Source organism: Peromyscus maniculatus, chromosome 3 (genome assembly GCF_049852395.1).
Source record: "Peromyscus maniculatus bairdii isolate BWxNUB_F1_BW_parent chromosome 3, HU_Pman_BW_mat_3.1, whole genome shotgun sequence".
Classification (NCBI taxonomy): Eukaryota; Metazoa; Chordata; class Mammalia; order Rodentia; family Cricetidae; genus Peromyscus; species Peromyscus maniculatus.
This window is the reverse complement of record NC_134854.1, coordinates 135,818,124-136,372,540: the sequence shown is the minus strand read 5'-3', so window position 1 is coordinate 136,372,540 and position 554,417 is coordinate 135,818,124. Positions and strand designations below refer to the sequence as shown.

Genomic DNA, 554,417 nt, shown 5'->3' with positions numbered 1-554,417 from the left:
TCTTTCTCCCCGTGTGTGTGTGTGTGTGTGTGTGTGTGTGTGTGTGTGTGTGTGTGTGTGTGTGTGTGTGTTTATGTGCACCACGGGAATGCAGTTTCAGAAACCCTGGAATTGAATTTACAGGTGGTTATGAACTGGGAGCAGGGATGGTGCTGGGAACTGAACCCGGGTCCTCTGAAACACCAAGCCAAGATTTGGATGGAGGGAAGGGCACCGAGGAAGGGGGCTGTTGTCCTGGTAACAGGTACAGGTGCAGTGAAAGAGTCACCCAGAGAACCACGTGAGTGGGCTGACATGCTGAGTGGGAAAGAGCCATGCAGGTTGGCATTCACATCCTCGTCACCATTCCTGAGCTAGTAATCCAGAAGCAGGCTGACACTAAGAGGAAATGCCGACTTAGATATTGACCACATCAGGTATGTCCTGCCTGTGAGTCATGTGGCAGAAGTAGCTAGGTGTTTCTGGGTGTGTGGATCTGACTTCAGGGTAATAAAAATAGGTGGGCATCATTGGGGCCAAGGTGGGCATGAAGCTGAGCATGTGGTAGGGATAACTAACAAAGAAGGTGTTACATTGGGCACCAAAGGAGCCCCCTTGGGGGATGCCGCAAGAACAATAGCACATATACAAGTCCTTGATAACGTTCAGCGTTGATCCATGTAAACCCATCATAAGCTGAAAATATCTGAGTCCTAGAATTATTTAATATACTGGACAGTCAGCTTAGCCCAGCTACCTTCGGCATTCTCGGGACGAGACTGTCTGACCAAGCCTACTCCAAAGTAAAACAGTGGAGAGCTGGGCAGCTTATGGAATGGTGGTGAAAAACAGTGACGTATGAACACACTTTCACCCCAGTGTGAAAGCTGTGATACCTTCATTTTGTTAAGTGGGGTTTGTGTATACGGGACACGCAGTGAGAGGGCACAGACACCACCACTCATCTCAGCCAAAGGAAGCAGTTGAAATTTTTAAATAAAAATTGTTTTATATTTGTTTTATTTTACGTGTATGAATGTGTGCCTGCGTGTGTCGGTGCACCATGTGTGTGCTTGGTGCCTCCAGAGGCCAGAAGAGGGCATCAGATCTCCTGCAACTGGAGTTACTGATAGTTGTGAGCTGTCACGTGGGTGCTGGGAACCAAACGCAGGCTCTCTGGAAGAGCACACAGTGCTCTCAACTGCTGAGCCATCTCTTCAGCCCCAGCAGTTGGAATCTCGTGCCGCTCACATAGCCAAGCAATCTCTCGGAATCTGTCTTGTCATTTGTGTATGTGTTTGGGAGCAGGGGTGGTCCATTAGCTATTCATTTCCAGTGTTAGGCATTTTAATTCCACAACTAAGTAGTGTTGCCTAAGAATCGGTTAGATGAAATGTAGAATCCGGGATGCCGGAGGAGGCTCCTTCCTAGAACTCCCCAGTGCAGATTCGTCTCTGGTCTGCCCTTGCTCCAATGAGTGTTCTCTGCTGTGACTCCCCTGTCCCCCTCTGCCCCCTCTATATTGATTAGTTCTCCTGGCCGTGGCTCACGAACATGATCTATCATTCCCCCAGTCTCCCTCTGATATGGGTATTTTGAGATGCTGAGAGAGAAGTGACTTCCTTCAACATCTGCATTGCCATCTGTGGTCGGTAGGGAGAGAAATGGATCACACCCATTGTCCTCTGCATCTGTCTTTGGTGACAGAGGGTTGCCAGGCATCCCAGGTACTTACTGCTGTGGACACAGAGCTGAGGGAGGACACTGAATGTGAGCCTGATTTCACCCCTGACATATACATATCCTTAGAGTGGCTTTAAAACTGTAATGTGTTTATGTTAGCCAAGGCCACCCACCTGGATGTGATGGGGTTGGATCTACATCTCTTCCTGTGCTAAGGGAGCAAGCAGGGCAGGGCAGGGATTGGAAAGAGATCCGCGGGCATTCAGATAGATGTTACTGCTGAGCAAGAACACAGAGGCACAGGTGGCTTGCATACTGCGGAGGTTCACAGGAGTCTTGGAAGAAGGTTAGAACTAAGCATGCAGGGCCACCGTTCACTTCCTATTTCCTGAATTTCATTTTTACAACAACAACAACAACAAAAAGTGACCTGGAGGTTGAGAACACTTACCATTCCCCTGAAGCCTGAATGTCGCAGATAATCCATTCATTCAAGAAAAGCATTTGGTGGCTGGGGATAGAGCTCAGTGGCAGAGCAGGTAGAGGAAGGAAGTCCCAGGTTCGATCCCCAGTACCGCAAAAACAGAGGGAGAGAATGAGAGTGGAGGGAAGAAGAGGGGTGAAGAAGTGGAGGGAGGGAGGAGGGGGGAGGCAGGCAGTGCACATGCACCAGTTAATAAGACTGCACAGTGGGCAGGTCTGTGCATCGGGTGCCTTCTGGCTTATAGACAGCCTCATTCAGTCCTAAGAGCAGCAGTGCTTGGGAGCCCAAGGGGTGCAGAAAAGTTTGGCTCCTTGCCCCAAGTCACAACCATCAGTAGTAAGGCTGGGGCTCAAATCCAGTCGGCCATCCCTGTGCTTAGCCCCACTGGCCCCACCTTAGAGTCTAGCACAGAAGCGGAGGCCTGCACAGGAAGATCATAACATGACAGGCCATGATTCCCTTGTCCTAGGAATGGGTTTTACACTCACAACACCTGTGTAAGTATCCCGCCGTAGAGGCCCATGGTGAGCGTTGGCCTCTGTAAGCTGTCGGTGTGGAGCCCAGTCTGGCCTTAGCAACCGATGGCTGGTCTCGGACCCTGCATCAGCCTCTGCTGAATATTCCTGCCTCCTGGACCTTGATCTCTACCCTCTCCACTTTTTTATGGCTGCAGCCTGCCAACCCCTCTCCTCGGCCCTGCTGGCCCTGGTCCTTCCAACTTCACCACAGCTGCCCCTGATCTATGCTTCTTCTCATTTCTGAACCTCCAGGTATAGTCACACTCACTCAGGGACAAGGCCACAGGAAGGCAGCAACACACAAGACCAGCACAATGCCCTCGGAGTTCAGAAGAGCCGTGGGCCATGTATCCCACCTCCCTGCGCTGAGGAGGCTCAGAGGAGACAAAGGGAAAGACACAAATGACCCAGGTGGTGACGCAAGGGGAGAAACCAGCAGAGCACGAAACAGTAGCGCCAGTCTGGAAGTTTCTGGTTCTCCCTACATCTTGCTGATGGTGGTGGGAGGTGGAGTTACCTGCTGACTTGTTAATTGAATGATGGAATCAGGAAACATCTAAAATAAACAGTCACTCTTGGAGGAGGCTAGGGGGCATGATCGGGGGTAGGGGGCTCAGTAGAGCCACACGGGCCTGACAGATCTGACTCTTAGACTTTGGGGCTTCCAACCCTGACTCTTGCTTCTTGCCAGGTGAAGCACCTTGGGGACTACACTCACCTGTGAGCAATTTGCCACAAATCCTTGCAGCAGAGCTGGCCACATTGCCTTTAGGAGAGTAAGGCTGTTTAGTTTATGTCCCAAATGGGCAAACTCCACATTTAGTGGCCAATGTTGACACATGGGGAAGCGTAGGATTGGGTGTGCAAAGTGCTGACTCTCACTGAAATATGGAGGCTGCACTTGGTCTAATGTCTGTATTTTCCCTCTCCACCCATATCACACTTTCAGGAGAAGGACTTCCATTTCCACATGACCCTCTTCTGGTGCACCAACCAGGAGCACAAAGGCAGCACATTTGCTTAACTTCACTGGCAACTCTTACTGAGGAGGACAGCTGTGATGACTGGGGCACATCAGCCAGGGAAAAAGGACTAGAATGGTAGCATCCAAGCCACACATTCAACAACCCCATCAAGCCATGTTCACTACCCGCTGGACACGTTGGCCTGGGCCTACTGTCGCACCCACAGAACTGGCTTCCTCTGACACATATCCTTGCCACCATACCACAACCCCAGTGCCTGGGGACGGTTGTCCTCTATTGAGCCCTCTGTGTGGTTGAACAGCTGGTCTAGGGTCCACTGTGCCTCCATCCGAGCTGCCTCTTGAGAAAACCAGCAAATGCTGAGGGAGCTCCTGGCAGCATCTGCCTGCTGTAGACCCTGTAACCTGTGTGGGTTTTAAACCACACCAATCATTTCGTCTTCCTTTGTCACTAATGGTGAGTGTCCACTATCAAGTGCTCTCTGTAGCATCTCCCATGTACTCTTCTGCCCACCAAACCATCACTCCTTTCTCTCTTGCAAATAGGGAAACTGAGGCTGAAGAGACTGGGCTAACCCTTTGGTCAATGTCGGATAACTTGTGAGTGAGGAACCAGGGATTTGACTTGTCACGTCTGGTCCAGCGCTCAGTCGCTCATCAGCATTTCCTCGGGGGAACGCATCTCCTTGTGATGCTTTTTCAGGGCTTTCCAAGCTGACCCTCCAGCCCAGTGTCACTCTAGACAGGCTAAGGGGGTATCAGCCCGTACTTCCTGCCTGTCAAACATCCCCTGGTACTCCGTAGGAGCTTTCGGGGTGTGTTTGTGCCAGGCCCATGCCCACTATCTTCACCCACTCCCACCAGCTCTACAAAACTCCCTGCTCACAAATCTGGGACCCTGAGATCTGGCTGGAAGTACGGCTCCGTTCCCTAGTTATTTCCGGAGGAGAAATTACACTTCATTGCCTTTAAATGTATTTAATTGAGCATTCGTTCTGGCTGAATCCACCACAGAACTGTGTGAAATAGGAAAATAGGAGAGACCTCTGAGGGCCCCCTGCTCGTCTTGAAAGGAGTGAGCCTGGACACCTGACTGCCCTGCTCACCCACCCTGATGGCTGCCAGTATCTTCCAATTCCTGCTGAGTTGAGGTAGGAGGGAGACAGTGTGATGGAGATGAGGGTGACACAGAGACTCAGAGGCAGCCTGGGTGAGCAAGTTCTGATGGCAGGCACTCCAGGGGTGCTGGGCTCTTCAGGCCTTGCTCATCTTAGGACACATTTCCTTGTTTCCCTTCCAATATTATAACCCTCAGCTGCCCCCCCCCACCACCCAGGATTGCCCAGTCTCTAAGTCCACCCAGGATAGACTACAGAAGCAGCCTGCCCACTGACATCAGCCCTCCCCACATCCCCTGGCCCAGAATGACAAGCAGGGAGCAGGTGCTGTTAGCCCCACTTCCTGGTCTGAACCTTCGCTGGTCCTCTGTGCTCAGTCTCGTTCCTCCCCTGGGGCAAAGCTGCTCCTGGCATTTTGGCCAAGGCTTCCTGCTTCTCTAAGAGCCTTTGTTTCAGGTAGCAAAGTCTAACCCTTCTAGCACCAATGAAGCAGTTAATGTGGTACACATCGGCTCGGGGGCACCCACCCTGCGTTTCTAGCAGATGGGTGAAGCAAGGGCACCCTCTCTGGTGGGTCTATCTGTCTCGCCTGAGCCTTCCATGAGGTTCACACGACCAATTACTGATAAGGATGCCTCATCCGTATCACCTTCCATTTGTCCTCCGGTCCCGTCCCTCTGCTGTCAGAGCTTGAAGTGAAACTCACTATCCTGAGATTTTCAGAAGGGACTGCACCCCCTTGTGATTCTTTCCTGTGGCTGGCCAGCCCTGCTCCCCTTGAAGAGGCCTCTCTGAGGGCCCCCTGGGATGGCTTCTCGGCCCTTGGCTCTAGCCCAGCTCCCCCCAGGGCAATTTCTGGCCAGGCGGGCAATAGATTTCTGTCTCCCTTTTGAGAGCCTTTTGTGTGCCCTCAAACTCAGAGCCAAATGCCCCCCACCTTCTGAAAAATAAAAAAAGCCGTGTTTCTGGCCCCTGCGTGAGGAGACTTGGGGAGCCGGAGACCCTGGGGGCGCGCTGGCCCAGGCTTGCCTCTGGTAACTGCCCACCCTCTTCCCTGCACTGTGTAGCACAAAGCTCGCTTGTGGGGCACCAATGAAGCAGTTAATGTGGTACACATCGGCTCGGGGGCACCCACCCTGCGTTTCCTGGCCTGTGATTTATTAGGTGGGCTGGGCTGGGCTGCCCCCACCCCTGCCTTGTCCAGGAGCCACAGGGCCTGGAATCCTCCCTGGAGGGCCTGAGATTGAGCACTCTGCCTCAGGCTCCCGAGGTTGCGTGAAGCCATGATTGCCACTTTAGCTATAAAGAAATGGAGGCCCATTCAATTGGCAGACCTGGATCCCCTTTATAGAGCATGGGCTGGCAGAAATGGTCTCAGCAGGAGCCAATGTTCCTCATACCTTGATACATCAGAGTCTCCTGGCAGGTGTCTAAAAATACTGATTGCCACTCAAAATCTTCCTGTGTGTGTGTGTGTGTGTGTGTGTGTGTGTGTGTGTGTGTGCGCGCGCCTGCGCGCGCGCCTGCAAGTACATACACATGCATGTGTTATGTGCACATATCTCTATGTGTGCACATGTGTGTATAAGTACATGTGCCTACACATGCATGTGTGGAGGTCAGCAGTCAATGTCTGCTCTAATCCTCAGTCACTCTTTCCCTTACTTTGTGAAGACAGGGTCTCTCACTGAACTAGAGTTTGCTCACTCAATGGCCAGTGAGCCCCGGGTGCCCTCTTGTCTCTGCCCCCCTAGGACTGGGATTGCAGGCATGTGCTCCCATGCCAGTTGTTTGCAATGGGCACTGGTGAGCCAGAATTGGGCCCTCATGCTTGTACAGCAGGCGAGTTACTAACTGAGCCATATCCCCAGCCATATCCCCGATGGCCACTCAAAAGCCTCTGTTCTAGTTGTTGTGAAATGGACACTGCCGCAGTCACTAGGACGTACGTTTACAGTGGACTTGCTGGACACCCTGGTTTGACAAGAGCAAGCTCCCTAAGAATCTCAGAGAACCACATCATTTCATAAACATTCACAGTTCTCATGAGCCAGTGAAAAACACCCAAACTTTAGGAAATGCTTGCAGAGGCACCCACTGAGATACATTTGATTGAGGTTGTGGGGAGGGTCAACCTCAGGAATCCTTCTGAGACCCAAGGAAGACTCGGCCCCACCCTGTGTCATGATGGGGGGAGCATGGCTCCCAGTGGAGTCTGAGAAACTTTTGAATATGAACACGAATGGGACCACGAAGCTTTCTAGACTGAACGTCCCATCTTTTGAATGAGATCAGTGAGGTTCAGAGGGAGATGGGTTCACACTGCAGAGTGATGCAGCCTTTCATGGAGAATGGAAGGAGGGAAGGAGTCGGGAGGTCCTGGGAATCTGGAAAAGGTTAGAGCAGGGGAAGAGTGGTCTCCGGCAACTTGGATGTAGATATGAACTATCTGGAAATGAATGTGTCTGGCTTGTGCTCTTTGTCAGCGTGATGGTTCTGATTGGCCTTTCCCTGCCTGTGGTGAGGTTGGACCTCCTTTTATAGATCTAATGGTCACGTAGACATTGTCACTGAGAAGCACCTGTTCAAGACTATTACCCAGGCACCTGCTGGGCCACCTCTCCTTTTATTGGTGCATAGATGCTCCTTGTATATGATGGACACTCTATTTAAGGTTTTTTTGAAGGCCCCACACTGCCCACTAGGGCATTTCACCTTGAGTACTTTGGGAGCTCTGGACATAAAGGAAGCCCACCACATATGAGCATGTGAGAGACTCAGTCCTCCCAGCCACTGTAACAAGAGTGTGCTTGGCTCCTCTGGCATGGAAAAGATGTAAAAGTTTGTCCCTGGCCCCTCTAGCACTCCGTACATGTCACTTTGTCACTTTTGACTCCCTTCCCTGCCTGGGTTCTATTCTTGAGGTCCTTGCTTGCAGCTGATTTTAAAAAGTCACTTTAAGTTACACATTGCTTATGTGGCTCCATTCCCTGTGGCTTCTGGATAGAGGGGAGTCTTGGGAGAATGAGGTGAGAGCCATCACACCTGTCCTTTTGAATAGGGTTTCCCCAGGAAAGCTGTGGTCCTCCCCAGGGAACTAGTGCCACACTGTTACTGCAGGTGCCAGAGCCCTGAAGGCCAGTCACACCTGTGCCCAGCCCTGAGCAGGTAGGTCCACATCGTCCACTCAAGCATTACACCTCATCTTTGCCTGAGTCCACAGCAACCATGTTTGTTGGCTTTCCAGGGTCACTTTCATCCCATAATATCACCCTTTACATCCTCAAACCTGAGATCACATTTCTGTTTCCAAGGCAGCAGGCCACCTCATTCCTCACGGATCCCTCTTGACACAATGTCATCTTAGCACCCAGGGGGAGGGTGTGGCAGAAGGCTCCAGGAAACAAGTTCAATGGGGGGTTCACAGGCATGGTGACAGTTGACAGAAGATGTTCTTCATCAGGGGTCAAACCAGGGAGTCCAGATGGCTTTTGCTCCGGCCATTGTGGAACACCTCTTCCGAGGCTGGACACATGTGACTCTGCTGTCGAATTGTCCCCAGACTAGGGATAAAAAGATCTCATGGAAGCTATTGCTGTGACATTTTGACTGAGCTATTTTGCCTTCAGGTGGGTGACCCAGAGCATATGTGTGTTGGGCACAGACCAAAAATAACACGCACGGATGTCCGAGTCACAACCCCCAGAGCATTTCCGTTGTGCATCCAAGTTCCGAGACGATGGTTTAAAGGTTAGGTGTCTCCTCCAGGAAAGGCAGCTGGTTGTCTTGCCTGAGCAAAAATGGATGCACTTACAGCTTCCGATGGGCCCTGCCAGCTGGAGCGGAAGGAAGAACTCATGTGCAAAGGTCGAACTTCAAACATGCCTAAACACGGCTGAAAGGAAAGCGAAACACAAGAGGAAAAATCCAAATACAAGAGGATAGCTTGAATACACAGCCTGGATGTTCAGCTTAGCAGTTTGTAGCACATGTGTTAGTAGCAATTTGTAGCACATGTGTTAGTAGCAGTTGGTGGCACATGTGTTTGTAGCAATTTGTAACACATGTTTTCCCACCAGCTGCATCAGTCAGCAAGCTGAGTTGTGCCGAGGTAACAAGCAGCCCCTCCATCTCAATGCCTTGCAACCACACAGATTCTTTTTCACTAGTCTTGTTTGTCTGCTGTATGTGACTTCTCCCAGGCACATTGCTTCATTCTGGGATCCAGGCTACTGAGCAGGCATGTGGAATGTTGCCGCCTAGTGATAAAATGGAAACAGGCCAGCTGAATGGCTCAGCGAGTGAAGGCACTTGCTGCCAAGCCTGACGACCTGAATTTAGTCATAGGGACACACATGGTAGAAGGGGGGAATCAATTCTTAAAAGCCATGCTCTGTGTGCCAAGGCGCATGTGCACCCCATCAACATATACACAGAAATAAATGGACAGTGATTGAGAAGGACACCTAACATCAACTTGTGATCTCCACCAACACCTGTGCACACATACCGATGCATTCATACCCATAAGCACACCTTTGCATTTGTAAACACGCATATATGTGTACCACACACATGTAAAAGAAAGAGATGGTTCTCTGGGCCACTTCCTTGACCTTTCAGGTCAATGCTCATAATTTTAAACAAGCATTAGAGTCATTCAGGGACCATTTTTAAAAATCCGGATTCTCAGGCTAGTAGGCCAATACTTTAGCATTGTTGAAGGTGATGTTAAGATAACAAGCTTATCTGATTGTTCCAACAGGTAGCCAGGTTCGGGGACCACTGGTGGAAGCTGATTAATCTGGGTCTTCTTGCAGGCTTGTTCCTAGATTATAACAGTATTGACTCTCAGGAAAGGGCTGGGGTCGGTTGGTGGCAGCCTTTCCCCACACCTGTCCCCCTGGCAAGATGCCAGCAGAATGCCCAGGACAGTGCTGTTGGGCTGTGGAACATGCCCCCCCCCCAAGTATGGGAGGAGCCAACGTTCTGATGCCAGCAGAAGTGCCATGTGGGTGCTAACACAATGATGCCCTGTCTTTGTGAGGACTGGGGAAGTGCTGGAGGTCGGAGCGCCACCAGGGGTGTGCACTGTGCTTCCGTCAGACTTATCACTTAATGCCAAAATGAAGGGGCCCATTTCTGTGTATGTGGCCTTGGCCTTTATCAAGCTTCTGCGCTTTTGCTTGCTTGCTAACATTAGGGTGTCTGTCATTCTCTTCTGCATCCTTCTGGGACTCTTGAGAAATGGGCTGGTTCTCAGGTTTTTCACACCATGGACTTTTTCCTAAATAGCGTCTAAGACCCCTTTGCCTCCTCAAATGGATTCTCTTTTCCAGATTCACTGTTCTTCAGGCCCTGTGCTCAGATCTGCCATGAGAGCTAAGTACCCCACTTGGCTAAGGCATTCTTCACCCACATCAAGAAAGAGACCAGTGCTGAGTAAAGCCATGGCCCTGGTCTGAAGACACTTTCCACTGACCCCTGCTGTGGCCAGAGATCTCCTTGTCCCATAGCAGAATGCTACATTTGAAATAACTTTGAAATTTTGATGGGTATCTCCACAACATACCCAAATGCCCTGGTAGCCCCTCAGAGCACAGAAGTTCTTAGGAACTGACCCAGACTTTTCTCTTAGGGGTCTTTGATGGAAGACATGGGGAGGGGGCTCCTGACTGGCCCCTTAGGGAAGGAGAGCCTGGTGGCTGTGTCACTGGGTACAACAGCCAGGGTCATAGCTGCACATATTGTCCCCCCTTACCATAGGGTAGAGAATGATCTATAGCTTCATCTGTCCCCCAAAAGCTGGGGCCAGGTTCCCTCACCTTGGCATCCCTGTGACTCACTGTTGAGCAGGCCTGTGGCAGGTACTTAATGTCAGAGTGCAGAGTGCAGCTATGTTCCTGGTCACAGCCGACCCTTGTCACTTCCAGGTTTCAGCTTCCCCTCCTGTCTGCCAGGGTGTGGAAGCAAGGTAGCTTTCAGATTCCCTCAATACCCAAGATGAGGTCAGGGACGTTGGCATGGGCACCGAGTGTCTGCTTTACTGGGGCTACTGAAGAAAGAGAAAATTAAAACCTACCTTTTGGATTACAGAATGGAATTGGTTTCCTTTATGCCTCCTGGTGGGAGAAACATTTCCATTATCTCAATTTAAAAGATGCCATTTTGAGGCCAAGAAGAGATAAGTAAGTAATTTCAGAGGCCCTCAATTTGGGCAGTTTCTAAAATCCCTTGTGTCTAAAATTGCTGTAAACCACTTTTTCCTGTAACCCTTGCCTTTCCGGGGCCCGTTCTTCCTTAGACATGATGGAGCAGCTTGAGGGAGCTATGGCCCAGGGCATAGGCAAGGACAAAGACAGAGAAGGAAGGATGCTGAGTGTGGCAGCAACCTGAAAGACACACACACTCTCTCTCTCTCTCTGAGACTCTAGAGCACCTATGAGGCTGGGCTGCAGACATCATGGTCTAGACCTTCCCTGATGCTATACCAGGTTTTTGCTCAGTTGCTTTAAGGTAACGGGGGCTGCTCAGGAACAATCAGGCAGAACTGGCCCATGCCCCCCCTCCCCATAGTGTCCCCATCAGGATGCGGTTGTAATTGCCTACAGGAGCTCCTCACATGCTGTGATATTTAAGTATAGGTGTCTGCCCAACGGGATTAAGTTAGGATATCCACACAGTTGCTAAAGACATTTCTCGGTGGTCTGTGGAAGTGATTCGTGGGGAGATTTACATATGACTACATACACATTGGGGGAGCATCTCTACTCCAACCAGACAGCACTAATCAATCAGCTAAGGCCCTGAGTGGAAGAGACCATCAGGGAAGTATGTTGAACTCTTTCAGAGCCGAGGCTTGCCTGTTCACGGTAGCTCCGGGTTTTCTGGCCTTTGGACTTCAGTGCTTACACCAGCACCTCGGGTGCTCACTCTACCTTGTACAGAGATGCTGGGGCTCAGGGCTTATGGTGGTTTGCATGCTAGCACCCCAGGCTCTCTGGCATTCAGGCAGCCTCTCAGACTGCTCAGCCTTCATGATCACAAGAACCAATGCCCCCGCCCCAAGCAGCATCCTTTCCTGCCTCTACTTGGGTGCCTGTCCTCTGTGTCTCTGGAGTCCCCTGACCACTACGCTTGTAACATGGTTCATGTGGGCCCATTCTCTTTCTTGGCTTGCTTCCCTCCCTGCTTTGTCCTCAAACCCCTGTTTCAGTCCTTGCTCCTGGGAGGACCTGCGTCCAGCACTGGGTGAGAGCTCTGTGACCTTGGATAGGTGTTTGACCCTGAAAGTCGTAGTTTCTCTGATGTTACTTGGGTCACAGGCCCGATGCTACAGACAGGTAGCCTGGGAACCAAGTGTCGGTAGACGGCATTACCTGGTTCCCAAACAGTCTTTAAGGAATTAGTTAGGGGTTCTGTGTCATGCATCCCGGAGAGGAATGTATAATGTCCATATACGCTTAAGATTGGAGAGTAAATGCCCACATAGCCCTCGCAGCTGAGGTCACCTCTATCTCTCTCTCTCTCTCTCTCTCTCTCTCTCTCTCTCTCTCTCTCTCTCTCTCTCTCTCTCTCTCTCTGGACACCTGTGCTCAGGAATCCTTTGAGGTGATCCACAGGAGGCCCCTGACTGCAAGCCTTGCATGTGATCAGAACTCAGCAGCTCCCCCTGATTGCTGATGTGGATGATTGCTTCTCCCCTGCCCTCCAGGCAGTGGACTCAGCATCTGGGAGGTTGACAGGGAACCACAGTGAGGCCAGGCCCCCTTCGGAGTGGCATAATCAGGACTGGTCCAGGCCCAGCCCTGGGTGTAGGTGGAAGTGGAAGACGGTACCCTGGACCTTAGCTGCAGGGGGCAGGAACTGCCAACCCAGTGGATCCTCAGGGTCCCCACGGTACTCCATTCGTGTTGCTATCCAGCCCAGGACCACCTGCTTCCTACCCAGCTCCCCCTTTGCAGTGAGAGGCAGGGCAGGAACCAGCAAAGGGCAGGTGAGGGAGACCTTCCAGCAGGGACTTCCGGAGGAGGGGGACAAAGGGATGGCCCGGAGTTCCACCCCCTGGGCAGACCCGTCCTCTCCGGGGCGGAGGTGGACCTTGGGCCCATGAATTGTGGCCAGCGGATGAGGCTTTGTTCAACTTGCGCGTCCCCAGCCCAGGGCCCGGCGGAGAGAGGCTCTTTCCTGAGAGGCCGGACTTTCCCACAGGAACAAAGTGTGGCTTGTTTGCCGGGCATGAATCTTGGCGTGGGGCAGCCAGGCCAGGCTTGGCGCTGCCCGGCGGCGGCCCGGCGATATCAGTCAGGCACATTCCGCCTTCCCCACAGCTGGGGCTGACAGCAGGAAGCCGCGGGGAGCCTCAGGACAAAGGCAGAAAAATGGGCCACGTTTATTCATTCACTGACCAGCCTGGGCCTGGTTGGCCCATGGGCCCGTCTCCATGGCAATGGGCGGCCTTGGTGCTCTTGGTTGGCTCCCCTGTGACCACAGCCCCCCGTGGCCACACCCCCAACACAGGCAGAGCATCATGGAGGCAGAAGCTGCCTGAAGCCTTTACCTCATGGCTGGGGAGCCTGGGGGAGATGCTCTGCCAGGGTGGGGTGGGGGGCTAGAGTTGAGTTCCAAAAACCAGAGATGTGGCCACACCTGACGTAGTGAGGTGAAGGCAAGCGGCTCCAGGTCCCCCGTTAGCTGAGCACCTACATACCACGCTTATGGATGCACGTATCATGCCTAGTCAGCTTGTTCACACACGGTTCATTCTCACATAGCTTTCCAAAATGTACTCCTGGGGTGTTTGGTACCCCACAAACCTCACAGCCGGTGGGGAGATCTTTGCAGGCACTAGGTGCAAAACCTCCAGAGACTGACCTCATGGTTTGCTCTTCTTACACATTTAAGCATAGTAAAACTTTGGGAAGGAGTTCCCACGTGACAATTGTCACAAGAAAGCTTATGCATAGCTACATAGAAACTCCCTAGCAAGGTAGCAGAGCGCCTGTGCCCTCTACAATAAGAATGAGTTCTATTGGCTGACGAACAGAGCTCAGGGTAAGGTCCTAGAGGAAGGATCTGTGATAAGGACAGATTCGATTGATGAAGGATGCAAAGCACATGGGGCCTCTTTCATAGAGATGGGTTCTGTTCACTGAGAGACAAAGCTCAGGATTAGGACCCAAACAATGCTCAGGATATTGGGGGGATTGAGGTGGAGGCTGGCTCCTAATAGAAAAGCAAAGGATCACCAGGTTGTTTGACCACTCTCTCTCTCTGGCATTTCCAGGTGACCAGGCGCTAGTTATTCATTTCCTTCCTTTGAAGAGACTAGGCCCAAGTGATTGACATTCCTGGTTTCTCCACCCCTCACTCTGAGCTGTGTTTCCTACACTGGGGTAGGAAGTGTCAGGCAGGCTTCCCAGAGGAGCTGCTGTGGGCACTGTGTCCTGAAGCTCGCCAAGCTGAGCGGAGGCCTGGAAGATGAGGCACCGAAGCCAAGCATCCCCCGAAGGATGTGTGCCCACAGCTGCCTCTCCACAGCTGTCTCTACGCCTCGGAGGGTGGTCCTCTGTGCCTCAACTCCAGGTTCCTCCCACCCTTCAAGACTGACTCTTTAACTCTGGTTCTGCAGTCTGACCTGAGTCCTCCTCACCTGGTTGTGCACCTAGAAAAGAAGAAGAAAATAGAAGGAAGGAGGGAAGGAGGGAGGGAGGGGAGAAAGGATGAGTGAGACTCACAGCAAAGTCCGAGAATGAAACTGGGGGAGGAGGGTCACTAAAGACGCAGCGGCGGCAGCAATAACAACGTAGAACCATTTAGAACAGTGGTCAGTGGTTCTTAACCTGTGGGCCAAGACCCCCTTGGCAAGCCTCTATCTCCAAAAGTATTTATATTACAATTGAAAACAGTAGTAAGGGCACAGTTATGAAAAAGCAACAAAAACAATGTTACGGTTGGGGTCACCACACACGAGGAACTGTATTAAAGGGTCACAGCATTAGGAAGGCTGAGAACCACTGACTTAGAGCATAAATGGCCAATGTACAGTAGGAGGCTCTGTTGAGTCCTGCACCTTCCTGGCCACAGCTAGTTAGCACACTAGCTCCTCTGGCATCAGGGTCCTCCACAGAGATGATGCAGACATCTGCTAGCAGAGCCAACATCCGAGAGGACACTGCACCCCTGGCCTTGACTTCATGCTCTCTCAGAGCCAGCTCTCACCAGAGCCTCGTGTTCACTCCATTGGCCAGGGTGGATGTGACTGTCTTGATTTTAAAGGTGAGGGGCTAGTGCCAAATCCCACCACCGTCAGCCACTCAATACCAGTGAGAAGGAGGCAGAGGGCAGAAGTCCCACTGTGAACGAGGTATTGGCATACGGGCACATTCCTCCTCCTGTTTCCTGTTTTGTTTCTTCCACGACTATCTTCTGCTTCCGGGGTGAAGGAGAGAGCCAGCCCCACTGATGTCCTCTGCAGACATCAAGCCTCACCAAATCCAGCTATCCCCCTCCCCCCGGCCCCCCAACCTCTCCCGTGGCTTCTTGAAGCATGAGTGAATGCTGCTGTCACAAATGCGCCCTGACAGCCGCTGACAGGGAGAGGCCAGTGATGTTCATTCAGCCCTGCTGGGCAGGGGGCACCGCCAGAGAGCCTGGTGAGCACAGTACCAAGAGAGCCACTAGGGCAGCATGGGAGGGGTGCGTGCCCCTCCAGATGACTTTGGGTTCTAGGGCTCAGCTGACCCAGCTTTCTGACCTTGCATTTTCTTTGGCTGCTAAGACATAGGAAGCCTCGTCCTTTGGTGGTGGCGCACACCTTTAATCCCAGCACTCGGGAGGCAGAGGCAGGTGGATCTCTGTGAGTTCGAGGCCAGCCTGGGCTACCAAGTGAGTTCCAGGAAAGGTGCAAAGCTACACAGAGAAACCCTGTCTCGAAAAAACGTAAAAAAAAAAAAAAAAAGACATAGGAAGCCTCATTATCAGACCCAGACCTCTTCTGGGTGCCCCTCTCTCTCTCTTGATCCAAGTCTGGAATCTTCTGTCTTACCTTCACCATCAGTGGGTCCCAACAGTTCACTCCCAACCTGCCTGACTCTACTTCCAGACAGATGTGTTCCTCATACCCATGGACCTTCCTCCCACCTCACTGGCACCCTAAAAAAAAAAAAAACATTAGTAGTGGATTACAGAAACCCCCCCAATACTTGTCAGATCTTACACAGTGGCAGCCGATCCCACCAGCTTTGCTCGCCTTCTTCCCTATCACTCACAGACAGGCACTGGCGAGGTGCATATAGCAGGATCCCTACTTCCTTCCCAGGTACCCAGTTGCTCTCCAGATAGAATGTCAGCCGAGCATTTATCAGTCCAGCTCTGTCCCAGAAAACTCCCCTCTGTGGTGACAAACCCCTGTATTTGACACCGCAGAGTGACAAGAGCTGGCCATGCACCCCAGTGTCTTAGGTGCCCATGACTCTTTTTCATCCAGTGTTAGGCTCCAGCAAGAGGCTCCGACATTATTTCAAAGATTTGGCTCTTAATGTCCTGCCCAATAAACATGCTAATGTCACACAGGAAGTTGTGGCACTTGCTGTTGGTCAGACACTTCCTGGAACTGCAATACCAGCACACGCTCAGGGAACCTCTGTGCATCTCTCCTAAGAGAGGCAGCCTGCCAGTCTGTTACATAGACAAAGACACTGAGCTCAGAAGGTCTGTTTTGCCCCAGGCTAAGTCAGCCATCTAACAAAGCCATGAATTCAATGAGAAAAGTTCAACAATCCATTATTAATGTCTGTGTAGGGCATAGGGATGGGTAGTAAAGGTACGTGTGATATGAATGTTATTTATCTCTACATAGTAGAAAACATAGCGTTTATAGTAAGTTCTTAATTGCATTAAAAAGACAAGCTGGGAAGGAGACCGGCATGTCTAGACGCAACTGAGGAGGTAAGATAGAGGAAGAAGTCTCATGAGGGTCACCTCCCAACCTGGGTCTGAGGCATAATGGGCCAGGGTCAGTTATCCCTATGCTTGATTTGCGCTGTGCTTTGTTTCCCTTCTTGAAAAGGATGAATTCTATCAAATTAAGATTTGGAGGGTCCTGTCTGACCTCATGGTTCCTAAATAGTGTCAGGGTGGAAATTCAGTATCCTCAGCCTCCTGTCACCCTGCAGCCTACCTGCTCGTCACAAGCCCCAGATGCAGCCATTTGAAAGATGGACCCCGAGAGCTCAAATGATCTCTTTTTAAAGTTTTGTTGTTGTTTTTTTTTCTTTTTTTTTTCTTCTTCAATGATGAAAATGGAGCCCAGGGTCTCACATACACTAGGCAACTGTCCTGCTCCTGAGCTTTATCCAGTCCATCAGGGATGTCTCGCCTCTATTTGCTCAGTCTGCAGCCTGTTGCCTGAGCCCACCTCTTCCAGCTCCAGTCATTCTCCCATCAGAAAGTCTATTTACACCTTCTTTTTTTTTTTTTTTTTTTTTTTTTTGGTTTTTCGAGACAGGGTTTCTCTGTGTAGCTTTTGCGCCTTTCCTGGGACTCACTTGGTAGTCCAGGCTGGCCTCGAACTCACAGAGATCTCTGTGTAGCTTTTGCGCCTTTCCTGGGACTCACTTGGTAGTCCAGGCTGGCCTCGAACTCACAGAGATCCACCTGCCTCTGCCTCCCGAGTGCTGGGATTAAAGGCGTGCGCCACCACCGCCCGGCTTATTTACACATTCTTAATCCCAGAAATTCCCAGGAAGGTTCCAAAGCTTCTCAAGTGATTTCTATGGTCAGTCAGGGTTAAGACCATGGGTAAAAAGTAAAATTTACAACTTTGTTCAAGGGAGGAAACTGCCCAGCAGCCACAGTGTTGGCTTAGAGATCCATTATTAATGTCTGTTTAGGGCACAGGAATGAGTAGTGAGAATGTCAATCAAGGCAGGCTGACTATATGACCCTTGCATCTACTGTGCTCTGGGAATCTGTATATATTATCTCATTTCATTTACTTAACCACTTTATTATATTAAAAAACAGAAAATAAAACAAAAACAAAACTTGAGAAGAGAACCAAACTACAAGCATTACATAATCAGACTGAAGTTCCTGAGCTAACCAGACAGCTCGCAACATTTCCTGTCTTGATTAATCTGGTAGCATGGTGTTTGTTAAAACTCATTTGGTAGCTCACTTAAGAGCCATGGCTTTCGTGGAAGGCCAGTTTTACCTTTGAAATAAATACTGACCTGCCAGTGAGAATATGAGGCAGAGCTGCAGAGACAGTTTACCTGGAGGTGCACAGGGAAGCAGGCTGGATGGACAGGGGGAGCAGCAACCATACAGCCATGCTCAGGGTGGGTAGTGTGGCTCTGGGTCCTCATGCGATTCTGCCCCCATGCCTGCAGCCGGAACACGAAACCAAGTGATGTGTGGGTATGTGCTGCCCCCAGGTGGCCAACAATAGCATTGCACTTATGTGACGAGCTCAGATACTACAATCTGGGCTGGGTCTAGAGTGTATCCTGGGATCAGAGGCTTCGGCTGCCCGTTATTCAGGCGTTGGTTGTGCTCAAAATTCTTCCTTCTCTGCGCTAGCTAACACTGTATGGTGTGTGATATCCCTGCATCCCTACAGCTTCCCTGAGATGCAGAAGTGACTAGCATGGATGCACCCCATTGCCGGTTACTCCTCCATGATCATCTAAGTGAGCATGTCACGTGGAGGGTGTGATTCTTGGGTGAGGAAGCAGAAGGATAGGGGCATCCAAGTTACACAGAAAACCAAGGACTCCAGGTTTGCCGTAAAGGACACGATCCTCACTCTGAAATGGAGGCTGGGGACCTTGTGCTTTCTCGGGGTCACTGTATCCCTGAGACACTTTGGGATAACTATTATCACATACTTTACATTCTGCTGGGCATAGCTGTGTGATGGTGAGGAAAGTCACCCCGCATCTGAGCCTTGCCTCCATGTGGCAAAGGGAATAATGGTGCCCTCACCTTTGGGGGGTGCTATTATATACACATGAACAGCTGCCTGAGAACAAAGCACATACAGAGATTACTGCCCTCCAACAAGTGTATGTGTCTCTCTGAAAGCCAAGTGTGTTCAGAGGAGCCCGCTCCCTCAAAGGAGCAAGGCGAGAGAGGACTGTGCAATCTTGAAGTCAGATTCCTGAACTAGACTCCTGTCCCTGCCTCTTCAACCTACGTGACTTTGGACAAGATACCTGACTCCATTTCTCACCTGGAAAATAGGGGTAGGGACCGTCTACACCATGAAGGTGGTGCACACGGCAGACAGAGCATAAATGTGAATTGAGGGGCGGCTGCTGCAGGTGGGTGCCAGGCATCATGCCATTGCTGGTGTTCTGAGCACCAATGAGTTCTTCAGACCGACTCCTCTCAAGATGGCACCAACCACAGATCTTACTTCACGTGTTGGGTTGAACAGATAGTAACCGGTGTGCCCTCCTGGTCCCCGACTGATGCAGGGCCACCAGCACAAGGTAACATGGTCTTACGTGGTGTTGAACCTCCACTGAAGGGAACCTGGCAATGGACCAACTTCCCTAAGCTGACCTTGCAGGCTTACAAGGCAGGGTCTTTCCTCTTGGGCAGATCTGGGAACTGCACAAGGCCAGCTGGGCTGTGGGGAGAGAAAGTGGCATGCATGTGTGTGGTGACTTTAAGGGCACCACAGGCTTTGAGTCTGCAGGTGGCTTCCTGCAGGTGGGTCCACGCATGACTGAAATGCAGGCTTTAACTCTAGAGGGCCAGCTCAAGCCTGGAGTTTCTGAAGCTCCAAGGACCCCTCCCCCCAGTGGCATGGGTTCAAGTATCTAGGTATAGGAGTAGAGGGTTTCAGTGACCCCACAGGTCTGTACCCAGGCCAGGCCATTTGCTGAGGTCAAAGATGAACCCACATTATTTATACATGCACACTCATTCATATTCATGCATGCATAAATGCATGTATGTGCAAATATACACACACATTTGATCATATACATACACAAACACCCATCAAGGCAGAGAATGCTGGTTTGTGACCACCATGTTCCCAAGTAGGCTTTGGCTGGCTTGTGTCTACCCATCAGCCTTCTGTACAGATAATAGTGAGTCTGAGGACCTCCACCTGGGTCACTGAGACCCTTGGGGACTCTGCTGTGGGAACTGACTGCACACCAAGTGTGCCTACATGGCCAGCAGGTATTAAGAACCCTGCTGTGTTCTATTTTGTGCTTCTGGGTCCTGCTATCACAAGTGCGGATTGGGGGTTGCTTAGCGACCGCCTCTGAGGACCCATTGTGGTGCATCCCTGGGCTAGTGCTGTTCACACCTTTGTCTCTTTTCTACAGTAAACCTCGAAGGGAGTGGCCAACAGTTCCCTTCTCCCAGGAGAAGCTTCCTGTGGTGAGGACACTGGTCCGGAGGGCAGTGCTGGTCTGGCCAGCAAGGCTGTGGCTCTGTACCCGTTACAGTGGTATGGGCTGGGGAGATGTAGAAACTGAGGTGTCCCTGCTCTCCCTGAGATCCTAATGAGAAGCAGCGATCTGGGCTTGGGCTTTGGCACTGCAGGACTTAGGTCCCCCACCCCTTCTAATTAACATGCAGCCCAAGAGAAGGCAGGAGGCACCCTGACAGATGATGAGTACACATTGAAGTAGCACTGAAGAAATGAGTGAGGACAGTTAGAGGAGAGGCAGCTGTGGGTGTGAGGCTGGGAGAGGAGGGACCTGGACAAGCCTCATTCCCAGGAACAGCTGGGAATGACGTGTGCAATCTCCAGCGTTGGGAGTCCTAACCAAAGCAAGCCTGTCACCTGCATGGCTGGGTTTTCTCACTTCACTGTGCTGGGGAGTATGGGGGGGTGGTCACTTGATGGCCAGAAGCCACATTCTCATGCCACTTAGAACATCTTTAGGGTAAAACTCAAGCTCTGGTCCTTTAAAAGTCAGGAAAGTATAGCCGGGCGGTGGTGGCGCACGCCTTTAATTCCAGCACTCGGGAGGCAGAGGCAGGCGGATCTCTGTGAGTTTGAGGCCAGCCTGGGCTACCAAGTGAGCTCCAGGAAAGGCGCAAAGCTACGCAGAGAAACCCTGTCTCGAAAAACCAAAAAAAAAAAAAAAAAAAAAGTCAGGAAAGTAGCCCTTAGCTGGCCATGCCGGCAAGCCGAGCTGCCTGGGAACTCTCCAGGGTGCTGAACTTCTCTCTTGGCTTCTCTGTCTCCAGCATCCCCCACCCTGGTCCCAGCCCTATCTTCCCTAGAGCCAACTTCCAAGCAACATCCCCAGAGAGCACCCAGGGAGCACCCAGGGAGTACCCAGGGAGCACCTATGGAGTACTTAGAGAGCACCCAGGGAGCACCTAGGGGTCAGGACAGCTTCACAGATACCTCACCATGGAAAACACCTCAAAATCTATTTCTGGTATGCTTTGAAGCCAGCCAGCTCTCTCTCTCTCGCTCTCTCTCTCTCTCTCTCTCTCTCTCTCTCTCTCTCTCTCTCTCTCTCTCTCTCTCTCTCTCTCTAACACACACACACACACACACACACACACACACCCATGCTGTCAATGACAATGATTTATTGGACAAATGGCTTCAACCACACTTGGAAAGTTTCTTTCCTTCTGTAGCTGTTTTCGTCCTTCAGGCCACGTGTCTCCCTCCTCTCTTATCTTTCTCCTCTCCCTTTCACCTCTCTCATTTTTTCCTTCTTTCTTCTCTATTTTCTCTCCCTCCTCCTCTCTTTCTATCTATCCCTCCTTCCTCCAGGGGATGGAAGTTACGTGTTCTAATTAGTTTTCGGAAGCAATGATTCTCATTGACTGCTTTATTCACATTCTGAATCTGAGCTGGAATACTCCTGCTGTCCTCTAGGGTAGAAAACATCCTCGTCCATAACCTGCCACACTGTTAGCCACTTTTTTTTTCTTGTGTGTTGAAGCAGAAATTTTGACTTGAAGCCTTCCCCCCTCGGTACACATGTGCACTCACATACATAAGCACATATACACACAAACATAAATAAATTGACGTTTGAAAATGAGAGTATTAGTTGCTTTTCTGTTACTGTGATAAAACACCAAAACCAAAAGCAGCTTATATAAGGAAGCATTTATTTGGCCTGACGGTTTCAGAAGGGGGGTCCATTATGGCAGAGGAAAGAGGGAGTAAGAAGCTGAGAGACCGTGTCTCCATCCACATGTGGGAATCAGAGAGAGAACTGGAAGTGAGGTGAAGCCATAAACTCCCCAGCCCCCACCCAGTGCTATACTTCCTCCCACAAAGCTCCGCATCCCAAAGGTCCACAATCTCCCCCCAAACAGCACCACCTACAGGAGACCAAGTGTTCAGATGCATGAGTCAATGGGGGACTTTTCATTCTAACTATGAGAGAGAAGGAGAAGAGGGAGGGTGGGGAAAGGGAGAGAGAGAGAGGAGGGAGAGAGGAGGGAGGGAGAGGGAGAGAGAGAGAGGAGGGAGGGAGAGAGAGGAGGGAGAGAGAGGAGGGAGGGAGAGGGAGACAAAGAGAGAGGGGAGAGGGAGGGAGTGAGGGAGGGAGGGAAGGAGGGAGGAAGGGAGGGAGGGAAGGAAAGAGAGATTGCTTTGGCTCATGGTGGTAGAGAGTCTTGCCTACTATGGGCTATTTTGGCAGGGAGCAGAGAGAAGACAGCAGAGCAAAGCCATGGCCAGCAATCGAAGAGTGATCATGAAGTCTACGGCCCCACTCTCCCCCTTTAAGGGCACATAACCAGTGACCTAAAGACCTCTCCTCAGTCCCTACATCTTTTTTAAATTATGTAATTATTTTATGTTTTTGAGTGTTTGCCTACATGTATGCCTGTGTACCAAATGCATGAAGTGCTCCCGGAGCCTAGAAGGGGGCATCAGTTCTCCTGGGAGTGGAGTTACAAAGGACTGTGAGCTGCCCTGTGTGTACTAAGAATGAAACCTCGGGCCTGTGCTGTTAACCACTAATCTATCTCTCCAGCCCTGGCTCCACCTCCTGTGTGTGTGTTTAACTTACAGCTCTCCCACCTCACCTCTAATCTTGAGGCATGACTTCAGCCTTTAGTGCACAGGCATTGGAGGACACACTCCATATCTCAACTGTAACAACACATCCCATGGGTAAAATGGAAGGGGGTTTGTTGAGATGATCAGTTGTTCAACAAACAGGGTGCTAAGCCCTAGTAATGTATGTTGAGCACACATTTTATTATTGATTTATTGGTTTGGTTATTGGTTGTAGAGAAGGGAGCCAGGGGCTTGTGCATGCCACAGGCTAGCACTCTGCCCCTAGGCTACATCCCCAGCCCTCTTTAACTTTTATTGTGAGGCATGATTTTGCTAAGTTGCCCAGTCTGGGCTCAAACTTACAGTTCTCCCTCTTCAGCCTCCAAAGTAACTGAGATGGCACTGTTACTCACTAAGGGGCTTCTGCTTGGAGGAGCTTGGGAATCCAACTACTCAGCCCAGGTGCAGCTCTCCCCAATTGGAAAATGTTGGGCTGGGAATGTTTTTAGTGTTGGTGAATCTGGGTTCAGGTTGCTCTCCTTAAGTTGAACCTGGCAAAATTTGCCAGGGAGAGAGGTTGTTTATACTCAGATGCTAGTGGCCATGTCAGAGGAGCAGCAGATGACAGTTGACTTCAGAGTGTCAGCCGATCAGGAGGCAAATCCCTGATGGGTGACTCTTGATAGGCAAGGTCCTGAGACCACAAACCACAGAGTGTCTTTTGCTTCTTCTGTACCTTCACATGTTTGCTGCTGCCATCTTTCTCTGCTATCTGTCATGGAGTGAATGGGTGTGGGGAGAGCCCCACTGCCTGTAATGTAGTGTGTTTGTCTCATGGAAACATCCCGTCCTACTGAGCACTTTTACCTTAGGGCTATTATGAAAATGATTTCTTCTTAAGCTGTACTATCTAATTGATAATGATAATGTTAGTTTAAATAGAGTTTTGATGATAAAAAAATAAAACAAGGAAGTGTCACACAGCTAGAACCCATGAGTTTCTATTGAGGAGCCATGTAGACTGTGGCTTAGGTTAATAATTAAGAAAAACAGTTAAGTCCCAGGAGCCCAGCTAGTTTAAATTCTTCTGATCTTAATGTTGGGAGATGTGTTCACAGGGTTCAGAGTGCATCACAGCTGAACAAAGCTTTTAAAATAACTTAAAGTTAGACTAAGATGTTTTTGTCAGATAACTTTGAGGTGAAAAACCCAAGAAGACAATCTAAAGTTTTAGAAAGGCACATAGTTGAGTGAGGAACTCATTAAGGTCAGGGAACAAGAACAAAGCAGCCTAATTATCATTAGCTGACATGCCTTTCTTGCTAGGACTAGTCGATGACCAAAGATGGTGATTAATTCCTTTTACCTATTTCTGCCCTCAATCTCCTGATGTAAAAAAACAATTAATAATTGTGTATGTACCCTAAAGATTTAAAGTAGAGCTGACTGATTCTTTTTTACATATAAAAATTTAGATTTGTAACTCCTTTAAGATTCCTTATAAGATTACCTTTCATGATAAGTAATAAAGTGATTGGTCTTTTCTTTGTAACCACAAAATACAGCCTGCCAGCAAAAGAATATCTTGCTTGCTTACACACTGTTGATCTATAACAAGTTGCTTGGATATGAATGTATGTGGGTCTTGGGATAATTTGGTTTTTTCCATCTATAATATGTAAAATGTTTAATCATGTAAAGGATATGGAAAACATGCTCGTTTTTTACTTGTATTCATGGAAACCATTCACTTGAAAAACAGAATGTAATCACATTGTAATGTTTATATTGCCTGAAAGATTTTGCTGGGGTATATAAGCTATAAGGGAAAGAATAAAGAGAGAGTTAAAATGAGAGTTAGAAAGAAAATATCAAGAATGAGAGAAAAAATGCCAGGAAAATAAAGAATAGAGGATGCAAAAGAGGAATAAAGAAAAGGTCTGAGAGAAACCATCAAGACAGTGTGTGTCTTTTTCCTAACCCCTTAGATAAAAAAGTCATAGTATGAGTGGACTCTGTGGATTCCCTTTGAGCCCTGCGCTGCTGGAGGCTGGTCTCCCAGGCAGCAAAACTTAGATTTTGGTTATTTGAGACAGGGTCTCACTGTGTAGCCCAGGTTAGCTTAAAACTCCTAAGTCAAGTAGTATCTGCAGTGCTGAGATTACAGGGATGTGCTGTCATGCCAAATTGAGCAGTCAGGTGAGTCTCACAGGCTAATCATGTTAGGTGGTCACTGTGGAATCGGCCATTCCATCGCCCTCATCAGGTTAGGTGGTCACTGTGGCCATTCCACCGCCCTCATCAGTTCACAGCAACAGAAACTAATCCTGACAAGGGGAGTGGCTTGATCATGGTGGACCAGGCAGTGGGTCATGGATGGCTAAGTGGGATGACACCAGGGCTGAGTCTGGAAGGGAGGATAGGTGTGAGTGAAGAAGAGGGAACCTAGGAGAGGGAACCCAGAAGAGAAAACCCCAGGAGAGGGAATCCAGGAGATGAAACCCCAGGAGAGGTAACCCAGTAGAGAAAACCTCAGGAGAGGGAACCTAGGAGAGGGAATCCCAGGAGAGGAAACCTAGAAGAGGGAACCCCAGGTAAGGAATGATATGAACTAAGGTGCAGATTCTAGGCTCTTCTGGGAGTGCTGGGTACCCAGGGCTGGGCTGAGGCATGGAGGATGGTGAGGCTGGAGAGGTGAGCAGCCATGTATGCTGAGTAGAGGAATTCAGACATGATCCTGTGAGCTGTGGGAAGCTGGTGAGGAATTTGGAGCCCCTGACCTGAGGCAGCAAAGGCAAAGAGTGTGAGAAAAAAGTAACATAGAAGTGTAAACTGAGGACCCTGGAGCCACACTGAGTGTTCAAATCCTGCCTCAGACACTCTTGGCTGTATGATATCTGGGAAGATGCTTTACCTCTCTGGGTCTTGGTTCCCATCTGTAAATGTGTACCTTCCCCCAAAGGCTATTGCAATGGTAGATGTTCCAAGATCATTGAGAACCTCACTCAGCACATGCTAAGTGCCACGTGTGGGCTCCGCAGCTGTCATGCTGGACCTTGGTGATTGGCCATTGCTACATGGATCTGGGTTGTGCCCTGACTTTAGCCTTTAATCCAAAACTTCTCTTTGGGTGTCTGCACTGTCCATAATGATAGCTTCATAAAGGTGTCTCTGTCGTGTGCACCAGGTACCTCCCATGTACACCATGTACCTCCCATGTACACCATGTACCTCCCATGTCCAAGTTCCTCTCTCTTCCTCCTCCCACTGGGCTCCTTTCTTCTCCAACTACTCCTTCTGCTTTCATGACATATTTGCATGTGGACACACATATAAAAACACATGTGCACACATGTTCACACACATTCATATACACACAAATACATACATATACACATACAGACACACTCATGCAGATACTAATGCATATACTCCCACAAATACATGTGCAGGGATGCACAGACACACATGCATTCACACATATACACACATTCATATATACACACAAATGCACACAGACATGTACACAAATACATACATAGGGATGCAGACACATAGACGCACATACATTCACACATACACATAAATGCATATACAGGGACATACCCAGACACACATATATTCACATATCCACACAAATATATGCATGCACTCACACAAATATACACACAAACGCACGCATGCACTCACACACATACACATATGCACATGTGCACATATTTACATGCATGTCTTTTTCTATCTGCATACTCTAAATCTACAAATGAGAGGGAATGTGCTGTCTGTCCATCTGGCTTATTTTACTCAATAATTTCCACTGGATTAATTTTCTTGGAAAATGGATTCATTCTCTGCCACTGGACAGACTGTCGTGTGCATGTGCCCCATTTGTCTGCTCCTGGGTTGATGGACCCGGCTGATGCTGATTCTGCTGTTTCCACGGGTGCTGCGGTCAGCATGGGCATGCAAGTGACTCCTGAGTGTGGACTTGGGGTCCTCTCGGAGTGCGCAGTAGAGGTCGTATGTGGTTGTATGTTGGGGAGGAGCCTCCCTCTTGACGTCCGTGTTCTCTTGGTGACCGCTGCTCTCAGGTGGGGTCACTCGCGTGGCGGCTGCTGACCTTGACCTTCCCACAGGTTTCTTGGCCCCTTGTTTGTTTCATTATTTGTTGGGCTGGGTCGCTCCTGGCATCTAGAGTTCTTTGTGCGCTCTTTGTGTGTTCTTCATGAGTTCTTCGTGTGTTCCAGTCCCTCTGGCGTGCAGCTGCTGAGGGTCTTTGGTGGACGAGGCTGTCTTTTCTTCAGTGAACGTTTTGGACACTGTTGTCCAACAGTGTTGTTCTCAACCTATGGGTCGTGACCTCTTTGGGGGATCTAATGACCCTTTTACAGGGGTCACATGTCAGATATCCTGCATATCAGTTATTTGCGTTACGATTCATAGCAGTAGCACAATTAGTTATGAAGTAGGAACAAAATCATTTTATGGTTGGGGATCACCACAGCATGAGGAACTGTATTAAAGAGTCACAGCATTAGGAAGATTGAGAACCACTGCTCTAAAATCATGTCTGTGGTTCATTCCTCGGCTTTCCCAGACTCACTTAAGAGCAGGTGCTTGCGGGGTGTGCCTGCAAATGGAAAATCCAGAGGCGGAAGAGGGAAGGCAGTTAGGAGGACAGAGGAAGCCGTGGAACCCTTGTTTGTATAAAGTTTTATTTGAGTAGAGCCACGCCCCCTCATTTACATACTGTCTGTCACCCCACAGCCATAGGAAAGAACAGTTACTACAGAGACCGTTCACTATCCAGGCCTGTGCAGGAAACACTCAACCAGCCCCAAGGACAAGGATGGCCTAGCCTTGGCAGGGGACATGCTCCAGCCACCAAAGGGACATCCTACTCTCTGGAGCCCCAAGACACATTTTCCCACAGGAATCCTCTAGAACACAGGAGTGAGCCCTGTGGCTCCTCCCATTCCAAGCTCTTCTGAGTAGTTGGGGCCTTTATGAGACTTTTGCAAAATAATCCTTAAATCTTCGAATCTGGAAAAGCAAAATTATCGAGAGCAGCCAGTGACCTTTCTGATGGCTCTCAATGTCTCTCCTCTTCGTTTTTAGTTTCCGTTACCCCCAGGACAGTGAGCGCCTAATTATTTCTTGACTAATCGTGTCTCCAGGGTTCTGAGGAAATCTAGGAGCTTGTCCTCCATTACGGCTTCCAAATTAGTTTCTCTTTAGTTGGATGTGCTTTCTTTGTCTTTCCGTCTCAGTTCGGCCAAAAATAGTCTCTCAAACGGAGAGCTAAATTCTCTGAGATTTTGTTCACTCCAATTAACTTTTCTTGGGAGTCTGACTGTGTTAATGAGGTCTCTGCTCCTCGGGATCAGGGTCCTAGATTGCTGGGCTGATGATTTTTATGCCAAGTCACAGCCTCACCTTTTGTCCCCCATCCTGATGGGGGCAGATACAGAAGTCCAGACCCTGTAACTTATAAACTGACATGTTCAGCCTCCATACAAGCTGATTTGTTTGTTGTTTGATTTTGTTTGTTTGTTTGTTTTTGTTTGTTTACTTTGTGTGTGTATACGAATATGTGTGTGCTAGTGCACATGTGTGTACACATGTGGAGGCCAGATGTCAATCTTGGGTTATTCCCCAGGAATGCTGTGCACCTCGTTTTCTGAGATAGCATCTCTCAGTGGCCTAGAACTTGCCAATTAGGCTAGGCTGGCTGCCCAACCCAGCCCAGGGATCTGCCTATCTCCACTTCCCTACACCTGGTGTTACATGAGTGCTAAGGATTGACCTCAGCCAACCCGGCCCAGGGATCTGCCTATCTCCACTTCCCTACACCTGGTGTTACATGAGTGCTAAGGATTGACCTCAGCCCTGGCTTTGCTGACTGAGCTATCCCTGAGCCAAGCACTAGTAGCTTAATGATGGTGACTAGGGGACAGGAATGGCGGTGTGTTCCCCCTTCCCTGCTTCTGAGTTTCCAGGAGAGTCAGCTGTGATCAGAACTGGTCTTTGTTGTCAAGTCCAGCCACAAGGTTGAGCCTTGCTCACCTTAGATCATTGTTCAGAGGTCGTTGGTCCAAGGAACTGTTTTCACCCTCGCGATTGTGTGCACATGCCTCGAATATTTCACATCCCGCTGGAGCCTTGCGAGACATTTGCCTATTTCACAGATGGGAAAACTGAAACCCAGAGAAATTCAGCCACAGGCCTGAGGTCACTGCAAACGTCACTTCTCACTTTAAACAAGAAAGTTCTCGATCCCTGTTGATGGCTTTGTAATAGTCCTATGGCCCAAAAGCCAGGCTTGGCCCAGGCTGAGCCAGAAGGCTAGTTACACGAGCCTCATTGGACTTGAGGCCAGGAGCAAGGCAAGTTCATCTGGCCACCTCCAGGGACTGAGGGAGCACAGTGACTCCACACAGAGAACCAAGGGTCCCTTTGAGCTCCCTTCAAACCTCGGCTATGCCACTTTCTAGCTGGTTGGTGTAGGATGAGTCCCTGTCACCTCCTGTTTCAAGTCAGGGACACGATGTCCACCCACAGGGGTTGCTGAGGGTCCTCGGTCAGGTCCACCATGAGCACCAGCTCCCTCCCCTCTCCTCCCACTCCCCCCCACCTCTCTCTCCCCCCCCCCACTGGCCCCTCCTGCCTCGATCCCGTTTGATCCCGTTCCCTGCAACCCTACAGTCAAGCCTTGGTGCCCGAAGCACTTTTAGATGCACTGTGACTTTCTATGAGAGGAAACTTTAGAAGTTTGGGAGTCAAGCTGAGGACGGGTGCACTGGGCTCCCACTCGCCACGACTTCCAAAGAATTGTTCTCTTGGCCCGCGGTTGAGGGTCTCGGTCTGTGCCAGGCACTCCTGTGGCTTTCAGGCCTCACTTGGGGACTCCAGATGACAAGCATGGGAATGCATAGGACGTTAAATAGTTCACATCGTGATTGGGAAGTAAAAGAGGCAGAGGACTCAGGGTCCCACAGTCCCCTTCACAGGCACATGCTCGATGATCGATGATCGGTTTTACTTCTATCCGCCTGTTAAGGGTTCCATCTCTTTCCAGTAGCCCCATACTGGGAACCGGGCCTTTAATGCACAGGCCTCTAGGGGGCACTGCAGATCCAAACCACAGCAATGGGAAAAGGATGCTGTGAGGGAGCAAGTGGGTAGCAGAGGTTTAAAGATGGTCTCAGAGATGGTTCAGTGGTTAAGAGCACTTGCTGTTCTTGCTGAAGACCTGGGTTCAAACCCAGAACACATGTTCTGGCCTCTGCAGGTACACACACACACACACACACACACATACACACACACACACACACACACACACACACACACACACACAAACACCATTAAAAAAAAAACCTTTAACGATGAGAGTCACAGTGTGAACTAGTCGTGGTGGAGATGAGATCTCTCTCTCTTTAAATACAAAGTTCGTTGTGAAGTGTGACCACAGGGGTGAGAGCATGGGGTTGTCTCCTGGGGTCCTTGCTGACCCTTCTTCCTCAGGACTCTTTCAGAGGCTTTCTGCTGGTTGACAGGGAATGTCCGTGACAGAGCAGCTTGGGAGCTGGGCCCAGGGACTCCTGTCTGCCTGGGACCTAAATGCAGATCCCAGCTCTAACTGATCCAGCTCTGACCCTGGCCCAAGGATGCCACCTCTCTGTGTCACAGAGATGTCATCTGTGAGGTAGGGTGATGGGGGTTCCTAGGTCATGAGGCTGTATGAAGATTTTGTCTCAATCACAGTCACATGGCTCCGTGAAGGTAATGAATACACTTTAAGACATGCATTATGAAAACAACCTGGAATATACATGTGTAAACTAAGACATGTGTGATGTCATTAGGTGGTGACACAGTGTCATGGAGACACTGCCACCTATGTGGTCCCCTATCTATAGAATCATTGTTATGCAAGACATGACCATGTTTATTTTATCATATTTTTATGCTCAGCTATTACTATATTATAAATAACATATATAATACATTAAATGTACTATATTAATAAATATATTAATATATTACACAATATATAATAAATACATAATAAAACATTGAGAAATATATAATTAATATAATAATAAATATATGTGCCAGAATAAACCAGGCATACTTATAATCCAAACATGTGGGAAGCTGAAACAGAAGGACTGTGAGTTTAAGGTCAGCCCAGGCTGTTTACCAAGACCCTACTCAACAACAAAAATGAAACAATAAAAGAAAGAAACTCTTACAAACACACAGTAACCACAAGAATAACACCTGAAAGTCTGGTCTGGCACAGTCCAACTAGTGAAAATGCCACCTGCCTCCAGGGATGGTGGACCGGGTTGAAACGTCTTTCTCATTTAGGATATCCCTGAGCTGATGGACATGCTCTGGGGAGGGAATGGCAGGTAACCCTAGGTCATCACAGAGTCTTCAGTGCATGGCTGTACTCCCAGGCCTGGCACAGCGTGGCAGACACACTGCAGGCTGCTGTGGTGATCCAGGACAGCACTGGGTGGCAGGCTTGTCCTGGTTTTAAGGACACCAAGTCCCTGAATTGTAGAGGAGGCACTTCTGGCTGAGTGCCTCTGTATCTTCCCACACCCTTGGCTGTCTCAGGGTGACCCCAGTTACCTGGAATGCAGACTGGCCACCCACCCTTGTACCAGCCCTTGGAGTCCACGAGAGACAGAGTGCCCAAGGCTTTCCAGCGGGCTCTGCACAGTGTGCAGATGCCTTCCACCCCTTGGGATCCTGCCACAGCTGCTCTTGCCCTGCCCAGCCTGTCCCAGCAGCAGGGCTAAGGCAGCCACCAGGCCCATAAGCCCTAGAGGGGATCATTGAAGACTGCACTTCCTGGCCAGCTCTGTCCACAGTCTCTCAGGGCCCCTCCCCAACTCCAGAAGCTAAGCACTTTCTCCTAGACTTTCCCAAACTCGGCCTAGGACCCTTCATCTCCCTCTAGAGAAGCCGAGGCCTCTTTCAATAGACACCGTGTACTGCCTGACCCTCAAGTCCAGGCTGCCTAGCAGACGCCGTCACCATGAATCATTTACTTCCCCGGATCCTGCTTTCTGCAGTGATTTGGGTCTGAGCTGTCAGCAGATGACTCTTCCGGTGGGTCTGGACTCACACAGACTAGAGTTCCTGCCCCAGACCCCACCCCTATGTGCCTGGAACAAGATAGTCCTCTCCCAGGTAAGTCATCTTGACATAGAAAAATAGCCAGTGGCCCCCTCCTGCAGGGGGCAGGAGGACAGTGCCAGCATTCCTAGCTAGTTAACACTGTCTCTAACATAAAAGGGAGTTTTCATTCATTCATTCATTCATTCATTCATTCATTCATTCATTCATTCATTGTATATTGAACACGTTCTATGGGGACACAGTGGTGGGCAAAGTCCAAGGCTGGACCAGCCTTCCATTTGATATAATCCACGTGTATAGCAAGCATGTTAGAACACTGGCTGATTCACAGTTTTAAAGTCTCATACGAGTGGCCTAGTGTTGGGGTCAGTGGTGGCTGTATCTGGCCACCAGAGATGCCGTATCATGATTTCAGCAGGATACGGGCCTCTGTGTTTGGGGTATGCATCTGGAATGGGGCTGGGAAAGCCAGAAGCTAAGACCATCCCCAAGAAGTTCATAGAGGGAACACTTTCTCAGACTTTGACCTCAGGCCCTGTCCCCTGCAGCCTAGCAGGACAGCCCAGACGCCACTCTGGATCCGCAGAGAGCGTGGAAGTTAGCAGCACTGGTGGCCTGTGGTCACCATGCTTTGACTCCTGGAGTAACTCAGTCTTCGCGGGGGAACCTAGTTAAAGAGGACTGTAGGATTCAGGGGCACCGCGGCCTCTGTCTTGTTGGGATAAAGTTACAAACTGTTGGCACTGTTCTTGCTTGGGGGAAACTGTGTCAGAGTCCTTCCGGACCTGTCAGTATCAGCCGCCCACAACTTTTCAGAGTTGGGAACTGAGCGGTTCAGAGGGGAAAAAAAAATGCCCTAGTTTTCTAATTGGCTCCCATGGTGCCGCTCAACGGTTATTAAAATACGGACGCAAAACCTCCCAGAGAAATCGCTCTGGGCCTCTATTTACCATGTGTGTTGTAAGGCCATCCCGGGGAGGGTCAGCTACCGGATGCTTCAAGGTCAGATAATTAACTGTATCAGAAAGAGTCGAATTTGCCAAGGGGAGAGATGAGGCACTCACTGGATGGAGCCCCCGGCATCGCGCTAGCTTCGGCAAGCGCTGTGCTCGCTCACATCAGAGAAGGTGACTGTCTCTTCTGTCCCCAGAGCCTGCACAGAGGTGACAGGAGGTCAACAAACTCCCAAGACAATAGACTAAGTTCTCTCCGTGCCTGTGCTGTATATTTTTCTAGGCCAGTGTTTTTTGTGACTGTGAGGCCAGCAGCGATACCCTGCCCGAGGAACATTCTAGAAATGCCCATCCTCAGGCCCCACCCCCAGAGACACTGGGGTGCCACCCAGTCCTTTTGTGTTTTTGCGTGCCCTCTGTGGCCAGGTATGGTGCTCATGAAAGCCATGCTCTGTAGGTGACAGCGATAGAGGGTGAAGGTTGGGCGCCACTCCGATGAGGCTCCTGTCACGAAAGGGCTCCCTTTAGGAGCCGTGGAGCTCTAGGTGATGATTGCTGCAGATCTCAGGACCACAGCAACAGCCAGCATGATAGTGCTCAGGAGGGTGAGGAGGAGATGGGAAAGAGGCAGGGTCAGGGGAGTGGTCAGGGCCAGAAAGTGAGCTAACTCATTCCGCAAATATTTGCCAAGCTCCTGTTATGTGACTTGAACGTTGGTCCCTAGATTCACATCTTGGAAGGTCACATATTCATGGTGTTTGGAATGAGGCCTCTGGGAGACTAACGGGTCCTAAGGGCTCAGCCCTCATGGAGTGATAGGCTTGTGGGTCACCCAGGAATGACTCTGTAACGAGAGCGAGCCCTGTTGGGCACACTTGCTGCCCCACCATGCAGTGCTCTGGGGCACCTCTGGATCTTGCAGAAGGCCCTTGTCATTCGCAGTCCCTTTCTTTACCCTGGGCACCCCAGCCTCCAAAACTGCCAGGTAAAGGGGTTTTGTTTGTTCATTTTGTTTGGCTTTTGACAAATGGCCCACTCTTGGGTACTCTGCTCTCTTCTATTTTTTAATTAAATTTAATTTTTATTTATGTGCATATATGTATGCTTGCACATGTGTATGCAGGTGCCCTCTCAGGCCAAAGGACAATGTCAGACTCTCTGATTGTGAGCTACCCAGAGTGGGTGCTGGGAAATTCAGGTCCTCTGCAAGCATCAGCAAGTGCTTTTAACCACGGAGCCATCTCCCCGGCCCAGATTCTGTTCTGGACACTGGGAACAAGGGTGACGGAGTGTCAGAGCCCCTGCCCTCGGGAAGGGTAGGGAGGACGAAGGGGCCTTGCACTGTTGAAGGCAATGAAGGTGGTCACAAGAGGTGAGAAGGCGCTAGCTCAGGAAACGGGAGGGCAGCACGCAAGCCTGGAGGAGGTGGTGTGTACATGGTGTGTGGGAAGTGAGGTGGGAGAGCTAGCTGACTCTACCTCTCCAGGTCAGGCAGAGTCCACCCTGAGATAATGTTCACCACTGTCGCCAGTGGCGGCTCCAGTGTTCTTTGGGGTAATGGGACAATCCCATCCATCCATCAAAACCAAAATCAGTCTGGGCTCTGGAAGGGCAGCTGTGAGACATTATTAGGTCAGGTATTGCCAAAGGAGGTGACATAGGGCAATTGAGCATGAACTAGGGATGGGGCCCTTGGGGGATGAGAGTAGAGGGGTGACCCTCATCCTTAGGATACAACCAGGTCTACAGTTACCAGCTCCATGGCTTAGGGAATCCCTGGCTCCCAAACATAGCTGTCTCCTCTGAAGGGAAATGGGATTGCTGCTCTGGTGTGAATGTCCCTCCCAAATCCATTTGAAAATTCAGTTGCCATAGGGGCAGGATCAAGAGGTAGGGTAGGGTCATTAAAACGCGATGCCCTGAGGGTCCTGCCCCGTGAATGGAGGGACACTGTGCCTGCAGGTGTGATCTCCTGGTAGAAGCCCCTGGTTCCATTGCTTCATCCCCTCACCTGCCTGCTGCCTTCTCCCCTGAGACGATGGCGGTGCAAAGCCCCCCTAGCTGTCTGCACCGTGATCAGGGCCTTCTCGGCCTCCAAACCCAGGAGCCAGATGAACCTCCATGGTTTACAAGTTACTCAGTCTAGGGTGTTCTGTTACAACCAGTGTAGCAGACATGTATGGGGTCTAGCCTCTGGAACAAATTGGGACCTTAGGTGATCAGTGGGAGGCTGGGAATTTGGTGTGGATCACAAGCAGCCATCGACTGAGTGACTGGTCACATTCTTTCCATTCTCTCTTCACCAAGCCTTGGGTTCTTTCTGCCCCTCCCCCATACAATGGGTAGGATAGCCATCCTTGTCTGAGGACAGATGTAAGGGTTAGCGGGGGTGGGGGGCTCTTGTGTGTGTGTGCATATAGAGTGGCAATGTCCGATAGCTTCCTCGGCTGCTTTCCCCCTTTTATTTTGAGACATTTTTATTTTGAGACGGGCCCAGCCATCGAACCAGAGGTTTACTGACATGCTAGAATGAGGGCCAGCAAGCCCTAGGAATCCTTCTCTCTCCCGTTTCCCAGGTCTGGAGTTACAAGCATGTGTCTTCACAGCTGGCTTTTTACATGGTGCTGAGGATTCTAACGCAGGGCCTCATGCTCGCACAGCAAGCCCCTCACCCCCAGAGCCATCGCGCCAGCCCCTGAAATGTGTAGTTCTTACTTAGCTCAGTGTCTGGCAGACGCCAAGCCATCACTAAATGGTTGCTGCTATTATGGTTGTCACCATTGTTATTGACATTTGTGGGCAGGGAGTGATGTCTCAGGACTGCTCGAGGGATGCCCTGAGTGGTGATGCCTGTGTGGTCAGCTGCGGGACCCTTTGATGTGACCTTAAAGAGGTCAGAAGCAGGAGGGACCAACAAGGCACCAGCTCAGAAGAGAGGAACAGAGCTTTGGAAAGTGCTGGCCTGGGGCAGAAAGAAGATGAGTTATGGCCACCTCTTCCCAGAAGCCTTCCTAGGTTTTTATGAAGGCTCCTTGCACTAACTTTAAGGGGTCACAAGTCCTGACCATGGTATGATTGTCTATTCCTCTGTCGCAGTGAATGCCCCTGGATGCTGAAGCCTGGAAATGGTCCATCCTTATACCTTCCGGGTCAATCTTAGGGTGCGTAGTGGGTACTTAAATGGAAAAAAAAAGAGAGAGAAAGAGTGACTGTAACAAAGAGGGAATTCTTTTTTTTTTTTTTTTTTTAAATTCAAGACAGGGTCTCTCTGTGTAGTTTTTGTGCCTGTCCTGGATATCGCTCTGTAGACCAGGCTGGCCTCAAACTCACAGAGATCCACCTGGCTCTGCCTCCTGAGTGCTGGGATTAAAGGTGCGCTGCCAGGCGAGGGAATTATTAAGTGAGTGAGAGTCCAAGAAGAAACAGCTGGGCTTGGAGGCAAGGTACCCCAGACTTTGGAAGCCTCTTGACTGCACCCAAACTGCACCTCCCATCTGGACACAAGGTGGCGCCACCATCACCATAAAGCCCTGCGTGCAGGCACTGAAGAAAAGGAGACCTGGTTCTTCAAGGGCACTTCTCTTGCCTCCAAGTTATCAGAGGGGCTTGCTGGTAGTGGCAGTAGATCACAGCAGCAGTGTGGAGCTGAGCCTTGCTGAGATCTAGAATCCATCCAAGGACCTTTCCTGTGTGGTGATATTGTATTCCCCAATATATCGTGCACCCTAATGAATTTATCTGGGGTCAGAGAACAGAACAGCCACTAAACAACATAGAGGCCAGAAAATGGTGGTACTCACACCTTTAATCCTAGCCTTCTGGAGGCAGAGATCCATCCGGATCTCTGTGAGTTCAAAGCCACACTGGAAACAGCCAGGCACGGTGACTCACGCCTTTAATCCCAGGAAGTAATGGCAGAAAGCAGAAAGGTATATAAAGCATGAAAACCAGAAACTAGAGCAGGTTAAGCTTTTAGGTTTTTGAGCAGCAGTTCAGCTGAGATTCATTCTGGATGAGGCTCAGAGGCTTCCAGTCTGAGGAAACAGGATCAGCTGAGGAACTGGCAAGGTGAGGTGGCTGTGGCTTGTTCTGTTTCTCTGATCTTCCAGCCTTCACCCCAATACCTGGCACCGGGTTTGATTTTATTAATAAGACCTTCTAACAATTCGTGCTACATTCCTGAGATGTGTGTGGCTCACCTTGGGTTGATGAAGCAATGAAATCCTTTCTCCTTAGTGCGAGCAGCCCTCCGGGCCCAAGCTGCCACTGCCTGGAAAGGGGAAGGGCATTTGCTGTCCTCCTCATCCCGCTGCATCAGTAGACAGTAGCTGGGAAGGCTTAGCAAACAAGACCCATCTTCCCCATTTGGAACCATCTCTTTTCTTATGAAGCCTTCCAGATGTGCAGAGGCCACGGATGCTGTACCACTCAAGAACTTAAAATGATGCCTCAGCATCCCCTCCTATCTCTTGTGGGTTTTTTTAAATGAATTGTTCTTTATTTATGTGTAGGGGTGTGTTTTTGTGTGTGTGTGTGTGTGTGTGTGTGTGTGTGTGTGTGTGTGTGTGTGTTTCTCTGTGTGCGCACCACACATGCGTAGGTTCCTGCTGAAGCCAGAGAGGACATCAGATTCCTTTGGAGCTAGAGTTTCAGGCAGTTGTGAGCCACCAGGCATGGGTGCTGGGAACTGAACCTGGTTCCTCTGCAGGAACAGCAAGTGCTCTTCACCTCTGAGCCATCATTCCAGCCTTCATATGTATTTCTTACAAACGCGGGAGTCGAGTGCATCGCATAAGCGCCCAGGCTGGGATGGAATTTTCCAGTCCTCAGAGCATGTGCCTTTTTCAGCGCCTTCCCCAGTGATGTCCTCAGGGCCAGGCAGTCTGTCCTGGTCCACACACTGCACTTACTTCTCATGTCTCAAGAGGAGGTGCAGTCAAAATGTTTCCAAGACAAAGGCAGATCTTCAGCCCACGTTCCTTGGGCCAGCCAATCCATACAAACCTTCATTCTTTTCTACATCCATTCAATTGCTCCTCTATTTTTTCACTCAAGAGTCCTTCACCCTGGAACACCTCCGTTTTCCAAGGAACTGCTCTTCTAAAGACTACAGGTTACACGTGATAGAGAATGTTCTTGAACTGTAGGTTGGCTGCTGTTTCTGCCTCACTAGATTCGGGTTGCTTGCCTTTTCAGAAGGAATATCACAAAAACGAGCCAGGGATGGTAGTGCATACCTGTAGTCCCAACACTTAGGAGGCATATGCAAGAGGATTGTGAGTTCAAAGCCAGCTCAGACTTCATGATGAGATCATACCTGTGGGCTCAGCACAGCTTCTCTTTGTTCTTCTACTGGTAAATATGGGCCTGATTTGGTATCTGGGGAAGCAATGGCCGCTGAGCAGGCTATTCAATGTCCTGTGTGTGGGGAGGTCCTTCCTCTCTGGCTGGTGTGACTATCAACCATGACAGGCTCTGAGGCTGGGGAGCTGGTGCCATCTACCCCTTTCCAGAGGTTCCTCCCTAAGCCTTGGGAAGTTACCTCACATGTTGCACTAACCAGGAGCTGGCTCAGGATTGGAAGGGTGTCTCTAACTCTGGAGTGACTGTCTGGTCCTCTGGTTTTCTGCCAGCCAGCACTATCCTCCTCAAGCCCTGAGATCTCCTTCCTGCCTCCTTGGCTCAGGAGACTGAACCACTGGTCTGCATTTTCTGTGGCCAAGAAACTTCCACCAAAAAGGAAGCTGGACATCAAGAGCTCCCTCAGAATCACTACAGCATGCTCCTGCTGCCTCAGAGCTGAGAACCATTATTTCATGTAGTTTTGTCTTTTCTTTTCAGTAGGTGTGATACTGGTGTTGGTGGTTGGGGTATTGGTGGTGGTGCTGCTGCTGTTTTTGGTGATGGTGTGTTGTTTTTATTGTTGTTGTTGCTCATGGTTATGATGCTGGTTGTGATATTGGTGGTGCTGGCGGGGGTGACAGTGGTGCTGGTGGCATTGGGGGTGGAAATGGTAGTGTTGTTGTTGCTGCTGTTGGCAGCAGCGGTGGTGGTGGTATTGCTGTGTATAATCTGGTTCCTGTCACCAGGAGCAGAAGTCTCTATTATTTGTTAATGAGTACATCAGTAGGGAAATTGGCTTCTTGTGGTTTTAAATTTTTAGTTTGTCCCCACACTACCAAGGTTAAAGTTTTTCTTCAAATATATACAAATAGAGACTCCCCATTGCTGTGATGAGCACCAGCAAGACATAGGAAGAACAATTTCTTTTGGCTGTGGTTTCAGAGGATGGCCTTCCAATTCCACTTTTCTAGGCTTTGGTGAATCAGGACATCATGGTGGCCAGGAAGTAGAGAGCAGGTAGGAGGGGCAGGTACAGCCTTCAAAGTCTCCCCTCCCAGAGATGAGGTAGAAGGGCAGGGACAGCCTTCAAAGTCATACCCCAGAGAGGGGATGGAAGGGCAGGGCAGCCTTCAAAGTCACACCCCAGAGAGTGGGTGGAAGGGCAGGGACAGCCTTCAAAGTCACACCCCATGGATCCCCTTCCCCAGTGAGGTATACCTCTGATGTTTCTACCAACCCTCAAAATAGCATCACCAGCTGTGCCAATCTTATCTTGGCACTTACCATCATGCCACTGAGTCACTAAAGTCCACAAGAACAAAGTGTTTACAGGACAAATCCCTTCTTGTTACTAATTCCCATACTCCCAAAACAGCCTTCCCCAGAGCAGCTCTAAATGCTTGATGAATGCATGGATGGATGGATGGATGGATGGATGGATGGATGGATGGATGGATGGACAGATGAATACGTGTTTGCATAGATAGATGGATGGATGGAGACATAGGTAGATGGATAGGTGGTTGTATGGATGGGTGGGTGGATGGATGGATAGATGGATGGCTGTATAGATGAATGGATGGATGGATGGATGGATGGATGGATGGATGGATGGATGGATGGATGGATGGATGGATGGATGGAAAGATGGATGAATAGGTGATTATACTGCATGGGGACTTGAGGTTCAGACTCCAAACCTATGGCTGAATTTCTTTTTAAATTTTGTAATTCACTTGGGGTGTGTGTTGGCCAGTGCGGGTATTTGATGGGTGCAGGCACACATGTCAAGGTACCCAAGTGGAGGTCAGTGGACAACTTTCAGGAATCTGTTCTCTCCTTCCAGTGTGTATTCCAGGGATGGAATTCAGGCCATCCAGCTTGCATAGCAAGTTCTTCTAGCCACTAAGCTACCCGTTGACCCAATGGCTGAGTTTCTTCACACAGGATCAAAAGTTGCTTTTCTCTGTCAGAATAAAACAAAAATGTGAGTTCTTGAGAAGTGGTGACCAGGGCTTCCCTCTTTCTGCATAGGGATTTCTACCTTGTTTATCTTCTGCTTCTCTTCTCTGAGTTCTGTCAAATCAATGCAATCAATAAAGCACCTTGCAAAAAGTTTTCTGAACTAGAATGAGCAGAATCCCATCTTGTGCATGGGAAACTGAAGAAATCTGCTTGGGGGGGGGCTTCTGCAGGGGTTGCTGGGTTGTCTCCAGCCTCCTCAAGGGAGGCAGCCACATTGCCACCGTTAGTCACTATTGAGCTTGTTAAGTTGGAACAAGCATTTGCTTTTTATGTATGTTTGTGGGAGGATGTATGCATATGTGTGAGGTATGCCCACCCGTGTGTGCATCTGTGGAAGCCAGGCGTCTCCACTGGGTATCCTTCATCCCTCTCCACCTTTGAGATAGTTTCTCATTGGTTGACCTAGAGCCCGCAGATTGGTTACAGTGGCTGGCCAGCAGGCCTGTCTCCACCCCTCTAGGGCTGTGGTGTGGAGCCACCCTAGCTTTTACATGTGTGACGGGGATCTGAACTCTGGTGTTCATGATTATGTGACTAGTACTTTAGCCCTAAGCCACCTCTCCATCCCTAAGCATTCTTGGGGTTCTGTTACATTTATTTTATTTTTATGTGTATGAATATTTTGCCCTAATGTATATCTTTGCACTGTCTGTGTGCCTGGTGCCCACAGAAGTCGGAGAGGGAATCAGATTCCCAGAACTAGAGTCAGGGATGGTTGTGAGCTGTCATGTGGGTTCTGGGAATCGAACCTGGATCCTCTGGAAGAGTAGGCAGTGCTCTTAACTGCTGAGCCACCTCCCCAGTCTTCAGCTCTTGTTTTGTTAGTTTTTAATTTGTTTTTTTTTTCTCTTAAATATAAAGACTGGAGAGAGGGCTTGATGGGTAAATTAATTGTCATGTGAGTGTGAAGGGACCTGAGTTTGGGTCCCCAGGCTGGGCACAGTGACACATGCTAGTAACCTCAGAACTGGCAGTGGCAAATCCAGAGACAAGACAGTGAGCTAATCATGCCAAATCTGGAAGCTCCAGATTCAGTAAGAGAGCCTCAAAAGGTAAGGTGGAGGGCTGTGGAAGACACTCACATTGACCTTTGGCTTCTGTATGCACATACACACATATGCGCACACACACACACACACACACACACACACACACACTGAAGTAATAAAATACGTTCTAAGCTGTGAATATATTGCCTGGAAACTCAGTTACTACCCAGTGTGCGGTTTGAGGGGCGGGGGGGGGGGGGGAGAGCTGTTACTAGAGTTCGCTTTGCAACTATTAAAGATGAAAAATTAATTGCTCTCAAATTTTAGTGCCTTAAAATAGTGACTTTACTCTCTTGTGGTTTTGTGGGTCAGGGACCTCACAGAAGCCTCGGCTACACGATTCTGTGTGGGATCTATCCTATGTGGCCTTTCTGCAGAGACCTGTTTGGAATTTCTCACAGCCTGGCAGCTGGAACACTGACGGCCATGGTGGCCTCTAGGTCTGAAGGAGAGTGTCTGAAGACCTCCCCAGGGGAGACGAAACTGCCTTTTATGGTTTAACCATAGAAGTCAAATAATGTCCCTGCCGCTGGTCTGTGTAGGTGGAAACAGAAAAGCCCTCCTTGTTTCAGGGGAGGAGACATGGACACCGCCTCCCAACGGGAGGAAGATGCAGTCATATTAGAGGGTTAGGGAGATGGATCAGCACATGAAACAGTTCCCTGAAGCAGGCATGAAGACTGGAGTTTGGGGCCCTGGCATCCTCATAAGAGCCAGGTGGGGGCTCAGCAGGTGGGGGCATCTGAGATTCAAACCCAGTTACCTGGATTTGATCCCCAGAACACATGTAAAGATGGAAGGAGAGAACCAACTCCACAACGCTGTCCTTAGATCTCCACACATGTTCCATGGCATGAGAACTGCCCCCTTCAATTATGCACACACCTGATAACATTTTTTTTTAAAGTAAAGCAGACATGGTGGCTTGCCTATAATCTTGGCATTTAGGAGATGAAGACCAGGGATCCTGGGAGAAGCCAAATCAGGAAGCCCTACATTCCGTGAGAGACCCTGCTGTAGTAATGAAGTGGAAAACAATCAGTAAGACACTGGACATTAACCTCTGTCTTCCACATGCATGTGCCAATGTGTACCCACACACTACACATGTACACATATGTGAACACATGTACACGTGACCATATACCATATACATGCCAAACAAAGGAGGCTGTTGGGTGAGGGGCTTTCTTGCATCCATCTTTGCACACTGGCCTGTCACAGCAAACTTGGGGGGCATACTCAGGATGATTTTGAGTATACCAACGGGATCTATAGAGAAATCTGATAAATCGCAACCACAGAGGTATGAGGGGCAGATTGTGGGGGCCGTGCGTGTGGACCAGGCCAGGAGGACTGGGCAGAGGGAAGGTTTGTGGTTCTACAGTAAGTGGATGAAATTTGTTAGTGCTCAGGGAGAGGATGAAGGAAGGAGGACCATTCAGGAAGGCAGCACATCACATGCTCGACTTAGCTTATGAGCATGTGGGGACCCCAGGGTCTTTCTCTTCCACCTATGAGGTCTTTCCCACAGCTATCACTGTGGTATTTTCTGACATCAAATTAATTGAAGTTGATTCTTTTCCATCTTGAAGAATTTTATGTAGTTAAATAAAACAAAACAAAACAAAAACAAGAAATCACGATTGTGATTTCCCAAGGTGGGGATACATGCCAGTGCTCTCCCTTTCTCCCAAGGGTTTGCAAGAGGCCCTGAGGCAAAGTATGTGTACTATGTTACCATTTGGCTGAAACAGTGAGATGTGTGCACAGACCACACTTTTTTCCTGTGAACATATAATTACTTCAAGTAAAAGTTTTCAAAAATCCATGATAATTTCATTTTCTGGAAGTTCTAGTTGGCTATTTTTATCATGTTTTCCCCCATTTCTGCAAGCAGTATTTACACTGTCCCTGATGAACCTGATCCCCCAAGTTTGTGGGTGTGTGTGTGTATGTGTGTGTGTGGTGTGTGGCATGTGTGTGATGTGTGTGTGTGGTGTGTGTGTGTGGCTTGTATGTGGTGTGTGTGTGGTGTGTGTGTGATGTGTATGTGATATGTGTGTATATGTGTGTGTATGTATGTTGTGTGTGTGTGTGTGTGATGTGTGTGTATATGTGTGTGTGATTGTGTGTGTGTGTATTTGCCAACTTGGATGCAGTTCCTCAGGCCCATCACTCATCTTTTGAGACAGTCTATCACTAGTCCAGAGCCCACTGACAGGGCTAAACTGTCTGGCCGGTGAGCCCCAGGATCTGTCCATCTCTACCTACCCAGGTGGGGGTTACAGGTACGGCCACTGCACAGACCTTCTGTGTAGTGCTGAGGATTGAACTCGGCTCTTCATGCTGTGAGCAAGGACTTTATCAACTAGTCCATCTCCCCAGATGACCAATGTTTGTGTGTGTGTGTGTCTCTGTGTGTGTGTGTGTGTGTGTGTACACATATGTGTGTGTATGTTTATGTGTGTGCACACATAGATGTGTGTGTATCTATGTGTTTGTACACATACATGTGTGTATATGTATATATATGTGTGTGTCTCTGTGTCTGTGTCTGTGTCTGGCCTGTTAGTTTTTCTGACTCTTGCCTGTGATAGTTGGTTTCTGTATAGTTTGTGATTTTTACTCTGAAGTGTCTGTTTTCCTTATAACTTTATTTCTGCCCATTCTTTGAAGTCTACAATAAAGCCAGATTCTTCCAGAATAGATCTGTTTGCTTCTGCAGTCTGGTGGAGCGGTGCCAGACCTGGACTTTGTTAATTTAATTTTCCACTTGTGGTTTGGGGACCATGTTAGTCTGAATTCTTAGGGGCTGTCTCATGTCTTGTCATCTGGTAGCAGGGTCAAGATGAGCAGACTTGCCTTCTGTCTGCTTCTATGTGAGCTGTGCTTTTGAGCAGCACATTCCAGGACACTCTGCCTGCACTCTGAGCTGAGGTAAGTGGGGGTGTCAGCTCAGGTCTCGACATGCTTGGTCCAATAATGGACTCTAAACAGCTTCCTACTGAGGGGGGCTTCTATGCTGCTGTCCAGCCTCAGGACCTCTCCCAGCACCACCCGGGGCTCGTCTCCTAGGGTAATGCAGAATCTATCAGCACCATTCCTGTAGGCTCTGCTGAGGATTTAGCCATGCTAAACCAAGAAACCCACTCAGGTCAGAGACAGGCCTCAGATGGCCTCTTGGGGAGCCAGGGCTCCACTGTTACTAAGATCTGGAGAATGCCATCTGCCGCAAAATCAAAGGCCCCATAGAGTGGGGTACAAAGAGTGCAGGATTCCAGGCAGACCCCAGGGCAAGGTCTGGCTGAGCCACTTGTTATCCATGTAACTAGACAGATCACTTCATACATGTCATGCATCTGTCCACCCACCCACCTACCCATGTATACATTCATCTGTCTACCTACTCACCTACCCATCCATACATTCATCCATGTATCTTCCCATCCATCCACTCATCTGTCTTGCTGCACATCTTCCCATCCATCTAGTCACGCATTACCCACCCACTCATCCATCCATTCATTCATTTCCTACCCATCCATCTCTGCATCCATCTGCCCAATCATCCATACACCTACATGAACCTACTCATCCATCTATCCACCCACCTAATTACTCATATCTGCCTATCTGACCACTCACTTATCCATCTATCCATGCACCCATTCATCCATCCATTGATGGACCTACCCACCTACTCATCCAAGTGCACACACACACACACACACACACACACACACACACACACACACCTATCACTCATATAACCATCTGCGATCCATCCTTCCCAGCAGCTGTTTTCTGAGTGCTTTCTCTACCTAGAAGTTAATTAGTGTTGGGTACTTAACAGTAGATAAAGCAGATCCTGGCAAATCAGGGCTCTGTTATACTGCACCATAAATGTGTGTGAAAACTGGGTTTTCAATTAAAACACTTAAGAAATATGTTTAGAAAAGCATTCACTGGTGGGAAGGGCCACATTGTCTCACTAAATTCGCGTGTTGAAAACTGTCTGTGGCCTGGGGGATGTGATCTGGTTGAGCTCATCTTGCTGGGTTGGGAAAGAGCCTAGCTCACCCCCCTTCCTTTTATTTATTTATTTATTTATTTATTTATTTATTTATTTATTTATTTATTTATTTATTTATTTATTTTCCTGAGTCATTGATTCACAAGAAAGGCCCATGGAGGTTATCCATGAGTTGATGAGTCAGTGTGGTCCTAGATCCAAGAGAAGAATGAGGAGAGTCAGGACAGAGTGTGGGGAGGTGGGGAGGGGGCAAAGGTACCAACAAGGACCAAGGGTGGGCATCTGCTGCCCTTGGATGCTCTGGAAAGTCCCCTACAAAGCTGCCCTGCACCTGGAAGCTGAGTGACAGCTCTAAACTGGCCTGTGAACACAGGAGCTTTGCCTAGCTGCTGAAAACGAGCCCTTGGGGCTGGATGTGATGCCTCCAGAAACCCACCCGGGTTCTAGCAGACAGGCCCAGAGCAAGAAACCCAGGCAGCAGTGAGGGCTTTGGGCTGAGTCTGGAACTCTACTTGTGATTCCCAGTTTGGCCCCGCCCCTCTTTGAACTCCGTTACCTGCGTGATGACGTGACGACAGGTTTGATCTTTAGTTTTATGCTTTAAGGTCAGAACCACTGAGACTGACATGGAATAGATGCTTAGTAAACATGGGTTTTTGTTCACGTGGTTTCCTTCCTCCTTCCTGGGGCTGAGAACGGCATAGGGCACAGCTTCTTCATCACGTTCAGTCCCGACGCCCTTCAGAGCCAGCTCTGTCCCAGCGCTCTCTCTAGCTGCTGCCAATTTCCCCGCGTGACTCATCTCTAAGTACACCATCAGTCCACCGCCCATCTCTCATTCCCTCTCCCTGTTTCTCATTCTTCTCCCTGTTTCCATCTTGCCCCCTCTGATCCAGTCCTGCATGGCCAGGAGAGACTTCCCAACATACAGCTCGTATAGCCACCTCCTCCCAAGCATCATCACCCACCCCCTGCCCAGAGCAAAGGGGCAGGAAAAAATGTTAGTGCCACAGCTGATCATGGGTAAGACCTGGGGATTACAGATACCAGGGAGAGAAACCCAAAGGCCACAGCAGCATAGATCAGAGGCAAGAGCAGCCAGTGGGAGCTAAATATTTGCCTGCTATTGCTCTGTGGCTGAGCCCCAGCCTCAAGAAACCTTCAAATGAGACTTATGGTGTCCCCCCAAGGCTGCAGGAGAGCTCTGCAGATGACGGGCTTGAAGGAACATCACAGCCATTGTGCATCCAGAACACTATTATCTATTATAGACATCACCATCCCGAGGGCCATTCCTGGGACACAGCCCACCATCTCAGGACCTTTCTACCACTCCACGTAATGGCCTGCCCTGTGAGACTGGCTGTGTTTCCCATTTTGGCTCTGAGGCGAGCACCAGTCTGGAGTGTGCTTTTTGAGGATGGATGAGTGGACGCCCAGCCACTCTGCAAACTGGCTCTCAGCTCTAAATGATTCATGGGCCGGGTTACAAATAGTACCTTAGGCTCCAGTGCCTTAGGATGCCTGGGGAGGGATACAGTTCCCTTAGCACTCTGGACCACAGTGCTGAGGCAAGATGGGGTCCTGTGTGCTGAAGTTAGGTCTAAGCCACTCCTGGGTAGAACAGGGCTCTTTAGGAGCAGGGCAGAGCTCGCTTCTCTCTTCTCTGGACTCTAAAGCTTTGCTTATCTCTCAGAAAGCAAGCCTGGGGTGGGAGTGAAATGTATCTTTGACTCACAGCATTCTCTCACACGGCTGGTGAACCTCTGTCTTCCCCGTTCCCACTCATAAGACACGGATGAGCGATCTCAAAAGCAAGTGCTGGGCAGGCTCGAAGCTCTGGATTTGCCACTGGACTCTGTAGCCTGAAGAGCCATGACAGGACGCCTGCAGTAGCTTTCAGACTCGATGTGGGCCAAGGTATCTGTCAGCTCCATCACTGACATCTTCGCTTTGCCCCTTAGCACCCTGGGCAGCTCTCAGAAGCTTCTTGTTGAGGACACGGAGGTCACCTCTAGACTAGCACAGACCAGGTCAGCCAGCCAGCCCCACAAGGAGGGTGAACTGGAGAGAAACACACCCCCACCCTATTTTGCCTGGCGGTAGCCACCAGGCTGTGGTCCCATGAAAACAGTGACGAGGGTCTACAGTCTTACTGCGATGACATGTTTAGATGTCAGCTTCTGGGTTGTTTCACCCTAGTTTCCACCTGTCACGAGAAATACACAGAAATCTGTGAGGGGAGCAAAGTCTGTGACGTCTTCATGTTAGAACCCATACCAGATAAAAAGCTCTGGATCTTTCTCTACCATTAGGAATACATGTGTTAACCTGAAGACTGTGAGCCACCAGGGTCCCAAACATAGACTTTTCTCTCTGTTCCCCTAGCATGCCAGACCTGGCTGGACCCAAAAATAACACCCATGATGCCCTGGCTCACCAAGCCTCTGCAGCACAGAGCGTCTTCAAGGGGAAGGCTGACAGCCCTGTCTTTACCTCCTGGCCCTCTCACAGCCTGTCTCCCCCTGCACTATAGGGCATCCATCTGTATCACCGTCATGTCCTTGGCACCCAGGACAGAGTTTGGCAGCTCTAAGTTACACACCGCATCATGATGTTCATATGATGGTCCCGTAAGATTGTAACAGAGCTGAGAGGTCCATTTCCTAGTGACATTGTAGCTGTCATAGCCTCATGACATGTCTTTAGTCATAATGTGCTCATAAATGTGACAGCTCTGTGACAGCAGGGGACGTACAGTGACGTCAGGCACACAGTGCTGAGGGTTACAGGTGACTGTGCTGTGGGTTTAGGTACATTGTGATTTCAGCATTTCCTCCTAATTACCAGAGTTGACTGTAGAGAGCTGCACTCTGCTACCAGCAGCCTCACGTGTCCCGTGTTTGATGCCTGATTTGGATATGTCACTTTTTCTTGTGCTCTATTTAATCTGGGGCTGTTTACTCCATCAGTGCCCTAAGCACAGCTTTAGAGTATGTTCCTGCGTACACACACATGTGCACGTGTGTGCAATGAGATGGACCAACTAGGATTGTGTAAATACACTCTCAATGATGTTTGTATGGTGGGAGAATCACCTGATGATGCATGTGTCAGAAGATGGCCCTGGTGTTTAGTGAGGCGTGACTGCATGTACAGCAGCAGCTCCCTAAGTGCTTGTGGCTTGGTTTACCTTGTGCATTCATTAAGAAGCAGATGTAGCTTAGAAGCCCCATAGCTGTGTATACAAAAGGTGTCTTTCTTGGTTTTTACAAAGACTCTTCTGTTTGGTGGCTTAGGCACTTTCTGAGTCTGTCATCATCACTCAATGGAGGTGGCATGTTGGCTTTTCTCTGCATTAGCTTGGAAAAGACACATACACACACCCTTGGCTCACAGTCTGCAAGCCAGATCTAGTCAGATGACTAACTTCAGACTAGACATGTAGAGGGCTACATATAGCTCCCCGAGAGCTACCCTACCCATTTGATTAGGACTAGACTAGGATACAGACCTGTAGAGTCCACGGGACCCACCAAGCATCCCTATGGACCAGGCAATGCCTGCGGACTTTGCAAGGTCCCCTTATGTGTCTTTCCCTACACTTCAGAGAGGTGGGATGTAAACTCCATAGGCCAGGAAGAAGGTGCAGCCAGTAAGTGTTCACCTCGCAATCATGAGGACCTGAGAACCCACACGACAAGGCCAAGCATGGTGGCGAACTCTCAGAATCCCAACCCTGGGAGGCAGACAGAAGGGTCCATGGAGCTCACTGGCCAGGCAGTCTAGTCTGACTGGGGAGCTACAAGCCACCGAGAGACCCTATTGCAAACGAGGTGGACACTGTTTCTGAGGATGATGCCCAAGACTGTCTTCCCACCGCTACAACACACACACACACACACACACACACACACACACACACACACACACACTTGTGCACTTCCACACACTTGTGCACTTCCACACACTTGTGCACTTTCACACACATTTGTGCACTCTCATACTCTTGTTCACTTTCACACACTTGTGCATCTTCACACACACAAACATGTGCCTGTGCATTAATACGAAAATAAATAATAACTCTAGGGAGCAGGCAAGTAAACTGAGGCTCAGTGTGGATGACCCCTTGCCTACTTTCACGGGGCCAGCAGCAGCAAAGGCAAGCCTGAAGAGAAGGCCTGTTTTCTCTCACCAACAACCCCCTCCCAGAGAGCTCCAGAGAGCTGAAGTTGCTTTTGCCAGGGAAGGGGCGGGGCCTGGCACTGTGCAGAGACTGGAGGGCAGGGACAGAAGGGGGAAAGGGTCACCGGCTGGCAGTGGCCAGAGGAAGCCCTGTGCCTGCCATCTTCAAAGGAAGGGATCCCTGTGCTGGGAGAGACCGCGGCTGAGGTGATCGGAGGGGAAGGGTGCAGACAAATTAGTAATGGGGCCAGATCTGTAGCTCAGCAGAGGAATGTGTGCCTAGAACGTGCCAGGCCCTGGGTTCAGCACCAGCAGTGCAAACACACACATACAAACATCCATACATGTGGTGGTAATCTAATTGTATTGAAATATTATTCTGATTTGTACTGAAATATTAATTTGATTGTATGTTAATAAATAAAGTTGTCTGGGGGTCAGAGCTATTAGAGCCATAGCAAGAGTGTGGCGGTGGTGGCACACGCCTTTAATCCCATAGATATCTGTGTGTTCAGGGTCAGAGCTATTAGAGCCATAGCAAGAGTGTGGCGGTGGCGGCACACGCCTTTAATCCCATAAGATCTCTGTGTGTTCAGGGATACAGCCAGCATTGGAGACATATGCCTTTAAGACCTAGGGGGCTGTACATTCAGACAGTGACGAGGCAGTCATGTGTTTGGGTTTACAACCAATGAGAAGGCAGAACAACATACTTTAAAAATACGAACGGACAGGAAGTAGGGCTCTTTTCGCGAAGCTGGGACAGCAGGAGGAAGGGTGAGATTTTAGCTCTGAGCTCTGACCTCTCGGCTTTCTCTTTTACATTGTTTCTGTGTTTCTTATTTAATAAGACGGTTGGATACATCAACATCTGGCGCCCAACGTGACAAGAATCCATTAAAAACTGCTTGGCTTGGCGGCAGGTCCGCTTTCCCGCAAGGGCGGCAGGCGGCCCGCGGCGGCGGCGGCGGCAGCGGCGGCACACGGCGGCCGGCGGCGATCGGCTTCTTAGTCCGAGCTGCTGGCGTCCTAGTCCGGGTAGCAACTTCTAGCCCGGGCCTAGGTCTGTGAGCAGCTTGCCTAAAGCCGGTGCTACAAACAACTCAGACCTGCCCTGCCGAACAGGGCCCTGCCGGTAAAGCCAACGCACGTGGTCGGAGCTTAAGGAAGCCAGACCCAAGCCTTGACTCGGCACAAGAGGGAACACGTGGCTGCATTTAACCTTTAGCCGGCTACGCTTTCTTGTGCGTTCTCTCTTTCCCCTCTCTCTCTCTCTCTCTCTCTCTCTCTCTGGATTTACACCTGGGACACTAGGTGGCTGCTTTGAAAATCCCCTCGGATTTCTACTGTTCTACGCAGATTTGGTAAGTCATAATATATCAGATATTTTAAAGGAAACTATCTAAAAGAGAATTTTTTTCCACATTAAAAAACAAATGGGTTTTATGTGTACATTGGAAGAAAATTGGTTTTTGTTCGAAATTTTAGGCAGTCTGGCAATGGAACAACTATATAATATTAGTATTGGTGGAATTATGCACCTCATCACTATAATAATCCACATTTTAATATTTAAAAAGATAGTCAATTTAAGTGCCAGGATAACAGCGTTAGAAGAACTTGTTAAACCTGTAAAAATTCAGACAGAAGAAATTAACAGTGAAGTTGTTTCAAGTCGGGATCATAAGGTTGCAGAAAGAAAGCCTGTTTTCACACAGTCACCCTTAATTTATCCTGTAACAGTACAGCAGATGCCTGATCAAATGGCTACACAAAATACTTGGGCTCCAATTGAAATGTTGGATTTAAAAAGGTTTAAGGAGGCAATAGTATCTTATGGCATGCATTCCCCATATGTAAAGCAAATGTTAAACACTTGGTCAACATATAATAGGATAGTACCACAGGACTGGCGGGACCTCGCACAAGGTGTTCTGGAACCCAGCCAGAGACTTCAATTTCTGACTTGGTTTAAGGAGGAGGCTAAAAACATAGAAAAACAATGGAGGGATAAAGGAGTACAAGTTTGCCAGGATCAGCTTATGGGCGAAGGCCAATATGCTTCAGCACAAGCACAATGTTTATATGATGTCCAAACCCTAATTTTATGTCGAACGGCAGCCTTGAATGCATGGGACAAAGTTGAGGAACCAGGAAAAAAATCTGAGTCATTTACAAAGGTGAAGCAAGGCCCAAAAGAGTCTTTTACAGATTTTTTACAAAGACTGGCTTCAGCAGTAAAGAGAACGGTCTCGGATTCAGAAGCTGGTAAGGCAATAATTGAATCTTTGGCCTTTGAGAATGCGAATGCAGCATGCAAAAGAATAATCAGGCCATTAAGGGCAAGATCTGCACCTATGGAAGATTGGATTAGAGAAACAATTAATGTTGAAGCTGATGAGCATGATGATACATGGGTAGGAGAAGTAATTTCAAAAGGTTTGAGGAGTGTTAGATGTTTTGGATGTGGAAAGCAAGGACATTTGAAAAGGGACTGTAGACAGGTCATTTCCAGAAACAATGTTTCTTCAAGGAACAATGGCAACAGAATGCCCCTTCCTTCTGGAGTATGCAGAAGGTGTGGTAAGGGAAAACACTGGACCAACGAATGTAGATCAACAAAGGACAGACAGGGTAATCCTTTGCCTCAGTCTTCGGGAAACTCCCAGAGGGGCCTCAGGCAGGCCCCCAGTGCAAATCCAGTTCAAACCTTTCCGGCAGCCATAGAGGAAATGCCTGCTCTGGAGAGCGATTAAATAACCAACTGCCTATTGGAATAAATCATGCTGGTCAGAATGATGAAACAGAGAGAATAGAAAATTCAGGAGAAAACATAAAGAAAATTTTTTGGCAAACTTCTATTAATGAACAAAGACCAAAATTAACGATAAAAATAAATGGTGTTTTGTTGTCTGGTCTGGTAGACACAGGTGCGGACGTTACCATAATTGCACCAGAATTTTGGCATCCAACTTGGCCTCTTCAGGAGGTAAACGTTCAACTGTTAGGAATTGGGACATTATCTCAGGTGAAACAGAGTGCAAGATGGCTCGAATGTATAGGTCCAGAAGGACAGAGAGGAAAATTAAAACCATATGTGGCTAACATAACTATGAACCTGTGGGGTCGAGACTTGTTGCAACAATGGAATACTCAGATTAACATCCCTCCAATCTCAGAAACAAATCATAAACTAGCACATGTTACTGAGAGAAATATTAGAAGATATTGTTCTAATGAGTGGTCACCAGCCATCCATATTATACAAGAACAGGGCACAATAACTGATGATCTTCCAAAGACACCAACAGCTCTACCTTTAAAATGGTTAACAGACAAGCCTGTATGGGTCCAGCAATGGCCTTTAACAACAGAGAAACTCCAGGCTTTAGAAGAGCTGGTAGAAGAACAGTTAAATGCTCAGCATATTGAAGAATCAACCAGCCCTTGGAATTCTCCTGTATTTGTTATTAAAAAGAAATCTGGTAAATGGAGAATGGTAACAGACCTTAGGGCAATTAACAAAGTAATTCAGCCAATGGGTTCTCTACAATCTGGGATGCCTTTGCCTACTCTGTTACCAAAAGGATGGCCTCTCATAGTTATTGATTTAAAAGACTGTTTCTTTTCAATACCCTTACAAGAAAAAGACAGAGAAAGATTTGCTTTTACAGTGCCTACTTATAATAATTCTCAACCGGTTAAAAGATTTCAATGGAGGGTCCTCCCTCAGGGAATGTTGAATAGCCCAACTCTGTGCCAATATTTTGTACAACAGCCATTGGAAGTGATACGTAAAAAATTTCCTAAATCTATAATTTATCATTATATGGACGATATTTTACTAGCTGACTCAAATGCAGATACTTTAGAAATAATGTTTGAAGAAGTAAAGAAAATTTTGCCTCGCTGGGGATTACAAATTGCTCCTGAAAAGATACAAAGAGGAGATTCTATTAATTATTTAGGATATAAAATAGAGCTACAAAAAATTAGACCCCAAAAGGTGCAAATTCGGAGAGATAGACTACAGACTCTTAATGACTTTCAAAGATTATTTGGAGATATTTCTCATCTACGAACTATTGTTGGGGTAAAAAATGATGAACTGACTAATTTGTTCAAAACCTTAGAAGGTGACAAGGACTTAAATAGTCCAAGAGAATTATCACCTGAAGCTGAGAAAGAATTAGCATTGGTAGAAAAGAAAGTGCATGAAGGACACGTGAATCGTATTGATCCAAAGCTGGATTGCATTTTGGTTATCTTACCTTCTAGGCGTTCTCCTACTGGAATATTAATGCAGAGGGAAGATATTATATTGGAATGGATATTTTTACCAAATAAACCAAATAAAAAATTAAAAACTTATGTGGAAAAAATCTCTGACTTGATTTACAAAGGAAAATTGAGACTTCGTCAATTAGCAGGCATAGACCCAGCAGAAATTGTCGTACCATTAACTAAGGAGGACATTGAAAAATTATGGACAGAAAGTGAACCTTGGCAAAGAGCTTGCAGTAATTTTTTGGGAGAAATTAACAGCAAATATCCCAAAAGCAATAGAATTGATCTTATAAAGAGAGCTGAATGGATCTTGCCTCGAATTGTACGGCAAAAACCCATATCTGGAGTTCGTACATTTTATACAGATGCCAACAAAGAAGGAAAGGCAGGTTACAAATCAGAAAATTTAAGTAAAGTGGTTCAAAGTCCGTATAATTCAGTGCAAAAATCAGAATTGTATGCTATTCTGTTGGTATTAATGGATTTTTCAGAACCTCTCAACATAGTAACTGACTCTCAGTATGCTGAAAGAGTGGTGTTACATATTGAGACTGCAGAATTTATCCCTGATGCTTCAGAATTAACTTCACTATTTATTCAATTACAAGATACAATCAGGAAAAGGAATCATCCTTTATATATAACTCACATTAGATCCCATACTGGTCTGCCAGGCCCTCTAGCACAAGGCAATGAAGAGATTGATAAATTATTGATAGGAAATGTGCTGGAGGCCTCAGAATTTCATAAAAAACATCATGTTAATAGTAAAGGTTTAAAAAAGGATTTTTCTATAACCTGGCAACAAGCCAAAGAAATAATAAAGAAATGTCCTACTTGTTCCTTCTACAATCAGACGCCATTACCAGCAGGATGTAACCCAAAGGGTACTCAGAGAAATGAAATCTGGCAGATGGACGTGTTTCACTTTGCAGAATTTGGAAAATTGAAATATGTACACCACACTATCGATACTTATTCAGGATTTCAATGGGCAACTGCTTTGAGTTCTGAAAAAGCTGATTCTGTAATCACTCATTTGCTAGAAGTTATGGCCATCATGGGTATACCTGCACAAATCAAAACTGACAATGCTCCATCATATGTCTCTGTTAAAATGAAACAGTTTTTTGCTTATTACAATATAAAGCATATTACAGGCATACCACATAATCCTACAGGTCAAGCAGTTATAGAAAGATCAAACAGAACTCTAAAGGATATGCTAAATAAACAGAAATGGGTAACAAAAACCCCCAGAAATAGACTGCATAATGCTCTTCTAACTTTGAATTTTCTGAATGCCAATGAGAAAGGAACAACAGCTGCAGAGAGACATTGGATAATAGAAAAAACTACAGAATTAAATCAGCCTATATACTTTAAGGATGTGCTGACCTCAGAATGGAAACCAGGGTATGTATTACATTGGGGACGTGGTTTTGCTTTTGTTTCTACAGGAGAAGATAAGCTGTGGGTACCATCAAAATTGATAAAGGTTCGATTTGAACAAGAGAGACCTCTTAATTAGAGGAGGTGATAGTTCATCAACCAGCATGAACATCCAATTTAAACTAACTTGTATCAATAAAACATGCCTTTTCATTTCATCAGATAATAACTTGCCAAAAAGGAACATCCCCAAAATTAGTCTTGGGGAAAGGTTTTTGTTTTTGTCTTTTAGGAGAATGAAGGTTAAGGAATCTGAAGAACACTGGACAAATGAGACAACTGAAGAAAAGGGACAAATCATCTATCCCAAGAAACAGAGTGAAACGGTGTATGGGTATATATTATCTAAAAAAATTTTATGTCTTCCTAAATGTTTGTTTCTGCTTTTCTCTAAAGATTTAACACTCTTGGTTTTCTAATAGTCCCAGTTCAATTAAAATTTAAAGCTGACTTTGGAGTTGGAGAATGGCTCTCTCCTTCTTTAAAATCAAGCATGTTGTTAAAAGGAAAATGCAAACTCCCTGTATCATGCCAGAATAAGAGCCATCTTCTGCTATGGTACAGGACAAAAGCAAAATTAATTAAGGGACTATTCTATTACTAATCTCAACTCTTTGATTCTATTCTGATTCTTTAAACTTTTCTCAAAGTATAAATTTTATATCAAAATTTACAAGATTAATATATATATATACATTTTAAACTTTGTTAAGATATGAATGGTCACATAGAGTACTAACTAATTCTAGAAAAAAGGCTAGCTGCATATATATGTTTTTGTGTTCGAGTCTCTTATCAGTTTTCTGCAGGAAATCACGGCCAGGCCTAATATCAACTGAAGTCTCCAGAAAGAAGATGGGGCCCCACAACAACAACAATTCCACGTGGACAATAATAATATCATTAAGCTGACAAACATCATCCACAGATCAGCTTTGAACTACAAGGTGCTCAGAGCAATTTTGAGATGACTAGCTGAGATGATCCAGTCTCAAAGACTACTTGAATAAGGACTTGAGATAAACCCTGAACTTTGGCATTATACACAGACTGGATAGTGAAGGATATAGTTACCTCTCTTAGAATTTGACAATTAACCTAAAATTTTTCTTTCAGGATAAAGAAAACTTCGCCCATACCCAGCAGGAAGCAATTTTAAGAATACGACGCCCACATTCCCAAAGAGGTGGTGTGGGGCAGGTGGTTTTTTGGTCTTTTTAATGGGTTCTGGGTCTGGGATAATTTTCAGTATTTAGGGGGGTTGGTTACAAGTTATTGTCAAGGGTTAGGAAAAAGGCTAAGCAAAGGAGATTAGATTTAAGGTTCTTGTTTAAAAAAAAAAAGAAAGAAAGAAAGAAGGAAAGAAAGAAAGAAAGAAAAAAAAAAAAGAAAAGAGAAAGACAATTACTAGTTTTAAATACTTTACATTGGATTGAATTGTTTTATATTGTACACAAATTTGAAACTGATATTGTTAGAAAATGCTATATGTATATTTCTAATTGTATTTATTCCATCCATTTAACAATGTAATGCAAATTTCTGATCCTTGAATGTTATTATTATCAACTATTAGGATATAAAGAAATGAAAGCTAGTAGTTAGACATTATCATAGAACTTGTAGTCATATTGGATATGTTTTAAAAATTGAGCAGAGATGTTTTAGACAGGTCATCTTCAAACCCTTCAGAGATCTACAGAATATGGCATTTAAAATGTTTTAATAACTTAGAAAATTTTTCTTTTTTGAGACATGTCGGCTCCTGGCAGTACCAATCTACTTTAGAGAAAATATGGGCATTGAAGAAACTGCATATGGAGTCAACTTTCATTCTGGCAAAAGTTAGCCACTGGACAACAAAGTATCCTCGAATCAACAGGACAAAATGGACAGACAGATCACGAAACAAGGGACTACTGATTCTTGCCAAAACAAGTGTGGTTATGGCTTTATCAAAAGGCATCTTCTGAGGCCAGGACAATATGGCCCCATCCCTGAAGTGGCCTTCGCATCCGGAAAAGGTACGGTGCCCTTTTCTTCGAAGGCAGCTTAACAGGCAGAGGGCCGATGGATTCTGTTGTACAATGGAACAGCAGCTGAAAGCTCATGCCTCTCAAAAGTAGACTGGCATTTAATAGAGGGATGTGGAGAAGAAGGGGATGCTGAGATGAAGCCATATATACACAGCCAAGAAGAATGGACAGCTGAATTAAAAAACTGTCAACAATTTCCAGAATTTAAAATCCTGAATCATGACAGGACACTAGTGGAATTCAGGTGTTTCTGGTACGTGGACTGCTCTCACCCAATGTGAGGTTGAACTGTTGACCTTGTGTACATCCTACTTCACAAATGAGTCTGTCAGATACACTAAGCCTATAGGCTGAAGATGATGCCCCAACACTGCGGAGAAACCTCAGGTGACTGCCCAGGCAGCTGGCTGTTTCTGTCAACTCACAAAATTTTTTTGGAAGTTGCTTGCATGCACTTCCTGTTTTTATTTTTGTTAGCTAATATTATTCCCTTCTTGGGTCTCTGAGGGAGTTGAAGATTAGTTAGTTATGGTTGAAGATTAGTTAGTTATAGTTGAAAATTAATTAGGATAGAAAGTACATTAGATACATCTTGGATTTACCAAAATAGGATAGAAAATGGAGTTATTTTCTCTGATTCGTCAAATACCTGTTTAGGTATTTATTACTTGTATATATTGTATATAGTTATTGTACTTTTGTATATAGTTTTTCTTTTGTTAGTCATAACCTTTTGCTTTTTTTCTTTTTATTAAAATAGAAAAGGGGAAATGTGGTGGTAATCTAATTGTATTGAAATATTATTCTGATTTGTACTGAAATATTAATTTGATTGTATGTTAATAAATAAAGTTGTCTGGGGGTCAGAGCTATTAGAGCCATAGCAAGAGTGTGGCGGTGGTGGCACACGCCTTTAATCCCATAGATATCTGTGTGTTCAGGGTCAGAGCTATTAGAGCCATAGCAAGAGTGTGGCGGTGGCGGCACACGCCTTTAATCCCATAAGATCTCTGTGTGTTCAGGGATACAGCCAGCATTGGAGACATATGCCTTTAAGACCTAGGGGGCTGTACATTCAGACAGTGACGAGGCAGTCATGTGTTTGGGTTTACAACCAATGAGAAGGCAGAACAACATACTTTAAAAATACGAACGGACAGGAAGTAGGGCTCTTTTCGCGAAGCTGGGACAGCAGGAGGAAGGGTGAGATTTTAGCTCTGAGCTCTGACCTCTCGGCTTTCTCTTTTACATTGTTTCTGTGTTTCTTATTTAATAAGACGGTTGGATACATCAACACATACATGTACACAAACTACACCCATCCATGCACCACGTGCACACCGTGGCTTGAAGTGTTGACTACTTGCTGCGCGAGCCCCTGGACCCTCCATCAGGTCACTTGGGTTAGCCTCCTCTTGGAGAGATGAGGACTCCCCCAAAACCCACCCCCGAGTTCTCGGGTTATTTTTGAAATGAACATTTTCTCCACCCCGCAGAGAACTCATTATTCAGAGCTCTTTTTTCCCCCCATCATCTTCTTTTTTAGTAGAGTTGAATCCTAGAGGGGATAATAAATACGTACATGCCGTCAGGAGCCCAGCAGAAAGGAGGAAGTAAAAAGCAAACTGTCAACCAACCAGCCCAGCAAATGGAGAAGGACTGGACAGTGGCCCCAGGGGAGCAGCTGCCTTCAGAGGGTCTGTAGGAGAGTTGGCCTAGACAAGGGGTCAAGGAGAGACACCAGGATCTTCTGCCCAGGAGGGCGCTGGCTTCTGTGCAACGCTGCGTGGCTGCAGCCCTGGCCCCTCTTTGCCCTAATTCTGCCCCATTTCCCTCCCTGGGACGATCCACAGGGCACTTGTTTGATCACATTTCCCACTCAGCACATGAAAAGTAGGTCACAGATTTGTCTCGCAGAACCCGGAGCTCTGAGCGTCAAGCCTGCTTGCTGTATCAGGTCGTAGGTGGCAGCCACCTGGGGTGGGGGTGGGGGGGACATGGGAATCCGGAGGACAGCACTTGAGTGCAAGGCCCTGGGTCTGCCTTGCAGAGGGGTGCAGCATTGCCTAAGCTCTCCCAGAAAGACATCCCTGCCCTTCTGATTACTCGGAGCCTGCCCATGGCTTCCTGTCACCTGCATGGTGGACCCAACCACCGTGTGAACTCCAAGGCCTGTGGTGTTCTGGCCTCTATTGCTCATTCAAGCTTCAGAGGCAGAAATGCCTCTGTCCCCTCCACGTCCCCTCCCTTCCCACCTCGCTGCATTGCTCCACCATTACGGCCACCAAGCTCACCTTCCCTCCCATTTCATTCGCCAGGCACACCTGCATGCATACATGCACGCACACATGCATGCACACATGCTCCTCCACACGCAATACTATAGAACTATAGGGCAGATGGTAATGTCCTCAATTCCTTCTTAAAATCCTCACACCCAAGATGAAGGTGGCGAAGGTGGAGCTCTGGGGAGGTGACACGTCACGGGGGAGGAGCCCTCACCGGTGGGATGGGCACCCTTAGGACAGAGGCTCCAGAGGGTCCCTCGCCTCTTCTGCCTTGTGAGAACAAAACAGAGCGTTGATCATGAACCAGGAAGTGGGGCCTCCAGATACTGAACATGCCGGTGTCTTGACCTTAGACCCCCAGCCTCCAGAAGTGTGGGCAGCAAATCTCTGTTGTTTGTAAGCTGCCTGGACTGGACTGTTTTGTTCCAGCAGCCAACATGGACTGAGACACATGAACTCACTTGTGCTTCCTGAAAGTGAGCACACACAAGCACATGTGTGCACATACAAAATACAGGATACCTGTGCACACATATCTGTGTACACATACATACACACAAACACATTCACACGCATGTACACACATGCAAGCACCTGAAAACATGCACTCAGACAATGAACACAAACATGCATGTATATACATACATGCCTGCTTTTACACACACACATGATCACAAACAGACATGTGCATGAACCAACAGAGACACACACATGCAAATGCACTGAAGCACAAAGGAACATACAAGCACACCTACACATGTGCACAAACATCCACCAGCAAACATGAGCACATGTATGCAAATACAGACACACCATAGTACATGTATGCACACATGTACATAAACAGATACATATGTGTACAGTACATGCAAATGTATGGCACATATTCATGTATGTACTCACATGTACTCAAATACACATATATGCACACAATCACCCACATACACACACATACAGCACCATATATATATACATATATATACATATATATATATACATATATATATCACACATGCCCAGACAGTTTCTCAAGGTGATTCTAGAGCCTGCCATGTTGACAGTAGAAACCAACCCAAGGGCAGAGATCAACCCAATCAATACACACGTAAGTAAGCAAAGGTGGGTAAGATCGGAGGTGGCTTTAGAAAAGGCAGGTGGGATGGCTGTTCTGGGATGAGATTTGAGCTAAGCTACTGAGAAAGAGAAGAGGTCAGCCATGTGAAGACCGGGGAAGGGCATTCCATGTAGAGCAAACTTGGCAAGTTAGGGGAACAGAGGGGAGGCCATGGTGCAGGAGCTGGTAGGGCTGGGGATGTAAGCGATAGGAATGGAGACTCTCAGTCATAACTGTGGACGCCCCGAGGACTTGTCCTCACCCCCCAAGAGCTGAGTAGCTTCCGGGAGCTTCTCACTGGCCCTTGGGACCCCTCCGCCATGTTCTGCCCAAACTCCAAGCTTTTGGAACTAGAACTGCTGAGTCACCCCTGCTCTGCCCTGGTCATCAGCACGTCGTGTTATCTCCATGCCTTCCAAAACCTCCGCAGCCCGTTCTTGGCAGTTAGGGGCCCGTCATGAAGTCAGCGCCCCAGTTATCACCTCTCCAGTGGCCTTATCCGCTCCTTAAACTAAAACCTGGCTGCGTCACTCCCGCCTCCTCCGAAACCTTCCCTAGTGCTCTGTAGCCAGTGAGTGCTGTGCCGTCCAGGACAGTAGCCACCAACCACCTGGCTGCTTCAAGGCAGATCCAGTAGCTGAATGAGATCTAACATACAGTTCCTTGGCTACATGAGTCACATCTCAGTAGACACTGGGCCTGAGCTACCCTACTGGACAACAGAGGTATGGGATATTCTTTTGCCACAGAAGTTTCTATGGACAGCTGTGGGGTAAATTTAAAGTCTTTGGCCAGGTATGTAAGGTCTCAAGTGATCTGGGCTCTCCTGGCCTGGCTCATTTACCAGCTGTCCTTCCCTTGTACTATTAGTCCGGCTGCTCTACACGCCTGACAATCCCCAACATGTTTGTCTCACATTCCCTCGTAGTTTCTTATATGAGCGTGTGTACATATGGACATGCTCCTGTGTGTGTGCCTGCATGAATGTGCATCCGTGTGGCATTCCGGCCTTTCTTACAACTGAGCTTTCTTTGGGCAGGGTGGGACTATTACACGATTAGGTTATAGTTACAACTCTAAATACCCTAAAAGCTTTGATTCGCCATTCAAAGTGAGTAACTACTACATTACCGATGTAAGCTGTGTTTCAGTAAATTCATTAACACACAAGGCAGCCAGGGGTGGGCAAACGGCTCAGCTGTTAAAGTTTTTGTCCCACAAGCATGAGGGTTGGAGTTTTGATCCCCAGGAAGCCCTGTAAATGTCAGGTTGGCGTGGCGACCCACCTATGATTCCAGCTTTGGAAGGCAGAGGCAGGCCTCCCCAGAGCAAGTTGGCTAGGAAGGCAAGTCATATGGCAAGATCTGGATTTGACTGAGAGACCCTGCCTCAGTGTTATAAGGTGGAGAGTGGCTGACTTCAACCTCAGGCATACGTGCCCACACGCGTGGGGGAAAAATGCATAAACACACAGGAACAGGTGTGGGGGAGGGGGAAAGGTAGCAGCTGCACACCTGCATGCATGTGCACTGTTTCACCCTCTGCTCTTTCATTTCACAGTCTAGCCTGTTTCACGGTCTAGCCTGCTGCTCTTTTCTAATCACTGCTCCAGAGTCCACTCATTCTCTCCACAGCTCCAGAATATTCCATTATGTGAATTCGCCAGCCTTGATTTACTACTGTGTCCCCCACCACTGATGGACACTCGGAGATGATTCCCAGCCCTCGGGTGTTGCAAACAATAGTATCTTCGCATAGACCTTTCCAGGTGGGGCTGCTGGGTCAGAGTAGTGGTCCTGGGACTTCTAACAGGCGTCCCAAAGCTTGCTCTGTGGGCCATGCTGACTTCCATGCTTCCGCAGCTGCGTGTGGGCGTGGGCTTCCCGGGCCTCACTGGTGTATCCATGTGCCTTTAAATATGCCTCTCTCAGCTGGGCGTGGTGATGCCCACTGTGATCCCAAAAACGTGGGAAGCTGAGACAGGAGGATTGCTGCAAGCTTGAGGCTGTCCTGGGATGCATACCAAGGCCCTTCATCAACAAACCAAAGCAAAGGCAGGATCCAAATATGCCTCTGTCGTAGTGAGGCACAGTAGCTGCCGTGTGGATCTGTATTTGGGGGCCTGCCTGCTCATGTCCTTTGCCACTTTCTGTTAGGTGGCTCATCTTTTCCATCTAGTCTTCTAGAACGGCAACTGTATCTCCAGGGTCAAGCCTTTGTGACCTCACCCCAGTCTGACATTGTCTCAGCTGATTTGTTTATGGTGTTCTCCTTTGTTTGGAGAGCCACACAGAATATTAAGAGGCTTTCTTACATGTACTGAATTCATCTATCCCCCCCCCCCCCACCTTTTTAGATTTCCAGTGAGAAAAAGACCTCACCCAATGCACAGGCTGAAAGGAGATTCCCTGTGCTCTGTGGGTTTTTTGTTTTTGCCTTTAGATTAAAACTGGGATCCATGGGATCCATTCTTTCTCTCAGAGGCTCCCCCTTGTCTCAGTACTGTATATTTGAAAATGATAGACCTATTTATCGTTATTTTATGTGTATGAGTGTTTTGCTAGGATGCATGTATGTATGAGTACCACGTGTGTGCCTGTGTCAGAAGAGGGTGTCAGATGCCCTGGACCTGGAGGTGTGGTGGTGAGCCATCATGTGGGCCCTGTGAACCGAACCTGGATCTTCTGCAAGAGCAGCCGGTGCTCTTAACTGATGAGCCATCTTTCCAGCTCAGTCAGCGCTGTTCGTTAACAATTCCTTTTGGGGCCCACTGATTTGAGGCCTTGCCTTTACCTTACACCCACTTCCTGTGAATTAGAACCTATTTCTGCCTGTTCACCTCTGTGTGCCTGCCTCTTCAGTTTCTGAGACCAGCTGATTTGATTAGTAAGCATTTATAAGTGAAATCTTTCCAGGCGTCCCTAGATGGCTTTCTTCCTTCCCATCGCTCAGTGTCCCAGATGGTTCAGACCTGGAGGTGTCTCTGGAGCGAACTTCAGCATTTTGCCAGTGCTGGGGATACTCTTGAGACCCAGGACCCTCCAGAGCTCTCAGGGGCCACTGCCCCTGTCTCATGGAGGCTAAGCCCATCTAGTTCCACCAGATCTGCTCTGCGGGAAGCAGAGCTGGCGTCGGCTTGCGCTTTGTCCCATCACTGTGACAAGGGCACCTGGCCCTGCTGTGGATGGCCATGCCTCACTGAAGATGCCACAGTGGAAAGGCTCGTCCACCGACCCCAGAGACATCTTAGCAGACTGTGGCTACCATGTCATTTAGACTGCACTGTGCTTCTTGAAGGGCTGCACCACAAGTGTCTGTCCCTCAAGTCTGTCCCCTGAGCAGGTGACACCAAGATGGCTTAGATCTGTCCACCACTGAGTATTTATAAACAAATTTAAAACCCCACGCTGTGGCAGCTCATACCGTGGGGTATCATCTCTGGTCCTTTCTAGACCCCTGTTCTCCCTCTTGTAGAGAGAATAGTGAATGCCCTGTGGCACTCTCCAACAGGGTGACTCTAGCCTGGTGAGTTAACAACACCCACCCTGGCCATTCTCCCAGCCACCACACTGACTCTTAGGAGGTCAAGGTACTCAAGGCTCCAGCGAGGCTGGCCTTGGAGCCCATCCATCAGCATACCTGTTGTCTCCTGCCCCTCCCTCCAACCAGCCCAACCAGTCAACCGGGCCCAGACCAGCATCTTCTCTCCCCTGCATCATTCCACTGTCCCATCTGGTCCCCAGGAAAGCCCATGGGATCTTTTCAACTCTTAGAGGATCCCCACTGCTCTTTTCTTATTATCCCTGCAAGCTTTATTTAGGAAGAACTATAGATTCAAGTACAGTATAGAAGACCTGAGCACTTTCCACCCTGTTCTCCCACTGGCAATGTTGTGCAGCACAGTTCTCTGTTACTTTTGGGATAAAGGTAGAGGATGCTATTGTGGTTCTGACTTGGATCCAGAGATCTGAGTTCAAATCCTGACTGTATATCAAGGATCTTGGCAACTTATATTGCTTTTCAGAGCTCCAGTTTCTTTGAATGTAAAATGTATAATAAAGGCACTACCCATGAAGACTCTTTTGAGGCTTATATGAGATAATACAAAATTCTTAAAAAAGAGACTAACATATAATTGGCACTCAATAAGTAACAATAGCTTGTAATGGTCTAGCCTCCACACTCAACAAATACTAGTGACCTGGATGGTCTGGCCACTGCCTGCTGCTTCCTGTCTACAGTTTTCTTTGCTCTCTGCATCAGTCACACCGACTGTCTTCCATTTTTATCTTGTAATCCTCCCTCACCCCAGGACCTTTGCACATGACGTCTGTCCTCACCCTTTTCCTGGGAGCTTCTTATCCCTGAACCTTGTTACCTCTATTTACTCTTTAGACTTTAGCCCACACATTGTTTTGTCTCCTTTATCAGAGGAGCCTCCGTTGGCCACACACGGACCAACAGAGTTGGTTTCCTCTCATAGTGCTACGTGTGTTTTAGCTTTTTTTTTCATGGAGAATCATTTCAGGATACAAATGTCTAACACAGCAGCTGTATTTTTACTTCCTCCCTCCACTGCGAGTTCATGAAAATCAAAAATGCACTTTCTTTGCCCATCAAAGTGTTCCTAGCACCTAGCAAAGAGCTTGGCCTTGAGATGAAGCCGTTGAGTGTTTGTTAACGGACTCAGTAAACAAATGGCAGAGAAAGAGGTGGAGAAGGGGGACAATGAGGACAGGGGTATTTGATTGGAATTTACTGAGCCCTTATTGAGCGCCACGGGTATGCACCATCTCATTTAACTTGCTGAAGTCCTTCTTCATCCAGCTTTATGCTTTCTCCCCAGCTTTTCATCCCTGACTGATATTACATGCTTATTTTGTGTCTGATTTCCTCGTTCATGTAAATGTAGAGACTTGGAATTCTTATCTTCTCCCCCTCTATCCATTCTAGGGAGGATACCAATGCCTGGAACATCAGCAGTGCTCGGTGGTGGGAGGAACAAATGCATCAATGGATGAATTATCACAAGGCAGATGTGAGGTCTGTGTAGATACTATGTAACTTTAAAAAAAAAAATTTCCACCCTCCCTCTCCCCCTCCAGCTTCTCCCCTTCTCCTACTCTCTCTGAAATCATTGCTCTCTCCTTCAATTATTATGTTACATATATGTATGCATGCATGTGTCTTAGTCAGGGTCACTAGTGCTGTGGGAAAACACAGTGACCGAAAGCAACTTGTGGAAGAAAGGGTTCATTTCACTCACAGTTCCATCTGATGGTTCGTCATCAAAAGCAGTGAGGGCAGGAACTCAAGCAGAGCAGGAACCTGGAGGCTGGAGCTGATGCAGAGTCCATGAAGGAGAGCTGCATACTGGCTTGCTCCCCCGGCTTGCTCAACATGCTTTATGTATATAACTCAGGACCAACTGCCCAGGTATGACACCACCCACAATGGGCTGGGCCCTCTCCCATCAATCACTGATTAAGAAAATGCCCTACAGGCCTGCCTAGAGCCTGATCCTATAGAGACATTTTCTCAATTGAGGCTCCTCTCCAGTTACTCTAGCATGTGTCAACTTGACATAAGCCTAGTATATGTCTTAGTTAGGGTTTCTACTGCTGTGAGGAGACACCCGACCACAACAGCTGTTATAAAGGACATTTATATATAACATTTAATTGTGGTAGCTCGCTTACACTTCAGAGGTTTAGGCCATTATCATCATGGCAGGAAGTAAGGCAGCATGCAGGCAGACATGGTGCTAGAGAAGTTCTTACATCTTGACTCACAAGCAACAAGAAGTGGTCGGTCTCACTGGGCGTGGTTTGAGCATATATGCGACCTCCATGGTGACAGCCTTCCTCCAATGAGGCCACACCTCCTAGTGGTGCCGTTTCCTTTGGGGGCCATTTTCTTTCAAACCACCACAGTAAGTATGCATAAATACAATCTACTGAGTCCATTTAGTGTTCTCATATGTGTACGTGTTTACGGCTGATCACTTGGGACTGGATAACTACCAGGGACTTCATCCCTAAAAAAAAACTGAGTCTCCCTTTCCCAGCAACCTTTAGTTGCCTATAGCTTTTCATCCATGGGTGTGGTCTTGTGTGAATCCCTGCATCCACACTGGTGTACTAGCTGTTGTTGCCATTGTTCAAATCTCCTTTAGGTGACCATATTGTTGACATTCCATGGGAACAGCTTCCCTGTCATATAGTAAAGATAAGATCTTGCAGCAGATGCTCTGGACCTCTGGCTCCCACAGTCTTTCTGCCTACTCTTCCAAGCCATTCCCTGAACCTGGTGTAGTAGTTAGTTGTATTGTGGATGTATCAGTTGGGGTGTAGACCCTGGGGTCATTTGTTCTCTGAATTTTTGACCAGTTGTAGATTTCTGGCATGGTCTCTGTCTTCTGCTCAGTGGAGCTTCCTCTGTGAGGACTGAGAGCTGCCCTTCTCTGCAGTTAGAAGGATTACAATGAGAGATTATGCTGGTTTAGGAAAGTGGCCTTAGTAGGTTCTCCTCTGAGATCCATGACCTCACGAGCCACTGGTGGTTGGCTGGGTTTACAGTCTGATTTCCCTCCTACTGAGAGGGCCTTAAGTCCAATTAGATGATGTTGGTTGCCTCCAAGATGTGAATGCCGTTATTGCACCCTTGGGGCCGTTTTTCTGTGGTGGTCATTGCTGTGGTTTATAGTCTTTACATCTGGGTAGAACTTTTTATTGCTTTTCTCACTTGGCAGCTTGTACAGCTCCTCCAGATACTATGAGAGCCAGTCCTCAGGGAGAAGGCTTCTAGGGCAGTTCCAGCTCGATTCGTCCCAATACTTTTTCTGAAGTGTGCAGCGTCTTAAACAATAGGGCCTTGCCTTCAAGTCCTGGGGGAACAGAGGAGCTGGGGAGCAGAGAAAGAAGAGCTGAGGATTTCATGAGACTTACAAAGGGCTCAAAAGAAAGAGAGGCAATGACTGGCTCCCTGATTGCTTCTTCCCGTCCATGGTATCCTTCTGCTTCCCTAATGGCCTAATTTCGTCCTGAGAGGCTCCACCACATCCCAGTAGCACCACAGCCTAGGACCAAGTCTGTAGTGCATGGGCCTCAGAAACCCTGCAGATACAAGCCATACATCGTCAGAGGAAAGTGAAAGTTGGAGAAACTGAGCCAAGTTTTAAGGATGGACCTGTGTGGTGGTATTGTGTTCCCCAAAATATTGTTCTCTCTAGTAAACTTATGTGGGGTCAGAGAACAGAACAGCCACAACACAATATTAAACATAAAGGTTAGGCAGTGGTAGCACATGTCTTTAATCCTAGCATTCCAGAGGCAGAGATCTGCCTGGATCTCTGTGAGTTCAAGACCACTCTGGAAACAGCCAAGCATGGTGACTCACGCCTTTAATCCCAGAAAGTAACGACAGGAGGCAGAAAGGTATTTAAAGCATCAGGATGAGGAACTATAGTCTGGTTAAGCTTTTAGGCTTTTGAGCAGCACAGTTCAGCTGAGAGGCTTCCAGTCTGAGGAAACAGGATCAGCTGAGGAACTGACAAGGTGAGGTAGCTGTGGCTTGTTCTGTTTCTCTGATCTTCCAGCATTCACCCCAATATCCAGCTCCAGGTTTGATTCTCTTAGTAAGACCTGTTAAGATTCGTGCTACAGACCTGGGCCATGAACCTGAGCCTTCACCCCTAAGCCCAAGCTTTTAACTGAGCCAATTCCCTGGGTTGGATTTTCCCCAGAAAACTGAGAGGAGATGCAATGAGTTTATTTGGTAGGTGATTCCAGGAGATGCCACAGAAGAGGGGGAAATGAGGCAAGGACAGTGGGAACCAGTGGGTAACCCCATCTCAGCATTACCATGGGGGTGGGGGCTGCAGATAGACACACCCGCTCCATAGGTCACCGGGAGGGCCGTTCGTGGGGTACCAACTCTCTGAAGGTCTGCTTTGCCCTGCTCTCAGCATTGTCTGGGGATGACACACTCAGGCAAGAGGCCTCCATCAAAGAACCGTTGAGCTTCTGCCCAGAGGACACAGAGGAACTGTTTTGGGATGCCACACAGTCGCACTCCCAGAAGCGGCTGCATCCTCACCAAGATGACATTTAAAGGTCATATACGTACTAGAGAGAAACCTTTCCCTCTTGGCAGCCCTCCACCTCCACACCCCACCCACCGCCTCACACTCCTTGTGACTTAAGGTTCTTCGAGGCTCAGCTTCAGCCACATGCTAGATCTGGCCTGGCCCAGGCTTGCCGCAGCTCGGTTGCATTTAGTCTTCTCCAAGTGTGAAAGTTTTAAACTGGCTGATGACATTTAAACACCAAAGTGGTCACACAAAACTCCAAATGTCCAGCTTCTCCAACAACGGGAAAAGATTGGCAGCCCGGGCTTCCATCCCTGCTTGGCCACAGCCACAGGGAGCTTCATGGCTACCCTCATTCAACAGGGCCGGTGACACTGCCTCATCCTCTCAACCTTTCCTCCCTCAACTCAGAACTTGGTCCGTCTATCCCCCCCCCCCACACACACACCTTCTCAGCCAGCAGAGCCACTGAGGGCAAAGTCCTGGCAAGGCCATGCTCTTGGGAGCTCCAGGCTGATCCTGGGTGGCCCCTTTCAGCCCTCTCTTGCCCCACAGTCACAACTGGTCCCGCAATGACTTAGACACTGTCTCCTGTCTCCAGCGTTTTTGCAGTCCCTGAAGTGACAGCATTTCCTGCCTACAGCTGCGTCCACGATTCCTACTGCTGGCCTGGTGAACAGAACCGCCGCAGCCCGAGCCCCCAGTGTTCCCTGTCTAGGGCGTGACTCTGAGTGCCGTGAGAGTGCCCCATCTGACGTAGAGGGACCACATCCTCTGAACTACAGTGCAGGATGCTCTCTGACCTTGTTGAACCTTACCTCCATGCACCCAGTCTCTCTCAGGGAAGAGTCTTTGGAGCCTGGAATCATTCTTCCACAGATAGCTAACTCTCCCCATGGACAGCTATGTCGGACGCATGTTCCCCACTTCCCTCTTCCATTCTCTGAGTTCTCTTGTGTGGACTCTTCCTACAATGCCCTGGGCCTGCTTTCCTAAGCATTGGACTTTGGTGCAACCCAGAGCCACGTGGGACTGTCCCCTTCCTTCCCTTTCCTGAGTCCCAGCTTGAGGGAACCACACTGTGCCATGCATCTTTGAGTCCTGTCCACGTGCAAGGGCCCACTCACCATGGAAGGACATGCACACGTGGAAAGTAACCGGATGGGTGCACCCTCAGCCCAGGGTCCCTCAGCTGTGGCCACCTAGCCGCCTTCCTTGCCTCTCCAGAGTCTCCCCTTACACCCTCACCCTCCACACTTTCTCCTCTCTCACGTATTGCCTCTGCTCGATCCACTCCTTGCTCCTGCTACTTTGCCCTCCCATAAAATCCTTTCTGGGGTGACTAACAGTCAGCTGGCCCCCTGTTTAGAGTAGAGACTTTGCCTATAAAACTGCAAAATGAGCCGGGCGGTGGTGGCGCACGCCTTTAATCCCAGCACTCGGGAGGCAGAGCCAGGCGGATCTCTGTGAGTTCGAGGTCAGCCTGGGCTACCAAGTGAGCTCCAGGAAAGGCGCAAAGCTACACAGAGAAACCCTGTCTCGAAAAACCAAAAAAAAAAAAAAAAAAAAAAAAAAAAAACTGCAAAATGGGGGTGAGTGATGACTGGTCCTCTGTCTCTCTAGAAGCCTGGTCTGACTTAGGGACTGTTTTATTGTCATTATTGTAAAAATGAACAAGTTTCACAGTGGCATTTCCATATGTATATATAACAAGTTTTGGTCACACTCTGGCATATGCTCTTGGCCTCTCCAGCCCCTCCCATACCAGCCACCTTCCCAGGCCTGAGGGTTCTTCTAGGCTCAGTTTGCTCCTTTGTTTTCTGCTCCCCACTTCCTCCTCCTCCCTCATCTTCCTCCCTCCCCTACTTCTCATTCTCTGCTTCAACTTCACTTTTACCATTTTAATAAAGGAAACAGGGTTTCACAACTTAGAACGTGACCTCATACAGCCTAAGCTGGCCTTGATCTCACCAGGCATCCCAGGCTAGACTCGAGCTCATGGTGATCCTCCTGCCTCTGCATCCCAAGCGTTGGAATTGCAGGCACTTACCACATGCCAGCCTCTTCTCTATTTCAGTTTTTATTCTCCACAGATGGGAGAAAACATGTGGTTCTGTCTTTCTGTGTCTGTCCTGTTTTCCTGAACATGATGACTTCCATTGCATCCACATGGCTGCACGGGACAGAATATCAATATTCTTTATGACTCAATAAATCATCCCCCTCACGAGCGCGCACGCGCACACACACACATACACACACACACACACACACACACACACACACACACACACACACACATACACAGTATTTTCTGTATCCGTTCATCTGTGGACGTATCATCTGTGTGTGATGCATCTGTGTGTCACGTATGTGGACACGTAGGCTGACCCAGTATCTAAGTGGTTGCAAATCGAACTATAATGAACACGCATGTGCCAATATCTCTTTCGTATGCCAACCTCTTTTCCTTCAGTTATATTCCCAGGAGGGGCTTGGCTGTGTCATACGGTAGTTCTATTTTTAGTTTTTTGAGGAAGGTCCCTACTGATTTCCATGGCAGCTACAGTAATTTATATCTCCATCAATAGCGTGCAAGGGTTCACTTTCTCCATGGAGTCACAGCATTTGTTCCTTGTCTTTTCTCACAGGATTTTCAATGCTATTTTGATTTGCCTTCTCTGGTGGCTTAAGGATACTAAGTTTTTTTTCATGTGTTTTTACCTCTTGGTTTGAGCTGTAGCTGTTCAGCATATCTGCCTACTTACTGACTGGATTATTACAAGAATCGTGTTAAGTCTTTGAGTTCTTTCTATATTGTGGCTACTAATCCCCTGTTAGATGAATAACTGGTGAAGACTTTATCCCTTTTTTTCTGTTCCCTCTTGTATGTGAAGTTTATGGGGGGAGTACTCTCTAGTGAAACCCTTTAGGAGAGGAGCTTTTGAGGGGGTAGAAACTGGTGTAGTCTGACACCTTGGTATGCACTGGCTGTGGAGTACACTCCAATTTATTGCCACCTACTGGTTCCCATGAGCTAAAGCCAAGGTCCTCTGGAGAGGGTGTAGATGAAAGAAGCCAGTGCCCTGGAGCCAGGTCTGGGGGAGCTGCCCAGTGGATAGAAGACAGGTGGACCCTGCCTTGTAGAATTGCTGAGTAAATGAGATCAGCCTATGCATTTAAACACTAAGGGGAGGGCCAGAGTATAGCTTGGTTATATAGTGCATGCCTACCATGTTCAAGGCCCTGGAATTTTGGAGAAAAAAAACACTGAGGGTGGTGTAGTGGTTTGAATGAGAAATGTCCCCCATCGTCTCACTCAGGTATTTGAACACTTGTCCCTAGTTGGTGGTGCTGTTGGAGGAGGCCTAGGAGGTGCAGCCTTGTTGGAGAGAGTGTGTCCCTTGGGCTGGGCTCTAGTAGTTACAGGTCTCTTTCTCTGCTTCCTGCTCTTGGTTCAAGAGCCGAGCTTTCAGCTTCCAGTCGCTACCACCGTGGCTCCGCTCCGCCATCATGGACCCTTACCCTCCTGGAACCATAGGCTGACAACCCGTTTCTTCTGTCATTTGTGCTGGTCTCAGTGTTTTATCACAGCAACAGAAAAGTAGCTGACGCAGGTGGTCACTGAAATGTTGCGAGTCTTTCTTGGACACCCAGCCAGCAGCCCACCTGACATCTTCTTCAGTGGCATTAATCGGTCTTCAGAATTCATTGGCTTCCTCATTACTGGGTGTGTGTTGTTGTTTTCCATGTGTGTTCTACATACACACAAGTGAACTGAGCAAACACCATCCCCATAAAAGATTCTCCCAGCTCTGAAACGTACGTGGGAATGTCCCTCTCTCTGTTCCTTCTTTGCTAGTGGCATTTGGTACTGTGAATGTGTCATTCTGCCTTATATTTGTGTGACTTTTTTTTCTGCCCTCAGAATCCTTTAAAGGGCAGGACCTGCTTTGTAAATTCTCTTTCCCCGACTCAAGAAATGCCCACTTAGCCCACAAGGCAGACTGCCTCGGGTACTGCAGGACAGGGCAAGGTGTGGGATGTGCTTTCTAGTCTCCTCCTCCCAGGGAGTCCCAGTGGGGAGCCCAGCCATGGGTCTAGGACTCTCTTTACCAGTGTGTCCTGGTGGCAAGTTCTCCAGGTAAGTGACATGAAAACACACATTGGAACACGCTGTGAAAGGTGAGCTCCATCCACTGAGTATCTGACACCCATTCATTAGGGTACCTCTGCTTTTTGCTTAATAGGATAATTTGTGAGTGTGTGTGCATGTGTATGTGTGCATATCTGTTTATATGTGCATGTTCGTGTGTGTGCATGTTTGTGTATGTGTGTGTGTGCATATGCACACGTGTGGGAATCAGAACAATTTCAGTGTCTTTCTTTACTTTCCACCTTGCTGAAAGTCTCTCTCTCTCTCTCCCTCCCTCCCTCCCTTCCTCTCTCTCTCATTGTTATATGCCACTGCATATGCCAGGCTAGCTGGCATCTGAGATTCCCTCTGGGAGTACAGATGTATGCTACTGCACCTGGCTTTAAACAGGTTTTAAGGATTTGAACTCAGGTCCTTGTGATTGCGTGGCAAGTGCTTTCCCTACCGAGCTTTCTCCCCCGGCCCCTAGTAGGATTATTAATTTGTGCTGATGCCGTTACTAATTTCATATGACTAAAACAGTAACACGTGGTCATTGAGGCGGCTCGGGAACCTTTAAAGGCAGCTTTAATTCTGGCATAACAAGGGAGAGCTTTCCAGCTGCGAGCATATTTCTCTCCAGCACACAAGTACAGGGACCATCGTCCTCTCCTCCTTAGGAAGTCAGGGATGCTGGACACCCTGGCTCACCTGAGCACACTTTCTCCTCTCCTTCTCCTAGTTCTGCAGACAGGAACAACCATTTCCCTCCTTGCCTTCCAGTTACATTTCCCAAGAAGTCTCCAACTTTGAGGAGTCTGTCAGGGCCCTATTTTTAGTGGAGTGAGACTTCTGCGGGGTGTCCAGATTGGCGCACTTCCTCTTTACCAGATGGGCTGAGGCAACTGCGGAGCCTCCTTCGTCCTCAGTTCCCACTGTGGTCACCTCACGTAACCTTTGACAGCTCTGCAGCCTCACCCTGCCCAACACCAGCCCAGTCCCCGATGGGGAAACTGAGGCTCAGTGAGGGCCATTGACTACTTGCACTCTAGTTCCACAGGCAGTGAGGAAGGAAGCAGGCCTGCCCACCTGAGTCTCAGCTGGTTGCCGTCTATGAAGGGACTGAGATGTCTCCTTTCTGCCACTCACATGATCCTCTGTGCCTCTGAAATGGGCAGGACCACAGCCTACCAGAGAGGAGAGAGGGCATGTGTCTACTACGTTAGTACCCAGCATTGATCTGCCTCTTCATCAGGGCTACAAGCTGCCAGCCCGGTGGCCCAACACTTACCACAGCTGTGCTGTTTGGTGTCCTTAGAGTTCTACATTTTAAAAATGTGTTGATGACATTTAAAGATCAAGAATGCTCATATATATAAAAAAAAACAAAACATCCTGCTTCTCTTGTAAACAGAATGCTCACTGTCTAGGTTCCTACCCGTGCTTGGCCTCGGTCAAGTGGAGCTGTGTGGTGCCCATCCCCAGATGCCACAGTCGTCAGTGTGCCTGATGGCCTCCCTGCAGCCAGCATCTGCTGCTGTTTGTCACCTTGCAGGCAGCAGAGTCCAGAACAGAGAGCCTGAAACCCCAGTGCGCTCACCCCACTGAGCATCACCTGCTCCTCACAGACATTTGAGGCTGCTCTCCCTGGTTCCATTGGAACTACCAGATCATCTTGGAAAATTCCAGCACTTTAATACACAGTTGGCACTCAGGAGAAGCTGTGGCTAAATGTTCCTCAGATAAGGCCACGGAATGTGTCGTTAGCTTAACAGTTGAACCAGTGGGTTGAGGCTGAGGTCTCACCCAGGTCATACAGAACTACAAGTCACCCTGCTGCCTCTTGCTTCCTGACTTTAGTTTCCCCAAGACTGAGTCTTGCTATGTAGCCCAGGCTAGCATGAAACTTTGTAGCCTGGGCTGGCTTCCAACTCATAGCAATCCTTCTGCCTCAGCTTCCCAAGTGCTGGGATTACAGGTGTGAGTTCACTCTTGGCCTCTTTCCAACTTGTCTGCTGGTTCCTGAAGACTGTACGAGAGACCGTTGCTAAGCCCACACTTTGACATTCTGCCTGGGGAGAGACTGCTCAGGAGAGGAAAAGTCATTTTCATAGAAGGACAGCATGGCACAGAACTGGATGTGAAGAGGGCCATTGAGACCTAACAGAAGGGAGCGGGAGCATGTCAAATGGAGACCTGAGGCTGGAGGGCTTCAAGGCTGTCTTCATTAGGGTTACTGTGAATAAACACCATGACCAAAAGCAACTTGAGGAGGAAAGGGTTTATTTGGATTATACATCCATTTCACTGTTCATCATCGAAAGAAGTCAGGACAGGAACTCGAACAGGGCAGGAACCTGGAGGCAGGAGCTGATGAAGAGGCCACGGAGGGGTGCTGCTTACTGGCTTGTTCCCCATGACTTGCTCAGCCTGCTTTCTTATAGAACCCAGGACCACCATCCCAGGGATGGCCCCACCCATATGAGCTGGGCCCTCCCACATCATTCACTAAGAAAATGCTCTACAGGCTTGCCTACAGCCCGATCTTATAGAGGCATTTTCTCAATTGAGGATCCCTCCTCTCTTATGACTCTAGCTTGTGTCAAGTTGACATAAAACTATTCAGCACATGGGGGTACTCGGGCATTATGCAAGGCTTTGGAGCAGGACTAACCTGATCAATGCCTGGCTTCAATTAACAGCAGAAGTCAAAGCCATTGTGAGGCCCTGCAAGAGCTAAGAACAGATTCAGAGGACTCTCCAGAGGGCTCGGCTGACAGGTGAGTGGGACCACTTGGGGTTGCTCAGAAGCAGGGATGGGGGAGGCCCGGAGAGACAGGTATGTATGTGGCAGTAGTGAAGGGATGTCCTCTGGGTGCCTGGGGATGGTGCAGAAGATACAGGTGTCACCTGCCAAGCCGAGTGTGGATCAGTGAGAACCCATTCCTGAGCCAAGCCCAGCCTGGGGACACCTCCTGTCACACCTAAGGGCTCTCTACCTGGTGGCTGGCTCCCAGCCCCCTCTGCTTTCCCTCCCAGCTTCAGCCCTGCACAGAAGTAACTGGTGCTTCTCCCCAGGGCTGCAGAGCTCAGGCCTGGGGAATTTGGGCCCACAGATGGTGTCAAGGTCTAGCGTGTCCCCTGGAAGCAGGTGTCCAGACATAACTGCAGGGTCTCCTTCCAGTGATCCTCCCTCACCCAGGGAGGCCAGCCAGGGGGAAGTCAGTTACCCTTGTGGGTCCAGCGGGTAGTGGCCCATCTTCTCTTTGCCTGCCTCCTGTGAGGAGTGCATTTGGCTTTTTATAAAACCGATAAATAAGTAAACAAGTGGGCATGATTAATTGATGGCATGGCGCAAACCCAGGCGCTGGGAGTCGGAGGCCTGGCTTCTGCAGGAATTCTGCTTTTCTGCGACTTGGGGCCTGTGCCAAGGAGGGGAAGCTTAACTGAGGAGGTTGTTTCCCGGGGTGCCTGGGGTTTTCAACTTGCTTCCCAGGCAGGGCCCCTTGTCCTGGACTCTTCCAGGCCCTAATGGGGCCACTACAGAGGCTCAGGGCCAACCATTGTCCTTTCTAGGAGTGTCAGAGAGCCCAGGACTAAAACCCCCAAGGCTGACCCAGACAATCTCCTCCAAAGCTAGCCTCCTCACAGACCTGTTCCACCCTCTCACCGACGTCACCCACGGATTTCCTTAGGGGGCTCTCTGACCCTGGGGGGGAAAGAGGGGAAAGGGGAGTGTTTAGGGGCTCTCTGTGGGGTGTCTGGGGAAGGGGCTGTGGGCAGCAGACAGAGATGGAACTGGTACCTCGGGAGGGAGAGCATCTTCATGGCCCACCCGCGTGAGTGGCCCGGTGCGCGGGGAGGGGGGGCGGAGGGGGGAGCGCTGTCCGAGTCGAGTTCGGGGAGGGCCAGAGGGGAGCGGAGGAGGAGGGAGCGGGAGGAGGGAGCGGCGGGCGGAGCGCAGTGCAGCGGCGGCGGCGGGAGCTCGGGCGGGCGCGGGGCGCAGAGGCGGCGGCGGCGGCGGGGACGCAGGGCCGGGCCGGGCCGGGCGCGCAGCAGGGGCGGCGGCAGCGGCAGCGGCAGCGGCGGCGGCGGCATCGTCGCCCCGGAGCGGGCGCAGGTGAGGGTCGGCGGGACCGGGCCAGGGCCTCTCCTCCCCGCTGCCCGCACGGGCTCTGCCTCCTTTCCCGCGGCTTCTTCCCTGTCGCCTGGGGGACCCCGCGGCCTCGGCTGCAGCCGGAGCTCGGCCGGGGGTTGGGGGGGGGGCGGGTGTCCGCGGTGTCAGCCGTGACCTTGAGCGGGCACCCGGCGGCGGGCGCGGCGCGGGGAGGGGGCGCGCAAACTTTCCGGAGCTGGGGGCGTCCAGAGCGCGGGGACCCCCATCAGCACACTCCAGATATTCCCGGACTCCTGCACCTGGTTTCCCTTCAGTATCGGGGGGCTGTGCGCCCGCAGCCCGGTGTCCTCGTACCGGGGATGCTTTCTGGGCTGTGGACCGGAGCTGGGGGTTTCTCTCCCCAAAAGTGGCTTCCCGGTGTGCGGGAGGGCTCTCTGCCTTGTGTTCTGTGCATCTTGGGCCTCACCTTTTCTGGGCGTCCTCCATCTGCCCACAGCTCTTCCCCAAGCTCGCATGGGTCCCCCACCTGGTGACAGGAGAGCTCCAAAGCTCGGAAGCCCCAGGCGTTCGTTCGTCACTAGAGCTGCAGTTTGGGTTTTCAGCCCCACGGCACAAGCTGTAAATGAAAGTGGCCTTGTGCAGGTTTGCCTCGGGCCCTCACGGTGGACCACAGTGTTTCTGGACACCTGGGTTCACCCCGGGCCTGGTCACCCTAGAGGGCCTGGTCACTCCAGAGGAAAGGATATTTTGGCCATAGGGGGTGCCCTTGCGCTAGAAACACAGCCTCCTAAATCATTACCCTTGGAAAGGAGACATGAGGCCCAGAGAGGGTGAGCTAGTCTCAAGGTCACACAGCGAAGAGAAGATGGAGAACTAGGCTTTCTTTTCAGGATTTTATTTGGTTCCTATGAAAAAAGGTTCTGGATCTAGGATGCCCTGCTTCTTACTAGCCCTGGGACTCTGACAAATCTCTCTCTCTCTCTCTCTCTCTCTCTCTCTCTCTCTCTCTCTCTCTCTCAGTTTCTTTATATGTAAAATGGTAACAGCTACCTCATTGGGGCTATTTGACAGCTAACTGAGCCAATATTCTTCAGTTTTTTGCCACAATGCTTAGATCATGGTCTGTGACCAACCAACCCACCCTTGGTATGGCTCTGTTCTGTGTCTTAACTGGGAATAAAAAAACCTGTCAGCCCAGTTCCCTCCTTTCACTTCTGGCAGAGGTGGGATCCCCCTCGTGTCACTGTGGGCTACTGGGGACAGCGCCTGCTGGACTTGTGTCTTTATGTATCCTCTTCAGTAAAAAATGAAAACCCAGCATCCTCGGGAGCCTCTGTACCCACTGGGCAGCTTAACAGTGCTGTGGTTTCCTGCAGCCCCCAAGGAGAAATCAATACTGAGTCCCACCTGGGACAGGCAGTTGGGTACAGCTCTGACAGGAGAAACAGACCCCTGCTCCCCTCTAGTGAGCCCGGGATCACCCCTCCACCTGTCCTACTCTTTCCTCACCTCGGTTAGAGGCTATGCCTCCCTCCCTAGTGGTACTGGCAGGAAGGGCTGGGAGGGCAGGAACTGGGGCTCACACTCCCATGCATGTAAACAGCCTTGGTTCCTGCCTAAGCCATAGCTGAAGTCGCTCACAGCTTCCAGCAAGGCAATCCCTGCCAGATGCCAAGCACCTCTCAGACCTGGAGACACATTCATTCATTTGACTTTATTAACTACGTGCTAAGCACTCCTTAGTGTGTGTGGGGGGGGGGGACGGACATTGGTGAATGAAATAGACCTGGTCCCAGACTGGGTATATAGCTTCTCACCTACACTGAGACACTGGAGAGTAAGCCATAATAGCACCAGAGCCAGGCATAAACCAACAAGGCCCAGCCACACTGGGATATGGGCTATCCAGCCTGTGGTGTGTCTGGAGAGAGCTGTTAATATTCTTCTCAGCATTTGCCTTTTGCTGGGCTCCGGGCTAAAGACTTTGGGTCATCATCTGATTTATCCCTCATAAAGCCACAAGGTTGGTATTAGCATATATACGAAGCTAGTTAGAAGTGGAATTGAGACCCTTTTAATCTTTAACTGCTCTGTTCTGCTATCCGCCAGAGATGGAGGATATCAGAGCCTGGGGTGCTCACATCCATCAGTTGGCTGCCAGCCAATGGCACAAAGGGTGTGGTGGATATAAAGTAAAAAAGCAAGCTGGCCTGGGCTGGGGCGGGGGGTGGGGGGGAAGATGAGGTGTGGTATGTTGCTTCTGCCTAGAGAAATCAGAGGCAGTTTCTTGGAGGAGGGGGCCTTTGAACAGGACCTTGATATGTGAGTTAGGAGCTTGACAGACTGTGGAAGCTGGTGGGGAGTTGCAGAGGAGGCGTTTCAGACCCAGATTGCTAAGCTGAAACTGTAGAGGGTATGCAGACTATTTAGAGACATCACTCCCAAAGTAGGCCCAGGACAAGTATCAGGTCTGGAATAGCAGAGGCTATCAGAGGTTCCGTCTCAGCATGGTGTGCAATGGCTTGTAACACGTTCTGAATTTCAAAAGAACTTGCAAAGGCCCATTATTGCTGTATTTGGGAAACAAAGAGAGGTGGGGGTGGAGAAGACGCTGTATTGGGGGAGCGGAGAGAGAAGATCAGTTCAACGGGGTTTCCATCCAGCAAGGCTTTTCTTTCTCCAGATCCATACCATGGCCTGCCTGCAAGGTCGCGCAGAACCTCTGCAGATGAAAAGGGCCTGTATCAGTAGCAGCGCAGAGGCCTCCCCCAAGCACACTGACCGCCAAGAAGAGAAATACTAACCTAGCAGAGGCCCAGGGCTTTTAGCAGTATACTTCAAAAATAAGAAATCTGAGCACTATAAATTGTCTTGCCCATTTGTTAAATCCCATCCAAACCACTTTAACTCCCCAGCTTGGTGTTACCCTCAGTTGCCATATGACTCTGAGACTAATGAAATGCATTTAATAATAACTTATTTCATGGACTCTTCAAGAATTCTGGTTTGCCTCTGTCCCCCACTCTCCAGCTAAGTGAATACAGTCATCAAGAACCAAGCAGAGGGTTGGGGTTCACTGGGGACTTAGGGTTAGAAAATCAGAATAAAAGATGTTGGAGGCAAGGGAGAATCTGATATAGAGGAAGGTAGGGGCAGGTAGGGGTGTGTGTGGGGGTGGGACTGTGTGGTGTGGTGTGTGTGTGTGTGTGTGTGTGTGTGTGTGTGTGTGTGTGTGTGTGACCTGATAAGCCATCTCAGCCAGTCCTACAATTCTTATCAACTGCAGAGGCCCACCGTTTTGTTTTGAATTGGATCCAAAAATTATGTAGCTGATCCTGGACAGGAGTTTGGGATAAATGGGAGGTAGAAAGAGAGGGAAAGACAGATAAGAGAAAGAAAAACAAAGGAATGTTTTTAAAGCCTTGTTAGAACAGAGGGGGAAGCCCAGAGGTAGACCATGTCCTCGGCATATCTGAGGCTCTGGGCTCCCGCACCCACACACACACACCCCCACACACAAATCAAATGTAAGGTTCAATGAAAGCCCCTGCCAGGTGCCCACAGCTGTGTGTGTGAGACGGTTCCTCCTGTTTATCTGTTATATCTTCCCAGTGACACCATGAAGCAGGTGACACTGTTCCTGGTTGAACTCTATCCAGGTGTGGTAAACCAACAGGTAAGGAGAAGGCTGTGAGTAGAGTTTCTAGCTCAAGGTCCTGAGAGGTGGGAACTCTGTGCCAGGCAGGACCACCCAGAGAAGGATCACTGGCCAGGAAGTAGAGCATGTCAGTGGGGGATGGGCCAGAGCTTTGCCGTGGCCTGCCTGCGAAGGCAAGATGGGCTTAGGATTGTCCAGTTAGGCCATTTCAGTAGGCATAAGCGCTGTTACTAAGTTCTCTGGCACCTGGCCCTGGGCTGACTAGGGTAAGAGAGTCCTGGCCCAGAGAGCAGAGTTCCATGAAGGAGGTGGCTGGGCATCCAGGCTCTGAACTGGCTCGTTTGCTGTCTCTAGGAATTGACCACCCCTGGCAGGGACTGTCTCTCCAGGCTCAACAAGGCCCAAAGAGGTCAGGAGCATAAAATACAGAAATCAAAAACCAGCTACTAGAATCTGTAAAGACAGATATGGAAACGGAGCCTCGGAGACTTGAGTAACTGCTTGGATCCCTCCAAAGGCTGTGCAGGGTGAAAGGCTGGCTGGGCCCTCATAAATATCATCTTTCTTCCCCACTCTTACAACAGTTTGAGGAATGAGAGAAGACAGAAATAGAGCCCCCACCCCACCCCCAACTCCATGCTCCAGATCTCCAGGTTAACATTTCTGGCTTCAACCAGCCTCAGATGAGAAATGTTCAGGAAAAAAAAAAATACATCTGTACCGAAGTTGCACAGGCTTTTCTCCTTGTCATTATTCCCTAGACAATACAGAGTGACAACTATTTACATATTATTTGCATACCAGGAGGTATTACAGGTGGAGAAATGTGAGGGGAACAGGAGGGGGTGTGGGGTGGGGGTGGGGGTGTCTGTGCAGATACTACACAGTATTACATAAGGGCCTTGGGCATCGGCAGATTTCCACGTGGTGAACTGTCCCGGATACCAAAGGACAACTGTGCAATTTTTCTTCCTGATGGCTTAGAAAGTGGAGTTAGAGGGCAGGGCTGGGACAGGCAGAGGGGCGTCCAGGATGAGCTTTCTGAGACAGACTCCTGAGACTAGGAAGGATGTCAGCCTCCTTCTCAAGGACCAATAAGGGAAGACTCCGCCTCCATAGGGCGGGTCTAGGAAAGGGGTTGGAAAGGTCAGAGGGAGCTGCTGCAGAGTTCCTTTACAAATAAGGGTCCCTTGGGGAGTGACCAAAGGGCAGGTATGTTTGTGCTCACCTGTGAACCCTTTCTTTAGCTCAAACACAGTGTCATGCCAGGCCAGGTATCTTGAGAAGTGTAAGGCTAGGGGGCCCATAGCTTTCCTCACAGTCTCAGAGAGCTGTTCACTCAAGAAACAGGAAGCAGAAGGAAGGCATGGTGGTGGGGAGGCACTAAGACATGAGCTTCCCTCCTTGCCCCAACCCAGGCTGCCTATCATCTAGGCAGGGTTCAAGAGACTGACCCACATCCTTATTCAAATATCCAAAGTGGAACTGACCGTGCCTGGAGAGGCGGCTCAGTGGTTAAAACGTTTGTAATACAAGTCCAAAGGCCTAAGTTCAGATCCCAGCACCCACATGAATGGCAGCATGGTGCCGCACATCTGTAACTCCAGTGCTGAGGAGCAGGCACAGGTAAACCCCACCACCCACCACCCACGCCATTCACTGGCAGCCAATCTAGTTGAGACAGTGAGCTCAGGGTCAGTGAAGAGACCCTGTCTCAAGCCCTAAAGTGCAGAGCAATAGAAAAAAAAACATGAGATGTTAACTGCTGACTCCCACATGTGCACACATAGCAAAACACACACACACACACACACACACACACACACACACACACAAGAAAAGGGGAAAAATGCACTTAAGAAATGACCATTCCTTACAGCAGGCTCAGCTTGATAAAATGACTGTGGAGGTAGCTGGACATGGCCAAGGCAGAACAGGTCAGGTTAGGGTGTCTCTGCACTGACAGAAGCAGACATTCATGCACATCTATGTCTTTACGTTATGCTGCTGGGAAGTGAGTCAGCTCAGTGAGCAGTGTGCACAGAAGGTGTCCGTGGATAGTTCTTCTGCATGCAAAGTCACAAGAGACGTGGCATCTCTATGACTCTGTCTATATCTCCGTAGCCAGTGTCTTCTGCTCTCTCTTGGGTCCCTCTGCATCATCTTGCAGGCATCTCAGTCTGAGCTCCCCCACCCCAGCCCCGTGTTTTCCCTCCAGATGTTTGGCCTCTGGTTGCCTCGCTGTTTCTGAGTTTACCAAACCAGAGAGTTCTAGGCAGAGAGAGGCAGAGGCATGGGGGTTGGGTATCCCGGCTGGAAAGAGTACAGTAAACCCCAAATCTTGTCTCACGTGACTAGGGAACCATGCCCAAAGAAGGTGGATCCTGGCTGTGATTCTATATGTATTTTTTCCTCTTTTCAAAATAAAAGTAGTTCTCTCTCCCCCTGGCTATAGAGATGTTATGTAAGGATTATGTAAAATTCAAATGGTATCACAAAGTATAAAGAAGAAAGTAAAACCCAGATGAAATGTAGTGTAACAAAGCTCGCTCCTGCTAACATTCTGTCAAATGTCCTTCCAGAAGATTCTCCATGACTGTTAAGCATGTAGATGAATACTATATTTTTGGAGTCTTTCTCTCTCTCTCAGTCATAGAGCTTGAATGTCGATAGATAGATAGATAGATAGATAGATAGATAGATAGATAGATAGATAGATAGATAGATAGATATAGACATTCAATCCTACTTCTATGGTCTATGGATAGAAGAAAATACATCTCTGCCTTGTCTTTATGAGTGGCTCAGCCACGACTTGTTTACTCTCTCTTATAGTGGGCACCTAGGTTGTGCACAGGCTTCGCTATCACAAGTGACACTGTGATGGGAATCTCGTGGACCCCTGGGCACAGGTCCAGGCATCCTAAGGACACATTCACAGAAGTGCAGTCAGCGAATCTTCCAGACATGTTTAGGGCACAAGAAGAGAAGAGCACCACAGGGTGACTAGGTCGAGAAATTACCTCTGGCTTAGGGGCCATTCATGAAGGTCTGTAGGAAGGGGAGATGGAAGGGGATCATGGCTGGGTATAGACCCTGGAGAGTTGGAGGAGCCAGGAACTGGGTTTGGAGCCCCAGTGCTGTTTCAGATGAGACATCCCACAGGCAAAGGTGGGTGTGGTGACAGCTGCACTCTCTGGGCACCCAGGCAGTCACACAAACCTTCTCATATGTGGCCTCCTTTGAGCCTTTCTACCTCTCTGCAGAGAAGGCCTCCTCTATCCCTGTTCTACAGAGGAGTCCCTGAGACAAAGGACAGAAAGCATCGCCTTCTTTTGTCAAATTCTCCCACGCCATCAAGTCAATTCCTCAGACACTGGGTCACATGCCTAAACCAGTCACCACCAAGAGAATGGATCGGCAAGGCCTAAATAGACCAGGCCCAATGTCTGACTCAGTGGCCACAGGGCCACACTCTGAACCATTAGGCCTCTGCCAACCAGAAGGGTCCAGGGGGCAGCTGCTGAGGGGGCAGTGCCCAGAAACTGTCTACTGTGCACTCACTTGGTCAGAAGTGGTGTGCAGAGAAGGACTCTTGTGGTCTTCAAAGACTAGCCCAAAGCCAGGGCCCATGAGTGAACTATGGATGGTGATTGGTTGGTTAGTTAGTTGATTAATTGGTTAAATGAATCAGTACCTATTATTCCTTCGAACTCTGATATTCAGGAGTCTCTGGGCACCAGAGGTATTGATGCTCTGCCAACTGGAGAGAGTAGCTCAGGGCTTGAAGAGACCGTAGACACAGTGTTGACTACTGAGATGTCGCCATACAAGAGTGTCTGAAGGGCGTGGCACAGGGCTTGACTCTAAAGCAGGCAGGGTCTCCTGGGAAGAAGCCACATCCATAGGTGCCAGAGACAATGGCAGTGGCCCACAGGTACAGCAGCAGAGCTGTGTGGTGGACAAGGGCAGCCTAGTCCTCACAGAGAGGCTGTAAGGGTGCCAGAGTCGGGAGGGAGCTCTCATCTCTTGAGGCTTTGCAATGTCCAGGGCACCATCCCAGTTCCACTGCTCTACCCACTTTCCCATGTCTGTGCCGTGGCATCTTCCACTCTCGGGTGGTAGATAAAGACGCTGATGCTGAGTGAGTGAGGTGACTTGCCCATCATCAAGAGCAGGAAGAGGAAAGTTCTAGTTTAGGATATGGCTCTGTTCTGGGAAGTTAGCTGTAGGGAGGGATGAGCATGGTGGGCCCACTCAAGGCCAGTGGGTGGTGGACTGTGAGTGGGCAAAGGGGAGCCTGGAAACTGTCAGGAGGGCCTAGAAAATGCTTGATTTGGTGAAAAAGCCTGATGGGAGAGGCGCGCCTATGGCAGGATTCAAGGTAGGCTTGAGGAGCTGAGGTCATTGGAACTGAACCTCACTTCAAATCCTTGCTGTGCCAACTGGCTGTGTGACCCTAGACTGGACGTGGCCCTTCTCTGTGCCCACTTTCGTCATCTGTAGGAGGATCGTGCCTAAACATGTGCTCAGGGCCCAGCATGTTCTACAGATTTAAGAAATGGAGTAATTGGCCGGGCGGTGGTGGCGCACGCCTTTAATCCCAGCACTCGGGAGGCAGAGCCAGGCGGATCTCTGTGAGTTCGAGGCCAGCCTGGGCTACCAAGTGAGTTCCAGGAAAGGCGCAAAGCTACACAGAGAAACCCTGTCTCGAAAAATCAAAAAAAAAAAAAAAAAAAAGAAATGGAGTAATTGTTATCCTCCTCCAAGACTGCTGTTTTAGAACTTGGTAATGCAAACTCCTTGTGCCAGGGTCCTGGTCTCCCTTTCAGTCTTGGTTATCACCACCTTCACCACCTTGGTTCCATTCCTCCTGGGTTGACTTTCTAGTCTTACCTATAATAGGAGAGTTGGTCTGGGGGTTTGTTTGCCTGTGCCCTCTGCTCTGGAGTCCATGCTGTATCGGCTGGGAAGGAAAGGCCACCATGAGTGAGGAGCTCAGAACAGAATGTGCAGGAAGGTACCTGGGACACCTTTGAGGGAACTAAATGTAAGGGCAGGGATGAGGGTGGACTGGAGAGCAGCCAGAGGACAGAGCAAGCTGAGCTCTGGCTAGGACCAGGCAGTGATGACCAGGCCTGGGAAAACCAGAAGGGTCCAGAGATGATCAACAGAAATCAGAGAGGCTGGAAAGACTTGAGAACAGAGGCACCTGCTGAGAGAGAGGGAGGAGAGAGAGAGAGAGAGAGAGAGAGAGAGAGAGAGAGAGAATGAAAGAATGAAAATCATGGCCCCCTCATAGATGTTTGATGCCTGGTGTGGATAGGACTTTGAAGACCGTGTTCAAAGCCTGAAAGTGAATTTCCCCAAAGTTTTTCAGGAATGGTGGAGGCTATACTGGAGCACATGCCTATGAAATCCCCTTTTGTTCTATTTCTGGGGCCAAGGTTTTATAACCAGAGTCAGAAATCGCGTGGAAGTATGTGGGCGGCTGACCCTGGACAGCTTCCACAGTAGAGAGGAGGGAAGGGTATTTTTATCCGCAAGCACGGAGCCACGGAGGATGAGGCCAGGAGGAGGCTGATTCCCGCCCTGAGTGTCTCACCCACCGTCGAGTTAAGATGCAAACTGTCTTTGACAGAAGTTGCAGGAGCTCTTTTCTCAGAGTGGGTAGCAGGATCAGGGGTGGAAACAGGGAACATGTCTTCAAGTCTAGTATGCCAGAACCCGATCTGCAGATCAGTCCTGAGAGCCTCCCTGAGTGTTCCCTTCTGGCTCTGCACGAGTGACCAGTCATTAACATGCATCAGACCAGTGTGTGTGCCTGCCCATTATTACCTATGAATTTGTAGTCTACAGGTCAGCACACCACCGAGGGCCTTCCTGGTCTTAGATGTCTCTCTCACTGGCTTTTGGTCTGCTGAGGCTGTGAGGACCATTCTGCATAGCCTGGTGATTTCCAGTGTGGTGAGAGTGTGCCGGTTCCAGGCCAGGTTAGGGTGACCTTAGCTGGGACTGCTCATCTCTGTTCCATGCAAGGTTTCATCCCTCAGGAACTAGCCTGAGCTCATTTGTGCAGTGGCAGCAGAGTTAGGAGTGAACACTTCAGGACAGTTGAGTCCTAGGCTCAGAATTAGTGCCACACCAAATCTTAGTGCACCCTCAGCAAGCCATGCCATCTGAACATTCAAGGAATGGGCAAGAGAAGTTGCCCCAAAGCCCCACTGGACAGGGTGTGAATACTGAAGGCCATGGATGCTTTCAGTCCCACAACTGTCAACATTGTCCCTGGCTTCAGGGGATGTTGGTATGGAAGCCACCCCCTTAAAGTCTTGGTTGTGCCCACAGGTCTCTGGCTGTGCAGAGTTCTTCAGAAGAATCTAAAGGGAAGACAGCTTTCCTCATTAGGGTGTTTGGGTTTTGGTGTGTGTGTGTGTGTGTGTGTGTGTGTGTGTGTGTGTGAGAGAGAGAGAGAGAGAGAGAGAGAGAGAGAGAGAGAGAGAGAGAGAGAGAGAGAGAATTAGGCACTGACTGTATACTGTGCTGAGCAGTTTCCACACTAAGGATCATTATGCAGGGACAAATAGGCAATATCTACTTGGATTAACACCAGACGTGAATTAAACAACAGTGGCATGCCTATTTAATAGAATACTAGCCAGTAATGAAAGGAACAGACTGTTGATATGCACTTCAACCTAGGTGAATCTCAAAGAGTATAAAGAGCCCAAACTGTTCCCTACTGCTAGATTTCGTTTGTGTTAGTGCTAGCCAGTTGTCATAAGAATAGATGTGGTGATTGCCAAGGCTGGGAACTGGGCAGAGGGGCATTTGGCTCTAAGGACTGGCAGAAGAGAATCTCAGAAGGGTAGTGTGGTACCTTGATGGTGGTTAGCAAGCTGACATGATAACACTGCACTGAGCTACAGGTACGTGTGCTCTGAGAGACTCAGGGAGCAGGGGCCTGGGCAGCAGTGACATTACCTGTGGCCACATCAGTTTCCCGTTTTGATGCTTCACCCTCAGCGAGATGATAACTTTGGGAGATGCCAGGGGCAGAATGCACGGTCTTCTCTGTTCATTTCCTTGCAGCCCCTATGAATCTATAATTATCGCCAAATAAAAGGTTAAAAATAAATGCACATGTGCCCTGGCCCAGCAGGTGCACCGGGTTGTGTCTGCGGCAGAGAACTGGGCCATCTCGTGCAGGTGACCATTGGGTAGTGCTGAGTTCACAGCCTGAACACGTTCATTCACCTAATGAGCACTTGCTGAGTACCTACTGTGTGCTGGTTGCTGTGCCAGGCTCTGGAGGTGCAGCCGTGGGCAGCGCACAGCAGAGCCCTGGCCTTGTCAAGTTTGTGTCCTAATGACTGCCCCACGAGAAGGAGCTGGTTCTACCCAGCAGCCCCCAGAGAAATCTCACGGGCAGAAAAAGGTGGGGAGCAGTCTGTATCTCACCATTAATAGGGCTTCACCTGGAGGCTGCATTCCCATGGGGAAAGCACGAGAAGCCGAACCTGGCATCTGGGACATCATTTGCTTAAAAATGAACAAAAGGTCAAGGTGAACTAAAGGGAAAGCTAAGCTTTGGCATGTACCTGGCCAGCATTAAGTTGGCTTTCTTCATTAGGATGGAAGTTTCTCAGGGTGAAGAGCTCTGTCCATTCTGTCCCTGTGGTACCCTCACATTGGAGCAAGCCAGGCACATGGGACACAGTCAGATACCCACTAGGGGAGGGTGCACCAACCCAGTTTACACATTGACATGCGGTCCTTTGCAGGGACATCATGGTTTGCTACTGTAAAGGGCTGTGAAATGTCACTTGGATGCTCATGTCCTTAAGGATACCAGATACTTTGACTCCAGGAGCATCTTTTCCATTCCAGATCTGAAAATTTTGTGCTTGGGGCTAGAGAGATGGATTATCATTAAGAATGCCTTACTAAGTTATTAAAGCAGACTGGAGTTCAGTTCCATGCCCAGCCCCTCCTGCAAGTCTGCAGCCACACACTGATAGATATATGGAAGCCTGAGTCTGTTTGGGGTCACAGGGTCACACGAAAGGACCAGTTAGAGGTAGCCACTCAGCCACCCATAGAGAAATCCCCAGGTGCACAAGGAAGCCTTTGGAGGCTGGTAGGTGACTTCACATCTCTCCGCCTCTGCTGGGCCCCTCTTTCCCCACCATATGCCTTGTCCTCGGCTGAGCGTGGCTTCTGCCCCTTTCGGTGGGGTCAAACAGTCTCACCACCGTCACAGCCCAGGACGGATCCTCAGAACCACTGCAGAGTTAACATGAGCAGAAGGGGTTTGGGTTTGGTTGGTTTTTTGGTTTTTATGATGGAAAGTGTTGCCTTCCCAGTCCTAAGAGCACTTGTGCAGCACTTGGCATTTGAGCTACAAGGAGCAAATGTGACCATCGCCATTAAACCACCATGAGTTGATTTTCTTGGCATGGGGTTGGGGTGGTAATAATACTTAAGCAGGATGTTAAGGATCCTCCCAGCTTACTGACTCTCCTTTGAAAGATCCACACCTATGCTTTCCCCTCTTTGTTCTATTCCTCATGTTTGGGGGGTGGGGAAGGCAAAAGAAAAGAAAAAAACTTAGACTTGATAATAATATATTTTCATGTTTATTTGATTATTTATTTTGTGTGTGGTGCACCTGTAGAGGTCAGAGGGTAACTTGTGGGAGTCAGTTCTCTTTCTGCCATGGGGGTTCTAGGAAGGGACTCAAGTCCTCAGATCGCTACCCACTGAGCCTCCTTGCTGGTCCTGTTCTGATAAAGCCAGGGGCTGGATAGATGCCTCAGCAGAGTACCTGGAGCCAATTCCCAGCACCTGCGTGGTGGGTTGTAACCATCTGTAACTGCAGTTCCAAGGGATCCAGTGCCCTCTTCTGGTGTCTCTCTCCACTAGTCATGCATGTGGTGCACAGACATACATGCAGGCAAAACACCCATACCTCTTAAAGTAAATAAATGTTTTAAAAGATTCAACAAAGCTCATTCACTCACTCATTCCTTCATTAATCATGCCTGTGACTGATCCTGAGCACTTGGTGAGCCTGCAGGTGGGTAAGAAGAGCAATTTTCCCAGTGTCGCTGGGGCAGGGGGCAGGAACTTGTATCCCAGGATTCACACAAGCCAGACAAGACAATGGCACTGGAAGATGTTCTGGGGTTTATAAAGAGAATTATTACAGACCTGGGGATCCTCCAGGGAGAGCATGGCCAGTAGCTGTGATCATGACCTTGACATGCCCCATCATGTTTCTCACTGAGTCCTTATGAACACTTTTTAGCCTGCTACAGAAAAAAAAAAAGGCTGCAGGGCCAGATGACTTCCCTGCAGCAGGCGATCTCCTGTGCCCACAGATCAGAAATTAATGAATGATGCTTGGGAAAGAGGCAGGGAATAAGGCAGCACCCAACACGGGCCTCTGCAAGCCAACTCTGCCCACCCTTAGAGTGGAAAGCAGAATCTCGTCGGCTCGGGTTTTGTTTGCTTGCCAACTTGAGGCTTTGTGTCTTATAAAAATATGCATATTTTAATTAATAAAAACCATAGAGATCAATGCCCCCCATCTCTCAAAATAGGATGCATCCAAGCCTTACTCTCGGAGCCAGCTAGTAACATACGGTAAGGTTGTATGAACAGGGCTCCAATCTTGGTCAATCTGCTAGCTAACTATTAACTTGGTCTCTACTCTTCAGCTTTCTCAGCTGTAAAGCAGAGATTGGATGGTAGTAGTTTTATGTTGAGCAGGGATCTGTACAGAGAATGCCCTACTCCTTCAGTTGATGGTAGATTCCTTATTTATAGAGCAAGCAACATGCACACACGCATAGACACACACACACACACACACACACACACACACACACACACACACACACACATGTTCACATGCATCCACACATGCAACACTCCAAAAGACCCTTATTTTTGAGCAGAGTATCCATGCACGGAGGTTCAGGAGTGAGTTACTGTATAACCGGGCGTGGGGGATGCTCCCTACTCTGGCTCACTGGTTTGAGGTGCAAGAGGTTGGAATCACCATCCTCTGACTCAGTCAGTGTCCATGTTTGGAGCCAAGGAATAAAAACAAAACATTCTCTGGTTATCAGTTTCTCCTGGAAGCTCCCCACTACAGGCACGTAGTGACCCTGGGGACTTCTGCAGGCCCTAGATACTGAGCCCAAGTGTGAACTTGGCCCATGTTCAGTGTGGTGTGTGCCTTGAAAGCAGCCATTTTGTCTTCATGGGCAACCTAAGTTTCGCCCCTCCTGGGGTGCTGCAGAAACGGTGGAGCTTGTATTGGGACAGAAGTGTCTCTCCTGGGGCGATAGCAAAGCAGGCTGGGAGGAGACCCTGAGGGTGGAGCTGGTGGCACTGAGGATCACTGCTGCAACAGCTGCAGGACTCAGGCCCTCTCCTAGACACACAGGCATCCTGTTTGCTCCCCAGCCCCAGCTACTGGACCACACAGTCTAGAAACCAGCAAAAGGAGGAGCCTAACATGGTAGTCCTGGGGACCCACTACATGGGACTTGTGACCTGGAATCCTTCTTCTATGGCATGACCATCTGTATGGTCATTGTGACTGTCACTCTGGAAATTAGGGAGGAAGAATTTCCCCCACCCCATATTGCAAATGAGACTCCTGGGGTTCCAGAACACCAAACAACTTCTGGAAGCCACACAACAAGCCAATGGCTAGGTCAGGATTTCCCCCATAGCTTGTGTTAACATTTGTGTTCTAAAAAGATGTATTCCAGCTGGGTACGGTGGTGTGTGCCCACAGAGGCAGAAGGATTGCTACAGTTCCCGGGTCCTAGGGATATAGCCTAGGACCTGGGCTATATACCTAGATTCTATCTGAAAGAGGGGGAAGAGAGGAGGAAGGGAGGGAGAGAGGGGAAGGGAGGGAGGGAGAGAGGGAGGAAGGGATAAAGGGCAGGGCCTTGGGAGATGGCTCAGTGGATAAAGTGTTTGCTGATTAATGTCAAGGCTTGAGTTCACATCCCCAGCACCCACATAAAAGCCAAATGGGTGTGGCAGCTACCTGTGATCCCAGTGGTGATCAGGGGAAGTTGGGGATTTCTGAGGCAGGCTGGCTAGCTAGAGTAGCTGAATTGGCAAGTTCTGGGCTTAGTGAGAGACCCTGCCTCAGTAATAAAGTGGAGACCTAGGAAGGAAAACACCGGACATCAGTCTTGGGCTCCCACATGGCAACTGATGTGTGGGCTTTTCTTTCTTTCCTTCCTTCTTCCTTCCTTCTTCCTTCCTTCCTTTCTTTCTTTTTCTTTTTCTCTTTCTTTCTTCCTTCCTTCATTCTTCCTTTTTTTCTTTTTCTCTTTCTTTCTTCCTTCCTTCGTTCTTTCTTTTTTTCTTTTTCTCTTTCTTCCTTCCTTCCGTTCTTTCTTTCTTTTTTAAAATATAGAAATGGTTGCATAGACTTTATTGATTAATCATCCCTAATCTAAAAACTCAAAATCCAAAATGATCTGAAATCCAAACCTTTTAAACATCATGTTGGTGCCCAAGAACATTTTGGAGTTTGGGGTCTTGAGTTTTGTTTTGTTGTGGGATTTTTGCTTGTTTGTTTGTTTGTTTGTTTGGTTGGTTGGGTTTGTTGTTTGTTCTCATTTTTGTTTTTGTTTTTTTAAATTATATAACCAGGCAACATGTCCTGCCCATAGGTGAGTACTGTTCATCTAGGGGCCAAATTTTATTTCCTTCCTTGTCCTACTGTTCAGCACTTGGTCGGTCATTCAGGCAGGCCCTGAATCCGCCGAAGCCGCTGTCTGTCTCCAGGGACAGGTGGGCACCAACTTCACACCCTTTAATCATCAGAGATCACAGAGCCACTGTAGCTCTTCTGTGAGTGAGTGACTAGGGCAAAGACAAGCAGCCCCAGTTGGCTCTTCTGTGAAATGGTTACTAGTTGTTTTGCAGGCCACGGTGGAGATGTGGAGAGTCATGCCTGCATCTCTTTTTCTCCATCTGCCTCTCACTCAGTCACTCAGGCCCTTCCAGTAGGTGTGCATGCCGAGGAAGCAGCAGCTGGAAGGATACTGTGGGTTGAATACTGTGTTCTTGATCTTAGAGTCCTCCTTTCATCAAGAGACTAGGACTTGCGCCCCTTTGGTGCCTCTTTATGATTGACAGGAACATAGTATTCTTTTGATGTGAATGTTGTTGTTGGGGTATGACTGCCCAACCCCCAGTCTTCAGGCCTGCTCTGCCATTTAGCAACAAAATTTTCTGGGCGTGGGAAGTGGCAGCATTAGTAGCATACCTTTCCTTTCCATTTTGATCTCTGCAAGACCCTCTTGACAGGCTTTGCTTCATCTGGAATGTTCTTCCTCCTCTGACTTGTTCCCTCATTGAACACCTGCTGTGGGTTCTGCCCACAAAGCCCATGGCTGGGAAAGTGTGTGCAGAGGCAAGCAGGGTAGCAGACCAATATCCACAAGGCTCTCCATGTGTCAAAGCATAACATCTTAGCGGTTGCTCAGCAACCAAGCCAAACCAGTGGGACGCTGGCCCATGGCTGGAAAACTGGTCCAAGGCTGGAAGCAGAGGAAGAGTTCCTCCAGGACTGCTGGGGACTGCTCCATGAAGCTGAGATCAAGAGCCCCTTTTCTCCTGTGTCTCCGCCTTCCTGCTCTGCCTGTATTAAAGCGTCCTCCTATGATATTAAAGCTAGAAGCTCCTTTTCTCTTCTTTTAAAAATGCCCCATTTGACAGCATTAGTTTGACTCACCCCGTATTTTCTTCTGTTTTTTTTTGTTGTTTTTTTGTTTTTTGTTTTTTTTTGTTTTGTTTTGTTTTTTTCAATTTAACTGAGCCTGCGCATCTCTAAGTGTTGGGAAAATATTTTGGGAGAATGGTGATTTTATTTAATTTGACCAATGGTTCCACAAGGTAAACATTGTCATTACCACCACACAGCTGAGACAATTGAAGTGCTGAGAGGGTGTCCCCCACCCTTCAAAACTCCACAGAGGCAAAGGTGGGTCTCAAACCTCTTTTCTAACTCAGGTCTAAGTCTTCATCTGCCCTCAGCCTCAGGCTGCTGATAGAGGCTCTGGGTGGACCATACACAATACACCGAGCTGTGTCCCGTCAGCCCAAGGGTTTGTTTCACAGGAAGACACAAGAGCTTTCAGTTGTGTTGAACAAAGCCTCATATGGGGCATGCTGGATCCTCATGGGTCACAACCTGCTCTCCCAGACCCATGGCCAATAGTGTAGTCACCACCCTGTTGGTTCCCACATCAGTGTGGTGAGGAGAAAGGCCACAGTTGCTCTCTTGGCCCTTTCCAACTGCAGGCCACACTGATGCTTTGGGGCAGCGCTCCATTAGGTCTTCACTGTCTGTCCAGCCAGTCTGGGGACATTAACAGTCTCAGTAAGTTGGCAGTTGGGGGCTTTACGAAGTGACTACTGGGATCCGGTGGCCAGAAGTGGCTTGTGAGGGACAGGACACCCTTCGTGGAGGGTTGTTTGTGTTGACAACTCTAATCTGAGAGCGAGTTCTCTGTCTCTGGCATCTGGGTCTTTTGGCATGAACCCACAGAGGCAGACCTATAACTAACATGGATGAAATTATTTCTTTCATGTTTATTTATTTTTTAGATAGAGTTTCAGACCCCTTATGTAGCCAAGGAATGATCTTGAACTCCAATCATCCTGCCTCTGCCTCCCAAGTGTTGGGGTTCTAGGCAGGTGCCACCATGCCCAGTTTACAGGGTCCTGGAGAAATCAACCCCAGAGCTTCATGTGTGCTGGGCAAGCACCCCAGCAACAGAGACACACCCCAGCTCCATTTGCCCTGCTGTTTGAATAGTGGGACTCCGAGATGAAGGGTGATGAGGAAGATGTGCCCTTGATGATGTGTGTAGCTTGAGAGAAGCTGCAGGCACCTTAGGGACCAGACCTCTCCCAGGAATGGCAGTATCTACCCACTTGGGGGCTCTGTTCATGTTTGAGGGGCAAGTCCACATACACTGTCTTCATGCATCATCTTCTGGGTATTCCATGAACCCACTGGGTCAGTAGGCATGGACTTCACAACCAGAAAAAAACTAAGGCTAGAGAAACTGAAAAAGGTGATAAACTGAGGCAAAACCCCAATTCCCTTAGCCACAAAATGGAAATGGCATTTAATACCTCTCAGGGGTCATGGTGAGAATTTAATGAATATATACATATATATACATGAATAAAATGACTCCATATAATATTAATTATTCAATGAACTATTTTAATTTTGTAATGAATATATTAAATATATCAATTAATGTTTAATATATAATGTAATGAATATGTAAGATATTCATTACGATTTAATGTAATATATATAATCAAAACAAGTACTTGGTTTGTGGGATGCATTCACTAATGTTGGCTACTGCCTGTGATTATTCCTGATGTCACCCAAATGATAACTGGAGGCATCTGTAAGCCCCAGTGGCCCTTTTTATTCCTGGTTCATTACCAAATTCCTCCATCCGCTCTCAGCTCCTATGAAGAGTCACTCACTTAACCTTCACAACAACACTTAGGCAAAGGTGTTCCCCTCTTGATGGGGGAAATCTGGGGTACAGAAAGACAAGGCGGTTCCTCACAGCAGCAAGAGGAGGGACCTGTGTCTTTTCATCTCCAGATGAAGGGACTGGGGTCCTCGGCACCAGTTCCGCTTCTCCATACGCATCTTTCGGTCATGGGACACATGTGTCAGGCCCAGACTGCCTTCTTGGTACTCTGTGCATTCAGAAGCCAGCATCCCAGCTCCCTACCCCTGCCTCTCTAACATTCCAAGCTCCTCTGGCCTCAGTATCCTCATTTGTAAAATGGGTGTGTTAGTTGATATACTAAGACAGTTTCTTGTTGCTCTCTCTCTTTCTCTCTCTCTCCTCCCCTATCTATCTGTCTGTCTGTCTGTCTATCTATCTATCTTTCACTCACATACACACAAATAAAAACAAACAAAAAACCTGATAGAATCAACTCTCCTAGTTAGCTTCAGTTATCAACACACTCCACAGGTATTTGGAAGTCTCAATTGGGGCATGGTCTCAGATTGGCCTGTGGGCACGTCTGTGAGACATTTTCTTGATTACTAATTGATGAGGGAGGACCAAGCCCATTGTGGGCGATGCTATCCCTAGGCAGGTGTGCCTGGGCTGCTCAAGAAAGGTAGATGAGGAAGCCAGGGGAAGCAAGCCAGTCATGAGCTTCCTCCATGGTTCCTGCCTCTGTTCCTACTTGAGTTCCTACCCTGACTTCCCTCAATGATGTAACCTGTACGCTGAAATAAATTCATCCAAACCCTTTGGTCATGGGGCTTATCACAGGCACATAGAGCAAAATAAAACACCAACCTAAAGGAAAAATGATTCATTTTGACTCACGGTTTTGGAGGTGTCTGTCACAGCAGGCTGGCTCCATGGCACTGGGTCTGTGGTGAGTCTGAGTGTCATGGAAGAGAGAGGGAAGATGTGAGTGATGAGGCTGCTCACCTCATGACAGCCAGGAAGCAGAGGGTCAGACAGAGGAAGAGGCCAGGGACAAGACACACCTTTCGAGGGCCTGCCCTCCACCAACTCACTGCTCCAATCAGGACCTGCATCACTCAAAGGCCCATTCAACCCTGAGTCCATCAGTAGATGCGCGCAGAGCCTCAGGACATGGTCTCCTCCCAAAGCCCCACCTGACAGCATTGCCCTGGGGACCTAGCCTCAACACAGAAGGATTCTGGGAGTGCTCCTCATAGTAAACCAAGCCGTAATGGGAGGCTCTGTAGCACACCCTCAGCCCAGTATCTCAGAGCTAGTTGTTTGACTGACGTGGACCCCACTTCATGTTTTCTTAGCTGCATTCATCAAGAGGGGTAGAAATACTGGCTATCTCAGTTTACCTGTCTGTGAAATAGAGTTTTGGGGGGATTCACTGGAAGCAGACTCCCCTAGCACAGTGCCCTGAGCAGAGTGATAGGAACCACTCACTTTACGAAACTGAAATGGTGTCATCCTGTAGGGACACTTGTCCTCTATCCTCAAAGGGTGGCCGAGGCACTGTCCCTCCCCCATAAGTTGCCAAGGCCTGCTGTCCCTCTGAGAAGTCTCTACAGAGCTTTCCCTTGGGCACAGGAGAAGCAGGACTCTGCCTTTGATCCAAGAGTCCTTAGCCATCCCAAAGTCCACTCCTCTCTGCCTCTGTTGGGGGCAACCTTGGCCCCAACTATGAGATCAGAATGGAGGGGAGGAAGACAAGGCTGTGGAGAGAAGTGATAGTTCACTAAAAGTCATCCTGCTCCAGGGGAATTCCTGTGACTGAAGGCAGCTCCTCCAGGCGGCATCTTAAAGGCGACTGGATTTTAGAAATGGGGAGCTTCTCCTTGGGGCTTAAAGAAGGGATCAGCGAGGGACTTGAAAATTCTGCTCATCAGAGGTCAGCCTTACAGGTCACCATCTCACTTCCCACTGTGCTTGCACACACATGGGGTCATGTGATATTGGGGGAGGGGATGTGCATGCCTGTCCAAAGCTAGATCATAGGACATTCTGGGGGTACATTAGGACAATACACCCCTCTGGGCAGAAGTGACCCCAATGCACTCTGGGAAGTGGAGAGTGAGCTGGCCCTGCAGGGCTGTGTGCATGTACCCCTCCCCCTCCCCCATACACATGGGGGGCAGGGAGAGGAGAGGAGAGTGAGAGAGAGAGAGAGAGAGAGAGAGAGAGAACACATCCTTCCCTCAGGCTGCAAGCGGAGCTCTGAGCTCTGTCTCCTCACAGTGAGGTAAAGCCGCAGCCTGAGTCCCCACAGGGTGCCAGGAGCATTTACTTTCCAAGAGTCCTTTCTGTAAAACCCACAGCTTCGCTCTGCTTGTTCAGCGCCGTCTTGAAGATAATCTGTTTTGTTCCGGGCCTCTTCACGACCCATCTGCTCCCTGGGAGCTCACTTGTTGCGTTGACTCTGGAGAATGATTTTCCTCCAGTCAGATCCCTGCTTGTGCTAGACAACAAACCTGATCTCCTCCAAGCATCCCGACAGGGAGGTCTTAACATGCCCACTGGGCAAGAGGGTCCCACAGAGCTTCGGGGAGAGGCCTGGCTATGGACTCTGTCACCTGTCACCTGCTGCAGGGTGACTCTGCAGCTCAGGTCAGCTCCTAATGGATTCCCTGGCAAGCATGAGCTGTCTCACAGTTCCAGTGGCAGGGGAGGTAGAGCGGAGAGGCTTCATCCATGGCCATGGGAGTGTGAAGTGGCCACTTGTTCACTGGCACGCAGAGGGAGCAGAGCAGAACCACTGGAGAGTATTAACCTCAGCGTCTGCCTCTTCTCAACACTCCACAGCCAGCAGAGTCACACCACACACTGGAGACCAAGAGTTCAAAACATGAGCCTTCGGAAACCATAGGAAACCATAAAACTGGCTCTCACCAGCTACCTTTCATCATGAGTGCACACAACCAAGGTCCAAATGCTCTCTGATTGGCACTCTGCTCCCAGCATTCCTTTCAAGCATGTTCCTGAAAGCTGGGACCTCCCTGTCTAGAAATGGTCTTCAGAGCCTGGGTCTGCCTCCTTGCCCCAAAGACTCCACCAAATGATAGTCCTGCCTGATACCCTCCACAAGGCAGTCGCTTATCAGGGCCATTCCCACATGGGGCTTGAATGGGTCAGTTATCCAGTCACTGGTAAGTCCTGTAAGGGTCATATTTAATGGAGCACTTTCTGTCCCTGGGACTGGGTCACACACAAAGGAGCTTAAGCAAACATGTCTGTGTTGGCGCACACTAAGCAAAGCCATGGGGCGGGGGGGGGGGGGGGTACATCACCCTGTTCTCTGTATTGACTTTGTCCTTAGACAGCCTTTCCTCTTGCTTCTTAAAACTGGCTCAACTAGCCTGCTAGTCTTCAGTCTTCTCCTCCCTTGTCTGTGAAGTTCGTGGAGGGACTGGGGTTGGTCCAGACCGGTCCATGTGATCTCCTCTTATACCAGTGCTCTCCTCTTTCTCACTGGGGATGGACTGTCATGGCCTCCCAGGTGGGCATCACTTCCCATCTCCAGAGCTAAACACAGGGAGGTGTGATTGACAGCTTTCCCCAAGATAGGAGCTGCTAGTTATCTCCAGGGATGGTGCTCACTGTCAGGGTGGATGAGGCTTCTGGACAGAGCAGGGAGTCTTCAGGACAGTTTGGTAACTGGAGATGGCAGTTCAGTGGGGCTGGAGAGATGGCTCAGTGGTGAAAAGCCTGTGGTGCTCTTGCCAAGGACCTGGGTTCGATTCCCAGCACCTATGTTGGACAGCTCACAATTGTCTGTAACTCCAGATCTGGGAGAGGACGGGGACACACACACACACACACACACACACACACACACACACACACACACACACACACATATACACACATTTTAGAAATTTTAAAGGATTGTAAGTCAAGCAATAAAGATTTGGGTCAAATGAGATGAACAGAACACAAAGACGTATCTTCTCGAGTGCTTTGTCACCGATCCTGCAAATGGGCTTTGCAGTTATGTTTTCAGAGGCACAACCACAGGGAGCGGATAGTGCAGTGGGAAGTGAGAGTCTTGATGGACAGCCACCCATCGTAGATGCTAGAGTGCCATGTATGTGCCAGCCCTCTCTGCAAGAGCTTCTGAGATGATGGCTACAGTGTGTGTGGTCCCTAGCAACAGCTCCGTGGGCCACATGCTGCCCTTCCCTGACCTTCACAACCCTTCCACCCGAAAGGTACTAGTTAGTATTAGTTCCATTTTGCAAACGAAAAGCTGGATTTAAAGACTAAGTGACAGAGCTGGGGATGGAACCCAGGGTCTGTAGGACTGAGGGCTTTGCTTGTGTCCCCGGGCTGGGTGAGGGTAAAGGGCACAGGAAGAAATGGAAGGAAAAATGGACGAATGAGTTAGGATGGAAAAGCTTCCTTCCAAGCAGGAAGGCCTGGACAGTGATGACTAAAAAAGACCTCTGTTGGCTCTGTGTAAGCCATGTCCTCATGTGTATGACAGGGGACAGAGGCAGATGGGACGATCTGAACAGTGTGGTACCACACCTCTTCTGGATGCTCCCATGAGAGGTAGAGCACCTCAAGGCTGGCCCAAACCTGCCATGAGGTGCAGATCAAAGCATTTCAGAGCTGATGGTGGAGAAGATGGAAAGGCTGACCCCGAGAGGCAGATGGGAGCTGTGCCCTTGAGGTTCTCTCCCTCAGCCTGTGACCATTGTGAGGTCTGTGTGGCTTGTTGAGAGGATGGGAAACCAGGATGTGGAGTCCTAGCTTAGGTACCTGTTGATTTGTCTCACAAACTCCTATTCATCTGTCATGGCCCAGTTCCAGTGTTTAATTCTCAAGGGAGCCATCTCGACTGCCTCCGGCATCTCCCATTGCACGTACTGCCTGACATCTATTCATCAACTAGCCCCTTTGGGGTACCACTGTGTGCCTGCACATCATCAATTCTATCTGTCAAACTGCAGGTCCTCATAGCCACAGCCAAGGTGAACAGAATAGTTCCATTTTCAGGCTTTGGGGACAGATGGAGGGGTTGATAAATGGGTCTCATAGTGCAGAGTTCAGGAGTTCCTGGTTGCAATGTGTCAGGCATCCAGCAAGCTTGCCAGGTAGCTTATGCTCAGTACACATCCCTGGTGGTTCCCAGCCTTGCTTTGTATGACTGTACCTCATCTGCAGTGTCTGCATCCATAGGTGTCCTGTGAGTGTTTGTGTGAACAGGTGGTTCCCTGTGTAAACCTCCTCATATCTGCAGTGGGGGCATAATCATCTGCCTCCCAGCTTGCTGTGAGAATTAAGGGACATGCTGTACCTTAGAAACCCGGAGGTGGCCAGCACATTGAGGAAAGATCTAAATCATTTTTTGCCTCTGGTGACAATGGCCTGGGGCCAGCATGGGGCTGTGGGGAATGTGGCCATTCAGGGAGGGTGTGGAAGGTTGGAGGGCGTGGGAATCTGCCAGAGGGACATGCAGCCCACAGGAGGCTAGCTCAGGAGAGAGGACTATGAAAGCAGCCCTATCCATAGACACCCGGGAGCCTGCCACCCTCGACTGTGTGCCTGCCAGTGAGGGAAGACTGAGTACCCTTCTCTCGTCCTCGTATGTGGGTGACATGCAAAGAGACCCAATGCCTCAAGGTCACAGCACCTCTCTGGTGTGTTGAAGATGAGTAACGGTCCTCATTTTTGCCTGAGAGCACAGAGGCATCAGGAGGTAGGTAACCTGCCTCGGGCCGCACCCTGAGATCCGACCTGGCTCTTGCTGCCATGCTCTTTGCAAACTCAGTCCTGTGAGGAAATCCCATAAGGCCCAATAAAGGCCATCATCTGTGACACCCTACGACAATCCTGTGGTCTCACCTGTCCCTGGGGCTTCTAGGATGCTCCAGATCTACAGACTTCCAGCACAGGGAGAAAGATCAGCCTTGCACCCTTACCCCCAAAACACTTTCCAGATGAGAAAGTGGCGCCACTGAGAAGGAGAAGAGTTTCCTCAGGGCCTGGAGCAAGTTGGTGGCCAGGGCTGGGACACCGCAGTGACAAGATCTTTGAGATTTTCTTTTTAGGTGCTGTCAGTATATTTTGATTTTTTTAAGTTTTGTCTTTCCAGAATTTTAAATATGTGTGTGTATAAAATGTGCTTTAATCATATTCCACGCCCCCCACCCCCAGTAGTATTTTCCCTCATCCGACCCCCAGCTTCCACAAACCCCTTTTCCCCATGAAGTACCCCCTACTTACGTTTTTGATTTGTGGTCCAGTACATTTCATTAAGCTTTTTTTGCACAAGCCTGGGAGGGAGGAGGCTATAAATTTGAACAAGGATTACCTACTAGTGCCTACACCACAGAGGGATATGACCTTCCCACCCCCAATAGCATCCATTAGCTGCTGGTCACTCCTCAGAGAGGGCAGGGCCTCTTGGTCCCCTCCTCCACGCGTGATGAAAAGTTGATGGTCTTGCTTTTGCGCAGCTCATGACCAGAAGGCAGGGTTCCCTGAACTCCTCCCCATGTCAGGATTTTGCAGAGGATGACGGAGCCAACACCATTCATTTGAATAATGTTTATTGAGCCAACTCTTTCCTAGGCTTTTTTAAAAAATATGCTAGGGTTCCAGGAATAAGCTAAACAAAGCTCCCATGGGGGTTAATGTGCTGTTAACTTTCTCATATTATGGGCTGGAGATGTGGCTCCCTTGGCAGAATGCTTGTCAGCCTGCGGGAAGTCCTGGGTTCCATGGACAGCATCTTATAAGCTGGTGTGGTGGTGCTGGTCTGTCATCCCAGCACTTAGGAAGTGGAGGCAGGAGGATCAAAAGTTCAGGGTCCTCCTCAACTAGATATAGAATTTTAAGTTTGCCTGGTCTAGAGGAGACCCTGTCTTGAAAAACAAAACAAAAAACAAATAAAAAAAAACAACAACAAAAGGGGGAAATCATTGAATCTTCTTCCTATTCTGTTGCTTCTTACCCACCTGGACATGCTCTTGCCACATGTCAGGTAGTTAAAACTCTCCATACCATGTGTATGCGGATCTTCCTGCACTCACTGCTGTTTGGGGATGCTCTCACACAGCCCTGGGAGGCTCTGGTTGGTTGCACGTGACTGTGGTATGGTACAGACACAGGAGGGTGTGCTCATCCCTTCCACTGCCGCTTAACCATGGCAGAGTCCTGTGGATGAATTTCTAAGCGGTCTTATTTAATAAAGAACACAGAGCCAAATATAGGGGTGAAAGCCTTAGAGATCAGGGAAATAGTGAGAACCACCTACCAACCTTACCTCACCATGCTGCAGCTTCCAAAATGCCACGACTTCCTGTCATCCAGGCTTTTATGGCCTTGCTGTTCTGCCCTCTCATTGGCTCTTAGCCCAGCCACTTCCTTGTCACTGTCTGTCTGTACAGACCTCCAGGTCTCTATGGTTGGTACTGGCAGGTCACCATGCTTGGCTCTGTTCCCTAGTGTGACCTTGAAAACACACACACACACACACACACATACACACACACACACACACACACACACACACACACACACACACACACACACACACACACACAGACCCTGCCTGCCAAGTGATCGGGATTAAGGGCGTGTGCTGCCACTGCCTGACTTATATGTTTACTTAAAAATGACTGGCCTTTTCCCTTGATCTCCAGGCATACTTTATTTATTAACTTACAAATAAAATATCACCACATTTCAGCACAAATAAAATATCACCACAGAGTCCAATGAACATTCCCATCCACATCTGCCATCCACAACCTCAGCAATGTGCCCTTCTCATCCACATCTGTCCACAGCCTCAGAATGTCCCCTCCTGCTCATCCACATCTGTCCACAGCCTCAGAATGTCCCCTTCTGCTTGTCCCCCGAGCCAGAGGTTCTTCATGCCACCACCTCTCTGATCTGTCCCTTCTATAGACATCATGAGGGACTAGTTTTTACACTTTCATGGAAACCCAAGCCCACAGATGTGCAAGCCCCTATATGAAATAGTGCAAGCTTGGCCTGGGACCTGAGCACACCCTTCTCTTCAGTGACCTATGACACCCACCTAATGCCTTGTCAGCACTGGGTCTGCAGCTGGTATACTGCACTGACCAAAAATCAGTGACAGAAACATCTGTACAGCCTGTGAAGGTGAGGGGTACCCCTCCCCAAAAAAATTTCCATCTATGTTTGGTAGAATCTACAGATGCAAGATACATGGATGGGAAAAGCCAGACGTAATTTAAACTTCCTAAGGTCCCAAGTGCTGTTCCATGTCCTGAGACTCTGTTGTCCCTCAGTACATCTGGCAGCCTGTCCCTGCAATGAGAAACTCACATGGGGCCACAGACCCTGAGTTTGTTTTCTGTTTTCCTGAGGTCCTGGTCTCTTTTCTAACCGCCACGAGCCTCAGTTCCCTTATCTGTAAAATGTGTGCATCGTTGGCATCTGCCGTGGAGAGCTGTGGGAAAAATGAGCAGGCTAGGAAGCTTTGGAATGGTTCCTGGCAGTCAGTGACATTGTGGGGATTCTTGATCAGCACCATTTTGATAAAAGGGGGTCATGTTCTATGCAGCCTTTCTTCACAACACATGTATGTCCTTGCCAGTAAGTATCCATCTACAACATGGAAATGTTTATCTCATTAAGTAATTTTTATATCTATTCATATAGTATGTATGTATGTCTGTTTATGCGTATGCACCACAGCATGTGTTTTGAAGCCAGATGACAATGTGTATATGTCTGATCCCTCTTTCTACTATGTGAGATCCCAGGGTTCAGGTCATCGGGCTTGGCAGCAAGCACCTTTACCCGGTGAGCCATCTTGCTGGGTCCTGTCTTATCTTTTTACAGCAGTTTTTAAATTCTCAGAAAAACTTAGAGGAAGGCACAGACAGTGGCCATAGGCACCACCTACCACCCATATTCCCCACCTTCAACATCACCTGCCAGAGGGGCACGTTTGTCACTATGGTTGAAGCCACGCGGATAGGACACTGTCATCTGTAGTCCACAGGTACTAAGTCAGGGCTCACTCTTGGTGCTGCACAGTCTTTGGGTTTGGGTGGCTGTGTCATGATCTCTGTCACCAAAGCAGTGCACAGAACATCGCTGCCTTGAAAGTCTGCACGTTCTGCCAATCATCCCTTCCTCTAATCCCCTAGCAACCACGGATCTTCCTGCTACCATAGTTGTACCTTTCCCAGAATGCCCTATGGCTGGAATCACGCAGAATGCAGCCCCCTTAGCTTTGCTACTTCCGCTTCATAATAAGTACTTAGTTCTTCTGTGTCTCCTCATAGCTTGGCTTAATAGTTTATCCCTTTTTGGTCTGGAGTGATATTCCCTTGTCTATGTGTACCATAGTATATTTATCCACTTGTTTGTTGAAAGGGGTCTCAGTGGTTTTCACATTCTGCCCATTAAGACCAGAGCTTCTGTACATACCCGCAGGCTAAAGTTTGTGTGGATGTAGGTCCTCAGCTCCCTTGTAAAAATGGCCAAGAACTTGATTGCTGGACTGTTTGATGCCTGGATGTTTAATTCTGTAGGAAACAGTCCCACGGTTGTCCTAGGACAGTGTCTTTGCATTGGCAATGCCTATGAGTCTCCGTCACCCACCTCTTCACCAGCGCTTGGTGGGGTCAGAGTTCTGGACTCAACGCCCTCATGTGGATCGTGTTATAGGATCAAAGTCTTTGTTTGGACCGAGGTGAATTTTCATTGTGTTGCTTTTTAGAGTGACTTTAGTGAGAGTGACCCTGTGACAAGACCTCTGTGCATGACCTGCATCCTTGGTTTTGTTTCCCTTTGGACAGCTTTCTAGAAAGAGTGGGGGGCCCAAGAGCTATTGAGCCCACTGGGGATGTCTCTGCATGTCCTCTCAGCACACCACTAGTCTCACTGTTCCAGCTCGGGCCAGAAAGTGCCCCCAGGGTGCCAGTTCTCTCCCCACCTGGAGGGAGTGGGGCTCTGCCCCTCACCTCATACCCCCACCCCACAGGGCCATTTTCTAAACATGCCATGTAATGGATGAGTGAAGGAGACAGGAGCTTTTGGCATACCGATGTCTCACACCAGTCACCTGCCATGGTGTCACTCATGGAAGGGTTCAGGCCACCACTGGGACAGCCACAGGGCCTCTCAGGGCACGTGGCACCTCAGTCCCACAGTGGGAATGGTGATGACCCAAAGCCAGAAAAGACACAGAGACTGGGTCCTGACTCCCGGGACTTTCTCTCCTTTCCCTCTGCTCTCCCCGACCGCTGTCCTTCACTGATCTTAGAACATGGAAGACCCTGTGCCAAGGGTACCTCCTAAGCCTCTGTGCTCCTAAAGCAGGCAGGAGAGATGGACAGACAGAAAATACCTAAACTTCAAATATTGTCGTCGTCGTCGTCGTCGTCGTCGTCGTCGTCGTCGTCGTTGTATGCGTGGTCAGATCACAAAGGGCCAGTCTGTGCCACTGGGTTGCGGGGTGACTCCAGGCTTTGGGGACGGACAGTCTCTTAAAGGAAGCGACACGTGCTGAAGCCTGAAACACGAACAGGAATCCGCTAGGAAGCAGTGAGGGAAGGCTGTCTGGCAGCTAGTGCAGTGTGTATAAAGGCTCTGAGCGTGTGCTCCAGGAGAGAAGCGGTGAATGAAGACAGATGTGGCCTCACTAAGGCCTCTTAGTTTCAGTCAGCAAATGCAGAGGTGGGTGGTTGCCTGGATCCTGCCAGGGTCAAGGTCAGAGCTGATCTGACCTGAGAAACCGCAGCCCGGGGACAAGTCTGGTCACCCTCATGTGTGTTTATGACAGTTCCATTGAAGTTCTCAGCAACTAACCATGTCTCCCACAATGCCACGTGTTTCAGAAGATGGTGCATGTGAGAAAACAATTAGGTAAACCTAGAAAAAGGGTTTGACTCAAATGTCCACACTGTGAGAAGCTGAGAATCGCTCTAGCAAGTGGGTTATGACCGTGCAGGAGGCTGCGTGGGTTCTGAAGTTCAAGTGGGCCCGTGTAAATGGACTAATGTCCCAGGTGACCCATGGATAACAAAGAAGAGGGGGAGAGGGGAAGGGAGGAGGAGGGGAGAGGAGGGGGAGGGGAGGAGGAAAGGGAAGAGGGGAGGGGAGGGGGAGGGGAGAAGAGAAAAGAGGGGAACAGGAGGGGAGAGGAGAGGGGAGTGGAAGAGGACAGAAGAGGAGAGGGGAGGGGAGGGGAGAGGAGGGGAAGAGAGGACCCAATAAGTAAATGTTAGCAACCAGCGACCGTGGCTGAAGGGTGTGTAGTTTATGAGCATCCACTGAACCCCTCTTGGAAACCTACAGGACTGAAATTTTTCATGATAAAAATTCGAGTAATATTCTCTATTTTCAATTAAAAAAAAACACCCATCCTGTTATGACTGTGTGTTTTGTTATATTAGACATTTAATATATATTATGATAATCTTATAAGCTAGTTAAAGTTTTATAAATAATAAAAATCCAATCAAATAATGAAAGTAGCCATTTTATGGGCCAACATATTCGAAACAAGCCAGAAGCAACACACTTCAGGTCAGGCTTGATCTAGGACCAAAATAGGCGACCCATTTTCTCTCCTCTGCTTCCGGGCCCCACTCTTTCTGGTTCATGCTCTTCTTGTGGGCTTTAGATGCTTCTCAGGGCCAACCAGTCAGAGGGAAGAGTCCCCAAAGGAGGGCAAGCAGATGCTGGAAGGTCACCCTGCACCAGGGTGTGACCAACAGGCCCATGGCCTTATTTCCTTGGTGCTGCAGGAACTCTGGACTGTGCAGCCTGTCTAAGGCTTTATGAGGAGGGAAGGACAGCTCTGATGGGATTTGAATCTGGGTTGCTGAGACAGGCTCTTTTTATAGAACTTCTTCTCTTATGAGGACTTCTAGAAGGAAAAAAAATGCTGACCTCCACCAGACACCCTCGTTTTTACATGTTCTTTCTCACCTGCAAAGGTATGTCTCTTCCTCTATTCCTTCCCAGAACATTGAAATTAAATGTTCTTTTGAGGCCCCTCAAGATGCCCTCAGCCACCTGGCTACATCCCATCTGGGAACATCCAAAAGTCCCAGAGATACCTGAGCTTAGACTAACCCTTTCCCATGTGGCAAGCCAGAACTATCCCATAGTTGACACATCCTTGGAGGAAGAAAAGCCCAGCGACAGAATTGGCCGAGAAGTCCCTTGTATTCCAGACACTCCTATCCACACTCACATCTGGACCCTCCCGTGGTCCCCAGGGAAGCCATCCCCAAGCCAGCTTTTAGAGAAGGAAATTGAGGCTCTTGGAGGAGAAAGGGCTCTGAGGTCACCCAGTAGCAGGTGGCCAACACACCCCCACCCCACCCCCACCCCCCGTGCAGACAACAAACAGCTGGGGTCTCGAGGTTCCTGGGAAGCCTGAGGATCCGGGTGCAAATCCCCAGGTTATAAGAACTGCAGTCAAAAGCTGCTCTGTTTGTCAGAGGAAGCCCAGGAACTCTGCTCCAGCCCAAGGACTTCTGTCAAGTGGGAGGACCAGTGCCAATAAAAACAAGTGTCGTTTTACAGCGCTCCCTGTAAATCTGTTAGTGGCCTTTAATAAAAATGTATGACCCTAGTAATCTTGTTCCGCACACCCTGCTCAGATTACCACTCACCAGCCGGTCATCTGCCGGCCTTCGCAGCACAGGGACAGCAGCCTGGGTCCTCGCCAGGGGTGGCTCCCAGGGATGCCAGTGACCTGGTAATGATTAATCCGAACTACCCGCTGTTGCTGAGAGAGGAGCTGGGCCTGGGACGCAGGCTGCTGGTCGGGGATCCTAGCCACAAGCCCAGGGAAGCATCGTTACTTTCATACCTACACAGGCAGTAAAGGGAGCCTGACCCCAGCTGAGCCCTGGGCCAGAGTCAGAGACTCCCAGGCCTGCGGGTATGCCCACCGTTGCCTCTGGGATGGGAACAGGAGGCAAAGAAGCCAGGTGACCTCTGGGTCAGGTCTGGCCCAGGTCTCTTGTGGGAAGAGGAGGCTTCGATTTTAATTTTACGTATTGCGTGTGGTGGGTGGCGGTTCGTGTAAGAATGTGAGAAGCCAGGAGGCAACCTTGAGTGTCGTTCTTCAGGCACCATTTACCTTGGTTCTTTTGAGAGCCTGTCTCTCACTGACCTGGAGCTCACCAAGCAGTCTAGGGCTGGCAGGGCAGAAAGCCGCAGAGATGGTCCTGTTCCCCTCTCCAGCACTGGAATTACAGTGTAGGCCTCACACCTGGGTTCTGGGGGGCAGGGGGGCAGCGTACACTATAGTCTTCATATTTATATGGCAAGCATTTTCTGGACTGAATCATCTCCCTAGCCAGAGCCTGTGATTTTGACCTTCCAAGGAGGCGTGGCGTCTCAGATGATGGTCAGACCTCTCCGGGCCCCTCACTCCTTTTCAGATGCACACTTGGCTGTTAGGCCACAGAACTATTGGTGGGATGTGTCTGGTTACATATCACAGAGTAATGCAGGACCTTCAGCCCGTGATACAGGCTGCCAAGCCCAGGCCCTTCAGCCTTTCGTTACTTGCTATTTGTGGCAAAGTCTAGTCCCAGACTTAGGGAGTCCTCCAAGGCCACCGTAGTCTTTAGGTCTCATTCACTAAGCAATCAAGTGTGCACATGGCCTGGCTGCCAGCCTCTTACTTGAGGAGGACTTTGCACGTCACCAAGACATCTACACCTTGCGGTGGAGGAAGCGGGGACTCTGAGCCATAGGTGGTTCACATGAGAGTCAGCCCAGTCTTTAAGCTCAGGGTGAGCCTCAGGCCAGCATTCTCACAGTCCCATGGGGATTTCCCATCAGGGCAGCACTCGGCTTCTCCCTTGGGTGACCAGCTAATCTGAGGTTGCCCAGGCCAGGGAGGTGGTGCAGGGTTCCAGGGCTAGGGCTTTGGTGCTCAAACTGAACTGAACAGCAGGCCTGAGCCTGTACTTGGGTTCCACAGGATCCTGGAGAATGGTGGGTTCCTGGGAGTTGAAGAAGCTTCTGCCTTGTCTCCCCTCCCTCACTGTGGTTTGGAAACTGAGGTACAGACAAGGCTCTCAACCACAGAGCAGGCCAGCAGCTGGATGGAGACTGTTCTCAGGAGGCTGGCCTCTGCCTTCCTCCTTCACATTCCCATGTAGCTTTCTGAGATAGTCCATGGTTCCCAGAACAGGATCAACCCCGAATTCCTGGGTATCCCTAGGCAGCCTGTTGACCTCGCCGGCTGCCCAGAGAGACCACTGTGCTCACACCAGAAATAACCCGTCCCAGGCTCACCCACCCTGGCACCTTAGCGGGAGGGACCCTTGAGGTCCTTTGATTGGTAGCCCCCCATCTAATGCCAAAAACCCTTTCAGCACCCCCACATCCTGTCCCCCATCTCTGCTTGCAAACCTATAGTGACAGGGAGGTGAAGAGGGTGATGATCACCCCCTCATGGAGTGCTCCGCCTCGTACAATACCGCCTAGATCTGATTTGGCTCTTTTTTCCAGTATCATCATTAGCTCATCTTAACCTGTGAAGCATGCCTCTCGGATTCTGGTCTTTCTCACAGGAATGGCTCTAGGCAAATCCTGCCCCCCCCAACCCCCCAACCCCCCCTGCCCTCCTGCCCCCCGCCACACACACACAAACAGCCCAGTTTATACTTAACTTCCCAAGTCCAGATACTCAACCTTCATCAATCCTTGACTTGACTTTTTCTCTCTGACAGCCAATGGGAGGATTCTGATGGTCACATTTTCACCTCCAGAGCCTTCTCACCCTGCTGGGCTGGCTTCAGTGGTCCCGCTGGGCTTCGTTGAGTACCGGCTGCAAGTCAGGTCCAGAGAGGGGGCAAACCCAGCTTAGTGTGTCCTGTCTCTCGGCATGGGGGGTTGACAGCAGCCTGTGGAGGGAGAGCTCACCCCCAGGCACAGAGGGAAACAGAGACAGAGACAGAGGTCAAGGCCTGAGATCCAGGGAGGCTGTGGAGCACCCACTTAAAATTGTCTCAGGGTTCTTGAAGGGCGCAGGCACCAGAGCCTCCAATTGTCTGACAGTCTGTAGGGCTTGCTTCTGAATGTGAAGCGATGGCTGAAGGGATGAGGGCAGAGCAGGGGGGCCAGTCCCGGCCTCAGGAACCAGGGCTGGGCAGAGGAGACGGGAGGTAGGCAGACCCTGCACCCTCAAAAGAAGGACTTCAGGGCTTGGCCGGGGGCCAGAAGCCTTCACTAGGCTGTGTCCCTGTCCTGCTTTGTTAAGTCTGTAGCCTGTCTTTGCTATACCCACAAGAATAAGGCCTGAGTCCCAGAAAAATATCATCAGTGTCCTTCCTGGGGTCTCAAAGTCAGTCCTCTCTCAGACGAGAAAAGCACCTGGCTGGTAGCTCCCGATTCTAGGCTCTCCATCGAAGGACAGCCAAGCAAAGACTGAAAGGAGGCTCAGGGAGAGATGGGGACATGTTGGGGGGAGCCTCTGGAGAACAGGGAAGCAAGTGCAAAGACCCTGAAGCAGGGCCAGCCTGTAAGTCAGAGGTCAACTGCTTACCATTGGCATCATTACCCTTATTAATATAACTATACTGTTATTCCAAGCAGCGTCCTAGAATTCCAGTTTGGAAGCATGGGGCAGCCAGGGTACAATTCAGGAGCTAATTCAAGCAGGATTCAAACCCTAACATTGTAGTTCTTAAGCTGTGTGGTCACAGCCAAATCACTCAGCCTCTCTGAACCTCCAACAGCAGTAACACTGAGTCTTGTAGCTTGGGTTTATCATGAGGATCGAATGCACTGAAGCATGGAGGTGAGCAGAAGTATAAGAACCGCTGACCTGCTCTAAGCCCCCAGCATGGCTCTCCCATTTAACAGTCTAGAACCCCTCACCCCAACAATGCAGCCCCATGCCCAAGGTCACATGGCCACAAGAGGCCAGAAAATGGGGAGGTCTCCTACCCAGTCCACCTTACCCCAAATATCCCAGGCCAGCAATTTCATTATAAAGAAACCAGGAAGCTCCTCGCCCTCTGGACCTCCCTGCCCTGCCCCAGGGACTCATTCTCCCCACTGAGGATGGTGCTGAGTCTTGAGATGTGTGGGAGGGTCAGAGACTGTGTGTGGACGAAGCTCTGGCCACGGCATGGGCTGAGCATCCCATGGTGCAACACCCTGGTGGGACTCCCTGAGGCAGAATGATCCGAATAGGCATGGCAGAAGGGCCACTCTCAAGCCAGCTGACTTCTACTTATTTGGGGGATATTTACATTCAGAGCACGCGGCTTCAGGGACCCATCTGCCACCCTCCACCCAACAATGTCTGGCATCCTCCGTGGCATCCTGCGGCATCTGAATTCAAGGTGGCCAGACTGAAGGCCCTGCCTGACACTTACCAGCTCCATGGCTATGACTCTGTGTCCCCACCTCGTTTTCCTCATCTGTAAAATGGGGGCAATCTCTGGCCTCAGTGAATGTTCAGAGTTACATTCGCATTTGCTGTGACTGAAATGACAATTTAAGGAAGGAAATTTGATTCGGGTTTATTGTTTTAGACATCTGATTCCATCATGGCGGAAGGCAAGATGGAGCAGAGCAGTTCCATTATGCAGAAAGAGAAAACAGAACTATCTGTGGGTAGTATATCCCAGGACCTACCTCCCATGACACACTTCCTCTAGCTAGGTCCCACCTCCCAAGGTTTCTACAATGTCCCCAAATAGTGTTACCAACCAAGGACTAAGCATTCAAAACATGAGCCCATGGGGGGGGGCAGGCATTTCAAATTTCAACCGTAACAGTAACAATGTCTGGACTGCCCCTAACAGAGTGGTATTGGTAGAGACCATCTCTGAGTTGGTCCTGCCTAGTCCCTTCATTTTCTAGAGGGGGAAACTGAGGCTCAGAAGGGTAATGGATCCATTCACCAACACACAGCGCTGAGAAAGCCTGCTGTGTCTCCTGGGTCTCCTGGGTTCTGAGCCTCTAGAAGCATGGAGAAGCCACTCGACCTTTAAGAAAGATTGATGGAAGTGTCATCATTGCCTGGTAAACGCACACTAGAGGAAGCCCAGAAGCCCGACTTGAAGCTGCTTATGTGGTGGGAGCTTAAAACTCAGAGAGTGGTGTGTGCAAAGCTGGGTTCTTCTGTAAGGAGGAGAGGCCCCTCTTGCCAACCATGGCACAAAGCCTGTGTGTGTGTGCGTGTGCGTGTGCGTGTGTAAGGGATGTTCAACTCACTTTGGGTCCCTTCAGGAAGTGGCATTGAACCTGTGTAATGGACAGAGCAGCAGACAGGGCTGGGAGGCTTGTCAGGAAGTGAAACAGAGGTCTATGGATGACACTGGGGTGCCGGGTAGGGAGCCTGTAGCAGGCACTGGGGTGCTGGGCAGAGTCTAGTGCAGACCTCAGGCTCTCCTCACAGTGGGAGCTGCAGCCCTCTGGCTGCCTTCCCCAGAATCTGTGCTTTTAGAACTGACTAGGGAGGGCGCAGAGTGAGAGGGAGCATCTGAACCCCCACCTCTCGCCCCCCAGCACCGGCTGCAGTCCTCCCCCACATGTGCAGATCTAGCCAAGCTCAGACAGAATAAAATTGAAACAAAAGAGGTCTGTACTGAACATGGATAGGCTTTTCCCTTGCTATTCTTATAGTCCAACGACCTACAGATCCTTTACATAGTACTAGGTAGAAATAAAGTACTTGGTAGGGGCAGGGGTGGGGGTGGGGGTGGGGGGTTGTGCTTAGCTTCCACACAAATACCAGGCCATCAGTATGTGGGGCAACTGTAAATGCCTTTGGAAACCCAGCACCCAAGGACTAAGGGGAGCAGCCAGGACTGCTGTGTCCAGCAGGAAAACTGTAAGCAACTGCCAACTAGACTTGTAAAAACACAAAGCAAATCTTTAAAGTTCTCTGACTCTTGCTTTCTTTCTCTTTGAAATGGGATAGAGGAGACCCTTCAAACAGCTCTGGGTAGTCACGTCCATCCTCAGGAACCCTCTCTGGGTTTCTCTGACAGTGAGGACAGAAGCCCAACCCAGCAGTGGTCAGGGCATTGGGTAGAGTGGACGGGAACCAGATTTAGGGTTTCTCTTTTCACTCTCAACTGCAAAGGGAGGTTTGAGGGACAGGCATAGGAGGTGATGGATTTGTGTTGTTGAAAGATTGGTTGGCAAGCCCAGGAGAGAAGCAGCAGTGGTTGGGTAAGGGGGAGCGGAGACAGCAGGAATCGGGGACAAAGAAGGGGCTGAGGGTGAGGGCAGCTTGGGTGCTGATGATGCAGAGTGGGCAGAGGGACTGCTCGGACATCTCCAGGGTCCTCTTCCCGTCATCTGCGTGCATGTTCGTGCCGCCTCCTGAAATGCGGAAGGGTGGGGAAGGATCAGGAGGTTTGTAGAAGGGAAGAGACCGACTTCTTTCTCACACCACTTGAGGGTGCCTGGTGCTTCCTCCTTCCACAGGGAGCCAGTGCCTCCACGCACGTTTTTCCTGCAGTCTGACTGCCTCTCTGAGAACAAGCTTGATAAAACCCAGCCCTGAGCTCGAGGCTCACATGTGTTTCGGTGACCAGGATTAGCCCTTAAGTTCCAGCAAAGCTGCCGGGGCTGGCAGAGTTCAACCTGCCTACAAGCCAAGTCCCATGATCAAGGAGTCTGGAGACAGAGGTGCTGGGGGACTCCTGGTGTTACTAGAACAGCTGAGCCTGGCCTCTGTGACTAGCTCAGTGGTCCAGACTTGCCCAGGGATGGGGGCTTTGCACTGATGGAAGAGCTGCAGGGGTGCGTCTCTGTGGGGACTTCAGAGCTCCTATGTTGAGGACAAGCTGTGCCCTCCCCATAGGAATGGTGCTGTGATCTCCTCACGGGGAAGAGAGGGTGAAGCCATGCCCCATTCCCGGCCTCGTGCTTGACTCCCTGTCTGTAAAATGTACAGGGGTGTCTGACCCCTGAGGTCCCATGCAAAGGTTCACAACCTGGTGTGAGATACTGTAGGTCTCCCCAAATTCATGGGCTTTGGGGTGAGTTGGCAGCACCCCAAAACAAGTAGAGGCTTGCCCTCATTTTGCCATGGCATTCTATGGTCAGCATAAGAAATGCACCAAGAAGGAGACTGCTCTTCACTCCCCCACTGTGCAGAGCACACATCGGGGGTTCACTAGAGCCTCCATGAGCCCCTACCAAGACTCCTTCCCCAGTGGAGCCCTTGGCTGTCCTGGGCTTGTCCCAAGCCCTCCCCACTTTGCCTAGCCTCCCCTGGTAGAGCTCCCACAGCGGGGGGTCACAACCCAGTGGCCTGGAGGAACTGTAGAAAGTGAGCTCCCCATTTCTAGATACTCTCTAGGGCACCCCACTGGAGGACCCACTGACCTGAGCTGAGCCTTGTACCCAGGGTGGCCGGTCTCAAAAGCCCAGCCCTGTCTACACTGCAGGAGCAGCCCAAGTCATTTCTTACATTATTTCCTCTTCTACTTGAGGAAAACAATCTAAATGTTCCATGTCCAGCCAACCTGGGTGACCTCTGTCCTGTTCCCTTCCCTCCCTCCAGCCACCTAGAGCAGAAGCTCATCCCTGCCCAGGGCCATTGCACTCAGAGTGGATCCTCCACATCCACAGTGCCAGCCTCTTGTCTTTGGGGATCTCAATTGATGCCACGTGTCCTAGAAGTCACACCCAGGACATGGTGCTAATAGATTGTACCTTTTAATCCCGTGTGATAACTCCAGTCCCACATATCCTTTGTTCTCTTGTCCGCCTCATTTTCCTGTCATGTGAGTGACCTGAGGTTTAGAACCTTGTCCCTGTCCCTTCCATCCCAGGTGCCTTGAGCAGTGTCTGGTGACCGCACAAGCTTCTGAACATGACCGTCCTTGACTAGTGCATGTGTGGAGGGATCAGAGACTGGGGAGGAGCGAGGTGGCAGGAGACCTTGAACACCAAGGTCAGGCATTTGGACCTCATCCTCTGAGCAAACAGGAAGCTAACGGGTGAGGTCATCACCTCAGCTTGTCGCAAGGAGGGAAGAGGAAGAGTGAGCAACCATGGCAGTGTGTTCTGCATGGCAAGGGCCATATCAGTGGGCTCTCCATCCTAAATGAGGTGTCATTTCACCCTGGCTGCTCCTGACCACAAAGACTGATGTATGGAAGGGTGGCATGGACCCAGCCTCAGGTCATTCTGGAAGCTCTCTCCCTGTGAACTACACTCCTTCTGTTTGACTGTGTAACCGCACCTAGAATGGGAACCACACCGCAGTTTCTGTGGCCACGTTTCTCTGTCTTCATGGCTTTGTCAGGCCCCTTCCAAGGTGTGAAAATGCAGATTCCCTGGCCCAGCCTTGGGTCTCCAGGGTATGGCAGAGTCTGCTTTTTTAAAAAAAAATGTTTTTTAACCAGCTTCCTGGGGGATTCTAATATGCCATGGGGACTATGGAACCCTGCTGCAAGATTCCTGGCACCCATTTACCACTTTCCTTCTAGAAATTTCTGCCCCAGATGGCATAAGATAAATACACACAGCAGGAAGCAGAGTCCATGGAGTCTCCCCTGAGCTTCTGTCCTCTTGGGAATATCTTCCCAGTTTTCACCCTAGTAACATCCTGCTGAGACCCCCTTTTAGGACCTGCCCCCACAAGCAGCCTCCTGACCATCTCTCCCCTGTGGGGTTTGTCCAGTCTCCTCTGAAGCCTTGTGTTATTCTGCAAGATCCTCAAATGGCATTGCCTCCTCTGCTGAAGTCACTCAGTCATTGAGCAAATATTTACCAAGAGCTCTCTACTGGTTACTTCTATGTTGCTGTAATAAAATATTCTAACAAAAGCAACTTCAGAGAGAATCGGTTTATTGTGGCCCATGGCTCAAGGTTACATACAGTTCACAGTGCTGGGAAAAGTAGCCGCAGCAGGAACATGAGGCAGATGGTCACTTTATATTCACAGTCTGGAAGCAGAGAGAGATGAAAGCCTGCGATCAGCTCACTTTTTCCTTTTTATGCAGTCCAGGACCCCAGCCGAGGGAATGATGCCACCCACAGTGGGCAGGTCTTTCCATCTCAACCTGATCGAGATCATCTCCTATGGGTATACCCAGAGACCTATCTTACAGGCAATTCCAGATCTCAAGTTGACAATTAAGATTAACAGTCACACCTCCTATAGGTGTGGTTCTAATTAGATACTGGGTTATCAGACAGATAGCACACTGTCCCCAGAGATACTCACGCTGAGAGAAAGACTGGCAGATACCAGTATCAAAAACTCCTGGTGGGACTTTGGCAGTTGGCTGCCAGGATCTGAATCCTAAGCCCACCCTCAATGTCTGTGTGACCTTAGGTAGGCTGCTTCTCACCTCTTATAACTAGCCTGTTGTAATGGGTGCTGGGCTGAGAAGTGCTTCATGAGAAAATCCCCTTGAAAAACTTCAAAAGAGCATCCCTGTAAGGTTTTTTGACTTTGATGTTCATTAATTGTGGTCAAATATACAGAACATAAACTGTATCATCTTAACCATTTTAGGTGGTCAGTTCAATGGCATGAAACACATGCACACTGTGTAGCCATCATATCTAAAACACCAAAACTCAGCCACCATCCATTACCGCTGGCCATCTGCCTTTTCCCTTCTATCACTGTGGCGCTGACGCCTCTTGGGACCCATAGAACTGGGATCCTGCAGTGCTTCGCTGTGTCTTCTCCTTAGATCCTCAAGGTTCATCTATGTAGTAGTGTGTCTCAAAACCTTTTTATGGTTGACTAATATTCCATTATATAGATGTACCCCACATTGTGGGGACGTTATACATAAAACCAAGTTGTTCCTGGCTTTGTACTATTATGAATGCAGCTTCTCTGAGAAGGTGTGTATGCCTGAAACATTGGAAAGGATGAGACAGGAGGATCCCAAGTTTGAGGACAAGTCTGGACTAAAATCAAATTTTATTGCTATCTATTTGAGTGCCAGCTTTCTGTCCTTTGGGTATAATAGTCTAGTGGGTCGGGTGACAATTCCATAGATTTTTCCAGGACTTCCTGCTGTCTCCCACAGTGGCTATGTTAGAGACACCGCTTCTCCATGCTTTCAACAGAGCCAAGACTTCCCTGTGCTGGGCCACCGGCAACAGTGTGCATGGTGGTAGAGTGTCCACTCAAAGTTAGAAAGTCACAGCTGTAGTCTGGTTTGCAGAGGCGAGTGGAACCTGTCTTCCCTTTTAGCCATGCCCGGTTTGGGGTTCTGCGGGTGTCTAGGCCCTGAGCTGTTTTCCTGCTGTGGGGATGGGTGAGCAGTGGGTGTCACGGGAGGCAGAAGCATCTCTCCTGGAGAGGAGCACAGCTCAGGCCCTCTGCTAAGGCTCAAAGTCTCCCTCTGTGCAGAATGAGGTCCTTGGCCCACTGAGTCTGGTTCTCCCTGGCTAGACCCTCTCTGGGGACAGAAGACCCTCTTACTTTCATTCAACAAGAAGAATGGACCCATTATGTGAGCCAACATACTCACCCTTCAAGCCTCAGGCTGCCCAGAAGACCGAATCAGAAAGGAGACCTCTGGGTTGACTTACAGAGGAGCCGCCGTCACCCCATTCAGAAACCTTTTTTGCCTGCCTCAGAGGCTGGATGGACACCAGAAGGTGACCTGAATCAAGATGGAGGAATGTGGACCAGCATCAGGCTGAAGGAGTTCCTCACCATAGGCCACAGCTCTGTGACTGAAGATCTGAGAAGAAGCAACAGGGAGAAAAGGCTCATTCTGATACAGTTCAGAGAGACGCAGTCCATCATGGAGGAACGGCATGGCGGCAGGCAGCTCCAGGCAGCCAGAGTGTACACGAACAGCTTCTTCTATCTGGGAGGAACAGGAAGTAGAGAATAGACAGGAAGTGAAGCCATGCCGTAAAACCTCAAGGCCCTTACCAGTGGCTCACATCCTCCAGTGAAGCTCCATTTCCTGAAAGTTCCACAACCTTCCAGCACAGTGTCCACAGCTGGAGACCAAGTGTCCAAGAATGTGAGCCTGAAAGGGACGCTTCACACTCAAACAGACATCATGGAAAATCAGCAGGACACAGCAAGGGGAGGGCACTGAGCTCACTTGTGCCCAGGTCTGGCTGGCACACTGGGGCAGAGAGGCTCATGGAGTCCTGAGGGACTCTGTCTGAGGTGGATTGGGGTCCACTGAATCGGATAGCATCTGAGGGGATGTGTCAATGACAGAACTGGGGTTCAGAGAAAAGTAAAGGTCAGATGGGGAAGACCTTGAGTTACAGCCTGGATGGAAGTCTGGGGAGAGGCTGGGCCCCAGCACCCACTACTTGGATGCTGGTGGAGAAAGGCGAGGCTATTCTGGTGACTGTGTTAGTCCATGTTTCTGTCTTTATGACTGAGAGAGCCAACTTAACAGAAGAAGGACTTATTTTTCCTCATAAGTCCAGAGGCTTCAGCCTGAAGTGACCCAGATCCCTTGTTTCCAGGCCTGAGGTGAAGGGTCATGGTCAAGCAGACTGGCTCACCTCACCTCAAGGCAGCCATTATGACATTTGAATTCTTTATTTCATTTTATGTATAAGGGTGTTTTGCCCGTATGTATGTATAGGCGCCACTTGTGTGCAGTGCGCACGGAGACCAGAAGAGGGCGTCAGATCCCCTGGGACGGGAGTTACGCTCTCCCCTGCCCTCTGGCCCTTACAGCCTCTCTGTCCCTCTTCTGTGTTGTTCATTGAGCCTTGGAGGGGTTGAGCAGACGTCCTTTTTATGGTCACGAACTCAACAGTCATTTACTCTTCTATTTTGACCAGTTAAGTCTCTGTAGTTAACACTCCTGCTGCAAAATGAAGCTTCTCGGCCCCCGGCTGACCTCAGCACCAACGTACAGACATAAATGCAACTCACTCTATGACAGCTTGAGGCACATCGTGTCCATTAAGAAAAACAAAAACAGCAGTATCTTCCCCTCTAAGGGCTATGATCGTCTCAGCCACCAGCTTTCGAGCAGATTCACAGAACCAGACACCACTTCCCTCCTATGGAAGGGATCTCAGGTCCTATCAGAAACCAGCTGGTCACTCTCATGACAGACATGCCAGCACGGTGGGTGCATCTTGCTTGGCCAGTTGATAGCATTGCATACAGCGTTTCACTCGAGTAAGGCTGCTAGTCATCTCTCCCCTCAGCCGGCACAGCACCTTATGGGACCGTGAAGGACGGCCAGCAGGGCCATTTGCTTGCTCCTGCCACCACGTACCCCGGCCACCCCTAACTCCTGAGTTTACTACTTGCCTGTTTAGGCCACAAGAGAAAAGTTACCATTTATTTCTTAATTCAAGTTCTAGAACCACGGGGAAAGAACCTAATCAGTCTATCTTAGTTAAAACACCATGACCAAGGCAGTGAAAGAAAGCATTTAATGTGAGGCTTACAGTTCCAGAAGGTCAGAATCCATGACCATCATGGCAGGGAGCATGGCAGCAGGAAGGCAGATTGGTGCTGCTGGAGCAGCAGCTGAGAGCTCACATCTTGAGACACAACCATGAGACAGATAGAGTTAACTGGGAATAGTGCAAGTCTTCTGAAACCTCAAAGTCCAGCCCACAGTGACACACCTCCTCCAAAAAAGCCATACCTCCTAATCCTTCCCAGACACTTCCACCAACCGGGACCCAAGGATCCAAATATATGAGCCTATGGCAGCCATCCTCATTCAAACCACCACAGTCTAGTTTGTGTCAGATGCTTACCCCCAAACCAGCCAGCTTTCCCCAAGGTGGGGTCATGCTGTGTGCACAGTGGCTCCTCAGTGGTTGTGTGGACCAGCTGATGCATCACAGTCCCCTGGAATGGCTGGGTGCAATGGGCAGACAGAGCCTCTCACAGGGCTTTCAAACACATGTTTAAGAACACACAGGTGGTTGTTTTTTCTGCCTGAAGATGGTGAGAGGGCTGATCTAATCATTAATGGATGAGATCTACAATCACTAAAGAGGCATGCCTGTGGGATTATCTTGATTCTGTTAAATTGAGGTGGAAAGACCTGCCCGTTGTGGGTGTGGCCATTCCCTGGGTTGGGATCCTGGACTGTGTAAAAACAAAAAGGCTGTAGATGCCATGTGACCAGCTGCCTCAGGCTCCCACAGCTGTGACTTCTCCACCATGGTGGATGGTATCCAGATGGACTGAGCCAAAATAAATCCTTTCTGTCTAAAGTTGCTTTGATTAGAGTGTTTTATCACAGCAATAGGGAAAGGTAAGACAGATGAACCAGCCAGCAAGACATAGACCATGAAATGCCCTGCAAGAGTGCCTGCCACATACACCAAAAGCCCTCCCTCAATTGGTCCAGATTTACAGGAAGAAGTATCAGGATACCCTATTCACCCAGATACCAGACTGGCCTCTGAAACTCTGCTGAGTTAACAGTCCTCATGCTGATGTCCTTGCTAGCCAGGCTGCTTTCACCTCTCTCCTTGCAATTTGCATTTCCAGATGCTCCCAAACGCATCATCCCCTCTTCCTCACCCCCATGTTTTCCATGTACACATCTTTCAGGATGCATCACATAGCCAAGTCAGAGCATCCTAAAACAGGAGATGCAGACCAATGCTTGTGAATTTGCCATCTGTCCTTCATCCTAGCACCTGGACAGAGGCTGCCCACCCTCCCTGTGATGGTCAGCTTCCCCTCCCTTCTGCCCATATTTGTCCCCTAGAGTCCTATTTTTCCACCTGCCCACTTCTGTTTAATCCTGATGACTTCCTGTCATCTCCTCTCAGACTACATGAAAAGATGTCACCTTCACTGTCCCTGGCCCATCCTTGCCTTCCCATCTGGCCACTCCACAGGGGGCTTCTATAACCATGCCTGCCCCTTGCTCGTCCTCTGAAACTTTAGTTGAGCCTACATCTCCTCTAGGGACAACCTGGTGCCCTCTTCACATCCAACCTCCCTGCTGCCTCATAGTTGCTGATGTGACATGGCAGAGGAAGGGGCAGTGCCATCCATCCATCCATCCACCCATCCATTCATCCATCCATCCATCCATCCATCCATCCATCCATCCATCCATCCATCCTTTTCTTTCTGGCCTCTGAGACTCAACCTGTGAAAATGGCAAGTTTTGAACATAGGTGATCATAGGCAAAGAGGAAACACAGTGAGAAATCAGAGCTCCTGTTTGCTACCCCACTTGCCAGCCTCACACCTCTGTGTCCTCTTCCACACCCACCTGCCGAAGGCCCTAAGCACACCTGAGTCTATTTCCCCTGCTGCCAAAGCATCTTCCTTGTCTGCCTGGGGTAGCCTTTCTCCGCCCCGCCCCCCCCCCGCCCTGCATCCTGTATCCTTGCTCTCAGAAAGTTAGGTACCACCCTTCCCTTGGGCCAGATATAATTCTACATCCTTTCCCTTCCTGCATCCTTGCTCTCAGAAGGCTCCTTCCGCACCCAGACCCCCACTCTTTGCTGCATCCTGGCATGGAATCATTCTCCTTTGTAGTTAGTGCTTCCCTCACCTGGCAATTAAGCACATCCTGCCGGGCCTCTGATGTTGTGCAGGAGGGTGCTTCGTGCCTGGTGCTATTGTGAAAGGTGCATGTTGTCTCAATGCCGATTAGTTCAGGAGGAGGAGGAGGCAGGGTGCCTCACCAGCCCTGAGCAGGGCTCTGCATACATGAGAAGCTTGATCCTGGAGTGATGATGGATGGGGTGGCTGTTGGTTTTCCTCCAGCTCATCCTTTATTATGCTGTCAGGAAACCTTTCTTCAGATTGTTCTGATTATCTTACTCATCTGGTTCCTTCGATTTAGTCCAAGAGTGCACTGAGTCCTCCAGGTGGGTGGTATCTTGGGGATGCAGAGGGGGCTTGCCCCCTGCAGGGTCCTGCATGCTCAGGAAATGATCAGACACGTGGCGTGCCTGGGATGAAGGATGAAATCTAAGAGCTGGCAAACGTGACAGGGGCCTGTAGAAGTGGGGTGCCTTGTAGCTCCAAGTGTGAAGGCTGACCTTGGATGATGAAAAGACTTCGAGTGGGTCTCCAGGGAGATGGATTTGGGGTGAAATAAGAAGACACAAAGGGGTTTCAGGCAGGGAGCATTTAAGGAGCAAAGCAATTCGGACATCAGGACCATTGTCATCTCCGTGTCTTCTCGTGTCTTTCCAGGACGGAGGGAAAGGTCCAAGCCACCCTGATCTGCAGAAGCCTATTGATCTCGATTGGGTTGTCATTGTCCCTAAGCAGGCAATTTGCCCAGATCCTAAATGTAAACTCTCAGATACCAGCCCCTCTGCTCCCTTCCTGTCACTGAAACCAGAGAGGCAAAGGGACAGAATTCTGTGTTGTCTGTAGAAAAGCTGTCTGCTGAGGATCCTAGTCACCTGTGAAGAAGGTATGTTTGGCATCATTCTGAATCTGCTGGTCCACCCTACTCTACTAGGCAGTGAAATATTTGTATATTGCTTGTATTTTATTTAGTGTGTGTGTGTGTGTGTGTGTGTGTGTGTGTGTGTGTGTGTGTGTGTGTGTGTGTATGACAGCATGTAGGTAAAGGTCAGGGACAACTGGTGGGAATCAGTCTTCTCTTTCCTCCAAGTGGGTCCTGGGAATTGAACTCAGTTCTTCAGGCTTGGTGGCAAGTTCCTTTATCCACTGAGCCATCTTGACAACCCAAGAGAGACTGTTTGAATGGGAGCCATGACCGTTTTCAGCACAAGCAGACTCCCCTCTTGTCATGACTCCCTAAGCGTTACCACCTTTTATAAGGCATTTACCTAGTATATGCAAATTATAAATGGCCCTTCTACTTGTAAAAATTGTAATAAAATCAGAGGTTATTTGAAGTACGTGGCAGGGGGCCAGGGAGATGGCTGGATGTGTGACGTGCTTGCTGCACCAGGGGCATGGGGTCTGGCTCTCCGGCAGTGCCATAGGAGCCAGGTGTGGCAGTGTGCATCCATAACCCTGGCACGTGGGAGGAGGAAACAGGACAATCCTTAGGACTCGCTGTCCAGACCATCGAGCACCAGGTTCATGGAAAGACCCCCATCTCAACAAATAGTGTGGAGAGCAATAAAAGAAGACACTCAACATGGACCTCTGTCCTCCATATGCCTGTGTATGCACTTCCATATGAGCCTACACATACATGTGAACACACACATGGGCATGTACACTCCAATAATAACAACACAACAACAATGTGTCGAACAGGATTGAGTAGACTCTGTTGAAGAACTGCATAGTTTTGTGTAAAGGACTTCAGCATCCTCACGTTTGAAAGCATCAGGAGGTCATGGCAACAGTCCCCCATGAGTACTGAGCAATGCCTGTGTCTTCTGCCAACCTACCAGAGTTCTGTGTTTCATATGGCTGCAGCAGGGTTCCCACCAAGAGTCCCCAGGTCACCCTGGGAAACACATGAACTATGCTGTGAGCACCATGATGCCACAAACAGCAGCAGGAAGATGCTCCAGCCCACCACACCCATTCCCAGTGTGATGCATTTCCATCACACAAGGAGCTTGGGAATGTTCAAGAACAAAAGGGCCCTTGTATGTGGCTGGAGCTAACCAAAGAAACAGAAATGGGGAGCATGGCAGCCCTTTCTTGTATGTTCCTTGGTAAAGCCACGTGGCTGAAGCTACCAAGTTCTTCTGCTTGCTGGAGTGGCATCAGCTTTCTGTTGCTGATGGTTCCCTTCCCTGCTTGTGCTTTCCTTTAATTCCTTCCCACAAATTGGGAGCTTAGCTGGGTGGGGCCTGACCCTAAGGCCACCACTCCTTTTATCTATTTAGCATCAGGCTCTTCTTTAAACTTTTGATTTCCTTGAACACAGGACTTGGCTCCATTTCCCGGTGTTCCTTTTCTAATCAAACTGTACATTTTGCACTTTTCCTTGTCTAGCTTGCTCCTTTTCATTATAGAGCTGCACAAGATTGATTACTGATAACCATGTGACACGGTCAATACTGGGTTATCTCGAAATTTCCCATGCTAGCGCCATTAGCCCAAAATGCTTCAATTTAGCCTCCAACAGATTTTTAGGACAAGGGCAAAAAGAAGCTACATTCTTTGCCAAAATATCACATGAATGGTCTCTAGGCTTCTTACTAATATTTGCCCCCCCCTCAAAAAAAACCCTCATAAGCTGGGCCCATATTGTTCCCAGCACCATTGTCCTCCATGCTCATTAGAAGGCTCATTAGGCCCCGCTTAAAGTGTTCACTGCTTTCCTAATCCAAAGTCCACATTCTGCAAACAACCAGCATGGTCAGACCTGGCATAGCAATATCCCACTCCTGGTACCAACTTCTGTCTTAGTCACTGTTCTGTTGCTGTGGAGAGACACCATGACCAAGGCAACTCTTATAAAAGAAAACATTTTACTGGGGCTGACTTACAGTTTCAGAGGGTTAGTCCATTATTATCACAGTGGGAAGCATGGCAGCAGGCATTGTGCTGGAGAAGTAGTTGAGACCTATATCCTGATTGATTGAGAGAGAGGGGGAGGAGAGAGAGAGCCTGGGCCTGGTGTGAGCTTTGAAACCTCAAAGGTCACCCCCCAGTGACTCACTTCCTCCAACAAGGCCACACTTCCTAATCCTTCTAATCCTTAGTAGAACTAGATGGTTCTACTCCATGGTGACTACGCATTCCAATACAAGAGTCTATGGAGACCATTCTTATTTAAACCACCATACCTGAACTATGATACCTTCCTGTCGCCACCACAGCATTTGACTCTGTGGCATAGTATCCTTTTCTGCCATTTTATTTTTGATATCTATCTATATATCACTTTATATTTGAAGTGCATTTCTTGTACAACACAGATGTACCTTGTACATCTACTATGTCTCTTTGTATTTTAAATAAATTTCTTACATAATATATACCTTGATTATTTACCCAGTCTGATGACCTCTGCCTTTTAATTGGAGTATAAACTAATTACATTTATTGCAATCACTGGTGTAGTTAGCTTTAAATCCCTCTCTAACTCTATCTAGATCTGTCAAATTTTGCTATTTTGTGCCACTATCCTTTCCATTTTCCTCTTTTCCTGTTGGCATTTAGATTAATTAAATATATTTTTATTAGGACTTATTTTTTAAGTGTGTGTGTGTGTGTGTGTGTGTGTGTGTGTGTGTGTGTGTGTGTGATGAGTGCAGTGCGCACAGAGGCCAGAAGATGGCATTGCATCGTCTGAAGCCAGAGTTACAGGAGGTGGTGAACTAGACACTGGTTTGGAAACTGAACTGAGGTCCTTTAGTTCCTCTGCAAGAGCACTGTGTGCTCTTAATGACTGAGACACCTCTCTAGCCCCTAGCTGAGTACCTTTTGTGATTCTGCTTTATTTTGATGGCTTATTGGTGCTAGTTTTTCTTTTTCCTTGCTTGGTTGTGTTTTTAGGATCTGTAGCTCTTACTCACTGTGGTCCATCTTCAGGGGATAGTTCCCCACTTCACGTGCAAGGTGTTCTCTAGCAGTGCATATATATATCTGTTTGTTTCTCTTCCTGACCTTTGAGCCATGATTGTCCTCGTTTAATTTTTCCAGGGTTGTTTTTTTTTTCAGGATTTATTTATTTTTATTTTATGTGTTTGGACGTTTTGCTTGCATGTCTGTGAACTGCATGTGTGCAGTACCCATGGCAGCCAGAAGAGGGCATCAGATCCCCTGTAACTAGAGTTACAATGTTTGTTAATGAGCATGTGGGTGCTAGGAATTGAACCTGGGTCCTCTGGAAGAGTAACAAGTGTTCTTTACCATTGAGCCCTATTTTTTCCATCTATTTTAAATACCACATTGCTTTGTTATCAGTTTTGTTTAAACAGTTATTTTCTTTTAAATATTATTTGCATGTGTATATGATGTATGTGTGTATGCCAACCACAGATTTATTTTTCTTAAGTTCTCATTGTGTCTATGTTTAATTCCTGCTGTGTATTGTTACTATTCCATAAACAATAGAGTAACAGCTATGTACACTGTTTCACTGTGCCATTCATATTCCCACTGCTGTACTAAAATGCCCCAGGTAAACAATTGAATAGTGGAAAGGTTTATTTGGGCCAGAGGCTCCAGTCTGGTCAGATGACTCCTTTGCTTTCAGGCCTGTGTGAAGTAGGAACTTCATGATGGAAGGTATCAGGGAGGAAGAGAGCTGATCACCTCTTGGCAGCTAGAAAACAGAGCATCTAGGGGTACTCTAGCTGTACTGCCCTTCAAAGGCACAGCCACTGATGAGGTTGGTACTCTGGATCCAATCAGCTCTCAACTGTACCACCAGCTGGGAACCAAACCTTCAATACATGAGCCTTATGGGGGCTCTGAATAGCAACACCACAGCAGTCCATCCCTGGCCCCAAAGGCTCCGGGTCATATAATGCAAAGCGCATTTAGTACCACCACAGACACATAAAATCTGAACAGTTCCAGTGCTTCCTAGAAGCCTAAGTCTACATGTCCTCTGAGTTTCATAGCTGACTCTCAGCCATGAGCCTCTCTAATAGTGAAAAATAAGTTGTAAGGGGCTGGAGAGATGGCTAGGCAGTTAGGAACACATACTGCTCTCTCCCTCTTTTTCAATTTTTAAAATTGTTTTTGAGATAAAGCCTCCCTACATAGCTCAGGCTATCCTAGAACTCTTTATGTAGACCAGGCTGGCCTCAAATTCAAAGATGCACATGTCTATACGTTCCAAGTGCTGGAATTAAACTTGTGTACTACAATGCTCAGCTTGACTGCTATTACAGAGGAGCTGGGTTTGGTTTCTAGCATTCACATTCACCATCTGTAACTCCAATTTCAAGGGATCCAGCACTCTCTTCAGACTTCTACGGGCACCAGGCATGTACATGCATGCAGGGAAAACATTCATACACAGAAAATAAAATAAATAAATCTTTAAAATACTTTTAAACATAAATGACATATCTCCAAGATATAGTGCATAGAGTATGTCTGTTCTAGAAGAGAGGACTAGGAATCCTGTAAGAAGACCAAACCAAAGCAAGACTGAAACCCAACAAGTGCCGGGCAGTGGTGGCGCACTCCTTTAATCCCGGCACTCGGGAGGCAGAGTCAAGCAGATATCCATGAGTTCGAGGCCAGCCTGGTCTCCAAAGAGAGTTCCAGGAAAGGGACAAAGCTACACAGAGAAACCCTGTCTTGAAAAAAACCAAAAAAAAAAAAAAAAAAAAAAAAAGACTAACATTAAATCCTGTAGCTCCATGTATGGTCTCAGTGACTCATGTTGTGTGGCATAAACTCCAAAGGGTTGATAATCTTCCCCTCTGCAACCCATGCATCTGCAGCCCATGCAGCCACCCTCCCAGGCTAGCTCTGCTTGTTTTCTGCTGCTTTCCTTGGCAGTTGTTCCAAGTGCCAAGCTCCTCTGCTTCCTGAGTCTCAATGTGTCTTCAACATCCCATTGCAGCTTCATGATTGCCCTCTCAGGAGCTCCCTGTTCACATCCTGACCTTGTCACACACTGCTCAGCCTCTCCAACCTTCTGAAACCTTGGTGGAAGGTCCTGTGACCCTGTAACTCTTGTACTCTGCCTGCCCACAAAGCCAGCATCATGCTGTGACTCCAGGATCCACTGCCAACATGAACAGTAACCAGGCTTCCTGCAGAAGTTGTTGAGTACTTGGTCAGCTGAGAAATGAATTCTGGGGAAATAATGACCTGAACTGTGAGAGTGAGGTGCTGTATGCTTTCATCTCAAAGCAGCTTTTCAGAGGACTTTACTCATTGACTTCCATGAGCCTATGGTGGGTAGAATCTTGTTGGCTTCTGAAATGCTCTCATGGTGTCTTTCCAGTTGTCCTGGTTTTCAGTACTTGGCTTCTTTTCAATGGTTCTAATCTCTCCAGCAGCCACACTTTCCTTGGGCCTAAACTTAAACATTCTTCTTTTCTGGCAAAGACCAGAGTTTTTAATCCTTCTCTGCTCTTTGCTCCTGATTCCCACTATAAATCTGACTAAATTCAGCCAACAACAACCATTCCAAATCCTTGAAATTTCCTACATCAGGTTACTGTGTTGCCTTTAAACTCAGCTTCCTACAAAATCTCAGGACATGGACAAAGAGTGCACAAGTTCCTTTAGAGAATGTAACAGGAGAGGCTTTTAGTCAGATTGACACCTGTTTTCACTGGAAACCTCTTAAGAACTTAACTGAACTCCTGTCAGCATTCTGGTCTTCTGAAATCCCACTCAAACCATCCCTTAAGCCTAAATGACTTTCTAGTCATCTCCTCCATAATTTTCTAAATTCCTTCTGCAAACTGACCCAAGGGCTTCTGGACCACATTGCTGGATAATCATAGTCACAACCCCACTCTTGGTACCAATGTCTCTATTGGGCTTTCCCTGACTGACAAAACAGCTGAGGTAACCGCTTTGAGGAAGGAAGGACATAGTTTGACTCACGGTTTGTGAGGGATCAATCCATGCTCAGTTGGACCTGCTGCTTTGGACTCAAGGTGAGAGGATGAATCGAGCAAAGATTCTCACTTGGTGTCACAGTGAGAGGAGGGGACAGAAGACAAAGTATACCCTTCAAGTGACATTCTTTCTCCAGCTAGGATCTATAGCCCATTTCCTCCAATCTCTCAGCAATGTCATCAGATTATGAGTCCATCGATGGACTAATGAAAGGTGAGGTCAGAGCACCCACGATCCGGTCATTTCCCCCAAATCCATATGTATGCTCTGCACTGGTGACTAAGGGCCAACACGGAAGTGTGAGAGAGAGAATTTCTAGTGTTGCTGACTTGTTTTAACTGTCAGCTCAACACTACCTAGAATCCTTTGGGAAGAATCTTAATGAGAAATAATCTACTACAGCTTGACCTGGGAACATGTCTATAGGAGATTGTCTTGGTTGCTAAGTGATGTAGAAAGACCCAGACCATTATGGGTGGCACCATTCCCTAGATAGGGTGTCATGAACATCATCACAGGGGAGAGAGCTAGCTGAGTCAACCAAAAAGTACTGCATGTATTCATGTCTCTCTGCCCTTGACTGAGGATGTGATATGTGATTAGCTCTTGAGTTCCTGCCTTGACTTCCCCTGCCCACAGTGGACTCTAATCTGGAATCGTAAGCCAAATCAACTCTTTCTCCCCTGGTTTTCTTTTTGTCAGGATATTTTATCACAGCAATGTAAATGAAGCTAGAACCCTGGCCAAATAGAACACTAACAATTAGGTGTTCTAAGTATAGAGGCAATTTGAGGCACAGGAGGAGATTACACAGGATCTCTGAAAATACCTCAAATACCTCAGCATTTTATAAAAGGTGCCTGAGCACCCTTGGCCTCTGTCTTAGTTAGGGTTTCTATTGCTGTGAAGAGATACCATGACCACAGCAACTCTTATAAAGGAAAAACATTTAATTGGAGTGGCTAACATTTTCAGAGGTTTTAGTTCAGTATCATCCTGGTATGACATGGTGGCATGCAGGCAGACATGGTGCTGGAGAAGTAGCTGAGTATCCTACATCTTGACTTACAGGCAACAGAAAGTGGTCTGTGACACTGGGCTTGGCTCAAGCATATATAAGACCTCAAAGCCTACCTCTACAGTGACACACTTCCTCCAGGAAAGCCACACCTACTCCAACAAGGCCACGCCTCCTATTAGTGCCACTCCCTTTGGGGGCCATTTTCTTTCAAACCACCCCATTCCACTCCCTGACCCCCAAAGGCTTATAGCCATATCATAATGCAAAAAAAAAAAATGTTGGGGCTGGAGATATGGCTCAGAGGAGAGCACTGGCTGCTCTTCCAGAGGTCCTGAGTTCAATTCCCAGCACCCACATGCTGGCTCACGATCATCTATAATGAGATCTGATGCCTCTTCTGTCAAAAAGTCAATAGAGCACTCATATACATTAAATAAATAAATAAATAAATCCATTCAGTCCAACTTCAAAAGTCCCCATAGTCTATTACAGTCTCAAATTTATCTAAAAGTCTAAAGTTCAAAGTCTCTTCTGAGATTCATGTAATCGCTTGACTGTAATCCCTGTAAAATCAAAATCATAAAGCAGATCATACACTTCCAACATATAATGGTACAGGATATATACCTGCTAGAGGTGTCTAGAGGGCTAGGTAGTTTTCTCCATCACCGCCACCACCTCTAGTGTTCTATCCTAGACAGGCACTTGTCTTGTCCCTTCTGTTTCCAGTGACCATATTGTTCAATGCCCAGAGTCCTGCGATCTAACTTTCATTTATGTATTTTTCTTATCCTTAGTTTTTTGTGGGTAAAATCTGTTGGGTAGTGTGAAAATTCCATGAGTTGTTGGAGTCAGAAAATCAATGAACCAACTTTATCTTTTTGGGCAATTTTTGTTAATAGATTTTTTTGGACTCATGTGGCCTTCAACATCTGAGCCCCTAGGCTGTAGTGAGCTGAGTCCCCCAGGTTCTGCATGTAGAAGGGTTGTTTAGGCCTGAAGCCAGCCCTTCCCCACTAGTCCTGAGATGAGAAGCTGGATGGCTCCTACTCACTGCCCAGGCTCCCCTGTTGCCATCTCACGTTCCTGCATGTGGGTCCCTGGCTCCCACAGTCAGGAGATCTTGAGTGAGGGGCAAGCTATTTCAAGAGCTAGAAATGAGGCTGAGAGGCAGGTGTGGGCTACAGACATGGACCTAAGGACTAAGATGGGATACCACTGCCAGGCTGATCTCCTCCCTGACCCATGTGTAGTCAGTAGGCAAGATACCCCTGTGGTGGTTTGAATAGGGATGGCCCCATAGACTCATGTGTTTTAATGCTTGGCCTGTAGGGAGTGGCACTATTATTAGGTGTGGCCCTGTTGGAATAGGCATGGCCTTGTTGGAAAAAGTGTGTCACTGTGGAGGTGGGATTTGAGGTCTCATATACTCAAGTTTTGCCTAGTGTGGCACACAGTCTCTTTCTGCTGCCTGCAGACCAAGATTCAAAACTCTCAGCTTCTTCTCCAGCACCATGTCTGCCTGTATGCCGCCATGCTTCTCTCCATAACAATAATGGACTAAACCTCTGAAACTGTAAGCCAGCCCCAATTAAATGTCTTCCTTTATAAGAGTTGCCGTGGTCATGGTGTCTCTTCACAGCAATAGAAACCCTAACTAAGACAATCCCCATCTTCAGATGTGTGTTCCCTGGCTGCTGAGGGACAGAACACATATGTTTGTCACACTGGTGATGCCACAGCTCCCCTGTTCCTTCTCACCCTGTCCCTAAGGCTGAGAAGGAAAGTTTGGGAGCCATGCTTGTGGCTTCATTCCTTCCAACCCTCACTGATAGAATCACTAAGCAGTGCCCAAGATACCCATGATACCTCAGACCTCACAGGAACTTTTGGTGGTCGTTGCCTACCTGGTCATTGTAAATCTGGCAGTATTGATGAACATGACTAATGATGTCATGCTGTGAGGATAGAGGTAGAACTGTGTGAAAGAACATCTGTAGGAATAATGCTGCCTGGGAAGTTCACCAAGGCCAGACCAGACTTGGCAGAGCATCCTAGACCATTCCCTCTGTCTCCTGGGTCCTGGTTCTCAGAGTACCGGGGAGCAGGGTACACAGCAGAGCTTTTAGCTCCAGGCAAGATGGAGCACTTCCCTTCGCCCTGTATTTACCTTTGAGCTAAGCAGTCGTATAACCTGGGTGTCCTTAGGTTGTCCTCAGTGGCGTGGGACAGATTCATATGAGTTCATGCTTGTGTGAATCTTCTGAATACACAGATTCTGAAGTTTATTTGGGAGCCTTCAAGGTTGTTCTTGTGGCAAAATGTTTCATTGTATATGTAGCAGGGGAGTTTCTACCCAAGGTTTAAAACTGGAGCAGGTACCATCCTTTGCTGGTAGGAAGATGCCACACAGTTTCCCACTCTCATGAGAAGTAGAAGCCAGGTCGCCTAAGCTGACCAGGTGCTTACCATGCCCTTACAGTCTCCACTTACCACTCCCCATGACCTCTGCACAGAGATGACTCCAGCCACCTGCCTGACTCCTGCTGCCCTCAAGGTCGCAGGGACATCAACTTTGAGACTCTTGAGTGCTGCAAAATGCTGTGTTCTCTCAGACAGGACCAACCCCCTCTGATTTCCACTGCAGGGCCCAAAACCACATGAAAAGCATGGAACTAACTGTACATGATACCTTACTAATGCACCCACAAAGACTCTGGGTATACATGGGTAGGGTTTCTGTACTGATCTATCCCCCCAATCTCACTTCCCTGACCCCAGAATGTCATCCCAGAATGTCATTGTCAGGAAGACCAGAGAGGCTGGTATGCTAGCAGTGGACAAAGTTATAGGCTGAAAACATGCCGCCCATCAATGAGGTTTTAGGGTCAGGAGGCTCCCAGGGATCCTTCAGGGGAATAAAGCATGCTATCGGGGTGCAGACAGCCTCTGCATTCTCCTCTTCTTCAAAGAAAACAAATCACCACATGGAAGCAGTACTGGGATCCCAGTCTTCTAATGCTGGGGTAAGATCTTCCTCTCCAGTGACCCCCAAGAGCCATGTTCCCATTAGGCTAGGGAAGATCCTGGACCTTGTCTTTGTATTGGGAAGACTGCTCTCCTGAGAGAGTTGTGGATGGCCTGGGGTACCTGTGAGAGGCCTTAGGAGCCATGTTTTGAGGGCAAGAGTTGCATGGCCACCTTTTGGATGACATGTAGGCTGAGGTAGATGGGATCACAGCTATGCTGTGACAGGTGTTGAGATCCTGGGAGTCAATGTCTCCCTGTGCTGCTCCCACCAACCAGTGGTTTGGCTGTAAACTGGTCACGTGGCCACAGTGGCTCTGTGGGTTAGCTTCTTACCACTGTGGCAAGTACTTGAAGGAGCACCTTTTTAAAAAAAGATTTATTTTTATAATTTTTATTTATGCGTCTGTATGTGGTGTGCACACAGGGAGTGCAGGTACCCACAGAGGCCAGAGGTCTTGGATCCTCTGGCATTGGGATTCCAGGCAGTTTCGTGTCACTAGACATGGGTGCTAGGAACCAAACACGGGTCCTTTCCGGGAACAGCAAGTACTGCTAACTGCTGAGCCGTCTCTCCTGCCCTGGGGAGTACCCTTAGAAAAAGGAAAGCTTAGCCGGGCAGTGGTGGCGCACGCCTTTAATCTCAGCACTTGGGAGGCAGAGCCAGGTGGATCTCTGTGAGTTCGAGGCCAGCCTGGGCTACCAAGTGAGTCCCAGAAAAGGCGCAAAACTACACAGAGAAACCCTGTCTCAAAAAACCAAAAAAAAAAAAAGAAAGAAAGAGAGAGAGAGAGAGAGAGAGAGAGAGAGAGAGAGAGAGAAAGAAAGAAAGAAAGAAAGAAAGAAAGAAAGAAAGAAAGAAAGAAAGAAAGAAAGAAAGAAAGAAAGAAAGAAAGAAAGGAAAAAGAAAAAGGAAAGCTTCGTTTTGCCTCCCGTTTCAGAGGTCTCTATCTGTGGTCGGCTGGCTCCATTGCTGTGGGCCTGTGAGGTAGTGCCGCCCAGCAGAAAGGGAGTCATGGAGCACAGTGGCCCTCCTCATGGTGGCCAGAAAGAACACAGAGAGGGGCCCAGGGCAGATAAAGCCCCAACAGTGCACCCCAGGGGCCTGGTCCCTCCAACCAGGCCCCTCCCAACAGGCCTCCTTTCCCAGGAATGCCGTTGGATTGTGGCTCCAGCAATGGCTGGATCTTAATCCACTGATTAGGGCAGAGCCCTCTTGACCTCATCCTTTCTGTAACTGGACCCACCAGCTGGGGTCCAAGTCTTTAACACAAGAGACAGTGGAGAACGTTTCTGATCCAGACCAGGACAGTCGCCTCGTGAGACACTCGGAAACACGTGGCCTACTGTTGCAAAGGTTACACTTGAGCAGAGTGGGAAAGGCAAACTTACCCAGCTTCCTCGAGGCAGAAGCCCTGCAGACTGACGCAGGCCAGGCAAGCGTCTTGGCTACGGGTTTAGAAAGCGGGCACCGTGGAGCAGGGAGGAGAGAAGCGACTACCGGTAACCACAGCTCTGGCTCACTGGAACGGAGACTGGTCCAGGGAGCTCACAGACGCTTGTCGGATGCTGGGGCACACACACTGTCTCGGCTTCCTCACTCAGGGGTGTTATTTTAAAAGCAAGAACAGTAAAGGTTTAGCTAGTCTCCTCTTCTGGGAGACCTGGTTTTTCTTGACCGTACCAGTAATCCCCCAAATGTGCCTTTTCATTAAAGTCCTTATTTCCAGGCCAGATTTGGTGTCACAGACTATGATCTCAGTGACTCAAAAGGCTGAGGAGGAGGAGGATTGTAAGGTCAAAGGTTGCCTGGGCTACAGAGAAAGTTTGAGGCCTGGAAAACTTTAGGGAGACCTTTCAAAATAAAATGTAAGGACCGGGGTGGGGATATTGGTCAGTGATAGAGTGTCGGGATTCATACCCCAGCAATGAAGAAAAAAACAAAAGACAAAAGACAAAAAAAAAATAGCAACAACAAAAACCCTCTTATCATCAAAGAAGACTGTACTTGATTTTGAACAAATTCATAGCACAGTGTTAGTGACTGACAGGTTCCCTTCCTGGCTCGGGTTTATTTACAAGTGAGGGCTCATTCACTTCAAAGAAGGGACTGCTTCTAGCCTAATTCCAGCAGGATGCGGCCTGAGTAGGAGAAATAGATCATGTCTGGGAGTCTGGGGAAGTCTAGCCTGGAGGGATTCGTGTCTGCAGTCCTCAGTGACATCAGCCTGACCTGGAAGCCTCCCAAGAGTGTGATGCCATCAGTGTGCCCATTCCCCTGGTGGTCCTGTGAAGGTGGCTGTGAGCACTTCTGCTTCAGAAATGGGGGAAGAAAAGCTCAGCGAGGTCAAGTCACTCATCCAGTGTCACACAGTGAGGACGTGGCGGAGCAACAATTCCACTGGTCGAGGCTAGCCCCTGCTTGGACATGTTTTTCATCTTCTTCCTTTTGTGACATTTTGCAGCTCTGGCTCTGGTTGTGATCAGGAGTCACACAGAGACCCCGCATGTCATGACCTCAGATAACCCCCAGCCAGTAAGCGCAGAGGGAGAGAGTGCTAGATAGTGGAGATGAGCAGGACACCTCCCAAGCTGTCACAACACAGGGACCCAGTGACATAGGGACCAAGCCAGGCCCTGTCTAGCGTGGCCTTTACAGGGCAGAGTCATCCAGATCACTTGCAGGGTCCCCAGCAAGCTGGTTAGTTCTCTTTCCACATGTAAAAGCTGAGGGAGACCTAGGAGGGACCAGTTGGTGCCCTGCATTCCCCTGTGACAGACAGGACCAGAACCCAAATCCAGGCAGCCTGTCCTCTCATCCTGTGCTGACGTCACTCTCTGAAGCCGTTGGCTTTGCCTTGGAGCATTTCATCAATAGATTGTTGAGCTCACCAAGAGAGTGCCCACCAAGCACACAAGAAAGAAGACAGAGAGAGAGAGAGAGAGAGGCACACCAGCAACTCCAGCAGAGGCAGGAGTGTCGGGAGGTTCAAGGTCAGCAAGTTCGAGGCCAGCTTGGGCTATATGAGACTCACAAAACAGAGTTTAGAAAACAGCCATGTGCTAAGCCTAGGTAAGAAGGTGAACAAGGGCAGGTTGGTCCCTGTCCCAACTGAGCTTCCAAGTAGGGAGAGGAAAATGTGTAAGGACCCTCTCAACACCTCAGAGTAGAGTGATCTACTCCAGTGGCAAATACAGATGTCCCCAGCCCAGGTTGTGAGGAAGGGGTCAGCACTGGGGAGTGGTGGGGACTGTGGGCCCTCTAAGAGAGCAGCCACACTCAGTGCCGGGCTGTAACAGCCTCGCGAAGATGTGAGATCCAAGGGTCACGTGTCCCTGTTTTTAAGAAAATACAGAAATCTGCAATTTTCTGTGAATTGTTTGTTATATATTCAAAACCCTCCAAACTAACAACAACAAAAACATGTGCCCCACCTATTGCCCCGAGGTACAGAGAAGAATTTTCCAGAAGCCACTGTGAAGATAGAGGCTGTGCCAGGCCTGGGACCTGTTGGCTGTCTCCTGGCCCCTTCAGCGCTGGGTGCCCTTCCTTCTTAGGGTATCTCAGGGCATCTCTCCTGGTGTGCTAGCCCCCCGTGACCCTTCGTCTGTCAGAAGGGAAACTGGAAGGGGCTGGAGAGATGGCTCAATGGTTAAGAGCACTGACTGCTCTTCCTTAGCACCTGGGTTTGATTCCCAGCACCCATAGGGCTGCTCACAGTGATCTTTCCAGTTCCAAGGTTTCTAACACACTCTTCTGACCTCTATGGGTAGGCACCAGGCACTCACATGGTACACAAATATACATGTGGGCAAAACATGTATTACATATAAAATATAATAAATATAAAAAAGATTTTTTAAAAAACTGGGATATTAACATTGCAACACTTTGCACACACTGAAGGCCAAAGTCACTCCTGGCTATGTCCCACGTGCAGTTTTAGCTCTTGCTCAAGAGGGTCCCATGAAGAGGGTCCCGTGTCTTCTCCTGCAGCTGGCAGAACATGCCATGCATGGTGCCCCCAGCTCTGATCCACCCAGCTACAGGGCCAGTGCAGGGCCCCCTGGGCAGGGGTCCTCTTGGTGCCCACAGCAGCCCTTCTGAATGCCCATCTTCCTCAAAGCCTGGCTCTCCGGAGGCCTGTCCTGAGTGGCAGGTACTGAGGTGTCCTTGATTAGACAGGTGGCAGGGGAGTGAAGCGCTCTTAGCATTGGGTAGAGCTGGGTGTGAGTCCTGGCTCTCCCCCTTGCCAGCTGTGTAACCTGGGGCAGATCCCTTCACCTCTCTGAGCCTCAAGAGTCCTCATCTGTGAAATGGGCTGATGATAAAAATGTATAGAGTTTGTATCTACCTGCTACTAAGCTGTTTAATATAATATAATATAATATAATATAATATAATATAATATAATATAATATAATATAATATAATATAATATCGTTAATAATAACACAACAGCGTGTAGCTCAGCCAGTTAAGAAACAGGAAGAATGGAATAGCACTAGGTTCTACAAATACCTTGTTCTGTATAATCCCTGCTTTAACTCTTTTAAGATTTGAAGGGACACTAAGCAATGCCCACCAGGAGCCAGCACCCCCACACACACTGACCACCTAGCAGATACAGACTCATTTGATCCCTGCCCCCACCCTGAGCTGGAAAAAGCCGTTTGAGGAAGCTGAGGCACCAAGGTGGTAGGGATGGTGTTCCTTGCCACCATACCAGACATGCAGCTGGCTGAAAATCAAGTTGGGACCTGTCTCGGCTCAGAACCACCTTTGCCCCCCTTTTCTGCTCCATTTACTCTGAAGCATGGGTTCAGTTTGGAACCATGTGCTCAGAGGAAGAGGAGACCAGGGAGGCATAGATTCCAATCGCAGCCGCCTTCCTTCACCTCTGCAGAGGGCTGACCTCTCACCGGCTAATCAACGACAGGAAATGGAGTCCACAAGAAGTGTGGCAGTGCTTTTAAGTACTAAACAAACCGCAATCTTCACAGCAATCATGTCCCCTGAGCTGAGGAAATCAGACCTTGGAAGTTCAGTAGTCAGGATTGAGAAACTGTTGCAGTTAAAGCCCCGAAGTGTTGCCAATGAGTATTCGAGAGTCTGGCTCAAACCGGCACAGGGCAGCGCCCCACATGTAGTTGTGAGAATGTCTGGTTGGTCCCTGGGGTGGGGGCTCTCTGGGCACCTAATGGCATCCAGTGGCATTCCCTCTGGCCTGGCCTGCAGTCTTGGCAGGCAGACGTGGGTGTGTTTACAGAGAGGCGCTGAGCTGAGCACCCTCAGTGCATCCCGCCCCCACCCATGTGGGTTGTAAAAGGATTGCTGCTTGGCAACATTTTGTTTCAATGAATCGAAGCCAGGGATTAATAGAGTTTGGGAGCTGAGCTGCCTGCTTGGTAGGAGGTAGAAAATAAACAGAGCTTGAAGAAAGTTGATGTGTGCAGTAACAGCTTTTAGAACGAGCATGCGCAGGTAAGGCTTAGGGTGTGGCGCCAGAATGCCCAGAAACGTCCTGGGTCCCATCCCTGCTTGACTGCTTCTCAGCTGTAGGGTCCCCAACTCTCTGGCAATAACTCATCAGAGGGTACGGGAAGAGGACATGATGCAGGCAGTGGGGGCAGGGTGTCCTGTGTGTTCAAAGGACATTCACAGAACATCTGTAGCAATCGCAGCAGCCCTGGACTGTATGTGCCCCCACGGACAGTCCACTGTAAAAAAGAGATGCCTGCTAGGACAGTCATCCTGGCCTCACAGAATCCGAATTTGCAAACTCACCCACTTGGTGGGCATGGTTTGTAATCCCAGACCAGTGACCTGGTGCTCTCCTGGCCATTTGTGGTCACAGGCAGAGTGAAAAATGAGTCACCTGACAAGCATGCTCCCACCTGAAGGGAGCAGGGTCACACTCTGCCTTCAAGGGTCAGCTCTCCTGCTGTGAACAAGTATGCTTCTGGTGGTCTCTCAAAGGCCACAGTTTTCTCATTCGGTGCTTCATGGGGATGGTGTGGCTGTTTATGATGGCTCCCACACAAAGTGTTGATCGTGCTGTGTTCTATGGCTCAAGAAAACAGAAAAGGTGTGTAGGAGGCGGGCTGTGTTCGTGCAGAAGTCAGAGTGTTCGCCGCTATGAGTTCAAGGCCAATGAATATATTCCCTATACCTGTAATAAAATTTCTGAGATGGTCCAGAAAGGTTTGGTGGTCTGGATGAAAAAGGCCCCGGGTAGGCTCATGTGTTCAAACACTTGGTTCCTGGTTGGAAGCACATTTTGGAGAGATAACAGAAGTTGTAGGAGGGGAGCCTTGCTGGAAGAAGTATACCATTGGAGGGGGGGTATACTTTGAATTTATAGCCTTGTCCCACTTCCAGTTTGAGCTCTGGGCTTCCTGTGTATGATCCAGATGTGAGTTCTCGGCTTCCTGCTCCTGCCACCATGCCTCACCCACCATCATGGACGTCTAGACCACATGGACTCTCCCTTGAGTTGTTTTGGTCACTGCATTTTATCACAGCAACAGAAACATAACTACCACAAAATGTTTGCTTTAGATTGGAGAGACGGCGCAGCAGTTAAGGGTGTTTACCGCTCTTGCAGAAGCCCCGAGTTTGGCTCCAAGCACCTACCCTGTAGCTCAGAGCCTCCTGTAACTCCAGATCCTGGGGATCTGGCACCCTCTTCTGGTCTCCAAAGGCACTGCATGCATGTGCACAGTGTCCATCCATACATCCACACAAATAAAATTTGAGGGGGCAAAAAAAAAAAAAAAAAAAGAAAAGAAAAGAAACTCACCAAGTTTTGGCTGACTGTGGTGTTACACCCCTCTAATCCCAGCACTGGGGAGGCAGAGGCAGGCAGGGATCTGTTGAGTTCAAGGCCAGCCTGGTCTACATAGTGAGTTCCATGCCAGGCAGGGCTACATAAGGAACCCTGTCTCAAAAAACCAACAAGAGGTTTGCTTTCGCTCACATCTCTCAGTACCTGACTGCTTTATGCCTGTGGTAGCTCAACACTTCATAGTGGAGGGGGCAAGGGACAGAAGAGGGATGCTCACCCCATCGAGGGTAAGCCATCAAAGAGATGGAAAGGACATGTCAGGGACCCCAAATTATCTTCCAGGGCACATCTGCAATGGCCTGGCTTTCCTACACCTGACCCCAGCTCCTAAAGGTCTCACCAGCCCTCAACAGTGCAGGATTTGGGGACCAACTTCAACACCAGTAAATACTGTGCATTTAAACAGCAAACGGTGCGAGATAAAACTATTCAGGGGCATCGAAGGGGCCTAACCCTGTGCTTACCTGAGAACAATGGTCCCAAACTCACAACTTCTGTTCCCAGTGACTTCAGAGGACAGGGCTTCCTTGAATCAGAGAACTCAGAGTACCAGGAGAGTTTCTATGGCCACTGTTTTGTTGTTTGGGTTTGTTTGCTTTTCTTTTGTTTTTGTGACGGGGGTTTCACTCTGTAGCCCTGGCTGGCCTGAAACTCACTATTGTAGACCAGGCTGGCTGCCTACACCACCATGCTGGCCTTAAGTAGTTTCATGTTTCTAAAGGGAGTTAGGCCAGCTGTGTTGATGCCCACCTATAATCCCAGCATGTGGGAGGTGGAAGCAGGAGGATCAGGAGTCCAGGGCCATTCTCTGTTACATAGTGAGTTTGAGGCCAGCCTGGGCTACATAAGACCCTGGTTGGGGGTGTGGAATATCAGAATAGAGTTGGGATTTTCATGTTTTGACAGTTACTTTGAGTACTTTCAGAAAGACAGCGAAGGGAGGGTATAGCCTATGAAGTCTGTGCCCGGCACTGTTAATGCCACTATCTTGTTCATGAATGTCCCCAATCACAGCTGTCACAGTCTAAGAGGTTACAGTGGAACTCTAGGCCTGGGGCTAGGGTGGGTACTAGATGGCTTCCAGGCCTCACTTCTGCATAATAGCCACCTGAATAATAGCCACTTCTGACTGCCGTCCTTCTGTGGCCAACATTATGTCTGTGCCCAGTGGATGGTTACTTCACACTGAATTCCTGTGTCCACTTTCCTCCATGATGCTATAGCCAGCCCCCCTTTTCTACTTTCCTTCCTCTCATAGCCCCCCATCTTTCTCAGGCGCACCCTGTGGGGCCCTGGGTGCAGATCCCTACCCACATCTCTATTCTTGACAAATACCATGTGGCCCCTCATCCTTGACTTTGCATGATCATCACTCAAGCCCACCAGCATACTGTGGCCCATCTGCCACAGGGCCTTTGCACATGACAAGCCTACCCTTGTTCCCGAACCCACTCATCTTGCCACACCTGTGCCTGCTCCGTCTGTCTAACCTTGAGCCCTACTATGTCGCTTCCCTGATGTTACTGCCCCCGAGAAAAAGTGTGCCCTCAGTGTAGCTCCTATCTCACCTCCTCCTCCTCGCATGACCTGTGTCCGGCAACCTTTCTCGTTTATTTGAGTGACTAATAAATAGGCATCCAACCATAAGCTCTGTAAGGCCAGACTCTGGGGCTGCCTAACACCACTGTGTCCCCAGAGCGCACGGTGGGCCTGGCACCCTGGGGGCACTCAGCAGACACTTCACAGGTGAGAAGACACCTGCCCCTGCTGCACCTTGGGGAGAATCCTAATGAGTAATGCCCCAGGCCAGCCATGCAGTTACCAGACAGAACAGATCTCCTGGCCCTGTCACAACCTTGTCTGTTGTCACGGAAGTGACGCCTCGCCTGTTGGAAGCCAGGAGGCTTGCGGGAGCAGTTAGAGCACACAGCCAGCAAGGGCTGAGCCCAAACCAGAGCCCTGACTTGACTGACACAGAGCCTGGGCTCCAGGCTCCTCCCTGCTGCCTCTGGCTCATGCTTTCCTTCTGTCTGTCTGTCAACTGCACACTGCTGTCTGCAGTCGGGGGACGCTGCAGCCAGGGCCTCAGCATCCGGTTTCACCACTCCCCCTGACTCCTTCTCCCTTTATAGGAACTGACTTCAAGCTGGAGCAGGGCTGTCTCCAGGGCCTCTGCATACTTCTACAAAAGGAGCTCTCCACATAGAGCAGCCAGTCTGCTGGCAGGCCCAGCATGACTGCACAGCCTTGGCTTCTCTCAGCCATGCAGCACTGAGGCAGAGAAATGTATTTGACCTATAACCTCCTGTGTTAGACAGGGGGAAACTGAGGTCCATCACTGGGTCAGAGAATTTGCATAAAAAACAAAGGTAAAGCCAAGGCCCTGTCTGCCATGGGATCAGAAATGTCACCACTCATTCTCTCATCTCAGAGAACTTCCTTCTACTTCTGTAAAGAATGGAAACATGTGTGGACAGGTGAAGCGGGGCAGGTGATCCTAAGTGACCAGAGATGTTGTAGTTATCCACTCATCCATCTATCATCTGCCATCTGTCCACCCCCTTCTCTCCCTATCTGTCTATATCTACCATCCATCCTTCTAATCTGATCATCCACCTATCAGCTATCGATCCTCCCATCCACTCATCCATCATCCACTTATCCACCTATCCACTCATCCACCCATCCACTCATCATCTGTTCATCCACCCATCCACTCATTTACTCATCATCTATTCATCCACTCATCCACTCATCCACTCATCATCTGTTCATCCACTCATCATCTATTCATCCACCCATCCACTCATTCACTCATCATCTATTCATCCACCCATCCACTCATCATCTATTCATCCACACATCCACTCATCCATTCATCATCTGTTCATCCACCCATCCACTCATTCACTCATCATCTATTCATCCACCCATCCACTCATCCACCCATCCACTCATCATCTATTCATCCACATATCCACTCATCCACTCATCATCTGTTCATCCACCTATCCACTCATCCACCCATCCACTCATCCACCCAGCCACTCATCCACCCAGCCACTCATTCACTCATCTGTTCATTCACCCATCCACTCATCTACCCATCCACTCATCCACCCATCCACTCATCCACCCATCCACTCATCAACCCATCCACTCATCCACCCAGCCATTCATTCACTCATCTGTTCATCTACCCATCCACTCATCCATCCATCACTCACCCTTCCCTTCTTTCTCCATCCATCTATTCATCTACCCATCTATCTCTTTCTCTATCTGCATCACCCCCCACTCACCTGTCCATCCACCCACCTGCCCTCTTTTCTCTCCATTGTTTATCTGTCTTCTATCCAGGCATCCAGCTGCACCCTTCTGTGGTTGTCACTGAGTTCTGACTCTGTGACTGACTTCCTGGGAGATGAGCAGGCTCATCTGCAGCCTCCTCGGAGCTTGCAGGACCCTGGCGGTGCAGGGCCAGAAGCCTGCATTTCCCCTGAGCTGAGATGGCTGCACTAATGGAGGGGGTCTACTCTTGGCCTCACAAGGGACAACCAAACAGAAGTGTACAGTCACCAGCCCTGAGGGCTTTGTCTCAACTCTTGTGAACTCTGGCTGCTATTCCTATCAAGGATCCTGTATGAGTACCTGTGTGAGCTGTGGCAGATTCCCAGAGCTCAGTCGTTTGCAACCCTCCCTCCATGGCTGCCGATCAGACTGCCTAGGATGAAATTTCTTCCTGGTTTTATTTTTATTTAGATAAGCTTAGTTTGTTGTCATAGTTGTCATTGTTACCAAAATAAACTTATCTTAGAATGAAACTTCAATGCTACCATAAATGAACAAAGCAGCAATCATAAATAGAAAATAACAATTAGGAAATTTGAAGAAGAGCCCATAATCTAGAATTTGGGAGATGGAAGATCAAGAGTCAAAAGTTAGTCTGCTACAAAGTGAGTTTGAGGCCAGCCTGGGCTACATGAGGCCCTGACTCAAAAACAAAATAAACAATTGAAGAAGGCTGGCTGCTAGGGTCCTTAGATTAAGGGTAAACAGCACTTCTGGTCTGTAGGAGGCCACGCTCCCTACTTAGGAATGCTCCCCAAGGAGCTGGCCCACACTGAGCCTACACCTCTCCTTAAGTTCTGTGTACACCACCTGTCACTAGGGGACAATGGAGATGGGTCACCCTGAGAGCCATGGGGCCATTCCCACCATAGACAGAGCCCTGAGTGCTGCCCTGACCACTGTCTTCTGTGGACACTCTTGAACTGGCCGCCCTGAGACCTCCAGGAGGCTGAGGTCAGGAAGTGGAATGGATTCTGTAACCCAACCTGGTGGGTGTACGTCAGGCCCTGACCTCTGAGGGAAACCAATACATAAAGCGGAACCCAAGCCTCGCAGGTGTCAGGTGTAGCCCTCCCTCCCAAAGACCTTGACCCTGGCCATGACACCCCTAGTCCCTAAAGCCCAGACAGTATCAGGCCCCCAGATGTGGCCTTTCTGAATACCTCATACAGCCAAGTTGAAGCAGAGAGAGATGCTTCATTCAGCCCTGCCACTGACCGATGACCCATACAGACCTTCTCCTCCTCTGGTAACATGTGTCTGTGGAACCAGAAGCCCCAGGCCTGGGCTGGGCTCCAGCACCCCTGCATGTCCCATCACCCTCCCCTGGAGCAGCAAAGCTAGTATCAATTGTGTCCCTTATCTGAAAAAAATGCCCCATGATGGACTCCAGTTTCAGAAGGGTATTTAGGATCTGAGAACCGCCACTGGCTCTGTGCACACACAAAGAGGCCCACTTTCTTCTGTGGTCTTGGCTCCTGCCAGGTGCCAGCCACTGGGAGGGTTATCCCTGCCCGGTCCCTGTCCCAATCAGAACAACCCAGTTAAAGAAGGAGGGGTAGATGGGCAAGGGCTAACAGCTGTGGCATGGTACACATCTCAATCTATTCTTCATTGTCCCATCCAGTCATGGCTGGTGTTGGACACACAAGGCTGCGAGAACTCTGGGAGCTGCTTAGAGCTCAACACTCATCAAAGTGTGCTAGTCACATGTTCTAAACATGTTGAAGTCGCGTCCCCCAATTGTTCCTCCTCAGGATCGCATGGCCTGCTGCTGCAGAGAAAATATGCCTGCTAGTGGAATACAGAGATTTGGGAGATGGGGAGAATAAGAGCTGGGAGGGGGGCATCCTCCTGTCTTGGCCAGAAATGAAACAAGAACATTGTGCAGAGGTTACCCGGAGAGGGTGAAATTCCACACCCCAGATTCCTATTGGCAGAGTGGGCAAGGTGCCTGAGACATCAGTAGGGCCGCCTCTCTTCAGAGCGTGTCCTGAGGAATGCTAGGTGACTCCAGAAGAGATCCTGAGATCAAGTAGGGATGGGAAAGGCTGGGTTGAGCCAACCGAAGCTGGTATGCATCAGACAGGGCTTGTGAGAACGCCAAAGTATTCGTTCTCTTGTGGAATCAACAAAAGGGGCCCAACATGAAACAGTCCTTTGGGACTTCCACTGTGGCATCCGATTTAGAGAATGCTAAGGATTGGTGTTTCCCAAAGTTCATTCTGGTGACTTGAATGTAGGCCAAACCCCAACCCCCAAACAGGGACACTCAAGCCAGAGACCGGCTGCCATTTTCCTAGCATCCTACCAGAAACAGAGGCCAATCCTGAGATGACAACCCGAGGTTCCAAGAAACAACTTGTTTGGGGTATATGCATTGGGTCTTGGAACTCACATTAGCTGAAGTACTCCTGGAGGAGGCAGGAATCCTGCTGAAGAACCAGTGAACACGAGTCAGTGCCCCATGACTTTATGGACCAGCCAGCAAAAAGCCAGGTGCATGCTGGAACCTCATTGCCCCCCCATCTGCCCAGAAGGGGAGCTCAGGGCTCCCCAAAGTTAGTCCCTGTGGACTTGCAAAGGGCGATTGCTCTTTCAAGTGTATCTCCAAGAAGCCTCCCAATTGGCACCACACTAACTTCCTACTTCACCTACCCAGGAATCCAAGTGGCTGGCTGCTCTCCAGTGACTTTTGCCTTTACTCTTCCCTACAGGCTTTTCATTAGCCTCGGTGAGCCCCCCTGTGGCTGCCGCAGAGTGGGAAGGGTTAAACCTCATGCCCAAGTCGGCCAGTGCCCCCAGACTCAGCAGTGCCGCCACTGCCCCAGTGCATGGAGGAGAAACCTCTGGCTGTGGAAGGGAGGCCTAGGAAAGAGGGGCCAAGCCCCCAGTCCTGTCCTGTTTTCTCTCCCAGCTCACTTGCAACGTTGGTCCCCTGCATTCTGGCTGATATCACAGGGGCCCTATTTCTCTGCAGCCATAACTCAGCTCTCCTGAGGTCTGGTCACCACAGGCTGGGGTCAAGGCTTGAGATTCACCTGTACACCAAGGCTGCTGCCCCCCTCAGTCAGCTGACTGTAAGGGGATCCAGGTGATAAGGGTTCACCTGCAGTTCAGAAGGGCATGGAGTATGAGCTGATTGACGGTTGTGACAACCTCTGGCTCTCATCCCGACTTCCCCATGCTGGGACCCGACTCTGTTCCTCAGGTCATCCCTTGGGCCACTCCAGAATCTTCCGTGCTAAAAGGTGGGGGAGTGGTTCCCAACAGCAGCTTTTGTTCTCTCCCAGCCTTTGTCATTATTCATGCATAGAAAAAGGCGGTTACAGGTCCATAGCCATGGTCAGCTAGGACAAAACCTTAGCAGAGATGATACCCAAGAACTGCCCTCCTGGGCCGAGGGATGGGGTCTCCTTTCCTCCATAATGAAAAATTCACCAGCCAAGGCAGATGACTCATCAATCTTTCATTCTAGTCCTTGCTGGGGGGATGGGGCGCCACTGTGAGCCAGACCTTGCTGCCTACAGCCTGGGGACACTACCCCTAGCTCCATGAGCTCAGGGTCTTAGGTGGGGAGGAAGCCTTTGTGGCTTCCCAGAAAGGGCACTGGGCAGGACCAGTGGCCAATTCCACGCTTTCTGCTTGCTATAGAAGAGGGTCACAAAAGGAGTATGTGGCTAGAATATTACTCGGCCATAAAAAAGAATGAGATTCCCATCACGGAGCAACAGGAGAACATTAGGTTGATTGAAATAAATCAGGCACAGAGAGACAAATACTGTTTGTTCTTAGCTTAAAAAATTGATCCAGCAGAATAGAGCAAGATAGTAGTAGTTACCAGAGCCTGGGGGAGGTGGGGGAAGGAGACAGGATCTTGATGGGCACAGGGTACCAATGGGTGAGAGGCCAACGTCTTCAGAAAGTTGACTGACAACCACATAGTATGTATTATGATATGACTAGCAGAGAGGATGGTGAGTGTCCTTAACACAGAGATGATGAATGCCTAAGCTGATGGGAACGGCAGTGACCCCATCAGATCAACACACATGATAGTCTTGTATTGAAGTATCACACTGCACCCCACAAATGTCTACAGTTTGCCTGTACAGAGCAAGTGTCCGGAAGCATCACCATAGCCATGTGGTTAGCACTTCTGTGTGTGGATCTCAGTGGGCACCGCATGTGAGGACCCCTGTGCAGTGCAGGACAGGCTTGGCAGCAGCAGCTGCCTACTGGCCATGCTCTGTTGCCCCAGGGCTGACCTGCCCTGTCTGTACGTGTTCCACAGCTTCGCTGGGACTCCCCCTCTGTATTATAAGATCAGCAGTGTTTGCCTAAGGATCAAGAGAGGCTCCGGCTCAGCCTAGGGGTTGAGGGCAGCCTTGCTGGAGGAATGGCTTTGGAACAATGAAAGTCAGTGGCCACGGCCAGTAGGGAAGGGCAGCCTGCAGGCCAACAGACCCCTGGCACAGCCACTTCCTGGCCATCGCAATCCCTGCCCTTGTCCTCAGTTTCCCCAGCTGTGAAAGTCACGTGGCTTTTCTCTGGAATCTGGTTCTGGAGGCCTGGAGGTGGTTCCCGGACATCTGCTCATCTTTTTTTGCCCAGAAAGATCTAAGGAGGATGTTTCAGACTGCCTGCTCTAGCCCATGACTGCCTTCCAGTCAGAGGCCTGATGTTCCCTGTGACTCTGCACCTGGGTCTCTGTAAACTCGGGCCAGAATGCTTTTCCAGGAAAGGGACAGCCCAGCTCTGATCTAAGAGGAACAGGAAAGGGTGCCATGGCAGGGAACAGGTGTGAGGGGGCAGGGCAGATTCAAGGGAGGGACCCTGGGTCTGGGAGGGGTGGCGAACAAAGCCAACAGTGCGGGCTGAGGCCACCAAGCAGAGCCCAGAGTGTCCACGTGCCCAGTGCTGATGTACAGCCACAGGGTAGAACCCAGGGATTGTAGGGTCTGGTTACCCCAGGCTTGGGACTGAAGGGTGTGGAGAGAGTGGGCCCTGTGGGGAGGAACCGGGGTACAGGGGCACAGGGGCATGGGGCCAGATGTTGGGTATTTGCTCCTTGCCCTTCTCAGCCTGGTCATGTGCCCTGGAAGTGTCCTGACGGGCTGCGTCACAGACTCAGGTCCTGTTCTTCTTCCTGCTAGGTCTGGCCAGTAAAGCGCTCTAGAGAGATGGGAGGGAATGTGTGGGTGGAGGGACACTGAAGTCTGCAGTCTGCTCCTTCTCTTGGGATCACCTGGGACCTGTTGTTTGTCCAGCAGCAGCTGTCTTTCCTCACTACCCTTCCTGGGCCTCCGTGCGGACCCCTCCCCCACCCCGTCCAAACCAGGGACACCAGGAGGGGAATCCCCGCCTGCCCGTGCTGCTGAGCAGCCCGGTCCCGGGAGGCTTCCCTGTTCCTGTCTGCACCTGTGCCAACAGCTCCACTACTACTCAGCCCTCCCAAGACGACATGGTGGCCCCAGGACCCTGATTGGCTCAGCCCCCTGGCTCCCAGAGCAGGCTATATGCATCGTGGCACTGGCCCTTTCACCCCTCACCTCCCAAGGGACAGGTCTAGCCCTCTCCATCCCGAAATCTGAGTTGCCAGATGTAGCCAGATCCATCCCTCTGGGATCATATAGTGAAAGGAGAGAAGGACTCCGGTGAGTTGTCGTCTGGCCTGTACTGGTGCGCGGTGGCACGTGTGACCCCACACACGTACGTCACTGTCCTGGCTGCTTAGTTCTCAACTTGACACAAGCCGGAGTCCTCTGGGAACAGGAAGCTCAGTTGAGAAGATGCCTCCATCACATTGGTGTTTTCTTGATTATTGACTGACGTGGGTGGGTCCAGCCCACCGTGGGGGGGGTGCTTCTCCTAGGTGGGTAGGCCAGAGCTGCATTAGAGAGCAGGCTGAGGAAGTCATGAGGAACAAGTCAGTCAGCAGCCCCCCTCTATTGCCTCTGCTTCACTTCCCGCCCTGACTTCCCTGAGTGATAAAGTAAGACCTGAGAGCCGTAAACCGAAATAAACCCTTTGCTTCCCTTTTGGTCGTGAAGTTTTACACAGCAATAGAGACCCTAACTAAGACAACCGTACATACACAACATAAAGAATGCTAGTGTTTTAATTTAAATTAAAATCTTCAGATCTGGACCCCCGGCTGCTAAGCTCCCTAATGTGTGTGTCTGGTTTTGTCTTCCTGCAGGGTTCGCCACCCTCAGAGTGCGGACTGACGACAGCCAAGGGGACAGGTGAGTCAGTGTGGCTTTCGCCTGTGCGCATACGATGCCAGCTCTGACGATGGCCTCGACTGAGAACAGCAAACCCCTACGTGTGTAGCCTGCCACCCAGATACCCATCTCCTCTCCCCACACCCCACACAGAGAGAGGGAACCCGAGAAAGGGGTGGGAACACTACAGTATGGGCTGGTGTTCTGACTCTTTACTTTGGCTGGAGTTCCGGAGCCCCTGGGACACGTCTCTCAGACGAAGAGCAGTATGCTTTTGTGGATATGTGTCCATTTTATCCATCGTTCACACTGTCGTATCTTTTCACTGCATTTCTTAAATGAATCCATTTCAGATTCATTTCCTATTATCATCTCATTGGGGTCGGCACACCGAGGGGCTTTTTAAAAGCGAAGGTGGGGGGGGCTCTGGAATTTGAGAAAGCAAAGCACTGTGCATGAAATATTGTCAGCAAGGACTAGGGAGCCTGCTGAGGAAATTCCCTGAAGCCCGCTGGCTGCTCTGAGCTAGGCATTTTTGGCCTCTGTCCTGGGCAGGATGAGAGCTCTGTGGGCTAGCCTGGGCCTTTCACCCTCTGTGAAAGATATCTGAGGCTCCAAGGTACTTGTTTACAAAGGACTGGAGACCCAGTGCTCTGCCTGGGGGGCGCCTTGGGAGTGGAGCTGGTTCTCCCTCGCCTGGTAGGTGTGTGTGGAGCTGGCTCTCCTCCCAGAGGGTGTTTGGTAGGAGGGCAGCCTTCTCCAGCTACCTGGCTGACCAGTGGGGCTTAAATCAGTCCTCTGTGGCACACTCTGTGGGGAACGGGAAAGAAGCCTAGAAACTTCCATCCCATCACCCGTGGGGTAGCTGTGACAATTCTTAGACATGACCGGAAGGACGCAGATGGCTTCTGTGTACCATGATCCATGTAATCGACTTGCATGAAGCTACTGTTTCTTTCCAGATGTCGTCTGCACCAGTCTAGGAAGCAGACACCATTTGCTGTAGAAATGGTCTGATTAGACTGGCACCTGCAGGGGTCAGGGCTTTGGGAGCCGGGTTCGGTACTGCTGGCAGGTGAGAGCGGAGGAGCTGGCCCCCTGCTCTGATTTGGTAGTCACCTGAGCAGGTCTCTGGATGCTGAAAGGACCTGGTTTGGCACTTAGGCTTAGGTCTGAGGACATGGCGGGCATCTAAGTAAGGGGCTTCTGGTTTTCTGGCTTCTCCCCACAAGGATGTGAAAGGAGTCTCTTTATCAGCTCAACCTGAGGACAAGGTGGGAGGAGACTGAGGCACAAACCTGAGGTCAGGCCACACCAAGAAGGAAGGAGTGGACCCCAGGCCCACACATCACCACCCTTGCTGGAGATGACAGATAGAACATGCCTCCCAGTTTTGCTCATTTCTCTCCAGGAGTATGCTGATGGGTGTTTTGTGTGCCTCCTGCCTTTATCTCTGTGACCGGTCTAGTCAGTGCACCCGCCTCTGGCTGTCACACAGCTGTCCCCACAGTAGTGGAATTAACGTAGCCAGAAGAGTAAATGAGCATGTTGACCATTACAAGTCCCCACCAGGACCCTGGCCCAACCTCCACAGAAAGGGCGGCCCCCATTCTCCAGCCTGGCACACCAGAGCATGCCCTCCCTGTAAGTAAGAGGGCAAAGCAGGTACCGTGATGGCCTTCAGAGCCTCCTAGAGGTGTCCTGCTCAGATCCTGGGGCCAGAGCAGACCCCAGTACACATGGATCCTGCCCTGGGGCATTGTGGGTAACATGTGAGCCCCTGGTCTTTCAAGCCATGCAGAACTGAATACCAGACACTCAGACTGCTCCCTTTCCATCTGTAAAAAGGCTCTCCACTCCACAGTGTCAGAAAAACAGCCAGGCCACCCCTTTCCCTTCTGTCCATTGCCTCCTGTCCTCCCCTGTCCTTTCGCTGGCCTTCTCACTTAAAGGACACCTTCATCTCAGCCAGTGATGGGAGCCACTTTCTTGTGCTGACAGTGACACGAATGACCCAGGTTTCTTCTCCTTTTCTCTTTGGAAATGTTTAAAATTGTGTCACAGACCACAGGAAATAGTTGCACCATCGCCCTGCACAGCACGATAATGACTAGAAAGCTTTAACATTTCCTCTCTCAGAATGTCAGTAATCCCTAACCAGTAATCCCACTTCCAGGAAGCCCGCCCCAGGAAGCTGCCTGAGATGTGTACAAAGATGCATTCAGGAGGCTGTTTATCGGGGCGTGTTTATATTAGTTATAAATAGAAACAAGTGCATGCCCGAGTGGGGCAGATTGCAGCCTCTGCTGAGCCACCTGCAGATATGGAAGATTCTGGAAGGCAGCCATTGAAAACTGCTTGAGAAGAACCTTTACTAATGCAGGGAACACCTTCATATTTCAGAGTTAAGAGAAAAGGCAGCTTGCCAAAATGATGTTTCTGTAAATACATGGAAAAGAACACACAGGGCAGACAGAAGAGCCTAGGAGGGAGGGAGGGAAGGGGAAGGGAAGGGGAGGGAGGGAGAAGGAACTGAAGAAACCCATATACAGCTCTGCAGGGGAATAGGGGCTCGTTCTCCTCCTTGGGCTTCTCAGTGATCCCTTGGTTTCCCATGGTGATTTGTTCACTGTGTACATATTCACAGAACAGTTACAGTTCAGCCGTTGTCCACCCCGCCTACAGGAGTCGGTGGGCATTTTACAATCTGTTGCATAAAATAAATGGTTAGTCTGATGCTCTTCCTTCTAGAGTGTTTCTTTTCTCAACACCTTTTAAAAAGATGTGCTTATTTTTATTTCATGTATATGAGTGTTTTGGCTGCACGTGTGTGTGTGTGTGTGTGTGTGTGTGTGTGTGTGTGTGTGTGTGTGTGTGTGTGTGCAATGCCTGCAGAGGCCAAAAGAGGACAGAGCCCTGGAACTGGAGTTACAGACAATTGTGAGCTGCCATGCAGGTCCTGGGAACAGAGCCCAGGTCCTCTGAGAGAGTAGCTAGTGCCCTTAACCACTGAGCCATCCCTCCAGCCACCCAGCCCGAAGCCAGTACATTCCTGTGGTCTCCATCCCACCCTTGGTCACTGTCTTGGAGAGTGTGAGTGTGCTGGGCTGCATCAGGGAAGATGTGGCTTAAACAGCAGGAGTTTATTTTCTTGTAATTCCAGAGGCTGAGAATTCAAGTTCAAGGTGTGTCAAGTTTAGTTTTGTTCTGAGGATTCTGTACTGCTGCCCTCTCCCAGGGTCTTTCTTGGTGAGGCTGGCATCTTGCTTTTTTCTTGTAAAGACTGCTTGGATGGGGTGAGGGTTCACACTTGCCACCTCATTTTTATTCAGATCCCTCTGTCTCCAAATGAGATTATTTACAATGGGGTTCCATCCTGATAGACTCAGCAACTGATGGAAACGTCGATACTGAGCATTGGCCGGTGTACCTCACCCACTGAGCATCATAGTTCACAGCACAGCATTCCTGCTGCATAGGGTCATGGCTCCCTCGCTGATCACAGAGTACTGTGACTAAGTGACCTGACTAGCATGACCAGAGACTGTGCCACCCTGGAGGTACCTCAGGAACAGGTCCAAGTTCAAAGCCAGAAGCACAGTAAAGAGGAAAATCTAATTTACGTCATCTTAGGTGAGAGACTTCCTGTACACAGGTTCTAGAGAGCAGGGGCTTGGGGCTTCGGCAAGTAAACCAGGGAAACATTCAGTCCACAGCAAAGGTGGCATGTCCTGGTGACAATGGCCATTTATTTGGCAAAGTCACCTGAGTTTGGAGCAGGGATGGGAGGGAGGTGAGTGTAGATGGGGAGGTCATTCATTGTCCTCTCTGAGAAACTGTTTTAGATATGACACAGGCCTCCTGTTGACCCTGCATGTGGCTGACCTAAACTTATCTAGCAAGAGCAGAGACAGCAATGTGACTGACTGTCCCCAACTAAGCCCATCACCAGAGGCAGGCTTCTGAGAGCTACAATAAAAGCACTCATTGTGGATAAATTCATTCTGTTACAAAATTCTGAAGCACTTTGATGTAAGAAGCATTGACATTAAAGACATTAAACACTTACAGTGGGGTCTAAATGTTAAAACTCAGACCTTAAAAAGTCATTGTTTCTCCATGTCAACTCAAAAGTGATATTGATTTATAAAACCAAGGGTACAAAGAACAGGGCAGTTGTATTACTCATTCTCCAAACTCAGGTGGCTTTGCCAAATAAACGGCCATTGTCACCAGGACATGCCACCTTTGCTGTGGACTGAATGCTGTAACAAAATATCTGAGGCTGTATACTTTATAGAGAAAAAGGGCATGTTTGGGTTTCAGTTCAAACCCTCCTCTTAATAGTGAACTTTTGATCCTGCAGTTAGGGTGAATGTGGCCATTCATTTATTCCACCTTGAGTCCCTAAACGAATGTCACAGCAAATATCCTATGTGGTGCACTGCTGCAGCTTTTATGTGTCACCTAATCATAAAACATTCTTTGCTTTAGCACAGACTGCTAGAAACTGCCCAGACCTTCTGTGACTCCTTCCACATCTGTGTGAATAAATCTTTATTAAAAAGTGGTAGGAAAATAAAAGCGTTGTACAGGGTAAGAGGTCTCTCAGGAGTCACCTTTGCTGGAAGTTTCTAGGAAAGGCATTTGTTGGATGGGATGCACAACAAGCCACAAGTGACACACAGGGGTGGTGAGGCAGATGTGTCCCCAGGGAGGTCCCTGTCCTTGGGGAGCAGGTTTTCTATTGGAGGAAGATGGACCCTGAGCAAATGAACCCACATGTGTCAGATGCCAGGACCATCCTGAAGAATGCAGGCAGAGAGAGGAGAGCCGAGGGACAGGGGACTGATGGGATTGGGGAAGAGGCTTTTTTGTGTACAGTGGCCAGATGGGCTTTCTTGCCTTTGGGGCCAAAATGAAGCATCGTGAGGAACCAGAAAAACACTTAGGCTAAAGGAAATAGCGAACCCATGGCAGGCTGAAGCAAGGGATGTCTAGAGACTTCGGGAAGCCAGAATACTGAAGGGGCAGGCTGGGGGGTGGCAGTTGAAAGTGAGACTGGAGGGTTCTGGGTAAGCAAGGATCAGAATGGGCTGCTGGGGCTTGTCAGAAAGACATTCACCCAGGGATGTTTGTTGAGTATATTGTAGGGCTCAGGGTGGAAGCAAGAGACCACAAATGAGGGTTTCTGACAAACCCCTGAGAAAGGATGAGGCAGGACCAGGGCACAGGAGATGGACAGAGCCATGTTTTCAGCCCCGGGAAAGGTTGAGCTGATGACTTGTGCTGTGATACTTGGGTTAAGAGAAGAGGAAAGGGGGAGGACAAGGGTGATTTGAGGTCCTCAGACATGAGCTGAGGTGTGTCTCCTTCTATGATTGCCCACTAGGAGCAAACATAAATCCCCCAAGTTCAAGGTTTATTAAATCCCCAGTGAGACAGGCTCCATTCAGGTGCCTCTCCACAGACTACTGCACTTGGGATGAGTTCAGGGGCGCAAGCTTCTTTTAGCAAGGTACCTTGGTGGGACATCTCACAGAACACAGGGAAGAGCCCTCACACTGTAGTGTAGTTTTCAGCGACAAGTCAGGCCAGTTAGTGCTAACACACATCCAGGGCGAGGTCCACGTGTGTGCTGAAGGCATGGCCCATGCCCATGCAGTCAGGCATCTCTCCACATCCTGGGACATGGGTGTGCTCTGTAGCCAGGACCCTGCTGAGTTCTCCTCTCCTGGGTTTTCAGGAAGGTATCACTGCCAGCTTGATGTCAAACCACCAGCCCTGAGATGCAGCTCCAACACCAGCCTTCCCCGTGAGGCTGGCCAACTCAAGCTCACACCTTCTGCCCACATGTATCTTTCTATACTCAGTTCCCATCGCAAGTCTCCTGTCTCTCAGCATAAACCCACCAGTTATCTATGAGGCTTGTGACAGCAAGGACATTTTCATCACTGGGAAAAATTCAGGACCTTCGTCTTCCCTCCCAGGAACTCAGGACAGAGACAAGTTTGTTTCCTTTCTGTGTGGCAGGGTGGATGCTTGGGACAGATGCCTCAAAAGGGAGGAGCTGAGTCTGGCAGGGGAAAGTGAGGGACAGTCAGAGACATGGGAGCTTCCGGGCTTTGGTGATACATTAGATCCGGGGGTGGTGGGGCAGATATGGGGGTGATGGGGCAGATACAGGGGTGATGGGGCAGATACGGTGGTGGTGGGGCAGATATGGGGGTGATGGGGCAGATACAGAGGTGATGTGGCAGCTACGGGGGTGGTGGGGCAGATATGGGGGTGATGGGGCAGATACAGGGGTGGTGGGGCAGATATAGGGGTGATGGGGCAGATACAGGGGTGATGTGGCAGATACAGGGGTGATGGGGCAGATACAGGGGTGGTGGGGCAGATATGGGGGTGATGGGGCAGATACGGGGGTGATGGGGCAGATACAGGGGTGATGGGGCAGATACGGGGGTGATGGGGCAGATACGGGGGTGATGTGGCAGATACAGGGGTGATGGGGCAGATACGGGGGTGGTGGGGCAGATACGGGGGTGGTGGGGCAGATACGGGGGTGATGGGGCAGATACGGGGGTGATGTGGCAGATACAGGGGTGATGGGGCAGATACGGGGGTGGTGGGGCAGATATGGGGGTGATGGGCAGATACAGGGGTGGTGGGGCAGATATGGGGGTGGTAGGGCAGGTGAATAGATGAGTCAGAGCTCAGGGAACAACTGAGACCAGAGCATACAGAAAGTGTGCCCTGGGTGCCATGCCTCTGGGAGTGATATGGCTGAGGAGAGAGAGGAGCAGGTGGCCATGCTTGGGGTGGCTGGGGGAAAATAGGTAGGTGGAGAGCTCCTCTATCAAGTACTGCATGGGAGGGCCAAGCAGCAGCTCCTGGATGTGGCTCGTTGGGGCCACAGTAACCTTCAGCTGAGCAGCTTTGGAGGAGGGCAAGGGACCAAGGTGATAATGGTTGATGAGACAGGGAACAAGGACCCCAGTGGGACTGTGTCCTCAGGAGGGCTCACACAGGTGCTGTTGCGACCAGTCTGGTGGCTGCAGAGAGTGCCACTAAGGGTACTGGGTGCCCAGTCCTGAGCCACTGGTTACGGTTGTCTTCTGAAAGGATGTCCAGTCAGCTAAGCCAAATACAGACGTGAGGCGTAGCCAGGCTACCAGTTCCCCATGCCAGCCATTTCACAGAGGGGAAAGCAAGGCCCAGGGAAGGAGATCAGCCCAAGGTTCCTCCTAGCAGCCCTTATTTCTTTCCTATACCGTGAAAGCATAGAAGGGTGAACGGAGGGGAGGGGTGTTCGAGTTTGCTTTCTGTTGCTATGATACAACACTCTGACCAAAAGCATCTGAGGGAAGAAAGGTTTTATTTGGCTTACACTCCCAGATCATGGTTTATCATTTGGGGAAGTCAGGGCAGGAACTCAAGTGGGAACATGGAGTTAAAACCATGGAGAAAAAAAAAAAAAAAAACACAAAACAACATAGGAACGATGTTTTCTGGCTTGCTCACTGGCTCCTGCTCGCCTAGCTTTCTTGTATAGCCCAGGACCACCTGCCTAGAGAATGGTACCACCCACAGTGGACTGGGCCCTCCCATGTCAATTAACAATCAGGACAACCCCCCTAAACATACCCATTGGGCAGTCTAGGCAATTTCCCAAATGAGACTCTCCTCTTACGTGACTCTAGGCTCTGTCAAGCTGACAGTTAAAGCTATCTAGGGCAGAGAGGGAGAGAAGAAGGAAGAAAAGTGTTGGAAGAGGGGTGAGACCCAGGACAATGAGGATTTGTGAGGACAGAGGCTAGCCTTTTTTTTTTAGGAAACCTATTAAGAATTCTAGCCCCACAAAACGTTCAGAGTGAGCAAGGCCTGGGGCATTCTCAGTGGGGGGCACATCAGGCCAGTTGCTGAACCTGGAAGTTCCTGGCCAGCCATTTCCCTCTCCTCACACGGTGAGCATGCAGTGCCTCCGTCACAGGTCAGCAGTCAGTCAACGTGGACGAGGAGAAGAATCTAGAAGGACTAGGGCACCGTAGTCTGCCATACCTGCCCACATGCTTTGAGGGTTTCAAAATCTATACTGAGCCTGGCAGTGCCTGTGGGCTGCAGATGGGGAGCTCAGTGCTCAGGGGACATGCACCCCTATTTCCACCCTCACCCAATAGCTGTAGGGGCAGTTCTTCAAAAGCCAGGGCCATGCTGAAAGAAGAAATTAGGTCTGGGTGTCCCGACCACAACATGTCTGCCTCACTTTGGGAATCCCTTGACCTCAAACACTAGAAAGCCCCAAAAGGTCCTGGAAACCCCCCCCCCCGCCCCCAAATGAACCAAGTGAATGCCAGTGTAAGAACTGAATATTGGCCCAGTGAAGGCGTATATGTCCTAGGCTCAGGAAGCATGACTGACAAATGGTGTCCAATGCTGGAATGGGGTGGAGGAAGGAAATGGGTACACACACACACACACACACACACACACACACGTGCACGCACACACATGCACACACACGCACGCACGCGCACACACACACACGCACGCACGCACACACACGCACACATGCACACATATATAGTATGTGTATTTCCATTACTGTATATGCATGAGAGACTCAGGGAAAAGAGGGAAGGGTCAGGAGACTGGTCAGGGTAGTTGACTGAGTCCTCGGGTTTTCAAGAACTGTGGCTAGCCCACTGAGTAACGTTCAGATCATGAGGTGACATCAAAGGTGGTCCATTGTGATGGGGGCTGAAACATCACAGGAGGGGATCCTTTCATGTCAGGTTAAACAGTAAGTCACCTGCAAATCTGTGGAAGCTGCTGCAGCTTCCTCCAAACCTCTTGGAGCCCTGAACTACCCACCAAAAGATGCCAAGGACCTGGCGAGGTGTGCCACCCATGTAAAAGTATGACCCATGTCCTGCTTGGTGGAGGGCCTGCCTTTGGGGGCTGATCCTCTGCCACCATATCCTACCCCTTCTGTGGGCACTTCAGCTGGTGGTGATATGTGTGGTGTCTTTAAGCGCCTTTGCTAGCTTTTTCTTCCCATGCATTTGGAAAGCTCCATGGCAGTCTGGCTATCAGGGAGGCTGCAGGAGGCAGGACCAAGCTGAACTGATGGATGCAGGGAGGGAGGCGAGGCTCCTGGCAGCAGCCACAGCCGCAGTCCCAGGTGGGGGCGGCCGTGGGCTCTGCAGCAGCTCTGAATGCCTCTGCCACCAGCAGCCAGAGCTCACTGCTCTGGGTCCTGCAGACCCCTGGGCTGGAGCCACACAGACAGGGGGTTGACTGGCCTGGCAGAGCTCACCTGGGGCACACTGTGGAGGGTAAGTGAGGGATACGGAGGCCACACCGGCTCTAAGACTTCCAGAGAAACAGCCAATATGGCTGTTGGTGTGAGGGCTCCTGCTGTGTGGGACTGAAGGGGGAAATGGTCTGTTCCTGGTGATTCTGCGAAGCAGCCCAGGACTTGGCTCTATCCAAACACAAGGTGCCCAGAGTTCTGGGGAAGGAAGATTGTTCTTGGCTTGTGCCCAAAGCAAGGCCATTATAGGGCTTCCCTGAAAGTTCTGAGTTCCTTCCCTCATTCTTTGCCAGATGTGTACTGAGGTGCTAAGACATGCCAGGCTTTCTGCAGTGTGTCTGGGGATTCAAGAAAGATGAGCACATGGCCTGGGCCTGGAGCAGCCCTCATCTTCCTGGGAAGATGGCTGCTTAAATAACTGTCGTGCTCTGTGTCAAGTGTGATAGAAGAGGGCCCCTAAGAGGCAAGCTGGGCTGCAGAGTGCTAGAGATTTACAGAGGAGGGGCCACTCGAGTTGAGTCGTGAGGGACGAGTAGGAGTTTGTTAGCGGGGAACAGTAGGAAGCCAAGACATTGTGGATGTGACATAAAAATACTTGGACGTACAGAATGTGACAGTGTTTGGAGGCTGGCTGGGCTACCTAAGCAGGCTGCAGAGTGGCTGGCAGGTCTGCATCACAAAGGGTGTCTGATGCCAGATCTTTGGGCACTAGTGGGCACTCAGAGAAAGATAATACAGCAACTGATTTGTGTGCTTGGCCTGTGGGTCATAGAAACTGCTGTGGAAGGGGATAAAGACAGAGGGAGGAGGCCCCTCCCTAGAGGGAAGCCTGCAAGTCCACCTTCATGAGGGTTTCGGGCAACAGTGTCAGAAAGTGACGAGACGGGCAGCTCTGCCCTGCTTGAGTGAGTGTGATGAGGGTGAGTGGTGAGTGGAAGGGAAGAGTCTGGATAGTCTCTGCGAACAGTGGGTCTCTGGTCGGTTAGGGGCTTCTCCAGAACAGTAGGGGGAAACAGGTTGGGGTGTGGAGGTGGAAAGGCTGGGTATGGCCCCATCAGGGGGGCATGGCCTGTAAATGGCAGCATATTGAAAGTCCCCATGGTGCCTTATCTTCATGGACTCTGTGGCACATCGCTGGGCCAATATAAGGCTGCCATCTGCCTGCTTCCAGAGCGCTCATGTGTCTCCCATGCAGTTGCCAAACAGGCTGTGTCAGCCACCAGCCACAGTAAGATGGCGCCCCACATCACTGCCAGGGCATGAAGAGTAGAGGAGCAGACAAGGGCACTGTGTCCAGGTGGCAGGGATCTCTGAGTGGTGAGCAGGCATGTGGTGGCGGCTGGCAGCAGAGGACCTGTGTGAGGCACCACTCAGTGAGGAAGTCTTCAGGTCCCAACAAGCACCAGAGACCCTGGCAGGGAAGCCGGAGGGCAGGAGACTCACCCAAGGCTGGCTGGTCTAGCATGGGTCAGCCACCTCTGTCCCTTCCCTCATCATGTCAGGGCTTTTCCTGAGCTTTGGGAAAGACTTAGGTTTGTTGGGGTGTTACAGTACTGAGGGCCTGAGATGCTAGCTTTGTGGGGATCCCCAGTGATATGAAGCAAACCAAAATACCCCCCTTTTTGCAGAATTCTGTGGGCTTCTTCTACTAGGCCTATTCAGTGATCCCACAGGCAATCAGAAATGTGAGCCCCCCTCAGCAAAATTAGACAGCCAGGGTCTGACTATGCCAGGTCTCTGCCCAGGAGTCTGGTCTTCTCTCTTCCACACACTACAAAGCCAGGGTGACATGTGGGGGGATGTTGAATAGCAGATATTAAAAATAGTATAACATTATTTATACACGAGTCACGGAATTGTTTGTTAAAACAAAGATGGATGGGAGAGCAGAGGATGCTTGTGAATGTGTGCAAGTATGTACTTAAGGCTCCACAAGTCACCACCACAAAATGTTAAACACAGATTGGTAGTTTCACTGTTATCTTTTCACACAACATTCACTGTAGAAGTAGGTCCATTATCCCCAGTTTTATGGAAGAGGAAATGGAGGCTTGAAAAGCCGAAGAGTGGCAAAAACTGAATTTGAACCCAGGACTCCTCTGTTAGAAACAGCAGTCAGTGCCCATGTTGCTCAAGGTGCCCTGATGTCTAGCTCTTGGAGGCACACTACCAGGCACCATATACAAAGTGCTGGGGACCAACCCCAGGGCTTCATGCATGCTAGACAATCTTTCTACAAATTGAGCCACATCCCAACTCCCTGTCACACTGTTACAGAAGAAAGAAGGTGGGTCCAAGAAAAGGAAGCCGCTGTGGAGGGTCAGGGCAGAGACCCTGGCGGTGCCCAGGGTAGCTCTCTGGAGCATATCTCATGGAGGGCCTCACTGAGGTGGGTCTCCACCCCTTGACCTTGAAATAGGACACAAGGACCTGAGGGGTGCGACAATGAAGACGAGGTCAGAGAGAAGGCAAGCCCTGCAGTCTTTACAGCGGGGGAAGAAGGCAGTGTAGTGGGGTGGTGCCCACTGGGTGTGACCTGGGTGCCCTCCCAGCTTTGCCGCTAGCACCTAGGTGGCATCTTCGCCAGCTCACAGAGGCACCAGTTCCTCCAAGTGCCACAGACTGTTTTATACCATGTCTGAAGACCTACTACACTGGGTCCCAGTTGGTTATTCATGTTTCTATCTTTTGCAGTGTTGAGGGTGAACCCAGGGCCTCGCACATTGTGCTCAAGTGGATTACCACTCAGCCGCACAGCCGGCTCAGCCTGATGTTTGTGTTTTCATCAGTTTTCCATTTTACCTGATTCTAATTTTTTTTTTTGAGACAGGGTTTTTCTGTGTAGCTTTGTGCCTTTCCTGGAACTCACTTGGTAGCCCAGGCTGGCCTCGAACTCACAGAGATCCGCCTGCCTCTGCCTCTGCCTCCCGAGTGCTGGGATTAAAGGCGTGCGCCACCACCACCCGGCTTGATTCTATTTTTTTGAAACTATTGTTTGTTTTTATTTTTTAGTCTTTTGAGGCAGGATCCAGGTTTGAGTTGGCCTCCAACTCTCTCATGGTGATCCCCCAGGCTTGGCTTCCCAAGTGCTAGCATGTATTACCAGGTTCGGCATCTCTTTAGCTCTTCATGATGCTTCTTATCATAAACAGAAGCTACACAACACAACCAAGACTAAGGAAGAAAAGAGAATCCTAGGAGTCAGCTCCACCTGCCACCTGCTCTGCCTCTGGCTTCCAGGGGAGGGCCAGTCAGTGCAGGAGGTTCTGGGGGTACCCATTCCCCAAGCCCCTTCCCCTCCTGGAGTCAGATTCCACATGTGGGTGAGTATCTCAGTAAGACACATACCATGGAGCTAGGAGCTTGTTGGAGGGTTTTAGAAATGCAGTTGCAGAGATAAGAGAGCGCCTCCCGAGGCACCTCTCAGCACACTCCATGCAGGACCAGGCTCCCTAGGAAGCATGCCAGCAGTAGCATCGTAATCCCATCAGAGGATGGAAGGAAGGAGGCTGTGGACTGGATTCTAGAACAGGTCTCCTTCAGGACCCAAGAACTGAGAATGTCTCTGGTGCTGCCCTGGGGGAGAGCAGGAGGCAGACCCAGACCAGCAGAGGTGGTGGGAAAGAACGGGTATCAGAGGAGTCCTTCACTCCTGTACCCATCAGCCTGCCTGCAGGACTTGACCTCAGGTTAGCCCTGGGCACTTTAGGGAGCAGCGCCTGGGCCTGGAATCCCTTTAATCCCATATTAATGAGTTACATGCCCATGAGCAGGCTTAGCTGGGGAGAAATGCAGCAGTTCCCTTCTCTCTGAAAGGAAGGTGTGGCTGGAGGGAGCTCGGGTGGCCCCTCCCACCTAGGCCCTGCTCAAACTCCAGGGTCAGAGGACGAGACAGTCAGGGGCTTCCCCACTGTCCTACGTGAGCTGTGGAGGTAGATATGGTCTGCAGATGTCCCCCTCCGCTGTGAGGGAACTGTCCCAATGGGCTTCGGTGGGCTGTGACCCTAACAGGGCACGAGTGAAGGGGCCAGATTTATTCCTAATGACAAAGTAGACATTTCATTGAGAGGATCTTGAAGACCTTCCGGTTCAATGTCATTCTTAGCCGGGGGCTGCAGTGACCTCTAGTTAGGTCTCACAGCAGGTGTGGGGCAGAGCTCTCAGGCCCCCTTCCCCCATTAGGCCTCCTCTCAGAGTTCTTGTTCAGTGTTCAACCTGAGCATCAGAGCCTGGGCTAGAAAGCAGCCCAGTAGGGAGGGATTCCTGGTCATACCCCGCCCCCCCCACCGCCGCCAATGAACTGTCTGTGCTGGTTCTGACCGCTCCCATGTAAGTCAGCTCTGGCCTTGGCCTCTGGGGACACCAACCCACTATGGTGGTCATTTCCCCTGCCCTTGCAGACTTGGTGCTTGGTCCCCACCACATCAGAGAGTCTTAGAAGTCATCTGTGCAGGTTCCAGTGCCATGCCTGGTGCCCAGTGGGTACATGGCGCCCGCCCACAAGGGGACTTGCACTGACATCTTCTCTGTGGCATTGGTGTCCCCTCCTTCAAGACATCTCCAAGCTTTTGTGGGACTGGGAGTCCGGAGGCATTGCTTGAGTGTAGGGTGGAGATCTGAGAGCCTCTGCTGTAGAGGGGGGGCACCCTGCAGCTCCCTCCTCTCTCCTGGGGCTTCTCAGGCAGGCACACTTCATCTAACCTAACTCTGCTCCCCATGGTCACCCCAGCTCTTTATCCCAGCCCCCACCCTAACCCTGTGCCCTCACACAGAGAGACAGAAGACAGAGTTTCTTCCTATAAACCAGAACTATTGTTGCTAGGGCAGGAGGAAAGGGGCAGCAACAGAGCCATCTGATGGGGAACCCAATCTGCCCTGAACCTGGGAGTTTGTAACCAGAGGCTTGAGAATAAATCCACTGCAAGGCTGTGAAGGGGGCCAATTCCCGCTGTGAAAGGGCCTCTTGTTTTACTCCTGATCTGGAATGCGCGCTTTGATTCCTTTTTAATTGCCTAGAGTGCTGGGGCTGAGCACACCTCCTGGTCCTCTGACTTGAGACTGGGGGACTATGTCAGGCTCCTGCAGAGCATGAGATTGCCCAGAGCCTGGGAAGTTACACCTGGCAGGGGTGGGCTGGGGGGTGGGGATGTTTATTCTGACTCTTCGCTAACCCAGCAGAGACTCTGATGGGTGCTATGCTAGGGAGAGCTTCTCTGCTCAATCCCAAACCGCGCCTCTATGGGCTTCCCACGCCCCGGCCCCTCTGCTGTCTGGGACCAGCCTCTTTGCCAGTCACTTCCTGCTTCCAGGTACAGAACCCAAACACCACTTAGCCAAGCAGAGCAGACAGATCTCAAAACCCAGAGGCCTGTGGGAGGCAATACCACCCTACCCATCTGACTTTGCCCTGGAGTCTGTGCTTTTGAGATACGAAGGGTGAGAAGCCCTTTGAAATCCATCTTGTCGCCTCCCACCCAACACTGTACTGTGCATACTGCTCTAGAATGATCTGTAATTATCTGGATTCTTGCAGACCACCTATCCCCCACGTGCGACATATGTCACTCGAGGACACAGACTCCATCTTCTTTGTGTCTGGCTCAGATCATGTCCCCAGGCATGGTGGGATAAATACTTTTATAGTACCTGGGGACAGAGACTCCACCTAAAATGTGACCTGACTGGAGGTGTGGCTCAGTGGTAGAATGCATGCCCAGAAGGCAGCAAACACCTGAGCTCCACTCTCAACACTAAGGAGAAACAAACTTCACGCCATGCTAATCTGATTTGGGAACTTACCCAGTGTTCAGAGCCTCCCTGAGTGATGCTTGTCTATGCAGTCCCCGAACTGGGTAGTACTGAGGGCATAGGGGTGACAACAGTATGTCAGATGTCCCTGGTCCCCAGGAGAATAGGCATGAAGCCACAGCTCAGTGGGACCCAGCTTCCGTGGGGAACTGAAGGAGTTCAGAGTTGGAGCAGAGCTCCTTAGCATGTAGACATCACTGAGGAGGGTGTGCTCGAGTCTCCCTGGGCGAGAGGAGTGGACGGGAGCTGAGGAAGTCACTGAGGAGCAGCAGGAGCTTGAGAGGAGCCTGGGGACTGGATTGTGGGAGACAGAGCTGGAGAGGAGGACAAGCCCACGCTAAGGAGCTTAAATGACAGACTCAGCTCCCAGACTGTCCCGAGATTGGTGCTCAAAGAGGACAACAGAGAGGGGCTAAGGCAGAGACTAGGCAGGGGTCCCTTTACAAGGAGCCTCACCATCCCTGGGAAGATGTGGGCTTTTATTTTGCTAAGCAGACTGTAGTCCTGGTGACCAACAAGGACTGGTGATCAACAACTCACGTAGGGGCACAGTATACGTTATGTATATATATGCATATATGAGCTCAATGCTTTTCTCCCAAAGAAAAATTCCCCCACACCAGGTCGACAATTCTAAGTATGTTACCTTCACAGAAAGGGACATGGTCTCTTCAAATGTATCTTAGAGACTAGATGTGGTGATGACCTGGGTTTGAGTTTTAGCTCTGAGATGCCTTACCTGTGTGACCTTGGGAGGGTCATCTGTTCCTTGTGAGCCCTTTATTTGCCTGAACCCAAGCCTTTCAAGGTTGGAACAGGACAATGTCACAATGAGGTATTGTGCATACGGACAAGCCATGTGCAGCCATGGCTCCCGTGAGAACTCACCACTGAGGCATGCCCTGCTAATAAGAAATCCATCACATGCAGGGAGGAGAGGCCCAGAGATGATCATCAGGAAGGGGAGGGGAGGAAGGGAGGCAGAGAAGGAAGAAGGAAGAAGATAGTAAAGGAGAGAGGATGAGGGCAGGAGAGAGGCAGGCCGGCTGGGGAGATGACTCACTCAATAAGGCCACATAAGCATGAGGACCTGAGATTGATCCACAGGAGCCACATAAAAATCCACAAACATAATCCCAACACTGGGAAGGGAGAGACGGGAGAGACACGTAGATCCCTCAAGCTCACTGGCAAACCAACCTAGACTACTTGGTGAGCTTCAGATCCCAGTGAGAGACCATGTCTCAAAAAACAAGATGGATATCTCCTGAAGAATGACATCTCTTTAGTTGGCCTCTACACACACACACACACACACACACACACACGCGCGCACGCACGCACGCACGCACGCACGCACACACACACGCACCCCATGTGCCCCCATATGAACATGCATCCACATGTACACACATATATAAAGTAAATAAATAAACAAGTAAAATGGAATCATTCTTTTTTAAAAGAAATTTATTTTATACTTATGGGTGTTTTGCCTATACATGTATACTTTGGGCAGGCACTGCCTGCAGAGGCCAGAAGAGGGCGCTGGATCCCTTGGAACTGGCATTACAGTTGACAGCCACCCTGTGGGTGCTAGGAATTGAACCATTGAACCGGGGTCTATAAGCAGCCAGTGCTCTTAGCCTCTGAGTCATCTCACCATTCTTGAAGAGCCTCAGCGTCTGCTTTAGTAAACCAACACTCTGCCTCTTGGCTTGAGGGTCTCCTGCTTGCCTCTTTTCCCAGAAGGCACCCAGATACTTGGCAATGCCAGGCAGCTAAAGGACCAGGATAAGAAGATGCAAGTTCTTCAGGCTAGGAGAACCCTGCCCAGAGTGCTGAGGTCAGTATCCTGAAGCCAATCACTATATAAGTGGCCTAGAGCTCTCCAGGGTCCTGACCAGCCCAGGTTCTTGGAGCAGAGAGTACAGGAGCCCTGTGGCTCAGTCCTTTGGCTATAGAACTGACTGTGATTGCCACAGCTGGAGGGAGCATGAGTATGTAGAAGGATGGTATTGGAGACAACTCAGACCCAAGTTTAAGATCTGGTCCCCAATGCCTCCATCTACTCACCTCTAAATGGGGGTGGTGATCTCATTTTCCCACTGTGTGGGTTAATAAGCACTGAGGAGCTAATGCAGGCACATGTACATGTTCTTTACATGGCTGGTACTTGTGGACTTCAGGGTCCCTGGTCATGGTTATGAGTCCAACCAGAGAGCTATTCTCAGAAAGGCTGAGGCTCTAGAGTGTGGTAGAAGAAAGACCAGTGATATTTGGTCCTCAGGTTTCTATATTCAGAAGGAAAAGGGATGGAGTCGTGGGCCTTTGGGTGCCTAGAATATTTTACCAGAAGAGCCCAGAATGGAGGAGGGAGCCTCCATGTATGCTAAGGTCAGTATCCTAGGCCAGCCAACTACACCAAAAACAGCATCTCTGCATGTAATGTATATAAAACAGAATGAAATAGCTTATGACCCCTTCTCCTCACGAGCTTCAGATCTGTGTGTGTTTTAGCTCAGGGAGCATCTTGTTCCTGAGTTCTGTGCTCAGCACCAGTGTCTTGGACTGTACAGTTTCAACAGTTTCACCACTGGCATGCGTGTGTGTGTGTGTGTGTGTGTGTGTGTGTGTGTGTGTGTGTGTGCAAGTATACATTCATAAGAAGCCAGAGGACAACCTCAGGTTCCATTCTTCAGTTGATGTTCTGGTTATTTTTTTGACTGGCCTGGAACTTGCCAAGTAAACTAGGCTAGCTGGTCAGTGAGTCCCGAGGATGCACCTGCCCCAGCTTCCCTGATGATGGGATTGCAGCAGCATGTGCCACCATGCCTCATATTTTCCACATGGGTTCTGTAGGTCAGCCTCAGGACCTTGCACTTGCACAGCAAATGCTTCACTGACTGGGTTGTAGTTGAATCTTTTTTACTCTTTTTCTTTGGGGACTCGCCACCCAACTCCCAAATAAACACACAGAGACTTACTCTTACTTGTGAATGCCTGGCCTTAGCTTGGCTTGTTTCTAGCCAGCTTTTCTTAACTTAAATCATCTTCTCTACTTTTTGACTCTGGGATTTTTTCTTTCTCTATTCTATATACCTCTCTTTACTTCTTACTCTGTAGCTGGCTATGTAGCTGGGTGCCTGGCCCCTGGCATCCTCCTTTCCTTCTCCTCTCTCACTCCTCCCTGTTTCTTCTTCTTCTCCTCCTATTTATTCTCTGCCTGCCAGCCCCACCTATCCTTTCTCCTGCCTTACTATTGGCCATTCAGATCTTTATTAGGCCATCAGGTGTTTTGGACAGGCACAGTAACACAGCTTCATAGAGTTAAACAAATGCAACATAAAAGAATGCAGCACATCTTTGCACCATTAGGCAAATATTCCACAGCATAAATGAATGTAACACATTTTAAACTAATATCCCACAGCCAGTACTAAGTCTTCTCCCCAAACCCTCAACATCAACTCTTAAGCATTTCCAAGCACAGTGAGGGATCAACTAGGGGTCACAGTAGGCTGGCCACAGTGTAGGTGCCCAGCTTTTGGATGAGTGGCTGGAAGGCTCCTGTCTTGACACACTCTCACCTCACCTGCTATGCTGAACATTCAGACACTCTCATCCCTCTGCAGGACAGCCTCGATGCCAGAGGTCACTGCTCTCTGGCTTGTGATGTATTGGGACCAGGAGGTCACGGACCCCAGGAGCTAGCTGGTCTTCTGAGACTAAAAGACAGTTGCAGGACACACACTTCAGACTCCCAATGGTATAGATTCAGCCACCTCCATCCCTGAAAGGGCTGTGGTTATACAGCAGAGGTGCTGCAAGCAGAACTCACAAACCTGGGGTGCCACAGCCCTGCTAGCCACTAGGAATTCCCCACATGACGAGGTGCTAAGAGGCCCTAAGAGCTGTTCCACCTTCTCCTTGGCCATGCAGGAAAGCAAGGCCTGCTTCCTGAACAGTCAGTACAGCGGGGGATAATGGGGCTACAGTCCTTAGCCACCAGCCTAGCTCCAGGTTCAGTGAGAGAACTTGTCTCAAAGGAAAAAGGCAGAGACTGGGGTGTTAGGTGAGGTGGGAGGAGGGCCATCAAGCCCCAGAGATCTTTCAGTCTCTGTGCTTCTCAGTGCCAAGGTTACATATGCTCCACCATATCTGGCTTTTTATGTGGGTGCTGGGATCAGAAGTCAGGTCTTCATGCTTGCACAACAACTCTTGTACCCACTGAGCCACCTCTGCCCCTCTTTCTTCTCTATTCTATTCTTTCCTCTCTGTGTCTCCCACTGTTCAATGTCTCCAACTGCCTAGTACCATGCCTGGTATACAGGCAAGCAGCCAATCAACACTGGTGAAGTGAGTCAGTACTATATCACATATAAGCATGCAGATATTTGCAGTGGGCATTTTTGTGTCTTCCTGACATTATTATGATTTGCTTCCCATAGTTATAGGCTTTATTATATGAAAGCAAGATATTAAAAAGAGTTTATTTCATTTTATATGTATGGGTGCTTGCTTGAATGTTTGTGCATGTCTTGTGTGGTGCATGCACCAGAAGAGGGTGTCGGGTCCCCTGGAACTGGAGGTACAGACCATCATGAGCTGCCATGTGTGTACTGGAGACTCAAACACGGGTCCTCAGGAAGAACAGCCAGTGCGCTTAACCATGGAACCAACTCTCCAGCCCCAGTAGCAGGGCATTTAAAAACAGCAGTCTAAGCATAAACAGAGAAGACCAGAAGCTGCATCAGCCAGGGTGCATCCAGGCCCAAACCCTCCAGACCTCACTTATCCACAGATGCAGATGTACCAGTCTGTCAGTCATTGGACTATCGCCAGTCACATGTTCATTGTCTCCAACTGCTGTGCCCAGCATGAGTCCTTACTGAGATATTAGGCTGGAGTAGGTTTCTTGGCTCTGACCAGAACATGTTTGGGACTGGATAGCTCCTCGATATGGGGCAGACCCAGGCATGGTGCTCTAGCTTGCTTTCTATTGCTGTGATGAAACACTGATCTAAAGTGACTTGGGGAAGAAGAGTTTGTTTTGCTTACAGCTCCACGTTACAGTCCATGAAGGGAAATCAAGGCAGGCTCTGAAGGCAGGAACTGAAGCAGAGACCATGGAGGAACACTGCTTCATGCAGTGGTTTCTAACCTGTGTTTAGGAATGTTCTAAACTGGCAATTTAGAAGCAGAGGCTGAAGCAGCTAGAGGGTGGTGGCCATTTGCATAGGTGGAGAGGGAGGAATCAGTGTGGATGGAGTGAGTGCAGTGAGGTAAGGCAGGAAGACAGAGCTCAACAGAGATGTGGGAATGACAATTTGGTGACTCTCAGCTTCTGGCAAATGCCCTGTGTCTAGAGAGTGGCCAGCCTGACTCTGCACAGTGAGATGAAACATACATAGCCTGTCCTTCTCGAGTCCATGCAGGTAGTCCGTGTCATGGTCCTGTGGGTGTTAGGAAGCGCCTAGGGAGATCAGCATGCCCCTCATAGAGTCTCCAAGGGCTTGAGTATCCATTGTACCCATAGAAGTAACAAGAAAGCAATCTAAATTCCAACCTCACAGTCCAGGGGTGACCTGGGCACCATATACCCACGCCTCCCATCAGACAGCAGTGATCACAACCCCTGCCTATCCTCATTCTACCCTCCCAGGTGGCTGGCATCTCTCCCTCAAATCCTTTGCCTTCTCCAGCTCCCTGGGCCTTCTTGGCCCCTTCCAGACTCCACCTGTACAGACCCAGCTTTGCACAGTAGTCCCAGCTGAGAGCTCACTGCCTAGCTAAGTCCTTTGGCGTCACAGCCTCTACCTGTTCACATTACCCCTTGCAGAGGGCAGTAGCTGCACCTGTCTATCTTGCCACAGTGTTCCCAGAGCCCAGCAGGCAGCAGGCACATGGCCAGCAGTGGCAGACTGGCGCATCCTGCAGGGTTGTCTTTGAACAAGGTGGCAGGCACTGTGGTCTCCAGCCTGTGTCTGGCAAGGCCTTGTTGATGATCTGGGTCCCTGCCCTGTACACTGTCCTCTAGTCCCATATAACTATAGTTTTCCCCTCAGGTGGTCCCCTCCCTGACCTGCCCCCAGGCCTTGCTTTCTTCTCTATTAATGGGGCCTCATTTCTTTTCCCATCATGTGGGTGTTAGGAAGCACCTTGAGCGAACCAAAGCACAGACTTAAACTGCCACTGCCAGGAGGGTGTGTTGCTTGGAGTCAGCCACTTGGGATACCAAATTCCAAAGTGGAATGTGGGGTGTAGCTGGAGTACCCCCGATACCATTACTCTCACCATGAATAACTGGTCTGGGCCTGGGGGAAGCAGGGCCTGGGATAGAGGAACACGCTTTGTCTTTCCCATGCATCATTTGAATCTATTGCTAGGAAGGTCAAGGGCTCCCCAGACACCTGGCTGAATGTTATGGAAAGTTCCGAGAGAAACCCTTTATTAGAAACCCTTCTTTGATTATCCCATCTTTAATGCTCAGCCATCAGCCACTGGTACTCTAAGCACAGCCCCAAATGCAACCCTCCCAGCCATGTTGGGGCAAGGACTGAACCTCCTTGCAAGGGCCTCACGTGTCTGTCACACTGTGCGCTCTTTCGCCCAGTGCTCAGCCGACTGGGTTTTGAGAGTGCATGTAAGAGAGCCATGGGGAAGAAGGAAGGTGCGGGAAGCACGTGCTTGGTTTGGGGAGACGTGAGCTTGCTGGGTGCAGCACTGGGAATGAGGACCCTGACTCTGCCCATCCCTGGATCTGTAGTGCCAACTGTGGCCAGTGTCCCCAGATGTCTGTTGGAAGGAGGCACAGCTGCTGGACTTTGTATGCAGTCATTCAACACTTCCTAGCACCTGCTGCAGGCTGAGCGCAGCTCCAGGGCTAGACACCATCCAGCAGTCTGAGGGACACCATTCCCCTATGGATGGTGCCAGCACACCTGTGTCACCTGGTGTCCCCTCTGTTCCCTGTGCCTCTGCCCCAGGCCACCACAAAGGCCACCCAGAACCTCCACATGGGTCTGGCTTGTAGGGTTGTGCCTGTCTCTTTCTCTCACTGCGTCTCAGCCCGGTCCTCTTCTATCACACTGCACCACAGGCCTTTCTAGATGTCACCAGGCTCCGCCTGCTTCCCAGGCTTTGTAATTGCTGTTCCTCCCATCACCAACATGCTCCCCAAATTTGTATGACTGGCTCATGTACCCCATTCCTCCGTCAAATCAGAGACTTCTTCCCCCAAGTCCTCCTCAGCCGGGCAGCCCTCAGACCCACTTGTATTCTTTTCTGCAAAGTGTCTAAAAACTGAGCAGTGATCTCAGAGCAGACAGCTAGCTATTCAACTCCATGTTCATTGTCTCCTTGTGGGGACATGTGCCCTAGGAGCAAAGGCCCTTCCATCATACTCACCCTATGTTCACAGCGCAGAACAGAAACAGATGTCCCTGTGTGGTGGCTGACAGAGGTACCCACTCCCTCCTGAGACCCCTCTGTGAAGAGACTAAGACACAGCCGTGGCTGTCAATCCTGCCTCTGGGTCCATACCTGCTATCTGTCTACTTCCTGGCTCTGGAAGCTCACGGTAGCCTCCTCTGCAACAACTCTGGTCTACACCCTCCAAGTTCAGGTCTCAGGGAAAGCAGTGACCTCAAACTGAGGATTCCTCCCCCTGGACGGCACACTGCTGCCTCAGAATGGAGAAGGTATTTTTAAATGTTCTTGCAAGTGCCAAAGTATGTCTTGTTAAAAATAAGGTCTGTGCGCATTGAGATGCCGCTCAGGTTCGCCTGCCGCCGCAGTGTTTAAATTAACCACATCGTGCGCCCAGCGAATTCCGAGCAACGTGTGAATCATTCGGGGTGAAAAAGTTGGAGCTGATATTTGCTGAGGTCGTTCAGTATTTACCCTGCAAACCCCACCCTAGAACTGCTCCATGCAGACTCTGCAAATATCAAAGCCTTTCCCAGAATGCAACCCTGTGCACCTTCCCCATTTCAGAGCTCGGGAAGTCTAGGGCCAAAGTTCAATGGGTTGGCCGGATTCCGATGGCTAGTGCCCTTAAAGGGAAGTTTTAGTGGCATTTTGGCCACAGCAAAGACCTCAATCAACCCTGCCCACACTTCTGCACATAATGAGGAACATGGGTCCTTTGTGGAAATATTTTGACTCCTGGCGGTGCCAGAGAAGAATCTCCCATGCGTATTCTTATGGGCAGTCTTTTGCGGCCCACAAATGTCACTTTCAGAGTGCCCATCTGTAGTTTCTGGGTCCCCAGTTGTGGGCAACCATCACAGCTGGCTTTCCTGCCCTGCCCCAGTAACCCAGGCACCTGTCATCCCAACTCCCCGGTCCCGCCCACCCAGCTGGATATCTGTCCCTAATGGACTCAGCTCAGATTCCACCTGGTCCAGGAGCCCCATTTCATTTCCTCCCAAGATACCCCTGTGCTGTGGCTTCTGCCAGCTTGCACGACTGTGTTCACCTTGAGTTTGCAGCTGGAGTTGGCTCTGGGCCACAAGGCCTGCTGCTGGCTGCTGGTAGCATGACCTTGGGCAAGCACCAGCACCTTGGAGCCTCAGTGTACACATCCAGGACACGGGCGCAGCAGAACTTGCAGGAGAGCATGCCTATCGGGCTCTCCACAGGCGGGTGGGGGCTCTCAGTCCACGTGGTGTGAGACTGGGGTCAGGAAGCTTTTTCTGCAGATCAGGAAAGTGAGTGCTTTAGACCAACGCTAGATGCAGGAGCACAGAAGCACATCTAAAGAATGCACGCACTGTGACCATGCAGACTTCCTCCAGAAAGGCTGTGGGCAGCTGGCTCTGTAGGCCTTGTGCACCAGGAAAAGCCTGGAGTTTCAGCCTCTTTGAAATGCTAAGAAAGATCAGGAAAGAGAAAGCTCTTGTCTCAGCCTGGCGTGAACATTGCTGCACTGACCCACAACATGGAATAGGGGGCTAGAGGAGGGGACAGGGAGAGAGGACAGAGAGAGAACAGAGGGACAGGGAGGGGACAGAGAGAGGACAGAGGGACAGGGAGGGGACAGAGAGAGAACAGAGAGACAGGGAGGGGACAGAGAGAGAACAGAGAGACAGGGAGGGGACAGAGAGAGAACAGAGAGACAGGGAGGGGACAGAGAGAGAACAGGGAGACAGGGAGGGGACAGAGAGAGAACAGAGAGACAGGGAGGGGACAGAGAGAGAACAGAGAGACAGGGAGGGGACAGAGAGAGAACAGAGAGACAGGGAGGGGACAGAGAGAGAACAGAGTGACAGGGAGGGGACAGAGAGAGAGTAGAAGGATGGGGACAAGAAGACAAGGAAACAGGGGAGGGGGGTCAGGGAGAAGAAGAGAGAGAAGAGAGTGGGGGCAGGAAACCGGCAAAGAGGAGGAGGAGAGAGGCTGAGGAGTAGGTGTAGTTGCAGGGGGAGGGCTGGGGGAGGAGACAGGAGGCAGTGGAGGGCAGCCAGAACACTCTCTAGGGCTGTGTTAGGAGAAGCATCCTTTAGATCACCCAGCTCTTGATGACCCTGAATTCTGAAACACAGTGACGCCCTCTGTGACACTCATTTGCTAAGCAATACAGTGTGCCATGTCCTGCGTGGTGTGCTGGGGTCACAGGAAGGAAGCAGAGATCCCAGTGCCCTAGGGAGCCTGATCAGAAGTGGCGGTGGGGCTGACAGCACCCCAGGCGCCCGTCAGGGAAGCACTCTGTGCTTTTCAACACCTTCGGTGCAAGTCTCAGTGGTGTGGACATGTTTTTCCTCGCTCTTTCTTGGGCTGGCATTCGTGGGCTTTTTGTAGTCCCATATCCTCCTCAGTCTTGGCACAATGGCTCATTTTCAATTTAGCCACTCTGGCAGGTGTTTGATAGTATTCGATTCACAGTGGTGAAAAAAGAAACAAACAAACACAAAAACGGGCTCAGAGAGGCTGTGCCCTTCACCCTAGGTCACACAGCTTTTGATGACAACCTAGGCTCAGACCTAGGAATTCTGGGTCCCGGCACTGTCGTAACCATGGAAGGAGCGGAGATCAGGATACAAGGTGCCTCTGTGAATGTCGTCTGAGCCTAAAGTGGGTGGTTGAAGGTTGGAAGTCATGAGTGGCTCTCAGTTTGGGGCGCCCTCCCCTACGGCTCAGTATCAGAAGGGAGGGTCCAGACCCGCAGGCCCACCCTGCCCTTACCTGCCAGTACATGTCTGTGGGCCTGCAGGAGAGACTATTCTTTCTTGGGCTATCAGAACAGACACTGCACAGCCAGGGTCTTCTCAGAGTGCCCAAACCTGAGGAAGATCCCTAGGGAAACAGCCTGTTCTGAGGTCAGAGGAAGAAGAAGGCACCGGAGTTCTGGGGACACAGGCCTGACTGTGGCCCAGTCTCAGGCTTCCCTAGCCCTCGGTCTTTTAGCTGGGCCCAAAGGATTTAAGCCGGGACAGGAGACACCAGAAATCAGTAACGGGGACCTGTTCTCCACTGTGCCCCAGAGTTACACTAAAGACACTGTCCCACCCCCGACACCCCCACTCCACCCCAAAGCCTGGTCATTACCGATGACCTAGAGAGAAAAAGCAGGCATTGTCTGGGGCCCCTGGGCATCACTTGAGTTTCTGTGGTATGACAGTGGGATTGCCACCCCACCCACTCACCCCATCCTGGCCACCACAATCTGATTCTTGTACGGGTCTATTCTATAAACATCAGCTTGTCTGGAGTCCCGGATTCCAATAGTGCTCCCAGCAGACATGGCTGCAACTGGCCCGTGGTCATCCAGGGGACCCGGGTGGGGCTCAGAGCTCCCGCCCTGTATGAGCAACACCCATGTTTGTATCAGTCTAACCAATGCCTGAAAGAAGCGGAGGAAGAAAAGGTAATGGGTCACTTGGTGCGGTGGCCCGTGCTTGTAATCCCAGCACTTGGGAGGAAGAGACTGGAAGACTAGGAATTCCAGGTCATCCTAGGCTACACGGTGATTTTGAGGCCAACCTCGGCTCCATCCTGTCTCAAAAAAAAATAAACAAATAAAAAAAGAATTGGCAAAGCAGGAAGGGGAGCTGGGGAGATAGCTCATTTGCGCGCATGCCAAGCCCACATTCACACACAAGCGAAGAAGGTATTTTGGGCTCACAGTTATAGCTCAGGGGCTATCACCCCACCAAGGAAGAGGCTACAAGTAGAGGTCACGACCCCAGGGGCAGGATCGGGAGGCATAGCTGGTTCACAAGGCTGCAGGCAGGAAGCAGAGGAAACAAGACTGCCACCAGCAGCGGGTGTGACATCAAAGGCGCACCCCCAGGACCCACTTCCACCAGCCGGGCCCCATCTCCTAAAGGCTCCCCAGCCTTTCGTGCCATGCTCAGCCCAGCAGCTGGGAAGGCAGAACCCAGGGGAAGACTAGACTGAGAAGTTCCCTGCCCCGCCATTTCTCCGTCATCTGACACTAGGAGAGGAACAGAAGGCCCCGGGCCCCTCTGGAGGCCTAGACATGGTCTGCAGACCCCTCAACCTAGTCCAACAGAAAGGCTCCCCTGATTGCCATCAGCAGACTCTGCTAGGACAGTCCCTCTTCCTTCATGTGAAAAAGGCCTCTTTTCCGCTGCCAGTTTTACTGGGGCCTATCCTTATCATGCCCCTGCCTCCACTTCTCCAACGGCTACAGGTGCTCCCTTTGACTTCTGCCTCGCACATATACGGATATATGCTGTTGTTCATTCTGAGCTACCATAACCTGTGTATGCCGTGGGCACCGGCATGTGTCCAGGCTCCAGCTGCCACCAGCGGTACATCCTGTCTGCTACGGGCTCCACGCCTGCCGCTCTTCCCGGGGGTCTTTCCGGCTATTGCTTCATTTGAGTTTCCCTTCACTAGTCTCCATTTCGGTCATGCTAGCCTCAGTGTTGTCTTGTGTGAAATGGGTGGCTTTGCCTGATGCCGGATCCTGAAAGATTCCCCAACCCCATCCTATCCCTTCCTTCCAGGGTCCTCCCAGGGAGAAGCAGTTGTACTGTGATCTCAGGCAGCAAGCCCAGAGCAGGTGACTCCATGGAGGATTTATTCCGGGCTTGTTGCCTGGAGGATTGAGCATAGCCTAACCATGTGCTGATTCTCCCCATCCTATAGCAGCAGAGCCAGGCAAACCTGAGAATCCCACTTCAGCCCCTCTCCTCCTTGAACCACCCCCAAGTCCATCCATTGTGATCCCTGGTGATCCACTGCCCCCTCCACCTGCTGATTCCTGCTGACTTTTAAATGAACCATAAGCTTTGCATTATTCAAAACAGGTAGATTGAGATGGAGAGAGGTCATTATGAGGAAAGCCTTACCTGGTGTGCTCTGGGGTGGGGTGGGGTGGGGAGTGGTCAGGCAGATCCCTAGGAAAGCCCAAAGAAACACCCATGGTCACTGCCAGGGCCACCCAAAGCAAAGCTGCACCCCATCCAGCAGAAGTCTAAGCAGCCTTTGGTGCCAGGATCCTGCAAATTCCAAGCCAGGTGACACACAGGCTTAGCAGAAGCCTGTGCCCTTGTCTGAGGGACGACGTGGGGACCGAAACAGACGAAAAAAGAAGCGAGGAGAAAATAGAGCCCGTGCAAGAGGCAAACTCTAAGTTCTAAATGCCAGGGTAATTAGCTAATATCTCCAAGTGCTGCTCCATCCAGGAAACAGCAGAGCAGTAAGAGGCCCCTTGTGAGTACATGAAGAGCTCTTGGAAAGAAACATTTGAAAGTCACAGAAAGGACCCTTGGTAGGGTTCAGAATTGGAGCTGGCAAACGTGGCTCTTGGTGGTTATTTTGGGGAGGAGTTGCTTTGAGCAAAGAGGGTCAGGCCGAGGCCATGTTTGCTGGGCTGGCGGTGTGCAGAGGAAAGCAATGGATTCGTTTAAGTGATGTGTGCTCTAGAACAGCCCAGAGGAACAGTCTGCCTAGGACTAGAACCCATCCGAGCCATGACACAGTGAACTGAAACCCATGGAGTAGGAGGCATTGGCCTTGGAGTGTGGAGCCAGGCACCTGGGTCTGCCAGGTCAGAGTAGAGACAGGAGCATGTATTCCTGCAAACTCTGGGGAGTTTGACACAAGATAACCTGAGAGACCCTGGCCAAGGGGGAATGCTGCCAGCTGTCAGGAGCAGGGGAATAGACAGCGAGCAGAGGTGGCTTTGAAACCCATGGGATGGTATTCTTACAGAGGCCAGCCAGGGTGGACCATGCAGGTGCAAGGGAATCATTACTAATTTCAAAATTACTCTTCGATATTCAGCAGCAAAATCACAAATTCAGGAAGCAATTAACATAGATGTTCCATCAATTATTCATAGCCTCACTGATGTGCAGCAGTAATCAAATTGGCCTTTTAATATGTATTTTTTTCTTTTAATTAACCCTACCCCAAACTGAAGATTCCATGCAGAAATGTATTTGACTTAACTTTTTAAAAGGAGAAGGACATAGGATGTCAGCTGGGAGCTGATTCCTCATTATCATTGTGTCAGAGACACCCACAGGCAGGACCTACCATGCATATGTGTATATGTGCATGTGTGTGTGTGTGTGTGTGTGTGTGTGTGTGTGTCTGTCTGTCTGTCTGTCTGTCTGTCTCTCCGTGTGTGTGTGTGTGTGTGTGTCTGTGTGTGTGTCTGTGTGTGTGTGTGTGTGTGTCTGTGTGTGTGTGTGTGTGTGTGCGCGCGCGTGCATGGTTGATGTCTTGATCGCATGGCTTGAGATGTGCTCAGAGTCCCCGAAGCCATCTTCATATGCCTCCTGGGGTCTAGCCTCCACCATCTGTGACTGAATGAAATATGGCATCCCTGTCTGTGGTAGAATAGAAAGTACATATGGTCAGGAGGCCAGAGTTCACTCCACTTTTTAAATCAATCACCAGGTTACAGAGTGACCTTAGGTTGCCTCTGAGCCTCAGTTTCCCACAGTGAGGGGACTGAAACTAAACACTGACCAAAGACCTCTAACTCAGACATAATTCTCTTACCACAGTGGCCCTGCCCTTCTGCCCAACAAGTGTGGACAAGCACCCCTTCCTCTGAGAAGTGGGAGACAGCACGGCCCTCCCCTTTACTCATAAACAGCCACTCCTTGTAGGAGAGCATATGAGGTGCCCCCCCACCCACTGCTAGCCACCTGGCCACTGCTGACACTTATCAAGCTCTTTGTGCTAAGTGAACTTTTTTTTTTTTTAATTATGGTTAAAGAAGCATAACTTAAAATTTCACACTTAGGCCATTTCTAAGTATGGAAGCCAGTGTTTGAGTCTGAGGCTTAAGGGAGATACTGAGATAGATTGTCCTTTGCGATAAGGGGTTTGATTAGAAGAGTTATTCATAATACAACCCCCCAAGTGCTAGGATGACAGGCAGGAGTCACCACCACCCCCACGCCCCCACCCCCGCTTCTCCAGCAGCTCTGCTGAAGGGTCTGCAGATGGCTGGGATCGACTGGTCCAGGCTGGCCTCCTTCATCCTCAAGCCTCTGCTTTGGGTCAGCAGGCTCAGTCTGGAGCAGTACTCACGGTGAGGCCCAAGCATAGGGACAGGCAGACTCTGCCCCCACCTGACCATTGGAGGTCTACATTCTAGCTGGTACTCTCATTCCGTTAGGGAAAGCAGATCCCAAAGCAAGGGACAGCACTCTGAAGGGAGCAGCTGTATCACCCAGCAGGTGGACTCTGGGAAGGTACAAGCATGGGCATCAAGGTTACAGTCTTCTAGAACTACTTACCAGGGGTCAGTAATTCCAGCCTCAAAAACTGCTTGAAAGCATTAGCTGAGATGCTGCAAGAAGTCACAAGATGCCACCATGCAGAGAGGATCCCGGCCATGCTGACTTCCCTTGTGAGGACCTATCTGGGATTCATCCTTAGGAAAGACCAAAACTTCCCAGAGCTCCTTCCCACTACAACATGGTACCCACCTTTCCTGCATGGTAGAACTCTCCAGAGCCTCCACTTGGCATTCTTTCAGTGCTGCTGGGGTCCCGGGCCTCTCTGGGTGACTTTCCTGATGGTCTAGGGTTCTTACTAGCCTTCTACCATACACCCTGTCCCTGCCTTTCTCCCACCACCTCTCAGGCATCTGCACCCAGGGCAGGAGACCCTGTTCCAAGACATCTGCCACTGTAGATGCCCCTGGGCTCCACACACTGTACTCACAGACCCCAGCATTCTTTCTGAAGGACCCTTCACTGCCATACCAGGCAAGGACAATCTCCAACTTTTGCCCACCTCGGGGAGCTGGAGACCCAAGTAGTGGCATTGACCTAGAGACGGCACATCCATATTGAAAACAGATGTGGTGAGATGGCCATAGCAGAAGGAAACTTCTAGAACGCCTTCCCCTCCCCAATACCTGAGTCCAGTGTGGGCTCTTAGAATAACAAAAATGGAGTGACTTCTCCCTTTTATTTTCAGACCTTGGAGGTGGGGGGAGCATACGGAGAAGAAAATGGGTTGGGGAGCAGGGCTCCAGGACAAGATTCATCTCTCTGCATGTTGGGGATCAAGGCTGCTCATGCCTGGATCTCAATGGCACAGGAGAGGCTAAGGCTGTGTTTAAGCCATGACAGAAGCCAGAAGCTCCTGACTCCAGGCCAGGGGTCTTGGGTTGGGCTCTAGCAGGGACCTGCCCATTCCAACTCATTGCTCAACACTGCAGGGGAGTTTCCATGACACTCTTTCTGCTAAGAAGTGAGCCATGTGCTTGGGCCATTTCTCCGAAGAAAGCAAGGCGTCTGTGTTCTAGACCCACCCTTAACTGAGGGAAGTCAGTAAAGGTATTCACAGTGACTTCATTGTCTGGGGAGCAACAAATCAATCCTAGGAGGGCCCAGCCCAGCATGCTGTGGGTATGGTTTTTAAAACCAGAGCTAATGAGCCAGGCATTCATTATGGCCATGGGAATGTAGGGTCCTCTCGCTAATACGACTTGGGAGTGCCAGAATATCCCCATTATCACCTTAGCCACCAGATCAGAAAATGTCCAGGCAGGCTCTGACTCTACAATGAGTAGTGGCAGAGTTGAGGTAAGAGTCCAGATGCCTAGATCTTCAGTCCCAATGTGAGGTCCTTTGGGTCCCCATCTGCACTGTGCACCTCTGTCTCCGGGGATTTCCTTACAAACGCACACTTTGCTCCCAAGCCCAGGTATGGCCTGAACCCCTACGTGTGATGGTTTGAATGAGAATGTGTCATGCCCCCATGGTCACAGGCATTTGAACACATGGTTCCTAGTTGGTGGTTCTGTCGGGTACATTTAGGAGGCATGGCCATCCTGGAGGAAGTCCATCACTGGAGTTGGCCTTCAAGGTTTCAGAGCTTCCCACCATCCCCAGTGCATGCTTTGTGCTTGCAGTTCAGGATGTACAACCTCAGCTTCCTGCTCCTGCCACCAGGCCTTGCCTCCACCAGCATGGACCCTAACACTCTGGAACCATAGCCCAAATAAACTAGTCTATAAATCTTCTTGGTCACGGTACAGGAACAGAAAATCAACTAATCCGATCGATGTGTTTGTGATAAGCGTCCCGTCCGTTTTCACTCCAAAACTCGGAGGGACCTGGCTGTCCCCATTTCATCGAGAAGAAAACGGGAGCAAAGGAAACGTGACGGAGGATGTAGACTGCCAGCTCCCAAAGACGTCAGCACTCTAATCCTGGGAACCCATGAGTCTAGGTGCCAAAGGGGATTTCACAGGATGACGAAGGTTGAGGAAGCTGATGTGGGAAAAGAGGCTGACCAAAGCTCCTGCATCTTCAGTGTGGGGAAGCTTCCCCAACTGTGGCTGGGAGCTGGGACCACAGCAAGGGGGTCAGGGAGGTGTGGCTTTGCTAGCTCCGCAGACATGGAGGAGGGCACATGTGCCAGGATGGCAGACAGTGTAGAAAAGGTCAGCAAGTAGGTTCTCTCAGAGCTCCAAGAAATTGTGATCCTTCTGATGGTGCACCTTTGGCCCAGTGAGGCCAGGGCTGCCCTTCCAGAGCTATCAGATGAGGACTGAAGCCTCTTAATTCTGTGGCACACAGTTGACCCAGCAGCTCTCACAGCTGGAGTGGCTCAGGCAAATGTCGGTCCACCCATCCTTATCCTCCTGCCTGATGAGTGAACTTTCTCTGGGTGGAAGCTAAACTCTACTATAAACTGGAGCTGTAAACTGGAACCCTAGAATTATAGAAAAACCCACCAGGCCGTGGAGGAACTCTGAACATGGATTGGGAGTTGAGCTAGGGGTTGTTTACCCAGAGTCAAGGCCTCAGCCTTCATTGTAGAAGGATTCTAGGGGAAATTCTTTATTCAAACTCACTGCCTGGAATCTACAGCTCCTGTGTCCTGTCCCGGGGAGGGAGAGTGTGGGAGCCCGTTCTGGGGTTCCTCGTGGCTTTACCCAGCAGGTCCAAATAGAGGATGATCAGGACCACGGGCCTGAGTGCAGGTGTCTGAGATGGTCTGCACTTGGCTGTGCTGGGGGAGGAGGTCTTTTGCTCCACCCCTTGGCGTCTCTATAAAAACCCTGGACCAGAGACAGTCCGGGCCCGTTGGAATAGGTTCCAGGCCCTCTCGAGGCTATCCTTTATTTTCTATCTGTTTATCTCCGCAACATTCTCCGCTATAAATCCTTCTATCTAATATTTCCTGCTGCTCGCACTCAAGAAAACTCTGGGAAGCTGTGGGGGTGGTGGGTAAACGCCCCACAGAATGGCGCCGTGAACAGGGACTAAAGAAAAAAAGGGACTAAAGAAAAAAAGGGACTAAAGAAAGGGGAAAAAAGGGACTAAAGAAAGGGGGAAAAAAGGGACTAAAGAAAGGGGAAAAAAGGGACTAAAGAAAGGGGAAAAAAGGGACTAAAGAAAAAAAGGACAAAAAAAGGGGGGACTAAAGACAAATGAACAGGGACTTAAGACAAAGTAATAGGGACTAAAGATAAAGGAAAATAATAGTTTTATTACAGAGTTTTTGGTGAAAGTGCTGAGTCAGCCCTGCCAGTGGAAAGGCATGCCGGTGTTATGGAATATATATATTTTTATATATATATATTTTTTGGTGAGGCAGGGGTTTTATCCTCGAGAGAAAAGGAAAGCGGACTGGAAGGATGTCCGATGCTGCAGCGAAATTCTCTTCTGTCAAAATTTTCTATCTTCTATCCCTTTCTCAATTTCTATCTGTGATAAGTATAAGATATAGGGTAGTAATATAGTTTAGGAAAAACTTAGAAGTATAAGATTGTGTAGGAAAAAATAAGTAAGGCAACTAGACAGAAAAACTCAATTTTCTAACTTTGGGGGCTTTGAAAGCAAACTGGGGAAAAAATCTTTCTTTGGGCTTTTCGGGTAGTAAAAAAGCTCTTCTTGGAGCTTATGGGGAAGGAAAAGTTTCCTATGGAAGCTTTTGACCTCTGGACAGCTGAAAAGCCAAATCCAAGCAGCAGGAGAAAGTAATTTCTCCCTGAAGCAAAAATGGGCGTGTAAGAAGTCAAAGTTTAAAGTTGGGAAGTTTTGGGAAAAGTTGGTCTTTCTCCTGGGGGGAAAAATCTTTCTCTTAAACTATAAAGCTTTTCTTGAAAAATTTTTGGGGAAAAATCTCTCTAAAAAGCCTTAATCTTTTTCAAAAGCTCTCTTAAACTTAAAAACTAAAAACTAAATTTGACAAAAATTAGAATCACCTGAAGAGATTAGTATGGGGACCACCTGTGATTAGCTCTAAGGGAAAACAACAAACTTAAGACAGCAAAACCTCTAAGTTCTTTCCAGCTTTAACAATCCTCCCTGCAATGCAGGAGGCAGGAAAAAGTTTCTAAAAACCCCTTCTAAGCTCTGTCTCTTCAACCTACTAAGACAGTGTACCCTGAAGGAAACGCTTGGGAGAGTAAGGGTGAAGAGCTACAGAGAGCCCAAAAGGGCCGGAAACTTCACCTGAGAAAAGCAAAAAGCCAAGCTTTTCAGTTACAGCCGAGCTGAGGCAGCAAAGGTTTTGAGTGAGCATTTCAGAATGAAAAGGTGCTCCTCCTAATTGTCCTATGCAAAGATTCCCTGAAACTGTTAGCATTGTATCCTCACTTCTGAGCAAAAACCCAGAGGCGACTGGCCAGCGTCTCTGAGTTGGAGTGCATTTCGGGGATACTAGGGTTCCTGCAGTGGCAAACTTCCTGGAACACAGAGCTGAGGCAGGAAGGTGCAGGACCCAGGGGAAGATTGCTAATGAACAAAACAAAGCTAAAGCCAGTGGGAACGGCACAGTTGTCCACTCTCCTACAAGTCCCGGGGTTGATAGGTCCACAAATGCAAAAAGAAATCTGAGAAAAAGCTTTCCTATCAGAGAAAGGACCTTTCTGAGAAAACAGTAAAGCTGAACTGTGTCTGAAGCAGTTGTGCTGCCGAGTCAGAACGCTGTCTGGGGAAAGTCCAGCCAGGGAAGAACAGAACTAACCAGGAGTAAAGCTTTCTTTTCTATCAGAGAAAGCATCTCTTTGAGAAAAGCTTTGTTTCAACTGACTCCCGATGAGATGAGGGAGTGTAGCCCTAAGGGGTGATGGCCTCTGGCATAAGCCTTGTCCTTGAGCACCCGGACAAGCAAATGCAACCCACTGGGGGACTGGGCCAGGTGAAGGCCTGATGAGGCAAAGCACCTGTCCTAATGGGAGTTTAGAGATGGCGAAAACCTCCCTTGCTAAGCTTGATTTATGAACACAAACCTCAGACCCCAAAAAATAGAAACGGACAAAAGCCCCTACCTTCAGTAGCAGGGAAAGCCACCACTGTAGTGTCGGAAACTGTTTCTGGGGTAGAGGGGATAAACTGATACCAAACTGGGAACTGTCTGGGAGAAAGACTCTGAAGAAACAGAGAAGGGACATAATCCTCCCCAGAAAATGCATGACCTGAAAAAGCTGCTAGAATTTGAGGCAGATTCAGGGGGAGAAAGAAAGCCCCTACCTCCAAAGGCAGCTAGCAGAGGTACAGAGCCGCAGACAGATACCTGAAGCTCTGCATCTGGGGAAGGAAGGAACAAGCAAAATGAGAAGATCAGTGGGAGAAAATCTCTGAAAGAGCAATGGAAAAGCTGTTGTAAATGATCTTGCTTTTCACTGACTGGCTAAGGCAAACACAAGCCCCGAGGAAAGTTGCTATCAGAAATGCCAGCCTCAATGCCTGCTAACGAGGCAGGTGTGGTTCTGATTCAGGGGCCAGTGTCTGATGAAGTTGAGACACCTGTTGAAGCCAGCAGAGGAGAATAGAAACCTCCCAATGTGCCATAGCTAAAAATGTAAAATGCTTGTTCAAATCTCCCGTTACAAAAACAAAAAACTTTGTTCAAACCTCCCGGGCAAGAATTTGTAAGCAAGTCTGGTAAAAGAGAACCAGTTGACTCTCAGACCCAAAAAGAACTATGGGAAATGATATAAGGGACTGATATAAGGGACTGATGTGGGACTGATATTATTATGGACTGATATAAGGGAAATGCATTCTGGGAAAGGTAGTTTTTCCGCTAAAGATGGCGACATTGCCCTGAAACACTTTTGTCAGCTCAAAAATACATTCATGGTAAACTTAAAATACAGCCTTTAAAAAGAAGGAGGAAAATCATCTAAGAGTTTAAGTGTCAGTTCCAATGAAAAATTGAAAGGATACGGAACTAGGCGCTTCGCGGTTTAGGGCTCCGTTGGTAAAATGCCTTATTTACCCTAATAGCTGTACAAAGTTTTTATGGCAGTTGGATGACAAAAAGCTACCTATAAGAACAAACAAGTCACTTTAAAATCCTTAAAATACCACCTAATAGCTGTGCAGTTTTTGGCGAAGAGCTTTGCAGCAGCTAAATATGATAATTTCACCCTCAGCGTAAAATTTTCAGTAGAACAAACCAAAAGTACTGCTGTGATAGAAACGTTTGAGTTGAAGTTCTTAGGGGAGCTATTATGAATTTGGGTGAAGGGACAGCCTCTAGTTAAAAACCGTTTACTGTTGACAGTGCATCTCTGCTGGTTTGAAAAGGCCCACTCGCAACTTTGGGGTGTGGCTTCGTCCTGAGAATGTTACAATCCCCTAGCAACAAGTATCACAACTCTATAATGACAACACTCACTAAATCCCAGTGCTTTATAACAAAGCTAACTATAAACTGTAAACTTTAGAAATGATGTACGTACTTCCTGTCTAGTTAAGAGAATCTTTCTGATAGAGATGGTGATAATAATTAAGAGTAAGAAGTAGAGAGACGAATATAAGATATGTGAGTTTGTAAAATTCTGTCTTGTTAGATCTGTGTTAAGAAATCTTTAGGTGTTTGCTAAGTTAGATATATGCTGATGGTAGCCTATATAAGTTTGTAAAATAGATCAATAGAGTTCCTTTAAGAATATAAGCTTGTAAGAAGTATATAAGGTAGTCTTAAGACATGTAGTAATAAGCTTGTAAGATGCTAGTTGTAAATGTAAGTTTAAATAAGAAATAAGATAGAATGGATATAAGTATATAAGAATTAATAAGAAATATATTTGCTAAAGTAGTTCTATAGTTTCCTTAAAGTATAAATAAGTAGATGTTAATATGTTGTATATGAGTTTGTAAAAACGTGTAAATGTTGAATATAAGTCTAAATGCTTTGCAAGGCAAAAAATGTTATATGTGAGTTTGCGAAAAAGTGTATGTAAATGTTAAGTGTGAGTCTATTAATGTAAATGGTGAAAACACCTGAGACATAGGAGATAGTGTCCTAGTAGACTGCGAAGTAGGCAGTCTAAATGATTTCAAAAGCTCCAGAAGCCGCTAAGAAGCTAAGAATGGCGGACGCCAGAACCAGCACAAGGCATCTGCAGCTGAGATCCATGGAATATCAACGCAGCACAGAAAAACGTGAGCTAACAGCAAAAACGGTGCGGTTTAAAATATTACTAAACTAAAAAGGTCTGTCTGTGAGAACAAAAGTTGCAGAGACGCTTGTTTGAACAAAAATTATTAACTGCAAAAAGTTTTGGTTGAAAAACGTCTCTTCATATTTGGAAGTGAAAGCCTGATACCAGAATTTATTTCTTGTTTGAACTTTTTGAACTTAAAATGAGATAAAATTACAAAAACATTTTGGTTATGGATTTCTTCAAATTTGGAAGGCTAGTACCAATATTTATCATTTGAATTTTGGTACTTAAATGAAATGAACAATAGAGATTTCATTGCAATGGGACAATTTTGAGCTTACTTATAGTAATGACCTAGGAACAGTTTTCTGGAATTGGGTTAAAAATGAAACTGTTTAAATGAAGAAATGTATTTCTACTTAGAATCGAGATGCAATTTTGTGTATGCATATATGCTTTATTAATTGGAGATTTATGAATTGTTTTGTGGGACTGTTTATTTAAAAATGGGATTACTTATGGAACTGGTTTTGTGTTACAAATGGAACTGTTTAAACAGAAAAGTTTGGGTTTTCTAACTAGGCTTGAGATTTTGCTTAAAAATTATAAAGAAAAGGAGGAGCTATGAGATTGAATTATGTTCTCAGAAACCTACTGATATTAATGCACCCTGGCTTTGTGGAATTGAGGAAATGTTTAAGTTTGAGAATACATCGAAGTTTTTCCTATGTTCTGTTAACAAGAAAATTCAAATGACTGAGTTAAAGTTGTAAGACGGAGAAAATTGTTAACTATATTTAGCACCATATATGCTAATTCTAATGGTTCTGTTAAGAGTTTGCTTTGAGTTGTAAGATTGAGAGAATTGTGACTATGTATAGCAATATTTATGTTAACCTGTTAATGGTAATGATGAAGCTAAGGGATTCTTTAAGTTTGTAGTCCCCTTAAGAGTTTTGGTTTAGAAAGGGCTTGAGGCAGCTAAGACTGCTGTGGTCACCTTGGACCTAATTCAAAAGAGAAATGCCATCTATATCATCCTCTACTCCCATACTGGGAGGTGTAACAGCTATGGAGATTGCTGTAAGCCATTAATAGTTATTTTTTTATATATTAAGAAGGGGGGACCTGTGGGAGCCCGTTCTGGGGTTCCTCGTGGCTTTACCCAGCAGGTCCAAATAGAGGATGATCAGGACCACGGGCCTGAGTGCAGGTGTCTGAGATGGTCTGCACTTGGCTGTGCTGGGGGAGGAGGTCTTTTGCTCCACCCCTTGGCGTCTCTATAAAAACCCTGGACCAGAGACAGTCCGGGCCCGTTGGAATAGGTTCCAGGCCCTCTCGAGGCTATCCTTTATTTTCTATCTGTTTATCTCCGCAACATTCTCCGCTATAAATCCTTCTATCTAATATTTCCTGCTGCTCGCACTCAAGAAAACTCTGGGAAGCTGTGGGGGTGGTGGGTAAACGCCCCACAGGAGAGTCAGGTGCAGTCATTTCAGTCTCCTGAATGGGAAGGTGGACTCTAAGTTACAAGAGAGACAGAGAAAGTTCTGACTCCCCACATCCAGGGTATGGGACAAGTGTCCTGGGCACAATGTGGAAAGCCACATTTAAGCATCCATCCTCTGTCTATGGACACCACTAAAGTGGCCCAGGTGAGGCTTCCAGCTTAGCACCCCACTTCATTCCCTATCTTCCCACTCTTAGAAACTCTGGTGAATCCTCTGGCTGCCCAAGCTGTCCAGGGCTGTGTTTGGGCAGTGGCATCTGCAGGTGCAGGCAGGTGGGACTGAACTACCTTCTGCAGCCCTGTGTTGGTAAGCCTTGGAGCCCTGGGCCCCAGCAGATCACTGCACTTCTGGAGACCCCACCCCTCCACCAGAACCCCAGGGTATTGAACTCAGACCCTTTCTAGTTCCAACACCCCAAAAGGCTCCAGTTACTAAGGCTTTGTGTTCCTCCTGGACCTCCCCTCCCGGAACCCCATCTGCAGCTTTGTCCTAGGGACGGCCTCTGTGAGCTCAAGTTTACATTCCAGTTGTGTAGTGTGTGTGTGTGTGTGTGTGTGTGTGTGTGTGTGTGTGTGTGTTTCATGAAAATACTCTGTAACTACTAAACTACTAAACCTTTCAAAATCTGTTGGGTGCTGGGTGCTCCCAGGAGCACTGGCACCACACTGGGAGGAGGGAGGATAGCTTCACAAACATCCCATTTCTACAAGATGCTCATGGTAGGGCCTGGAGTAAGCACTTTGACGGTGAGGGTTCCAGTTTGTCACCTTCGCAGCCAGAACAATGTGGGTGCTTGCTGCACGGTGGTGCCTGCTTTCCTGGCTGTTTTAGTCACTGCTACCTAGAGTGGGAGGTACCTTGGGGTCACATGAGATGTTGGCACATGGCTCCGATGTCCCTTGTGATGTGTCTCCTCCCTAAGGCTCTGCTTCCTCCTCTATTAGAGAGGGCAGTGCAAGCTTGCTTCTGAGTTAGCAGGAGGCTCGTTGGAGCCACTGAAGGATCTGTAGACAGGTCTGCAGTGGTTCTGTTGAACTGATCAGGTTGTTGTTTTGTTTTGTTTTGTTTCCAGTTGATAGCAATGGGTAGGTTTGAATTTTGCCTACCTCTTGTTCAATGGAAAAATGAGGTTTTGTAATAACCAGAGCAATGGTCCACAAGCTGAGCAGGGGAACCACAGGAGTGGCAAAGCAACAAATCTGGAGAATCGTTTGCACGGTGACGGTGGAGTGACTGGTCTTCTCAGGGAAGTCCCACATTCTTGCCAATCCAAACAAGGCCACAGCCACAGCAGCTTGCTTTCAGAAGGACTCCAAACATCCAGTAATGGACTGAAGGATCCTAGTTAGAACTGAGGTGTGGGATGTGGGGTCCCTCTTTAGCTCCTACCTCTGAGACCCAAGTCCCTTTACGTGTCAGAGACATGGGGTTCTCTGTGGAACCTCCTGGAAAGAGCCTCTTCTGCCCTTGAAGGTCAGGTGTGTGGCTATTCATACCTCGGTGACCCTCCTCTTGAGCCTGCCAGGTGCTAAGGAGAGGGAAACCCTCATGGGTGCCCAGTTGTTGGAAAGAAGGTGAAGATGTCGTTCTGGGAAGAAGGTCATTTGGGCTCATGAGACAGGGTCCAGGGAAGCCGCAGCCTGCCTACTTTGTCCTCACTTCATTAGGTATAGAGACTACTCTGGCCTCAGCCAATAGGACATCCCTCACCCTGCCCCAGCCTCTGTTGTTAGCCCTACAAGGCAGTAAGTCATTCGCTGGTGTTCAGCAGGAACCCAGCAGCCGCCCACCCCTGTCCTGTGCGCCTCCAGGAGGGCGCTGGCACCAGACCAGGGCCATTACATTTCAGCCTCTGAGGGAGTTGTGTCTTCTATGGCTTCCTTTCGTCACACCCAGGTCCTCGAGCCCAGCACCACACCTCCTGTTCCCTAATTATTAATTAACAGACCCAGGAGCCATCTGAGCAGCGGCACTTCTCAGGGTCCCCTCTGCTGCGGCTCCTCCGTGAAGCACTTGTTCCTACGAGCCTATGTGGCTGGCTACCTTGCAATCGCCAACAGTTGGCAGGTGAGAAAACACACTTAGGGAGGTGGTACAGCTTTCCTGAGGCCACACAGCGAATGAGCGGGACCTTCAGGTTCCAGAGACTGAGAGGCAGTCTCCTGTACCTCCTCCAGCCTCTAAGCCTTTCTCCAGTGGTCATGAACCAAAGTCGAAGTTAGCAATGCTGGATTGGTCTGAACACCTCTGACCATTCTTCCTGCCTGGCGTTCTCAGAAATGGAGGCCAGAGAGGTCAGGGGACTCCCCCGAGGTCACTCATAGGACGTTGTGATTTCAGGACTCATGGTCACAAACCTGCCGTCACTTCCCCTAAACTCCAAACATGCCTTTGCTCCTGTGGAGGGTTTTGATTGCTATGACTGTAATGAGGTCCTTGACCCTGTTGGGTTCTGTAGGGAAGGACTAGCTGGTACCAGGAGGGACAACTGTGGGAGAGGGCTCATCTGAACATGGGTGGGGCATCCAGAGTGTCACAGTAGCTAGGGGTTTTAGGATTGCCTGGCATGTCTCAGAGAGGCCCCAAAGTGTCCATGTGGAATACCACCTGCGATGTGGCCATCAGTAAGAACCCCATTTGTATGAAGCTGAGCCCAGAGCCTATGACATCTTAACCCACCGATATATCCTAAGGTTTCCAGGAACGCCACTGTCCAGAGGTCAGTGGAGAGCTATGTTTGGGGCTGTTGAGAGTTTCACTAAATGGCACCATTTTCAAGACTGGGGCCAACAGCATTACCCATGGTACCTGAGATGTCAACACAGCAATCTCACCCATACTGATAACTGCACCATTCCAGGAGACATGTGCATTTCTACAAATATATACGTTCAGTCCTCACTGTAAAATGTCAAGGAAAAAAAAAAGAAAAAGAGGCTGGCAGTCCCGGGAGGAGCCACCATCCGGTTTCCCTCTAATCTCTCCCGTGGCTGTGCTCAGGTCTGACAATGGGGTCACTCACACATGGTGTGTGTGTGTGTGTGTGTGTGTGTGTGTGTGTGTGTGTGTGTGTACCATTCTTTCATTTCACCCAACTGCTGCCCATGCCCCTTCTCCATTCCTGCCTCTGCCACCTTCTCCTCGCCACACCTCACCACATCTCCCATGTGGTGAGCACAAAGAGACCAATCAATACCTAACATCAGCAGGCCAGTCTGATCTCTGTATGGGTTAGGTTATCTGCTGGGGCAATGATGGGTAGAACTGGTCTCCACAGGTGGATGTCAAATTAGCAGGAACTAATTTGCTTCTAAACCTAACTGTGCTGCTTAAGAGCTGTGTGTCCTTGGACAAGTTGCTAAGCCTCTCTGAGGTCCACTTTCCTCTTTTGCAAAGGAGGATGGCCTTGGAGAGGTGTTTGCAGGGGTTCAGGGTCATTATCTAAAAGATGTTTGACACAGGGGCCTGGTTTACTTCGTGTCCTTTTAGGGAAGCCTGAGCTGTGTGATACTGAGACTCAAGAGCAGTAACCCCAGTCCCTCCCTGTCTGGGTCTAGCTGATGGAGGGGTGGGCAGAGCCTAGGTTCTCAGCGTCTGGGGGGTCAGGTACAAGGAGGCCCTGGTTTCTAGACTGTACAAGGCTGACCCCAAGCTGCCCGTGCCTGGTCACGTCACGGATGGAAGCCTGGCAGCAAAGGCTCTTTCCACTCAATGTGACACCAAAAGGAACGGAGCGTGAAATCAGAAGACACTGGGGGACGGGACGATGAGAGTGTGCAGAGTCTCCATCACAGCATGGCCGCTTTCAGTTTGGTTTTGAGTCCCCTAGCTGGCAAAGCAAAGGAGGAAGCCAAAGTAACCAAACACAGGCACAGTTGCAATGGACCTTCTAGTCCTTGTTATCATAGAATATGTGAATGGAGACTGTGTAACTTAATTCCTGCTGGGTGACATTCAGGATGTTTACAACTTAGCAGGTGCTCCGAGGTTGCAATTCAGCGGTGGACTGGATTCAAGGTCTGACTCTGCTTCTTGAAGCTGTGAGGCCTTGAGTAAACCGGTTCACCTCTCTGAGGCTCCGTTTCTCCATCTGTAAAGTGAGAGTCACACCTGTGTGTCAGGACCTGCAGATGAGTGTCAGGCTGCCAGGGAGTCAGGGGCTGTGCTAACCTGATTCTTAGAACATGGCGACACTCTGCCCCCTCTGACAAGGCATTCCTAGACCACCGTTCTCCCTGTCACTGAGTCATTTGAGGGCCTCAGGTATTCGAGATCATACAGCATTAGGCCAGGAGGATATAGCCACACACAGAAAACTCTGCTCCCAGGAGCTCTGGGGCCAGTGTGGAGATGGGAATAAAACTACCATACAGGTATGGGGCTGTTCCAGGTGAAGTTCTGTCAGTAGGGCATGGGGTACTGTGCAAACATCATGGGACAGTTCCCTGAGGGGTCAGTGAAGCAATTACTTATATTGTTCTATTATTAAATAAAACTCGGGAGTCAGATATCGGTGTAAAAACCCGATTAAGCAGAGAAGTGGTGGATAAGCGGCCAGTGGCCTCCTCTCTCTTTCCTTCCTCCATTCTAAAGGCACACAAGTCTTTCTAAACCCCTCCCTACTACTTCCTGTGTCTCTTTACATGTCCCAGGTCCTCCTGTAGTAAGCATTCTTGTTGGGACCACCAGCCCACAAATAATGACACAAAGACTTCTTGTTAATTATGAGAGCTTGGCCTTAGCTTAGGCTTTTTTTCTAACTAGTTCTTATAACTTAATTAACCCATGAATTTAATCTACATTCTGCAACGTGGCTCGGTTACCTCCCCTCTGTATGGCTCGTCTGACTTGCTCTGAGTCTGCTAGTGTCTCTACCTTTCTTCTTCCCAGAGTCCTCTGTGTCCTTGGAAGTACTGCCTAACCTCTTCCCACCTAGCTATTGGCCATTCAGTTCTTTATTAAGCCAGTCACAGCGACACATCTTCACACAGTGTAAAGAAATATTCCACAACATCTTCCAAAACCTCTATGGCTAATTCTGGTCAGCTAGTAGCTAGCTCCCCGCTCTGATTCAAGGTAAACTTTATTAGCAGTCTCAGGGGTGTGATCAAAATATCCCACAACAAGTCAGGGAAGGTCTTCCTGCAGCAGTGACTGGTTAATCAGAGGAAATTACTAGAAAGAAAGAAGGACTGGAGCATTGCAGACAGAAGGAAGTGTACTTACGAAGTTCCTGGGGTAGGAAAGGATTGTGTGCCTGGTGGACTCAGAGGTGGTACGGTGAGGAGGGCAGTACCGACTGCAAGAGACACATGAATTTGGAATGGCATCCTCACTGATGAATAGACACAGGGGACAAAGCTTCAGTGAGGCATCAGGGGACAGATGGAAGGTGCCACCTCCTTCAAGCCGGAGATGGTAGCAGTGATGGAAGAGAGACAGGATTAATGTCAAGTGACTCATCCACAGGACCTGTCGATAAGCATTTGGCAACAGTGTGTGCATGGGGTGATGAGCCGGGGCATGGGACAATGGGCCACAATATGCCCTGGTAGACTACAGCATGGGGGTGAAGGGAGGCACCCAGCAGGCTACAGGCTGTAAGAACCACATTAATGATGAGAAAAGCAAAGAGATACTGACTAGCTAGGGCCAGAGATTCAGCTAGGACCAAGGGATAAAAGAGTGGAAACCCTTAGCATGTTCTTTGGCTTTCCAGTTACATCAGAACTAGAACCACACAGAGCTGACCCAGGTGGCATACATGCCTCTCCTTAACCACCTGCCCAGCTCTGTTCCTCTTACCCCTGAGGCCAGTCCTGTCCTCTTCCCAGGCATCCTGAGAACTTGGGGACATATATTGCCTTTGCAGAGCCCTGGCTCCTGAGGGCTCCGTCGTGATTGGCAGTGACGCCTCATTATTGAAGGTGTCCACTACCCTGTGGTTCTCTGGCTCTCACTGGCTTCTCTGCAGCTCAGTGGCTGCCTTTGAGCCGCTCCCATCTCATTATCCCAGGAGTCTCTACTTCTTTTGTGTGTGTGTGTGAAGACTTAATTGCCTGCTGTATTTGAAAGGGTCTCAGCCAGCTGCTCAGGTTTAGGGAGTTGGAGTTAAACGCACCCTGATCAAAGATTGCGTGAGGCCAGCGTGGTTCTCCTTCACACTGGAGCCACTTGACTCCTCCCAAAATGGAAACCAAATTGCTCAGTGTGGGAACTTGAAAGGAATCTTGTTGAGCAGCTCACAAGTGCGAGCTGCCTGCTGCATGCCTAAGCGGAACTCTATGGGAAGTGAACACCCAGGGTGCAGGCCTAGGTCCCTATGGAGATGTAGCCCCCACTCCTGCATGGACTTCGGGCCCCTTGAATGTTCCTTTATTCTTTTTATTTAAAAGGCCATAGTCAGAGTCTCCAGCCCAAGCTGGCCTCAAATTCTCTTTGACCTTGAATCTGATCCTCCTGCTTCTGCCTAAGTGCTAAGCACACAAGCGTGTGACATCACAATTGGTTTGTGCGGTGCTAGAGATTGAACCCAGGGCTTCGGGAGTGCTAGGCAAGCACTCTACCACTGAGCCACATCTCCAGCCCTGGCTGTTCCTTAGCCATCAAGCCAAGATGAATGGCAAGGCCCCTGTGGGCTCTGCACACCTTCTCCAAGTGCCCCAACCCCTCACAGGGACTTGACGCAAACCCAGCTCCACGGGCTCATCTCCCTGTGCTGCGGCTGTCTCTGCAGATGGATGCTGGAGTCCTCCCCTGTCTCCCGCCACTCGATGTCAGCTGTTTCTGCTGTCTCTAGGAACACATCGCACCCACCCTAGTTAATGTCATTCACCCTAGGATTCGCACCACAAAACTAAGGACGCCAGGGAGCAGGCAGCGCTTCTCAGCGAGGAAGAGTATCTCATCTGGAACATGTTGGGAAACAAATCTGTGTCTGAAGGGCAGAGATTAACAGGTGTGATGTTGTGAGCCCTGGGTTTATAAATAGCAGAGGAGGTGACAGGAGCAACTGGCCTCCCTCCTGCCCTGTGCAGGGCCACCTTCTGCTACTCTCCTCAGTTGGCCACATTCTGTGCTCTCCCCTCCTCCTCTTTCCCCTCCCTTCTTCTAGCTTCCTTCTCTGTTCTTGTAACCTCTCCCCTTAACAACCATCTTTCCCTTCCCCACCCCAGGGGAATTTCTATGCCCATTTCTATTGTTGGCCCAAGAAGGCTCTGAGTTTCTCAAGCCAGGATTCTTTCTGTCCAAGTAATTCAGTCTGGCTTAAACACCAAAGGGAACTGATTGGCTTGAGCAGCTGGACCTTATTGGGATGGACTTCAGGCATGGCTGGATCCAGTGGTGGCACATCATCAACACCTACTCTCTCCCTCTCTCACCTCCTGTGCAGGCACAAAGGTGCCTCCTCCAGCCTCGGGGTTCCCCTGCTGCAACCACACCAGCAGGAAGAGCAAGACAAGGGCTCAGCTCCCTGCGGTTCCAATCAGACTTGAGGCTGATGTGACTCCCAGGCCATGTGCCCAACCACAAACCAGCCGCTGGCTGGGGACTGTAAAGCTCTTTTTAGTCATAGCAAGGGGCTCCGTTTCATCCTAGGAGCCCCAGTTGGGAACAGCCCCCCTGAGCTGTGCAGTCAGAATGTGCTGCCGTGGAGGAGGAGCCAGAGGCTGCCTGCCTGCCCCCCCACCCCCCGCAGGCACCCGTAAGAGCCCCCAGTGCCCCATCTCTTTGATACCTCATTGGGATCTTATCCTGACCTTCCTATTACTATCTCATGTTTAACCAGTTTCTGTCAAGTCACTGCTACGTGCAGCCAAGAGGTGGCTCACCTCTAGTGCTCCAACTAGCTGGTTTCTCCTCCACACTCTCCACCTCCCCCCCAAAATGGCCCACTCACCACATGGGAACAATAAGGATAGCAGAGTTACTCTGCTCTGGGTTCCAGTCCTGACATCCCTTTTCCCAAGATGAACAACCCAACAAGAGTAACATTTCTAGAATGTTCCTCCATGATATATGCCCTTCCCATGAGTCCTGCCAAACCCCCCCCTTTCCTCCTGGGGACACAGCCCTTGCCCCTATGTCCCCGAGCACTACCCCACCAGATACCCAACATAGGAAACTGTATCTCCAGAAGCCCTACTTCAGCCTGGGGGTCCTCCGTGTGCACCACCACCACCACCACCCCGCCCCGTGTTAGCTGTCCCTCCTCCTGGCCTTCTGGGAACCCAGCTCCACCTCTGGCAGCTCAGAGCTTTGAGCTGGCAGGCCATTCAGAGAGTCCCTTTCCCAAGTCTCCGGGAGTCACTAGCTCTGCAGCATTTCTGCCTACCTGCCACACAGGTGACATCTCTGTGCCTCTAAAACTGTGCCTTCCAGAGCCCGCAGTGGCCACCCTGAGCCTAAGTCACACACTTACTCTGCACCTCAGAACACAGATGTAGGCTAAGAGGCTGCCAGAAATAGCCAGGACTGGAGTGACCCAATCCTCCCGGAGGGCCAGCCATGATTCATGATGGGACGACAGGAATCAAGTTGGGCCCATGAGCAACTCCACAGCCTACAGCCCTGGTAGAAAAAGCAAGGCCTAAAACGCCACACGGTCCTTTAAATCTTGCCTCCTCCAGCTGTGTGACCACAGGCAAAGGATTTCTTTGGGCCTCAGATTTGTTCCTCTGCAATGGAGGTGGGGTGGAGCAGTTGAACTCTTCCCTGGAAGGGTCACCGTAAATATACCGAGCCTCCTCTGTGGGAGAAGGTCAGTGAATGAGAAATTCTCGTTAGTAAAATAGGAAAGAGCAAAACTGTAGGGATAACAATACGTATTTTATGAAGTGATGCAAATAACAGGATGACACTTCAGTTCCTTATAGTTTTCTGAGCACCTACTGTGTGTTCCCTGCAGTCTCTTGATCATGCTGAGGCACAGTGCAGCCTGAGAGGTCCACCCTCGCTGCCTCCTCCCCTGAAAACTTCCTCCTTGATCTTGTGGTTTACTCCAGTCTGCCCTGAAAAGCCATGCTCAGAGACACTGCCGCATCCCCTGCCCTAACACAGAGGCCACGCTGGCTGCTCCCACACAGCTCTGTCACCCTGTGTCTGGGTTAGTTTCTTGTCTCATGGCTGCAGGGTCTACTGTGGCTCACAGTTCCAGGCTACGGTCCACCATGGTGGGAAGGCGCGGCGGCAGGAGCATGGGGCGGCAGAAGCGTGGGATGGCTGGTCACATTGCATCTGTAGTCAGGAAGTGGAGAGATAAATGCTGGTGCTCAGCTCACCTCCTCCTCAGCCCGGGTCTTCCATCCGCAGTTAGATCTCTCTGAAAACACCTTCACAGGCTTGCCCAGAGCTGTGTCTCCCACATCATTCTAGATCAGCAGTTCTCAATCTGTGGGTTTCGACCCTTTAGGGGAGCATATCCTATATCCTGATTGTTGAATGTTTACATTATGATCCATAACAGTAGCAGAATACAATTTTACAGAATTTTACAGAAATATTGTTATGAAGTAGCAACAAAATAATTTTATGGTTGGGGGTCCCTACAACACGGAGAACTGTATTAAAGGGTTGCAGCATTAAGAAGGTTAAGAACCACTGCTCTAGATTCTACCAAGTTTAAAGTTAATATTAACCATCACAGATACCTGGAGAAATCTCCTCCTGAGGGTCTTATTCCTATCTGATGTGTAGTCACCCCACATGAATCCCCATACCCTGCACAGCCAGCTTTGGGCTCCCTAGAGGAGATAGACTCGGGTCTGGGCCCTCAGGAATGCCGAGGAGACACCTTTTACAGAAAGAGGGAGGCACAGCAGATCGGGGAGAGGTCCTGCAGCCCCTCAGCAGGCATTTTCCATGCACATTCCACATGGCAAGGCTTTTCTAGGCACAAAGCTCTTGGAAGCAGAGGAAGCTGAGGCAGAAGTCAGCACCTGGCCCAGCTTAGAGAAAGTGAGGACAGAGTTTGTGTATCCAGTGTGTGCTCCCACGCTGTGCTTAATATTCTGCAAGGAAAGCAGGTCCAAGGCCATGACTCCGGGCTGCTTAGTGGTGGAACATAGAAGACCCTCCTGCTTGCCATGCAATGGGCCTCTACCTGTCACAGCCCATGAGAGAAGCCAGATCAGGCCGGGCCTGAAGAGACTGGGTGAGGAAGGATGGACAGAGAAGTAGCCTCCAAGGGCCCCCTCCTTTGCAGGCAGGCAGTCATCTTAGCAGCCTGGTGTGATGTCACCAATCCCAACCTCAACACCAGAGGTCTTTCCCAGTCTGTGTCACTTGCTTTATGGCCTCGAGACAATCAGTTTGTCTCCCAAACTCCTGTTCCTTTAGTTCTAGGAGCTGAGAGATGGTGGTTTACACACTTCTAATCACAGCACATCCATTTCCCATGGTGGCTGAAGGAAATGACCACAGCCAAGTGGCTTGGCCTCAGCGGGTCCAGGCCAGAAGTTATTGTAAGCCACCCTCAGGACAGGGTTGCTTCTGATGAAAACGGGAGAAAAGCCATTTCCAGCTCCAAGGGCCCCTCTACTCCTCCGCACATGCTCACCTACATCTGCCAGTCAAACACCTGGGAGAGAAAGGGACCCTTTTGGACTCATGGTCTCAGATGGTCCAGCTTAACTGAGTTTCCTTGGGGCCTGGTGGTGGGGTGGGGTTTCAGTGCATCCTGTTGGGAGCATGTGGCAGAGAAAAACAACTCAACACCTAGCCAGAAGCAGAGAGAGGAAGAGACCAGGGTTCCGTGGCCCCTTTCAAGGGTGCACCCCATTGACCTAAGGCCTCCCGTACAGCCTCATCTTTTAAATTCTCACCACTCCCCAGTAGTGCCTCCTCCCCAGGGATCAAGTCTCTAACACACAGGCTTGGGCCACTCGAGACCTAACCTGAGCATCCCTTTCCCTGTTTCCCTGTGCAGACTCCATGACCTCATCCATCTGCCTGTCATTAGAAGTCAGCTCCGATTAAGTGGGGTGGGTTCCTGGTTATGGGATTTGTCTATATTGGGACAGCTTCATTTCTGCCTGCCACACCCAGAAGTCAAAAATGTCTTAAGGCCTTGGGCAAGCTGGTCCCTGTAGACCTCAACATCTCCCACTGTGAAGTGAGAAAGTCATGGTGACCATCAATCACCTCTCCTGGCCGCTTTGAAAGTGGTGAGTTGGCATGTGTCCAAAGGGCTTACCAAAGGCCAGGTGCTGGATTTCAGGTGAATTCTTTATCCCCAGGGCACCCCTGTCACCAGTGGCCATGATGCTCACCCTCTTGCTGGCACTCATTATGTACTTTGCTCTGAAAAGCTATGCCCCACCCCCAGAGTACCCCAGGAAGGAGCATGGTTCTGTCAACCAAGCACTCTGCTAAGTTATAATCTCTTGCTTCTTTTCACAGAACCCCAGGGGCCCCTGGGATTTGGGAACTGGGGAATGTCACTCAAGGCTGCTTATTGAGCACCAAACAATGGCCCTTCATGAGGTCAGCTGGCAGCCTAGCAACCGCTCAAGCCCTTAGTAACGGGCCCAGAAGTGTTGATATTTACCCAATGGAAAGTTTCCCTTATCTTGATAAATGCCCAATTCCTTCTCCAGGGCACTTGCAAGAAGCCACACCCACTTAGAGTGGCAGTTCCTCTTTCTGAGCAAGCCTACGCAGAGAAATGAGCCCAAGACTCATCCCAGCTTTGAACGCCTCTCCAGGCCTCAGTTTCACCCACTCAGTGGGTGTTGCACATAAAGAGCACTAAATAGTGTGACTGACTATATGCCCCTTGTTTATCTAGAACCTTAAAAGTGTCCTTACCATTCTCAAGGCTCCCCAGTGAGAGAATCACCCACGCACGAGGCCACTGCCAGCCTTTGGTGCCATTATCCTTCCCTCCATCCTCTTCCTTGGTCCTGAATTAATTTAAAATAACCCCAATATTTTGGGAGCCCTTCTCTAGGTCATACCTGGAGCTAGGCACTGAGGAAACTGAGGCCGGCCAGACCTGGTCCTTTCTTTCTGAAGCTCCAGGTTCTGGGAAGAAAGTACCCAAGCACTCTGCAGACGTCTAGGATGGAATCCAGAACCCTCCCCTGCTCGTCCTCACCAAGCTATTTTAGTCCGTAATAATACTCCTCAGTATGCTGGTGGCATTTTGCAGTCTCTAAAACACTTCCCTTATGTTACCTCATTTAACCCTGACGTCATCTGAGGGTGAGATTCTAATATGTCCCCATTGTACAGACCAGAGCTGAAGGTCACAGGACCTGGAGAGCTGTGGCCTTGGGAGCCAGCTCGACCTCCACTTCCTCCTTCCTTTCCTGCGAGCTTGAATACCGTGCTAATGCCTGCCTCGCAGGACCATCTGCAAAGGAGACAGGAGCACTCAGAACTTCCTTTAAACAATGGCAGCTGTCCAGCACTAGCCCCTCAGCAAAGCTGTGCATGACCCCAGCAACCTCCTGAGTATACACATTCAGACATGTCCCCGGACCCTACAGAGGAGCTTCCTGACCCGTTTTAGAGATCAGGAAACACCTCTGGGCTGAGACCCCAGCTCTGCTGCGTAGCCTTGGAAACCCCCAGCCTCAGCTTCTCCACCTGTGAAGTGGGCTAAGTCTGGATTGTTCTGAGGATGGAGTGAAACAAAACACAAAAGCAGTGTTCTGGACTCAGCTGGACTGGGCTGGGAGAGTGACTTAACTGGACAGTGTTTGCCTAGCTTACTAAAAGCCCTGGGATTGATTCCCAGCACCACATAAATTAGTATGGTGTTCCAAGCCTGACACCTCAGGATTATTTGGGTGGAAGCAGGAAAATCAAAGGTTCAAAGTCGACCTTGACTCTATATGGAATTTGAGGCTAGCCTGGCATACTTGGAACCCTGTCTCAATAGTCTGCACACAGACAGCAGACCTGCCTGGGCAGGAGGCTCTGCAGGATGTTGGTGTTGGGATCTGATTGTGGGAAGGAATGGACAGGCAGCCCCTCAGTCTGAACAGAACCCACTTTAGTGAAAAGCCCAACAAGGCTTCTGTACTGGTTAGTTGGTTTTTGTTGTTGTTGTTTTTCCAACTTGACACAGGTTAGAGTCATCTGGGAAGAAGGAATCTGAATTGAGAAAGTGATTCTATTATATTGGTCTGTAGGCAGCATTTTCTTGATTAATGATTGATGTAGTACCAAACAGTCCATTCTGGGTGGTACCACCCCTGGGCGGATGGTCCTGGTGGCGTTAGAAAGAAGCTGAGCAAACCAAAGGGAACAGACCTGTAAGCATCATCTCTCCATGGTCTCTGCTTCAATTCCTGCCTCGAGACCCTGCCCTGACTTCCCATCATGATGCTGTAAGTTATACAATGAAATGAACTCTTGTTTTTGGTCATGGTGTTGATCACAGCAACAGAGAGCTAACTAGAACAGCCACCTTCCCCAAGCTTGGCATCTAACCACATCCCCTTTGAGGGCCTCAGCTGATGAAGCTGTTTACCGAAGCCCAGATCACTATACAGGGGGATCAGGCCCCCCTCACCCATGCTTTACCAAACTCCACGGGGCAAAGCTGTCAGATACCCTGGTGCCACCTAAGTGGTTTCCCACCCACGCCCGTGCCATGAGCTGAGTCACCCAGCACTGGCACCGAGGCGGACTGTGGGAAGGGTGTTCCTTCCTCTGCTGCAGAGCTACGGCTGCAGGCAAGCTCCCAGAAAGCCAGAAAAGCCAGCCCGTGGCAGGTGCCGGGAGGGGCCTTATGCAACTTCTGACATTGTTCAAAATCATTTCTACAGAAAAGCCAGGACCCAGGCTGCAGTAGGCACAGCTACATTTTCTTATGTAACCTTTACCATTGTTAAAAAGCAATACATGTTAACAACTTCCATTTGCCCAGGGCCTCAGACATCTGGCCCGGCCAGACCTCCTGTTCTCCTCCCAGCAGCTCGGACAGAGGTTAGAGCCAGCTTTGAACGGGTGAGGAAAATAAGGCTTGTTTGGGGTGGCATGACCCTGACAATCGCCCAGGGGCAGCTCTGCACCCAGCTCTCCACTGGCCAGCCCAGGCACTATTGGGAACTGAAAAGAAACAGAACAGGTAAATGTGTTACATTTGATTCTTTTCTTGAATGGAATAGTCATGAGTAGCTCTTGGCTAATGGCAGGTGGGAGGGCTAAACTCTGATGTCTGAAACAGAAAACAGGACTAAGGAGCTGTCTTAGTGGGTAAAGCCATGTGCCACCGAGCCTGATGACCTGAGTTTGATCCCCAGGACCCACATAGTGGGAAGGAAAACTGCCTGCTACAAGTTGTCCTCTGACCTCCCATGTGTGCTCCATGACACACGCACACTGATAATAAAAAGAATTTGTTTTAAAGAACGGGAAGTTGATGTCTAAGTTTATTAGCGTCAAGCAGGAAAGTGTGTTTATCACAAGATCTTTCATTTGGCTGGTCGATTTAGTGCCCATGTGCATTCATGAGGGTGGGGCGTTCACACACCACAGGGTGCATTTGGAGGACAACTTGTGGGGATGGCTTCATCTCCTTCCACATGTATATCCAGGGGATGGAGCTCGGGTCTTCTGGCTTGGCAGCAAGTGCCTTTAGCTGCTGAGCCACCTCCCCGCCCTGGGAAAATGTCTTTACATGAAAGGGAATTGTTCTGCAAGGACATGAAGCCCTGGGCCTCGGGGCCAAGGAGAAAGGGGCTGCGACCGAGGGCCGTCTTCGGGAAGGTTGATGCTGAGCCCGACACCTCTGTCCCTTTCTCCACTGCACCCATCATGTGTGCCAAAGCTGCCACAGGTGTGCACCAACGACTGGCCACACCGGAAACCAAGCTGCCTGCTTGGCCGAGGGTTCTGTCTTTCCCCAACCTCTCACTGCTCCTCAGCAGGTGTCTCATTCAATCAATCCATGGTTCAAGAATCAGGGTCCAGAGCGGCTGCATGCGGGGAACAGCAAAGCTCCACGGTCACTTGGGTGACAGTGTGAAGCACACATGATTAGCAAAGGAGGGTAGAGAGGGGTGGCCTGCACAGCCCTGTCATGACTGAGCAGGCTGTACCCATCAGCCACAGGGACAGTGGACCTGCCATGTCCTACCAACAAGCCAGTCCGCCTGGAGTGTCTGCTGAGGGCGAGGCCTTGCTGACTGAGACTTGCAGCACCTGTGACTCCTAAGCAGCTGTGAATGTCCCCCTGAGATGGCACAGTGACCTCACCGGTGTGGCCTCCTACTATTGAAACTTCTACTACTGGACTCTGTAGATCTGGGAGTGGCACTGCCTCTTTCTGTGACCAGAGGAGCATACAGTGCTAGCAGCCAGGAAGCCTGAAAGGGTCATGCCAAGTCTGAGTGTGGGTTTTGTGAAGTTGGACTTACTTAGAAGCATGCTCTTGTTACATTCCATAGGAATGGAAGAGTGTGCGTTCTGCAAGGGGCAAGTGTTTATCGTCCAAAGATAAGAGACCTTCATGCCCCAGATCACACTGGATCTTTCTCCATAAATTATTGCATGGAGAAAAATGTGCTTTCTGAAAAGGTAAATGGTCTATAAATTTAGGGTCCTGTTTGTTTCTGTGTTAAGTAGAAAAAAATAGAATACGTAACAGTTAGTTTCTCCTCAGGGGACATTGAAAACATATATTCCACAGTAAAGTGAAATATTTTATGTTCTAGCATGGTCTTGACTCCCTGTCAAGGTGTGTACCTACATGTCTGCTGCAGAGCTCAGTGCAGGCTTCAGATGTAAGCGTGTCTTGTGGCCTCCTGTTAGAATGGACATCTTTTGCCATTTATTATTCTCTGGTATCTGGTCTCTCTGTCCACAGTCTTCTGGGCCTCTCTTTCCTGTGACTGGCCAATCATAAGACTCACACAGGCTGGCTTCTCAAGATTTCTCTTTGGGTGTGGGTGATTGTCTTCAAGGTCTGGAGGCTTTTAATACCGTATGACAGACACCCTATCAGGATATTAGAAACACATATGAAATTTGCAGCCTGACCATTTTCTTACTGGGCTACTTGACTCAACTTGGGAAAATCCGGGCTGTGCCTTGAGCTGGAGGCTTCACCTGGTGGGACCATGTGGCTCCCTCTCTCAGTTCCAGATGGTTGAGCAGGATCAGCTGCTGCTGTGGGCCCTTACCACTGAGCTGGAATTGCTTCTCCAGACTGTCTTGTGCTTTTCATTTATCTGTCACTCCCAGGCTCCAAGAGCAGAATCTACATCACTTGTGTATCTTAAGAGCACTGCATAGGACCTAGCAAGAAGGGAAGAAGGGGAGGTGGGGAGGCAAGAAGAGAAAAGGAGAGGGAGCAAACTGAAATAAAAATTATAATCACTCTGCACCCCCACAGTTATTTACCTCTGGCCTAAGTAATATGACATGCCAAACATGACAGCTTTGTCCCTGCTTATCATGTTCTCACATCCAGCTCTGCACTTGCCATGGTGTAAGTCACACAGATTAGACACCATATGCATTTGTGAGTCTGTTTATTGTCCCTAAAGCCTTCTCAGAAAGCACTGCCTGATCCTCCACTTAGGTGACGGTCATGGTCCACAGGAGAAGTCTAGACACACTTTTCTGACCTCCATGGGTATCAGACCTCAAATGCACATAGCCCCATGCAGACACAGACATACAGGCACATAATTAAAAACACAAATAAAACTTTTTAAAAGACTTTGACTGAGTGAGTGAATGAAGACAGAATGGATGGATGGATGGATGGATGGATGGATGGATGGATGGATGGATGGACTGGTTCATATTCCTCCGTGATCATTGCTCCTAAGCCCTCCCATTTGCCCTTAGTTCTTACTTCCTAGCATAAGAATTGGAGCAAAGCCTCCAAGGTGAAGTGGGATTGGAGTCAAGTCCAGCCTTCTGGTCATTAGTCACTTCTGATCTACTACAAGGACAGTCTGAATGCCTCCTTGTCTCAGGCCAGCTTTGGTCTTGTCTTCAGCCTTTTTTTTTTTTTTTTGTGGAAAGCAATCTTGACATTAGGACTTATGAGCAAGGCCAAGGAAGGCTGGAAGAGAATGGGAAGTAAGGCTACAGAGGGACAAATGTGTCACTAAACAGTTCCTAACGACTGCGGCCCACTGGAGCTTGGCACACTGCGGGACTGTGAGAGCTAGTTGTGATGGTTTGAAAGAAAATGGCTTCCAAAGGGAATGGCCCTGGTTGGAGGAACTGTGTCAGTGTGGAGGTGGGCTTTGAGGTCTCATACATGCTCAAGCCACACCCAGTGAGACAGACCACTTCCTGTTGCCAGCACAAGATGTAGAACTCTCAGCTACTTCTCCAGCATCATGTCTGCCTGCATGCTGCCATGTCCCACCATGATGATAATGGCCTAAACCTCTGAACTGTAAGGGAGCCACCACAACTAAATGTTTTCCTTTATAAGAGTTGTTGTGGTCATGGTGTCTCTTCACAGCAATAGAAACCCTAACTGAGACACTAGTATAAGCCCATAGCTCATGGTGTTCCCATCCAAGGCAATGTACCCGTTCCTAACACCACCCACCACTAGTGGAGGGATGAGCTAGGGAGTAGTACCTGCTAGGAAAGATGGAGATGTGGATATGCAGTGGACCCTGCCTGCCGCTCTATGATCACATACATCTCTGGTTTCTGTCACAGCTCCATGCTGCTGCTGCTGCTGCTGCTGGTGGTGGTGGTGGTGGTGGTGGTGGTGTGTGTGTGTGTGTGTGTGTGTGTGTGTGTGTGTATACATATGTATGTAATAGGGAAGCCACATATTGATGTCAGGTGTCTTTCTCAATTATTCTCCATCTTTATTTTTGAGACAGGGTCTCTTGCTGAGTCTGGAACTTGCTGATTTAGGTAGACAGGTCAGCAAGTTCCAGGATTCTCCCGTCCCTGCATCCTCAGCACTAACTTTACAGACAAACACTGCCATACAAGGCTTTTTTAAAATGTGGGTTCTGGGGAACAAACCCTTGTCTTCATGCCTGCATGGCCAGCACCTTGTAGACTGAGCCACCTCCCTAACTGCACAGTCTTGGAGAGCTGTCCTTGGTGTGCAGTAAGCACTTGATGTTTGGTGCCCTGTGGAGTCTTTGCCCAGCACCCCATGTGGGATACAGAATGGGCACCCATGGAACCAGCTCCCTGGAGTTCCCTCACTATCTACAGGGTAGCATGGTCATACAGAGTGTCAGGAACAACCGAGAGCCTAAGGAATGGGATCCTGGGTATCCAGCTTGCATGGTCCCTCCAGGCACATGGAGCAGGGCTGGAGCACTGAGGACAATGGGGGCTGCCTCATTCAACCCCATCACTTTATAGAAAGGAGCCGTTGGTCCCAGGACACGTGGCTGCAGGGTAGCTAGCTCTAGGACCAGCCTCCTTTTAAAGCAGAAGTCAGGCACGTTGAGGACACTAACTTTCCCAGCCTTGCTGCTAAGGTGCTCAGTTCATTTCATCGTGAGGCAAATGCCTCACCTGAATGTGTTTCCTGGGTTGATTCTTTCCCAGCTCTAGCACACGATGGTTTTGCCTTACTGGGGGCTTCAGCTCCCCCTGGGGGGTGTGTGTAAAGTCCATGTCAATGTGAACAAGCATTCAAACGTTCCATGGAACAGTTGATTAGGAGCACAGCTCACATTCCCTCTCTGAGGCTTTCTTACCTGAAAAATGAGGGAAGTATCGGGCCAAGAATGCTTAGGAAGGTCTGAATCTCCAGGTCTCACTGATAATGAAATAGTGTTCTTCTTAGTGTTGGTGGGGCATTGGAAGTGGGGTGACCCCACAACAAGCCAGGTTTTATGACTTCTTTCTTCCCATGAAGTTGTCAAACCCCGAAGTTCCCAGGAATGCTCGGGCAGCTCCTCCACGCCCCCATAACACAGTCATACAATGTGACCTCAGCAGATCTGAAAGGACTCAGAGGCTTCTAAATCTTATGTTAGGGAAAATGAGGTCTTGCCCAAGGTTGGGAAGCTTAGCAGCAGTCATCTCCGGGACCCAAGGCTACGGGTTCCCAACATCTGCTGTTTTCTAACATCTGCTCTGAGAGCTGCGCCCAGGATGCTCAGCCCCCACCACAGAGCCCGGCCTCTCTCCTCTCCCACATGTAGATCAGCCAGCCCCAGCCATGCAGAGTGCTGGGGTGTTCAATCCCCACAGCAGGCACCATTTCCGCCTCTGAGTTGGTGTGCAGCAGATGGCTCAGGGGCTATTTTCAACTCAAGAGAGGACGTTTCCCAAGAGGATAGGGCTCATGGATGGGGGCAGTGGGTCTGGAGCTCGGGCCAGCATGCATTGCCTAGTGTAGGAACCCATAGCCTCAGCTCCCGTCCTGGCTTGGGTCTCTCTGTGCACTGCGGGATATGTGGCCTTCTGGAGGGCCTCCGTCTCCCCACTCATAGACTAGGATGGGCAGGCCGTTAGTAGAACTTTGACATCCTCAGCCTGGGCAAGCGGGCCTCGGGGAGAAGAAGCAGGTGCAGTGGGGGCTTTGAGAGAGCAGCTCTTTCTGAAATGGGAAGGTCTCTGGGCCTGCGGAGTGGAACTGTCCAAGGTATGTAGGTTACTGTGGCCAAGTGGGCCCACCAAGTGGCGAGCCTGGTGGCTGACAGCCACTAGACTGGGGCCTGAGACCCAGCTAGCTCCTTGCTTCCATCTGAGGTCTCAGCCTGAGAGGGGAAGGTGCCAGGGAGCGTGCTCTGGGACAGGATAGGGGAGGGTGCATCCTCCTGCTGGATCCTGAACCTCAGCTCCCAGGCACTTCGTGGTAAATAGGATGTGGGCAAGGAAGAGAGCCCATTCACAGGGCAAGGGCTGCATATCTTGTCTCCCAGCACAAAAGTACTGTGTGCAAGTGAGTTTCCTATATGCTATGTTTACTACAGAATATAGGGAATTAGAGGCAGTATTATATAACCAAATCTTTGCCTTGCCAGTGTTGGCATCCAGAGGGACCCTATTTTTTTAGCACCATTTCTTCTTTCTAAACAATGCACACAATAAGTGTTACAAGTCTTATAAGCTGAAATCCTACTTATTTTTATTTTCTACATTTTTTGCTTGAGTTTCAGATATTTGCCTGGGTTGTTAAATTTATTTGAAAACACTGTGTTTTGATAGATGCATAATAATTTACTCCTATGGCTGATGAATAATTTACTAAACTTCACCCATCTCATTAGGACACCAGTTAGCTTGCCTCTTGTCGTACCTAATTGTCTTTAAGAGCATCATTGCACCCACTGCATGCACATGCTTGTAATCTCAGCAAGTTGAGGTAGGAAGGTGGTGGGTTCAAGGCTAGACTTAGCCACATAGTGAGGCCATGGTTCAGATATCAAACCCAGGGCCAGAGAAATAGCTCAGCAGGTAAAGGTGCCACTCACACAGGCCTGACTGCCTGGGGTTAATGCCCAGAGCATAAGAATCACTAATATGTACCTTTGGTCAGTACCTGGAGTATAAGAGGTGCTGGTGTGTTCCTGTGGTCAATGCCTGAAGTACAAGAAGCGCTGGTGTGTTCCTGTGGTCCCAGCATTCCTATGATGAGGTGGGAGTGAATGAAGATAGGAGAATAGGCTATGGATGCAGTACAACAGCAGAAACAAAGAGACCCTGACTCAAAGACACTATAGAAGATGAGAGCCGACTCCTCAGAAGTTGTCCTCTGACCTCCTCACATGTGTTGTGTTTCTCACAAGCTCGCACTCACTCATCAGACACTCAAACACAAATAAAAACAAGTGAATATTTTTCAAAAACCATTTTCCTAATATAACCACATTCTGAGGTCTTGGTGTTTGTGCTCATCTGCATTTGGGAGGGATATGATTCAGCCCCCTGCCCAGGAGACAGCATCATCAAAGAGAGGCACAGGGAAGGAGCTGAGGCCGCCATGCGCACTGAGCACCTCTTCTCCAAGGGCTTGGGACCAGACATATTCCCAGGTCAGAGCTTTCCTGGCTTCAGAATGCACATAGGTGCTACCTCAATATGAACATCAGAAACTCAAAATCTAAAAAAATTGGGGGGCAGACTTAACAGTTGTTTCCATCTAGAGAACATTTTGGGTTTCAGGTTTTTCAGGTGGACACTGGCTTTAAGGATTTCTTTTTTACTTTTAATTATGTGTGTATTTGTGTATCTTTGTGTGAGTTTATGCACATGAATGTAGTGCCCACAGAGGCCAGAAGAGAGCATTAGATCCCCTAGAGCTGGAGTGACAGGTTACTGTGAGCCACCCATTTGTCTTACCTCTTAATGAATCCTTTTTTAGTATGTGTTAATGAGCACACACCCCATGGGAGTGTGGTATGTGAGCATGTGAGCCCACACACATGTGGAAATCGTTTCTCTCCTTCAACCTCTATGTAGACTCCAAGGGTCAATCCCAGGTCACCAGACTCAGCACCAAGTGTCTTTACCCCCTGAGCCATCTCACCGGATGACTCATCAGTACCCGATGACCCCTTTGCCCATGCTCAGTTTTGTAACATCACACCATTCACTGAGTTGTATACCCCCAAGAGTTCGTACATTTTATCATGTGGTCTCAATTTTAAAAAATCATGCCTGTTGCCTGGCCACTGACCTCCGAAGAAAATCATCTTCAGGGCTGGACAGCCGTCAAGCCCACAGTGGCAGGTGCAAGTTTTCCCAAAGTTTTTCATTTTGGAAGTTCAGATTCTTGTCTTGGATAACACATGCTGCCCATTGCTTTCCTTGGAGAGATGAGCATGCTGGGCACATCGTGAAGAAACTGCCTGCCACACACCCAAGTTAAATAGCCATCTTATCTCCTTTCCTTGCCAGTTATTTGCATTCAAATGGTCTCCCGTGAAATCAGCTGCTACATCAGCCAGCAATGTGAAGCACTAAACATACCATTTCCTCCCTCAGCCTCCAGAGGCAAGTACTCCACGCCACCTACTGTGCTCTCAAATGTGGAAAGTTCATAAAAACAACCATTCTCGCCGCTGTGTCCAGGACACTCACATGTGTGGACTAGCACAGCCACAAGTATGTGACAGTGATAAATACAGTGACCCTAATACACACTGCCCACTCTGGCTTTGTGCTCGACCTCTAGGGCCTTCATTCAACATTGCTGTTCAACTATTGTCTGTGAAAAATGCCACACAGCGTGTTTGTGTCACTGTCCTGGCTGGCTTTATGTGTCAACTTGACACAAGCTGGAGCCATCAGAGAGGACGGAGCCTCAGATGAGGAACTGCCTCCATGAGATCCAACTGTACAGCATTTTCTCAATTAGTGATTGATGGGGAGGGCCCGGCCTGTTGGGGTGGTGCCATCCCTGGGCTGGTGGTCCTGGGTTCTATAAGAAAGCAGCCTGAGCAAGCCATGGACAGCAAGGCAGTAAGCAGCACTCCTCCATGGCCTCTGTATCAGCTCCTGCCTCCAGGTTCCTGCCCTGTTTGAGTTCCTGTCCTGACTTCCTTCAGTGATGAACAGCAATGTGGAAGTGTAAGCCAAATAAACCCTTTCCTCCCCAACTTGCTTTTTAGTCATGGTGTTTCCTTGCAGCAACAGAAACCCTAACTGAGACAGTCAGTCTGGGAATTGTTTTGTCTGAGACCTCCGAAAGGCTTTGGGAGCTCTCCCGGGACATGATAAACACACTTTGAGAATCAGCAGCCATACCAGTTACCTCCCTGTTGCTGTGATGAAATGCGACTGACCAAGGCGACTAAAGAAGGAAGGTTGTGCTTTGGCTCACAGTTTAGAGTCCACTGTGGGGGTCAGGAGCAGAGAGATGGTCGCTGGTGCTCAGCTCACTTTCTCCTTGGTGTTCAGTTTGGGACCCTAGCCATGGGATGGTGCCGTCCACACTCAGGATGGGACTTGCTGTTTCTTCCATTAGACCTTTATGGGAAAGCCCTACAGACAGCCCCAGGGTTCTGTCCCCAGGTAGTTCTAAATCCAGGCAAGCTGGCAGTGGAAGTTAAGCATCACACGGACTTAGGGAAAAATACAGAGGGAACATGGAGCGGATCTTGGGTGCAGAACCCTAGAAATGTGTAGGACTGAAGTCACATGATCTGCATGTGGCCGGTAGGGAACTGCATGGCCTGGGCATGGGGTCTGTTTTCTGTTGGAACTGGTAAAGTGTAAAGAAGGGTTTGTCTAGCTCACAGTTTTAGGCCCAGGGCACAGCACTGGCTGGGCTCCTTCGAGGACTTTCGTAATGAGTGGCCTTACCGTGCAAGATGGGGATGGGAGGCAGCAGCATGTGACTGGAGCCAGACAAGAGAGTCTTGCTCTGCTAACACCTCACTCTGATGAGAACAACAGGTTCCCAGGAGATCTCTCTCTCTGTGTTACTTTGAGGGCAGCATCCCTGTGGCCTGCCCACCTCCCTCTTGCCCCCCCTTAAAGGTCCCACGTCTTCCCAGCAGCACCACTTTGAGGACCCAGAGGCTAGCATGGGAACTGTTGGCAGACAGTGGTGGGTAAAGAGGTGTGGGCACTTCCACCCCTCAGGGCTGTGGAGGGAAGGAAAGCAGGCGCGAGTACCCATGCTGATGGCGCATGCTCAGTGAAGCGGCGGCTGCCAGAGCAGAAAGGCATTGGGAGCATTCACTTCTTGATTCACACCATTTGTGAGATCAGCACTGCCCCATCCCCAGGTTCCCTACAGAGACCTAGCAGGGCTAGGGCTTGAGACCCTGAAAATGATTCCAATATGAGTTTCTAGTATTCACCAAGTCTGCAACTTCGTGGGTTTGCTCCAAGCCACCAAGCATCATGTCAACAACTCTGAATAAAAATGCCTCAGAGGCCCCAGTTTCTCTGACTGAAAGGAAAGCCTTCCTGAGCCAGGTGGAAAGCTGGGGGCCCATGAAGGTGGCAGGCATCCCTGAACGTAAAGTTTGATTAACAGTGTTAAGATGAGCTGGAGTGTAATCTCAGCACTGGAGAGGCTGAGGCAGATGGACTGCCACGAGTTCAAGTCCAACCTCTACTTCATAGAGAATTCTAGGTCAGTCCATGCTAGAGGGAGAAAAACACACAAAAGGAACATGAAGAGAATTCTAGAAACTTTAGGCAAATGGAAGCTGTGTTTAAAGGCTTCTGCTTCCAGGCTGGAGTAGAGTCACTATTCACAATCCTCTTGCTAAGGACGGCAGAAAGGGCCTGTCATTCAGAACAGCTAGAAGACTGCCAGGTAAAGGGGGAGCACATGCTGGCCAGGAGTAAACAAGACCCCAAGATCCCACAGTGGAAGCTCTGGGTCTTTCCATGGCAAAATTCATCCCAGAGTCAGAACTGAAGAAGCTAGAATTGAGGCCTTGGTGATAGCCACCCAACAGCCTGCTCACCCTAGAAAATGCAAAGCTCATGCACATACTCCAGACGCTGGCTACTCTGCCCCCAGCTGATCACCAAGAAATACAGAGTGGGGGATGGGACCTCCACCATCAGTTGCCTGTAATGAGGAAGGCCAAAATCACACACACACACACACACACACACACACACACACACACACACACACACACACACACTCGGGGTGGTGTCAGAAAAGGCAGGGACCAGGACTGTCAGCTCCACGGTTGGGTTGGAAGGAAACAACACAAAACCCCTCTCCAGTTCCCATGGCACCAGAGGAAAGCTCACGGGAGTCTGTAAGGACTCCAAACTTTCCAACTAGAGGGATCCCTAACCCCACTCACCAGCATCAAGGACCTCCCACCAGTAGAGGCTAACTGGGAAAAGTGGATGTGGTCCCCTGTGTAAAATTAGCAAGCGGGCACTCCCCTGCATCTGCTGGAATAGGGCAGAGAAAGCCAGCTGAAATGGAAGGTTTAAATGAGTCTCATGATGTGACAGGTTTCCAGGGAAAATCATTCATATCGGAAGCACCAGGAAGAAGTCTGGCTTGGTGGAAAAGGGCCATCAACAAACGCCAACCTAGATGGCAGAGATACCAGAGTCAGCTGACACGAATTTCACGGTACCCAGTATAAACAGTTCAGGGAACTGCTCTGACCACTGGAATCGAACTTTTAAATTATCAAAAAGAGAATAGAAATCAAATGGAAATTTTAGAACTGAAAAGTACTCCTGAAAAAAAAAAAAAACAAAAAACTCCACCCTCAGTGGATGTGCTTTATAGCAGACTAGAAAGGGTTGGAGAAAGAATCATTAAACTGGAACACAGAATGATGGAAATGACCTGATTTAAATAACAAAAAGAAAATGTCAGGAAAAATGTCAACAGAGCCTTAGGGCCTTGTGAGACAATTAACAAGGCTCCTGCAAAGTATTAGTATTTGAATAAAATAATGACTAAAAATGCCCCTAAATTGGCACAAACACACCTCTGAAGAACCAAGAATCTTAACAAATCTTGAGTAGTGCGACCCCAAAGCAATCTACTTTAAACAGCACATAAACCACTAAAAACTAAAAATTAAATTTAGATGCTACTGAAGCAGTGGGAGAAAAATAGCATCCATGACTGGGTGACGAGGTACTAATGCCTAACACAAACACAGAACTTAATAGTTCAAAAAATCTGGGTCAGCAAGATGACTCCAGCAGGGAAAGGTGTCAACCCTGAGGGACCTGAGTTTGACCTTTAGGATCCAATTGTCTCCCTCAAGTTGCCCTAGGACCTTCACATGGTACTCAACACACAAAATAAATGTAGTATTTTTTTAAAAAAAAAAATCAAACAAGTCAATTAGATACTGAACAAAATGCATGGAGACACTGGAGATGATGTTCAGTCAGCAAAGCGCACATGAGAAGGTGCCCAGCATGGCTGGTCACTAGGCAAATGCATGTGAAAACCTCCGCTGATGGCAGCACCCTCCATCAGAATGGCTGGTGTGGATGATGATGGCACCAGTAGGCACTGATGAGAATGCCTAAAGACCGGGTCCCTCGGACAGCCACTCAGGAATGTGACGTACGACAGCCACTCTGTAGGATTTAGGATTGCATTCAAAACTGCACCTCCACCATTTGATCCACCAATCATACTTCAGAACATTCATCACAGATGAATGGAAATGTGTGTTGACTGGCACACAAAACACCTTCCACAGCTTTTCATAGTAGTGTGTTATTATTATTCAGAACGATTTCTCCAATGTGGAATTAAAACCCAGATAGCATTAATCTATAGTAATATAGTAAATAGTTAAACTGTGGCACATCCATTCACCGTCGACCACGGAGCCATGTAAAGCCTAGACCACCGAGCAAGGGAGAGGCTGGCTCAATGGGAAGAGTACTTATTGTGCAAGCATGAGGACCCAAGTTCAAATCCCCTGTGCCCACACTAAAACCCAAGCCTGGTTCCATGCTTACCTGTAACTCAGCCCTGAGGAAAGTGGAGACAGAACAAGAGCTGGGGCCACCAGCCCAGCTCCAGATTCAGTGAAAGACTCTGTGTCAGGGGATCAAGGCAGAAAGTGAGAGAACCAGACATTCTTCTCCAGCCTCTGCGCACACGCGCACATACACACACACACACACACACACACACACACACACACACACACGCATGCACGCACGCACGCACACACGCACATGCACACGCATGCATGTGCACACACACACACCACATACAAAATGCATACATAACATAAAATCTAAATCAGTCTCCAGTGAATTATCCTGAGTGAAACAGAAAAGGTTAGTAGGAGAAAGTTCACCTCGCGCCTGGCTTTTGTCTCTCACATCACTGATGAGCAGTATTCTCCAGCCAGAGGGCAGGGTAAGGTGGAGAGGGGAGGGGATGGCTGTACAGGCAGAACCAAGGAGGCCCTGTGGTATGGGGCAGTTTCGCGTCTTGACTGTGGTGTTGATGACATGAATTCATACGTAAGTGCACTGTGCAGCTGCTGCCGTGAGAATGGGCTTTAAGAAGTGTCTAAGGTCACTCACCTGGTCTTGATGGCAAGCTGTGGTTATCAAGAGTGTGGCTGGGGGGAAGGAGCACAGGACTTCTCTGTGTATTTCTTTGTAACTTCCTCCTATGTGATGACTACCTCAATGTAAGAAGTGGCAAATAAATGGATATATAGATGATGGATGTGTGGATGGATGGAGAGGCAGAAACTGGTAAAGGTTGTGCTCCTTGTGCAGGGGAGGTCTCTCTCTGTCTCTCTGTCTCTGTCTCTGTCTCTGTGTCTCCTCTCCCCTCTTCTCTGTCCTCTCTCCAGAGCACACACCATAACCATTCCACCACATGCCCTCATAGCCCATGCCAGCCACAGATGAGGGGACATCCCTCAATCACTGCCAACTGGTAGGCTTGCTTCCTAGCAATGAGCTTGGAACCTGGGAAGGGTGAGATCCACAAGGCAGCTTTGAAGAGTAGACGGCCTGGGTGGGTCTGGGCTAGCCAAGGGAGAGGAGAGCAACCTGCTTTCACCTCTATCTCTACCCAGCATTGGTCACCCAGTTCTAACCATGACCATTTCTCCCCCTTTTCAGAGCTGAACTTGGTCACACAGTCCCCAGAGCCAGCAAGACATGGGCCCCATTGTACAATTCCTGACACCCCTGATGTGACCAGAAGACGTGGAGGGGTGAGTTGAAGACTGAGGTCTTTTGGGAGGGGGGGTGGTAATGTGCAGTATGAGAAGAAAGATACTACGTGTGTGCATGTGTGCGTGCATCTGCATCGGTAGAAGGTACTAGTGAAGGGTCCACTAGGCGGGAATGAAGTGTGTTTTGAAACAATCACCTTCCTCTGCTACCCGGTTGGGGACACACGTATCAGTTATCATTCCCAGACTCTCTTTGGCGTTGAATAGGGGTGTAGTAGAGACTGCAGATCAGCTTCATGTCTGTCACCTGACTGATCTGGTCTCAACCCTGGGTCTGTTCTTGCCGTTCCTGATGCTGGTGATCCATGCAGATCCAACACTGCCTCTGCCTTGGGAGGACAGACAGACAGCTGCCCTGGCTCCTTTTCTACCAATTGGGCTGACATGGAGAGTTAGAGTTGAGGCTCCGACAGACTTTCTGTGACAGATGCTGAGAGCTGAGAGGGGACAGGACCATCCAGCCAGGTGGCAATGGCGTGTGTGGGGCCTGAACTCAGGTCTGGATTCAGAGCATTGGTTCAGCCCCTGGGGCTGCCTCTCTGGGTCTCAGTCTCTCCATCTGTAATGTGGGGACAGCAGGGGCTACTCGTGACAGTCAGGAAAACGTGTTCCTGTAAAGTACTGGGTGGAGTGGCTGGGACACAGGACCACATGCCGAGTGTACGGTCATGCCAGGTGCCTAATCTATGCCCATTAGAAAGACAGCCCACTCACTGAGCTCAGGGGGCCACAAGGCAAAGACAGTACAACAGAAGCTCTTTGGGGGTTCCCGGGGTGACCATGCCTCTTCTGTGCTCTGCAAGCCCTCCTTTGGGTCTCTGTTTTCGCTTTACTACGTCCATGGATAATGCATAGACCTTGCGGTTCGTGCATGTACATCAAGAGCTGGTGCTGCTCATCCTCTGGCCTCAGACCCGTCTTCTGCTCCATGCCAGCATCCACTGCTGAGCCCAGTCACCGCCCCTGAACGTCCTGTCAGAGTGGGCATCACTTGTGCCCCTCTCCCCTGTCTTCAGCATCATACTCTTGAAATGTGGTTTCTTGTCCAAGCACTTGGGAACTAACCAGAGTATTTCCAAATATATTCTGTGATTGCTCACATATTTGTTTAATGCCATCTCTTAAATACCAAGCAACTGATAAGTCACAACGGATACATGGGCATCTGAACCCAGCAGTTTCGGGTGTAGACATGGGTGAGGAAAGTGGTCAGATGGCCATCGATGGGCCATCCACAGAGAGATGGCATGGCCCCTGGTGCGTCCCAGGCCTCCCATGCTCACAGCTGGCAGTAGGATCAAGTCTAGGTTTGGAGTGGAGTTGGGAACTATCAGTCTGGCCTAGTCTAAGTCTGCGTCACGACCTTCACCAGTCTTCCCAGCATCCTCACAGTGCCCTGGGCCAGGCATGGGCTAAACACTCAGAATCATGTTTCAGGAGGCTCCAGAGCTCCTTCCTCAGAAGCCCTGGGAGCTGGGGAAGTGGAGAGGGCTGACCCATCCTCCCATGAGCCTCCTCACTGCTCGGGACCAGAGCCAAGGGGCCCCTCCCCCAAAGGCAGGCCCTCCAGCAGCCCCGGAGGGATCCTACACTGGAGCTGCCTGAAAAGAGTGGTGTCCTGTGTCCTCCCATATGGGAGCCACAGATCCCACCCCTACTAAGAGGGACATCCAGAGAGAGAGAGAGAGAGAGTTGGAGAGCTGAAGCATCTCTAAGCCTGTGCAGGAACATTACTGGAATCACCACAGCTGATCACAGGAGAAACCACAGGTGCTTCCTTCCACATAAAAACATTTAATTGACAGATCTTCCACATCCAAACAGTGTATTAAGCTGATCATATGGAACGATTCTCAAAATGCAACATGCCCCAAATTAGCAGAAAAGTAGGAGCAGGAACTAAGGATGCATGCAATGACTCAAAAATTAAAATGACAGCCATGAAAATTCAAAACCAGATTCAAGCACGTATTAGCCAGGTGTGGAGACCCACAGCTGTAATCCTGATATTCAGGAGGCCATCCTGGGCTACCTTGTGTCAAAAATCAAACAGAAAGAATTCAGTTCTCCTTAAGGTATCAACAATGCATCGTCCCTCAGCATCCACGAGGGACCAGTGGATGCTCCGGTCCCTAACCTAATGCGGTGCGGCATTGGCTCATAGCCCAACTGCATCTTCCCACACACTTGAGCCATTTCTCTCTGACTTTCAAAGCCTAGTGTAGCATTGGCACCACGTAATAGCTGTTGCGTAGTTCGGGGAATAACAAGAGGAAAGCCTGTGTCTGTTCAGTGGAGATGCAATTTAAAAAAAAAAAAAATGCTGGGGCCAGCGAGATGGATGGCTCAGCAGGTAAAATGCTTGTGATGCAACCCTGGCAACCTGAGTTCAATACCCAGAACCCACGTGGTACAAGAATCGACGCCACGAAGTTGACCTCTGACCTCCACACACACACAGCTGTGTCTCCCACCCCCTGCAGTCCCCTCCTCCTGCCACCTGTGCACCTGTCTCTGCGTCCAAAGACCCCATCTTATGAGAACGCTCAGTCACATCAGGTCAGGGCTACCTTTTGGCCTCATTTTAACTCCATTAACTCCGTCAAGACCATACTTCCAAATGAGGCCATATCCATAGATCCTGAGGTTTAGGTATCCAACATGGATGGTAGGAAAGACACAATTCAATCCCCAGTTGCATTATAACCGCGTGTAGTTGATCTACAGTGGCCATGAATTAATTCATCTATGACTTTGGGAATCTCAAAGATTCAAAGAACATTTACATCATTTTCTAAGATGACAATGTTACTCTCAAAATTACTGCCCCTTGGCTCCCAGGGACTGTCCCACTAGCTCCTGGCCTCATGGGGTCCACCTGGGTCCCCTGGGTCAAATCCTCCCATGAAGAATAGGAGTTGAGGCTGTTCTTTCTCAGCACAACTGGCCTCTGAACACCGGGATGGCATGACAAGCCAAGGCCCCCACCTCTGGGACAGTCACAGGTAGGAATGTGGGTGGGAAGGCCATGCCACCAAGGTCCTTCCCACTGAATGCCCTGAGACCCTTGAGGGCTCAACCTGCCCCTGGTGTCCATGTACACTGAGCATGCCCACAAGAAGTGGAATGCCCACAAGAAGACCCCGAGCCCACTGCCCAACTGAGCTGGAATGGGTGGGGTAGACCCCTGTGTTCTTGGCAGTTCCTTACTTTTTATCCTCTCCTGGTCTCTCAGGGTCTGGGGGTGGGGGTGAAATGTTATCCCAACACCAGTACTAGTGCCCACCCCCCACCCCCCCCCAGTGCCCCAGCTGAAAACTGTCTGTCTGTATTCCCATCTGACTCCAGTACTGGGAGTCACCGACCCTGTGAACGGGCCATCTGATGCCAGCACCAGGAGTCACTGACCCTGTGAACTGGTCAGGGTGCATTAGGCCAAGATAGAAGCAGTCCAGGATTCTGAATTCAAATCTAATACCAAAAGTCCTGGTGAATCTTGGTACTTCCCCAACCCCAGTTTATCAGTGGCCGAACAGACCTGGTTCCTGTCTCCCAAATGAGGAGTGTCTATAAAGAGCCTTGGGCAGGGCTCAGCACCCTGCAGGCACTCTCCTCTCTCTGGTCCTTAGCTTCCTCCCTGCCAACAAGTAAGAAGATACACAGGTTCAGCCAGCTATACCTGACTCCTGGGGAGTCCACTACCCAAAGAGGCTACAGCAAGGCTGTGCCACGTAAGCTTGCATGTGGTCAGGATACCCGCTCCCCTCATGGCCTGGAAGGAGAGATATCCATAGCCTCTAGCCCAGGGGCCAGGCATACAGACCCCTGTACCTTACCAGGCACCTACAATCCCAGCTCCTCATTCCATTGGTTGCTAGGCTCTGAGACTTCAGGGCCCTTCTGTTTATAAGAACAGCCACAAAGGGAGGAAAGGCTCCCTGCGCCACTAGCTTCTGCTCGCACCCAGAACCCTCTTCCTCTGCCGTTTTTGTCCTAGGCGAGGCCCAACCTCCAGCCCAGAGGGCTGCTGTTCACGCCTTACCAGATCTATTGAATATTCTGAGTCAGGAAGAGGTGGAAACAAGAAAACACACAAAGAGTAGAGTGGGCATGCCAGGTAGCAGAGAAAGCATAAATGGGAAGCTCAAACCTGGCTCTGCTGGGTGGCCCAGACCACTGGGCATTCCCTCTCTGGTTGACTAATGTGTAGATTGACAGCATCACACAGGTGGATGGACAGACCACAGTCCACGTGCCTTCCCCATCCTACTTCTGCTTCTTTCCATGGCGGCACCAGCTCACCATATCACAGGCCTTGCCCCCTCACTCGGGCCCTGGCATCATGCAGGCAGCCTGGCCAGGTAGCCGATCTGAGGACGCCATGGAAAGGGTCACCTGAGCTCTTCCCTCCTGTTCATGTGTCTTTGGTGGGGGCTGGGGGCTGTAGAGAGACATGATGTGGCACAGATACTGACTGTGGCACCCTCTCAGGGCCTCCCTTGACCCCTCTGCAGCCTGGGCACAGCATCTTCTACCTCAGGAGGAGTTGCTGGGTGCTGGGCAGACATCTTATACACAAGGGTGTGCCAGAGGAAACACAGCACTGGCCTTAGGCTAGCAAAAGCCCAAGGGAAGTTTTGTTTGGTCTCCTGATTCCGTAGCACAGCTCATCACGGCGGGGAATTCACGGATGCTGGAGCATAAAGCAGTTGGTCCAGGTGTGTGCAGTCAAGACGCAGAGTGAATGCAGTCAAGATGTAGTGAATGCCGGGCCTCAGCTCGCTTTCTCTCTTCATTCAGTCTAGGCCCTGGGCCCATGGAATGGCGCCATCTCACACTTAGGCTGGGTCTTCCCACCCGGGTAACCCAGTCTCAGAGCTCCCTCACAGGCACACCCACAGGGCTGGCTCTAGGTGAGTCTAGAGCCCGTCAGGTGGACAGTATTGGCCATCACAGCCACATGTTGCTGCTCAGGGACTTCAGGCTCCTCATACCACATCTACCCCCACTGCTGCTCAGCATCAGTAGGAGAACCAAAAGCAGACTTGGAATTTCTCTCCTAGCTGAGAGTCATTCAATTTGTAGGTCTTACCATGAGAAGGAACCAAGGCTCCTCCACAGCCCTGCCCAGTGCTAGAAGCTTCCTAGGTCAGTGGCCATTTTTCAATGTTCTCCAGGTCAACTGCCAGGACAGACTTCCTTTCCAAGGGCAGAGGCGGTTCACAGTTCAGGTGTTTTCTGGTTAAATCACCCCCTCTCTCTGGCTGTCATGACGCCTGCTCTCTGTACCATCCATGCCTTGCTTGGGTTCCACATGCCCTCTTCCCTGGGAACATGCTCCAGATCATTTGCACCCTATGAAAAGCCATCCCTCCATCCTTCTCTGCCCCACAGCTCTCCAGACATCCCTCTGTGACATTTCGCTCAGAGACTTGTCTACAAGTCAACCTAATGGGGCATTTTCTCAATTGAGAGATTCCCTCTTCCTTACCACCACCCCGCCTGCTGTGTCAAGCCAAGTTGACAAAAACCAGCCAGCACACAGGAAATGAACTTAGATCCTCAGGCGTGGTGACGAGCACCCTTCCAGAGGGCTGTAAACTCTCCAAGGAGGCATGGAGGGGCTGGAGGGGCTGGGTGTTAGCCTCAGAGAGGTCTGAGTTGGATTGGCTCACCTCTTTCCTCCTAGCTGCATGGCCCAGAATGAGTCTCACCTCTCTGAGCACAAGCAAAAATGAATTTGGGAGCTGCTGCCTCCCCGAGCACAGGGTCCAGGGCTCACTTGCCTCTGTGATCATAGTCCCTGAGCTACAGCGGGTGCTTGGTACTTGCTGAGGAAAGGGAGCACAAAGAGGCTGTTGAGGGGCTGGTGAAGTGGTTCGGCAGATGAAGGTGATTGCTGCCAAACCTCAGGACCTAAGTTCAATCCCTGTGTGCGGGCTGGTTTTGTCAGTTTGATTTGGCACAGCTAGGGCCATCTGGGAAGAAGGAACCTCCACTGAGAAAAGTCTCGGTCAGATTGACCTGTAGGCAAGTCTGGGGAGGGGGGCATCTTCTTGATTAATGGTTGGTGTGGGAGGCCCCATCCCACAGTGGGTGGTGCTATCCCTCCCTGGGCAGGTGGTGTGGGGTTGTATAAGAAAACAGGCAGAGGAAGCCGCAAGGAACAAGCCAGGAAGCAGCACTCCTCCATAGCCCCTGGTGCAGTTCCTGCCTCCGGGTTGCCTTCTTGAGTTCTAGCCCTGACTTCCCGTTATGATGCTGTAAGTTATACAGTGTGAAATGAACCCTCTCCTCTCCAAGCTGCCTTTGGTCATGGTGTTCATCACAGCAACAGAAAGCTAGCTAGGCCACCTTGGGATCCACATGGTGGACGGAAAGAACCGACTTTTGTAATGTCTTCTGACCTCCATGCTCTCCCTATGGCACACACGCACCCCTAAATAAATAAATGTAACTTTAAAAATTAAGAAGCTGTTGGGTGCATTAAACGATGCAGTTGTGGTACAAAGTGTTTGTTGCTAGACGCCCCACATGGTGCAGCATGTCTTCAGAGCAGCCCAGAGCAGCGGTGGAGATGTGCCCCCCCTCCCCTCCCCCACCGACTCCTTACTTAACTAAAAGCACTCTGGTGGGTCATTGTGTAAAGAAAGCAGGTCACACATGCCCCCAGCACTGCAGAGCCTCCAACCGCCACTGGGGGCGCCATCACTCACAGACCCTAGACTGTCAGCCTTCATCCAGAAAGGGTTCACAAGGTCTCAGCTTCCACCACAATTCTAACAACTAAGGGCTAGGAAATAAAGGAAGATGAAAGATGGAATCATCAGGGGGGAGCTCCCAACACTCAAAATGCTTAAAATGGCATCCATGCAGAGCAGGAGGTGACCGGCACCTAGAAACCTGCTCACGTGGAAAGGGGCTGCTTCCTTGGGATGCTGGAAAGTTGGACAAGACACTCCCTGGGAAACAATGAATGTTTTCTTTTTGTTCTTGATAAACCAGAGTGGCAGGGTGTGTTCTCATGGAACAAGCAAGAAATGTCTGGGCCAAGAGATGGATGGCTGCCAGGATCCGTTACCTTTTTTCCCCTAAGCCCAGAGAGGCTTCCTGGAGGAGGCACATCCCACGCCCTGGCTGCTTGACCCAGGCCCCTCGTGGGCTGACCTCCACTAGCCTCTCACAGTCACGTGGTCACCCATCAGAAGCCTCCTTGGGCAGGGCAGCTGGAGTCCTCTTGGCCAGCCTCCCTCCAGTTCCCAGCGCAGCTCTTCCCCGGCCAGTTGTACAGGCTGTCCTCAAAAGAAAGGAACTTCCAGGTAGCTGGCCTTCAGCCATGCTGCTGCTGATAGGATCAGGGGGCTGTGGAGGAAGCCCAACCATGTCTACCACCCACACTACCTTTGGCAAAGTCCTCAGTTTTGTCAGGGAATGGCAGAGGCCAGTCCTCAACCTCTGGTGCCCAGCCATGCTCCCCGCCCCTTACCAGCCTGGCTTCCCCCTCCTTGCCAGTCCCTAGACCAGAAAGAGAAGCAGCTAGGTATCAGGGGCACCACCTGCCTCGCCTGCTGAGGCTTCCTCGAAGGCTGGGGCCACAAGGCTGCAGACAACTGGATTACCAGCTGATACCCGGAGATCAGAGTGGGAGTTTGTATTGGGAGGCCTGGAACTCAGAAAGGACCCCAAGCAGGATCTCATCATCTCTGGATCAGGTATGAGAGGTTGGGTTCATGTGCTACCAGCACCCCCAGGGAGCCTGGGGAAGGCAGTTGGTCAGGTGGAAATGCCCAGCGTTAAGAGAGACAACTGGGAAGTTGGAGTCTTGGACCAGAGGGAGGCTGGAAGGATGGGTAAGCTCAGTGGATGCTGACAAGGGACTCAGGGGGACAGTCCCTGGCTTCCCACGGCAGGCCCTCCAGAAGGCTGCTAAAGTATGTGTGAATGGGCAGAAAGCCAGACCGCCTCCCGTGCTGACACCCTTGAGTCACTTACGACATTTATTTCGGGTCTCTGTGACTCCATTTCCTGTCCTGTAAACTGGAGAGAGAGAGAGAGAGAGAGAGAGAGAGAGAGAGAGAGAGAGAGAGAGAGAGAGAGAGAGAAGCATAATAGTGGGTACGTAAGTGACGTGACCACGAGGAGACTCAAATGACCAGCAGGTGTGTCCCCTCAGCACAGGTGTGTGCCAGCAAGTCTGCTCCCACTGCACATGTGGCTTCAGCCCCAGGGGCAGCAAGTCCACAGCAGAAGCTGTTCACACCTTTGCAAGGTTTCTTTTGCCTTCATGGGAGGCTACAGAAGAGGCCTCGAGTGCGGTCCCACACCCCAAATCAGGGGGTTTGAATCTTCTAGCTAGCATGTCTCAGATTAGTTCCCAGCCCCGAATCCTGTCCTCCTCGCGTGTGTCTCTAGGGTACTTATACGTATGAAGTGGTTGTGTACATAAAGGGCTGATCCTGTGTGTCAGCGGAGAGCTATTGTTGTCACGGCCACCACCATCACTTTTTGTCACTGTTGACCCTTGCTACCGTTATTAGGAAAGGGAGACTGAGAGAGAGGCAAGGGCTTGCCTGGGATCAAACATCCAGAGAGCAGGCGGGGGCACAGCCCTGCCCCAGGCTCTGTCCTCAGTCCTTGATGGTCTTGTCCCGTCTCTGGTTGCCTGCTTCAGATAGCTGTTTGTCCTGCAAAACACTTAGTGTAACCCTAGCAGGAACTGAACCCTTGGACAGAAATCCCTCACAGCCTCCTTGATCCTGGGTTCCAGTCTAGGGGGGCCATGCAGAGGAAGATGGCACTCCCCCTGGAATCTGGACCTGCAGAGCTCAGGTTGGGGGTTGGCTTTGCCCCCATCCTGGGTTTGACACCAGGTCTGGGGTCTTCCTTAGGGAAGATCAGTGGGTCTGCTCCTAGATAGGTAGGACCTACCTTAGCAAGCTTGTCTCTGTCTCTCCCACACGGGCCTCACCTGGCAGATCGGACAGGGACACAGAGCAGGGGGAGGAAGCAAGGAACTTTAAACATCTGTCCATAACACACCAGTAACAAGAGAATGGTCCCTGGGCTTGAATGCCCCCGGCACCCTGCTAGGAACCTTCTGTGCCTGTCTCAGTTCATTTCAGCCTCAGCTGATCTGATAGAAGGTAGTATGGTGCCCATTTCACAGATGGGTAAACAGAGGAGGCTTGTCTGTGTGCAGTAGGGAGACTCCAGGTGCCAAGCCAGTGACACAGGATAATGCTGGCGACTGGGTGGTGACAATTGGGAGTTGTTCTGGGGATGGCGGCAAACTGGAGATCCAGTCATGGGACTCTTCAGAGCCGTGACACAAATGTATGTGTTTAGTGAGTAGACATGCTCATCTCTGACCAGAACTTACTGTCGATGAAATCAGCATGAGATTCCGCCTGTTTCTGGTAGCTGGTGCCTCCCATCTGAAATATCTTAATTTAATTTTTAAATATTCTGTGCAACTGCCACAGCTATGAGGAGCCTAAGAAGCTGAGGAGACTAAATATAGGGCAGTAGGGAGCCCGGGAGCAGAGCCTGGCATTAGTAGGAAAAAGAAAGCAATTTAGACGGAGTGTGGGATGCCGTGGATATTAACGTATGGACACCGGTTCCGTGTGAGATCTTTGCCTTGCTACTGGGAGACATTGATCACGAGGGGAAGTGGGGGTGGGGCCAGCACCTCCATGTCATCTTCATGGTATCTGGGCAAACTTAACATTGTTCTACAATAACAACAAAGGTGTGTGTAGAAATATGCCCTGCAGGGCCTGACAAGATGACTCAGTGGTTAAGAGCACTTGCTGCTCTTACAGAGGACCAAGCTTAGGTTCCTAGAACCCACATAGCAGCTCACATCGTCCTCTAACTCCAGTTCCAGGGGCTCCAATGGCCTCTTCTGGGCCTCTACCAACCCAACTCACATGCACATGCACATCCCATACACAGACCACCACCCCCAAAACACACACACACAAATATATCTTCTTTAATAGATAAACACGCCCCAAGTCTGATTGAGGCCTTAGGGCTGCCAGTTTGCATCCTCTGCTGATGTAACCTCTTCTTTTTACAGAAGAGAGAAACTGGGGCGCAGGCAGAGGGAGCACTTGCTCAAGACTTCAGGCCAGAAAGCTGGTCCCTGCTGTAGTTTCAGAGGGTAGAATGGGGCAGGGGTCTTCTGAGCCACGGGTGACTCCCATGTTCCCCCTGAAACAAATGGCCAGGCATGCCAGCTTTCCTCTGCCTCGGCCTCCTGGACTCCCCAGGGCAGAGGCTTGGAAAGCAGTTCTCTCACGGGCCCCAGACCCACAAAGCGTGTTCTGGAGCTGTGTGTCACCTTCCACGCCAGCTGTGTTCCCATGCAGTTGCACCCAGGAGCCACTAGTGGTGTCTCTGTGTCACCATGTCCAGTGCAGAGTAGCCAATCACGGACACACTTGAGTGTCGGATGGGTGGATGAGGGAGGGTGCTTGGTGCGTGGCTAAGGGCGCACAGGCACTCCAGGCTGCCAAGAGCACAGTCTCCAGTGCTAGGGATCCCGGCTCCCAGCCTGGCTCTGCATGGACAAGTCACTTCAAAGCTCTCTGTACTTCAGTTTCTTCACCTTCAGATGGGGGTGGTAGTACCTGCACCTTCCCTGGCTGCTGAGAAAGCCATCGAGCATCGATGGGTGTGTGAGGGAGGGGAGAAACACAGCTGAGGAAGGAGGGGGACAAGGGGAGGGTGACAGTTGGGGGTCATGGAGAGGCAAAAACTTGGACAGAGCCACGGGAGTGCCCACCTCAAAGAAGGGGGCCCGGGACACCTCTGTTCTTTGGTGTGACACATATTTGAGGGAGGCAGTCTGCTGGTGTCCGCATCCTAATCCTCCCACTTGCTGATCATGTAACCTTGGCAAGTGAGTTAGCCTTCTGTCCCTTAGTGTCCCCATCAGTGAACCCAGTATGATACCCAGGGCGCTCACGTCACGAGGGCCCAGGAATCACGTGGTGGGTTGGTAGGTGCACACTGCCTAGTTCTGCCTGCTGCTTCTAGAAGAAGCCCTGGCCAGGGTGGATGTTTGTTGTGCAGGTGGGAAGGGGCACCCATGATCAGGAGAGACAGGTCCAAGCAGTGTCAGCTCCCCACATCTCATGTCCAGGTCGCTGCTCTGCCAGGAGTAAGGTTGGAGGGGACCCAGGGTACCAGACGTCCATCTCTGTGGCCTCCTTCTACTCCAGCCAGCTTCCAGGGTGGACAGCCTCGGCATCCTAGAAGAAGCCAGTGCTCTGAATTCCTAGGCACGGTCCTCCAATTTTTCAACACTGGCATTTAATTCAATTTTATTTTAAGCTCCAAGCAAAACAAACAAATGTATTTTAAGCTGCTCTTGCAAATGGGCCATTTGTGGTTTCTACTCCAGCCTGGCCTTGCCAATTCGCTTTCTTTCATTTTAATGCTGTGGCAGAGAGAAAAAGGAAACTGAGGCTCAGAGAGTAATGTCTGCACCTCACTACGTGTGACAGCTCTGGGGAGGCAACGGAAAGTCTCCTTGTCCCCTCTGCCCCATCCTAGGTCACACAAGTTTCCCCCTTATGAAGCCCCCCTGCTGAGAAGGAGAGAGGACAGTGGAATTTTCCCCTTGGCCCTGAGTTCTAAAGTATGATGTCATGGCACCCAGTGAAAGGTGCAACAGGTATGGAGTGCTAGATGGAAAGGACGGACATCCACCCCTTTTAGAATCCTAGCAGAGATTGCAGAGCCCCAGCCCTGGGGTGGCAGGTTAGCAACCAGAATTCCAGGGGGGTCCCTGGATCTTACCATATGCCACAATCAAGGATGGCCAAGGTAGCCTGCCGGGGAAGAACTGTGAAGTTTGGCTAAGGCAACAGAGCGAAGAAGAGGCAGAAGTTGGGGAGCCAGTTAATTGACAAGTGGGTCCTAGGCAACCCGCCAGCTGCTTTTTCCTTTCATTGAAAAACTGCCGTTTGGTTCCCATTTAACCTGCTGGCCATTCCACTTTCTCACCTGTGAAACGGTCACGGAAAGAGTCCTTACTTTGGGAGGAAGATAATGTAACATAACATAGGCAGGGGACAAGATGACGGAACTCAGCCTGTGTGGTCCCCGGCAGTTGCCATTGCACCAGCCCTTTTGAAAATCTCCATGCTGCCCTTTCTACCTACCCCCTTTCATGCATGCTCATAACCTTCACCTTGAAAATTTGGGTTTGTCTTCCATCTGGGGGAACACCTCTCATGTGGAGGGTTCTATTCTAGACCTTTCCACATCGTCCTTGCCTTCAGAGCAAGCCTGGACCCAGTAGCAGCACCTTTACAGATGAAGAGACAGAGGTCTAGAAGGGATAGGATATACCTGAGGTTACCCCACATGTGACTCTGGCCTTGGTCTCTCTGTGGAAGGAAGCCCACGCAGGCTGCTATGTTCTGTGGAGCTGTTAGTGGACCAATAGACAGTGTTGGGATGAGACCTTCTCAGGCTCACTTCTGTTTGGGGTTCAGTGTGTGTTGCAAGCAAGAGCTGTGGAACTAAAGTATTCACATCTTTTTCTTGGATGGTTTCCAGAATGCTCTCCTCCCCAATGCAGTGCTGGCTTCAGCAGGGGCCACCACAAAGCGAGGGCCTTGCAGCATGATGACCGTGAGACAAAAGGGACATTTGCAGACATGACAGTCACAGGGTGGCAGGGTCTCAGGGAGGACCTCGGGCTGGAAACTTAAGGGATACAGGATAAATTTGGGGTCTTTTATGTCCCAGCTGTGTGACCTTGAGCCAACTGCATAACCTCCCTGAGCCTCACGGAGAGGGTTGTTATGACGAGAGGTATAAGCAGTCGGGAAATGAAGCCTGGATGTGCATGGCCTCTGTAAGAACAGGACCAGGTCTGAAGCTGGGCTGTAGACCTGGAGGCGGGCAGGGGCAAGATGGAAGCCTAGGAAGGGACTCTGGGGAGCAGCTCGGCTGAGAAACCCAGGAAGAGAGAACTGGACAGGGAGGCCCACGGAAGATCTGTGCCTGGAACGTGCGTGCGTGGCTGAGGGCAGGCAAGGGCTCTGCATCTGGGAGACCTGGCTCATAGCGGCCACGCAGCCTGCACCCACATTCTCTGTCCTGTCCTCCCCCCCTCCTCCCCCTCATCTGTTACCCTCAGAGACATGTGGGAAACAAGGGGTCTGCTGCCAGCCACACCTTGGTTCAAACCCGGTCAGCCTGCCCTGGCTGGTGTCCTGGGCATGTCTCCTCCTCTCTGGCCCTCAGTTTCTTCTATGAATGGGCTGAACTGCTTCCTGTGGGGATGCTGAGGGAGGCAGAGTGACAGAGGTCTCTGTCACACAGATGCTGCTGTGGCACACAAGGCTGGCTTTCTGGAGCTGATGCTCAGGGTGACTTCGGCCCTCCAGTGACAGAGTGACAGTAGTGCCGGAGGTGGACCACCCTGACACTGGAGTTTACTCTGGAACGCCACTCCTGCGACCAAACGCTTCCCATCGGGTCCCACTTGCCACATTGTGTGGACCCGCCCTCCCCAGGAGCAGGAGCAAGGCATCCCCAAAGCACAGCTTCACCCACCTGGGCTCTGCCCCGTAGGCTCACGCTGGCTAGGGTCCTGGGCAAACCCTCAGCCACTGTTCGGCTAATGTCTACCAACCACACATGCAGTACAGAGCGTGTTCTGGGAGCTTCCTCCCGCAAACCAGAAACAGAGCCTCCCCCCCACCCTGCCCTTTTATTAGCTTGGTGTTAAAGGGAGTGTCCTCAGGCATCTACAAGGTCCTCCCAAGGCTTATCTACCATGGCATAGCCTAAATGCCACCCTCCAGACAACCATGCCATGCTCTGTGACCCAGGAAGGCTACAGACATGTAGCAATTCAATATGAATCAAAACACACACACACACACACACAAAGGCCAGCCAAGAGCCCACAGTTTCCCCAGCTAGGTCATCTCTGCTGAGGACTCGCTTCCCCTGAGTAGCCAGGTTCTTTGGCCTGCATTGCCGGGAAAAACAGGGGTTCTATCTTCAATCCAGCCCACATCCTCCTTTGCCACCTGCTCCTCCATGGCTCCACCACCCAGGCCTCTCCCTCTGGGCCCCCAAGCTAATTACAGCCTTCTCTAAATCATCGCAAGGAAAAGCTAATTAAATCAGGGTCGCCCATCAATTTCCTGGCTAAGGACACACAGCCCACAGCTTGACACCTCTCTTCTTTGTTCTGGGATGCCAAAGAGGCTGGCCTGTAGCTCCCTCTGAGATTGAGGAGAGGGTTTAGCTCCCAGGCCTTAGTTAAAAAGAACAGAAAGACAAGGCAGTGTTCAAATTGCTCTTATGCACTGTGTCAGGGTGCCGGTGTAGACGGGAGCCCTAGACACAGAGCTGCGGCTGGATCTGTGTAGACGGAGGATGCGTGTAAAGAGAGGAAGTGGGTGACAAATGCCAGAGAGGGTGCCCCCACATTCTGCCAGCATAGGATGAGCATAGACCCCTGCATTTCGTACCAGCCTTTTTGTGCCCAAGCAGAATGCTCCAGGCCAGGACCCCTGACTTACACAGAGGCCGCTCTTGGCTGGCATGGAGCAGGTGAGGAGCCCACAGCTGTCAAATGAACAAGTGACTGTACCGTGCCTTCCACAGAGTTACACAGAGCAAAACTCCAGACACTAGCAGGGCAGTGTCCCTCTTGCCGTCCTCTGGAACTGGAAGTGGTCATGAGACAGGCAACTTGAAAGCCTCAACAACCATAGGGGGGTGGGTGTGGAGAGGCGACTAGGTGGCTAAGAGCACTGGCTGCTCTTCCAGAGGACCCGGGTTCAGTTCCCAGCACCCACATAGCAGCACCCACAACCATTTGTAACTAGAGTTTCAGAGAATGTAATGCCCTCTTCTGGGCTCCACAGGCACTGCATGCATGTCGTGCATAGCTCCAGGCAGACACTCACACACACTAAATAAATAAATCTAGCCGGGCGGTGGTGGCACACGCTTTTAATCCCAACACTCGGGAGGCAGAGGCAGGCGGATCTCTGTGAGTTCGAGGCCAGCCTGGTCTACAGGGTGAGTTTCAGGAAAGGCTCCAAAGCTACACAGAGAAACCCTGTCTCAAAATAATAATAATAATAATAATAATAATAATAATAATAATAATAATAAAAGAAGTTTTAAAGAAAAAGAAAAGAAATATTTGGTATGAGAGCAGTCAGAGTGGAGCAAGGAACTAAGCGCCCCCCCTCCCCCCCCACTGTCACTCACCTACAGACACTAGATGATGCCCTTTCCTGGGCCTCTATGTTCTCTTTGTAAAGAGGGTGCCCACGTCCCAGCTGTGACTAACACCTTGCCCTGCTCTGCGCCCACATCAGTCACATCCCTGGGGACTTCCTTAAGGGGTCTGGACATTAGGAGCTAGACCCTCCTCTTTGGGGACAGGGGTGGAGCGGGGATGTCATTGTGACGTTCATCCGTAAAGTGAGAGCTCGTGTGCCCACCAGGCTGAAGCCATGAGTAGCCACCGTCAACCTTTCCCATCCCCACCACTCAGTTATAGATGTAACAGCTCCTAAAGGCAGAAATGAATAAGGGGAGTCCCACTCGGAGGAGGAACTGGTCTGTGTGCCAAGTTCAGCCCAGGACCCAGGGAACTGACTCTGGAGTTAGGTTCAAAACTCATCTGGCTGTGTGACCTCGGGCAAGTGACTTAACCTTTCTGTTCTTCGGTCTCCTCCTTTGCCTGAATGGCCGTTGCAGAGAAAAGACAAGCTTACTTGGGCCACGGTCTTCAAACCAGGCGCCGTGCACAGCTGGTGACCTCAAACCCCAACCGTTCCAATTTGAGGATGGGGGTGCTGCTTGTCCACGTCACACAGTGACATCCCTGCTCTGTTCCTGTCCCCAGAGAGAAGGGTCTCGCAGCACCTTCAGGAGAGAGTGGCTCAGGTCACAGAGGCACGATGGGAAGAGTTCTTTGGTTGGGTGTGAGGGTACACGTCTGGGATGCCAGCACTTGGGAGGGAAAGGCAGGGGGGGCCTGAATTCAGGCTCAGCCTGGGCTACAGGGAAGGACCCTGTCTGAGAGGGGCGGGTTCCAGAGCAGGGTTGGGCCTTCCTCTGAGGCATAAGTGGTATGGGGAGGTGCTATAAATATGAGAGGCGAGGGGCTTTCTAACTAGGCCAAGAATGTGTGTTAGTCATTGAGGTCAGGACGCTGTGGTGGTGCTTGGTTAGAAAAGGCTTATAGGGAGCTGCTATCCTTGGGTGCAGAGATAGCCAAGACCTGAGGCTGGGGAGGGGGACTGTGTCAGGGTGACCCCATACTGCCCTCATGCCCAGAGCCATCCCCTCTAACCCGGCAGCCCTTAGGAGAGCCTCCTGTCCCTTCTGGCCTCTGAAAAATCTCTCCACAGCCCAGATCAGCTCCAGGAAACCCATTCTCCAGCCAGGGTCTCAACCAAGGTTCCCAAGGGACAGACAGGATGTCATCTGATCCGCGAACAGTGTGTCTGTCCTGTTTTAATAACGGTGTGCTTACTGTGCCATGCCAGGGAAGCAAGGCTTATTCTAAAACAGTCATCCCCCGAGATCTGAGAGGGGTGGACCCTGGGGCCCCCAAGGCTGCTGAAGCCATGGTGAAAATTGTGCAAGTGATAGCAGCCTCGTGGAACCTACACACACACTCCCCACAGGCTTCAGATGGATTCTATTATGACTTATAACACCCAAGACATCCATCTGTCATGTAAATAATTCCCAGCGCAGATGCGTTTCTTACGCTATTTCCAATCACATTTGGTATCCAATCACTGAGGTGTGGGGATCCGAGGATCCCGAAGGCCAGCCACACTTAGTTTTGATAAAGGAATTGTTTCAAAGACAAACATTAAATCATACACTGTCACTGTATTAGCTTCCTGTCCCTACAACCAAATACTTCACACAACCGCTTTAGGAGGCAACAAAGTTTGGGGCTCATGGTTTTGGGGGTGTCAACCGGTGTTGGAACGGCCATTCGCTTCAGGCCTGTCCCTGGTGAGATGGCAGATTTCTGCAAGAGCCGGTGATAGCTAAGCAAAATCTTCAGTGCCAGTCCGCCAAAGGAAGTGGGGGGGCACATCCCCTCTAAGGGCGCTCCCTCAAGGACCTCCCACAAGCCCCTACTTCCTGAGTGGTCTGCCACCACCCAGGAGTGGCACCCTGGAAGCCAAGCATTTGGGGCCATGAACTATCACAAGGCTAAATAACCTGTAGGATGCAAAGCCTCACTGCTGGTGTTTGGGGGTGGGGGTTCTGCTGTGGAGTGGTGCCCTCTCTAGGTGTCTTCTGTGAGTACCAACCCCACATCCCTTCCTTCTTCTCGTGGCTGCTGCTGGCCATGCCTTCCCCTCTTCCGGTGTACACTGCCCCATGACATCACCCACCGTGGGGCTTTGTTTAGTTAGTGGATTTGCTCTTGGTTTTTTGATGCTGCAATCAGCAATTGGGGATTGATGCTGGGGATCGAACCCGGGGCCCTGCACATTTCACCAGCACTCTCTCGCTGAGCTGCACGCAGCCTAACCATGATAGTGACCTGCCCCTCTGCCCCCAACCAACTGCCACATTGCGAAGCAAAGACTCGGAGCCCTCTGCATCCTGCCTAGTGGGCCCTACTTGGAGCCAAAAGCAGGCTGGGAGGGGACACCCTGTGTATACTCTGGAACCATGTGGATCAGCATGGGCAGTAATCTCTTCCATACTGGTCTTGAGTTCCCTCCACCTGATGCATTCCAAGCTGTCACCAGTACTCCACAGATAGTGGCTCTGAGTGTCACCTTCATCTGCACCATTGTTGTTATCAGGGTCCAAGGGACATTCATAGTGTAAGCCCCAGGGTTGCAGCCTGGGCTTCTCCCTCACCTTCCTCAACTCCATGGCCGTGACCACAGCCAGGGTGAGGAAAGCCAAGGCTGCCGGCCACGTGAAGCAGGTGGGTGGGAAGTCTGGTTTCACAGAGGAAGATGCAATCCTGGCCCCTGTAGCTGCCTCAAGTAGGTGGAGCAGGCATGCCCTTTGTCAATTGCTATTTTTAGCAAGGCAGGCAAGGAGCAACAGAACCCTACACAGGAACTGACTATAAATGACGTTCCGGTGGTAGTGGTGGTGGTGGTGGTGGTGGTGGTGGTGGTGGTGGTGGTGGTGGTGGTGGTGGTGGTGGTGGTGGTGGTGTTTTTCCCCAAACATCTTAAATCATCTGTAGAATCCAGCCTTGCCCTTCAAAGTAGCCCAGCAGCGCTCTGGAGTGACCTCCATCCCAGGCCCAGCTGTCAGATCTCTCAAGGGGAGATCCGTGAGGTTCTACAAGAATAAGGACTCCTCACCCACATTTCAGATATTACCGTGTATGTATGTATGTATGTACGTACATACGTATGTACGTACGTATGGTGTGTGTGTGTGTGTGTGTGTGTGTGTGTGTGTGTGTGTGTGTGTGTGTGTGTGTAGGCCAAGGACAACTTGCAGGAGTCAGTTCCTTCCATGTGGTTCCCAGGGATTAAACTCACATTCAACATCATGTTTAGCAGCAAGTGCCTTTATCATTCAGCCATCTAGCCAGCCCCTCACCTCCATTTTTTGGATGATGAAACAGGGAAAGACAGTGGTCAGAAGTGAGGCCTGTGTACAGAACTCACAAGAGCCCATGGGTAGCTCCATCTCCCTGTCACACCCCTGCCCCATGGATAGCTCCATCTCCCTGTTACACCCCTGCTCTGAGAGGCAGCCTTCAGCCAGTACCACATAGGAAGGCTCCAGATCAGAACTCATTCCAGGGCCAGCAGGCTTGTGGACCATAGGAAAGGGACCGAGGCAAGGAGAGACCAAGACAGTGACTGTCTCATGTAGTGGGAACACTGGGGAATTTAGAGAAGGGACCCTCAGTGCTCCAGAGGCAGAGAGGGCTGGGGCAGAGGCTTTGGGCCCAGGGGCAAATCAAGGAAAGGAGGGAGAGGAGGGAGAGAGAGGCCTTCCCTGGCCAATGTAGGGTGATCCCTCACTGCTGTTGCCTGGAATCCTTGGACAGAGTGGCAACCATCAGGAAGCAAAGCGGCAGGTCCTCCGACTGCCATCAGAGCCCAAGGCTGGGGCAAATGGAAGGGACCAGTCTAGAAGATGGTCAGACCCAGCGGTCACACACCGCTGGTGCCTGTGTGCAGGCAGCTCTTGGGAAAGTAGACGTCATCCTTGTAGGGTCCGCTCTCACCTGGACAGGGCCTAAGCTGCCAGTGAGGTCACAGGCAGTCACTGCAAGCAAGTCCAGGGCTTTAATGGGCAAGGCTGCCTCCAAGTCATGTCACGCAAGGCACAGGGGTTTGTGCCCCAGAGAAGGGGGTTGTGGGTAATTTCTCAAAGAAAGTTGTGTTTGCCACACCAAACAAGAATGATATTCTAGTCATCATCCTTGTCTCAGTTTACTTCCAGGGTAGACGCTAAGGTGGATTTCCCTGTCACTCAACTGATAAAGAAATAGGGCTCAGGAAGGTAGGATGACGTGCCTCGGGCCACATAGCCAGTGCGTGGCAGAGTTCAGATGGAGCTGGGCTCTGCACACGCCAATGACGATGCTGTAGGTTAGACCTCTTGTCCTCCAGCCAGCACTGTTCTGGGAACTGGGTTGGGCTAGGTGCTCCTTAGGAGCTGATATGTTGGTTCTTCTATGGGGCAGCAGCTGAGTGCTTTCGCCAAGTCACGGAAGAGATGGTTTCCAGCTATGCAGCAGGCTCAACAGTGCTGGGGGTACCCCAGGAGAGGGCAGAGGGAGCTTCTACCCACTCCAGGACAGAGGCACCCCTCAGCACCTCCTCAGATTTCTAGACCCCCTCCCTTCTTTCTTTCTTTGTAATAAGCCATCTATAAGCTCTACTTCCAGATGATAGTCCCTATACCATTAGGTATATAGTAGGTGCTTAATTAATGCTGAAGCACAAAGAAGGACCAACTTCAGATTCTGTCTAATTTGGTTTGAAATCAAAGACCAGCTGCCATACAAATTGAAGATGTCACCTGGTCAGAGTACAGGTGAAGACACTAGCTGGATTTTTTCTGAACACCTATTATATGCCACATGTATGCACATGACTCACTTGTGCCTTCTAGCGCTCCCATAACCTCAGGCATTATTCCCACTTGGCAGATGTAAGAACTGAGATTCAAACTAGCTCAGCAACCATCTCTCAGCCACTCAGACCTAAGAAGCAGAGGTGGGGTTCAGCCCCAATCCCCGTAACCCCTAAACCCCGCTCCTCTGTGTCCCCAAGAAAGGCACAGTGTCTTGAGGCAGCCGTCCCTATTGGAAAGAACCTTCCATGTTCTCCTTGCATTGGATCTTTGCCACAGAGATGCCAGGACTGGGGACTGGGGGATGAAGTCAGAATGCCATAGATGTTCCCAAGTCTGTCCCATTCTGCTGAATGCTGGTCCAGTGTTCTTTCCTGCCTCCTGGGCTGCCTGCTGTGGGCTGGTGGTGACAGTGGCTTGCACTCAGGAAGAATGCCATGGCCTCGCTGGTGCTGATCTCCTCGGAGAGCCACAGCTAGTAAAGATGAGCTCCAGGCAAGGTGCCCTCACAGGGTGATTGGGTTTCTTCATGGGCCAGAAGGGCTGCCCTGGAGTAGACCCTACACCCCATCTCTGGCTTTGTGGTACATTTCTCGAGGCCCCTGCTTGGCCTCAGACTCCCAGGATGTAAAAGGGAAAGACTGGGCTGGGTGGAGGGCAGGGCAGTGTGTCAAGACAGCTCTCACAGGAATACCCAGCAGCCTCTGGGAAGGGTGTGTAAGGCCTGGTAGGGCCAGCATAAAGAACCTGCCAGCTCCATCAGTATCAACCAGAATAGCTCCCAAGGGCAGCCAGTTCTGAGGCCCAGCTCTGACCCTCTCCCTGCCTCTTTCTCGCTCCTCCCTGCTCCCCAAGGCCACCTGCCGAGGCCCCCAGCAAGAACCAAACCTCCCCCAGACCTATAGCAGGGAGACGAGTCAGGAGTCACTCAGCCCACATCCCATCTATGCCTACCAGCTGGGCAGCTCCACGCTAGTGCTCTCTGAGCCTCTGTCTGATCATCTGTAAAATGGGGTGGCACTCACACTGCCTTGAAGGGCCCAGGGAAGCTTTCAATGCATCCTCGTGTGAGAAGGTCCTAGAGTAACCTGGGTGGACAGTGATGCTTCCCACCAGGCCATCTCTCAGTCACACTAAGGAACTGTCCTGGCTTCCCTGAGACTGGTATCAGCAGGACCACCGCAGAGGCCAATCCAGACCCTGTTAGGGGGGACATTGTGCCCTGACTAGTGAGTCCTACTCACAACTCAATTCCTACCACCCGTTCAGGTCTCCCCCAGTCTACCCTCCTTCACACTCTGGGCATGGTCACTGGTGTTTCCAATGTTCTCCACAGACCCCTTTCACTCACTGAGAAGCTAGCAGTGTTGAACATGAGGAGGTTGCCAGGAGAGACAGCAGGTTGCCCATAGCAGTGCAGACCCCAGCCTCACTTTTCTCTGGGAGCCTTCCCAGGATAAGGACAGGCATCTGTAGAGTGGTCACAAGGCTGTCCCATGCCATTCCTCTCCCCTCCAGCCCTCCTTTCCCATTCCTCAGAATTACATGGTGCTCTCCAGCCTCAGGGCCTTTGCACAGGCTGCTCCTGTTGCCTGGTACACCCAGCCCCCAGCTCAGCCTCCAGATCCCGCTTAGTCACAGTCCTGCGGGGAAGCCCCTGAGTCCTTCTGCCCTCACTGAGAGGTCTGATGCTGTGTGAACACTCTATGTCCTGTCTCACCCTCCCATGAGCGCACCCCAAGGCTCTCCAACCTCCTGTGTTCTCCACACCGGGCAAATGTCCAGCATCTGGGAAGCAGATGCTGATGGATCCTGAGTCCATGAGCTGATGGAGAAGTGGGAACTGTGTGGAAGTGTACTTGTCATTTGGAAAGAAACGGGCCAGGTCAGCTCCAGCCCTGTGCTCTAGTGCCCACTTGAGCTCCCTGGTCATCTTAGTGTACCACGGAGGTCTGAGAGACAAATGAGCTCCCTGGAAGTCCCGAGAAGATCTGAATGGCAGGGGAGGGCTGTGGTGGCTGGGGAAGCCCCAGAGTGAGCCTGTGGACCCAGTTATAGGATGGAAGACTCTGGGAAGGGTCTAATTTCTGGTTCTGGAACCCTGGGCTTGGAGTCCCCCACACTCCACCCTGCTTCTCCATCAGTAAAATGAAGCAGTACTCTATACACAGGGGCTGCTGTGTTTGTGTGTATTGTGTGTGCATGTGTGTGCATGCACATGTACACATATGTGTGTAAGCACATGTGTGTACGTATGTCTATGTAAGCATATGTGGAAGCATGCACATTAGCACTCAGGAAAGCACCAGAGAGAGGTCACTATGTAACCATCATCCAACCAGACACCCGAGGGGCTGCCTTTTGCCCTGATTTCTCACCTGTGGGTCCGCAACACTCAGAAGTTGGCTCCTCCCATCTCACCTGTTACCCCTCTGCCGTGTTCTCTCCAGGGAACCCCAGTCCCTCCCAGGTTCCACAGCCTCCACAGTGTGGGAGAGCAGAGAGATCCCAGATGAGGAAGGCAGTGCTGTGTTCTAATCCTCCCCTCTGTGCCACACAGCTGTGTGACTCTGAGCAAGCACACACCCTCCCTGGGCTTGTTCCCTCACCTCCAGCTTGAGGAGTGACAGTACCAAATGCTTCCAGGACGGTGATGAGTAATAAATGACAACTCCTGTGTTGCAAGCCAACCAGGAGGGGCCTGACACACGCCGGCTCCTCTCTTCCTCCTCCTGCCATCCCAGAACTCATCATCTCAACCCTGTCTGTCCCCACCTCCCTGCTCTTCTCCCCTCAGGAGGACTAAAGTCCACACACACTCGAGTAACCAGAGACCCCGGCACAGAGCCTTCCATTCAGTGAGAACTGAAGGCTTGATTGGCTGGACCACCCAGAGAAATGACTTGGTGATCTGTGGCGTGTGGCTGACGGGACTTTCAGGGACAACAGCTCCAGCTTCCTGTCCCAGTTAAGGCATCTCTAGACAGGGGCACTCCAGTGAAGTTGGGGGGTTCCCCTTTATCCCTTCCAAACTCGGCATGCCGAGGGAGGCCCGGTCATCGGCCAGCTTCCTACACTAGAAGCCCCAGTCCAAAGACCATTTCCAGAGCCACCAAGAAAGGCAAACATCAGACCTCTTCCAGGGACTGCATTTAACAAACTTGCACTCCTCGATTCGATCAATATTTGTTGAGGCTTTGTGTCCATTGCCAGGAATGCTACTGGCAAATGAGATCCAGGTTCCCATCCCCAGAAGTTCATCAGCATGATGAACACATGTGCATAGGAAGATCGGCTGATGGGGAAGGAAAATCTGGGAAGGCCTCATGAGGGAGGGACTGCTGGAGAGGACTCTGAGGAATGACTAGGAGTTCTCCAGGCAGGGGGTGGGAAGGATGAGTTTGGGGAGCAGAGAGGCGGGGTGTGGAGTCAGAGGATAAATGGGAGTGTTGGAGCAGGGCTGCAGGGGTGGGCTGGACAGGTAGAGTTTTCAGGAGAGCAGGCAGAGAGCAAGGTCATCAGGGTCACAAGGCAGAGTGAATGGTGGGGAAGTGACTGTGCACTCTGACAAGGTGCCGGCCTGAGGGGAGCATGAAGGAGATTGTTTCTGGCCTGAGACACTTCATCCATGTAATCCTAGGGGTCCTCTAGGCCCAGCTCTGCAGTACTCGCCCCTCTGACCTTGGCTCCATTGCTTTGTGAGCTCCAAGCCCAGGAGGTCTGGGATTCCCCTCTCAGAGGTCAGGCGGGTCACAGGCACACATCTGCCACTGCCACTGACGTGAGAGGCCGGGCTGACAGCTTCTGCCCTGTGACCAGAAGGAAAACCCAGCTTCCTTCCCAGACCCACCTTGGTTGAAGTCCCCTGGCTGGGCTTGCCTGGGCAGTACTCTTTGGGTCCCAGGATCCCCCGTCTCTGTGATTTTCACTCATTGATCTAGCCCACTCTGCCTCAGTTTCCTTGTCTGTAAATTAGAACGACAGGGAGGGCCCGCCTCCCCGGGTTTCCCAGCAAGGGTGCTGTACCGAAGGCCGGGTGGTGAAGAGGTTGTCAACAGCCACGCGTGGCAGTCACTGGGGATCACCAGCAGCGAGACCCACACCTTCCCATGGAGGGGTCTAAAAGCAAAAGTCAGGAACTGGGGTTTGAGGAGGGAGCCCAGCTTCCTCCTGCAGAAGTGTCTTAGAATGTCCTCTGCCGGGAAAGGGGGCTGGAGGAGACCCAGCATGTCACATTTTCATAGGGTATTTTTCAGAGAACTCCAAGCCCTATGTCTTCAGTGTCTACTAACACCTATCATTCTCCCCTTGACTGACACCACTGCCCTGTAGCTAGCGCTACTCTGTCGACAAGCCAGCTGAGACCCAGGAAGGAAGGTTGAGTTGCTTGCCCGAGGTCGCCTCAAAGACAAAAGAGTGAGCTAGTTTTGAAATTCAGGTCTGGAGGACATGAAGCCCAGCTCCAGAGACAGATGGCTGCAGGGGTCTGGGGGCCAGTGATGGGAGTACAGAGTGGGTGTGGGTACCGGTGCACCCGAGGAGATCTTGGAAGAACCAAGCCACCTGGAATCTTGGGATACACACTCAGAGGCATCAACTGCAGAGTGCCTGGCTGTTGACTCAGACTTAAGAGGCCTCTGGTAGGGACACATGTGGGTTCTGGCTTGGCTCCGTTTTCTGCCTCTACTTCTAATATTGGGTCCCCAGATCCCCAGGGCTCCATTTTCTCTTCTGTGAAATGGGAAGGGGCCCATATGTGGCTGTAGAGGTCAGACACCAGCAGGGAGAGGGCTTGGGAAGGAACTTCTCTCCTAGGATACAGACAGATGCTCTTGGTGACAATGGCCATGTGCCTCAAGGGTACCCTCTATCTCTCCATGGAAAGCCAGTGACCCAAGCAGGAGACCACTGACTTCTGACTCCAGCAGACTGATCTTGGCAAAGTGGCTCTCTCCGTTCAGCCCTTGCCCTGGCCCTAGGTCCCTGCCCAGTGTAGCTAACCAAACCCAGGAGTCATCTGCTGTGTTCCTGTCCTTCCTACTCCACACCCCTGCCCTGTCCCTGACCCTCAGACCAGGTCTACCATAAGCCAACTTAGGCTACTGAAAACCTGTTGGTGACACTCCCAGCTGGCCACCTACCTATGTGCCCTATTCCCCGTGGGTGGCCCTGCTCTGTCACGTCCAACCTCTCCAGGGTTGCAACATAAGTGCCTTGTTTGTCTGATTTCCCAATGCCCCAACTTGCCCAGACCCCTGACCCCTAATGCATCCTGGAAGGGCAACACAGTGACCTAGAAGTAGCCACAGCCAGGAGAGGAAGCCCAAGGTCCAGGGCTGGGACAGGCAGATGTCTGTGGCTACCTCCCACCCTCAAGGGCATCATTAGGCAAAGCATTTATAGCTTTTCCCTTGGAGCCTCAGCCTGTGCCACTGTGCTGTGGGAGGTCCGGTTCCCAAGGGTCTTGCTGGGTCTGGTATTTGGTGGGTCAAAATCACACAGCAGTGATTCAGGCAGGCCTTTATTGCATCTATAACATGCTGGCACCTAGCATATGGGGCCCTAGGGAGCCATCTGATGCAGACACAGCCCAGTGAGAGGCACAGACCTGTAGACTGTCACAGCATGGTATGGTCAAAGATGAGACTGAGATGAGCTAACTGAGTATGTGGAAGTAGGTAGGATTGTCTGGCAAAGGGGAAGATGAGTATGGCTTTGCAGGATGAGCCGAAGTTCACCGGCCTAGAAGCCACTGGGATGCAGACCCAGAGACAGAAGGATGCAGGGCCTGGCTTGCCAAGGAGGGGGTCCATTTCTGTTGGAATTCTGGTCTTAGACTCCAAGAAGCAAACTGTAACTGATGGAGAGCTGAAGCTCTTGGTATCTGTGAGTGAAGCCAACATGTCTCCATGGGGGTCACTGGGCAGGCTGGGTGAGTACTGGGGGTCCTGGCAGGCACATCCACTATCTATTACCTGTAAGCAGCCTGGGCTTGAGCCTAAGGACCTCAGTCACAGGGGCAGTTTATCCAGATAGCTGTGGAGCTTCGCCCTGACAGCCACACCCAGCCTTCTCCCCTCAGTGTTCACAGTAGCCCCCAGGGTGCAAGGACCTGTGGTTTCCTGATCTGCAGGTGACTCTGTACCTAACACAGGAAGGGACGTAGTGGGGAAATGGGTGGCACCAGCCCCCACCCTCCAGGTCCTCTGTTTGTTCACCGGGGAAAGTGACTTACCCCAGAGACAGAGAGGCATGATAGCAGACACACACCGTGAGCTGGCAGAGGCTTCTCACCTGCTGCCCCCTGGGCCCACCTCCCTGAGCCAAGACCCAATGTGTTCTCTAGGCCCTGGTGGGGGCAGGGTGGCCTCTAGCCTCCCAGCCTGGCCCTGGGTCCTGGAGTGAGGATACACAGGGACAGTGCTAACTTGGGAGTTTCCCCAAGGTGTGACCAGCAGAATGCCCCCAGGAAGGGTAGGGTTAAGGAGGAAGCAGAGGTGAGGCTGTTTTGAGGGGTCCCAGCCCTGGCCTATTGACATGAGGCAAGAGTCCTTCTGATGGGGCTCCAGGCTGTCCAGTGTGAACCCCAGGAAGGGGTCATCCCTGAGTCACATCCTTGTCCATGGACGGTCACCAGGTCTGGGCAGCCTTAGCATCTGGGCACCCCCACCTCTGTATACACACACACACACACACACACACACACACACACACACACACATACACACACAGATCTCTGCTTGGCCAGGGTAGATAGCACCCTATGATCTGTCTGAGGGCCTGAAGAGCAGTGTGGGGTGACCTTGCTCTGGGGCCCTGCCTTGGGCTCTGCTCTGGCTCGCTCCCTCCTCAGCCCCTCTGTGTGGCGGGTTCTGATTTTGGTGCAGTGCAGACTTTCAGCTTAACGAGACAAATTGATATTCCGTGCCAGCCAGGGATGGAGCAGCAACAGGACTCTCAGGAAGGCGGGCAGCTCCTGGGTGGGCAGAGGTGGGGGTAGGGGGAGGAGGCAGCTTTTGTCTGGAGCTGGCTCTAGGGGCACCCCCTGCCCCTTGTCCTGGCCCTCCTGCACCCATTCAGGTATGTGCTCCAACGCACTGGCCTTGAAGGTCCTTCTATAGGCCATGCCCTCTTCCAAGCAGGATGCCACTCCTGGGGGATGCGGAGGCATGATTATGGGGTGGGGTGGGGAGTGAGGGGGCTACCTCAGCCAGTGGGGAAAGTGACAACTCCTCATCCAATGAGACCCCCCCCCCCCACCTGGCTGCTAAGGCCCCGGTCCCTGGAATTAGAGTCCAGGTTCTGTCTGGAATTAAGAGTCCACAGGTCTGCCTACCCTGTGAGGAGATGAAGCCGGAGGAAGTGAGCAGCTGGATGGGGGAGTCCATCCCTGCAGACTCCAAAATGGAATCACTCTGGAGTCCCTAGAAGTGGTGAGCCTCCAGTGCGGTCACCCCCAACTCATCACGGATACCCTGGCAGGGAGTGGGAAGAATGTACTAACACTCCAGCAGAGAAATGGCCTCTTCAAGAGTTCTCCTGATTGGGCCCATCCCCACCCTGGGGCAGGTGGGCACATCCGGCCAGGGTGTGGGGCTGCAGAGGGGTGTAGGTAGCAGCAGGCAGATGGCTGGGGAGTCCGCTCCACAGACCCGTCACCCTAGGCGCATTTAGATATGCCCCCCTTGGGCAGTCTTTGCCCCCAGGTAGAGAGGCATTCTGTCGGCGCGTCTGGGGAGGCTGGAACCCCCACCCTCTCTAACAAAGTAGGAAGTGACTTGGGGAGGGCTTAGGAAAGCAGTGCCTCCTCCTTTGCTCTCACCACCCCCCCTGCTCGTCCGGGGCTGGGCCCTGACCTCCCCCTCCGCGTGCCCTTGACACGGCCTCCTGCGCGAGGGGTGCGGGCCTCTCCCCGGGGCTCTGCGGGCGGCCGCCGATGCGTCCCACGGGAGCGATGCCCAGCGCCGCGCTCCCGGGCGCGGGGTGGTTCGGTCCGCGCTCGCGCCCCTCCCCCGGCGGCCGCGCCCCCCCAGCCTCGGGCGCGATGGTACAGTCTGCGCAGGGACCGGCGCGCGGGCTGGGCTCCGCGCGGCGCCAGCTGCCGCACCGCGATTACGGGCTGCCCGCCTGGAACCCGAGCCGATCGCTGGCGATTGCCTTAGCCAAGTAAGTAACCGGCATCTCTCCCCTCACCCAAGCATGAGAAAATAAAAAATAAAAGCGCCCGGCTCCGCTCTCCCCTTCCTCCCTCACCTATTTGATTTGATTTGATTGCATTTGCCGTTTTTTTTCCCCCTAGTGCTGATGGTGGCGGCGGGAAGAGGGGGGTGGTAGGAGCTCGGCTTGTTTATCTGGAGGCAGCTGGGGATGCTTGGGATCCCGGGCTGAGGGGCAGTCCAGGGTGAGGGGCTGGGTGGGGACCGAAGACAGGAGCAGGGAGCCCCGCAGAAGGGGATGCAGGGTCTCAGGTGGATGCTGGTGGCCTCCAGACGGCAGATGCCCCCAGGATGTTATGCAAGGGCTAGTGGTGGCAGCCGGTCAGCAGGAACACCAGTCTCCTCTTGATCCTGGTCCCTGGAAGACAGAGAGTACTGGAAGGTGTCCCAGGAAAGAGGCGAGGGGAGGGAGGTCCTTATGGATGGTCCCTTTGATGGTGGGCTGCTGTGTGCAGGGATCCAGTGGATGAGGAGAGCTAGGCATGGGGTGGCAGGGACGTGTCCCAAGCCCCCTGGATGGCAGACAGGGGCAGGAGAGGGTGGGCAGGCCATTTTGCAGCAGTCATGCTAGCTGGAAGGTGGAGTTGGCACTTTGAGCCCAGAAGCCCAGCTCCTCACTAGCCTGCGAGCCTAGGTGGCCCCTCTGAGTACTGAGACACCTGGGGCTCCTCCCTGCCTCCCTAAAGGATCTGGACTTTCTAGGGTGGGCAGATGCTGACAGCCACCCCCTTTAAGCCAAGTAGCGGACCTCTGCTCCACCTACTGAGTGGTGAGGGGACCCTGCAGCTGGCCGACCCCCATCAGGGGAGCCCCCCTTAGAGGCTGAGCCTGGCTCGACCTTCAGAAGGGTAAGTGAGCAGGCCAGCGACCAGCATTGCTGAGGGTAGAGGGTCTCGTTGGGACCCTGAGTCCCAGCAGTGTGGAAGGGGCTCCCCTCCACTGGGCATGGCTCTCCACATCACTAGGAGGAGGCAGAGCTGACGTTTGGGGCATTTCCCAGAGCAGTGGTTGCCATCCGGAGAAATTCTCTTTTGACGTGTGCAGTAGGAGGGGGCTTGGAGCGCAGGCCTCTGAGCTTGGGGCTTCCGCCTGGTAACTTCCTTGAAGGAGCAGTGGCCAGGAGGGGCTGCGGTTTGGGGAGTCCGCAGGAGGAGGGGGGCACGGACATGGGGAGGATGCTGATGGCCTCCCATTTAGCCACCTTCACAACCCAGCCCATTTGCATGGGGGTGCATGCATGTGCACAGATTCACTCCCGTGTGCATGGGCCAATACAGAACCCGTAAGTAGTGCGTCATACATGTTCAGATCATACATGCAAACACACAATGCCTGTACTAACAGATGCACCATAGCCCCTGCGCACACAGCACACATCCCTGGCTTCCTAGGACCCCCGGGCTGAACGCAGTGTGAACACCCCAGTGAGTGTAGCCTGCCCCCACATGCATGAAGCCCTTGCACACACAGGGACCTGCAGCAGCTACCATAATGTACTATGTACCCACGTGAGGGCTGCCCCAGGGGGGTAGGTGACAGATGCACTGTCAACACAGCACCCTGGCATGTGCCCACAGGTGAATACCAGTGACACACGTGCAGACGGCAGCGGACATAGCAGCTGCACCTCTGCAGACCCTGGGCACCCTCTCAGCTTCAAGAAGCAAAGGTGGCCCTATGAGCTCTCCCAGAGGCCCCTGGGGGGACTGACTGTGAGGCCAGAAGGACACTGGATCCTGAGTGGCCACCTAAGCTTCCTGAAGGCCCGAGGGGCGGGTCAGCCCACGTTCCTGGGGAGCTGTGATTGGGCTGAACAAGGCCATCTGTGGTGATTGATGGTCTGCAGAGAAGGCTGCCTGGAGTTGGAAAGGAGACAGAGGAGGGGGTGGGTGCAGCCGCTGCCCGTTGGTCAGACCATCAGCAGCCCAGAAAGTCCACCAGGCCTTTCTGGAACCAGGAAGCCAGCCCGTTGGTATGTGGCCTCTGAGAGCTGGGTCCCAGGGATTCCTTCAGTGGCCTCCAAGTCCTCTCCAGCTGAGGGCACAAAAGCTGCCTATGATTCAGTGTGTGCAGAGTCTAAGACACCCACCCCTCAGAGCCTGCCCCCCACTCCCCTCACTCAGCCTTAATGGGAACCCTAGCAAATGTCACGCCAGCTGGCATCCACAGAGCTCTTTGCCCCATATACATCGCTTTTGCGCAACTCTCCTAGTGTCCCTGTGTCTCAGGTGAGAAACAAGAAGCCACCACCCAAGGTCACGCAGCTGGAACGACTGACACTTCCTTGTGGGCTATCTAGCCCCCCTAGTATGAGGTCAGGCCCAGTTGGAGTACCACAGGACACAACCTGAGAGGTGATAGCCAGGCTGTCCCCAGCATGGGTGGCTTTCTGTCTCTGCTGTGTCAAGAGCCTGGAAGGCTCTGCTGGGAAGCAGCAGTGGCCCATGTGGACCCTGAGTGTCCCCGTGTGTTGCCTCCAGGTCGAAAGGAAGAGTATCTGCTCCTGGCCACCTGTGTGACCTTGGCTCCGCTCCTGCAGCTTTCTGCCCTGAGACTCCTCACCTGTGGCCAGGTTTCCTGCCCCCCCCCATCCTGCAGCTGTGTGAGAGCTAGGGTGCTGTCACAGGCTGTGTGCAAAGAAACAGTTGGCATCAGGATCTGCAGGCAGGATAAGGGCCAAGTCCAAGGTCAGAAGAAGAAAGAAAGGGAGGAAGGAAGAGTAGGGGCTGAAGGGTCTCTTGCCTTGATGGCCAGAGGTAGGGTGGGGGAGGTCCCATGTCTGTCCCCTTTCTTCACGATTCAGGAGGTCTGGGCTACTGTTCCAAGTGCTTCAGAATCTGATCCTTTCACCTGTATCCCAGGAGCTCAAGGGGACCAGGAGAAGGCTTGGGAAGCTAGGTGAGCCTGGACGCCATGCTGAAAATAGGTCTTGGAAAAATGGCCCCTCCTGTCTTAAATCTTGTTTCTCTATAATTGGAGGTGGGGTAGGGGTTAAAGTGAACTATCGGGGATTTTCAACTATGTAGCCAGCCTATAGGGTATATATAGAGTCAAGGTTGAAAATGCAGAATGAAGCTCCTCCCATCGTCCTCAGCTCCCAGCTGAGTGTCACATACACGCATGTCATGGAGATGGTCAGATTCCCCCACCCTTACCTAGAGCACCCAGATCAGTGTGGGAGGCAGGGTGCCTCTCCAGCTTAGAATCTGGGTACCTGGCCCACCCTGCTCTTCCCTGAGAACAGAATCTTAAACCTGCAACAAAAGTTTCTTCTTCTTCTTCTTCTTCTTCTTCTTCTTCTTCTTCTTCTTCTTCTTCTTCTTCTTCTTCTTCTTCTTCTTCTTCTTCATTTCCTCCTCCTCCTCCTTTCTTCTTTCTTCCTATTCCTTCTGGGAGCCTTAGATGAGGGAGTTGTTAAGGACAGAGGCCCCTGGGCAGGGACAAGAAAGGGGAGCCAGCAGGTGCTGCTGGGTTTCAGGTAGGAGGACAGAGCCTCAGGTCCCTAACTGACAACAGAGGAAGGACAGTACCCACTTATCAGGCTCACATGGGGGACACTAAAGGGACACAAGGAGCTGGGTGGGAGCGTGGTACTGCCAAGGCGTCATGAGAATGGATGAAGGTGGAATCACAGAGTGTGGATGGGAGGACCTGCCACCACTGCCACCACTGCTCTGGAGTTGCCTTGGGCCAGCAGCTTTGTGTCAGTGCGAGTTGTGCACACCTGGGCCCTGTCCAGGACTGCTGTGTGATCATAATAAGAACGGATACATGTAACAAGCTGAGGACCTGCCCTGGCGAGAGTGCTGAGGCCACCCCTGGTGGACCGTAGGGAGCCCTGCGATGGCAGAGTTTTAAGGCCTCAAGCGCATCACACATGAGCTGGGAATCTACAGGGCTAGAGAGCTGCAGACATGGCCAAGGACCCTGGTGGGCAGAGTGGGAAGGCAAGATAGCAAGTCCTAAGACGAAGAGGAGGTCTTGGCCTGTGAGTCAGATGAGCTGGAATTCTCTAGCCACTGGGCCCTGTTCCGTGGTGGCAGCGAACTTCAGTGTCTTTCCTTAGGCTGGTGTCTAGTGGTCTCAAGCTGATCCCTTGTGAGAGGCCACCAGGGGATAGGGCCAAGATGTGTCAAGTGGTCTTCGGGATTGATGATGGAGGCCAGGGTGCCTGCCACAACTGTAGCTCTTTCTTAGCGGCTATCACAAACTGCTACAAGCTGTATGGCTTAAACTACAGAAAGGTATTGCTATGGCCTGGAGGGCAGAAGTCTGATGTGAGGTTTGCCCAGTTGGTGCCTCCTGGAGGTGGCCAGGGAGAATCTGTCCCCACTTAATCCCCTAGCTTGGAGGCATGTGGTTGGTCCCTGCCTCTGTCTTCAGGCCCCTTCTCCATGCCTGGTGTCTTCTTCTGTGAAGATGCTTGCCCTGTGTTTAGGTACCAAGAGTTATAACAAACACTATGTAGAGACCCTGTTACGTTCTGAGGGTCCAGCTGGACCTGGGTGTTTATTGAATGTTTACAGCTACTAAGTTTCTCCATCATTCTCAGCCACTTTACAGCTAAAAGAGGCAAAGACGGAGAGGTTAAGATGGTCTCCAAGTCACACAGCAAGTGAGAGAAAAACTGGGGTTTGAACCCACATCTTCTCTTCTACACGTTTCCATAGCTCTGCTGGGCACCATAGCCAGAATTCCAAAGGACAGGGGTTCCTGGGCCCCAGAAAGGGGTGCTGCACACAGAGGGAAGAGGGACCTGCCTTGGCCACAAGAGACCAGCATGTGGCAGTGTGTTGAGAGCCACAGTCCCTTCCTAAGAAGCCCCACCTGGCCCCGTGTCCTCATCCTTGTGGGATCATGGTCATGAACACACACACTGATTGGTTCCCTTGAGAGGAGCTATGCTGTGTACTCAGTATTTGGTAAATGTTTCTTCCATTTGCTGCGTGGGAGGGGATTGCTTCTTGCAAGTCACATCTTAGGGAGTTGGCTGTACTGTTCAGCTGCGTGAAGTGACACTAGTGGCTTGTCCTCAGTTTGCACCTCTGTAAAGTGGGCATGATACTAGTGCTCCTCTTCCTTGTGGCCGGGGTGGCTGTGAGGGGCAAGGGGGCTCAAGTCAAACGCTCGCCGTGGCACGGTCCTGGGGGAGCAACGCATTCCTTGTTGCAGCTGGCCCTCTAGGGACGTGGGTTTCCCCGTCTGTGGATTCACAACAGCAGCCTAAGAAATACTCAGTGGGCTTGGGAGACAGCTCTGTCGGTGAAATGCCTGCTGTGCAAGCATAAGGACCTGGGTTCGTATCTCCACCCCCCTCGTAAAAGCCAGGGATGGGTGCTCGCAGCTGACCCCTGAGTGCCAGGGAAGCAGAGGCAAGCTGATCCTAGGGGCTTGCTGCCTGGCCAGTCTAGCAAACGGGTGACTCGCGTTCAGTGAGCGACCCTGTCTCAAAAGATAAACAGCGTAAGATTCCCAATGTTGACATCCAGCTCCCATGTGCGTGTAGACAAGTGCACACACCTGCACACACGCGTGATGCACATGCACACACCACACCACGTTATATGCACACACGGAAAACATTCAAGAAAAATCTTACATCTGCACTGAATATCCCAGACAGTTTTCTTATGTGTCCTCAGAATAATACAGTTTCAGACCTGTCTGTGAGGGACTGGATATTCTAAGTCCCCTGGAGATGATTTTAAGTTTATGGAAGTGTAAAAACCAGACAGGCGACACGTGCCTGTGATCCCAGCCCTGAGGAGGTGGAGACAAGAGGATTGATTGGGGGTTTAAGGTCATCCTTTGCTGCATACCTTGGACTACATGTGACCCTGTCTCAGCAAACAAATTACAACCACAACCAAAAAAGATCTGTGAGAGGATGCTCCTGAATGATACGCAAATACCGTGGTGCTGTGGGAAGACCTGAGCCTCTGGAGACTGCGGGTTTGCAGGGGCTTCCTGAGGCCCAGAGCCTCAAGTTTTCAAGGTTGCACAGTTCCTCCTTTGTTGTGTGAGGGTGTGGTGAGGTGCTGTAGGGAAGCACTCTGCTGAGTTTCCATGGCACCAGAGAGCTTTAAATATAAACTCCAACCCAGTATTGACTGCTGTGTGGCCTTGGGCCAGGAGCTTGGCTTCTCTGAACTCAGCATTCTGTCCTATGAAAGTGGGATTGATTTCAGATATCAACCAGGAACGTGTCTGAATGGGGTCCTGCTCGTGCCTGGGTACACTGATGGTGACCCCAGAAGGGGAGTCCTAACCCAAGGAGGGGAAAAGCATGCACAGCCCCGCCTCCTGTGCTTGTGGGGAGGTGCAGTGCGGTGGCAGAGCCTGTAGGAGGAACCACAAGTGAATGACCCCATTTTGGGTGAAGCAGCACCAGTCTCTGAAGGAGGAAGCAGGTGCCCCCCACCACCACCCCCGTGCCGCCTTAGGAGGCGGGATTTATAGGAGGGCTTGTCCCCGCCGTTGGTACCACTCTAGGGGCTGTCTAGCTGCCCCACCTGGCTCTCAAGGACACTTTGGGCCAGAACTCAAGGGTGACCTGCATTGCTGAGCTATCGAGCTGTGGAGGGCAGAGGGACCTGCTGGCGATCCTAGGGAGCATCCAGCCTTCCTGGGCCTTCTCAAGCTTTCATCAGGCTAGTAGATGGCACCGTGGTTAGAGGTAAAAGCCAGGCCCAGGCTGCTTGAGGTCAAATCTGGGCTTGGCCACATTGGCTGTGTGGCCTCCATATCTGCTTCTGAGTTCCCACAACTGTGACCTGGGCAATAAAGTGTCCACTGTGCCATGGAGTCATGTTCATACAGACAGATGATCTCTAAGATGTCACTCTGACATTTTGGCACATGGGGTGGGGGCAGCTCACTTAGGCACTTTAGCTTTATTAAACACCTGTACAGCTTTGTCTTGATACAGTTTAAAGCCAACAAAATCCAGGGAACAAGAAGAAAGTCTTAGCAGAGGGCCATTAGGTGTTGGGACTAAGGAGCCTCTATCTGCCACTCCCCCAGGAGCCCCTGCCTCCGCCTAAAGCTCAAGACTGTTCACCCCTCAGAGCTGCTGTTAGAATGCCTTCATGCAGTTGGTGCTTAATAAATGCCAGCTCAAACCAACAAACACCACAGTCGGGGGAGGACTGTAAAGCATGCGCTCTGAGATTCCAATGCCCCCTCTGTCTCCTGTGTGACCTGCTACAAGTTCCGTAACTTCTCTCTGCCTTAGCTCTCCTGTCTTTGAAATAGGGATAACAGAAGTCTTCAGTTCAAAAAATGAGGATTAATCAAATAAAAGTAAAGTAATTAGGTAGAGGTGCCAGCAGCTGTTCCATCATGAGCATCTAGTGAGTTCCTTCTAACCCCATAAATAATAGCGAAAATAAACACTGTTAACTAAGTAACAGCCACCAGGGATCCCTAAGGTCTCAGATGTTGCTTTGCTGGGGTTATGTAGCTGGCTCTCCCTGTCCAGGCACCAGCCAGTGTGGACTCTTTGTGATGTGGGTCTGGGGTTCTGTGAGTCTTACAGAGGAAAGAGTTTGGGGGAAGGGGAGGCACTGTTGGATCCGATTGCACTGGACAAGGAGGGCTCTCGTCAGACAGGGTTCCCCTGCCTGTCCACCACACCAGGGGAAGCAGCAGATCTGGGTTGCACACCCTGCCCCAGGTCAGCAGAGACTGCTGACCACCCTGTCATTTCCCAGCGGGCTCCTGGCCTTGTGGAGGCTGCTAGCAGCTGCTGCAGAGTGACAGAACTCTCTCCTGAAGAGATCAGAAGCCCTGGGGCAGCCTCTCTAGCTGCCAGGCAGAGATGAGCCACCAAGGGGTTGGGGGAAGGGGATGCTACAGGGACCTGGGAATGGAGCGGCCTGGCATTGACGGACACTCCAGGCAATTCTGGACAAGTCCTTATCTAGATATTAGTTTCTCATTTTTGGAACAAAGACTTGGGCTCAGATGACTTCAAAATTCTCAAGTTCAAAGTCGCTCAGATGTTTCTGAGAATCAAGGTCATGGGAAGGGGCAGGTGGGAGGGAAGGAGCTGGCATCTGTGCAGGGAAGGCATGTCCATCACCATGTCCCTCTCATGGGACTTAGCTGTAGACATTACTCAGGAGAAAGGGGCCAAAGGGGGGTATGGGGCAGGGCAGGGCAGCAGCTATGACTGCAACAGCATGTGCCTTTAGCTTGAAACTCAGCCTCATCCTTGGGGGGCTCTGGAACATAGCCTGCACTCCAGCATGTCTCCAGACCCGTGGCCAGTACAGTGGCCCTTGGTGTCCTGTATGGGAACAGTTGTGGCTGTGGCTGCTCTCTGAGCATCAAGATGTAAAGTGTGAGCACCCATTGGAGTGGCTGCTTTGTCCCAGTTCAGGCATCTGTGTGCATAGAAAAGGTAACTGGGACTGCTGTGGTTTGGGGGGCTGCTGCAGAGAAGCCTCAGTGGCTGAAGGGGCCCTGCTGGTGCCCCACACTGCCCACTCTCCCATGTGTATCTGGAGCCCAGGCTGCCTGGTTGCGGTCTCCTCCCAAGTGTCTGAAGGCAGGATATTAAGAGCTCTTTAGGCCACTTCTAAATTTATCAACTTCAGTGACTCACTTCAGATGGAAGTGAGTCCCTTCTCATGCTGCCCCAGCCCTGGCTTCTGAGCTTGGAGCATCTTGGAGAAGGGAGGGACCACAGGGCTAGAAACAAACACTGGCTGAGCACTTGGGTGTGCCAACTCCCTTGCTAGGGACTGGCTGCATCCAGGTGGCCACTGGTAACAGGTGCCCAGATGGGACCCTGGCCCTGAGCACCTTTCAGGACTCAGACTTAGCCTGACTGATTTGTTGGGTCCTCCTAGGCTTCCATTTTGTCATCTGTACAGCAGGCCAGGGTAGTGCAGAGCCTACAGCCTAGACTGCTTCTGTGTTCCTGCACCAGGAATGCTGTGGAATGTGGCTGGCACTGGGTTCTACAGCTGTTTCTGGGCCGTTCTTGTTCCCTGGAGACCTGGTTCTCTGATGGCTTCTGAGGAAGGGGATTCTAAGCTGAGTGAAAATGTTGGCATCCTTGTCCCTAGGGCCCCCCATTCTCTGAAGGGGGACTGCGGGCATGGTCACCTCCACATAATCTGAAGCCTCAGTGGAACCCTATGCCCTAACCATCATGCTTATGCCTTCCAAAAGAGGCCTCAGTGACTGGACCCCATACAGATACACAGGCATTGTCTGGCAGAAGGGGGACATCTGAGCTAGGCTGTCACAGCCAAGAAGAACAGAGTTGGGAACCCAGGCATCCCCCAAGCCAGATCCCTGTTCCTCTCACCCTTCCAGAACAGATCAGAGGGATTCAGGCCCAGAGCAGAGGCTGCAAGTCTGGGCGCTGTCCATGGTACCCAGTCACTAACTCTGAGCCCTAGACAGGCCAGACCAGAGAGACAGGGTAGGATGATTCCTTCTCCAGGACACAGACAAGGTCAGGGTGCCCTTGAAGCTAAATACACCCAAGAACCAAAGGCAGCCCTGATCTTTGTCCTTTCCCCACCAAAGAGCAGAGTCCAGCTTTGGGGATGGAGTCTTTACAGTGTAGGCATCGGTTAGCCACTGTTGAGGAATCCCAGCATCACCACAGACAAGTAGTGTCCCCTGCATGGATGACTGCTCCCTGACTGTGACCACCATGGGGGAGGGGAAGGTCTGAAGGCAAGGAGATGGCTGTGCCTGGCCCTGCCCTGTGCCTCATAGCTATGAGACCTGTCACCACAGCTGGCAGCAGGTGTCCTTGCTTTGCAGAAACCAGGGAGACTGCAGGACTTGCTCCCACTGTGTGGCAGGGAGATGGTAGAGCTTAGGTTGGTGCTGTGCCCTGTAAAGAGCACTGTGGTGTTTCTGGGACTTCAGAGGGCAGCTGGGCACCATCAGAGAGGACTTTCCCTGCCAGTGGAGGTGGGGGATCCAGCACAGGACAAGGATTAAGAGCATCCCTGAGCCCAAGGGTCTAGGCTGGATTCTCCAACATGTCCTTGCTATGTGACCTTGAACAGGTGACTCAGTCTCTCTGTGCCTCAACTTCCTCGCTTGGGAAGGATGGAGGTAAAGGGAAGTGCTGATTTCCTCAGACATGAAACAGCCTAGAACAGAGCCTCACCGAGAGGGCCCTCCACACAGTCGCTGCTGCTATGTTATTAATGGGGGGCCAGAATGCCAGGGAGAGTGAGACCCTAAGTCCCTTCCCAAATCTGTCCCCCAGTCTCCTTGACAACCCCCATGTCACTGGGGTGAGCCTCACTCAATGCCCGTCTGTCCCATCGCTTTGTTTGGTCTTCGTGGCACTCCTCTACCAAGCAGACAGGGGAGACCAGTAGTCTTTCTCGTACCCATGCATTTGAGATTCCACAGCCCCTGCCCACCCTCCTAGCCCCCTCTCCACACCTCACCTTTGCACCCCATCCATCAACTGCTCATCCACCCCAGTCAGGAGTTCAGCCATTAGAATGAGGATGGAGGACAGTGTCCATCCATGCCAACCTTTCCCCTGTCCCCAGCCTTTGCTGTGATTGTGCTCCTCAGTGGGAACCCCTCACCCATCTCCAGCCCCTTGCTGGGCATCTTCCTCAGTCAGCCTCCCGAGGGCAGGCCTGGGGCCTCTGGAACTAGCCTCCGACCCCATGTTCTGGTTGCTTTCTGTTGATTTTTGGAGACTTCACCAGAATACCATTGAATGAGCATCCTGGAAAGGGACAATCCTCCTTTACAGTCCCCTCACCATCCAGACACCTTGTCAGCAATAGAAATCAGGTTCTTGTGCCTCTGCTGCACACCCTACAATTCTCCCATGATGCACAGGCTCCAAACCAGACTCCTCTTCCCAGCCTAGAGTCTCTTCTGGGTTTGGTCCTCACCCCACCCACTCACCACCCTTCCCTCTCTTACTTTCATCCTTTTCTTTCCTCAAACTCACTTGCCTCTTTGCTGCCTCCGGCCCTTTGCACTTGCTGCCTCCCCATGGAAAACCCAGTTTTCCCTTCGATGTATATGATAGGCTTGTTCTCGTGGCGCGAAGTGATGTCCCCTATTAAAGAGCAACTCTCTGGTCTGTGTACAAGAGTGTCCCTCAGCCCTGCTGGTATTCTCTGCCACTGCACCTGTCACTAACACTCGTCACAGTGGACATTTGTTTCTGTTTTTATTCCCTCGCTTGTCATCTGATAGGCAAACATTCGAGGGAAAGAGGCTGTCTGATTCACTCTTGTGTTTGAGGAGGCAGGTCTGTGTAAGCATTTGTGGAATGAATGAATGAATGAATGATGAATGAATGAATGAATGAATGAATGAATGAATGAATGAGCTGTGGATCAGCAGAGGTGGCACCAAATGGCCCCAGGACACTGATGTCTCTTCTCAGAAAATTCTGGACCCATCCCTGAAAATGGGCTCTGAGAGCTGTCCGGGACTGTAGCCTCTGCCAAGTTAAGTTCTGTCTGGGAACACTCCTGTGACTGTGAAAGGAGCGGAGTCCTCAGGGTCGCAATTAAATACACACATCCAAGACAGGAAGTGACAGTCGAAGCCACCTGCCTCCTGTGAAACCCCTGGAAGGGTGGGGGAGAAGGAAGGGCAGAGGGGATGGAAGCTGCAGCCATTGGGGGGGGGGAGGTGAGCTGGGAGGGTGCTACAGAAATAAGCGCATCCGTGGAGTCTAAGTGTGGGGAGGAACTGTTGTGGCTCGGGCCAGGGCAGGTGTCCCCAGGGAAGAGGAGCTCTCTGCATCCTGTTCTTTGGCCAGTTTGTATTTTGTCCCATTGTCTATGGCACCACAGTGGACTTTTGGACTCAAAGGAGCCCTTAATGGTGGGTGTGGGGACCACGCCTTTATTAAGTGACATTCCTGCTGATGAGACCCACACAAAAGAGCCTAGTGTCTGTCACCAGACACTTACCTGCCTCCTCCCTTCTCCGGCCTTCTGTCCCTGCAGACCACACCCCCAAAGCTGTCAGTCACAGTTCAAAACCCATGGGGTGGCCAGCAAATAGCCCACAGAACCATCTGGAAACCCTACTTTCCTTTTTAAAACCACAACCATTTGAATTCCAAAGAGAAAGCTTGTGAAGTGTGGAGGGTGTGGGGGTAACAGCTCTCTACAGATCTCCAGGTCTATGGGAAGCCCTTCCCTCTCAGTAGGATATGGCACCATGGATGCTATTAAAATCCAGCCTCCCAGTGGTGATGTGGCCACAGGCTGCATCCCTTGTCCTTTCACACCCTGACAGACACAGGTTCCAAGGGCTTCTGTTTCTTTTACTTATTATTATTCTATTTTACCATGGTGGTGTGGGTGTATATAAGTATGTGTTTATGTTTGTGTGTGTGCAGGCACACATGTGTGCTCAAGGGGACATGCATATGTGTATGAGGTCAATCCCAGGTGTCATGCCTTAGAAGTTATCCGCATTGCTTTTAGGAGACAGAGTCTCTCAGTTAGGCTAGACTGGCTGGTCACCAAGCCGCAGGGATCTGCCTGTCTCTACCTCCCCAACACAGGGGGTATAAGTGCGTCCCACCACACCCGTCTTTGTGAGTGCTGAGGATGGACTCAGGTCCTTGGGTTGCATTGCAAGCGCTTTTCAGACTGAGCCATCTCCCCACCTTCCTTTGTAACCAGCCTCACTTTATGTGTAGCCATCACTGTTGGTCACTTTATTGTGGGATGTGTGATCCATCCTGGGCTTGGCAGGCTTTGAACCGGAAGCTGTAGAGGATAGCATGAAGGCAGGAAGCTTAAGCCCCTCCCCCATGCTGTTATGCATTGCCCAGAGTGTGCACCCTACTCTTTATCCAGTGACCAGATTAGGAGTGAGGACACATAGAGCCATGATGCCCAGGCTCAGAGCTCACCACCTTGCCATCACTGGGACATGTCACTACCCCCACTACAACCAGTTCTCCGTGACACCCGTCACCGTAGCAGGGAGTCTGAGCTCATCATGCCAAAAGTCAGCTAAAAGCACAAACGGGAGCAGGAGGCAACATCAGAGCACGGCTCAGAGGTCAAAGAAGAAAGCCAAATAGCAGAAAGCAAGGGTGCAAAGACTCTCCCCTCACCCCAAAGCAAACAAGCTGTGCTTTTGAAATACCAACAGGAAAAAAAAAATAGATGGCTCTTAGTAAGAAGGAAGTCACAGAAAGGACAAAGTAATGTGCCACACACACCCCATGGCCCCCGATGGGTGCAAGAGGCCTGGGCAACCATGCACCTGTGGGTTGCAGCCTGTGTGCAATATTGGCTGCTGGATCCCAGCCCTGTTCCTTATGTTCTGTATGTTCCACCAGAGGAAACCGAGGCTTGTTGGTAATCCTGCCCTACTGCTGCCAGCCCAGGTTCCAAGCCATCCACTGGCCCCATCCCAGCTGTAGATAATGTCACCAGATTCCATTTCAGCCTTGTAGGGTGATTCCATGGCCCGCATGTGGATGAATAGGCAAGAGGGAGCTGGAGATCCTCTGTGCAGAAGGGTAGCTAGAGGCTGAGTGCTGGCAGGTCCCTCAAATAGGAGAAGATAGACGGACCATCTGGGCCTCAGGACCACAGAGAGGCCACTCTGGACTTTGGCCATAATCCTGCTGTTTGCTTAGAAGATCTGAACTGTGTGCAGGGTAACGGGCTGGAGGAACCATGCATCCCATCCTGAGAAGGGCTTTCAGCTTGTCATCCAGACACTTCTTTCTAAGGGCCACAGCCAAGGGAATGTGCAGGTCCTTTGTGGAGTGGATGTGACCACCCATAGCTGGAAGGGTGGGAGCATGTATTCATTCCACAGACACTAGTTAAGGTCCTACTGTGTGCCAGGTCTAGGGAACACCAGAATGAGAAGAGGCTGTTTTCTCTTTGCAAGCTTGTGTTTGAGTTGGTGGAGTTAGATGACAGCTGAGATTACAAGCTGGTGACCTGCCCAGGAACCCTAGGGACATGGATAATAAAGCTGAGAAGGAATCAGGGAATGCTTCCCTGAGGAGGTGACATTTTGGGCAGGTACTTAAAGTTGCTGTGTGGCCATCTGGGAATCAGACTCAGCCAGTGTTAAGGCCTTGTCCAGTGGGTCCAAGGAACAGTGAGCAGACTCACTGTGGAGCAGAATAATCAAGGCAGGGCTAAATGAACTCAGAGAGGTTCAGAGGTGGTCAAGATCACACCATGACCTGCACACCACCATGGGGACTCTTTCTTTTCCTAAGAGGAGTGGCTCCAGTGGAAGAGAGACTTGATGTGACTCTGATGTGTGTAGAGAGCTGCCTGGGGGATAGCAGGGACCAGGGATCCTCTGCAGCTGCCTGGTGAGATATGGCAGTGGCATGGATCAGGCTGGACATGGAGGCTGTAAGGTGTACTTGAATTCTGAATGTGCCTGAGAATAATACAGGCATTGATGGATGAGACTGTGGTTATGGAACTGAACCGAGGAGATTATTTAGAAGATGGGAAGTACATGGTAATACTGGGAGAAAGGAAGAATAGGGGTGGAGTAGGATGGATGGACAGATAGATGGATGATAGATGGGTGGTGGATAGGTGGTCAGACAGTTGGACAACTGGGTGGGTGAATGTGTGCTTTGGTGGGTGGTGGATGTATGGATAGATGCATGAGTGGATGGATGGATGGATGGATGGATTGGTAGGTGGTGGATGGATGAGTGGGTAGGAGGATAAATGGATGGGTGGATGAGTGGGTAGATGAATGTATGGGTGAGTGGGCAAATAATGGGTTAATGAATGGGTGCAAAGATGGAAAAACAGGTGGAGTGAGCAAGTTGATGGGTGGGTGGGTGGGTGGGTGGGTGGGTGGGTGGGTGGGTGGGTGGGTGGGTAGAGAAGTAAGTAGATGGGTGAGCAGGTGGAAGGATGAATGGATGGGTAGATTGGTGAATGAGTGGATGGATGGATGGATGGATGGATGGATGGATGGATGGATGGATGGATGGATGGATGGATGGTGAGCAGGTGCATGGATAATTGGGAAGGTGGGTAGATAGACAGATAGATTGAGGGAAAGGAGGCAGAAAGCAAGCATGCTATGGATATCAGACTAAGAAGTCTGAAGTGTTTTCAGAAGCAGTGGGAGCCCTGAATGCTCTTGAGCTGTGGTATGACAGGAGGCGTGCTGCTGTAAGGTGTACTTATAGAAGTACTGGATGGCTTCTGGCATGCATCCCAAGCCACGGTCTCCTGGGGACACGCTGCCAGTCCTCTCTCTTTCCTTCTGCTTGACCACCACCTCATTTATTGATTAGGTTCTGGGGCAGTGCTTAGCCTGAACTGAGGTCTGGGGGCACTGGGGACATGTGTGAATAAACCAGGCACAGTTCCTGCCCACAGAGCACATTCTGCAGCCCCTGGCAGGGCCACAGAACCAGAGACTCCAGGCCCTCTAGGTCTCTCTGCCCTTTTCAGGGAACTTGGTTTCCCACAGCCTCCACAGAGGTGCGGGGTAAGCCAGGAGTTCCTGACAGCTGGCCTTGACCTGAAGATTCCAACATCACCTCTGCCACAGAGTTTACTTATGTGGGTGGGAGAGGAAGCACTTTGTTTACCTGGAGATTTGCGGTATGGTTTTGTGTGTGTGTGTGTGTGTGTGTGTGTGTGTGTGTGTGTGTGTGTGTGTGTGTGTGTCTGTATATGGGGTGGAAGGCGGCTGTGCTGATGTGCACTTCATAACCACTGAATTCTGCACTCTGTGAATGCTTATCTGTGATTTAATAAATAATCTTAAGCTCCTGTTCTGGGTCATCACATTTGTGGCAGTGGGGACACAATGTTGACAAACATAGGAGGTGTCATCAGTAAAAATATAAAATTCCAGTCACTAGTGATTGTTATAAAGACATCTAACGGGGACATTGATGGGTCCTCCCAGGATAGCTCAGGTAGGACAGTCAGGAAGATCCTCACTGAGGAGATGATGGCACTGAAGAGGACGAGGAGGCCCTGACCTTGCCACCCTCTGTGGAACAGCTGTCTCAACAAAGGAGAACAAGCTAGGCATGTTCAACGGCCTGTGTGTAGGAAGGAATGCGGCTTGTGCAAGGCCCTGGGTGGGAACGCGCGAGGCATGTTCAGAGGCCCGTAGGTGGGAAGGAATGGGGCATCTGCAAAGGCCCTGGGGTGGGAACGAGCGAGGCATGTTCAGAGGCCCGTAGGTGGGAAGGAATGGGGTGTCTGCAAAGGCCCTGGGGCAAGAACGAGCGAGGCATATGCAAAGATCCCAGGCCACAGTGGCTGAGGGAAAGGCAGAGGGTGGAGAAGCGGGAGGCAAAAGGCTCAGACCCCGTGGGGTTTTGTAGGTGATAACACGGAACTTACATCTTATCTTGACATTGGAAGATCTTCATTCAGAGGTGTACACACCCCCTGTGACTGTCATGTGGAAAACCTTGTCCCCTTACTCGATCCTCAGGCTAGTGCAGCAGACGGTGACACCTACATTCCACAGACAGGGAGACTGGACCCCATGGCTAGTGAGTAACATAGCAAGATCTGTGCACAGCTTGACCCGTGGCACCTCCGCAGGCTCCCAGCTAGCAAGTGACGTGAGAGTGCAGACGGTGGGTGCAGGGCCATGCCTACACCCCGCCTCTCCTGTTGGCCACCTCTGTATGTGGCCTGTGGCCTCCTGCCCCTCACAGCCACTCAACTTCTGGTTGTGTTCATAGTGCCCCAGCACAGGGTTGGCTCGGGGCCATTGAGAGGTGAATGCAGGGAGCGTGGATCTCACAGAACTGTTCCAGAAACTTCTGCAGAATGTCCCCTTGCCATTGGCACCTCGTATCCTCCTCAGGGTGGCTGCTCCCAGGTAGCCTGTCCTCAAGCCCAGGTTGTAGGGTGTGGTTTGTGCAGAAGTGAACAGGTGGCCTGGGCCAGGCTCCCCACCCAAGATGGGCAGCAGAGATTGGGTTCTACTGCTGAGGTCCCCGTGGCCTGCTGTGCAGCTGTAGGAGGGATGACCCAAAGCAGAGGATATAGATGCAGGAGGGGGGGGGCCTGCCTAGTGTGCCTGGCTAAAGCCGGCCATGCCAAGGTGTGCCCTTACTTGCTTTCAGCCCCCACCAGGGTATGAGTCCAGCCGCTCTCATTCCTTAGAAGCTACCCACCACCTATGCCCTCCTGTTCCCTCACCCAGCCCAGAGCTCAGGGGCAACGAGCCTTCCTTGCCCTCAAGGAACCTCAAGGAGTCTAGTAACCTCACCTCAAGGAGTCTAGTCTCTATAGCTGTGAAATGAGGAGGCCAGGCTTGAAGGGAGGAAGCCTCCAGAACCTTGCTGCCCTAGTAACCATTAACTGTCACCTTGACACAGCTTGGAGTCATCTGAGAGGAAAGCCTCAGCTGAGGAATTGCCTAGATCGGATTGCCCTGTGGGTATGTCTGTGGGAGGTTGTCTTATCATTTGATGCAGGAGGGCCTGGCCCACTTCGGGTGGCGCCAACCCTAGGCAGGTGGTCCTCGCTGTATAAGAAATCTGGTGAAGCATGAGGCTGTGAGTAAGGGAGAGAGAAAGCATCATTCCTCCATGTTTCTGCTTCATGCTTCTGTTTGAGCTCCTGACCCAACATCCCTCCGTGATGGACTTTGACCCGAAAGTGTAAGCCAAATAAACACTTTCCTCCCCAATTGGCTTTTGGTCAGAGTGTTTTATCATAGCAATGGAGATGAAACTAGAATGCCTTCCCTCGGCACCTTGTATATGATATGCACTCGCTTTCGAAGGCAGATGGTAGGCTGGATTTAGTGGTGCAAGCCTGTAATTCCAGCTACTTGAGAGGCTGAGGCAGGAGGATTGCACAGGTGAAGTGTGCTTGGGCAATTTAGTAAGATCATATCTTTAAATAAAAAGAAACTTTTAAGGGTCTGGGTATAGCTCAATGGTAAATGCTCACCTAGCATGTGCAAGGTGCTGGATTCCATGCTCACCTCGCATATGAAAGGCCCTGAATTCTATCCCCAGAACTCAAGAGCAAATGCACTTTTTATGACAGTGATGAAGACGCTGACCAGCCAGCCTCCCCTCCCCTGTTACACCTTCCTGCCTATCCCATGGAAGTGGCAGCGGACTTGAACCTGACCCCTCATCCAACGCCTTTCTGAAAGGGCTAGGGTCAGTTCTCCCATGGTCTGCCCCTGGCTAGGCTTTGTGCCCAGGGAACTCGATCTCAGCCTTTTGGTATCCTAGCCCCACAGTGTGAGGAGGCGGCCTTATGCCCACATCACATCCCAGAGCACAGGAATCTACAGAGTAGAAGAATCCACCTCAGTGCCCAGAGCTCAGCTGCAGATCTGCACAGGGCCACCTCCCTCTGCCTGCAGGGACCATACCTTGGCTGTTGGTTCCTCGGGGCTCTTAGGTGAGCCACATATGGAAGGTACCTTTCCACCAGTGTAGAGAGCTTGAGGGCAGGGGGAAAGCTGATGTGTAGCCCAAGACCCCAGTCTGTCTCCCACATGTTGGGGTGTTGGGCAGTGCATACCTGGGGTCTAGGAGGAAGAACACACTGGCGGAAGCCGGGAGACTGTTAGAATGTGGTAGAATCCAACAGTATGGCCAGCATGAAAGAAGGGAGGATGTGGAGGGTCTCCTCGGGAGCCTCACCATCCACAGACTGTCTCTGTGAGGACCTGGGGGAGTCCCATATCCTCCCAAATCACAGTGAGAGATGACCTGCTCCCCAAGTTGAGACCCTCTGAGTCCCACTAAAGGGTGCATTCATCCCTCCTCCTCTCAGGAGTCTCTGCCCTTCCTTCAAAGTTCCAGTGCCTCAGTTTCCCCACAGTCCTCTTGGCTTTGGGCTCAGGAACTTGGGATACTTAAGGTCAGACAGCACGGCCAACCATATCCCTCCCAGGCAGGAGCTGGGCTCAAGAGGCCCAGGAGCCTTCAAGGGCACAGAGTGAGCCAGAGCGGCAGCACAGACTCCAGGCTGACACCCCCTGGACAGTATCCTTCTTTATTCTTTATCACTTTCTGTGGGGGAGAAGGAGGTCCCCATGCTTAACCCATGACCCTCAGCTGTCAATCTCTGTATGGTATTGGAATGTAGAGAGGAAGGGCTGGTGTCTATATTCGGGCCCTAACCCTCCTGTGGGCGTCTCTGGTGACCAGGCTGCACAGTGGGCTGGCCAGGCAGTTCCATTTTGGATGGTTTTCTTCAGGAAGGCAGCTGGAGGCTGGCCAGCGGGCCTTTTCCACCACCATGGAAATTCCCAACAATGGAATCCTGACAAGCTCACAGGGCCCTTCTTCCACCCACGTTGTTATGAAAAACACCTCCTTGGTGGCCTGGCAGGGGACAGAGCAGCTGAGATCCCACAGTGAAACCTACAGAGAATTCCCTGTGAGCTGCTCCAGGGTACATGGCTAATCAGACCCAGGGGTGTTGGAGGGAGCCTGGCCTACAAGCTGGTGCCTGGCAGAAAGGGAATCAGGGCAGCTACAGGGTCTCCCCTGCTGATGGTGCAGGGGCAGAGTGGGCGCAGCTCAGTCCCACATGTCATCGACGTCATTGATGCTGGAAAATATGTTGGTTAGTTGTCAAGGAAGTAGGTAGATTGCAAGAGGCACTGTAGGGGGCAGGGCACACTGGGAAGAGTGCCTGAAATTGGGGGGGGGGGGGGTACCAGAAGCTCCTCTGCCGTCCAACCTTCTCATCTGAAAAATGGGGACAGTTACACCAAGCACACACCAGGAGCTCTGACAGAAAAAATGTGACTCAGTTGGTAGCGTGCTTGCCTAGCTATACCAGAGCCTGGATTTGATCCCCCAGGACTCCACAAAGTAGGTGTGGTGCCGCAGTGGAAAGAAGCAGGAGAATCGCAAGTTCAAGGGCATCCTCAGCTACATAGTTAGCTTGAGGCCAGCCTGAGCTATATTAAGACCCAGGAAAGAAAAAAGGAAGGAGGGATAGAGAAAGGAAGGGAGGGGGGAGCATGTGGATGCCACACCTTTGGTCACCCCAACATCACCTTTCCAAGGACACGTGGTGTGGCAGAAGTCAAACAGAATCCCCCTCAGAACCCTAGTCTTGCCCTACATGCGCTGTATCGCCTTGGGCGAGGGACCTCACCACCCTGGGTCTCAGTTTCCTCATCCCAAAAATAGGGAGAAGGAAAGTTGTTTCTCTCTCCTTGTGGGCACTTTATCTGACCCCGGGGGGCAGGGCTACCAAGGCCAAGCATGTACAGCAGGCCCAGAGACAGGCCTGGGAGAGCTCAGAGGCCTGTGGGTGACTGACAGAGACAAGAGTAGAGGTGTGGCCGCCACACTCAGAGCACCAACGCTGCATGCACTCTGCCACGCTCTCCCTCAGCTCCAGCTGGCCACAGACAAGGTGCTGCACATCAGTGCCCATGCCCCTTGTGGGGTGCGGTTAGCTGTTGGCTGCTCTTGGCCCATGGGTGACTGTGGGTGATAGGACAAAGACTAGTGGTGTAAGCAGAGATGGCAAGGACAGAGAGGCGTGGCCTGCAAGGCAGCTAGGATCTGGCCCTGGGGTGGGAGAGCTGGTTCTGTCCTGGCCTTTCTGTGAGGTCAGGCAAACTTCATCTCCTTGTAAAATGGGGCATCAAGAGTGCCCCCTTCAGGCTAGTTGTGCGGATGCTGTAGCTCAGGCTAGACTGCCTGGTCAGAGACTTATCCTTAGTCACCTACTCCTCTTTGTACCAGGTACCTGCGATGTGCCAGGCAGCAGTACACAGAGCAGCATGGAAGGATCCACATGCCATATGCCCAGGGCATTCCCACTTACCAAGAAGCCCCTAGTCCCAAACAAACCTGGGCAGTGGGCACCCTAGTACGTTCTCTGCCCTCTTGGTGGGAGACGGGCAAGTAGATGTGTCACCTACACAGGGACTACAGCTGTGCTAAAAACCAAAACACTAGCCAGTGAGTAGAGAGAGAGAAGCCTGCTGCTCACCATGGGGAGGTCAGGACAGACATCTGCAAGGAGGCGACAGATGGACGGGGACCTCGTGAAGTGAGGAGAGGAGACACATAGACATCTAGGCAGAGGGAAAAATACCCACAAAACCAGATGTGGAAAGGCACTGGCCTGCTGGAGGGAGCCACGGAGGCTGTGGTGAGGAGGGCTGCCGAGGGGTGTCTATACCGGTTCCAGACAAGTGAAAGGGAAATAAATGTTGTAGGAGGCCAACTCGGGGGAAATTTGGAGGGGCGTGGCTTCAGGCATGGCTGTACTCCGGCCCCTCTGTTCTTGCTGTCTATGGCTGGTCTTCATTCTCAGGAGCGTCCAGCCTCACCAGGCACAGCTCACACCTGTCTGTAAACAAGCAGAGTTGGTCACTCTGTCCCAAGGTGCAGTTATGGCCGGTGTGACAAACTGGAATCCAGTGTGGTTGAGCAGTGAGTAAGATGAAGCGGTGGGAAGCCAGGTAGAGCCGGGGACCTCCAAAGCCCTGCAGATCCAGCGAGGAGGCCAAGCATAGCTCTGCAAGTGCTGAGAACCACTGGCAGGTTTTGAACTATTTTGTTTAGTTGGTTGGACTGGTTTTTTTACAGCCTTGGAGGTTGAACTTGGAGTCTCATGCATGCTAGGCAAGCACTCTCCCATGGGGCTGCATCCCCAGCTCTGCCGGGAGGGCTTAAGCAGGAAGGTGACACCATTGGTTTATGTCCTCTGGCTGCTGGATGGAAAAGGGCAACAGGGCTGAAAGGACAGCAGGGACATTGGTGAGGAGCTGGTTCCGTTGGTTAGCATGCATTCATGGAGAAAAAGAAAGATGGAATGAAGTAACCAGTGTGTGAGGAACCTAAGGGAACCTGAGTCCAGATAGGGTAGCTAATGAGAGCGCAGCAAGATCTCATCTGGGGCGGGGGGGGAATGGCTGGGAGGGAGCTGTATGCCATGGACATGTTGGGAACCCCTGGAAGCCTCAGGGCCTTTCATTGACTCCTGGTTAGTGGCAGGTTTGTCCTGGGCCTGGAGTCCTGCTGTGGTGACCAGAGGAAGACGGCAGAGTAGAGGGTGCCTCTTGCTTCGTTTCTTCCTCTAGTCCTGGGTCCAGGGCAGGCCCTACTCCCTAAGAGCAGACTCCTGACTGGTCCCAATGCTTCCCAGCATCCAGCCTGGTTTTCAACTAGTTGTCAACTACTGGAGGCAGCCAAAGGAGCTCCCTGTCCCCTGAAAGCCGCCTGTGACATATGCCAGAGCCACCTGCAAGAGAAGAATTTGCCAGGGTCAAGGCATGCTGTAGACAGCAGCAGCCCCACTGCAGGACAGCCCACCCATGACCCGCCAAGCTGCACTAGACAGTTCTGCCCCCTGCTGGAATCCATCAAGCAGAAGGGATGTTTTAGTTTTCTGTAGTTCCTGCTCCAACTGGGAATCGGGCTCCAGGCGTGGCTGGGGCTGGGTGCAGCTGAATTAATGGTTCTGAGACAGACATCTGGAGCATCCCAAAGGTTGCTTTAGAAGAGGCTTGGGTCTCCTTGCTCTGTTTGGGGGTGTGCCTGAGCCCCAGGATAGCAACTAGGGAAAGGAGGCTAAGACACAGGGGCTGAGGGAGAGTCTGGCATTGAAGGGTCTACCTCCACTCAACAACATTGATGGAGAGCCTTTTGGGGGTCAGTATTTTCCCACACACCTTTTCTAACACTGTAACCTTGCAGGCTGGTGGTGTTATTCTTACCTTACTGAGGAGGAAACTGAGGCTGAGAAAGGGCCTGGATGACATTTGTCACATGGTTCCCGAATTCATAGAAAGTCAAGATCACCCCTCCAGCCCCCTCCCTGCGGAGGCCATGTACTAAGCTGTGTACCTTCAGGGGACATGAGTGTGCCTGCTGCAGGAAGGAAATCTGTCTGGCGCTGCGCAGATGTCTTTCCTTCCCTCCATCCTCTCTCCCTTCCTTCTCTCTTGAATTAGTTACTGGGGACCCTCTATGTGCCATGCTAAGGCCCCAGGAGTGATGGTCAGACAAAACACAGGCCTTGTTCTCAGTGGTCTGGAGTCAAACGTTAACTCAGTAGTCACAAGGATACACATAAAATACAACCTTGTGCCTGTGACGATGGGATAGGGACCTCAGTGCCGCCCCCTGCAGGAAGCACGGTTAAGCTGAGAGCAGGAGAATCAGTAGGTGGTGATGGGGAAGGAAGAGCATTCCAGGCAGAGGGAACAGAACAGAGGTCATGCAGAAGGAGGAAGCAATGTGCTGGAACCGAGGGATAAGGAGGAAGGGGTGCTGGGCTCACGGAGGAGCAGTGGTCCCGCAGCAAGTGGAATCTCACTAAGGCGTTGTCTTTAGCCTAAGAGCATGATGAACAGGCGAGGTTGCAGTGCAACCAGGGAGGCCACGAAAGAACTACCATAGTCTTCTGAGCAGAGACAAGAACTCGAACGACACTGGGGGCTGGGAGATCTGACTTGGAGGAAGTGCAGTAAAGAGGTAGAGCTCAGGAGAAAGTGGCAAGGGCCGCTCTTGGTGTCTAAGTAGTGACATAGAGAGATGAAGACTCTGACGTCACAGTAAGCCCCAGGAGCATAAGCTCAGGAGGGAGGGTTGGAGATTACACTTCAGAGGAGCAGACTCGGAATCCTTACCTCACACTACATAGAAAATTAAGCCAAGATGGAAGAAAACATTGGGGGTGCTTCATGACACTGAATTTGACAGCAGTTTCTTAGCTATGACACCAAAGATACAGATAATAAATGAAAATTTTTGTACATCAAAAAATGTTCTCACAAAGTATAGGAGTGAAGCCATAGACAGGAGAAAATGCCCACAAGCCATGTGCCTGAGAAGGGATTTGTATCCACAATATATAAAGAACCACCACTGTTCAATAACAAAAAAGAAAAGCAAGGAGTTCAAACAGACTTGAACAGATGTTTATGTAAAGAAAACACAAAAATGGCCAGTCACACAAGAGAGACTCTCAACACGCTAGTCATCAGAAAAGCAAAGTGAAGCCAAGCCTCGGTGACACCACTGCATACCCAGTGTCAGCTACTATGAAACAGTGTTGACCAGAGTGCGGGGAAGCTTATACCCTGTGCGTTGCTGATGGGAGAATAAAATGGGATGGGGACTGCAGAGAAAGTGTGACAGGTTCTCAAAATAGTAAGAACACAATTACCTCAGGATCTGCAACTCCACCTGTGGGTCCACATACAAAAAAACAAAACAGAAAAACCCTGAAAGCAGAGATTCAAACAGCTATCTGTATGCTTGCTAAGAACATTCAAATTATTCACAGTAGCTAGAAGATGGCAACAGTCTGAATGTCTGTCTGTGGCCAAGGGGATAAACTAAATGTTTGGGATAGACTATTACCCAGCCTTAAAAGGGACATTCTGATTCATGCTACCACGTGGTGAACCCTGTGGACAAGCTAATTAGAATAAATCAGCCATAAAAGGAAAAGGACCATAGAATTTCACTCATATGAGGTTCCTAGGGTGGTCAAGTTCATAGCAATGTGAAGGAGAGCACCGTCAGTGTCGGGATGAGGGATAATACATTAGTGTTGATGGAGACAGATTCGTTTGGGGGAATGCAAAGGTTCTAGAGCGTCTGAAGTCCAGCACCCCATGAACTAAGCACAGGCATGCACACCCGTGATCCCAGTGCTGTGGAGGTAGAGGCAGGAGGATCAGAAGCTTGAGTTCATAGGGAGTTCAAGGCCAGCCTGCTCTACATGTCTCAAAAAAAAAAGAAGACGAAGAAGGCAATGATCACTGTATGGCATTAAGAATGTGCTTACCACCCCTGAGAAGAGCATTAAAAATAGTTAAAATGGTGGGTTTATTTCATGTAAATTTAACCACAGTAAAAAGAAAAATAGATGAAAGTGAATACATCAAAGGGCTCATGGGCCTAACTAGAAAATTACGACTATGAACCTTCTAAAAGAAAATAGCAGAATGTTTTCACCAGCGAGGAAGAGGAGATAATGTCCCAAAAAGACAGAAAATGCCATAAAAGGGGGAAATGGATGCAGCGTGCTTGAAAGCTGTAGGGCGTGTGCTGAGGAGACGTCTGAGCTCCAGCCAGCAGGATTCTGGTGCCGGTCCCTCATGGGAAGACCTGAGCTGAGGGAAGTCTGTGACCAAGTTATGTTTTGAGCTGCAAAGCTGCACTCAGGGTGTTTCTGCTTCTTGTTGCTGTGACGACAAATACCTGAGGAAATCAGCTGAAGGAGGAAATTGTATTTTGGTGCAGGTCCCAGAGGCTCCGGTCCTCAGTGCCCCATTGTGTCTGGCCTGTGTGAGTTTAGGACAGCAGAGCTGCTCATCTCAGAGTGGTCAGGAGGCAGAGGATGGAACATGAAAGATGCAGGGAGGAGGTACACCCAAGGCCACACCCCCAAGAACCTGCTCTGTTCACCCAGGTCCATCTGCTGGACCTCAGTCACCCCCTATTGTTCTATGAAATGAGGATCAGTCACTGGATGGACCCATGAATGATGTCAGCTGGGAGACCAGTGGAGACCACAGACAGCAGAGGACCAGAGTTTGGCTTGTTGCTTGAGAAACCATGCCTGGTCCTAGCTGCCATGCCATTACAGAGGATTACAGCAGTTCACTGTAGGTCTAGAGAAGCTGTAGAGACTCCATCCCTAGGATATTCTCAGTACGGTGCTGGACTCTCTGGGTTAGCCCAGTCTTGAACCCCATTCCCCCACTGTCCCTGCTCCCCCACTGTCTCTGGCTCCTGCTATTCTGTGCCTTTCATGACTGTGGTACTCATGTGAAAGCACTAAGTAGCTGTGTCCCACTAAAGATTTCTTCAGCGCACACAACCTCCCTGGAGGTCCCCTAGCCCTACACAGGCCCATCTTGAGAAGCCTCTTCTGGGGGCCCCTGTGATGGTTCAAGGCAGGTGAGTATGAATAGCTCCATCTTAGAGATGGATAAAATGAGACCCAGATGGAGCATGGCAGCTGCTTGGTCCTGGGAGCCAAGATCAGAGCCCGCGTCAGCGGATCCATTCGTGCTGTGCCCTAAGTTGCAGCGACATGGCAAGTGTTTACTAAATGCGCCGCCTGCCCCCCTCCCTCCCAGGCCCTCCCTGCTAGATAGATTTCTGCCAGCCCCTGCTGGTGGTGACACAGAACAGGGAACAGAAGAGCAGCCAGGGACAGCGAGCTTTGAGTTTTCCCTGGGACAAGACCCTGGACAGCACACTCACTTTCCTACATAATATAGTCTCTGATGTTGAGCTCAGGGCAGTAATGAAGGAGGATGGATTTGATTGCTGGGCTGCTTGCTCTCTCTCTCTCTCTCTCTCTCTCTCTCTCTCTCTCTCTCTCTCTCTCTCTCTCTCTCTCGTTCAGCACACACTTTCAGCACGCCCCACCCCTGGTCCTCTTTGCCACTTCCTACTCTTGACCTTCCCGCTGGCTTGAAACAGAAGACCGTCAGCCTGTATAGACAAAGCAGAAGTGATGTATTTACCTAAGGATTTTAGAGCTTGTTCTGTGTACAGTAGGGAGCCGCTGTGGAAGGTTCCTGAGCAGGGGGAGTCACCTGATGGGGGCTGCCAATGTGAAGTGTGCCTCTTTGTCCTCTCCTTAACCTTCAAGGCCAGGCCTCAGCCCTGAGCCTGTCCCAGCTGTTCAAGCTCTTTCCTGCGATGATCTCACCCTGTCCCAGTCCTGTAAGCCCTGGCCATGAGCTGCTGATGTCCACATTTCTGTCTGTAGCCCGGATTCTCTCCTAAGCTGCCCACTCCACGTCTTCCTGGGTGTCTCCCAAGCCTCTCGGTGTCACGAGGTCCCAAGCCAGACACTTGGCTATTTGACCTGAGCCTCCCCACCCATTCCCTGCTCTTCCAGTTTCCTCTTCTGAGCCCGTCCTGTGGCTCCCCCCTCCTAACACTTGGTCCCCACCTCTTCCGCAGCTGCCACCTTGTTCCCATTCGCCTCTGTGACGCAGGAGCCTCCTCGGTTCCTCTTCTCTCGATCACACCCCTGATAGAGGTGGCAGATCTTAAAAACACAAGGAGTCGTCAGAGGTATCCCTCTGGTTCTCTAGTGTACCCAGGCTCCAGGCATAGCTCTGACGCCACCCATGCCCTGTTTTGCTCCTATGGTTTATTAAAAGCAACTCTGCCCCTCTCCACCCCTGGCTGGCCCTCCTCACCCCTGGCTTGCCCCTCCCCACCCCTGGCTGGCCCCTCCCCACTCTGACTGGCCCCTCCCCACCCCTGTGGCTGGCCCCTCCCCACCCCTGTGGCTGGCCCCTCCCCACCCCTGTGGCTGGCCCCTCCCCACCCCTGTGGCTGGCCCCTCCCCATCCCTGGTTGGCCCCTCCCCACTCTGACTGGTCCCTCCCCACCCCTGTGGCCGGCCCCTCCCCACCCCTGTGGCTGGCCCCTCCCCACCCCTGTGGCTGGCCCCTCCCCACCCCTGTGGCTGGCCCCTCCCCACCCCTGTGGCTGGCCCCTCCCCATCCCTGGTTGGCCCCTCCCCACTCTGACTGGTCCCTCCCCACCCCTGTGGCCGGCCCCTCCCCACCCCTGGCTGGCCCCTCCACCTTGGCACACAGTCTGGCTTGTTGACATCCACTCTGCAGAACTGGTCTAGCCCTTCTCAACAGTGACATCATCTTCCCTCATGGTACTTTTGTGGTCTGTCTGCCTCAAGAGAAGCATACACAGTAGGTGCTCGTTTCGTGAGCATATAATCAATAAGTCGAAGGGGCTAGAAGTAATCAAAAGGACAGAGAATGAGAGCTGGAAGGATAAGGTGAATAGGGGAAAGTGTCTAGCACCAGAACAAACATTTGGAAACCCTAAGAAGCCAAAGAAGGCTCTTGAGCAGAGACATGGACGCGACAGTGTTCATGAAAGAGGAGGGGGCGAGATGCCTGATGACTGAGTGGGCTCTGAAATCGTGTTGCCGCGGGTAGGATCTTTGTTGAGTACTTTCCACCCTACAACATCATCAGGACCTCAGTGTCCTCCTTTGTAATACATGGGGTACTGACGAAGCTCGAACACCTGGCCTCTGAGGCGCTCAGCGGAGCCGCATGCTGGGTTCTTGGGCTGTCCTCAGTGCTCAGCCAACAGTACCACACTTGATGTGAACAGCGTTCGGGAACCTAAACCACCCCCGCCATTGGGAAACCCACAGTTGATGAGGGTGGGGATGGCAGATTGGCCTCTGCAGGGGCTCCCTGGACCAGGACACCCACAGTGCAGAAGGCACAGCCCAGACAACTCACTCGGAGACAGTGGGGGGAGGTTCCCAGAAGCAGAGACATCAGTGAGACGATTCCTTGAGAGAATGTCATCGTCAGCAACCACTGGCCCCTGAACAGGGAGGAGGGGTGTGTTCTGGCTGCGCAGTTCCCAAAATAACCCAGATCTGAGGGCGGACAGCCCAGCAAGCCACAGGAGCCGAGAGCTTCCCAGTGGCTTCTGGTGACCTTGGAACAATCTTTGCCCCGTTTCCCAGGCAGGCGGGGCAGAGGACTGGTGCCAGGGATGGAACTGGCCCAGGGCCCAAGCGTTCAGTACAGAAGGCAGGGTACAGACCCTCTCTCCTCCTGCCACTGCACTTGACCCCCGGGGTGTTGCCCCCTCTACCTGGCCAGCCAAGGCCTTGGCCACCAGGGCTCCCCTGGAGAACCAATCCACCTTGGTCTGAGTCTCTGGTTCCTGTCCCACAGACTGATGTCTCTATCTCTCTATCTCTTTCTATCTCTCTCTGTGTGTCTCTCCCTGTGTATGTCTCTCTTTGTCTCTGTCTCTCTGTCTCTGTCTCTCTCTCTCTCTGTCTCTAGAGCATGTCTGTTTGCCTCCCTCCTTGTCCCACCCAGCCTCTCAACCTCCATCTTACCTTTCTCTCTCCCTCCTCTCCTCTGTCTAGTAATAAAATTCCTAGAAAACTTACACACACGTTCACACAGTCATAACCACAATCCAGCTGAACCCCCTTTAAGACTAGAGCCCAAGCTCCCACCTCCCTGGCTACCAGGACTCAGGGACAAAGGCCAACTGGGTACAGAGGTGGGTGTAGGGAGTGCTGTGCTGGATAAAAGGGTGTTTCTGAACCCATTCTTTCATGGGGGCTGTCGCTGGGCATCTGGGGCAGGTAGGCCAGCCCAACTGGTCATTGGGCCAGCTTAATAGACTTGCAAATAGCAGCGTTTAGCCAGCCTAGGCAAGCAGGCTCCTGCTCTCTACCACTCCAGGCATTCCTCTAGGGTGAAGCCTGTCCCTTGCCTGCATGCCAGTGGGTCCCCAGGTCAGTATCCAATGTACTGTTGCCATGGTAGCAGGGGTGTCCCTGTCTAGCCCAGGCTCAGGTTGCAGGAGGTGAGGGTGAAGGAGAGTGAGGAACAGGTCCAGTTATGGAATCAAGGGTCATCACTTAGGGAGTGCTGGCTCTGTTCAGGGCAGAAGTTTTGGGTCTTTTCCCCCCTGGAGACCTCTCCAGGCTTAGAGAAAATGAGCTGGTATTCCTGAGGCTAGGAGGCTCCCGGGCCTGGCAGCAGGCTCTGCTGGTAGCCTGGGCACAGTGGGCCAGGCTCAAGCCTTCGAGCCAGAGACATGAGTTCAAACCCTACATCCTTGCTTCAGCCAGCTGGTAGGCAGGCCCCTGAGTCCTTGGGGACCTTGATAATGCCTGCAAGTTTCTGTCAGCTTGACCTGGGTTTGGATCTATCTGGCCTTTTATGTTCCGTGACCTTGGGGGAGGGGGGGCGGACCTCACAGAGATGATGCAGCTTTTCAAACCCTCAGTTTCTCCATCTGTGAAATGGTCAAGAGGACACTGTCTGGGCCCTGATATGTTGCTTTACAGGTGAGATGGGCTGCCATAGAGAAGGCATGTAGTCAGCCCCCGAATGGCGTGGTGTTTATCACATTGTAAGCTGCTATTTCTGCTTCAGCCGCCAGGTTGGAGACAGCCTCGTGGTCCTCACTTCACTTTCTGGGTGACTTCAGGTTACTCACTTTTGCTCCTGGGTCTAAGACTCCCCCATCCACACAGTGACCACAGGACCACTGCCCAGGTCTAAGATGTGTGTTAGCATTTCCCCCAAACTGGCTAGGCAGTTGCTATTCTATCACACCCAGGAGCCTGCCTCTGGAAACCCAAGCTGGATGAAGGAGAAGGATGGCCTGCCTGGTTGCCTAGAAACTGAGGTGTGAGCCAGAGAGGCTTGGGTGTCAAGGTGTCCAGTGGTGGCAGCACCCTTCCAGGAGACACAAGGAAGAGACGCCAGGGCCAGTGTCGGAGGGATACTCTTGCCTGTCTCCCGTGGCTGCACAAGACTGCCTGTAGAGGGGTCCTTCACCCTGGGTAGCTTTATAGGTGGAACACATGGCTGGGCTCAGAGAAACTTGAGCCCCCTTCGGCTGCCCGCTGACACAGTGGCTGTCTCCACTACCCACAACGCAAGCTTGCCCCCACACATAAAGGACTTCCTGACCCCCTTTTGAAAGCCTGGTGCTAGCTCCCAGGGTGCTGCACGGAACCGTTCACATCAGCCTCACAGCCTCAGCCTCTCCGCCGGGTCTCTCCCATTCTTATTCCTCTACCAGTGCCCACAGCTCTGTGCGTCATCCAAGTGGCCTTAGCGGGTCACTGACCTTTTTGTTTGTTTGTTTTGTGTTTTGAATTTTGTTTTGTTTTGTTTTGCCTTGGTTTTTTATCTGTCAGTTTGGACAGTGAGAAGGCTGGCCTCATTGCTCTGGGGTGAATCAAAAGGGCTGACTCCTGTGGAGTAGGAAGCACAGAGCTTGGCATATACAAAAATGTTCCCTGGCTCTTCCCTCCCATTCGTCTTACTAAACTGCTACAGTATGTGTGTATGCCCTGTGCTGAGCAGGGAGGGAACCACACCCAGCTGTTTAAGAACAGTTAAATCCTGCCTCAGGGCACAGGCTGCCTGTGGGTAAACTCTGCCCCTGCAAGCGTTTCCCAGATGAGTGGAAATGCGCATTGCCCCTGACATCAGCCATTGCTGCTGGAACTAGGCACCAACCACACTCTCACTAAGTATCATTTATGACTCCAGTATTGCTCTGCTCTCCTGGAGCTGTGTCACCCACAAAGAGACCCCAAGAGTGCTTATAGTCTCTGTAGCCTCTGCTCTCTGCCCTGGGCTGGATAGGGCTAGATCGGGCCCCTGGGTGCTTCGGGCTGACGGAAATAGCCCAGCAGACAGATGGCAGCGGAGCGGGAGCTGGCACCGCAAAGAACCCGAGCGCCAGCAGCGTCTCCTTGCATGTCCCGCCCTTGGCGCCTCAAGGGTCTCCAGGCCTTGCTCTGGTCCAAGCACAGAGCCTGAGTGACCTTGTCAAGCATATCGCTGTCCCTCTTGGACCCTCAGTCTGCTCATCTGTGCAGTGGCTACTTTGCTCCATGCTCCATGGTTACAGACCCAGGAGGTTAAATTGTAGAGTCCCTTCAAGTGACAGCCCTTATTTATAATGAGGTAACGGAGCAGCCATGGAACAGGGCCAGGCTGGTGGCTGAGCCTCCCCAGGGCCTGCCATTCGTCAGCAAATCCATACTGGGTGGCTGCCAGCCCTCCGGCCCAGGGCTGTTTCTAACAGCAGGTGATAGGGCCGGCCTGGCAGCTCCCCTGTTCCCCGCTTGACTTCTTCAAGCACAGTAAGGGGCTGCCATCTGCTTACCACCCCCTCCAACCCAGCCGCAGGTCAGCCAAAGCCCCTCACCCGTTCCTGCTCTAGACCTGGCCTCACACCTGTCCACAGAGTCCAGGAAGAGAATTCCCTCAGGGGTTTCTTAGAGTGCTGGAGCTGGAGTCTTCCATAGCTGCATGCCTCCCCTCTGGTTGGGAGGAGGGAGAAGACAGCCTTGGTCTTTCTTCTTCTTCAGAACTCCATCTTAAATTCCACGGGGCAACTCCATGTGCCCCAAGTTCAAGCCCAGGAGTCCATTGTGCACCAAGGTCAAGGTACAGGCTTGATGCTCAGGCTGCAGCCATCTGAGTGACCTTGACCAGTCGTTCCACCTCAGTGAACCTCAGTTTCTCCATCTTTAAAATAAAGAAGATCAGGGCATCTGTCCAGGGACTTCTGTGTACGTCATCGAGACATGCGCAGAAAAAGGGGAATACAGCAAGAAGTCCTAGGGGTGACAGCACATGGTGGCTCCCGGTCACTTTTAAGTCTGTTACTACTCTCTCAGATGGCATTATTCATCTGGACAGCTCCTTGCCAGAAAGGTGACCCTCCTGACCTCCATGTCCTTCTCAGTTTTGACCCTCCCTGGGGTCAGGGTAAGGCATACAGCAGGTGCTCAGTGCTTACTTTGCCTTTGTGTTTTAACACAAGTGTTGCAGAGTGAGCGTGTCTGAGACTTACAGTGCTTTTCTGTGTGTCCACTTGCAGTGTGCCATGTGGGCCTGTCAGGTCTGTACAGGACACCTGGAGATATATGAGCCCTTAGGGGGCACAAATGCCCAAGTCCCAAGGAGCGTTCAGTTGACTCTGCCTGGAGAATGGAGTTTAGCATATGATTTACTGAGGAAGAGTCTGTTGAGCTGGTCTCTCTAGGAGTGTACGAGGCTAAGAAGCAGAAGCAGTGGGCCAGCATATGCTAATGCATAGTGGATCATCCACAAGGCATCTCTGAGTTGATTTTTGTCATTTTATTAAATGAGTAACTCTCCACACATGGATGTTTGAGCAGCCAGCAGATGTAACTATGACTATTCGGCAGTACACACATGCCCACTGGGGCAAAGAGTAAGATGTGTGAGCCAGGGAGCCTGTTTCTCTATGTGAATGGCCTAATGGGAGTCAGGTGGAGCTATTGGAACCATATAGCCCGACTTCCCTGTGGGAAAGATGGGGAAACTGAGGCCCAAAGAGAGAAGAAGGCGGAGCAGGGACAGCTAACTGTGGGTCTCCCTGCCATGGTCTGCAATGATGGCCATAGAAGTGTGCACTCCATGCATGACCATGATCCTTGAGGTCACACCTGCAGGTGTTGCTGTACGTGGCACTCACCACAAGCCCCTGAATCCTTCTAAACTCGGGTTCCTCACCTGTGAGATGGAAATAACAAGTAAGTCTTCTGAAACTTCAAACTAAAAGCTATCAATGAGCAGCACTCACTTCAAGTGCTGGGTGCTGCTGCATTTTGCTCATGGCAAAATTTAATGGCAGATTTCCCTGGAAACCAGTCTCCCACTGGCATGATTTAGGGCCTTCAGGGTTGAAGACTCCAGGGCCGACCACCTGTGACCATCGCAGAGATGGTGGCAAGGTGTAAGCTGTAGAACAGCCTTCTTTCTTGCCCAGAGCCCTTAAAAATGGCCCTGACCACTACCTACCTGCTTCACACTAGGGAGGCTCTGCTGTCTTTCTTGGCTTAACACACAGTCTAACACACACGTATATACACTCATGTACACCACACTCACATGTGCACACACCTATACATATGTATGCATGTCCACACACACATGTATACACATACATGCATACATATGTGTACACACACAAACACATAAGCACACTTATGTGCATGTACACAAATGCACATACACATATATACATACAGATCCCAGGGTCTTATACACTGTCTTCCCAACTCAGACAAACCTATAGGCAACTATTTGGCCCTGCCTGACGTACCCAGAAACACATTGCTGTGCACATATGAATGTTCATGCACACACAGATTCAATCTGTGCAAGTGCACCTGCTTGCACAACTGTGCGTTTTTTTTTCTGCCTGGCACATTCAGATGCACTACATAGTGGAGAAGTGGTGAAGTCCTGTGCAGTGGTGAGAATACATCAGACACACTAGGAACCTAGATAACAACACAGATGTTTAGGAAAGGGAAGACCCCACTTACCGCAGAGGACTCTGGAACCAGTGTAGCGGCACAGACTGCCATGGAAGCTATGGAGAAGGGGACTTCAGGGCAGGGAGATGGAGCTGAGAAGTAGAGGGAGGTACCTTCGGGTTTGAGGTTTGAATCTATAAGAGGACTCAGGATCTTTAGCTGGTTCTTGGCAGGAAGTGAGGACAATGCATTCTGGCTCCGTTAAGCCTGCCAGGCCAATCTGGGAGGGGCTGGCACTCAAGGAGAATCATGCCCAGGATGAAGGTGGGTGCACCCTTGGAGCATTGGGAAGAAGAAGGAGGTTGGTGGCTCAGGAGGGTGACACCTCTGACGGGCCTTGGGCCTGTGTCCAGCTCCACCCGCAGCTGCTCCATGGCTCTGGGCCAGCACCTTCCACTTCCCTTCTAGAAATCTGTTATTCTTGGTCAATGTGGACTATCAATGACCTCCCAACCCCACTTGGAAGGGAGGGGTAGGTAACCCAGCTGCACCATGGCTACTCAGCAGAGGCGGGGGGGGGGGGGGGCGTTTAACTGAGCCCCATCTGGCACTGAGCAAAGGAACTCTGGTCCTAGTCACTTGCAAGGGAAATGGCCCATGCTTAAGGGATCTACAGGATGACGTGCACCCAGGGCTAGAGAAGCTGTCTGGAAGAGCCGTTACTGGAAACTGTGGGCCTTAGAGAGCAGCAACAGGGTGGGAGGTGGCAGGCAGGCAGGCAGAGAGAGGGAGGATGCTATAGGTGTCATCTCAGAGCTCCATGTGGGCCACTGGGGTGAGGTTGCTGAGGGTCACAGGAGGAAGAGTTCAGAGGAGTAATTTGGTCATGCCTAGCCATCCTGACTGGCTTTTACCTCCGTCTTGGAGCCTGGGCATGACGCCCGTGGATCTGCATAGCTTTAACAAGGCTAGGGTCCTCTGGGCCCATGTTCCCCAGGAGGCTGCATTCGCATCTGTCCCCTCACAGATGGCTGGTGAGAGCATCTAGCAGCCCCCACCCCTACCCGGACCCCCTTCTGTCGTAGGCCTCGGCTGTGCCGGGGAGTGTGGTACAGCATAGTTATTTTTAGAGGTGGCACCATCTGTTCAACGTACCAAGTGGATTCTGCGTGTCTCCGCAGTGGCCGGGGACAGCCGTGCCAAGCCAGGGGAGGGCTGCAGAGTGAACTGGGTCCCCCTCAGTTGCTTCTAGCTAGGATAGTCACTGACCAGCCTACCAGCCCAAAGCCTGCAGGACATGTGATTCTGGGGACCAGAGGGTAGATAGACGATTCAGAGGACAAGCCTAGGGTTGGAGGTATCAGAGGCCTCCACACTCCCTGTACGGCCTGGACATCTCCTTTGTAGATTCTGAGTGTCTTAGCTCTGGTCTCCAGGATTGAGGTGACCAAGGGAGAAGCTAAGGGAGAAGACTGGGGGACAGACTGTATGTACCCCTGCAGGACCTATGGTGACCACGTGGGCCTGATCCCATTGGACTGGAAGGGCTAGGACCCTTCTCCACTTGATTCCCAGCTGTGTGTTCCACCAGGGCAAAAGACTTGAGCCACCACACCCAGCCATACTGGTGATTTGGAGCTGAGTCCTGGACAACTGTCCTCCTGACTTCAGATCCCACCATCAGTGACCCCAGCCAACTTCCTCAGCCTTCCAAGTCTCTGCTCTCTCAGGTAGGAAGTCAGGTCCTGGTAGCTGCTGTGCCACAGGATTGGAACCAGGCTCCCAGAAGCCATACCTGCATGCAGGGCACAGTAACCATCCTTGGTGAGAGGTTGAGCTGTTCCTGTAACAAAGAGCACAGGACTCCCAGAAGGGTGAGAACCTCTTGGGGAGCCGGAGGGCTTGAAGCCCCTCCAGAGGGGGACTCTTGACAACCTAAGGAAGGCCACCAACCTCAGCTGGGAGATGTAGACTTCACCGTGAGACTTTGTCCTGGGTGCCCTCCATCACTAGCACAGACAGCAGTGGTGGAGTCCAGCCTGGCTGAGGACTGTGTTTTCAGAGTTTACAGGGTAGGGTGTGAGCTGGCAAACTCCACCTCAGCGCTGTGGTGTTGAGGCAGGAGCTTATGGAGGTGCTGGCAGCAGGGAGATGTGGGACCTTGCAGTGGAGCAGGGCATGGAGAACTTTACAGAGAAGTTGGCCTTAGGGCTTGTCTTGGAGGTAGAGTTGTGATTAACAGACACCTAGTGCCTGGACCTTCTGGAAGAGGGGACCTGTGCCGAGGTGGGAGGCAGGAGCATGAATTAGATCAGAAATGACAGATGGTGCCATTAGGCCAGAGCCCCGGGGGCTGGTGTAGAGCCAGCTGGACAGGATCCTGAAGGCCAGGCCCTGAATAGGTTTCTTTAAAACAGCCACCAGGGAGCTATTGAAAGCTTTTAGAGTGTATGTGATAGGCGGTAATGTGACTCTGAGTGTGCAGTGTGTGTGGATGCATGGTATATGGGTATGGTGCATATTTATGGTGTGTGAATGTATGTGTGATGTGGTGTGTGTGTGTGTGTGTGTGTGTGATGTATGTTGGGGTGTATGTTGGCGTGTATGTGATATGTGTGTGTGATTGTGTGTGTGTGGTGTGTTAGTATGGGCATGTGGTGTGCATGTATGGTATATTTTGTGTGGTAGGATGTGAGAGGGATGTGTGTGGCGTATGTGATATGGTATGTGGTGTGTGTGTGATATATGTGGTGTGTATGTGTGTGTATATACATATGTATATGTATATGTATATGTATATGTATATGTATATGTATATGTATATGTATATATATATTATGGTGTGGTGTGTTTGTGTGTGGTGTAGGTTTGTGTGTATGTATTTGTTATGGGGTCTGTGTAGTGTGTGGGTGTGGTATGTGGTTCTGGTGGATGTGTATGATGTGTGTGTGTGTGTGTGTGTGTGTGTGTGTGTGTGTGTGTCATATGTGTATGGTGTAGTGTGTGAGTGTGGTATGTGGTTCTGGTGGATGTGTGTATTATATATGTGTGTGATGTGTGTGTGTGTGTCACATGTGTATGGTGTAGTGTGTGGGTGTGGTGTGTGAGTGTAGTGTGGTGTGGTGTATGTGTGTGTGTTATATGTGTATTGTGGGGGTGCTGAGGGTTGTGGTGTGGTGTAATTCATGCACATGAGTGTATTGGTGCTTATTTCCCTATAAGTACATGTGGAAGCCAGAGCAGGAAGCTGAATTTCTTCTGTCTCTCTCCTTATTGCCTTGAGGCAAGGTCTCTAATTCTGGAAGCTCATTGTTTGGCTGGATGACTATCCAGTGAGCTCCCAGGATCCACCTGGCTCTGACCCATGGCACTGTGACTACAAGCAACCATACCCAGGTTCACATGGGTCTGGGGATCAGAATCCAGGCCCTCGTGTTTGTGTAGACAACACTCACTCACTGTGTCATCTTCCCAGCCAGAAGGTGACGCACCATTGGGCACAGTCACATCTCAGCTCTACCCTGGGCAGTGCCACTCGTCAGCTGTATGTTCTTGGGGAAGCTGTTGTTTTACATTTGTAAGCCTCAATTTCTTCATCTGCAAAAGGGGGATCAAATATTCCTCTCTGTGCACTGTTGTAGGATAAGGTTTACAGAACACACTGTATCTCCTGCCTCATAGGGGCCTTTTGTACATGCCTGTTGCCACCAACCTTGCTACAAGGGGAGGAAGGAGGGTGTGGGGGCAGGGAGAGAGCCTAGGAGCCCTAGGGTGTGAGTGAGTTGGCTGGACCAGAGTGCAGGAGGGGAGGAGAAGGGCGCTGTCCAGGTCTGGGCACCTGATTGGCTGTGGAAGAGGGAAGTGTTACTGGGAAGAACTTTAGAATCCACAAGGATCACAGGTCCTACAGAAGGATAAGCACATCTGAGCAAGTCTGAAGGCCCAGGACATCACCACGGGGACACTTGGCAGCCATAGTGAGGTCAGTCATAGATCCTGGGGGAGAAGGCAGATGAAAACACCTATGTTGGGAAGCAAGCTGGTGCCAGGTGGATAGCATTGCCAAGGGGTGTAGAGGTTTTACAAGTGCCAAGGGCAGGACCATAGCAAGCCTCAGAGAATCCAGGACGTGTGTGAATAGGAAAACCCCTAGGAAGCAGGAAGAAGGAGGGTGGGAGGAGACAGCCATCACAGGCACGGATCTAGAGACTGGAAGTCCCTGGAGTTGGCTGCTTTCAACCATTTCCAAAACCACCTGAGGACCTGGCCTACCAGGAAGTGGCATTTAATGAATTAGAAATAGCCAACCAGAACAGTTATGTAGCAAAGAAATACCAATCATGAGATACCAGAGACTTCTTTAAACTACTAGCCTACACCTTCAGACACTTTATCCATCCATAAAGGGTGGGGCTGCACACCTCTGTTATAATCAGCCCCTTAGGGATGCCAACACAAGCAGCCCTCAGCAAATTATAGACGCCATTATAGAATAAAGGAAATGATACTTTTAAGATGGGGAGGGAGCCCAGGTACCAACCATAGCTACTGTGGCTTCCTGGACTTTGATGCCCTTCCTCTAAATCTAATATCAAATTAAAGGTGTCACAGAGATGGCTGGCTGTCCTCCAAGGAGTCTCTTCATGGAGATAACTTGGACTCGGGCATGGCAACACTATGTACACAGCCACCAAGCTAGGGACCCCTCAGCTGAAGCATAGAGGAGAAAGAGCAATGGCTGGCCTATGCTGAAGGATGCCACATGCCACAGGATCACTCTGCTCCTCCACTCTTGTGACCTAAAAGTCCTACTTTGTCTTTTCTATCCCCCACAGTCCCACAGACTTCTGCAAACTCTGGCTACACAGAAGCATTTTCTCTCTGCCTCTTTGGTCTAGATCCCAAGGGACTCATTGAACTATTTTAAAACAATCTCCCAACTTAGGCTTCTCCCTGGTTCCTCTAGATATAGGTGTTCCTCCTCTTCTCCATGGAGGAAATAACTTAGTAAGTTCGGTGAGGGGCTTCCCAAAACCTAACTAAGTATGTGCCTTCAGTCCTGGTAGGAACCAAGGCCCAAGGACTGTGCACAGAAACAATGAATAAACCACTAGTGGTTGCTAGCACTTCTGGAGGTGGGGACAAGTGACAGCAGTGTACTGATGGGTTCTCTACCCATGCACTTAATTAAGTAGCACTGAGTGGTCTTTTGCAGGGTGTTATCTTTCTACCTGGGTGTGTCTGCTTCAACAGCCTCTATTTCCTGAGAAACACCCTTGGAGCATCGCTGTTGAATGTGAATTCATCGCTGTATGAATGAGATAACCTCTCTGTGCCTGCTCAGGAACTCATGAAAAGACTCAGTGTCCTTCCCAGAATCCACACATTGTATCCCAGGTCCAGAAGTTTTAACGCTTACTTCTCAACCCCTCAGCTTGACAGCCAGCATTGCTGTCCTAGGGAGCTTCAGGGGCATTCACAGAACTTTGTCTTATCAGCACCAGAGCCTGTGGACAGCTCTCTGTCAGGCCCTCCTCTAGTCCCTGCTCCCTCCAGATCAGCACCTCGGCCTTGAGGACAGCTCCAAGTGAAGCCTATTGCCCTGGTGTCTTCTTGGGGGTGTAGGACTGCAGGAGGCAGCCTGTTTCAGCACCAGGACCGTGTGGACAGCTCATATGCCAGCATCTGCTGGTTAGCTTGCAGGGGGTGGCAGAGGGCTGATGTTATCATGTTCGCTGACACCCAGTCCGTCCCAGCCCTCCTCCAGTAATTGATCAACACTTCATCCCCAGAGACTACTCCCTGTGTCCCATCCTTCCACAGCCACCTTCCATCAGTCAGATAGAGCCTGTCTGTGATAGTATTCTGTCCACCAAAGCCTTGCTTCACTGGAGCCAGGGCTGTGGAGATTACGTCATAGCAGGGGCCTCAACTCCACGACTGTGGTTAGTCTTCCTTTCTTCAAGGCTGTGCTTGTAGCTTGTAAGGACAGAGCAGGAAACTGGGGATAGCTGAGGGAGCAATGCCAGAGAGGGACAGAGTCACTGTGGGGTCTCAGAGCTTTCAGGACTGCAGAAGTTCCTAACTAATGAAGTTCCATGCTGTGAGTGGACAGGAAATGAATCTGAGAGGTGACTGAGGTGTGTGTCTGGACTCGGAGGATAAGGTCCAAATCACCCAGCCCAACCCAGATACGACACTATCCATAGCCTTCACTACACATCCCTCTCCTGAAACCCAGAATAAATCTCTCAGTTTGCTGCATTGAGCCCTTCTCGTGTCCACCTGTTAGTGACTTGACTATTTTAGCTTGCTCAGGAAACTCATAGATTTCTTCAATGGAAAGGCCTTTAAGCCTGAAACATACACAGCAAGCACCCTGTGAGGCAGACGTTTCTATGCAGAGACATCAATGGGAAGCTGTGGACATCACAGACAGCAGGTGAATTATAACCAGCACATGCGTCTGATTTGGGGCGTTTCTCCTTCCTTCTTCCTCCAGCCAATCAGGACTTGGCCTACACCTGGGATAGTCCTTCCTGCTGAAGACCAGTAGCAATTTTTTTTAAAAGGCCCAGAAAATTGTGTGTTTGTAAGAAACCAGTATTAAGGGGCAGGAGAATTCTTAAGGGTGTCACTAAAATGGCCTTTCAAGTTGAGTGTCTGTCCAACATGTAACCTCACTTTGCAGAAGAAACGGAGGCAGGAGAGAGGTAGCACTGTCAGAGGACATGCTTGTCAAAGGACCGCAGGACACAGATAAACAAGGGCTCGTGGCCATAGCAGACCTGTCTCACTGTTTCAAATTCCACCCTACGACCTTGACCATTGTTGTATCTTGGATACATAGCCTCCTTGCCTGGAAATTAGAAACAAGCATGGAGGGCACATGCTATGCAATCGCTGTTGGCAGTAATGGTCAAGCCATGGTTGCGACTCAGAGGCTATGATGCCCAGGCAAGGGATATTTTAGATATATCCTTAAAAAAAAACTACGCCAAAATTTGTATCATAATTTCCTAACTCAGCCTCCAGATCCTGACCTGCATGTCATGTGAGGGCTGTGTGACATGATGATCAGATCCTATGCAGAGGAAGAAAGATCTGAGTATTTCACTTCCCTCCCTATGAGCCCAGTGTCCTGGATAGGACCTGAGATGTACCTTGTTGGGTGTGTGATTGGGTGGGTGAATGGATGGAGGAATAGATGGCCAGGTCATGGTAAGTAGATGGATGGCTAGGTGGTAGGTGACAGAAGGATAGCTAGGTGATGAGTGATGGGTGGATGGATGGTTAGGTGGTGGGTCATAGTGACTAGATGAATAGTTAGGTGGTGGTTGGTAGGTGGGTGGATGGACGTGTAGATTGATGGGTGGCCAGGTGGTGAGTGATGAGTGGGTGGTTGGGTAGGTGGCTGGATGGGAGGATGGGAGGTAGATAGTGAATGGATGGATGGGGGTAGATGTATGGGTGATTGGGTGGGTGGGGGTTGGTAGGTTGATGAATATTTAGGTGGATGGATAGATAGGTGGTTGGTTAGGTGAGTGGGTGTGTAGATGGCTGGTTAGGTGGTATATGAGTATGAATAGATGGGTGGGTAGGTAGGTTGATAGATAATAGGTGTAGGTGGGTATATAGATGGATAATTAGGTGGATGGGTGAATATACTAGAAGATGCTCAAGTGAGTGGGTAGGTATATGGTTAGGTGGTAGGTGGGTGTATATAGATGGATGATTAGATGGGTAGGTAGGTACATTGACAGATGGTTAAGATAGGTGGATGAATGATAAGCAGTCGGGTAGATAGTTGGATTGATACATGAGTATGTTTATGAGGAACCTGGAGAACCAGAGATGGTTGTTTGTCCCCACCACCTACCATTGGCAGCTCCTCTGGGGATCAGGGACAATGGAGAGAGTTGACACTAAGGGAGACACTATGAAGAAGCCCCAGGTCCTTAACTGCCCACCCTACTTCTGCAACCTGTGTCTGCAAGGCTTTCAAGGCTCTCTCTGTGGGAATTTTTTTTTAGTTTCCTTTTCTGGTTAACAGAATAGGAGTTGCCTAAAAATAGCAGTAACTTTGCTGCTTCTGAGGTATTCATTTTCAGTTCCTCTTTCCCTGTTCTCATTCCTTAGATATGAGGATACAGAGCTGAGGCTGTCAGCACCCACTTTGACGAGCCCTCATGCATACATGCACTGCAGGGCTCAAGCCTTCAGATGGGGGTGGCACAGATCTCTCTGGCTCAATAGTGTTCCCACACTCCTGTGGACATATCCAGTGGCCTGTGTGGCTCCTGTCATCCTTTGGGGTCCCTCACACCAAGCACACATTTGACACACTCTGAGGACCGGACCTCCCCCTCTCTCTCACATCCATGACTTGTCCCATAGACACTAACACACCCCAATAATACACACCTGCTGAGCCAAACTCCATACTCATTTGCGCACCCACACCCATGCTCACCCAAGGCCATCGGCCTCTTTCCTTTTCAACATACATGTGCCGAGAAAATTACCTCTTCCCAAAAGAGATGCCCAAGAAGAATTCTGTCCCTCTATCCCTTCCTGTTGAGCTCGGCTTACTGCTTCTCTGACCCCCTACCCAGCTCTCCTGAACTACCATTCATGTAGGTAGGAGAGGAAAGAAAATGCACTGTCCCAAGGGAGAGAACATTAGTTCATTTAGACCAGAGCAGAGGGGACAACTCCTACGTGCTGAGCTACCTGGATGGCACCCAAGCAGGAATAGGGGTTCTTCAATGGACAACAAAGTCCACTTTGGGTTTTGTTTTAAGGTAGGACTCAGGGGACAGTCCAGCTTAGCCAGTTACAAGTGGAAGATGAGTGAAATGGCCATTCACCAAGCAACAAATACTTCCTTAGAGCTGGGGAATGTGCCATGCTCTATCTCAGTTAACTCTTACAAAACCCTCCGAGGCTACTTGGGTGGTTTCTATGGCGTGGGTGGGGGGGAGACCAAGGCACAGAGATTAAAAGTCCTGCCAGAGACTGGTTGACCAGGAAACTCCACACTGGACTTGTGTCCCCAAATCAGCTCTCGCTGCTGGGGATGATTCAAAGAAAGTGGTGACTTTAAAAATACATATTCAGGTGGCATTTAAATTCAGCACCTCTTAAAACAGAAGGATTTGGCATCCAGAAGTTATTTTTAGCAGACAGTTCATTTGCAACAGTCCCAGCTACCAGGCATGCTTCAGCTCAGAGCTGAAAAGCTGTTGGTGTGAGCTAGGGATTGCTTTTTTTAAATCTTTCCTTTGAAATATAGATTCCTTGTTAAATTAGCTTACATGTATGTAATTTATAAATTTATATATAATATATGAATTAACTCATATGTGCATGTGTGTAAAATGTCCTTCCTCTGCCAGTATCTCTCCTGGGAAGACTTTTTCCGAAGCCCCCTGACCTAGTCTCAACTCATTGAAATCTAACAACACAGACTCATTTAAATGCTTCGATGAAACCAAATTCAAAAATCCAGCGTTGCCACAATGTTCTGGTTTCTGAATGGCTTGAAACTTCAGAGCCTGAAGGGAGCATGGAGAAGGCTAGTCCACTCTCTTCCCTTGCCACATGGGAAACTGAGGCCCAGAGAAGAAAGGGGCTTGATCAAGGTCACACCACAGAAGCTGGGTGTGCAGGGAGGAAATCCCACTGAGCTCTGTGACCTGCTCTGTTACTCAGCCTACCTTCCCCCTCCCTCCCTCCATCCCATCCGCATACCTATCCATCCATCCATGCAGGCACACATCCATCTTTCCTTCCTTCATCCTTCCAATCTATTCATTCATCTACGTACCCACTCATCCATCCTTCTACCCACTACACATCCATCTATCCAACATCCTTCCACGCACCTATTAATATATCCATCCATCTCATAGCCTGAGGACTGACCTGGGGCTTCATTCATTCACTAAACATTTATGGAACACATGTGAATGCCAGTATTATGCTGGCTCCACAAGAGGCATGGCTCCTGTCCATGTGTGGCTCTCCAGCCCTCATGCAAAGGGGACAGACAGTTCACCAGGCCTGAGCAATAAAGTGTGATTTGTGCACCAAGCCAGGGGCACATATTTAGTCTGGATGGCCAAGAGACACTTTTGAGAAGAGGATACTTGAAGCCAAAGAGGACATCAGGAAGGCCAAGGCCTGGGTAGAGACAAGCGCTGCAAATGTGGCTGCTGCAAGGTTCTTGGAACTTGGTGGCTGATAGAGTTGGCACACACCGTTGAATCACTGGTTCCTTCTCTCTGCCTGAGATCACCGGGGTTCTACCAAGTGCTTCTGTGGCTAGGAACCCCATGATTTTTAATTGATCATCTCTCCCAGGCAAAGCAAGTCCCAAAGTAAGCTGTGCAATTTAAAAATAAAAAACAAGGCACCCAGCTTGGGGGTGACCTTGTGCAGGTGCTTGTGAGATGTGGACATAGGGGATAAGCAGCATCAGAAGGAGAAAAGAAGAGTCATCCCAGATTTGCATCCCTCTGTACTTTCTCATACAGCCCCCCAAAGCCTTTACTGACAGCCAGTATGTATTTCTGTTTTTGTTTTTTTTTTTTTTTTCCTGCGGCAGCTTCTTTTTACATGCAAGAAAAGGTATCACCTATTCAGGGTGTCTGCAGCACCCAGGACTCTCCATGGTGGCAAGCACATTGAGTCATGGAAGTCAGCATTTTCACTGTCAGTTCTTAGATGGAAGGGACCAAAGCTTGATTAATCATTGCCTGGTACCAAAAGCATCCCCACAATACTGTCAGTGAAAAGATGGTGGGTGAGTCGAAAGGTAGATGCACAGGTAGTGAATTGATAGGTGGGTAGAAGGAAGATGTGAGGAAGGGAAGGAACGAGGTGGAGGAGGAAGGGAGGGAGGGAGGGAGAGAGGGAGAGGGGGAGAGGGGGTCATGGGTGGATGAATGATGCATGGATGATGAATGGACTGATAGGTGGTAGAAGGATGATGGATAGATGGATGGGTGGGTTGGATGGTGTAAGGGTGGATGGATGGAGGATGGATGGATGGATGGATGGATGGATGGATGGATGGATGGATGGACTGAAGGATGGATGATGGATGGATGGATGGATGGATGGATGGATGGATGGATGGATGGATGGTTGGATGGATGGATGGATGGATGGATGGATGGATGGATGGATGGATAGGTGGGTAGAAAGATGATGCAAAGAGAGATGTGTGGGTGGGTGGGTGGATAATTGAATTGATGGATAGATAAGTGGAGGGAAGCAAAGAAAGATAGTGTGTGAGTGGATAGACAGATGGATGGATGGACTTATGGGTAGGTAGGTAGAGGGAAGAAAGTAAGAAAGATGGTGAATGGGCAGATGGGTGAGTGATCAGGTGGATAGGGTTGAAAGTCAGCTTGTCTTAAGCCATTGTCCTTAATATCAATAGCTGCCCATTAGCTCGTGCCTGCTATTGTGATCACAGAGATAATTGCCGCTAACGCTTCTCCTGGCTTGTGCCGTTCCAGAAGTAATTATCAGTGCCTGTAAGCCATGCCACAGGTACCAAGGGAAGGAGAGAAAACAGCACCTTAGGCTTAAAAGCCCCTTGTGGTTTGCAAGCCACTTTGCTTCCCATATGGTGCTTGGTTTAGGCCTGGTGAGAACTCCATGAGGGAGTATCACAAGGCTAGGTCCTGGATCCCCGGAATAAGCGCGTGTCTCTACCCATGCCTCCCAGGTTCAAATTCTAGGCTGCCAACCCATAGGAGCCTGAGTAGTTTAGTCACCTTCCTCAGCCTCAGTTCCACATAGGATCTGTGGTGATGTCCAGGTAGCTTTGGTCATAAGTGGTCCATACTAACTAATGATCACTTCCTGGTGCTTCCCCGCACCCTGGGCACCTCAGTACGGCATATGCAATAACTCACCAAGGCAGAGGAGTACCCTGAGGGAGATGCTCTTATGTCCCTACCTCTTTTGTAAGATGATAAAACCAAAGTTAGTTTGCTTTCTATTCTGCTGGGATGTGAAAAAGCCAAAGTCTGAGCCAATGCTTGGAAGCTTCCAGAACCACTGCTCTTTAGACTTCATGTTGTCTCTGAGATGATGTCCCTATAACATACTAAGGCACCTAGCACCTAGTGAACGCCCAATAAATGCCTTTCCATGGTGTGGTATCACATGTAAAGTACAGAAGAACTCATCCCATGAGGCTCTTTCTGCCACTAAGCATCAGACAGGCCAGAGGTCACAAAGATGCACTCACCTCTGCCTCTGCCTTCCCCTCCCCACACTGCTGCCTGGGTACTGAGGACCAAGGTCTCTGAGGTTGCAAATACCAAGTGTGTATGTCATCGGGTCACCTCTTATCCTTGAGAAAGCGAAGCCCGCTGTGGAAGGTTTCCAATCACCCTCTCCCTCCAGCAAGAGGTCCACCTACCCCCCCAACTCAGACCACCTTACATCTACAGACACCGGCAAGGGTCCGAAATACACCACCTCATTTATCTTCATCTTACTCACAAATCACGCTGGCTTATTTGGTCATCATCTTCTCCCGCTGTTTGGTTTGGGGTTTTTGTTGCTGTTGTTTTGTTTTGCTCCTATTTTCTTGGACTTCCACAAGACAGCCTGCAGTCAGAAGTGTTCTGCTCAACACACAAGCCCCTGTGTCCTCCCTGTGTTGGGCCCAGGCCTCATCCAGCCTTGTGCCCTGAGAGAGCTCCCCACACCTCCCACAGCTGGGGTATGCTGGGTACAGGATCCTGCTGAGGACCTGCAATCTCTTGTAGCCTTGGAAAGAATAGTAAGCCTGAGGCTCAGATGCCAGCACTTCCCGAAGAGGCTCAGCACCCTAGAGCATGCTCAGCCAGGCCCTTCCTGTGGGGTGGTGGGCCACAGTCCAAACTTTAAAATTCCCTAATGTATCCCCTGCTGTGTGACCTTGAATAAATTTCTTCAGTCCCATGAGGTTCACTCTTTTTGTCAGTACAATGGGCTTAATTATAATATCCACCCCATGGGGTTGTAAAGACCCAATGGGAAGCTGGGCATGGTGGAGCATGCCTGTACTGCCAGCATCTGGGAGATAGAGACTAGAGGATCAGGAGTTCAAGGTCACTGGAGGACAGCCTATAAGAGATACTGTCTCAAAAAGAAAAAAAAAATCCCTCAATGAGACATTCCTTGCTTTTTATTCACTCATTTATCCATAGTTTCCAGGATGGATACTAAGATACCATTCTAGCCCTAATAATGCATGAAATACATTGTCTGCATCCTTGGAACCTAGTTCCTAGCAGATGATACTGTATGAAGAGTGTGTGTGTGTGTGTGTGTGTGTGTGTGTGTGTGTGTGTGTGTGTGTGTGTGTGTGTGTTACTGGGGATGGACCCCAGCATGTGAGGTAAGCACTCTATTGCTGACCTGCATACATGGCCCTCATATGTGATACTATATGTACAGAGACCTCTTAGCATGGCATCTGTTGTTTAAGGGAAAGGCCTTGGGTGGCAGTGCCCACATGTAATCCCAGCACCTTCAAGGTCGAGGTAGGAGGTTCCAGAGTTCAAGGTCAAGGTCATCCTCAGCCGCATAGCAAGTCTGAGTATATTCTGTCTCAAAGGCATGAGGGAGAAGGGATTATTGTTTCTATTCCTGCGCAGAGTTGGCCTCCAGCTCACCTGCTGCTGAGGTGAGTCAGACCTCATGAGCTCTGGGGATGGGGCCATTGCAGGGCCACCTCTACACTGGAGAGAAGCTCCAGACATGCACTGTTTCTCTAGTGTCCAGGTCTCCTCTCGGGGCATCATGTCCACATCATGCTCTATAGGATGCCTGTTGGTCCCAAGGACCATAAGCCATGGTGCACTTCCAATCCCCGTACATAAGAAGTGCCTCCCAGGGGATGTCACAGGATGCCTCAGCCAGGATGCAAGAGAGCACTCTCCACACCCACCTCCTCACCCACACCCCACCCCACCCCACCCCACCCTGTTAACCCTGACATGGGTTTCCTGCCAGTGATTGCCTGCACGGTCCACCCTGCCCAGCACTTCTGAGAGAACTTCCCCAAGGAAGAAGGGGGAAAGACAGCATGCCCTCTGGGATCCTCTACCCTCTTGCTCTCCATGGCTCTGGACAAGCTCCTTCCCCTCTCTTGGGTTCCCCACTGAGAACATGAAACACACCAACCTGATACTCCTGCCTCTAAAATGTGGGGAAGAGGCCCATGAAGGAGAAAGGTTGGACGGGTGGAGCGTGGAATCATGCTGAGGCCCTTCTTCCTCCTTTTGTCCCATGCTCTTCACTGCCCACTCAGGATGGTCAGCTCGCTATGGCTGATGGGAGGGGCTGATCTCCATGCCAGGCTCAACCGAGCTCAGCTGGGGCCCTTTGTCACCCAACGCTTGCTGGGGCCTCGGCTGCTGGTGTTGGGTGTCCTGGCGGATTGGATTCTCTTCCTGGCAGCCCACAGCCACTGCACTCCTGCCCGGGTGGCCTGGACAGCAGGGAGAAGCAACTCCCTCCTCCTTGCTTCTGGGGGGACCTGTGGGCTGCTGGCTGCTGTCCTTGGTGCTGACTGGTGGGGGCTCCAGGTGAGGGCTCTGTAGATCCCAGCTCAAAGCTCTGGGCTCAAGGGCAGCCTCGTGAATATATGTGGTGGCTACTCTGGCACCAGTCTGAGTGCCTGGTGGGCTGTGGTGGGGGACTGTGGGTGGATATGGTGCCTGTGAGAGGGAGTGTTGTAGAGGAGGTGTCAGGAGCTTGTGGGGAGATGAGTTGTGTCCCAGATTGTGTGGGCTAACAGCATCTGTAAATATATAGGGCCAGTCAGAGAAAGGGAAACAGGGTCTGCTGTGTGTCTATGAGGGGACATTCAGTTATGTATGTCTAGAGATGTGACAGCATGTGATAGTATACATGGAAAGTGTCTCCACTGGGGTGACATGAAATGGAGCCCTATGCTGGTATTGTGTGGCCGTGGAATAGGCACAAAGAGACAAGTTGATGTGTTGTATAGCATCTGGACCGTGTTTGTCAAGGACATTTGCACCCCTGGATATGTGCGGGAGGTCAGTGTGTCATGTGGGGTTAAGGTACGTCCTGAAGTATTCCCCAGGCTATACTTTAGGACTGGAATAGCATTGTAACCATTGGACTGGTGGTGTGTGGGTGTATTGAGGGGGTGTTGAGCCAGACATGTGTGGTAGAGTACATGGGTGTGTATTCAGTGATTACTGAGGTGGTGTGTCAACACCTGTTCCTTGACCCGCTTAAGCACCTGTCCCATGGGACCTCAATATCTGATCCTCATCACCCACTCTGTGATTGTCTCCACAGGAGCTTTCCCGACCATGTAGATGCCAGCCCCAGGGAACAGCATGGGCCCCAATGAATGGAGACTCCTGGGTCAACAGCCCTGAGCCTCTCCGGCCCCTGGACCTCACCCCACTCCTGGGGACACTCCTCGGAGCTTACCAGTGCTGTTGCCAGCCCGCCTCAGCCATCACCACCTCCTGGGACTCGGAGTCGGCCGCCTGGAGCTACCACCCTCTCGTGAGGGTGTGCTGAGGACAGCCACACGCAGCCATCACCTAGAAGTCCCTTTTCCAGTGCTGACCCTCGGGCCCAGCCTGAGCAGAGACTTCAGCAAACATGGGTGATATGACCAACAGCGACTTTTACTCCAAAAACCAAAGAAATGAGTCGAGCCATGGAGGCGAGTTCGGGTGCACCATGGAAGAGCTGCGCTCCCTCATGGAGCTGCGGGGAACCGAGGCCGTGGTCAAGATCAAGGAGACATATGGGGACACTGAAGCCATCTGCCGGCGCCTCAAAACCTCGCCTGTTGAAGGTAGGTGCAGGAGGCTTAAACCCAGGCTGCCACGGAGCTGGCGCCAGGGCCTTTGTCCATGAAATCTAAGAGTGGCAATGTCTCCAAAGTAGGCTGAAGCACTAATGTCTTCAGAATCTAGCTGTGTTCTAGCAAGGAGGTTGAATCTCATCACAGGTCACATCTGACCTATGCCACCTGCATTAAGACAGTTGAGTGAAGGCTGTACTCTGGAAAGAAGGTGACAAGCCAGCCTGAAGGGGGAGAGTCACTGCCACCTCTGTGACAGCTGTCTTTGAGGTGGGCCAGTAGGATAACTGGAGGGGATACAGCTAAGAGCCATGTCCTGATCGCCTGTGTCTGGATACAGCGTGGGTTCCACGCTGTGGTTGTACCTCCGAGTCCAACCTCTAGCCCACATCTGCCGACTGTGCCCAGTGCTCTCCAGATGGTTGGCTGAGGCGTGTACCCACAGTACCGCAGACAGGCAGCCAATTCCAGTTGTCACAGCATGCCCCACCTCCAGCTCGCAATCCCAAATCCAGGCTCTGAATAGATCTGAAGATCATGGGGCCTGGGGGAGGGGGGCAGGGGAGTGAGCTGGGGAGCCAATTACAGGCCATGATGGATGTCTTTGTAGGTTCTGTGCTGAAGAGAAAGAGTGGGGCTGTCTTACAAGTTCACAAAGGGAACAGGCCTGGGGCTTCTCGAGAGAAGCACTCTGCTGCTCCTGTCTTTCCGGAGGCAGCCAAAGATGGGGCATTTTCCAAGAGGCAGAGTAGAAAACCCAGCCCTGTTGGGGTTCCATTCCTACTCTGTCTGCTGCTAGTTACCCGCTGCAGCCGTGGGAATCTTTCCCCACACAAAGCCAGAGGAACGGGCAGGTGTCTCTGCCCTGACTCCCCCAGGCCTGTGATCTAGAACAATGGCTGCCCTGAGCCTTGACGTCTTCCTCTGGAATATGAAGCCAGTGCTCCCTGTGCAGAGCTTAATGCAGACTTGGGCATGCAGTAGGCACTCAATAAGTGGAAATATGATTTTTCTAATTAGATAGCTGTTACTACCTCAAGTAAAGAATGCAGTCTGGTTTATGGGTGGCAACTAGGTTTGGAGAAATGTGTCCCCCAAGTCCTATGCCCATAGCTGGACACTACTAGACATCATCCATGGGCCATTGGTGCTGAAGCTGCTTTGGAGAGCTCATGATAGGCTGGTGGTCACATATTAGTACCTTGATGTTTCCCAGTGTCTACTGGGTATCTCTGGTCTTCCCTCCTGGGCCAGAAGGAGGAGCTGAGGAAGGCTGATTCTTCTCATTTTGCCTGTCCTCACTGATACCTTGCACTTCCGCTGAGCCCGAAGTCTGATTCAATTGGGAAGCATCTATTCTGACCCTAGGCTTGAAAACAGCCATGTGGGGCGCTAAGAAGGTTGAGGATTCTGCTTGGGGATACTGCATCCCACCCCCATGTTCCTACCAGTCAATTTCTGGCACAATGGACCATGTTCACCTGCCATCCAGCTGGTACCTGGCCTGCCAGGAGGCAGAGATGCCCGAGTGACTTTTGCCTTTAAATGGGGGACCAGGATGTTGCTTTGAATGTCAGTGGACCCTAGTTCTAAGCAGGAGCTGATGGAAGCTGTGACCCTCTCCCCCAGGCAAAGAGCTGATGTTGAAAACAGATGTGGCTCCCTGCTCCCGGGTCTCCGGCAGGTGTGAACCCCAGATTAACAACCCCACGGCCACTAGTCAGGTTCTCTGCACTCCAGGGCATGGGGCCGTTCTTGCACAAGCTCTGGCACTGACAGAACCATTTCTAAACAGCCCTCTGCTCTGCACGGCTGTGAGGGAAGTGAGCGTGAACCTGAGGAGAGGGACTCGGTCTCCTTTCTCTGTGCACCCAGCACCCAGCCTGGTGCCTGCCACCAAAGAAGGGTAAACAGCTGCCCAATGACACCCTGAGACGTGTCCATTGCATCCCCACCCCACAGGGAGCCCTCTCAACAACTGAGTATCCACCTGACAGATACCTGAGAGTGAGTACAGGGATAGCTAATGGCTCCCAGGAGTGATGAGGCAGAAGGACAGGGAGGACCTGGAAGGCTTCCTGGAGGAGATGTTTGGGTTTGGCTACGGAGGCAAGAGACAGAAACATGTGTAACATGGCACAGAATGCTGCTTCTTGCAAAAGTCCAGACACAGCACGGGGTGAGAAGTTAAACGCTAGGTGTAAATGAGAGACTGTATTCCCCCGTCTGTTGCCCAGCCAGCCCTATGCCTCTGGGCCTTTGCTTCTCTGGACTTGAGATCTCTAGGAAGAAAGAGCTCCGAGGAGAGAACTCCACTGTACTAACCAATCCTGCTGCATTGGTTTCTAGAAAGTTCTTCTAGGGTGGCAGGAGAGATGGAAATATGGGGAGAGACTAAGGGGCAGATGGCTGCAAATCTCTAGATGTGGAGGGTCTGGGATCAAATCCCAGATCTGCCATTCTCCAGCTGTGGGACTCTGGGCACGTTATTCAACCCCTCTGCCTATTTTCTTGTTTCCATGGTGGAGCTAATGATAGCAGTGACCTTCTAGGCTTGTAGTGAGGATAATGTCAAGTAGCTCAGAAGACACTAGACAGTCCAGTCACACTGAATGACACAAACCAATACCTGGTGTCTAGGTACCCAGCAGTGATGGCTTTTGTTGTTCTTGGCATTGTGGAAGAAGTAGTCGCATTCTCCCTACAGGGTGATGTATGATTCTTTGGATCCATACCTAGTACTCTGTGGCGCCCCCATACGTGTGTTCCTGAGGGCAATGAGCCCATTCTGCAGACATGCAGAGGCCACCGCCACCACTCAGATGGGTGCAATATCACACCCAGGGCACCCCCTGGTGGGCCAGGCATAAGTATGAGTGGCTGGACTCCCTAGCACTCTCTCCCTGCTGTCTCAGGTTCAGCATCTGTCCTGCTGTGTTGGAACTTGTGATTTAAAGGCGTGCTTAGCACCCCCAGCCCCAGTCCCTAATTCAGAAGCCACGTGGTCTGGAGACTCACACTGACCATTTGGACACCACCCCCACCCCCACCGCCATTCATCTCCTGTGGATCCCAGAGAGCTGATGCAGGAAACTACTCTGGCCCTGCATACAGCAGTCTCCACTCATCCAGCTAAATGTAGGCAGAAAGCTCTCTGAGTGATAGGTGGGGTCTGAGACCTCCAGTAGTCTGACTCTGCCTACAGCACCACTTTCTGCCCCAAAGGGCATGGGCTCAGCTCCTGTGGCCAGCAGTACTGGGCTGTACAGCCAGAGTTCTGATTTTAGAGACATGCCATGAGGCCAGTGCACCCTCCATCCCTCCATACTCAGTTCCTTTCTGTGTCCACACAGAAATGCCCTCCCATGTTCGCCTGCTGATCCTTCTCATTCCACACTCGTCCAGCCTGGGATGGTAGTGTTTCTATCCTGTGTAGCTTTCTCTTCAAGGGACACTCAGAGAATTCAGTGACGCTCCTGATGCCTGATCTGTGGCTAGGAGTGACAGCAGCACCTGGTGACCATTTGATTCCATGAGCCATTGAGGCAGCCAAGGGCATGCTGGTCACCTTTGCTATCACCATACTGAATGCTTTTAAGACAGCACACATGACTCTGGCCATGTGAAGGAGTTGAGGGAGCAGATAAGACCCCAGAGAAGAATATATACCTCTAAGGAGGTAGGCAGTGGAAGGGACCAATGTTGGAGGCCCAGGCCTGCACTGTTTCCTAGGGTATCTCCGGACCTGGTACGGTGCACAGAGGCTTAAGCAGTATCCACAAAGAAGAGAAGGGGTGAGGGAGAGGCAAGCATGCCCTGGCACCCCTCCCTGCAAGGGATGGAGCTGGGGTGTGGAGAAAGGACATGGAATACTTTGTATCACTTGTAAGACAGGTAGCTCTGATTCTTCATGCCCAGCGTGGCCCTGAGCTACCTGAGGCTCTGTGGCCCTCACCCTTCCCTCCCTGGCCCCACAGGAAGGGTGCCTAGGATAGGTCCCTGTTGGATGTTTAACACTGAGTGTCTCTTGGTGGGGAGAATGAGGGAGACAAAGGGACCGGGCCAGCACTGTGAACTCGACACCATGCTGCTGTTGTAAAGGGGAGCCTGTGCTTAATTTTAGATGACTCCCAAGCCAGCCTACACCATGGGGCAAGGGACAAAGGATGAGGAGCAATTCATGGGAGACGGAGTGTGCCTTGTGCATGGGAACTGGGATGGAAAATGGCTCTTGTGTTTTAGAGCCAGAACATCAGTGGATCTGCCAGAAGGGGTGAGGCAGTGAGTGGAGCCTCTGTCTTTCTGTTCTCATGGGCTGTGTCTCCCTGTGGGACACTGGGCCCCTGCAGGGTCAGCCGGGGAAACCAAGGCAGCCAGAGATGTAGCAGCATCCCAGGCAAGGTGAGACAGGGTATTCTGGGATGCAGATTCCACATAGGGACACCTCCACAGACTGGTGACAGGTGACAAGGCCTCCCTGCTCCCTGGAGGTCTTTCTAGAAGGATTGCTAAGAAAATGTAGGGCTCTTAACCCTGTATGGTATGAGGCTCAGAAGAGAAATTTAGCCACCTTGTCATCAGGACAAGAGGAAAAGACTAGGGGTAGAGGTCAGTCCCCATCTCAGGCCTCCTGCTAAGGGGGCTTGAGACCTTTGTGGATTTGGTTTTCTTCTGTGAAATACTGTTTGTGTCCCCTTCCCTCTGCCTCTGGGAGACAGCAACTCAAAACGTTTTTAGGGCTTTTGTTTGAAAATCAGCTTTTGGGGCTGCGAGTATGACTCAGTTGGTAGAGTGTTCGCCTGACGAGCACGAGGCCTGAGTTGTGTCCCCAGACCCAAATAGACCAGGTGTGGTGGTGCACACCTATATAATCCTGCACTCTGTAGGTGGAGACAGGAGAATCAGAAGTTCAAAGTCATCCTTGGCTGCATAGGAAGTTCAAGGCCAGCCTGGGCTACATGAGACAATGTCTCAGTGAAAAAGCAATAGAATCTCCTTGTATGATTAATTGGTTACTATTGACGGGCAGTCATCTCACATGTCATGTAGGCTTCTGCCGTAGAAGGGATTTCCTGTCTGCACACAGACACGTCAGCCCCAGGCATGGCCGGCTCCAGGGCTTCCAGTGCCATCTGGATAGCTGTCCATGCCTCTGTTCTGCTTGACTTCTGCTGTCCTCATGTTGGCTTTACTTCAGAGGCAGGCACTGGGGACCCCAGAAGACTCAGGCCAAGGTCCTCCCATTACCAGTCTCCCCAGAAGCAAAAGGCATCACTTTCATTGTAACTACACCCTTTTATATCCCAGAAGAGATTCTCGCTGGGCCACCTGTAGTAGTCACATGACCACTCTCAAACGGACCAAATCTGTCTCTCCAAGACCAATAGAGGCCAGAGAGGGACTAGAGACAGAACCACAGCTGCAGGGAGAGGAGACACAGACACTTTACTCCTGAGAAGTGCTCAGCCTGCATAGGAAGAAGATATGGAGGCAGCTAAGGGACGTGGAATGTCCCAGAACACCAGCTACACCTCAACTCAGCCCCTTTTTAATCACACCTGGAGAACCAGGGAAACATCGAAGTAGCCAGCGTGTTCCAGCCTGTGACAAGTGTCACAGCAGTGAGGAGGTGGCAGGAGTCCTGTGTCCAGCTGTGGGTCACTGGTGCAGTAATCTACTTCTCCGGGCCTCAGTTTCCTCATCAGGAATATGGAATGAGACTGTGTAGCTTTCATGGCCTTGTCATAGGAAGTAAAGAAATCTGTACAATGTGATTTGAGCCAGACACAAGGTGGCTGTGACCTCAGCGTTAGGCTGCTGTTATTCTTCTCTGGCGATGACCATGTGACTTAAGGGGGGACATGTTGGGCTTGAATTAGTGGTGAGGGACCAGCACCCAATCCTGGCAGATCAGTGAGCTTGCACAACACACAGGAGTCTGTGGGTTAAAAAAAAAATGCCTGCTGTTTGCTTTTGAGTGCAGACACACCCTCCCTGAAACACCCCCGAGAAAGTCCTTTCAAATCAAGTTGATCAGGAGCAGCTCTCCAGAGTGGCACCCACGGCATCTGAGTCATCGATAGGATAAAGCCAGGAGCCCATCAGCGCATGCTGAGGATTGTCCTGGGTACACTGTTGTACAGAAGGGCCAGGGGAGAGCGGGGGGCAGGTGACCAGAAGGCTCTGGGGTGATCTCAGCAGGATGGGTGGCCCTGACAGTCACTCAGCAATGCTCTGCACAGCCAGGCTTGCAGCACAGTCAGAGAGGGAACATTTTCAGGAGGGGCTTTGCTCTAGGCAGACTCAGAGGGGAAATGCTAAAGCTGAAAGCTGCAGGGCAGCTGTCACTGACTGGACAGATGTGTCCAGGTCACATGCTTTCAGCTCAGGCGCCAAGCAGCCTCAACAGAAAATGGAAGTGTGGAGAGGAAGGGTCACCTTATCCTCATAACAAAGCCATCATCGTTTTACAGAACAGATGTGCTGAACAGTAAGCACCAAACAGTAAGCACCTACTATGTGCTCAAAAAAAGAGGATGAATGAGAAGAACATTGGCTTTGAGTCTTATTGTATGTTGTATATTTACGATGTGCAGGTTTGGACCACACCTCCTCTTCTGTAAAGAGATCTGAGATAGCTTCCAAATGTTCCCTAGGGCACAGAACAATGATTGCATCACATGACAGCACCTGGGATTCTGAGGACCAGACAGCCTTCATGGACACCCACTTCTGGTCCAAGGTCAGGGTAATTGAGCCAGAAACTAGAGTAGGAGTTTGTAGCCAGTCTGTAAGCCACAGGCAGCCAGGACTTCAGTCCAGCCAGTGGGGAGGATGCAGGGGAGGCAGAATCCCTCCCAGACATCCTTCCCCCAACCTTCTAAAGATCCCAAAGGGAGCCACAAGTGGGCTGTAAGCTATGCTTGCCCCATCACTCTAGGAGTTCTCTTCCCAGCAGGGAACTGACCACAGCTGTAACACCATGGACTAGTTAGAGCACCTGCAAGGTGCCAACAAGCTACATGGATCTGTGTCCCACTGTCTTCCCGTCAGCCTTGGGAACCAGGAACTGTTTCCCTCCCAGCTGACAGAGGAGGAAACCGAGGCTTGGAGTCTCTCCATTAACATGCATCTCTGATGCTCCCAGGCTTCTGAATGTGACAGACAGGAATGTTTGCAATGAGAGGGACTGTGCTGGAGGTCAGAAGCACCGATGCTACCTAGGGAGGGTCAGAATCGGGAGAGGCTCCCTCTGAGCTAGGCTCAAAGGACAGGAGGCATTGACTGCCCAACCATAGGAAGGAAGTATCTCAGTGGAGAACAGCAAGAACCCGCGGTAAGGACCAGGGTGAGTGTGAAACACGAAAAGTCCCTAGAGAAGCCCTCAAGAGCAGGGGTCTCCACCCGTGGGTTGTAGATGGCTTTGTAAAGTCTGAGTTTAATTGATGTGGTGGTGAATCTCAATTGTCAACTTGATAAGATCCAGAAGCACCAAGGAGACAGACTTCTGGGCATGCCCATGGGAGGTTATCTTGCTTAATATATGTTTATATATATATAATTTAATATAATAAATATATAATATATGCAATAAACAAGATATATATTAATTAATTAAGACATATATTTATTAAGGAAGACCTGCCCACTGTGGGTGGCACCATTCCCTGGGCTGGGATCCTGGACTGTATAAAAAGGAGAAAGCGAGCTGAGCACAGACTTTCGTTACTCTCTGCTTCTTGACTGGTTACAATGTAACCAGTTTTTCCCACTGTAACTCCCATTCTCCTCCATGATGGCCTGCATCCTCCTCAAACCACAAGCCAACAAACCCTTCCTCCCCTAAGTTGCTTTTGTCTGGATATTTTGTTGCAGCAAGGAAATAGCAGCTAATGCAGTTGGTTTGTTTGTACTGTGTTCAGACCATCACCTGGGGGGGACGTCTTAGGTCTGCCCTGCCTGTGTGAGTATGAAGAGGATCGCAAGCTCCCTGAGGGTGGAGTCCTCCGCAAGCCCATCTGCAGGGGCTGGAGGAGCCAAAGAAATGAGAATTCAGGGAAGTGGTTCTCATACCAGGTTCTCTAGTGCTCCAGGGCTCCCCGGAAGTACCCAGAAAACAGGAGGATAGCAAGTGGCTTGGATTCCAGGCTTCCCATTCCACCCAAGCCCCTGCATCCTTATCTGCTTTGTGTAGTGATATCTCTTGAGTGACATCTTATACAATGTATTTCTAATCGTTCTAGAGGCTAAAAGTCAGGGTCAGGGCCCCACATCTGGAGAGGCTCAGTGTTCTGGGGACGATGGCAGAAGGGATGAGAGCTGGGAAAAGGGACAGAGAGAGGAGGAAAGGGCCCAGCCCATCCTTTTCTCGGAACTCTCCGCTGCACTGACTAGCCCATACCCATGGTTACTATCCCTGTCTGCTGCAGCTAGCCAGAACCACCACAATTCTGTTGCTCTATTCATGATGGCGGAACTCAGGGGACTTTTCAAAGGTCACTGCCATGTGGGATGATGGGTTTCTAACGTGGCACGCATTAAGAATTCAAACCAGAGCATGGCCCTGCCCTAGCTGGTAGTGAGCCAGCACATGTGTGTCCCCTGGCAAGAGTTCCTTGGTTCCTGAAAGTCCAAGGACCTGAGCCCTAATTTTCAATGACTCCCTCCCCCTGGGTCTCAGTTTCCCCATCTGTTAAATGGACTAAGGGACAAGAAATATTGCTTAGCATTTGGGCCAGTTCTAATATTAATGGTATTTCAGCTCTAAGACCAGCCTGGGTCCCATGGGGCCAGGTGTGGCTCAGGACAGCCGAAACTGTCTCCTTCTCCAGGCACCTGTCACCTGAGAAGCCTAAGGAGAGCAGATGAGTTACCCACACAGGCCCCTCACCTCTCAGTGGTTACCTAACTCCACTTAATGCGGTCCTGGCCCCTGCCATGGTTTCAGACAGTTATTTATAGCCCATGGAAATGAGCACCCCAGGCCTGTGGCTCTCTGGTACCCAGATGACATTTGCCTCTGTCTCAAAAAGAGTCCCCTACAAATCCCTGTGGTCTACCCAGGTAGTCCCAAAAGGTTTGATGGGCAGAAAACCTGTCCCTTCCGTGATACAGCTTTGGACACTCCCCATAGGGTTAAGAGGCAAGAGCTGGCATTTCTGGCTGGAGGATCCAGGAGGACTGCATGGAAGAGGCAGTATCTGAACAGTTGCCGTGGAGGTGCTCCAGCACAGACAGAGTCACAGCAATGAGGAAGAAAGGAATACAGAGTGGGTCTGCCTGGGGCTTGGGGCAGGAAAGAGAAGTTGCCATCATTCTGACTGAGCGAGCGAGCGAGCGAGGTGTTCCGTGCAGCCTGGGAGCCTGACAGAGCTCACAGTCTCATTGAATCCTCACAGTAACCCTGCTCAATGAAGTGAAAGCATCCCATTTTTATAAAGAGGGAAACTGAGGCACAAGGAAGTTAAATCACCTACCTAGGGTCACACAGATAATGTACAGAGATGAATGGAGATTCAAGATAGGCTGGAAACTCCAGGGCCAAGGCTGAAAGCCAGAAGAGGGCCAAGATGGCTCAGCGGTAAAGGCTCTTGCTGCCAAGCCTGACGGCCTGAGTTCAATCCCTGGGACCCAAATGGTAGAAGAGAGAACTGATGCCCACAAGGTGTCCTCTGATCTCTATACATATGCTGTGGCACACATGTATTCATACACACACATATGTACACACACACACAAAGTAAAATACACTTTAAATGTTTTAGTAAGAATAGGAAGAGATATTGATGTTGAAACAAAATTAGCTTGGGCTGAAAAGAGGCTGAGGGAATCCCGAGCTCACTGGGCATCTGGCAGACATCCAAATGAGAGCCAGGGTAGCCCCAGGGTCTCAGCTCTTCCCTGCGTGATGTCAGGAGCAGGGGAGGACAGGTGACTCTGAAATGCCAACATAAGGCCTGCAGTGAAAGTCCCTTTCTGCTTCTCCACAAAGCTATTTGGAACATTCTGGAAAACAGTTGTCATGGAGAACATAAAACAACAAAGATGAGCCTTGCAAAACAGCATTTTAAAAGAGGGGAGAGGCTAAGGGCTGGGGAGATAGCTCAGTTGGTAACGTGCTTTTTTGGATCCCCGGCACACCCGTACAGAGCTGTCTGTGAGCAGGATGATTGTTGTCACCGAAACACCAGAGAGGTGGGGACAGGAGGGTCCCTGGGGCTGGCTGGCTAGTCCAGCTGACTCGGTGAAAGACCCGGCTTCAGATATAAGGCAGCCCGTGATACAGGAAGGCTCACATCAACCTCTGGCTTACGAATACACACGGGGGGGGGGGGGGCGCGTTGCCTTGTGCATCCCAACTCCATGCAAATAGGTGCAAGAGGAAAAAGCTGAAAGAAGCATCTAGAAGGTGCCTGGTGTTGGGATAACAGGAATGCTCTTTCTTCTCTTGGCCATGTCATTCCAAGAGCATTGTCAGCTATGGTTGCAGGTTGTGAGCCACAGAAGGAACCTAAGGGCTTTAAATGACAGGGGTGGAGTGGCTGTCGGCTCCTGGAACAGACGCAAACTGGGAACCCAGGCTGAATATTCCACAAGGTTTAAAACTGAGATGTGTACCGTTCGGCAGCAGGTCTGACAGAACAAGTGTCTTTTGGAGAGTTCGGAGGTTGGGGGAGGAGTTTAGGAGCAGTCGGGTCCTCAAATCACGGAGGATTCTGAGCAGAGCTGTTGGGGGGAAGTGTGTATCACTCAGCTCTGCACAGCAGGCGACTCTTGTGCAGTGTGGGTCACTTCCTATGGTATAAATACTACCACTGCTTTACTGTAGGGACAGTAGTGAACAAGGAGTTGGAAAGAGTGGGTGGGCAGCACTGTGCCCTCACCACTCAGACTCCTGCAGGAGAGAGACCTAGGGAGGCATGCTCAAAGAAGTAGGAAATGATGACTTTGGGGTATCCATGTCTTTTAAGTATTTAAAGTATTTTTTGAATGGATGTTCCCCCTGCATGGATGCTTGTGCACCATGTATGTGCAGTGCCCATGGAGGCCAGAAGAGGGCGCCAGATTCCCTGGGACTGGAATTGCAGACAGTTCTAAGTCACCCTGTAGGAGCTGGGAATCAAACCCAGGCCCTCTGGAAGGGCAGCCAGCGCTCTTGACCACTGAACCATCTCCAGTGTCTCAGTCGCCTTTCAAAAGGCAGTTTATACAGTTATGAGTTTATATTTCAGAATTCCAACAACAGCTTAACAAGCAGGTATGAGCCACCCCAGCCAGTAAAGGGCATCTTTGTTCACATGCTCACCCTCAGGCCAGGAAGCTGTTGTATCTTGACTGACAGCTCTCAAAACTCTTCCCTGTGGGGGAGTCCTTGTGTCCTGAAGGAAAGAGAACCTCATCCAAGCCAAACCTAGCATGTGTTTTGTTTGCTTCCTCATCCTTTCTTTAAGATGTATTTTTCCAGTTGTATTTTTTCTTTCCTTCTGTTTTTGCCTTTCGACTTTACTTCCATTTCCTTCTCTCCCTTCCCCTCCTCCTCCTCTCCCTTCTTCCTCTCTCCCATCCCCTTCCTGCCCCTTTCTCTCTCTCTCTCTCTCTCTCTCTCTCTCTCTCTCTCTCTCTCTCTCTCTCTTTTCTTTCTAACTCACAATTGCACAAACTCCCAGGGAATTTTAAAGGATCCAAGACTAAGACGGGCAAGAGGAAGGACCAGTTGGAGAGGGACAGGTCTCTCTGAGTAGCCATGCTAGACCCATCCCAGCCCTGATCTTCTCCAGAGGCAGAAACGACCGAGCTAAGCATCCCCCTCAACACCTGCCCCTGTCTGGATGTCTTCTCCTGGAGACCCCCTAGAGAACAGACACCCAAAGGTGACAAGCATCCTGTAGCAGACCCCATGAGGACAGGTGAGGCGAAGGGACACTGGAGGCCCTTCAGTGGCTGGAGACTGGAATAGTTGTTCTCCAGACTTTCTTCTCTCTCAGCACACAGGCAGGTGGCCATGCTGGGCCCGGTTCATCATGACATATCAAGAGCCCACTGATACACCAGAGTAAGGAGTCCACCTGCAAACATCTGCTGCCTCTTACTTGAGACCATGTTGGTAGACAGAAGGCAGCCACCCCTGAAGAGGAAGGGAACCTGTAGGGAGAAGGCACTGCCCATCCTCCAGGAACAACTGAGTAGACACTGGCCTCTTACCAGCAGCTCATACCTGTAGGGGGAGAAACCATCCCTCACCCACTTTTGGTAGATGAGGAAACTGAGGCCCAGAGAGATTGGCTAACTTGCCCAAGTCACATGGTCGTGGGAAGAAAACCTAGGCCCGGATAAGTGAGAACCCATGGTCTTGATCCTCTGTTGTGGGAGATGAGGGGCATCCACAGGACTCTGCCAAACTTGGAGGTGTGAGGATCTGGCTCAGCAACCTGAGACCTTTCCCTTTCTCCTAAACACGCTGGTGCTCAGGGCCAGATGTGAGCGGGTGGGCAGGGCTGACAGACTTGTGGTCTGCCAATGAGACTGGGGTGCCACTTATCCTATGCCACACCCAGTGCTGGGTGCCTAAAAGAGCTGTCTGTGGATGCTGATGGTGCACACGGCTGTTTTCAGGACCCTGGGTCTACTTCTTGGGTATGCCCATCACTCTATGAGCCCAGTAATCCTGTGGCCTTTGAACAGAGGCTCTGGAGAATAAGCTCTTTAACCTTCTATTGTAGAGAAAAGAAGTGGATTCTCTGGGAGTAACCGCCCAGGGCCAGTGGGTAATCTTGGGCTTTTCTTTGGGTGCCCAGCCCTTGCTGGTCCCCTGGTTTTTCCTCACCACCCTTTTTGCTGGGAGCACCTGAAGAGTGTACAGTAGCCAAAAAGAGGCCTCTTGATGCTGGATCTGAGAGGTATCCAGTATTGTGACCTGTGTGCTGGATGTGGCCTGGGGTGGAGAAAGAAATGTCCCTGCAAAGGTACGCTGCTGAGCACCAAGCACGGTTTTGATGTCCCCAAACTTCCTCTTAGGTTATTAAGGCCTGAGGGTCTGTCTTCCTTCCCCTAGAGAGGGGCAGCTTGAGCATCTCTTGAACAGAGACACAGCCCTGGGTGTGGGGACTCACACCTCTTGAAGGCAAGGGTGAGTTCATTCCCTCTGAAACTCAACACCTAGAAAGCGAGTGTGTGTGTGTGTGTGTGTGTGTGTGTGTGTGTGTGTGTGTGTGTGTGTGTGTGTGTGTTGCCTGCGTGCGCGCCCTGGGAACACCCACAGCCCAGTCCCACTTCCACCGTCTCCACCCCACAGCCTCCTTGCTCACATCCACAAGGGGTCTCCCTATCCCTGATGAGGAAAGTTCTGTCTCTTCGATCCCACTGACCCTCAAGTCCTAGGAGAGATCCCCAAGCCCGGGGCCCTCTGAGCTGGCAGAGATGCACCCCAGCTGCCCCTTGTTAGCCTTGGGCCACAGAGGGAGGCTGAGTGAGATCTGGGCTTGGCTTTGGTAGGAGGCAGAAGGCTTCCTCTTAAAGCAGGGAGGTGAGAACTTTAATTACCCAGGCAGAGGACTGAGCAAGGGAGTGGGTATGGATGCTGCCGGGCCAGGCTGCAAACCTGTCTCTCTCATGTTCCTACGCTGGGTCTGGTGGCTGTTTGACCCTGAACTTGGAGCTTCTCTATTGTCCCACACCCACCCAGGCTTGTCCAAAGCACGCTAACGAGCACCATGACAGCAGCCAGGCTTCTGGTCACTAATGAAGAACATACAGCTGTTTGGGGGCTGATAGAGGCCTCCGCTGGGTGGAGCTAGACAGCGTGGGGAAGGGAGGACCTTTACTCCGGCAGCTGCTTTCTGTATCATCAGCATCTCACTGATAAGGTACTGTGTGCCAGGTCACAAGTGGCAGAAGTCAGGGACCTGAGCCTGCTGGCTCCAACTCTGTTCACTCAGCTCTCCAGTTCATAGGGCTCTTCAAGGCCGCTGGGAAATCATGCCACCTCAGTCCTGAACTTTCCGCCTTGTCCCTGAACTTGCCAGCCATGGTGGCCCTCTGTTAACATGCTTTCCAGTCATGAAAGGTCTAATAACGCGATGAGTGTCTGAAAAAGAATCGCCTCTAGTAGACGCTGGACCCATCAGCATGGGGTGTAAGGGCATTGGCCTGGCTCCTTTGTGGAAAGAAACAAACACAAGATGCAACCAAGGGAGCTGAAGCCCATGGACATCTATTAAGCGCCAGGTGTTCAGAAGCTGACCCTGGTGCCGTAGGCGGTGGCCCTGGTATGCATGTCTACTCTTTGGTTTTTTGAGACAGGGTTTCTCTGTGTAGCTTTGCACCTTTCCTGGAACTCACTTGGTAGCCCAGGCTGGCCTCGAACTCACAGAGATCTACCTGCCTCTGCCTCCCGAGTGCTGGGATTAGAGGTGTGCGCCACCACCGCCCGGCTAGTCCCCCAAAACTTTTAAAGCTCATCCACGTGTTTCTTAAGAACCTATTGTGTGCTAATCACAACTCCAGGCCCAGAGATGTAAACAGTAATTAACAAAATCATCCATGTTTCTGTGTTCACGGGACTTGCATGTGAGCATGGATGACAGGGAAAGGCCACGGAACAGAGCGGTGCGGGAGCTTGCCCAGGGTTCTAGAGGTTCTAGAGGCTCTAGAGGCAGTGAGCGAGAAGCTGCACCGGGAAAGAGCAGAGCAGGATGTCTGAGCCCTGGGAAAGGAAGGCAGTAGGAGCTTGAGGATGGACAGGAGAGGGCGGGCAAAGGCTGAGAGGTAGGCTCCAGGGGATGTGACCAGAGGGCAGTGGACAGGGAGGGAGTGGAGGCTGTGGAGGTCCTCTAAAACGTGGGACAGTTCAGGGAGTGGGGCAGCTGCATACTCTTGCTTAATTTGGGCCCAAAGCCTACAAAGTGGGTGCTAAGCCCTCGGTCACACGGGGAAGGAAGAGCTGGGGCATAAGGACAGTGGCTTACCCAGTGAGGCTGCCACAGGGCCACTATTTTATCAGAGACCTGAGCTAAGCTGCTCACACCGCCCACCCACTGTTGTCTGCCCCGCCTGAGGATGTCCCCGGGTGTAGGCCTCCAGCATCGTGCTCTAAACCTGAGTGTCTGGGTGCTCTCTCCTGTCACCTTTGTCTTCGTGGATGGGCCTCGGGCTGAACAGAACCTGGCAGAGTGTGATTTGAGGATTCGTTCAGAACATCACATCTCCCATACAATTGCAAGTAGCTACATTCTTGGTTGCTAGGCAGCCAGGTGCAACCCAGAGCAGGGGGTTGGAGATGGGGGATGACTCACCCTAGGCACCCGCCCTTCTCTGCCTATGTGCCTCAAGATACAACCCCTCCCAGACAGGCAGGGGAAACTCTGGGGGCAAAATGGATGCAAGTCAAAAAGTCAAACAGTTCAAAACAAACAGAACAGCTTCTGCCCCAGAGGAAACCTGAGCCAAGGGTCTCCTTCAAAAACAATAGGGAAAGTTTTCGTGGCCATCATGATGGCCCATGTCTTTGGTCGGGCACCCAGAGCCATTCCCAGCAGGTTCATATATGTGATGGGTGCATCTTCGCCTCGTAATAGCCCTGTGGGAGTGGTACTGTTCAAATCCCACTTCATAGATGTGAAAAACAAGGCACCATGGTGGTTAATATGCCCAGCCTGTACACAACAGGGCCAGGCATTGTAGCCCTATGCCCAGCATCAGGACCCATGGACACAAGGCAAGTCTGAGGAATGGGCTGAGGACCAGTGAAGAGAAATAAAGACCCCTAGGGGTTCTCCTCAAAACTGGAACTAGATTAATTGATTCACATCTTATTAGCAAAGAGCTGAGGTTGGTGGAAAGGGTCCAGGGGCTAGCAGACCTTATATGGACGGTAACAGGTACCATGAAATAAAGAGAAGAAAGCTGAAAAATGGTGGAGGTGGGTGTCAAGGGGAGGAAACAGACCCAGGCTTGGAAGAGTAGAGAGAAGGTAAGAAGAAATCAAGAACAACTCACCACCAACTCACCATTTGAGATTTAGCGCCTCTAAGCAGTTGGGTGTGACGTGTCTCTGTGCCCCTTGGAGCCAGGACACACCTAACACTCTGGATTCGGCAGCTATGAAAGGTGTACTTGAATATGTGAGCAAAGAAGAACGGAAAGGGGGGGGAGGGGATGGAAGGAAGGAAGGAGTGGGGAAGAGGAAGTGCCGTAGTCCCTTGGGGGCAGCAAGCCCAGACAGTGAATCAGAAGTGGGGCAGGAGGAAGGATCCTCACTGAGGGGCCTTTGCAGAGATAGACAAGAGAGAAAGGTTTAGAGTCTGAATTTGAGTGTGACCTCAAGAGCAAAGGAAGGTCGAATCCACAAACACCAAGGAGGCTGATCTACATGGTCAACCAGAGGAGAAACAGATGTGCAAGGAACAGTGAGTTTGGTTGGCAGACATGTTCGAAACCACAACAAAAGGCACTCCTTTCATGCACTACGTGATTCTGTCTTAGGTACTGAAAAGAAAATGAAAACAGACAGATTGAAAGACATTTCCAGTCCTTCCTTTCTTAACCCCCAGCAGTGACAGACATCACTAATCAATCCCAGTGTCAAGCCCCATCACAGCTCAACACTAATGGCAGGCCAGTATCAGGGAGACTGCTTCTCCTACCCTGGGATCTAGATCCTGCCAATCTCTTGTAAGAGCCTGTAATCTAGGCCTCCTTGCAGCTGGAACCCCAAGCCCTGTCTCTCAACCCAGCAGGACAGACTCTGTCCCTTATCTGCCAAAAGAGGCCACCTCACATCCAACAGGAATGTCACCAAGATGTAACCAGAGGCCTGTGGGCCATTCAGGGCCCTGGTGTTCTAAATGTAGAAGCATCTGTTCTGGTGCTTCAAGAAAGCCAAGCAGTGGACCTTAATGCAGGCAGAGGGACCTATTGCCACATCACACCAGCTACTAAACTACACGAAAAGACTGTGGCCGGTTCCGGTAGAGGCCTTGAGTTTTGGCATTTGTGAGGAGGCAGACTTGGTGGTGATGGGCCCAGCTCCGCCCTGATGCTGTTTCCCCTCAGCCACTGTGGCTGCTGGATTTGCATAGCCCAGGGCTTCACAGAGCCCCTGTGCTGCGCCTCACCCCAGCCCCACAAGGAAGGGAAGCTATTGGATTTCTGCCACACTGGACTGCAGACCCAGGCACCCAAAGTGAAGAGGGCAGTCCTGGGCTGTGGTGAGGGCAACAGGGAGACCTTTGAGGGTCCGTTGGGGAAATGCAATTGACATTTTGGTTGCTAACAGAATCCCCATGATGCCCGAAGAAGCATCATCAGGAATGGCATGCCTTATAAATGCTGACCCATGCCCAAGAGATTCCAACAGCCAGCAATGCAGAGTATTGAGACCATGGAGAACCTGACAGCTAGCTACCTGAGCCTATACAGCTCCCTCTCTGTGGAGTGGTACTACTGTTTACCAAATGCCACTCTATGTGGAGCACTGGGTGCCCCACACTACCTCACACAGCCCTATCCTGGCTCTCTGGAACCTGCAGAACCTCCTCACTTTATGTCCTGAGAGGCCCCGAGAGGGTGAATGACTGTCCCTCACACCACACAGCTGGAAAGCAGAAAGGCCAGTCATTGGATGCTGTGACGTGCCACTCAAAGGCCTGAGGACAACAAAAGGATGTTGCGTTCTACCTGTGCCTGAGCCAACTGCTTCCATAAGACTTCGCCCGTCACGTAGTCACAGCAGTGCCTCGCCAGGCCCCCAAGTGAGTGCAGAAAACCAAGGGAGATGGTCCCCGGTGCTTCTGCTCACGGGCGTGTGACCCCTTACAACAAAACACACAGTCACAACTAGGTGAGTGGGCGAGTGAAGAGGGGTCACAGGGGAGACATTACCCCGCAAGGACATTCTGCACACTCTTTGTTAGTGCCCCAGTCTCAGCTGTACACACAAGAAAACCAATATCCACACTACTGAAACTTGTTGGAAGTTCATACAACTAGAAGTTGGCAGAGCTCAGGTTCTAACTGAGGCCCCTCCGGAGCCTGTAGCAGTGATGAAAAGGGGCATGCAAGGTTCAAAGCCAAAAAGTTGCCTCTTAAAGCAGCTGCATTGGAGATCTGGGGTGTGGCTCAGTTGGCAGAGTATTTGCCTGGAGTACACAAAGCCCTGAGTGCAATCCCCAGTACCAGATAAACAGGGTGTGGGGGTGCATGCTTGTACCCCCAGTACTTCAGAGGTGGAGGCAGGAAGATCAGAAGTTGAAGGACATCCTCAGCTATTTATCAAGTTCAAGGCTAGCCTGGGATACATGAGACCCTGTCTCAAGAAAAACAAAACGAAACAACCAAGGTGTTGGTGTGCTGCTTTGAGCAGTTCAGGCTGCCCATCCAGGCACATCAGTGATTTGCCTTAGTGACTCATCTATCTCTCTTATTTTTGAAGTAGAGTCTTGCTATCTAGTTCATCCTGTCCTTGAACTCACTATGCAGCCCAGGCTGGCTCAAAACTCACTTGGCAATTCTCCTGCTTTGGCCTGCCGAGTGCTGGAATTTGCAGGTGTGAGTCACCATGCCCATCCACTTTCCCCCTTCTTCCGGGCCTCGGTTTCTTCACTCAGAATGTGGAATAATCCCCATTCGTTTGCAGCCTCCTTCATGAAGTTTTATCCATCCAGAAAGGTCTAAACTAGTGTTCATGGGTAAGGGGCATGATCCCGGAGACTAGAGCCTGGACTTTAAATCCAGGCCAAACTAGGTGAAACCCAAAGGAGGGTGTCTTTACAAATCCATGCCTCAGTTTCTCCATCCGTAAAGCAGTTCACAAAATGAGGTCACAGGGAAGCCATGAACAGTAAATGGTGCAGTGCCCACACAGAGTGAACAGTGGCCACACTGTGACCATTGTCCCAGTATTCGGTTCTCTCCTCTACCTGCCTGGCCCACAGTCTCCCTGTGATACTGTGGACCTGGGAGGCCCCTCAGGAGAACTAGGGACAGACCCAGCTTCTACACCACCCTCCACAAGGACTCACTCTCAGCTGGCTGAGCTGAGTTGCCTTCACATCTGGCTCCCTACATCTCCCACTCATTCCCCTAAGGCCCCCAGAATTCTTCAACTGTGAGAGAGCACCCATTTCTACAGCATGCCTCCCAGCCTAGTCCTCAAGCGGCCATTTGTAAGAACAAAAAGGACCCGGTGTCTTGAAGTTTTCCCGAGAGTAACATCAGGATGGAGAGGTCACAGGCATCCAGGTTAAGGCTCAGGCTGCCGATGCGCATGTTCTCACCAAGCCTGCCCCTGGCCTCCATGACCCTGAGGGTGTGCCTGGAGGCTTTCCTGCCCCAACTGTCAGCAAGAATGCCACTGAGACTGAGCTTGGGCAGAGGGGGGATGACCAGAGGAGACCCTGGGTGCCCCCCCAGACTTCAGTCCCTTGCACAAACACCCCTGTCTTAGAGAAGATGTCACTGTTAGGTCAAGCATTGCCCCAAACCTCCGCTCTTCCTAGGCATGTGTGTCTAGGAAAGGCCATGTGCTTACTGAGCATCACTGTAGTTCAGAACAACATATGCCACACTGTCTCTGCCCTCATGGAGCTGACACTTAGCAAGAAAGCCAAGTATAAGAAAAAAAACTTTTTTTTTTTTTTTGGTTTTTTGAGATGCGGTTTCTCTGTGTGGTCCTTGCTGTACCAGAATTCACTCTGTAGATCAGGCTAGCCTCGAGCTCACAGAGATCTGCCTGCCTCTTCTTCTGAGTGCTGGGATTAAAGGCATGCGCCACCACTGCCAAGCTGAAACTTGTGTCATTAATGATGTAGATGGATGGGATTCTTGGGGACTAGAAGAGCATTAGAAATGGAGTCCACCCTCACCAAAAGAGGCTTGGCAGAGGAAACAGCATGTGCAAAGGCCCTGAAGCAAGAAGGGACTGTGTTGATGCTTCAAGAAGGAGGCTGGTGTCCCTGGAGTATAATGGAGGACAAGGGGCAGAGGCAGCAGAGGATGATGGCAGGGACCAGGGCTTGGGGCTTGGGAAGGATTGTGACTTTTAGCTTCATGTGACGTTAGCCACTAGAGTGTAGTAGATAAGGATTTAACACGAACACAATGCACTTTACACTCCGAAAACGCAGACTGAGGGCGAGAGCAGAGAGACCAGTTAGTGAACCACCCAGGGCAGCATTGATGGTGACCTGACTGACTGTGGGAATCAGGCAGGAAAAGTCTGGCCAGAGATGAGTTCTTCGGATGGTTTTGCTAGGTATGTGAACAGGGTTAAGAGACGGAGGGGGCCTGGCATACCCTGGCATAATGGTGGCCCACACTTCTAATCCCAGCACCCAGCAGGCAGATCTCTGAGAGTTCAGGGTCCGCCTGGTCTACATAGTGAAACCCCACCCCCTATACAAACCCCTAAAAAAATAAAAAAAAGAGGTGGGAACGGACCTGAAGGATCACTGTAGACAAATACGGGGGGGGGGGGGGGGGGGGAGATGGCGGGCCTGTCTGTGGAGCAGCTTCTGTGTGTCTGTCTGGCTTGTCAGGCCTTGTTTTCATCTCTGTGACCAGGCTGTGAGCTCAGAACCATCTTGCCCGTGACATGGAAAAGCTGAAATAATCCAGTCAGGGACACACAGTTCACAGATGGAGGCGAAGGTACTAACCCAGAAATATTTATCTCCAGGTCCATTTCCTCTAAAAGTTCTATAGGGGGAAAAAAAACTTCATTTTTTTCAGTGTTGATTTAAAAAAGAAATTAAAGTTTGAATTATTCAGATAAAACATGATCTCCTGATTAAAATTCACATATTTCAGTCAGAGCCGACTACCACAACCAGTCCGCTGCCTCTTCCAAGAGTGAGTGCCACCTTTGTGAGCTTGGGTCCGACCCTTGCACACCTCTCCCCACATGCTTGCATGTGTGCACGCGTCCATAGAAATGGAGCATCCTGTTTTCCACAATCGGAGTCGAACGGCACATACTGTTCCAATGATGCTCTCGCTCACCAGTTCTCCTCCTAGGCTAGTGAACATAAACCGAGCTCGTTTGTTCAGAACTGCCGCGTAGTATATTGTGGGCTACATGAGCTACAGTTTATTTAGCCCACTCAGTTTCCAAAGACAGAAACTCATTTTTCTATAAATGTAGCTTTTAAAGAGCTTGTGGGGATTTTTTTTCCCCCTCGAAATATAAGGCTTTTATTTATGCTAATGGAAGAACCCACATCACACCAACAGCGCAAATATTTAGCAACACCCAGCCTGGTGACTGTGTTTTCCAAATCCCATTCAGGTGCCTTTGAGCCAGTGCTTGTCCACAGCCAAGGCTCTGTGAGGACCGTGAGGCTGTCTCCAGCAAGCAGGAGAGAGGCAGAGCTCTTGCCTTGGACACTGGGTCTTGTCGAAGGCAGCTAGCGGGCCTGGGAAGAGCAGTCACGGAGCCTCTGTGGTCTGGGCTTGAGCTGTGTGTCAGTGCTGTGGAAGGCAGGCTGCCATGCTGCTGATTCTGTGTGGTTAGCATCAGAGCTCAAGGGGAGGAAAGGGCATCCTGTCCAGGTTCTGGACACCCTTGGTGTACCTAAAGCATACCACATTCACCCTCTCTTCTCCCCGACACGTAGAGCTGGGTTGTCCCTGGGCCCTATTTTTAGGGAATGGAGGCTCAGAGAGAGGCCCCCACCTGCCTGCTGTCCAATGAGCAGGGCGCCCCCTCCTGGGACAGTGGGGAAGCGCTGCTTGCGATGCTCTTGTGTGGAAGCACTTCCTGTGGAGGAAGGGTCATATGGGCCGTGAATGCGGCTTTGGGGCCTCTGTTTTTCTATGGGGCAGGGACAAGACACCAAGAAGCAGGCCGAATGAAGTGTCATCTATGAGGTTGACAGAGTCCCTGGTAGTAGTTTCCTGGGAGCTGCCCATTGGGCTAACCTCTGACAAGGGACAGAGCTCACAGACTCCCCCACAGCCACACCACAGGGCTGTCAATGCCCACCCTGAGCCAGATGGTGGTGGTGCACACACCTTTAATCCCAGCACTCGGGAGGCAGAGGCAGGCAGATCTCTGTGAGTTCGAGGCCAGCCTGGTCTACAGAGCAAGATCCAGGGCAGCCACCAAAACTACACAGAGAAACCCTGTCTCGGAAAGAAAAAAAAATGCCCACCCTGCCCACCAGGCCAGTTGTTGGTTGTTTTCGCTGAATCACCTCCAAGGTATAACAGGGCCCTGGCGCAACCACACCATTGAGCACCTGTGCAGGCACCCACAGTCCCCTGCTCATGCTGGGCCCCACAGCTGTCATCCGAAGCCTCTAGTTTGAACCACTGTTGTTCTATTGAATGTAAGTCACGGGGCCCTGAACCTACCTGCATGCTTTCAGTTCCCCATTCACCTGGGGGCTGGAGGCCTAGGCTGCTGTGGACCCGTCACCGGGTGCAGGCACGGTGGGCTCTACGCAGAAGCTTCCCCAGCCTGCCCCTGATCACAACAAGCTGGAGAGAGCCGGGTGGCTGCTGGGCTTGTCTCCCTGGCCTTTGCCATAGCAGGACCCTATGGCCTCAGTGTCCAGGTCTGTACAGCATGGCCCAGGAGCTTGACTGTGTACAAAGCTCTGTCGGCGCTGTGGTTCGGGGATCCTCAAGCACAGTGATCCCGGGGCCACCACCCCTCCCCCACCCAGAGAGTGTAAAAATCTACTCGGGGGTCATACGGCAAGGAAAGATAGGTCCCAGCCAAGTCCCCTGACCCAGGTTGAGGGGTGCTGATACGCTGGTGGGGTTCTGACACCTGAGATAGGTGCACTCAGACTGAAGTATCCAGGGCTGGGGTATGGCTCCATGGTAAATCATTTTTCACAATACATACAAGGTGCTGGGTCCCATCTCTAGTATGGCAAGAAAAAAAAAACTGCCTAACATTCCAGGCACAGGACAGCAGAAAGGGTGGTGGCTGTGGAGACATGGCAGTCAGTGGCAGCGGTGAGTGTGTGGTTGTTTGTGGTTGTAGTGGCCGTGGTAATGTGGCAGTGTATAGCCCCCAGCCGCTACTCACGTGGCTTTGGACAGCTCACATTGGCAACTAGGGGCTGAATTCAGCCCACGGGGATATGAATTTGGCCCCGAAACATCTCCAATGGGGAGATCTTGTGTTAGATTTCAGCCTTCTGATTTATGAAAGCTTGGAAGATTTCTCCACTGGATCCCACATCCCCCTCAAAGGACAGTATGCTCCTTAGTCTCCCCCGCTCCTGATCGCCTCCCTCCTGCCACCTTCACCCACTGGCCCTCAGTTGTGGTCCTCCCTCCGCTGACACAGGGCCCAGGTTCTTAGGGTCTGGCCTATGGGTCCCAGCATCACAGAACCTCACAGCTCTGGCCTGACCCGCCCCCCGGAACTGACTCCCACATTGTCCACCGTTTGTCCTGTAGATGGATGTCAGATCACTAGAAACCCAGAGGGATCCAGGACTCAATCGGGCCCTGGCTTAGCCCTCACCGTACGTGCCCGGTTTCTTTACTTGCATGCCAAGCTGCGGAGAAGGCACGCATGCGGAAAACAGACCCCCAGCACAGCTGCTCGGGAGCCTCAGGACCCTCGGGGAACCCCGTCTTAGGGAAGACCCTCGGTATCTAGATGGGAAAACGGGCTCAGAAAAGGGACTGGACCGCCAGAGGCCCGGCAAATCCCAGCCAGAGCCCCGTCCATCCTCGCAGGTCCCCCACTCTCGATAGCACCCACTCCTAGAAGAAAGCCTGAAGCTCATCCATACTTGGTGTGCATGAGTAAGGAGTGCACCTCCCTCCAGGAGTCCAGAAAACTAGAGATTTGGGTTAAAAGAGCAAAGCCCAGGGCCTCTGAGATGCCAGGCCGCAAGGACGCCGCATGGCCTCTGAAGCCCCCAGGCCACAGTAGGCTGGGTTTGTTTTCTCAGTGTGTGGACATCCCAAGTGGGAAGCCCAGCACAGGACAGTGCTTCCAGATGCTAAACACAGGCTCACAGGACCTCCCGGAAGTCCCCGTCCTCCATCAAGTAAATGGCCCAGCTGACCGTGACTCCTCCTTCTTACTTTATAGATAAGAGCTGGGCCGCCCAGGGCTTCCTTCACCTCCTGGAGAGGCTCTGCAGGACCCTGGGTAGCAAGCAAGCCATGCTCCCTCCCTCTGGGTCTTGATGGTGGTCTTATGACCTTTCTCCCTGCTTCCCCTGAAGCCCAGGCCTGGATTGCAGGCCCCTGAGTGCTTACAGCCGTGAGTCACAAACCTATTGCCTGCACGCCACTCTCTCCAGGTTCCTTAGAGGCTCAAAAACTATGGGCTGAAAGGATGAATGAGTGGACACTCCCACAGAGGACTAAGGCATAACCCAAAAGCCAGGTTATATTACCTTCTAAGAGCCAGCAAGCTGGTCCTGTGGGTAAAGGCTCTTGCTACCAAGCCTGGTAACTAGTTCCGTCTCCCAGAAAATAAAATAGCTGAATCCTCAGTTCCCCTCCCAGCATGCCTTGGGCTTCTGCCTTCCCAGGAGAGTACTAAAGGGCTGAGTTTTTTTGAAAGGTGCACCCCTCCCTGAATCCACCCACCCTAGCCGCCCTGTTAAAACAAGTGAGTCTGGAGGGGCCTGGCCGTTCACGCATGGGTCTCACTACATTCAGACGTGTGAGCTGCAGCCTTGAGTGAGAAGCATCTGAGGCCTCCTGTGCCAGCCTGAGGAACAGCCCCGAGACCAACCTTTGCCCGAGAGCACAAAGCTGGGTGAGGGAGGATCCCATGTACCCATAACCCATAGCGGCCAGGACTGAGCCAGCAATAACAAGGCTGCCTCTTGCCCCTCTGAGACAGTGGGTGTGTTGTGTAGGAGCAAGGAGGCTGCCCTTGGCACAGAAAGAACACAAGCCAGATCCTGGCAAGGTGACTCCAGCGGCCAAGGTGTGTGCCAGGCAAGCCTGACGACCAGAGTCTCAGAATTCACGTAAAGAAGGAAGAAAAGCACTCGCTCCACAGTTTTCCTCTGGTCTCTGAACACATGCTGTGACACACATGTGCCCCCATATATCACACACATCCACACACAAGAATAGTAGTAAGTTAATAAGAAGCACAGGCCAGAACAGGACACTGCTGTGGCCCACGTATCTGCCACACACCTTATCCCCCTACTAGTGCTCATCACCCCAATCTCTGCACACTCACTGAGGGGCTCCCTAGTCCTCCGTCATCTATGTCTTTGCGCAGATAAATCCAGACACACTGAAGAAGGCTATGTGGAGGGCTCAGCATGGGCATGTGGGGACAGAGGGAGTCAGAGGCCAGCCAGGGATGGCCCCAGGTGGTCTGGGATGGAGGCGGAGAGTGAAGGAGGAGACCTCAGCTGTAGCCTAGACGTCAGATGAGAAGCAGTGCAGCAGGATGGAACATGTGACTTCAATCTGGAAATAATGAGAAACTTCCAGTGCTGCAAGGTCAGAGGTCAAGTTCATGATGCTACAGAATTATCTAGACACAGAGAGCGGGTGGGCTGTCAGTGGACCCCACTGCACCAACAGGTGCATGTCAAGGCTGTCTTTGCTGCCCTGGTCTGGGAGCCACAGCCAGAACCACCTGAGTGCCTGCTGCCCTCAAGACGGATCTCACAGTAACGCATATGTGCATCCACGGGAGGTTGGCTGCCGGCTGGTGCTGCGCCGTCCCGTTCCCAGCTCTGCCCCAGGATCTGCTGCAGGGCTGCACACGGCACAGGTGCACAAGAAACTCTTGCTGACTCAAGCAACACACAAGCCTGTGAGTTGGGTGCCCTCCCTGACACCATCGCCACCACAGCAGAAGGGGAAACTGAGGGCCAGGCTGGATTCGAAGCCCAGAGGAGGCTCGTTATGGAAAATGACACCCCAAGCTCTGTCGTGTTTAAGAAGTGGGAACTCAGACCAGGGAAGAAGCAGGCTGCATGGTTGCCCCCGGGCTCACTGGAGCAGGCTGTCCCACACCGGGTGGCCTTGAACCAGGAGCGGCTTCTCTCACATCTCTGAAGCCCCAAGTCCAAAGCCAGAATGTTAGCCAGACTCTGCCCTAGACCCATCAGGAGAGGCCACTGCCAACTTCTTTTGGAAGCTGGTGGCTCTGTGGCGTCCTTGGTTGTAGCCATGTCCCTCCAGTCTCTGTCCATCTTGCACAGCGGTCTTACTTCCGGGGTCAGTGTCACCCATACGGACACAGAGAGACACCCGGGTAATCTAAGATGCTCTGGCCTCAGGCACATCTCCAGAGAGTGTTTTCCAAGGCAGGTCACTGACCCAGGTCCTGGGAGTTAGGCCTGGATATTCAGATTCCTCAGCTTACAACGGTCTGGCTAAGAATTGTTCAGCCTTATGATTGGATGACAGCATCCCCATCCAGCCATTGTGGTGGTCACCTTCCATCCATACTCAACAAATCATAGAAGATGTTCAACACCTTAGTATGAAGGAGGCTTTGTGTGGTATGACTCTGCTGAGCTGTAGTGGATTGGGCTGAGCTGGGCTATGATGTCCAGAGTCAGGTGTGTGAGACATTCTCTGGCATGTATGTTCATGGGGATGAATACTACCATGGGTCTGGAAGCATCCGTGTTTCTAGGTTCCTCCATTCACTTAGCAGCACCCCCCACCCCCACCCTGGACATGAATCGCTTAGGACACTGGGCTCCTAGGCCAAATGCCTGGAAGGTTCCGGCCATGTTTGCCCGCTCCCTCCTTACCTCCCAAAGACAGGTATGCCTCTCCTGACCCCTGCCCAACTCACCTGCCCTCTGTCCACAGGTTTGCCAGGCACTGCTCCAGACCTGGAAAAGAGGAAACAGATTTTTGGGCAAAACTTCATACCTCCAAAGAAGCCAAAAACCTTCCTGCAGCTGGTATGGGAAGCACTGCAGGATGTGACGCTCATCATCCTGGAGATCGCAGCCATCATCTCCCTGGGTCTGTCCTTCTACCACCCGCCCGGAGAGAGCAATGAAGGTAGGGTGCCCTGGGCACTCCTGAAACACGGGCAGGTGGGAACGTTCATGTATGTGCAGTGTCCACAGCTGCACAGAGTGGGGGAGCTTGCTGGGACTCAGGCCACAGAGACCAGTACGTGCCCACGGCCCCAGTCAGCCCACCCGTGGGTGTGAGGCTAGACCAACAGTGGTAATAGCTAAGGTGGACATTTATTAGGCACCTCCAATATGTCCAGCTCTGGGCTTGTGCCCCCTTTAAAGATGCGGAAACTGGGGTCTGGAGAAGGAAGTTGAAGTTTGGTTTTATAGAGACATGTCTCTTGTTCTGGAGACTCCCCAAGCCCATCAGCAAGGCGGTGCATCGGGTGAGGGGCTTGAGCTGCACTACAGCATGGCGGAGGCCGTTGCATGGGAAGGCCAGGCATGCATGCTGCCTCAGCTATGTCCTTGCCCCGGGATGGGCGCACCCTATGACTTCATCTAATCCGTGTTACTTCACCAAGGCCCCGTCCCCAAAGACCGCCTAAATGGGGGCCTGGAAATTAAATGTCCAGCATGGGACCACAGTGCCCACCCAGGAGAGAGGCCTCAGGTTGACTGTGGAGCGTGTTACAGCATGCTGCCAGGCTCCTTCCAAGGCCATTTCTTTCTGTCCCCAGATCTCTCTTTCTGCCATATGGGTTCTGGGGATTGAATTCAGGTCATCAGGCTTGGCAGCCAGCACTCCACCTACTGCGCCATCTAACTGGCCCTGACCTTTTTTTTTTTCTTCAAGTGATTTCTTCCCATAGAGGACAGAAGGGAAGGCAAATGAAAAGTCAGGCAGAAAACGGTGGAAGCCAATAAACCAGTTATTGCTACTGTGACTCCGATTTAAGTTTGACTTGAGCTTCCTAGCAGCCAGGGCAGAAAGGGAAGGTGGATGATTTTCATAGGCCAAGTTATCAACAAGAAAGAAGGTGAGATGTCCTGACAGTGGATCCTGGGATGGACGTTCCCATAGGACAGTGAGAGGGATGCACTGTGGACAGCCTTCCTTAAGGTTTCAGCCAATGTAGAAGACTTCAGATGGTAAGACTGACATATATGTGTCCTACAGTTTCCAGAACTAACCCAAATTGGGAGCTGTTGTGGCAGAAGCCCATTGCCTCCTCAGTTAAGCCACACGGTGATTGTACAGACAGATACTATTCTTGGAGACTATAATTTTACTACATTTCTCCAGTCCTTGACCTCCCTCCAAACCCTCTCAGATCCTCAGCTCTCCAAGTTTCTTTTTTAATCAATTGTTATTGCATGCATATATGTATTAGTATATACATATATGTTCCTAAATATATCCTATTGAGTCCATATAATATGAATTGTGTGCATATTTTCAAGGGTGAGCATTTGGCACTGGACCACCAGTTGGTGTCCTCTTCCCTGGGGAGGGCCACCTCTCCCCCTCCCAGCTTTACTCAGTTATCTGTAGTTCTTTGTGTAAGGTTGAGGGGGTCTCATGGGCTTTTTCCCTGTGCAGTTCGGCACGTTCATTGAGGTCATCCTTGTTCAGCTCACGTTTGGGCACTTGTGTTGATAAAACTTTATGGATATTACTTAGAGACACAATCTCACAGCAAAGTCCCTGATGCTCTGGCTCCTACAATCTTTATGCCCTTTTTCCTAAATGTTCCCCGACCCTTAGATGTAGAAATGTTTATAGATGATTCAGTGGGACTGGGCTCCACAACTCTGCATTTTGATTGGTTGTGTTTTCTATAATGGTCTCCATCTGTGGCAAAGAGATATTCTCATTGGTGAGAGGTTGAAAAGAACACGCATCAGGCTAGACCCAGGAGGAGCTAGATGCTATTCTTATGAGCCCCCGAGCCTGTGGAGGATGTGCCAAGGTCACCTACCAAGGGGCTGAAACTCTGTGGCTCTGGCAAAAACATCCAGCTCCAGGAAGCAGGCTGGGGCTGAGTCACCAGCATCAGTGGCCTCCCGTGGCCTTGCTGAGCAAGGTGAGATGAGGGCAGCTGGCAGAGGCCAAGATAGGACAACAGAGCTCCTGAGATGTGCCAAGAGAGACCCCATGGCTCCAGACAGATGACTGCTGCCGTGCACATCTCTGGGGTACACAAACCCAGGGCCCAGAGATCATGCCTTGGTGGCTGGAGTGTGGCCCAAGATAGCCTGGTTCTTTCTGCCCTGCTGTGCCTCATTGTTGCTGGTCCAGCCACACTTTGAGTGGAAGGCGGTGTCTACACTGTGTCCCTCTAGCAAAGCAGTGGAGGGAGAGAGGGAGGACAGGCTCCTCACAGCCTAGCATAGTTGTTTGTTTGTTTGGTTGGTTGGTTGTTGTTGTTTACTCTTAGGTCTTTAGCTCTTTTGGGGGGCCCACCACGCAGCTCCCAAATAAATCACACAGAGTGTTATTGTTACTTACAAATGCCAGCCTTAGCTTGGCTTGTTTCTAACCAGCTTTTCTTAAATTTTCCCAACTATGTTTTGCCTCTGGGCTTTTTTTTTTTTTTTATCTTTCTCTATTTCTGTATACCTTTCTTTACTTCTTACTCCACAGCTGGCCCCTAGCATCCAGGAGGACTCCTTGTTCTCTTGCTCTCTCTTCTTCTCCTCCCAGATTTCTTCTCCTGTTTATTCTCTCTGCCTGCCAGCCCTGCCTATCCTTTCTCCTACTTGTCCACTGGCCACTCAGCTCTTTATTAGATCAATCAGGTGTTTTAGACAGGCACAGTAACACAGCTTCACAGAGTTAAACAAATGCAACATAAAAGACTGCAACACATCTTTGCACCATTAAACAAATGTTCCAGATTATAAACAAATGTAACACATCTTAAAATAATATTCCACAGCATCCTAGTCCCCGAGGAGAGGTGGAACCCTTTCTACCACCTTGCTAAGCATCTTGTATGCAGCCCCTCATGGGAGTCAGCCTGCTGTGTTACTCACCTGCCCTGATCTTGAGCACCCAAGAGCCAGTGTCTCAGCTGGCAGAGTTCTCATCCGGCTGGTGTGTGGTCTGCATTCTACTGAACAAGCGAAAGTACTCGGCTGGGAGGAGAGGACAGCTGCATAGGATTGGCCTCAGACACATGGGCTGTAGCCCCAAACCAGGCCTTAGGCTGCCTTTGCTGTGGAAAACCAGCCTGTATCAGAGACTCACATCTGGGCCCCATGTCATAGTCAGATGTCACTCAAGTAGAAGACCCAAGGGGGCATGGGCACAAATCCAGTTGTACCAAACTCTGGCAAGGGATGGGCTCCTGCAGCCTTGCCTTCTGATCTGCAGAAGGGACACAGATCCTAGGACATGGAGCAGCAGGGCCCTGAGAAGGATCTATGGGGCACTCGGGAAAAGGGGGAAGAGTACCTGGGCATGTGCGAGGTGCTTGTTGGGAGCTCTGAGAGGCTGAGTCACTTACCTGGGGTTGCATTAGCAGGGCCTGGACTTTGAATCCGGGTCTTTCCAAGTCTAGAATCTCAGTGTGATATACTGACTTGTCTCTAAGTGTCCTAGTATACAATAATGCTCTCCCCCACTACACACACACACACACACACACACACACACACACACACACCAGGCTCTGAGGAAGCATGCGAGGGGAGACAAGCGTCTCCTTTACAGAGCATGTGGCAAGAAGTGGAAACAACCAAAATCCTACAAAATGAAGTATCAGGCTCTGGATTCAAGTCCTCCCTTCCCCACCCTGGTGTCTCAGAGTGTATACAGCCATCCCCTGGGTCCTGCTGGAACCTCCTGTGGACACCTTGGGTATTATTTACTGCCTTCTGTGTACTAGAAGTCCTCTCTGGACGTCTGATGACACCCAGCGTGACAGCTGTGTGAACAGCTGTGACACCATGTTACTTAGGGGGTAATGACGAGCGAGGCCTGGGCATGTTCAGTGCAGTTGCAGGGTCTCCCTGCTTATCATTTCCCATCTGTGCTCGATCAGAGGCTGGGAGACTGAATTCTAGGACACTAAGGGATGACAGCATGAGGATTCCATCTCTAAGGTTCCCTGTTCTTCCCATCCTTGGGGTAGGGGGTTCTATCTCTGTGGGTGTCGTTCACAGTCCCTTAGATTCCTCACCTCAGGTGACTGGATTCCAACTGGTCCCTGCTCTGTGTCATGAGCTCAAGGCTTGAGCCCATGGGGCCCCATGGTGGGTACTTCACAAAGAGGACCCCGTTCACCCTGTGGTCACCTGAGGAGAGGGCCACCCATGGTCATCCCATTCTGCTGATGAGATCATTGAGACACCATGGTGAAATAGCTACATAGCAGTCTGCAGCTGAGATCTGAACTCAGGGGGCCCAGGGCAGTTCTCAGTGGTACCAATGTAATAGCCATTACCATCAAACAGTGGTCTGGTAGAACACTCTTGGTTACTAAGACAATTCAAAACTTCCAAGGGGACAAACAGCCTCAAAAGCCCTTCAGGAGTTCACTGGCCTTCAGGGAGTACTGATTCAGCTGGAGACCTGAAACCTTCCAGCGGTACGTGTTCCCGGCCACAGTGATCCCTTACCTTCCCACACATTCCCTGACCTTCTTGGCTTATTGCTTCTGACCCCTGGGTTTCCAGAAGTTTCTGTTGGGGTCTCTTGAAACTGCTGTTCTCTATTCCTTGGAATCAGACTGGATGCCCAGCTGGTCAGGTGAGTCTTTGCCACCTGCCATGGGCTCAGAGGCTCAGAAGCTCAGGGCAGGACAAGTCTGGGCTCAGATTCCAGACCTGGATTCAAACTCTAGATCTGCTGTGTGACTCCAGCTGAGTCATTGCCCATCTCTGAGTCTCTTTCCTTTCTTTGGCCATCTGGAGGATGAGGGTGGATGCTTGAGGCTTGCCCAGCGCCCTGCCAGCCTAGCCCCTGTGGAAGGTGCCCTCTGAGTTGACCAAGGTAGATGGACAGACACCGCTCCTAGGATATAAACCATGAGTCGAGGACCCAGCTCTTACCCAGGATGTGACCCCTGGCCACTCAGAGCCTCTGGTTCTGCATTCAGAAATGTCAGATGCCTCTTGCTTTTGGGACCCCTGTGGGGAGCAGGGAGGGGTTGGAGAGTCATAGGCTCTTCACAGCCTAGCATTGTGGACCTTTGGTCTGAGCCTCCATGTTGGGCATACTGGTATTTTTCCATTTCTCATCACTCCATGGGCCTGGCCAACCTTGAGAGTTGTAGGCCCACACTGGGGACTCAGTAGTGCCAAGTGTGGGGTACAGGGTCCCTCTGGGTCAGGTAGCAGCCTGTGTCTTGAGTCCCATTGTCCTTGCTGTGACCTGAGTTGGAGAGAACTGGATACATGCTAAGTGTGGCCACGAGTTGCCCTTTTCCCGTCCCCCAAACTCCAAGAGGTGTTGTCAGAAATGCTGCCAACACACACACACACACACACACACACACACACACACACACACACACACACACTTCCATGGTATTACATAAAGGCAGGCATGGTGTAATCCCAGCACTCAGGAGTAGATGCAGGAGGATCATGATTCCAAGATCATCTCAGCTACATGGCCAGTTTGAGGCCAGCCTGGGCTACATGAAATCCTGTCTCATGAGAAAACCTATACTCAGAGGGTCATTTATTTGAGGTCTCACAGCTAGGAAAATTGTAGGGCCAGTATGGTTCAGCTGGTGGCTTTGAAGTCATGCTGCCTGGAATGGTGTTCTCACTTTCCACCAGCCCTTCCTAGTTTGGGAAGTTAGCAGACCTCCCTGAGAAACCTTAGCATCTCCATCAGTGAAAGACATACAGCAGGGGCCCTATAAAGTGACTGGAAGGCACCCTTTGCCCAGAGCACGGCACACAGAAGCACATTGAGGCGGTCGTCTGATGATCAGTGATTACTTGGTATAGCTACGCTATGGGGAAGCTCCTGTCTGGTGGCCTGGGGATCCACTGTTTCCTTGTCTCTCTACAGGATGTGCCACAGCCCAGGGTGGGGCAGAGGATGAAGGTGAGGCAGAAGCAGGCTGGATTGAGGGGGCTGCCATCCTGCTGTCGGTCATCTGCGTGGTCCTGGTCACAGCCTTCAATGACTGGAGTAAGGAGAAACAGTTCCGGGGCCTGCAGAGCCGCATCGAGCAGGAGCAGAAGTTCACCGTAGTCCGGGCTGGCCAAGTGGTCCAGATCCCTGTGGCCGAGATCGTGGTCGGGGATATTGCCCAAATCAAGTATGGTAAGTCTTCCTGGCCATGATTCTAGAGCTGGAGTCTGGGTAGAGGTGGGACAAGACAGGCAGATAAAAAGAGCCTAACCTAGGGAAGGGTTGTGGCAGGATGTATTCTGAGGCCCTGAGGGTCCCAGAGGAGACAGGTCTCCCATATCCAGTTAAATCAGAAATGTCAGATTTGTAGCACGCATACCACTGCACTCCAGCTTCCATCTGTAGCAGACATGACTAATCAATCCCTGTGCATGGTCTGAATACAGCCTCAGAAGGCTTCCCAGCACAGCATCACTAATACTCAGAGTGGGTTTATGAGACAAAATCCATTTCTCATCCCTGAATTGACTTCAGATAGATCTTTCCAGGGTGGTAGAAGTTAGCAAGAGTCAGAGTAGGTAGGTAAGTGTCCCAAGCCAGTCATATCGCTAATGAAAAAGCAGGTAGGCTGACTCCAGAGGGGGTTTGGATAACATATGTCCTGGGTCAACAGACACTGGCTGGGGAGTTTGGAGTGGCCCTCCTCACTCAGTCCTAGTGGCTCACTTGATAGGAGTGTCTTAAGTCTACCCAAATAGCCTGCTCTGTCATGAAAGACCTTCTCTAAGCCGTGAAAAAACGACAGGAAAATGAACCACAGAGCGCCCTGGACCCAGGGACACATCAGGTCAAAGGATGTACATTATGAAGGGCATGCCTGCATGGGTCAGAGTGGCTCTGTGTCAGGCCCCAAGGATGTCACTCTAGCTGTCCATTGGTACCCACAGGTACCATCTTGATTCTGCAGGCTGGGGCCTAATAGGCACCTCCCCCATGGCTGCCCCAGCTTCTCTGGCCACCTGACTCTGCTGACCCCCTGTTCTCCTCCAATCAGGTGACCTCCTCCCTGCCGATGGCCTCTTCATCCAGGGCAATGACCTCAAGATCGACGAAAGCTCGCTCACGGGGGAGTCTGACCAGGTGCGCAAGTCTGTGGATAAGGACCCCATGCTGCTGTCAGGTAAGCTGCGGCTCACAGTGCCCCTGCGGCTGGTCCCACCCACCACGGGGAGGCTGGTGTGAACCCTGGCTCTGGGGTCTATGGCAGGATCAGACCCCTGTGTGCACACCACCCCTTTCCGAAGCAAGCTCACATTCCGTCTGCCACACGGAGCCACAGCCTGGCGCTACTACTGCAAACATCCCAGAGTGTCTTACTTCTGCAACATGGTTTCTAGTGGCGTGGTTTCCTGCAAAGCAACAGTCTTTCTGGACACCCACTATGCACCAGGCCCTGTGACGGGGGCGGGGGGGGGGGGCCGGCATTGGAGGGAGCCAGCCTGGCCATTCCTGGGGAAGAGCTCACAGGGCAGGAAGGAAAAAGATGCAAAAGCCCAGAGGCAGGAACACACTGAGGCAAAGGATAACAGGATATAGATGCTTGAATTCTGAACTGTAGTGAGGAATCAAGACACTGTTCTGAGTAGAATGGGATTGACCAGATGGAGTTGCCTAAAGACACTGGCCATTTATTTGTTTGTTTGTTTGTTTTAGTTTTCTGGCTACCATGGGGCAAGAGACAGGCAGGGGAGGCCGTCTGGGGTGGAACACCTCCATAAAACCCTTCCCTGAAGAGATAACCAAAGGGCCTCATTGCCTAGCCATGCTGTTGGGGTCTCCAGCCCCCCTCAAAGAGCTAACCCCATAGCAGAGGTACAAAATGGTATGTGAAAGCCAGGAGGGGAGCAGAGAGGTCCAAGGAAGGTGTATGGAGCTGGGCTTTAGAGGGTGAATAGGAGTTCGCTTGATCCATTTCCCTGTGGGTGGGTGGGATACCTTGGTGATACAAAAGAAAGATCCACAAGTCTTTCAAGTAATGGAAAGGCTGAAGTATTTATTTATCTAGAATTTATTCACGGCTTGTCTTAGTCAGGGTTACTACTGCTGTGATGTAACACCATGACCAAAAGCCACTTGGAGAGGAAAGGGATTATTTCACTCACAGTTCCATATAATAATTCATCAGCAAAAGCAGTTGGGAACTCAAGCAGGGCAGGAACCTTGAGACAGGAGTCAATGCAGAGGTCATGGAGGGGAGCTGCTTACTGGCTTGCTCCTCGTAGTTTGCTCAGCCTGCTTTCTTTTAGAACCCAGGACCGTGAGCCCAGGGATGGCACCACCCACAACAAAGTCTGGACCCTCCCCCCATTGATTGATAATTAAGAAAATGCCCTACAGGTGGATCTCATGGAGGCATTTTCTCGATTAGTAGTCCCTCCTCTCAGATGACTCTAGCCTGTGTCAAGTTGACATGAAATTAGCCAACACATCCCTATCTCTATTTTGCTTTGTAGACCAGGCTGGCCTCATCCCCTCTATCTATTAAATGCCTACTGTATGCCAGTGGCTAATGGGACAGACAAGGTCTGTGCCATGCTGGAATCTAGAATCTGGTGAGGGTGGCAGTCAAGGAAGAAACACACAAGCAAATAGCAAGGTGATTTCCAGGACAGGAAATCCATCAAAGACACAAGATTGCACTGAGAAGGGGCCCTGAGATCAGGAAGAATCTCAGCAGGCCAGGGAATGCCTGACTCAGGAGGTTACCTTAGAGCTAAAGTCTGAACATTGAGAAATTCATTCATGGCCGAGAAACAGCAAGTGCAAAAGCCCTGGGCTCTGAGTAAGGGATCATGGACGGTCTCTAGTGCCCTTTGGGGACACACAGCCCTTTCTGGACACCCACTATGCACCAGGCCCTGTGAGAGATCAGGAGATGGTCCCAGCCCCATCAGCCCTGGTTCTGGCCTCTGAGCTGCAAGAGTCAGCAGGCTGGTAGCTATCCCGGGGGGAAGTGTGCAATGGTTTCTATGGGAGTCCAGGGTAGATGGCGACAGTCCCCAGAGAGCATGGAGAAAGAGGAGGAGGGAGGAAGCCAGCAGGAACCTGGTGGCGACAGCCTTCAGAGTCCCTGGCTCACAGTGTCACAAACCAAGCAGGGAGGCCTCCAGGACACAGAGAGATTCCAGAATGACAGATGCTCGGGAAGCTTGCTGCCACTGGTTTAGGGTGAGTCATGGGGTCTCAGGTCTCTCACAGAGGCAAGGGGCCCAGAGGGAAACGGGGTGCTGGAAATGAAACCAAGCTGAAGGTGAAGGCAAAGCCAGGAGGCCGTTCCTAGGACGAGGCAGGAGGGGAGCCATGAGAAGACATTTGGGGAACACAGCCAGGACTTCCACAGTTCCTGTCCCTGTCCTCTCTCAGAGAGAAGGGAGGAGCTGGGGACATCTCAAACGCCAGAAGAGAATGGAGGCCTGAGGTCCTTGGAGACGGGATAGGGAACACACCCCAGATGGGCTAGGATGGAGCTGGTGACAGCGAGGACACTCTAGGTCTCATCAGGAGTCAAGTGGGTCCTTGAAGCCTGGGCTGATCATCAGGTCAGGATCAGGGGCACGTGAGGACCAAGACAAGCAAGGGAAATCTACAGAAGCCACCACAGGTCCCCAAGGCTACGTGGAGCCAGAGAAGTGGATTTGCTTTGCCCTCCAGATATCCAGGTCCAAGGAACACCCTTGAAGGCAAGATGTAGAGGATGTCTGGACCAGAGATTTCCTTAGGTTGTGCTGACCTTGCAGGGCTGGTGGGCGGCTCCAGAAAACACACCTCTTGGCCTGCAAGGGTCTGTTCACAGGGAGGGTAGAAAAAGGAGAGTTGGGGTTGAGATCCACGAAGACAGCCCCCAGCACATGATAAGCTAAGTGGATGAGGAAGAAGCCAGCCACACACTGAAGCCCAGCTGGGTGGGGGAGGGGTGGCAGAGCATGGACAGGTGTGGTCAGCAGTAGGGAACAGAACAAGCATGAAGAGTAAACAGATAGTGTGTTCCTGTCGCTGACTGCATGAGCAGAACCTGGACGGATCAGAGCGGCCTGCTGGGAGGGCATTACATCTGATGCCCTCGAGACTCTGAGAGTCACAGTTTCACCTCCCGCCCCCAGGACCTCACTACAGACCCATGGCATTTGTTCTTTCCAGCCACTGAGGACAAGTGGACCCTCCTCCCAATACCCATCTTGCTTCCTCTTTGCCTGTTTAACTGCTACCGTCTGCTCAGGACCCACCTCACCAGGAAGGTCCCCATGATCACCAGTGTCCTCCACAGCTACTCCTGTTAGCACACTGGGTACCACTTGGCAACGTTGATGAGTCTTTCACTGTGCAAACCATCAAAAATAAAAAAAAAGACACACACACAAAAAAAGGCAGGTGGTAGTGGTGGTGCATACCTTTAATCCCAGCACTCAGGAGGCAGAGGGAGGCAGAACTCTGTGAGTTCAAAGCCAGCCTGGTCCACAGAGGGAGTTGCAGGACAATCAGGGCTACACAGAGAAACCCTGTTTCAAAAAAACCAAAGAAAGAAGGAAACAAAGAAAGGAAACAAAGAAAGGAAGGAAGGAAGGAAGGAAGGAAGGAAGGAAGGAAGGAAGGAAGGAAGGAAAGAAGGAAGGAAAGAAGAAAAAAGAACAGAATTGACAATGTCCTTTCCAGACCAAATCTAACTGGTCTCTCATTGAGAGGCCTGTCCACAGCAGACACTGCCCACAGACAGATACTGCCCACAGTAGACACTGCCCACAGACAGACACTGCCCACAGCGGACACTGCCCACAGACAGACACTGCCCACAGACACTGCCCACAGACAGACAATACCCACAGACAGACACTGCCCACAGCGGACACTGCTCACAGACAGACACTGCCCACAGCAGAAACTGCCCACACCAAACACTGCCCACAGGCAGACACTGTCCACAGCGGACACTACCCACAGACAGACAATGCCCACAGCGGACACTGCCCACAGACAGACACTGCCCACAGACAGATACTGCCCACAGACAGACACTGCCCACAGACAGACTTCTGAACCCGTTCTCCAGCCACTCAAGTCTAGACAGGGAGCTCTGAGCTGAGGCCACCGCCATCAGGAGCTGTGCCCAGCTTTAGCCCCAAGCCCAGCAGAGTGGGGAGGGAGAAGCTGGGCAGAATGTGAGAAGAGCATGCAGCAGGGATGAGTGTGGTCTGAGCTCTGGAATGCTCTTACTGTGTGACCTCTGATGTGTTGCTGCCTTCTCCGAGCCTCAGTTTACCTGTGAGACTCATAGAATGTCAATGGTGACACCAAGGGAACAGGGTCAGTAGAATACACTGAGGGCCCTGTGGTCTCCTTCCTTATGGTGGAGACAAGGCTGGATTCCAATCCTCTTTGACTGGGAACCCCAGACAATCTCTACATCTTCTCTATTTGCTGGTGTGTAAAATGGATTGGTTGCCTGAGATCATGGAAGTGTGTGGAAGCAAGGAATTTTCCTTCATCTCCACATCCCACCCCGTCCGTCCCTCCTCTCAGAACTGCCCCTCCTCCACCCAAGCTCCTCTGTGTGGATCTTCTGGTGCTGCTGTCATGACTAGAGGCTTTGAACTCTACCCCTGCCAGGAGGCCTTGCCAGCCTGCCTTCCTGTCTGCTGACCCTGCATGAACCCAGATGCACTAGTTTTAGGGTATCCACGGATCTCCCCCAAATCCCAGTTTCAGAGTCTCCTCCTGGCACATAACAATCTGACGTCAAAGAAGGCAAAGAAGAGTTAAGTTCTGTTTGTCCCAGCCATGCTCAGCTAGGGTCCTAGAAGGACCCTCGGCCCCTAGGAGCTTGTGTCCACATGGAGGGGAGACTGGTAGTGTGTTGTGGGGACCACAAGCCTGCATTCGCTTTTCAAGCACAGCAAAGGTGAGGAAAGACAGGGAAACTGAGTTCAGGCTTAGCATTCCCCAAACCCCAGGTTCATCCCCAGAACTGAGGGGAAGAATCTAGAAAGATCTCCTATTCAGAAGCAGCAGACTAGGTTGTAGGCATCCACACACCTGTCCCCCCAGGATGGATAGGTAGACAGACACCAAACTATGACACACCAGAATGGGCAGAGAAGGCAGCTAAGAAATCCAGAAGCCCAGTTCTGTGGCTGCAGGGGTCCCAGACACCAGAGCAAGGCTGAAGTTGCTCTATCCTCACCTGGGGAGGCACCAACCACAAAGCTCTTCTGGTAATCCCCCTGCAGCAACTGGAATTCTGGGATTTTACAGACCAAACCATCTTCCGATGTTTACACATTGGCCAGAAATTCCAGTATTTCCCAAGTCCCTGAGAGGCGAGTGACATTAGATAGACCCCAGAATATGAACACTGGCCTGGGTCAGTTTGCTTAACCCTAAGGCCATCTCAATCTTCCGGAAAGGCTTCACATGGCCCAGGGTCAGTATGGGCCAGAGGTCACAGGACAAGGAGCAGAGCACAAGAAGACTAGGATCTGATCTGGGGGTTCTGATTGCATTACCGGGACCTCAGGGAGCCAGCCAAGCCCTTGGGACAGTGGTTCTCAACCTATGAGTCTCGACCTCTCTGGGTGTCTAATGACCCTTTCATAGGAGTCACATATCAGATATTTACATTGTAATTCATAACAGTAGCAAAATCACAGGTATGAAGTAGCAACAAAAATAGTTTTGTGGTTGGGGGGTCACCACAACATGAGGAGCTATATTAAAGGGTCGCAGCATTAGGAAGGTTGAGAACCACTGATTTAGGAGGAGTCTGAACTGGGGGGCATCGTCAGACTGCCATGCAGGTCTGTGTTCCCCAAAGTTACTACTTCTATCCAGTGATAGGCCCGAGGACCCCTGGGGTTCCCCAGACCTGGTGAGCTCTTTGTTCTGCCCCCCCTCCTCTGTCCCCTATCTGCCTGCACAGGTTACAGGAGCTGCCAGCCCTGGGTGGTGATGGGTGTGATTAGATTAGAAGGTGATTTGAGGCCTGCTTATCTTGGGTGGAAATTGGCCCCCACATCTTTTTCCATCCTTCCTCTGCTAGGCAGGTGGTGGAAACAGCCTTCCTGTGGCCTCCGGACCCAGGGACCAATACAGTCATCTCCCAGCCAGCCTCCTCTCACCAGGATTTTAGAGCTAGCTGTGGGGGCCTTTCCCTTGTGGGGAAGTGAGCTGTGTCCAAGAACCTAGGCTGTAAAGACAAAGAGTTTAAAGCCTGTCACTGCCCTTCACCTGTGTGGGGCCCGGAGCAGCCTACCTCATCCTTCTGGCCTCAGTTTGCCCTGGTGTGAGAGCTGAGATTACTGTTTGTAGGGTGGGGGTGGGGTGCGGCACGGTGCCAGCACACAGTAGGTGTTCCAAACATTTCCTTTGTATATATAGTAGGCGTTCCAGAGCTCTCCTGGGCCTTCCGTTTCCTCATCTGTCTGGCAGGACAGTCAGTCCTCCGCTCCCAGCACAGGAGCAGAGCTGGTACCCAGAGCGCGGAGCGGCAGGTCAGCTTAACCCATCTGGACAGTCTCCTAGAACAGGAATGGCCTCTGGATATGCCAGAGCAGGCTGAGGGACAGGAGGTAGAGGCCACCCTGCACGTCCCTGTGGATAGACTGGTTGGTGAGCATGGCTTGCTGTCTGCTTCCCAGGCAGCCAGCCGCTGTCAGATTCCATGGCAATTAGCACCATCCTGTTATGCAGACACCATCCGCCTGCAGGGACTTCCCATGTTCCCCAGCCAGCGCTGTCTGATCTCATGAAACTCCAGCTTCTCGGACACCCCCTGGCAGCCCCACTCTACGTTCTGTCCCTGAATTTGGAAGCTCTCGGAACTTAGGGCAGGTGGATTCCAGTTAGCTTAGTGTCGCCAGGGCTCATTCATGTCTCAGCGTGTGTCAGCACCGCCATCTCCCGAAGGTTAGCAGTCCCGTGTGCAAGAGGTAGAGAGGGCACCTTTCCCCACCTTTGCTTTGTCTTGTTTCTTAAGACAGGGTGTCATCGGGCGGTGGCGGCGCACGCCTTTAATCCCAGCACTCGGGAGGCAGAGGCACGTGGATCTCTGTGAGTTCGAGGCCAGCCTGGTCTACAGAGTTTGATTTCCAGGATAGGCTCCAAAGCTACACAGAGAAACCCTGTCTCGAAAAAAAAATTTTAAAAAATAAAAGGACAGGGTGTCATGTAGCCTAGGCTGCCCTCAAACTCACTATGTAGCTAAGGCTGACCTTTAACAGAGGATAACCTTGAACTCCTGATCCTCCTGCCCCTTCTATCTCCCAAGTATGGGGATGACAAACACGTCACCACATCAGACCTTCGCATCTTTCTCACTCTCCCACAAGCTCTCTATGGTGTCTAGGACAGCCCCTCTCTGAGCCTGCGTCGTAGAGGCCTGCCTTCCAAAAAACAAGACTTGCTGATTCAAAAGCCCCAAAGACGGGAGCTGGAGAGATGGCTGAGCAGTCAAGAGCACTTGCTGCTCTTGCAAAGAACCCGGGTTTGGTTCCCAGTACCCACAGGTGGCTCACAACCTCCAGTAACTCTAGTTCCAGGGAATCTGGTGCCCTCTTCTGGTGTCTTTGGGTACTGCACACATGTGGTACAAGATGCATGCAGGCAAAACATGTATATACATGAAACAAAAATAAATAAATGTTTTAAAATAACAAAGATGAATAAACATAGAACTGCCTCACTCAGCAGCTTTTTCCAGACCCCCTAAGAATTCTAGGGCTTTCTGGAACTCATTTTGAGAAACTTCAGATTCTAAGAAATAAGCTGGATGTAGTAACACAGACCTGCAATCACAACTATGCAGGTAGCTGAGGCAGGAGCATCACAGTTCAAGACCTACCTGGACTAGAGTGAGTTCAAGGCCAACCTGGGCAATCTAGTGAGATGATGTCTCAAAATTTAATAATGCAAAAAGGGTAAGATGTAGCTGGGCCGGTAGAGTGTTTGCCTAGCATGCACAGAGCTCTGGGTTCTGTCGTTAGCACCATATAAACAAGGCATGGTGGAGTATGTCTGTAGTCCCAACATTTGGAAGGTAGAGGCGTAAAATCAGTAGTTTAAGATCATCCACAGTGACACAGCAAGTTCAAGGCCAGCCTGGGATACATGAAAACCTGTCTCAGAAATGACTGGGGAAGACATTCTGTGGTAGAGCACTAGCTTCCAGTGCACAAGGCCTAGATTTAATCCCTAGTACCTCAATTCATAACCATGACAGCAACAATAACAGTAGTAGTAACTTTCTAGGGAAAGGGCCTGAAATTTTCTTGTATCACAGATGCCCCAGAGTCTGATCTCACTGTGTACCTACCTCCTCGGCATAAAACATGGAAGGCCATAACGTAAAATGCACAGGATGACTTACAGAAACCAGTGATGTTGAGATAAAGTAGTTTTAAAGTGTGTAGCACAGTAATGTCTGTGTTTCTAAATTAGCACTCTAAACAAGATCCAGCGAGAAGATAAACCACTGGCCCACCATCGGAGGGATGAGTCAACATCCACCACAGCTGTAAATCACATTGAAAAAACCTTGAGTCTTTATAATGTATCTACAACTGTGCATGATGTTATTGGTGAAGGGTACCATTCATTATGTACATTCATAATGGGGGAAACACTGAATTTCACTTTGAGGTTTTTCCATCTCAGTTTATAGACCCCTGAGTTCTCCATTAGGAGGGAAGGTGGCCCAGTTCTCATCAGTCCTCTCTGGGCCTTCATTCCCATTTCTTCCTGGTTTCAGAATGGTCTGATTCTAAATACTATCCATAATAAGAGAATGTTCCCTGCTTGAACTGTAATGGTGGGGAAAGAAATGGGAGATAGAAACAAGCAGGAGGTAAACCTCCAGGCGAGGATAAAAGGTTCTGGGTCTGGCTCTTCTGTGGAACAGAGAACTGAGAGCAATCTTTTATGATACTGTCCCCAAGTTCATCTCAGCTTCCCATGAGGCAGCATCATCAGCAAATGTCCTAGCATGTCCATGATATGGCCCTAACTGAAGGTGCCACCTACATAATCTCTGTGGACAAGGTACTAGAAGCTGATGGACACTTGTACTTCCTGTTCATTTGGGGAGGAGGCTTTGGCCATGTGGCAGTAATGAAGCTTATACCTTCCCCAGGAACCCATGTGATGGAGGGCTCAGGACGGATGGTAGTGACTGCTGTGGGTGTGAACTCTCAGACTGGCATCATATTTACCCTGCTGGGGGCTGGAGGTGAAGAGGAAGAGAAGAAAGACAAAAAAGGTAAGATACGCACACACACCCCAGGAAAGGAGCTTTTAAGGCCACATTTTCCATTTATCTGTTCACTCCACAATATAGAGTGCCTTCTATACCAACAGTCACCTCCTTTGTCCTCAGAGCCTGCTGGATTGGGTAGGTTATGTCTGTTCCATCTGCCTCAGTCTCTGTCTTGTCCAGTCATGTCACAGAGACCTCCCCTCCCCCTCTAGGCCAGCCTCAGGCCAAACTCCAGCAGCTGAGGAGCTGGCTCCCTCTCACCTCAGTATTGAGCAGAAGTCTTCATCCAGAAACGTTCCTTCTGACATCGGTCAATTCTGCCAGCAGAGCTGTCAATCCGTTCAGCATAGACCAGTGCCAGGCATGAGCAAGAGACTCTTGGGAAGGTGATTGAAATCTAGTCCCATGCTTTCTGCTCTGATTCCCCAGGAGCTGACACATTACCAAAGTCCTGGTTCCACTTCCCCTTTCAAAGTAACAGTCCTTGCCACCAGGTGTCCCTCAGTGCATTGAGTAGCCATCTGAAATACAAATACATTTCAGAGCAGAGGAGAGATACTCACACAAAAAGATCTGAACCCCAAACCCAGAACAGCCAGCATCTTACCTGTTATCTTCAGTTTCAGGCACAGCCCCCTTTCAGACCGTCAGTCCTTCATTAATTCCCTAAGCTCTAGAATAGCATCCCCAACATTCAGACCTTTGGGAGCCTGGGGTAGGTTGATAAGTGGGCAGATGGCCCTTCCCAACCAAGTTCAGACAGGCATGCTACTCACAGAGGCCACTGGAGCACAAAACCTGCGTCGGGGCTGAAGGCAGATGGTAACTGAGTGAAGGACTCCTTTCCAGTGTGTCCCCTATGGTCACAGCCATCCCTTCAGCACCCAGCATGAACAGTGAAGCTGAGCTGTTATATGGGAAATCAAGAGACTGGAGAGAGCAAAGTAGGGCTGAGTTCAAAATGGAGCAAAGTCCAGGCTGAGAGTGCCAGCAGGAATCGAGACAGGGTTTCATGTACGAGTGAGGACCTGTAACCTGAATAGACTGAGTGCAGTATGGCAGAGCTAAGAAGTTGGTGGAATACAGTAGTTTGTACCCATGTTCCAGTCTCTGTGGGGCCTAGCTCAGAACAGACACCCGGAAGCTCCTGTAGGCCAGCCCTACATCTGACAATGCCATGAGGAAATTGGGCCTCAGTGACACCACGGGTACCATTCAAGGTCCTTTGCTGGATCTGAACCAGCGTACAGAGAGACAGGAGTTTCAGTTCTGTGTAGGGAGTCAAGTGGAGTATGAAGGGCTTGTGACTGAAGAACCAGAACTGGACCCCTTGGTCTCCCCATCCCATCATGTCAGCACGAGGCACAGCACAGAGTCCAGAATGGTCTTGTGTGCAGGTGTGTGTGTGTGTGTGTGTGTGTGTGTGTGTGTGTGTGTGTGTGTGTGTGTGTGTGTGGTGTGTCTGGTGAGGTGTGGTGTACGCATGAGGCTGTATGTGCTTCTCCTTCATTAACATGTCTCAAAAATCGTCACACAGGTGTGAAGAAGGGGGATGGCCTTCAGCTACCAGGTACAGTAAGACGACCCTCAAGGAAGTCGGGCTTCTAGGAATAGCTGCAGCTGTGGGCCCCTAGGCCTTGCCTCTGTATTAGCAGCACATAGTTGGAGGAGACCCCATGCCTGCTAGACAGTCCTCTGTGATCTTCCGTGTCCCAGTCCAGCAGGACAAGAAACAAACCCACTCTGCCTTCTTGTCCTTATGCCCAAGGCCGAATGGCACCTCCATCGAAGCCACACACACCAGCATTCAGTACCTCTCTTGTCATCACGCCCCCCACCCCCCACCAGCTCAGCTCCTGGCCCCAAGCACACAGAGTGTCCACCCCACTCACCAATGTCCCTTCTTCCTGCTTCCCACATAACTGTATCCCCACCCCAAGAAAGAACTCCATGGGGATGACCTTGGCCATCCCCTCCCATTGTTAATTTCTTAGTTAAGATCTCCCTGATATAAAAGGAGACATCTAGAAGCCCCTCTCTGGTGAGATATCTCACATCAGGGTTATTATAGTACTCTTCAGTGAGCTGGTCAGGGAAGGAGAAGGTAGTGGTGGTCAGTGGTCTGATCCTAAGTCATCACCATTGACAGACAGCAGTTCTTCAGAACCACAACAATGGTGGTCACGGGGAAGGCTTTCTAAGTGTCTAGGGCACACAGCACTACTCACTGAATATTTTGATTTGAGTCTTGGTCATGGGTCCCTGGACAGAACTTCATTATCCCATGGGGTTCCCCCCTGACCAGCTGAGCCAACACAGTCCAGATGTCGCCATAGACATGCCATCACAGCCCAGCCTGTGGAGCACACCTTTAATCCCAGCACTCAGGAGGCAGAGGCAAGCCGATGTCTGTGAGTTCAAGACCAGCTTAGTCTATAGAGCCAGCTCCAGGCCAGCCAGAGATACACAATGAGACCCTGTCTCAAAGTAAAATAAACAGTAAAGTGCCATCCCACCTGAGCACCTGACCCCACTCCATACTGCCCTTCACAGGCCCTCTGTGTCTGAGTCTCAGTACCCACCCCACCCCACCCCACCCCCGGGACATCGCCATAGGAACATTTCACCTCCCTTCCCAACTTGAGTTCCTCACTTTCCAGCAGTTTTGGTTTAGTTTGGTTTGGTTTTAAGAATAAGCCGTGTGATTGTCCCCCAGTAGGTTCATGTCTCCGTCGTCGCCTTCTCCATTGTGACATTGCATTTTCCATCCCTCCCACCCCACAGCAGCCGACGGCGCAGCACCTGCAAACGCTGCAGGTGGCACAAATGCCAGCCTAGTCAATGGTATGTCTCCACGGCGAGCTCTCGGGCTGGGTTGCTGGGTTTCTTCTTCTCTGCCCCCTCTACTCGAGGCTTTCCCTGGCCTGGGTCCCACAGACCTCTGACACACATGGCCACACCAGAACACTCGCCCTCCCATATGGGCCAGGTACTTAAAAGCAGAGCCATGACCCAAGAAGTCAACTCCACATGACCTCGGCTTCAGACCTGGCCCCAGGAGGAAGCAGCAATGCCACCCAGGATGGCCCACCCCGAGCACGCTTCTGGCTCTGGTTTTGGAAAGTGGCTTGGGGTCAAGAACTAAACAGAAGCCAGCATCTGGGTCCCTAGCAAAGACTCCAAGCCTCCTCTAAAACTCCCCAGAGGTGGAGACTCGGGCTGGAGTTCAGCCCTCTAACCCCATCCATAGCACGGCTGAGCCACAGGTAGACATTTCTTCCTCAGTCTTTTTCTCTTCTCTCTTGCAAAGCCAGCAGGTGTCCAGGCTTGTGGGGCTTGGATCTAGTCTATCCCTCTAGTGTGGACTGGTGTGTGGTACCTGGGCTGGAGCATCTATGGGTCTCTACGCTCTTACTTCCCCAGGGTGGCCGATGGGGGTGGCTGCCTGTGTCCCCAGGTCTCCGTCATCTTTTCCTCACACACAGACACGGAGGATTATAACTGCTTGTTCCAGGGGTCTCCACTGTCCATCATCCTCAGATACCACCCTTGTCCCCATTAGGTCCCATGATAGCCACCCAGGCTGCATCTGGATGCTCAGGAGCATTAGGGTTTCGCCGTGAAAATATTGCCAGAGAAGCTGAGGCAGGGGACAGAAGCATCACTGAGTGCCGGACATTCTTATCCATTCTGTAGTTCATGCCCCACCCCTCCCGCAGAATGTGGAGACCCTGTCTCACCCTGTCCTCCCACCCTACACCTCTCGCCAACCCACCTGCCTTCAAAGCACCCAACAGACCCACCTGGAAGATGTCAGGGGCCCCACAAGGCACCTCTGCAAGCAGTTGCTAATTCTAGTGTGGGTCTATTTCAAGCCCAGGAGGAGGAAGGGAGACAGCTGGGGCTGTGGGTGGTGTCAAGCCACAGGGAGGGGTGGCTGAGGGGTGACAGAAAGAGCCAGCATGGGCAAACCCACAGCTGAGGAGAAGGAACTGGGAACCCACTTTCCCTAGGAGACTAGCATTCAGGCATCATCCACATCAGCAGTTCTAGAAGAAATGGGGAGTTCCCCTTGCAGGCTGCAGGCAGAACCCACAGGGAAGATGAGGAGCTTTAGTTTCTGGACCAATGCTGCTACTAGTGTTTCATGTTCTTCACCTCTCATCTTCGTGAAGGCCCTGTGACACCGATTTCACTGTCCAAATATGAAAGATGGAGAGACTGAGACTCAAGGAAATCAAGTCCCAGAGTAGCCCAGTCCCAGCATAGTAGCACACCCTTTAATCCCAGCACTCGGGAGGCAGAGGCAGGTGGATCTCTGTGAGCCCAAGGCCAGCCTGGACTACAGAGTGAGTTCCAGAACAACCAAGGCTACATAGAAAGACCCCGTCTCAAAACAAAACAACAACAACAATAAAAATAGCACTAGCTTTTCACCCACATGGCTGCTCCTCACTGCCTGTAGCTCCAGTCCCAGAGAATCTGACTCCCTCTTCTGACCTCCGCAGGCACCGGGCACTTGCGGTACACAGACATACATGTAGGCTTATATATATAAACACTTACACATATAAAATAAAATTAAAAAAATAAAAATTAAGTAGCAGAACGAAAATGTAAATCCAGAACCCAGACCTGCTTATCTCGGAGGCATGTCTTCCTCCAGGCAATCCAGAACTCCACGATGATGTACATCTTACAGGTTTTCTATTAAAATAAAGAGGTTTTCCCAGGGGGAAAAAAAGAGATCTGGATGTGGTGACATACACCTGTAATCCCAGAACTCAGAAGACTAGGCAGAAGGTTCGTGAATGTGAGGCCAGCCTGGGCTACAGAGTGAAGCCCCGGGTGAAGGATCTCAAAGGCTGAAGACCTAGCTCAGTGGCAGGACTCTTGCTTAGCATAGACAAGGATCTGTGGTATTCTCTGGAAACTGTACTCTGACAAAATGATCGCAGGACCCTGAGTCTAGGTATCACCTGGAAAATTGAAAAGAAAAGGGGGGGTGGGCAAGCCAGCAGACCCCACTCCAGGCCAACAAATGGGAATGTGAGCTGTAGTTCTGTTCAGACTCCAGCAGCAAGCGTGGAGATCTGGTGGCTGCAGCCGGGGCAATGAGAGGGAGCGAGTTATCATCTCACCTCCTTTCTCCGAGCCGAACCTTGGTGATACAGGAAAGAAAACAATAACAATGGTGGCAGTGGCTGCCCCCTAGCTGTGACTCCCCCCAAGTCCACATCTGAAAGGTGGGGTGTCCACTCATCTGGAGGGATCCCCGCCACTGTTTATATCTCATTTTCTTTTACACTCACACACATCTCACTGTCAATCAAGGCAGATGGCGGATCCCCGTGGCTTCCTGGCCTCTTCACAGCCCTCAGCAGGTGCTTTTCCTAAACATCTCTTTGGTTACTGTGAGCCCATTTCACAGAGAAGGGAAGAGAAGTAACCTTTCCAAGGTCTCCTGGCCTGTGACCTGTCCCCACCAAAGCTTCTTTATCATCACCTGTCCAGGGATCTTCCAAGTTCAATATGGGTTCATCTAGAATATACACAGAGCAGAGTCTCTGAGACCCCCACTCGCCCCCTGTCCTGGGTCCCCTCTCTCATCCTTGGGCCCATCTTCCAGGTCCCGTGTGGTGACGGGCTGGCTGCTGCAATACAATGCAGGGCCAGGTGGGCACCAGTTTAATAAGAGGCTCAAATAAGTCCCTTGCTTCTAACAAACCAGGCCATCTGCGGTGAAGCCCAGATACAGCTCCCTCCCCCCAGCATGTACATTGCTGATTATTTGTCTGGTCGTGTAATCGCTATGGCAATAAAAGAGAATTGCTGGGCTTAATGGGTACACGCAGCAGCTAGGACATCTGATAATATGAGGCAAAACAAGCCTTTCCAGCATTCTAAAGGTGCTTCTGGAAGCCGGGTCCTTTGGCACCCCTTAGCCTAGTTAGTGAAATTATTATGAGAAGCAAAAAATAATTGTTACCCATTATTCTTTTCTCTTAAAAAAAAAGTTTTCTCTCCTATTGTTTTTAATCCAAAGGAATACATTTTACAACAGAACAAAAAGGGTCTTTATCTTCAAACCCCAGGGTGGATACTGGCCCTCTGCTGTGAGTTATGGATGACAATTAGTGAGCTGGGATCTGAGCCACCCATCAAGCGTCCACAGTGATGGCAGCAAGCTAATTTCAAAGCTCCAGGGTTATTCTGGAGGTGTTGTGTGAGGATAAGCTGCCTCTGGACATCCCTCGGCCTCAGTTTTCTCGTCTATAAAATGGCAAGGCTGACAGTCCCTCCCACCTGATCTTGCAGGGCCTGACAAGAGATGATACTTGCAGAAATGTCTTCAGTCAGCTGAAGGCTGGCCTGTGGAAGTGGTTGTTAAGAATGTAAGTCCCCAGGTGCTCTCGGGGTTTGGATACATCACCCCACTGTGCTAAAGTAGAAACAGGCTTCGAGAGGCAAAGCCACAGCTGGTCATTGTGAAGACAAGATTCTTAGGAACCCCTCACAGTGCCACCGTGAGCCCCCTGTCCTGGGCTCAGAGGAGTCTTGGCAATGAGAATAGCAGAATGGAAACATTCACACTCCAAGGCAAGCTCTCTGCCTAAGCAGCTACCTCCCTCTTGGAGCCTCAGTTTCTCCTCAGTAGATGGGAATCCAACACAAGCAGCCTTCTCAGAATAAACAGTGACAAGCACTAGATCGGCGTTTCTCGGCCTGTGGGTCGTGACCCCTTTGAGGGTTGCATCAGATATTTACATTATGATCCATAACAGTAGCGAAATTTTGGTTATGAAGTAGCAATGAAAACAATCTTATGGTTGAGGGTCACCACAACATGAGGAACTGTATTATTAATGGGCCGCAGCCTTAGAAAAGTTGAGAACCACTGGTCTAGATGAAAGCATGGAGGCCTTGTGAACTCAGAGCCTGGTGGCCTTGGCAGCAGATGCCATAGCTAGACAGCCTTCTTCCACCCCTCCTGAGGGACCAGAGCTATAGGAACAGTTTCAGTGGGTGGCACAGGCCTAGTGGACAGAAAAGCACAGCTGAAAGCAAGTGTCCCGGGCAAGAACCAGCAGCCTCCACCCCGGCTGCCCACAGTGGCCCAGGCTGTGACAAGGGTCCCCAGGCAGCACTGGTGGCAGGTAAAAAGCCCCACACCCAGCCCTTCCCCCACACCTGGCAGCATCAGGCCCCAGCATAGACGGTAGCACCCGCTGGAGCCTCTGGCTCTTGTTGGGCTGTCCATGAAGCTGGAACGATTCCTTAAAATCTCTTCCAGGGGCTAGCGGCTTCCCCCTAGGACCAAGACGTTTCCCACAGACCTTCAGACACCCGGGGGAACCGTCAGTGGCCATTGCTGGGGACCCTCCTCACCTTCGGTCCTGTAAACACTACGGGACTTTAGGCATGGGTAACCTAGGTGTTCAACATCACATCCTTCCGAGAGATTAGGAGAAAGAATCGTTCTCCCTGCCCAGTCCAAAATAAGGGATGTGTTGACCTACATCCCTCTCCATTCTTCTCCTTTCTACAAGACTGATCATTGATCTCTCTCTTTCTCTCTCTCTCTCTCTCTCTCTCTCTCTCTCTCTCTCTCTCTCTCTCCTTGTTTTTGGGAAAATAAAAGTGATGTAGCTAGAGGGTGAGGCAGGAGGGTTATGAATTTCAGGCCAGCCTAAGACACTTAGCAAGTGTCTCAAAAATAAAACATAAAGGGCTGGGGGTAGATCGCAGTGGTGGAGTACCTGCCAGGTATACACAAAGCCTTAGGTTCAAATCCTCAGAACCACAAAGGGAAGGGAGGGAGGAGAGAAGGAACGGAGGCAGGGAGGAAGGAGTTGAAAATTTCTCTTCTCCTCCTTTCAGCCATGAGCATCCCGCCAGGCTCAGTCTGGAAGTCTGGGAGCCTCCCTCTGCTTCCAGCTTTCACCTCTAAAACACTCAGGGCCAAAGGTGTCCCAACAGAAACACTCCCCCACCCACATCCAGCCCCAAAGACAATCCAGAACCTTCTGGCCCCGCAGCCCCTGTGGCTAACAGGACAGCCAGGCTGGCCTTCGTTCCAGGCCTCCTCAGCATCCCTGGGCAGCTTGGCCCTTCCCGTCTGTGACATGAGTGTCTGTGGCCTGTTGTGTCCCTGTGATGACCTGTGCCGCCTGTTGTCTGTTGACATTCTCTGTTGTGTAGGTAAAATGCAGGATGGCAGTGCCGACAGCAGCCAGAGCAAAGGTAACCGCAGCCATGGGGCGCTTGAGTCACACAGAGACAGGGACTCACTGGGGACAGGGGGCGAACGCACGCACGCACACCCGTGGGGAGCTCTGGCATCTTTGGGGGTGTGGTTGTGATTCTCATGATACTGGGGAAGATAAACAGGTGTGAGAGTGAGGTGATGGGGTGCACCAGGGCCAGGGTCCCCCAAGCCTACCCACCAGCTGGGGTCTGGAAGTTGCCTCTTAGCGACTCTTACAGGTGGCTTGGCTGCGCCTCTGCCCAGAAGAGTTACAGGTCCTTCTGTCCATCCCACACTGAAGAGGATCCCTTGGCTGGACATGAGGGCTTGGCATTTGTACCCAGGACACCTTACTTTGTATTTTAGGCCATGCTCTGTGTCCTTCCAATTCTAGCTCCCTAGCATCCCAACAACGTGGCCTCAAGAACACCCAGGGGGGGAGCCTTTCTCTTTCTGTCTGATTGTGAGAGGGCCAAGGGCCCATTTAGGGTAGGGTCTATGAGCTTGGCTCAGCCCTGTCCTGCTGGGAATCCAGGGTAGAGTCCTGTCCTGTAAAGTCCCAAATATGTCTCTGATCCCAGGTCCCAGGTACTCCCGGGACCCGGAGACTGCAGCTGGAAGGGGCAAGTCCCATCCGAGGCTTCTTTGCCAGCCATGAAGGGCCCAGACGGGGCACTCAGCATCTCTCCTGGGCAGGCAGGGTGGGTGCTAAGGATCCCGGCCTGTAGGCTGACCTGCATGTGTGTGTCTGTGTGCACGTTCGTGCTCTGCCCCTACAGCCAAGCAGCAGGACGGGGCAGCTGCTATGGAGATGCAGCCCCTGAAGAGTGCCGAGGGCGGCGACGCGGATGACAAGAAGAAAGCCAACATGCACAAGAAGGAGAAGTCGGTGCTTCAGGGCAAGCTCACCAAGCTGGCTGTGCAGATCGGCAAGGCGGGTGAGTTCACCGCAGGCGCCTCCTTGCCAAGCCCTACCCCAGCTCTGCCCTCCTTCACCCCACCTGTAAAAGAAGACTCGTGATCCCAGTGGTCCTCGAGGCCTGCCCTGCTCCAGATATAAGAAGCCCTGCTCCATCATCAAACTGCCACAGCCGCGGCTCTGAGGATCTGGGCAGGCAGCTTCCCCCAGCTTTGAGTCCCTGCCTTCTCCTCTGTGAATGGGGATCATTCTTGTCCTCGTATGACAGGATATTTTGAGAACTAAAGGTGACTGTGTAGACAGGGGGCCTAGCCTTGTAACTTACACAGCGTCAGACAGACCCTGTAGGCCCTTGCATTGCAGACAACAAAGACTTTAGCCTGAGGACAGGAAGAGGTAACAGCAAGGGAGAACCAGAATGGGTTTGGGCTTGATAACGACCACCCTAGCCAGAGTGCAGAACTGGACTGAAAGGGTTAACTGCAGAGCCAGGAGTCCATGCAGAAGGACTTGTCTGAGCCCCCAAAGAGCAGCCCAGGTTCTCCAACTGAGATGTTAGCTGCAGGTGATAGCCAGTCTCCTGGCCCCGGGAAGCCAAGCGCAGCTGCAAGGTGAGCGCCAGCCCTGCCGCACAGCCTTGACCTCCCCTTGTGCTGAGGATGTATGAATGGCAAGGCCTCCCACCTGGTTCCTGAGGCCTCTGTGGCTGTCTCCATTTCTAATTATAGACAGCACAGCAGGGGACAGATGCAAATTATAGGCTCAGTGGTCTATATTTAAACCCGGTGACAGCTCTCTTGGCTGCCGGGAGCTTGGCTTCCCGCCCCTGCCGCTGTCAGGCAAGGATAAAGCTGGGCTCTGATGCTCTGCAGCTGGAGCTGGGGTGGGGAGATATGGGCCCAGGGATTTCCTCCTTCCCTGCCATGGCTGTCACAGGCAGGTGACTCCACAGTAGCGTGTGACACTAAGGGACCAAGAAACTAAATGATGACAACCTCCTGGCCTCTGAAGACCTCAGTCTCCACTCACGCCATCCTGCCAGGGATAAAGTTGGCAGCCAAGCATCCTGCGCTCCCAGCCTCCCACCACATCCCTCTAGGGATGAACCCCTGGTGGCCATGGATTTATGGATGGGTTTTCCATGCTGAGTCTGCTGAGTAAGAAAGGCATATCAGAGAGGGTGGAAAGCCAGAGGATCCTGAGATCTGTGCAGAATTCCTAGGCTTTGCTTCACCCATGGGACCCCTAGACCACAAGCTACATGACAGAGCACACCCACCATGCAGAGTTGCCTGAGCTTGAAACCCGTACACCAGCCAGGGGGTCATTGGCATCCGTGTGGGGTAGTTGCACCCACAGGCCCTTACCATCAGCCCTCCTCCATCAGACAAAAGCAAGTAGGCACAGTCCCCACAGCACGTGTGTGGTATCTGCAGCAGGTCAGAGAAAGGCACACTGATCTGATGGGGGGGACCCCAAGGATCAAGTGTATCTCTTCAGCTACAGCATTACCCTAGTCTGTGGCCGTCAGCTAGTCACTTCCCCTATCTGAGCCTCTGTTTGCTCATCTAAACAATGGCCATCTTTTCCCTCCACCTGGACACTCTCCCCAAGACCACCATATCCTGATGTCTCCTGGAATACCACGTCCTCCAAAACACCATCCCTGGTCATGCTGGCTGCAGCAGCCACTCTGTAGCACACCATCCTCTTCAGCCACATCTTCCTGGTATCTTTCTTCACAGCATCAACCCATGTCTATAATGACTTTACTATAGCCAAGCATGGTGGCACTGGCACACACACACACACACACACACACACACACACACACACACACACACACCTATAATCCCGACACTCTTGCTATGTATTTCTCTATTGGTTCCTTGCCTGCCTCTGCCTGGGCAGGGTGTCTGCACTTGTTACTGCCCAGTCTCTGTGTCCTAGAAGAGGAAGCACCGTGCACCTGGCTTACCACAGATGTTCGAAGGCGTCTGTGGAGCGAACGAGGAAGAGTCCAACCTTACCTCATTCTTGTGTGACAGTTGTAGCCAGGTGGCTTTTGTTGGTACACTCATGTGTTCCCTTGACACATGTTCGTAGTGAGGCTGAATGTCATGTGGGCACCAAGCTCGGCACTTTATTTTACCTGCATTTCCACGTGAGCTTTACAAAACTACAGGCAGGAAATCAGCCCCCCGTGCCCCATACCGAAGGGGCAACTGAGGCTCCTTGAGGCTCAAGGACTTGCTCTCGGCCACAAAGCAAGGAATTACGACTAGGAGATGAGCTGAGGTCTGCCCCAGAGGCCTCCAGAAGGGGTTTAGTGCCCACCTCACCCCTCCCCCGGAGCCCTCTGAGCACGTGTCCTCATGTCACAGGCCTGGTGATGTCAGCCATCACAGTAATCATCCTGGTGCTCTACTTCACCGTGGACACCTTCGTGGTCAACAAGAAGCCATGGCTGACAGAGTGCACACCTGTCTACGTCCAGTACTTCGTCAAGTTCTTCATCATCGGGGTGACGGTGCTGGTGGTCGCCGTGCCTGAGGGTCTCCCTCTGGCTGTCACCATCTCGCTGGCCTATTCCGTGAAGGTAAGAAAGGGGAGCAGTGTTGGGTGGCTGAGGCAGACCCAGCTGGGGCTCTGTCAGGGAGCCAGGGAGGGCGCAGCTAGACCTCAAAGAGGAGCTAAGAAGTGTGTGACTGCAACAAGGACTTGGAGAGAGTATGTGGGCAGGTCCCCCAAACTCAGACACCTTCAGAAGCATAATGCAAACCAAGAGTTAGGCAGGCCCCCATTATTCAGGCCCCCACAGGGGCCCCCATTATTCAGCCCAGCCAAGCATGGCTTTTTGGGGATGCAACCCAGGCTGGCCAGACCTTCAGAATTTTCCTCAAAAAAGAAGGCAAAAATCCATACTTAATACAAACTGTCCTGATCCGTATGGACAACCAACTCAGACTTACAACATAAAATGGGGCTGCGATGTGGCTCGGTGACAAATGACTTCACTGGCAAGCCCAAGGCCACAGCACTGCAAACCGTCAAATGCAGCCGTGACTGGGCAAGCCAGAACACGGCCCCTTTCCACCAAACCAAACAGGTCATGCCCTAAGACGTGGAAAAGTCGAGCGAAGTCACACAGGAAGCCCCTACCCCTCAGGCAGGGGTTGCCGGAAACACAGGAGGCTTTACAAGCAGCCAAGCAAGGCATCACCTGGATGTTTGCTGGCCAAGTGGGAGTCTGGGGCTTTCCCTAAGCGCCCATGTACCTGCTGAAGCAGTGGCCACCAGAGAGCCCACGTGCCACAAACCAGGCCCCCAGTGCCACTACCAGATTGTCCCGTCTGCCCGTGCCCCTTCCTTTTCCTTGGGATTTCCCCCATCTTGTTGGGCAGGGACTTGTTGGACTCCCTTTTCCCAGGGTCCCAACACCAAGATGTTGCTGAGAAGGCTTTTGCTCTGAGACATTGGCAGCTCAGCCCGAGGGCAAGGCGAGCGTCAGTTTCCAAGCCGGAATTTGGACGGCGCTCTGCGATGTAATTTCATATAGAGAGCGATCTCCCTGCAAGTGCCAGCGAGTGGCAGCTCCGTGTAAGGGATACAGCCCTTATCAGCTCCCTCTCCTGCAGTTCTCAGAGAAACCCCCTCCCACAAACCAAAGCCCAAACAGGTGACAGCACAGTGCCCCTCAAGGGCCCAGCGCCTGGCAAGGGAAACTGTTGCATGGTTCCCAGTGCCGCACCGCTGAGCTCGGGGACTCTGTGAAGCTTGGTAGAGCTGGTTTGGGGGCATCATGAGCAGACAGTTTTAGGCCTGAGCATCTTCTGAAGTTTTTCTCTCTGGCCTGTGACTGTCAAAACCACATGATGAACAGTGAGGCTACCATCTCCCCCTTTGAGCTTGCCCCTGGGGCCACCATCAAGAGCACAACAGCAAGCTCTTGGGTTAGCACCTCTTGACAGGAGCACCACGCAGTCCAGGCACATCATTTTAAACGTCCCGGTAACTGCCTTTTTAAAGTCAGAGCTGGGGCACTGTCTCGACATGGAAAGTGCTTGCTGTGCCAAGTGTGAAAACCCAAGGTCAGATCCCTGCACCCACATAACAGTCAGGCCTGCTAGCATGAACCTGTGACCCCCAGCCCTGGGGGAACCCACACAGACAGATCTTGAAGGGGCGTGCTGGCCAGCCAACATAGCTGATATGGCCAGCTCCAGGTTCAGTGGGAAATCCTGTCTCACAAAATAAGACAGACAGGATACCCCAGTGTCGATCACTAGCCTCCACATGCACCTGAATAGACAAATATACATATGAAAGGGGTATAAATGTGACTGGGGGGCTGGGCAGTGGTGGCGCAGGCCTTTAATCCCAGCACTCGGGAGGCAGAGCCAGGCGGATCTCCGTGAGTTCGAGGCCAGCCTGGGCTACAGAGTGAGTTCCAGGAAAGGCGCAAAGCTACACAGAGAAACCCTGTCTCGAAAAAGCAGAAAAAAAAAAAGTGACTAGGGATGGAGCTCAGTGATAGAGCACTTGCCTAGCACACATGTGGCTCTGGATTTGATCCCCAGCATCACATAAACCAGGCACAGTAATGTACACCTGTGATCCCAACGATTGCGAAGCGAAGCAGGAGGTTTAGAAGTCCAAGATCAGCCTGAAATACATGAGACCCTGTCTCAAAAAGAAAAAAGAAAAAAAAGCCCAGTAGCATTAACCTTAATAATACAAATTTAAGCCGGGCAGCAGTGGCACACACCTTTAATCCCAGCACTCAGGAGGCAGAGCAAGGCGGATCTCTGAGTTTGAGTCCAGCCTGGTCTAAGGAGTGAGGACAGGCACCAAAACTACACAGAGAAACCCTGTCTCAAAAAACCAAAAAAATAAATAAATAAATAAATAAATAAATAAATAAATAAATAAATAAATAAATAAATAAATAAAAGAAATTTACTCAAACTTATGTCCAAATTATCAACAGTCCAACATGTAATCATCACAAAAGAAATGCTTCCTTTGTACATCTATTTTCATAATGTTTTTAAATCCAGAATATTTTGTATGCTTCGGGCCACATTTCAAGTGTCCTCACCCCTCAGCAGCTACCATGTTGGACAACCTGATGAGAGATTTCTGTGCATTTTGTTTTGGGTTTTGTTTTGTTTGTCATGGGGTTTCACTGTGCAGCCCAGGGTGGCCTTGTACTTACAGCATCGCCCCTGCCTCTGTCTCCCAAGTGCTGGAATGTGCTGCTGTATCTGGCTTCCAACAAGAGATTCTTAAAGCAAAGAGCCAAGGCTCCTTCAGTGAGGACAGGTGCACTGGAATGTGATGGAATGAAGTAGACTGCCAGGTCAGGAGGAGCTGGGAGGTCAGGAAGAGCTGGGGGGTCAGGAGAAGCTGGAAGTGGATTTCCAGCCTCCTCCCAGGTCTCCCAGGAACCTTATAGAACAGCACGAGAAAATAGACTGTAAAGCATGTTACAAACTCAGATTGCCATCGATCAGACACTCACTGTACACTTACTGGTGCTATTATCACAAGTTATAAGAATGGGAAACAGTAGCATTTTGTCCTACCAATATTCATTTTCAGTAAAAGAAATCCCTATTTAAATCATCCAATTTCACTCCTTTTAACCTCATCATGACGAGTTACTGTGGGGAACAGGAATGAATGAAATCAAATCCCTAGGCACAGACTCCACTTGATTTTGCCGCTGGTAACTTCACAAACTCTCCTTGCCACATGGGGTCAGCAGGTCAGCAGGGCCTGCCTGAGAATTATGTCATTTCCATTACTTGTGGGAGAATCTAGGGAGAAGTTAGGGATATAGAACTGGATCAGAAAGAAAGGTCCACAGAGGGAAACAAATATTACTAGGTCCATTTGGGTAGTGCTATAAATTTAAAGAGAAAGGATGTTGATAAATGAACCGTGTTATAGGTAGTAACCTACGTGCATTTTCTTCTGTATACATTGTGTGTGTGTGTGTGTGTGTGTGTGTGTGTTTATTGGGGGCTAGGGAGATGGCACAGTGTGTAAGTGTTTACTGTGTGAGCCTGCAGACCTGAGTTCAGACTCTCAGTACCTGTGTAAAAAGCTGGGTCTGGCTGTGTGTGTCTGTGTCCGCAGGGCTTTGGGCTGGCAGAGACAGGGTGGTGGCTGGGACTGACTGGCCAGTCAGACTCGCCAACATGCAAAGAGCCCCAGGTTCAGTGAGAGACTGTCTCAAGTGGATAAGGCAGAAAGCCACCGTGGAGAACACTAAACATGCTCCTTTGACCGTCTCACACATACACATATGTGTGTGCACACACACATGTAGTTCTTATTATGCATGCTATGATAAATGTCCATTATAGAAAAGGTGATTTATAGACTCGAGGGAGCCAACACTGTTCTACAATTCTATCACCTTGTGATAGTGACATTATTGTTGTTTTTGTTTTCCTAGACAGGGTTTCTCTGTGTAGTTTTGGTGCCTGTCCTGGATCTCACGCTGTAGATCAGGCTGGCCTTGAACTCACAGAGATCTGCCTGCCTCTCCCTCCTGAGTGCTGGGATTAAAGGCATGTGCATAGTGACATTATTGTTTTCCTATTTTTACAGATACTTTACTCTATCTGTAAGCACAAATGCATCCTAAATGTATCCACTTAGGGTGAAATTGATGGGTCTCTCACCAGGCACCAGGAAAGCATTTGAGAAATTCAGAACCAAATGAGGAGCAGTTACTTACATTAATAGGAATAACCAGTGATGCCCCAGCCTTCATTTTTAAAATTTCCTACTCTTTTTTTCTGTAAAGAATGAAGGTGAGGAGGCTGGAGAAGTGGCTTGGAGGTTAAGAGCACTTGTTGCTCTTCCAGAGGACCCGGGTACCCACATGGTAGTTACAACCATCTGTAATTCCAGTCCTAGGGGTTCTGATGCCCTCTTCTGACCTCTGTGGGCATTAGGCACATACATGATGCACATATATTTGTGCAGGCAAACACTCATACACATAAACTAAATAAATCTAAAAGGAAAAAATTTTTAAGACTATAGATGGCCAGGGGGTGGTAGCACACACCTTTAATCCCAGCACTCAGGAAGCAGAGGCAGGTGGATCAAGGGCAGCCTGATCTACAGAGTTCCAGGACAGCCAGAGTTACACAGAGAAACCCTGTCTCAAAAAAAAGAAAGAAAAAACACACACACACACAAAAAAAAAGAATATAGATGAAGCAGGGTGTGGTTGAGCACACCTGTAATCCCAGCCTTGGGAGACAGAGATGGGAAGATCATGAGTTCAAGGTTATCCTTGGCTGGATTGCTAGTTCCAGGCCAGCCTGTGCTGCATGGGACCTTATTCCCAAAGCAGATGTCAGTGACTTCTGTGATAAAAATTAATAAATTCAATTATCAAATTTTAAATAGTCCAAATGATTAATAAAAAGAAGCCTGGAGGTTACTTACGTGTGCAGAAGGTTAAGGGGAGGCTGGGGCCCAGGAAATTCACAGCATCCTCTCTTCCTCAGTTTCCCTTTCTTACCCATTCTCTAGAAAATGATGAAGGACAACAACTTGGTCCGCCACCTGGATGCCTGTGAGACCATGGGCAACGCCACAGCCATCTGCTCAGACAAGACGGGCACGCTGACCACCAACCGCATGACCGTGGTACAGGCCTACGTCGGCGATGTCCACTACAAGGAGATCCCTGATCCCAGCTCCATCAATGCCAAAACCATGGAGCTGCTGGTCAACGCCATCGCCATCAATAGCGCCTACACCACCAAGATCCTGGTAAGCGAGCGTGGGAGCATCCTCCATAGTGGAGCAGCTGATTCAGCTGCTGAGTCTGAGGCTCACAAAATGGGCAGCTCGGCTCTTAACTTTCTACTAACATGGCTGCAATGTTTGTGAAACCAAAAGAAACTATCACTGCTAGTTACGACTGGTGATTGCTGTGATTCAGATATTTATTTTTAATTCCTGCCATTGACCCCCCCCAACACACACACACACACACACACACACACACACACACACACACACACACACATATTTTAAATAAACACTTTTTTTTCAAGACAAGGTTTCACTCTGTAGCTCTAGCCTGGGACTTGGAGATTCACCTGCCTCTGCTTCCTGAGTGCTAGGATTAAAGGCATGTGCCACCACATCGAGCCATAATTGGTTAGCTTTTGCCACACATCCAACTACTCCAAGTCAGAGCTCAGAGCAGCTGTATACAGTAGGCATTCTGTGTGGACACACTCCAGGCCCCCACTGATTCAATCAACACTGGCTCGGAAATACGCAGAAGAGGACTGGGGAACCAGCACAGGTCGAGCGACTGCCTTGCAAACACAAGGACCTGAGTTCAATACTCAGACTCACTTTTAAAAAGCCAGGCATAGGGACCAGTTAGGTGGCTCATTGAGCTGAAGGGGGGCTTGCTGCTAGGTCCAACCAGCAGTGTTCAATCTCCAGGACTCATGGTAAAAGGAGAGAATCGAGTCCCCATGAACAGAGTTGGCCTCTGACCTCCTCATGTGGGTCCTAGCATACCTGGGCTGGGTGTATGTGAGCACGCTCCCAACCCCAGCACTGGAGAACTGGATGTAAGTGGACCTCTGGGGCTCAGTGGCTGGCTAGCCTAGCCTATGAACAAGCAGCAGGCTGGAAGGCTCCGGAGGAAAATGCCTGACGTCCCCCAGCTGTCACCCATATGTGTGTGCACATCTGCACCCATATGTGTGTGCACATCTGCACTCATGTGCTCACGTCCACACACAGAAACCAACGCACAGACACACAAACACGTACATGAGAGCCTGGGCCTTGACAACCTCCCTTACAAGGCACATTTGCATCTTGTCCCCAGTAGTCCAGTTGAAGACAAACAGAGAAAAGCAGCAAACGGGGAGCTTCATTCTGTGCGGTCACATTAGGAAGAACAAAGAGGTCTAGAAACTTCACCCCAAGTCCATCCTCAGGGTCCTGACACGGGGTTTGTTGTGTAGAGGGTATGCATAACCAGACAGTCCAGTACTGAGTTGCATGGACATTGACGATTTGCTGGCTGTGTGCCTTGCCTTACTCCCGGACAATGCAGAAAAATTTTAGCATTTACATTGCGTTGGGTCTAAGCCATCAAGAGATGAATTGAAGTGGGCTATGCATGGATTCTACGGCGCCATTTTATCAGAGAGGGTCTTGAGCATCTGCGGACCTCAGTGGGAGTCCATGACCAGTGCCCTGTGGGTGGATACATTCAAGCTGGGCCCCATCCCACCTCTCCTGGCCTCCCTCCTGCCTCTCAGTCAGGTGGACTGCTGTGCTGATGGGGGAGGGGCAGCACCAGGTCCAGGCTGGTTCGGGTCTGCTCCGCAGGCTGTCGCCTCCTCTGCCAGGCTAGTCTGTCTGGGCGAGTCCACAGGGAGACAAGCGAGTTCTAAGAGAACAGAGGCTGTGCTGGCACTCTGGAGACCTGAGCTAGGAACGGCCACTGTGCCACTTTGTCATGCTGTATCGGTCAATATATACACATCAAGAGATTTGCTCTAGCCGGATGGCCGATGCCCCCTCTCACGGGGAAGTGCTGGGAAGAGCCTGGTTTCAGACTGGGGAATCAGGGTGAACAATGTCACAAGGTGTGTCTCTCGGAGGATGCTGGTAGTACAGAAACGTCCCCCTGAATGAGATGTAACTCCCTTTCTCAGCTAACTGGCCTATGCCCCCTGCTTGGCTGAGAAGCACTGGTGGCCTCTTGATAAATGAACCAGACCTCTCCCGTCCAGATGTTCCCTGCTGCCCAGCTGTTCTATGCAGCTGAGCAACCCTCCACATGTGCAGGAGTCCTGGCCTTCCCTCCTGTCTGCCGTAACCCTCGAACGACGCACCAGCGTGGCTCTATAAGGAGCCTGTGAGTCAGCCACTGTGGGGCCAGGGCTGGGGAGGCGGGGAGGAGGCAGCTTCTGTACCCTCCACCAGCTGAGCGGCAGGCTAAGGGAAGCAAAGTGACTGAAGGGGGAAAGTAGGTCGGAGGACATGTGTGATAGAGCCCTGGGGGCTGTGGGGAGGATGCCAGAAATGACAACAGTCCTGTCTTCTTTACCCCAATTCGGAAGCAAGGGAGATCAGCAGAGCTTTATCCTTCCCAAGCTTCCCGAAAATAACCGAGACACTGTTGATGATTTTGTCCTGCAGATTTGGCAGAGAGGAGCAGGCAGTTCCAGAGCAGGGTGGCGGGGGTGGCCATTCAGGCACAGCCCCACGGGGAGGGCTTGGATTGAGATGCCTATGAGTCCTTTACAGTCAGAGGGAGTTCTTGGGGTCTGTCTAGAGGGCTGCACAGTGGGAAGTCTCCATGGAGCTGCACTTTGGAGGCTGGCAGGAAACTCGGGTGGCGTCTTCAGATGGGCTGAAGCTGTGTCTAGGCGGCATCAAGGTCAGAGGTCAACTGTCTGCCCAAGGTGAGGGTGCAGCTGGGGAGGCTGGGGAGGAGCCATGTTAACTAGAGTTAGGTAGGGTCAGAGCCTGGGCACTGACAGCCTCCTTACAAGCCAGGCTTGGCCAGTCATCCTCGGTAGTCCAGTGAAAGACAAAATTAATAGAGGAAAGCAGGAAAAGGAAGGTTTACCCAATGTAGCCCCGTCAGTAAGAGGAACGAAAAGGTCTAGAGACCTGCTCTTCCCCCAAGTCCTGACATGAGGTCTGTTTAAACAGAAGGCAAGGGGTATTCATAACTAAACCGCCCTGGTCAGGGTGCGGTCCCACCCATCACTGACCCGTCATTGTCTGGGCTCCAGTCTGTCCTGCAAGATGGTCTGACAAGTCAGAACCATGTGAGATCTCCTTCAGGAGACTAGCTCCCCTCTGGCTAGCACCAGTCTTCAGCCTTTTTCCTTCTCACAGTCTAAGATTCCTGGGGAAACTGCCAGGTTCTCGGCACCTGTTACTTCAGGAGTCTGATAAGCCAAAGGGAGGCACACATGTGTCCCTTTAGAATACCTTCATCCTTGCCAGGCCCCAGGACCTGTAACCTGAGTCAGGAGGTCACTCACTTCTCGGGCAACAGATTCCCTTGCTGTGTCTCAAAACTTGCCACCTTAGGGCTCCTGGGCCTGTCTTTCTGGGTCTTTCTGAAAATGCTCTGGCATGCAGCTCTCTTTGCTGTGGATAACATCCCTTAGCCTAGGATCTGGTGGTATAAGGAGGGAAGTTGTTAGATGCCTGTGCTGGCCTGGCTTCGAACCATTCCCTAGCTGTGTGAATGCAAGAAGTCACTCGACCTCTGTATTCTGTTTCTCAGGGGAAAAGATTGGATTGTGGTCGGATGAAGTGAGATTGTGAGTGGCAGGTGCCACCTCAAGGCCTGGTGTGTGGTTGGCATGGGATAGAACTGCTGTTTTCACTCATCAGTGAACCGCCCCGCTGAGAGAACTCTATCAGTAGCCAAACAGAAGCTGGAAAATCATCAGAGAATGGGGCACTGTTCTGGGTAGGAAGGGGGTCTTTTCCAAAGCCTGACAGGCAGCCAGGGGCAAAGCCAGGCAACCAGAGCCCTAAAGATACCTACTCCATCAGAAGGCCCAGATCAGGTTCTGATTTTCAGAACCAACCACCACCACATCCCCCTGTACTGGGCTTGGGAAAGGCCTGGAGTCCAGAGGGTCAGCTTCACACCCAGGCCCATCCAGCCACATAGGGCTAAGGGGATCTTGGGAGTTCCTTTCCTGGTCCAGGTAAAGCCTGAGAAGAAACTGGGGCAGAAGTCCATTGTCTTTGTTGGTTTCTGTTGCTATAATGATACACCATGACCAGAGGCAACCTGGAAAAGAAAGGATTTATTTTGTCTTATACTTCCAGGTAACAGTCCATCACTGAGGGAACTCAGGCCAGGAACCTAGAGGCAGGAGCTGATGCAGAGGCTGTGGAGGGTGCTGCTTACTGGATTACTCACTCATGACTGCTCATCTTGCTTTCTTTTAGCACCGAGAACCACCAGTCCCAATGGTGGCTCCACCCACCATACACTGGGCCTTCTCGCATCAATCATTTAGAAAATGCACTACGTATATGCCTATAGGCCAACCTTATGGAAGCATTTTTTCAATTGAGAGTCCCTTTTCCCAAGCCAGATGTGGTGGCACATGCCTTTAAATCCAGCCCTCATGAGGCAGAGGCAGGTGGATCTCTCTGAGTCCAAGGCTAGCCTGGTCTACAGAGAGAGTTCCAGGACAGCCAGGGCTATACAGAGAAACACTGTCTCTTAAAAAACAAAGACAAGTTTCTCTTCCCAAATGACTATCTGTGCATGTCAAGTAAAGCTAGCCAGTATTTCCATCTACCCTGCAAGCCAAGTTTGGAGCTCCAAACTGAAGGACAGCCTGAAACATGCAAGAGGAAATGGCAGCAAAGATACAGTGTCTTTCCACTGGGGCTGGGACAAGAGCTTGGCCAGGGACCCAGGGCTCTGGACAGGGCATGACTCCTACATGCTGTTCAACCTCCATGTGAGAAACTGTTCTTGTGTTCTTAGTGTCTCCTGAAGCCTGCATGTTCTTTGACAGTGCACAGCAATTAAGTCACCTCTGGTCCACTGGAATAGACTTCTGAGAGATGCTGGATGGAGGTGGGATAGGTGATTTTATAGGTTAGTAGATATATTATCCATGGGATGAAGGAGAGGAAGGAAGGGAAAGAGGGAGAGAGAGTGGTGCTCTGGGTATGTGGATGGATGGAAGGTTGTGAGTGGACAGATAAGGGATGCATGGATTTGGATGGATGAGTGGGGGATGAATGGATGGATATGGTGGGTGGATGGATGAACTGTTGGATAGATGGATGGATGTAGATAGGTAGATAGATAGATAGATAGATAGATAGATAGATAGATAGATAGATAGATAGATAGGTAGACGGATAGACAGGTAGGTGGATGGATGGATGAATGGATGGATGGATGGATGGATGGATGGATGGATGGATGGATGGATGGATGGATGGATGGATGGATGGATAGATATGGGTCACTCTAAGTACATGGGTGGTTGAATGGATGTGAGTGGTTAGGTAGGTAGATGTATGTATGTGGGTAAATGTATGGATAAGCATGGATTGCTATACGGATGCCGGTGGGTGAGTATATGGATGCATGAATGGATATATGGATGAGGATGTGTGAATGTAAATGAATGGATGGATGGATGAACATGGGTGAGTGGATAGATAACTGTAGGTAGATAGATGACTGTAAGTGAATGAGAATGAGTTGGTAGGAGTCTTAGGAACATCCCCATACCTCTTTCTATGGCAACAAGAGGTAGACATTGACTCCGGACCCAGACCATGGCAGCACCAGCGCTCAATTCCTGCCTCCATATTACTGAGCCGGACTCTTCCCAAACCACCCTTGGCAGATACCTCTTGACTTGCTTGTACCTTTTATTCTTTAGAAACCAAACAAACAGAGCTGGGGTATAGCTCATTTGGTAGAATGCTCCCCTAGCACTCACAAAGCTCTGTATTCAATCCTCAGCCCTGTATAAATCACATGTGATGGCTCCCACATATAGTCCCAGAACTCCAAAAGGTAGTAAGACAAGGGTCAGAAGTTTAGGGTGGCTCCTGGCCACAACATAGCAGAGGGCCTCAAAGAATTCCAGATGAGCCCTCAGGGGGCAGAGGGACAGTGACATTCCAGGCAGGTGTAGCCACACGGAGACCCACAAACCTAGAGATACTCGACTCATTCTGGAAACATGGGGATGAGAGATGAAGCTTGGGGACTGAGAGGGTTTAGGCCACAGATGAGCCCCTGATGGCCCCCAGCCCCCAGTCCTCAGGAGACCCACCAAAGCTGGGATGGAGCACCCTACAAGGGCCGAGGTGGCAGACAGGGAGACTGGGGAGAGCCCTGCAGTCCGGCCTCAAACCTAAGCACCATCCCTTCGGAGAACAGGGGCGTTTTTTTCTTTCCACTCCTACCGTGCATGGTTACGAACTAGACTTGACCTCCAAAGCTGTGTGAGTCATCTTTTTTTTTTTTTTCACAAATTGCTTTCCTGCCTCAGACATCCTCCCGCCAGCTCTTTGTACACACGCCTTTGTCTTTGTAGTCTCCAGCTCTTTAAATCTCAAGTCTTCTGGCTTCTTGTCACCCTGCCCTTCTCAGAGAAAAGTGTTCCAATGGAAATGGCTTGCCTCAGAGTCAAACGACTCTCTGCCTTCTTGGGAAGACGTGCTCTTCCGCCCACGTTCATTCTTGCCTAGTGGATGCTCCTGCGCAGACGTGGGTTCTTAAAAGCAGGCAGGCCTGGTACTTAAGATTTGACTGTTAAATGGAGGATGGCTGTGTGTGAGCTGGAGCCATGGGAGAGCCTACAGAGGACGTTTCTGAAAACACGAACTATGGAGAGAGAATGGAACTCCCTGAAGCCAGACCTGGGTCAGAAGGAACAAGGCCCTGACAAGGTAGTTTCTGAACAGATGAGCCCAGTTGTGCCTTGTTAGAAGCCCCAGGGTTCCAGAGAGTCTGTACCCAAGGTGGCCACAGTGCCTCCTGACCAGGGAGCCTGAGGAAAGGATCTACTGATTGTATCCCTGTGACTCATAACCGGGCTGATGACGGGAGGCCAAGGGAGACTCAAATGGTTGTGGGAAGTAGAGATGCCTTGGAATCAGGTCCTGGCTTCAAACCCAGGGTCCAGTCTAGCTGCAGTGAGTCTCAGTGGCTCCTCGTCAGACAGCACCTGTAGCTGGACCCTGGTCAAGAGTGGACAGCCGAGGAATGTGGAGACACCCAGAAGGGGCTTTGCAGGCACAAGGAGAGGGCAGCTTGGTTGGTAAGGTGACCGGACCCACCATGTAACTCAGTGACAATCCTGATTTTCACCTTTTACAATCAGGATCTCTGGTGAAGATGTCTAGAGTAAGGGACCCCAGATGGGGATTCTAGTTCTGGTTGAGCTATTAATAGCAGCATCCCACCCTGTACCCTACACTCCACCTGCACACCCTCACACCAGGACACACCTTACACCAGGACACACCCTCACACCAGGACACACCTTACACCAGGACACACCCTCACACCAGCACACACCCTCACACCAGAACACACCCTCACACCAGCACACACCCTCACACCAGGACACACCCTCACACCAGGACACACTCTCACACCAGGACACAGCCTCACACCAGGACACACCCTCACACCAGAACACACCCTCACACCAGGACACACCTCACACCAACACAGACTCTCACACCAGCACACACCCTTACACCAGGACACACCCTCACACCAGCACACACCCTCACACCAGCACACAACCTCACACCAGCACACACTCTCATACCAGGACACACCTCACACCAACACAGACTCACACCAGCACACACTCTCACACCAGGACACACCCTCACACCAGCACACACTCTCACACCAGGACACACCTCACACTAGCACATACCTCACATCAGTATGAATTCTCACACCAGCACACACTCTCATGCCAACACGCACTACATGTTGCTACACATTACATGTAACATAGGATACCACAGCATGTAATACATATCACATATATACCTTATAGCACAGCACACATAGCAAATACCATACAACACATAACATACTTTTCACACAACCCCTCATAACACATCACAAAGAACAGCATACATAAGATATACTCCATATACCCTATACTGTAAGGTGAATTGCTAAATGGTCTTATTAATTTAAAAAAAAAAAGCCCAGAGCCAGATATTGGGGTGAAAACTGAGATATCAGAGGATTAGGACAAGCAACAGCCAACCTCACCTTACCAACTCCTCAGCCTCCAGAGAGAGATACTTCCTGTATACTCACGCCTATATACCTTTTGGTCCCTGCCCTCTTACTTCTTTTCTCTGCCCAGCTACATCACTTCCTCTTTCTGCCCAGCTCCATCACTTCCTGTCTGTCTGTACAGACTTCCAGACCTCTATGGTTAACTAGTGTTGGAATTTAAGGCATGTACCCCCAAGCCTGGCTCTGTTCCCAGTGTGGCCTTGAACTCACAGAGATCAAGATGGATCTCTGCCTTCCAGAATGCTAGGATTAAAGGCGTGTGCTACCATTGCCTGACTTCTGTCTTTACTGTAGTGGCTGGCTTTGTCCTCTGATCCTCAGATAAGCTTTATTGGGGTACTCAGATAAAATATCACCATACTGTACCCTCATGCCATTCACACTACACATCACAGCACACAGAGCACATGGTACAATGTACTGTATATGCACACGCAGCTTACATACACACCCACCACATACAACATACAACGCACACACACTCCATAACATATACATACTATATACCACAATACATGTATGCTACCCACTTGTAATATATAGCACACCCCTCCCAGCCACTGCATACACCATGCACACATAGCATATGCCATCAAAACACTACATGCTATACACACAAAAGATCTCAGTCCATATAAGCAGTCAATATACAGCATAGAGAGCTTGGGAAGGTCCCCCAAGGATTTTGCTTCCCACGTCACAGGGACTCCTGTGTCCTGGACACCCATCCATCCTCCTGCTCCCCAGCCTCTCAGAAAGCTCTCATGGCTCGCTAGTGTGGCTCACTGATGACTTGGTCACCTTGCTCTCTTCAAGAAACTTAGTTCTTGAGAAGCTCTGGGGAGGCAGACCCTCAGGTGACAATTGTGGGGGACAAATTCTGCCAAAATTCACTCCATCTGGGGTCCTATTGGCAGCAGGCTACGTAGACAGAAGATTTATCCATCAACTGGATCGCCCATTGTTGGCTGTCCCCAGTGCTGGAGGCAGAGATGACCCTGTTATGCAGACCTCCTACTGTGTCACTTTGTGAACTCTGAAGGCTCTACAGTGTTCCTGAGGGAGACAGGAGGCACCAGCAGTTGCTGTGAGTGCAGATCCAAGGACCGGTCGGGCTCAACTGCATCTGAGTAATGCCACCTCTCCTCCTGGGGCCTCAGAGCACACAGCTGTAGTAAAATGGGAACAGCAGCCCCACCTCCAGGGAGCCATGAGGATGCAGCCTGAGGGGCATGTGAGCAAGGGCTTCAGCAGGAAGCAGAGTCAACTCGGAGAGAAATGGTCGTGTCTGGTGACTAATCTAGGCATGTGGGGGGCTTTCATTGCCACTGTCTGTCCTTGAGGATGGTGTTTAGTCTCAGAAAGCCAGTCCTGTGGACAATCACCAAATCGCACTTTATCAGCAGCCTTGTGTCTGTAAGAGATGTCCAAGAGAAACCAGCTTCAAACAAGGGATAGGTCATTTTGGTTGGTTTCAGTCTGTGATCAGTGGCGCAAAGGCTTTGGGGCTATGGTGAGACCAGATATCATGGTGGATGCATGCGGCAGAGAAAGCCAGTCACCATGGTGCCAGGAAGCCAAAGAGGACGAGACTGGAGTCCCAGAGGGACTCTAAGACCCCCCCACTCTGCCTTCCTCTTAAAGACTCTGCCACCTCCTAATGGTGTCAGTCTCTAAGACATTTTGACCCTTAGAAGGTATTTAATACTCAAAGCAGTGGTTACCATGGAGTTTGTTTGGATGTTTTCCTTTATTGTAATAAAACACATGCACCGTGAGGTCTGACCATTTTAGCCATCTTGACCCTTTCAACCGTCTTTAAACAATGGGTTAGTAGGATTATGTGCATTCCATGGCTGCAGCCCATCCATACACTTGTCATCTTGTAGAACTGAACCTCCGGCTACATTAGCACCAACCTCCCACGCCCCTCCCTGGGCTCCTGGCAGCGGCCGCTCAGCTCTCCATCTCTATGAGTTGATACCTCTCGGCTTATTTCTCCTAGCATAATGTCCTCAGCTTCTCCCGTGCAACAGCAGATGTCAGAATGTCTTTCCCCTTTAAGACTCAGTAATATTCCATCGTGTAACAGCAGATGTCAGAATGTCTTTCCCCTTTAAGACTCAGTAATATTCCATCGTGTGTGTAGACCACAGTTTGTGTCTCCCTTCACCCATCAGGTGCTTCCACAGCTTAATTGCCGTGAATGTGAATGCACTAACGTCTCTTTGAGTCCCTATTGGTTGTTGTTTTGAGAAGATACCCGGAAGTACCCTTTATTGTGTGACACAGCTTCTCTCCATTAAGTGTTTCAGGGGCCTCCCGTGTTTTGCAGTATCTGCATCGTCTTACATTCCTCCTAACAGCGTCCAAGTGTTCCGGGTACTCGGCGTTCTTGCAAACATTTGTTATTTCATGAAGCTTTTGTTATTTAATAGCAACATCATCATGGGTGTGCGGTGATGTACGCTGGGAATTTGGTTTTTTTATATTTGTGGGTGTGTGGGTGTGTGGGATGTGTGTGAGTATAGGTCCGCACATGCCGTGGCACACTTGTGGAGGTCAGAGGGCAGCTTTGTGGAGTCAGCTCTCGCCTTCAACCCGTGGCTTCCAGGACTTGAACTCAGGTCTTTGGCTTAGCAGCAGGCGCCTTTACGCACTGAGCCCTTAATCCCATTTTTTTTTTTCTAACTGAATTTATTGTTTATAGCTCTTCAAGTCATGTACTGATTTCACTGCAATCATCCCTCAGCACCAAAAGACAGAGGCATCAATTGGCCCCGCTACGATAGGCCCGTGGCTATACCGGGTCTGTGCTGCTCAGGGTGGTAATAACCAAGTAAGGGTGGGAGCTCTGGGAGGGATTCAGGACACTTGCCGGAGCCCAGGCCTGGCTTCTGCAACTGTGTAGCAAGAGCTGCTTTCTTCTTCCCTTCTCCCGGAGGTGGGGGAGGGGAGCTGGGGCCCCTCCCTCTGAGCAGGCCCAGCCCTAGCCACAGACCAGGAGCCCCACCGAGAAGATGCCTTCTGCAGCTGGAGCACAGGGGCAAAACCTCTGTTTGTCGGGATGCAAAAAGTCAAGAGCGGAGGGGGAAGAGCAACCAGCCGCTTCTTAGTAACGCACGTAGGCGAGTTCAGAGCGCAAGTTCAGAGAAACAAATTGAATTACGGAGGAGGCAGCTCTGCCATTTGCAACACTGGATTGTTTGAAATCCTTTTAGAGGAAAATTAAAATATTTCACGGAGGGTAATAAAATGCCGGGTGCTTGGCAGGCATGACTGCTCAGCTCTCTTGGGCAAATAAGTAATTAGGTATTTTTATTTAAGGCCTCTGTGTCGTCATTTTCTTTCATTAGCGGAGGGGCGGAACGCTGTTGTGGAAAACGCATAAAACTCCGAAACCACCAGAAAGTTAGTTAGAAAATTAGTTGTTTTTTTTTATTTTATTTATTTTATTTTACAATACCATTCAGTTCTACATATCAGCCACGGGTTCCCCTATTCTCCCCCCTCCCACCCCCTCCCCTTAATCCCAGCCCACCCCCCATTCCCACCTCCACCAGGGCAAATCCTCCCCTGAGGACTGCGATCAACCTGGTAGACTCAGTCTAGGCAGGTCCAGTCCCTTCCTCCCAACCTGAGCCAAGCGTCCCTGCGTAAGCTCCAGGAGAAAATTAGTTTTTAAAGTACAACATAGCTACATTTGGTGAGCCAAAGGAAAGCTCTTAGAATTTATTTTCTCAAAAAAAAATTTTTTTATAGGAAGTTATCTGAGAGATGCCAATGTTTCACCTTGACCTGCGTGGGGTGCCCTCCAAGGCACTTGACGCTGAGTCTCAGGTTAGCCAGGCTGAGGGAGCCAGGAGATATTCTGAGCCGCATGCCTGTCCTAGGCACTAGATCACCCACTGAGGAACCTGCCACCCAGTCCCCCTCCACCATCCCTCACCACATCCTACTGATATGGAAACAGGGTTGATGTTTTTCCCTCTGCTCTAATCCCTCCATTCCACAGAAGAGGAAACCTATGGGTGTGTTAGAAATGTTCTTTCCTTCCCGGAATCCGTAGGTCTTGGGGCCACTGCCTGTCAATGTCTATTTCCCCACGTATAGACATCTGTCCCCAGGCCTGAGACAGGGCTTCAAGAGCGGAAAGTAAGCCAGATGATGATGGAGGGCTCACCCCAGCCCTGAGCCTGGTACAGGCTGACGTCTGTTTTTGTAATTAAGTTTTATTGTGTTTTATTTCTGTGCTTGTGTGGGTGGCATGTATATGTGTCTGTGTGGGTGTAGATATACATATGTATGCAGGTGCCTGCAGCAGCCAGAGAGGGGGTCAGCTCCCTTGGAGCTGGTGTTACAGGCATTTGTGAGCTATCCAGGATGGACTCTGGGATCCAAGCTCTGGCCTCATGGTTGAACAGCAAGGGCTTGTAACTGCTGAGCTCATCTCTCCAGCCCCCAAACTGGCATTTTGAATCCGCCTCCTTGCCACAGATGCTCTCTTGGGCAAGATCGAGGAGGATAAGGATGGAGATTCAGATGCCCCCTTTTGCAAGACCGGTCTGAGACCCAGGCAAAGCCACTTCTGAGGTAGAAGAAACACAGACATGACCGTTGCTATTTGTTCCTCTTCAAAATCTCTCCAGGCCTACAGTTATCTCCAGCAACCATTACTGTTCCAGAAGACCCACCACCCAAGTAGCTACACAGTAATTTTCCGTGAGATGAGTGGGTGTGTGTCTGGGGAACGGGGTGCAGGAGGGAGGGTGGACACTTGCAGAGCTGTGTTCCCAGCAGCCGCTTGTGCACCTGTCCCAAGCCCACCCCTACTGCTCATGTGCAAGCATCTTGTACTGACCTAACGTCCTACATCTTTCCCAGCCGGCTAGTTCACCTTGAGCCATCAGCAAATAGTAGGTAAGCACCTACTGTGTGCTGGGTCCGTGATTGCCCTGGGAACTTGGAGGGAATTAGAAGAAAAGAGATGGACCCACGCAGGTGAAATTTGAGTATGTCCTTCAGGAAGAGAAGGACTTTGCCCACCAGCAAAGAGAAAGGGATTCTGCAGGAGCAGCCCATGTTTTTCTAAGCCTCCAGGACAAGAGATGCTGCCAGAGGACCAGCAGGTGGAGAGAAAGAAAAGAGAAGAACCAGGAGAAAGCATGAGTCAATTGTGCTTACTTGTAGCGAGGCGTTTGTTGAGTAGTTTCAAAGAAACACCCTGGAATGGGAAACACAAACCAGCTCCACAAAGGGACTGTGGAGGGGCTGAGTGGCAGCAGAGCTTCAGCCTCCTGATCGAGGCCAGACTATTAACAAGCAAGACAGAGCTACATGCCCACTCAGACATTGGGCTAGGCCTCTTGAAAAAGCTCCTGTTTAGGTGTGTGGGTGTGTATCAGCCAGAGGTCAATATCGGGTATCTCCTCAATCCCTTTCTACTTTGTTTTGTTGTTGTTGTTATATTTTGTTTTGTTTTGCTTTATTGAAATAGCATCTCACTCTATAGCCCAGGCTAGCCTCGAACTCACAGAGATTCACCTGCCTCTGCCTCCTGAGTGCTGGGATTAAAGGTGTGCACCACCATGCCTGGCTCCTCCACCTTATTTTTTGGGACAGTCTCTCACCAATTTTGCTTGGCTCTCTGGCCAGGGAGCTCCAGAGATCTCGCCATCTCTGCCTCCGCAGCACTGGGATTACAAGTACACACCGCCACTCCCAGGTTTTCATGTGGGTCCTGGGAGTCCAGACTCAGGGCTTCATGCTTATCTGGTTAAGCCATCTCTCCAGCCCTGTTTGGCCAATTTTTTTTTTAATGTAACAGAAATAGCTGTTCTGTATGTTCTAACCTAAATCAAAACCAGGAGGATGGTCCACCTACACTGTGGACGTGCTACTAAAAGGCATGAGACATGGGACACCTGGTCTCAAGGGGCTTAGGCTAAGTGAGAAAGCCAGTTGCCACCAATGACATCCTGTATGATTTCGCGTATGTACCATGCTTAACTTGATTGACATGGGCTGGGGATATAGCTCAGTGGTTAAAGCACGTGGCCAAGCACTCAGCATGTACAAGGCTCTGGATTTGATCTCCAGCACAGCACTGAAAGAAAAAGAGAAAGGAGGAAAGCAGAGGGGTGGAAACTGGTGGCCAGAGGCAGAGAGAGGGCAGACTGTGGCCATCCAAGAGTGAAGCAGGGATGCATGATAAAGTGTCGTGTTTAGACATCGTGGTGCTTCCAGGAATCGCTGTCATGCCTTGATAAAGAACCAAATACACATGCATGCACGTGGGGTCTGAATGAGGTTGCGTCGACTGTGTCACATCCCTGCCTTGTTGTGCTCTTGTTGCTATGGTGATGTGGGAGGCTAACACTGGGGGAAGCTGGGAGGAGAGTGTCAAGGACCTCCTGTATTAGTTTTCATCAACAGTCATCTTAAAATAAAATGCCACAGCACACACCCAGGGATGATTAGAAACAAATTGAGCATCGAGACCAGTTCTGGGTCAAATGGTGAGTTCGGCAGGCGAGAAGAAATAGATAGAGGGGTTCAACTTTAAACCATGTGTTTTACTTTTCAAAAAAAAGAAAAAGAAAAAGAAAAATCTAGCCAGACTTGGTGGCACAGGCTTATAATCCCAGCTCCTGGGAGCTAGAGGCAAGAGGATCGGGAGTTTTAGACTGTGTTTGACTGTGTAGCAAGTTCAAATTCAGCCCGAGCTAGATGAGACAGACCCTGTCTCAAAACAAGCAAACATGAAAAGAATTTGAAGCAGTGATGACGCTGTCTGACACCAGCCAGAGTCATCTAGGCAGCAGAATCTCAATTGAGAAAAGGCCTCCATCAGACTGGCCTGTAGACAATATGTTGGGGCGTGTTCTTGACTAGGGACTAATGTGACAGAGCCCAGACCACTGTGGGAGGTGTCATCCCTGGGCAGATGGTCTTGATTTGTGTAAGAAAGCAGACTGAGCAAGCCGTGAGGTGCAAGCCAGTAAACAATGTTCCTCCGTGGCTTCTGCTTCAGTTCCTGCCTCCAGGTTCCTGCCTTGAGTTCCTGCCCTGACTTCTCTTAATGATGGACTATGATCAGGACATGTAAGCTGAAACACACCATTTCCTCCCCAAGTGGCTTTTAGTCAGAGTGTTTTATCACAATAGAAAGCAAATTAGAACAGGAATCATACATAATTTTTTAAAAAGAGAATTCTACTTAATGACCTGCCCCAGAATCAGGACTAGCCCAGAGTGTCTCAGAGACCTAGAGTGTCTCAGAGACCACATCCTAGCCGCCAGTGGCCCTGGACCCCTGGGGGCTCAGCCACGCAGCAGCATCAGGGTCAAAATGATAGCCAGGGCAAGGATTCCTCTGTGGCAGGTCCTGCCCTGCACAAGCCACACCACTTCTCTCCACAGCCCCCGGAAAAGGAGGGTGCCCTGCCCCGGCAGGTGGGCAACAAGACTGAGTGCGGCCTGCTGGGCTTCGTGCTGGACTTGAAGCAGGACTACGAGCCAGTGCGCAGCCAGATGCCGGAAGAGAAGCTGTATAAGGTGTACACCTTCAACTCCGTGCGCAAGTCCATGAGCACTGTCATCAAGATGCCTGATGAGAGCTTCCGCATGTACAGCAAGGGTGCCTCCGAGATCGTGCTCAAAAAGTAAGCCTCCCAGCACAGCTGTGAATGTCTGGATCACACATCACCATCTCTATGCAGGCTGGACCTAAGCAAGTTAGTTTCCCTCTGTGCCTCAGTTTCCCCGTTTGTACATTGGTCAATCCCAGAGATTCTCAACCCTGACTTGTAGTACATTAGAATCACCTCAGGGAAAATAAAAGGAAAGAAGCTGGACACGGTGGTGCACACGTTAATCCCAGCACTCAGGGGCAGGCAGGAGAATCTCTGAGTTCAAGGCCAGCCTGGTCTACATTGAGACCCTCTCTCAAAGAGAAAGCAAGAAGGATGGAAGGAAAGAAAGGAAAGAAAGACAAAACATTGTTCCTGTCTTACCCCCAGACAACTCCCACTGGAGCCATGAAGGCTGGCCTGTTTTATTAGATGCTCCTCGGGTGAGCCTGATACCCTAGCAAGGTGGAGAACCTCTAGCCTAGGTTTAGGGCTTCCCAAGCCATCTCAGCTGAGGTACCACTCCCCACCCCCCGATTGGAACCTCCCAAACATGGCATGCAGCAGACAGCTCAGGAACCTGATACAGATATTGTAGAAAGGCCATCTAGCTGCACCCCTGCCTGTGATGCCCAGGCCTACTGCATGTACTGATGCATTATGGGAAGCGGATCAGGTTGGTATCCAATGGCTAAGGTAGGTGGGCTTCATTCATCTCCTTCCCTTCCCTTCCCCAGGTGCTGCAAGATCCTTAGTGGGGCGGGTGAACCCCGTGTCTTCCGGCCCCGGGACAGAGATGAGATGGTGAAGAAGGTGATCGAACCCATGGCCTGTGACGGGCTCCGTACCATCTGTGTGGCCTACCGTGACTTCCCCAGCAGCCCTGAGCCTGACTGGGACAATGAGAATGACATTCTCAATGAACTCACGTGCATCTGCGTGGTGGGCATTGAAGACCCAGTGCGACCTGAGGTAGGCCCTGATGCCGGTGAGCTCGGGAGAAGGGGGCAGGGCTAGAGCCAGGCCCGTGAGAGACCTGGGAACTCTATCTGATCAGCTCTCTGAGCTTCAGGTCCCCATTCAACAGGACCAGGAGCCTTCCTGCTCTCAAGTAATTTCACTCTGTAGCTAGTGTAGACATATTTAGCAACTGTCTACTCAGAAAGTCCTGGGAAGGACCACTCCCCAGCCCACAAGCAGGTGCTACTCTGAGTGAGAACCGTTTCATACCCCCCCACACCCACAACCACTAAGGGCATTTCCCTCCTGTCTCCCTAGGGACAGATGTAGGGCATGCCTAGCTCCAGAAGCCTCTAATCCTATAGGATGTAACTATTGTCATGTTCTGGATTCCAAGCCTCCATTACAGCTGGGTGCACAGGACATCCTCCCAGGAGAACCCAGAGCATAGTGTTCTGTAAGTGTCTCAGTCTCTCTCTGCCCAGAGGTGGCTCAGTAACAGGGTGCCCTGGCCAGCCTGCTCATACAACCATTATATGTCTTCAGCTTGCATACATTCCCAGCAGAAGGGACAGGTGACTTCATCCACGTGATGAGGATGAAAATGATATATGTGGCGTGTTCTTCATAGGGTGCTGGGTGTACAGTGTAGCTCCATGCTGTGTTAACTGAATATGAATCCAGAGAGGAGGCCTGTCATGATCACAGAAGGGCTGTGTGGTCTGTGTCTACCCATGGAGGATCAGGCTTCATGGAAAGAAGTCAGTGCTATGGGCAGGCCAAGCATTTACCTTACCCAGGAGGCCAGGAGAGCAGGGGATCCATGTAGGCCTCAGCTGTGAGATTTGGTGTTGATACCCAGAGGGACTACCTTCCTCCAACAATGGCAGATTCCGGGTCCTGCCCTTATGGTGTTCTCTTTGGGCCTCTGGACACTCCCTGTTCTGTCAGAGCCCCAGTGGTCCCTTTTTCAAAGTGGAGACAGGTAGAGAGCTGTCTTCTGAGCTCCTGCCTGGTGCTGTAGAATTCTGTCTTCCAAAGAACAGGTGAACCCAGGTCGCAAACATGGACTTTGACACCTAGGCAGCTATGAGAGGCATCAGATTGTGAGCACAGGTATCAGACAGACCTGGATCCCCATGTGCGAGCATTGCTGAGTTGTGTAGCATTGAACCAATTACATAACCTCTCTGAGCCATTTCAGTAGCCTGGGTATAACAGTATCTTCCTCCATGCCCACACATGCCCATGAGATAGTGTAAGGGAGCAGACTACACACATATGAACACCAAGACCAGCATAAAAGTCAGTGGCCCAAAAATGAGGAGCCCTAATGGCCTCCCCAGCTGAGTCATTTTCTCAGGATCCTGTATGGGCAACAGCCTAGCCTTCAGAAAAAGCAGGAGCTTGTGGAATGAATGAATGGAAATGAATGGACTTGATCCCAGCCCTCCAGCTCTGTTCTTGCTGATCCCACACACACACACCCATGCACACACAGAGGTAAGGAGACAGAGAGAGAGAGAGAGAAGAGAGAGAGAGAGAGAGAGAGAGAGAGAGAGAGAGAGAGAGAGAGAGAGAGAGAGAAAGCAGAAAGTTTGCTTCTGTATTATCTATTTGTAGCCCTCTTCCTGTCTGTCTGCCTATCAGGGATCTGTCAACTCCTAGTCCCTGAAGATGGTTTTCAGCCTCCCAGGACATCTGCTTGTCACCAGCAGTTAGCAGGCTCAGGCCTCCCGGAGATGGGTTTATCTATTATCTCCTTCCAAGAAATCACTGGGTACAGGCAGCAGAGGTTTGTCACGGTGTGTCTCAGGCCACCTGCCCAGGCCCCTGCCCAGCCTCTTCCCAGGTACTCCCTCTGTACAGCCTCCTCCAACTCCAGACTGACCTCTCCCCGACCAGCTTTGGAAACATCCACTCAGGAGTTGATAATAAACCTGCATGAGGTGCTAAGGGTTTTAGTATGACCCATCCTTGTGACTTAGTAACACCACCAACTTAGACTTCTGTGAGGTCAAAAATGTCACAAGTGTCCTCTTCCATTTTGAATGCTATTCAATGAGGTTTGAACTTTGGTCTCATTCAGGGCCCCTTTCCTGCTCATCAGTTTATAGATGCACGCTGACTGGGCCCTGAGAGATCAGGATGATCCAGTCTTGCTGTAAGCAGCTGAACGGAGTAGACCTGGTGTTCTGAGCCTGGACCCAGGTGCCATAGAGCTCCATGCCCAGGACCTTGGTGCAGGGCTAAGCCCCGGTACTTTTCAATGACAGTACTGTCATCTAGAGTTCTTGCTTCAAAAACAGAAACGGCAAGGGGCAGCTGGACCCAAGTCCAAGCTTTGCTCCCAACAAGCCACCTGCTTCCTTGGGACCTTTATCTTCGATCTATAGAATGGGTGTCAACTCAGAGGCCCTTTCCTTCCGGGATCTGTCATCTTTAGAACAGAGGCAGCTGCTAGAAGCCTCACAGCTACATCCACTAGGCCTTCCACATCCTGCCCAGTGCCTTTCAGTCATCCAGCCTGGATCCCATCTCACCCACGGCCCACTGGGATGTGTATTCAGAAATGCATGCTATGATGCCAGCAAGATGGCTCAGTGGCTCAGTGTTTACTGCGCAAGCCAGATGACTCTAGTTTAATCTCTAGAATTCTGATGAAAGTGGAAAGAGAGGCCAGCTCTACAGAGTTGTCCTCTGACCTCCACACATGCACTGTGGCATCTGAAAACCATGCATACACACAATAATGATTATTATTTAGTTTCATTTCTAAAGAACTGCAAGCTGCGGTTGGGAGCTGGAGCTTCCTTGACGGACAGCGTAGTTGGGACACCAGCTCTAACATGCCCCTCTGATATTCTCATCAGTTCCTTTCTCATCGCTGAAACAAAACACCTGACCAGAGCAGCGTAAGGAGGAAGCATTTATCTGAGCTCATCTTTTGGAGGGGAAGGCATGCTGGCGGGAGTGTGAGGCACCGACCACAAGGCATCTGCAGGCAGGAAGCTGACAGAGATGGATGCTGGCACTCAGCTTGCTTTCTCCTCCTCATTCAGTCTAGGACCCCAGCCCATGGACAGATACCACCCATCATTAGGGTGGATTTCCCCACTCCCATTAACCTAATCTGGAAAATCCCTCACAGGCATGGCCAGAGAGTTCACCTCAAGATGATTGCAGATGCCGTCAATGGTAGTCGATATAAAACCTCACAGGTGCCTAGGTGAAACATCTCCTCCTGGGCTTCAGTTTCCCTGTCTGGGAATGAGAAGGGTGGACTGTATGAATCTCAAGGTTAAACCAGCAGAGCTGTGGGGTGGGCTGGGGTCTTCTTTCTCCTGCTGAGACTGGAACCTAGAGCCTCATTCTGACAAGGCCCCCAGTTGCACCTCATGGTGAGTCCCCACCACACCCAGGCCCCAGTTCCCACCACACCCAGGCCCCAGTTCCCACCTCACAGTGAGTCCCCTCCACACCCAGAGACCCCAGTCCCCACCTCACAATGAGTCCCCTCCACACCCAGAGACCCCAGTTCCCACCTCACAGTGAGTCCCCACCACACCCAGAGACTCCAGTTCCCACCTCATAGTGAGTCCCCGCCACACCCAGACTCCAGTCCCCACCACACCCAGAGACTTCAGTTCCCACCTCACAGTGAGTTCCCACCATACCCAGAGACTCCAGTTCCCACCTCACAGTGAGTCCCCACCACACCCAGAGACTCCAGTTCCCACCTCACAGTGAGTCCCCACCACACCCAGACTCCAGTTCTCACCTCACAGTGAGTCCCCAGCACACCCAGACTCCAGTTCCCACCACACCCAGAGACTCCAGTTCCCACCTCACAGTGAGTCCCCACCACACCCAGAGACTCCAGTTCCCACCTCACAGTGAGTTCCCACCATACCCAGAGACTCCAGTTCCCACCTCACAGTGAGTCCCCACCACACCCAGGCCCCAGTTCCCACCTCACAGTGAGTCCCCACCACACCCAGGCCCCAGTTCCCACCCCACAGGCAGCCCCGTCACCACTTTTGTAAGTGACTCCCCACTGTCCCATCCCCCCCACACCATGTCAGCTGTCTCATGCAGCCTCCCCGTCCCTGTCCTCCTTCCCTTCACCCAGCTTATGGTTCCTGGAGTCTCACAGTGAGCACCCTGTACTAGGCTCCAGCGTAGTGAGACCCAGGAAGAGGGGGCTCTGCAGCGGGTCCCCCAGACCTCCCCAGGCTCACTCTTCAGCTGCAGGTGAACACTCTCCACCTACCTCAGTTTCCTCCCTCGGGCCCACCACAGGCCAAGCAGCATCAAACATTCACTGAAGTTCGTACTCAAGACAATCCCAAAGCTGACAGACGAGAGCATGGAGGAAGCCGTCAGTAGAGCATCGGTCTAGGACTCGCTGGGGGCTACCCCGGGGGTGTTCAGAGCCCTTGGAGTCACAGACACCGGCTGTCACCAGAAACAGCAGATGTTTAAAAGCCTTTATGTAATGACAACAGGAAGCGCCCATTTCCTGGCTGTTTTTCCTCAGTGAGAATATCTAGGATAATTTTAGCAGAGGAAGCCACTTTTTAAAATAGTTAACGCTGGTTTTATTTATATGGAAAGCATATTTCAACCAGAACCATGCTCCTGAGATTGGAGTCCTAACCATCTCCTCGGTCCTCGGAGCCCAGAGCAACCGAATCTTCCACTGCTGTTTGTTGAGTGAATGAGTGAGTGACCAAAGAAAACCCTGAGACCAGTTCAAGGAAAGATCCCTCTGGGTTGGAGGGATCTAGACGCTTCATGGGTAGAGAGCATTGAGCACAGGAGGCAAGTAAAAGCTCGCATATAAAGGCTGAGGGGAACAGGGTGTCCCAGGCAGCAGGGGCAGAGTGGGAAAAGAAAAGGAAAAACATAGCTTTCCACCGGTGTGATAAAATAATAATGGGCATAATCAGCTTATAGAGAGGAAAGGTTCTGCTGGACCCACGATGTCAGGTTCATGGGCAGTGGGCACCACTACTTTGGGGACCGTGGTGGGAGCACACGGCAAAGCCACAGTTAATGTCAGAGTGAGAGGCAAAAGACAGAAGTGCCCGAGTCCCCTTCCAAGACACACCACACACTCCCATCTCTTAAAGGTCCTAGTACCTCCTGACAGTGCCACCCTGGGGACCGAGACTCCAATATATAGGCCCTCAGAGAACACTCCGGTCTGAACTTAACCACAGATGCTACCCACGGGCCCTTGTGAAAACCCCTATTACATTTGTGAGAGGAAAGCCTGGTTCTTCTCCCAGGCCTGGTTTGCTTGGCAGAGCCTAGAATCTGGTCAGCTCCATCCTGTGAGGTAGTCTGAGAAGTGTGAGTCCTGGGCCAGGTGTGGTGGCACACGCCCTTAATCCCAGCACTCAGGAGACAGAGTGGATCTCTGTGAGTTCAAGGCCAGCCTGGTCTACAGCTCCAGACGAGACTCTGTCTAAGACAAAACAAACAAAGCATGAGTCCTAAACTACACACAAATCACCTTGTCTCTAGTGCAGGACTGGTGCCTACTGGAGCAAGCCCCACCCCCACCCCACCCCACACACACCTCAGCTTCCTCAGAAGCTTCCTTCATGGCCACCAGCCCTCATCCCACACCTTCCTTGGAGTCCCTCTGATGGCCTAAAGCCCAGCCCAGACCCCTCACACCTGGAGCTTCTCTGTCTGTAATACCTGAAGTCAAGAATGTGGACAGGACCGCTGTGTGCTATCTGCATGGCCTGAGCCTGCAGCTCCCTCACACCAGAGCCTGACAGGAAAGAACCAGCTCAAACACTCCTTCCTCCAGGAAGCTCTCAGAGGTTTTCCCTCCATTGACCCTCCTCTCTCTCACCCTCCACCCACCTTCCACTGTGCTTTCCAGAGCTCTTAGTCTCAGTCTGCCCTGAAGCCCCCGTCTCTGTAGGAGAGTTCGGGTATGATAGAGCGACACTCTGAGGAAAAGGAAGGTTCTTTGAAAGAACAAGCTAAGTCAACTGGCTTCACTGTGGAGCAGGAGACCTCAGAGAGAGGCAGCCCCCCTGTCACCAGGGGTATGCAAGCAGAGACTGGGCCAGTCATCTGCTGGGGATGTCTGGGGCAGATGTCAGCAATGAGCAGGGGGTCAGAGTCAGATGGTGCAAAGCCCCTCCCGTCTCGGACCTTCTAAACACAACTTGAATCCCTCTTTAGGGACAGAAGCCAGACAAGGTGCAGGTTTCTAGAACAGCAGCTCAGGAGCTGAAGGCAAGTGTGCTGCCTACACACACACACACACACACACACACACACACACACACACACACACACCATACACACACATACATACAAGCATCTTATACACACATGCATACATATAGTCACATACCCATACATCACATGTACATATCACACACACACACACATACAGCCACACACACAATCATCATACACACATACATCATACACACATACATCATACATACATGTCACATACATATACATCACATGTACACATACATGATACACAGACATCATATACATGCATACATACAGTCACTAACACACAGTTACACACACACATATATACACACACACTGAGCGCTAAGGGTGTACTAAATTATATAAACCAGAACCTGTACCCGGGAGTTAAAGGGTAAGGTGGGACAGACCCAGGAAGGGTCCTGCTTCCTTCCTTGCAGTTCCTGGCTGGGATGGACCAAGGGCAAGAACTGTCCACATAAGACTCTGAACTGAACGTCTATGTTAGTTTTCTATCCCCGCCCAAACCAAGCACGAATGTTCCCTAACTTAGTACGAGTCAGTCTCAGGTCCTCTGACCTCATGAAGACCCAAAAGCGTATGATAACCATGCCTGGAGACTTGCCTCTGAGTCTCCTGTGGGCTAGAGATACCAGGCATGGTACACTGTTGACCCTGAGCAGGGCAGGACCCCGAGGGGAGGGGAGAGTCTGCCCCGGGCCTGCCTTGTAGCCTCTAGGGAGTTCTTAGCTCTAGAAGGAACTTTTCTCACCACTGTGAGAAAACATCTGACAGAAGCCACCTAAGAGAGAAGGCTTTGTTTGGGCTCACGGTTTCAGGGGGGTTCTGATTTGACCGGGAGGGGAAGGCCTGGCAGCAAGAACATGTAACAGAAGGCAGAGTGGGTCTACAAGCAGGGCTGGGCTGTAACCCTCAAAGACCTTCCCCTGGCAACCAGCCCCACCTCCTGAGAGTTCACGACCTGCCAGTACAGCCCCACCAGCTGGGGACCTGGTGTTCAAGCCTAGGAGCCTAGGAGATGGTTCGCATTCAGACCAGGACCGTGGTGATTGATTCCATCCCCTGGCTGCAGACACATGCCCAGCATCTTCTGCCGTCACATCGTGTGCACCCCTTCATGTGTACATCTCTGTATCCTAATCTCCCTCTCTACGAGGATGCTAGCATAACTGCGCCTCTCCTTGAGCAACCCAAAGATACTTTCTCCCAGGAAGGTCTTTGTCTTAGTTGGGGTTTTTATTGCTGTAAAAAGATACAATGACCACAGCAACTCTTATAAATGAAAACATTTAATTGGGGTGGCTCACTTGTAGTTTCAGAGGTTCAGTCCCTTCTCATCATAGTGGGGAGCATGGTGGTATGCAGACAGACGTGGTGCTGGGGAGTAGTTGAGATTCCTACATCTTGCAGGCAACAGGAAGTTGACTGAGACACTGAGTGGTATCCTGAGCATAGGAAACCTCAAAGCCCACCCCCACAGTGACACACTTCCTCCAACAACACCATACCCAGTCCAACGAAGCCACACCTCCTAATAGTGCCACTCCTGATAAGATTATGGGGGCCAGTTACATTCAAAGTACCACAGTCTTGTCATAGAGCAGCAGCTCAGAGGATCCTGGAAGGCTTAGTTCAGACTCTTTGTGGTGGACTGGGGAAGGGGTAAGCTCTCAGTTCCACTGTGTGCAAGAAGAATTGGGTGTCAGGCTTGCCTGACAGGCCCAAGATTTTAGCATGCCCTGGGTCTCGGTACACTGTGGCATGTTTTCTCACACAAAGATGCTTTGCAGCAGATGCCCCCTAACTATGTCTCTGTCTGTCACTGTCTTGGGTCACATTTACTCATTCAAGTCATCTGTGTCGTATATGAACGCTGGCATTGGCTCTCAGCCATGTTCCACATCCTAACCACTCTAAGGGGAGACCCCTGAGAGGAGTGGGTCCTGTCACCTTCTGACTGGCTGACCTGATTGGCTCAGATGTCAGTATGTCATTTCAGTCAGCAAAGGCAGATGCTTTAGCCCTCTCAGTCCTGTTTAGCACAAAGAAGCACCCTTTGTGTTTATTTAAATCAGGGTAAATAAAGAGGCCTTGAGTGCTCAAGACTCTCCCCCGAAGCATTGAAAATACACAAAAGGAACTGATCAAGGAGCCTGTAGATGAAGCTGAACAAGTTCAAGTGCGGTTAGTCCACCACTCTGCACTCTTGCCTGAGGCCAGACTTAAGGAGTAGTGTTTTTAGGGTCTTTCCGATGCTTTTTATCCAGGTCAGAAGCCATAGGTTTCATGTCAGGATAGACTATCACGGTCAATAGTGAGTGGCTATCTGGGACTCTGGGGTCTGCGAATTCTAAGACCCTACCAGATTTACTCAGAGGAGGCTGGGACCAATTGGTAATGCCTGTCACAGGCATAGACGAGAGGCCATAGGCACCATCTGGTTAGTTACCTAGGGAGGTTGCCTGGGAGAAGGGATAACCCTGGACTCCTTAAAGACAAGGAGGGCCTACCCAAGTGGTGCCCTCCCGCATGGCTCTTACTCTCTCGTACAGGTCCCAGAAGCCATCCGCAAGTGCCAGCGGGCAGGTATCACAGTCCGCATGGTCACTGGTGACAATATCAACACAGCCCGGGCCATCGCCATCAAGTGTGGCATTATCCACCCTGGGGAGGACTTCCTGTGCCTGGAGGGCAAAGAATTCAACCGGAGGATCCGCAATGAGAAGGGGGAGGTACGCGCTCACTCGGCCACTGCCAAGGCTGTGCAGCCGGCCAAGCTCAAGAGGGGGCCGGGAGGCATGGGCACTGCATGCTTGAACAGAAGCCAGCTGGTGTGCCCCACCCCGAAGAGCCCAGTGACTGCATGGGGCTTAATTTCTCTCTCTGACCCCACCGACATACCACACCCCTCTCCAGATTGAGCAGGAGCGGATTGACAAGATCTGGCCAAAGCTGAGGGTACTGGCTCGATCCTCGCCCACGGATAAGCACACACTGGTCAAAGGTAAGACGGAGGTGACGCCGCTGATTCGGAGCCCAGAACCAACCCGACCTGAGTCAAGCCTCATTTTGCATGGCATTGCAGCTTCCCCGAAGAAAGGAAGAGGGCACACCAGGGATTCTCCTCACATGAGGACGGGTCCCCTGGGGGAAGGGGGCATGGGAGACTGGGAGACTCTCTTCTGATCCTCCAACTTCCTCTTGGTAGCAGTGGGCCTGGGCCTGGGGCTTCAGATCACCTGGCAGGAGGGCTGCCTGGGCTAAGGAGTGTTCTAGTCCATGTGTGTAAAGCTTTCAGAAACCATCCAGCTCTTTCATGCCTTAGCAGTATTTACTGTTCCTTGTCATCTGAAAGGCAGCCCACCCTCCTCCTCAGTCAGCTCCCAGACCGACCATCCCTTGTGAACAGACCCAAAGGATGAGAAGTCTTGGGAATGGCGGAAGGCTAGAACCTTTCTGCCTGCCATGACCACTCACAAGCCTCAGCAGCACCGGCCAGCATTCCTATAGTCACAGGCCTGGCAAGTCTGTCCACTCTGGGTCTCCGTTTCCCCATCTGTAAACTGTCCAGAGGGTGGGTTTCTTACTTCTGCCTGGGATCACCTCTAGGCATCTTAGATTCATGTGTCATAAAGATGGAAGCAGAGGTGGCCTGTGGATAGAAGCATGGAACCCCAGGACAACAGACAACAGAGGACTCTAGCTCACCCTCGTCTCTCACGCACAGACTGCAGCAGAGAACTCTAGCTCACCCTCATCCCTCACTCACAGACTCTCCAGCAGAGGACTCTAGCTCACCCTCACACCTCACTAACTCATCGATTCACTCCCTGACTCTGTCACTGAGCATTTATGGAAGAACTACTGTGTGCTCTAGCTGGTCCTTCACTATGGACAGCCCAGGTTCCACAGGATGAGTTCCACAGCACAGGTTCCACAGCACAGGTTCCACAGGACAGATTTCACAGCACAGGTTCCACAGGACAGGTTCCACAGGATGAGTTCCACAGCACAGGTTCCACAGCCCAGGTTCCACAGGATGAGTTCCACAGCACAGGTTCCACAGGATGAGTTCCACAGCACAGGTTCCACAGCACAGGTTCCATAGGATGAGTTCCACAGGACAGGTTCCACAGCACAGGTTCCATAGGATGAGTTCCACAGCACAGGTTCCACAGGATGAGTTCCACAAAACAGGTTCCACAGGACAGGTTCCACATCACAGGTTCCACAGCACAGGTTCCACAGTACAGGTTGCACAGCACAGGTTCCACAGCACAGGTTCCACAGGATGAGTTCCACAGCACAGGTTCCACAGGATGAGTTCCACAGCACAGGTTCCATAGGATGAGTTCCACAGGACAGGTTCCACAGCACAGGTTCCATAGGATGAGTTCCACAGCACAGGTTCCACAGGACAGGTTCCACATCACAGGTTCCACAGCACAGGTTCCACAGGACAGTTTCCACAGCACAGGTTCCATAGGATGAGTTCCACAGCACAGGTTCCACAGGATGAGTTCCACAGCACAGGTTCCACAGGACAGGTTCCACATCACAGGTTCCACAGCACAGGTTCCACAGCACAGGTTCCACAGCACAGGTTCCACAGGATGAGTTCCACAGCACAGGTTCCACAGGACAGGTTCCACAGGACCGGTTCCACAGGACAGGTTCCACAGGATGAGTTCCACAGCACAGGTTCCACAGGATGAGTTCCACAGCACAGGTTCCACAGCACAGGTTCCATAGGATGAGTTCCACAGGACAGTTTCCACAGCACAGGTTCCATAGGATGAGTTCCACAGCACAGGTTCCACAGGATGAGTTCCACAGCACAGGTTCCACAGGACAGGTTCCACATCACAGGTTCCACAGCACAGGTTCCACAGTACAGGTTTCACAGCACAGGTTCCACAGCACAGGTTCCACAGGATGAGTTCCACAGCACAGGTTCCACAGGACGAGTTCCACAGGACAAGTTCCACAGGATGAGTTCCACAGCACAGGTTCCACAGGACAGGTTCCACAGGACGAGTTCCACAGGATGAGTTCCACAGCACAGGTTCCACAGGATGAGTTCCACAGCACAGGTTCCACAGGACAGGTTCCACAGGACGAGTTCCACAGGATGAGTTCCACAGCACAGGTTCCACAGGATGAGTTCCACAGCACAGGTTCCACAGCACAGGTTCCACAGCACAGGTTCCACAGGACAGTTTCCACAGCACAGGTTCCACAGGATGAGTTCCACAGCACAGGTTCCACAGGACGGGTTCCACAGGATGAGTTCCACAGCACAGGTTCCACAGTACAGGTTCCACAGGATGAGTTCCACAGCCCAGGTTCCACAGGACAGGTTCCACAGCACAGGTTCCACAGCACAGGTTCCACAGGATGAGTTCCACAGCACAGGTTCCACAGGACAGGTTCCACAGGACCGGTTCCACAGGACAGGTTCCACAGGATGAGTTCCACAGCACAGGTTCCACAGGATGAGTTCCACAGCACAGGTTCCACAGGACAGGTTCCACATCACAGGTTCCACAGCACAGGTTCCACAGTACAGGTTTCACAGCACAGGTTCCACAGCACAGGTTCCACAGGATGAGTTCCACAGCCCAGGTTCCACAGGACAGGTTCCACAGGACAGGTTCCACAGGATGAGTTCCACAGCACAGGTTCCACAGGACAGGTTCCACAGGACAAGTTCCACAGGATGAGTTCCACAGCACAGGTTCCACAGGACGAGTTCCACAGGACAAGTTCCACAGGATGAGTTCCACAGCACAGGTTCCACAGGACAGGTTCCACAGGACGAGTTCCACAGGATGAGTTCCACAGCACAGGTTCCACAGGATGAGTTCCACAGCACAGGTTCCACAGGACAGGTTCCACAGGACGAGTTCCACAGGATGAGTTCCACAGCACAGGTTCCACAGGATGAGTTCCACAGCACTGGTTCCACAGCACGGGTTCCACAGGATGGGTTCCACAGCACAGGTTCCACAGCACAGGTTCCACAGGATGAGTTCCACAGCACAGGTTCCACAGGATGGGTTCCACAGCACGGGTTCCACAGGATGAGTTCCACAGCACAGGTTCCACAGGACAGGTTCCACAGCACAGGTTCCACAGGATGAGTTCCACAGCACAGGTTTCACATCACAGGTTCCACAGCACAGGTTCCACAGGACAGGTTCCACAGGATGAGTTCCACAGCACAGGTTCCACAGCACAGGTTCCACAGGATGAGTTCCACAGCACAGGTTTCACATCACAGGTTCCACAGCACAGGTTCCACAGGATGAGTTCCACAGCACAGGTTCCACAGGATAAGTTCCACAGCACTGGTTCCACAGCACGGGTTCCACAGGATGGGTTCCACAGCACAGGTTCCACAGCACAGGTTCCACAGCACAGGTTCCACAGGATGAGTTCCACAGCACAGGTTCCACAGGATGGGTTCCACAGCACGGGTTCCACAGGATGAGTTCCACAGCACAGGTTCCACAGCACAGGTTCCACAGCACAGGTTCCACAGGATGAGTTCCACAGCACAGGTTTCACAGCACAGGTTCCACAGGACAGGTTCCACAGGATGAGTTCCACAGCACAGGTTCCACAGCACAGGTTCCACAGCACGGGTTCCACAGCACAGGTTCCACAGCACAGGTTCCACAGGACAGGCACTAAGCCATATCACTGCACAATGCAAACGTTCTCCTCCAGCCACTGGACTCCTGCTCAGGCTGGAGAGAATGTGAAGGCCAGGGGTGGGGTGGGGACAGGGGGCAGCTCTGTGTTCCAGACAGCACAGGGAACTACGCTGTGCAGAGTCCCTGGTGTCATTTGGGAAAGAACAAGAGGAGACCAAGGGAGATTGACCTTGGCCATCATGGGCCAGGGCACTGTCACCAGGCAGGGGGGCGGGGGGAATACATAGGAAGGCCAAGAAAGGAAGAATGATGTATAGGTATAGGAAGCTCAATCTGCTTTAGGAGAGTGACCTGAAGGCAGAGGGGTCACTGGGATGTTCCAAAGGCAACAGCTGCCATATGATTGGGTGGTGCAATGCAGTATTTGTGGGTAGATGAATCCAAGTAGGTTATGTGTGGATCTGATGTGGAGAGAAACAGCAGGGGATCCCATAGGATGCTCCTGTACAGACCCTGTTCACAGGCCCACACCCCTTACCTGGGTGTCAGGCGTGACAGACCCGGGGAGATGCTAACATTTAACGTAAGACTTCTGAGCCAGGACCTCTGACATTCTAGTAGTCCCATCTGCGACAGACAGCCATTGAGCCAGGACAATGTGGGCCTCAGCTAGAGCCCTGTGGGGTGATGGGCATATGGGGGGCAGGGAAGCCTCAGAAGAGGAAGAACCCAGGGCACCCACCTATGTGTTGGTAGAAACAAGACCATTAGATGCTGGGCGAAGGTAGCACACACCTTTAATCCTAGCACTCAGGAGGCAGAGGCAGGTGGATCTCTAAATTTGAGGCCAGCTTGGTCTACAGAGCGAGTTCCAGGGCAGCCAGGGATACACAGAGAAACCCTGTCTCAAAAAAAAAAAAAAAAAAAAAAAGCAAGACCATTAGAGACCAGAGAGACGAGTGGAGGAGGGTTACCCAGGGGTGAGAGGTACTAGGAACACAGGGGGGGAAGCCTACAGAGAAGAGCGTGGTCCACTGTGGGACCAGCTGCTGAGAGGCCAGCAGAGACAGGATCGAGATATGACCACAGGGAGGCGCCGAGGAACCATGCAGTGTAGGCCCTGGTGAGTTCCTTGCCTTGGAGGAGCCCAGTGCTGGCCAAGGACCCAGGAGAGTCAAAGATTGACCTGCCAGCTTCAGGGATAGGAGTCCAAACAGGCTGAGCCTGGGACAGTGGGATTAGCCGGGATGACTCCCAAGGGACCAGGCACGGAGGCTGGGCTTTGGGTGGGATAGAGCGAATGTTGTCCCAAACCTGGGAACTTGTCTCCTGCCTCCGCAGGCTGCTGCTGTTTGCCTGGCACAGACAGGGCAATGCCTGCACGTGGTCAAGGAGGCCGACAGCCACAGTGATGGCATAAGGGGCTGTGTTCAGTCTGGTTTCCACCAATTATTTCACTGACGATGTGTGCAGAGAGAGATCAAAACCAGTGGGGCAGGATCACTAGCCAAGGGCATGGCCATGGCCTCCCTGTGTGTGACTGGAGTTCCCGGGTAGAAGGTACTGGAAAAGCAGATGCGGGAGTCCCTGAAGGTGCACAGAACTCCTGGGTCTGGGCAGAATAGCTAGGGGATTGTGTTTCTAGGTAGGACGGCCAAGGACTTGGAGAGCAAAGACAGCGCTGGAGGATGGGCAGCCCCAAGGCAACCTGGGCTAATGAGGAGCCTGGTACCTCTGGAGTACTGGGAAGAGCAGTGATGGGAGGGACTGGCTGGACAGACAGGACAGAAGGCCATGCTGAGGCCCAGGGCTGGCCCTGGGGCCCTGAGCACACCCTCTTGCCCCCTAGGCATCATTGACAGCACACACACTGAGCAGCGGCAGGTGGTGGCTGTGACGGGGGATGGGACCAACGACGGACCGGCTCTCAAGAAGGCAGATGTGGGCTTCGCAATGGTAAGAGGAGCTCAGAGAGGGGCTTCCGATCTGATTGGGTCTCCAAGGCGAGGATGGCAGGGCTTGGACTCCACAGCTTCACACCGGCTTGTGGGACTCCGTGTACACACTTCACACTCACCCTCGCCATCCACCTTGTACCCAACCAAAGCTTTTGAGCCCCAGCCTAGCTTCAGAGGGTTTCCTGAAGGGTGCAGGCAGTGCCCTGCTAGGTGCTGGGTGCTTGGAGGTCAAGGAGGAATGCGGCAAGGCCAGGCTTCCTTGGGAAGAAAGTTGGCCTCAGAGGGGTGGCTGTGTGCACATGTGTATATATGTGTAAATGTTTGTATGCATGTACGCATGTATATGCATATACACATGTGCGTTTCTGTGTGGTCTGAATAATCTGGTTCCTTTAGGTCAGGAATGAGGTGCACAGGACTAAGGCTGTGTAAGGTAAGAATGGCCGTATAGAGCCGCTCACCTCCGCGGCTGCCCCACCAGGCTCCCGTCCCTGTCCCCACAGGGTATTGCCGGCACAGATGTGGCGAAGGAGGCCTCGGACATCATCCTGACGGACGACAACTTCAGCAGCATCGTCAAGGCAGTGATGTGGGGCCGTAATGTCTATGATAGCATCTCCAAATTCCTGCAGTTCCAGCTGACTGTCAACGTGGTGGCCGTGATTGTGGCCTTCACGGGTGCCTGCATCACACAGGTGGGTCCCGGGAGCCCCACACCCGAGGCTGGGAAGGGGCGGCCTCCAGGACGTCCTAGGCTGTTGGACACAGCGCTGGGGATGGACACGTGCGGTGTGCCCCACAAGAACAGGACTCCATCATAGTCTTCCATGAAGCCACCAGCCCTCTGCAGTTTAGAAATGAGGCATGGAGAGGTAGTGTGATTCGGGTGGCCCCCGAAATGAGGGGTATGAGACCTCATGCCCATCTGGCCAGCTGCAGCAGCCTGACCCTTGCTCCGGGAGCTGGCAGAAATGTGGGCAGAGGCAGTGCAGGCCCAAGAGACATCAGTTGGCCAGCTGAGGACCCAGATCCAGCCAGGTTCTGTAGGGCCTTCGCTCCAGAGTGGAGTGGATTAGGAGAGGTGGGGTTGGGTGGAGGAGGCAATGGGGTTCCGTCTGTCCGTCTGTCTGTCTAGATCACTGCTACTAGGCCCTCAGCAGGCTGCTCACGGAGGCAGGTGGAGCCAGGTGGAGTGAGTACCATTTCACAGAGGCAGAAACAGACTCAGAGGAGAGAGGGGCCAGACATTCAGCCTGGCTCCTGATATCTCCTGACATTAGAACCAGACTGCATCTCCCAGGAGCTGGCTTTCTGGCCTGGGGAAGGAGAGTGACTTCAGTTCTAAGGGAGTCTCGGAGCGGTGACTACACCCAGTCACCACCTGGGTACACAAGCTCCTACCCATAGGGGAACCCAGAATCCAATGTGCAGCCATCCCCAAAGGCCACGTGGCCACATGGCCCACAGGCTCCCCTTTGCTGTAACCCTCACCACGGTGATGCCACGCAAGCCCTGAGAGCTGGGTTGAGGGTTCCCGTTCTGCTTAAAGGGCCTCTCTCCTGGTCTGTGGGTGAAACGCTCCCTCTAGTGGTACCTTGGAGACATTGCCATGACAGCTTCCCGGAGCCTGGATTGATGCCAGTAAGAAAGCAGATTCAGAGACAAGGATCAGTTGGCCCGAGGTCCCTAACTGAGCAGGGCCAGGCAGGCTTTGGTGAGAAAACCGCACACCTGACCCTGAGGTTCTTGTATCAGATAGCGTGGGAGGGCAGGGGAAAGCCCAGAGCCGCAGCCCTACCGGGCAGGGGTGAGGCAGGAGGAGCAGTAAGGGAAACACAGGGAAGGCAGACAGGCAAGAAGCAGTTAAGCTTTCAGAATGGAAGAGCTTCCTGGAGGGGTGTCCACGGCCACAAGACTCAAGGGTAGAGCCAAAGGCAAGGGGCAGAGGGCTCTGGAGAGAAGGAGGCCGGGTGTGGGAGAGGTTTGTCCCCGACAGGTGACAGGTGTGCACGGGACCAAGAAGGCAGATGTAAAAGGAAGAGAGTGACTAGGAGGCTGGGGCCAAGAGAGACCGGAGGAGGGCATCCCTCAGTGTGCCGGGAAAGTCACAGATGGGGGCTGGAGGGATGGCTCCGGCGGTTAAGAGCACTGGCTGCTCTTCCAGAGGTCCTGAGTTCAATTCCCAGCACCCACATGGCAGTTCACACCTGTCTGTGACTCCAGTTCTAGGGGATCCGATACCATCACACAGACATGCGTGCAGGCAAAACACCAATGTACATAAAATAGAGAAAAAAATTTTAAGTCACATATGACTTTAGGGAAAGGTATGGGGTGAAGACGAGGCCAGCTCTGGCTGCGGTGGGCAAGGCCTGTAGTCGTGACGAGGGAAGGGACCAGCTCCTTCAGTCAGTGTACACTGGGGATGTTCTGTCCAGCCTGGTTTCAGCAAAGTAAATCTGACGATGTCCACACCAGCATGGTTGTGGCGATCGCCTCCGTGTCAGCTTTGGTTTTCTTACTTGACGGACTTCCTATCATGATAGCACATTTCTTTTGGAGTCATAGTTATAAAAACCAATTTAAGAGGGTGAGAAGTAAAGTGGAATTGGTAGCAGAGGTCCAGAACACGATCTCCAGGACAGGAGAGACCTGAGCCCCTGAGACTGAAGGGCTGAGGCGGTGGGGTGCTAAGAGGGAGAGTGGTGGCTTCTGACAGAAGGGGAGTGGGCAAGGGTGTGGCTGAGTCGACCAGAAGTCAGGGAGCTGTGGCCACTGAGCCTGTGGGCCCAGGACAGAGGTGGGCAGTTCATACCGCTCCCCACAGAAGCTTCAAGAACCTGCCACACACATGCTCGGAGGGCTGAAGCTGGGGCAGCCTGCAGCCTGTAGTGGGAACCTGCTGAGACTCTGCAGCATTGCCCATCCTGTGCTGGGACCGTGGTGGCTCACCGTGTGATGGTCCCCTCCCTGCCTCTGTCATAGGACTCCCCCCTCAAGGCCGTGCAGATGCTTTGGGTGAACCTCATCATGGACACATTTGCCTCCCTGGCACTGGCCACGGAGCCGCCCACCGAGACGCTGCTCCTGAGGAAACCTTACGGCCGCAACAAGCCGCTCATCTCCCGGACCATGATGAAGAACATCCTGGGCCACGCCGTTTACCAGCTCACCCTCATCTTCACCCTGCTCTTCGTGGGTGAGCACCCCAGTCCTCGCCCCTCTGTGGCCGGGTCGCCAACTTCTTGGATGCACCATGGCCCGCATCCAACATCTGGCTTTACACATGCCATCCTGTGTACGCCATGGGGAAACTGAGGCATAAGAGGAAAATGTAGATTGCAGCACGCCGGGGTGTCCTGGGCTGGCTGACTTCAAAGCCAATTGTAGTGCTAAGCACACACCATCAGAGGCAGCAGCAGTCAGGACTGATGAAAGTCTTGTTAGCCCCTGAGAGCCAGGCCCTGGGTCAAGCCACCTGGCCCTTCCCTGACCCCTTCCAGCAACTCCTCACCCCAGGAAGATGTCTTCATGGAGACTTTCCTAGGGAGGGACACACAGCCTGCTCAGCTCCCCCAGCCACTCAGAGAGGCTGCACCTTAGTCAGCTTTCCTTCATTGAAATAAAGTCCCTGAGACCATGTGGACTCTCAGTCTAGGAGGTCACATCCAGATGACTCCATTGTTGGGGGCCAGTAACAAGACAGGGGCACACAGTGAAGAAAAATTCCGCACCCCATGGCCAGAAGCGGAGAGGGGTGTGGGCCCAGGTCCTAATGCCCTGAAATCACCCACCAGGCTCCACCTCCTAGAGGCTCACCACCTATGAGAGTCAGGGAATGTGGTAGGGTCTTTGCTCAGTTTGTATCAAGCCCTTGGTTCCATCCTAAGCGCCACAAGCAGGGTGTGGCGGTGCCTGCCTGTGACTCCAGCACTCAGGAAGCAGAGGCAGGAGCATCATAAGTCTAAGGTTATCTTTGGCTACATCACGAGTTCAAGGGCAGTTTGGGCCCCGTGAGACCCTGGTTCCATTACCTCCCCAGAGCACCGTGGTCTGGGCACCAGGTCAAATACCTGGGTCTCCAGGCCGTGGTTGCTTAGGCTATAGTGGCTTACCTCAAGGATTTGTGTCCTTCCAGTACATTTACAACCAACGTCGCTTTGTAGTGCAGGTGGCCATTTATCCTCCAGAGCAGTGGTTCTCAACCTTCCTAATGCTGCGACCATTTTAATACAGTTCCCCCAACCATAACATTATTTTCATTGCTACTTCATAACCGTAATTTTGCTACTGTTATGAATTGTAATGTAAATATCTAGTATGCAGGATATCTGATATCTGACACCTGTGAAAAGGTTGTTTGACCCCCCCCCAAAGAGGTCACGGCCCACAGGTTGAGAACCATTGATCTACAGACAGGATTGGCTCACTGAGCCGTCACCACGGGCCACACCCCATTCCCTGCCTCAGCCTGGCCCCACCCTCTGCAGGTGAGAAGATGTTCCAGATTGACAGTGGGAGGAACGCGCCGCTGCACTCACCACCCTCAGAGCACTACACCATCATCTTCAACACCTTCGTCATGATGCAGCTTTTCAACGAGATCAACGCCCGCAAGATCCACGGCGAGCGCAACGTCTTCGACGGAATCTTCCGGAACCCTATCTTCTGCACCATCGTCCTGGGCACGTTTGCCATCCAGGTACCCAGCCCCCACCTAACCTGGGCTGGGCAAGGCGGGGGCTCCCCAGCCCTCCGTGCCATCTCCGTGTCTGTCCCTCCGATCTCTGACCTGCAGATAGTGATCGTGCAGTTTGGCGGGAAGCCCTTCAGTTGTTCCCCGCTCCAGCTGGACCAGTGGATGTGGTGCATCTTCATCGGCCTGGGAGAGCTGGTCTGGGGCCAGGTCGGTGTGTGGGGACGGGGGTAGGGCAGGTGGACAGAGGGGGCCTTGAAAGCAAGGGGAGAGGAAGAGCACCAGGACTGGTCTTGGCTGTGACATGTCCATACCAGGGAAAGCCATCCCCAACACAGAGCATCATAGCAAGTTGGTCCAAGGCTCCAAATGCAGGCCACGTGGGTACCAGCACTCTGATTTTGACCTTTTATCTGTGTCTCGCTGCTGCTGGTGTTTTCTTTTTTAAATTGTAGCAGTTTTCTTTAACATAAATAGATGTCCAAAGGCAATGCTGTATTACTGGCATGACTTGCCATAAACCAAAGCTTATGAAAAATGTAATATAAGAAGCATGATGCTAAGGCACCAAGGCTGCCTCAGTGCTTGGGCCTGCCACAGCTCAGAACCTGAAGCCAACATGCCAAAAAGGGGGATCATCTAGTGGTATCCTAAGGGTAGTGACCTGATGGCACTGAGCAGGGACGTGTCCTGCCATGTTACAGTGTGACTTGGGGTAGCCCTGTGGCTATCTGAGCATCTCCTAAGTTGAAGGTCCTCTCTCATGGCCACTCCATCTCTGACCCTAGAACATTCTTCCACCTGGTTCATTCTATCTGCCCAAGTTCTAGGCATACACACACATGTGCATGCACATACATGTATACACACACCATCACACTGCTGATAGCTTGAGTCTCAGTCTCCTGACCCAGGACACTACATAGGAGAAGTGTCTTTGTCCGTAAACTGAGATAAAAGGACTTTATTCCCAAGGTGCCCAGACATCCAGGCAGTGGACTCATCATAGGCCTAAGATGATTTTCTTCTTCAAGTTTTCTCTAGGCTAGAGTAAGAAACCACAGCGGTGAGCCAGATATGGTAGCACACATTTGTAATCCTAGCACTCAGGAGGTTGAGGCAGGAGGATTGCATATTTGAAGGCAATATGGACTGCATATCCAGACCCCATCACAAAGAATCAAAACAAAAGGAGGAGAAGGTGGTGATACAGTGGCGGCTTGTGTTGTGGCTCATGCCTGTAATCCCAGCACTCGGGAGGTTGAGGTAGATGATCTCCACTGGTTCGATGCCAGCTTGGTCTACATAGTAAAACCCTGTCTCAAAAACCCAGAGAGACAGAGAGTATAAAGGGAACCACTTCCCAGCCTTTTGGCTAAGACTAAGTATAGAAATTACAGTGGCCAATGTTAACTCAAAGATAAAGTTCAGATCCATCCAAAATGGCCTGTGGCACATCTTTGGAGCATTAAGAACTAAGTTTGGGCCAGGCGGTGGTGGCGCACGCCTTTAATCCCAGCATTCGGAAGGCAGAGGCAGGCAGATCTCTGTGAGTTCGAGGCCAGCCTGGTCTACAGAGTGAGTTCCAGGACAGCCAGGGCTACACAGAAACCCTGCCTCTAAAAACAAACAACAAAAACCTACTAAATTTGATTAGGACCCTCCCCCTATTTCCTGGGCACCTGGAGGCCTGCATCCTGAGGGGTCCCTCAACATCTAGGGGAATAAACTCGTGAGCACTAAGGCTGATGCCAGTAGCCAGCACTGCCCCTGAACTTCCAGAGAGCCTGAGCGAGTAGTGGTCCAGCCTTACCTGCCCTCACAGGTGTAAGGGCCTCTGATGTCTGACTCTCAGGCCTCAGCCTTTGGGGAAAATAAGAATGAGTGTGTGTCCCCCAACACACACACATCCTGCCTTCAGGTCCAGGACACCTTGTGCTCACTGAAGGACATCCACAGAAGTGTCTCCTCTACAGCACGTACATAGTACCTGCCTGGGCCCTCACAACTCCTAAGCTACCAATAGGAGTCCAGAGCTCAGCAGGGGAACTTGACTTGCCTTGTGTCACATGACCCAGCTATTCCTGGGGTACTCTGAGTCACAGTGGCCAGTTCCTCAAGGCCAACTTGTTCCATTCTGTCCAACAAGTGGAGTATAAAGGCCATTAATAAGAAACAATAAAGTTAGAATGGGAGGCAGGTTAAAAAGGGAGCTTATCGTGTGACTGGGGAACAGGTAAGCAGAAAAGGATGGATTGGGACTCAGGGACCGGGAAGAGAGTCCTCAGTCCTGACCCTTTGCTGGGTACATCCCTTGCAGGTCATTGCCACCATCCCTACCAGCAGACTGAAGTTTCTGAAGGAGGCGGGGCGGCTCACACAGAAGGAGGAGATTCCTGAGGAGGAGTTAAATGAGGACGTGGAGGAAATAGACCACGCAGAGCGGGAGCTTCGCCGTGGCCAGATCCTGTGGTTCCGGGGCCTGAATCGGATCCAGACACAGGTGCGGGGAACTCCTAGGGCTGGGCCAGACTTGAGGGTGTGGCCAGTGTGTCCCATTGCCCCCTCACACTCTGATGTGAGGGAGGGTGGCCACAGGAGCCATGTCCGTCATGTGGCCTCAGAAGAGTCCTCACTATCCCTCCAGCCATGAGTGCACGCACACACATCACTTCTGCTATACAAGCAGGGTGCAACCTGAGGAAGAGATCATTGCCTTCTTAGACTAGCCAGGGGTTGACACGAGTCTCACCCACCATGGTTTTCTAGAGGGAGCCCCTGAGAGAATGGGGGTGGCTATGAGGGCTGAGGTGAGTGGGGGTTCTATTGTGGCTGGGTGGCAACCAGGAGGGGCAGACAATACTGGAGGGAAACTGCCAGCCAGGGACCTTTACAGACATGCCCACACCCTCTGCCTCTGTGAGGGTCTTTAAGCACTGCCCTCGACCCCACCTAGATGTGGAACAAAGATAAAAATCCCCATATACAGAGGTATACATGCAAGCCAAGCTTACACATGGGAACATATGAGCACAGGGCCTGCCCAGCCAGAAGCAGGCTTCTGCCTCAGAACAAAAGCTACGTGGCCACTGTGTGGTACATGATGGTGCAGGAAGGCCACACACATGCACATTCCATGTTCTCCCAAAGCCCCCCGTGCCTGGAGCAGGTGTAGTTTATGAATGTGCTGTGGGAAACCAAGAAAGAGATCTCTTGCCCAGAAAGACATCACCCTCTGATCCCTCACCCGAGCAATCCGGGCAAGTGATGCGTGGACCAATCACTGTTTCCATGGACTTCAGCAAACAGTTCTACTGAGGTGCCTTACACCGTGTGGAGACTCGTTAGACCCTGCAGCCCCTGCACTGCCCACCTGGCATTTAGGGGAGTGGGTTTTAGACTCACAACTGCCTCACACAGGCCCGGGCTCTCCTGCTGTGACCAGGACCGGGGCAGCCCCTATTTCCTGGGAGGCTTACAGTAGGTGGCACTGCCTCACAGGCCTCACACCTCAGGAGCAAGAGGGGACTACAGTCCCCTGATGGTTATAGTCCTGAGTGGGTGTGAGTCACTCTAGTCTGCCTTCCCGGAACTCTGTGGTGGGCTTGGTACTATGCCTCTTACACCTCTGCCGGCTGGCTGGCATTGCCCTTCCTTAAGAAGAAGAAGAAACAGGACTTTCCCAAGGTCACCTAGCTAATAAATCAGGAGAGCGAGACCTCGGCCCAAGGTCTCACTCCATCGCTCTGGCTCTATGCCCAAAGCCGCTCTTCCGATCCGCCCCAGCCCCTGAGCCACTACTGAGGGAAGAGGCCACACCCCGCTCCCCCTCCCTCCCTCCCACCCTTGCTTGGGACAAACCCCCCACCCCACCCCGGGGGCCTACAGATGGGCCCGGCGCTGAGCAGACGTCTTTCCGAGCCTCGGAGTGTGTCTGGTATTTCCGTTTTAAGTGGTGTCGTCCTTGTCGCCGTGGCTGCGGCTGTTGTGTGAACGTTGCGCGCGCCCGTCAGTTGTGCAGCTGTGGTGTTCGTTTCTTCTCGCCGCAACTTGTCTCGTTCTCTCCTCCGTTGCAGATTGAAGTAGTCAATACTTTCAAGAGCGGGGCCTCCTTCCAGGGGGCCCTGCGGAGACAGTCCTCCGTCACCAGCCAGAGCCAGGACGTAGCCAGTCTCTCTAGCCCTAGTCGCGTGTCGTTATCCAATGCTCTTTCCTCTCCGACCAGCCTTCCTCCTGCTGCAGCTGGGCGTGAGTGTGACTCCTTACCGCCTCCGCTGGCGCCACCAATGCCAGCTCCTGGGCGGGCAGGCGGGCCGGGGCCGGGAATCCAGAGGACATGGGGGGACAGGGGTCACTGTGAGGCCCAGGGGCTGAAGGGCCACAGCCACTGAAGACAGTTTCGTTGGTCAAGAGTTCTCAGGCAGTCGTGGGGTTTAGTTGGGTGTCGAGGACTGTAACTAGCAGTGGGCCGTTAGGGTTAAAAGCAGTCAACAGGTCTGAGTCTGTCAAAGGGTCACAACGTAGTCAAGAAGGTTCTGGAACTCGAGGGTCCCAGTCCCCCTCAGCACCCGAGGCCAGAAGGTACCAGTCACCAAGAGAGGCACAGAGCACCCCTCACTCGGGTGTCTTACCTGGTCAGGAAACAGTCAGAGTGCTCTGACTGAGAGGTCTTGCAGTCAGTCAAAGGGTTAATGTGGGTCAAGTGTCAAAGCCTCTCAGGGGTCACAGTCACGGTGGGGACTCAGCACAGGAGGGACCATGAGCCACGCAATCGCCGCAGGTCAAATGTCACAGACAGGAATGACAGACCACCAAGGAAACCACAGCGCTTCGGGATCACCATGTCCCTCCCTTGGCCACTGAGCACACCAGCTGCCTGACCAGCCCTTCCCCCACAGTGTGGGGAGCATGCTGAAGTCCTGGTCCCTTCCTGAAAGAGACAAGGCTCCTGTTCCATCCATCTGATCTCAAGTAGAAAATGGTGGGGCACATATATCCTACCAGGGCACCGGCTAGTCCCAAAAGAGCTAGTCTACCCCGATCGTTTTCTTCTTACTAAGGGACTCTGACCTCCTCTTCATTTCCCTTCTGCCCAGCACATCTGCCCATACCACCACTTCTGACCTAGGGCTCCTCATCTCTGGCTTTGTATAGATCTTTGCTGGACCTCTCCAGGGCCTCAAGTACCTCCATTCAAACCTTCCCAAAGTACACGAACCATCAATTCTGGCTTTTTTTTTTTTTTTTTTTTTTTTTTTTGGTTTGGTTTTTTTCAAGACAGGGTTTTGGTGCCTGTCTTGGATCTTGCTCTGTAGCCCAGGCTGGCCTCGAACTCACAGAGATCTGCTTGGCTCTGCCTCCTGAGTGCTGGGATTAAAGGCATGCACCACCACCACCCAGCCAATTTCAGCCTTTTAACATAGATGCAACCTGTGTGCTGCCCCAGCCAGCCTTTAGGTTTCTTGATGAGAAACAGACTCCAGCTCTTGATGCATTAGAAAGGGCTCCACCCCTATCCCAAACAAGAACAACCAGCCTCACACACCCCTGCCCCTCAGCAGGGAGAATCTGTGTACAGGCCCGGGGTTCTTCCGCTGGAGCCCTTCGGCAGGAGGTACAGATCATTGGGAGCCTGTTGATAGTCCATGCTGGTGTCCCATGGTGCTGCCCTCCCTGGTGTACAGGATGACAAGGAGGCTGAATGGTGTTCTCTCATTGGCACAAAATGAGCCCAGCTGAGGCAGAGGCACATGTGAGCAGATGGTGTCTGAATCACTGACAAATCGTGGCCAGGTTTTCCCTTCAGAGCAAACAGCCATCCTCGCCTTTGTGAGTGATCCATGCTCATCTGGCCTTTCTTTCCTCCCTGTCCCATCAACCCAACTCTGGTCTTGCTTGGCACCTCCCATCTTGAAGTATAGTCACCAAGTGTCCCTATGGAGATAGCCCTGTTGGTGACTCCTGTGTTGCCCTGAGTTCTAACTACTAGGATTCTGGCTCCAGGGCATAAGCGCAATTCCTTTTTTTTTTTTTTTTCTTTGTTTGTTTGTTTTTGCTTCTTTGTTTTTCGAGACAGGGTTTCACTGTGTAGCCCTGACTGTCCTACAACTCAACTCTGTAGCCCAGGCTGGCCCGGAACTCACAGAGAGCTTCCTGCCCCTGCCTCCTGAGTGCTGGGATTAAAGGTGTGTACCTCCACTGCCCGGCCAACAAGCTCAATGCTTTATTCATCCTGGTTCACCTCTTAAGTATAGCACATTACCCTAACCACAACAGAGATCACGTGGCATTCCCAAGCACCCATGCATCCTTGAAGGTCATCCTCGAGTCAGCCCCTCAGCTTAGCACTCATATTCTAGAACAAAAAGCTCTCCTCTCTTCTCGGCAGCCTTCTCTGCCTTCCCTCTGCACCACCATAAAGCCATCAAGGAGGCTGTTCCTGACACATTGCTGCAGACAGGCATGCCAGTGTGCCCCCATTCTCTTCTTGCTTCCAGACGGACCAATCCTTCCCGAGTTCGATGTGACCCTAACTTTGGAGCAGTCATGGGAAGAAAGACTAGCTGGGGTTGTACCAAAACACTCATCTACCATCCTGGCCCATGAACCTCCATTCCCTCTCAGGGCCGAGAGAGAGACCAAAAGCAAACTCCCTCACCCAGCCTCCACCACAGTCTCCCACTTGTTCCCTCGGCTCTAAATTCCAATTTGTAATTCCTAGTCTCTTTGGGCCCTTCGTTGGATGTGAGGTCTCAGAAACAACCTGACCGTCCCTAAGCAGGGTGCACTGGCTCTTAGGAGGATGGCCACCAGTTTAAAGATGCTTTTGGATCACCAAGATCACAACTGGGATGTCAAGTAGACAGCCCCTTGTCCTGTAGACAGCCCCTTGTCCTCTGCTTGGGGAATTTCCATAACATCACCTCTTCTGCTCTCCTGGGACTCTGAGGATCCTCTAGATACTACACATGGTCCTTTTAGGGGTCCAAATGCTTTCTTCCCATAGGAAGGTATGACAGGCAGACAGAAAGGGCGGGGGAACTGGGCCATCAGACTTTCTGCAGGATTTCCCCAGCAGAGGACTGGCCGCGTGCCTGCTGGAGCAAATACCTGGAGTCTGTGTGCCCCAAAGGGAGACAGATTTCTTTCCTTGACGTCATTAAGAGTAGATCACAAAGAGCTAGGATGGGGAAGCTTCTATTGGGGGACTCACTGTGCACCCCTCCACAGCACAGCTGTTAGATGGCCCCAGGCAGACACTACACATGGGGAGACATGGTCAGTTGAGGACGGAACCAGAGCACTCAGGAAAGAACCCAGGGGAATTGCAAGCTTTTCTCATCCTGACTCAAGATTGAACTTGGTCCACCCCACTCCCAGAGGTTCAAGGACACACCACTAATGCCTTACACTTGAGCCCTGCCCAACCGTTCCGCTTCTTTTGCTTCACGTCCATCTTACTGTGAGGAGAGTTTCCCAGGGTAGCCAGAGACACTACTTGGCCAAGACCACACAGCAAGGGGAACAGCAGGAGTGTGTTCTGAACCTCCTCACGCTCCACCCGACACCACTTTCCAAAGAGGCTTGACTCCGGAGCACAGAGGGCGGCCTTAGATCTGGGAGCCAGTGCTGGTACCCGCAGCCTTCCAGAGGAGAGGGAGCACCCTTTCCATCAGTGTGGAGAGCAGGGAGGGTATACCCACTGCTGTCCCTCTAGCTCACAGAGACACAGAAGCAGTGCCTCCACTGGTCATCCAACATGGCGCCAGGCTCATTCACCCAGGTCAGCCTCCCCTTCTCACCCCTCGGGTCCCTCACCCATCTCAAGCCATCTCTGTCCTTAGCAAGTCTGAAGGGGCTCCACATTGAACACTTCAGCCTCACTATGCCAGGGGCAAGACTCTACACACACACACACACACACACACACACACACACACACACACACACGCATGCACGCACGCACGCACGCACGCACACAGTCCCAAGTGCCCCCATGTCCCCTTTAGACTTGGGTTTCGAGAACTGCCACCGTGCGGCATTTGTGGTGAGGAGCAATGAGGACTTGGCAAAGAGGAAAGCTGGGTTTCTCCTTAGCATTCTGGTAACTGATTTGGTGCAAGCTTGGGTTGGCAAGGAATTGGCTTGCTTCTGGGGGGACCCTAGAGCTCTCCACTGTCTGAATATTCCATGTCTTTGTTTCCTAGAGGGCTAGAGAACACTGGACACAGAGTTCAGCAAGAGAGAGTGAAATTAAAAGAGGTTGTGAGTCTTTAACCTTGAGCCTGAAATGAATGTGAAGCAATGCCAGACTCTTGGCTTCCTTGAAGCCGGGTAAACATTCGAGTATGCGGAGCCCACCTCAGAACAAGGCTTCTGCCTCCCCAGAGACCCCAGTGGTCAAGAGCTCCAGGTCCCTCAGGCTGTTGAAAGCAAACATCCATAATCCCACCCACTGGCCCCGCCTTGTTCCCTGCCCCCACATTCCCATGAGTCCATGAGTCTTCTGTCCTGAAACCCCTCTTGAGAGCAGGCAGGCAGGGGAGATGGAAGAGATTTTTGCTTTTGCTTTTGTTTTTTCTTCCCCTATTTTTTTTTTCCATTTCAGCTGCAGAGAGAACCGAAGTGGAGTCTTGAGATGGCCATGTTGGGGTGTCCCGAAAAGTCTTGTCCCCACAGTCCTGTCCAGAGCAGTTCATTCTCTCTGTTGTCTCCATGCCAGGGGGAGGGTGGAGGGGCCTCATCTCATTGTGTGTTGTCCCCTCTACGTTGTCAGTCACATGACAAGGACCTGCCACTGTCCCCTGACTCCCTTCATATACTAGGCATTCCAGCCAGCCAGCGTCTTATGGCAAGTCAGCCTCAGAAGGCAGTGCACCAGCTGGACAGATCCCGGGATGGGACATTTGCACTCCCGTTTTGCAGATGAGGAAGCCAGCAGCTGAGTTTTGCCTAGTGTTTGTTTGCCTAGCATACAGAAGGTCCTGGACTAGATCCTTAGTTCCTAAGAAAGCCAGTCAAGAAGTGGAGGTGAAGAGAGTCAGAAGTTCAAGGTCACCCCTGAGGGCAGCCTGGGTCTTATGAGACGTTTTCTTAAAGCAAACAACAAAGAAAGAAAAGATGAGCAAACTAAGGCTATGCCATTGTTGTTGTTATTATTATTATTATTATTATTATTATTATTATTATTATTATTATTATTTTCAAGGGCGCAATGGCTTGCTTATCAGATCGTAAAATTAAAAAATCTGGGCTGAAGAGATGGCTCAGTGGTTAAGAGCACTGACTGCTCTTTCAGAGGACCTGGGTTCAAGTCCCAGCATCCATGTGGCAGCTCACAACTGTCTGTAACTCCAAGATCTGACACCCTCACACAGTCATACATGCAGCAAAACACCAATGCAAATAAGATATAAATAAAAAAAATTTTAAAAATCTACAGAAGCTGTATAGGGAATCCAGAGACAAAGACAGTTCAGAGTATCATAGACCACCAGTCCTCAGCTGGCCTGGCTGCACTGGCTCCGGCTTGACAGCTTGCCTGGATTGCAGCAAGCAGAGTTCTCAGGGGTCGCTAGTGTGTATGGAGGAGACAGGCAGAGCGCTCTGCAGAAAGCAGGCAGAGGTTGCAGCTAGGAGAAGGCTGATAGCGAAGGAGGAGAGGTACTGGGAAGGAAGAGTCGGACAGCAGGGCCCAACTGGGCAGCTGACCATTGCCAAGGTGAATTCTCATCGCTGCAGTCTGACTTAGCTGTGAAGCAGAAAGTCATCCCTCGGCTGTGACAGACTCGGCAGCCAGAGCCATCTAGAAGTTTCTTCTGGGAACAGGGATCTCCCTAACCATGGCCCACAGAGGAGCTCCCTGGTTTAACTGAGCTCTGATCTGTGACTCCAAACACCTCCCCCACGAATGTCTCTGGCAGGCCTCCCGCCCCCATGGCCAAGGTCATGTGACCCTCAGCTGTCAGTGGCCTTGGGCCATCTTGTGTTTTCTCCTTTGCCCTACTCTGAGCCAACATGGGGAAGAGAGCAAGAGACATCTTTATTCCAAGTCCCATAGTCCCTTGTGACACGAGACATGTTCCTGTCCCTCTGCACCCTGTAAGGCAGTTTGGAACACAACCAGATAGGTGGTGTGTGTGGCTCTCTACAGCCAAGGAATGAGGAATGGCCAAGCCAGGACTTCCACCTGGCCCTGCGTAATCCAAAGCCGGCGTTCTTTTCCCGGGCCTTGGAGACCAGAGGCCAGGCTCCTCCCATTCTTCAGAGGAGAGGAGAGAGGCCTGAGGACCTGAATGAAGTTCCTGGCGTCCTCACTCCAGTGCAGTGCCAAACCTCTCTACCCTACCCCACTCCCCAAAACCCAAAGGGGGTCTGGGGGCTGGCTGTGCACTTCTGGCCTGTGTCTTTTGGTTTGGGGGTTTTGTTTTTTCTTTTTCTTTTTCTCTTCTTTTTGGTTTTGTGTTTCCAGAACACAAACAAAGCAATAAACCCCAAACCCCAGGAAACAAGGGAGCCCTTAGCGAGCCGCAATGGCTGGCCGGGGCTTTGAGCCCATACTCGAGTGTTTACCTCCCAAATGCATGAAGGAAAGAGGCGCTGGGCACAAACAACTTTGTTCACATTGCGCAGGCTTCCAAGTGTAGCTGTGTGTCGGTGTGTGCGTGTGGCCCCTGACCCCTGTGGCATGCCTCCCTGCCCCCCGTGTCCTGTGTGCGGCTCCTCTGTGCCTCCTGGCTGCTGCAGCCCTGCACCTCAGGAAGCCTTCCCTGGCTTGGCTTTGCTCTGCTGCCTCGGCTTGATGTCCCCTTCTCTGTTCGGCCCTCGTGTGTCCTCTCATCCCACCTCATCCCACCGTCTCTCCTTCCTGTGCCTTTCGCTGTGTGACCTGTAACCTGTTCCATGTGGTTTGGTTTCTTAACTGTGTGTGGTTTTTGAAGACTGACTTTCTTAACAAATAGATTCTCCTCTTTCCTACTTCCCCCCAACCCCCAACCCCCACCCCCACCCCCTGCATGGTCAAACTCTGCTGTGACATTAACAAGGCTCAGTCTCTCACTAGGTCGAGTGCCCTTCGGAGTGGACCATGCTCCCGTTTACAACCTGCCCAAGCATCTCTGTGATGGTGCTTACAGTCCCCACTAATACCCTAGTTCTGACCCAAACCAAAGCCACTTAAAAACCAACTCATGGATGCATCCCCCAAGCCCTCTGCCATCCGTCCACATCGATGCTCATAATACCAGCGACTGTGGATCCCAGCCGCCTGCGTGCCCTCCCCTCCCCCAGCCCTCCTCCAAGTCCCTCGAAGGGCCCAGCCGTCTCCTGACCCTTGCGTTTCCCTTGCAGATCCGCGTCGTGAAGGCGTTCCGTAGCTCTCTCTATGAAGGGTTAGAAAAACCCGAGTCTCGAACCTCCATCCATAACTTCATGGCTCATCCTGAATTCCGGATCGAAGATTCCCAGCCTCACATCCCCCTCATCGATGACACCGACCTGGAAGAAGATGCCGCGCTCAAGCAGAACTCGAGCCCGCCGTCCTCGCTCAACAAGAACAACAGCGCCATCGACAGTGGGATCAACCTGACGACCGACACGAGCAAATCAGCTACCTCTTCAAGTCCAGGGAGCCCCATCCACAGCCTGGAGACGTCGCTTTAGCTGAGGCCCCTGTCGCCTGGCCACCCTCATGGACCCGCCGCCACCCGCCTCCGGGCGCACACCCTTCCAGGCACCGACTCCAAGGAGCGCTCGGTGGAACCCACACAGCAGAAAGAGAACCCGTTTCCACCCACAGACCCTTTCTCTGGCTGCCATGCTGTTTGAACTCTTTTTCACTCCTAGGTCATGGGCAGGGTTGCCCTGGCGTCATCTGGAGCAGAGAGTGGCGTGGGTTTGGTTTTGTTTTTGTTTTTCAAAAAAAAAAAAAAAAATTAATTAATTTAAAAAAAAAAAAAAAGAGCCCTTCCAGGCTCCAGCCCAGACACGGACCAGCCATGCACCCGCCGGCCACTGCGTCCCCAGCATGAATGTACCTGGACACTTTCAGTCCCCTCTCTCGTTTGATTCCTGGAGGGTTGGGGAGGGGAGATTTTTGTTTGTTTTCTTAGGCGGGAACTGCAAACAGGAACTGCAAACAGACTGCTGTTCATTCAGGTCACTGGTCTATGAGGTTTCAAATGCTTGCCCAGCATGGTCTCAGATGTCTAGATTAATTTAATAACTTTTTGAAATCACAGAGTAGGTTTGCACCAATGGAACCCAAGAACTCCACAGACACTCATGAGGTTATATCCGTTTCTTTGTATCTATATCAACGTATACTTCTTGGAGACTGTATACGTGTATATAGATAGGTAGATATTATATATATACATATATATACATGGATATATAAAGTTCCTTTGCCGGCATGTTGCCTTGTTTCTGCTTAAATTGCTCTATTTTAACTTATGTCCTAAAAGAAGAATGTAATTTGTTTACAAACCTGTAGATAATGTCTTTGGATATTTGTGTGGTTTAAGGACACTGGTGGCTAAGATGCTTATGAACAGCTCGGCCCAACAGACACATCCCCTGGATTGCATCCTTGAAGTTTTACAATAGCCATGCTCTGATTTCTGCCTGCTTTTTCTGTTTCAATGACGTCACTACTGTGGGAAGCTCAGGCAGAAGGCCAACGGCTCCCAGGGGTCCATCCTGAGGAGCTAAGCAACGCGCTCCACCGTAGACAAGGGAGAAGAGGAGAGACGGCTTCCCGGGTCCGCAAGGCAACTGACCGTCCAGGTCCCATGACGCCAGCGTCTGTAGCGCACCGGTAGAAGGCTTTTCTCTCAATGAAACTCGCTTGAGTTTACAGAGAGCATTTCAGAACCGAGTTGTCTTTGGCACTGTCTGTGACTCGAGGTAGTGTTCGGATATGACAAATGCTATTGTGTTGATTTTTTTTTAGTTAGTAATTTAGATGTTTCTTTCCTTATACATGGCGGCATAGGCACTGCCGACATATTGGATGAGGGTCGGTACGGCTTGCTGCTTTCGTTTTTTCTTTTTGAAGAAGAATAGCCTTTTTTCTCTGCACTATTTAGATCCGAATGAACCTTATGATGTGTACATTGAGATGTATTCAGTGTGATTTTTAAACCAAATTGTCTTCCTGTAGTCACAATATATACTGTAGCCTTTTAACAGCAAGTCCTGCTTCCCCAGACAGAAAGCCATTCTGAGATCTTCCCATATCACAGGTGAGAAAAGGTGGCTATTCCCTCCCACAACAATAACAGCACTAGTAGTCCCACTTAATAAGAGCTTGTCTGTCGGCCTCTTAACTGCTAAGCACTTTGTGGGTCTCAGCTTTTTTTCATAAAAGAACTTTTGTATTTAATACAAAGTTGGCTTTGAGACTTTTCAGCATACAATCTTTTTCCATAAACTTGTACAGTGCAAAAGACATTTTGAATACCATGATCGATGATGTCCCGTGCTTCGAGGAGAACCAAACACTTTCCGCCTCACTTGTGAACGCCATCCTTCGCTCCCCCCCCCCCTTCCCACAATTGCTCCTCGCTCCTCAGCCTGGCCCCCAGCCCTCCTCCAGGCCCAGAGACCTCTTCACTAAACAAGATGACAGCCACTTGGGAAAAGAGCCATAGTCAGCTGGGAGGGCCCACGTCTGGATGGCTGTGGAAAAACTCGAGTTTTGGTTTGGGGTTCCAAGTCCGCCCATCCCACCTGGCCTCAATCTTTCTGTAAGGAAGAGTATCTCGAAGGAACCTGAATGTATCCAGGAGAGAGAGCTGCCTCTCTGGCTGTGGTGGACCAGCCCTAGATGTGCTGACAGACACCATCAGAGCCAGCCCACAGCACCCCTCCAAGGAGGGAAAGGAAACCTGGGGCAGCCTTGGAACAGCATAGGTTTTTGGTTTGGAGTTTGTTGTTGTTGTTGTTGTTGCTGTTTGGTTGGTTTGGGGTTTTTTTGGGGGGGATTCCTTTGTCACATTTTTCATCCTGCCCTCCATTCAGTCATGCATCTATGATCTCATTCCATGCCACCAGGGTTGTGCTTACAAACCAGGGTCCTTGGGCTTTGGAACCAGGCCTCAAGGGCAAACAGGAAGAGGTTCTCAGAACCAGTTTCTTGGGCAGGGAGCAGAGGAGACTAGCAAGGAGGCCAGACATTAGCATTGGCTTCCCGGTGTCAGGAATGAGGGACAGTCCTATGCCCCAACCCCTTACCCTCACACATTCACACTCATCAACACACACACGCACACGCACATGCACACACCTACACAGGAGATGGTTGGTTTGTCAGAACTCACTGTAGTACACAAAGCTTGCACTTCCGCGTCCTATATCTAGCAGCATGGGGTACGTTTGGCAGTTCACCCCACTAGGGGGTCAATAATTTATGACCATTCATCTGTTTTTATGAATTTTTTTATCTAGACAATAATTGTAAATAAAGAATTCACCGTCTCTGCTCATTTACTACTATGCAATGGTTATGCTTTCCATGGCTGACTCTTCTGACTTACACAGGTGTTTCTGGTGTGTCTATGGTATTTAAAAGAAGAAATCAAGCAGAACATAGGAAACCTCTTCTTTTCTAGTGTTGGACCTGCCCCCTTCTTTCCTGTCCTGTGTAAGTGCATCAACGCCCACCCCCTTGGATAGGTGAGGGCCCAGCGGAGAGCCTGCATGATGGCTCTGGATACTTCAGAGTCGTCTATCTGGGGAGGAGGGCAGGAAGGCTCAACTTGCTGCTGCTCACAGCTTTCCAGGGTTCAGGAGCAGCCTCCATCTCTCCACCCTCCCCCCACATAGCACAGAGCTGACTGGAGGGAGGTGCCCTGCTTCGGAAAGTGGATATGGCACTGACCACTCCCAAGCCAGAACCCACCCTATCCTGGGTCCTCTGGCTAATAAAGAGCCACTATGTCCCCGTGCCTGTTGAAAAGCCACCCATTGCCACCTCCTGGTGTCTTATATAGACTTAAGCCCAATTCTGGAATTTCTCTTCCATCCCCCCATCTGCTGTCCCCTCTGGCACCAGCCACATGTTTTAATTATTGTCCCTCACAAATGTCTTAGTATGTAGCAGGAGGTGAGTCCCCATCCCTCTGCACACTATTTCCCCCTGTATCTGTCCTTCTGAAGAAATGTTAAAATTCTACCAGCCTCTCTTCCTGCCCTGCTCTGCCCTGCTCTTACCTCTCACCCTGGCCCCTGTCGCTCTGGGAGCCACCCCACCCCCACTGAAATCGCTATCCACTCAGAGCCTCTGCATGCAGAATGTCCTGTCCGGACAGACAAAGCAGCATCCTGAGTTCTGGGAAGCCGTCGACTTACCTGTCCCCTAAGCTCTAGAATTGTCGGAGAGGCCACCAAGCCCCACCCGACAAACCACCTCCTGTGGTTATGCCAGGGCAGGTCCCCATGTGCCCCTTGTCTGGACAGGAAAGAAGGACCTCTCTCAGACCCAGTACTAAAAGAACATTCAGCCTCATCAGAACCACTCTGCATGGAGACACTTCCTGACTGCCTTTTCTAAACTGGCCTTTGGTTATTTTATTTGGGTTACTGGGGGGAGGTCACCTCTTATTAATACAAACATACCTTGCCTGGATGTCTTGACACTCCTGGTCCCCTCCCTGCTTGCTGCAGCTATAGGAGGCCGCCAACTGAACCACACACTGACAAGCCTTCCAACCAACTCTTCCCTGTTCTAGTATCTGAAGCCCCACGCTTAGAGAACCCTAGGAGCGAGGATACTTCTTGAAGCACCAAGGCCCCAGTGAGACCCTAGGAGTCTCCAAATATCTTCCAAGGTCCAAATGAAGCCCTCTGATTTAACATATAGATCCAGCCCACCCAAGGCATGGGACCCTAGGCCCTGGGCAGCTACCATCATCCCCTCCTCCCAAAACAAAAGGTTTGAGGCTACTTGGGGCCACCTTCCAGGCCCTTGGTCTGTTTTGTAATGTCTGTGGTGCTCTCCCTCCAGGGCCCTTCCTCTCGGGGGTCACCACACTTTGCTAACTCTTGTGCGCACATCTTTTTATAACAGAGTAGCGAGGGAATGGTGCCGCCTCCAGCTTCCACAAGCTGCCTGGGCTCTGGGGGGCTCTGGGACAATCGGGGCTGGGAAGTGACTGTGCTCTTATTGTACACTCTTTATTTCTCTGTATCTCTGGCTTGTGCTCTTTGTAACTAACGGGATTTGTCTGCCTTTTCAACACTATACTAAGCAATAACAATAAATGCACACATGGAAACGCAGGCATGGTAACCATCCCAAGGCCTTTTTCCGCAGGACAGCTGGGTTCCCATTCTCTATGGATTTGAACTTGGGGAAGTTGAGTCTCTGGTGGGGAAAGACATTTTGACCTAGATTATTACATCTTTGAGCTCCACCATCTGAGGGACCTGTCATGAACCATTAACCCATCTCAAAAAGAGGCTTGGGAGAAGGGGTCTGAGGAAGAAAAGAGCAACTAACTCAGAGGCAAAGTGGCAGGGGGTGAAGGGAAGCAACTGGAGGAAGCTATGGATGACCTGACTGTGGTCTGGGATAAACCAGAGGAAGACAGTGGAAAATGTGGACACAGATTATAGGTGCCGTCCCCTACTGAGGAGGAGGGAAGCAAAGAGGAGCCTGGTGCCCTAGTGTTTTAGTTTGCATTCTAGTGCCGTGATAAAACACGATGGCCAAAAGAAACTGGAGGAGGACAGATGTGCTTGGCTTACATATCCTAGTCACAGTCCATCACCGAAGGAAGTCAAGGCAGAAACTCAAGCAGGGCAGGAATCTGGAGACAGGAACCGAAGCATAGAATGTGGAGGAACACTGCTTATTGGCTTGTTCCTCATTGGCCTGCTTTCTTATACTTCCCAGAACCACCTACCTAGGGGCGGTGCCAACCACAGTGGGCTGAGCCTTCCCACATCAGTCATTAATTAAGAAAATGCCCCCAACAGACTTGCCCATGGGCCAATTGGATGGATGCAACTACTCAATGAAATCCCCATTTGTCAGATGACCCTGGCTTGTGTCAGATTGGCAAAATCAAAACAACAACAACAAAACAAACAAATGAAAAAGCACCTAACCAGCACACCTAGGAATCTGAATTTAGCAAACCTCTCACAGGAAAGAAAATATACCAGACTGAGAAACAAGCACCAAGTTATATACACAAAGTCCCAGCTCTTCACAAGCTGAACTGGCCCCAGATCTAGCATCAGTGGCCTCATCTAACTTCTGAGCACTGTTTCAGTTCCAAGGTTAATTTAATCCAACATTAACTTTCAGAGTAGGTATTACAGGCTGAGCATCCTCATTCTGAAAATCTGGAACTTTCTGAATGCCAACATGGTGTCACAAGCAGGAAACCCTACACCACCAAAGTTTGCTTTGGGCACAAAATTATTAAAAACATATCATTTCCACCAGGCGGTAGTGGCACATGCCTTTAATCCTAGCACTCGGGAGGCAGAGCCAGGCAGATCTCTGTGAGTTCAAAGCCAGCCTGGTCTACAGAGTGAGATCCAGGATAGGCACCAAAACTACATGGAGAAAACCTGTCTCGAAACACACACACACACACACACACACACACACACACACACACACACATTCCAACTATGTTCGTAAAAGTATATAAAATGTTACATGCTTGTAATCAGACTTGGATCCCATCCCAGGATATCTCATGGTCATGCAAATGTTCACAAAATCAAAATGAAATGGGTCTCAAGAGAAGAGATACTTCACTTTTACTTCCCACTTAACAGAGAAGAGGCGAAGAAGGGCCCTCAGAAGTAGGAGAGGAGGTTCTGATGACTCTCCATATTTAGCCAAAGTTGGCACTCTAAAGCTTTGTAACCTTCCAGTCTACTTGCAAATGTCTTCAGTTGCTGTCGCTTATCCAAGATCCTCAACATCTTCTGCTTTAGGACTTATACCAGGAAATCCCTCATTAACAATGATACCTCATGCATTATATTGACATATAAGATGCCCATTGTCACCATTTTCAACTGGAGAAAAGGCTCAGAGAAAACTAACTTGGCCTCATCAATTGAAGGAATAGTGGGGCAGCTACAGAGGGGCCTGTGCCCTGGAGAACAGCAGGCCAAGCTGCCCCTCACGTTTGTTCTCTGTTTTACCCTAAGTACTGCTTCTTCACATCCCTGTGACAACTTCTCCATTGGAGAAGAAAGATCTCAAAGGCACCGTGGTGGGAGGGCAGGGATATAATATAAGGCTGCCACTCTCCTGGCCCCTCTCCAAAACCCCTTCACATTCCTTGAGTTTTGGCATTTGCTGGTAGCTATCTCCAACCAGGGTTTTTAATCCCAGTTTCAACATAGGACCAGAAGGGATTTTGACTTTGCTGGGGTAGGGGTGGGGCGTGGAGGTTCCATCCTGGACCACCTGGCTTCTTAAGATCTGAAGTGGGTGGGAGGATGGGACCATATGCATTAGAGGAGCTGTCCTTCAGCGCAGCATCCTTACAGTGCTTGTGTAGAAAACCAAAAGGTAGGGGGAAGGGGCTAGGGGTCTCAAGTTGCCTTCTCTTGGAGCAGTCAGTTCCAGGGATTAGAGACTCTGGTTTGCTGTCCCTGAAGAAAGTCGGTGCACTAACGGTTGGGGACACTGGAGATTTGGGGCGGGGGTGGAGGGGCGTCCTGGACTCCCGACAGGACTTCCAGGGTTCCTCATGGGCCAGATTCATGGGATCCCAGGGGATCCCTGTGGAAGTCTGGGGTCTCTTAAGTCATCGGCCCTATAGCAAGGCCGTCCTGCGGAAGACCTAACAAAGTACTAACCCAGTCTACTCGCGAAATTAATCACTACAATGTTCGTGATAAAATCCAGAGGTACCTAGAACCCACAGAATAGGAGGTTGAAGCTGTAATCACTCATCATTTATGCATTAAAGCTTGGTCTAGGTAGAAAATCCGTTAGTGACAGTTTTAGATTATAAAATCCTGTGATTAGGGTCGCCATAGCAACCAGAGCCCCACGAACGGCCAAAAATAAGGGCGGAGCCGAGGGAGGGCGGGACGCGGGTTCCAGAAGAGGCGGAACCTTTGTATGAGTCGAATGTGTTGCTGACCGGAAGCTCCTGGGTGACGGCCTGCCGGCTGCGGGCCGGCGCCGGAAGTGAAGCGTTTGGAGCTGCCACGTCTGAGGCCGTGAGTCGCCGCTGCAACAGCTATGGTGAGTGTTGCGGTCCCGGCGGCAGTCGTGACCTCCGGGCTACCGAGCCCCCCCTCCACCTCTTCAAGATTTGCGTGTCTTGCCTCTGTGGGTTTCAGAGTGGGAGTTTTTGGCAAGGCCGCCAGGCCTTCCGGAACTCAGAGGCCCGGGCTGCTGTGGCATCTCCTGCCCATCTCGTGTCTTGTCCTCCGTAACTGGAAAAAAAAAAAAAGCCAAAGCTATCATAGGAGCTGCTGTCTACCGAGCCCTTAGTACGTTCCCACCATTGCTCACATCCTCTGCCTGAAGGTAGCCCGCCGAGCCGGCGCTGCTATCATCAACGTTTGAGCTGGGCGTAGCAAAGCTGAGGTCCAAATCCTCCTAACCGTTCGGTCCTGCCACTTACTACCTCAGCAAAAGTGGTGGCGGGACCAGTTGTTTAGACACAGGGCTCCCAGGTGTGATAGGCCTTTCGGGAAACTGACCAGAGGCCTAGCTGGATGGCTCTAGTCTAGGACATCGTCCCGGATTTTTTTTTAACTTCCGAGGTATCTGCAGTGTATCTTCAGTGCCCCCTGAGTCGCTGAGTGAATGAATGAGAATCAGTCGCTGGAAGTCTTAGACTTGGTTGGCACAGTGATGCAAGGAGCTTCCTCCCTCTTCTGTTGGCCTTTGACTCTTCTGTTGCTGAGTTGGAGACTCTTCAGCTGGTTATGGAACTCATTCTAAATGTGTAACTGGTGTGATTCTGATGAGCTGAGTTGTTTTGAGTGCTGTTTCGTACTGTGTTCCAGTAAACCCCTAAGTGCTGGGTGCTGCAGAGGGCAGCTGCGAGAACTTTTTAACACATAGCATCCCAAAGTGTGGATCACAACCCATGGCTGCTGAGGGAAAATGGGCAGAAAGAAACGCCAGCTCTCAAAGGTCCTTTGGGTCACCGACATCAAATTACTTTTCCCTCAGCCAGTCTGGATTGTGGGGATTCTTGAGAACACCACCCACCTTGTATTGATGTGTGTTGGGGCAGGGGTGGAGGGTGTGGGAGCCAGGTTTGGTAGTATAGACCATAGGCTGAGTGTTTGAGGTTTGTAGATAGGGTTTATTCCCAGCAGTGTGGTTTTGGCAAGGGTTTTCTCTTCACTGGCTCTTAAGTTGTTTAGTCTTTATTGGCTGTAATTGACTGCTCCGGGAGCCTCTCAATTCCAAGGGAAAATGTCAGTGTCTGCAAACAAGTGCAATTCCTCTTCCTCTAGTCTTTGCAAACAAACCCTCAAGCGCACTTTTTAAAGCACTTGGAATTCTCAAGAAAACCTGTACTTACTCTGTGTGCCTTACTGAATGCCTTGCTCTCATGCTCTCTCAAGGCCTACCTTTCTGAAAAGTAGCCCTAAAATTCTTGCTCCACCTTGCTGAGCCTCCTGAGTTTTAAGGTCCTGCACCACATGCCTTGAAGAGTCAGGCTTTGTAACTGCTAAGTTTGCACTGGGAAAGGTGACGTGGGAGATGGTGATAAATGTCCACCTCAAATGATAGCCACCTTTTCAGTTTCCTTTTCTCTTCCAAGAATTAAATAGTGGTTGAGCCCAAAAGAGGTATATTTTTGTTCATTTATTAATTCAATGAAAAGTTACTGAGTTTCTTCTGTCTGTAAAACATTGTGCTAAAAAATTTTAAAGAAATTCAAAACTGAGGGATATAATGGCACGTGCCTTTAATCCCAGCACTCAGGAGGCAGAGGCAGATGAATCTTAGTTTGTGGCCAGCCTGTTCTACAGGCCATCTAGAGTTCTAGGCCATCTAGAACTATGTATTAAGACAAATAGAGAATGTGTCAAAGCTGTAGATAGTTGGAGCCTACATTCTCCAGCAGAGAAGTAGTATAAAGTACTGTAGCTGTTCAAGGCTTTTTTTTTTTTTTTTGTGTGTGTGTGTGTGTGTGTGTGTGTGTGTGTGTGTGTGTATATATATATATATATATATATATATATATATATATATATATATATATATATATAGAGAGAGAGAGAGAGAGAGAGAGAGAGAGAGAGAGTGTGTCTAGCTAGTTGGGGAATCAAGGGAGGCTGATTAAAAAAAAATGGGGAAACCATTGATGCACATCATGGCCGTTTTCTACCTCTACAGACTATCAAACCTGGGTCCTATTAAGGTCAAAGTCTAGGCAGTCCAGAGAGTAACCTTAGAAGCAACTCAAAGCAGGTCCTGGTCTGAAACTTTCTGGACCATCCGAAGCTCTTGTAATGCAGAAAGGGAATGTGAACTCTGCACCTGCTTGGTCCCACTTCACCTTTGAGAGCTGCCAGGCCTGCTTTCCAGGCTCACTGACCTCAAGTTCTCAGACTGTCTATGCCCGTGGGATCCTTTTCTGCTTGGATTATATCTTCTCCCTGGTTCTCATCACTTAAGGCAGCTATATGTCCCCCTCATCATGGGCTCCTCCTGTCCACACAAACCACAGTATGGCTGATCTGGCCTACTGCAGGTTACTTCGAGCTTCTCTGAGGCAAGACCTGTCATTCACACTCCTGTCCGTCCACAGTCCTTCGCATGGTACTCAATTCAAAGAAGGCCCTTAGCTGGAAATGCACATATGTTATCCAGCATTTAGGAGGCTGAGGCAAGAGAAGCCTGAGTTCAAGACCAGACAGAATTACATAATGAGAGCCAGAAAAAGAAAGTATTTACAGAATGAGTATGTCAGTGAATGAATGAGTGAGTGAACAGATCCCCCTAAGAACTTTAGAGGCAACTGGTGCTTTACTGAGATGACTGTTGTAGCTGCTGTCAATGAATTCACAGAATGTCTCTGGTTCTAGGTGTCAGTAATCAACACCGTGGACACCTCTCATGAGGACATGATTGTAAGTATCCATTCATCCTTTCTCCTGGGCCTGGACATGGGCATTCTCCATGGGAGTTCAGACCGTGTAGTGGTTCCCAGCAGGCCATAGCCTCCAAGGTTTCCTTGTTCTCCCACATGACCTCTGAGTTGGCAGGGCTTTGACAGTGGCTTGTCTTTGCTATGAGAAACTGGTTCTGTTGTGCAGCTCAGACCCTCCACCACAGTCCCTGCTCTGAGAGTCAGGCTGAGTTGGGGGCAGAGGTCTCACCATCAGCTTCCCCACCAGTCTTCCTGCCAGGCCACTTCTCAGCTCCACTGAAAGGGAGTTAAATGAGGGAGAGTAGGAAGTCAGGGGCAGCCACAGTGAACGCCTAGGGCAGAGGCAGATGGGCCTCTACCCCAGAGAGTAGGCCACACCAGACCCTTGGGCCTCAAGTCATTACTCATTCCTCAGGCTAACACAGGGCACAGTGTAGTGCTGCTGGGGAAGGTCCAGAGGTTAAAGTCTCAGACAGAAAAGTCGAGCCTGCTTCCTGAAGCCAAACAATGCAGGCAGCCTTCGAGTGGGGCCTGGGCCTGGTAGTCTCAGCCTTTTCTCTGAAGTTCCTGACCTCCCAGCCTGACTACTGACACTTGTTTGGGGGTTCTGATGCAAAATTGTGCATGTTACTTGTTCTGGTCATGAGCAGTCTAGCTGTGAGACCACATACATGGCTGGAGCTGGCGTGAGCCCAAGGGCAAGAAGATCCAATCTAGACACACTTGCCAGTGTCCCACCTTGGTTTCCTCCTGGGGACCAGATGAGGTAGTATAGTAATTAAAATATTTACATGCTCACAAAGTTTGTCATCAGACCCTGAGTATTTTCATTCAGGACCTTGTTAAGTCTTCAAGGACCGACCCTTGAAGCCAGAGCTCTCCTTAGCCCCTTTGAAAGATAAGGAAACGGAAGGTTAAAGGTTAAAGCTAATTTTTCAAAGGTTGTACAACAGATAAGCTAAAGAAAGAACTTTCACCCCAGGTACTATGCCTTCCTTCCCAGTATGATAGAACTCTGCTGAAAAGGCTTTGAAATGGACCTGCAGCTTGCCTACCAGTAGAGCAAGGCCTAACAGCAGATAGATGACCTTCCAGAGGAATGTTTTCCTTGAGTAGACAGTTCCATATAGCACCTTCTTTGAAAGGTTATAACTGCTCCAGATAACAGCTGACTATTGCTGAAACCTGCAGGGTGGGACAGATAGGAAAGTAGCGACCACTTAGATAGGTGAGCCAGCCAACAGGGGACTGGTGTGGAAGGAGACCATACAACATGCTGCAAAAATAGGCCCAGAACTGGGGCGGCAGTCAGCCCTAACTCCAGGTATCCAGTCAGTGTCGAAGTTGGTTCCTGAGCAGTGGGAGCAATGATACTTAAGGCATTGCTTCCCATGGGTGTAGAATCTGGAGTACTAGACACACTGTTAGGAAGAAGGTCCCCAGACTATGCAGGACTTTGGTGCAGTGAGAGGACCACATGTCTGTATGGAACCCTGTATCCAGGCCCACAGTGCCTCAGAGAGGTGCTTCATGGTGCCTGAAGTATTCTGAGGCCTGCTCTCAATCATTATTCGTGGGGTCTGGGGCTAAGCTGAGCCTCAGGTTGTCTTCCCCAATAGTCCATGGAGCCTGTGATCAGGACAGGACCTGAAAGGAGGCAGAGGACAGCTAAGTCAGTTTTTCCTTCTGTACTCACTCACAGAACAGGGCTAAAAGGAGAACATGAAGAATCTGGAACAACCAGCTCAATATGGCAGGAAAGGGATAATACCAACATTCTAGCTTCTTGTCCATGAGGTGATGATTCTTTGAGACTGAGTTTGAGTAGATTCTGGTATATACTAGGTCTGACTGGTTCACCTACCTGTCCTATAGGTTCCTCAGCTGTCCTCCCCTTGCAACATGATGCACAGATAGGAGTTTGGGTAGATTCTGGTCTATACTGGGTCTGGCTGGGGCTTCCCCCACCTATCCTGAAGGCTTCCCCCATTGTCCTCCCTTGCAGCATGATGCCCAGATGGACTATTATGGCACCCGCCTAGCAACCTGCTCCTCGGACAGGTCGGTCAAAATCTTTGATGTGCGAAATGGAGGGCAGATCCTCATTGCAGACCTCAGAGGGTAAGTGTAAACAAGCCTGAAGAAGGTCTCAGGGTAGCTGGAATCTCAGGCCTGGGGGAAAGGATGAAAGCACAAATCCAGGGCAGTCCCAGAGTGCATTCAGCAATGAGGATGCTTAGAGCCCAGACTCCTGTATCCTTAGCAGAAGTGCAGGTAAGGGCACAGGTGCATTCAGGTATGAGCCCTAGCTCTACCACCAGGATACCTGGGCAAGTGAGGCACTCTGCATCTTGGAGCCCTCCTCCACTTAATCCCAGATGGGCTAATCCTGTCTCCATCCAGGGCCCATCCTCAGTATATTTGTGATATGGGCAACCACTGCCATGTTGAGAAGCAATGAACACTACTACCATCCTATACGTATTTAGCCATTTGACCTGAAGTATCACTTAGTAAGTATGATCACGAGATAAACTGACTTGGGGCACCTGTGCAGGCTCGTAGGTAGCAGGCAGAGAACAGCTTTGTGGAGCTCTCTCCTACCAATGGGTTCTGGGGATTGAACTCAGGTGTTCCGGCTTACACAGCAAGTGCTTTACCCACTGGGCCATCTCACTGGGCCCGTAAGACAGACTTAATTCATCCTGTTGTTCCGCCTGTTTGTCTATGGCAGATGGCCAGGGAGTATGACAGATGTTTGCTCTTCTCTTTCCTACTAACAACCCTTGAGGTCTTGGCTTACTTTCGTGCTCATATCTCCACTTTCCATCAGAGCCTTTCACATAGTGTAGGTTCCTAACCTAGGATATCTGGTTCTGCAAGGGTTCTGCAAATTGAACCCAAGGTTTGGCCAACTGGGACAGGGAAAACAATTACATTGTTAGCATGACTCTGAATTTACCATTTCCTTCTATTTTGGATGTAGCTGCAAACTCCAGTAATGACTACAGTTCCTGTCACTTTGTCACCAAGAAAAGTCTGTTTTCATCTTACATGTAACTGTCTAAGAATTCCATTTGTGCTCATTATGACTTTGAAATTATATGCCGGGCGGTGGTGGCGCACGCCTTTAATCCCAGAACTCGGGAGGCAGAGATAGGTGGGTCTTTGTGAGTTCGAGGACAGCCTGGTCTACAGAGTAAGATCCAGGAAAGGCACAAAGCTACACAGAGAAACCCTGTCTCGAAAAACCAAAAAAAAAAAAAAACAAAAAAAAAAAAAAACTGAAATTATAGAGATTGTTAAACCTGCCACTTGGTACTTGGTTTTGGCAAAGAGGCAATTTGGTGTTTTAGTAACTCATTCCAAGATATGGAGTTTTTATTTTAAACTTAGTAGAATGCAGACCAAATTTAGGTATAGTGGCACATACCTTTCTCCTAGCATTTGGGAGGCAGAGGACAGCTAAGTCAGTTTTACCTCCTGTACCCATTCATAGAACAGGACTGGAAGGAGCGCATGAAGAAGGGTCTGGAACAACCAGCTCAATATGGTTTGTTTGGTCCCTTTCAGAAGAGAAGACCCCAACTCAAAAAATTAAGACAGCAAGAACATTCTGTTGTCTCTTCAGAGGGGAGGTGGCATTGTGGGTCCCCTGACCCTCTGAGCAGCCTCTGACCCCTTCCCTTTGCAGACATGAGGGACCAGTATGGCAAGTAGCCTGGGCCCACCCCATGTATGGCAATATCCTGGCTTCCTGTTCCTATGACCGGAAAGTCATTATCTGGAAGGAGGAAAATGGCACTTGGGAGAAGACTCATGAGCATTCAGGACATGACTCCTCAGGTATGTGGAATTAGGAAGTGAGGAGGAGGATCCTGTGGGTGGGAAGGGCCTCTGTTCTGGACTCCTCCTAGGCTCCCTTCCCTTGCTGTTGTCCATCCTTTGGACACTGGTGGCTTTCCCACTAGTCTGTCCACAGCTGAGGTCAGTCCCCAAGACGAATGCCAACCCAGAGAAAGGTTTATCAAGAACAGTGAGGCTTCCCAAGATAGCCTTGAATCTCAGGGTGCCCCTCCTCCTTGTTTTGTGAAGACAGGCTTAGGAAATGCTGTTAGGTGTTAATTTTTCCTTATTTGGCCAAACGTCAACTGGCAATCCCTGTGGGTTGTCTAAGAATTTAGTGAAATAGTAGCTGTATGATGACAGTGTGCTCACTGTGCCTCCTTTCCACAGTGAACTCTGTATGCTGGGCCCCTCACGACTATGGCCTGATTTTGGCCTGTGGGAGCTCGGATGGGGCCATCTCCCTACTGACCTATACAGGGGAAGGCCAGTGGGAAGTGAAGAAGATTAACAACGCTCACACGGTGAGTCCAGACCCTGCTTTCTGCATGGAGAAGAGCTCAGTTTCTGTGCTGAAGTCTTCTGTGCTTCCAGGAGGAGACTGAGTGACCCTGCTGAGCAGTGGCTGGGAGGGGTTATAGGTGAGAGACTGCTGGAGCCTCTTTACTCTGAGGGTCAGCAGCTGTACCAGCCTTCTCAGTCCAAGGCAGTGGTGGCACTGACTTTTCCTAGCAAGCCCTCAGGTTGGGGACAGAAGTGTGCGGGCACACTTAACCTTGCTATGGAAGCCTCAGGCTGACATGCACTGGGGGCTCCCAACGGTGGTGTTTTGAAGAATGGCCTAGAGATCTAGTTCCCTGTGCTTTCTAGTCCTTGGACCTTAAAGTTGAAATAGTCCAGAAAGCATTGTGAGAAGTGGAAACTCACATTCTTTGAGCCCCTAACTGGATGTCTTGTAATTCTCAAAAACATTTGTACATGAAAGAACAAACTAGCAATATTCATTTCCAGGGTTTGTGTACCATAGCATGTGTCAAACCCTCATTCATTTTCCTGTCTGATAATGGGCATTTTCAATTTTTAATTAGTAAGTGTTGATATGAACATTTATGGATATGTTTTTGTATCTCTTGTTTCTAATTCATATATATATATATGTATATGTATATGTATATATTATATATACATATATATGTGTGTGTGTAAAATAGCTGGGTCATCTGGCAATTTCATGTTTATCTTTTTGCTTTTTCTATTAGTATATATTCATTATGTAAAATTACAAGTTTGGACATTTTCATACATGCATACCATATAGTTTGATCATATTCACCTTGTTACCCTCTCTTCTCCCAATGGTCCACTTCTTCTTCCCAAATAATACCTTGTCTATTATCATGTCTTGGTTTGGTTTTTTTTTTTTTTCAAGACAGGGCTTCTCTGTGTAGCGCTGGCTGTCCTAGACCAGGCTGGCCTTAAACTCGGAGATCCATCTGCCTCTTCCTCCAGTGCCGAGACTAAAGGCATGTGCCACCACTGCCCAGCTGTCTTGGGTTTTGTTTGTTTTATGTCTGTATTCCATATATGAGAGGAAATATGTGGTAGTTGTCTTTCTGAGTTAAGCTTATTTCATTTAACGTGATCTCTAGTTCCACTCATTTTCCTGCAAATGAAATAATTTCATTCTTCCATGGCAGAATGAAGCTCCATTGCATATCTAGGCCCCATTTTCTTTGATCAGTTTAGTTTCTCTGGTGGTGTACACAGGGCTGGCTCCAGTTCTTAGCTGCTGTGAATAGTGCAGCAGTACATGCCAGAAGTAGTAGAGCAGGATCCTGTTAGATTTCTGTAGTGGCTGCACTAATTTACGTACCCCCACCTGCCCTCACCATTGCTGCAAGCACTGTGTAAGCATTCTTTCTCCCACCTCATCTACCCTGGGGTTTGCTGTTTTCTTGATGGCTGCTTTGCCTAAGGAGATGTGGAGTCAGTGCGTTTTCATTTATATTTCTTGAGAAACTAGACAAACATTATTTCATGTATTATTGGCATTTATACTGATTATTTTGAGAACTGCTCAGTTTATCTGCCATTTGTTGATTGAATTATTTGAATCTTTCACAGCAAGTGCTCTTATCCACTAAGCCATCCCCTACCCCTTACACAGCTTTAAATATTATTACTGTTTTATCACCTTGGCATTTTCCCTAGTCGTGGAAAGTTTCTTCTGCTGTCATTCCTATTTGCAGTTTAGATCCATCTTACACTTTTGTTGTTTTGTTTTCGAGACAGGGTTTCTCTGTGTAGTTTTGGTGCCTGTTCTGGATCTTACTCTGTAGCCCAGGCTGGCCTCAAACTCAGAGATCCACCTGGCTCTGCCTCCTGAGTGCTGGGATTAAAGGCCTGTAACACCACTGCTGGCCATCTTACACTTTTATCCATTGCTTTTTTTGGATATAGTAATTTTTTTTTTTGCTGTGATTACATTGGATATCTTTTACTGCCTTTAGTTTTGATCTTAACTCCTCCTACCCCATGAATTCTTCGATTTAATCTCTTGATCATATCCCAGAATTCATGAAAGTTGGTTACACTTAATTTTTCTTTATTGATGTCTATTTGAGCTGGTATGCTTTCCACTGTTTTTATATTTTTATTTATTGGTTCCTCATATTCACCACTTGTGTTTTTGTTTTTGTTTTTTTTAAATATGTTTCCTTGAAGAATCTCTACCTATATTGCAGTTTCTTTTTGGTGTTGCTGACTTTCTTATCCGTGTCTTAAAGTGATTTGCTCTGGTCTTTTCCTTATATTTATCATACTATTTGTTTTTGTTTTGTTTTACTTTTCTAACACCTTGGGAGACATCATTAGGTCGAGCTCTATTTTTTTTAAAAGATTGATTTTAGTGTGTGTATACACACATAAGTGAGTATGGTGCCTTTGGAGGATGTAGTCGCTGGTTCCCTGGATCTAGAGTTGTGTTTTGTTTGGATACGGGGTCTCACTCGGTACTAAGTTCCCTCTTTGTACTGCTTTTACTATTTCTTCCATCTGTGTACTAGTTAAGCATTGTATGCTTTTGGTATGTTTCCATTGACATTTATTTAAGAAATTTTCTCAAGCCAGGTGATGGTGGTGCATGTATTTAATTCCAGCATTTGGAAAGTGGCAGGTAGATCTCCAAGTGTGAGGTCAGCCTGGTCTACAGAGTGACAGCTAGGGCTACACACAGGACATCCCTCCCCCCCAAAAAAGAAATTTTCTATTTCCCACTTAATTTCTTTAATGACTTATTGTTCAAAACTATGTATAATCTCTATATTAGTTATATTTCTCCTTTCTGTGGCAAAACCCTGACCAAAGCAACTCAAGAAAGGAAAGTTTTTTTTTTTTTTTACTTCTAGTGTGGTGGTAGCCTGTCATGATAGAGGAAGGCAGGGCAGCAAGAGGCAAGCTGGTGAGGCAGTTTGTCGCAGTACATCCACAGTCAGAAAGCAGAGACAGATGAACGCTGGTGTTCAGTCCAGGATCCTAAGCCCTTGGGATGGTGCTGCCTACATTCAGTTGAATGTTCTGGATATGTCCTCACAGACATGCGCAGCCGTTTGCTTCCTAGGCGATTCTAAATCCAATCAAGTTGATGGTGAAGGTTAACCATTCTAGTCTTCATGTGTTTGTATGATCTCTGCAGTTTCTCTTGCTGTTGACTTCCATTTTTCTTCTGTTTTGATCAGAAATATGCAACTTATTATTTCAGATTTTTGAATTTACTAACACTATGTATCTGGGGCTCTTTTTAGTATTTGTCTTACAACTGTATACTCTTAAACTCAGTGCATATATATTGACAACCATTATCTTCATATCAATTGATCGTGTGACTTTCATTGTATCTTATTGCTTTGTCTGCAAACAGTAAGTCTTTGTCAAGTCTGTTTTGTCAGGTACACTATTACTGCCTGATTTCGATTCTGTTTGCTTGGTTTCTCAGCCTTTCGTTTTTAATGTGTTTGTCTCTGCTGCTGAGGTGAGTTACATCCAGCATATTGTTGATTCTTGTTCTAAGTCAGTCTGTTTCTTTATGTTTGTATAATGTAGTATATGCATGTGTACATGTTCATATACATGTGAAGGCAGGAGGTCAATGTCTGATGTCTTCCTCCATCACTGTCCATCTTATTTGTTCAGTCTCTCACTGGACCCAAAGCTCACTAATTTGGCTGGACTATCTAGCCAGTGAGTGTCAGGGATCTTCCTGTCTCTGCCCCCCTAGTGCTACAAGTGTGCAAGTGCACATCATCATATCTGTTTTATTGTTGTTTGTTTTAGTTTTTTTAAGACAGGGTTTCTCTATATAGCCCTAGCTGTCCTGGAACTCGCTCTTTAGACCTCAAACTCAGAGATCCCCCTGCTGCTGCCTCCAGAGTGCTGGGGATTAAAGACATGCACCACCATGCCAGACCATGCTCTTTTTTTTTTTTTTTCAGAGACAGGATTTCTCTGTGTAGCTTTGCGCCTTTCCTGGAACTCACTCTGTAGTCCAGGCTGGCCTCGAACTCACAGAGATCCGCCTGGCTCTGCCTCCCAAGTGCTGGGATTAAAGGTGTGCACCACCACCACCTGGCCCATGCCTGTTTTTAAATGTGTGTTCTGGAAGGCCAAATCAGGTTTTCATTCTTTGTGGCAAGTACTTTACTTACTGAACCACCTTCCCAGACCTAGTCCATGTCTTTTTACTGGTGAACTGAGATAATTTACATTGGGAAACTGAGATAGGGAGGAAGGAAGCTCAAGGCCAGCCAAGGCTACATAGCTAGGACCCTGCCACCAAACAAACAAAAAAAAAAGAAATTAAATATGTAAGCCAAGATCAGAGTTACCATAAGTCATTATTTGGTCATCTAGTTGTTCTGACTCCTCTTTGATGGTGCTGTCTCTAGCTCATCTTTGTATTAATGTGTTTGTTAGTTTGTTTGTGTTTCTCCTTTGCATGTGTACTTTTCTAATAGGATTTATTCTTTCATATGCTCTGAGAGTAATCTTTCTTCCCTCTGTGGTACAGGACTCTTCCCCCCACCATTCATAAGTCTAATTTTATGGCCAATTCCCTTAGATTATGCTCTTACCAGAAGCTCTTCATTTCTCCTTTGAGTCTACACTGTAAATGTTTTCTTTGAGGACTTGAAATGCCATCCTCTGCTCTCTTGGCCCTTAGGGTTTTGGCTGAAAAATCTGTTGGTCTCATAGTTTGCCTTTAGGGCTAATCCCTACTTTGAGAATGTGTCTTGTTAGTGATATCTTGTGCAGGTTTATATATAGGCCCAGGGTTGGCATCAGGTGTCTTTCCATATTGCTCTTCACATTTTATTTGAGATAGGATCTCTTAATGAATCGGAAATGCATGGATTTGGCTGGGCTAGTTGGCTAGTGACCTTAAGGAATGTGCCTGACTCTTGTCCCTTTATCCTGCCTCCCATGCTGTTACTACAAGAACATGTCAGTGCCTAATTCTTGTTCATCACATTATTTGTGTGCTGTAACCCAAGTCCTGACAACTAGAAGAGGGAAATCACCAGGATTCCATGGGATACTTGCCACTGCTGTGCAAGAGTGCAGCCTCACCATAGGTTCCCCTCCACAGATCGGCTGTAACGCTGTCAGTTGGGCTCCTGCTGTTGTGCCTGGCAGCCTCATAGACCAACCATCAGGACAGAAGCCCAATTACATCAAGAAGTTTGCATCAGGTGGCTGTGACAACCTCATCAAGCTGTGGAGGTCAGTGAGTTGTGTGGACATCTCCTGGAGCACTTCTGCTCTGCCTGCCATTGCTCAGCCACACTCTATAAGCAGCAAGGTCACCTTTCTCCCTGTCAGTAACAGTATACTGTTTTCAGTCTGTTAGGACATCCTTTTTAAAACAAACACCTTTCTCTTTTTCTAAGCACTTTTAGTATTCCCCAACCTTGGGAGCTATGGTGGAAAGGGCATTTTCTGGGCACTTGATGGACAACAGTGAGCTAAGTAGAATTCCACTCATTATTCTCATGGAAGAGAACATGAAAGGTGGACTACCCACCCAGGGTGGAGATGCCTGCTTGCCACTGCATTCCCTGCTCTGGTTTCCTCTGTAGGGAGGAGGAAGATGGCCAGTGGAAGGAGGAGCAGAAGCTAGAAGCACACAGCGACTGGGTTCGAGACGTTGCCTGGGCCCCCTCCATTGGCTTGCCCACCAGCACCATTGCCAGCTGCTCTCAGGTCAGCCCCGATCTCATGAGAGCAGCCCATGTCCTCAGCCTTGATTCCTTCCAATGTCAAAAGAGGGGAGTCCTTCAGAGGGAGGAGGGAGGGCAGCAGGTATCTTTACACCTGAGCAGAGACCAGGAGCATGTAGGACCAGTGTACAGTGAGATGGGTCAGAAGTAGCGTGAGAATTAATCCCAAACTTGGAGCCAAGTTCAGGTCCCTCCTGACCCTCATGTAGGAGGGATGGAGGTACCCAAACTTTTAGTACCTTGGGTTCATATATCTAGTCACCCTTCCCAGATACCGGCAGCTCTTATTTCCTGTCAACCACTGGGATGAAAGGTAAGAGGCAAGACCTTTAGGCCCATTAGAGTGTTTTTATTGGAAGTTGTTCTTATTTGTTTCACATACCCCCTGTTTCTGAGCTTGGTTTAAAAGATAGCTGTCCCTGTTCAGATGAGAAAGACTAGCCAGGCAGGGAGAAAAATATCCGTAGCAATGACCTGTTCATCCATAAAACCACAGAATCCAGTGCCCCTGGTCTATTGTGAGATGTGTAGAGTACACAGATAAGAAGCAGGACAGTGGAACAGACTGTTTAGCTGCCTGTCTGCAGGTCCAGATGGCTGTCCCTGCGGAGAATGCTTAATCCTCCATCTCCTGATGTGTCTTTCCCTAGGACGGTCGAGTGTTTATTTGGACCTGTGATGATGCTTCAGGCAATATGTGGTCACCCAAACTCCTGCACAAGTTCAACGACGTTGTGTGGCATGTGAGCTGGTCCATCACAGCAAACATCCTGGCCGTGTCAGGTGGAGACAATAAGGTATAGCCCATTTCCTGAGCAGTGAGCATACAGGCTATAATTTATTTATATGATTTTTCACTTGCTGGCATGTATAGTAGTGGTCCCACCTACTCAGAGGTGGATCTAAATTACATCTCAGTCTCTCAACCTTTTGGGGTACTGTGTACGCAGAAAAGGAGGTGATGTGTAGGGGTTGCATAGCTACAGTGTAGCCTGAGCTCTGCAAGGAGAGCATTGAGCTGTCCAGGATGTCGATGGGCCTCTTTCCTAAGAATCAGGATAGACCACAGGATAGACATACTACCTATGTCTCTACCTCTTGCTTTTGCTTTGATCCAAGTGGACACTGGAAAGACCAACACTGGACAGAGAAAGGAGAATAGGGAACACCTTCTGCCTTAAAGCATAGCTTCTCTGTAGAGGTTAGGAGCGCTTCCATACTTTCTGTAACTGTGGTAAAATATGTATTTTTTTTTTAAACTATTGTAATGACTTTTAAGTGCTTTGTGTTGACACTATGCAACTGATCTCCAGAACTCTTAAGCTTGTAAAACAAGCTCGGTACCTATTAACTAGCTCCATTCACTACCCACTTTCTGTCCTTTCATGACTGGCTTATTTTATTTAGCATAATGGCTTCCCTTTATAAAGCTAATACATAAACAACATTATTTAATGCTAAGAGTATGAGTGAAGAAACTTTTTTTCCCCCACACCTCTACAGGTAGCCTTTTCTGCTCTGTAGTAGTTCCAGAACAGACTTGCAGGCCCCATATCAAAGGATAGCTTTACTTCTACCTACCAGAGTCAGGACCTGGTGTTTAAATTGGCATTCCTGAGGCATTTTATGGCTGGCTTATCTGCCTGCCTTCTAAGGCCGTTCCTCACCCTGTGTGTGAAATAAAAATCCTATTTCTGTGACAGGTGTAGGTGAGCTGCACAAGGTGATGTACTTCTGAGGAGCCATAGAATAGTGTTGTCACAACAGTCACTCAGCTGTTTCTCTGCAAGGGCACCTCACATAATAGTTACGTCTTGTCTAACTTGTGCTGTTAAACACAAGCAGCCCAACCCTGGCCTGCTCTTAGCCACACACGTCCTCTCTCACTGTCACTCTGTTTAGAGCAGCTTCCCAGGTGAGCTATTCCTACTGTGCTCTGTAACATGAGTTAGTCCTTCCCCTGCACTTTGAGCAAGTGTAGTGGGAGGTACATGCTTTTCCACAGCCTGTGTCACACTGGGGATGAGGCTGGAGAGCAGCACAAACGGGTGCACACCTGTGACTTTGTATGCTAACTTGCAGGTGACCCTGTGGAAAGAGTCGGTGGATGGACAGTGGGTGTGCATCAGTGATGTCAACAAAGGCCAGGGTTCTGTGTCAACCTCCATCACAGAGGGCCAACAGAATGAGCAGTGACAACACAGACGGCCTGGTCTTCTTGTTTCCAGGACTGCCTATTCTGGATCAACGTCCAAATAACTGGGAAGAAGGGTCCCAACACTACCAAGATTCCATACCCAAAGAGTGCCCACAGATGGAAACTGGGTGCTCACCTGCCTTACTGGGATTCCATGTTTAGTAATTTAATGTCCAGCTGAGAGTATTCATGTTAGGAACAAATGACTATTATTTTTAAATATTTTTGGCCATTTTTAACTATCTTTTGGTTCAGGCTGTTTCCAAGCTAATAAAATCATATTGCATAGAAACTTTGCTGTGTCATCCCACACAGTGTATCTACCCAAACTGGGCTGCTGTGAGCACCTGTGTAAGCTATATTCCAGGCTGGGCCTGCAAGGGCAGTAGCCCCTTTTGGGTATACTTACTCCATGGGATGGGGATTGATGACTTCTGCCCTAAAGAATGGGTATGAGATGCCAACACACATCCGTATGTCAGGCAAGGAATGTTAACCCAGAGCATTCAAACATAAGGCTATGGTGGGAAACCATGGTTCTGGTCCTAAACAACCTTAAGCTAGGTACCACCTCCCAGCAGAGGTCCTGAAACCTTCACCTGAACCAGCAGTCACAACAGTAGCTACTGTCTACCACCTGCTGCTTGAGTAGCCTTCACACGGTATTTCAGGTAAGCAATATGGCAGAGGAGATAGGCTTATCCACTTGCTAAGGAGAAAGCCAGGATTAGAGTTCCAGCCCACCTCACCCCAAACTTATCCACTGTAGAACCAAAGAGGGGGTGTTGTTAGTCCTCAGCCAGGATATATGTTTCACACCAAACCTTTACATAGATACCAAGTTCACCTCAGGAGAACTGCAGAGCCCCATCTATCCTTTTACTTTTCATAAGCCAAAACTGTTTGCCATAACATGTTCAGGAATAGAGCACATGGCCTCCCAAGTCACTCCATAGAACCCGAACCCTCTGAAAATTGCATAAAAACCATAGCTTCCTTTCTTCCATGATATGCATGAGAACAAGACTGGAAAGGACCGTTCTTGTGCTGCTCAACTTAGAGAGAATGCATGGGAGTCTGTCAGCCCAAGGACAAGCCTGGCTTCCTGTGCTGCTTGCTGCTCTCAACGGAGAGTGAGAGTGACACTACAACACATCCCACAGCAGCCAGGGGCTCTTTGTAGCTTATGCCTTTGAGGATCAGTTGAAATGGTATGGGGCTGCAGTAAGTAAAATTATGATCCTAAGAGCTTAGATTGGAATAATAGCTCTATATGGCCAAGAGCAATAGTTTAAACAATCCCTGGTGTCCACACAAGAGGGTAGTCAATGGAACACATTCATAGTACTACACTGGGGAAAGTCCTAAGAAAGATGATAGTCAAACATGGTAGGCACACTTATAATGCCAGCACTTGGGAGGCAGAGGCAGGAGAATTGCCACAAATTCAAGGCCAGCCTTGTCTGCAATAGTGAATTCCAGGGCAGGCAGAGCTACATATTGCAATCTTGTCTCAAACACCCAGCTATTACACCTTACCAGTATCCCTTCAATTAACTTTAAGGTTTGCTTTCTTTGTTTTGAGATAGGGTCTCTCTATGTAGTCCTGGCTGTCCTGGACCTGGATAGATACATAGCTGAGGATGGCCTTGAACTCAGCCTCCTGCCTCTTTCTGGTGAGTACTGGGATTATTGGCTTGTACCACCATGCCCAGATTAAGGTTTGTTCTTGAAGCCAAGCAGCCTTGACAGAGGCCAAAGTAATCTGTAATGGTTTCACTGTGTGAGAAAGCCTAACACTCTTAAAAGCAGTGGTTCTCAACATTCCTAATGTTGCAGTCCTTTAATACAGTTCCTCATGTTGTAGTGACCCCACAACTAGTAAGTAGCAAATCAAACTATTTAATTGCTACTTCATAACTATAGTTTTGCTACTGTTATCATTAATGTAAATATCTGATATGCAACCCCAAGGAGTCATAACCCACAAGTTGAGAACCACTGCTTTAAAGGAATATAACAAAGTGCAGAACTTGACAACTCAAATACCAGAATATACTGCTTCCAGATCAAAACTAACAGGTATACAAAAAGTATGGCTCAACCAAGAGTGGAAAAGATACATGGCCCAAGTCTTGGCCCAGTGGTAAAATGCTTGCCCAGAATTTGTGAAGACTTGGGCTCCATACTCAGATACAGGGCGAAAAGAGGCAGGGTTGGGGAGTGTATGTAAGGCAGGAGACTGTGAGTTCCAGGCTAGCCTACACTACATAGCAATACCATTTAAAAAATTTTAAAAAACATCCGGGTGATGGCGGCACACCTTTAATTCCAGCATTCTGGAGGCAGAGCCAGGCGGACCTCTTGAGTTCCAGGTTCAAGGCCAGCCTGGTCTACAGAGTGAGATCCAGGACAGGCACCAAAACTACACAAAGACACACGGTCTCAGAAAAAGAAAAAAAAAAAAAAAAAACTAGACCATGAAATTAGCTGCTAAGAACTTTAAAAACAGCTATTACATTTTTAGGAATGTGAAGGAAAATGAACATAATGAGAGAAATACCTAAAAACTCAGTAAGTGGAATTTCTGGAATATACTCTGTAAGTACACAGATTAGACAACACAGAAACATATGAGTTTTAACACTTATTAGAAGGAACCAAGTAAGTACAGGAAAAGGAGATTGAGAAAATAAACCAATGATGTGACCTGTGGGGCAATACCATATGGTCTAGCCTGTGTATAGTTGGATTCCTGAGGGAAGAGGGCAAGAAACAGAAAAGTACAGGGGGAAGAAATTTGAAGAGACCACCAAATATTTTTCCACAATTAAAATTAAAACCCTAGCCAGGCATGGTGGCAAATTGCTTTTAATCCCAGTACTTGGAAGGCAGAGGCAGGTGGATCTCTATGAGTTCTGGTCTACAAAGTAAGTTCCAGACAGCCAGGGCTGTTACACAGAGAAACCGTGTCTCAATTAAAAAGAAAAAAAAAAATTAAAACATTAATCCTCCAATTGGGCACATTCAGGGACAGCAGCACTTTAGAGACATACATACTATAGTCACAAGAACACATAAAATAGGAGCCAACTTTTCATCAGAAATTACACAAAACAAAATCTCTGACAAGGGAATCTGTGGCTGTTACATAGAACTGAATGGTATTGTAAAATAAAATAAAAGGAAAATAAATCTCTGACAAAAGAAAACTTACAGAATTCGATACCTGCTAAAATAAAAATATCTTTAAAATAAAGATGTTAGCTTTCTGTTACTATAACAAAATGCCTTAAATAAAAAGATTTACCTTAGCTCACAGTTTCAGGATCTTTGGTCCATGGTTTGTTGGGTCTGGTTCCTTTGGCTTGTGGTTTATTTACTACATCATGGTGGACACTTATTGCAACGGAAGAAGCCTGTTCACCTCATGGCAGGGAGAAGCAAGAAGAGAAAGGGAGCCGGTGGTGGTGGTGGCGCATGCCGGTAGGATTTGCTGAAGGAGGCGGAGGCAGGAGGATCACGAGTTCGAGGCCAGCCTGGGTACACATTTAAAAATTTAGAAAAAGAGTAAAAAAAAAAAAGAGAGCGAGAAAGGGAACGGGACCCCAATATCCTCAAGGACATATCCCCTCACTACCTTAATTTTCTTCCATTATACCACACCTCTGGTTGGCAAAAGCAGCCTTTAGCAAACATTTAAGATCTGAACATGATAATGTTTTAGCTTGGTATGGTGTCACATACTTGTAATTTCAGCACTCAGGAGATAGAGGCAGGAAGATCCAAGAGTCCAAGGCCAGTCTCTGCTACATAGCAAGTTCAACATCAGTGAGATACTCTTAATAATAGGCAGGGGCTAGAGAGAACTCACATAAAGCTGGAGAGGTAGAAACAATAGTATCCTTAAGAGCATACTAGGCAGCCAATCTAGCCAAACAGGCAAGCTACAGGTGCTGTGAGACCTCGTGTCAAAAAATAAGGTGGGCCAGGCGGTGGTGGCACACGCCTTTAATGCCAGCACTGGGAGGCAGAGCCAGGTGGATCTCTGAGTTCAAGGCCAGCCTGGTCTACAGAGTGAGTTCCAGGAAAGGCGCAAAGCTACACAGAGAAACCCTGTCTCGGGGTGGGGGTGAGGGTGGGGTTGGGGTGGAGTGATAGAGATAGCTCAGTGGTTAACAGCACACATTGCTCTTGCAGAGGACCAGAGTTCTCTTATCAGCACCAACATTAAACATCAGGCAGCTTATAACTCCTGTAATTCTAGCATCAGGGGATTAACACCCTCTTCTGGCCTCTACAGGTACCTGCACACATGTGCACAAGCCCACACAGAGATATACATACACATGATAAGAGCTAAAATTGTGAGGATGGCGGATGGAGTACAAATGTGGAAAGCACCTGATGCCAGTCTCTGGTCTGTATACATACCCGCACTACCCACATACACACAAAATATCAAACCACATAGCTGGGTGACACACATCAATAATCACAGCTCCTCAGGAGACTGAGGCCTCAGGATCTCGAGTCCAGGAGTTCAATCCAGTCTGAAGAAAAGAGCAAGAAATTGTCCTTGTCTCCCCACCCAAAACAAGAAGAAAAGAGAACGGAAGCAAGAAGGAGAAGGGAAGTGGAGAAAGAAGGAAGAGGAGGAGGAGGAAACAGCCCAATAATGGCATATGCTAGAATCCTGGCAAAGGCAGGAAGACTACAAGGCTATATAATGAGACCAATCTCTAAATCAGTAAGACCAGACTTTATTAGTTCCACTTTAAACACAAAGGGAGGAAATAATAAAAATGCTGAAAACATATTAGATGCCAATCAAAAGGGAAGAATCAAGTATCTGTTTCTGTCAAATAAAACAGGCACTAGAAGGAGAATGCCATCATAGACACTAGAACATGATAAAAGGGTCAATTTGAGAAGGCCTAACAATCCAAAATTGTCTGCACATAATAGAAACTTCCAGACACTTGGAGCAGGAACAACTACAAAGAAACCAGCTCAAATTTCAGCCTGACATTTCAATCCTCATTCAGTAGCAGAACAAAGCTCTCAGAACTTAGTACAGAACACATGAAACATTCTTGTACTTGACCTGACATACAGAACATTCTACCCAGCAATGCTTCAGTGCATTCATTTGCTCCTACAATACTCATCCAACAAAATAACGTATGGACCTGAAACCCCAACACATATAAAAATAAACTCAGAGGGTTGGTGTTGATCTCCCATGCCAGCTTTTCCCACTGCATGTGGCCAGCAAAGTTAAAGGATATTTAATCTGAAATGTGTCTCTGTGTATCTCTGGGAAGAATATTTTTAAACAAGCACTACTTTATTTAAATTAAAATAATGGGGGGGGGAGTGGCTGAAGAGATGGTGATGGACCAGCCTGACTCCATCTTAGATTAGAAGCCATCTTATTACAGGGTCAAAATAAATTCATTTCTGTTGTCTGTGAAACTTGGGTTTGACCATGTCTTAACCTATTTCCTGGAATTTGACATGTTCCATACCCTATACCCTAATCTCTACCCTGATGTTCTGCCAAATAATTTTGAAATGTTCTACCAAGTTCCTACATAACCAAAAACCCTTGAAACACCTCTAGCCTTGCAGTTTGGGGTCTAATATAAAGCCTGCCTTCTCCTGTGTTCCATGCCATTTTCATAAACCCCACTTCAAGGAAATAGCCCTGTCTGACAGAAAATAAAGCTAGCTTAATTTGACCAAAGAATTTGGATAATGGCCTTTACTCATTTGTTGGGACTGACAGTGACTTAGGGTCTAAGAGCACTGATTGTTCTTCAAGAGGACCTAGGTTTGATTCCCATGCCCACATGATGGCTCACAACGGCTCACAACTTTTCTGGCCTCTGCAGGCACTGCACACAATATGACAAACAGACACACATACAAAACACCCATACACATAAAAGTAAGTTTTTAATCAAGTTAAATTAAAACAATGAACACCTGTGAACCCACACATTCACCCAGAGCAAGTTACAGGGCTCTTCCGTATTCTGGATCCCTCACCCCCAGCTTACTGGCCCACCTCTCTGTGGTCTCAGACAGGGAACCACAGCTGTGGTATGTTGACATTGACAAAAAGGAAACACATCCTTCCCAAAGAGGGCTCCTTTAGCCCTGGCTGTCCTGGAACTGCTCTGTAGACCATGTTAGCCTTGAACTCAGAGATCCCCCTGCCTCTGCCTCCCAACTGCACCACCACCACCCAGCTCAGAAAACAGCTTTTCATTAACTTCCTCTCCAGCTAGCTTAGCTCATGGCAAGCTCTCAGTTCAATGAGACCCTGTCTCAAGGCAGTGATAGAAGACACCCAACATTCTGCCATGGCCCACACACATGCACATAGAGCTTAGACCTACAAACTCAAGTGCACCACACACAAAAGAACAATTTTTTTTTTTTTTTTTTTTTGGTTTTTCAAGACAGGGTTTCTCTGTGTAGCTTTGCGCCTCTCCTGGGACTCACTTGGTAGTCCAGGCTGGCCTTGAACTCACAGAGATCCGCCTGGCTCTGCCTCCCAAGTGCTGGGATTAAAGGCGTGCGCCACCACCGCCCGGCATAGAACAATTTTAACAATAAACTGTAATAAAACTTACTTGAAAAATGTGGGCCAGGTCTCTGCCATGTATCTAGCTGCACACTCCCTAGAGTATGAGGCAGGAACAGCACTTTAACCCAAGAATTTGAAGCTAGCCTACATACAGCACAGCTAAGCCTTATCTCAAAACAAGAGGGGGAAAAATGTAAAATAACCATACATATGAATTGCTTATTTCTAGACTTTTCCATATACTATTTCCAGATCATAGTCAACCCTAATTCAACCTATGCAAAGTGAAACTGCAAAAGGAGACTCCATAACAATATAAATATATGACATAGTTTACTTTTTTTCCTTTTCTAAGATTTTTGTTTTATTTTTAAATTACATATATATGGCCAGGCAGTAGTGGCATACACCTTTAATCAGAGCACTCAGGAGGCAGAGGCAGGTGGATCTCTGTGAGTTCAAGGCCAGCATGGTCTACAGAGTGAGTTCCAGGACAGACTCCAAAAGCTACAAAGAGAAACCCTGTCTCGGGAAAAAAAGAATAAAATAAAAAAATTACATGTATATATATGTGTCTGTGTTTGGGTATGTGCCCATGAGTGCAAGTGCTGGCAGAGGCCAGAAAGGGCACTGGATTCCCTGGAGCTCGAGTTACAGACAGTTGTGAGCCACTCAATGTGGATTCTGGGAACTGAATTCAGGTCCTCAGCAAGAGCATTATACACTCTTAACCATGAACCATCTCTCCAACCTAATATTTTTCCTTTTAAAAGTAGGCATTTTTCTGGGCTTGCAAGATGGATCAGTAGGTTATGGCACTTGCTGCCAAATCTTACATGAGTTTGATCCCTGGGTCTCAACATCAGTGAAAGGAGAGAACTGACTCTCATATGCGACTGTCCTCTGGCCTCTATATGCTGCAGCATGTATATGCCCAAACACATACACACAAAAATGTATTTTAAAATCTTGAATAGCTAATCTCAGTACTGAGGGAAGCCCCAGAACAATATATACCAGATACAGTCTCAAAACTGGTTCCCAAGTAGCAGACTGTTAGTGGGAGGAGTGGGGGTGGTGTGGGGTGGAGAAAGGCCTGAGGACCTCAGGGTGGATCTCAGTGGTTCCATAAAAGCTGAGCCGGAGTGGCAGCCAACCTGAAATCCTAAAGCCCAGTATGTGGGGCTAGAGGACCCCTGACAAGCTGGCCAGCTAGACAAACTGAATTGGCAAGTTCTCAATTCAGTGAGAGAGACTGCCTCAGAAATTAACTCTTAGAGAACAATTGAGGAAGACACCTAATGTTAACCTCTGACCTCCACGAGCATTGAGTACACAGTGCATGTAAAGGTGTGTGCTTGCACGCACAATTCCTACTAATGGAAACCAATGCTTTTTAAGCACATGTTTGATTTCAGGTCTGAGGAGGAAGTGCACACAATGTATTTGAGGGATCTCAGTGGAACAGAAAGCTATTTTCAACTGGGGCCATTTTGAAAGCCTAACCCTAACCATAGCAAGTCAGTTGAAAAACCATGGGGTAGAAATCAATAAATAAGCTGAAAAGCCACCATGTAAAATAATTTGTGAATTAATGTCAGAGTCTTCAATTTGATTCCATTGGTCCGTATGTTGGTTTTTATACCAGTACCAAGCTGTTTTTATTACTATAGCTCTATAGTAGAGTTTGAAGTCAGGGATGGTGATGCCTCCAAGGATTGCTTTATCATATAGGATTCTTTTAGCTATCCTGGGTCTTTTATTTTTCCATATAAAGTTGAGTATTTTTCTTTCCAAGTCTGTGAAGAATTGTGTTGGGATTTTGATGGGGATTGCATCGAATCTGTAGATTGCTTTTGGTAAGATTGCCATTTTTACTATGTTAATCCTACCTATCCATGAGCATGGGAGATCCTTCCATTTTCTGATATCTTCAATTTCTTTCTTTAGAGATTTAAAGTTCTTATCAAAAAGGTCCTTCACTTGTTTAGTTAGTGTTATCCCAAGGCATTTTATATTATTTGTGGCTATTGTAAAGGGTGATGTTTCTCTGACTTCTTTCTCAGCCCTTTTATCATTTGTGTATAGGAGGGCTACTGATTTTTTTGAGTTGATCTTGTATCCTGCCACTTTACTGAAGGAGTTTATCAGCTGTAGGAGTTCCCTGGTTGAGTTTTTGGGGTCACTTATGTATACTATCATATCATCTGCAAATAGTGAAAGTTTGACTTCTTCCTTGCCAATTTGTATCCCTTTGGTCTCTTTTTGTTGTCATATTGCTCTAGCTAGAACTTCTAGTACTATATTGAATAAATATGGGGAGAGTGGACAGCCTTGTCTTGTTCCTGAATTTAGTGGTATCACTTTGAGTTTCTCTCCATTTAATTTGATGTTTGCTGTTGGCTTGCTATAAATTGCTTTTATTATGTTTAAAAATGTTCCTTGTATTCCTGATCTTTCTAAGACCTTTATCATGAAGGGGTGTTGGATTTTGTCAAAGGCTTTTTCAGCATCTAAAGAGATGATCATGTGGTTTTTTTCTTTCAGTTTGTTTATATGGTGTATTACATTGACTGATTTTCAGGAAGACATTTCTTCCCCTCCAACCCATGCCCTCTTCCACGGTATACTTAAATAAATAAATAAATAAATAAATAAATAAATAAATAAATAAATAAATAAATAAATGAATGAATGAATGAATGAATGAATGAATGAAAAGTTCCTGGTTGTTTGTTGACTTTTAATTTCATGGGTCCCTCAAATCCCTGGAATCTGGTTGACCTGGGAAGTGCAAGGTGGGGCCGGTTGGTGGTGGTGGTGGTGGTGGAGTGGAGACAGTCTCTCCGAGACTGGTTATGAAACGCCTACAGACATAGAGAGATTTGGTTGCACCCACCGGTTTGGTTTTTCAGGAATGGTTTTTCATCTCCTCCTCGTGGGAATGTAAACTTGTACAACCACTGTGGAAATCAGTATGGTGGTTTCTCAGAAAACTAGGAATCGAACTACCTCAAGACCCAGCCATCCCACTCTTGGGCATATACCAAAGGAATGCTGATTCATACCATAAAGATACATGCTCAGCTATGTTCATAGCAGCACTGTTTGTCATAGCCAGAACCTGGAAACAACCTAGATGCCCATCAACGGAAGAATGGATGAAAAAAATGTGGTACATATACACAATGGAGTACTACTCAGCAGAGAAAAACAATGAAAGCATGAAATTTACAGGCAAATGGATGGAACTAGAAAAAATCATCCTGAGTGAGATAACCCAAACCCAGAAAGACAGTCATGGTATGTACTCACTCATAGGTGGATTCTAGATATAAAATAAAGAACAATCAGACCACAACCCATAGAACCATAGAGGCTATATATATAGCATGGAGGTCCCTAGGACGACTGTGGCTTATAATAAATTTCAGTTTTACTCAATTATTGAAAAAAAATAGCCAAATGAATGGAAACACATGAACTATGAACCAAAGGCTGAGGGGCCCCCAGCTGGATCAGGCCCTCTGAATAGGTGTGACAGTTGATTGGCTTGATCAGTTTGGGAGGCAACTAGGCAGTGGGACCAAGTCCTGTGCTCACTGCATGAGTTGGCTGTTTGAAACCTGGAGCTTATGCAGGGACACTTGGCTCAGGCTGGGAGGAAGGGACTGGACCTGCCTGGACTGAGTCTACCAGGTTGATCGCAGTCCTCGGGGGAGGACTTGTCCTGGAGGTGGTGGGAATGGGGGGTAGGCTGGGGGTAAGGGGAGGGGGTGGGAGGGGGGAGAATAGGGGAACCCATGACTGATATGTAGAACTGAATGGTATTGTAAAATAAAATATATATATATATATATATATATATATATATATATATAAAAAAATAATAATTTGTGAGTTCATGTTAGAAAACACAAGTCAAACCCAAACTCTGAAAATGAGCAAAGGAATAGAAACCCAAGTAACGATCTTGCCTTCCCTGTGCAAACTGCATATTCCGGCAATAAAATACTTGCAAGTGCTCTCAGAAGGCCATAACAACTTTAAGTTTGGACAAGGCGGTTGAGGTGGGCGGAGCCAGCAGCCATAGGGCCCTTTCAGTCTTACAAATGCTACAGTTTAAAGCAATAGATTCACAATAAGACAGATTCAGATGTAACAGTTTACAATGTGTGTAAAATATACATAGGCTTGAAAGAGACAAAAAAGGTGATATAGTTATATAAACATAGTTTAAAAAAATAAAGTTTTTAAAGAGACAATAAAATTAAAATAAAAAATAAGCCATGTAAAGATGAATATTACACAGAGAATCTGGATTGTGTTGTCTTTGGAATTTTTAACTGTAGAAAAACATTTGCTCGTAAAAGATGTTGAGTTAAACCAATATGTATATTTTAAAGATACCTTGACTTCAAAATTAGGATGTAAGGATGTGTTGCTTTGGAAAGGAGACTCTGCTTTTGTTCCCACAGAAAGTCAGAGGCTATGGATTTGTTCCAGATTAAGATACATCAGGTTTGACCAGCCAAGACCCCCTGAAAGGTCTCCGATGACACCGTGGCCCAGATGATCCAACATCCAGAATGGTTTGAAGGCAACTGGCTCAGACAATACAGCCTCATAAACTATTCCATAATCCTAAAATTTTTTTGTGTCCCCATAAGATACAGCGCCCCCCTCCAGCAGGAAGTAGTAAGAGAAGCTACGCCCAAATTCCCAAATTATATGTAATTTTACTTTGTTAAGGTCAAAATGCAAAACATTGTTACTCTGTTACTCAACAATTCTACCCTTAGGAATATAACCTCAAACTACTGAAAATGTGCACCTATGAAACATGTACATGAAGATTTACAGCAGTGTGTTGCTAATAGTAAAAAAGTTAAAACAACTCAAATAGATATCAAATACTGGAGAGAAATAAAATGTGGCTTATTTATACAATAGAATATTATTAAGACATAAAAATGAATGAGAAACTGACAGATTAAATGACTTTGGTGAACCTTCATAATTTCATTTGTAGATCTTTCCATTTCTAATTTATAAATACATTTGGGGTTATAAATTATAAATGTACTGCCTCCTGTCAACATTATATACTTCTATTTGATGATTTCTGTGTCAAATATTATATGGAAATGTTTCCAATTATTTTCTGTATTAACTGTGAATGAATAGAACAAAATAAATTGCCTGTGATGGAAAAAAAAAAAAAAAAAAAAAAAAAAAAAAAAAAAAAGATACAGCGCCCCCCTCCAGCAGGAAGTAGTAAGAGAAGCTACGCCCAAATTCCCAAATTATATGTAATTTTACTTTGTTAAGGTTAAAACCTTCCTTTTGGAAAAAAAAAAGGGGGGGGGGGTGGAGTGCTGTGGGATGTTCTGTATGGCAAATGTGTTGCTCTGATTGGTCAATAAATAAAACACTGATTGGCCAGTGGCCAGGCAGGAAGTATAGGCGGGAATAACAGAGAGGAGAAAAGAAAGAACAGAAAGGCAGGAGTCACTGCCAGCCACCGCCAGGACAAGCAGCATGTGAAGATGCCGGTAAGCCACGAGCCATGTGGCAAGGTATAGATTTATGGAAATGGATTAATTTAAGCTATAAGAACAGTTAGCAAGAAGCCTGCCACAGCCATACAGTTTGTAAGCAATATAAGTCTCTGTGTTTACTTGGTTGGGTCTGAGCAGCTGTGGGACTGGCCGGTGGTGACAAAGATTTGTCCTGACTGTGGGCAAGGCAGGAAAACTCTAGCTACAGGAAGTTGTCTGTGGTAGTTAACATCTATTCAGTACAAAGTCTTGGAGAACCTGAACAATGTTCAGTGACACCACTGGAGCCTATAGGTAAATCTTGTTCTTAAAACATCACAAAAAGAGGGTTGGAGAGGCAGCTTACTGGTTAAGATCATATAGCTCTTGCAAAGGACAAGAGTTCAAGTTCCCAGCACACATATCAGGTGGTTCACAACTGCCTGTAATTCTAGCTCTAAGGAGATCTAATACCTCCAGCTTCCATAGGCACCTGCACCCACATGTACACAGACCCACACCCACACTCACATAATTAAAAATAAAATCTAAAAAGGAAAAAAAAACTGTTATTTTATAACCAGAAAAGAATTACTGAGGACACTTGTTGAACTAGTTTCCAGAGCTGCACTCAAGACCTTTTGGTGTCAAGTCCAAGGATGAGACCTGAAAATCTTATACTTATGAGCACTCTCCAAAACTCTGCATGCTATAGCTCAAATTGGCACTAGCAATTGAGACCCTGGGGCTAGAGTACCAACAACTCAGAATGTTTAATGGCAGAGGGGCAAGTGGCCTTACCAAGTACCAGTGCCCAGAAAGGACTAGGATCCCAGGAAAGGGAAAGGACCAGATCTATGAAAATGGCATACCTGTGAGGGATTTTTCTAGACTGGATCCTGTAGGTGGAAGACCCACCCTAAATCTGAGCCACACCTGTGGAAGCCCATATAAAAGAACAGAGAAAAAAGGAAGCTTGCTTTTTGCCTGCTTGCCCTCACTCTCATGGCAACACCATGCATCCCACAGTAAAGCATTCCTCCCTCGCTGGTATTAGAGCCTACTTCTAGATTGGAATGTACACTGAAAATCAGTGGAAACACCCCATATTGTGACTGAACAACTAATGGATTCTTGGCTTTTCTGTTAGGAGACAGTCATTGTCGGACTAGCCCGACCAAAGTCTGTAATCACTCTAATAAATCCCCTTTAATATGCTGCAAGCCACAGGAAAACTCAATGGAATTCAGCTACTATCACAAAGCTACTACTTGGAAAAGTCAAGGACTTCTCCAAAGGTCAAGCCATTGCTTAAGAAGTCTTGGTGATATTTTAGCTTTTATATATATATTAGGTGGTTCCTAAAATGATTTTCGTGTGTGCTTCCAAGTACTCCTAACAGTGTATTTATCTAAAATGCTTACAAAGCATCCAAAGCCAAACCAAAATAACACCTGTCTCCTAGGTCAGGCGGATAGCTTTATTTCTTGTGCAATTGAGGGTGAGACCCTCCTTTCTTATACAACCTTACTAATAGACCCCTAACTTTTTTTTTTTGTTTTGTTTTGTTTTGTTTTTGTTTTTCGAGACAGGGTTTCTCTGTGTTGCTTTGCGCCTTTCCTGGAACTTGCTTTAGAGACCAGGCTGGCCTCGAACTCACAGAGATCCACCTGCCTCTGCCTCCCAAGTGCTGGGATTAAAGGTGTGCGCCACCACCGCCAGGCTTAGACCTCCTTTTCTAACCAGTCATTAGCACTCAATTGACCTCATCTTTTACCACTCCCATTTTCAGGTCGTAAAAGAAATCCTGGTGGAAAATTCTTACCTACCTTTATGACCCTGTAGAATTCAAGCCTGGTGACCTTGCTCAACCAGGGGCTTGCTATTGCTTGGGTTTATAATTGGATTCCTGGGAGAGTTAGAGGGAATGTAGAGAACTTAGAGATGGAGAACAGAGAGGGATAAGGAGGATTTTGACCAGAGAGAATGTGTAGACAAGATGGAAGACTAGGAAGTCAGATGGGAAAGTACTACCTGGATAAGAACAAGATGAAAAGGACCTAGATGAGGCAGAATTAAGACAAGAGAATTAAGATAGAACTTAGAGGGAGCAGTAGATAAATACAGAGAGAAATCAGGCAAGAAAGGAGCTAGGCACGAGAACAGAACTGAAGCTGTGTAAATAGGATGTTATGCCAGAGGAATTAAAGCAAGTGGACTATAGAGCTCAGTGTGCTGAGATTCTATTTCCCAAAAATAGTCCTCGCCGTTCGTAGTTTCTCTCCTGAGCCCCTGGGAAGTATTAATATACATAAGTTCATTCTATCGGTTCTGCTTCTCTGGAGAACGCTGACTAATACAACAAGCATTAAAATTGAGTCCACCTATTTTGGTTTTGCCTTTGTTTATTGAGACAGGATCTCACACTGTAGCCCAGAAAGGCCTCAAACTTGTGTCAGTCCTCCTGTCTCAGCCCCTAGACTACAGGTATGATGTGAGCCATCATGTCTGACCTTTTTTCCCCTACCCCCATTCAGCCTGAGACTAAGATTTAGCCATGTTGATTAAAAATACAAAACATACTGGTATGGAGGACGTCACAGTGACAAGCGAATAAGTGTCTGTTCCCCAGCATCCCTTCCCACAGCCTGTGGTCCTCATATGGAGGCATCACTACAGTGGGTGTGCAGGGAATACTGGGACACCTGCTCCCAGGAGAGAACAGCCTGGCTTCCATTCTCAGAGCTGCCACATTGATTTTGGTCACTACAATCAAAAGTAGAGAAAGGACTGGAATAATGGCTCAGTAGTTAAGAGCACTGGCTGTTCTTTCAGAGGTCTTGAGTTCAATTCCCAGCACCCACATGTTGCTTCACAACTGTTAATAACTGTAGTCCCATGACATCTGATGACCTTTTCTGGTGTGCAGACATATAAGCAGACAAAATACCCATATACATAAATAAATCTTTAAAAGGGGGGAGGGGTGTTGTGCAGAAACCCCGTCCTTCCTGGAGTTATAGTCTTCCCCAAGCCTGGGGAAGGTGCATTTCCCAGCCCCTGCCCTCTTCCACAACGGTGGGTGGATAGTTAGGCATTTTCTAGTGCCTTCTCCCTCCACACTTCTTCCACATCACCAGACCTTCTTCCTGGCTAACCCACACTCTGGATGCCAAGGTATGTTACTAGAGGGTGCCAGCTCTGCCCCTAGATAGCCAGCAACTTGTGTGTTTGCTTACTTGTGGCCTTATCTAAGATCAACACCAGCACCTCCTGCCTCCAGAAGCTTCCAGGGGCCGAGTGGACAAGCCTCATATCTCAGCCAATGCCTGGTCACCATGCATTCAGGTGTTTCCTCACCACCTCCATCTTCAGCCCCTCTGGGCCCCAAGGCCAAATGGTTTCAGGTGGGTGACAGGGCTATGAAGGTGCCTGGTAATATAGTTATGTTGGGCTCAGATTAAACATAGGATTTCAGCTACCCCTGCCAGATGGTCTTTTTCTCAGAGGAGGGGCAACCCAGCCCATGCCTCACATGTCCCTAGAGTTCTGACAAGGGCCCAATCTCTTCCAAAACTACCTAGTAGGTCAGGATGTCAGGGGGCCCTGAATCATTTGTTCTGCTATCACCGCCCCCACTACTGGACATCCACCCAGAGTGGCCCTGTTGATGCAATGTCACTATCACTGTGGCAGCAGGGACAGGTCAGAAAGCAGTGCTTCAGGAGTCAGAAGCCTGCACTGCCCCAGGCAGACATCTCTAGGCCCCAGCCCTCAGGCCATCCTATCTATCTATCTATCTATCTATCTATCTATCTATCTATCTATCTATCTATCTATCTATCTTCCTTCCTTCCTTCTTTCCTTCCTTCCTTCTTTCCTTCTTTCTTTCTTCCTTTCTTTCTTCCTTTCTTTCTTCCTTTCTTCCTTTCTTTCTTCCTTTCTTTCTTCCTTCCTTTCTTCCTTCCTTTCTTCCTTTCTTCCTTCCTTCCTTCCTTCCTTCCTTTCTTTCTTTCTTTCTTTCTTTTTCTTTCTTTCTTTTTTTTTCCAAGACTAGGTCTCTCTGTGTAGCCCTGGCTGTCACACTCACTCTACAAATCAGGCTGGCCTCAAATTCAGACATCTGCCTGCCTCTGCCTGCCAAATGCTGGAATGAAAGGCATGCACTAACCACCACCCAGCCCTATTTTTTAAAGAGCATTATAGAAGAGTATCCAACTACAGGAAGCCCTCTAGAAGTGGCAAGTCCTAGGGCCAAGAGAATTTGGCACACTCGTGTCACAACCATGGGCATGGTTCAACACAGCTGCTCCCACTCCTGCCCTGTCCCTCGGTCCTCAAAGAACTAGCAGGCAAGGGGAGTGGATCTTTGTGGCAAGGTTTCCAAGAACTGCCCCCTGTCAAAGTTACGCTGCAGGGCTCCCAACACCAAGTCCATCTCATCTGCTCTTCCACAATGGGCACCCCTTGTCCTAGGGCCGTGATACCTGCCAGAGGACCGAGAGGCAAGCTGTCAGGTTAGCAAACACCAGCCTGGGCTGGTGTATGGCTCAGTGGAAAATGCCTACCAAGTACAAGGCCCCAGGAATTACGCCCAACAGTGCAAAACAAAAACAAAAATAATCAGTAAGACCTTTTACCACACAGAAGAGCAATAAAACATGGCCACCAGGTGAGCGTTCCCCCACACTTGCTCCCTAGGGAGGACAGATCAGCCCATCTTTGGGAACACCCCAGAGGCAGTGTGTGGAAGTCAGAGACAAAGCTGAACAAAATCTTAAAGCTCTCCTGGTGGCAACACCATCTCACATGGAAGGGGGCAAGCCAAGGTCATACCACAACTAAGTCAGATGCCAGAGCTCCTCACCTGCCAACCATCTACCAGGACCAAGTTTACACAGGTATTACAGAGAATCAAGAGTTGATGCCCCACCAGAAGCCAACTGGATACCTCTCAGGGCACCTGACTGCCACTGTTGTTCAACAGTGGGGAGGAGAAGAGTACTTAGTTCCCAAGGAATGCAATACTGCCCACGCAAAGTAGATAGCCTCAGAGGTGAGGCTGTCAGATCGGAACAAACACAAGGCTTCCTATATAAGGAGCAGCCGAGCAGCAGACACCACATCCCCAGGCATTCCAGGTAGGCTCTCTCTGCTGTGTTTGTGTATGTGCATGCTCACAGTGTGTATGTGTGTATGTGTGTGCTCACAGGGGTCTAAATTACTCACTACTAGCCATTCACTTACTTTCTTACAAGAGAGCCTTGCTTCACTCAGCAGTCCTACCCTTCCTTCAAGAAGTTTGCTAGGTTCCAACCTGAGCAAAATCTAAGACAGGGAGATGAGGTATGCTACCAGAAGACCTTCTCTCCCCAGGGCCATCTGTCCCCACCATCAAGGCCATGCTGTCTTCAGGGACCATCTGCAGTCTGCTACTCCTGAGCGTGCTCTGGATGGATGTGGCCATGACAGGCTCCAGCTTCCTAAGCCCAGAGCACCAGAAAGCCCAGGTAAGTCCATCTCCACAAGCCCCACATCCATCCTGACCTGGGGTCTGTTCCAGCCCTATGACCAGCAGCAGTGGCTCCATCTTTCTGGGCTTCAAGCCTTCTCACAGCATAAAGGAAGCCTCTGGATGTGACCCAATTCTGCTTTTGGAATGATATGCAGATTTAAGACCCTAAAGAGAAAACCTCATCCAAGCATGGTAGTGCACACTGTAATCCCAACACTGGTAGATGAAGGCAGATGAGCCTCAAATTCAAGCCCAGCCTGGGACACATAGTGAGACTCTATTTCAAAAAAACTAAAACTAATTTTAAATTTTAAGAAAAATAAGCCGGTTGTGGTGGTGCATGCTGGTAGGATTTGCTGAAGGAGGTGGAGGCAGGAGGATCACAAGTTCAAGGCCAGCCTGGGCTACACATTTAGCTGGGCGGTGGTGGTACATACCTTTAATCCCAGCAATCTGGAGGCAGAGGCAGGCGGATATTTGTGAGTTCGAGGCCAGCCTGGTCTACAGAGCGAGTTCCAGGAAAGGCACAAAGCTACACAGAGAAACCCTCTCTTCGGGGGTAAAAAAAGAAAGAAAAAAAAAAAAGTGACCCTCTTCTCCTTTCTAGCAGAGAAAGGAATCCAAGAAGCCACCAGCCAAACTGCAGCCTCGATCTCTGGAAGGCTGGCTCCACCCAGAGGGCAGAGGACAGGCAGAAGGGACAGAGGAGGAACTGGAGATCAGGGTTGGTACCCAAGCACCAGTATGTTCTTATAGCAGTAAAGGGAGGGTTTTTTTGGTTGGGTTTTTTGAGAGGGGGGAGAGGCTGAGAGGGTGGGGGAGGTGGAATGTAAGCTAAATGCAGGGCTTTTCAAGCTACTCAAGAATTGGAGTCCAGCAACAACAGCTCCACAAAGGGTTTAGGGTCTCTGGCCCAAGAGCAAACTGTCCACAGGTTAACTATGCTGCAAGGGTAGCAAGGGAACAGCCACGAGCTGCAAAGATGTCAGCAGACTCCGGGGATGGGGGTGTCACAAAGAGCCAGGAAGCACAAACAGAGACAGAGACAGAAGAAGCCTTTGTCTATCCCAGGGGCCTCTCAGGCCTGCCCTGGTTATGGAGAGGTGAGTGGCCTGCTCACACCTGTGGCCTAATGAGTCAGTTTTGCTCTGAAAATTTTTACATAAGGTGAGGAAAAACCACAAACAGCTCAAGGATTGGGAGAAGAGAATAAAGGAACCCAGAGATGCCTCTCAGCAGCTCACCTTAGGATTCCCCTGAGAACTGTAAATAGCATTTGGCAATGTCAGTCCCTATACTGTGTGTCTACATGCATCTTCATCTTTAAACAGGGCATGATTACCTGAGCAGCAGGGGGCACAACCTAGGGCTTCACAAATGCTAGGCCTGTGCTCTGCCAAGGGTCACATCCACAGGCTGTTCTACTGTCATCATGGACCATTTACTCTCTACAAAACCCTAGATAAGTAAGATAAGTGAGGCTGGCATCATTTGCTAAACTTTGTAGATAAGAAACACAAGGTGAAAGGTGAACTCACTTACCCAAGGCTATCAGGTCAGGGTTTCCTTCCTCCATCTTCCTCTCTGATCAAGGGCAAATGCCAATGCCAAGATCACCAAACTCCTGGTCTCTGACCCTCTCTGGAGTCTGAGAATCTTCTCAAAACCTTGCTTCACAGGAAGTGAGACCCTTAAGACTAACTCCTCTGCCTCCTCAAGGTTCCTTCACTAACATGGCATGGACACAGTCTTGAGACAACCAGGTCCACACTGGGCAGGTGGCTACCCCAGCCACAAGAGCCCTGCACTTAGTTCTTATAGGGAAGAAATCTTAGCACAGGGCCAGGATTAACATTTCCTAGTTCCTATGATCCTCAACAGGAGCCAGACATCTGGCCTACATAGCAAGTACTAGGCACAAACAGATGGAGAGGCCTGTAGCATGCTAGGCACAGAGTATGACAACTGCCTACCCTCCCATTTGGGGCTCCATCTCACCAAAAAGGTTTTCTCCCCAAAATCAGATCTGTAGACAGAACACCAACTACCTCTACCACACTAAACAGATGGACCATGAATCAAGAAAGAAGAGGCTTTTCCAAGTTGTATGAGAACCAAATGCTGCCACCTCTCACATGCCCCTGACCATTCAGTCCTAGGGTGTCAGCTCCGGCAGGACCCCTATGGACGCGTGGTTTTCTTCCTTGATGGTTAGGTAATCTGACCAGCTTGCACAGACAACGGAATGTGAGAAGAAAATTTAGCATTTGCTGAAGATAAGGCTAGAAGGGCCCCAGGTCCCTAAAAGTCACAATACTCCCTATCTATGCTGCTCCCTATTCATATTTCCTGAGGCTGAAACAAAGTGAGGAATGGGCTACCATCCACCTGGTGCCTAGCAGCCTGATAGAGCCTGTGCCCATGCCAAGCAAGGACTTGGGACTAAGCAGATTTCTGAGTCCTGCTTTCTAAATCCTTGGCTACCACCTCTATCTGTGACACAGGGAGATCATCTCACTTCTGCCCTGAAGACAGGGAGAGTACCAGACCAGTTAGCACTCCCCTCTGGCTCTAAAATTATATTCACAGACCACTCAGATGGCCAATATAGCCAAGCTTCCTGGGGAGAGGTGGTGTTTTGGGCAGGGCAGGCAGAATGAGACCTCAGGACCTCCCAATCCTACCTCCTAGTTCAACGCTCCCTTTGACGTTGGTATCAAGCTGTCAGGAGCTCAGTACCAGCAGCATGGCCGGGCCCTGGGGAAGTTTCTTCAGGACATCCTCTGGGAAGAGGTCAAAGGTGAGTCAATCTGAAATGGAGCTTAATCTATTTTATGAGTGACATAAATTTTCTTCCCCAACCCACTCTCGAGCTTCAAATCTTTTTTTTTTTTTTTTTGAGTTTCTAATCTTCCTTACTACCTGTGGAAAAGAGTGCTGAGCTGGTATATGTGGGCAGCCCAGGAGGGCTGGAGCACCAGGTCCATCTCCAACAGCTCTGATCTAGAAACTAGTGTGTTAGCTAGCTGCTAGGCCCCATCTGAGGCTCAGTTTTTTTAACTGTGAGGTAGGGCTGATATACCTATTGCCAGCATTTCAGATTATCTGGCTTTGAAATATCTTTACAGTGCCACATCATGAAGGGAATCTGCCACAATGGTACTGAATGCTAGCAGACACATATCTTAAGTTTTGTTTTTGGTTTATTTTTTGTTTTTTTGAGACAGGGTTTCTCTGTGTAACAACCCTGGCTGTCCTGGAACTCACTTTGTAGACCAGACTGGCCTGGAAAACACAGAGATCCTCCTGCCTTAGTCTCCCAAGTGCTGGGATTAAAGGTGTGTGCTAACACGCCCGGCTATACCTTAGGTTTTTTGTGTAGTGATGGGATGAAACAGAAGCACACTATCACTGAGCTGCATCTATGGTTTTCAGTATCCCCTTACTTTGTGAAACAAATACCCAGCTTTTCCACACCTGAGGAAAACAAAAATTTCAAGAAGTTACATTCTTTCTCTAAGCACTTCCTCACAAATATGGAAGTCATACACACCTCACCACACAGATGAGGAAAGCTAGATTTGGGGATATAAGGACACTTACCCAAGAGTACATAGTCTACACTCAAATGCCATCTTCCAAGTCCAAGGCCAGTGATTCCCCACCCCGACCCCTACACACTTGCTCCCAGCATACCAGGATTAAGGAAAGCAAATTTGATGACACAAGCAAGATGGAGAACCTGAAGACTGACTTGACCTCTTGGTTTTTCAGAAGCACCAGCTGACAAGTAACTACTGACAGGACTGGCTCTCTGTGATTTCCTCCTGAGCAAGAACTCACACCCAGTCTTAGCCTCCTCTGCAACTCCCCGCACTCTCCTACTGCCTTAAGAATAAATGCTCAAGCTGTGTGCCAAATGTTCAAAATAATTTTTTTCATCGACATGGTAAAGTTCACATTTTACTTAAAAATTATTGAAACAATGAAATAAAAAAATGCTTTAAGTTTATGACCCATGAGAAAAGAAAAACAAACCTACAGCAAGGCAGGAGCATGCTTGAAACCCAAAGGAAACCTTACTCATTCCAGCAGTAAAACAGCAGGAGGCATGTAAGACAGCAGGTTCCAAAGGTGGGGGTTAGAGGCCACACACACAGTTTATTTCATAGCAGAGCTTCCTGAGTAATTAAGAGCTACACTAGGAGTTTCCAAAGAGCCACCAATGGCTGCATTCATAAAGATACCAGTTGACAGTATCACAATCAACACACTCAAGACCTGTCTGGGGTGATCAGAATGGGTGCTTGGCAATGGCTCTCGGACCATACCAGAGCCCTGCGTGATAACCACATTCTCCAGTAAATGTCCCATGTGCTCAAGGCTGGCCACCACCTGATACCAGGCAGATGTCCCAAAATATTTCCCAAATTGCAGCTCACAGCTCATGAGCCTTGATCCCCAAGTCCTACTGCTGTATTCCAGTTGAGACACCTTAGTGAAAATTTTTAGACCATGTCCCAAAGCCCAGTGATATTAGATGAGACCTATAACTAAAGCAAAAGCTCAGAGACCAGCTCTCCAAATTCCTTGTGCAGCCCACTGAGCACTTAGGATAAATAGGGAGGAAACCCGGTGGTGCCCAGCCAAGGTAACATTGCTATAGCAGGAACCATGTACCTCCTCAAGGGAAGCCTTGGTCACCCAGAACCCAAGGCCCGAGATGACCAGGGAGGCACACTTGACAGGCACTGTGAAATCTAAACACATTCCTGCCAAGGAGCTGTGATGCTCCTCAACATTATCATATGGGAACTCCTTACAAATGCTCAGCCTCACTCCAGCCCTTCTCCAGAGAACCCTTTAACAAAGCCTCCAAGGAGTCAGCATGGTGGTGCACACCTTTAACCCCAGTACTCAGGAAGCAGAGGCAGGCAGATCTCTTTAGTTTGAGGCTAGACTGGTTCCAGGACAGCCAGGGATGTTACACAGGGAAACACTGTCTCGAAAAACCAAACAACAACAACAAAAAAAAAAAAAAAAAACAAGCTATGACTTGCTTAGAAGTCCCAGGATCCTGTTCAAACAACACAGCACACAGAGCCAGGTAGCTATGGGGTCCTTTGCAAAACTGGAAACAAGGAGATACATAGATGTCCACTGTGCTGCTCAGTTTTTTTCAACCTGACAAAGCTATTAATCATCTGGGAAGAAGGACCTCAACTGAGAAAATGCCTACATTAGATTTCTTATGAAGCAAGTCAGTGGGGCATTTTCTTGGTTAATGATTAATGTGGGAAGGCTTAGCCCACCTCGAGCAGTGCCACCTCTAGGCAGGTGGTCCTGGGTTATAAGAAAGCAGGCTGAATAAGCAGGAAGAAACAAGCCAGTAAGCAGTATTCCTCCATGTCTCTGCTTGAGTTCCTGTCCTGGCTTCTCTCAGTGATTGACTGTAACCTGTGAGCTAAAAGAAAAGAAACCTCCCCTCTCCCCTCAAGTTGCTTTTGGTCAAGGTGTTTTACCCTAGCAATAGAAAAGCTAATGCATTCAGCTTCTCTCATTTTCCCTCCCGTCTTTGCAGCGCTCACTGGTATCAATTAGGTAGAGCCCTAAGACATGCAACAGCACCAATGTCTTGCTGACCTTTCTACCAACAGCACCTGTCTCTAGACCTCAGAACAGCACAAGCAGTAAGATTTTTGTCACAAGTGACCACTGTAACATACTGGAGAGCAGAAATGAGGGAAAAGAGACTTAGCAAATGGAGGTAAAGAAATTGAGTGGAACAGTTGTTGCTCACAGTTCCTCAGCAAAAATGAATACTTACTTCTCTTTCTCCGGCCAGTGCCCTGCTGTCATTCCTTTAAGGAGCAGATGCTGAGCACACTCTGGCCACTCTACTTACCAGGTGGTTCAGTGTGGGTGTGGGGTGACTATGAATACCAGCTGTACAATCCACATCAAGAACCTGCACTTCCCTGGCTCTTCCTTGCCGAGGTCACTGCAAAACTTAACCCAGCATCTGGCACAAGGGTGCCCAGAGAACAGGCACACAGTTGTCCTAATAGCTACTACTCCATGATCCTACTGTGTACATTCAAACAGATGAGTTTAATTTCTGTTCATTTTCATAGCAAGTCTACTTATGAGAGAATTCACAGAAATAAAGTAACTCTCTCAAAGTCACACAACAAACACCTGAAGACATAACCAGAGCCTCACACATGAGGTATGTGGTTTTTCCATCTTAACTCTGCTCTATTGGCCCAACTGCAAGGATCCAGGATTTCATAAGCATTTTCAGTGCTGGGGTAAGCCCAGGCAGGGCCTGTGTATGCTAAACAAGCACTCTACCAGGAGCTATGCCCCTCCTTTTGTTTTTCACTGTCCTTGACAATTCATCAAGTGAACCTAATGTGGAAAGGACAATTTCAAGTTAACAACTGGCAGAAATACAATATATCCAAGCACATGATTAGGATACACAGTACCAAGAAAATACATCTTTCTAAACATGTTCCTACAGCAGTTTTTTTTTTTCTTTCTTTGTTCATGGTTGTTTTGTTTCCTTGCTAAGTCATGCCTGGCTGGTGGCTTTGAACTGTCAACCCTCCAGCCTCTGCCTCCCAAATGCTGGGACCATGGTCAGTTTTCTCTTTTTGGGGGGGAGGTGGGTTTTTAAGACAGGTGTAGCCCTGGCTGTCCTGGAACTCACTCTGTAGACCAGGCTGGCCTCGAAATCAGAGATCCGCCTGCCTCTGCCTCCTGAGTGCTGGGTCAGTTTTCTTAAGCCCACTCCTTCATGCATTATTTAATGACTCCACTAACTTAAGGGTCCCTGGAGCAGGGAACGAGGCATTTTCAAGAGGAAAAAAAAATCTCCTGTAGGAGAAAACCATTTTACAATTAGCATAACAGCCCATGTATCTATCTCACTTACTATCTCACTTACTTAAAGCTACATGCTCAAAATGTCTTAACAAGCACCAAAGGAGAGAAGCCAAACATACACACAATATCGTCCCCCTCCCTAAATCTGAACACTCAAACAGCAGAGACAAACAGCCAAAGGGACCAAGTGGAGCCAGCCAATACCAATTATCATCCCTGACAGTTTGTCTTGAAATATGCCAGTGGCCAGCTGCCCTTATAAAACAAAATGAAAGTGCTGAGATTAAACGGTTAAGTATCAAGCCCCAAAATCAATGCAAAATGATGGAAACACCAGAAGAGCCGCAGAAGAAAGGGACAACTACCAGATCCAGACAGGAAAGAAGACGAAGTCAGGGAACCTGCTACAAGTTTGTGATCAATAACCCATGACTATCACCTGACCATGTGTGCAGACACAGGGGGAAGGGAGTCCGCCTCTCTCACATATCACCTTCATTTCCAGCCTAAACAAAGAGTAGGGTGCAGTTCCATGGTAGAGAACCCATCAGCCCAAGCAAGGAAGGATCTGGGTCAACCCCCAGCACTACAAACCCAGAAAAGCCTCCACACACACACAAACACACACACACACACACACACACACACACACACACAAAAAAAAAAAAAAAAAAAAAAAAAAAAAAAAAAAAAAAAAAAACCTTACTTAATAGGGGCTGGATACAATTTATTGGTTAAGTGCACTGGCTGCACTTCCACAGGACCTGGTTCAATTTCCAGCACCAACATGGCAGCTGAGTCCCAGGAGATCCAACACCCTCTTCTGGCCTTCATGGGCACCAGGCACATAGGTGTTACACAAAGATACATGCAGGCAAAACACCCATACAGATAAAATAAAAAAAATCTTCAACACCATAAAATAAGATGACTGACTGCAAATAGTCAGACAGTTCCCCCCAGTTTACCTGGAGACAGAGTTCAGAGCCCAAAACACACACAACTAACTCATCACCACCCCCATGAGGGAGATCATTGAGTCTATTCTGAGAATAAAGATAAATAACAGGATAAATGGGTAGATCACTGAATCTACTATAAAAAGAAAAATGGGGAAGATATAAAAACGACAAAAGGTAGATTATTGAATCTATTATAAAAAGAAAAATGAGAATATGGATATGATAAGATAAAAAGGGAGATTATGGAATCTACTTTTAAAAGGGAACTACTTGTTTTAAATAAGATAGGTAATGAAATTTTGTCTGAGTTTATCAAATGTTACTGGACTGGACATGGTTATATATTAATGGAGTTTTTTGTCTGAATCTGTCAAATGTTAATGGACCAGACATCATTAACATAATCTTGACTGTGTATATTGTATATACTTACTGGATATAATTTTTCTTGTATTAGTTATAAGCTTTTTTAATTTTAGACAAAAAAAGGGAAAATGTGGTGGTATTGTGTTCCCCAAAATATTGTGCATGCTAATAAACTTATCTGGGGACAGCCACAATATTAAATATAGAGGATAGGCAGTGGTAGCATGTGCCTTTAATCCTAGCATTCCAGAGGCAGAAATCCCTCTGAATCTCTGTGAGTTCAAGGCCACATTGGAAACAGCATGGTGACTCACGCCTTTAACCCCAGAAAGTGAGCCTTTAATCCCAGCGAGTGAGGCAGAAAGCAGAAAGATATATAAGGCGTGAGGACCAGAAACTAGAAGCTTTTAGCTGGTTAAGCTTCAGGCTCTCAAGCAGTTCAGCTGAGAGCCATTGGGATGAGGACACAGAGGCTTCCAGTCTGACGAAACAGGATCAGCCGAGGAACTGTCAAGGTGAGGAAGCTGTGGCTTGTTCTGCTTCTCTGATCTTCCAGTATTCACCCCAATAACTGGCCTCAGGTTTGATTTAATTAATAAGACCTGTTAAGATTCCCGCTACACCCCCATGTATAACACTGCTTTCTTCTGCTGAACTATGTCCTCCCCAAAGGCTAAACAGCTATAGCACACCCAAGTCTGCAGGAAAGTAAAATGGATGTCTCATCCCAAGGCAGCTGACTTTTCAGACAGAACTGTGTTCTGACAGCCACTTGAATCTTACAGTAAGTTGACAATACCTCCAGACATTCCCAAGTACGTTGGCTAGTTTGTCAACTTGACACAAGCCAAGTTCACTGGGAAGGGAGAAAATGCTCCCATGAGACTGGCATATAGGCAAGCCTATGGGTTACTTTCTTGAATCATGATCGATATGGGAGTGTCCAGCACATGGAGGGTGGTGCCACACCTGAGCAAGTGGTCCCAAGTTGTATAAGGAGACAAACTAAAGTCATGGGAAGCCACTAAGCAGCGTTCTTCCATGGCCTCTGCTTCAGTTCCTGAGTTCCTGCCCTGACTCCCTTGATGATGGATTGTAATCTGCCAGGTGAAAGAAACTCTTTCCTCCCTAGGTTGTTTTTGGTCAGTGCTTCATCACACCAATAGAAAGCAACACATAGAACACCATGTTACCGCCGGGCAGTGGCGGTGGCGCACACCTTTAATCCCAGCACTCGGGAGGCAGAGCCAGGTGAATCTCTGAGATCGAGGCCAGCCTGGTCTACAGAGTGAGATCCAGGAAAGGCACCAAAACCACACAGAAAAACCTGGGGGATTGGGGGGGGGGGAGAACACCATGTTACCAAGCTGACTGGACTAGCCTCCTGCATCACTCAGCCAATCTAGATACACAAGGTCAGCATGGGATGGGGAGGTGGATTAAAGACCCCTCCCTTTACTTTTAGAGAGAAGGCCAAAGCCAGGGAGAGACAAAAAGGCATCTGGGCAAGGCAGTTGCCTCCAATCTGGTGTAGTGGTCAACAGTAATGCCCTCAGGTGAGGCTAGTAGTGCCCTCAGAGATACCAGGGCCTGCTACAGAGGGAATGGCTTCAGAACAGCTTGTCTGAGTAACAAGTAGTGTGGCAGACTGAGCAGACCCCAAGTCTTCCGAACAGGAGGCCAAGTCCCCTGTGCTTCCCACAGTGACAAATGTGAAGCACAGACAAAATTCACAGCTGACCCAGGGGGGGTGGACAGAGACGAAAACTATTTCCCAGACCTGACACTGAGTCCCAGGGTTAGGTGGAAAGTCCAGACAGGCAATAATCGGTATACCTATTTTACCTCACAAAGTTCAAGACCATTTTTCAAAGACAAAGCCACCTAGAAGAACCCTGTTAAGTGCTGGACTGTACAACCTAATCCTTCGGGACCAAGAACAGGGTTCTCCTCCAGTAAAGCCTGGGTTAGCACCACCTCCAGGGTCTGCAGTGACCCCAACTTTACAAGGAACCACAGAGACCTCCCCAAGGAAGCTCCTTTCATGATGAAGCAGGGACCAGATTACACATCCACATGTGCTAAGACAAAGAAGTGACTTTATTCAGACTGCTGGGAAACCCAGGCCACTGGGCAGGGATCCAGACTGGCCAACTCATTGTATTCTTGAGCCACAAATGTTTTTTGCTCAATGATTACCCTGGAGCCATGTGGCCAGCAGGCAAAACTACCCCTCTCCTCAAATCCACTCCACAGTACCCACCCACCAACCAGCAGGTGAAGCCTTGTGATGAGGTTCCAAGAGTAACATCCCATCCTGGTTTGCTGAGTTTTGACAGGATCTCCAACACATCCTTCACCTTGGACACAAGCAGATGGAGGCCATCCTATACTATCAGGCCACTGGTCATCCTAGAGGGTTTAAAAAAGAAAAGGAGGTTCCAAGTTCAAGCTCAACAAACCAGGCTTAATACCAACCCTAAACTTACATTCTTTTTTTAAAAAATTATTATTGTTGTGAATATACATAACTAGGGTGGCATGCTGCCACAGCAGGAGTGAAGTTAGAAGCCAACTCTATGGAGTTGGCTCTCTTTCCACCTTTATTCAGGTTCTAGGGATCAGACTCAGGTCACCAGGCTTGTACAGTAAGTGCCTTTACCCACTGAGCCATCTTACTGGGCTTTGATTTACTTCTCTGCCAGGTGTGTCCAACCTTTAACACCATAATGTAACATGGTTATCTAGAAGGATCACATGTAAGAAGCAGGCAAGCTAGTTACAAAATATATAAATCTCAAAGTTTAAGTAAGCTTATGGACTTCCATTCAACTGTATTCCTAACTTTCCTTGGCTGCAGACTACAGGCTGGACATGCCAGTTAGTAGTTTACACCAGAACATCCCCCCGAAAAAAACAGCCAAAGACTCTCATGGCTGACTGCTAAGAAACATGTGGCTCTTATGACCTTTGCCAGAGGATGTCTGCTCATGCTCCCTGCTCAAAGACTGTAGAGGCGACTGGTGTTCTCTCGGAGGACCGCCAGAGTACGGGAAAGTGACTCCTCTTTGACTCTGGCAATCTCTCGAACTGTGTGCAAGGCCAGGCCTGGATGGGCATACTGGCAAAGACTTCTCGGCACCTGGAAGACAGCAAGCATTCACATCATCGCTGTGCCTTCTGAACATATGTCACATAGAGTGTCCCCCATCCCATCCCCAGCAAGGACCTCTTTGGGGCTGCCCTGCAGAGACCCCTTTACCTGCAGGTGCAGGAAGAGTCCTAGTCATGGGGGGCTCTGGGTGAGCAGGGTCCCACGCTTCCATGGACTACCCTCTACAGGGTAGGGCTTTGCACTGCCTGGAAGAGAGTGGTTACCCTTCAGCTTCTCAGCCCCCAGGACTTTTGGTTCTACAGAGTAACAACAGGGAGACACCTATACCGCACAGGGTGACACCAGGAGGTCACTGGGACTTGGGCCCAGCCAGCCTCCCACCCACTCGCCTCAGTGCCTCAAGTCGGTCTGAAGACAGTCCTACCTGGCGAGGGAGGAAGTAGGGTGCATCTGTTTCCACAATGATCCTGTCCAACGGGATCTGTCTAAGGGCATCCCGGGCCTCCCAGGCGGAGGAGTAGGTCAGTACTGCTGTGAAGCCCACCGACATGTTAGGGAAGTACTTCAACAAAGGCTCAATGACTGAGTAGCTGCCAGTGAAGCAGTGCCTGTGGGAGAGTATGGTTCAGGGCTTGCTCCCAGGCCGCAGCAGCAGCCCCTAGCTGCCTCCAGGCCTGCAGAACCCATTAGTGGACCCTAGAAAAGAAAAGCTTGCACCCAAGCAGACTCCAGAGCAAGCCGAGAAGGGAGCCAGGACAAGTACAGCAGAACCAAGCTGGCATGAGGTTCAGCTACTGAGCACCACCAGTCCCACCTCTACCCCACAACCTGGGCAGCCACCTGACATAACCACAGCCATGGCACAGGCTGGAGTAGTGTGGGAGAGGAGACAGGAGACATAAAGACCAGCCCCCTTCCCAAGGTTACAACTACACATGGAAAAATCATGCCTGTGCTGTTAGATGCACTAAGTGGAAATGACCAAATGAAAATCATGGAGAATGGGTCACAGGTGAAAAGGAAGAATTTTTTTTTTTCCTAATTTCTTGAGACAGGGTCTCTCTACATAGCCCTGGCTGTCCTGGAACTCACTATGTAGACCAGGCTGGCCTGGAACTCAGAGATCCATCTGCCTCTGCTTTTCAAGTACTGAAATTAAGAATTTTCTTCTTAAATGTGATGGCAGTTCATGTTCTTGGGTAACAAATACTGTCAACTCATCTGGAACTCTGGGCTTTCTGCAGCCACAACTCCCCATCAAACTGTCTTAGCTTTGGTCCAGCTGTCCCTTTAAAGACAGCCATTGTCAAAGCCCTGAGAACCCAACCAACCATTTCCTACTGCACCTCAGCCACTGCTTTAGTAGACAGGGGGTACAGCACAGTGGCTGAAAGCCCACTCCCTCTTGCCATCTGAAAAGACCTAGATTTGCTTCCAACCCCCTGAATTCTATTCATCCCTCTGCCCAGCAAAACTGCTCACTCAGGCATCAACTCCTGACCTCTAGTGAGAGTAAAGGTCCCCTACCTGAGCTCCCTCTATATCCATGTCCACCTCAGTCCCACACTCTGCATACTGATGCCAGCAGTGGTCTAGCTTCGACAGCTCCTCCATGGCATCTCCAGAGGGGATGCAGGAATGCAATGTAGGAATGCAAAGAGGAGTTTCCTAGACTAAGACTGTGGTTGCCACTGAGGTAAAACACAACCAGAACCTTTAATGCTAACTGGGATAAATGGATTTTTCAGTCAGGTATGGTGGTGCATACCTATAATCCCAGCAGAGGGGAGACAGAGGCAAGAGGATCAGGAATTCAAGGTAATCTTCTGCTATATACCTGAAGTCTGACTTGGGCTAAAGTGAAACCCTATCAAAAAAAAAAAAAAAAAAAAAGCTTTCAAGTAAGGAAAAGAAGTATAAGAAGTACCTTTTCAGAAACCTTGGAAGGGTCTCTCTTTGTACACTGAGCTATTGTACCCTAAAGCAGCCTCTCCCACATTTGAGACCAGGAAGCCCCCTCTAGCTCGTTTGTGATAAAAGGATATTGATTTAAACTGTAAAAAAGTCATGGCTGTATAAACAAAGACTGGTCAAGTACCAGAAGTTTCATGTGATTCTACCTAATGTTTAATTCTTTTGAAAAGATACTTAAAAACACATTAGGAAGCCAGGTGTGGTAGCACACCTTGTAATCCCAGAACTCTAGAGGTTGAAGCAAGGGGATACCCACGAGTTCCAGGCTAACCGAGACTTTCAAGACCCTGTCTCAAAACTCCCAAATTTTTCTTAAATGTAATTTGGAAGAAAAGGTAGAAATGATGTTAATAAAGTACTGATATATGAAAATCTAAAAAAAAAAAAAAAAAAAAAAAAAAATTTAAGTTACTTTAAAAATGCAACAAGAGGGGCTGGAGAGATGGCTCAGTGGTTAAGAGCACTGACTGCTCTTCCAGAGGTCCTGAGTTCAATTCCCAGCAACCACATGGAGGCTCACAATCACCTGTAATGAGATCTGGTACCCTCTTCTCTCCTGCAAGGACACATGCAGACAGAACATTGTATGTATAATAAATATAAATAAATCTTTTAAAATAAAAATTTTTAAAAAACGCAACAAGGGTCCAGACCACAAAAGACCTCAAAACCACCCTAACAGCATGATTGCTTCCTTGCGCTTCATCTGCAGTTAGTACAGGAGTGCCCAGGTGCCCACTGAAGCTGCAGCTCCTAACCTATGGATCTTGTAGTCAGAGGGCACAAATTTTTTCATGATGTCCAATAGATCTTCATCAGCTTCACGGCAGTGGATGACCAAGGGCTTCTTCAGAGACACAGCCAGCTGCAGCTGCCTCTCAAACACCTGAGAGAAAGCAAAGTGACAGCAGGATTAGTGGCCCTTCAGTCTGTTACCTCTGGGTACTGCAGCTGTCTCTTAATTTTTTGCTTCTAAACTATACAATAGAATCATAAACAAAGCTACCATCTACTGGTACTTCCTACACTGCCAAGTCTTCAACCAACTTCTACGCCTGTCTCTATGCAAGAGTTGTACACTCACACACCTCCAGCAAACTGCCTAGGTCTTAGGATTCACAATTCCTGAATGTCCTTCTAAGTTAAGTACCTGTGGATCCACTTCATTCTGTAGAATTGGTAAAATCCATAGTTAATAACATAAGCAAACAAGTAGTTATATCTCTCTTTCCTCCACCATGGCCAGGTTTAGAATAAACAGCACTAGAATTATTTAGCAAGTTGCCTTACCTGACATATGGCACTTCCATAAGCAATTATTTGAGCTGTGCAACACAGCTCACGTTTGCCTCTTCAGCACCAGTAACAATACACTTTTGGTAATACCCACTTAGGAGTGATATTTACAAGTCTAAAGCGTGTGCAAATCATCTCAAAAGGAGGGCACAGTATCAATTCTGATATAGCTTTTAACTTTTTAAAAAATCATTACATCTTTATTATTTATTTGGGGTGAGGGAAGGTGAGAATGAACTCTTAGGAGTCCAGAAGGTAAACTCAGGTCACCAGGCTTTATGCATTGCCTTACCCACTGAGCCATCTCACTGGCACCCGTTAGTGCTAAGCACAGGATAATGACCAGACACAAATCAAATGATTTTTACATGGGTGTTGGAATTCAAACCCGGGTCCTCATGCTCGCACAGCAAATCTTCTTACCCACTCAGCTCTCTCCCGACCCTTCTATTTTCTTTTGTTAAAACTGTTGCAAGGCAGTTTTTAAGTTGTTGCAGCACATCTGCTCAAAGCCCTAGATTCTATCTCCTGCATGAGGAGGGTGGGACAGGTGTACCTACCTACACACAACACATATTTTCTTGAATCTTTGACAGGTAATTTTAAGACAAGCCACTATCCCTTGCAACTTACCAAGAGGCCTAACAATAAATATACAATAGCTTGACACACACACATCCAAATTACAAAAACAAAAAAACTCCCTAGCAAGCAGGGCTTAACAGAACAATAAAGAATGTACACCTTTGCTATTCACCCTAGCATTCTCCCCCATCCACCTATGCTCTGGTCCTTGGCTGACACGCCATTTCCAGGGATTGCGGACTTAACCCAGCTCTCCCAGGGGAACCAAACCTTTCTTGCATATTAACTCAATAATTAATTCCAGGCAAAAACAAGAAGAAGAGGAAGAGGAGGAAGAGGAGGAGGAGGAGGAGAAAAAAAAGTCAGATGTGGTGGCACATGCCTTTAATCGTTATCACTTGGGAAGTTGAGGCAAAAGATATCTGACTTCCAGGCTGGCCTGGCATACATAGCAAATTCCAGGCTAGCGAGGATTACAAAAGGAGACATACAAAATGCTAGTGGGATGTCTCTGGCAGAGCACCTTCTCAGCATTTGCAAAGATCTTGGATTTAATCCTCAACAATGCAAATTCCCAAACCAAACTAAATTAACAAAAACAAAACCCTACACTAAAAGATTTGTCAACTAGGTATGGTGACAACGGTTTATAAACCCAGCAATGGGGAGGCTAAGGCAAAAGGATCATAATTTCAAGGCCAGTTTGACATAGTGGCAAAATCCCACATTTAAAAAAAAAAAAAAAAAAAAAAAAAGGCCAGGCAGTGGTGACACACACTTTTAATCTCAGCACTTGGGAGGCAGAGGCAAACTGATCTCTTGAGTTCCAAGCCACCCTGGTCTACAGAACAAAGACAGTCAGGGCTATGCAAAGAAACCTTGTCTCAAAAGAAAAAAAAGTTTTGAAAAACAGTTGAAGAATGGCATTCAAGGAGTTCTAAGTGCAGAATAGCCCTTACTGGTCGGTTCAACCACTCAAGGAAATGTATGAGGGAAAGCAGGCTAGAGAGGCAGTACCTGGTGCTGCTCAGGAACTGGTGTGGTACACTTGTGAGAGTAGTCCAGGCCCATCTCTCCAAATGCCACAGCCTTGGGGTGCCGTAAGGCATGCAAAAGCTTTCTTTCTTGATTCTCATTATAGTAGCGTGCAAAATGAGGGTGACAGCCAAAGGCCCCCCAAACCAGATCTTCTTTCAGGAGTTCCTCCCATAGGCCATCAGTCAATGTCCTTGGATCACAGAAGTCAGAGATGCAGCCCTGAAACTCCTTAGGGAAGGAGCTGCTATAAATCTTTCTGAACTTTGTAAATGTCCCCTTGAAAGATAGCTTGGAGTAAAGCATGTCCAGGTGACAGTGGGTATCGATGAAACCCTCTTCTAGGTTCATCTCCCGGTGGCTCCTTGGCAAGGAGCTGGATGTATGTTCTCTGGTATGACGAGGTGGTGTCTCCTCTCGGAATGTCCTTTTCCCCTTCACCTCCTCCTTCTCCTCCTCTGTGCTTCTGGAGGATTGAAGTGAATGGGAATTCTGGGACCTGCCTTCCTGGGCAATGTCCAGGTCTTTGGAGATGCTCTGGGTGCTCACTGTGGACTTGGAGGAATGAACACTTGAAAGGTCCTGGCTGCTCTTCCCAGCCTGTGCTAAGTCATGGCTGTTGGATCCCCCCAATGGATAACCAGGAGTCTTCTGGCTGCTAGTCCAGTAGCTGGCATAGTCACACCACGGGCTACTATACAGATGAGGAGGGTACATAACATAGTCAGTGGGGAAGGAAGATGATTCTGGAACTGCTGAATATTTCAGCAAGACAGGCTCCTCTTGGGAGAACCTCACAGTGGCCAGCTCATCCACATCTGACCAGTCACTCCCTGAAGAGGGATGCTCAATCACCACCTCTCTGTTTGTGTGCTGCAGAGAAGAAAAGCAACAAGTTAGCCCTCCTATGGGAAATGCCTCTCCCATCCAATGCTGTGGTTCCAGAATGGTCTTCCCCTCCAGAATTCATACTGACCTTAATCTCACTCTGAGGTTACACCAGAGGGTATAAACTTAACTATGTGGTTTAGAAGCAAGGCCTTTGCAATGCTATTAGATTCAGGTAAAGACATCAATGTGGAACCTGATATTTGAACACTGGGGGCTCAAGGTGAATTTCTCAGACTTTTTCTCAGACTCTCTTGAAGCTAGACGGTAACTGAGTTCCCAGGTGCATCTAAATAGATATGAGAGTATTCAACGTGTACAATTTCTGAACCAAGTTCTTAAGAGAAAAAAAGTGTATTTCTTTTTCTCTCAACTGCTTTCTATTGGCCAATGTAACAAACTCAATCAGCATCCCCACCTCAGGCCATAAGGTGGATACTATATTTAGCAAAGCACCAAGATCTCTCATCCTTTACTAAGCCAAAATTCTGTCTAAACCACTATCATACTGGTCTTTTTCAATGAAAACAAAGCTATACCCTACCACATGTAACACAATTTTTGAAGTATTTCTTAAAAAGCCAATCAAAGTTTATTAATAACTGAAAGGAATGATGGAAGAGAGGCACTAATTTCCTGGAGTCCATGTTAAATCAAATATTGCTTTTAATTACTATCCTCTGGGAGCTAGGAGTTAGGGTCAGGGATAAAACTCTTGCCTAGTATGCCTAGGGTCCTGAGTTTGAGCCTGAGCATGGTGGTGGACACAAGACAGGAGGGGGATGACACCAAGAATAGTATCTAAAACTTCGATCAAACTAGAAAGACTAAATGCCAAATATACACAATCAAGAGAATTCAAAACCCAGATGTTTGGTATGTGCTCATTTACCTTTTGAATATCTGCAAGAGAGTCAGAGTTATCAAAAAATTCTAGGGCTGGAGAAGGTTTGTCAATGACTGTCCTTTGGTCACCAAGCAGCTCCTCACTAGTTTTCTTCACAGTGACCACTCTTCTGTTGCAGACGCTACTCCTGTCTAGCACAGACTCTTCCTTCTCCACTCTGACCTTTGTAAGTGACTCTTCCTTCTGAGGTACAGTGACTGTAACCTTTCCGGCTGGTCTTTCAACACTCTTAACCAGTTCTTCCCGGCTCTTGGCTGGTCCTTCCACACTCCTGGACGGTCCTTCCCTGGTCCTGGACGGTCCTTCCCTGGTCCTGGACGGTCCTTCCCTGCTCCTGGCTGGTCCTTCCACATTCCTGGTTGGTCCTTCCCGGCTTGGATACTCTCCCAAGCTTGCCTTCCCCTGAGTGGTGGCAGCCTCTCCCTTCCTCTTGGGCATTGACTTCCCCAGGATGCCCTGGATGGCCTTCAAGTAGATCACTGTTGAGCCCTGGTCTCGAAGCCTGTCCTTCCTTTTCTGGAACTTGCTGGGTTCCTCCATAGCATCACTCTGACCCTCAGCTTCAGTTGCAAATTCAGAGTTCATAGAGTGACGAGAACTATCTTTAGAATTAACCTGGAATTTAAAAAGGAACTTTCAAAGGTTTGTTTTAAGAGCAATTTCCTGTCAGCTAATGACAAGTCACTAGCGGCTCCATCAGCCCCAGGGAAAGCAAATGTGACAAAAGTAAGATTCACCCAGACAGTAGTTTCTCCCTATTCCACTGTGGAAAGCTAACATAGTAATGCTTTAGTCATTTATTTAAAATTCACTTCCAAAGTGCATCATGGCATCTTCTTACCAGTGGACAGGGAACGGAAAGTATAATTGCACTACACTGAGAGATGAGAAGCAATGACACACTTCATAATAGCTAAAAATAACAATTCAATGTTTTCCCACTAGAACTAGCCCAGTCCACTACAAGAATCTGGAAACCTAAGACCCCAGCAAGGGGGAGGACTGGTTTAAGGTACCCAAGTCCCCCAGTCCTAAGTAAGTTCTGCCCTGATGGCCTAATCTTCCATCAAATCTTGTAATAACTCTTTTCCCAAACTGTGACCCTGCTGTTGGGAGGATACTTTCCCAAAAATGACATAAGGATACACCGAGTCATTCTCCATCTCCTGAAACATAGGTAATAATACCTCAGTCCCATTCTCTTCTTCTGTATCTACTCACTGCAAGAGTCCACAGGGGATAAGCTAGACTATTAGTTTATGTTAACACTCAGGTCCACTCTTAGCCCAGCATGATAGAAAAACTGGAGCCGCCGGGCAGTGGTGGTGCATGCCTTTAATCCCAGCACTCAGGAGGCAGAGCCAGACAGATCTCTGTGAGTTCAAGGCCAACATAGGCTACAGAGTGAGTTCCAGGAAAGGTGCAAAGCTACACACAGAAACCCTGTCTCAAAAAACCAACCAACCAACCAAACAAACAAACAAACAAACAAACAGTGAGTCCCAGAACAGCCAGGGCTACATAGTGAGACCCTATCTCAAAAAAGAAAAACTGGGGCTGGAGAGATGGCTCAGCGGTTAAGAACTCTGGCTGTTCTTCCAGAGGTCCTGAGTTCAATTTCCAGCAACCACATGGTGGCTCACAACCACCTGTAATGAGATCTAGTGCCCTCTTCTGCCTGCAAGGATATATGCAGACATTACACTGTATATATAATAAATAAATAAATACATCTTTAAAAAAAAAACCTGTGGAGCCCTCCCAAATGCAAAGGAATATCAAACCTCCTCAGCTGTAAAACACAACACACGTGACCCTAGAGCATTCTACAGCCACTATAGCATGCATATTTATATTAAGTTCCTCTCAAAATAAATATACTCACTCAGGCCAGAATTATAGTGGCACACACCTATAATCACAGTATTTGGCTAAGCCAGGAGGATCACTGTGAATCTGAGTCAGCCTGGGCTATATATTGAGTTCCAGGTATGTCTGAGTTATATATTAAAAATTGGTGTCCAGGCGGCGGTGGCGCACACCTTTAATCCCAGCACTCAGGAGGCAGAGCCAGATGGATCTCTGTGAGTTCGAGGCCAGCCTGGTCTACAGAGTGAGTTCCAGGACAGGCTCCAAAGCTACAGAGAAACCCTGCCTCAACACCCCCACCCATTCAAAAAAAATGGTATCCTAAAATAAAAATAAAAAACAGAGCAAGTGAAATGGTTCACCAACATAAAGTTACTTCTCACTAAGCCTAATGATCTTAGTTCAATTCCCAGTACCCACATGGTTTAAGGAGAAAACTCAATTCCTATTCATTGCCCTTTGACTTCCCCAAATGCCATACACATGCATACACACACAAAACAACTGCAATTTAAATAAGCTCAGAAAAAGGAAGTCTACACTGCATAACCACCACATGCTCTGGTTGCATGACACAGAAATGAAGCTAGAAGTCCTCTCCCTGCTGGCTAGTTTTCATAACACCAGAAGGGGATACTCATGCCGTTGGGAGAGATTGTCATCAACGGTCTTAATATTCTGTGGACCCTGAATGCTGCATGTTCTTGATCTATCAAACAAGATATGCCCACTAGTGTAACAGAGGCATTACTATTAAAAAAGAAAAGAAGCTTATTAAGCCAGAAAGATAGCTCAACAGGCAAAAACACTTGCTGCCAAGGCTTACAACCTTAGTTCAATCCCCACAATCCATATGATGGGAGAACCACTCCCAAAAGTTGTCTTCTGACCCCCATTCAAACACTGTGGCACAGATATACACATACAAATAAAACTAAAACTAAATAGGACTTAATAAGCACACTGCAGAGGGCAGCAAGCTGGGCAGTAACAAGAGGATTTTTCAGCTGGATGGTGGTGGTGGTGGTGGTGGTGGTGGTGGTGGTGGTGGTGGTGGTGGTGGTGGTGGTGATGATGATGATGATGATGATGGTGCATGCCTTTAATCCTACCAGAGGCAGAAGCAGGCAGATCTCTGTGAGTTCAAGGCCAACCTGGTCTACAGATCAAGACAGCTAGGCTGTTACAAAAGAAGCCCTATCTCGAGCCCCTCCCCCCAAAAAAAGAGTATTTTTCTATAGTTCAGACAATCTAAGGGGGCTCGGGTGTTAGCTTAGTGGTAGAGCACTTGTATGAAGTCCCATGTTCCATCCCTGACAAAGTAAAAAGAAAAACCTAACGAATATTAAATATAAACTTCCTGGGGCAGGAGAGAGGGTTTCATGTTAAAAGGAAGGTGGAAACAAGTGGATTCCTAGCTTGTTGGCTATCTAGCCTAGTGTGGAACCAGCAAGTTGGATTATGTGCTGCCAAGCCTGACAACTTGAATTCAATGAGGACCTACTTGGTAGGGTCTGGAGAACCAACTTCCAAAAGTGATCCTCTATCACCACATGAATGCCCCCATACACACAAAATTAACATTTTAATGACTCTTCTTAAGATTTATTTAATGTGCATGGTGTTTTGCCTGCATGTATGTCTGCACACCACTTCCATGGAGGCCAGAAGAGGGAATTAGATCCCCTGGAACCGAGTTACAGAAAGATGTGAGCTGCCATGTGGGTGATGGGAATTGAACCTGTGCCCTCTGGAAGAGCAGTCAGTGCTCTTAACCACTCAGCCATCTCTTCAAGCCCAATAAACATTGTTTTGTTATTTTTAAAAAGGAACAACTCTGGAAGAAGGGGGGGGAAAGATGTCAGGCATGATGGTGGGCACACGCCTCTAATTCCAGCACTCAGGAAGTATAGACGGGAGGACCAGGAGTTCAAAGCCAAACTCAGCCGAAAAACCCTCCCCAAAAAAACAAAAACAAAAACAAAAAAAAAAAAAACAGGCAATGGGAGTACACAACTTTAATCCCAGCACTCAAGAGGCAAAGGCAGGCGGATCTCTGTGAGTTCGAGGCCAGCCTAGACTACAGAGTGAGTTCTAGGAAAGGCGCAAAGCTACACAGAGAAACCTGTCTCAAAAAACCAAAAAAAAGCCGGGCGGTGGTGGCGCACGCCTTTAATCCCAGCACTTGGGAGGCAGAGCCAGGCGGATCTCTGTGAGTTCGAGGCCAGCCTGGTCTCCAAAGCGAGATCCAGGAAAGGCACAAAGCTACACAGAGAAACCCTGTCTCGAAAAACCAAAAAAAAAAAAAAAAAAAAAAAACAAAAAAACAAAAAAACTTTAAACGTCAACTTCAGACTTGAGAACAAAAGAATAAAGTGAGGTGGACACGAGGAGTGTCTATTAGCCAGGAGCTGGGGAAGCAGCTCAGTGGCAGAACACTTGTCTAGCATATCGAGGTCCTAAGGCAATCTCAGCAGGGAATAGACAAAATAAAATGGTCAAACATCTTCCCACTTGAACAATGCTGTTTCCTGACACTGAGCTCTGAGCTGAAAGTGTGGGACACACAAAGCCAAGTGTGCACCTGTGGAAGTGAAAGTAGGCAGAGCTGGTGAGATGGCCCTGGGAAAATGTTTTCATCAAGGCTCCTCAGCTGTGCCAGCTCACACCTGAGACTCAAATAAGGTCACATATATCTGCTAAGCAAGAGAGGCCTACACTTCCTGAGGTCTTGGGACCATCTCCCCAGCACTCTCACCACACAGTGCCTTAGAAACTAGCCCCATGACCTAAAAGAATGCTTGGCATACGAAGTACTGATTGTAACTATCAAAGGAGAACCCCGTGGCCTTCATGAAAGATAGAACCAGGCTAGGATTAGACTCAAGCAGATTAGAAACCATACCCTCAATTAATCAGCAATCAGAAACATAGCCTGAGACTGAAAATTCCTGTCCCTGACACGGGGGTTCACTCTGTCAGTGACACTGAATGCAATCATCTAACACTGATACTGTCCAAAGCCCATGTGGATGGACTAGTAACGCAATTAAATTGTGTGAGCAAAGGCTCATATTTACCTGACTTGCATCTGAACCATATTCAGTATGGTTCTCCCAAAGACAACTTTTCAATTCACCATTATTTGTGAACTTAAAGAAAAATGCCACTTGCCCTCCAGAGGTCAGGCTATAAGGTCTATATTGAGATAACATAAGGCATGGACTGGAGATGAAACTCAGCTGTTAGAGCATGTGATTAGAAAACAAACACTTGGGCTGGAGAGATGGCTCAGCAATTATACATTGGCTGCTCTTCCAGAGGACCTGGGTTCAATTCCCAGCACCTACATGGTAGTTCACAACCATCTGTAACTCCAGTTCCAGTTGCTCCAATACCACCATACAGATATACATGCAAACAAAACACCAATGCACATAAAATAAAAATAAATAAAAATAAAAAAAAAAGAAAGAAAGAAAACACTTGGGGTTGGAGAGATGGCTCAGCAGTTTGCTCTTCCAGAGGACTCAGGTTCAATTCCCAGCACTCACATGGCAGCTCACAACCGTCTGTACTCCAGTTCCAGGGGATCTGACACCCTTTCACACAGACATACACATGCAGGCATGTGTTTACCAATGCATATGAATAACAACAAATAAATTTTAATAAAAGAAGAAAAAAAGAGCTCCCCGAGTTCAACAGCCATGCTGCACTTATGAAACCACCAAGAAAGTCAAATGTAGTGACACAACCTGTTCCTCCAACACTCAGGAGACAGGAGGATTGGGAGTTCAAGGTCATCCTTGGCTACATATGGAGTTCAATCTCTAAATCAGCCCATCTTAAAAAAAAAAAAAAAAAAAACCTCAGTATTCAGGCTTTAAATTCCCTTTCCTTACAGACTGTCTTCACTGCTTTCTCTGGAGGCAGACCATCTCCCCACAAATGAGACTTTCCCTACACACTCTTCTACATACACAATGCCAGCCCACTTTTTTAAGACTACCAGAGCTCCAAAACCTACAACGTAATATCAGCAGAAGAACAGAGATCTTTGTTTTACAGTTACTTAAGAATTCCATGCAGCCGGGTGATGGTGGCACACACCTTTGATCCCAGCACTCGGGAGGCAGAGGCAGGTGGATCTCTGTGAGTTCAAGACCAACTACAGAGTAAGTTCCAGGAAAGGCACCAAAGCTACAGAAAAATCCTGTCTCGAAAGAAAAAAAAAAAAAAAAAAACCAGCAACAACAACAAAAAAGAATCCCATGCAGGGCAGTGGTGTGCACACTTTTAATCCCAGGCAGAGGCAAGTGGATCTCTGTGTGTTCAAGGACAGCCTGTTACACAGAGAAACCCTGTCTCCACAAAAAAATAAATAAATAAATAAATAAATAAAATTCCACACTCTAAAACACTGCCTGACACAAAACAGGCCCTCAGTAAATCTACTCAAAACCTGATCTGGATCTACTCTTCGAGGCACTCCTCAGTCTGCTCCAAGAACTGAGAAACCCCACTTGTGTACTTCCACTGGAGAAACAGACTTGAGTAAACTTCCAAGGGTAACTACCAACAAACTAAAAAACCACCCAAGCCTGGTACAGTGACATGTGCCTTTAAACCTGGCAGAGGCAGGCAGGTATCTGTGGGTTCCAGAACAGCTCAGTCTACATAACGAGACCCGGTCTCAAAAAACAAAACCTTGTAACCACCAAAGAGAATGTCAACATGCCGGAATCCACAACTTTGGTGAAAGGCCAAAAACTGGACTAAGGGTCCAATTCCTTAGCTGAGATTCATAGTTGTTCTAAGTACAAAGACATTTTTTAAATTTTACTTTTAACGAAGTGTATGTGTGTGGTATGCGCACATGCAGATGCCCATGGAGGTCAGAGGAATGAATGGGATCCCTGGAAGCTGGAATTAGTGGTTGTGAGCCATGCGACCTGGGCTCAGGACTCGGGTCCTCTGCAAGACCAGGATGTATCATCTCTCCAGCCCCAAAGGCAAATTCTTTAAACTGACCAAAATCAACAACATTCCCCCTTCTACTGTGGTGATTCTCCAGTCCCGCTGGTCACTGACAATCACCAGAAGCTGCAGCTTGCCTAAGCCCTCTTGAATCGCGCTCTCTGGGATGACAGGCCACAAGCACCATAAAGCTTTCCGGTAGTTCCCAATGCCACCACGTTTGAAAACTCCCTCTACATCGAGCTCCACCCCCCCGCGCCCCCACACACACCCAAGGCCCGACCCAAAAAGATCCAATTTGTAGTCTCCTCCCCACCTCCCCAGCCACGTGCCCGAGACTTCACCCTTTGCTAGACGTCGCCGCCGCCGCCGCCGCCGCCGCCACCTACCTTAACGCTACAAGCTTCCTTCCGAAGAGAAGCCATGTCTTCTAGGGAGGAGTGGGCGGGGTGCGGAGGTCGGGACCCCTTGGTCGTCGGGAACCGGCGAGGGCTCGCAATCAGGAAGCCAGGGGAGGCGGCCCCGCCCGCACCTGAGCCCGAGGAGAGGGAGGACGACGAGGAGGAAGAGGAGGTGCGGCGGCGGGCTGAGCTCCGGGGCGTGCGGGCCACATCGCTGCCCCGCCGGCCTTTCAGACGCTGGGGGCTGCTGGCCCCTCGGGGACGCGACGACGCACCGCTGCGAGCTGGCCGGCTGGAGGGGGCCACATGGCGGGGCTCCCGGGGGCGGCTGCGCTTGCTGGGACACCCTTCCGACGCGCTGCCCCAGTGGTACTTGACCTTGCGCCGCTCCGACGCCATGGGCACCTGCCAGGGACAGAGGGACGAGGGTTGCGGCGGCGGCGGCGGCGGCCCTCGCGGCTGCTCGCCTCACGCCACCGGGAAGCCGCCAGGGCAGCGGCGGGGTCCGGCCCCACTGACCTTTCCCGTTCCTGTCGTCTGCCCATCCCAGTGCTGCGGGTTTCAGGGACGCCACAGCGCTCCGAGACGCGCCCACGGGCCGAGCGCCGAGCCCCACGACGCGCTGCCGTGCTGCCGTGGGCCGAGCGTGGCCACTATCCACAACGCCGCGCCACTCCCGAGCCGCCAAGGAGCTTCCGGCGCGGCGGTCCACCTTCCGAAGCCCCTCGCGGGGGTCCGAGCGCGGGCGAAGCAGCCGCCCTTTGGGCTGCTCGCGCCCGCAGGCCCCGGACGCCAAGGGCGGGCCGCGGGCGGGGTGGCCGCTCGGCTCCCGCCGCCCCGCCCCGCCCCGGGCCTGAGGGGAGCCACTGGCCTCCGGAGCCGCGCGCCGGAAGTCACCTCAGCCCGCCCAGCAGACCCGGCCCAGCGCCTCGCCGCGCCCTCACCCAAGGCCTCCGCCCCGCCGCCTACTCCGCAGCCTCGGCGTCAGCCCCGCTGAACCTGCCCGGCGGCTGGCGTGCGGCGTGCGGCGTGCGGCGGGGGCGGAGCCTGCTCCAGGGACAGCGCTCATTGTCCCAACGGAAGAGGGGCGTTACCCCCGCGCAAGACGGAGAGCGCCTATTGGACGGGAGTTCTAGGGCGTGTCCCTACGCCTCACGAAGCTTTCTGGTTGGTTGGGAGCGACGTGGGGTGGGGCCTCTCACGTCGGGGGGGCGGGGAGGCTCGCCGCTGAAAACTGCGCCGGCGCCTGGGTACCGGATTCCTGCGGGCTAGGCGTTGTCATCCTTTTTACAAAGCAGGAAACTGTGGTTCGGTGAAACCAAGCGACACACCCAGAAAGTGACGGAATTGGGGTTAGAAGGCACAAGACACACACATGCGTGCGCGCGCGCGCGCCAGGAGGATTGCCAAATTCAAGGCCAGCCTAGACAGCTTAAACACTGCCTACAAATAAATAAAAAAAAAAAACTTAAACGGAGCAGGGAGGAGCATGAAGCATTGATGGTGGCTCACATCTGTAATTCCATTTGGGTTGCTGAGGCTGGGGAACTACTGGGAGTTGGAAGCCAGTTTGGGATATCAAATGAGTTCCGGGATAACCTAGGCTAGGGAGTGAGACCATCTCTAGAAATAAATAGTGCCAGCGCTGGGCACTGGCGGCGTACGCCTTTAATCTCGGCTCTCAGCACTCGGGAGGCAGAGCCAGGCAGATCTCTGTGAGTTGGAGGCCAGCCTGGTCTACAGAGCGAGTTCCAGGACAGGCAAGGCTACACTGAGAAATCGTCTCGGAAAAAAGAAAAAAAAAAAATGCAGTGACAACCTATAATCACATATCTAGGGAGGCAGAGTCCAGAGGGTCCAATTCAAGGTCACCTCCAAATATTTGAGGCCCTGTCTCAAACCTCCCCACACCACCTCCAGAAAAGGCAAGGGTTGTGGCTCATAGCAGATCACTTAAAGGAGAAGAAAGATTTCGATCCCTATCACCGAACAAACCAGGTGTCATGCAAGCCTGTAATCCCAGAGTGCTGGAGGTGTGAGGGCAGGATTAGGAATTCCAGACCAGCCTGGAATACGTAAGACACTCCACTCCCAACCAAAAAAGGTAAAGAAAAGCTAAGGGAGAAAGGGTTTGTCTTACTATTTAAGGTACAGTCAACATTCCAGGACGGCTCACAGCTTTGGTGGCAGGAACTCAGCTGGCTTTCACTTTTTTTTTTTTTAAATTATTCAATGCAGGACCCCAGCCCATGGAATAGTGCCTCCCATACTCAGAACTAGTCTTCTGTCCTCAGTTAATCAGCTCTATAAACACCCTCATAGTCACAACCAGAAGCACATCTATCTCCTAGGTGAGTGTAAACCCAAGTTGACAGTGAAGGTTAACCATCCCAGAAAGCCATCTCTATTTGTAACAGTAAAAATGAAAGCAACTTTAATATCCACGGAAGAGTGTACAAATGCCTCATCCCCACTACAGTGGAGGCACCGATGATGGAAGCCATCCTGAAGTGACAATATCCTAAGTCTACTGTGTGGGTTAAAGCACTTGCCACACCATGAGGTTTTGAGTTCAAATACCAGGACCCACATAAAAGCTGGGTATGTAGCAAGGGTCTAGATAATTGAAGCACTCCTGCACAGAGATGGGCCAGCTGGCCTTGTGTAAGAAGCAGAAAAAATAACAAACCTTGTGGAAGAAGGATTGACAGCTAAGTCATCCTCTTGAGCTCCACAAGCACATGGTAGTATGTACACCACATTCACACACATAAATATGCACACACATTATACATGCGAAAAACACATAAAAGCAAGAGTCCTTGAGTCAAGCACATTCTATAAACAAACTGCCCAGACACAAAAGCAATTATAAGACATAGGATAGATTACAAACATTTTTATTTTACAAGAGGGTCACGAGAGTGGGAACTGTTTTAAATAGTGAACTAGAAATAACTTTGTTTTACAAAAAAGGGTGGCAACAGGACTTTTCAAAAATACATTCACTGCATAAACATTTTCTACATGGCAGAAATGTGAACTTAATACCTTTCATTTATTTTATAAAACAGGACAGATGCATTTTTTCAAAGTGCTTCTATAGCCACTGCCCCTTTCCTCCCAAGAGCTGAGGCAAGGGGGAACAGAGCGGGGGACCTTACAAGGATACTGAGTTTCCACACACCGAGTGATTGACTTAACTAGCAGCACAATCAAACATGAGACTAGTTCTCATGATTCTTCACCCAGCTATAAATAACACACAATCTTGGAGTCTCCATTAAAAAAAAAAATGGACATTGGTGTGAAGGGAGGATGAAGGTGCAGAGCAAGCCGTTCACCAGTGGCTTACAAGATTGCCAACAGAAGAAGCAGAATGCCTACGAAGTCCTTCGCCAAGTGCCTTGCTTTTGTAATCTTGAACTTGAGAGATGAGTCAAGAATTGCACCGAGACACCAGCTGACAGTCTTAGGAAATGGAAGTTTGCAGAAAGCTGTTGGCAAATATGACCGACAGTCGATAACTCTGGAAAACACCATGGGTGCTGCAGGATTGCTCTTGTCAGTTGTGGAGAGTGAGAGCTGCTGGAGCAACAGCACTTATTGGGGTGGTAATCAACATGAGCTCCCTGGAACCACAAAACCACCCAAATCCGTGGGTCGAATACCAGCTGTTTCTACTTCATGGTCCTCTAAGGAGTCTAGAAAGGAAGAGTGTTTCCTGGACTTTGGTGTCTGTGAAAGATGAGGTCCCCTGCCCCTTCCCCCTACAACTCAACTCTGATGAATAGGTTTCCTTCTGTTCCAGATTGGTATTTGGGTTGTATGGATCTTGACAGACCTTGCGCTGCCAAAGACGTTTTCCTTGACTGAACAAATGTCTATCCAGTTGAGGATAAGGGTCCTCAGCTGGGCTCTGGTCATCAGGGTCCAAAAAGCTCAATGCTGTCCAGTTTCTCCTCTTTGTAGAGTAGAATGTTCTCCATCAGTTTCCTTTTGGCCTCATTAATCTCAATCTTCCATGAAGTCTCTGGAGCTGATGGTCAACAGAAAGCAGAAAAGGCACAGCTTCAACAAGTGCTACTATCCAAATTCTTTGAGTCAGCCTTGATCGTGTTCATGTCAAGTTTGTGAATCAGGCCCCAAATGCAAGCAGCATGCCATGGCTTCTGCCTCTGCAGGGAGGTCTGAACACACACCATACATACCCCAACACCCCCACCCCCACCACACACACCCACCCTTGCCACCAAGACTCTCCCACGTTCCTCCACAGATAGGGGAGAAGTGTAGAGTCAACAACACTGACAGCTGTTTCTAAATTCTCTGTCTTCCCCAAAGAAGTAGTCAGAACCTAGACTACCACTGAGTCATGTGTGTATAAGACATGGTGACTCTTCATCAAAAAGGCTTCAACTTTTATTTCACCAGGAAGCCTGGCATATTTGGACCCAAGTGCAAGTGATAGAAGGCATATTTAGAAGTGATCGACAAGGAAGAAGAGGCAGGCAGGAGGGACCACACAAGGCCCTGCTGGTCCCAAGGAAGTGTTTTTAAGTGCAATGGGTACGAGCCATACAGTGTGTTCTTGTAAACCACTCTAGCAGGGCATGGTGGCACATACCTGCAATCCCAAGATAAATAAATTGAGACAGGGTTTCGCTAGATAGCCCAGGTGAAACCCTGTCTCAATTTATTTAATATTTTTTATTTTGGTGTGTGTGTGTGTGTGTGTGTGTGTGTGTGTGTGTGTGTGTGTCTGCACGTGCATGCCTATATAGCCATGTGCATGCATGACGAGGTATGTTTGTGGAGGTCAGAAGGCAACTTTGCAGGCCTCAATTTTCTCCTTCTACCATGTGATGAACTGGGATCATATTCTCATGGTCAGGTGGTCAGGCTTTGAAGCAAGTGCTTTTACCTGCTGGCCATCTCACCAGCCCTGTGATCCCAGCACTTGGAAGGTGCAGACCTGGGAATAGAAGGCCTGGCACTAAATGGAAGGGCATCAGAGGGTGCCCTGTATTCTTGTTTCTTCTATGTACATCCTCAACAGAGAAAATGGCTTATGTTCTCATCTGTATTTTCAAGCACCCATTAGGCATTTCTTTCTCTCTCTCTCTCTCTCTCTCTCTCTCTCTCTCTCTCTCTCTCTCTCTCTCTGTGTGTGTGTACTACACAGACATACACAGAGACAGAACACCCATACACATAATATTTTAAATTTAAAAAATAAATATCACTCTCTCTGGATCCCGAAGGAAAGACTAGTGAGCCAGAGGCAAGAGTGGATCAAGGATGAGGACGCCACACAGCTGTCCTGGCAGACGTGCAGTAGCTGTGACCAGGGCACAGTATAGGGACAGAGGTGTGAAAGACTCAAGAGGCAAGTGAGTAGACAGAAATAAATGGTCACTGGTGAACTGGGCTTCCTCTTTGTGTAACCACTGAGCTGTGAATGCCTGAATAACTAAAGAAAGCCACAAATTAGAAGACGAGATGGATGGCCTACGTTAGGGTCACAAGAATGATCATGCACGGCACCTCACCCTTCCGAGCTTACCATCGTGGGGTGGCTGTGGGCCTGTGCAGGCCTCTAAGGAGGAGTCAGCCTCCAGTCCTCCACTGGTGGATGGCTGTGCTATTCCATTTTCCCCGGAGAGTGGAGAGGAGGCAACCCTTGTACACGACGCCACCATCACAGAAGAGGAGACACTGAGGCTGGAGTTGTCAACATCATCTGTTTCCTCTGGGGTATTGGAAGACAGGCCTGTGCCCTCAGAAACCCTGCTCCAAGGGAGGGATGGCTGACTTCGGAGTTGCTCCTCTACCCCAGCCATGGAGACTCGTACCTTGGGGAAGGAGACAGACAAGACAGGAACTGGAATTAAAGCCAGAGGCAGCACCTGGTCCCCTGGGGGTTATAATCAAATGCCTGCTGCGATGGGAAGAATAGCATCCTGCTTTAAAGAGATCTGAACTTGACCCCAGCACCCAGAGCCACAGATGAGTGTGGGAGCCCAGGTGGTCCAATTACTGCATCCCATTCTTCTAATCACGATGACTGGGTCAGGCGTGGGCAGGTGTCTGTTTGTGTGTGTCTCTAAGACCTTGAGTTGAATGCAGAACCTCGGGGTGCATGCTAGGCAAACATACTACATGGAGCTACATCCTGGGCCTCCGAGTTTGTCTTCTTACGTTTTGACCTAGCTCAGTAAATTGCCTCCACACCTTGAACTCACTCTGTAGCCCAAGCTGGTCTTAAACTTGTGGTTCTTCTGCTTCAGCATCCCAGGTACTTGGGATTACAGACCTGCACTACAGCTCACTATGCATACCCTTCACAAGAAAATTTCATCTCCTCGGTGCCTTGCAAAAAAAAAAATCAGGATGGTGAGGTGGCTCAGTAGGCAAATGTGCTTGCTGCCAAGGCTGACAGTTTGTGAGTTCGAGCCCCCAGGATCCATATGGTAAAAAATGGATTGAGCAACAGACTGAGTGACGGTTACCATCTTGAACCCTGAAGTGGAAGCTAAAATGGAAGCTATGTGGCTAGCACAACCCTAGAGCTATGGTACTGTCACCGCGGTGCTGGCTACCTGCACCCAAAGGCAGCAAATGTCCGTCCACCTTGCTTAAACCAACCTATCTGCTATCTCATGACAGCCAAGCCCTAGCCGGAACACTGACCCACTGATGGAGTGAATATGAGCTGTTGAAGGGGAGACCTGCTTACAATACACCTGATTATATACCGCTCCTACTGACCTCCTCCGTGCCCTGAAAACTCCAACTGTGCCACCAGGGCCCTCTAACTCTGCGCCCTTTTCCTCACCAACCCCATGACAAGCCGCCCTGCCCCAGAGAATGTATGCCTCAACCACTTGGACTTCCTTCCCAGACCTAAGCATGTGACAGCCTCTCCCTCAGCTCAGGCCTTTTCCTCGGACTGTTCATTATGAGCTTAAGCATCAGTTCCTGGCCAGGCTCAACAGAGTGAGTCCTGTCATACACCATCCTGGTGCTCACCACACAGCCAACTCCCATGCAAAGACCAGGAACACCAGGACAGCAGGACAGCGGTGGCTTGCTCCGATGGATAGGTCCTCTATTGTTAGTGAGAGGCTTTGGGGCCCAGCTTGGGAACACTTGGGCCGCTCCAAGAAGGTGGAGGAAAAGCCACAGGACCAGTGACAGACCAGGAGAGAAAGCAGGCTGAGAGAAGACAAGAAGAGACTGGCCCCCAAGAGAGGCCCTGTCCTGCACCCCTTGCAGCCCAGTCAGACCCCCACTCTCAGGGTCTCCCATGACGCACACAGCCACCCTGATTGCTGACGCGGCCCCAGCAGGTTCTGCTGCAGACCAGCAAGGCTAAACGCGGCTTATTACATCCCCAGTGTGTGAGTCTCCCTAGGTAAGGCAGCGGGCAGCAGAGAGCTCACCTCCTCCAAGCTGGCATTGCGCTTCCGGAGGCAGAGACACACAGCGGTGGCCCAGGTTTCAGCACAGGCCTCGGGCAGTAGCCCTGCCCTCCTCTCCACATGCTTCTGGCAGATCTCTTTGGCCACCACCTTCCCCAGGCCTGTCTTCCTGGAGTGGAGCGAGGCAGTACTGCTGGGAATCTCACTAAGAAGCAAATCCTTCTGTTGGGAGGAGAATGAGAAAATCCAGGTGAGATGCTGGGTGTGGCAAGATGTCTTAAAAACAAATGCGATGTCCCCAAACAAGTCCAGCACCCAAGCACTTGAGAATCATGGGACTTGCTCTGTGCACAGGGCATTCATTCCCTATGACATTCACAGCTCATCTGAAGTAGCCTAACCTGTCCAGATTCAGTGGCTCCATCAGAAAAAGAAAACATGAAATGCCTATTCCTGGGTGTAACACAACGCAAATCCAATAATGGACCTAAAGCACAAAGTGTGACACCTGGCAGAAAAAAAAAAATTCAATAGCCCATTTCCAAAAAATGTCATCATTTGCATAATATATGCACAGTGAATACTAATAGCCAATATTTGCATAGCACTTACCACATGCCCAGCACCTATAATTTAATATTTTTAAAAAAATTTTATTTTTTGCTGGCCAGTAGTAGCACATTTCTTTAATCCTAGCACTCAGGAGGCAGAGGCAGGTGGATCTCTGAGTTTGAGGCCAGCCTGGTCTACAGAGTGAATTCCAGGACAGCCAGGGCTACACAGAGAAATCTTGTCTCCAAAAAAAAAAAAATTTTTTTTTTTTTCAGGCAAAGGTGGCACACACCTTTAATCCCAGCACTTGGGAGGCCAGCCTGTCTACAAAATGAGTTCCAGGACAGCCTCCAAATCTACACAAAGAAACCTTGTCTCAAAACCCCCTCCAAAAAAAAATATTTTATTTTTTATTTACTTGTAGGTATGTGTGTCTGTGTTTGTATGGGGGTGTGTTCGTGTGAGTACATATGAACTCAGAGGCCAGATCCTCTGGAGCTCCAGTTACAGGGTAAAGGTTATAAGCCACTGGATGTGGGTTCTAGGAACCAAATCAGGTTCTCTGCAAGTATTAAACACTGAGCCAGCTCTCCAGCCCCAATTTAATCTTATTTTTTTAAGATTTGTTTTTATTTTTGTGTGTGTGTGTGTGTGTGTGTGTGCGCATGCGTGCGTGCCTACAGAGGCCAAAAGAGGGCATCAGATCCCCTGCAGCTGGGGTTACAGATGTCTGGGAGCCACCTGACATGGGTGCTGGGATCTGAACTCGGGTCCTCTGGAAGAGCAGCCAGTGCTCTTAACTGCAATTATCTCTACAGCCTCATAAATTAATCTCATTAACATTAGCATGTGCAGAGGCCCTTTCTGCTTCTGCTAGTACCACGGTGCCTGTGATCAATCTTACAGCGAAAGGAGACAGAAAACTGCAGGCCCTGAAGGTCACCCTTGACTGTGGAAATTGGAGTCACAGTCAGTTGGAGCACCACCAATTGGAAGCAGCTTCTCCAAGAGAATCAAAATGAAGGGGAGAACTGGAGGCCCAGGTGGAGGAGCTGTAAGCATCCCCAGGAGCAGAGCAGGATCATAAGAGGCTGAGAGGTGCCTTTTTCAAAAGGCACTCGAGACATCTCACCAAGAATGTGACAAGGAAAAAACAAAACAAAAAAAGAAACTCCGTGAGACCATTGTTCAGGACTAACAGTAAAGAGAGCCAGGAATTACATCACCTCCAAATGAAGCAGGAGGAAGAGTCAGCAGCGAGAATGCAAGCTCATTTACGGGGCCAGGGCTGTAGCTCAGCTGGTACACTGCTTACACAGCATGTACAAAGCCAGATAAAGCGGGAATGGTGGTGTGTGCCTTTAATTCTAACACATAGGAAGCAGAGGCAGAAGAATCAGGAGTTCAAAGCCAACCTCTACATTAGTGTATGCTTATTCACTGTCAGTGGACATAGCACTGTCCCATATGTACACATGTATAATTACATATTATAAGACACATGGCATTCTAAAGCTGGGTGTGATGATACACACCTGTAATCCCAGCACTCTATACAGCCTGAGGAAGAGGTCTGTAAATTCAGGGCCAGCCTGAGCTACATAGCGAGGCTTTGTTTTCACTGCCTAAAACACACTCCTTACCTAGTCTCTGTCCCTTGGTCTGGTCTAGTCACTCACACAACCATCCCCTCCTCCACAAGGCCTCCCCCAGGCAGCCAGGCAGTCCCTACTCCTTCCCTCTGTCTCTTAGCTCTCCTTCTTCTTTCTCTACTCTGCAGTCTACTGCCCAGAGTCAATGTCTTCTCTCCCCACTTGACAGGAGCCCTCCCCGGGGAGACTCCCCTTCTCCCAGTTCCATCCTCAGCACCTCCACCAGCGCCTGGGATTGTAAGCATCTCAAGTGATTTCACAATTGAACATATTGACTTTTTTTTTTAACTATCTGTATACCTTCCCTTATTTGTACACTTTTGTTTTGAAATCTATTTATTTATTTTTAAGATTTATTTATTTAATGCGCATTGGTGTTTTGCCTGCATGCATGTCTGTGTAAGGGTGCCAGACACCCTGGAACTGGAATTACAAATAGTTGTGAGCTGCCATGTGAGTGTTGGGAATTGAACTCAGGACCTCTGGAAGAGCAGCCAGTGCTCTTAACCTCTGAGCCATCTCTCCAACTCCTTGTTTTGTTTCATAAGACAGGGTTTCTTTATGTATGTAGCTCTCAAGGTTCTGGAACTTGCTATGTAAACCAGGCTGTCCTCGAACTCACAGAGACCTGCCTGCCTCCCAAGGGCTGGGATTTTGAAGGTAGCTGTTTGTAGACTTTTTAATACAAGTGATGTATATATTCTATGTAAATTTAATTTGCCACGTTATACAAATTTGGAGGAAACAATCCTGAATGATTATCAGCCATGGGATGTGATGTTTGCTTCAAAGGCAAAGCAAGGGCTGGGAGTGTGGCTCAGTGGTCAAGCCCTTGCCTAGAGTTTGATCCCCAGCACCACAGATTTAAAAAACTAAGCAGGTATGGTATCACAGGCCTGTGGTTCCAGCCACACAGGAGGCTAAGGCAGGAGGACTGCTTGAGCCCAGGAGCTGAAAGCCAGTCTGAGCAACAGAACAAGATTTTATCTCAGAGAGAGAAAAGAGTCAGCCCCACTGTGCCTCGTTTCCTCAGCCAGCAAGTAGGTGGTTTCAGGATCTGTACACAACATGGCTGACACCATGAGAGATTCAAACCTGGAAGTAGAGCCCACTAGGGCTAGCATGGCACTTCTGACACTCATACAGTTCCTTGTGTAAGCATGACCTTTTAACTATTTGTCTTTGGGGAAACGACATTCAAGGAAGGGGAAACGGGCACGTCACAGTTGAAGCATGTGAGCGGCCTACAGAGAGAGACAAGTTACCACCAAAGAGAAGGGACCCAGAAGCTGTTCATGGAGCCCCGCCTCCCGACCCTGCAGGGAAGAGAGATCTTATCTGGAGCCATCAGTGAGAGAAGCTGAGGACAGCAGTGACTTCACAGCATGGGAAGCCCTGACAAAGCGTTCTGGACAGGATAAACCATGAACCCAGGCAAGTCTCAAGCGCCAACTCCTAGGAAATTCGAATGAAAACTAGAAGAACCAGTGAGTGAAATCAGCCAAACCAAAACATCACAAGTTCAGCATGGCATGAATGTCTTACTTTACCAGCGCATGCAAGGACTCACCAAAGAAAAGGAAGGCAAGTTGTGACAGGGGGAGGAGCTCACTGGGAGAGCTGCAGTGGAGTGTGTGGCATGTGTCTGTAATCCCAGAACTGAGAGAAGGCTGAGGCAGGAGGATCACCAAGAAAGAATTCAAAGACAACCTAGGCTACAATGTAAGACCTCCTCCAACCCTAGAAAGAAAGAAGGAGGAGGAGGAGGAAGAGGAAGAGAAGGAGGAGGAGGAGGAGGAAAGGAAGAAAGAGGGAAAAAAAAAGAACAAAGCTAGGAATAGAATGTGGCTCAGCAGCTGCACACACGCAGGCAGGGTCAGCTGCTGTACTTCCGAAGGGGCAGTGTGGGTGGGCGTGGTAAACACAGAGAGCTCTGGGCTGAGGGCTGAGAACTCTGCACGCAATGGGCAAGGCCCTCCCTGCACACATGGACATGTGCCCAAGGCTACCAGCTAACTGACCAGAAGTGATTGGATCTCTTACCAGGTAAACTGGGCTGCGGTCCTTGTCCATCGCAGGGATGCCAGTGAGGACCTCAGCTAACACCTGGATAGGCCAGAACACAGAGTTAGTGTGGTTTTGAAATGCCCACAGTCAGCAAACGATTTAGGCAACGGCAGAGGCTTCGCCTTTTTTGTTTTATTATTATTATTACATTAATTTATTAACTCTGTGTGTGTGTGTGTGTTGGTTTTCATGTGCCATGGCTATTGTGTAGAGGTTAGAGAGCAACTTGTGGGAGTTGGTTCTCTCCTCCCACTGTGTGGGTCCCAGGGCTAGAACTCAGGTTGTCAGGCTTGGCGGCAAGTTCCTTTATCCACTCAGTCATCCTGACTCAGTTTTTGTTTAAGAGACAGGGTCTTTTGTAGCCCAGGCTGGCCACGAACTTACTCTGTAGCTGAGGATGATCTTGAGTTTCTAATCCTCCGGCCGCAGCAACGCGATTCATTCCCTACTTAATTCACTCACAAAGGAGCAGGGCCCTGAGCAGGTGTGTGCCAACACCCACGTGGGAGACTGTGATCCATGTCCGTGTGAAGAGGAAGCCTGCCTGTCACAGGATTCTCAGCATTTGGGGGGATCCAGAAACAGAGGCCTGGGTTCCCAGTCCTACCCTGCACAAGAAGTGAGCTCAGGGCTGGGAACTGAAACCTGGGTCCCCGACTCTGCATCTGTCACGTGTGGTAGAGCAGCTGTGCTGCGGAATGAACGGCTATCCTTATGTCAAGTTTCTCCCACAGCCTCCTGCAGCAGGTCAGAGCAGACACTGGCCACTGAGGTGGCCCTGCTCTTAGGGTAAGAAGGAGCATACTGGCGGTGGCCAGGAGGGGGCAGCACAGGGCACCACAACCAACCAACGGGTCCTTGCAGGAAGGGAGAAACAGGGTAAACAATTCAATAAATGTCTCCTGCGTCTCAGCCATGTGGTTCCAGAACAGACAAGTCCCTGACAAGGGTCACTTAGTGGGCATAAAAACACTAAGACATCGAGGCCAGCCTGGTCTACAGAGGGAGTTCCAGGGCAGCCAAGGCTACCCAAAGAAACCCTTTCACAACCCCCACCCCCGCCCCCACCCCCCAAAAAAAACACTGAAACAGAGTGGGCAAGATGAGGCAGTTGCATGCAGGCCAGATCACTTGAGTTTGGTCCCACAAGGTGGCAGAGGAGAAGCAAGAGCTCCAGATAGTTGTTTTCTGACCCATCACGCACTGTGGCATGTACACACCCACACCCACACCCACCCACACCCACACCCACACACACACCCACACACACACACACACACACCAGTACTACAGTACCCATTTATACACAGCATCCCATTCCCCATTACTCTTTTTTAAATTTCACTCATTTATTTATTTGAGACAGTCTCTCTACACAGCCCCGCTGCCCTGGAACTCACTTTGTAAACCAGGTTGGCCTTTAACTTACAGAGATCAACGGCCTCTGCCTCCTAAGTGCTGAGATTAAATGTGTGGGCCACCACACCCAGCCCCATTACTCTCTATAAGCACTGCTAACCCCATTTTACAGAAGGCAAAACTGAGGCCCATACATGGGGTAGCCAGGTGTTACACGGCTGGAGTAACTTTACTGGACTAGGCCATACTGCCTGGTGGCTAGAGAGTCTGCTCTACTGGTTTGTTCTGACTTTTTTTTCCTTCCCCTTTTTAAATTCTGTTTTGTCTGTTTTGAGATAGAGTCTTCCTAAATTGCCTAGGTTCTCTTGGAACTTCCTCTGTCTCCCCCAGCCCCAGAGAGCCACTGGTTCTCCAAGTAGGGCTGCTTGGCCTCACTGAAACACTCACAGGGAATTGTGGGGGTTGTGGGCAGGGTGGGAATCAGCAGCGTGACCAGCCAGGGCCAGAAGGAAGCTGAATCTGATTCACAGAGGTCCAGCTGAGGGCGGAAGGTGGCTCAGTAAACTTCGGAGGCAGATGTGGACAGATGGGAGACTGCGGTCACAGAGAGGAAGTACAAAGTTCAAGACTAGGAGGAGGAAGACAGGGGCAAAGGCCTGTGTGCCGAAGCCTGAGTTTGGCCAAAGGCAAAAAGCCTGGGCTTCTCGGACAGCGTTTCCCAAGCAGGTTCTGTGGGACACCAAGGCAGACAGACCAAGAAAACAAGGTTCTACCGCCAAGTGAGGCTGGGAAAGCCTGCGTGGCATTCTCTGGTGAGTTCACAGCGCCCGGGTCATAGGGTCATCATCCTGGGAAATGCTCCTATTAACTATAATGAAAACCCTGCTTGGCTTTGCTGAACTGTATCTTCCAAAGCTATCTTCCACTAAGGCCTTTTAACGGTCCCCTCCTGCAGACACGGAGAGGAGGCAGTGTGTCCTAAAGATGGACTGAGCAGATCTGACATCAGGCTCAGGAAGCCCTGAGCACCTGGGACCGGGTCATGAAGCAGGAAGTACACAGGAGAGGTGGATGGCCACGGGACTGGGGAAGTGGCTGTGATGAGAATGATAAAAAGGTGTTGAAAAGGTGGGTGGAGCCAGGTGGCAGCGGCGGCAGCGGCAGCGGCAGCGGCACATGCACGCCTTTAATCCCAGCACTCGAGAGGCAGAGACAGATCTCTGACATGACAGAGAAATGGCTGGGTAGGCTGACGGTGTGGATGGGAATCAGGAAGTTGAGAGATAATATCTGCAGCCCACTACAATCACCAACCATATACAGGTTCTGTCTATACCTTTTTACCTTTTTTACCTTTTTTTTTTTAAAGTTTTTCAGACAAGGTCAAGTTGATCATGTAGCCCAGACTGGCCTGAAACTAGAAGCAATCTTCCTGCCTCAGCCTCCTAAGTGCTAGGACTACAGGCATGCACCCCTCACCCAGCTATGTGAACCTTTACAACCATGAAAATCACTCCTAAGTCAGAAGCCATACAAACTGGACCATGGTGGCACACACCTACCGTTCCAGCTACTCAAAAGGCTAAGGCAGGAGGATTATAAGCTGGTAGCTAGCCTGGGCTACAGAGTGAGACCTCATTGCAAAAATAATAATAATAATAATAACTTTCAAGAAATATGGCTCAGTGTTCAGGCATGTTTCTAGCATAACTGAGGACCTGAGTATTATCTCCAGCACCAAAAGGGGGCGGGGATGGGACAAACTGGGGTCATAGCTCAGTCAGTGAAGTGTTCACTTTGCACACATAACCTGAGTTCGGATCCTGAGAAACCATATAAAAAGTCAGGTGTGGGGCACGCACTTGTAATCATCCCCCCCCCCCCCCCCCCCCCCCCCCCCCCCCCCCCCCCGCACTGGAGAAGACAAAGACAGGAGAATCCCTGGAATTCACTGGCCACTGTCTAGCCTAACTGATGAGTGACAGGCCAATGAAAGATCCAGTCCCAAGGGAGATAGACAGTACCTAGGAATGACACCTGACCCATAGCCCCACACCCCTACACCTGACCACACCCCATACACATCTGCACACCCACAAACTAAGAACAAATAAAATAAAAGATTAAAAAAGATGCCGCAATAGGCTTTGTCTCACATCAGGCCTATAGGCCACAGTCTGGCTGCCTTGGCTATACCTCCAAGCAAGCCCCAGGCAGAGAAGGAGACTCTTACAATTCCACAGCTGAAGATGTCCACTTGCTTAGTCAGCTGCCCGACCCTGATGAAGTTTTCAGGCAGATATGCAGCTGAGGCCTGGAACAGGTGGGTCTTCATTACGGTGTATTTGGTCTTTTTATCGGCAGGACAGGGATGAGCCACTGGATGAGCCAGCTTAGGGCTAAGATGCTGGTCCAGCAAAACATTGGCACTGTGGGAAAGCAAGTGAAGAAAACTTTTGAATTCTGGGGAGAGGTTGCCATGGAGACACTTTGGCCAAACAATTTATCTGTGGGCAGTGTCAGTCCTGAAAATGTGTGCGGCAGTGGGGGAAATCACAGAAGATCCTCAATATAAAATAGCCAGCATTAAGCCGGGCAGTGGTGGCGCACACCTTTAATCCCAGCACTTGGGAGGCAGAGGCAGGCCGATTTCTGTGAGTTCGAGGCCAGCCTGGGCTACAGAGTGAGTTCCAGGAAAGGCGCAAAGCTACACAGAGAAACCCTGTCTCGAAAAACAACAACAACAACAACAACAACAACAAAAAATAGCCAGCAATAAATGGGCAGGGCCTCCCCCTCACTCCACTAAATGGAGTTGAAAATTGCCCCAAGAATGTGGCCAGAGAGATGCAGACTCCCACGCCCCCCCAGACATCAGCTCTGGCCAGCAGAGCAGGCCAAGCCCACTGCTTGTGCTGGTCTAGACTCTTCCAAAGCTATTCCCACTACAAAGTTCGGGCCTCACCAGTGCAAATCCGAACACTGGCATCCTTTACGGCTCAGTTTGCCCAGGTTATAGGGAAAGGGGCGCATTTTTGAAATTTCCAAAAGAGAAGTGAAAATGTCCTTTGACCCAGTCCTAATTGGAGGGAGTGAACTCAGAGAAAGGGTTCCTCGGGGAGCGGGAACAAAAAGTTAAGCTTCATGTACAGAACTAAATTTAGCAGGGCTTCACTACATTTACTTAGCGGGAGGAAGCATGCGCTCTGTCTTTTGAGGGGAACCCAGAGGGACAACTTGCAGGAGTTGGTTCTCTCCTTCCATCATATAGGGTCACGGGATCAAATCCTGGCCATTGGGCTTGGCAGCAAGCATCTTTACCACGGAGCCATCTCACGGGCCCACCAAACAGTATTTGAAAAAGAAGGGACGAGACCAAGCACAGTGGTAGTTTACCTCTGAACCCAGTGCTCAAGAAACTGAGATAGGAAGACTGCTACAAGTTCAAGGCCAGCCTAGGCTACATAGTGAGTGTCAGGCCAGCCTGGGCTACACAATGAGTTACAGGCCAGTTCTGCTCTGCAGCAAGAGTGAGTTCTAGGACAGGCTCCAAAGCTACAGAGAAACCCTGTCTCAAAACACTAAATAATAATAATAATAATAAAATAAATAAGAACAACAATAACAAAAAAATTCTTTTCATAGTAGCCTGCGACTTCAATATCTACTATTGGGAGCACCTAAGTAAACATGGGCAAGCCGCTTCACTGCAAGACTAAGAAATGATGACAAACCATGATGCCTTGCAACATGGGGAGATGGTTCCCAGGATCAAAGAAGGGAGGAAGGTGGAGGAGGAACTGGGAGCCAGGGAACCTCTAGGGGTGAGGCATTGTGTGGGAGGAAAGCAAGAAATTGAAACTGAGTCAGGATGCAGCTTGGTGGCAGAGCATGCCCAGCATGTTCAACCCAGAGTGCACTCCTCCAATCCACACACACACAAAGGAAACACAAGCCAGCAGTCAGCAGACCCGCTAGGCTGGGCAGCGGGGCCGTGGCCAGCTCTCCTTCCCTCCTCAGCACAGGTACTAGTGCCATCAAATGAAACTCAGGAAAGAGGAAAGCGCCTCTGAGTTGGCATGCGCTACGTGGGAGGCACCTCGGGGGGAACCGCAAGGCCTATGGTCATGGGGCCGCTTCTGCTAAATGTTTTGGCCTCACCTGGAATCTCTCCCATACCTACCACTTGCTCTTGGACATCCAACACTAAGATTCTGGGGACAAGAAGCCTCCCTGACAAGATCCATTGCCAACAGACACAGGAAAGGCGGTTACTTAGACGGGGAGCTCAAATCCCGAGGCTGGGCAAAGATCCCAGCTGGAGTGTAGACTGGCTCCTGAACGGACGGACAGTCAGACGTTGAGAGTGCTGTGACCTGCGGGGAAACTGGCTCAGAAAGACCGAGGACATAGTGACAGCTTTGCATGCTGGCTGTGGACAGAGAGCACACTTCAGAAAGACTGCATTGTGAGCTGGGCCTATGGAGGGAGCTAAGGTCCCCCAAGGGAGGGGAGGCGGAGGAGGAGAGAGAGAGACAGAGAGAGACGGAGAGAGATAGGAAGCAAGAACAGACACAGGCCTCGTTCTTAAAGCCAGGACTCGGGGCGGGCCCAGCTCATCCGGCCCAGCTCATCCGGCCCTCTCACCTCTTGACATTGCTATGGATGATGTCCAGGCTATGCAGGTATTCGACAGCTAGAAGCAGCCCTGAGCAGATGCTGGCACGCTGGGGCCAGGGCAGCAGGTCTGAGTCGCCCTAAGAGAAAGAGAAGGAATAGAAAGGGTGACCCCTGCAGCGTCCTTAAAGTCTTTATAGCCTTTGAATCTGTCCTCGGTCACAGGGCTCGGACCGTGTGATGCGCTGGCTTGAAATGATGGTATCTGTGTCAGACAGATCTACTTGCAAATCTGTATGCACACAGTGGTGAGCTGTATGACTTTGGGAAAGACACACGAGGCCTCCGAGCCTCAGCTTCCTCGGGTATGGAATGGAAATGTAAGGTTGGAGAGGCTCAGTGGTGGAGCACTGGTATGTACAATGTCCGAGATTGGATCTCGGCACCAAAGGGGGGAGGAAGAGGAGGAGGAATACAGATGGGGATGGAGTATAGCTATAGACTGTCTGCTACCAGCCACAGGCCCTGGGGTTGATTCCCCAGCACTGCATAAACCAGGCATGGAAGCAGATGCCTGTAATCCTAGCACTCAGAATGTAAAGGCATGAGTTCAAGGTCATGCGCTGCCATGATATAGCAAGTTTGAGGCTAGCCTGGCAACTGGTGACCCTATTTCAAAAAAAAAAAAAAATCATCACAAATAATAATGAAGGATACATTGGTGTCTGTATTGAGAATTTTATAAGCTTTCAAGAAAGTTCACATTCCTCTAAGTCCTTATGGCCCCTAGGCAGGCGCCATCTGCTCCGTTTTTTATTCCACCCAGGACCCAGTTGTTCACCTTAACCTGGAGTCTGTCCTGCAGAGAGCCATTTGCCATGTAGGGGTAGATGAGGCTGTGGCACCGTCTTCCAGCGCAGAAGCCCAGCAGAGGTAAGACATTGGGGTGGCAGCATCTGGACCCAGCACCAGGGGACAGTCAGGCATCAGACAGCAAGAACCAAAGGCAGACGCTCCCTTGCCACCCCGGTCCACCAGCCACCTCCCAGGTGCCAGGGCTCTGATCCCTGACAGCCTCACCCTGTCTCCCTGCTCTGCAGTCTGGCGCCATCCCCACCCCACTTCCGGGAACAGGCTTAGGGATGAAGAACGTGCTAGAGGCCACCACACCCGCCTCAGGCTGGTTTCTCTTGGGGACACCCGCTGTCTGAGTCACCTTTCTCCTCTCAGCTTTCCTCGTGACCCCCGCCACACCTCACGCTCCACATGTGAACTATCCACATGTCTATCTGGGCCAAGGACACTTCTCTTCCGCCTCCCAGAAACTTCTTGCCTCATGAATCGCCACGCACGGTTACACACAGCTTTCCACGTCCTTCTCCCGGTCACAGCCCAGCCCTATAATGGCAGTGCTAACCACCTGCCTGGCACACTAGAGGCACCGTACTGCCTGCTATCATCATCAGGCCAGGGGCTCTGCATGGGAAACTTACCTGAGGCAAAGCTGCATCTCTGCCTGCAGGAATCTGTCCATGGACCCTGGACTGGAGCCAGACATCTGTGGGAAAAGACACAACCCCTGAAGATCCATCCAGCTTTAGCCCCAGGCCCCCAACCCTCCCTACAGACACCTTCAGCTCACCTCCCTGAGCTTCTTGAAAGCAAAGGCCACACCATGCCTTTGCCCCCGGTAGATATCGGCAAAGGTCCCCTCACTGATTCGGTGGCTTTGGTCAAAGTCCTCAGTCGCTTGGATGACATCTGCCTCACTCCAGAAAAGCCTGTCTCCAGGCAAATTCAGAAGCTTTTCCTGCTTGGGGACAGATGTAGAAGTGCTGCAGTCCTGGGGATTGAACAAGAAGAGTTTAATGGTGCAAAGATGCATTGCATTCTTTTCTGTTGCATTTGTTTAACTCTGTAAAGCTGCATTACTTTGTTTGCCTAAAACACCTGATTGGTCTAATAAAGAACTGAACGGCCAATAGCAAGGCAGGAGAAAGGATAGGCGGGGCTGACAGGCAGAGAGAATAAATAAGAGAAATCTAGGCTCATAAAGAGAAGAGGGAGGAGTGAGGAAAGGAGATGAAGAGGAGGATGCCAGGAGCCAGCCACCCAGCCACCCAGCCAGCCACAGAGTAAGAAAGAAAGATATATAGAATAAAGAGAGGTAAAAAGCCCAGAAGGAAAAAACAGAAGAAGAGAAACAGGATAATTTAAGTTAGGTAAGAAAATCGGCTAGAAACAAGCCAAGTTAATGCCGGGCATTTGTAAGTAACACTAAGTATTCGTGTATTTATTGGGGAGCTGGGTAGTGGGCCCCCAAAGGTTAAAAAACAAACAAACAACAACTACAGTGACGACCATGGGAGCTGGCCTTCCCTGCTCCCCAGAGGGAACCCCGGGATACCAAGGGGCTTTCATCTCCTTACAAGTGGTAACAAAGACACCATAGGCTGCCCCTACACCGCTACCTCCTCCTACAGTGTTCTGGCAAGCAATGTGACTGTTCAAAAAACCACACAATTCTCTAAACAGAGGTAGAGAATCTAAGCCTGGAGCATATGGAAGACCAGAAACAGAAGTCTGGCTTCAAACACAGGTACACAGAAATTTATATTTTTGAAGTTACATATATCCTTATCAATAGTTCTAGGGAATTGGAGGCTATTAAAGATGAATGTGTCTCCTGCCGGGTAGATACACTAGGATTTATCTATCAAAAAATGAGAATGGGGCTCATTAGGGAAAAGCTCTTGAGAAGCCTGGTGACCTGAGTTCAATCCCCAGGACCTAAGTGATTAACTCCTGAAAGTTGTCCTCTAACTCCACATGTGTGCCATGGCATGTATATGCCCTCACACATACATATACATACCTACATACAAAATAAATAAATGTAGGATAAAATGTTAAAGATCATGTGCAAAAATAAAAAGAAAAGAAAACCAAATGTTAATAGAAACTTTTTCTTTTTTTTGAGACAAAGTTTTACTATGTAGCCCTGGCTGTCCTGGAACCCACTATGTAGACCAGGCTGGCCTCAAACATTCAGAGACCTGCCTGCCTTTCCTCTAAGTGCTGGGATTGAAGGTCCTCAATGATTCAACCATCTCTGAAAATGATTAGCTAAATCACAGAAGATGGTCATTAACCAGCCCCGGGAACTGCTGCTTTCTCCTCCAGGGACCAAGCCCAAACCCATAACTTCTCAAGAGCACGGAAACTTTTATTTTTTTTTCTGAGGCAAGGTTTCTCTATATAACAGTCCTGGCATTTACTCGGTAGACCAGTCTGGCCTCGAACTCACAGAGATCCACCTGCCTCTGCTTCCCAAGTTCTGGGATTAGTATACCACCACCACCCAGCATTTTTTTTTTTTTTTTTTTTAAAAAAGCAGGTTTCACTATGTAGCTCTGGTTGGCCTGGAACTGACTATGTAGACCAGGCTAGCCTCAAACTCACAGAGATCCAGTTGCCTCAGCCTCCCAAGTACTGGGATTAAAGGTAAGGGTCACCACGCCTGGCTTGAATGATCTTTTCCGATCAGAAGAAAAATCTGGGCCTGGTAGTACATGCCTATGATCACAGCATTTGGAACACTAAAGTAGGGGGATCACAAATTCACATCCAGGCTGAGCTACACAGTGAGACCTTGTCTCACAGACACATACCATGCAGCTCAGTGGGCAGAGTGCTTGCCACATGCACAGGCCCTGAGCTCCATCCTTAGCACACATAAGCTAGGTGTGGTAGCACATGCCTGTTATCCAGTAACTTGGGAGGTGGAGGTAGTAGTTCAAGGTTATCCTCAGCTACACAGTGAGTTTGAAGCCAGCCTGAGCTACATGGAACCCTGTCTCAGAAAGAGTAAAAAACTGTTTCCTTTGTATTTTTTCCCTTGGCTGGGGTGGAACCCAGGGCTATAACACTGAGCTGCGCCCCGGCCCAAAGCTTTCATTTCTAACCCAGTGTCAATTACAGCATCTTTTTTTTTTTTTTTTTTGGTTTTTCGAGACAAGGTTTCTCTGTGTAGCTTTGCGCCTTTCCTGGAGCTCACTTGGTAGCCCAGGCTGGCCTCGAACTCACAGAGATCCGCCTGGCTCTGCCTCCCGAGTGCTGGGATTAAAGGCGTGCGCCACCAACGCCCGGCGAATTACAGCATCTTATTACCAATATGGCTGCAAGGCTATCTGGGAGCACTAACAAATAAGCGTGAAAGTACCCACAGGAACAAAGTCAAAGCGCAGGAGCACTCTGACTGCTGCTCTACTCTGACAAGAAAGTGGGAAAGGCTGGCTCTAAACCAGTGCCGGTAACTGCACATGCAGGCGGTACCAGCCCAGCTCCTGCTTACAAAGGCCCATTGTAAACAAAGGTCCTGTGGTGCCTGGTAGTGCAGGCCTGTCCTCCAGGCTGCTCTTCCAGAGGCTGAGACAGGGAGATCACAAGTTCAAGGCCTGTCTGTGAACCTCAGTAAGAGCCTATCTCAAAACAAAACAAAACAAAAACGGACTGTGGTTACAGTTCAGTGGCTGAATGCAGAGGGCCCTGGGTTCAAATCCCCAATGTGGCAAACATGAATCCTGGCGTACGCTGGGACTCGGTGTAAGGGCGCTTCATTAAGCCCTGAAGTACACCCCAAAGAAACGAATGCGCTCCACCCCCTCAGTGCAGCAGAGACCCCTCATCTCACTGAAGACTATATTTAGTCTTAGAAGCCTGCAGAGACGATGCGTCTCCCTTGTCCTCCCAAGCCCACACTAGTCTCAGGGAATGAAGAAACTGTTTCTGAGAGAACCAGAAGCCAGGACACAGCTGGGCTACCTTAGGTTTACCTTAGATTGGGAAATGCCAGGTTGGTCGGTTTTCAAGGAACAAGGGGCATCCTCCTTGCAGGGAAGCTGGGGGGAGGCTTGCTGCTGGGCCCCAGCCACGGTGGCCCCTGGAAAGGATGACAGACAGGGTCAGCACTCGGCCTGGGACTCATCCCAAAGCAACCTTCTCTCTCAATCGGTGCTGTCGCCTCCTGACGCCATGTGCCAGCCGCCAGGCTCCTTGGGGGTCAGTTCTTTTAAGCCGGGTGACATCTTAGAACAGGTGCAATTTATCATCTCTAATGACGGGAGGAGACAGGGAAGCCAGCAGCTGGGGACGCTCCTGTGCTGTCCCAGTGCCTGGCCAGGAACGGCTGAGGACACAGAGAAACCTCCACTGTGGCGCCACACCAGGGAGGCCCCGGGGAAAGTAAGGCCGGCCGGGAGCAGCAGGGGCAGCACAGGCTGGGAGGCGGGGACCACTCCACCCCGGCTGAAGGACCGGGGAGCTTAGGGTACCGAGGGAGAAGAGGGGAAGGCCCAGCATCACTCAGTAAATACTAGGCATAGTTAGTTAGCAAATACCTCCATCCTGTGGGCACCAGTCATCAGGGGTGACTCATGCAAATGCGCTACTTTACAGAAGGGAATGAGTATCCATAGACCGTGGTGCCCACAGGGGTCCTGAACCAGCCCCTCAGGGGTCCCTTGGTGGTCACAAGTCTGACCATCACCAAAGCTGTCCAATGGCAGCATGGGCACTCTAGTTTTATGCATTTGGGATTTCTCCCTTTTTTTTTTTTTTTTTTTTTTTTTTTGGTTTTTCGAGACAGGGTTTCTCTGTGTAGTCCTGGCTGTTTGGGAGCTCACTCTGTGGACCAGGCTGGCTCTGCCCCACTGAGTGCTGGGATTAAAGGTGTGAGTTACCACTGCCTGGCACGGATCTCTTGCTTTTCCATGTTTTAAAAGAATTGCCTAAGGCTTCCCCAGACACAGCAAGGCACAGCCACACGGCAGATGAAGTAGCCACAGACCATGTACACCATCTGGGCCTTCAGTGCACCTGCTTTCACTGTCTGTATAGACACTGCAGGTCCTTTGTTGTTGTTTTGTTTTGTTTTGATTTGATCTGATTTTCGAGACAGGGTTTCTCTGTGTAACAGCTCTGGCTATCCTGGAACTCAATCTGTAGATCAGGCTGGCCTCGAACTCACAGAGATCCACCTGTCTCCGCCTCCAGAGTGCTGGGATTAAGGGCGTGAGCCACTAGCTTGACGCTGCAAATCCTTGATAAGAAATTATACATGAACTATGAACCAATAGCTGAGGAGCCCTCAACTGGATCAGGCCCTCTGGATAAGTGAGACAGTCAATTAGCTTGAACTGTTTAGGAGGCCCCCAGGCAGTGGGACCGGGACCTGTCCTTAGTGCATGAGCTGACTGTTTGGAACCTGGGGCTTATGCAGGGACACTTTGCTCAGCCTGGGAGGAGGGGACTGGACCTGCCTGGACTGAGTCTACCAGGTTGAGCTGAATCCCCAGGGGAGTCTTTGCCCTGGAGGAGATGGGAATGGGGGGGAGGACAGGGGAATCCGTGCTGATACATAAAATTAAATTAAATTATAAAGTAAAAAATAAAGAAATTATACACACTACACTATATACCATACCACAAACACACATACAACATACTCATACACACCACACACACAAACCACACCACACCCCACACATCCTATACACAATCCACACTATACCACACACACAACATACACCATACCCATAGATACCCACACACCACATCCCCTCCCCCACACACATACACACACACACACTGCACCACAAACACCACACACATTGTCAGTTACCACAGCTGACTCACAGAGGGTCTAGTGAGTCACTTTCAGTCAGCTGAATGCTTCACGGTTCGAGAAAGGACAGGGACACACAGTAGGGTCCATTCATCTCTACATAAAAGCCTCCAAAACACAACCCTGAGTGTCTAAACTTTCCTTCTAAAATAAAAACTTCCTCAAACACTAGCTTCCCTGGGCAGAACATGAGCCTGGAATCCGGGGCTTTCCCAGGGCTGGCAGGCATCAGTGATACATGGAAAGAATGACTCTTCCTGTTTCCAACTACAAAAACAGAAGAATGACTTCCTCCTCTGTGGGAGGGACCGCAGGGACAGGCCCAGTGACCCAGGCACACCTGCTCCCAGGGCCACTCAGGAAAGTGAGCCACACAAAGGCTGATGGTGAAGATACAGAGGGGCCTCTGTGACCTCTTCCGTCTCCCCCACCTCCCCTGACTGGCTTTCTCCCTTTGGCAAAGGAAGAACAGTAGGGTCTAAGGATCCATTAACTGGAGTTCACAGGCCAGCACGGTTTTCCCCTTCCTTCAATAACTTCAGTCACAGGATATAGTCCAGACTCCTTGACCTAAAGTTAACTGTGTCCTGTCCAGTCCCGTCCAGTGTGGTCCATGTCCCCCTTTCTTTCTTTCTTTCTTTCTTTCTTTCTTTCTTTCTCTTTCTCTCTCTCTCTCTCTCTCTCTCTCTCTCTCTCTCTCTCTCTCTCTCTCTCTCTCTCTCTCTCTCTCTCTCTTCCTTTTTGAGACAGGGTCTCACTATGCAGCCCTGGCCTGGAACTGGACATAGGAACTCTAGGGGGCACTAGGTCCTTGTGTTCACAGTCTGCCCCCCACTTCCTGACCTGTGTGACCTAGACCACACTAGATCTTCCTCTAGGTCCTTAAGCTATAGAATTCATTCTGTTTGTTTGTTTCTTTGTTTTGGTTTTTGAGACAGGGTTTCTCTGTGTAGCCCTGGCTGTCCTCACTCTGTAGACCAAGCTGGCCTTGAACTAGGAGATCTGCCCGCCTCTGCCTCCCTGTGATAACTAAAGAAACATAACATGAAACCAGGCATCCCTTAAGGGCCATTGACCTTTTGCTCTGGAATGTCTGGGAGATCCCAGTGGCCTGCAGATGAGATAAGAAAAGATAATGGGGAGGAGTCGGGGGCTGGAGAGTTGGCTCAGTGGTTAAAATGGACCTGGGTTCGATTCCCAGCACTCACGTGACAGCTCACACCTGTCTGTAACTCAGTTCCAGGGAATCTGACACCCTCACACCAATGCATATAAAATAAAATTAAATAAATTATTTTTTTTTTAAAGAATAAGATAATGGGCTGTGAGGTATTAACAGCTACCTTTGTTTCTGTAAAACTCACTATCATTATGGGAAAGGGATGAAATGGTCTTTTATTACTATATAACAGGAAAGAAAAAAAAACACCCAAGGGAAGTAAAACCATTTTCCTGCCCGGCTGTGGATTCCATGGATAGTTGTAATACACATCTTTGTGGTGTCTGCCTTACCCCACCTTCTGGACAGCATGCTGTATTGGCTCTAAGACTGTCGTCCTTTTGCTACCGGTAAGAATAAATTCACTTAATCTAAATCTGACTTGAGTCTAAGTCTCTGGTGTCTCCCAGTGTATTCGAATGCTGAAACAAATCCATTCTTAGGGAAGAGGTCCCATGTACTTTGCAAAAGAGTTTCAATAGAGTCACACTTTAAGCTTTAGCGTGATAATTATCACCAGGAAACTTTTTCCCAAAGTTGTACTGTATTTAAATATGGCTGCAGAGATGGCCCAGTGGTTAAGAGCACTGGCTATTCTTCCAGAGGACCTGGGTTCAATTCCCAGCACCCATATGGCAGCACAAACTGTCTGTAACTCCAGTTCCAGGGGGTCTGATACCCTCACACAGGCACATATGCAGGCAAATCATCAATGTACATAAAATTAAAAAAATCATTAAAATGCAAAGATAAATAAATAAATATGTCTAAAATAAACTGTCCAGGGTCAGACTCTAGAAGTTTGAACCAACACTGGCTACTGAGTTGTGTTGAACTGGACTTCCCTCCTGCCTAGTGCAGACGTTACTCGGCCAGCTCTGGTGTTTGCAGAGACACCCCCCCCACACACACACACACACATACACACACACACACTCAAGAAACCAGGTTGGCCTGGAATTTGCATTCATCCTCCAGCCTCTGACTCCCCAGGGCTGGGATGACAGGCAGACATGGCCACACCCAGCTAAGATGCCTGATTCTCTGTACTAAGATGTAATGGGCTCTGTTCTTCCCATTTTACAGATGGAGGAACTGAGGAAGGAGGAGGCTGAGTGGGAATTCAAGCACAGGGGGGTCAGCCTCAGGCCCAAGCACCCAAGAGTGGCTTCTCCAAGCAGGGTTGGCTGGCTTCAGGCCCCTCAGTGAGCTGCATTCCACAGGTCTGGGATCTTAAGCTTGCAGGCCACAGGCAAGGAGAAGCGAGCCCTGGAGAAGTCATCGCTGGCTGTCCTCCTGTCATCTGGCAGTCTGTCCCACAGCTCTAGCCTGGGCACAAGAAGCTGGAAGCACATATAATGTGCTCTGCAAGGCTCTGGGACAGCAGTGTATGCAGTATGAGAGACAGGAGTGCTCAGATCCCAGGACTCACGTCACCTTGAACCAATCCTTACTTTTTCTTCTGATGAAAATGATAAGGGTCAGGGGCTGGAGTGCAGCTCAGTGGTAAAGCTTGCATGCCTAAAGCCCAGGGTTCCATCCTCGGCTCTCCCCTCCCCCCTCCAAAAATGGTATTTATTTACTTAACATATTTAGGGATTGGGGATTTTTTTGGTGCTGAGGATTGAAGCCAGGCCCTGTGCATGCCAAGCAGATGCTCTGCCACAGGCCACAGGGCTCCCTACCCTCAGCCCCCTGAGTAAAGCCGGATTACAGGTATGTGCTACCCACCCAGCTATCTAGCCCAGAACAGGGTTTAACTCACAATCCTCCTGCCCCAGACTCTCAAATAGCTGTGATTACAGCATATACCACCACACCTGGATGTTTCCCCTTTCTAACTTACTGTACAATGTGTTTTGATGCGCGCGCGCGCGCGCGCGCGCGCGCACACACACACACACACACACACACACACACACACACACCAAAAGAAAGAAATAACTTAAGAATACCTGTGGGGCTGAAAAGATGACTCAACAATTAATAGTACGGGCTGCTCTTGCAGAGGACCTGGGTTTGATTCCCACACAGTGGCACACAACCATTCCTAACGCCAGTTCCAGGGGATCTGACCCCCTCCCTGGCTTCCATGGGCACTGTATACAAGTCGTCCATATACATATGTGCAGGTGAAACACCCATACACATAAAATAAAAACAAATAAATCTAAAACTCAGAAGAGGAGGGGGAAGAGAAGAGAGAGCACCTGAGTCCAGAAAGGAGCCCGGCTTCACAAGCTGGCCCTTTTCCGGTTCATCCTTGAGTTTTCTTCCAGAAGGAGCCACAGGCCCTGGCTTCACCACCTCTGGGAAGGCTGGAAGAGGAGGAGACGTGCTCTCAGGAACAGGCTTCCCTGGAACAACGCACAGAAGACATTGTTACTTTCCATGACCAGGGGAGCTATGGAGAGGCAGGGCTGGAAGTTGGGGACTTGGGGTCCTGTCCTGCCGCCAGCACAAATTCTCACTGTGCCTCATGAGGTTTTCTCTCTGGGCCATGGCCTGCCCATCCGTCCACTGGGACGATGATGGGCTGTGGTAATGCCATGTGGTTTGTCTCTGACATTCTGAATTGTCAGAGACAATTCATATACATAGCAGGGACTGGAGAGATGGCTCAGTGGTTAAGAGCACTGGGAATCTTCCAGAAGACTCAAGTTTGATTCCCAGCACCCACATGATGGTTCAAAAATGTCTGTAACTGTATTTCCAACATCCTCTTCTGGCCTCTACAGGCACCATGCATGCAGGTGGTATACATACATATATGCAGGCAAAACACTCATACATATAAAATACAAATAAATACATCTTTAAAAATAAATAAATCAAAAACAAATAGAGAGCATGAAGATAATGCCTGCTTGCCTCCTTCCCAGGGCTGCTGTGAGCAGAGGATGAGAGCCCAGGTGCAAAAAGGCTTTGGAAAGGGCTGTACAGTTTACCGAACATGTAAACAAGCCACAGGCATCCATCTGGGAGCTGGGTGTGACTCCGTGGGAGAGCAGGTGCCTAGCACGTGCTAACTCACAAGACCCTGAGTTCCAGGAGCCACAGGTACAGAGTCCTGACTGTCCTGCAGTCTCACTTCCCACTCCCTATGTGCGAATCCTACCCAGCAGCTCTGTCTAGAGAGAGCGCCTGGGCCAGCCCCACCCAGCACACACACAACTGAACAGCTCATCTCTAAACAGCTTCGGGCATTTGCTGAGGCTCACACAGCCCAGGCTTATGGGGCTGGCTGCAGAGGTCACCTGCTCTCCTATGTGTGAGTCCCCACTTCTACCTAGCACCAGTTTGGGAAACTCCAAAGACGGTGGGAGGTCTCGCACGTGCCAGCCCACGGTCAGATTCTCAAAGTGAGTCTGTCAAACAGCTTTCTCCTCTGCTCCACGAGTGCCCAGGCTTACCCTTCTGGCCTGCACCGTTCCAGCTCAGCTGCCCTTCCTTTATCACCAGGCGACAAGACTGAAATATAGGTCACTCCAGCCCCTTCCCATCCCGCTGCTTAAAGGGAAGCACTATGGCTCCTCAGTGCCCGGTAACGTCTAAATTCCTTAGTCTGGATTCTTCGATATTACTCCCTCAGATAAAACCGCAAGGGCTGTGGACTTAACTCAGAGGTGGTGGAGCATTTCAGCTCGGCCTGATGCTACCGAGATCAAATAACTGGGCAGCTGTCGCTGGGCCTGTGTGTGTGTGTGTGTGTGTGTGAGTGCAGTGCTCTCAGAGGCCAGAGATGTTGGATCTCTGTAGCTCGAGTTACACACACTTGTGAGCCACCTGGTGTGAGTGCTGGTAACCTTAATTCTGGTCCTCACACTCTCTTCTACTGAGCCATCTTTCCAGCTCCCAAGATTTCTTCTTGTTTATTTTGGGACAAGGTACCACTATGTAGCCCTGGCTGGCTTAGAACTCATAGAGATCCTCTGCTTTCCCAGCGCTGGCATTAAGGACGAATGCAACCAGGCCTGGCTTATTTTAGTGTTTTGTGTGTGCAACTCGAGCTACAGAGATCCCACATCCCACATCTCTGGCCTCTGAGGGCACCTGCACTCATACACATACACACACACACACACACACACACACACACACACACACACACACACACACACGATGGCCCAGAGACAGCTGCCCAGGTATTTGATCTCTCAGCAGCATCAGGCCAAGCTGAAGTGAAAGGACCCCAGCATCATTTGTTCCAAGTGATAAAGGGAGTCTCTCCAAACAAAGCATTGCTGTGGAAGTCGTTTATCACAACAGATAACATCTAAATTCATCTGGCACTACGCTTTCATGAATGCTGGCAGACAAACTTAACTGCCACAGAGTCTCTGGCAATCAACAGAACGACCTGCATGCATGCATTTACTTTTTAAAATATCTATTGGTGGAGCTGAGGAGAGAAGCCAAGACCTCAAATACGCTGGGCAAGCCCTCTGTCGCTGAGCTATACCCCAGTGCTAGCCCACACACTTTAATCATCTCTATAAGCCAAACATGTTGGCTCCCACTGTACTCCCAGCACTTGGGAGGGCGAATTCAGAGATTCAGAGTTCAAATCCAGCCTGAGCAATTTAGTGAGCTTGTTTCAAAATAAGAGAGGTGGGGGGCAATCTAGGGAGATAACTCTTTGGGCGAGTGCTTGCCTGGAAGGTGTGGGGCCCTGGACTTAATCTCTAATACTTAAAACCAGCACTGTCTGTGACCCCACTCCAGTCCGAGTTCCATCAGAGAAGGGAGGTCCCTGAACAATTAGGAACAATTGTGCAATGAGGTCACAGGGAAGTTCTAGGAATCTGGGACAACAAAGGCTGAATGGGAATCACAGTGACTTTTCCCTGAGTTTCCTGTATCGTACATGACACATTCCTCTATTAATATTTTTTAATTGCATTTACTTATTTGGCCATGTGTACACATGTGTGGAGGTCAGAGAACAACTTTTGGGAATTGGGAATCCTTACACTCTATGGGTTCTGGGGACCAAACTTAAGTCATTAGGTGGCAACAAGCACCCTTACCCATATTACCCACAGTTCACTGGCCCACATGCCTCTTTTAAATAAGCTTGTCTTAGGCCTGACATGATGGCACATGCCTTTAATTCCAGCACTGGGGGGGGGGGCGGGGGCAGAAGCCGAGGATCTCTGTGAGGCCAGCCTGGTCTAAATAGCAAGTTCCAGGACTACATAGAGAGACCCTGTCTCAAAAAGCAAAAAATAAAATAAATAAATAAAAAGCTGTCTTTCAAAAGCAGAAGCAAGCACCAGCTCCATCCTGTCCCAGTTGAGATCACTCTGGACCACTCCCCAGATGATGGAGGAAGCTAGGTATTGTGGTGCGGCAGGCCTGTGATCCTAGCATCAAGAGGCAAGAGGACAACCAGCAGTTCTAAGCTAGCCTGAGCTATACAGTAAGATCCTGCCTTTAAAAAAAAAAAAAGAGTGGGGAGGTTGGAGATCTAGTGCAACAGTGTAGTATTTGCCTCTGTGTGTGGTGCCCTGGTGTGATGCCCTGGTTCATCCCAAGCATAGGGTGATGGTGAGACTGACGGGGGGGGGGGGGGGGTGTGCGGCGGGGGGATATGAATAAGAGGAGGACAGAGACAGAGACAGTGTGAATTCCTTCGCTCAAATAACTGCCAGGCATAGTGGCTCACTTTAATGCCAGCACTCGGGAGGCAAAGGCAGGTGGATCTCTGCCAGCCTGGTCTACATAGCAAGTTCCAAGACAGCCAGGGCTACATAGTGAGACCCTGTTTTGAACAACAACACAATCCTATAGAATGTTCAGCTCCCAAACTGAGTTGGGGAAAGGAGGGTAGACGTCCTTAGCTTTCACCGAACTCTGTTCTGAATCATCTTTAAAACTTTTTAACAATTTTTCCTTTTGTTTTGTTTTTCAAGACAGGGTTTCTCTGTGTAACAGCCCTGGCTGTCCAGGAACTCAGAGAGATCTATCTGCCTCTGCCCACAGAGTGCTGGGATTAAAGGCCTGTGCCACCACACGCTGCTTAACATTTTTTTTAAATCTTTATGGCCAATAGATATATGACTTGAGGTTAACAGGATGGCTCAAGGGATAAAGACACCTGCAGTCAAACCAAACCTGAGTTCAATCCCTGGGCCCACATGGCAAAAGGTGAGACAGACTCCAGCAAGTTGTCCTCTGTCTTTCTATACATCCCATGACAACAATGAAACATGCATGTGGTGATATATTATGTCCCCCAATATATTGTGCATACTAATAAACTTATCTGGGGTCGGAGGACAGAACAGCCACTAGATAGACATAGAGGCCAGAAAATGGTGGCATACATGCCTTTAATCCTATCACTTGGAGGGCAGAGATCGATGCAGATCTCTGTGAGTTAAAGCCACACTGGAAACAGCCAGGCATGGTGACACATGCCTTTAATCCCAGGAAGTGATGGCAGGAAGCAGAAAGGTATATAAGGTGTGAAAACCAGGAACTAGAGCTGATTAAGCTTTTAGGCTTTTGAGCAGCAGTTCAGCTGAGATCCATTCGGATGAGGACTCAGAGGCTTCCAGTCTGAGGAAATAGGATCAGCTGAGGAACTGTCGAGGTGAGGAAGCTGTGGCTTGTTCTGCTTCTCTGATCTTCCAGCCTTCACCCCAATACCTGGCTTCAGGTTTGATTTTATTAATAAGACCTATTAAGATTCGTGCTACCTGAACAGTCCAATTAAAAAATGGGCTAAAGAGCTAAACAGAGAATTCACAAAACAAGAACTACAAATGGCTGAAAGACATTTAAAGAAATGCTCAACATCCTTAATCATCAGAGAAATGCAAATCAAAACGACTCTGAGATACCACCTTACACCTGTTAGAATGGCTAAGATCAAAAACACCAATGACAACCAATGTTGGAGAGGATGTGGAGCAAAGGGAACACTCCTCCACTGTTGGTGGGAATGTAAACTTGTACAACCACTGTGGAAATCAGTATGGCGGTTTCTCAGAAAATTAGGAATCGAACTACCTCAAGACCCAGCCATCCCACTCTTGGGCATATACCCAAAGAATGCTGATACATACCATAAAGATACATGCTCAGCTATGTTCATAGCAGCACTATTTGTAATAGCCAGAACCTGGAAACAACCTAGATGCCCATCAACGGAAGAATGGATGAAAAAAATGTGGTACATATACACAATGGAGTACTACTCAGCAGAGAAAAACAATGAAAGCATGAAATTTGCAGGCAAATGGATGGAACTAGAAAAAATCATCCTGAGTGAGGTAACCCAAACCCAGAAAGACAGTTATGGTATGTACTCACTCATTGGTGGATTCTAGATATAAAATGAACAATCAGACCACAACCCATAGAACCATAGAGGCTATATATATAGCATGGAGGTCCCTAGGATGACTGTGGCATATAATCAATTTCAGTTTTACTCAATTATTGAAAAAAAAATAGCCAAATGAATGGAAACACATGAACTATGAACCAAAGGCTGAGGGGCTCCCAGCTGGATCAGGCCCTCTGAATAGGTGAGACAGTTGATTGGCTTGATCAGTTTGGGAGGCATCTAGGCAGTGGGACCAAGTCCTGTGCTCATTCCATGAGTTGGCTGTTTGAAACCAGGAACTTATGCAGGGACACTTGGCTTAGTCTGGGAGGAAGGGACTGGACCTCCCTGGACTGAGTCTACCAAGTTGATCACAGTCCTCGGGGGAGGACTTGTCCTGGAGGAGGTGGGAATGGAGGGTGGGCTGGGGGTAAGGGGAGGGCGTGGGAAGGGGGAGAATAGGGGAACCCATGGCTGATATGTAGAACTGAATGGTATTGTAAAATAAAAAATATATATCACAAAAAAAAAAAAAAAAGATTCGTGCTACACATGCATGCACGAAGACACACATGTACACATGTACACACACATACACAATAAATAAGTGTAAAAAATTATTTAAAAGACACATTAATTAACTAGACATGGTGGCACATGCCTTTGAGGATAGCACTCTGGGAGCAGAGACAGGTGAATCTCTGTGAGTTCGAGGTCAGCATAGCCAGTTCCAGTTCAAGGTTACATAAGGAGAACCTGTCTCAAAAAAATAAAAATAAAAATAAATTAAATAAAAATTAGGCTGGGCAGTGGTGGCGCATGCCTTTAATCCCAGCACTTGGGAGGCAGAGGCAGGCGGATCTTTGTGAGTTCAAGGCCAGCCTGGTCTACAGAGTGAGTTCCAGAATAGCCAGGACTGTTCCACAGAGAAACCCTGTCTCAAAAAACCAAAATAAATAAATAGATAGATAGATAGATAATAGATAGATAGATAGATAGATAGATAGATAGATAGACAGATAAATAATAAAATAAAAAAATTAAAAATTAACCAAGTCAGAGTCAGAGGTGGACAGAAGGGAGTTTTGACCCCCTCAAGCTGGGTGGGCAGCCTAGGAAGGAGCACATCATAATCTTTCATCCTCATCTCAAGCCACTGTCTCGAGTCAACCTTTCACGAGTGGGACCTTGGGACCCTGGGTCAAGCACAGCTCAGGGGAGAAAAGTCCCATTACACTGAAAACCTGCCCATTTTGCCAATCGCCACATTCCAGTCTGACTGGTTTCTTTTTTCACTCTGTCCAGAACCTGGCACTGCTCCTTCCTGTCTTGGTCATTTAGGAAATGTGTTTTGTTTTGGTTATCATGTTGTTATTTGGACCAGAGTTTTTGTTTTTCCTTTTATTTGTTGGTTCGTTGAGAAAGGGTCTCTTGTAAGCCAGGCTGGCCTCAAACCAACCACACCTTGAGAGTGAGAGAGTGAACCCCCAATCTTTATGCCTCCACCCCAGGTGCTGGGACTAAGGAGCAGCATGTGGTCAGGCCACCTGGAACTGTCCCTAAGCCAGCCCCTTCCCCGCAGCAGCCTCTGCACATGGTCTGTGCCTTGTAGACCAGTCTAGCTTCGAGGCCCAGGAGGGGAACAGACAGTCTTTTGTAACAAATGTCAACAAAACCCATTTGCTGAGGTAACTGCCAATTCATGAGCATGCCTGCCACAAAGCTGCTTAAGCAGGCACAGTCAGATACTAAGCCCATCCCCTGGAGGCAGGCATCCCTGCCCCCAGGCATTCCTCCCCCGAGGCAGGCATCCCCCCCATACCCCCCCCCACAGGCTGCCCCCACAGGCCCTTACCCAGCCTCCACATTCTGCTACTGTATGTCTTGTGTTGTTCCTTCCTCCCTCCCCAGACAGCCTAGAGTGGAGATCCCGTGGTCCTCAGAGGGCATACCAGCAGCACCAGAAGAGCAGCATGTGAAACAGAAGGACAGAGGTGTCTCCATGGTAAAGAACCCTCAACGGTGACTTGGGGCAGAAGCCCTGCCCACAACAGTGGGAAATGATACCCAAAGGCCACGCGTCCCCACATTGCTCTTGGGCCCAGCACACAATGCATCTTTTCTTTTACATTTTCTATTTATCAATGCGTATGTACACAATGTGCATATAGCAGCATTTGTGTATATGTGCGTGCGTGCGTGCGTGCGTGCGTGCGTGTGTGTGTGTGTGTGTGTGTGTGTGTGAATATGGACATGAGCATGTATAGAGTTTGAGACTGAGTCTCTTTGTTGTTATTCTATTGTGTATACCAGACTAGCTAGCCCAAGGGCCTCTAAGAATTCTTCATCTCCCATCTCCCTTGGGAGAAATGGAAATATAGACACTGGTACCAGTGTCTGGCTTTTTACACAGATTCCGGGGATTTGAACTCAGGTCCTCAGGCTTGCAAAGAAGTGTTTTTATACACTGAACCATCTCCCCAGCTAGAGGTATTTTCTTGACTGTAGCCTGGCTGAGCCTCAGTTTCTTCATTAATAACATGGAGGTCAAGGGTCATTTCATCCTGATTTAACCTCTGCATCCTATTCCTGGTGACTTTGTTCTTTCCTCTGTTGCTGGGAATGGAACCAGGGCTTGGCACTAAGCCACTGGGTCACAGCCCAGCCTCTATGACTTTTTTTTGTTTAGCACAAATCTGTGTCTCTCTGTGCAGGCATATTTGGTGTGGACATCAAGGGTCCTGGGGTTCAAGGCTGACCTTTGCAAGCTCCACCCAGGAGACTCATAAAAGCTTCATTTACTGCCCAATGGCGGCGGCGGCGGCGGCGGCGGCGGCGGCGGCGGCGGCGGCGGCGGCGGCGGCGGCGGCGGCGGCGGCGGCGGCGGCGGCGGCGGCGGCGGCGGCGGCGGCGGCGGCGGCGGCGGCGGCGGCGGCGGCGGCGGCGGCGGCGGCGGCGGCGGCGGCGGCGGCGGCGGCGGCGGCGGCGGCGGCGGCGGCGGCGGCAGCAGCAGCAGCGGCGCCACGCCTTTAATCCTAGCACTTGGGAGGCAGAGCCATGCAGATCTTTGTGAGTTCTAGGCCAGCCTGGTCTACAGAGTGAGTTCTAGGACAGCCAGGACTGTTTCACAGAGAAACCCTGTCTTGAAACCGCCTCCTCCCCTCCCCCCCCCTTCTGGAGAAAAAAAAGAAAGCTTCATTTACTGTTTTCACTCCCGGGAGAGTCTAGCTTTTCTCTCTTTCCTGTTCTTTCTGCAATGACAGCCACAGCGTGCACCTGGCAGTATGTCACAGGGAGGCGTTCAGGGTGGGGTGGAAGGAGGACACAGGCTGGGAGGGGTTAACACCCCCTCAACCACACACAGGCACCGAGTGACACTTGGAGGACCGTGCCCAGCCACAGAGATCAGCTGACAGCCCAGGTCAGGCTCTCTTACGTCAGCCCCATCAGCTTCCTGAAAAATCCCCGGGCAGGGTGAGCTTTGGGTTAAATCAAGCTTTCCACATGCAAATGATAAGTAGCACGTGTGGGGTCCAAGTGTCTGGATAGGGACACAGCTCAGAGGTCCAGTGCTTGCCAAGTAAGTATGAGTCCCCAGGTCCCCCGACATCCCCAGCACCAAAACAAGTAAATGAATAAAATGTCTAAAAAAAAAAAAAAAACCAGACAGACAGACAGACAGACTTTAACCATCCTAATTTGTCCTTCTCAGTTGCTTGCTTTTTCCCACTGTGTAGAGCGAATGGGAGAAAATGCGGCCTCTCCGCTTCTGTGCCCAGGAACCTGGCTCAGCCTGCAAATCGCCTCTACCTCCCAACCCGGAAGAGAGATGCTGGAGAGCTGAAAATAGAACACCACAGGCCCAGAGGTCAAGAGCAGGGGTGAGTGTTCTGACTCCAGAGCAAGCTGGTAACAGAATTCCCCTGGACAGCCTCCCAGTGCTTGGGACATTACTCTTCTTCCCCATGGGGGTTAAATTCTCAAAGGCCTCAGGCACATGCATTGAGTCAGAGTCACAAAATCAAAGGCAGAGTATGGTAGACCTGGGGGAAGCAGACTCAGCTTCCCCAGTCTGCTGGTACCCAGGGCAGGGTCTCCATCCTCTAGGGCTCCTGCATCCTCCATGGAGTAATAGTAATCCCCAGAGCTTTGAAAGCATGCCTGGGCTCGGTGAGATGAGGTGAGAAACACACAGTAGCTGGCTGGCACCCACACACCATGCAATGCACGCCCGCACTCCCAGCAATCAGGAGGTGAAGACAAGAACCTTTGCTACACAGTGAGTTTGAGAGGTTAGCCTGGGCTACAGGAGCCCTGGTGTGGCAGTTTGAGTGAGAATTACCCCCCATAATCCGGGGCATTTGAACACTTGGTCCCAGTTGGTGGTACTTTTGGGGGAGGCTTAGGAGGTACGTACGGCCTTGTTAAAGGAAGTACGTCACCAAAGGTGGGCTTTGAGACTTTAAAGACGCCTTTTCAGTTTGTTCTCTCTGCTGCTGTCAGTGGTTCAACCCAGGAGCCCTCAGCTTCCTGCTCCTGCCACCATGCCTGCCTGATGCCATGCCTCCCCACCATGACAGATTCTCAGCCCTCTGGATAAACTCTTTCTTCTTTAAGTTGTTTTGGTCACAGTGTTTGAGCCCAGCAACAGAAGAGTAACTAACAGGCCCTGTCTCAAACAAAATAAACCTCTAGGAGCCACACAGGAAGACAAACATCACATGCTTTCTGCCTTAAGCAGATTCTAGAGTTAAATATAGAGAGACAGAAAAACAGACAGGGGACTGTGAAGGGGAAGGAAGGACACTGTGGGGATGGGGAGCAAGAGAGAGAATCGGGGAGACAAAGCAGCTGCTCTCTCTCGTGCAGAATCCATATTTAAATACATATGTATTCACACACATACGTACACATATGCACGCATATACATATGCACACATATACATATGCACACATATACACACACACACATATAAACATGCACACATATACATATGCATACATATATATGAGAAAGCAAAAGGGGGTCAATTTGGGGACAGTAAAGGAACCAGCAGAGGGGGTTGGGTGATGTGCAAATATATGCTAAGTATACTGGTACACATGTATGAATGTCAATATAAAACATTATTTTTTTTTTTACCTCTGGGCAGGACATAGCTCACCTGTCATCAAACTACTTCAGAAGTTGGGCAGTGGTGGCGCCCACTTTTAATCCCAGCACTCGGAAGGCAGAGGCAGGTGGATCTCTGTGAGTTCAAAGCCAGCCTGGTCTACAGAGTGAGTTCCAGGACAGTCAGGGTTACACAGAGAAACCCTGTCTCAAGAAACAAAGAAATAAACAAAAAAAAACCTACTTCAGAGGCTGAGGCTGGACAATCATTAGACCCAGAAGTTCTAGTCCAGCTTGGGCAACAAACCAAGACTCTACTTCAAAAGAATAAATAACTTGACTAAATAAAACAAAAGAACCTCTGAGTTCCAGTGAGGGTCTGTGAGAAAGCATTTGAAATATAAAGCTATTCTCAACTGGGTTTTTTGTTTGTTTGTTTGTTTTGTTTTTCGAGACAGGGTTTCTCTGTGTAGTTTTTGGTGCTTGTCCTGGATCTCGCTCTGTAGACCAGGCTGGCCTCGAACTCAGAGATCTGCCTGGCTCTGCCTCCCAGGTGCAGGAATTAAAGGCATGTATCACCACCACCTGGAGGATTTTGTGTTTTTGAGGCAGGGTCTCATGTAGCCCTGACTGGCCTGAGACTCACTATGCCTAATCCTGGGCTGGGCAGAGTGGCACACACTTCTAATCCCAGCACTCAGGAGGCAGAAACAGGCAGATCTGCCTGTGAGTTTGAGGCCAGCCTGGTCTACAAAGTGAGTTCCAGGACAGCCAGAGCTACATAGAAGACCCTGTCTCAAAACAAAACAAAAATAGACAGACAGGCAAACAAACAAACAAAACCTTCCCGATTCTCCTGCCTCTACTTCCTGAGAGCTGGAATTCCAGTTGTGGCCCAGCATACCTAGTTTATGGGGTGCTGAGGACCAACCAAGGCTTTGTGCATGTTAGGCAAACATTACCAATGGAGCTACATTGGACAGCGTCTACACGCATATTTTAAACACTCACAGAAAGTAAGAGCGGGTAAGGAGCGACTCCATGGGTGCAGGACCAAACAGCCCTGGAGGTGGACGGTGGGAGAAACGGGGACTCCTTCTCCTCTCCCTGAGGGTTCACTGACAGCCTCATCATACGGAGGATGAGCAGCCTGGAGTTCACTCTCCTGGCAATCCCCCCACCCCAGGAAGAAAAGGGATGTTGGTGTCCTTTATCTACAGCTCTGGTAGCATGTGGGGTCTTGGAGTCTGGGAGTTTCCTCAAGCTGGGCCCAACCCAGAGTGGACCAGGATGGAGCCTTGGACAATAAAATGGCAGAGCGTGGGGCACAGCACTGTCCAAGCCCTTTCATGGTTGCCAGGCCTGTGTATGAGGGGAGTGTGATTTCCCCCTCTCTTTGCTGAGTACCGTCACCATGTACAGCTCTCTCGACGAGCAAGAATCATTTACGGCAAGCCCGCCAGCGACCGGACACTCTGGCCAACCTCCCACCAGCTCAGTGCTCACAGTGGATTCACTGACAAGCTGGCTCACAAATGAGCCGGGGCGGGGTGAGGGTGAGGGTCAAGAGATGCAAGCCATTGGGGCTGAAGAGCCGGCTCAGTGGTTAAAAACACTTACTGCTCTATCGGAGGTCCTGAGTTTGGATCCCAGCTCCAACCTCAGGTGGCTCCCAAATGCCCGCAACTCGAAGGAATTATAACCTGCCTCTGGCCTCCAAGGGCACACACACACACACACACACACACACACACACACACACTGAAATATTTTTTCTTATATGTGAGCCATTGACTGGTACTTCCACTGTTACCAGATGGTTCCGTCTGAACAATGATTGCCACTATGGGGACATCTAACTCAGGTCTGGGACACAGGTTCAACTACAGCCTGGTATGGTGACTCATTTGTAACCCCAGAATGCTAAAGGAAGGCCACCTGGAGTTTGAGATCAGCCTGGAATATACAATGAATTCTAGGCCAGCCTGAGCTACATGGTGAGACTCTTCCAAAAGAAACAAAGGCGCTAAGGTAAAGTGTCTGCTGTGCAAGCCTTAGGGCCTGAGTTCAGATCCCCAGAACCTATGTGAAAGGCCCAGAGCGGGGCACATTCCTGTAATAAAAGCATGGGGCGACTGGAACAGGTAAAGACCTGAAGCTCACAGGCCAGCCAGCAGAGCTGAAATGTTGAGCCACAGGCTTAGTGAGAGACATAAGCGCAGAGGGACTGAGGAAGTCACTGACCTCAGGCCCTCACATGGGAGCACCCATGGGCACCCACACATGCACACACCCACACTAGCACACGCAGGTCCAACTGCAATCTCTGTTACCCTGAAAACAATGAAACCGGAAACACTTGTTTTCTCGGGAGTCTTTTGTTTCTGCTCCACTTCCTTCAGATTACTGTGCTGAAGCCTTGGCTGACCCCTGGGAGGCCTGGGCCTCCTCCCCTGCCACCTGGGGACATATAACACAGTGGCAAATCTCAGCACTGCTCATTGGGACAGAGGGGACTCATGAGCTGCCAGCAAGGTCCTCGGTCTATGAACACATCCTGGAAATTCTGTCCTTTACCCACTCCAGGCAAACAATAATGCAATACTCAAGTATTTGTTTTTTAATTCTAAGTTGGCTTGTAGCTGGAATGGATTTCTGATAAACAATCTAAAGTGATCAGCCACAAACTAAAGGAGCCTGGAGCAGGCACCCACCGCAAGAGCAAACGGCTCACTAGGCTCTTGCTTCGACCTTTCCTACTAATCTCCAGGCCTGGTCTCTGCATCTGTGATCTGTGGTTTAACAGCAGGAGTATGGGGTGTGTGCGCGGGTGTGTGTGTGTGTGTGTGTGTGTGTGTGTGTGTGTGTGTGTGTGTGTGTGTGCGCACGCGCGTGCGCGCGCGCATGCAGGGCTGGAGAGCTGTTAAGAGCACTGGCTGTTCTTCCAGAGGACCTGAGTTTAGTTCCCAGCACCCACATGGAGGCTCACAACTGCTTCTCACTCCAGCTCCAGTGAATCTGGTGCCCTCTTCTGGCCTCTGTGGGCACTGCACACACATGGTGCAGGCAAAACACTCATACATATAAATAAAAATAAATATTTTTGTTGTAATGTTTTGAGACAGGGTTTCTCTACGTAGCCCTGACTGTCCTGGAACTCACTCTGTAGACTATGCTGGCCTCTAACTCAGCCCCTGCCTGTCTCTGCCTCCCAACTGCTGGGATTAAAGGTATGTGTCACCACACCTGACTCACCTCCTAACGGCTTCCATCCCTAGATTCCCAGAGAGCCCGTGCCTACCCCTGGTTTCAAAGACTCACTGTGACTCAGTCACTTACAATGTCAGAGACAGGGTCTCTGCTTGAGACAAAACTCAGTGCAAAGGCTGAGTCAATTCCCAGCACCGGCAGGGGTGGGGGGTGGGGGGTGTCAACCAAGTTACAAGGTCGGAGGACTCATATGCAGACAAGAAACTTGAGGGAAGGACCCCATGAGCTTCTGTGGGAGAGTCCCTTGAAGCAGAGACCCGAAAGATGAGTGATGATGAGGACTGGCCTCTGGAAGAACTCAGGGAAGTCTGGGGAAGACCAGAGCTCCGGGCGCACAACATACGCAAAGGTCCTGAGAAGGCAGACAATATTTTGATAAGTTTCATCAAATGATGGAAGACCCTAGCGGCGGGGCTGGCTGATCGGGAACAAAAAGCCAGGGAGTCTCTTCCATTGCCTCCCGTGACACAGTGGCCTTGGAAGCGACGTGTCCCCAACCCAGCTCCAGTAACACAGGCGCCCCCCTTTCCCATGTCACAGCTCATGCCAGGGTGCATGTTACGCAGCGTGACGCAGCTGGCGCTGACTCACGCATCCTCTGAGGAGGGTTTAACCTCACATCAGAGGAGCCCGGTGACCACAGCAGAGTTCACAGGGTTTGACAGACGCACCTCGCTGCGCCCCAGTTTAACTGTGCGGCCCGTGGCCCTCTACTCACTCTTCCAGCAACTCTCAAAACCCACAGTGACTGAAGAGTCAGTTCAGGGAAGGAAATCGGGTCACCTGCCCCGCACTAGGCCTCAGCACCTTAGAAAAAAAAAATGTGACCTCTCTTGAAGCTTCCCACTTTGAAAGCAAAGTAAACAGGGGTGTGCCTATACACTTGTTTGTGACAGGGTCTCATGTAGCCCAGGATGACCTCAATGTAGCAAAGACTAGCCTTGAACTTCTCTTTTTCCTTCCTCCACCTCTCAAGTGCCACCATACCTGAAGATGCCCATTTCCCTGAAGGGGAAACTGAGACTTGACCTAACAACTTACTCAAATTCAGATTAAGGCCAAGCTGGCCTCCATTTGCATCCTGGCTACTTACAAGTGACATGACTTTGGGCAAGTTTCTGAGCCTCAGTTTCCACATCTATAAAATGGGAGCAACTAAAGTCATGAGGAAAGGTGCTTGCTGGGACATGGTAGGTGGTAAGTCTGGTTGATTCTGGGTCCACAGGCTGGGACTCTGGGACTGATGTCTCCGTCCAACAGTACCAGCTCCAAGGACAGATCCCCAGTGGTCCAGGGAATGAAGCTGACTCACATTCTGTTGCTCCCTGCGGTTGTGAAAACCTTAGAGAGGATACACACAGAAACTCTGCGTATACATGGGAGCCCTGCTGCCAATGTGTGTGCAGCCTGGCCTCTATGAAGAGGAAGGGGACACACTTCTCTGCTCAACAGCTGCCCACAGTACCCTGTCCACAGAGCCCCGATCCAGAAATGAAGTGACTCTGGACCACAGACCAAAGCCAAAGTCTGAGTGGCTGGAGTTGAGCAAGCACAGCTTCTAAAAGACTGCAAAACTTCGCCAGACAATTCTAGCTGGAGTTACAAGTCAGCCACACAGCTCTTGCCTAGAGAGTGGGGGTCCCATCCCAGCACCCACAAGTCATAAGAAGATGGCAGCGGCTGATGGGAGAGGAAGGTTTAGTCGCCTCCCACATCCCTTCAGATCCCCAGGGGTCCCCCCCTACTCAATTGACACCCAGAACCACACAGCTACATGGACCAATACATTCTTATAAGATACATTTGACAGTTGATCTTATCAACCTGGCGGATTTAGAGTCACCATGGAGGCAAACCCTTCCCTGGGTGCATCTGTGGGGGGTTTTCTGGTTTAGACTGACTGGGATGCAAAGACCCATCCAGAATGCGGGCAGCACCATCCCGTGGGGCTGGGGTCCTGGTCGGCACACAAAGGAGCTGAGTACCAGCTCTCACACTTCCTGGCTGTGGATGCAGTGTGGCCAGTCCCAGGTCCTGGTGCCACACCTTCCCGCCATGATGGACTGTGCCCTCAAACTCGGAGCCAAATAAGTCCTTCCTTCCTTCCTTCCTTCCTTCCTTCCTTCCTTCCTTCCTTCCTTCCTTCCTCCCTCCCTCCCTCCCTCCCTCCCTCCCTCCCTCCCTTCCTTCCTTTCTCCCTCCTTCCCTCCCTTCCTTCCATCAGCTGCTTTTCTGGGGATCTTGCTACAGCACTGAGAAAAACTGTTCATACAACAGTAAAAACCTCAATGCCCCCATTCCATATTACACTGGAGTGTTCCCCAAAATAAAAGTTCTCCACTGTTTTCCTAGGGGGGAAAAAAGCAAATTGTTCTTAAAAGGAAAACAAACAAACATTTTTGTTTTGTTTTGTTTTTTGAGACAGGGCTTCTCCGTGTAGTCTTGGCTATCCTGGAATTCACTCTGTAGACCAGGCTGGGCTCAAACTCATTTTATTGTTGTTTGTTTGTTTGTTTCTTAAGATAGTCTTCCAGGGGGTGAGGGAAAAAAAAGACAGTTCTCCAAAGGAGGCCCTGGCTGGCTTTGACCTTTCAGCAACCTGTTTCTAGCCTCCCAGGAGCTGGGATTACAGACATGTGCCACCACATCTGGCAAACAAACAAGCACCCTTAATTGCCTTTATTTTCCATTAGAATCAAGCAATAATCCACTGCATAAAACAGACTTTGGGGGCTGGAAGGCTGTCTCAACAGTTAAGAGTGTGTATTACTCTTCCAGAGGAGCTACCTGAGTTCAATTCCCAGCACCCATGTTAGGCAGCTCACAAGCCCCTGTAAACTCCAGCTCCAAGAGATTGGATGCCTCTGGCCTTCCTGGGCAACTATACACACACACACACACACACACACACACACACACACACACACACACACACACACACACACACGGGATTAAAAATAAAATCAATCATTAAAATGAAATCTCATTTGAGACCTCTTCTTTAAAAACAAACAGCAGGCTGTGTTCCAAGGCCTGAACAGCGTAGGTTTGTTCTATCAACAGAGACAGTCTTGAAGAAGCCAGGAACACCAGCAACACTGAAGAAGAGCAGGTTTCTCTTTTCAAGTCAGAAGTAGGGACCATGCTTGCCCAGCATGCACTAGGCCCTGCCTGGGTTTGATCCCCAGAGTGTCATCATCTGGGTGTGGTGGTGCACACCTGTGATCCCAGAATTGGAGAGGTTGAGGCAGGAGGATCAGGACTTCAAAGGCCTCTCTCGGCCCTCAAACATGTCTCCTGCCCACCACAGTTTCTGTGAACATGCTATACCCTCTGCTCAGAAATGACTGAGCAGGCCCTCCCTTCAGCTGCCTGCTAGCCCTCAGTTGGAAAGTCAAGTTCAACTCACGCCCTGGTCGAGCCTGATTTCTCCCATCTCCCTCTCCCAGTCGTCGTCGTCGTCGTCGTCGTCGTCGTCCCCACCCACAGCACGCTTCTCTGAGAGCATGTGTGCTCCTGGCTGTGTGTACGTGTGTTCAGATCATTACTATCTACCCACTCCACTATACAAGCGCACCACGAGACCCAGGCTTATGCATGCAATCAAACCCTCTACCACTACGCCGAATCTGAGCTACTCAATCAACGTTCCAGTGAAACAGATACCCCAGTACATGACAATCAAAGATGTACTAGGAACCAGGGACTGCCAGATAGGCTGGCCAGGGCAGCCACACCAGCAGGCTATGGAGAGGTCCTGATGGAATCACTGACAGCTACAAGCAAACAGCTACATAGCCTGTGGCTTCCTGTTCCATCCCAGCAATGAATTGTGGGCGTACTGGCAGGAAGGGGGGTACAGATAACCTCCTTCTGTTTGAGGCCCACTGGGTCATTAGAAGCTGATAAGAGAGAGCCACAGATTGCATCAGATGGTGGATTGATCTAAAGAAAGTGACTGGTAGCTATCAGGCCTATCTCCCTTTAGGACAGGGCACATGTGGGAAGACAGCCAAGTGGCCAAGTGGGAAGGTGTGTGTGTGTCAGAAATGTTAACTGTCCCTGGAAGAGGTACTTCTCCTCCAGAGGAACAAGATGCTTTGGCTACGCACACCCTCCTCCTGCATTGCCCAGTCTCCCCTGCAACCAAGGCCATCATGGGACCCAGTTCTGGCCAATGTCTTTGAGGGGATGCTGGACATGCAACTTCCTGGTCATGCCCTTCGGACACGAGCACACCCACCTTTCCTTCTTGTCCCCTTACATAAAAACCAAAGCCACGTGTCCCAGGCAACCCGACACCAGGACATGAGGGAACTGCTTCACCCACTCCGGACAGCCTTACATCAGGTGTCACTCTCTATCATCTTCTCTTAAGGCAGTGGTTCTCAACCCCCCCCCCCAACACTGCGTCCCTTTAATACAGTTCCTCATGCTGTGGTGACCCCCAACCATAAAATTTATTTTTGTTGCCACTTCATAACTGTAATTTTTCTGTTATGAATTGTAAAGTAAATATCTGTGTTTTCTGACGGGCTTGGGTAACTCCTGTGAATGGGCTGTTCAACACCCAAAGGGGTCACGGCCTGCAGGTTGAGAACCACTGCCTTAAAGTCTCTCACTGATCCTCACGCTCACTGTTTTGGGGGCTAGGCCAACAAGCCCCAGGGATCAGCTTATCTCCACGCAGCCAGCTCTGAGTTTATAGGCACCTGTGGCCACACCCAGATTTAACTGGGTTCTAGACAGCTGAACTTTAGTCTCCATGTTTACACAATAAGAGAGCTCACCCACTGAGCTGGCTCCCAGTTTAGTTTGATTGATTGTTTATTTGAGACACGGTCTCATTATGTAGCCCAGGCTAGCCTCCTGCCTCACTTTGTCCAGTGCTAGGGTTGACAGACATGTTCCACCATGCCAGCCCAGCTGGGCTCTTTAAGCCTGTGCAGCCCACACCGTGTGAACAGAGCCTGGAGTCTGCCACGAGACTACCAAGAATGGATGGGAGGAGAGGGAAAAGGTGTGCTGGCAGGAACTGCTTCCTCTCATGTGCCCTCTGTTCTCATTTATTCTAATTCTTGTCACAGTTCATGTCTATCATGTTAAATAACAACCTTGGCAATTAAAGCTGAGAAGGGAAGGAACAGAAACCCACAGGCCCATCCCCTCAAAGACTTTGGTTTCAGACAATGCAAGTCCAGCACCTGTGTGCCTGAATTGGTCTTTGGCGCATACATAATGGTCACAAGGCCACTGTTTACTGCATCGTGCATTTACTGAGACTCCCCTCAGCTCTATGGAAGCTTCTGGATGGTTGGGGTTTTGGTGCTGAGAGCCTAGGTCCTCGCCTAGACAAGTGCTATACCCACACAGGATATCTGTTGAATACAGCTACCTTCAAATAGATCTTCAAGAAGTGTCAGGCAGGGCCAGGTAGTGGTGGTGCACGCCTTTAATCCCAGCACTCGGGAGGCAGAGGCAGGTGGATCTCTGTGAGTTTGAGGCCAGCCTGGTCTACAGAGTGAGTTCCAGGATAGGCAGGGCTGCTTCACAGAGAAACCCTGTCTCAGGGGTAAAAAAAAGAAGTGTTTTGGAGTCTGGAGATGGCTCAGCAGTTAAGAGCACTGGCTAGTCTTGAAGAGGATCAGGGTTTGATTCTCAGCACCCATGTAGTGGCTCACAACTATCCCTAACTCCAGTTCCAGGGTTCTGGTGCCCTCTTCTGAAATACTGAACTACAGTGCACACATGTAGTGCACATGTATAAATTCAGGAAGAACATTCATACACATAAAAAGAATGAGAGAATGACAGGTGTAGGAGCCAAACATAGTATCACGTCTTTAATCCCAGCACTCAGGAGGCAGAGGCAGGCAGATCTCTGTGAGTTCAAGGCCAGCCTTGTCTATACAGTGAGTTCCATGCCAGCCAGGCAACACAAAAAGAACCTGTGTCACACCACACATACACACACACACACACACACACACACACACACACACACACACACACACACATTTGGGGGGCTAAAGGTGTAGTTTACTGGTAGAACAATTGTCTCGCATTTATGAGGTCCTAAGTTCATTTGGGCAGAAGTCAATTTTTCAAGTGAACTGCAGCTGGGCAAGTTAATAATTAAGCAGGCAAATGCAAACTAAGATTACAAATCACGGCTAGAAAAGGGGGCTCTGAGCATTCCTAATACAGGAACGTGAGTGCCTGCACACACATCCTGGGTGTTCGCTTGAAGAAGGGGCAGGCAACTATCTATTCTCGAATGAAAAACAGCCAGAGTCAGAAAGGGGAAGTGTGTTGCCTGGGGACTTGACGCAGTGGTGGGCCCATCACCAGAACCTCACAGGGACAGCCAGGGGACAGGGGAGTGGGAACTGACCCTGGGTGGCTTCGGCCAGCAGGACTGAGGAAAACGGAAGCTGTGTTTGGGGGGCTGGGGGAGTAAGAGGCAGAACAGGAGGGCATGGTCGGACAAGGGTTTTAAGCAGCCAAAGGCCAGGGGGTGGCGCTTCCTGCAGCCCAGAGAGCCCACAGTGGCTGGCAGCCTCTGTGGGAGAGCGGAGCAGTGGGACCTGGATCCAGGTGAGGCCCGGTGGACCTCGGACCTTGGGACCTCAAGCCACTAGCCAGCCATTCTTTTGCTGTTTGGTTGTTTGTTTTTGAGACAGGGTCTCTCTATGTAGCCCCGGCTGACCCAGAACTCAGAGAGGTCTGCCTGTCTCTGCCTACCACGTGCTGGAATTAAAAGTGTGCGCTACTGCGCCTGGCATGAGTGTATTTCTTTAAATCTGGTGCCACAGTCTTTGTTGACCTCGAATGGTGAAGATTTTTCCTAGATTAGTCAATGGTCTCTACCGTCAATGGCCAGGGAATGTGGCAGGAAGCAGTTTCTTAACCTCTGGGGCTCCTCCTCTGCTATCACACAGTTTCGGGGTTTTGCCTGATCTGGCAATTGCCTCCCCAAGTGGACCAGCGGTGAGCTCACTGTGACCACATATGAGCTGGCAGCGCTTCCTACCCCTGGGGACCCTCCCTCACCTCCTTTGGAGTCATTAGGAGCTTATAATTAATTCTTTCAAAATACAAGGAGAAATTTTTTGAAACAAGGTCTCACGTAGTCCAAGCCAGCCCTGAACTCATCATGCAACCTAAGCTGGTTTTGAATTCTTTTTAATATTATTATATTATTAATGAACATTATTTTATATGCATTAGTGTGAAGGTGTCAGATCTCTAGGAACTGGAGTTACAGACAGTTGTGAGCTGCCATGTGGGGTGCTGGGAATTGAACCCGGGTCCCCGAGAAGAACAGCCAGTGCTCTTAACCCCTGGCTTTGAGTTCTTGGTCCTCCTATCTCTGCCTCCCAAGTGATGGATTACAGATATTTGCCACCACACCAGTTTAAACATTATCACTTCTCAGCATCTGTCACATTTCAGTTTTCTAAGAATATAGAGAAGCCAGAATTGAGGTCACAATCATCAGGGGCTGATCACATGATCAAATGAAATGCCTTTTGGTTCTAGTGATCATGAGCACCAAGGCTCCAAGAATCCCAGAGAGGGTTCTGCTTGGCCTCCAGGCTAGTGCCTTCACAGGACAATGGTGGGGGGGGGGGGGCGGCTGAGAGCCTGAGAAGAGGAGCATCTCCCAGGACTCGCTCAGCTGTATCTTGCCTCTCTGGCTGGTCCTTGGGGAATGGAGATGAGGAATAGTGGTCTGGCACAGCTCAGAACAGGACAGGATGGGTTCCAGCTGGTTCTAAAGGGCTGTGAGCCAGGCAGGCTAGCCTGTCCAGTCTGAGGGAAGGTGGTCATGGAAGGAGACCAGGTAGGGAAAGGGCAGAGACAGAGCCTGGGGGAGCCATGGCCAACAGGCAGGGGCTTGGTTTATGGGACAATTTCTGGGAATGCAGAAGTAAGCCTGGCTGGAGTCTCTCCTGCTGGAACAGGCACCTCCTATTTAAGCCCCAAAGGGAAAGTCATCGCGTGTGAAAACCTCAGATTCCCACACACACTACACCCCAGGGAGTTACCTAGCTGCTGAAGCGTGGACACAGTCCCAGGGTGGCCCTGAAAACCCACGTGTGCTGCAGCTCTGAGCTGGAGCGCTCTAACCTCCACCCTTCTCTCAAAGAAGGCTTCCGATCATCCAGATCATCCAGGCAAGTGCTGCATCTGTCTGGGTCTCTGGCACAGCAGGCAGCCATTCCCGTCAAAGCCCACAATTTCCCGCTACTGCCTCCTAAGTGGCTCTCCAGGATTTGCATTTTTAAAATGTATTTACTTGTGCGTGTTTGTGGAGAGAGGCACAGCTGCCACGGCACGTGTGGGGAGGTCAGAGGACAACTTTTAGGAGTCCCTCTTTCTACCATGTGGGTCGCAGAGATCAAACCCAGGCATGAGCCTGGGCAACAAGTGCCCTTACCCTGGCCTCCATGTTGTTGTTGCTATTGTTGCTGCTTGTTTGTTTGTTTGTTTGTTTGTTTTTTGTTTTCAAGACAGGGTCTCCCTTGTAGCCCTGGCTGTCTTGGAACTCTCTCTGTAGACCAGGTTGGACTCGAACTCACAGAGCTCCATTTGCCTATGCCTTCCGAGTACTGGAATTAAAAGCGTGCACCGCCGCTGCTGCCACCATCACCACCACCACCACCCCCGCCCCGGCTCCAATGTTGTTTTAATTACAAAAATAAAAGGCTAGGTCTCTGGCTAGTCAGCCCAGCAGAGTTCACAGCAGGCCTGCAGATAACAGCTGATAAATAACGGAGTTGGTGTGTGAATTTTAGCCTGGGAAGAAGGGTCCCAGGGCGAGGGTGCAGCTCAGTGGCAGAGAGCTCATCTCGCCCGAGTTGGTTCCTCCCCCTGCACTGACAAAAGATGGACAGCTTCTTCAGACAGACACACAGCCCTTGCTGAGACCCCCCCCCCCCCCACACACACACTTGGGGACAGATGGCTACTCACAGCTCAGGACAATCTGGGCAGCTCGGTAGAGTTCCAGGTGACACAGGAGGTCCACCAGCTGCTGGACGGTGGCCTGCCGCATGGCCCACCACCACAGCAGCTCCCGGGTGATGCTCACACCCTGCACCCGCTCCATGGATTTGATCTTCCTCAGTTGCGTCAGGTCCGTGATCACGTAGGAGGCTGGAAGGCAGGAGAGGACTCCGCTTAGAGCTGGAGGTGCGGCCACCCAGGGAGAGGCCCTCCCTGCCCCGCTGCTCCTCCCAGGTGTCACCATGGCTACTTCCCCCAGCCGGAGGAAGACCACGGGACAGCAGGCTGGGAGCCTTGGGTATCAGCAGTGTCTCTGCTTGGGTTGAGAAAGCAAAAGGCTCAGTGGGGAGAACTGTGCCCACTTCGTCTGAAACAGAAGCCCCCTGCAGGCAGGGAGTTTCATTTGTCTCCATCACAGACACATCCCCAAATGGAGAAACTCCGGGCAGCAGGCTAGGATGCAGATGAGTGGAGGGCAGCTAAAACCACTGAGCCACACTTCCAGCCCTTATTTGTGACATAGTATCCCACTGGGTTTTTTTGTTGTTTTTTTTTTTCTTTTCCTTTCTTTTTTTTTTTTTTGTTTGTTTGTTTGTTTTTAAGATAGGGTCCCACTATGCAGAACCAGCTGGCTTTGAACTCACAGATCTGCTGGGATTAACGGCATGAGCCACCACTCCCAGCCCTGCCACTGAATCGACTGACATAAGGGGAGCATTTAAAACAAACAAACAAACAAAAATTGAAACTGCGACAGCCTCGGGAGGTGTAGCATGATGGGAAAACACCTGCTAGCACGTGCAGGGGACCCCAGGCTGCACCCCAGTACTGCAAAACAAAACCAAACAAAAATGAGGAATTAAAAAAACCAAGCTGCCGGGCGGTGGTGGCACACACCTTTAATCCCAACACTCGGGAGACAGAGGCAGGTGGATCTCTGTGAGTTCAAGGCCAGCCTGGTCTACAAAGCCAGTTCCAGAACAGCCAGGGCTACACAGAGAAACCTTGTCTTGAAAAGCAAACAACAGCAACAACAAAATCAAGCTTTGGTGCCAAGAGTTCAAAAATCATAGAGCGGGAATTTATGCGAACACAAAGTTGAGTGTTTGGGGGACTGTGGGGTGCTTGGTTGGAACAGGGCTTGCCTCTCTCGCATGAGGCTCTGGTTCAGCCCTAGCACCACCAAAGAAAAATGTCATTAAGCATACTGGAAACCTAGATGAGCTCTGAAGAGGGCAGGCAAAACCAAAACTCCATGAGCTTTTCTGTTTGGAATATGAGCTTGGAGGCGTGTCGAGCAGGGGACGGGAGGCCAGAGATAAAGCTCAGAACATGGAAGACGGGGTTGGGGATTTAGCTCAGTGGTAGAGCGCTTGCCTAGCAAGCGCAAGGCCCTGGGTTTGATCCTCAGCTTCAAAAAAAAAAAAAGAACATGGAGGACATCAGAGCCAGGATAAACACAAAGGACCTGTCACTAGATAAATGAGGAAGGACCACGACACTCTCCTCAGAGAAAGCCTCCGGGAGAAGTACCCTGTAGGAATGGAAAGTTCCCGAGTTGCAGTTTTAGTCACTGGAAACTCCAAACCAGATTCCTAGCCAGCGGGAAGTGATGTAACAGCCCAGAGTCCCCTTCCCACTGTTCTCAGGGGGCAAAGAGGAAGGAGTTATGTCATGAAAAGCCAGCCTAGTAGAGATGCTTGGCCTGCCAGAGCCTTGACCCTCCGTGAATTTCCTCCCAGGAGAAACAGGAAGTGAGCCCCCAGGGTGCCTTCTCTAAGGGAGAGTTCAGTCCTGTGAAATTGACATCTCTTAAGGTACTGATCCATTAATACTGCACCCAGGAGCAGGGCAGGCAGAGAGGCAGGCGGGGACTCGGTCACTGCCAAGGGCCCTGCTAGGCTATGGCTGTTAGTAATCGGATCATTATGGAAGAGAGAAAAGTCCTCCTCATCTTCCTACCTGGGAGACCCAAGGAAACCGCTGGCTGCCTCCCTGCAGCTCATCTCCCAGACTTTCCCCACATGTGTGAACACTACCCTTCAGATCTGGTGTCCCACCAAGGGCCCCGGGCTAAAGGCTTGGTCCCCAGCTTGGTGCCTGGAGAGGTAGGAGCTTGAAGGCATGGGTCCCAGGGGGGAGTCTTCCGAGCCTTCAGAGATGTGCTCCCAAGGGGGCTATGGGAGTCCAGCACCTTCCATGAGGTGGTTTTGCCTGACCATGAGCTCCGTGCCAAGAGACCTTGCCACAGGCCAAAGCAGAATCAAAAGATCACGGACTGCAATCTCTCACGCTGTGAGTCAAACCTTCCCTCTTTCTAAGGCGACCCTCAGGACTTTTGCCACAGTGAGAGCTGACTGACTGACACAACAGCCCCAGTTCAAACCCTCCCGGGCGCCTCCTTGCTGGACACTGGGGAAGGTCTGTCACCTCTCCCAGAGCCTCCTTTCCTCATCCACCTCAGAGGTGGCTACAAGGACCAGAGAACTCTATACACTGGGACACTTGGGATAGCACTTGGCACTCAGTAATGGGGACATAAATGTCTTATAGCCATTGTTCCGTGCTAACTGCTGAATCCTGGGGAATGCCTACCCATCCTTAGAGTCCTCCGGAGCAGGGGCAGCCCAGCGTCCTGAAATGACCGGCCCCAAGGTCAAATGCCCCTCTCCTGATTAGCCAAACTCCATTGTGTTCCCTCAGCCTCTTGCAGATGAAAGGCTCAGAGACACGCAGTCACTTGCCTGAAGTCACACAGCCAGGCAGTGCTCAAAGGTTGCTGCTCTGCACTGGTGAGCAAGAAGAGTGGTCCAGCAGAGGGGCTCCTGCAGGGCCCCTCTGCACACTCCCAGGTGGGTGACCCGGTAAGAACCCCATCTACACAGGTCCAGACAGAGTGCAGCTGTGACTGCAGAGAAACAGTCCAGGGACAGGCTACCCGCTGGGTTAGAGCCAAGAGCATGCACATTTGTGGCTGTGGGTTTTCTAAACCACTTTAGATCTTCCCACACCCTCCCTCCCAGGACCACAGCTCAAGATCACCCTTTTCTAGAATAACTCAGCAGCCGAGAATAAAACGCAGAGGGACAATCATCCAAGTTCTTCCTCCTTCGGGGCACGGAAAACCAGAGTCCTGAGACCAGCTGGCAGCTGCCTAGCCAGCTCCGGGCCCAGCGACCCTGACCCTCAAGGGGGGCCCAGCCTGGGGCTCAGAGCAGCTTCCGGGGTGAGAAGATGCACCCACCTATGAGTCATTCTCCGGGGTGGATGCCGAGCACCTGCCCGCTTGCCCAGCACTGTCCTTGACTCCACAGACGCTGGGAAAGAGGCAGGATCAGTCCCCACACACATGGCTTATGTGCTATAGGGGGAAACAGATTAGCCAAAGCAGGAACAAGGGAAGGGTGAGCATGCTCAGGGGAACCGAGGTGAAACCTGTGATGGACTGAGAAGTTAGGGCAGGGACAGATGGGTTCCTTCAAGAGGCAGAACTATGGCAGACAGACCAATGTCTACCCCAAAAAGCATCTGGTCCCTAAACCCCAAGACCCTTGAATATATTGTCTTAGGAGGCCATAGAGACTGTGCAAATGGGACTAGATAAGAACGTAGAGGGAAGGGAGCTTCCCAGACTGCCTGGATCATTTCCAGAGTCCTTCTAAAAGGAGGGCAAAGAGCTGGGGATGGCGGCTTTGAGACCCTGTTGGGGAGGGTAGGAGAGAATTAAAAAGGGGAGGTGAGAGAAACACAGGTCAGGCGTTGGAAGAGTCTGTGCTGCCGCCTTGAAGATGGAGGGAGGCGCCACCGGCCAAGGGAATGGCCTCCAGGTGTGTGAGGTCAGCAGTCTGTGCTGTTTGAAGCCACCACTCAATTTGTGATTATTTGTTACAGCAGCAAGAGAAACTAGTACAGACTACAAAGCCAGGCAGGAGGAAGAGTAACTCAGGCAGAGGGAACCGCAGATACAAAGATCTAAAGCCCAAAGGAGGCCAGGGCCGCTGAGGCAGGGAGAGTGAGGTGAGGTGTGGGAGCTGGAGGTGAGAGGGCCAAGGCTGGCAGGCCTGCAAAGTAATTCCCTTGATATCCTCCATCAGTGATGCCTCAGAGGACTGTGGGTAATTCTGCCATCTCCAGGACTTGCAGATTCGAGCAGTTCTTGGAAAAGAGTGTGCAAATGGCCAACAAGCAAGAGTTGAAAAGAGAGGGCAGGCCAGGCTTTGGCAAGATAAACAGTAGCCCTCCTGTATGGATAGTGGGAGTGTGAGCCAGGGCAGTCCGTCTGGGAAACAACTGGCAGTGTGTCCCTCTAACAAGCAGTACAGAGTGCACTCCGACTCTCTACCCCATGCCTATGTGTGTACACCCAAGGGGGATGAAAGCATCCATCCACACTGACACATTGACGCTAGAACACAAATGTCCACCGTGGCATTATCATGACTGCCCAGGATTGAGAAGAGCCCAAATAGCCATCAACGGAAAAATAGAAGAGCAAAATGTGAGACGTCCATATACTGGAATGTTACTTGAGTATAAAAAGAAACTGGGACAAGAGGTATGGCTCATTAATAGTGTGCTTGTCCAGCATGTGAGAGAGAGAGAGAGAGAGAGAGAGAGAGAGAGAGAGAGAGAGAGAGAGAGAGAGAGAGAGAGAAAAGAAACGAGGGGGTAGGAGAGTAATGGGGAAACAGAGGGTGTAAGAGAGGCCTGAGAAGGGGACAGAGGAAGAGAAGGAAAGCAACTTGGGGCTCACATCTGCTACCACAGGGATGGACCTTTAAGAGCTGCTAAGCGAAGCCGACTGTAAGGGCTGCGAACACTGGATGGTCCCGCTCACATGAAACACTATGACAGGAAACACCTGGAACCAAGGGAGCGCGGGCGGAGGGGTGAGGAGTGGCATTGAAGGGGGACAGGCTTCCATCTGGAGTAATAAAATAAAATCTATGAATGTGCTAAGAGCCACCGAGGTGCTCTTTAAATATGTGCTCTACGTGATCGTTGATTTAAATATGTGGATTATATGATTGTTGATTATGGCTTCCCTGCTTGTTTGTATTTTTCTTTGTTTTATCATTTGCTTGCTTGTCTGCTTGTGTTTTGGCTTTTTGAGACTTTTTCAGATAACCCAGGCTGGTCTGGAATTCACTACATACTGGAGACTGACCTTGAACACCTGCTCCTCCTACCTCAGCTTCCTGAGTGCTCAGATTACACATCGGTGGCACCACAATACCACCCCTTCTCCCTCCTCTTCCTCTTCTTCTTCCTTCCCATCCCCTCCTCTTTTCCCCCCCTTCTGTTATTTCACTCCAGTAGTTGAACCCAGGGCCTTAGGCAGGGTAAGCACACACTCGACCACTGAGCCACACCTCAACCTCAACCTCATGGATTGTTTTTATTTTATTTTTTATTTTTTGGGTTTTTTTGAGACAGGATTTCTCTGTGTAGCCTGGAACCCACTCTGTAGACCAGGCTGGCCTTAAACTCACAGAGATCTGCCTGCTTCTGCCTCCCAAGTGCTAGGATTAAAGATGCATGCCACCACCACCCAGCCCATAAATTATATCCTAATAAAGCTTTTTTCCAAAAAGTCATAAGCCATAAGTGTGCCTCTTACACTAATATTCTAAGAACAGAAGGTATCCTGTTCTGGGCAGTTCAGGGCTGGGCTGAAATGGGAAAAAAATTAAAGACCACACACACACACACACACACACACAGAGCTGGTCACTGCCCAGGAAATATTCCAAGTCACCATAGGGCATCCAAGTATTGGGACACAGAGTCCCCTGGACAATCAGGTGGTAACAGATATCCTCACAGGCACCCCAAGACTAAGGCTGAGGGCACAAGAGAAGACAGCCACTTCCCTTCATCCCAGATGTTACCAACACCAGCCTCCCAGTTCTCCGACAGTGATGCAGAATGAAAATGAACACTCAAGAGAAAATCCAAAGAATACATTGCCAGGTGTGGTGTATTCAGAGAAGCTGGAGCAGGAGGACCGCCAGTTTGAGGCCAGTGTAAGGACACAATAGACCATGGCGGAGGATGTCTATCAAAGTGAAATGCCTATGATGTATTTTAAGAGAAAAAAGGCAGGTTGGGGGGCGTGGGATGCTGGAGAGATGGCCCAGCAGTTAAAAGTGCTGGCTACTCTTCCAGAGGACCCAGGTTCAGTTCCCAACACCCACATGGCAGCTGACAACTGTCTGTAATTCCAGGTCCAGGGGATCCCACATCCTCACACAGACATGCAGGCAAAACACCAATGCACATGAAATTTAAAAAAAAAAAAAAAAAAGGCAGACTATCTGTCATGTGTGATTGGCGTACAAAAATGACAGGATCGTTGACATACACATCTACACTTCAATGCATTTGAGACGAGGAGCAGAAGGCACGGTCCTGAGCACTGTGGGGCTGCAAGGTCAAGAAGTCAGGAAACACGAGCAGCAACCGGTGTGACAGTTCGCTCTCGGAGGCCACGGAGGCCACGGAGGCCACGGAGGCCACGGAGGCTACGAATGCTCATCCCTGTGGAGAGCTGGGCTCATCTTTCTGCTCTCGACTCCTACAGTATGTATTCCTTCCTTCCTTCCTTCCTTCCTTCCTTCCTTCCTTCCTTCCTTCCTTCCTTCCTTCCTTCCTCCCTCCCTCCCTCCCTCCCTCCCTCTCTCTCTTCTTGTCTCCCTCGGTCAAAGGGTCCCTGAACCCCATCCCTGCTGACTCTCGGGGTAGCTGTGCTTTGTGCTGAGGGTCTGCCCTACTGGGTGTCTTACTGTAGCCCTGATGTTCACCCTACCGCATCCACCAAGGTCTGTCAACTAGACATGTCTCCAGATGTTGGCAATTTTTACTTATGGAAAAAAGGAATCCCAAATTGAGGAGCACTACCTTAAACTATTTATGATTTCTTTTCTTTTATTTTCTTCCTTCTTATTTTCTGTTTTGTTTGCAGGGCTAGGGACAGATCCCAGGGCCTCCCACATGTTAACTGAGTGTTCTACCACTGAGGTACACCTGAACCCTAACATGTATGTTATATGTTCAAACTGGAGGGACACGTACACACTCCCTTTATTATTGTGTCAAGCATACCTATTTTATATACTCTTTTTAATTAGCACTATTTTTTATAATGTAAAACATTGGGGAGTGATAACTTTGTCCCTTCTGTTTTGAGATAAGGTCTCACTTGCCCAGCTACTTCAAATTCCCTAAGTACCTGCACCTGACCTTGGACTCCTGATCCCCCTGCCTCCATGTCCCCAGTGTGGCACTATACATGTTTACTATACCACATCTGACAAATTGTAAAACATTTTTTTTTAATTTTAGGATTCACAGACTTTTCGGTTCAACAATAAACATCAAAGGAAACATGTTAACAATCACTCCTGGGTGTCATCTACAGGCGTGAAAACCACCTTTGGAAAGCGTAAAACAATTTGCTGTGTATTTATGCATGACTTGTGTGGGTGCTCATGCCGTGGTTCATGTGTAGTGGTCACAGGGCAACTCTGTGGAGTTAGTTCTCTCCTTCCACCTTTACGTGGGCTCCAGGGATTGAACTCAGGACCACAGACTTGAGATTGCCAGCCTTTACCCATTGAGCAATCTTGCCAAGCTTCCAGTAATGTAAATATATATATATATATATATCTGAATTCAGGCAAGGTGGCACATCCCCATAATCCCAGCACTTGAGAGGTGTCAGTAGGAAGAACAGAAATTCAAAGTTATTGTTAGTAATATAATGAGTTCTAGGCTAGCCTGGGTTACACAAGACCACATCTAAATAATAATAATAATAAAATAAAAAATAAGCAAACAATAACAATGGAACATATATATTACTTCATTTAGGAAATTAAGTGACAAAAGTTACACTGACTTAAATCATAAAACTAAGCATGACAACTGTTAACCATGTCTCTTTGATCTACAAGAATAAGGGCAGGGGGTGGTCGCTCAGTTGGTACAGTGCTCTCCTGGGATCCATCTCCAGCACCACATAAACCAAACCTGTCATCCCAATTCCAAAGTGGAAGTGGAAGGATCAGAAGTTCAAGGGCATCCTTGGCTACATAGCAAGCTCCCGGATATTCTACATGAGTCCCTATCCAAAAAAATAAAGAAGAGGAAAAAGACACCAAGGAACGGCGGTTCAAATCTGTAATCCCACATTCGGGAGCTGAGATAAGAGGATGGCAAGTTTTAAGACAACCTGGGCTAAGTAAGGAAACCATCCATGTCTCAAAAGACAAAAAAAAAAAAAAAAAAACACCTTGGTATGATTCAGTGTAGTATGCTTGCCTAGCAGGCACAAGTCCCTAGGATCAGCTCCCTCACTGCCATCAATCAATCACCAGGCATAGCGGTGCACACCTTTAATCCCAGCATTTGGAAGGCAGGTGGATCTCTGTGAGTTCCAGGTCAGCCTATTCTACCCAGTAAGCTCCAGGGCAGCCAGGGCTACACAGTGTGACCGTCTCAAAACAGAAAGAATGGAAAATCAACCACCTAACAACACTAAGGTAGGAAGGAGCCTTCTTGCTATAACTTTTATTCTCACACCTGTATAATGAGACTATAATTGTCACCTGCTGTTTACAGATTAGGACAAGTTTCAGGGAAGTAAAGAGAGTGGCCCCAGATACAAGCTGCAAAGTGTTGAGACCGGAACGCACGCAGCCTGAGCAAGAGCGCAACTGCGCAGACAACCTAGAGACTACAGCTCCACGATCAAGACACAAACAGGCAAAACACAGCAAGCGGCTACAGTGGGAGTCGAGCAGGAGCCTGGGTCCGAGTCCCACCCACGCTTCACAGGCAGCTTCAATCTGGAAACTAAAGCAAAGCAACAGCGTCCCAAACAGGCACCCCCCGGCCTCGGGGAACACGGATGGGCGCGGTCCCGGTCGAAAGTAGGCGACACACTCACCGAACTGCATCCAGTCCCACTCGCTGAGCGTGTCGATGTTGCGGCACAGGTCGTCCAGCACTCGGGACGGTAGCTGGTAGATGTAGCAAGCCATGGCGAGACTGCGCGGCGACTGAGCCCACGGCGGAGGGCCCTGGCTTCCCTAGTGAGGGGCGGTGCTGCCCGCGGCCACTCTGGGCCGGCGAGCGAGCGCCCCCAAGTGCCTAAGTGCGGCAGCACGCGCCATTCTTCCCATGGCCGAGAGCGGGCAGGCCAGCGCCCCCTAGGTGGTTGCATTCGATAGCACATGCTGTCCGAATCCTAGACCAGGGCGGGGAGTCCTAAGTTCCAAGGCAGGCAGTCCCTGAGGCTGGCCAACTTTACCTCCATGGCCACCTGGAATGCATTCACCTAATGGGTGTTGGTGAGGCTTAAGCGAAGAAAATCCAGAGATTTTTGCCTTCAGTGTTGGGAGAAGGAATGAATTACACAATGTGCTAAACGATTTAAAAATACACAGGGCATGCTGTCACACGCCATTGTCGGGTGGCTGAGGCTGATGGCCAGTCAGGGAACACACACTGAGCTCCAGAGCAGGTCAGTCTGGTCTACAAAGTGAGACCATGTCTCAAAAAAATATTTTTTTTAATTGAAAAGCAAGCTGGGCAGTGGTGGTGTACACCTTTAATTCCAGCACTTGGGAGGCAGAGCCAGGTGAATCTCTGTAAGTTCGAAGTCAGTCTGGTCTACAGAGTGAGATCCAGGACAGGCTCCAAAGCTAGAGAAAGTCTGTCTGGAGAAGTGGCTCAGAGGCTAAGAACCTTTACTGCAGCAGTTCCTAGTACCTATTGGGCAGCTCACGATCATTCCTATCTTCAGTTCCGAGGGATCTGATGCCCTCTTCTGGTGTCCTTGGGCACTAGGCATGCACATGGCACACATACATACATGTAGTCAAAACACTTGTACACACGGAATAAAATATAAAAACTTGAATTTAAATTTATTTAAATATAAAATTAAATATAAAAACTTCATTTAAATTTATTTGCTTTTTGAGACAGTTTCTCTGCGTAGCTCTGGCTGTCCTGGTACTCACTCTGTAGACCAGGCTATCCTAGAATTCAGAGATCCACCTGGCTCTGCCTTCCCAGTGATGGGATGAAAGGCATATACCACCATGCCAATCTTTAGTTCATTGTTTTGAACCTTCTTTCTCTGCCATGCTGGGATCAAGGCCAGGTGCTTGGCATGTTAGGCAAGTGTTCCATTGCTCAGCTTATCATCCTAAGTTCCTGACACTCGATTTTGTATAGTAAAAGAGAGCCCATCTCACACTGTGACGGGTCCTACCCACTGCCCTCCAGGAAGACTGTCACTGCATACTCGCTAGTCTCCACGAACGATGCCCGTGGGTCCTCTTTACTTCTCACTCAGGCACAAAACTTGTCCACCTTCCCAATTCAAGTAAAAACTTATGGACCAGTATACATGTGGCTTTTGATCATAGGGTTCACAGTTCACCAGTGTTTAAAAAAACAAAACAAGGGGGCTGGAGAGATGGCTCAGAGGTCAATTTCCAGGATCCACATGGCAGCTCACAACTGTCTGTAACTCCAGTTCCAGAGGATCCACCACCCTCACACAAATATACATGCAGGCAAAACACCAATGCATGTAAAAAAAAATATATATATATATATATATATATATATATATAGATATAGATATAGATATATATATAGATATAGATATATATATAGATATATATATAGATAGATATAGATACACACACACACACATATATATATATAAAACAACACAAAATTTGATATTTAATGTTAACCCAAAACTTAAAAAAAAAACCCACTGGGCAATGTCTGTTTAAATCTGAAAAGAACAGTAAGAATTGGGACTGGCTGGGCAGTGGTGGCGCACACCTTTAACCCCAGCACTCGGGAGGCAGAGCCAGGCGGATCTCTATGAGTTTGAGGCCAGCCTGGTCTACAGAGTGAGATCCAGGACAGGTACCAAAACTACAAAGAGAAACCCTGTCTCAAGGGGTAAAAAAAATTGGGACTGACAGACCTACATCTCAGGCCTAGCATGGTGAACACACCTGTAGTCCCAAGGTATCTGTTCAAGGTCAGCCTGGTCTACAAGGCAAGTTCCAGGACAGCCAGGACTGTTAAACAGAGAAACCCTGTGTTGAAAAAACAAAAACAAACGGAAAAATAAAACTAGCCAGCATATCTGCCAATGAATTATCAAGTGTGTGGTGAGGGCTGACGCAGGCAAGTGTTGAAGCCAGGGGTAATACTGGAGTTTCAGGCAGGGCAGTGACCAGCACAAAATTGGACTGAGGTGCTAAAAAAAAAAAAAGTGTGTGTGTGTGTGTGTGTGTGTGTGTGTGTGTGTGTGTGTGGTGGTGGTGGTGGGGTGGTGTGTGTGGTGCTAGGGATCACACCCAGGCCCCTGACAGATAGGCAAGTACATGTCTCCGTGCCCTCTGCCAGGTTATCAGTGTTGACTACCTGTGAAAATGTTGACCACTTACTTTTTTTGGTTGTTTCATAGGTTAAAAATCTGTCCTCAGCCAAGTGGTGGTGGTGCACGCCTTAAATCCCAGCACTTGGGAGGCTGAGGCAGGTGGATCTCTATGAGTTCCAGGCCAGCCTGAGCTACAGAGTGAGTTCCAGGAAGGGTTCCAAAGCTACATAGAGAAACCTGTCTCAAAAAAAAAAAAAAAACAAAAAAACAAAAAAAAAAGAAAGTGTTTTCAATATGAATTATTTTAAATAGCTGTGTGTGTCTGCATGTGGGTATGTGCATGAGACTGCAGGTGACCCTGGAGGCAAGAGACATTAGACTCCCTGGAACTTAAGTTACAGACAGCTGTGAGCCACCTGACTTAGGTGCTGAGAATCAAACTCCGGTCTCCTGGAAGAACAGCAAGTGCTCTTAACTGCTGAGCCATCTCTCCAACCCAACTGTTCCTTCTAGAGAAGGTCTTTAAAAGCTCAGCTTAGCCTGGAACTCTCACTGTGGAACAGAGGAAGACCTCCAGCTCCTGATCCAAATGCTCCACTTCCAGAGTTCTAGAATCTCAAGAGTGAGCCACCACACCTACCTGAACATCTCACCACCATCTTCTTCAGTGTTTAAATGCTTTACAGAGATACTTCATTCTTTTAAGGAAAATGAAGCTATACGAAACAATGGGAAATTAAAAAAAACAAACAACTGAGGCCTTGCTTCTTGCCCCCCCCCCCCATTCAGCGAACATCTCAGTTCCCACAGGGAAGAGCCCTGTTAAAATAACACAACACACCTGCTTCCTTCACTTAGCACCATTTATTGTACTAAAGGTCAGCCTTTTCTACTCAAGGTAGAAAACATGAAGTCTGAAGAACACATTTACAGGACACCAAAGGAAGAGCACGTGACTCAAGCCACAGGTCTCCACTCTTTGGACAACACAGAGAACAGTATTCAAACTTCCAGTTTAATAAGACAAACGTAAGATCTTTTTGAGACAAAGAGGTTTAAAAACATAAAACCAATGTTGCAATACTTCGGCGCCTGCTGACTTCCCAAACACAGGCACCCTCTACACCGGCATGTGGCTCACGGAATGTTGTAGGCTAAGGCTTGACACAAAAAGGCTGGTGGGAAACCTTGAGTCACTTGCTGATCTTAGAGCATCCAGGAGACCAGGATGCTGGCAAACACTCCACAGTCATCCTCAAAGGAAGAGCATAGCACACTGGTGTTTACATAGTGCTTGTAGGAACATGGGGAAAAGTTAAATTAGGACATTAAATGAAGGCCAGGCATGCTAGTGCATGCCTTTAATCCCAGCACTCGGGTGGTAGAGGCAGTCAGTCTCTGAATTCGAGGCCAGCCTGGTAAATCAAGTTCCAGGACAGCCAGGACTACACAGAGAAACCCTGTCTCAAAAAAAAAAAAAGAAAAGAACAGAAAAACAAAAAACAAACAAAGAAAAAAATGAAGTCAAATGAAAATCAGGATACAAACAGTACCTACCCTATGACCTCAGCTACGACAAACAGCTTCAACCAATCAAAATATGCCCTCCTAAGAGAGCACCGTTATAGTGGTTACACGAAGCTGAGTACACATGGCCTTTCTTCTTCCCTTCAGTTGGACTGTCTTTTCTGGTGTGTGCAGCCATACCCAGCTTTCTCTAATTTTTCTCTACTAGAGGAATGAAAAAGGAACAAAAATTTTATCTTATAGAAATGTCTGACAGAAGTAATTTGAATATTTGAATATGTAAGAAATGATGTGACCATCCATAAAACCACTGTGTACTTTGTGAGCCGTTGTTGGGAGGGTGGGGCTGAGTGGAGCTGCAAAACCAGCCCCTCCTCACCACCCCTCCCACCCAAATCAGTGTGAGCAGGTCCTGCCAAGAGAAGACGCAGAGCCCTGCTCCAATGCCAGGGACTGACAGAGCAACCTAAACTCCCACTCTGGCAGCGGCTTACTCCAGACAGCTCTTCAAAACCAGAATGAAACACAAGGCTGCTCTTCTCTGTGTCTGTGCGGACGGCAAGTTACAAAAACACTCGTGACAGTGGCTGCAGACAGCCCAGCTGGTTAAAGCCGAGAGTGCTGCCCGAGTGGATCAGGAGGCAGGCCGCAGTATCAGACCGTCTCCAAACAAGAAAAAGACAGAGCAGGCCATGCATGGTGCACACATGTGCTCCCAACACTGGGGCAGGGGACACAGGAGGATCACAAGTCCAATGCTAGTCACCTACTGAGTGACTGAGGTTGGCCTGGGCTACATGACACACTGTCTCAAAAAAGTAAAATAAACAACAGCAACAAAAAAAAAAGGTAGAAACAGCCAGGCGGCGGCAGTGGAGCACACCTTTAATCCCAGCACTCGAAAGGCAGAGCCAGGTGGATCTCTGTGAGTTCGAGGCCAGCCTGGTCTACAGAGCGAGATCCAGGACAGGCACCAATACTACACAGAGAAACCCTGTCTCAAAAAACAAAACAAAAAAAACAAAAAAAAAACAAACAACAAAAAAAAAAAGGTAGCAACAAAGTGCTGAGACATGGGAAATCAGAAAAAAGTTCTTTCTAAACACAAGATGCTAAGCTGTTCCTTTACTTGTACACTTAAGGCTTTTCTCAGAGAGACAGACCCTCCAAACTCTCCCACCAAGCACCTGATGGTTTGTTCGGCCAACATTCCAGACTGAAGACTCCTGTCACCTTAGGCACTGGGCCTCGAAGAATGTCCATCCCTGCCTTGGGGCCTTCTCAGCCTTCCAAGAGCAGGAGGCAGGTGCCCTCTGTTCACATGCTGCTGCATTTCCACATTAAAGGACACACTGCAACCCCAGCTGAAGAACTTACACAAATATCCTTACACAGAACTTCCCGACTTACCAGGAAGCAAAATAAAAAACGCCTTCTGATGAGTGCTTCTAGAAAGGGCAGATTCAGTGGCCTTTTGTGACGCTCATCCTTAAGCACCACAAGGCCCAGTGACATTAGTTAACTTTCTTTTACACAATGGAGTGTATTTTACTCCGAGAATGAAACATTTTAACATGGAAAGAAAGTGACCTGTCCTATGTGTGGATTAAGACTCAGAACCATCAAAGCTGGAGTTCAGGACCACTAATCTCAATGGACTCCTTCAGGCTCCTCTCCCAGGGGCTGATTTTCAAAGTGCTCTTGGGTCAGCCGCTGTATGTCCTTCTGCACATTTGGGTGGTCTTCCAAGTCTTCATAGAGCGACCTGACGATGTCCAGCCTCCTGTAGTTCTCGGGCTTGACCAGGCTTCGCACAACCTGAAGGCACCGCTCTTTCAGGGTATACACTGCAAGGTAGGAAACCAAGTCCTTTGAGGCAGACTCAGACACGTGGTGAGCCAGACACCACCAACCACCAATGACATGGACTTGTGACTCTCACTTCAGGGAAAAATACAAAGAGAAGCACGTGCGACAGTGTCACTGCAGCAGGTCTCACAGCGCTGGGCCTGACCTTTTTTCAACTAACCAAATGTGAAGTGACCTTGGTAACTCAGGGCCTAAGCCTTAAGCAGGTCTAGCAATGTCTGTATGTCCATCCTTAGGAGCTCTGGGCTACCCTGCTGGAGAGACCACACCGAGAGGGACAAGGCCTTAAGATGTCATTCAAGAGACCCAGCTTTAGGCAACTACCAACAGGAGACAGCTGCATCAGGTCCTAACAGCAAGCAAAACCACCACCCAGCCAAGCTCAGCCAGACTGGAGGATTTAACAGATATAATGGTCTTGTTAGTTTGGGAGTGAGTGTCGAATGGCAACAGATAACCAACAGTGTATGCCTGGATACAGGGCAACCACTGCTATTTGAACTCACTGGGCAGAGTGGCTCGTACATGTAACCACAGCACTCGGGGGGGTTGGGGCAAAATCTCTCTAAATTCAAGGCTAACCTTCTAAACATAAGTTCCAGGCAAGCCAGGGCAATAAAGACCTTGTCTCAAAAAATAAATGAATGAATGAATAAATAAATAAACAAACAAACAAACAAAAATTAAAATAACATAATAAATCAGGCATGATGGTACAAGTCTATAATCCCAGCACTCAGGAAACAGAGACAGGAAAAATGGTGGAAGTTTGGTCTACACATAGAGTTAGAGCAAAACCTTTCTCAGTAAACCAAAACAGACCAAGCAGACACCTGCAATGCAAGCACTCAGGAGGCAGACACAGGGGATCTATCTCTGTAGGTGCCAGGACGGCTGTGGCTGCAGTGAGACACTGTCTCAGAGGGAACACCTCGGTCGGTAAAGCGCTCACTGTGCAAGCTCGAGGGCCTGAGGGGATTCCTTAAAGCCACGTTAAAAGCCAGCAATGGTGGCACATGCTTACAGTCCCAGTGCTGGGGCAGCGGAAGGGGGTCCCAGGGACTCATGGGCCAGCCACTCTAGCCTAGTCAGTAAGTCCCAGGCCACTCAAAGTCCGTCTCAAAAATTAAGGTGGACAACTAGGTAAATAACATCTGCGGCTGCCCTCTGCCCTCTACTCCCATAATGTATGATAGACCTGCACAAGCAAGTACATCCACAATGGACCAAGAGATCTAGCCCGGCCGGAAGAGTGCGCAAACCTCTAAGTTTGATCCCCAGCACGACATAAAACCAGGCATGGGGCATATGCCTGTAATTCCAGCAGGAAGATTAGGGGTTCAAGGTCATCCTTAGCTACATATTGAGTTTGAGGTCAGCCTGGGAAACATGAGATTCCCCCCTCCCCTCTAAAAAAAAAAAAAAAGACCAAAATAATAAAAGTAATAAAGTCACCAGTCATTGCCATATAAGGCAAAATTGAACTCCTCAAGTCTCCTTTCTGATTACACTGTTGTTTACTTTTGTTGGGTTTTTGCCCTGAGTAAGGATCTCACCATGTAGCCCTGGCTGTCCTGGAACTCTCTAATGTAGACCAGGTTGGCCTGGAACTGAGATCTAGCTGCCTCTGCCTCTCAAGTGCAGCAATTAAAGGCATGGCCACCATGACCAGCCCCAGTGTTCTTTCTACTTTCTACTTAGAGGGTCTCAGAAAGTTGCTCAGACTGGCCTTATATTTGCTCTGTAGGCTAGTCTTGAACTTGTGATCCTCTTGCCCCCGCCTCCTGAGTAGCTGGGATTATAGGGCTCTATCTTACTCTCCCTTTGTTCTGGGTTCCAGGGCACAAGCTTGTTACTAGACCAAGGAACCAATGGTTATCACAACCGTACAAAGAGATACCTTGGCTCAGCCAACTTCATAGTAGCCCGGGGTGCTTCTGAGACCCACTGTCTTTGTTCAACACAGGACAGAGAAATAAAATACTTCCATTTCATTTATGGTAGAGGACAAGACTAAAAGGCTAGATACCAGTTGGGCGTGGTGGCATATGCCTTTAATTCCAACAGTAGGGAGGCAAAGGCAGGCTAATCCCTGTGAGTTCGAAGCTAACCTGGTCTACAAAGCAAGTTCCAGGTTGGGGATTTAGCTCAGTGGTAGAGTGCTTGCCTAGTAAGCGCAAGGCCCTGGGTTCAATCCTCAGCTACAAAACAAAACAAAGCAAGTTCCAGGACAGCCAGGGCTGTTACACAGAGAAACTTTGTCTTGAAAAACCAACACCCCTCCTCAAAAAAAAAAAAAAAAAAAGGCTAGATACCCTGCCTACCTCCAGCACCCTCCAGTGATCATCTATCTTCTACTAATTACACTGCTCACCAATATCTTTTTTAAAGATTGAGCCCATATGGTGACTCAGGCCTGCAAATTCTAGCACTTAAGAAACTGAGGCAAGAAGATTTCTCTAAATTCAAAGTCAGTATGAGTTACAAAGTTCCAGAGAAACCTGGGTTAGAAAGCTAGATTCTATTTCAAAGAAAAAAATGTAAGATTGAATATCAACCTGGCAGTGTGATGTTGGCAAAAATAGGCTGTCCATCCACATTGAGGGATGGCACAAACAATTCCGTTTGGTTAACCAGAAGTCCATCATGGGTCCCCGCATCCCTGAAGAGCCAAAGATGACCTGTCAACACAAGCAGAGGATGTTAAGAAGCCACACTGGTCTGAGTAAGGCACCTGTTTATTACCCCAAGCCACCGCAAACACTTGCCTGCCGCTCTGCTTACTGTCCTAACCAAGCCCTTCTAGAAGAGGAGCATGCAACAGCACTCCTCACATGATTCCTACTCATGAGAAAGCAGGGCTGAAGGAAGATGGCATGCTGGAAGAGAAAGACAGAAAGCAGAAAGAGCATGCCTGGGCTCTGCAACCATGGCAGGAAAGGACGACATTTAGATCAAGGAAGCACCACTCCAGCCCAGGAGGTGTAAAAGCACAATGTTGATATTAGGAGGCCATAGAAGGGGGGTGGGGTGGGGGTGGGGCGCCTTTAATCTTAGCACTCAGGAGGCACAGCCAGGCAGATCTCTGTGAGTTCAAGGCCTGCCTGGTCTACAGAGCGAGTTTCAGGACAGCCAGAGCTGCACAGGGAAACCCTGTCTCGAAAAAACAAAAAACCAAAAGGCCATAGAAGGACTCATGGGTAAGAACAGGCAAACTGATGTACAGTGTGAAAAGTGGACAAGAGCTTGACTCTGGGAGGGAAGGGGTTCAGTGAGAAGGGGCAGGAAGTATCCTCATGTGGTGACAGAAAAGTTCTCAGTTCACCTAGCTGTAACTGCCAAAACCTCTCAAAGCCCATGAGCTCTGCACCCTCAAGTGTAGATTACACCTTCATTTTTAGAAAGAGGAAACAGAGTCAGCAAAGGAAAGGAGGCAAAGCTCCCTCAGAATACAGCAATCTTTCACGGGACACAAACTCCTTGAAGACTTACACCAGTGTTTTGTTTTGCTGGGCACTGAACCCCAGGCCTCCCACCTGACAAGAACGGCCCTAGTACTAACTAGAAACCCAGCTCAAAACCGATAAAAACTTTCTTGAGACAGGGTCTCACTATGTAGCTCAGGCTGGTCCCAAACCTACTGCCTCGGCCTCACTAACACTGGCATTATCGGCATGCATCATCAGGCCTGCCTTAATTCTTTTTATATAAAATGAGGCACAGGATTGGAAATACTGCACAATGATAGAGTTCTTGCCTAGCATGAGTGTGGTCCTAGGTTCAATTTCTAGCAGTCACCAAACCAACATTTAAAAAAAAAAGTAAAAATCAGGCAAAGATAAATCTTGGAAAATACAGAATTAACCCAAGTTTTTATGTAAAATAGGGGACTATAGACATTTTGATTTCCTGTTGTGTTCTTCCTCGTCAAACATCGGAAGTTTGCTGTAAAAGACAGACCGCTACATGCTGAGGCCTGTTTCAAACCAATGGATAAATCAAAGTAGGGGCTGGACAAGTGATGCTCAGCAGTTAAGAGCACTTGTTCTTGCAGAGGACCCAGATTTGGTTCCCAGCACCCGCATAGTGTCTACCCTTTGTACCTACAGTTTCTGGGGATCAGAGCCCCTCATCTGGCCTCTGTAGGCACATCATACACATGGTACAGACACGCCCTCAAGGGAAACACCCATACACATGGGGGGAAAAAAGACAGACCAGAGCTTGACAGAATGCTTGCCTAGCATGTGAAAAGCCCTGGGTTCCATCATTAGCACTGAAAAAAAAAAAAAAAGTGCTACATCTCCAAACATCTAAGAAATTTCTTTTCTCCTCTATATATCAAAAAAATAATTGGTGAAGCATTAGTTTATTTCATCTTATTGTTTTTGTTAAATCAGGGTATCATGTTGCCCAGACTGGCTTCAACTCCTGATCATCCTGCCTCCACCTTGTTCTCCCAGTTACAAGTTTGTAGTACCACGCCTATCTGCATGAGCTCATTAAATGTACCACCATCAGGAGAGAAGTTCTCTCAAGAGCCTCCCTGGATAGTTATGAAAAGTAGATGGTTCTGTTCACATGTATAATCCCAGGACTCAGGAGGCTGAGGCAAGAGGAATGCCCCAGTTTTTAGTTTGTGTCTCAGTCAATGTCCCACCGCTGTGAAGAAATACCAAGACCACGGTGACACTTGTAAAAGGAAACCTTTAATTGGGACCGGCTTACAGTTTCAGAGGTTTAGTCCATTGTCAACATGTCGGGAAGAATGCCGGCATCCAGGCAGGCATGGGGCTGGAGAAGGAGCTCCTGAGAGTTCTACATCCAGATCCACGGGCAGCGGGCTGAGAGACAGATTCTGGGCCTGGCTTTGGCTTTGGCAACCTCAAAGCCCACCCCCAGTAATATACTTCCCCCAACAAGGCCACACCTACTAATCCTTTCAAATAGAGCCTTTCCCCAAGCATTCAAATACATGAGCCTACGGGGGCTACTTCTATTCAAACCACTACCGTCTGCTTGGTCAGAATGATGCTTTCTTTTTTTGAGTGAGTGCAGGCACTCACGACTTTGGATCCCTGGAGCTGGAGTTACAAGGAACTCCTGAGTTGCCTGACAGATATGCTGGGAACCAAGCTCAGCAAGAGCAGTATGAGCTGAGCTTGGTGACAAAGGTCTTGACTTGAATCCCAGAACTCAGAAGGCAGAGGAAGTCGGATCTCTCTAAGGGAGAGGCCAGCCTGGTCTACAAATTCCACACCATATTAGGCTATGTTTTTTTTTTTGTTTGTTTGTTTGTTTGTTTCAGATGCAATCTTGCTGCGTAGGCCTCAAACTCACTGAAATCCTCCTGTCTCAGCCTCCTGAGTCCTGGGCTACCACACCCAGATTTCGGTATGTTTTTCACTATATAGTTATGGCAATGTCAAACAGCCCTATTTCTCTGGGGCTAATATAACCTTTTAAACTTTTTCTCCCCCTATTCAGCAAGCAAAACAAAGGGCATGGGGAAGTTGCCTCAGCCGCATGCCTGAGTCTTGGGATTTTACACACGAGAGCATCTTCGCTTTCTCTTCATAACCATCTAGGCAGGGCCTTGGTATTACTTTTCTCCACGGATGGTGGTATGGTCAACACAGCTCACACTGTCAGGCTTCGTACCAACCTGAAATCCCAGCATTCGCAGGATCAGGAACTCAACCCAATATTCCCTGTTCGCGAGTCTGGGGCCAAGACTCCAGCCCGCATAGGCATCTCCCAGCCACAACGGTCCACTCCCTGGGCTGACTTTTATTCTACTCCCTTCCTTCTGGGAGGCGTGCTCCTTACCTGGATGCACCCGCACTCTGCCCATGCTTTCACAACCCTCTGAACCCGGTTCCTAGCGCAGCAATTATGACAGCGGCTGGCTCTTGTCTGTTCATGCATTTGTCTGTGCCCCTCCAGGTTGTCACCACGAAGTCAAAGCTTCGGATGCAGAACCGGCCCGGGACCTGGGGCCACGGGGCATTTCTCGGGGTAGACGTCGTGGGTAGGAACAAAGTGCTCGGGGTTGGAAAGAACGCGCCGGGCCTGTTACGGCACCTGCGGCCTAGCGCGCGCGGTTCGTACCTCGGTAGCTGTGGATGCGGCGGCCGGTGCCCGGCGGCAGCGTCGGGTAGGGCTGAGGCTCGCCGTCGAAGTTGAGCCACAAGGGCAGCACGACGCGTGGGCTGCGGTTGCAGAAGATGACCTGAGAGGGCTCGCGCGAGTTCACCGAGCGCAGCACCGGCCGCGGCCGCTCAGCCTCCATCTCCTCAGGGCCCGGCTCCCCGGCCGCCTCCTCTTCACTGGCTGCCTTCCGGGGCATTATTGGAACTGATCGCCTCCGGATTGGCAAGCTGGACGGGGGCGGCGCGTGCGTGTGGGCTTACGCGCTCCGGGGCAGGCCTGTGGGCTCCGGACGCGCTCCGTCGGGCTTGAAACGCGGAAATGGCGGCCTGGAGTTCTGGGGCTGGGGGGCGGGGCCTCAGGAGCGGGCGGGGGCGGGGCCAGGCGGAGGGGCGGGGCCACGGAGGAGGCCGGAGTTGTAGGAATAAATTGTGATTCCCAGAGTTGGTTTTCTAGGGGTTTGTTCCTTCGGTTTGCTTCTTTTTTTTAAAGGTAGGGTCTTAACTCTGTAGCCCTGGAACTCACTATGTAGACCCGGCTGGCCTCGAACTCAAAAAATCTTACCTGTCTCTGACTCGAAGTTAGAGTCATCCTCCTGCCTCTGCCTCCAGAGTGGTGGGATTACAGGCTTGAGCCACCACGCCTGACCTCCGCATAGTTTTTTGAGTTTACTTAAATTTCAGATCTCCATATGGGCTTGCCATATTTCCCTCTCTACTATTATTTAAAGTTTTTTTCTCACTGGAGAATTTGTGTTTTGACAAATTTACTACAAAATGACTACAAAATTTAAATTGTCAGGCAGAGTACAAAAAATGCAAAACTTCCCCTTGTTTCCATCAATTTAGAATTCTCAGAATATAGTATTACCAGTTTTTGTTTCCTTTCAAAAGTTCTTATGCATGTGAATAGAATTTTAAAATATTTTATCTTTTTCTTTTTAGACAGAGACTAATTGCATAGCTCCCATTGGCTTGGAGCTCAACATGTAACCTATGCTAGCCTCAAATTAGTGGCAATCCTCCTACCTCTGCCTCCTAAGTGATGGCATTATAGGTATGTGCAACCATGCCTGGTTCTAAGAATTAGCATAAAACTACCATCAATGAATGTTCATTACCATTTTCCATAGACATTTATGGTGGAAGTAAATATCAAGAAAAACAGCAGGTATTGTATTTTATCCACTGTCTATATTAGAGGCTGACTGATCCAAAGGCATCCAAAATTCAATGTTTCTCCTGAATTACCTGAGTGCTGTTGACAGATGGCAAGTGTCACAGTTGGAATCCCACCTGGCTCTTTTCTCAGGTATAGCGTCAGATTCTTTGATGAGTTTTTTTTTTTTTTTAATATAGTGTGTGCGTGTGCACAGGCAAGCATGTGCACGTGTGTATACATGGAGTTATCCAGGTGCCAGTGAACAACAGAAGAGGAAGTCTGTTGTGGGTGTTGGGTATAGAACCTGGGCCCTCTGTAAGAGCAACCAGTGCTCTTAACCACCAAGTCAGATCTCTAGCCTCCAAATTCTGTCTGTCTGTCGGTCTATCTGTCTCTCCTCTCTCTCTCTCTCTCTCTCTCTCTCTCTCTCTCTCTCTCTCTCTCTCTCTCTCTCAGTTTTTTGAGGCAAGTTTTTCTGTGTAACAGCTCTGATTGCCCTGGAACTTGCTTTATAGATCAAGCTGGCCTTGAGCTGGGAGTAAAGATGTGAAGTAGGTTCTTTCTTTTCAGTATTGAGAAATAACCCAGAGCTTTATGTATGACAGGCAAGCAACCTATCTCTGAGCTACAATGCCTAGACCAACGTTAGCATTTTGTTTAAGTATTAACATAAGAGCGGATTAAGTGTTCATGGCCCAGCACACACCTACTGAAAAACACCATGTTGTTATTATAAAGCCAATCTCTGCCTTCAGAATGTTGAAAGGCTACTGTGGAAGCACATAAGACAACATGGAGCAGTGCGATGCTGGTCATAACAAAGAATGTGAAAGGTGACTAGATGAGCCATAAAAATCAAGCAGGGTCTCTGGAATCCAGTTAGGCTGCTGTGTTAAAATAATTTTGACTAGGTAATCACCATGAGCAGTAGAAATTTATTGCTCACACTTCTGGGGGCTTGGGTGTTGAAAATGCATTATTATGGGCTGGAGAAATGACTAGTGGTTAGGAGTGTGTCAGACTGTTCTGAGGAACTAGTTCAGGTCTCAGCACCACATCAGGTGGCTCAGAGTTGCTCACAACTCCAGGTCTAGAGGATCCAATGCCCTCCTCCAGCCTCCACACACATGTGCACGGCCCCCTTGCCCAGGCACAAACAAACATACATGATTTAAAAATAAAAATAGGGCTGGAGAGTTGGCTCCTCAGTTAAGGGCACCGGCTGCTCTTGCAGAAGATTCTGGTTTGATTCCCAGCACCCACGAGGCATCACACAACCAAAACACACAAAAACAAATGTCAAAATAAAAGGTGGAGAGCAATTAAGGAAGACATCTGATATCAACATCTGGCTCGTGTATATATGTACCCCCATAACATCACAAACCCCACATATACACCCTAATAAAGCAATGAAGAGATCCCCTGAAGACTGAAACTGCTGTTTTAATTTAAATTTTGCTAGAACCACAGAGGCTTAGTAGATAAAAGCACTTGCCTCATCACAAACACCTGAGCACCAGGGTTCAGCCCCTGAAACCACCTGGTGTAATGAGAGAATTGATTCTTGAAGACTGTCTTCTGACCTCGTATATACACACTGTGGCATGCACCTTCTCTCTGCCTCTCTCTCACACACACACACACACTTTGTAGAGGGCACTCGGTCCTCATGCTCACAGATAAACATTGGAGAAACAGGAATGTTAATCATGCATGGGTGTCTCCTAAATAAACACTTGTTTTCCATTCAGAAAGCTGGGAGTGGATGTTGTTAATGACCTAGTGACCTTCTCTATCTGTAGAGCAGGGGTTCTCAACCTAGAAGTCAAAGGACTCTGTCACAGGGTTTGCCTAAGCCCATCAGAAAATACAGATATTTACAATTCCTAACAATAGCAAATTACATTTATGAAGTAGCAACGAAAATAATGTTATGGTTGTGGGTCACCACAACATGAGGAATTGTATTAAAGGGTCACAGCATTAGGAAGGTTGAGAACACTGCTGTAGAGCTGGACCTCACCCAAATCCCCCAGAACATTTAACCCAGATTCTCCCTCCCTAGGCCTTTATCTTTAGATTGTTTCTCAGTCAATAGAACCCATCTTTAGGGGAGATGTCACATGTGCTTTATAGCCTGATGATCTCTATGCTGTCTTGTTCAGAGACCACACCAGATCCCAGATCCTTAAGCTAGGAAGATCCCATCTTCATGGTAAAGGTCACATGTACTTAGTTAAGTTTCCATATAATTATGCCTTCTTGTGCACTGGGGATTGTTACATCAGGAAGCTTTTTCCCCCAAAATTATACTGTTTAAATATGCTTACAATTAGCAGGGTGGTGGTTGTATACACCTTTAATTCCAGCACTTGGGGGTTAGAGGCAGGTGGATCTCTGTGAGTTTGAAGCCTGATCTACAGAGCAATTTACAGGACAGCCAGGGCTACGTATGCTGCTGTGGGATGTCTTTCTGTGCGCTGTGAATATGTGTTGCTCTCACTGGTTGATAAATAAAGCCATTTGGCTTATGGCAAGTCAGGTTATAGCTAGGCAGGAAATTGAAGAGAGAGACAGGAAGAAGAAAGGCAGAGGAGAGATGCCAGCCAGCCAGCTGCCCAAGGAGCATGATGCCAGCAGACTGGTAAAGCAACAAAACACGTGGCAAAACATAGATTAAAAGAAATGGGTTAATTTAAGATATAAGAGCTAGCTAGCGAGAAGCCTTAATATTAAGCCTCTGAATGATATTTTATCGGTGCTGGACAGGAGAAATCCTCTGACTACACTACACAAAAACCCTGTTTCCAAAAACAAAGTCTAAAAAGATAAATAAAACATTGAGTATTCACATATGATCTCATCAAGAGCTTTTTCTTGTCCTCATAGACCATTATTTTGCCTTCTTAATATCTTGTGGTACAGTCCCTGCACACAGTAGGAACCACTGGCTATTAAGCCAACTGCAGAACACCAGGTAACTAACACAGCTTTCATTTATTTATTTATTTATTTTGGCCGCCCCACCCCCACCCCCGGCTCCTAACACAGCTTTAGAAGTGTTTCTTTATCCAAGGGGGAATGTTGAATAATTCTGTGAGGCTATGTTATTGTGCCTGTCTAAAACACCTGATAGTCTAATTTAAAAAAAAAAAAAAACAAACAAAAAACTGGCCAATAGCAAGGCAGGAGAAAGGATAGGTGGGGCTGGCAGGCAGAGTAGATATAAAAGAAAAGAGATGGGAGAAATCTAGGAGCCAGAGGAGGAAGACTACTCCACAGGCTAGCCTCCCAGCTACATAGCAAGCCATAAAGTAAGAGAATAAGATTTATAGAAGTAAAAGAACAGGAAAAGCCCAGAGGAAAAGGTAGACAGGATAATTTAAGATAAGGAAAGCTGGCAAGAAACTAAGCCAAGCTAAGGCCAGGCATTCATAATTAAGAATAAGCCTCCGTGTGTAATTTATTTGGGAGCTGGGTGGTGGGCCCCCCAAAAGAGCAAACAACAAATAGTGGAATGCAGATAATGGACTTGAGAGTCTTTTTTTTTTTGTTTTTTTTTTGTTTTTTCGGTTTTTCGAGACAGGGTTTCTCTGTGTAGCTTTGCGCCTTTCCTGGAACTCGCTTGGTAGCCCAGGCTGGCCTCGAACTCACAGAGATCCACCTGGCTCTGCCTCCCGAGTGCTGGGATTAAAGGCGTGCGCCACCACCGCCCGGCTTGAGAGTCTTTTAAAGGCACTCAACAATAACAAGCTCATACTGAATACTAGAAAGAATACCCATGAGGACATCATGTGGTTCCATTATAATAAGATGCTATTTTTAAAGGAAAACACTGGTTCAGGATGCCTTAGGCAAAATGCCTGAGATCAGATGGGACCCAGGTTTAAACATTTCATATACCTTATCCACAACCTTAAGTTATTTAGTTATTTGTGTAGGTGCATGTGTGCAGGCCAGAGTGGACCTTGGTTATCTTCCTCTCATTCTTTACTTTGTTCTTTGTGATGGTCTGTCACTGAACTGGAGCTGTGATTCAGGTAGGATGACAGGCAGGCAAGCCCCAAGGATCTCCTGCGTTTGCCTCCTCTGCTCCTTGCCTGGGTTTTAGGTGGATGCTGGGGATCCAACTCGGGTCTCCTTGTTTGCACAGCATGTACTTTACCAACAGAGCATCTTCCCAGGTCCTTTATACAGACTTTTAGGCTGCCTGTTTTGACTGCAACTTACCATGTCCCTTCCCTTTGAGCAATGGACTCCAAAGATCTCATGTTTCTCCAAGAAGTCTCATGCTGGGAAAGGGAAAAGAATATGGGGTCCTGGTGTGTCAGCCAACAGGGGAACTTGCCTCCTGGGAATAGCACAGACCACCTTGCAAGAGACCAAGGCCCAAGAGAATAACCAGCAGGAACCTGTTGGAACTGTTACATATACCTTTTCCCCCTTTCTTTTCTTTTTTCTTTGAGACAGGGTTTCTCTGTGTAGCTTTGGAGCCTGTCCTGGAACTCACTCTGTAGCCCAGGCTGGTCTCAAACTCAGAGATCCACCAACATTTGCCTCCCCAGTGCTGGAATTAAAGGTGTGTACCACCACACCCAGCCAAGGTATACCTCTTGACTATTTAAACCTGAACCTTATTTCAGAATCCCAAAGATGGGACTGGGCAGGGTATGCCACTGGACCATTAGCTCCTCTTTCCAGTGTGGCGACATTTGAGTCAACCTTTTCCTACTTTTCACTATCACTTAACTAGCTTATTAGGACAGGGTAATAATACCTAGCTTGTCAGGGTTGCCAGGGCCCAGGCTCTGACCGTAATAGCTCAGGTAACAACCATACAAGTCAGGTGTAAAAAGGCTCATCTGTACTGTCACCATACAGAAAACTTTGGATTTTAAGAACTTTAATCAAGGATACTCAACCAGTACTACTTAAAATGTTTAAGGTCTAAGCAGGTTTTCTGAAAACACATGAATACAACTCAGCTTGAACACTTCTAGTCTGTTTTATCAGTATCCATAGCAACATGCCTTCCTCAAAGCATCCAGTTGGGTTAGTCCAGGGAAGGGGGCTTAGGCTTTTTGGGTTGCATATACTCTGAAAATGATCCAGTTAATCCAGAATGAACTCTGGTGCGAGGGCAGCAAGCCAGGAAGCTTGAAAAAGAGGGCAGTACTGAATGTGCTCATCTGGGAGAACTGCGGGGAATTTTGACCTGAGCTAGACTTTGAATGTCAAATAGGGCCCGAAGAGGGAAAAATCAGTGTTCACAGAGCATGATAAATTCTCCCCTACTCAAGGGAGGCCCTCTGTGGGGAAAAGCCCTAGAGGCTTCTGATTTAGATAAAACGCAAAGGGACTAAAGCCTCACCTAAACAGTAGGTTGGCCTAAGTTTATAGGAAGCTTTGGAAATAAGCATAGGAAGTCTTCGATTCTTCTGTTTAAACAGAAGCACTTGCTGAGAAAATGGTTTTTACATTTTGTACATGTGCACACTCATGCACAGGAACACCACAACATGTATGTAGAGACCAGAGGATAGATAGCCGGCAAGAGTAGGTTCTCTCCTTCCATCATGTGGGTCCTAGAGACAGAACTCAGGGCTCAGGTTTAGAGGCAAGCACCCTGCCTGCTGAGCCATCTCACAAACCTCCGTATTTGCTTTCACAAGAAGTATGTTTAGCTTGTAGCTTATAAAACTAGTAGTCTACCCTGGGTGCAATTAACCTGGGAAGATGCTAGTACTTCAACAGATCGTAAACATCAGGTCTGATTCAATACTGTATCTTTATTGGAGTCTAACACACCTATAGAGTGAAAATCCTCAGCAGTATCTGCTGGATGACCAAATGATTGCAGGATGACGTAGTTCGTGTCCAGACACAAGCACTGACAGAGAGCTGCCTAGCTCTGATCAAAACAGCTATGTCTGCAGGTCTGCAGAGCATTCCTACGCAGCACACGTCTGTGAAAAGGAAACCGCCTCTAGCTCCTGGGCCACCACAATCACAGCAGTCAGGTAAAGTCGAGTTTATTAGGGAAGCACGAGATACCCCAAGTGACAGAAAGAAAACTGAAATGTCCCTTTAAGCCAGCTGGGGGCCGGACTTGGACCTCCCAGAACAAGAAACTGGTGGGTTAGCAACAACATTTTCTGGTAACCACACTGCAGGGCACGAGTCTCAGCCAGGACTGCCCCCACCTCCTGTCACAGGCAGAGAGAAGACGGACTGTGGACACAATCAGTGCAGAGGCCATGGGAGCTGTAGGGAAAGTCTGAGAGAAAGAGACTGAGGTGGGGAGGACCTTACCAGAGTCCCGGCCTTTGCCTCAACTCCTCAAATACATTGACAAGCAGTTCCAAACAATGTTACTGAACAGGGGAAATGCCTAATGCTGTTTCCAAGAGGTGCCCTGGACTTCTTCCCCATGCCACATCACATCCCAGGTGTACACGGCAGAGCCCAAAGGCCACTTTGGAAAAAAGAAAAACAAGAAAAAGCCCAGTTGCTCTGTAAGGAGAAGGGGAGGCGCAGAAGGCTGCTGGGCCTTTCCCACACGGCCAGTGTTCTGTACAACGACTTCCCAGCAGCAGCGGGCCACAGCTCTAGGTCAGAGTCTCACCCTTTGTCACCTGTGAATGAAAAACTGACATTTAGATAAAATGCAAAGGGACTAAAGCCATTTTTAAAAAAGTCCTATTTTGGGTCCTCTGCAGTGAGGAATGTAGCAAAGGCAGCTCCGGAGTCCCAGACGCCTATACCCAGGCAGAGCATCAACTTCTGTACGCCTGTTCGGTTTCTAAGTAGAAATGTGTATTCCCTCTGGGGTAGCCTGGGACCATACTCACCCTCGCTTCAATGTACTCTATTCTCCGTTCAAGGGCTGTCAATTTCTCATTTAGTGTTGCGAGTCTTGAACGACAAGACATATCTGGTAAAAGGAGACTGATGTTCAGGATTAATGTCACTCCAAACGCCCACACCCACACAAACCATCTGGACCGAAGAGGAAATTTATAGTTCCAAGTATACGTGGGGGCTGGGGATATGGCAAGAAGCATTTTAGAATCAACTACTCAGAGTCTGTGGAACACCTGAGTTCCACAAATGGCAGAGAAGAGCCATCACCAAGGGAGACCTGTGTCTTGCCTCATAACCAAGGCTGGTCTTGAACTTGCAGGGATCCTCCTGTCTCAACCTAAATTTATGGAAAACTGTTAAAGCAGCACTATAAGAACTAACATGCAAAGGATGATACAGGAGGGCCGTGTCAAGCAGCAAACTGAAGAGTTTCGAGCGAAGGGACTAAACGCAAAGCTCTCTAACCTAAGGCAGGGTGCATCGCAATAAACCCACGGGAAGTTAAATTAGGGCTCTGCACTGAATCACCACACTCAAGAGCACCATCTGTCTCTTGAGCCCACAGGGCTGAGTGGGAGCTGGGTGCCTCTGTTCCCTGGCATCACAGGCACCACACATCCCTAGCCTGGAAAGACACCAAAACTCAAATCCTGAGCGTGGTTTTAGGCTGGGGTTACAGATCAGTTGAAGAGGCTTGTCCTAGATAGCTCCGAGTTCAAGGCCCAGCGCTGCAGCAGCAAAGGAGAGGCCAGAGGACACCGCAGAAAATGAGGGACGGGAGGGAGGGATGGAGGGGGGAGGGGCAGAGCCCGTGCCCTGCCGGTGTCTGTCCCTCTCTGCTCATGCTCATGCATGAAGTCATAAGCTCCCGGCTACTGCGTTAGTGCCATTCCCGTCTGCCTACCAGTCTGTTGCCACACTCCCCACCATGATGGCCATACACTCAACCTCTCGAACTGTGAGCCCCAAATAAATTCTTTCGTAAGTCGCCTTGGTCACGGGTTTTGTCACAGCAATTGAAAAGATACAAATTGGCCTCAGGGAGTGGGTTATCATGTGACAGGTCTGACCATGCTGCTCTTTGGAGAAATGTGGAAGACTTTGGTATAGAAAAGTGGCTGAACATTATAAGCAGGTCTTAATGGGATCTTAACACTCAGTGCACTGAAGCATCCTAGTAAGAGCCTGGATGACCACTAGACCATGGAGGTTTCAGAGGGTAACAATAGTGCCTGGGGTAGAGACCATTCTTGTGATATTTTTGTAAAGGATGTGGCTGCTTTTTATTCTTGTCCTAAAAATCTGCTTGAGGTTAAATTGAAAAGTTTTCGACTAATTTCTTTGGCAGAGGAGATTTCAAGCAACTTGGCGGTGTGGTTATTAGTAATTACTCTTTTGCAGGTCTACAATGAAAAAGAACAAGCAGGGCAAAAAGAAATTCAAAATATACAGTTTGTGGAGAAAAACATCACTAGGAAATTTAAAGTTGGAGCCAAGGCTTGTGCTGAAAGAGATAAGAAGCCTGATGAGAAATGGAATAAAGGGAACGGATACCCTTGGGGCAAGACCATACCAAATTAATCCTGCAATTTATGGGAAAAAGGGGTGTAAGGAATTTTCTGCTCCTAAAAGGCAACAACAAATCAAAGTTCATAATAATGTAGGAACCAGGCTCCATGCCCAACAGGCAGCAGAACTTGGTGGTATAGGTCATGTGGTTCTCACTATAGAATCATGAAGGATACATGAGAAAATGAGTTGTGGACTCTTCCTCCACAATTGAGGAGAGCTGCTTAGGCCAGATGTGTGGTAGGGAGTCCTTGTGGTAGCCCAGGGCGGCCACTGTGTGCAGCTGTGAAGGTGAAGCCTGGATTGCACTGGTGATCCTAGGTTGTGCTAGAGCCGTGGGGTATCTGCTAGAGAGAGTTGCAGACAGGGAGGAGAGATAGATAGATAGATAGATAGATAGATAGATAGATAGATAGATAGATAGATAGATAGATAGATAGATAGATAGATAGATAGACAGATAGATGGGGGGGGGTTGGGGGGGGGTATGTTGCAGTCAGCAAAGCTGTAAGGGAAGAAGAACCATACAAGACCCTTGATGTCAGACAGACACGGGATGTGGAGTCTGTCCTGCTGGGTTTCTGTCTTGCTTGGTCCAGCATTCCCTCACTATGCCACTATTCCTCCTGGTTGGGATGGCAATGCCTATTCTGTGCCATCATATGCTGGAAGTATGTAATTGGCTTTTTGATTTTTTTTATGGGGGTTACAATTAGGAGAAACTTTGGACTTCTTTGTTGTTGATTTGTTTGTGTGTGTGTGTGTGTATGGTTTTTTTTTTTTTTTTTTTTTTTTGGTTTTTTTGAGACAGGGTTTCTCTGTGTAGCTTTGCACCTTTCCTGGAACTCACTTTGTAGACCAGGCTGGCCTCGAACTCACAGAGATCCGCCTGCCTCTGCCTCCCGAGTGCTGGGATTAAAGGCGTGCGCCACCACCGCCCGGCTTGTTTTGTTTTTTGAAACAGGGTTTCTCTGTGTAGCTTTGGAGCCTTCCTGGAACTCACTCTGTAGCCCAGGCCGGCCTCGAACTCAGAGATCCGCCTGCCTCTGCCTCCCGAGTGCTGGGATTAAAGGCACGTGCTACTACCACCTGGCAGAACTTTGGACTTTTAAACTATACTGAGACTGTTAAAAGACTATGGAGACATTTCTTTTTCCTTCTTCTTTTTTCTTTGAGACAGGGTCTCCCTGTGTAGGCATGGCTGTCCTGGAACTCTATACGTAGACCAGGCTGGCCCCAAACTCAGAGATCTGCCTGCCTCTGCCTCTTGAGTGTTGGGATTAAAGGCACATGCCACTACAGCTCACAGACTATAGAGATTTTTAAAGTTAGACTAAATGCATTTCCGCATTATGATATGGTCACAAGCCTATGGGGGTCAGGGAATGGAATGTGATGGTTTGAATGGGAATGGCCCCCAGTTGGTGGAACTGTTCCGGAAGGATTAAGAAGTGTGTCACTGGGATGAACTTTGTTAGCTCTCTCTCTCTCCCTCCCTCCCTCCCTCCCTCCCTCCCTCCCTCCCTCCCTCCCTTCCTCATGCTTATGGCTCAACTGTTCCCACACCATGCCTGCCTGCATTATGGTGGGCAGGTTCCCCACCACAATGGTCATGGACTAATCCTTCGGAACTCTGAGCCCCAAGTGAACTCCAAATTAAATGCTCTCTTTTATAAGTTCCTTTGGTCATGGCGTTTTATCACAGCAACTGAAAAGTAACTAAGACAGTGTCTCATCACCTGAACTCTGGAAGCTTCAGTTACTACCACTGGAAGACACTGCTTCAACAACACCCAAATACCAGAAAGAGGCGTTTTTAAACTGAGAAAACTCAATCACCATCAAGTACATAATGGAAGCAAGACTCCATCTGTGAACAGCAGCCTGGACTCTTTCCTCTTCCCTTTCCACCACCTCAGGAAGAATACAAGCTAGACTCCCCTAAGATACTTCTTCCTGCTGACTCCTCTACCTGAAACCATGAGATCCCTTCTCACCTGTCCTTAACACAGGAGAACAGAGACCAACATGGCGGCTACTTCCTACTACCTCCTCCAACCCACATTTCTATCTCAGTAACCTTTATGTTTAGGTCTGGAATAGCTGTGGGTGCTCTGAACAGTCTCCCACACGATGATTCAACAGCGAGCTACCAACATTCCTCTTCATCTCTTCTTTGGCTGGCTCTGCACAAGCATTTCAGCGTTCACTTTGACAAATCCTTCTATGCTCTGATCTGGCCTCAACTTTCATCATCACCATCTTGCCTATCTAACCATTCTTCTTCACCGGGATTTGGCTAAGAATTTGCCTCTGAGTGAACTTACCAGAAAAACACACCCTTTTTCTGAATGTATTCAAATTCTTACGGATGAACTTTTCATTCTTAAGTTACTTGTGTACTTGGGTCTCTGGCTTGTCACTCTCCCCATTTTGGATAAATGGTTAAAAATAAATAAATAAACTAGGGGTGAACAAGGGGCGAATGGGCTGAGGAGACGCCTCGGTGGGTCAAGCACCTGCACGGGGCAGGAGTGCAGACACCCAGCAGTGGGCATGTCAGTGCGGGTGGGCACGGCAGCCTGCTGCAGGTCCAGCCTCAGGCTGACAGGATCCTCCTCAGAGCTAGCCAGCTAGCAAGAGTAACCATCCTATCAGTGAGCTCTGGATTTGACTGAGACCCTGCCTCAATAAGTAACTTGGAAGAGCCATGATGATTCCCTTGTAAATGTAGCAACCACACACATGTGCTCACATGCAAAAAAAAAAAAAGCATACATATACCCACAACCACACATGCACATGAGAAATGGTGTGTGTATAAAATAAGGAAGTCTATTTCTGTTCTTTCTGTATAAATACCACAAACAAGTGGCCCACATAAAGAGGGAAGGTTTGAGAAAGCACAGGATTCCAGGGGACTGACTACTGGTGTCATAGTTCGTTCTCAAACGTCAGCATTTGCTCACCACCCAATCTCTGGAATTCTTTGCATTTTCCCTTTTGGTTTCATGCATTCCTTCTCACATTCACCCATTCTCACTACTGTTCATAGTCCTTCTTCAAACTCAGTCTCACTGACATGTCACTCACACCCACACTTCCGCCTATATAAAGTACAGGTGTCATGGCCACCGGCTCACTTGCAGAGCTGTGCACCCACTACCATAATCCATTCACAGAAATCTCATCGTCTCCGAGGGAAACTCTCCTTAGCACTTTATTCCCCATTCTGCTTCCCCACCCCTGGAAACCACCCCTGGGCCAACTGACTGGGGCATTCCGGTCATTTTCCTCTCTTCCCTGTGGTGGTGAGTCTCGGCCCCACAGAAAGACTATCACTTCGCTCTGTCTCCAAACGCTTGTGCTATTTTTTCTGCCGAGACAGGGTGTTTCTTCACTGGCCTGACGCTCACTACCTGGAACTCAGAGCACTCCTCTTGCTTCTGCCTCCCAAGCGCTGGAGTGGGAGTGTGCCACTGTGTTTGGCTCTCCGCCCTTTTTAATTGATTTTTTCCCTTTTGTCTCAGGTAGCCTGGGACGGCCTCCACTCACTATGCAGCTGAAGGTGATCCTCTGGCTTCCACTTCCCAGGTACCAGGATTACAGGTGTGCAACACAATGCCTGCTGCTCTCTTCTTTTTAAATCTTACTGTCTGCTATTGCTACCTCCTCTAGTTCCCAGGTCTAGCTTACACACGGCCACCCTAGCAACCTACCTCACTTTTCCTAGAAACACTACCACTTTACAAACATTTATTTTACATCTTTGTGTACGTGTGCACATATGTAGAAACCAAAGGGCAACTTTTGGGAGTGGTTCTCTCCTTCAACTATGAAGATCCTGAAGACTGATCTCAGGTCATCAGGCTTAACAGCAAGAGCAAGTACCTTAACCCATTTCACCAGCTCAACTACCACTTCCGTCAGGACTATCCAGCAGGCCCAAATTTCCACTTAGTGTGCTGTTTGGGAGCTCAAAAGCAAATAAATAGTATCTCTGACAACTGTCTTTCCCATGAGAAAAGACACACAAAAATGATGGGAGGAGAGATGCAGGGAGAGACTGTGCTGGTCTACCTGTCACTCCTAGACAGACAGCTGTGCCGGCCTACCTGTCACTCCTAGACAGACAGCTGTGCCGGCCTACCTGTCACTCCTAGACAGACAGCTGTGCCGGCCTACCTGTCACTCCTAGACAGCTGTGCCGACCTACCTGTCACTCCTAGACAGACAGCTGTGCCTGTCACTCCTGGACAGCTGTGCTGGTCTACCTGTCACTCCTAGACAGCTGTGCCTGTCACTCCTAGACAGCTGTGCCGGTCTACCTGTCACTCCTAGACAGACAGCTGTGCAGGTCTACCTGTCATTCCTAGACAGACAGCTGTGCAGGTCTACCTGTCACTCCTAGACAGACAGCTGTGCAGGTCTACCTGTCACTCCTGGACAGCTGTGCCGGCCTACCTGTCACTCCTAGACAGACAGCTGTGCTGGTCTACCTGTCAATCTGGTAAATCAATACAGAATGATACTCTGGAACTGGCCCATATGGCTCAACACTGTTGAGGAAGACAAAATGTCCAATACGCCTGAAATTAAACATGAATTTAGTTCATAGGCTGGGGTGTAGCCCAAGGGCAGAGTGCCACATCACATGCTTAAAGCCCTAGCTTCCACCCCAGCATCTGCAAATTTAAACATAAATAGTAGTAAAGTGTAGCATGAATCTCACCAGTGCCTCAGCTGATTCTGTTTCCCCAGACTGGAAGCTTCTGAGTCCTCATCCAAAATGAATCTCAGCTGAACTGCTTCTCGAAAGCCTGAAAGCAACCAGCTAGTTCCTGGTTTTCACGTCTTATATACCTTTCTGCTTTCTGCCATCACTTCCTGGGATTAAAGACTCATTTTGTGGGATTAAAGACGTGAGTCACCATACCTGGCTGTTTCCAGTGTGGCTTTAAACTCACAGAGATCCAGATGGATCTCTGCCTCCAGAAGGCTAGGATTAAAGGCGTGTGTGCCACCATTTTCTGGCCTCTATGTCTGTCTAGTGGCTGTTCTGTTCTCTGACTCCAGATAAATTTATTAGGGTGTACAATATATTGGGGAACACAATATTACCACAGGAAGGCATCCAGCAACTGACTAGCTCGGGACTCTACATTTAAGTGCATTTTGTCATCACTCACTGAAAGTGCCAGGTCTTATCAGGGGGCTTGCTAGTATTTCCATATCATCACTGCTGACAAGACTAACAGACAATTCCTTCTCTAAATTTATTTTTTAGGTGGGATCTTCCCTATGTAGCCTGAGCTGGCCTGGGACTGGAACTTACAATCCTCTACCTGTTGCTTCCCAAGCACTGGGGTTGCTGGAATGTTCCACTACACTTGGCTTTCCTCTCTGGACTATTTCATGTACACCTTTAGCACAACAAATATTGGTACTAACTTTATCTCAAATTGTCTCTTGGGTTTTTTTGTTTGTTTGTTTGTTTGTTTTGTTTTGTTTTTGAGAGGGTTTTGGGGAGTGTATATCGAGGGGATCTGTTCTATTTCCAGAAAGCATTTCTTTATATAGTTCAGGCTAGACTGGAACTCACTATGTAGCCCAGGCTGGAAATCCTATCTCAGCCTTCTGAGTTCTGGGATTATAGGTAAGTGCCAATACACCTAGCTCCTGACTTTTTTTTGAGACATGGTTTCTCTGTATAATAGCCCTGGCTGTCCTGGAACTTGCTTTGTAGACCAGGCTGGCCTCGAACTCACTGAGATCCACCTGTCTCTGCCTCACAAGTGCTGGGATCAAAGGCATGCGACACCACCACCTGGCCCTCTTGACTTGTTTTTGACATCAAGTTTTAGTTCTTGGATGAGTCTTGGGAAGGAAGAGTTTGAGATCTGCAAAGAAGAAATTTCCCTTTTCCTGCTGTATAAGCAAGGAAATCTCTGGTGAGATGTCTATATCAAATGTCTATAAATCACATTTTACAGAGAACAAATTTGATTTGGGACTTCCGCTGCACCCTAGAATTTTGACCAGCAATGGTAGTGTACCCCTATAATTCCAGCCCTCGGAGGATAAGATAGGAATATCCAAAGTTCTAGACCATCCTGGATACTTAGTGAGACCCTGTCTGAAATATTTTGTCAGAAATAAGACATACTCTTTTGGGGTATACCTGTCAAAGGTAAACATATGTGAACTAAATGCAGCCTCTATGCAGCCAGGCGTGGAGGCACAGGCCTGTAGTCTCAGTTACACAGATGAAGCAGGACTTGAGCCTGGCCAGAGGTTAGAGGCCAGCTTGTAGCATATCCCAACTCAAAACCAAAATAATGTTTACTATTACAGGCTGGCAACATAGATTGAGAAGCATTTATGAGCTTCTGGATCCCCAGCACCAACAGGTCAACAAACAACCCCCACCCACCCCAAAACACCTCAAAACAGTCAAGTGTGGTGGTACACACCTGTAACACCAACACTTGGGAGGGAGATCTCCATGAGTCTGAGGCCAG

General features: G+C 49.9%; 7 protein-coding genes and 2 long non-coding RNA genes across 30 annotated transcripts in view; 4 read left to right on the top strand and 5 right to left on the bottom strand.

The window, feature by feature from the left end:
* The first annotated feature begins 76,955 nt into the window (after positions 1–76,955).
* On the top strand, positions 76,956–404,178 carry Atp2b2 (ATPase plasma membrane Ca2+ transporting 2). 16 transcript variants are annotated; one of them, XM_076567622.1, is made up of 26 exons: positions 100,850–100,989; positions 149,138–149,183; positions 215,125–215,219; positions 292,678–293,191; positions 319,973–320,170; positions 326,102–326,359; positions 327,222–327,347; positions 336,345–336,470; positions 339,252–339,311; positions 344,670–344,711; positions 345,495–345,653; positions 348,019–348,233; positions 353,195–353,437; positions 368,922–369,163; positions 369,868–370,102; positions 378,922–379,101; positions 379,286–379,373; positions 384,878–384,984; positions 385,490–385,681; positions 387,972–388,185; positions 389,477–389,688; positions 389,785–389,892; positions 392,003–392,185; positions 393,759–393,930; positions 397,890–397,944; positions 401,032–404,178. In XM_076567622.1, the coding sequence occupies exons 4-25, from the start codon at positions 292,993–292,995 to the stop codon at positions 397,895–397,897; spliced, it is 3,567 nt and encodes a 1,188-aa protein (XP_076423737.1). In that variant the 5' UTR covers positions 100,850–100,989; positions 149,138–149,183; positions 215,125–215,219; positions 292,678–292,992; the 3' UTR covers positions 397,898–397,944; positions 401,032–404,178. The 16 variants fall into 16 exon arrangements, with proteins under 16 accessions (XP_076423739.1, XP_076423742.1, XP_076423730.1 ...); XM_076567624.1 differs by lacking the exons at positions 100,850–100,989; positions 339,252–339,311 and adding an exon at positions 76,956–77,054; XM_076567627.1 differs by lacking the exons at positions 100,850–100,989; positions 339,252–339,311; positions 344,670–344,711 and adding an exon at positions 76,956–77,054.
* LOC143272468 (uncharacterized) lies at positions 371,051–374,449 on the bottom strand. Its single transcript, XR_013050083.1, has 3 exons — positions 374,364–374,449; positions 373,261–373,354; positions 371,051–371,177 (listed from the first exon to the last, which is right to left on the bottom strand). It is a non-coding gene; the product is annotated as an uncharacterized LOC143272468 (long non-coding RNA).
* Positions 404,179–408,155: 3,977 nt separating the features above from the next.
* Positions 408,156–424,398, top strand: Sec13 (SEC13 homolog, nuclear pore and COPII component). Its single transcript, XM_006994690.4, has 9 exons — positions 408,156–408,910; positions 411,724–411,768; positions 413,794–413,909; positions 415,483–415,634; positions 416,025–416,158; positions 421,279–421,412; positions 421,769–421,892; positions 422,560–422,706; positions 423,992–424,398. The coding sequence occupies exons 1-9, from the start codon at positions 408,908–408,910 to the stop codon at positions 424,103–424,105; spliced, it is 969 nt and encodes a 322-aa protein (XP_006994752.1). The 5' UTR covers positions 408,156–408,907; the 3' UTR covers positions 424,106–424,398.
* Positions 424,399–441,622: 17,224 nt separating this feature from the next.
* Ghrl (ghrelin and obestatin prepropeptide) lies at positions 441,623–445,695 on the top strand. 2 transcript variants are annotated; one of them, XM_076567613.1, is made up of 4 exons: positions 441,623–441,754; positions 442,370–442,483; positions 444,451–444,559; positions 445,534–445,695. In XM_076567613.1, exons 1-4 carry the CDS (start codon positions 441,647–441,649, stop codon positions 445,551–445,553), a joined length of 351 nt encoding a protein of 116 aa, XP_076423728.1. In that variant the 5' UTR covers positions 441,623–441,646; the 3' UTR covers positions 445,554–445,695. The 2 variants fall into 2 exon arrangements, with proteins under 2 accessions (XP_076423728.1, XP_006994753.2); XM_006994691.4 differs by having other exon boundaries at positions 442,367–442,483; positions 445,534–445,692.
* Positions 445,696–452,057: 6,362 nt separating this feature from the next.
* Positions 452,058–467,978, bottom strand: Tatdn2 (TatD DNase domain containing 2). Of its 3 annotated transcripts, XR_013050079.1 has the most exons (9): positions 467,548–467,970; positions 467,017–467,433; positions 459,764–460,393; positions 457,966–458,856; positions 455,826–455,953; positions 453,518–453,701; positions 453,241–453,338; positions 452,947–453,120; positions 452,058–452,390 (listed from the first exon to the last, which is right to left on the bottom strand). XR_013050079.1 is itself a non-coding variant. In XM_006994695.3 (8 exons), the coding sequence occupies exons 2-7, from the start codon at positions 467,425–467,427 to the stop codon at positions 452,980–452,982; spliced, it is 2,385 nt and encodes a 794-aa protein (XP_006994757.1). In that variant the 5' UTR covers positions 467,428–467,433; positions 467,548–467,929; the 3' UTR covers positions 452,058–452,390; positions 452,947–452,979. The 3 variants fall into 3 exon arrangements, 2 of the variants coding, with proteins under 2 accessions (XP_006994757.1, XP_076423726.1); XM_006994695.3 differs by lacking the exon at positions 453,241–453,338 and having other exon boundaries at positions 467,548–467,929; XM_076567611.1 differs by lacking the exons at positions 453,241–453,338; positions 453,518–453,701 and having other exon boundaries at positions 467,548–467,978.
* A 1,934-nt stretch (positions 467,979–469,912) lies between these two features.
* On the bottom strand, positions 469,913–526,517 carry Irak2 (interleukin 1 receptor associated kinase 2). Of its 2 annotated transcripts, XM_042273842.2 has the most exons (13): positions 526,285–526,517; positions 517,302–517,484; positions 494,814–494,960; positions 489,535–489,641; positions 486,342–486,542; positions 486,193–486,257; positions 485,541–485,655; positions 484,730–484,839; positions 482,316–482,511; positions 478,700–478,762; positions 474,474–474,674; positions 472,595–472,883; positions 469,913–471,067 (listed from the first exon to the last, which is right to left on the bottom strand). In XM_042273842.2, exons 1-13 carry the CDS (start codon positions 526,376–526,378, stop codon positions 470,955–470,957), a joined length of 1,884 nt encoding a protein of 627 aa, XP_042129776.2. In that variant the 5' UTR covers positions 526,379–526,517; the 3' UTR covers positions 469,913–470,954. The 2 variants fall into 2 exon arrangements, with proteins under 2 accessions (XP_042129776.2, XP_076423727.1); XM_076567612.1 differs by lacking the exon at positions 494,814–494,960 and having other exon boundaries at positions 526,285–526,459.
* Positions 501,830–505,652, top strand: LOC143272467 (uncharacterized). 3 transcript variants are annotated; one of them, XR_013050081.1, is made up of 3 exons: positions 501,830–501,944; positions 503,677–503,820; positions 505,093–505,652. It is a non-coding gene; the product is annotated as an uncharacterized LOC143272467 (long non-coding RNA). The 3 variants fall into 3 exon arrangements; XR_013050080.1 differs by lacking the exon at positions 501,830–501,944 and adding an exon at positions 502,928–503,008; XR_013050082.1 differs by lacking the exon at positions 501,830–501,944 and adding an exon at positions 503,208–503,519.
* Positions 526,518–529,598: 3,081 nt separating the features above from the next.
* Vhl (von Hippel-Lindau tumor suppressor) lies at positions 529,599–538,633 on the bottom strand. Its single transcript, XM_006994698.4, has 3 exons — positions 538,261–538,633; positions 534,708–534,830; positions 529,599–532,127 (listed from the first exon to the last, which is right to left on the bottom strand). The coding sequence occupies exons 1-3, from the start codon at positions 538,496–538,498 to the stop codon at positions 531,931–531,933; spliced, it is 558 nt and encodes a 185-aa protein (XP_006994760.1). The 5' UTR covers positions 538,499–538,633; the 3' UTR covers positions 529,599–531,930.
* Positions 538,634–545,479: 6,846 nt separating this feature from the next.
* Positions 545,480–554,417, bottom strand: part of Brk1 (BRICK1 subunit of SCAR/WAVE actin nucleating complex) — a 12,320-nt gene continuing 3,382 nt past the window's right edge. The window contains exons 2-3 of the mRNA XM_006994699.4: positions 546,315–546,397; positions 545,480–546,098 (exon numbers count right to left, since the gene is read on the bottom strand). Coding sequence (XP_006994761.1) covers positions 546,072–546,098; positions 546,315–546,397 — 110 coding nt within the window. The 3' untranslated portion in view covers positions 545,480–546,071. The remainder of the gene's footprint in view (positions 546,099–546,314; positions 546,398–554,417) is intronic.

Bases quoted from the DNA above. Each gene is read 5' to 3' on its own strand.
- Irak2 (XM_042273842.2), bottom strand. From the start codon at position 526,378: ATGGCTTGCTACATCTACCAGCTACCGTCCCGAGTGCTGGACGACCTG. The intron at 486,258-486,341 runs GTGAGCTGAAGG...CTTTTCCCACAG, and splicing joins CTTTCAAGAAGCTCAGGGAG to ATGTCTGGCTCCAGTCCAGG. The intron at 478,763-482,315 runs GTAAGAGTCTCC...TGGCCTATCCAG, and splicing joins ACATCTTCAGCTGTGGAATT to GTGTTAGCTGAGGTCCTCAC.
- Vhl (XM_006994698.4), bottom strand. From the start codon at position 538,498: ATGCCCCGGAAGGCAGCCAGTGAAGAGGAGGCGGCCGGGGAGCCGGGC. The intron at 534,831-538,260 runs GTACGAACCGCG...TTGTGTTGACAG, and splicing joins CCGCATCCACAGCTACCGAG to GTCATCTTTGGCTCTTCAGG. The intron at 532,128-534,707 runs GTTGATATTCAA...CCTACCTTGCAG, and splicing joins TGCCAACATCACACTGCCAG to TGTATACCCTGAAAGAGCGG.
- Atp2b2 (XM_076567614.1), top strand. From the start codon at position 292,993: ATGGGTGATATGACCAACAGCGACTTTTACTCCAAAAACCAAAGAAAT. The intron at 379,102-379,285 runs GTACGCGCTCAC...ACCCCTCTCCAG, and splicing joins TCCGCAATGAGAAGGGGGAG to ATTGAGCAGGAGCGGATTGA. The intron at 392,186-401,031 runs GTGCGGGGAACT...TTTCCCTTGCAG, and splicing joins TGAATCGGATCCAGACACAG to ATCCGCGTCGTGAAGGCGTT.
- Ghrl (XM_006994691.4), top strand. From the start codon at position 441,647: ATGCTGTCTTCAGGGACCATCTGCAGTCTGCTACTCCTGAGCGTGCTC. The intron at 442,484-444,450 runs GTTGGTACCCAA...CCTACCTCCTAG, and splicing joins AGGAGGAACTGGAGATCAGG to TTCAACGCTCCCTTTGACGT. The intron at 444,560-445,533 runs GTGAGTCAATCT...TTGGTTTTTCAG, and splicing joins CCTCTGGGAAGAGGTCAAAG to AAGCACCAGCTGACAAGTAA.
- Sec13 (XM_006994690.4), top strand. The intron at 421,893-422,559 runs GTCAGCCCCGAT...GTCTTTCCCTAG, and splicing joins CCATTGCCAGCTGCTCTCAG to GACGGTCGAGTGTTTATTTG. The intron at 422,707-423,991 runs GTATAGCCCATT...GCTAACTTGCAG, and splicing joins TGTCAGGTGGAGACAATAAG to GTGACCCTGTGGAAAGAGTC.
- Tatdn2 (XM_006994695.3), bottom strand. From the start codon at position 467,427: ATGGCGTCGGAGCGGCGCAAGGTCAAGTACCACTGGGGCAGCGCGTCG. The intron at 455,954-457,965 runs GTACTGCCTCTC...GCTTTCTCTCAG, and splicing joins CAGTTCCTGAGCAGCACCAG to GTGTTTGAGAGGCAGCTGCA. The intron at 453,702-455,825 runs GTTAGGAGCTGC...ACTCTCCCACAG, and splicing joins TCTGACTACAAGATCCATAG to GCACTGCTTCACTGGCAGCT.